At 40.5% G+C, this 576,716-nt stretch overlaps 11 protein-coding genes and 2 long non-coding RNA genes across 23 annotated transcripts; 6 read left to right on the top strand and 7 right to left on the bottom strand.

Moving 5' to 3' along the window:
• Window positions 1-54,683: 54,683 nt before the first annotated feature.
• Window positions 54,684-179,806, top strand: GHR (growth hormone receptor). Of its 2 annotated transcripts, none has more exons than XM_080372182.1 (10): window positions 54,684-55,043; window positions 95,748-95,831; window positions 108,483-108,562; window positions 163,117-163,246; window positions 165,652-165,812; window positions 166,755-166,933; window positions 171,621-171,792; window positions 173,893-173,983; window positions 176,673-176,742; window positions 177,013-179,806. In XM_080372182.1, the coding sequence occupies exons 3-10, from the start codon at window positions 108,493-108,495 to the stop codon at window positions 177,973-177,975; spliced, it is 1,836 nt and encodes a 611-aa protein (XP_080228308.1). In that variant the 5' UTR covers window positions 54,684-55,043; window positions 95,748-95,831; window positions 108,483-108,492; the 3' UTR covers window positions 177,976-179,806. The 2 variants fall into 2 exon arrangements, with proteins under 2 accessions (XP_080228308.1, XP_080228307.1); XM_080372181.1 differs by lacking the exon at window positions 54,684-55,043 and adding an exon at window positions 55,075-55,432.
• A 98-nt stretch (window positions 179,807-179,904) lies between these two features.
• CCDC152 (coiled-coil domain containing 152) lies at window positions 179,905-211,503 on the top strand. The gene is made up of 8 exons (XM_080372211.1): window positions 179,905-193,158; window positions 195,956-196,072; window positions 196,911-197,016; window positions 205,826-205,894; window positions 206,995-207,059; window positions 208,558-208,660; window positions 209,369-209,496; window positions 210,386-211,503. Exons 2-8 carry the CDS (start codon window positions 195,986-195,988, stop codon window positions 210,485-210,487), a joined length of 660 nt encoding a protein of 219 aa, XP_080228337.1. The 5' UTR covers window positions 179,905-193,158; window positions 195,956-195,985; the 3' UTR covers window positions 210,488-211,503.
• LOC308056599 lies at window positions 186,738-195,960 on the bottom strand. Its single transcript, XR_013924885.1, has 2 exons — window positions 193,778-195,960; window positions 186,738-193,742 (listed from the first exon to the last, which is right to left on the bottom strand). It is a non-coding gene; the product is annotated as an uncharacterized lncRNA (long non-coding RNA).
• On the bottom strand, window positions 211,185-219,375 carry SELENOP (selenoprotein P; the record flags this gene model as incomplete). 3 transcript variants are annotated; one of them, XM_080372204.1, is made up of 5 exons in its annotated part: window positions 219,237-219,375; window positions 217,619-217,822; window positions 215,621-215,833; window positions 213,814-213,931; window positions 211,185-212,943 (listed from the first exon to the last, which is right to left on the bottom strand). In XM_080372204.1, exons 2-5 carry the CDS (start codon window positions 217,807-217,809, stop codon window positions 212,374-212,376), a joined length of 1,092 nt encoding a protein of 363 aa, XP_080228330.1. In that variant the 5' UTR covers window positions 217,810-217,822; window positions 219,237-219,375. The 3 variants fall into 3 exon arrangements, with proteins under 3 accessions (XP_080228330.1, XP_080228331.1, XP_080228332.1); XM_080372205.1 differs by lacking the exon at window positions 219,237-219,375 and adding an exon at window positions 218,669-218,748; XM_080372206.1 differs by having other exon boundaries at window positions 212,443-212,943.
• A 169-nt stretch (window positions 219,376-219,544) lies between these two features.
• ZNF131 (zinc finger protein 131) lies at window positions 219,545-253,106 on the top strand. Its single transcript, XM_080372183.1, is given in 9 exon segments — window positions 219,545-232,033; window positions 236,265-236,403; window positions 238,979-239,080; window positions 239,905-240,049; window positions 243,502-243,865; window positions 243,968-244,190; window positions 248,289-248,419; window positions 250,936-251,536; window positions 251,539-253,106. Coding segments are annotated over 8 exon segments (1,740 nt in total). The 5' UTR covers window positions 219,545-232,033; window positions 236,265-236,279; the 3' UTR covers window positions 251,589-253,106.
• A 2,396-nt stretch (window positions 253,107-255,502) lies between these two features.
• On the top strand, window positions 255,503-289,487 carry NIM1K (NIM1 serine/threonine protein kinase). Its single transcript, XM_080372201.1, has 4 exons — window positions 255,503-256,312; window positions 279,083-280,267; window positions 284,806-285,074; window positions 287,107-289,487. Exons 2-4 carry the CDS (start codon window positions 279,976-279,978, stop codon window positions 287,854-287,856), a joined length of 1,311 nt encoding a protein of 436 aa, XP_080228327.1. The 5' UTR covers window positions 255,503-256,312; window positions 279,083-279,975; the 3' UTR covers window positions 287,857-289,487.
• HMGCS1 (3-hydroxy-3-methylglutaryl-CoA synthase 1) lies at window positions 271,858-366,768 on the bottom strand. 2 transcript variants are annotated; one of them, XM_080372178.1, is made up of 12 exons: window positions 366,758-366,768; window positions 301,319-301,362; window positions 296,347-296,804; window positions 295,331-295,456; window positions 294,647-294,811; window positions 293,773-293,941; window positions 293,473-293,643; window positions 292,542-292,648; window positions 292,103-292,228; window positions 291,672-291,835; window positions 291,171-291,277; window positions 271,858-276,418 (listed from the first exon to the last, which is right to left on the bottom strand). In XM_080372178.1, exons 3-11 carry the CDS (start codon window positions 296,792-296,794, stop codon window positions 291,185-291,187), a joined length of 1,569 nt encoding a protein of 522 aa, XP_080228304.1. In that variant the 5' UTR covers window positions 296,795-296,804; window positions 301,319-301,362; window positions 366,758-366,768; the 3' UTR covers window positions 271,858-276,418; window positions 291,171-291,184. The 2 variants fall into 2 exon arrangements, with proteins under 2 accessions (XP_080228304.1, XP_080228305.1); XM_080372179.1 differs by lacking the exons at window positions 271,858-276,418; window positions 301,319-301,362; window positions 366,758-366,768 and adding an exon at window positions 298,359-298,407 and having other exon boundaries at window positions 291,170-291,277.
• CCL28 (C-C motif chemokine ligand 28) lies at window positions 301,382-321,738 on the bottom strand (the record flags this gene model as incomplete). The annotated part of the gene is made up of 3 exons (XM_080372631.1): window positions 301,382-309,179; window positions 309,928-310,054; window positions 321,675-321,738. 3 exons carry the CDS (start codon window positions 321,736-321,738, stop codon window positions 308,957-308,959), a joined length of 414 nt encoding a protein of 137 aa, XP_080228757.1. The 3' UTR covers window positions 301,382-308,956.
• On the bottom strand, window positions 330,669-351,277 carry TMEM267 (transmembrane protein 267). 2 transcript variants are annotated; one of them, XM_080372208.1, is made up of 4 exons: window positions 350,899-351,277; window positions 348,161-348,308; window positions 345,796-346,183; window positions 330,971-338,358 (listed from the first exon to the last, which is right to left on the bottom strand). In XM_080372208.1, exons 3-4 carry the CDS (start codon window positions 346,117-346,119, stop codon window positions 338,023-338,025), a joined length of 660 nt encoding a protein of 219 aa, XP_080228334.1. In that variant the 5' UTR covers window positions 346,120-346,183; window positions 348,161-348,308; window positions 350,899-351,277; the 3' UTR covers window positions 330,971-338,022. The 2 variants fall into 2 exon arrangements, with proteins under 2 accessions (XP_080228335.1, XP_080228334.1); XM_080372209.1 differs by lacking the exons at window positions 348,161-348,308; window positions 350,899-351,277 and adding an exon at window positions 346,860-348,154 and having other exon boundaries at window positions 330,669-338,358.
• Window positions 351,405-366,927, bottom strand: LOC308056583 (uncharacterized protein C5orf34 homolog; the record flags this gene model as incomplete). Its single annotated transcript, XM_080372180.1, has 12 exons — window positions 351,405-352,074; window positions 352,911-352,951; window positions 353,719-353,811; window positions 354,592-354,680; window positions 355,688-355,858; window positions 356,719-356,788; window positions 357,007-357,098; window positions 357,951-358,074; window positions 359,612-359,707; window positions 360,293-360,936; window positions 366,345-366,434; window positions 366,733-366,927. 12 exons carry the CDS (start codon window positions 366,925-366,927, stop codon window positions 351,881-351,883), a joined length of 1,899 nt encoding a protein of 632 aa, XP_080228306.1. The 3' UTR covers window positions 351,405-351,880.
• A 3,143-nt stretch (window positions 366,928-370,070) lies between these two features.
• PAIP1 (poly(A) binding protein interacting protein 1) lies at window positions 370,071-395,005 on the bottom strand. 5 transcript variants are annotated; one of them, XM_080372197.1, is made up of 11 exons: window positions 394,176-395,005; window positions 392,828-393,009; window positions 387,460-387,648; window positions 383,903-384,015; window positions 381,040-381,151; window positions 379,589-379,714; window positions 376,028-376,134; window positions 374,539-374,656; window positions 374,348-374,402; window positions 373,662-373,775; window positions 370,071-371,481 (listed from the first exon to the last, which is right to left on the bottom strand). In XM_080372197.1, exons 1-11 carry the CDS (start codon window positions 394,378-394,380, stop codon window positions 371,414-371,416), a joined length of 1,389 nt encoding a protein of 462 aa, XP_080228323.1. In that variant the 5' UTR covers window positions 394,381-395,005; the 3' UTR covers window positions 370,071-371,413. The 5 variants fall into 5 exon arrangements, with proteins under 5 accessions (XP_080228323.1, XP_080228322.1, XP_080228325.1 ...); XM_080372196.1 differs by having other exon boundaries at window positions 373,662-373,755; window positions 394,176-394,773; XM_080372199.1 differs by lacking the exon at window positions 394,176-395,005 and adding an exon at window positions 393,617-393,731 and having other exon boundaries at window positions 373,662-373,755.
• Window positions 395,006-398,089: 3,084 nt separating this feature from the next.
• NNT (nicotinamide nucleotide transhydrogenase) lies at window positions 398,090-445,534 on the top strand. Of its 2 annotated transcripts, none has more exons than XM_080372174.1 (22): window positions 398,090-398,194; window positions 399,218-399,415; window positions 405,953-406,182; window positions 407,871-408,088; window positions 409,490-409,577; window positions 410,266-410,354; window positions 411,954-412,141; window positions 412,852-412,985; window positions 414,687-414,878; window positions 415,965-416,118; window positions 417,016-417,177; window positions 418,836-418,946; window positions 419,712-419,857; window positions 420,806-421,001; window positions 421,258-421,491; window positions 423,369-423,529; window positions 424,269-424,448; window positions 429,302-429,461; window positions 430,814-430,895; window positions 440,920-441,038; window positions 442,004-442,119; window positions 443,366-445,534. In XM_080372174.1, exons 2-22 carry the CDS (start codon window positions 399,265-399,267, stop codon window positions 443,513-443,515), a joined length of 3,261 nt encoding a protein of 1,086 aa, XP_080228300.1. In that variant the 5' UTR covers window positions 398,090-398,194; window positions 399,218-399,264; the 3' UTR covers window positions 443,516-445,534. The 2 variants fall into 2 exon arrangements, with proteins under 2 accessions (XP_080228300.1, XP_080228301.1); XM_080372175.1 differs by lacking the exon at window positions 398,090-398,194 and adding an exon at window positions 398,411-398,552.
• LOC308056600 lies at window positions 424,455-426,914 on the top strand. The gene is made up of 2 exons (XR_013924886.1): window positions 424,455-425,780; window positions 425,847-426,914. It is a non-coding gene; the product is annotated as an uncharacterized lncRNA (long non-coding RNA).
• Window positions 445,535-576,716: the final 131,182 nt, after the last annotated feature.

Genomic DNA, 576,716 nt, shown 5'->3' on the forward strand with positions numbered 1-576,716 from the left:
TTGTCTTCCAGCGTGTCTTCCTCCTGATCTTGATCTGCTTAGGCATGTCTAAAGCATACATCAGTTTTTCTGATCTCCCTTTAGCCTGATGGAAATACCTGTTTCCTGTCTCCACTGGTGAGACTAAGGAACCATCCCAAGGATACTTTTATCACTGCTTTTTTTTGCTTATGTTCAGATGAATTAGTATTTATGTCAGCATTTCACAGCAGAAATATATTTCAGTTTAGGTTTCTTGACTGACTCCACCTGGAGCACACAAGCCTTGGATAAGTCAATATTTTACAAAGGAAATGGCTTTTGTCAGGCCTGTACTCAAGTGGTGTTGGTCACCTGAGGGAGGAGACCCAAAATCTTCTCATTATGCTTCAGGGTGAAGCCACCTCATACCAGTAGTAATTCTGTACTAAGAGCAGGATTTGACACTGATTAGGGGTAACTTAGATCATGTCTGCAGCTCATGAAGGTCAGCTGCTATTAAAAGGATGTCTTTGCAGATGCAGATCTCCATGGGTTTATTTTCACATTAATTTTAATGGGGACAAGCTACTACAGTAGCTTTTATGTAAAGAAACTGTGGCCATTGCAAAAGTATTTTAGTCTACTCTCAGTTTGTACTTTGAACACCAGCAATAAGTCTGAAGAAACTTAAGATTAGATAGCATTCTATTGTGACATTACAGGTCTTTCATAATTTCCATTAGATAAGTTGCTAATGAGATCCATCCTGTAAATGAACAGGCTGGATTTGGAGCCTTATCACAAGAGGTTCTCAATTTGCATGAACAAGGTTACCTTAAATGAACTGGCTGTGAAGAATTACAAAGGTCAGAGTCTATTCTAACTGGCAATCTTTTTATCAACTATCTGATTATTCTTTTACTCTTTTGTTTGCTAAGGCACCAAGCCAATGCCATATACCTCTACCACAACAGCTAAAGCAGAGGAACATACTGTACTAATAAATAACAATGTCTGAGTTGCAGTTAGAGCTGTGGTGTTTGAGGACAAAACAAAATCTACAGACAGAAAACATCTTCTATGTAGTTTCAGGTAGGATTTAATAGATACATTTTTTCACTTGCAAAACTCACCATATATAACTGTATATCAAGTTGTTGGCTACAGAAAATAGCGTAAAGCTCAAGCTTTTTCTGTAGTACTGAAAGGAGCGATGTTTTAGAGGAAAATAAACATGAGAGACCTTCCTAGTACAAATAAAAGTTATTTCAATAATGCACCAAATAATGACTTCTATGCCTGAGGTAGCTTTTGCAGAAATTTTTACTGTTGCAAGTGGCAATGGGAAGTTATACTGCTGGGTATCAGTCCTCAGCTTCATAAATCACCTCTGCTCTCTGAGGTAGTTTTGCTCTGTGCTTTTTCTTTACATTTCCTTGCCTCATAGAATTAGGTGAGGCAACAGTATCAACTATGGTGAGTTATTTATAGGGAGCCTTGTTTCATTTGAATAGCATTTAGATCAAGGAATAGTGGTGTGACAACAGCTGGAGAAAGTTGTTGGAACACTTTGTTATGCTATTGCATCCAGCCCTGTTTCCTCTGACACAGTCCAAAAGATACAAAACCCCATCATCCCTGTTCTGGTTTTGGCATGGCTTGTCACAGCAAATATTTTCTATTTTATTTCCTCCTAGATAAGATGAAGTTCACTACTGCACTCCTCAAGACTGTCTTGAAAAGTTAACATTTAATCTCCTTTAGGTATGGACTGTAACTGTGAATGTATAGTTGAACTTGTAGATCAATTGTTATTTTATTTCTAAATTAAATTAGAAAGTAATTACAGAAAAAAATCCTTAAAACTAGAGTCAAGAGACTGAGGGAAGCTGGTAAAAATTGTATTGTAAAGTTATTTCAGAAATACCCTTTAAACCATAAGAAACTAACTTGGGGTCTTAACATTAGTACATCCATTTTGCCTCCTGGCACAATAAATTCATGTTAAGAATTTTCCATGTCCTCCATCACTATGTGTAAAGTCACATGCAGTTTGCACATGTAGCAAATGTGGCAAACAAAATTTTCATCTCACTTTTCCAAGCCTTTTATCATAGAATCATGGAATAGTTTGGGTTGGAAGGGACCTTAAAGATCAGCTGGATCCAACCCCCCTGCCGTGGACAGGGACACCTTCCACCAGACCAGGTTGCTCAAAGCCCCATCCAGCCTGGCCTTGGACACTGCCAGGGATGGGGCATCCACAGCTGCTCTGGGCAGCCTGTGCCAGTGTCTCTCCACCCTCACAGTGAAGAATTCTTTCCCCATATCTAATCTAAATCTACCCTCTTTCAGTTTAAAACCATTACCCTTCATCCTATCACTACTCTCCCTAAGAATGGGTCCTTCCCTATCTTTGCTTTAGACCCCCTTTAGGTACTGGAAGGCCACTGTAAGGTCTCCCTGGAGTCTTCTCTTCTCCAGGCTGAATAACCTCAACTCTCAGTCTGTCCTCACAGGGGAGGTGCTCCAGCATCTTTGTGTCCCTCCTCTGGACCCACTCCAACAGGTCCATGTCTTTCCTGTGCAGAACACTCCTAAGCTGGACACAGTATTCCAGGTGGGGTCTCATGAGAGTGGGGTAGAGGGGGAGAATGACCTCGCTTGACCTTATGGCCACACTTCATTTGCTGCAACCCAGGATTTCTGGGCTACAAGCACACATTTCTGGGTCATATTCAGTTTTTTGTCCTCCAAGATGTCAAAACTTACAGTTCCATTTACTTTTCCCCAAAGCCATGAAACTATACACCAAACCTATCATATTATTGTGTCTCATAATGTTTTAGTTAAAGCCATTGGAAACCAGAATATATAAAATAAAGGAGAACACACAGGGAGTAAAAGATGTATTACACAAATAGAAATGCAACATTTATGATGCTGAAAGACTTCACCACAAAAAATCTAGGTAATCACTCCTTCCACCCCAACTACTGTGAAGATGTGTTTTGTATTTACTGTGCTCTCACTATACATCAGTTAAGCATGTGTTGATGTTTCTTGTTTAGAAAGACAAGAGCTTCTTGTTCCAGAAGCTCTGGCCTTTTAAAGAGATGATCTTTACCATAACTTTGGGATACCTGTGTTTACCTACATATATTAGCCCCAGCTTAACATGTAAAATACCCTATTGATCTAGATGCACAGATTTGTTTCTACCACTTTCCCTAAAAGCATTGTCTTACATGTGCTGAAAGTCCACTCTGGTTGTAACGACTGTTTTCAGACTCAGAACAGTTTATTATATGCTTTTTGGCTGTGCTATAGGAAAGAGGTTTTTCTGACTCCCTCTTTTCAGCTCTTCTGATAAGTAGCACATAAAGTTTTTAACACAAAGTTAAAAAGGAGAGCACAGTTATCATGTTTTCTGTGGAGATGGCGGAGATCTAAGTTGCCACCCTTGATTTCATTTAAGCATCTTTGGAATTTTACTGATAAGTAGCTTTGATGGAGCAATCTGCTTTTGAGATGAAAGACTTTGATAGGAATGCAAGTTAACAAGATATTCTAGTATATTAAAGTCAGCTTTTGAAATTTAGTGTACAACCCCAAAGCAAAACCATTAATGTAGAAAAAAATAGAAAAAAACATATAGACACACTACTGCAAAAGGATATTCATGTCTGAAATGTAGAATTGGGAAGCACCTAGTATAAGAAAAAGTCTGAAAGTCCTATTTGCCTCTACCTTCACAGGATTATGGCTAAAGACAGCAGAGAAATACAAACAAATTTTGACAGAGAATGTTGTGCTGTGTAATGACTGGATTGGAGGGAGCAGAAGGGGATCAGCTAGTATCACCTGTGAGCCATTAAGCCCAGAACATAAAAGCAAGGTCGTATTATGAAAACACTAGTGTAGTGCTTCCTCCTCCTCACATACTAACTCTTGCTATTTGAGACATAGCTTTAAAGAAATTTCAAGTCAGACAGACTACCTGTAGTCAGAGGCTTAAGTTGGTCATGAAGCTGTAGAAGAAGCCATAGCAAAGACAAGTAAATCCCCATATTTTTACTTCAGTTCTGACAGAAGCTTTTAGTATTTTGGTTTTATTTGTTTATTTTTTGTGTAAGCAGATTTGAACTACCTTTAAAATTCCCAGCTGAGGCACTGCCCAGCATTGCAGCTGAGGCAGCACAGTTGGAAAGCTGCAGTAATTGAACATTTGACCAAAAATGCAAGCAAATGGTTGGATCTGGAGTGTGCTAAAGCTCACCTTACCATGGCTTCACTGCTAAAGTATCAGATGCCTCATTCACAACCAGCTTGAGTATGGTCAGTCACAGCTGTGAAATTATTCCTTTTTTCTGCTACCCAACTCTCATACTTGATATTTTCATAAAACTTACGAATGCTGAGATCAGCTTGCAGTGGAACATCACATCTCACTCTGTTGCTGTACATCCCTTTAAGATAGCCTTTTATCATTGCCCTTCTTCTTCCCAAAAGTTCTTTGGGGCTTCACTCCCAGTGCACTTGTCCTTCTACTGGGAAATCCATCTCCAAAAAATGCAACTTCTAACAGCTACGTAACACCCCAATGTGGGTCACAGAGAAATCCATCTCAGGTAATTTCCAGTATTCCAATATAATTCTGTGTAAACGCTTGCAGGAGTGGGACCTGGGGGTGAAACTGTGCTGGTTTGAAGAGTACCCTGCGAAAAACCACCATGGCTGCTCACAGTTCAAATGTCATCTTTCTTCCTTTCACTAGAATTTCTTTTTTATCCAGGTGCTGCTGTGTATGTATGCAAGTAGAAAGAAAACTTTGTAGCTCAGTTCCCAAAAGCTAAATTTGTACTGCCTCCCAGAATCTTTCATGGTTTCTTTTTGCTTTTGGCTGGCTTCCCAGTTCCATGACTTTTCCTAAGATAAAAGGAAAGTTCAGAAGTGGAAATTTGGTTCCACTGCTGCTTCCTAACATTCAAGGGTCAGCCTTTTGGAAAAGGCTGGTTGCCCTTCATTTCCACATATTCTTACCTCTCAGTCATTGCTACACAAAAATGGCAGAGTTAAGGGATTCCTGCTGTGGAAAACACAGATGTTTAAATAAACAATATTTGCCAACATAAATCTCAGCTAATTTATGTATTTTATTTAAGTCTCTTTTATTCCATACATTGCAACAGGTAGACATGTGCATTATAAAGAATGATGTGCTGTGTTCTGGTATTTTACCAGAACATAGTTTTCTCTGCTTGAGGTCACTTGGAGATTTAACATCATCTGGACAAGAATAACATCAGGACTTCATGATGCTGTTTTCATAAGGTCAAAGAAACAGCAGTCAAGAGGCAAGACACAGAAATGTCAGCAGAGAACTAGTTATACCTTCTTTCAAAGAAGTTATTTATGAAGATTTAAAAATGCAGTCATTCAATATCACCTCAATCTTATCTCCCCCATCCTACAACAAAGACTTTAATATCCGTATAGTTTACATATGAGCATTTCCAACTTTTCCCTTTTCAGTTCAGATCAAGGAAAGGTATGTTTGGAATATGAGGAGAATTTTAAACAGGTATTTCTCAGGCTGAAAGCTATCTGCTAAACAGGAAATTGCAAATCACCTATACTGTTCTGATTGTTTTCAAAAATTTTTATTTTTTCAATCCAAGCTGCAGGTCAGGTTCATTACTGTACTCAAAATAAGACATTTCCAGTCCCTGTGTTTCCAGAATTATACAAAAAAAAAAGTAGCATAAGTTCTTAATTATTTGATTGAATAAGAAATTCAATTATTGTAAAGATGTGCTCCAAATCTAAGAAACAGCAGTGCATGAAACTTTCTTCATCCACCTCACCAGCCTGCACCGGTTTATGTTTTACTTTTAGCTCCTTCTACTTCTTCAAGGATGTTTTATGTAAAGGGTGGCATTCACAGAATCACAGAATGGTTGGGGTTGGAATGAACCTCTGGAGATCATCTAGTCCAAGCCCCTGCTAAAGCAGCTTCACCGAGAGCAGGTTGCATAGGTGTCACATCCAGGCAGGTTTTGAAGGTCTCCAGAGGAGACTCCACAGTCTCTCTGGGCAGCCCGTTCCAGTGCTCTGTCACCCTCGAGGTAAAGTTCTTCCTCATATTCAGATGGAATTTCTTGTGCTGCAGTTTGAGCCCATGGCCCCTTGTCCTGTCACAGGTACCACTGAAGAGAGCCTGGCCCTGTCCTTTTGAACTGGGAGCCCAGAGCCAGGCACAGCACTCCAAGTGCTGCTTCATCAGGACAGAGTAAAGGGGGAGGATCACCTCTCTTGATCTGCTGGGTCCTCCTAATGCCCCCCAGGATCCCACTGGCCTTCTTGGCCACCAGGGCACACTGCTGGCTCATGGGCAACTTGCTGTCCCGCAGCACTCCCAGTTCCCTCCCTGCAGAGCTGCCCCCCAGCAGGTCAGCCCCAGCCTGTGCTGGTGCTTGGGGTTGTTCCTCCCTAGGTCCTTTACATCTGCCTTTGTTGAACTCCATCAGGTTCCTCTCCGTCCAACTCTCCAGCCTGCCCAGGTCTCGCTGAACGGCAGCGCAGCCTTCGGGTGTGTCAGTCGCTTCTCCCAGTTCTGCATCATCTTGTTCAGCAAACTTGCTGAGGGTGTGCTCTGTCCCCTCATCCGGGTCACCGATGAACAGGCTGAACAATCACAGGTCTTCTCTTGGCTATTCGAAAATACTGAAAATCCTTTTCTTCTCTTTGTAGCGTTAGGAATTCAGGGACCTGCTTGTTTCATTTTCCCACACACATCAGCACTGTATGCACATCATAAAACCACCATTAAACTGATGGGGTTTTTTTCTTATCTTTTGCCCCCAGGTGAATTTGTACTTCATAAGGAAGACCTGGAAGGTTGTCTTGTCTAATGAAGCACCATCGGAAAATCTGGTTCTAGTTAATCAGTCATGTTTACCCTGTATTAAGTGAATGCTTGTCAGTGTGACTATGCATCAACTTACTCTGTATCCTAGTTTCTAGCAGAGTGTTTTAGTTCAGAACATGAAATGTTTCGCTAACACAAAATGTTTAAGAAGCTTTTTGAAATTTACCTTTTCACACAAAATATTTTCATTTAGATGAATAAACATTTCCAATGAAAACGTGTTTCACCAGAAAGAAATAATTTCAAATCAGCCAGATGTGTCCAGTACTGCCAACACTAAGCACTTACACCCATCTGCTGAACCTCAGAACATCTTTAGAAGTTTAGTAGATCTGGGATTCATTTCATTTTCTTTCTGATGCATGTGGGTCAAATTGTTAAGCTTCCCTGCATTACCATAAGGATTAAGAATTTAATAACACAAAAGCAAATCCTCAGATTCTTACCATATGAAATATAATATTACAGATCTCGTGATAACATCTGCATAACGTGCTGGTAATATTCATATGCAGCTTAGCAACCAAGAAAGCTGCTTTCCACGCTTCTTCTGCATTGCTCTGTGCTAATCCCAGGGACAGTGCAGCACGGAGCAGGGGTCCAGGGACTGCAGGGGAACCAGGCGAGACTGGAGGTCAGACCTACTCCAGGAGCAAAATCAATGGAGTGTTTGTGGGGTGGACAGGTGCAGAAGATGACAGTGTGTACAGGAGTTGAACTGGTGAGAAGACCCCAGGATATAGCTGAACTGGGGCTTCGTGGGGAGAATTCATTATAAGCAGGACTCAAAACGAAAAGCTTGAAGGAGGAAAGGGAACATCCTCCAAATGGCTGTAATCACTTGTATTAATTTTGCCAATACTCATATCAGTCATATGTAAGAATAACACTGCAAGTTTTAATGGAATTACTGATTTGTTTGAGACAGATGGAAAGAGAGAGAAAAAAATGTACTCCAGGGAAGTTTGCATTTGAAAAACAAACTAAAATGCGAAATGTAATTCCCAAACCTCATGTTTTCCAGATGTCTCACACTTCCGAACGTTTGTTACTTGTTACATTCTACTTGACCTGTGATTCTTAAATTAGGAAGTAGGCAGCACAGCAGCTTGTGCTTATGTTATGCATCTGTGTATTGGGTCTGGCTGAGCCCCACAGCAGACCCCCCAGTGCCGTGCTTGCATTGGGAGCCAGAAAGGCGGTGATAACACACCGCTGTTTTGGCTACTGCTGAGCAGCGCTGGCACAGCACCCAGGCTGCCTGCCCGACCTCCCCCTGCCCCTCTCACCAGTAGGCTGGGGGTGGGCAAGGTCTTGGGAGGGGACACAGCCAGGACAGCTGCCCCAAAGTGACCAAAGGGATATTCCATACCGTATGCTTCATACATACATCTGCTTCAGGTATAAAAGCCAAGAGAAAAGGAGGAAGGGGGGCACTCATTATTTAAGACATTTGTCTTCCAGAGCAGCCGCTACGCATACTGAAGCCCTGCTTCCCAGGAAGTGGCCGAGCATTGCCTGATGATGGGAAGTAAATAACATCTTCTGTTTTCCTTCACTTCCACACAAGTGACTTTTACTAGTGCTTCATTAAACTGCTTTTATCTTGACTCACAAGGTGTTTTTTTCCATCTTATTTTCTCTCGACCCTATTCTGCTGAGGAGGGGAGTCATAGAGCAGCTTGGTGGGCACCTGGCATCCAGGCAAGGTCAATGCACCACCATCAGATAAATATATAACAAATTATTTAACCTCCAAGTGTGACTAATGATTGCTAAGATGTCTATCCTGTGAGCCAGTGATGATTCTATAGACATATCCAAATATTTTTTCCTTGGCAAAGCCCTGAATTATACCACTCTTTTTAAAGGAAAAAGAAAATGGAGTAGATTCAGTATGTCATCTGCCAGTTTCTCTCTTCTATCTATGATATGGACATCATATTGTTTAGTTGACTGACCATATTTGTCATGGAAGCATATTGACAGTTCTCTGGAGATTGTTGAAAGAACGATATAAGTATAGAAATAAACATCTCTCTACATTTCAAAGAGATTTTTAGGTAGTTGAAGGTGTGTAGAATTTTGCTTCTAAAGGAATGCATGTTTATGGTAAGGCCATAAACACCACAGAGTGGCAAATGGTAATAGAATTCTCACCCTAAATTAATGGCAAGTGGATTCTACCAGAAAACAACAGTTCAGTGAATTAGTTAAATATTCTGCCATGTAAAAAATTAATTTTAGGTAGTTGAAGGTGTGTAGAATTTTGCTTCTAAAGGAATGCATGTTTATGGTAAGGCCATAAACACCACAGAGTGGCAAATGGTAATAGAATTCTCACCCTAAATTAATGGCAAGTGGATTCTACCAGAAAACAACAGTTCAGTGAATTAGTTAAATATTCTGCCATGTAAAAAATTAATTTTATTGGAAACACTTGAGTGTATTTGCAGGCACAGTATGACCCTAACCTTCAAGTTTGCACAACTAGGATATTCTAAGCTGCCCGTGTTCTGCACGACATCCATGAAGTTAGAGCTACCTTGTTTTGCTGGCTCCTGCCAGGTGACACTGAGCTTAGAGCATGAAACTCAGTAATGGTTTATCTAAAAAAAGTATTTCAGTTTTAAGACATGACCAGATAATAAATTCTGGCCCACAGAACACTTTGCTGAATAAGTGATTAGAATACCAGATGGTTCAGTATAAGAAAATTAATGCTGCTTTTCTAATCATATTACTTCCAGACATATCTAGGCATATTATGTGAACTGTGGGCTTCATTTTGACGGCTGCTGTTCAAACATACATCGAAAGGGCTCCTGCTCCCACAATCTTCAGTCAAAATAGAGGAGGAACACAATCAAAGAATTGTTGAAAACAGTGTTTGAAGCGAAAACAAAACCTGGCACTTTTTACTCTGTTTACAGAAGAAGGCTTTAGTTGTCAAATCACATCATTTCTATAGTATAGACTCTACCATAAGAAGTTTTCAGCCTTGTAACATCATTAATAATTGTCAGTAGTTGATTTATTTAAAAAAAAAAAAAAAGAAAAAAACCCTAAAGTTTTTGTACATGAGCTTTTTGAAGAACTACGTGTTTTGCTTTTCAGTAAGGCACAGAAGGGTAATTTTTAAAAGGAAAATATGAACAGGCTGTTACGACAAGAACAACTGGACATTCTGTTCTGTATTACACCTGCAATGTGAGTGACAATGTAAGTCTTGAATTCCTTCCTTCTTTGAAATGCATTTTGAAGTTTGATAGACATAAACCAGACATTTGGCATTTAGATCTTCACCAAAACCATTATGTTAGATTTCACACAAGTCTCTCAAACTAAGAATGTAGTCTTTCAGTGAAATACTTTAAGCAAGATCCTGAATATAACTGTGTAAATTTCTGTTTTTAAAAAACATAATAATGATATCATCCAACTTTGTCATGAGAAAGATCAAAACGGAAAGGCAATTCACACACGGAAAATGGGAAAAAACTCTCAGTCCAAAAGGAGATAATTCAGGCCCTAAACAAATACCCTGAACTAATTTTTTCTTAGTTTTGAAAGATTCAGCTTAAAGTATCACAAGCTGTATGGCACACAAACTCCTTGCCACAGGGAATCCTGAAACATAATGCACTGAGTACAGTCAAACGTTGCTCTTCTTCAAGATCACTTCAAGAAGAAACTCAGGCTCACAGCTCTAGAAATTACTCTATCCCCCTCACAGCAGAGGATTGCATATTCTTCCTGTTAAAACTACTTCTCTTTGCATGAAAATATCTAAAACAATCAGTAGATGAAAATAGAAGGTAGATAGGCTATAACATGACTTGTTAAAATATTCTGGTTTTCAGCTGGCAAGGGACATGGATGGGTCTCCATTTCTCACAGAAAACTTGCAGAGTTTATATGAAGAGTGGTTGAATAAAAAGCATAAGCAGAGCTTGAAGGAAGGATGGGCTGAGTCCCTATACAGAGGCTGACCTAGGACCAGCTTTTCCATGGATTCCAGCAAAACTCAATAGCTAATACCTGTTCATGCTTCTCCAGTTAAGAAAGCATTTGGGGATGCCAGCAAGTATACCTTAGACATGTGGCATTTTGAATGTCAGAGCTGTGCAGCTAAAGATTTTAGGCATTTTTATGATTCAGTAGCAGTAGAGTGGGTGTCTGAAGACATTTTATGTCTCAGATGTTCAGATTGCCTAAGTATTCGTGACAAATTTTAACCCTCTGAAAGAGGTGGTGGCTCCCAGACTGTAGAATTTAATTTTGCAGTGGGGGTATTACTCTATTCCACCTGATGGGAACACAAAGGGAAGACAAAATGACTATCTTTCTACTTCATTTTTCATTATTTGCAATTTCTGCATGACTGCTGTGATGCTGTACCTTCCTCAGATCAGCACTGAGAATTGTTACGCTTTCATGTGGTTCTTTAAAACATTTAAATCCACTAAAACGTGTTTTAAAATGTTGGAAGCGTCATATTAATCATGGCACATTTTGCTGGCTGCTCCATATCTGTAAAAGCAGAACAAGACTGAAGTCATTCTTCTATGTCTTTTTAACTATAATAATGAGTGTTTTCAGTGTGCACAGCCAAAAGCACGGTGGTGTTTTAAAAAATTGTGACTAGGCTACTTCATCGTTGCTATCATTTTAGACTTCAAAAGTGCTGATTTTGACTTTGTGCATTATGGCACAGCTTTGCACAAGAGTTCAACACCCACAAATACAGGAATATTTTATTTCCCTGGTGATATCCGCGGTGATGAGTTCTCTTGCAACTTCAGCTTTATGGAGTTGCCTGAATAGGAACTGAGCTCCATTAGCAATCAGACCTGGTTTTAAATAACAAATTCTTGAAAATGTGGATTTCAGAGTATTGTAATGCCTGGCTCACTTACCGGGTTCTTTGAGCCATTCTCTAATTTGGTATCACCTAAGAAAGATGGTAGGCTGCTTGAGTGGAAAGCAACAAATCTCCCAGCAAGATATTGCTTGTCTGGAGTTGACTTTCTGGAATTCATTTTCCTACATGGCATTTTCCATGCCAACAGGTACCTTTGGGACTAAACCAGCTTAAACCTTAGCTCAGTGAGAATGAGTTATTTTCCTCTTTTTCTCTTCCCCACCCCCCCACCCCCCCACCCCCCACCCCCTTTTTTTTTTTCTTCTCCCAGGCCCTAATTAGAACTGCTTGTAGTTTTGTTGTACTGGATTTTTATTGAAAGCTGAGTGTCTTATGCATAACATTCCATTAAAAGCTAAATGCTCTACAGATATGTTCCCCTTTTAACAACTGTTGCTGAAGTATAACCTGTGTTCCCAGGAAAACTCGTCTGTCAAATTTGCTATGGGTAGTCAGGGAGCTGGCAGTTCCTGAGGAGCCAGAGCTTCCAGAAACCACAGCTTCATGCTCACCACCTCAAAGCCAAGGGCAACTGCATTTCCATCTACCTATTACACAAAAGTATCTGACAGTCCCAGCTCCATTAGGAACACATCAGCCCCTTTGACTGGTCTTCTGTACTTCTCTGCTCTGACACATTTTAGAAATTGTTCAATTTATGCAGCACAACAACAACAGAACCTTTTCTTTTGTCTGCTGCCCTTAGGCCATTTTGGCCACAAATTGTACAGAAGTGTCTTCTACTGGTTTGTGAGCCACATAAACAATAATTTTCACCAGTGCCAAGTTCTCTTTATCTTTTCCTGGGAAAAGATTATATTAAATAAATTGTCAATACAATGTTTTATGAGGGCTTCCAATAAACAGTTGTGTTCTTATGTTAGAGAAGGCAGATTGAAGAATATTGCTTTGTGCTTGAGTATAGGGAATAGAAGCCATAACATCTTGGAGTTCATGGGGAAATTTCACCACCTGCCCTTGCTCCAGAGGGCTTGGCAAAAAGTGCCTTTATGCCTAAGAAGCACCACAGCCAGTCACTGCCTTTTTCTGATAGCTGTGAGAGAAAAAAAAGAATCTGCATCCTTGTTCTTTTATTTACCATCTATTGTCACAAGATCCAGAAGAAAAGTGCTTGGAACTACACCAGTTTCTGGGGCCTGGTGGATTACGTTGTTGATAAATGGAAGGGCCAGCCTGGAAATTTGGTCAAAGAGCTGCTGTATGGTGTAATGCAATCTAGAGAGGGTCAAGGATGTAAAATCTGTTCTCGGTCATCCAAGACTGAAGAAAAAGTTCAGGTATTCCATTCACCCTGTAACTATATTAAACCACACCTGTGAAGGCAGGGTCATCATTACTAGAGATTCGCAAAACAGCTTCTGATTTGGAAATAGTAATTTGTTACCTTTGCTGAAAGACTGGAAAAAAGACCCCTTTAGATTAGGTGACTAGGACAAGGAAATACAAATAATAAGGCACTGAAACCATTCATAGAAATAAATGGATGAGCTCAAGGTACTAATTGGGGATGATTAATTCATGTTGTTTCAAACGAGGTGTACACAAAATGAGTGATGAGGTTAACACTTCCATAAAATAAACAAAATGTTCCACCTTATCCTAGCAACCCTAAGTAACTTTCTGCATGTATTGTACTGTCTCAGCAGGTCTGGCACCTGCTATGTCTAGTGTTTCTTTCATATGCAAATCATATGCATATGCAGTGTTTCCATCTTTTTCTTTTGCACAAACATCCACACATCATTTTGTGCAGGGTTCCTACCACGTTTTTCTTCTATAACCAAATGCATTCTAGGAGAAACATTGCATGGGTTTTTATACTTCATTTAGCCTGGTTTGCTTGCTTGTTTCTGTGTGTAAATACTTGAGGCCTGATTTAAATTTCCACATAGTGTGACAGACCACCTTTGATGTTTTGCAGGCCAGAACTCAAGGTAAAAAAAATGCTTTCTAAAGTATTCTCCTTCATGATTTATTTCTACCTTTTTTAGTGTAGAAGATGACCTAGAGAAGGTAAAATATCAAATAAAGGGGAAAATTGAAGTTACAGGGCTGATTCCTGAGATTTTGTCAGGCCAGGGTGCTACTTCAACATGGTCCTAAACACTAAAAGTAATTAAAAAAAATCTGATTTTACCTTTCTTGACTCCCCCTTCCTACCTCCAAATTTTAGAGAAATAGCATTTCCCCAAAGATGTCTTCCTTTCTCACTCTGCCTCCAATATCTCTGGCTTTCATATCCTCTTCAAAACCTTTTTATTCTCCTAAAATGATTTTTCCCTTTCCCATCAGTAACCTGCTACAGATGATCAAAACAAGATTTTTGAGACAATATGTTCAGGTTTTTTTTAACTTACTGCTAACTTTTCTATTATCTGTGATTTGTGTAAGGTCTATAGTTAAAATGGATCCAGTCATCACAGCACGGAGCACAGCAGGCGTCTGGTCTCAGTGCATCCATATCTCTGTGTTTTGCTTTTAGTCTCTGTAAACAACACGCAAAAATACTGAGATGCTTACAAAAGGGATCCAAAAGAACGAGCACACCAGGTGAGTAGTCACTGAATGAAGCTTAAAAACAAAGAGTATTCATTAATTTTTATGCTTTCTGAGTCATAAGCGCTTTATATATATATAAGCTCTGATATTCATAAAGGAGCATCTGTCCGCTAAGAATTCACGGTCTGAGCCCTCCTCCATGGTTTCTATGTCCACTCTTTAGCTAAGTGGGGAAGAAATAGTTCTTTATTCCAAAAACGGATGATCATGATGCTTGCTTGATCCAGGTTGCAAGCAAACCACATTGACATTCCTGCTCCTGGACTTAAGGCTATACTGGAGTTGAATGAATTAGGAGTGAGAGAGTTTTGGTTTCTTTTTGAAGCTGGAGAACAGCCTTTCCTGTCCATATGCCACATAGCATTTGGTAGAGACAATGAAATATTAATCAGAACAAGAATAGAACTCCAGCTCTCCCTTCTTTTAGAAAAGTGCTCTAGCCACTATTTCATGAAATCATTAAAAGCCTTACTATTTCCAATGAATGTTTCATATGTTCACACAAAGTGAAATAGCTCTGGGATGACAGAAAGGACTTCCATTCCAGCACCTATAACCTGGGGGTTTCTTTCAGAAGGTAGAACTTGTGTGTTTGGATCCACCCTGGAAGACAAGGAACTAAATCTAAATCTCTTGCTTTCTGAATGTTGGTCCAATCTTTGAGCCAAGTGAAAAGAGCAAGCAAGGGTTTCTTTATCCTCTTTTCGCCTGGAACGTTGTCTGACAGGCACACATCATTGAACCTTAGGAAAATCAAGGTGCAGAAACCTCTCTCTCAAGAATCAGAGCTAGGATTAATTCTGGGGAAAGTTTTAAGTCAATGAATGGGAAATGAGGCACCTCCAGGCACATTCTGGATAAATCTCCAGGAAGCTTAATGTTCAGCTGAGACATTGGCTAAGACAAGCAGTGTCTTCTGACCGTGCTGCCTCCTGAGTTATGTTGTACAGAGATTGCAAGGACTGCAATTTCAGTGACCTCCAAACAGAAAAACTAAATGTTAGGAGATAAATTGGATAGTTTCTGCTTCCTTTAGATTTATTACTGTAGTGTTCCTGCAAACTGGAAGATGATACTCATTCATGTCAATGGTAGATGTTTAATATCAGGACCAAGAGAACCAAAATAAAAAAGTTTTTTATAAATCAATTTTTTTTTGAGTTGATGTAAACCTTCTGGAAATCACTGCACTAGTCTCATAACATTGTTCGACTTTGAGAATACCAAGTATCTTGCTGGTATTTCTCTCTACACTCTGTTTTTACTTAAACAAGATTTGTATAATGTACTTCCAGGTGACTTTTTAAATTATTTTATTTTTGTTAGGTTGAGAAATACTTCATGTTTAAGGCCAAGAATTCCTAGTTTCCAACCTGTTGAGATGTTTCTTCATGTTTATATTCTGATGCTTAGTCATTTGTGTAGATTTGAGAAATCTGAGAGTAGTAGAATACAAATACTGAGGTTTGGGTGAGGGATTTGTGTTTATGTTTCTTTTTCATGTTTGTTTATTTGTTTCTTACAAATTCAGGAAGCACTAAGAATGCAATTCCATATGTAAACATTCAGTAGTCTCAAAACATAGAATCCTCAAACAATATTGAAGCCTATCTGTAGGTAAACCAAGCTTCTAAAATGCTCAGCATCGCCACATACTTCAAGAGAAATCCAGAATGCACAGCAGAATCTGACCAGTTCTGAGGCTTTTTTTCTGTCTCTGCTTGTAATCAAGTAGGATCATCTGGCACCATAACAGCTGCATATACATGTTTCATAGCTGTGAAGAACAAGGCTGAAATTTATTTCAGTTAATCACAATTTGGCCATTGACTTAGAGGGTTTCTGGATTTCAGCCCAAGGAAGGTTAACAATTAAATCTATATACATGTTTTAACAAGAATGTATTAGGAAAGTAGAAAACAATGTAGACTATTAAGAAAAACATTCAGAACCTCTAAGATCTGTCATAATAATAACTACTAAAACAAATAGTCATATTCCCATTGCTGAGAGAGAAATGACCAGTAAATGTTCTTTGCAGGCAAGGAGGAAACCAAAGAATATTATTTATGAGAAATGCAGTTAATGAGCTAATTCTTGCCAAATGAAATGCCGTTGTACAGCATTTCATTACATTCACATAAGCAATAACAAGTCTTTCAGTCTACAAGGTATCTCTGGCAGATTATTCAGTGGTAATCTATAGAGACATCCTCTTTCTATTTCATCAGAAAATATAAGGATCAACAGGCAGACATATAGAGGAACTGAAATTAAATAGTATTTGATAATAAAAGTTATGCAGGTTGAATTTTTGACCAAAACCACCACTCCTCATTTTCTTAGAAGACAAGATACTTTCATGAGAAGTACTATTTTACGCATATTAAAATAAAATCTGTTGGAATGCAGACCCAACAACTGAATTGGATCAAAGGTAGGTCCATTTCAGGACTTCTCAGTATAAGTGTGAATGAATTAAGATTCTTCCTGTCCAGGCTCTGGAGCAGTTGCAGGTCTGTTTTATGGTAGCCAATACAAAATACCTTACTTAGCTGGAATATGTCAAAATCCTTCTGTAACTCTATTACCTCTATGTTAACATGTATATTTCAAACTCAACCTACTACTAGAACTTATTTTCATGTCAAGTGAAACCTCAAGTCCCGGTAGTAAGAGGTCTTAATAAATACATAAAGAATCAAGGCATTATTGGTTGTTTGAAATATGTAGTGCTTATGTCTAAGGAAGAATGGCTTTATACTAGAAATATAGAAGCTTTAGAAGAAAATTTTAAGAATCAATAATCCAAGTCAGGGATGTTACTATTAAACAGGGCAAAAAGCAACTTGGAGTATATCAGTGCAGATTAACATCTTTCTTCTGTAACTTTTAGGCAAAACAAACACAATAAACCTCAGAAGGCTCTTACCTTCCTGCTGGCTAGCTGCCAATCACAATACAAGCAATTCCTTGCCAAAAGACACACACAGACTCATTGATGATGTTGCAGACCAGAAGGTATGTGTGTTCTCACTAGGAAACCAGACAGCTGAGGGCAATACAGGGTATATTTCAGCCTGTGACAACTGCTAAAAAGTTTGTGCTGCCTTTCAGCACTCAGGCCAAAAAATGGGAGATAGGAAACATGGTGGTATGCACAGTAATTTGCAATAGGAAGCAGAAGAAGGAAGGGAAACAAGGTTTCAAGAGGAATGAGATAAGGGACATTGTGGCAGATTTGTGAGTTGAGGTAGAGTAACATGTTACTGCCTAGAAAGTGGGTGGCTGTACCACATGGCGTGGTATGTGATCTGATAATCTGGATTTGGACCATTACAATGGTCCACCTTTCTGTTTCAACAAATATTCTGGTTTATTTTCTCTATGTTTGCACACACAATGAGTTCACCTGCTCCTGTTGTCAAATGCTGGGGAACTTCCCAGAAGTTTTGGTGGAGGAGTTAAATTCCTTTAGTTTTATTCTCTGCTCTGCTAGGTGCTTCCCTAGTCCTCAGAAGATACCTTGGAACTCTTCTGTTTGGTTTTACTCCTCTTCATGAGACTGAAGAAGTGTATCTTTTCAGCCTTTATTGTTTATCTTTTCCTATTTGTTCTTTACTTGTGCTTATAAGGAAGGTTAAGCTTGTCACTGTAAAGTGAGTTTTACTTGTTTCTGTTCCAATTTTCCTGACCTTTTCTTAGGCATAAGGTTGTTTAAAGCAAGATATGGTTTTGGTATTACCTTACCAGTAGTTTTCATCCTAGCCATCCACTTGTTTTTCACTGCAAGGTGATTTCTTTTCCCCCTACAGATTCAGTGAGTGGGTGGAGCTGCATCCTTCTCTTGATCTTTGTAGTCCTTGCGAAGTGCTGACAATGTCCTCCAAATTTCTTGCATCTTTCTTCAGATGCCAACCATCCTTCTGGGTTTGGTTTTTTGTTTTTTGTTTTTTTTTTTTTTTTTGGCTACCTAGCATATAGTTCCATTTACTGCATTGATCTCTTCTTTTATCTTTACATGCATACATATTTCAGGGTTTTTTTCTGTCCTGAAAAATAATCGGGTGGGTTTTTTCAATACAATGATGTAATAACTTTATTCACCCTCTACGTATTTCAGTATGTAATGTATAAAATACATAGCTTTGCAAATTCTAAAAACGTTGTAGCTGTTGGATCTTGAAATTCTGATAGACTCTCTCTGAGGGTTTAGGTTTGGTTGTTTCTTTTTTTTTTTTAGTTATGCTGATTATCTATTATATGATATTTTACCATAATTTCTATGCCAAAATTTTATTTCCATTTCTGCAGATCGTCTGGTACAGAAATGATGGATAGGCTGCTTAAAGGTCATACATGCAGATATTTGAGATCATAAGTCCTTTTGCAAAATCTTTATGAATCTGGCATTACTTTTCTCACCATTTGTCCATTCTGGCTATTTGAAGTGTAAACCCTAGAGGGAATGACTGCTCTATCCACTTGTGTGTTCCTGGAGTCCTGTCTGCATTGAGATCCCAGTCTACAGTTAAGTTTGCATAAATGAAGATATAACTTCCCTAAGCAGAAGCTGTGTGTATTTGACATATATCAACTATAGGATGAGTGATTATTTTAGAAGAAAAACATTCTTATGCCATACAAAACAACAGGAGACCTAAAAATACGTATTGAAAAAAAGTCCTTTTATTTTCAGGTTTCAACTTGTCAGTTGCATAGATGGAAATAAGTGAAATATGAAGTGCCTTGAAAACATTAGCCAGGAGTTCTTCTTATTTTATTAACTGCAGGTCAAACTGGACTGCTTGCTGCATTAAGATGGAAAACAGAGAAACCCTAAGACCGATCTTCCCACAATTTGGCATATGTTGGCATAAAAATCAACATAATACAACATAATACATAATACAACATTTGGCTTATTGTTGACATGTCTGTGTAGGAAATGCAGACCAACAATAATCTTGGCATTATACTTTTTAACTTAAATACTGTAGAACTCTTACAAACATGTGGTAAAAAGATAGACTTTAGTCTGTAACTAAAATATAAAAGGTACTGAACAAAGGCTGCTAGCTTTCTTTCCATTCATAGTGTAATTGCAACTGGTTTCAAGCAAGCTATAACATAATAAGGACTAAAACTTCAATGTCAGTAATATAATTTGGTATCATATATCAATGTTTCTTAGCAACAACCCAGTAATGTTCAGACAAGGCCATGCTCAAATGAAGTAATAAATATCAGTGGAGAATATTTTCAATTAATGGTTAGGCTTCAGGATTCTCCCTCTTTGAAAAAACTGCAAATAAGTAACTGTGCTGCTCTAGACTGAAAACATGAATCACTGGATTGTTTTGTTTTCTTTTTAACAATCTGCGTATACTTCAGCTGTGACAGTGTTCATTAAACAAAATACTTCTTTTATCTTTGCTGTAAAGATAGATTGTTGGTCCTGTCAGGAAGGCTGTCTTTCAGCCCCTGAGATCTCTCCCAAGTCACAGTCTTGTGATGGACCCACAGTGTTAAACCTGCATGCGTATAAACTACCACTTGAAGGAAGAAAAATGAGGTGTTTTTTTCCCCATATTCAAGTTATATCATCTAAGATATATTCACAACCCTTCTTTCTTAAAGTTCCACCCATTTCTGAACACAGGTAAACTTTCAACATTTCAGCATTCAGAGGGGAATGAAATTAGTCAAATAATAAAAATAGAAAAAAACAAGAAACAGGGAATACCAAGATTACTAGTAATACCCTGATATTTTATTTTAATATTTTTATAACCTTACAATTCATTATTCATTACCAAAAAGACAAAAACTGTGTGTGAATTAATGCTATTCTGACAGCAACTTGGATGAGGATCAAATTCTCCTTCGCTACTCACAGATATAGCTTCATGGAGGTTTGCATTGCCCCGATCTCTCACCCCTGCATGGTCAGAACTCTTGAGAAAACTAATCTTTCAGAAACTTTCATGCCTGATGTACTTTGGTTTTGAGGGCCATCACTTTAGCTTTTCTTTTTCCTTTCTGATCCAAGCTTTAGAGAGATACGGAACCACAGAATCACAGAATGGTTGGAGTTGGAAGGAACCTCTGGAGATCATCTAGCCCAAGCCCCTGCTAAAGCAGGTTCACCTAAAACACGTTACACGGTGTCACGTCCAAGCAGGTTTTGAAGGTCTCCAGAGAAGGAGACTACACAACCCCTCTGGGCAGCCTGTTCCAGTGCTCTGTCACCCTCAAAGTAAAGCAGGTCTTCCTTATATTCAGATGGAATTTCTTGTGTTGCAGTTTGTGCCCATTGCCCCTTGTCCTGTCACAGGCACCACTGGAAAGAACCTGGCCCCGTCCTCTTGACACTCACCCTTAAAGTATTTGTATGCATTGATCAGATCCCCTCTCAGTCTTCTCCAGGCTACACAGGCCCAGCTCTCCCAGCCTTTCCTCAGAAGGGACATGCTCCAGGCCCCTCATCATCTTTGTAGCCCTCCACTGGACCCTCTCCAGTAGTTCCCTGCCTCTCTTGAACTGGGGAGCCATCCTCTGACACAGCACTCCAGGTGCAGCCTCACCAGGGCAGAGTAGGAGGGGAGTATCACCTCCCTCAGCCTGCTGGCCATGCCTCTCTTAATGCCCCCCAAGGATCCCACTGGCTCCCTTGGCCACCAGGGCACACTGCTGGCTCATGGGCAACTTGTTGCCCACCAGGACTCCCTGCAGAGCTGCCCCCCAGCAGGTCAGCCCCAGCCTGTGCTGGTGTGTGGGGTTGTTCCTCCCCAGGGGCAGGACCTCACACCTGCCTTTACTGAACTCCATCGGGTTCCTCTCTGCCCAACTCTCCAGCCTGTCCAGGTCTCACTGAATGGCAGCGCAGCCTTTGCCGCTGATCACGATCCTCTGAGCTCTGCCATTCAGCCAGTTCTCACGCCCTGTCACCGTCCACTCATCCAACCCACACTGCCTGAGCTTACCTATGAGGATGTTGTGGGAGACAGTGTCAAAAGCCTTGCTGAGGTCAAGGTAGACAACATCCACCGCTCTCCCCTTGTCTACCCAGCTGGTCATTCCATCACAGAAGGCTATCAGGTTGGTCAGGCATGGTTTCCCCTTGGTGAATTCTTGTTGACTACTCCTGGTAACCTTCCTTTTTCCTCCACATGCTTGGAGATGACCTCCAGGATGAGTTGTTGCATCACCTTTCCAGGGATGGAGGTAAGTCTGACTGCCTTGTAGTTTCCTGGCTCCTACTTGTTGCCCTTTTTGAAGAGTGGAGTGACATTGGCTTTCCTCCAGTCCTCAGGCATCTCTCCTGTTCTCCATGACCTTTCAAAGATGATGAAGAGTGGCTTGGCAATAACACCTGCCAGCTCCCTCAGCACTCAGGGGTGCATCCCAATGGGGCCCATGAATTTGTGTGTGTCAGGTTTGCTTAAGTGATCCCTAACCTGATCCTCCTTGACCAGGGGAAAGTCTTCCTTTCTCCAGATCTCCTCTCTTGCCTCCAGGGTCTGGGAATTGTAAGTGCTGGCCTTGGCCATGAAGACTGAAGCAAAGAAGGCATTCTGTAACTCCACCAGGGCATCCACCTCATTCAGCAGCAGCCACACATTCACTCTAGTCATCCTTTTCCTGCTGATGTACTTGAAGATTACTTTTTTGTTGTCCTTAACATCCCTTGCCAGAATTCCAAACAGACCTTAGCCTTCCCTGTCATCTCCCTACACATTCTGAGAACATTCTTGTATTCCTGCCAAGTAGCTTGTCCCTTTTTCTACATCACATAAACTTCCCTTTTCTGTTTGAGTCTAGCCAGAAGTTTACTGCTTGTCCATGCAGGCCTCCTGCCCCCTTTACTTGATTTCTTACTTACAGGGATGTACTGATCATAAGCTTGGAGGAAGTGATGTCTGAATATTAGCCAGCTCTCTTTGACCCCCCCTACCTATCAGAGCCACGAGATTCCTCCAAGTACATCTCTGAAGAGGCCAAATTTAGGTCTCCTGAAGTCCAGGGCTGTGATCCTACTTATTGCCGTGCTTCCTCCACACAGGATCCTGAACTCCACCATCTCACGGTCACTGCGGCCAAGCTGCCCCCAGCCTTCACATCCCCAAGCAGCCCTTCTGTCTTTGTGAGTACAAGGTGCAGCAGCACACCTCATCTTGTTGGCACCTCCACCACCTGTGTCAAAAAAGTTACCACCAATCTCTGAAGGAAACTCCTGGACTGCATGAGCCTAGCTGTTGTCTTTCTAGCCTATATCATGGCAGTTGAAGTTTTCTGTGAGAACCAGGGCCTGTGATCATGAGGCTACCTCCCAGTGTCTGTAGAAGGCCTTACAGACTTCCTCTTCCTGAGGTGGGCTGCAGTAAACATCCACAACAGTGTCACCCATGTTGACCTTCCCCTTAATCTTCACTTTTGCTCTCGACTCATTCTGCATCCACCCATAAGGAGAGCTCAATGCATTCCAGTTGCTCCCTCACATGAAGAGCTGCGCCACCACCTCTCCTTGCTGGCCTGTCTTTCCTAAAAAGTACAGAGCCATCCATAACAGCATTCCAGTCATGTGAGCTATCCCACCGTGTCTCTGTAACTGCAATGAGATCGTGGCCCTGCAACGGCACACAGGTCTCTGAGTCTTCCTGTTTATTCCCCATGCTGCATGCGTAGGCGTACAGGCATTTCTGAGAGGTAATTGAGCATGCAGTTTTCCAGGGAGGCAGCAAGAGGACCCACCACAGCCAAGTGCACCCTTGAGGTGGCTGGTCTTCTAGTACTCATCTTGGGAAGCACTCAAGGAACATATATCATTGCTCTGGTTGGCCTGGTTTGTTCCCCAGGTAGATAGGATGGCATGAGCATTGCCACACTTTGGACCCCTCTCCTGAGTCACTTCAGTTTAAAGCCTGCCTCACCAGGCTGTCCAGCCTGCTGCCAGAGGTTCCCACACAACCTTAATGCTTTCAAAATATTAACTTGTTTTAATAGGGGAACATAAGTATAAAATTATTGGTCTTTTTCCAAAGAATTAAGGTTCATTTGTTCATTTGTAAGAACAAATGCTTAATATTCACGTATAACATTTACTTCGAAAGGAGTTTTCCAATGTGTTAGTAGGCATTTAAGATCTGACAGAAGATACTAGCTTCTCAAAAAAACACATTTTGTGTTAAAGTGACAAAGCAGATGATACTTGAAGATAGTGTAGTGGGCAACAGACATGCATTAGCCACAAAGCCAGTAGGTGTCCCTGGAACTGGAGATCTGTGTCCATGTTGGTTCAAACAAGCCTTTTATTTCACGACCCGACTCTCAGCATCTCAGATTTCTCAAGGGTGTGGAAATGTTAAACTTGGCAGGGCAGCATTTCTGTGTCAACAGACCACTGAAGGCTTTATCTGGAGTGGAAAACTAACCAAAACAAACAGTTTCTCTCCACTGAGAGCCCTTCCCAAATAACATATTTTTGGACCAGCTCTCTCAGGCAGTCTCTTTGCATTGATAACACCTCCACTTGCAAAAGATAAAATCCTGATGTCATTCAGAGAGTATTCAAATACTGATTGCAAAGCTGATAGGATTCATAAATTCTGGGAGAAAAAAGACTTGTTTTTCTAACTCCTCAAAACAAAATAGAAGCAACCAAAGAAAGGCCCCCCCTTAGATGAAATAGTTGCCTTGTGTCACACCATGTAACCAACCCCCTCTTCAAGGGCATGCAGGAGCCATGTTGACATAGGTGGATACAGACAGGTTGTATCTCCCACCCCAATTCTAGTCAGGCAGACACAGACTGGCTCTGGTCAGAAATACTTGAAGTCCAGTAAACACGCCACCAAGCCCAAGGTGGTACACTTTACCCCTTTCAAGACTTCTGTTTCAGGTCCAGCAGCACTCTAGCATTGCTGCACAGCCCCTGAATGTGATCCAGCTGCCACCTGCCAGGCCCTGAGCAGGCGCAGGATGGACACACAGCTCCACAGCTGCTGCTGGAGATACACCACTGGTCTTACCCAGTGCTGCACAGTTAAGCGGGGGGGACAGAGACTTCTATAGAGGCTCAGGCTGCAAAACCTGAACCTAATGGTGATCAGCACTGGAGGCTGCAGAGGAAAGCATGAGAAATCTGAAACTGGTGTTTCTAGAGCAATGGACCCAGCAGAAAACTTTCTTCCTCATCTTGAGGGCTTGGCCAGGGAGATAGGAGGGACTGCGTTCTTTGCAGTTTAGTCAACTAAACCACCGCGTCCAATCTGACTTGCTGCTTGGGCTGGGCCTGACACACATGTGGGGACAGCCTGTATCTGTCTCTCCCATCTACAGTTCCTACACGCTCTTTTTTCTTTCTCTTCTGCACTGCAGATGTTGAGAGGAGAGAAAGGGGTCAGAGGGAGGAAGTTCTAAGTAATCTTGAAAACACAAAGTATCTTACAGATCAAAATATTCTTTCTGTTTTTAAAACAATACAGGAAGCTGAAAAAGCAGATCTTTAAATTCTTTTTTCATTACAATTATGTGACATGCCTAGAAATCAGATATGTAATTTTAAAAATCTCTTTTTCTCCTTTCTTTACTGAAAGTTTCCTTTGGGAAAACAATTTTAGATTTATGTTTGTGCATAGCAGTTTACCCTAGGATCAGCAACAAAAAATGCAAATATAAATGTGATGTGGTATGCATGGTATTACTTGAAAAGAAAACTGCATGAAATGTATACCATTTAAAATAGCATTAGCCTGGTAGGTGAACAGCACAAGCAACTCTTAGTTACCTCACAATTGCATTCCACTTTGCACAGAGCCAACAGTGGTTAAATATATGGTGTGATTATGTTGCATTTGAGGGAATAAATTTAGCATTTTACCCGCCAATCAGATCATGTTAAAATGATTTTCTCTAAGTTTTTGGAGAGCTTGAGCTTATGAGCTTCAGGGAGTTTCTTTGTGGAAGCCTTCCTACATCTTTCAGGAAAAATAGCAGAACAGTCATGTTAGAACAAAATGAGGGCCTGCCTACCTAACCCAGATCAGGAGTCTTATGTGCATAATGCCTCCTACTCGTACTCCTGCCTGGACATGGCAACCAACAACTGAGGACTTTGCTATTGTTATTTACAAAACCACAATGTGAGCTACACTTTTAGAGGTCAAATGCTCACTAGAGGTGACTTGCACATGACTTGAACCTTGCAATCTCGTATTTTATTTTTTTTTTACTAGTTGTCCTTTGCTTCTGATTTTCTATATAACGTCCCTTATTACATGTGAATTTAGTTGATAGGCTACAAGTACACTTAAAAATCACCGCATTACTGCCACCAAAACACCTCTCATTTGAGTGTCATAGACACCTCCTGAACAAAAAAAAAACTGAAATAAGTGATTCTTTGATACACCTCTGTGTGCCTCAACAAGGAGCAATCCCATTTCCATTTTACTCTGACCTGTAGGAGTCTCAAGCTTTGTTGATTAATTTAAATGCTAGCCTAGCATTTTTTACTGTCTTAAGGTATTTTTCTGCTCTTCCGTTGGTTCTCCAGCCAGGCACTTTCTGCTTTTGCGCTTTTACAGTAATAAATCTATTACAGTTTATATGGCCTTTTCTGTTGCATGGAGACAAATATCTATAAAACACACCTGGAGGCATTTTCTTCAGTTATGCCTCCCTCCCCTGGCTCTTTTCTTATTCCTATTCAAGGATAGCCAGAAGCATTCTGTATGACTAAAGAAATTAGGGTACTCTTTGGTCATGGTTCCTCCTCTCAAGCATACTTAGGGCTTGCTCCAGCTTTCCTCTGATCCCATGGGGAAACACAGTAAGATGCTTAAGGTTTCCCCATGATGCTTTCCTAAGCTTACACAACCATGCAGGATCAGCTGTAGGACTTGCAGAGGTTCCAGTCCACCTTGTTAGGTAATTTTGCTACGTTTGAAAATCATTCCCCAGTCCCCAATGGGTTAGAGTATTTAATATTTGGGCGTTTCAACTTGTTTAGGTATTTCCTTGAGCACACAGTCAGAATGAGATGAAGCAGTAATGTGAAGCAAAAATGCTGAGAAAGGTTTAGAATTACAGAGTTCAGAGTCTCTAGAATTCAGAGAAGGAACATATTGACTAACACTATAAGGGGACTTAGTGGTTTGCTCCAGTGGTCACATTGCTGGATTATGTTGCGTTCTGAGGTGAACAGTCTCTTGGATTTTATACATAAAATGTGATTTTTTTTTCTATGGTAGTTCTGTAAATGTAAATTTAAAAAAAAAAAACCCAAAGAGCAGAGTCTATCTCATATTTACATACTTTCTACAATTTTAAACATGACAGATGTAGGTCAGCAACATGAATTATACTTTCTTGCTTATTTTTCCTAATGCAGAAGTCTCTCCAGCTGCAATTGAAGCTTTCACTCAGAACAGTGGTTTAGTTCGTTTGCATTTATGCACAATGTTGTCATCAGTTTAAATGTTACCTGTTCTCACAATAAGCAACATTTGTCATCCTCCTGACCTCCTCTTCTTCCCAAGACTATGAATATGCAAAACTTAATCTTGTTTTCTCAGATAATAATAATTGGAATAATTGGCTCCAGAGTAGCTGTGTAGCTGAGAAGGGATATACAAGAAAAAAACAATAAGAGTATCCATTGTGCCTCTTCTCTTTATATAAGCCATAGCACAATATAACACAAATGATTCCAGCAGTATCCATACTAAAAGAAAACTATGCCCCTTGAAAAAACTTTGAAAATGTCTTTGAGCTTTATTCCTAACATATACAGACATGACCATAAATATTCTAGAAATACAAACAAACATTAGAGTTTCAGACTTTTGGAAAGCTAAATTATGCAATCTGAAACTCTGTGTTCTGGGAGAGTTCAAGACAACTTCAAAACATGTGCAGACAATATATTAAGTACTTTTAAAAAAACATCTTTTTCTGACATGCAGTGTGGATTTTTAGCATCTGTGAAGGACCTTGAGATGAATTTGAAAACAGCACAATAATAGAGAACTGTATTTCATTTTCCAGTTTCACCACCATTAGTTGGTCCTAAAAGTTAAGAAAATATGTTGGTTGGTGCTCTTGTGATAGGGCTAACTACATGATTGATAAGGCACTTCTTTGAAAGCCTACGAAAGGATTTATGATCCCCATAGCTAAGAAATTAAATCAGCCCCATCCCATGCACACAGCCACAAGCACAGCTACTCTCTGCCTACAAGAGAGAGGTCTATATACCTTAGCGAAGGGCAGCTATCAAAATAGCACAAATGTGTTCCATCAGTCCGTTACCTATGTTAGAGTGTCACAGCAGTGATGGACTGTTCTGATAAACTCTTTACGAAGCCTCTTCCCCCCTAGGGGGTTGATCTTTTTCACCTGAAGCTGGCATCTTTATTTCTTTGCTAATAGCCAAAAGGCTGCTTGTAAGATGGGGGAGTTCACAGGCATGAATCAATATGCAGCATTAAGCCCTAGGTTTTATTCCGCCCTATTTCTTGTATCTGTTTCTACTGAGCACTATTACAGGACTAACCATTGCTTGTCTTTTAAATTTTCTCTATGGAGATTTTAGAGGATATAAAAATTCCAGTGCAGAGGAAAACAAAATCTGGTGCTTAATTTCACTCGCAGTAGTAATTGTCCAACAGGCAGCTCTCCTGTTGATCCTGCAATGAATCAGACCCCTGTATGAGTTTCACAGCAGTGGCCATATTACACATGACAGTTAATGAAGCATACGTGTCTCCAAAAGAATCACTAAGTCACCACAACACCCATTACAACAAATTCTATCTTCCAATATTATATACCATCAGCCTGTGCTTATAAATACTTCTATGTGCAAAAACCTACTTTGTTGATCTCTGGAGTATTTCTTCTGTCTGAAACACATCAACTGTTTACTGCACAAAGCTATGCCATGCACAGTGTAAGTTATGCAGAGAAGATAGTGATAGCGGCTATCATCCTTTTCTCGAGGGCTTGTTTTATTGTTTGTGGCCATTTAAGCTGCTAGACAGACAAGAAGACTTTTCTGCAATATTGTTGTCATCAAGATGATAGAAAGGAGAGATGCCAAGCTGTGCATTGTAGTATATTCATAAAAACCTAGTGATGCCATTGCTTAGCAGTATACTAAATCTTTTGCCTTGCTATCAGCTTGAAAATTTCCTTCTTCCAATAACATGTAAAAATACTAATTTTTCAGATTTCAAATATTTTGTCACGTAGGAAGAGTAAAGTCAAAGTATTGACGAGTATGAGTTTAAATAACAGGCTGTGGCAATAATTTCTATTGATCACAAGAACCCTTCAGGATCCCTCTTTAATTAGCACTGCATTGGTTCCGCTGCTCTGAGAATTGTTATGGCAATACTTATGGCTGCAATTGAATAGAAAGCATTTGTAGTGGAGAAATACACACATGACATGGTTGATTTTGCACTACTTTTATTACATGCATATAAATACCACTTAAACATCTGCAAACTCTCAGGAGGAAAATGTGCTCGTATGTCAAAAATCCCAGTCATATGGAAGGTGCAGTTTGGTGCCACTGGTACACTAGCATGTCATCTCTGAAGTTGTCTCAAAATGTTTTTTAGAAAAAAATATAAGTCCTTGCTGTTACTCATGCTAAGGGAAAAAAAATCATCAATGAAAAATTTTTATTGCACATCAGTAATGTTACTTTGATAATTAAGTTAGTAGTATAATTGACATACATAAGCTGACTTTTCTTCTAAACCTTGGATAATTGGAAAAAAGGTTTAAATTTAGTCTTCAAAGCTGAAGTACCTTTTCTCTATTTTTTATTTAGGTTTAATCTGAAATTCCCTTTTCTGGTTTTACCAGGGCCTAATATTTTGCATGCTTGAAAGTATATAGTTACTGTATATTCCGATATGAACTCATTTGGACATTAAGAGGCCAGACTTCAGCCTGATCATAAAGAGCAACTGATGTCATCTACCTGGACTTGTGCAAAGGTTTTGACACTGTGCTGCAAGGCATCCTTGTCTCTAAACTGGAAACACATGGATTTGATGGGTGGAACACTCCATGGACAAGGAATTGGCTGGATGGTCATACCTAAAGAGTTGCAGTCAACAGCTCGATGTCCAAGTAGCGACCAGTGACAAGTGGTATTCCCCAGGCGTTGGTGTTAGGTCTGGCACTGTTGAACATCTTTGTCACCACAAGGACACCTTCAGCAAGTTTGCCAACGACACCAAGATGAGTGATGTTGTTGGCACACTGGAGGGAAGGGAGGCCATGCAGAAGGACCTTGCTGGGCTTGAGAACTGGGTCTGTGTGAATTTCATAAAGTTCAACAAGGTCCTGCACATGGGTCAGGGTAACCCCAAGCACAAATACAGGCCAGGTACAGAACGGATTTGGAGCAGCCCTGAGGAGAAGGACTTGGGGGTGCTGGTGGACAGAAAGCTCAACATGGCCCAACAATGTGGGGTTGCAGCCCAGAAGGCCCTGGGCTATCCTGGGCTGCATCAAAAGGAAGCGTGGCCAGCAGGATGAGGGAGGTGATTCTCCCCCTCTACTCAGCTCTTAGGAGACCCCCCTGGAGCACTGCATCCAGCTCTGGAAACCTCAACATAAGAAGGACATGGAGCTGTTCAGCAGGTACGTATGATAAGAACTATTGATTTGAATAGACTTTTGTCTTAAAGCATTGTCAGCTGAATCCTGTATGAGTTGTAATGGAGAATTATGCAGATTAAGTTCATAGAGGAGGTTAGGGAGCAAGAGAGGGCCTAGGTGGGCAGCCTCTGAGCCCTGACAAGGCTAAGATGGTTCAAGATCAAATATCTGTAAACATGCACGCCCATACTGTTCATATCTGTATGGGCAATGTCTTCCAAAGAACCTTCAGTGGTAAATCCCCTTCCTTTTTAGCATTTTCACCTACTTATATGTAGAATAAAATTTTTTTGTCCTCCATCCCATTAAACTGTACTCTCACTCAAGCAGTACAGTGGTGTAGACAAGGTGAACTGATTTTAGTATATCAACTTTATATCTGAATGGCCTAGAAATAGTCTGATAGATTTGGTCTATGTATTCTTCTGTCTCTGTAACACTAGTACTTTTATTGCATCCAGTTCTGTGCATCTTTCAGATCTCCCAGGGCAAGCTTTTGTTTTTGTCACAATTACTTTTTCATGACTAATAACTGTATGGATATTTTTTCTGTCTTTAAATGAAGGTACTCAAGTAGTCATTGATGTAAGCAGAACAGTAATGTAAATCAAATATATATGTCTCCAGTGCTGTAAAGTGTGTATTCCAGGAGAAAAGCATTAGTAATGAAATAAAAACATACTAATTAGTATTTTATATTCAATTATAACAATAAATAATATCAAAGAATTTCTATAAAAATGAAAATAACATTAAATTTTCAATACATGAATAGTGCATATTGTAAATACAGGATGTACATGAATTACACAGCAATATAATTAACAATTAATTGGAATGTCTACATTAGTTGACACAATACATAAATTAGCCAGTTAGTCTTATCTGTGCAGCATTTTTGCTTAAGAGATTGTATGTAAGAGTCCAGCTCTTATTTCTTTATAAAATGTGATTATTTTCTTGGAATTTATTACTCTAAGTTGTAAAAGTTAAGAAACAGCAAAAATGCCAAGATGAAGTCTGTCTGTTTAACCTTTATGTTGTCCAGTGTTTGTAGTATAGTGATACAGTGGGATTTGGCAAAGCACAAGCATTGTTGTTATTCAGCTGAAAAATCATTCAGAGACTCAGAGGAAGCCACTTGAACCTTCTCCTTAGTCCTCCAGAAAAGGTATTTCATGTTGTGAATGGAAAAAAGCAGAGTAGATGAGATAATAGTAGAGCATTTGTTTTCATTCCCCTCATTCATCATGTGACTTCTTATTGCATGCAATCTGAACCTTGTATCCACAATGAAAGCAGTTCTTTTATCTTAGGTTTCTTTCTGATATTTGTTACCATAAGATCAGAGTAACCAACAGACACAGAGGAGTTGGCTGTCTCAGCTCCCTGACATGGCATTTTGTAAACTTCATAAATATTCATCCCATTTTTTTCAGAAGCAGCGTCTAAACTGAGTGCTTCAATTGTGTACTTCACCAGAGATGCTCAAAACCTGTCCTATAGCTATCAGTCATTCCCGGCATCTGCTGGCTTCAGCTGTACCGACTTCTCAGCATCCCTGAAATCAGACTCTGGCTGTCTTGGGCTGGGCACCCAGAAAACAGGGAACATATCATTAACAGTCCAGGGTGGTGTTTCCTTAGTATAAAATTAAAATCCACAAAGCTGCAGTCTGGAATTAACTTGCACCACAGTCTGCACTAATCCTCATTTTCCTAAGTTAATAGCTATCTGTTTAAATTCTTATTGTTAACCTAATCCTTTGGAATCATGCACGTGGTTCTTTCTTTTATATATACATGAGCTCTACCATAAGAATAATAGTGCAATCCCTTCCAAAGGACAGGGTGTGCCAGTCAAGTTGAATTCTTTACCTGTGCGCCCCAGTAAATGTCAGTATGTCAGTCTTCTCATATGCAATACCAAGAAGCCTCCATAAAACTCCAGGGAACTGCTGTGATTAACTTCTGTTTACTAAGTGAACAGAAGTCAAAATCTGTATTTTAATAAAGATTTTTTCTGCACTAAAACAATGTGAAGAGTCAGAACATTAGCATTTTCTATTAGAGGAATCATTAGATTACATCTAGGCTGTGGTACATATTACTTCAGTAGAAAATATGCCAGATTATAAAAGATTATAAATGCTTTATTATAAATTAAACTCTTCTCATGGGACAGATATGACAGGTAAGATGTTTTTTTCCTATCCTTTGCCCTTTGAAGATGCATTAAATAATCCTTTATTTTTTCCCCTCTGATAATGGTAGTATCTCAGGGTTTTCACCGGGTTTTGTTTTTACCCGAGTACTATTTTGTTTATTAATACCGTCTACTCTCATGGGAGATTTTTTTCTGTTACCCTGAAAACTTCTAGAATCTATGTTTATGACAACAGTCAACTATCAGTTATCTGGACTGCAGATTATTTATGTGACATATGGAAAGACTATTCAGGTATGGCATGAGCACAGTTCCACTGTCTCTCAGAGCAGTTCACCTCCAGGACCAGTGTCATCACTGTCATGGGGCAAAGAACAAGAATGAAAAAAACCCAGGAGATGCGGTCTGGTTTCCTGAAAGCCTCTTCAGGTCAGGTGCCTCCCCATCTCATTTTGAAGACCAGGACTGCTATTGAGCATAGTGCAGAGATACACACCACCTCATGCCTCTCTGAGTCCCAGAAACTTGTTAAGTTCAGTGCAACCCATGTGAACACCTGGACCTGGCTGGGATTGTAGGTTGCTGAGTGACTGGATACCAAGCAAAAATGAATTCCAAACCAAATATAGGAATAATGCAGTTTATTATATTACAGTATAATAAAGGAAAATAACATGCAATATGATAAAAGGAAACAGTACTGGTTATCATGCACAATATGATAAAAGAGTGATAGGAGCAAAGCATCACATCATTACTGTAAAGTGTTACAGAGACTAAGAAAAGGATGCATCACCAATTACCACCTTAAGATCATCCAGACCCACACTTTGGCTGGGAAGCCCCATTGCAGCTGGCGCCAGGGGTCTCTCGGTAACTGGGAAAATTCATATGTGGTGCGTCTACCCATAGGTGAGGCTTCTTATGAAGCTGAAGTGATTGTAGGACTGCAACTCATGTCTGGAAACCTACAGAAACTAAATCTTTGACATATATTGCCACAGGCAAATTACCCTAACTGTAGCTGCAGCCACAGCCAGCAATGGTAGGGTGAAAGAGCTTGAGAAAAGAAAAAATCACCGTCAGTTCTGTCCATTTTTGAAGTAAAGAGTAAATTTGTATTCTCTCTAAAAGTGAAGCTCTGAAGTAGTCCTGGAAAGCCTAGAAGAGCTCACATGTTGAAGATCAACGGCAACTGGGGAAGTGCTGTGGCAATGACAGATATGGGTAGTAAGGCAGCAAGAGTGGTGGCAGAGCTGAAGAGCAGCAGCACCAAAGATAACAAAAGGCAACATCAGGAACAATGGTTCATCTCCATTTGTGATTAATCCTTGCTGGAAGGTATAGCTTATCCCTCTCCACCCAACAGTGTTGACAGAGGCTATGGAAATTCCACAGGATAAGAACTGCTTTAGCTCAAGATCATGGAAGGGAGTTCTTTCCTTTACAGCATACTAATCTGGTCATAATGAATATATTTATCTGTAGGTGCTCATGTAGCATCTGACTTACACTCAAGTATTCTCAGAAGCATCGGTGTAAGGAGAGATGTCACTGAATATGGGCATCTGTAAGCACATTTCAAATCTCATGCATATGTTTTTCTATTGCACTTTTTTGCATTGCTTTATTAGATTCAGAAGCAGATAGATCTAGATTTGTATGTGAGACTAAGAAAAAAGGCTCACTGTATGTTGCCCCTAAGGCAAGAGAATTTTCTGTTCTGGCAGTGCTGTTTTTCTTGTGGGGCAGAAGGCATATTCTAAAATTGAACCTAGGAGTACTGGGAACTCTGAGAAGATGGTTGGAGCTGTAGAAGTAGGGATTTCAGGGAATTATGAGGCTTCATGAATGTGGGAGGGAGCTGGAGTCAGTAGGAAGCAGACTGAAGGAAGATGGGAAATCTAGAAGTTATGGTGTTCAAAGGGGAAGACATGTGGATGGAGAAGACGGAGAGCAGAGGAGGGGAGGGGAGTACAAAGAGAAGGAATGAACAGTGATAACTGGTAATATAAGTTGTAGGGTAGCTGAAGTATATGTATTTTGAACAAGATACAGTGAAAGGATACACAGACAGACTGAGGCTAGGATGAAATTATGAAAGAATGTCACAGGAATAAGGGTTTTCTCTTACCAGGCCTTTTACTTTCAAGGAGTACTAACAGGAGAAAAAAAATATTATTTTCATCTTACTAGCAACATAGCAAGGTTGATGTGCTCACTGCCCTGCCTCTGCAAAACAACTGTACTCCTTGAAATTTGTATTAAGGATCACCTTCAGATAGAATCTCTCTGGTTGCAAGCAAACTGCTTAACAGATTTTTTCCCCCCAGCATTTGAACGTAATTTATCAGAAAGTTATGATATTATTGCTATAATAATCTAGTAGTTGATTTGTGAAAATGAATTTCACTGACTTGCAAGACTAGGCATTCAAAACTATAGAAGCTTCAGTTCACAGATCAGTCTTTTTCCCATGAGGTGTCAATATACTTGACATCTGAGTCTGACTTGGAATGAACTCCTAACTTCTCCAAAGTGTGGTTTGATTTGGGGGTTGGATTTTTTTGATTGTTTGGGGTTGTTGGTTTTGGGGTTTTTTTTCTGTCAAAGGCCCTTGGGACTGAAGTCTTAAATTAAGTGAACTACCTCTGTAGTATTTTTAACCAATTATAAAGACCTTTCACGTATATGCCATCCAATAAAATCCCAAATGCCAAACATTGCAACAGCCAGTCAAGTGTTCTCTCTTGCATACAACTGTCTCTTCTAGCTGAGAACGTACAGGTTTAGTTACTGAATTTATTGAATTAACAGTAGCTGTATTTTGTGCTCTGAACTTTACTGTTCATCTGAGCAACAGCATTCAACATGAGCACCTGTAAAGGAGAAGTGTTATTGTAATGCTGTATTTTTGATTGATGATATTTGCAACAGGAAATGCCTGGAATCTCTGGCAACTGCCCAAATAAACATTTGCCACATCTTGATCTCATAATCAGAAATAAATGAGTTTTGCAATCTCTTTTTGGTCAGGAAAGATTACTATGAACTAGTCATGCGACTGATGCTGTCGCTACCTTGGAAATGACTACAGTGACAGTTTTCAACAGTGATGTGGCACCGTGAGGCTGGTGTCTGTGTGTGGGTCCTCAGCCTGGGGCCCAGAAACATCTGCCTTGCCTCTATTCTCTCAAAATCCACCTTAGAAGGGGAAAACATGCTTAAATCTTGAAAATTACTGCTGTACCCCAAACCAGTTTATGGCCTAGTTTCAGTTTACAGTGCGAATGGCAAATTCAATACAATTTGAATGGTGAATACTGTGTCTTGTTGTGATAAATGTTAAGTGATCCATTTGCAAGATGTGCTAGAGGTTGCCTGTGGCTTTAACCTATAGTCCTCAACAGCTGTTTTAGGGGCAGCTTGTCTTCACAAATTTTGCCTGTATATTTATTTGTCCATTTCCAGTTAGTCATTGATTTATAATAACAGTGCAGTGGGAGTAATGTCCCTCATGGCCAAGTGCTTCTTGTTTGCTTGGAGTCCAACCAATTGTAAAAGAAAACAACCCAGAAAAATCACAATCCTTCCTTTTTGTCCTTTGTCAAATGATGCACTGATTATCACTCTAACTTCTTTTGGAATGAGCTGCACCTTCTTGGCCTTTTACCAATACACACAAGGGAAAATAAATCTTTCTTCAGAGTACAAAATATGTTAGCTGCCTCTTGAAACCAAGTACTTTTTTTCTTCTTCCTCTGGTAGAGAAGGTGGAAATGCTAACAGGAAGAATTACCCAGCACCTTCAGTAATATTTTGGGTTCCAAAATACTCATGCCCAATTCTCTGAATCACTAACTACTTCCTCTGTAGTTTTCTGTGAGAAATTCAGGACAGGATCTAACTCATGTTTAGATATTCTAGTTTCCACAGTTATCAAGAGTCTCTCCACTGGCAGTGGGGATATACAAATGTTTCCAGAAGGTGAACCTTTTTAAGACCCAACTTCTGGAGGCCTCAAACCCCATCCTCCAGCAGGGCTAAAGCACTTTGCTGCATCAGAAATGTATTCTGAGGATAAATGCACTGGAGAATGTAAGGCATTTGCACTCTGACACCACAGCTGTGTCAGTGCTGGAGACAGATCACTTTACGGAGGCTTTGCAAAAAAATGGTCAGAAAACGTACTGTGTCAGGGTAACTGTGTGGTAAGAAATGGAGTTTGGCTTGGCCTGTGCTTCCAAAATTTCATTAGGCATTTGTGATGACTGAAGAAGATAGCGAGGCAGTGAGGACAGTAATTGCTTCCTTCAGATAGAGAACTGAGAGCATATTTGTGCCCAGAGATGAGCAGACCTCTGAAAGGGAGATGAAGTCAAGCAGAACACTAAAAGGGAAAATGAATGGTGGTGCCAGCTGATCATAGGCACTAATGAGGGTTTACAGCAGTAAGTAAGCTGAGTAGAAAGCAAGCGTTACTGTAGAGCAAATAACAACTCTTCACTACAAAGACAAGCATGTTCCTGTGTAATGGCCTGACTGAGGAATCTGGAGGGAATGTAGACTTTGAAGATTGCCTAAAAAATAAGTGCTCAAAGTTCACAGGCTGTCTTAATCAAAGCAAGTTACACATTAACGCCTCCTCTACCTCCCCAGTGCTTTTGTACATCATGGCGTCTGGAGTCTGTCCCCTCTGGACACAGAAAAGAAGGCTTTTCTCTGTAATTTCGTGATGAGTGATCTTATACCAAAATGACCATCAGAAAGCCATTTGTGCCTCACTTTTATGCTAATGTAGGCTTTTTTCAGTGAGTTGTGGAGTTTGTGGTGTTTATTTGGTTTTCTTCAAGCTGAGGATAGGACCTGTGTTACGGACCCTTGTGTTTATTTCCATTACCCATTCTGCTTCACTTCCTGAATCTTGATCTGGGACTTATCCTCACCATGGAGGGATTCAAAGACCTGGCTGGTCACGGAGGATGGAAACCTCTTCTGTGCTGGTGGAGCAATGGGACTCCAAACAGAAGCATCCTACAGTGAAACCCCATACTTCCAGAGCTCAGATGCTGACAAAATATAACTGGCCAGAACAAAATGCTGTTAGTGGTGATGTGGGGCATGACTGTGACAGGACACTCCTGTGTTTCCTAAAGGAGAAAGGGCAAACTGAATCACCCAGGAGGGTAGAGCCAAATCCAAAGATGTTTGTTAAGGTTTAAACACCTTCCACCTGTTGAGGCCTTCTCATTTGCCAGGGGAAATCACTGTAATCACCATTCCCTCACAGTAACCATCAGAGATGCTGTAGGAACAGCATGCAGAATAGCTTTTGGTGGGGAAAAACAGGGAGATAATCAACAAGTGGTTAGGTGGAGGACAAGGCCCTCATTTAAATGACCTTGAGGTGCCTCGGTCACACGGCAAAGTATGGCAGAGATGCCCTCATGCTACTCACAGTCTGTGCTCAGGCCATAATTGCAGGTCATGCCACAAATCCTGCTGACCTGGAAGCTCTGCTGGTATTTATCACACCAGTGAACAGTACACTTGCTAGTCCGATGAAATAAGTAGCTCTGGGTTGAAATTCATAGAATTATAGAATTATTCAGGTTGGAAAAGACCTTCAAGATCATCAAGTCCAACCATTAACCCAGGACTTCCAAGTCTATCACTAAACCATGTCCCTAAGCACCATATCTACGTGTTTTTTGAACACTTCCAGGGATGATGATTCCACCACCTTCCTGGGAAGCCTGTTCCAGTGATCAACCACCCTTTCCATGAAGAAAATTTTCCTACTGTCCAATCTGTACCTCCCCTGACACAACTTGAGGACATCTCCTCTTGTCCTATCACTTGTTACTAGGGAGATGAGACCTACCCCCACCTCACTACAACCTCCTTTCTGGTAGTTGTAGAGAGCAATAAGGTTTCCCCTCAGTGTCCTTTTATCCAGGCTAAAATACCCCAGTTCCCTCAGCCACCCCTCAGAAGACTTCTTCTCTAGACAATTCACTAGCTCTGTAGCTCTTCTCTGGACACAATCCTGCACCTCAATGTCCCTCTTGTAGTGAGGGTTCAAGACTGAACACAGTATTTGAGGTGTAGCCTCACCAGTGCCCAGCGCAAGAGGACAATCATTGCCTTGGTCCTGCTGGCCACATTATTGCTAATACAAGCCAGGATGCTGCTGGCCTCCTTGGCCACCTGGGCACACGGGGGGCTCATGCCCAGCCGGCTGCCGACCAGCCCCCCCAGGCCCTTTCCCCCCAGGCAGTTCCCAGCCCCCTGCCCCCAGCCCGCAGCGCTGCGGGGGCTGGTGTGACCCACGGGCAGGACCCGGCACTGAGCCTGGTTGAACCTCACACAACTGGCCTGGGCCCATCGCTCCAGCCTGCCCAGACCCCCTGCAGAGCCTCCTGCCCTCCCGCAGATCAGCGCTCCCCCCAGCTGGGGGTCACCTGTGAACTCACTGAGGGGACACTCCATCCCCTCGTACGGGTTGTCGATAAAGCTGTTAAACAGAACCGGCCCCAGCACGGAGCCCCGTGGAACACCACTGGTGACCCCTCGCCAGCTGGGTGTAACTCCATCCCCCACCACGCTCTGGGCTCGGCCAGCCAGCCAGCTTTATACCCGGCGCAGAGGGCACCTGGCCAGGCCACGAGCAGCCAGTGTCTCCAGGAGAATGCTGTGGGAGATGGCGTCAGGGGCTCTGCTAAGGCCCAGGCAGGCAACATCCACAGCCTTTCCCTCATCCACTAGGCGGGTCATCTTGTGATAGAAAGAGATGAGGTTTGTCAAGCAGGACCTGCCTTTCACAACCCCATGCTGGCTGGGCCTGATCCCCTGGCTGTCCTGCACGTGCTGTGTGATGGCACTGAGGATGATCTGCTCCATGACCTTCCCTAGCACTGAGGTCAGGCTGGCAGGGCCTGTAGTTCCCTGCAGTCTCCTTCCTGCCCTTCTTGTAGATGTGCACCACACTGGCTGACCTCCAGTCTTCTGGGGCATCTCCAGTTTGCTAGGACTGCTGAGAAATGATGGAGAGTGGCTCGATGAGCTCCTCCATCAGCTCCCTCAGTACCCTCAGGTGGATCCCATCTGGCCCCATAGACTGAAGAATGTCTAAGTTGCAGCACATGAGGCTAATTAGCTTATTGTGAAACATACAGAATGTTATGCAATAGCATAGATTATCAGAAAAGGATACACTGGACCAATAACCCCTTTGTCACTGCAGGCAGGATTATCAGGTCACAGCATAACTTCAGCAGGTCTTGCTGCTCCCAACACTTACAGGTATATAACTGTGCTAAAACCCTTGTTTAACCAGGTTTGAACCCATGATTTACTAGTTGCAGGGCCAGTTTTTGAGGTTTATGAAATAGACTAAGGAAAGGATGAGTACCATGATGCTTACAGCACCATTTCATTTCTGTTCTTCCAAGCTGCATTTCACATTCAATACAAATGTCTTGGGTTCTGCCTTGGAAGCAGTAGAGGAGAGCCTCAGCCTTCCCAAGAATGAAGGTTTGGTTTAAACAAAAGTAACAAAAACTGTATTAATAGATGGAAGTCAGCTGTTCTGCAGTCTCAGCTGCCTATAAATGGCCAGGACATTGATAAATAAATAGGTAGCATGCAGAAATAGAGGAAACATTTATGTTAGTAGCTCAAGGCATTAAAAATATGTTGTTAGGCTAGATTACAGGCATTTGGGGGATTTTTTTATTATTATAAGGAAATATAAGACACAATTTAGGGATGAGGGGAAAAATAGCTGAATACTTTAAAAGTGCATTGAAAAGCAGTACAAGACACACCAGCATAGTAAAGGAAACTTCCAAGCCTAATGTCCAGAGGGACTTCCATTACATCTGCAGATACGCAAGTATTTGGGGAGCAGGAGAAAAGGTAGTAACCATGACCTGAGCTGGCAGCATTCAGAGGCAGAAGGAACAATTCTGCTATAGAGAAGATAAATAAGACCTCAATATCAAAAATGGGAAGAAAGAGAATGATCATACTAAATTTGTACTTTGGGGAGTAGTGATACAACACTTACAGGATAAAGGATAAGCGGTGCATGTCTGGGTGCTGCAAAGACACTAGGAAATACAGAGGAAAAGCGATCATCCTTATTGAAAGGCAGATTGACCCTCTTTTTTTTGAGCAATGTGAAGGTGATCCAAGTTATTATAGCAGGAGAAAGGGCTAAGTGATTCAGTTTATCTATTCCACTGCTGTCAGTAAGAATCGAGTCTTTCTCATCTGTTGTAATCAAATGTAATTAGGTAAAAAAAAAGCAAGTGACTATACTTCAGGCTTAGCCTGCCAGCATTGGATTTTGATTTAGACTTGGTTCTGCAGTTTTATCAGCTTCACATGCTTTGAAAGAGGCTATCTCAGTTTGTGACCCAGGGTGGTCTGCAGCTGTTTATCATTCCTATTTTAGCAAAAAACAAGGTCTGTGAATAAAACAGGAATAGAAAACAAGGAGCGAAACCGTAACTAATAGCATTCATTAGCTCATTCTGCTATTAATGAAAGCACCGTTTAACATCAATATTTGCTTTTTGTTTAGTTTAATGACAAATGTTCCCATTAGACTCAAGTCTCACTTTTGTAATGATAATCGTGGTTTTAATTTTGCTGGGAAAGGGAGTGTGATGATTACTACGCGATGGGGACAGATGGGGATTAGACTCTACTTCATACAATATTGTGTGTACTTGTGAACTTAGCTCTTCTGTTTGAATAATTCATGACTAAACTCACTTGGAGTCTTGATAGATATTATGCAAATGAGACTGGCACAAAATTTTTTATTTCTTTTCCCTCTAGTCCCATTGCCTTGTGATTTCAGAGCTCACCAAGTCCATTCTTGGAGTTGGTGCTCTCAGATCAGACCGAGTAGGCTGCAGAAAGGGAGCTCAAACGTTGGCAAGCAAGGATCTCTGTATTAGTTATTAAGTGAATGTCTCAGTGCTTGGTGTAATACCTTCACATAGTGGCCTTTCTGCTTGAATTCAGGTGCTGCATTTCTTGCTGCAGCTGCTGTGGACAGCAAAGCTCTCTTGAGTATGTGAATAGTCAGGCCCTTTGGTGTGGCCCTTATTTCAGAATGGCAGATAAAAAGCAACAAATATTTTAAACAGTGGAGTTCAGAGCAGTATCCATCTCCTAGCATTAAGGTTTCATGTATTTTATTTGAATTATATAAATGAACAAGTCAATTTGAAATAGCATTAAAGCATTGTTTCTGACAAATACATTCACTTTCTCCTTTCCTCTAACATTCAATCATATATCTATTAAAAAAATGCAAGAAAATAAATAAATCCTGAGAGTGGGGAAAGGAAGATAGTTCCCCCCACCATGCAATAGGGAAGAGCTAACTGATTTCTGGTAACAGAAAAGCCTATGAGTCCAAGGTACTGCAGTCATGGGTGCACAGGCAAGTGATCAGATCAGTGAGCAGGTAAGAGACTCTTTCTCCAGCAGATCTTTGAAATGTATAGTTCAGATACAAGAGTGGGCTGGGAATGATCATAAAGAGCCTCAGCATCTCTGAAAATATTAAGCTGAGCTGAAGCAGAGCTGGGCAGCTGAAAGAGAGGAAGGAGAGAGGTTGGATCTGAGAAGGCTGGCAAAGGTTTGGAAAGAATATTACTATATAAAAATGTTAGTGTTTTCCTTTTACATGGAACAGACTCCAAAAAGGAAGGCTTGGTATAATATGCAACAGCTGAAAGGGGCAATTGAGACAATGCAGACAGCTGCTCTGGTACTTTTAATTCCAACTGTATATTTCTGAACTGTGGTCTCCAAAAGCTCTGTCTGGGTAGAGGCTGGGGGGTTGTGGTTGGAGATCACCGGCTGGGAGGAAAGGTTTCAGAAGTTTACACAAAGCACCATTTAAAAACTGAGTGTGTTGGCTCAAAGCAAGCTTTCGGTTGGGTTACATGGCAGGTATTTGTACAGAGTATAATAAAAAAACCCTTGTTTTCACCCTACAGAGTTGTAAATTGTGGAAATTAATTAGACCCTGCCCAAGGAGGCAGATAGCCATGGCTACATGTGTACTACTAAATGAAACAGAACGAGTCACAGATGGGCAGTGTCCACACTACATAGCTTTGGGCCATGGGTTTTCTCTGGGCCCCCATCCAGCACTTGTACAGCATAATGATTATTTCTGTGCAGTAGCTAAAATTGCGTGAAGGTTCAGGTTTCAGCCTGCCAGACCAGTGTTTTCATAGTGTGAAACTGAGGGCATGCATTGCATAACCCTGACTTGTACCATGCTGTGTACCTGGGGATTCAGATGCTGCTGGGACAGCGCTGGAGGACTGTGGAAGAGCAAGGAGCCAGCTCTGGTGGTTTAGGCATCTCCATACTGTCTCCTGGAAGCAGTCCCCAACCAGTGTTATCCCCTGGCATTACTTAAGACTTGTTGACTCAGGCCAAAACTATGCCAAAGAGCGTGTCAAGTGAAGGGGGTGATTTAGGGCCCAGTGAACAAGCTCATTGACTGGTCCTGCTTTGTTTAGCACTAGTGAAAGCATTTTCATTAAAATGGAGAAGATGGGATTTAGTACAAAATGAAAAAAAAGAGCACAGAACTGGTGACTGGATGAAACTTTGCTGGCCATAGTTAGGGAATCAGGGTAGATAAGAGTTCCCACTCCTGTTAGGATCTCCAAATGCACTGCCTGCCCTGCTCCTCATGTGGCATGGCTTCTCTTCTTTCCAGTAGCTGTAGCCTCTCTGCCCCCAGCAGCCATCAGTTCCACCCAGCACTGCAGTGACTGTGTCTTGCTCTAAAGGAGGGACTATGGCAGAAATATGTATCAGGCAAGAGACTTTGTACAGAGATAGACAGTATTAATAAGACAGAAATGACACTTCACTGAACAGTGTGTTTCACACACTGAAATACGTGATCTGGACTGTGTAGGCTCCTGAGGAGCCTCAGCAGAACCTAAGGCAGGGTTGAATTGCTGGGACCCTCCCAGAAACCAGACATTTTTGTCACTCTAGATTCAGCAGATGGACCACACCAGGGCTAATGCTTTGCAACTGGGATTTCAGATTTCGTGACTCCAGGGCAGCCAGATCCAAAATATGGAAGCCAAGCACCTGTGCTTCCCCACTTCATTTGAAGCTACAGGCTTGGAACCTTGGGTAGGAAAGCTAAGGTGACAACTGATTTAAATGTGGGTAGCTTTTGAATTATATTCTCAGAAATGCAGCTTACTGGAAATTTCAAAATGTTCGAGTTTTTGTCCAAATCAAAACAAAGCAAGCAAAAAGTACATCTGCTGTTACTTGTGGAGGACAATTGTTAATAATAAAAGCACAATTCAACTTAGAAAATGTATAAATACCTGTTAATATACCTAAAATATATTAATTAAAATACCTGTATAATGAAAATAGCTATTAAAATACCTATAATATATTAATAAATGTGACATTTATTCTGTATAATTTTATTAACAAAAAGTGATGTGTTTCCAGAATTACAAACTTACCTTACATTTCCCTGCCCTCGGGGAAGTTAAGGGCTTGTTTCATATTTTAGATTAAACTTCAAGAACCCAACAGGAACACTCCAGTGGCTCTCCTGTGCGGAGGCTCCAGCCAGGCACCGATTGATCTGGGAGCAAGGGCAGAGGCAAACAGACCTTTAACCCTGTGCCCATTGCCTGTGGTGGGGACACGGCCCTGGCTGCTGGCCTCCTCGTCATGTCACCGCTGTGTCTGCCCCAGGGGTAACAGCTGAAAACTACCACTTCAAAGTTATAGATGGCTGAATTTCTGAAAATGGGAAACAGTGGTTTCGTGACAGTTTCTTACTAGAAGTGCACGTGAACCTGTGGTGTAACGAGTGTACAACATATCACACATGCAGTCATGAGCACAGTCGCTGCAGTGAAAGTTAGCGGTGTCCTTGCTAAACAGCATGTGTGCAAGTAGCACAAGTCTCAACATTACAGGGCCCTCCTCTTGGCTGTGTCAAATATTTTACAGGATTATTTCTGTACAAGCTATTTCTAGATGTGGCCTATGTCAGAGGTTTCAGCTGGCTGGATATTTAAGCATCTGTTTACAAGTGTCGGGATGGATGGAATGTTATCAAGTACACTCAAAGGGAACTGGAAAGGATACATCTGCTGTGGGGCTACGACTGTTGTGATGAAAAATAAAAGTAAAAAAACCACACTAAGTAAATGCCACTGCCATTGTGTGAAGCCATTTAAACATTGCATTTGCAAATGACTTCAGGGCTGATACCTAAACTGCACTGGGCTCAAGTTAATAAGGACAAATAAAACCACAATTCACCTTAGAGTTTTCATAAAATACCTCTTTTTCTTGTTTTTCTTCCTGTTCTTTCTGCTCACTTGGTCAGTACTACAAAAATCCTCAAAAAAAAATCTAAAAGAAAATAAAAAGGGAAAAAGTGACATTTTATATACAATGTGTCACTCTGTATGTGTTCCCTCTGTATCACTCTCATTATATATAATCATTTCAAGTGCATAAAGCAAATCTGAACAAATTTAGTTTTTTAAAAATGTGTGGGGTGGGGAGGCTTGTGAGAAGCCCAGTTAAAAGCACAAGGAAATGCAGGAAATCAACAAGAGGAGTAAGGACACCTAAAAAATGACCACAAAAATGACCTTGTTGGCAAAACATAGACTTGTGAGTAAGACAACTCACTCATAAATTCAACTTACTCATAGACTTATGGGTAAGACAACTCACATAACAGGACTGTTTAATAGTAAAGGTTGTATCTCTGTGCTGGTCCTGAATTCCAGAGAATGAAGGAAGCTGGACTTGTTAAAAGTCTCTGCCTGACAGTGAAAGAAGAGGACACAGCTGTTACTGTTGTTAGACCAAACCACCCAAAGAGAGAATATCTTCTGTGGAAGCTTTTTTTATGAATAATGTGACAAATCATTCAACACAAAGGACTACGGAATCATGACAGAGTTTATCCAAAGAACAGGTAGGAAAGGAAAACATCAGTTTTCCTTTAGAGATCAGTTAGCATCTCTAAACTGAAAAGCATTGGTCTGCACCATTTCTGGTGCAGTAGAAAAAACAGAGGAGAGGCTCTTCTGGTTGTGGTTGTAACTAGCAAAGTGCAGTTGTTTGAGAATAGGATGATTAAAGGGAACTTGGAGACAGTGACTATGAAATTACAGAGTTCACAATCCTAAGAAAGAAAATAAGGCAAAAGGAGAAAATCATGGACTTGAAGCAGCAAACTTCCACCAACTCAAGTCAACAACAAAGTCAAAGGAAAATATAATTAAGCTGTTGTGGCAGAAAATATAAGCTATTCCTATTAGAAGGGAAAAGTACTGAGAGATGAGTTTAGGTAAGCCAGAAGCTTTTAATTGACCTCAAACTCACAAAGGTCCACCTGCAAAATAGAAATTCAATCAAATTCTAAAATGTATAAAATAACAGCACATGTATATAAAGCCCAATCAGAAAACTAAGCCACAAACCCAATACACAGCTAGAAAACACTTCAAAAGGTAATGTGCATTAATAATAAGGAACAGCAAGGAAAATGTTGATTTTCTTGTCTATTTGGGGGAGCAGAGGGAAGGAGATGACATAACTGATGATCTGAAGAAGGTTAGAGTATTTAAAACCTTTTTTGCATGTCAGCTGCAGGCACATGACTGGCATAATTAACATGCATGACAAAGTGTTAAGAACTCAGTCTGAAACAGGGAAGGAATAGGACAGGAGAGCGTTATGAAATTTTCTCAAGTCAGCCAGACCAAATAGTCTAAGGTCTGGGATATTTTAAGAGTGAAGTGAATTAGTCAGATTAGCTATTACTTGAGAATTCATGAAAGATGGCTAAGACATGGACTACTGGGAAGGACAGAAGTAATAGCTGCTTTTTAGAAAAAGAGAGGAGAGACCAGAGGAAGAAGAGCCTGGAAATAATAAACAAACCAAATTAACTTCAACTCCCAGGAAAAACAAAATAATCTAGAATCAATGCAAACACTTGACAGATATCAGGAAAAGTAATAGCATTAAAACTGATTTGGTAATGCATGTCTTTTTAAACCCCTTAACTTTGATACTGTCATATCACAAAATTGGGGGTTTACAGTTGTAACTTTATTTAACTTTTTATTAACAATCTGGATAGCAATTTTATTAAACTTGCAGATGAGACAGAATTGGAAAGAAGTGCAAACATTAAGTATATTGGATGATATACTGCATTTAGGTGGCCATAATCAAATTTAAAAAAACACACAGGCCAGGGAATGACTTCTTAAGAATTTATTTTCCAGACAAGTAGGTCATAAATTGATGATGTATCACAAATAACAATCTATTGCAAGTGCAACACATAAGGAAAATGCTTTGATCTATAACTAGCAGTGCAGCCATCGAGCCTTCCTTTTCTCAAGCACTACTGAATATCAGCTAGAGGATTTGTCTTACACTTGGGCACTATACTTCAGAAAAGACATGGGCCAACTGGAGAAAGCCAGAAACAGTGCAAGTGATTAGAGGCAAAGAGAATGGGATCTAAGATGAAAGATTTTTAAAAAAATTTTTGGCCTAAGACAGAGAAAAAACTGAAGGATACATAGCAATTATTTTCAAAACCGGGAGAGAGTAATCTGACCACCATTTTCATCATGGGCAGAAGAGTTCAGGAATTTAAATTGCAGCAAGGAGAATAAGGGTTAGGCATTACAGCAAACATTATAATAATAAATTTGTGAATTTCTGATACTGGTGGCTTTGGGAGGTAGAAGGGTCTTTACCACTGAAACTTGTTTAAAAAACTAGTCAAGAAAATAGCAAGAATTAGGTAAGGACAGTCAGTCCTGCTCTGGGACACATGAATGAACTACATCCTGAGTCAGGATTTGTTTCATCTGCATTTGGCTCATCAGTAATTTAAATGTGGCTACCATGTCAAAATTGTGTGCCACAAAAATGGTAACAGGTGAAGCACAAGATGAGCAAGTGGTCTGTTCTCGTTAGGAGCTACTGCTCAATCTGAGTCTCCACCTGTATAAAGAAGTAGTCACCATGTCCTGTTCAGTGTGAAGTCACCTATTTTCCTGGAACCCAGCTTTATATTCCACTTGGCCCCCATCCCATAATGGAACTCTGAAGTCCTGTAAGAACATTATTATTCATAGGACCCCTGCTCTTTGGCTTCTCCAAGGCATATGGTATGCATTGCATGGCTTCCGTCCAAGGTAAAATGTTGTTATGAAGCCCCATTAATCAGAAAGGCTGGGCACTCCCTCATCTGGATGGCTCTTGAGTTCATTTCTCTATCAGCTGGCTTTTGCCCTCACTGCTTTTCAGTACTGTTATGAGTGCTAAGAATCACCAAAGTACAAGCATGCAGCATGAAAGAGGTTTGAAATAATCATGTGCAGCAATTTCACCCAGACAGTGATTGAGGGCCAAAGGACATTCGATCGTGTAGATGGACAGCCAAACCATTTTCTATAAATGGAGTGGAAAGACCATGGGAGGACTCCATGGAGGAGAGAAGGACTTGTCATGCAAGAACAAAAGGGTCCAGAGACCTGCACTAAGATTTCTGAAGGAAGAGCTGTCAGTGTAACCACATCTGCAAAAAGGGCCCTATAATAGGGAAACCAGGGAACCACAGATCAGTGGGTATAATTTTTATACCTGATCAGACAGATAACACAGAATAGGATTGGGAGGCATTTAAATGAACATGGTCTTTTTGAAGAGTCGAAGTGCTATCTCACATCTTATGAACTTATGACCCAGGTACATAACAATATTCTACTTTGAAAGACGCTTCTCTGTGAGTATTTGAAGGATACTCTAACAAAATGATATTAAGATTTTCCTCTACTGATGTTATGTTTTCCTCAAAATGGTCAGCTGATGTAAAAACCGAGCTCTTCAGAAGAAGGTTAACATCATCCTCAACAGAAAGCACATCAGTCACGTACAGAAAGCAAAAACATTCATTTTGTCAGGCTGTCTGTCTCAAATCCCTTGCTGTCACATATGCTTAAGACCTGTCAATTATAGACTTTAAACTGAATTGTAAATTAAAGGATACAGCTGTTCCTTGAACTAGCAGGCTTATGAAAACAACAAATAAAGTTACTCTGTGGTTTTGTTTGCATTCTTCAACTAGCCCAAGAAATTAAAAATTTACGCTTTATACGCTGTGACTTGGGTCAAATTCTTGTCTGTTGTCTTTTGCATGGTAACACCACCATTTTAGCTTAAAGTGAATTTGAGTACCCAAATAATCATAGTCTCTGTTCTAGCTTCTGTGATCTCCCTTCCACCTAAATCTGACAGATTAACTTGGGCTGGAGAGGGGAAAGTAGCAAAAGTTGCAGAAAAATACTCATAAAATGTGGGTAGACAATGAGTGCATGCTCTAAGTAATAAAACGTAAAACACTTTAAAAAGCAAATCAGTTAGGTCTCTAACTGGACTTTAGGGATCTAAGTGCAGGAAAGCAAACCAATAAAGCCTTGTTTAATGTGCTTAAACCTCTGAGACACTTGAGAGACTAGCATTTTAGCCAGAATATTCACTGGCCACTGAAGCTTGTTCTGTGGCCAGAAGGAAACGGAGGACAATGTGGACATACAGGTGCAGCAAGTGGTGTTAGGCTCTGGATACATTTTGCAGTATGTGCCTGGTCACAATCTTCAATAAGTACCGAAAAGACTAAGGATGGGATTCAGTTAAGATCCACAGGGCGCTACTTGCACATTATTTATCTTTAAATTAATTAACGTTTCTCAGTGTTCATTTGCAGTAGTTCTTCTGGCTAATATAACATCTAGGATGAAGGACAGCTTGTGTAGCGCTGGAAGCAGGCCAGGACACCAACTCTGAAATTCCTTACCTTAAAAAAAGAAAAGCATTGAATATACTGGCTGAAGCAAAACCTTCACTTCTACTCTTCTCCTCCTCCCTTCTTCAGAGACAAAGCAAGCAAAATATCTCCATTTTCACCTTCCTTTTCCCAGAGAACCAGAGTCAATGTATTCATTACAGTCTGATGGGTCTTTACTGCAGATAATGACATGATGGATGCCTTAGAAACAACAGAGAGATAAAGACTGCAGGCTGTGGCAGGGTGTTCCTTCATTTTCCTCTCTCACTTTGCCTGCACCTCCTTATCCTGCATGCATGTTCACATTGATTCCTTGGACATTAGTTCCTTAAAGAAAATTCTCTGTTTCTAGGTAATTGTTTGTGAGGTATTTACTCTGCTTTCATGTAGTCAGGGGAGCTTTGCTCTGTAGCTTTAAAGAAAGTAACCCAGACAACCCACAACCTAAAATTTTCCACATATTCAGAGGACGAGAGCAGAGCTGCTATTAAATATTGTTTTTATTTTTGCATTACAGCAAGCACTGTGCATTCCCAGCTCTTGGTACAAGTCTGGTCATGGTTGGAATATGCATTTTATTAGTACAGTTTATTTTCGTGGCAAGCAGTCGTGTGCCGTAAGAAAGTAACCTAAATGGTACTTTTTTCTGCAATTCAATTTATGATGGAAATTTAGATTAAAAGAGTGCTTCTCTTCTTTCAGCTATTCTTATTTCTTAGATGAGTAGAGAACATTAAGAAGGTGAAGTGAGGAAAGAGGAGCCATTAACCTACCCACCCCACATAATTTTGACTTCCTCCTATCCTATGAAAAAAAGAATTTGATGGAAAACACATTATGTGCTTAAAAGATTGATGTACTTCCCCATAAAGTTTATCAAAAGTTTCTCATGGCAGTAGTGGACTTTTTTTCCTTCAGTTTTCTAAAGTCATGACATAAATGGAGAAATGCACATTCATCTGAATCATTCTTTCTATTTCTAAATTATTTCTAAAAGACCAACATGTTCCTTTTACATCCCACATTTTTGCATTACCATCTAAAAAGATCAGTGGAGGTTAATTGGAAAAAGATGTTTTATAACTAAAAAAATACGGATTCATAGTCCTTGTGCCTGAAGGCCAGCAACAAGTGGCGTACCCGTCCTGTTTAACATCAGTGTCGATGACCTGGAGGAGGTAACATGAACTCTCATCATGTTTGCAGATAACACCAAACCAGAGGGACCAGTCAATATGCTCAAGGGCAGGGCTGTCTTCCAGCAGGACCTAGACAGGCTGGAGGAATGGGCTGTAAAATGCTGCCAGGACAAATGCAAAATCCTGCCCTGGGAAGAAGCCCATGTAGTGATTCAAGCTGAGGACTGACTGTGTGTGAAGAAGTTCTGCTGAAAAGAACCTTGTGGATTTGGCAGACAGCAAGCTGCTATGTGCCCCAGCAGCAAAAGCCAACACCATCATCGGTTGTGTGAACAGGTGCACAGCCAGGAGATGAAGAGAAGTGATTATCCCCCTTCACTTGGCAGTGATAGGATGACATCTTGTGTACTGCATCATCTTCCCCCCTCCCTGCAATAGAGACATTGTCAAACTGGAGCAAGCCCAGTGGCAGGCCACCAGGATGCTCAGGAGCTGGAGCGTCAGCACTGCAAGGGGAGGCTGAGGGACAGGGCTGCTCCAGTATGGAGAAGGGAAGGCTTTGGGGGCACCTCAGAGCACCTTTCCTCTTGCTGCAAGGAAGTCACTGAGAAGACAAAGCCATGCTCTCCACAGAAGTGCATGGTGGCAGGAAGAGAGGCAATGAGTGTAAGTCGAAGTAAGAAGTTCAGACTGCAGAAGAAAGGAAACCTTTTTCCCCATGAGGACAGTGCAGCAGTGGAGCAGGTTGCCCCAGGATGTGCAGTCTCCTTCCTTGGAAGTTTTTGAAACCCAGCTGAGTAAAGCCCTGAACAACAACATTTAACCACTTCACTGACCCTGCACTGAGCAGAAGCCCATCAACTAGGGAGTTCCTGAGGTCCCTCACAAGCTGAATTTTCCCACGACTCTATGATTGTGTTAAATGAAAAGCATAGATTTAAGCTGCAGGTAAGAATGTGGAATATGAACAATGTCTCGATTTAATCTCAGTCTCCTGCAGTTTTTCATGCAGTTTTGAAAAACAAAACCCATTTTCTTAATTTAATATAAGTAGTTCCTCACCCAAGAGAAACACATTCATACTCACTTAAACTGGGAAAGATGTGAAATTTAGAACTTAAGATTCATTGTATTATTAATCAAACACTCAATTAAGAGTGCATTTTGCAATACTGTATTGGCAAAATGCCCAGCAACTGAAAAGTCACTTCATTTCCTTCCAGTATAAACTCTACTAGCCAAAGAAACTCTTTTTTCCAGCACCAACTGCGCATGTGGACCCCATTATATTAATCTAGAAATGCATATAGTAACACAGCTTTTGCTGACTATAGCGAACTATTGCCTGCTAAACCAAGCAACCCCAGTTTGACTGGTGTAACTCCACCTATGGCAGATTTTACCCGATTAGCTGACTTTGTGCTGTACAAACACAGACTTAAGCCAATGCTTAAACTAGGCATCCACAGCTAGTCTTGCAGAAACTACTGCCAATCATAATACAATGTGCACTAGCTGTAGCTGCTCTAAGTGAAGGAACCTTTCCCAAATCAAGAACTATTACGCACTGAGCTGTTGAAATCCTATTTGACATACTGTTGATAAACACTGCATTATAGACTACTGTAAGCAGCAAAAACACATTCAGCCACCATTTCAACTTCTGCTTCTGGTTCCAGATCATCATGCTCTGAAAGGGGAGGACTTTCAGTACACTGCTAGGAATGGACTGAAGTGGCAACTGTGCATGCAGAGAAAAGAGTGCTTACGTTAGCTGGTGTTGGTATTATTGCATATTATGTCAGAACAAGTGGTCAGAAATCAGGTATCTTTACTGAGTGTATGCAAGCCAAACTTGCTTTTCCAGGCTTTTTAAAGGGATTGGAGGGAGTCTGGAAGAGTGATAATACAGCATAAATGAAAATGAAAAAGGGAAGTATATAGGCATGCATACAATTAAATATAGTTTGATAGGCATTTTCTAACAGACATGTAAAGAACTAACCAATTCCTATATATTGTTGCTGAGCTAAATTTAAGATTCATGCTTCATAAGAAACCAAGCTCAAACATTCCAAAGCTAATTTCTGTCGATGATTAAAATACTAACACAAATTAGCAGCACAGAGTAAGTGTATGATAATATCCCCACAAATCTTCCAATGAAACTTAGTATACTAGTTATTAAAAGAAAGACAGATTATTTTTTTTTTTAAATAAGGGAGAAGTGAAGAGATCACTGACCATTTATTATGCTATTTACACCCATTGGAGCAATGAAGAAAATTCAAAATATTTATCCTACAGACAGGTAACACACACCCTTCTGCTTTTGCTGCTCCAGGACTAGCTGTAGACAGTGTGGAAACCCAAAATGTAATTTAGGGGTGAGGTCCTAATTAATGAAAAAAATGTAAAATAAAATTATCTTGCTTTTCAACTTCAGAGAACTTATTTCACTAACTTTCAACCCCCTCCTACCCAGGTACTGATGACCTTCACCTCTTCAAAGCCACCCTGCTGTCTCAAGTCAAATCAGCACCTACCTACACTCTCTCACTTGTCTCTCATCCTCCCAGTCCCAGCCACAACCCCACAAGCTTTCCGACAAAATGTCTTTGGCTGATGTTGCCTAAACTTGGTCTTGTTGGCAGTGAACTGTGTTTGACAGTAATTCCCATGAAACTAAACCACCTGCCATGTGAAGTAAAAAATATTATCTAGTATACAGAAAATCCAGGGAAGTATAAATCCAGAATATATAATAAATCTACAAATTTATTACTATCTATGTTTATTCAAACATATAATGAGGGAGCAGTAGTACCTTCCCTGGTTTATCTGTGTGGTATTTTAGCTGTTCGACTTTCACTGCTACTTGGTCAACACAAAAAAGTTTGTAATAATCTCAGATCTTACTATGTTACAGGAATGTTATATGAAACACACGCTGTAAACATCTCTGGAGCTGGAACACAAGTTCTCCTCTCCTAACACAGTGCTCCAACCACAAAACTACAGAGTCAGGATCAGGTCTGTGGTTGCAATTTCGAACTCAACAAGTAACTAATCCTGCTCTGCCAAGGTAAGAATGAAAGGCCTGAGGAGCAGCAGCTAGTTTGGCAGCACAGGCACCTCCCGGGAGATGTGGATATGAATCCCCTAACCATTGGTAAGAATTGAAACTTAACGTTCTTTGCAGGTACGTTAATGGAAAGGCTGTAGTATTGCTTGGCACTGTTGAAAGAATGTCGAGTTCTGTTTCCATGACTTTTAAATGGGGAAAAGGCAAAAGATAGTTCTGGTGTAGCAATGAGAAAGATGTGTCTGTGTGCCCCCGGTTTAAAACCTCAGTGACACTTCTGGCAGATAGTTATCAACATGCGAAATTTCCATTCTATTAAGCCAGTTGAAAATTGGTGGGGTCACATCTCATGGTCCATCTTGCCCCTGCTACGTTTTTACCTCCCACCCACCCCCTGTCCACTCCCCAGTTTGGTTTGGCACCCACAGGAGCTGGCAGAGAGCCAGCCTGGAGTGACAGCCTGGCTACAGATGGACAACTTGCTATTTGCGGGTCAAGTCTTGGAGGCACACTGGCTCCCTGAAGCTAAGCAGCACCCTGTTGCAGAGCTCCCGGTGCAAGAGCAAGGTAAGGGCAGCACCAGCCTGAGCAGGGAAAGGTGCCAGGAGCAGCACCTTCCCCAGCCACTGTAACCCAGCAACTTCCATGTGGTGGCATCAGCAAGCGTGTCCATCGAACCACAGCAGGCAACGCGGGTGAGCCGCAGTGTTCTACTCCAGGCTGATTTCTGGGGAGGATTTCCATCATGGTTTACCAAATGATTGCCAAACTCTTGCAACACAGGCTTGTGTTGCTCTTGTCCCACCTCCATTGTACAGGGAAGACAGATGCTGAGCCAGCATGGGGCAGGGGGGCGGGTGTGTGTGTGTGTGTGTGTGCATGTAGGTGCTGCAAGGGCCTTAAAGATCAGTACTGCCACTGCTGAAGTCACCTTTCTGCATGCTGGGTCCGTCTCTGGAACTTTGTGAATGTAAATGGTACTCGAATAAAACAAACTGATGGCACTATGGTCGTTCTGACTGCTCACTTTCCTAAGGTGTTTCTCAAAAGAGAATTTTTAATTATTTTACAATAATTAAAGCCCAAGCTGTCGGTCCCCAGGTTGCTGTAGCTCACGCCTACACTCCCCTTACCCGGCCCTGCGTGAGGAAGGTGCCCGTCATCGCACTCTCGGGCTCCAAAGCCGCTCCATTTCCCCCGGCAGCCGCGCGTGCCCCACGCCGACACCCCTCGTCCCCAACATCGCCCTCACCGCCCCCCCAGACCCACCCCGCCCCTGCCGGCACCTTACCGGAGCCCCCGCTCTCGCCCCGCACCAGCCGCGGCCGAGGCGGTGCCGGAGCGGTAACGCCTCCGCGCAGCCCCCGGCGCCCACAGCGCGGAGCCGGCGTCCCGGGGGAGCAGCTCCCGCCCCCCCGGCAGTGAGAGGCGCTGCAGTAGCCGCCACCTTCCCCTAGACGGAGCCCCGCGGCGCAGTGACAGTGACAGGCGCCGGCTGGGGCTCCCGGGCGGCCGGGCAGCCAGCCGCGCTGCCGGGGCCGCGCCGCCCTCGCCCCGCCAGACATGTTCCCCGGCGCGACGCAGAGCCCGCTCCCTGCCCCCTCCCCGCGGCGGGCGGACGGCCCAGCAGGCGCGGCGGCCATGGGGTGAGGAGGCGGCGGCGGCCGCTGAGCGGCGGGACACGGCGGGGCAGGGTGGGCGCGCAGGGGGCGGCGGGCAGCGAGGCGTGCGCGCTGCGGCGGCGGGCGGCGGTGCGCCGAGGGGCGGTGCGCTCCCCGCCGGCCCCGGCCTGACCTCCGCCCCGCCCCGCCCCGCGGGAGGGGTGCGGGCTGAGCCCGCCGCCCGCCCGCGCCTGTAGTCGCTGCCTGCTCAGAAGTTGGGGCTGGCCCCGGGCGGAGGGAGCGCGATGCCCGGCGGTGCCGCCGCCGCGGCGGCCGCTCGCTGAGGCGCTCCCATGGTGCCGGCGCCCGCCGGGGGGGCCGCGCCCGCCGCCGCCGCGCCACCGTAACTCGGGGGGAAGTTTCTGAGCGAGTCGGTGAGTATCGGGCGGCGGCTGCGCGCCTCCCCCCGCCCGCCGCGTCCCGCGTGCAGCGGGCGCGGGGCCGCTTCCTCGGGCCGGGTCCGGCTCCTGCCGGGTTCTCCTCCCCCGGCGCCCGGCTCTCGCCCGGCGGTGGCGGGGGGCTTGTGACGGGTGCCCGCGGCCCCGGTCGGTGTCGGAGCGCCCCCGAGGGCGGCGGGCGCCCGGCGTGTCCCGCTGGCGCGGGCAGCGCGGCGCCGGACCGGGCCGTGGCAGTGGGCGGCAGCTCCGGCCGCGGCGGCGGGGGGGCGGCCGGGGCGCGAAGTGTGCTGCGGCCCCGGGTGCGGGGGGGTGGCGGGGAAGGGGAGCCCGCCTTGGCGGGCTGGAGAAACCGTTCTTCAGAGAAACCTTCTCCGCAGGGGCTCGGGCTTAAAAGCAGAGCGGGGCGGTGGGGGAGCTGCCGGGGTCCCGGTCTTCCCGGCCCTGACGGACCTGGTCGGAGTTTCTCTTCGGTGTGGTTTATTCCAGTTTATACAACTCCCCCCCTCCCCTCTTTTTTTTTTTTTTTTTTTTTCTTTTTTTAAAAAACAACTTCTCATGCCATCTGTAACTGATTGCCTTTCTTGGGGTGTGTGGTCTACTCCAAGTATTGCACGGGGAAAAAAACTGAGCACAGGCAGTATTTTAAAAAACAAATCGTACAAATGCTCGGAGCGGTGGTGTGCAACACAGACGGTGGCACTGCAGAGGAGCAGTGTTTTCTCACAGCAGCGTCTTCAGTGATATTTGTTGTAAACTCTCGTGGGGCTACTTCTAGCGATCATGTGTGTGGATGTGTATTAGTTACTCATCTTTTAAGTAGCGTCTATCTCGTTCAGACTCTCATGTATTATTAACTTACTCTGTTCAGTCACAGCTTCACTTTCCTCCTCGTGTAGCAATTACAAAAGACCCACATCTGGTCATCTTTCTGTTCGTGGTTAAATTAGAAGTAGGAATGAAGTAATTAAAAAAACTATAGTCCACTGCCTGAGTTGGATTCCATTTTATAAATGCTTTAAGTAAGTGTTTACCGATAGGAAAAATGGTATTTACCTGGTAAAGTGGTGCTTAAGTCTGAAAGACTCTTAGCTATAGCTTAGACTTGGTTGTTCGAATCAGTGATGAAAATGTAAGTTGGGAATAGAATCAATACAAGGAGATTTGGGAAGATTGATTTAAATACTGGTGTTTATTTTAAAAGATACTGGTTTAAATACTGAGATTAGAGTAGATTGCAACTGAGATGTTTTGTGGTTCTGAGTGAGAAAATGTAAATATTACTGAAAGTTGCTCAGACAGCTTGCAATTTTTAAATGGGAATTTGGTATCTTTCATCTCCACAGCATCTCTGTCTCACTTTACTAGAATTGCTACTTGCTGTGTTAATTCAGGACATTAGCATGTTCTGTGGAGAACTGACAAGCAAGACAGCAGGCAGTGCTTCTCAGGAGTCATTTCTAAAACTGCCAGTAAATGGTAGTGGTACTTCTGTTAAATACGTGAAAATAGTTGCTGTAATTTATAGAGGAGTCATACATATCCCCCAAATATTTTGGAGTGAAATTCTCCAGGTATGTTTTCATCGCCACAGGCTGTCTCATAGTCTCCTAGTGTAGATGCTTTTGCACAGCACCAGTGCAGCAGCACGCAAATGTATAAAACCAGGGGCTCTATGGAAGTGTTATTTTCTGTAGCACAGTGCAGCATAGGTGTCTGTGCCACGCTGGGTGTGATCCAGAGTTGTATGGAGCTGATTCTGCATGTTTTTACTAACTGAAGTAGCATGTGCTACTGTGTGTGACCTCTTGTGCCCGTTTCCAGTAGGGAAAGCTCAAATAAATCCTTGATGGCAATTCCCCTGTTTCTGGGTTGATATCTTTTTTATGTGATCTGAAGGCTGAGAAAGTATAATATATATTGGTTGTTTTATGGTATAACTTTCAGTCACAGGATTGCTTTCCCTTAACTGTATATACATTTCTGTTAATGTGTTATAAACTAGAGATAAGGCCTTGTTTCAGTCAAGTGAAGCTTCCTTTTGCTGTAGAAATTGTTTTCTATCAAAGCCAGTGTTTATCTTGCGCTACTAATGGGAGCATTGAGCTGAATAAATATAACATTGTGTATCTTATTTGAAATACCAGATTTCTGTGGACAAAATAGAAGCTGTGAATATTTGTCATTGAGAAAGCAATGTAGGCAGAGATGCTTTGATTTTTTCTTTTTGTCTGATTTAAAAAAAAGTTTTATCAGACACAACCAACACTTGTATTCAGTCCAGTTGAAGCTCTTGTAATCTTAAGGTGGGCGTCAAATATTTTCAAAGCAATGCAAGTAAATAAAAATGATAGGAGTAACAAGAAGAGGGGATAAAGTTTGTGGGGAAAGGAAGGGCAAGGATACTACTAGTGCAATAATGAGTCTACTCAGTCCACCTGGAAGTCGCTAAATAGTTGATTAGCTAGAGGATGGGGTTCCTTTTAACTAAATCTTCCTTGTTTTTTCACCAAGTATTTATCTGATGGAAAGAGAAGTCTTTGGCCCATCAGAGCTGGGATGGTAATTCTGGAAAGCGGGCGGAGAGGCAGCAGGGCTGCCACTACAGTCGTGGCAAAGGCAAAAGGCTGATGCAATGAGATACTAGCTTGGCAGGAGCAATTTATGTCAGGACTTGAAGGAACACTTTGTACTCGAATTGTTTATCACAAGGGAAATCTTTCTTTCTTGCATATGAATCCCAATTTAAGTTCTTTGTATGGGGTGAGTGTTTACATCATTTTGATTCATGAGAGATTAACAAGCATCCTCTTACCAAAGATCGGGTTCTCAATGTATTGAGAAACAATTTTTCACAGTAAATCATAAAGGCTGTTTCCTGACAGGTTAATGTTGTCCATATCACATTTACTGCAGGTAATTAAATGGAAATATATTTAAGCATGATACTTTGTTGGCCTTTTGAAAGCAGGTATTCTATTGAAAAGAAAGTTATCACCAGAAACTTTGTGGTTTTATTAATAAGTTAATATAAACTTTGGAAACAATTTACAGTAGCAGGGTGTTTTGTGGTAGACTGAGACTTAATGTCTTGCCTAAACAAGGCAATGTTCCTTGCTGTTTGCTGAGCACTTTGGAAGTAATGTGAGGATGTAAAAGACAATTAAAATTATTTTTACTGAAGGAATAACTGCTGGAAAACACCATTGTCTAGTCTTCTGCTTCAGGCAGTAATGGTCACTGATGCATGAACTACTTGTATTAAATATGCATGTGCACAGGCACTTGGTTCAGAGGAACTTTTCAGGTGTAAGGTCCCACATCATTTGTTACCCATGTAGTTAGTAGCTGAAGGATTATAGCAGTAATTGAGTATGCAGGAGCTTAAAACTCCATTTGTCATGCTATTCACATTTACCATGCTAAGCACATTTGTTTCAAAAAAACCCACTGACTGCAATGTTGATATCCGTATCTTCTAAATCATGCTCAGTATTATAACTCTGAGTTTTTAAGATACTCCAATTTGTAGTGATACAGTCTGCAACATAGTCTTTCATTCTGCTATGCATCCAGACTAGCAGCTGCGTTTCGTGGAAGGGAGTCACTGTGTGGGATTGTGGTCATAAGGGGGGGAAGGTCATACAGGGCTGCATTGAGGATGCTGGAGATATGGTGGGAACAATGAAGTCTGCGTGGGGAATGCTGATGGCAGGATATGGAGCTCTGGTAAATTTAGCAGAAAATTTTAAGCATTAAAAGAGTAAGCACAGCACCTGTTCTTCTGGTGTGGAAGGGGTGAGGCTTTACCTGGTCTCTCTAAATGGTTACCAAAAAGGAGAAATGAGAATCACAGCAGGGTATCACAGTGCTAGACTGGCTAAGCCTACAGGTGACTACCTAGGGCGGGTGCATGGGAAACTGAACTGAGAATGGGCAGAGAGGATGCTTCACCAGCTTTGCACTCATTAAGGCGAAAGATTTCTGTCTCTGATCACTTAATAAGCTTACTGCTTGTAATCCTAGAACAAAGATGATATATGAAGACATAAATATGAATTATCAGTTGCATTTGGGTACCATTTAAACACTGGACAATAGCAGGGGTGGAGACAATTAACACTTAAAACTTTAAAAGCTCCTTAAATACTGTCATAAATCCATTACAGCCTTCAAATTCAGTTTATAAGTAGTCAGTCCAAACATGAAGTAATATTTCAGATGCGCTACAGGGTCATTTTGTGCAATACAGGTTTATCAGCACCTAATACACAATTCTGAGGGGCAGTTGGAAAGAGTTAAGTTATTAATAACAGCTGTCGTGTTGCATCATTCAAGTGCTTAAATTGTGTTTGGAGTTTGACTGCCTCAGGAGAGAGTGAGATTGGTAAAACCTGGACTTCTGGTGGGAGAGAAATCAAACCCTGACGTATCATCAGGAGCTGTTCCAGTGCTGTGCTCACTGGCTGTTGGCTTGTTTCTCCAGGCTGTTGTGGTATTGCTGTCCTGGGCTCAGTACACCAGCTTTTGCAGTGACTTTTGTTAAGGTCTGGCCAGCCGGGAATTTGGGGAGAGGTATTTTTTTAGCCTGTTCCTCTCCAGGTAAAGGCAGTGGCTGTTCGTAGCCATGAAAAATCTGCTACATCTGTAAAATGCTCATTCAAATCCTCCTGGTCTGGCTCCATATTCCAGCGGATGTCTAGGTTGTGTTGATGGTACCCTGTAGGTAGAAACTGTACCTGTGTTAGTTCTGTGAACAGATTTCTGTGTACCTGACCAGTATGCAGCAGTTTTGGATATTAATCTGTACATCGTTCATTTCTACAACTTTACTGGTATAGCCAAACAGCTCCTCCTTTGCCTCTTGGAGTCTGGGGATTGGGTAGTGGTAAGTCTGACTCTCTTGAGAGTCTGTAGGCCAGGAGAAACAGCCTGAAAGAACCAAGAAATTTTATTTCAGCTGTCTCGGTTAAATGAGCGTGCTTGGCAGTTTTTGCTTCACTTCATGAACTGCATGCCTTATTCCCAGTTGCTCTCCAATGTTCAGCTAGCAGCCTGATTTCTGCTGTGTTTCACAGTTTCTCTTTTTTTGCCTGCCGTTTTCACACACACAGGAATTTCTGACCGTGTTACCTTGAGAATGAATTGGTGCAGTGGGCTCTTCCTTATCACGTGACTGCAAATACTGTTTGCATTTGGTACCGAATGCTTACTAACTTGTGTTTGCTCAAGAACCATGTTATGGATGTACTTTGTAATTATTTTGAGCAATGCCTTGTGTACTGGTTTCATCCAAAAAAAGCTTAGACTGTTCCTGAGATTGCTAGTAGCTCTATGTGATGCTGTAAAAAGTGAGTGAAAAGAAAGCAGGATTTCATCTAGATGGTGATTCTTGTCCCTTGCTTCTCATGAGTTGAAGAGAGACTGACTGTGATCACATTTGGGATTAAGCTTTATCTGTTCTGCCTGGAGTAAGAAGGTCTGGGATGAGGATCAGGAGAAGAAAAGCAATTAGAAGCAATGAGTTGCTCTATCTTTGGTTTTAATTACTTTTTATGGCTGAGCCTAGTAAAGTGTGTCCAGGGAACACTATGGAACTTTTACTTACAAGAAACCCCCAAGGAAAACTATCGCTGTTGTAATGACTGTGACAGTTTGAATTGGGGCACAGAGCAGCCCTAAGGACAAAGTGAGATGTTAAACAGAATATGATGCAGTCAGGACTCCACAAGCCCATCTGTACAGCGTGTAAACAGCATGTGCAGATCAAACCCAGGGATCTGTGCTTACACCGGGTCTTTCTTTGGTCTTCCAGTTCGAGTCCTGGCTTTTGTAGGGTATAAGCTAGGGACCGTGCTTGCTGCAGTGAGTTGAGCCACCAGAAGGGATGATATGCAGCCTGCAGTGGGAAATCCTGTTCTTTTTTTTTTTCCTGAATTGTTTGCAGTTTGGGGCTTATCCACACACATAACCAAAGCACATGCAGCTGAAACTTTTCAGACTTGACTTGTGCTTGTTCCAGACAGTGCCAGCCTGCTGGTCCAGTACATGTGAATGAACTGTACTTGTGGCCACAACGTTACTGCAATGTCAGATCAGAGGGAGTGTTGAGACAGTCGTTTTAAGTTTTTTAGGTGTGATTTCTGACCTTTGGAGAGCAGCACTGAGCCTCCGGGTCTGCTTGTGCTGGGGGGTGCTAACAAACACTGCACAGGAGAGATGCTTGTTATGTGATACGGTCACTGCTGTCCTCCTGTATGTCGGCCAGTTCTGCCAGTGCAGGACAGTGTGTACGGCATGGAGGGATTGCAGCCCAGGATGGGGAGAAATGGCCCCTTCACCTCCCTGTGAGGAAGGCTATTTTTGTGGAACTGTGTGGTGAGCTCTGGTGTCTTCCAGAACTAAGGTGTATTTAATAAGGGTGGCCATATTTCAGAAACTTATTTCAGAAAAAGCAGTCACTGTTGTAAAACAGCTTGTGCTTTGTTTTACTGCTGGTTCTTAGCTAAGTATTTTGCTTGTATAGCTAATTTCCTTGAAATAATAGGTAGCTTTGAGAGAATTAATTTCTTTTATTGTACTGGGTCCATATACCTTTCCTTGGTGGTGTGTAATTTATCTACCACAAGGCATACATGAGTGTGTTAACTACAGTGGATACTGCTTTGGCTGAGCGCAGGGATGCTGGAGGTGGTGGTAAGAAAGGATGGCATTCACCCATTTAAGTGTGGTGGGGGGCATGCCTAACTTGCATCAGAGCAAGGAGGAGAGTAAAAATACTTGTAGGAAGGTGCTTTTTACATCATTGATTTTTCAGGCTTATGGTGTATAACTGTAAAACCTGTATCTCATGTACAAGGGAAATAAGCAACACATAGTGCCCTTGTATTGTGGATCCAGCTTATGGCACAGATGAATGCACTTATTGCCATGGTGGAAAAAGTAATGCTGTTTACTGTTGTGCCCATGCATTTATGCAGCCTGTTCTATTGCTTTTTTCCAATTATAAGAGTTAATGTATTATTAAAGTAACCAAAACTATTGTGAAAAATCATTTGCAGGTCCATTTTCCTCTTCTGTTGCATTACTGCAGGTGGAGGGCTCTCTCTGTAAGAGCCCAAGGGAGTTTTATGGATCCAGTGGGAATAAAAAGACCCCATCTGTCAAAAAGGAAGGACATAGGATTTAGGAAGAGACACTCCTCCTGACTAACTGTTCACATTAACGTTGAACAGTACAGTGGATATCTTCATACAGAAGCTTCTGTAGTCGTATGCCTGTTCTGTATGCTGAGGTATGAATTTCAGATAAAATTCATTTTTTATTTGGCTTATTATTTGAATGTCATTTCAAGCCTAACGAACCCAAGAGCCTGATTAACCTCAGGAGATATCAAGAGTAGAAGAGGGAAGAAATTTTCCACAGTAGGTGAACATGTTCTACAGGTGTTTCAGTTTGGTAAATCATGCAGAAGAGGAAAGGAAGTTTTAGGTGGGAGGAATCAAGAACGAGGGACTACATAAAGATTGTGAATAATTTCTGAAACAAAATGGAATATGTGTAATTAGAAAGATCAGGACATGAAAGCCTGGGGAACTGTTGGATGATATTGGAAAGACTAAAGTTACAGACTCTGAACTGTTTGGTTCCACTGTTTTAATGAGAAAACTGAACATTGTATGACCAGTAATCAAAAGTACATGTTTAAAACTTAAGTGTAGTGATTTGTTTAAGGATGTTTGAGGTGGCTGGACTAAAACATTGTAAAAAACCCAAAACCCTCAAGATGATTTCAAAACTCAAATGTAACTTGAATTGCACCCAGAAGTATATTTTCGTATTGATTTTTAAAAAAAAAAAAATTAACTTTTATTATGGTAAAAATTATGCCACCTGATGGCTAGAGCTGTGGTACGAGTAGAGATGGTTTTATTGGAAAGAAATAGTTAGGTCTCATTTTGCCAGAGGCTTGCATTGCTATGCTTTCCAAATAGCATAGTGGTTGCAGTGTTTTGTAGGAGCCTGTCATTGCAACAGCTTGTAAAAAACACAGGGAACAGAAAGATGGTATTTTTGCATCAGAACAACTGATGTCTTTCACCAACTCAATTTATTTGTAGTATACATGCTGTTTGTGTGTATTGTGCTTTTTGTTTTATTTACTGATGCTGAAGTGTGGGGGAAAAAAAAGTAAGATGTCAGTAAAAATGACTGGCACCATTTGTTGTTAGGGTTGAAACAAGAGAGGTGTGTCTCACTAGTTATTTATTTGTCTGGATTATTTTTAAGTGATTTTGAACGGTTCCTGACAAGGAACCTGATCTGACAAGAGCCTGTGAGTTGGTAATCCTATCTGTATGAAGCAGAAGTGTGCTCTTATGGGCAAAAGAACCATCCCTCCCACCGTTTACATTTCAGACACTGGCACTGACCAGGTATCTTGAAAATTAGCATAAAAAGTACATTCACATTCGCTGCTGTTCAGGCTGAGCAGTGCTTCAAAGCAGTGGCCTCAGCTGTGGCTTCTGGCTCTGCCGATCACACAGCTGTCGGGTCTTGGGGCTGTTTGTTTGCTCCGTTTGGGGTGGCCAGGCTCCTCTGCCCCTACAGCCACACACCAAAACTTTTGCTCAGCTGAGAGCAGGAGTCAAACAGGGGTTATTAAAGTAATTTATTTTTTTTATGTAACTTTGAACCCTTAAACGCCTTCTATTGGGGTACAAACCATTTTAGAAATGTATTAGGTTTATATTACAGTGTATGTTAACATCCTTTACGTTGTCGGGTTTTGTAGTCTCTGTAGATTGAAAATTTCTGTAACCTACTAGGGTGACATTCATTAGACATACTGGCTCTTACTCTTCCAAATAGTTACCATGACCTGGCCTGCCAGAGAAGGTGCAAACTGACGGACGGCGAGGGGAGGGAGGAATGCTCTGCATCTCTGCTGTGTCAGTGTCAGTACTGGCCTTGAGGGAGAAGGCAGCAGGTTACTTGCAGAGGCTTCTGTAGGGGGCTTTCTTATTTTCTTCTGGTTTTAAGCAGTCATATTAAACAATTGACAAAGCCAAATATCACAACCGTGATCCTTAGCTTACTGGGCATCTAGTCAAATTTCAGCACATCTTTGAGAGAACAATCCATGAGTAAGAAAAATGCATGTGGATTATTGAACTGCATGCTTCCTTTTTGTATACAGAACATGTTGAGCCTCATGTTATCACTATATTTAATAGTCCTAGCAAAGTTACTTGCTTTGCTTTATTCCAGCTCTTCTGACTGAAAGTTAGTTCTCAGTTTTCGGTAGGATTTTGAGTCGTGTGGCTTAGGGAAAGCATGGAGGGACTGACAGAGGCTTCTTGTACAGGATGAATGAGCAATCCTTATCTCTTGTCACATCACTGTGCTTTAGCAGGGTGGCAGTGGTGGGCAGTGGCAAAAGCCTGTGTTTGTGGTGTTGCTTCATATCTGTAGGTTGGTGTTTTCCAGATGTTCTAATAATTACTCCCTGCTTTAACAATGCAGATAGGTGCTCTTAAAAAATGTTATTAAAATTCCCCATCAGAAGCAGCACTGTTGTTCAAAAGCTGTGGCTTGAGCAGCACTGTTGTTCAAAAGCTGTGGCTTGTGGAGCACTTCCAGACAATGCAGACTGCAGCCAGCTTGAGGAAAGTGCTGAGCTGTGCTCGGGCCAGAGGAGACAGCAGCCAGTGCTTCAATCGCCCGTCCAGCAGCCTGTGAGCACAGCTGCCTGTGTGCTGTCCCCTGTCCCTCCCCAGCCCCTCTCTCTGGGCTGCTGAGCAGAAACTGAAGTGTCTCTGAGTTTGTGCTAATGTATGTGGACTGAGCAATTGGTTTCCTCTGACACCAGTACAGGAGAAGCAGCTGATGATAAAGCCCACGTGTTAAGTATCCCTAAGACAGCAGAGCTGCAGAAGCTGGTGGAGGTGGAAAGTCGCTAATAGAGAATAGCAGGAAGCCTGAACAAGCAATCATGTATTCATTACGGCAATTACTGGACAGAAATAGGGCATCTTCTGGGAGAAGATTAATGTTAATCTACGTTTTGTTCTGTTGGTGCAGCTCGTAGTGCAGGTGGCTGGCAATCTTCTGCAGGTGCTGTAATCGCACAAAGGATACCAGAGGACTTCAGACATTTGAAAAGCAACAACATAAAAGCACCAGAAGCCCACTGACCAGGCTAGCATTGATTCTTCATGTCACATAAGCTTTGGGGGGGATGCATTAAGGGAGTGAGACATGAAGACTAGACTAATTCTAACACTGTAGATCAAGGATGGAGGGTATGTACTTCTAAGGGAACAGCATGGACCTTTTTGCGTGTTCTACATTATAAATAGTTATTATTGGCAGCTTTGGCTTTGGGCCTTGACTTTGACCCCCTGCTGCTTTTACCGTTCATTCCTTTGTCTCTGTCTTAGCAGAGCCACTTCAGTTAGTACAGAAAAGGACTAATGCCATTTATTATGTTGTTTTGTCATTCAAACAAACAGAACCATTCATATTCCCAGACCTGTGCGTGTCTGGTGGGTGAGGGATGATGCTTTCAAAACCATCCAGGTAACTCCTTTCTGAGGAGTGACATGGCGCCTAACTGGGCTATAGGTAGGGAACTTTCTGCAGATAGTGTTACAAACTTTGGATGTACTTCATGTAGTGTTAGTATTTCTGGTTATTGTTTGGCTCAAGAATGTATCTATCAATGGACTTTAAATGCTGGCTGCTCTTCTTCCCTTATTGCCAGCAAGTCGCTGTGTAGAACAGTCATTTGGTCGTAATGAATCTTAAGCAAATGTTGAAATAGTGAAGTGCCACATGAACCATTAGAATTAATTGTCATGGAATCAAGAAGACCCACAACAGTGGTGTTTCATCTTCAGCTGTTAATACAGTTGGGCATTGAGAAGTTATGAAGGAAATTCAAAACAATCTCTCCAAGTTTTGCCAGGATTACTCGACGGAATCACTTGTTGCCATATGCTGATGGTGAATGAGAGAGAACTGCAGCCACCACTGGGGGGATTTGTTTTCTGAAATTATTCAAAGTCAGTCCAGTTGTTGCAGGGGTTTCTTAATACTCTGTGGACTGCCCTACAGTCCGAATGACAAGCAAGCAGGTAGAAATGACATTGAGGAAAGTGTTTCTCACCTGTCCTCTTAGCTCTGGAAATGCATACCGCCCCTCTTATTTAGGAATTTAACATAGCTGTGAAAAAGGGATTGTAACATAGGTTGTAGGATTGGAGTGAAAGATCTGGTCTGCGTTTCACAAGCAGTAGCTCCTGGAAGCCGTATGCAGCTTGTGGCTAGGAACAGGGCCATGTCCCTGGCCGTGACTGCACGGGAGGCTCTGCTGTGAGCTCAGGCAGACCTCAGCCAGCATGAGCCTTGAGGGGCTGCGCTCATGGCACCGGTTTCCAAACCATAGCAGAACCGTTACAGCTGTTCTGTTTGGGGCTTTGGTTTTTGTGTTGTGTTTGTGGGGTGTTTTTTTTCCCTGGTAGAACAGGGGAATACTTAAGGTTGAGTGTTTGGGTGTTGTTTTGAATGTATTGTGCTCTTAGTTTTTATGCAGCCTTGAAATTAGTAATAAGCCAGGTGCTGCTTGTATTTCACAGATGATGTATCCAATCCAAGTCCAGGGAACCTACAAACAGACTATTCCTTATTTTTCAAGCTGTCCTTTCTGGCAGTATCATGAGCTGAAAGGTTTACATGAATTAAAAATTAATGGCCTGACTTCATACTCAGCCACGAATGTTACTTGCTGATCAGACCCCCTTGAGCAGTTTGTTAATAAAGAAGTGAAAATTCAGCCTTATGCTGACTAAATATACGTAATTGCTTTAATGGTAGATGCTGCTGGAAGGAATCTAGCATCCTTTCTGGAGTGTTGTTTGTTGATTATTTTATGACCCATTTGGCAGCAAACCTGACTTGTGAGGCACAGGACAGTAATACCCTGCACAGCTACTTTGCTAAGTAACTGAATTACAGTGCCAGCATTATTTGGGACAGATATGTATTTGATAACCTGTTGCTGCCAAGTTGTGTGATTCAAAGAACAGGGTTTTTTTTCCATCATAAAACTTCCCTGTGTTGTTCATCAGCAAGCTGAGCCTGAGGAGCTCTGCTTCTGCTAAGATGTAAGGGGTGTCAATAGGCACATCCTTTTGCTCACTAGGAAATCTTGCTTATTCTGAAGTTTTCCATACTGTACTAGAAATGTAGGCATTTGCTCAAAATTCAGCATACTTTCAGAAAATTCAGATTGTGGTGTCAAATTGATTTAGAATTTATTTTCATAAATCCAGAAAAACTTAACCAAACACCACCAGTAGGTATGGTCTTAGATGACCTTTATTTCTGACTCAGGTCTCCTATCTGCAGGAAACAAGCATTTCTTCACCAATCTCAGAATGGCTAAAAGCTCACTCCTTAACAAAAATTGGAATCTGGCAGACCCCAAGTACAAACCAGTTTCTTTGTGGAGACTTACCCCCAGGCCCTCTAATAATGGTGGTTCTTGCTCTGCAAAGTTCATGTAGGCATTTGGTGTGGTTACTCTGATCTTCTTTCCTCTGTTTGAATTTCTCTGTTGTCTGAACTCTGCCTGAAATGTAGGCTGGCACATGTTCCTTTATTTTTCAAATTAGTCGTGCCAGCTATGCGTAAAAGAGCTGGAGCAAAAGCATTCCATATCCATTGTAAGGTGTTTCATTTTCCAGACTGAAAACTGGATGCTTGCAGCTTACATGTCATTATGTGCTTGTCATTCCTAATTACGTTCTGGCATGTTCCTGGGTGTTTTGTAGACAGGAGAATGTATTTGATTATTTTTTTTTAAACACACAGCTGAAATGCTTCCATAACTAGCAAAAAATAATAATATTCTGTGAGGTGGAAACTTACTGGGAGAAATAAATTTGTGAACATATTAACTTGTTCCTTTCCAAAAGAGTAACTTGCTGTCTGTTATTATCAGTAAGAATTTTGTCATGAAGGAATGAGACTGTTAACATTTCATAACTGGAAATTAGTCATCAAGCATATTTGGTTATTTTCAGAGGATGTAAATGTGAGGGTTTTTTCCCTGCAGGTATTCAATATACTGCAGTGTGTTTTACCAAAGGAAAACGTGGTGTTTGCATACCGGATTTTATATGCGTGAATTTGTAAATACACATGTACACAGAAGCAGATTTGCAGTTCTGATGCTTGAGATAAGCTACCAGCAAGCTACAGTAACTCTCCTGAGGCTGGTGGTAAATAGAAACTGCATCAGTAAAGAAATGAGTTTTGCAGCTGGCATTCCCTTGGCTTCTTGGCATTGTATTCTTCCTTGACTGTCAGTTGACAACTTGACTACCCTGCAGTGCGATGGAGTGCCAGAAGCCCGTTATCTCCCAAAATAGCTGTGGTTCCCAAATCTGAAGGTAAATACTCAGTCACCGCAGTTAAGAGTGATGCAGCTTTATGGAGTGCTTGTCCATATGCAGGCTGCTTAGGATAGATTCAGATGTGAAATACATTTGAAGGCTGTGGCTGGAAATTAAAGGCAAATATATTCTATGTAAAAATGATTAACTGGGGAGGCTCTCATTTCTCTGCCGTGGGGGCTGCAGCGTACGCTGCGGCGTAAGGTGCCTGAGCCACATCCCTGACTTGGGAGCATGGTTTATCACTGGGCTGATGCAACTTGCCCCGCTGCCACAGGAGGGTTTGGGAGCCTGTGGCAGAGGGCTGCTTTGTCATGGGGAAGGGCTAGTCAGCCCCTTTTGGCAGCAGTCCGCAGCCAGGTTGATTTTGGCCAGCCCCGCTTGCCAGGTGCTGCCAGCCTTGTTCCAGGGCAGGGGGTAGTGAGGCAGCCTTGGGGCAGCGGGAGCCCTGGGCGAGGGCGGACGTTGGGATCTGCTCCCAGTCACCTGCAAGGTGGCCCATGCTCACTGTGTGACCCAAAGGCTTGTGTACCCAGGGGCAAGGGATCAGAAAGCACTACAGCCAGGGCATGGCAATCAAAGACAACCTGAGGCAGGCAGTGGTGGGCAGGAGTTAGCTGTAGCCACAGATGGGAAATGTGACCTAATAGTGGCTGGACTGCCTGGGTGGTATTCCTGATTTTGCTAAAATTGCTGAAGGGTGTTCACATGGTGTGATATTAAATATCTGCACTAGATACCTGAATTACCTTCTGTAACGACTCTGCTGACTGTGTATGATAAGCCTAAGACCTTAATTCAGTCACCTCAGTATAATGCCTGCTCTTCAGTGGTATGTGCAGAATTTCTTTGGTATGTGCTCTCTGCTATGATAAACAGGAGCAAAGACCCCTGCCTTGGGTGACAGTAATTTATTACTAATACAGTGTCATAGTCATAGTTTGCAATACTATAAACTATGCTAAACAAATAAGAAGATACCTGCCCAGGAGAACTAGCAGGTGGCATTTAGAAATGGCAGGGTAATTTACGGTGTGGTTGTGCTGCACGTTGATTACTTGTGCCTTTAGCACGTTTTTTGTTGGCCGTATGCCTGATGAAATCTGACAGTCCCCAATATTAGTTGCCTCTCTGTGCCTTGATAAAATAGCTGTAGGAAAATATTTTTCTGAAATCTGGCATTTAAGGGAATTCTGAATGTAGCCTGATGAGGTATGACAGTGAAGGTATTCTTGAATATTTAATTTAAAGTGAAGATAATTAGTCTGTTCTGTACAATGAAGTATATAAGCTTTTCGTTATAAGCTTGCCTCTTGACTGGATGAAATAAAAGTACTAATTTTTCTAGAAAAACAGTCTTCAAGAGACAAAGACAGTTAATAATTTTGGGTTGAATTAGACTAGTAGTTTCATCTCTTAGAAGTAGCTGCGACTATGTAGCTTATAAATGCTGGACTAGTTAAACATATTTTAAATAAAGATCAATTTTTCAGTCTGAAGCATGACTTTGAGTCGAAAACGGTTAAGCAAAGGTAATTTCAAATAAATTCTACTATTTTCAGGTGATTTCAAATAAATGAAAATACTTTTTATTGCATAAAAATGATACTGCATATTTATTTCTTATTTTTTGTTTTATTGCAGAAAATGATACAAATTGACTAGAAATAAAAATTTCAGTCCCCTTGCAGAATTATGTATCAGTATGAATGGAGCCAAGTAAATCTTTTTCATCACACCAAAAGGATCTGTTACTGAAGTGTTTTTTGCTGTTAGTTTAACTGATGTCAGTTTTCTTTTACAGCAAAGCCAGTGTTTTTATGATGTTCATGAAGATATTAACGTGCCTTGAAACAGGTAGAGTTTTACTAAATTATTATTTACTGATACCAGGTATTGACTGTGTGAGATAATATTCTTGGGTAAGGATTATGGTGGACATAGCGCTGCTGCTGCTGGTACCTGGGTAGGCGCTGAGTGGACACTGCTCCTTGTCTTTGAAGAATTTGCAGCGTGGCTAGGAAAGCTGTCACATCTCACGTGGATGGGACAGTGGAGCCCCCTGAGCACTGCCGAGTGAATTCCACGGGGTCTGCAGAGGTTCTGCAGCACTGCAGGGTTGTTTTGCTTTTTTGAATTTTCTGGCTGGAAGTTATTAAGAAAATCTTTTTCACAGCAGTCAGTGCTCCCAGCCACTGACCACTGCTTCCTCTGCAGCAGCCTCCCCAGGCTGCAAGGCTTTGTGCTTGCCTCCCTTCCTCTGCTCCCCAAAATGTCTTGTGTCTTTTCTGTAAGCTAAATGCCACTTGCTAAACTTTTCTCCACTGGTCAGGTTTTCTGAACTTGTATCTTTGTGACCCTGTTCTGCACGCTGTTTGTTTGGCAACAACATCAGAAGGGGGAAGCAGCCCAAAGGGAAAGTGGTGCTTCACAGCACCCAGGAGCGGGGCAGCAAATCACCCGTCACCAGTGCTGCTCCTGTTGGTGCACTGCAAAATTCCTGGCACCTCCAAACCATGTTGTCATTGACTCACATTCAGTTTGGTTTGAGGTTTTTGTTTGTTTGTCTTTTTGTTTGTTTTGGGGTTTTTTTCCAAAATTGCAATCCAGGCCTCTTACTCCTTACGTACATTGGTCAGTGGTAGAATGTCGGACACTCAGACATTTAATCTTGTGATAAACCAAGGAGAAAACTGCCTTGAATCATGGGAAATCCTTAGATGTAATCGCTCTTCTGCTTTGGTTTTTTTTGGTTTGGTTTTTTTGTTTAAACACTGCCTGAAATAAATGTGTGTTAGAAGAAGCTTCTGACTGAAAAATGCTTTAGCGAAATACATCTTCTATTTAATGAAAACAAAATCCATCTTTTCTTTCCAGGTCAGGGGTGGGAATAACAGGTTTTGCTGTGGATCTGGACAGGTCCTACATCTGCATTCATGTGACATCAGTGCCCTGCTGCTGGCACTGTCCTTTGTTGGAGCAAACGCTCAAAGTCCTGTTTGGTTTTTGGTCAGTAAAGGTCCTGGCACTGATTTATTTTATTTTTTTTCCTTGGATTATGGTTATAACTGTGGTGACCAAACTAAGCTTCTGACAGTACAGTTTCCCCTTTGGCCCTAACCGCTACTTACAAAACGTTGGGAATACTGCTTCTAAGCTGGCAGGCTGGTTTTCTTCAGCTGGAGTGTGAGCCCTTCTAAAAGCTTTTGCTCTCCCTGAGGTTTATTGCAAAATGAGAATGTTCCCTTTGTCTCTGGCATCAGCTCAGGTTTGTAAACTTTTAACCAAAGAAGTACTGAGTTCATATTCCAGAATACTTGGAATCTGGTTGTTGACTTTGGTACACAGGGCCGTTGCTCTCACTCAGCACAGTTTTGCCCTTAAACTTCTGGATGATCCCTGTACACATTTTCTTGTTTATTCCCTTTTCTGTCTGAGGTTTCATTCCTGGAAAATCAAACGTGAGCAGTTTCCCAATTGTGCTGAGGGTGATCATTCTCTTTTGCTGTGAGAGCACTTGGTGGAGGACATTTTGCACATTACTGATTTGTAAGCACCGTGGATGGGAATATTTGAATTACCAGAGATGATGGATGGATGGGGTGCATACCTAGAGAGGGAGATCGGCAGGTAGGACATGGGTGTGGGGTTCAGCTCAGAGTTTCTGCCTGTAGGGCAAGTGGGAAGGGGTGGTAGCTGGGAGGGCTGTGGCAGGCGATAACTTGCCAGTAGGGATCTCCTAACCTTCACCCACTCTCCTTGGCTCCGCTTGCCCTCCTGTCCTCCAGCCTGTCTCTTTCTCTTGGATATCGCAGCTGCTTCGTTCCTTTAAAGTTGACCTTGTCTGTGCGCATGCCGAGAGGTGAGCTCCCACTGAATGGCCTGCCTCTGTTTTGGCAGGGCTTGCAATCCAGATGCTGGGTTATCTTATCTTTTAATTGTTATTTTCTTGGTTGTGGGGGGATGGGAAGGACAGAAAGCAGTGCCAGATTATAGGGACTGGTTTACAGAGACTTTGAAGGTGGGGCTGTTCAGTATTGAGGAATAATTTTTTTTTTGTACAGTATTAATCGATTTGTATTCCATTTTCACCGTAACGGCTCAGGTGTAATTACTCTGCACCATGAGCTACTTAGATGAGTACTGTATATTCAAGTGAACTTCTTAACCTGCTAGAAGAATCACAAATGCTATTTATAGTCAATCAAAAATTTGCAAACCAGGCAGGAGGGAGGGGTGTACACAAAAGCAATGTTGCGCTTTATGTTCAAGCTAATCAGGGTGTCTCTTTGAGAGATGATGAGTATGAACTTCTGCTACAGCCGGTTGACTGTAATTAAAGGGGTTGATTCTTAGAAAGGAGTGGCCACTTGAGTATCATGAAGTTCAGTAATACTAAAAAAAAAAAATGCCTGCTTTGGGGTATGGCCTTCCTTTTCAGGGTGGTCCTGCTTATTCCTTGACACTATCATCTTCAGGGGGTTGGGGTGAATGAACACGGCAAGTTTCGTTCGGTCTGTTTTACTCCCTGTGTACCTCCACGTCTGTTTAGCACCTTGCTGGAGATTTGATCTTACATGTGGTGCTATAAAATGCCTGAAACCGTTTATTTTTAGAGGCACAGTATGCCTTTCTCTTGCTTTTAATGAAGGTTTATAGGCTTTCTTGTTGCCTACAGAATTTTGCAAATGTGAATCCTAAAGGCTGAAGAAATAAGAAAGGCCCAGAAGAAATAAGGAAGCTAATTGTTAAGCGCCGTTTCAAGCCAGCCTTGTGGATGTTGAATGCCTGTAGTAAGCTTGGCAAGTCAAGTAACTTCTTAATACGGTCCCATTCACTATCTCTGTTGTATGAATGACTCGGCTACTTAAAGAGAGTAGAAACAGCATCTTTTTCTACATCTTCTTTCTCAACTTGTGAGTAAACTGATTTCCAGATATCTACATTGAGTATCAGTTGCTCTCTCTACATGGACACTACTTAAGTCCCAATCCTGCAGTGACATTTCTAAGCATAAGGCACTGTTAAAATCACTGGTGAAAGATGGGAAGGCATGCATCTCTCTGAAAGGGCTTATTTCATGCCGGGGCCGTGCTGAGGGAGAAGCAACAGGGCATGTTTTAGCATGGAAATGTTGGACAGCCAACTGTTTCAAGAGCAGGGAAGGGACAGGAAGTTCTTAGTAAAACTACTGTGTAGGACTGAGTCATGCTTGTTTATGTATAAAAAAAATGAGCTTGCAAGTTAAAATAAGCAGCAGTTGGGTTTGCTTGCTGGAATTCTCTCAGTTAAATTGTTATTTCAGGAGAAAGAGTATGCTCCTGATTAATAGGACATTACCCAAACCTTACGAAAGTACAGATATTTCAGAGCATTTCAGAGTTCAGCTGCTTTTAAAAGTGAAGAAATAATCTTGCCCTCTGTTCTTTCTACTGTTTCTTTAAGAAACAGTTAAACCATTCAGCTCACAATGCCAGTTATCATTGGAAGAGATGGGAACACTGAGCCAGAAAACAGTTTTGCCCTTTGTAATTTATAGGCATCTTCAGGCTGGTGATAAATAGCCTCTGTTAAAAAGAGAGACAGTTATGTTTGTTTGATTGCAGCAGAGGGGGGTTTGCCTTTTTAGTTGTATTACCTAAGGTGTCTTTCTCTTTAGAGAGACTAATAAATTCATTTGCATATTTTTTCCATGTCTTAGTGCAAATGCTGACAGCATTCCAGAGCCTTCTCCTCTCACAGAGAATGGTGCCATTCATGTCTTTGTCACCTATGTCTTATATTATTGCACCCAAAACCAAATCCCTCATGTCCTGATTACCCAAGATAGAGGTTTGGTTTCCTACCGTGGAGGCCATCAGCATCAGTAGCTAATAGGCTTCCTTTGTGGGTTTGAGTTGAATGCAGCTACAGTGATGCAGTGGTATTTCTGTGTTTGTGTAACTTGCATGCTTTGTAATCATCAAAATATCACAAGACAACCTTTTGGAAAGTACAGCTGACTTAATAAATGTGTTTCTGATGTTTGTATCTACTGGAAGAGGCATTTGGAGAAGGGAGGGGAAGGAGTTATTGAGAAAGAGAAAAATGACTCATCAGAAATATTTGTCCTCTTCTCTTTCCTGTGTTACATTTCCATCATAAACTGTGCAGTGATCGATGCCTGCCTGAATAGGATTGAGGATGTGAGAGCGCTCTTAAGAAGGTGAAATATTTTGCAATATTTAACCTACTTGCTTCGCTACATTTAAACTTGCTAAATGTTGACAAAGTTTAGTAACAGTGAGGGATATTTTTCTAGTTTACACAAATTCTTTATTTATGATATTCTGCCTTTTAAAAAGAAAAAAAAAGAAAAATGAACAAACAGTGTTATCGTTCATTTCTGAAATTGCTAACATGGATGTGTATATCCCACACTAGATGATGAACTCCCTGGGACTATTGAAGTTGCTCTCCATTAAGAAATGTGTGCACTGTACTTAATGAAGCAGCACTTAGCAAAGCTAACATCTCTCTGCAGCAATACGTGAGGTTCTTCTAACACAAGTGGATTCCCAGAATTCTTGCTTTGTAAATAAGGTCTGTTCCTGGTGAGTCCTAATTGATAAAGACGGTTAATGCAATACCTGCTGGCTAGGCTTGGCCTTTACTAAAAGAGTTCTTTGAAACTTGTTTATTGATTGCTGCAATCAATTCAGTTTAAAAAAAAAAAACAACCAAAAAACAAAACCCCACACATTAATTTGGCCTCCATTTTCTAATAATTATTTTTATTTGATGGAGTGAGTGAGGTTAAAGTCAAAACCCTCGTCTGCTTTTTTTGTTTGTAAAACATTTCAATTTTTATTTTACATGTAATTATGGCCCCAGGTGTTAGTTATATGGATATTAAATAAATGTAATTTTCTATCCAGAAATAGAGACACAGAATTTGCCTAACTCTTTGTATCCTAAATTCTATATAAACTAATTCTTGTTTATGAACTTGTGCAGAAATGGGGTTTAGTTGCAAGGCTGAGATGGCTTTCCCCTCTGTTGTGTTCAGAGTCATTAGTACTTTCCTATTTGCATGGTGCTGTACAGACTTGAAGTATTGAACCCTTGTCCCGTGGTACAGACCTTTAGCCAGATCTGCTGCTGTCTGCAAAAGGGATGGGAGTTGTGCTTTGATCCTCCTTATCTTCAATATTCTCTTAGAAGTCAGAGGTTTGATTTGACTGCCATTATCGGAGAGTGGATTATCAGAGACATAAATCACCCATTGGTGACATTTACCTCATGTTTTTCTGTTCTCTGTCTCCCTTTGCGTACATTTCAGTAGTTGGATCCTTAGCACTAAATTACTTAACAGTTGGAAAGTAATCAGCATTTGAAGGGATACCTCTTTTTGTTTTCCCTTTGTGTTGTTACTTCAAAAGTGATGTAGTTACTATTTTATATGACTTGCGCTAGGCAGTGTATGAATGCTCAGTGGAAGGGAAGATTTGTTTACAAGTGACCTGAAACATGGTAGTCCCCAGAAGAATGCATGAAAATGAATTTATTGTTGATGCTTAGTAAAGATTTAATTAATAAATAATTCCTCTGTATTGCTGGGTGTTGTTTTCTTTGTGCTTCTGATTGCATTTTAGTCTCATTTTTAATGTGTATGGCACATATGTCTAGCACTACACCAGAAAGGGAGACAAATACGGAAAAAATAAGGGAAAATAGCTATGTAGTGTGGCAGGATGTTTTAGTTGGGGTAACTTAACTTTATTGTAGTGAACTAGATTCTGATTTTAACATGTCCCCTTAAGAAAGGGTTGTTCGTGCTGCCTTGGAGGCTGGTTTGTGCTCTTACTTACTCTGTGCATGCCAGCTATTTTGGCAGGACAGTTGTACTCTGAATCTTTTGTTACAAGTTTATCAGCTAGTTGGAATAATCTGTCAGTCCTGGATTTGAAATGGACATGGGGTTAGAGTGGTTCAAAATTTATAGCTCAGCTTGTGCTTTACAAGTGACTAACCCAAGCAATGGAGAGATGCTGCAGTTGGAAATGATCTAAGGGACAAGGAGTGCAATAAAGTAATCAAGCCTGCAGCCAGTCCATTAAAAATTAAACATCAGTGTAGTATAGAAGTCTTGTCCTGGCATACATAGTCATAAAACCAGCGTAGGAAATTACACAACCCACTTTTATTTTACCATTGCTCTGTACAAATAATAATCGTTATTAAGTATTTCTTTCCCAGCTGTTGTTACAGACTAATATATTAGTGAGAAATGGAATTAATAAAAAAATCTCCTTTGCAGAAAAGTAGTTCAAGTATAACAGAAAATTATAAACACGTTGTAGCTCTTTCGAACATTCAACAGTATGGTAAACAGAGTTTTGAACCTAGAGATTTTATAGACCATTAGAAGGACTGTAGCTGTTTGCACAACACAAAATTTTGAGAATGAATAATCTGTTGTCTTTTGTTCCCACCATGCCTTCTTACAGACCTCCGCAGTTTGGTTTTGTTAATAAAACAAACACAGAGGTCTTTAATAGTTACTGTTTATTAATGAGACTGCACCTCTGCTGAGGATGGCTTGACAGCTAGTGTGATTGACAGTACTCAAAACTGGTAGAGAAATCTGCATGTTTCTCAAAATGTTAAAAATTACTTTTGCCTCTTCCATAGTGCAGTTCCCCATCACTTCACCAGGATCCCCTCTTGACGGCACATTGGGATTGTGCTGCTTTTAGGCAGGGCCAGGCGGTACTATACAGTCATGCATCTGGCCATGCCAGGAACATTTTCAACAACTGCTTCTGTGGAACACTAACTGTTGGGTTTCATTCTTTTGTCCTTCTGTGTGGCAGCCTCCTTGGATGATGTGTTGTGGGGAGCTGCAAGGTTTTTGGGAGCAAGGGCTGGGAGAGGGAAGGCATGGCTGCAGCATTGCTGCTGTCATACCACAACCCCTTAAAAACGGCATTGTAGCATCCCTCTGAAATTCAGAAAAGATCTTTTCTGAATCATCAGCTGTGGTTTAATCTATGGACCAGAGACCTGGAGTGGAGATACGTGGGGGTGGCAGTTTGTACTGCTGATAGTGCCTGATCAACACTGTCACAAAGTACACTGAAGAAATTGGGGTTTATGATTAGAAACTAGGTAATGGGGGTACACTTGCCTAATTCTTAGTAATTCTGTGTGTGGCCCTTCCTTTTACTTAAATTTCTTTTATTGTATTTCAAAGGTTTGCTGTAAGAACATTCTCCACATGAAACCTGGATCCAGTTGTCCCTGCTAAATTTTTCTTTGCTAAATTTAAAAAATCAGATTGATCTGCCATAACCATTTTACAAATTTTGAAGTTAAGCAGATTAAATAGGAAAATCTACAGATTTCCATTGACTTCTTGACAGTGAGTAGCTGAACCTGAGACTTCCTGATTTCCCAAGGTCTGTAAGAAGGCATCAAAAGAAAATTATCATTTTGTGTATACTGCAGATGTCTGTTGAATTTATTTAACTCTGTATTCAGTGAATCTGCTGATCATCTGCAAGAAATATTTTTTTTCCATACATTGATCTGTAATTTGGCTTCTAAATTTTTTTGCTCTTGCTTAAACCTGGAGGTGAGCTACAGCTACACAGTGTATAGGTAAGGTATACTGCAGAAGCATCTAGGTGGCTGCTTGATGTGTCTTGCTCATGTACTTAGGATTAGACTAATGAGGGAGCTGTTATAGAAGGAGTTAGCTTCGGTTATAGCATGTTGTGATTATCTAGGCATTTTCACCAAATACTAAATTTCACCTAGTTCACCCTGTTTTGTAATTCCTTTGCAATTCCTACACTTGTTCTCTTGATCAGGTTAAAAATTCCAAGTTTATAAAATCCTGCTTAGATTCCTTTTACAGCAGTCTCCATTATCTTGCACTCGTAGAATGGTTTGGGTTGGAAGGGACCTTAAAGATCATCTAGTTCCAACCCCCCTGCCATGGGCAGGGACACCTTCTGCTAGACCAGGTTGCTCAAAACTCCATCCAGCCTGGCCTTAAAACCTGAAAAATATTTTTCTGTAATTCTGAGGCATAGCTCAGTGTGCTTTTACAAAATAATTCCATTTTATGTTGGACTCGTAAATAATGCGGTTATGATCCAAGAAGTTCCCTTTGTGTAGTAACCTGAAAACTTACCTGCAGTCTTGTAAGATGTTATGCAACAGTTTCATAATCACACAAAACTGCTGTTTTTAATGGTTTCCCAATAGAGCCATCACCCAAGGTTTGTATTTTCTTGTGCTTATTATCTTGTATCCTTGGTTTCTGGTAGTATCAAAACGCTAGGAAATCTCTCTCTGTAACATAATTAACCTCTAAATTTTACAATTCATCTTAGCAAGGTTTGCATTCCCAGAACCTCATACCTAACAATGAGATGCTGAATCTTGTGTGTGCTTTGGTGGTGTGCTATAGTTTTGGCATTCAGTGCAGTAACATGTTCAAATCAGAACACCTAGTGCTTGCATCACTTCAGCTTTTGATTACCAGCACTGCGTCACTGAGTAGTACTTACATCTAGAGTTATAGATCATAATTGGATTCATTAGCTTATAAATACATAGCAACATCTTCAGAAGATTCATGGCGGTCCAGCTTGTATTCAAAATAAAATACATCCGAACTAAAAATCCTCATACTTGCCTTTAATGGTCCAGGATTTCAACATGTGAGCTTTTGGGTCTCCTATGCATATGTATCAGTTACTACTACTACTATAGTATGCATATGAAAAAAAATAAAAATTGTCATAGGTTGAACCTAATAGGATGCTTTTTATAATGTCATGGCTGCATTGTGAGAGCTGTGTTTAGCAGCATGAGTCTGCAGTGGGAAAGTATCTGAAATCAATGAAGTTTTTGGAGCAGACCTATCGAAACTCCTTGCAAAACTGTTCAGAAACTTTACTGGGACTTATATCCTTATACGCTGTGTGTGGGCCACTTCTGTGCAAACTGATGCACTCTTGATGCCTCCTCTGGCACCTGATGCAAGTGCTATTTCCACATACTGTCCAGGGCTGCCAGTACCTGTCCCCCAGTAGAGTACAGAGAGAGGAGAGATCACTGTGCCCTGGTGCAGGTGGGGCAGCTACTGAATTTTCCTTCTAAGCAATTTGGAGGCTGGAGCAATGATGAAGACATCATGTTCTTGCGTGTTGAACATGCAGTTCTTGTTGAAGGTATTTGTTGGTTACCACAAGTCCAGTCTCTTCAGATGGTGATAGGTCTCTGCCTTTCAGTGAGCAAGTTCAAGTTGCAGAGAAGGTAAATATAAGAAAGCTTTTAGTGTATTCGTACTGAAGACCCACACTTAAAGAACAATTCTCTGTTTAAATAGAAAGGAATTTTTTTGTCTTTGTTTAGCTTTGTTGAATTGCAAAATAATTTGCAGTTTTCTGTAAGGAGTTTTTCATTTCTAAAGCTGGCAACTAGCAAGTAATTCACTTCCAAAGCAGGATGGTCTAAATGGAAAGTACTATCTAAATAAAAAAAACTGATATGTATTAATATACCATTGAGATACCAGGATTTTTTGAGGGAAGAGAATATCTCTGAGAATAATTGTGGCTGATATGAAACCAAAGGGTAGTGATTTGCATTTCTGTGGAATGTTTTTCATATGCTTTAGAAATACCTGAAATACATGACCTCAGCAAAGAATAAACACCAGGAGGTTCTTCAAGATTTGAGGTAGCCGTAAAAATTCCAAGAATTGCAAGTCTTGCTCTAGAAAACCACTGGTAGTTCTGTGGGCATGAAACTTTATCTCCAGAAGCCTAAAAGTGTTCGTTTATTATTTGTTGGGCTCTTAAGCTACACTTAAGTTGCACAATGCATACATACAATTGTGAGACATTCTCCTCTTTAATGTTATATACTCTTATTTTTAGCTGAACACTAGGGAGATTGCAGATCCCTAATATTCTCAGTAAGAATAAAGTAAGTATATGACAGATACAGAAGATGATAAGACCAACTCAGTTCACGCACTTTATGGCCTGACCCTGTTCATTTTAAACTAATGGAAATTCAGATCTCTGCTTTAAGGCACTGTGGCTGGTTGCTTCAGCCATTCAGTTTTTTCATAACTGGAAAACCAAATGCTGCTTTCTTCATAAGGGAACAGTGGTTAATTCTTTCAACAGTGGGATAATAGATTATTTCAACATAACTGGAACATCTGTTAATGCAGAAACAGAATGTAGTATTTGCATTCATTCATGTTATCTAATTTGCTTCCAGTGCATTATTTTCTGTCTGTGCCTTTGCTGACAGGTCCTAGAAGATGTTACACCTGTGCAGAAGAGTTTGGATTAATAGGGCTATGTAACTAGGGATGTTTTTCATGGCTGTGCAGATTGTTGGCTTATGGTTTTGGTTTTTTGGCAGGGGGGCTTTTTGAGTATGGAATTACAGCAATACAGTCTGACCCCTTTCAAAGCTAGGGCTAGAGAAACATAGCCCAGGGGTCTTTGTGCTATACTTTTGATGTGTGCTTTTTATGGCTGCAGTGTTAAGTACCACATGTTCAGCATCAGGGATGGCAAGCCTCAGCATGCTTAGGGCAGGCAGGAGAGACTAGACACAGGAGAAGAGCAAGGTGCAGGTGAGGGGACCAGCGTGGCACAAGATGCCATGGCAGATCGAGTCCGTAGATGAGCCAATGTCCAGTTGGGTAAACAGCCAGTATGCTACACTGCTGCAAGCAATGGAACATTGTGGATTTGAAATGTGTTTCTGATAAGATGCTCGCTGCTCCTGATACTCAGATAAATGTTGTCAATAACCATGCTAAACTGTTAATCTGTATTGTGGTTTTACTGATGCAGCATCATTTTATTCTGTAACTTACCAGACTTAAATATATTTTGTTACATGCCAATTGTGATAGCTTCTAAGTTAGAACTTGTACTTCTGTGGCTATAGTAGGTTTTAAAAGCAGTTAAACTCATTTACAGTAAGAGAAAGAAAAGTCATTTTCACCTATGCACCCATCCCAAGTGCCCATTTTCATGCTTCTTCCCTGAAACAGAAGGACAAGAGGTATGTTAATCTTCTGTTAAGAAAAGGCAAAGCTTATCTTCATTAGATCTTTTTCAGAGTGGTGGAAGCATTGTTCAGCTTTTCCCATACTGACTTGTTTACGTGAATGTCAAGTTTAAATAAACCAACTTAAGTATTTATGTATTTAAACTTCAGAGAAAATAAGGGAAATTCACATGAATTCTTCATTCTTCGCTTGAAGACTGTTGTAGCAAAGTCAGCAACGACATTATATATATACACATACAGACAATATTTTTATCCAATTATCCATGTGTAATGGAGACATACAACCATTATAATGTCAGCTGAGTAAGGATCTGGTTACAAGACATTTGCCCTCTAGCATAAACCCGACCATTTCAGGTTCCTTTTACAGTTAAAGCCAAATTCAGTATCTGTTGATGCTTTGAAAGTTAGCAGTATTCCTTGACAGAGCACTGTGTTTGCCACAGTGGTTTCAAGTACCAATTTTATTTTCATGGTAAAGCAGACCCTCATGCTCACACAGCTATCAGCACTGGGCAGGTGGTTGAAGAGGCTGGTACTGGTCACCTGGGAGCTGGTATCTTCTCATGGTAGTGAGAACTGCTCCAGTGCTCATAATTTTTTTAATGAGGGGGCAGATTTTCAAGAAATACAGTTGCTGCTGCATTTAAGTCGCGGCTAGTAGTGATACTGTTTGCAAAATCTACATTTTACTAGAAGACACATTTCTGCAACTGCAGCTGTGCAAGGATTGGTGGACTGGGTTGTGACCTATAATGCTTTAGGCAGCTGTAATTTGGGATTAACAAGAGCAAACCACGAGGGTGGCTGGGTGAAATCTCAAGACCAGAGCAAACAAGTAGCAAATACAACTCTGAGGATTTGGTGTCTTTTTAGAGTCAGAACCACAGTAAGACAAACCTGATCGTGGAGGCAGGATTTGAGCAGAGAGTGAGGACCTCATCACAACATTCAGCTCACTTTTCACCCACACCTGTGCAGGAGGCTAGTAAACACAGCTGATGTCCACTGGTGGTGTGATTCCATTTTAGGATTCCCCGCTGCTTAGATAGGAAGGGGTCTGACTTTGCTGAACCATCTACTTTCTTCACTGAAATTCTTAAATCTGTGGTTCATTAAACATCCAAATTCCTTAGGAAAAGTGCCAGGTGGCCCTGCTTTTTTCTTTATAGTTATTTTACAGAGTGAATACTGCTAGGCTGCCCGCTTGGTGTGATTAGTCTTTTTTTTTTTTCCTGAAGGTGATGCATAAAGAAAGCTTTCTTCTGTATCCCTCTTGCTATGTATAATAACCACAGTGCACAGGAGTGATGTTTATTGCGATGTTATGTGTGCTTCACAGCTGCATGTCAGTCATGGGGAACTGACTTGCTAATGTTGGTCACAGATCTCTCCATGAAAGTGAACATAAGCGTGTAAGAAAAGAATGACCTTTCACAGTTCAGGCTGATTCATCACACATGCTTACAAAGGGATCTTGCTGTAATTCACAGTCTTAACTTGGGAAAGAAGCAGGTATTTGGCTGGTGTTAGCCTTGACAGTAGGTGAGAGTGTTTTGAAGCTGGGAGTATTAGTTGAAGTTTTAAGGGCCTGAGAGATTACTTAAACATCCTTGCAATTATCTTAATGCTCATGAATTTTATATATTTATTTTTACAGACTTCCTTCCTTCATTTCCCTTCTAGGACTGGAATGGGAAAGAAAAAATTGCCATAAAAGTTTCTAAAATCTTATTTCTTCATTGAATACATATTATAATAAAGAACTCACTGGGACTCAGATTCAGAATTAGATTCACAGTATTGTTCCTGTCGCTATTCCCTGCTGAATTTCTTCATCTGGTAATATTACTGCTTAGGAAGTGATAATATATACATGTAACAAGTTAATTGTAGAAGCCCAAAATGGGTAATTTGTGCTACTAAAACAATAGCAGTCAAGCACTCTGTTCTGCAGTTGCCAGCTTTAAATTATCATGATTATTGTAAATCATGTGAGGGGATTGTGGGAAGTACAGCTTTCAGCTTTTTATTACAAATCCCCCATTTTCTATTAGTGATCTAAGGGAAAACAACACACAGCCGTCTGGATGGTAGACTGCAGTGATGGTTTATAGACCATTACTCTCAGCACTCCAGGGGAATGAGTGGGAAGGAGGAACATGCCTGAATATTGCAGTATCTTTGGGATTGTAGTACTTCTTACTACACAGGTTTGTAGCTGAAACCTGAGTCATCCTCTCCGTATAACTGCTGCGTAAGGGGGCACTTGGTGTTTTCCCATGTTAGGAACTGTGTGTTACACATATACATAATTAGGTAATCAGCACTGGAAGTGAGAAGAGCATTTTATATGTGCTCTTCTTTGCTGTATGAGAGACATTTCTACTTCTTAACTTTAAAAAATGGAATCCAACTCCAGCATACCTTAATTAATGTGTTCTTTGCCCTTGTGTAAGCACTTGGCACAATCAGGAGGGGAAAATGTCACGCTCTAAAGACTTCAAGCAGTGTGTAGAGGGAAATAAGTGTTAATTTAAAAATTAAGTCTTAATACCTTCCATTTTTAGACTTTTCATTTTACATCTTCAGACATTACTCATGCTGTTGCTCATAGGATGAAGGTGCAGGCTCCTCCCTGGATCTGCTGTTCCTGTTGTAGATACTCTGCACTTGCTGTACCAGTGTCTTGAGGTGTTCACACTGTTTCTTGGGGCTCATCTCTTCCTGGGATGTTTAACAAAGTTGCACCAGAAGATAATTGGTTCTTATTAATGAGTTTTGAGCTTAAGAAAAGGGAAGAGTTTAGTTGGTGACTGAATTGCTGGCTCAACATACAGCTGTACTACATTGTTTTGCCTATCTAAAAATGAGGGAGGCTTATACGAGTAATGTCAAAGTCACTATTCCTGTGGCTGAAGCACATCATATTTGGGTTAGTGTCTCTCGCCAATTATAAATGTATGAACTCTGCCCTGATCCTTCCTGTGGCATTTATACTACTTGAGCATATCATATGGCCATGACGTGTATGTATGAGAGTTGGGATTTCTGAGATGCCAGTGCCTATGGCTGTCGCAAATAGGTGAAGTGTTCCTGGGTTCCTACTGCCTTGTTTCTGCCTACCACACTTCACTGACTCTACTTGGTGCTTACCCATTCTTTTTGGGAGAAAAGCACTCACTGCAGTGAGAAGCACTCTCAGTTTCTCACACCACTACTGCAACCCGAGGCGCTGGAGACAGTTTCTTTTTTTAGATCTCTGTGTAATCAGCTACCAAAGTAAGATACATTTTGTAAAAGGGTCAAGTCATTGATCACTCAAAAGTTACAGGTCGTAAAATTATTGAAAGATTCTGATACCAACACGTGATCTGAGGATTAGTGGTGCTTTAGAAGGAAACAAAGACTATGCAGGCTGCACAAATCTTTAGTTTGTCTATGCATTTTTTTCAGATCTGTGGCCAAATGCTGAAATGATACTTTCATCTTTATAACCATCACTGGGCGTTTTCAGTCTTGCAGTGGTCTATTGTATAACTCATGCTGCCCTGGCAGTCTAACTGCTGTCCACTGTTCTGATTCATTATTTTTGGCAAGGCAAGGCAGCATTCACCAGAGTTAAGGAGAACAAGTTGAATTGAAATTTGTTTGAAATAATGCTTTTTAAAAAAAAAAAACAAAAAACATTTCTTTTCAATATAACTTATGTTCTGTTTTTCTTATAGATCACTTGTTTTCATTCTGAGTTCAGTATTTTCTTTTTAAAAATCATGTTCAGGTTTTACTTCTAGAAAACTGAACTCATTTTTCTTTATGCCCAGTACAGAACCGCTTACAGAAGTAACATCTTGTCAATAATCCTTTCAAAGACTCACAGTGCAACAAGATTAAAGCCTTGATCCCTTAGTCTAGATTCTTGAACACTGATAAGATAAATTAGAGCTTCATTATATTAATGATTCAATAAATGAAAAGGAGGAATCAGAGGAAAGGCTCAGAAGAATGGAAGAAGTATAAATGAACTCTACGTTAAACTTACCTTTAATCATAAGAACAATGAATCATAAATTGCATATGTATAAATGTGCATGCTTTCTGTGGGGAGACAGTAATTATTATGCCCAGGAGCATTCTTTGTATCGTCTCCCACTTGGTTACTGTCAGCATCAATTAGTCCATTATGCTGAAAATTTCTGAAATGATCTGAGGTTAAAGAGAAACAAAAAACCCAAATCTCCTTGCTTTAGGTTCTTTTCCTATTGTAAATAGTTGGAAGGCATTGATAGCGTGCAGCTTTTTTATTCAGAGGCAACTAAATTTAAAATACATCTATAAACATTCATTAGAAACGCAAGAAAATGGAAAATCCCTTAATTTTTCAATGATGTCATTTACCATCAAGTTATAAGTGTTTCATAAGGAACTTATTAGAGGGTATCTGATTTGGCCTGTGGTGATGTCTTCAGGGATCCCTTGTGATTTCTGCATACTGAAATGTGAAGAGGAAGCACTCTCAATTTCTTTTCATTTATAGTGTGAAGTGAGTTTATCTCATTCGCTTTTGCAATTACTTGGCATTTCTGTTATATACATTTAAATGAACATGAGAGAATTGCTAAGAAATAGATAAGTGTATATCTGTAAATACATAAATACATTTATATTCCTAATATAGTCTGTTATTGGCTACAGGCTGGAAGCTGTCTGAATCATGCCATCAGTGGGGCTCCTGCCAACCCCTGAAAATAGGCCTCTTTGAATTCCTGAGTCTGATTTAAGATTGTTGATTTAATATTTTTAGAAAGCAAGCCTAAATCAGCAGAGAAATAATTGTCTGAAAATGTGAGTTGCATAAGATACAAGTTCTCACTTGGTACCTCAAGCAAAGTGCACTGTGGAGGAATTCTCCACCCCACTCCTGCATTAATTTTGACCACCTCGCGCCCCCCCCAGAAAAAATGCCTGCCACAGATACTTTCTGTTCCCTAGTTAGCCACATGTAAAGAAACTTTAATTTTTGATACTTGAACTCTGTTTTGCATCAGATGGGCAACACATTGTCTTGCACCTTTCCTCAGATGTATCAAAAAGACTTCAAGCTAAAGAAGCCATGTGGACACAAAATACACGTGAAAATCAGAAGCAGGACTTTAGAGAAAATAAATTATATCCTTGACAAGAACTCACAACATGGAACAGATGTGTGATACAAACACGTATCATGTGCACAAATCCTGTAGTTCAAGTTTATACATATATGCAAGCCCATGCAGTCTTATGGAAGGTGGATTGGAGGGGTGTGGATTAAATGCTCAAATTCCCCAGGTGCTTCACTGCAATCATGTTCCAGGAGCTGTGTTCTTTTTTTTTTTTTATTGATCTGAGTATTGGCCAAAAGCAAGTGGGGATTACTTTTAAGGTAGTCATTTTTGTATTTTTCTTCTATTCTATATAGCGTCATTGCCATATAGGGGGCAAAATTTGTGGCTTGGGAAATCTCTTATGGAACTGTATTTCCATAGATGTTATAGGCCAGTAATGCAATGTATAATCTTCATTGAGATAAGGAGCTGGATTTGAGATATCCCCAGATAAAATATTTGACTCTGAAATAAAATGCTGAGTGCCTTCAGCTGAGAACTTCAAAAGAAGTTTTTTCTTCTTTCTTTTCGTGTTCTAGTAGTTTTTTCCCTGTAGGGCCATTCTTCAAATTCAGATTTTAGAAACTAGAAATGTTTGAAAGTGTGAAGAAAAGGAAGAATGAAATCAACAAGGATTTTTTTCTTCTTAAGCAACTTATAGTTTGGAAAACCATTATGAAAAGTCATAGTGTATATGGCTCCCACAGCTTTGTTAAACAGAGAGCACTTTAACATTAAGGCTCTTTATTATCCAAAATTCTGGAGGAGAGCCAGAAGAGAAACACATTTGGAATATGAAAATACACAAAGTATACATGTAGCTTGCCAGTAATTCATCCCAGAAAACTGACAGAAGGCAATAGAAAAGCCACAACTAAAATGTAAATCTTAGTGACTCTTTTTGCCTCTCACATGAGACTGCATTAGTGATTGTTGGTGAACAAAAATAAGGTCAATATTTGATGCCAATAAAATATTTATTTTTAACATGATCATTACATTCCTTCATATTCCAGTTAGTATTTGAAGCCACAGGTGTATCGGCATATTGCAGGAACAGCTATTGAGCTAGGATGCCTAACTCAAGGAACAGCCCTGGCTGGGGATCTGGAGTGGGTGGAGGGGCAGCGGTTTAGCCCTTCAGCCCTACATGCGTACATACCTCACAGCTGCGCTTTTCACTCCTGGATGGCTTCAGCATCTTCCTTCTTTGCAAGCTTATGTAAATATCTTTGCTTAATGCTTGATCTGTTCACATGCACCCTTCATTGACAGCACCAGCCTTGCGGACATTGGAGCTGTATGCTCAGAGGTGCAGGTTTTAGGCATCGCTCTGCATAGCCAAGTGATGTCCACATTCCCTTACTCTAGAAAAGGGCTGAGGAAGTGTAGTTCAGGACTGCAAAGCTTAGAACCATTTAACTTCAAAAGTACAGGAGGAGGTCGGCCTGTTTTGCTGCATAATTTTGGGTGCTGGTGAAGGGGTTGATTTTCTTCTTGTGCTGGGGAAATCTGAGCCCCACTAAACCAAAGGCGGACCTGCAGAATGGTAAATGTTAGCTTTTGGGGGAAACAAGGTGACAGAACATTCAGTGAGCAGTCAGTGAGGTAAGAAATGGAGTAGCTGTTTTGGAATGTGAAAAGAAACTGAGGTTTTTGGATTTGCCGTGGAGTGAAGAGAAGTTTGAAGAAAGTGGCCACCATCTTAGTTCACAGGTAATGCTTCATTTGAATGTGAGCCATTTGTGGAACTGGTAAAGCCAGTCATTCAAAAATTAATATCTTCAATAATGCTTTGGATAACAGTTGCAACAACAGCCAAATTAAATTCAAATGTAACAGTGATGGAGGTCAGGTAAATTTGCTGCTATGCCCTGAATCTCCCTCCTTTGTCCTCAAGAACGCTGTTCTAGGTTACACCAAAAGTGGGGAGAAAGTGGGAGCCATAGAGATTTTAACTTTGCCCAAGTTACATACTAAAGCACCAGTAAGCATAAAATAAAATTTATGTTTCTGAATTTTAATCCCTCTAATTTAAAGTGTTGAACTGTTCACCCACTACTATGCTGGTTAGTAAATTCTGTTTGTGTGGTTTTCTATTAACAGTTTTCCAATTCATCCCATACACTGTTTTTTCTTAGAGCAGTGATGAATTTGGCAACATGCATTTGATAAGTGATTTTCCTAAGTCTGTATTTCCTTTCTGAAAATTTTTTTCTTCTGCCTTCTTATAGTCATAGTTCCTTGAACCACAGTTTTTATCCTTACAGTAGTTTTTTAGTTAAAATTAACAGCTTTGTTTTCCCATATGCTTTTATATTTGATTTGCACATTTATAAATGTTTAATCAAAATGGAGTGGTAGATGAAAGGGAATCATATTATTTAAAAGCCTGAATTGCCACTTTTGTAGAAAATCATCTGGAGCTAGCTGATCATGAGTCAGCAATGCCATCCTCTCACAAAAAGACACATATGATAGGATGTAAAAAGCTGAAAGAGAAGTACCTGAGGTAATCCTTCAGCTTAGTTTTGATAGAGCGAGCCTCAGGTAAGCAGCTGTTTCAGACTTGGGCTAACTGGTTAGAATACAGAAGAAAGCTGTGAGAATGATCAGCGATCCAGAAGACTTAGCTGAAAAATTGGTTTTGTTTCATCTAGGGAGAAAGGGAAGTAGAACAGTCTTCATGTGGGTAAAAGACTGAAAAAGGGGTAGGGAATAACCTATTCTTCATTCTCATGGGAGAAAAAAAAAAGTAAAGGAATTGAATTACATCAAGAGAGAACTGAGGTACATAGTAGACTAACCTTCCTAGTGGCAAGGGTAGCCATGCGTTGGGATAGATTGCCTGAGGAGGTTGCAAATTTTTTGCAGGTCTTTGCTGGTCTTTAGAAAATCCAGTAGGCAGAGACGAGAGTCAAGCAAGAATTAATTGATCTGACTGTGAAGAGTGGGAGTGGACCAGATGACATTTGGCAGTCCTACCCACCCATATTTTCTGTAGTTCTGTTACACAGGTCACCAGTTGCTTGTACCCAGTAATTTGTTTTGCTTAAAAAGCAAGTTGAAGTGATGGAGATTTTTTTTTTTTTATTCAGCCTCTAGTAAAACTCCAGGTTTTACTTTATTTCAGCCTTGTAAAAGACTTTTTTTTTTCTTACTTCTATTCTTGATTCCTCAGTATCTCTTCGACCTCGTTAAAGAGCAATCTAGTGTTTATAGCTTCTTCCACATGCAGATTATTATCAGGTACAACTGAGTAGTGAGTTATGTATTTTTTCTTAAATAAACTGAGGCTATTATCTTGATTATAAAAAGATGCCCCAGACTTTGAATAACATTTGTAGGTCCTTTCTCTTTTGAAGTTTGTTAGTCTTTCAAGTGTGGACATGAGAACTGTCTGCAATAACCCAATTATACATCTTTCTTCTCAGCTTATACTTGGTATTTCCCTGTTCATTTATCAAGTAAATTTCCCTTTTAAGTTACTGATATGTCAGCAGCAGTTTCAGCTAGTAGAGTTCTGGATTTCCAGCTGCCCAGATCTCAAAATACTTCACATAAATATTGACTAAACTACTTTTCATAACATTCCTCCAGCTCAAGTAGATGATTAGCTGTAGCTGGGAATGTGACATGTTTCACTCACGGAAGACAGCCTAAATTTCTGGATACCACAAGAGCTGTCTTATTTGTCAAGTGAAATTGCTACCTACTTAGAAAGTCTTTAGTTCTTGTCTGTTTGCATCCTTTGCTGATGGTTTGTTTTATAACCCAAAGCGGTGTATTAATTCTTTTATTTGGCCTTAGGCTAAAGTGCTGACCTGCTGAGCTATCCTCTTCACAGGTAGACTTGTAAGCATAATGCAGTGGAAAACATAAATTCACCTTTCATCCCTACGACAAGTGCCAAAACACGTATCAGTTGTTAATCAGGTTAGTGCTGCTAAGAAAATGTTCTGGTTCTTGTTCTATCGAAGAGGCAAAGGCTATCAAATCTGTAAGAATAGAAATGTGGTTCATTGAAGTATTTAAAACATGAAGGGCAAGATTATTGTTAGATAATTGTTAGAGATTGAGGGGGGGGGGGAGAAGGCTCTGATTTGGAACTAGAATTGACTCCTTGTCCAGGGTGTGCTTGTGAGGCAGGTGGAAGGGCTAAAGGAGAACAGGTGAAAAGCCTTAGTTATCTGGGTAGAGGAAAAAAGGGAGAGACGAGGGAAGGTTCTGGTGTGTTTTGTTATTGTTCCCTTGAAATAATTTAGGGAATTCCTGTGCAGAGGGGAAAAGTTGGTGACAGAAATTAAGCTGTGAACTCACAGCTGCTAAACAGTATTTCAGCTGAGGATGTGAAAGCTCATTATATTAGAGAAGTAGAGTTTGAATGTAAGAAGTTTGAACCTAAGAAGCATCACAGAATCATAGAGTTATCTCAGTTTGGAAGGGACCTATAATGATCATTTGAGTCTTAACTCCCTGCTCCTCTTTAAACCATGTAACTAAAAGCCTTGTCCAGATGCTCCTTGAACTCTTGATGGCCTTGGTTCCATGACGGGTTCCATGACGGGTTCCCTGGGGAGCCTATTTCAGTGACTGACCGCCCTCTGAGTGAAGAACCTTTTCCTAATGTCCAACCTGAACTTCCCCTGATGCAGCTTCATTCCATTCCCTCATGTCATGTCGCTGGTCACCAGAGAGGGGAGATCAGCACCTCCCCCTCCGCTGCCTGCATGAGGAAGGTGTAGATTGCCTTGAGGGCCCTCCTCAGCCTTCTTTTCTTCAATCTGAATGAGCCAAGTGGCCTCAGCTGCTCCTCTGAAGTCCTGCCCTCAAGGGCTTTCACCACCTTGGTCACCTTCCTCTGGACACACTAGTAGTTTGATGTCCTTCTTACACTGAGGTGCCCAAAACTGCACGCCATGCTCCAGGTGGAGCCCCAGTAGTGCAGTGTAGAGTGGGACAATCAGCTCCCTCAACTGTCTAGCCACGCTGTGCTCAGCGTACCCCAGGACATGGTTGGCCTTTCTGGCTGCCAGGGCACACTGTTGATGTGTGTTCAACTTGCCATCAAATGCATGGAATGACTTGATTGGAGGAATCATAAAAACACATATGAAGAGCCCATTTTTCCTTCTTCTTGAAACAAATATTTTCAAATATTTGAAAGGAGAATAGTAGTTTGGAATTTTTAGCAGGTGCCATGTATCACAAGTAATGCAAACTGGAGAGACAACTAAAATGCATATCAGATACAATCAGAATAAAACTCAGGCATACTGTTTTTTCTTCCTTTGAGCTTAGCGGTAGAGGAGTTTAACTGGAAATGGAAAGAAGTGAAATACAGGAGAAAATTAGGATTCTTTAGGCCAAATCTTACGAGCACCAACACTCTGGAAATAGCTTATCACAGATGCCAGAGATCCTCTTAGGCATCTCTTGGTAGCCCAGCATAATGATTAGTAATCTGATAGTACTTGTGTACTGAGGTTATGTGTCTGCTTGGAAATAATCCATCCTTCCTCAATGGCCCATGCGTGTCCATAGTTTACCATCTTTCTTCGAAAGCATGTAATTTATGTCCTCTTCTCTGTCAGCTGCCAGCAATTTTTCATTTCCATATCTAAGCGTACGGACTCTTGGAATCACAGGATCATAGAGGTTGGAAGGGATCCCTGGAGATATCTAATCTAGCTCTCTTGCTTAGAGTGGGATTTAGTTAATGCAGTTGCCCTGGGCCATGTCCAACTGGGGTTTGAGGATCTCCAGACCCCACAACTTCTCCAAGCAACCTGTTCCACTGTTTGATCACCTCTTCAGTGAAAAAGGTTGTTAATGAAGATATTAAGCAGCATTTACCTTTGGGCTGCTTCCCTGATGACTAGCCCTCAGTTGGACTTTGTGTCACTGATTGAAACCCTTTGACCCACCATTTCAGCCAGTTTTCAGTCCACTTCACTGTCTGCTTGCCTAGTTTGTATACTTCATCAGTTTTTCAATGCAGATTTTACATGGGATGGTGTCAAAAGCCTTTCTAACTTTTTTTGGCGCTGGGCCTTTGCTTAGGTGCTCTTCTGAAGACCAAGTCTTTTGGCACATTTGGGTCCATCTTATAGTCTCCAGTTTGTTATTTTTTGGTAGGTTAGCATGGGATATGCTGAGAAGACATAATGGGCACCAGTCCTCACATGGCTAGGGACTTGGGTCTTGTTTCTCTGTGAAGCAAACTAGTTCTGGATAGGCCTTATCTTAACACAGTGCTGCAATCCTTTTGTTTGCCACGGGTTAGAATAATCAAGTGTGGTTTTGAGAAAATGTAAGTCTCGGGAAAAGCCTCACCTGTATAGTTTATTCACACAAATCTATGTCCTTCTTTTGCTGAAGCTGTAGTTTTTGCAAGAATCATTTAAAAGGTGGCTGCTTGCATTTAAACATCTAGCTCACTACATTATGTGCAGTACTGCCTCTTTTTCACATGTAATGAAGTGTCAGTGCTAAGTGCAAATACAACTGTGTTCATGCTTGTGTGGCTTGTTCTAAACTGCAGTGTTGTCAAATGTCACTGCATGTAGTCCTTGAGCTATTACCACTTGCTACCAAGAGCGAAACAAAATGTTCTCAGTACAGTCAGGTAATCAGAAGTTAGGACATTTCTCTTTTGTCATCTGTAAAGTAGCTAAGAGATCTTTTCTGCTGTTTAAGCAGGATTTCAAAATAGTTTGGAAAGACTACTGGAATAATTTTCCCTGTCCTATTATAGTAGGATTCTGACTTTGTCACATGGAGATCATTTCCACTTGCTACAATGCTACTGAGTGTTTTGAAACAGGAACTTCTCAGTAGTCCACGGTAGCTCTCTTCAGTCAACAGCTGCCTTAAACTTCACAACTTTGTTTCAGTCTAATGTGTCGTGTGTCCCGTCCCCCCTTTTTTTTTTTGGACAAGAGAGTTGTGGCTCACTGATCAGTTATTCTCTCTGAAATTAAGGATTCTTTTGAAAATCATCAATTAAATCAACCTGAGACTCCTTACAGAATTATGTGTAAATGGGACACACACCATCGGTTAGATCCTCAGTCTGATTAAATGTGAGCAGGCTTTTTCTGAAAAGTGTGATATTGGAACTTGGCTGTGCATATTACGGGGTAGATTAGGTGAAGATTTACCATATATGGACCTGTCTAGTCCTCTTGTTTCATGATGTGGACCAGGAGAGAACCCTGCTGACAGGTTTCACTTGAGGTAACCACACACAGGATGGTTTATTTTATCATAATATTTCATATTACTCTTGCTTTTGCATGAAAAATGCCTTCTAGTATTTTCAAATGTCTGTTTAATTCTGTCTATTCAGTTCAAGGATTTTCTTCGTTGGAAGTGTGTTGGGTTTTTTCTTTTTTTTTTTTTAACATAGAAACAGAGGTGACACTTAGCCTTTTATGCAATGCACTGAAGAAGGATTCCTGAGTAATATGATTAAATTTTTCAATCACAATGACATTTTGCTTTCAATTATTTGTTGTTTAGGAATTTACCCATACATTTAAACAGTACACATGTAAGAAAAAAATTCCATGGGTACAAATGAAGATTCTTGCTGCTCTTCAGCCAGTGCTAGTACTTGATCAAGGAAAACTCTCTTTCAAAAATTTAACTCTTGTTAAGATAGGGCAGTATGGCCCTAGGCATTCAGTTTGAATGTATGCAGCATTTCTTTAGATGTTATTTGTGGGGTTTTGCAGACTGCTTTCTTTTTCTGGTTATTTAAAGAGCCAAATACAGTGAAATCTGGGCTTCTTTTTGTGGTCCCACCCACAAGAAACCAAATTATGATGAATTAGTCATGTTTCCCACATTAATTGAATGACTTCTTAAAATGTTTTAAAAAGCTGATTTGCATCTTTGGAAAGAAGTAACCTTCTACATTGAGTTAATGTTATATTTATTTAAAGCTAGAAGTACTACCAATTCAGAACTGGTTTAGATGTTGCTGCTGTGCCAGATATCATGGGAGTGATAATGTGCTTAGGAATTCTGAACATAACAAATGACGTACTTCTTTTTTTTTAATAGCATGCCATCTTCCTGAGAGTTCCACACTGTCATTTTAGAGAAAAAGGAAATACTACTTCTTTAAAATTACCAGCTTATAAGCTAATACGCTGTAATTTATCATCTAAAGTAGTAGTACTGAGATACGACTCATCCACACCCTCTTCTTGGCAGTTCAGAGTTTGCTTCCAGCCCAGCTGATTTCCACCATGGATGTGCATTGAAAATGAGTCTTGATCAGTCACCCTGACTTCTCTTTGCCATTTACATCTGTGTTCATGCATTTTAATGTCAAGTTTAGCACTGTGGCTTGGCAAGGCCCTGGCAGCCCGGGCGTGGGGGTCAGGCAGCTGCCACTGTTTGAGTGAGAAGCCCAGGTGCTCTGCTCAGGGCCGTGGTGCAGACTGCCTAGCTGGTGGCCTTTCCCGAGGGACAGCCTTGCCAGGATGCCTGTTTGGACTTTGCTATGTTGCCTCCTTCTGCCAGTGACCTTTGCTGTTCCAGACCTCATCTCTTGTCTCTGTTTCTCCTGGTGTTGTGTAGGTGCTGTGATGGCTGGAGAAGGTCACGATTTGCAGTTGAGCTGAGGAGGCGTGAAGCATCATCTGTCCCCTGCTGACATTTGAGGTAGTGTGATAACTTTTATCTTACTGCAAATGACTTTATTATGATTGATGGCTTAAGCAGAGTGATCAATAGTATCCTGTAGCGCTCTACAGATAATCCTTACAGATCATATCATCCAGTCTTACAGAAGGTGATGAAGATAATGTGCAGTATACAGAATTCTAATTGGGATCCAATCATCATATTTTATTACACCAAACAATAGAGATATTTGAATTAAGGCTTTCAGATTCAATCATCAGTGTAAATTGGTGGCCTCAAGCCTATCTCCACTAATTCTAGTAGCCAGCATTTCAGGCAGAGGGCTAGGTAACTGGTGGAAGTGCTTAAAAGCTATTTTTCCTTCTCAGAGAATTATTATACTGTATTTCAATGAGCCATTTCCCAGGACAAATTCTGATTTAAATAAATAGCTTTTGGGTTGTTTCAGATAAGATAGTTACTTAAAAGCCCAAACATCGCATGATACAAATTTCTTGCCGTTTCTGTAGTATGATACTTCAACTTTTCAGACTCAAAACTGTTCTCTAGATGCTTTATGGAACATGTATGTAACATACCTAGCAGTATCTATAGCAAGATCGAGAACAAGTATCTCTGTCAAAGGAATGCACATATTTTAATTAAGACTTAAAATCTTTAAAAAATATTTCTTTTCATTTCCTTTCATCTAATACGGAGCAAAAAGCCATAGGGAAATTGAAACACAACTGCAAGCTGTACATTTTAAGGACTTCCCTACTCTGTAGGGGTACAACTGTTGGGTGCTTCCCTACCAGCTGAGCTATTCAGGAGAAACCTCGCTGACCCACAATATGTGCTTTTCCTGTGAATTTTATATGTCTACTGTAGAGCGTGTCTGTCTGAGACTGGAAGAAAACCTGCTCTCTTAGGGAGATAAAAACTCAATTCCAGGCCAGCCAAAACCAGACCCTTCTTAGCCAAGACACTAATTTATAGAAAACTGAGTAATCCTGCAATTAATTGTTCTCTGCAGCCCATAGAACTGACATCTGGATTCACTTTCTAAGCTATGAAAGGACTACAGGCTTTGAGGGGCCTGTTGTTTTTTTTGTATGTGATTAAAGCACCCTGTTATCAATTTATATTCAGAGGTAGCTGGCTGGTTAGCTGTCAGAAATCTTTGCAGGCTGTTGCTTTTAAAATAGCTGAAAGCAGCAGTAGAAAAAGATCTTCCTTGAATGAATTATACTGAGTCTTTATTCTTTTTAGTGTATGAGTCCAGTCACTTGTTATCAGGTCTGATTGCTGAAGGAGAAACTTATATGGGATACGTGAACTAAAAATCAAGAATAATTCATGCATCAGGGCACTTCAAAACTCCCAAGCTCCATCAGATATTCCACAGTTCCAGTAACAGTGGGAAGATTATAATCAATCCAGAAGTGATTTACCCAGTACTGCCATACACTTTGTAGTAGAACGTAAGAGCAGTCAGTCTCACCATGCTTATTGTGAATATGCACAGTATTCAAGTGTGATTGTTAAATGTCATACATATTTTAGGAGCAGATGATATCATCATTAATGACTTCTTTAAAAAATACGCTTTTTTTTTAATATGGTAAAGTTTTGCTAAAAATGGAAGCCTTTTATCTCTCCAAAACTATAGTTTGCTGTGATATTATTCAGTGTAAGGATGACAAAAAGGAACAGTCATACTCTTTCCTTTCTAGGCTGACAGTTTCCACACATGGAGGTGAGGGTGAGACTAAAAAGACTGCAGTTTAGTCTACAGAGCCCAGTATTAGGTGGGGTGGCCACTGATGCAGTGATGAAATGGAGAGGGCCAGGTGCTAAGACTGTTGCTGACAGGCTCCTGTGCAGGCGGCCTTCAGTACAAAAAACAGGTACTAGGGCAAGACCGCTGGTCAGGCTTCAGAGGAGCTGGATATCTTGCTAGACCAGGAGAACCCCCATCAGGGTTTTACAAAACTGACTACAGTGAAGTGTCCTCCCCTTTAGTCTGCTGCTTTTTTTTTTTTTTTTTTTTTTATTGTACTGTATGTCTTACGCAAGTCCTGAGATCTAACTTGGTATGGGGTTTATTTTTGTGAATAGACCTCACAAAATGGATTTGGATTTGAGTCTGAGCAATAGTTGTCATAGTGGTCAGTGAACACTCAGGCTCTCAGCTGCTCCTCAGGGCAGATAACCTGGTAAATTTTGTCTCTAAACACCTATTTTCTCATGGTCCCGTGTGAAATAGCAATAACAGCAATGGATAAATGTGAATGCAGCAGTCTGTTTTAATAAAAAACAGTTCAATCTACTCCAAAATTTAACTTCCTTGATCAGATAGTTGGTAACATGATGGAGTTCCTGCAGAGGAGGGAGTCCTAGCATCAGTGGAGGCGGACATGCTTTCCATTGGCCAGCCAGCCAGCCTTGCACTGAGCAGCTCTCGTGTTGTTTGCACCCATTGCAGGGTTTCCCATTTCAAGCTGATCAGTTCAGGGTTCATGTATTTTATCTGTGATGTCTAAAAGCAAAGGCTGCAATGCAGAACTGTGGTTGGTTTAGTCTCTGACAGTTTAGGAGTGGTAAATGTGAAAGGAGAGGTTTACATCCACTGCACTGGGGTTACAACAGCTGAAGAGCGTGGTTCATTCCTATTGTTTATAAAATAGAGCTATACACTTATTAAGAAGGTTTTGCTAGTTGCTTGAGTGTTTCAGATGAGCTGGTATTTCCCGTAATGGCAGCTCTTTCTTCATGCAAACTATTAGTTTGTTGTTTTGGGGTTTTTTTTTAATCCATTACAGCTTTATTTTGTGATGCTAAAATGCCTGGCAGTAAATCCGTAAGACTCTGTAATGTTCTGTGGTAGGTAAGATGTTGGGGAGGGTTGCAGGCCATGCCTGACTGTGGTGTAAATCCAGGCAAGCCGTTCTGTAAAACAGATGATGCCACTGACCTCCACTGCAGACTGCCTCAGGGTTTGCTGATGGAAAGCGTTGTCTGACAACACTAAAAGACCTCTTCAGAAACAGATTTGGCAAATTACCTTTAAAATTGATATGGCTGGCTGTATTGCTCATTTTGTAGACACTCCTTAATTTCTTCTTTGGTAGAGTTTTCTTAAGAGGAAATGTTGGGCATCTGGACTAAGCTCTTTCTGTTTCCGGTGTGAATTTCTAGTTACAACCTAGTATCTCCCTTTACCTTGCTTATTCCGGAAGATAGCCTTCCTTGTAGTGCTATGCTAGCTGCAAGTACCCACTTGGAGGATTATCTGGGCAATTTTCATCTTCACTAAACTAGTAACGGTTCCATAGGTATCATTTTGGAACAAGATTTGGTTATAACCAATCATTTTTGAACGGAGCATCCTCAGTTTCTTCTGATCACCTTGAATCCAAACCTGCCTTTCAGACCTCAAAGAGCAACTTCAGGACATCAGAGGGAGCAGTGTTTTCATGTTACAGAAAAGCTCCGTGATATCAGATGCAGATTTATAATATGTGCTGAAACCTAACTGACTGTATTTGCTCCAGTGCTAGGTGGTATGCTTTTAATTCAAGTGATATGCAGATACTAGCACACATGAAAACACTTGCAAAGAAAATGCTAACTGGAACAGTGGAACTGGCGTGCTGTGTAGTGGTGATCCAGCAGGTGATCCAGAACCAAGAAGGTTACTTGATATTAAGCATGTGAATAATTCTGTTTTTCCCTCATGTTCCAGCCTAAACTACCAGTAATGTCACACAGGTTGCTTTCCACCGCAATTACTGTGCTTCATCATTTATTTATAATTTCTGCCACGTGCTAAGCACTCTGGCTGTGCTAGGGGAATTAGCTATGTTCTCCTGTTAAATATTTAACCTTGCCTGGTTAAAATTAGATGCCTCTAACTGCTTTGCTAGATTGGGACCACGCTGCTGAGTCAGGATGAGATTTAACTTTAATGCTAGCAGGACACTGAGGACTTGGGGTTTTTTTACATTGGCACAGAAGTGTATTACAGCACTGGAAATATCATTTAATCTCTTTATGTAAAGTGTGAATTATCATCTCAGTGGAATTTTTTCCTGTGCATAAACCGGCATTTTTTTAGTAGAGATTGGTTCTAGACATAAACTCAAAACATTTCTTTTTCCTTTCTTGTCATGGTATTTGAGATTAAATTGATGCATTATACTCCATCAAACAAACTGTAATATACTTTTTTCTTATATAGAGAAATTTTCTCACTTTGCAATTGATTGTACAAGTAACAAAACAAAGAGCTAAATTTTGTCTTTTGAATGATACTTATCTAAGTTTTAATAATAACTTAAATTAAAAAAAAAAAAGCCTAGGAAAAATTACAGCTGCAGTTGAGAAAAGTGTTTACAGCCTGGAAAAATTATTACTCTCATAAACAGGACTGGACCCTCTTTCTTAATGATACAGGTGTGTGTAAAGCTGAGTATCAGCTCAGCAATTCACATATGCATGATAGCAGCTATGTGTTGCTATTTCTTTCAGCTGAGATGCGTCTCATTTCCTGCTCTGATGTGTTTTGGGAGCTGAAAGGCAAAAAAAGCAATTAAGTCTTTTCCAAATCTAAAATTTTCTGCAGTAGACAGATGCTTTAACTTCAGTTTTCTTTTAGACCATTAGGTTACTTCTGTCAAAGCATAACAGGTTTTATTGTAAATAAAAAATTGATACACCATATGCCACAGCCATCCTTGGACTTCATAGCCCAGTTCTTGGAGTATGAACTTACAGCTGGATTAACGTAGAACAGCTTTCAGTACAAACCCAGAACAGTAACTCTGCTGTCATTGAAGGGCTCCTTAACCACATCCAGGAACTGATAACCATTTGGCCTGTTACCAGTTTAAATGCAGTTTAAATCACAGTAATTAGCTGACACATCTATCCCTATCTGTGGGAAAAACAAACCAGCTCTGGTAGAAGTACTGAAGTTGTCTATTACTGGTTTTATCCTATAGAAATAAATTTGGTGTTAGAATGAAGCTTTCATATCGTGTCTGTTACAAAATTAAAAGTTTGTTTAGGAAAAAAACAATCATTTTTTCTAAATCCATAGAAAGCAGTTATCTAAGTAGAGATAATGGGATGCATCTGTGGATCCTGAAGGAATGGGCAGATGAAGTGGCTAAGCCAATATCCATCATATTTGAGAAGTGTAGCGGTCCAGTGAAGTTCCCACTGACTGGAAGAGGGGAAACTTAACTCCCATATTTAAGAAGGGAAATAAATAAGACCCAGATAAGTACAGACCAGACAGTCTAATCTCTTTGCCTGGCAAGTTCATGGAGCAGATCCTACTGGAAACTATGTTAAGGTACATGGAAAATAAGGAGGTAACTGGTGACAGCCAACATGGCTTTACTAAGGGCAAGTCATGCCTGACAAATTTGGTGGCCTTCTGTGATGGGGTTACAGCACTTGACAGATGAGGGGAGGGGAATGACATCATCTACCCAGACTTGTGCAAAGGTTTTGGCACTACCCCACAAGGCATCCTTGTGTCTAAACTGGAGAGACATGGATTTGACAGGTACAACACTCGGTGGATAAGGAATTGGCTGGATGGTCGCGCTCAAAAGTGTTGCAGTCAATGGCTCAATGTTCAAGTAGAGACCAGTGATGAGTGGCATTCTTCAGGGGTTGGTATTGGAACTGGTGCCGTTCAACACGTTGTTGGCAACATGGACAATGAGATCAAGTGCACCCTCAGCAAGTTTGCCAACGACACGGAGCTGAGTCGTGCGGTTTACATGCTGGAGGGAAGGGATGCCAACCAGAGGGACCTTGATGGGCTTGAGAACTAGGCCCATGCAAACCTCATGCAAGGCCAAGTGCAAGGTCCTGCACATGAATCGGGGCAACTGCCAGTGCAGCCTGGGCACAAAACAGATTGAGAGGAGCCCTGAGGAGCAGGACTTGGGGGTGTATTGGTGGACAAAAAACTCAACATGGCCCAACAATGTGGGGTTGCAGCCCAGAAAGCCCTGGGCTATCCTGGGCTGCATCAAAAGAAGCGTGGCCAGCAGGATGAGGGAGGTGATTCTCCCCCTCTACTCAGCTCTTAGGAGACCCCACCTGGAGCACTGCATCCAGCTCTGGAGCTCCCAACATAAGAAGGACATGGACTCGCTGGAGCACATCCAGAGAAGGGCCACAAAGATAACCAGAGTCTGGCTGTAGCACCTCTGCTATGAAGGCAGGCTGAGAGAGCTGGAGTTGTTCAGCCTGGAGAAGAGAAGGCTTTGGGGAGACCGTATTGCAGCCTTCTGGTACCTAGAAGGGGCTTACAAGAAAGATGAGGACAGATTTGTTTAGTAGGGCCTGTAGTGACAGGACAAGGGGGGGTGGGAGGGGGCTGGATTTAGACTGAAAGAGGGTAGATTTAGATTAGATATTGAGAAGAAATTCTTTACTGTGAGGGTGGAGAGACACCGGCACAGGTTGCCCAGAGCAGCTGTGGATGCCCCATCCCTGGCAGTGTCCAAGGCCAGGCTGGATGGGGCTTTGAGCAACCTGGGCTGGTGGAAGGTGTCCCTGTCCATGGCAGGGGGGTTGGATCCAGCTGATCTTTAAGGTCCCTTCCAACCCAAACCATTCTGTGATTCCCTTTTTAATTTTAACACTTGAAACTATTATAAGTTACTTAGCTTACATAGAGCTCTAATTAATAATATAAAATTGCCTCTGTTCCATAGTTTTAGCTTCTCATCATGATGTACCTTTTAATAATCAAATGTGCGTCAAACCATGCATAATAAAGGTAGCTTTATGCCAGAGTCCTTCATTCTTTTCTAGTTCTGTATTTTGTTGTTAGGTTTTGGGTTTTTTTTTTCTGAAATGTGCCCTTTATGAGATTTTTTGTCTCTTTTTTAATTTGCAGTATATAATTTCTGCTTTTACAGTATTATTCATTGTTCTTTTCATATCCTGTGTAGCTGCGCACACTAGGTGAATGGTGTGTTATCATCTGAGACAATTTATTATTTCTGTTTCTTGACACAGCTGAGCGTATAGCCCTGACAAGTGTTCTATAAAAACAGGCTTTCATCCAAGTGCTGCTGATGACTCAATCAAGCTGTAATATCAGCAAGCAAGGAAAGAAGTCTTTAGGTCCGTGGCAGTTTTAGATTGTGTTCATTGGAAGAGCTGTAACTCATTTCATGTGCGGAATGACTCTGTCCTTTTGGCATTCCGAGGAGTGAGGATAAGCAGGCAAAGTGATTTTAGCTGTGCATGGTCAGCCAAACCATTGTGAATGTTTTTACACAAGCACAGAAAGATGATTTCCTCTTGGTTTCACCAATTTTTCTATGAGATAGCTTGTAAGGAATATCCACACTGTGAAAAATAAAGGCCTTTTACCCATAAAAATTCTGTGTGGATATGTATGTATGGATTTGATTGTTGCAGAAACAAGGTTCAAGACAGATCTGGAGAGCCTGGAGTTAACAGTCCTTTCTCAGCACTTGTTCTTACTTGGTGGTGGAAGTATTGCTGCATATTCAGCTGCATAGCACACTCTTGTCTCCCTGTCTGTCTGTGATCTGATGGAATGATGAAACAGCAATGTACAGAAAAAGTCCTCAAATTAATCCTTTGCTCAATAATTTTGTGGTTTGGTTTGCAGCAGAGAGGCTACCTTTGGTTCAGGACTAGCTGCATATGTGCTGCTTTGGCAAGCAGTGCCAAACTGGAAGAAATTACAGGGGAAAAAACTTTCTCATCTTTGGGGTACAATGAGTTAATGGAGATGGCAAAAGCAGAAGTCACTTCAGAGGTCAGTTTAATGAAGTGCAATGTCCTTCACCTTCCTTCAGGTCTTTTCAGGTTCAGGAGCTATCTAAACGTCAAGAGCTCGTGTCAAAAACCAGTTTTGTTTATAAGCAAAACTCCCTATGGTTTTACTCTGAGCGTTAACATTGTTACCTGACCAGAGTGGATGCAAACCACTCTGTATTCTGTGACTAAACTCTTTCTTTTCTCAGGGATTTTCTTAGCCCAGTTTCGCCTGCTTATGCTGACTATGTTCATATCCCACTGGAGAGATGTCGTGTTTAAATTCACTTGTGATTGACCTTACTCCAACATTGCTATAGAAAAGGGCCAAGAAATTTTTTTATCCTTTTTATAACTCCTGGCTCCCTGTCTGTAGTGAAGTAATTAGCCTGAGCTGACCTCTAGCCAAATGTTCTTGTGGTCGAGTTTCAGCTGGCTTGAGGACAGTCAGCTGCTGTAATTTTTTTTTTCTGGTTTTAGCTCTCCTCATTCTTACAAACTGCTGAGTTGGTTAAGATATAGACTGTTATTCCTTAGTCTAGTGTATATTACAAACACTGAAATTTTTTTCTGTTCAGTAACAAGGACGTTATTCGTGGCATTTGTCTTTCATATGCTACAGGTACAGGTGTTGGGAGGTAGATACTACCAGATTGTGAAAAATCTGTTTTGTCCTAAAGCTGACAGAGAAGCTGCCTCCTGCTAGATTAACACTGCAGCCTCTGAACAATGCTGTTCTTGTTGGCAGTGACTTTTTACAAGAGTCTCCAAGAGAAAGAGCAGCGGGTGGTTACAAGACAGGTTTGTGAGAATTTTCTGCAATGCAGTAGTTGTCTGATGATGGGGCAGATGACACTTCAGAGGAGTCTTCTCTCAGAAATGTTATTCTTTACCGTCAAAAGTGCTATCATGTTGGGGCAGCTCCTACGTTGCACCAGATTTTCCCCCATGAGACCAGAACCATGGCAGTGTAGCTCTCCCTTGTCTTCCAGTACCTCTAGAAGTGGTGGCCATACCTGTAGTCCAGCAAAGCTCTTGGTATTTGTGCTGCACGCAAAAAGGTCATGTAGTCCCTGGTGCTTCCCACACCTTGCAGAGCTCCTTTTGCCTGGGAGAGACCTTGAGCATGAGCCCTGTCCCAAGGGCTCTGGGTTTGCACTCCAAGGAGGCTAGCACAACCTGCCTTTTCCAGAGGCTGTTGTACAAAAGGTGAGGCATGGCCCATCCATATTTCCAAATGAGAGCAGTTGCCATTTTTGAACTCAGTCCTCTCTGTGTACTGGACATGTTCAGAGTACACCAGCTGAATTTTTCTCCTACATGCAATCTGGATGGATAACTCAGTGGAGGATCTCGTGTGGATTTAGGCAGAGCAGAGATACTGTTGCTTTACCTTGCTAAGATAATGGCATTTGTGAAAATCCACAGAAGCATCATTTGTTTCTGTACTGCATTTTGCTAGCAAAAATGCAAGAGATTAAGCAGCGATTTTGATCACCTTTGAGGTTTAGGAATGCAAATTAATCTTGTGCCCTGTTTCAGCATGCTAGATGTTTTAGTCAGTCTGTGGCTCAGCAGGGACTTTCCCAATAATTACAGAATTGTTCTTAAACAAGTAGTGGCTGCTGCTGAAGTAGTGGCTGTCCTCCCCTCCACCCTGGCTGCTCTTTCTCATACTTGTGCTGCCCTGGCTCTGCTTCTTGGGTGCATCTTTATGCAGTCCTGATAAACCCAGACAGCAAGCAGATTTGTTACAATAAATGTTTATGGATTAATTTTAACTGGAATAATTTCCTGACAGAGTTCATTGCATGCAGGTATGTAAAGTCCACCAGCATAAGAGGAAGAGCAGTACTGGAATGGAATTGTTTTTGTCCACAGCAGCAAGACCTGATTGTAGTTCAACGTGATTGTTGACCTCTGGGACGTATTTCCAGGCTCCTGGGTTGGTGCCCCCTCTGTCAAACCACCCCTCCTGGGAGAAGGCTGAGATGATTGCCAGTCACAGCACAGGGATGGAGGGGATAGGTGTGCTGTGACAGCTGCACATGGGGACCTGTCCTAGTTCTCACCACAGAGAAAATTGTTTGGTGCAGTTATGAAAAAGGAAACGGTGTGCATAGATGTGCTCTGAAGGCTGGACTCTATTGATGACATTCATTCTCACAGGAGAACTCCTGTGAGGGTTTGGGCTTTTTTTTTTTTTTTTTATTTTTTGTGGCTGTTGTTTGGCAGGAGGAAGTAGGAAAGCTTGGAGTGGTAGGAAGATCAGCAGAGGATAGTGGACGTGGGAGAACACGGAAGTGTGAATATGGAAGCAGCACAGAATGCCTGGGTATTGCAATAGGGAGAACACAGGAGGGTTGTAAATAAAACGACGTGCTCAGGTGTGTGAAAGAAAACAAAACTTCAAGGAAAAGTGGAAGGGCTGAAGGGAAGCAGGGCTGTTTGACAGAGTGGAAATTGTGTAAGAGGAGAGGAGTTGGCTAATACAGAGGAGTATTTGTGTAGAAGATTTATTAATAAGAGACAATAAGAATACTTTAAACAAGAGTACAGATGGAGCAGGGGAACAATTGAGCTAGCTGAAAACGTAGCTGATCTCAGATGAACCTTGTACTGTGCCAGTGTAGCTCCACTCTGAGAGTAGGATGATTGCTGGCCTGTGATTTGCTTTATGAGGTTTTTTCCCAGCCCTGTGCACTCCAGCAGCTGCAGCCGTCACTGCTCCTGGTCCTGCTCCCCAGGCCACCTCACTCTCATACCACCCCAAATCCTCACTAATGTGCCTCCAGCCTCACCGTACCCCTTCCTTCCTCCCTGCCCACTTGAGAACAGGGCAATCACCTTTGAGAGACCCATGTCTGCTTGGCCAGAGGAAAGCCCTGCCCACCACCTGGCAGGTCCCCAGAGCTTATCTCTCCTGTTTAGCTGAGCATCCCTGCAGTGGTTTGGGGGTGGTGGGGAGCATCTCCTGGCTTGCCTTTGCAGCTCTGGGTTAGACTCTGCTGGCCTAGAGCAGGTTGAGTGCATGCCTACTCAGCCTGAAACTCAAGAATTATTGAGCAGTTGTGCTAATAAGGATGTGGGAAATACCTTCTGATTTTCAAGTTTTGTACTAAACAGCATGAATGAGAAATGTGAAGTTGGTAATAGTTTGTGGGGTTTTCTGTAGTGTGATTCAATCTGTTCTCTTAGGGTAAAAAAAAAAAATTAAAGAGGGAATTATCTTTTAAATTCAGTATTACCATAGTTTTACATACTCTGTATGCTTGTGTTTTAGTTTCTGACTAAATTCAAACTTTGCTAACACTACTAGGAAACTGACTACTTTTCGATATCCAGATTTGACAGCATCGGCTGTTAATCAGTAACATCCACTTAGAGATTGTTCTTTGTTAGTGGGCTTGGTTGTTTGGACGCTTGTGATTTCATCTACTCTTAGATGAAGAAAGAAAATACTTGAAAACAGTCGGGTGTAGAATCAAGGTTTGTCATAACAGTTTATGGTCAAATGTGGAAGTGGAGCTATTTCTGTCATCTCCCTCTCTCAGCTACCTCGTTGAGCTGGAGTGTCAGTGTATCCCGGCAGTTTTTTTGCCACAGACCAAGAAGCTGCTGCCTGAGTATTGTTTCAGCGTTTTGTGTGCACTCTGGTGCTGTAGCTTTGGCCTTGAAGGTCTCCAGTCATCTCTGTGCTCCACTGGCATGCTTGTAAATGGTCAGGTAGCCATCCATGGTATGTATGTTTTCCCCCTACTACATATGGAGACCTCATGAGCTTTTGGAGGCATGGTATAATTTTGTGCAGAAGGCTGCGCTGCCTGAAACTCCAGCGTATCCCAGCTTCTGCCCTTAACTGTTACCAGATGCTGACGGTAATGGCAGGAGCAAAGAAAGTAGTGTCCTTCATACAGGATCATATGATGGGGTTGTAGGCTCTGTGTGTGTGGCATGGGTGAATTGAGTGTGCTTTTGGGGGAGGTTGTGAAGGCTTGTTGGGTTGTGCTTGGGTTATAAATGTTTGGATGCTTGGAGGTTGTAAAGGCTTGTGTGGATGTGATCAGGTCCATCAGAAGGAGCCTTCTCAGAAATGGCACAGGTGGAAGTTTCCAGCATGAGACAGCCTCTGTGGCAGCCCCAGAAGAGCAGCACAGCAGTCGGGGAACCAAGGCAGGTGCTCAGGATTTTGTAGGGTTTCAGTGGGGAACAGGGCAGAGAATTATTCCAGGTTACTCCATTCTTGCAGCCCCACAGCCGCTCTTTCTGCTCCTGGCATGCTGCCTGCCACGGGCAGCGGCCGTACATACTAAGCTGGTGTTCGTTTGCTAACAACCACTTGGCTTTCTGGTGTGGGAGCTGGCTTATTAAACTGCATCACTCCTCTCAGCTTTGCTGCATGTAGTCCTAAACCCACAAATGGTTATACATGGCATGCAAAGGTGAATACAGCTTCAGAGCAGCATGAGCTGTAAAGGGGATCACCATATTTTTGTTCCCTGAAAGAAATACTGTTCTTTTTCTGCTTGGGATCCATCCACCAAAGGCTGCTGTGGGGGAAGTGTGGCTACTCCCTGGAAGCAGTCTAGAGATTGACAGTACTTGACATTTTTCCTCCTCTGTATTAAATGAACTAGAAACCTATAAGCTAGTTCTTTTGTAAAATTAATATTTACTCTCTGTCCTAGACTGCAAGATGATGTATGACTTTGTGAGACAATAAACTATAAACTAAATACACTTCTGGTTTTAATCCTGTCAAAAGTTCCATAAAACTAGATAATAGTTTAAATGTCATGTCATGTTAGTTAGTGATTTTTTTTTTTATATATAAAGAAACTCTCTTACTGTCTTCTGTTATTACAGAATTAGAGGTATGGATCTTCGGCATCTGCTCTTTATTTTGGCACTGGTCTGTGCAAATGACTCCCTTTCTACAAGTGATGGTAAGTTTTATGATACCTTTCTGTGCCTTTGTGTGTGCAAATATATATATAGTTTTATATTAAGAGTATTTTTATATGTGTCAGGACTATGAAAGTTTCTTGGTTGGAGTAACCTGGGTACATCATGTGAAATGTTGAAAATACATCATTTTATCTTATTGTAAAGATAGAGGGTGAGACTGAGATGTGTTGCAGAATAATGGTAAATTTCATGGACAGCATTAGATGTGTGATGTGTAAACAGGGTAGGCCAGTGTTGGCATTAGGTGTCTGGATCTTCTTTTCTCAGGTACTGAAGTTATGAAAGTATTGTATGGGTGGTTTGGGGTGGTTTTTTGTCATTGGTTTTGGGGTTTTTTATAATGAAAACAGATGGGTTTTTTTCCTTAGCAAGTCTTTTTAGTATAATCATATGTTAAACATAGAACTATTTGGAAGTACAGAGGAAGCATTTTAAGACTACAGTTTGGGTACAAGGCCAATATGAACAAGTTTCATAAGAATACACTTAGAAATACTGGAGCAGAAGTTACAGGAGGGATTTGAAAAGAACATGTACCCTCAACCAGCCAGATGGCTGTGGGTAATCAGCAGAAGCCTTTTCAGGGAGGCGAAACTCTGAATGCACATCCTGTGGTGTTCATGATCCAACAGATCTGCCCAGGGTTCCCATCCCCCAAATCTACCTCTGGCTTTCCACAGTTTTTCTCCTTTCTGTCCTTATTCAGCTCAACTCTTCCATCTTCTGAATTAAATGCCAGGCTGGAAAGTACTTGGTCCAGCTGAACTTTATCCGATGCTTTCTCTTGTTGCAGCATGCGATGATTCGGAACCATTTCTGTATCACCCAGAGGTCTGTCCTGAATCTGGTGGGTCCTCTGGGACAGGTCTTTTACTCATTTAACAAAATAATCCCATTAACTCCAGTGGGAGTTTTACATTGTATCAGACTGTTCAGCTTACACTGGTTATGATCAGCTCCTGTAAACAAATGCAACTTAACCTGGTCTGGTTTGTCTTGTTCTGGTCTTTGGAGAAAGCAGTAACAGTTTTCCATAATTACAAAGTTTATGCAAACATGTTGCTGCTTCTCCTAGAGCTACAGTGCTGCTGCAGAAAGGTGTGGCTCCTTAAGCAGGTGCCCCTCATGACCTCCTAGCCAAAATCAGTGGTAGCAGAGAAAGTGAAAGGGGCATTTTGATTAGTAATTTTTTAAAAAGTGGGGTGGAAACAGCTTCTACAACAAACTGTAAACAAACTGATAAAATCCTCAATTAAAATTTCTGACATCTCTCAATTCCTTACATTTTTAATTTAGCTCCAAACTTAGGTGTTACTGAATGCAAATACCTATAGAGTTTCAAGCCCTGTTTCATTAACCTTTCTAGTGTTAGTCTTAGAATATGGCATTAAACCTAAGGGCTACGGTGTAGTTGCCTGTACTTATAACTGTCCTGCAGTTTAAAGGTATAATCATCCTCCTTCACTCTGATACAGTTCTGTATTTTCTTGGAGTTGCATACTTAAAATTTCAATATATCCATATTTGCGGAAGCATTGGAGAGGTATAAGAGGTATTACTTGGTTGGTAATGGAGACATTAAGCTGAAAGAAGATATGATTAGAACTCAGATGATCAATTTTCAGAGAATTCGTCCATAAAGTTCTTTTTTTATTATTATTAAAAAAGGGATTTGGATAGGGAAAACACAAGTTTCTGTTTGGTTACTTCTACGAGTGTGCCTGAGATACTCATCCTCTGTGTTATCAGGAAGAGTGTAAGATTCTCTTATCTCTTGTCAATTAAGGCTTTTTCTTTAACATTTACCAAATTTGGTTGAGTTCCTGGTGTATCTGACCATTGAAGGCAATGGATGAATCAAGTTTTCACTTCTGTCCCCAACTTTCATTTCCTACTGCAGCAATGCTTTCATTCTGCTACCTGCATGTCCCATGGGAAGTGAGTGTGCCTGTTTAAGAAGTGTGTGAGGAAGTATGGGGCAGTGAAGTGTATATTTTCGTAATAAAGTTGGGCTGAAACAATGTGAGACCTTTATTTAATGTGTTTTGAATCCTTCTCTGTCTTCTGATTTGGTTAAAAGAAGAGTAGTTTTCTGATAGGAATTTGCAGAATAAAGCTAATTTTTTTCCCCCTTTGTGTACCAACCTCTTTAGTTAGACCCATGAATGGAAATAAAATGTGCAAATTCCTCCTTGCTTCTGCTGAAATGTGGAAAGTCAGTATTTCACAGTGAAACATGATACATATACCAGCTTCTATTTGTTGCCTTGTACAGAATGGTCAGTAGAACAAAAATTAATCTATCCTGACTTGATCCTTCCCCCCTGCTGCAGTGTCTGCATTTTACAGTACATTCACTCAATAGACAAAAATAATCTCGGCCCAGAGGCACTCTACTAGACGAATTGATTTATCTCATGAGGTTTAAGAGCACATAAGGATTTTTTGATCCTGGGTAAATGAGGTGTGGTTCAGGTGTCCTAAGTTCAGTAAAAATCTGTGTTCTAAATAAAACTTAACCACAACATCACCTTTGTGTGACTTTGTCTATACTGATGCAATAGTAACTTCCATGAGCTTACCTCCAGAATCAAAAAATGAAGAGCTAATTGTGTTCCTGTGCTTAAATCCAAGATTCTAAATGTGTGTCCTGATCTCCTGCATTATTTATGAACTCTCTGTGTGAAGGGAACAAAGCTTTGTTGTCCCAAGAATAAATTTCTAACCACTGAACTGCTTCCAATGCTGTAACACATTTTTTCTGAGTAGGGGAAATGCTCAGCTGAGAAAGAAAAACAAGAAAGTATAAGTTAAACAGGAATATTTGGGATAATAGTGTGAGAGAACATCCGTTTGCCATTCTTGAATGATTTAGGACAGAGTGTTCGATCAGATCTGTTTATTAGCTGTTGGGTTTTTTTCCCCCATGTGAATGTGCTTGTACCTGCCAAAGTTCTTGTAAGCATCCAGCCCCACTCAGGTGATGAATCCTGACAATCTTACAGAGCTCTGCCCACCACAGTCTTGCTGAGGCCTTCCTATAAGCTTAATTAGATGTGCTCCATACCTGTGCCATGTCAATAGGTTGCTCAAAGGACTGGATCTGCAGTGTCACAGTTCCCTAAACAATACACTTCAGTAATTTTATTTCTTCTGGCAGCACATTAAAAAATAACACGTACTTGCTAATCTTGCACCAAAACACGTTACTGGGACAGGGTAATAGTGACTTGTACATGGAAGGATTTTATGTCTTGAAAGTAAGTAAAGCTTATGTTCAGCCTTACAAGAGCCTGTGCTTCGAGCTGGCTCCATGCCCTGGGGCCGATCCACCCTTGGCACAGGGTGAAATCCCATACGTGTTTCCTCCTGGCAGGAGTAGAGGGTGTGAGGCCAGCAGTTGGCCAGGCAACTGCACAGCATTCAACACCAGATATTGGGCATTTAGTCACCTATTTGCTGTCTCCAGGCTGGTGCCAAGTTCTGCTGGAGGCTTTCCATTGATTTAGCTTGTTTTTGTGCTCTCCTTCTGCAAAGACCTTGGCTTGCCGGCTCCTTAAACTGAGGCTGTGGCTAGCGTGAGGTGACAAGGGTGCCCACCATGTCTGAGTCAGTAATGCTAAACATCTGCTGCACCAGGTCTTCAAGTGTAATTCAGAGCTGAGCAGGTCTGGGACCTGCAGCCTCCCACCAGGGGACACTGACCCACACGCTGTGCCTGCCATACGAAGGTAAGGGCGGAACAGAGGCAGTGGTAGAAAGACAGTGTGAAGGCCACTTATAACAGGAAGGTAATTTCTAATACGTGTGTAAATACCATAGGTAAATGGATTTTGTGGCCTAGGGATCCAAGAATGTAAGGCCCATTTTCACAGCTTAATGAAGATGGGTTTTGTTAAGTCAACAGAAATTACGCTTCTAGTTTAGAGTTCAGGTTTCTTTGAAGATGGGGAATTGTGTGATTTTGAAATTTTAGTTTAATTCACTTAATTAGGTACATGAACAAGAAAGAGTACTGCTTCATGAGTTGATCAGCTGTGTCTGTGCAATATTAGTTGTTCAAGGGAAAAATAAAAGCTTGTATTCATGTACACGTAACAAAGTTTGTGTTTGAGATATTTACATTAATGTAACTGCAATGTTTCAAATACATATCCAGCATGCACTCAGGTATTTTGGTTTATTATACTTGCTGACAGCAGATTTGATTGAGGGGAATTGCTCCAGACATAGATTTAAAAATATTTAGGAAGCAAACTAAATTGTGCCTGCTTGCTCCTTCTCTACAGCTCATGATATAAGTCACGTAAGGACATAGAGTTATAAACTGGAAATTAGTCCCAGTTAATAAACCAATACATAAACTCAAGCAGTTTGAAAACTAATTTCTTCCCAGTGAAAATAAGTGGAAAATGTCTTTTATCATTTTTTATACTAGATCATAGTTCATTCCAGGCTATTACAGCTACGCTAGTTCATCCTTTGAAGCATGTTTAGAGAGACATTCATGTTTAATGGTGGCACAATTACAATATTTGTAACTGGTTTTGTGCAATTACAATTTTAAGAGCTACAAGCCTGAATCCGTTGTTCATTTTATCTAATCTGATTTTAGAAATGTATTTATGTTTTCCAGTCATAACTGTTTTTAAGTACTGTATGAAGGTGTTACGCTCAAATACTCCTATTTTCCTCACTTTTATGTAAGAAGTAGTTATTTTCCCTTCTGGTACATATCAAATCTAATTTTTACTTTCATCAAAATGTCTTTTTGTTATGCTGGGTTTTGCTCACTTACTGTACTTGCTTTGTGTGCATTACATATCCAGATTAAACCATTTTAAGTATAGGTGTGCACTGAATATCAAAGTCCCCAATTACAGAGCTGGAGACTGAATCCTTAACCAATATGTAGGGCTGTACTGTCTTTAAAGACATCTGTGTGGGACTCGGCAATGACACAGGACCTCCAGGACATCTGCATCATTCTGGAGTGGCCAGAAGCTTAAAAGAGCTCTTTAAAAAGCTTAAGGTCAGGCATCTCATATGTACCTGAATATCTGTTTTCAGGCAATTAAATCAACTCCATCAGCTGTTCTTTTTTCCAGGGACTGTATTAACTAGCTCTCCATTGACATTTGGGAGCTTGAACACCTAAGGATGAGATTCATCCATGTAGGCACCCAAAAAATCTTCATGAGACTTGTAGATAGCACATCTGTGCCTTTTGAAGCAGAGGATGGAAGGTAAGCAAAATATCCTAGGCAGTCTGAGATAGCTACAGATGTTCAGGCAGCTGGATTTTGCCCTACCTTGCATAAAGAGAGCTAAATATAGGTATCTTAATTTTGAACTGAGCCTCACCCTTATAGCTGCCTTGTTTGGATATGCATGCTTCTGCGTGCTTGCTTCTGGGTAGTGTCATAATTTCTCAGCTCCGTGCTGTAGGTCTTCTGCTACTGCTGAAGTGAGGGGTCTTCTCATTGGATTGACAGGATAGCAGTTGGGTTCTTGCTGTCACCATGAAGCTAAGTAGCAGATCAGATGGATGTTGTCAAAAGGCATGGATTTGACTCTGTGAAACACAGAGGAATTCTTAACCAAAGCAGGAAGGTGCCTTTGAATTGCAGCATATTGTTTGCTGAGGAAATTTGTCCATCTGTTCATGGAGTCAGGAGGTACCAGGGACTTTGTTGCTTGACTTGAAATGTTCATTAAAAAGATCAGTAGCTGTGTGGGGTCTTGGCTGAAAACATGTTTTGTGATTTAGGCAAATTCAAATTTTATAGATTGCGATCACTGTACTGATAAGCCATTTCTCACACATGAAGGATATTTTTTTATTTTTAACAACTTTTTTGCTGATCTAGACATACTGGCATATAAAACAATCCTAATCTTGTTAGGAGGAAAAGGCAGAATCTTCCTTAGCTTGAACTGCAAACTCCCCTTGCCTCCTCTTGGAAAACAGTAGTACCATAATATAGTTCGTAGTTATTGGTTCGTTGTGGTCATTTTCTCTTCTTAATTCTTCTAATTGCTGTTTCTTTGCTATGACCTTTCTCTCTGTTGCCTACATTCTCAATTATATGCAGCTATCTAAACACAGAACAAACCAGAGCAAAACTGGCCGTAAAACCTGAAAATCTCAAAGCTGTGATCAGCTCAGTGCATCCTGGTTTACGTGGACAAGAGCAGAACTGTCAGGAATACAGATTTAAAACTTTTACCTGCAGACAAAGCCTTTGGAATAGTTGCTTTATTTCCAGAAGTTTAAGTGTTTCTGAGAAAGAAGTATGTGTCGTTGTGTAGAAGAAATTGCTATGGAGCTGTTCCAGGAGCCAGGATCAGAAAGCTTGGCACAGGGGAGTGTAAGTTATACCACTCTGATCTGGCTAAGCCATTTCAGCTGGAGGGAAGATTCATTTTGGCAGAGAGCAAGTAGTATTTCCATCATCACTTTCCATTGCGATTAGGCATGGCTTTGATGGCTAGCAGAAAAATCTGAGGGAAGGCCTTTAGTCTGTGTGCTTCTAAGTTACTTTTACTGCTCTTGCTTCCTAGCAGGTACTACATATTTCAGAGAAGCTGTTTGGGCAAGTGTTACAGTATCCATCCTTTCACATGGAAAGGAAAGATTTCATCTTGTCTTCTGTGTTGGGAGCATACATGGTACTTTTACAGGAAGGGGGGTGGGATTTCTAACAGTGGAAGACGTGTTGGAAATTAATTGTAAACAGGCCTATGTTTTGTAAGAAAACAGAAAATAAAAACACAGTGCTGATTTTTTCTGATGTGGTAGCCTTAAGTTATGCCCCTAAAAATCCATGTGTAGGCTTGTAACTGAGTAGATCCAATGGTTCAAATGCTAACCTGGGTTGCCAGAAACTTGTCACCCTTTGTCCTTTCCTCCAAACCACATCTATTGACTCCAGCATTTACTGAAAACTTTCAAGACTTTTAATATCTTCACAGAAGCGTGCCAAAAACACTTAATAAACAATCAGCTTCAGTCAGACACCCTGCAAAATAACGTATGTGCCATAGTTATCCCATTCAGTTATCTGTTATCTTTAACATTCCTGCTATTGTATGTATTTCCTTCATTGCGCTTTAGTTGCCATCATATTTTCTTCTCTTTTGAACACAAACTCATCAGTTTGCTGTCCTCTGATTGCTGGGTTTTGATATAATTTGCAAGAACTAGCCACATCTCTGTAGTTAGTGCCAGGTGTAGTCAGAAGGAGATCAGTCTTTCTGTCTCTCAGCTGCAAAGCTTGTAATCCCAGTGTAGTCTCTGCTGTCCCAAGCAGACCTGTAGGCTGCAGCCAAGCCACCAGCCCACACGCTGCTCACTGCTCCTCCTGTGAACCAGGATTGTTCCTCCTTTACCAGGTCTGAGCTGCACCCAGCACTGCTGGCTGACAAGGGCTGCTTGCTTTTGGAGGAGAAGCAGTGACGCCAGTTTGAAACACAAACTTTTGCCTACACTTGCAGTTAAGTCTGTGTGTTTAAAGAGGAAGATCAGATGATGGAGAGGATGCAAAAATGTGCACAGCACTTTGTTACCACTATCTAAAAAGCTAACGTGAGGAAAATCCTAGTTACAGTTTTTACTTTAACTCCTGTTTTGATATTTTACATGTATATTCCGTGTGAATTATTTAAGCAGTTTGCACTGCACTAGCCTATTTAGCTCAGTAAACTGTGCATCAGGGGAAGGAAAAGTAGCTCAAGCAAATAAACACTGATCTGTATTGTCAAAGTGTATTTCATGACTTGTAATGAATCAGTCCTTGCAGTGGAGCACATACAGAGCAATTTGCTTTCAGTACCACCCATTTGTAAACAGGAAAGAAAAAGAAACGCTTGTTACTGGATGTTCATAGTATACAATGAAATTACCATGGGAAGGGGTCACATTTTTTCATTACATTAAACAATGATGCAGTTATTGTGCAGTAACTTAGAATCATAAAATCATAGAGTCTTTTATGTTGGAAAAGATCTTTATGAGCATTGAGTCCAGCTGTTAACACTGCCAAGTCCACCACAAAATCATGTCCCCACATCTACATGTCTTTTAAACACTTCCTGGGGTGGTGATTCCACCACCTCCCTGGGCAGCTGGTTCCAATGCTTGACAGCCCTTTCAGTGAAGGCATTTTTCTCTCCCTTAATGCAACTTGAGACCATTTCCTCTTGTCTTAGTGCTTGTTAATTGGGAAGAGACCTGTCCCCTCCTCACTACAGCCTCCTTCCTGGTAGTTGCAGAGAGCAATACTGTCACCCCCGAGGCCCCTCCTCTCCAGGCTGACCCCCCCAGTTCCCCCAGCCGCTCCCCACCAGCCTTGTGCCCCAGCCCCGGCACCAGCCCCCTGCCCGTCTCTGGACACGCTGCAGCCCCTCTGCGTCCCCCTGGCAGTGAGGGGCCCAACCTGAACACAGGAGTCGAGGGGCGGCCTCGCCAGTGCCCAGTGCAGGGGGACAGCACTGCCCTGGCCCTGCTGTTTCCCACACCAGCCAGGATGCTGCTGGCCTCCTTGGCCACCTGGGCACACGGGGGGCTCATGCCCAGCCGGCCGCCGACCAGCCCCCCCAGGCCCTTTCCCCCCAGGCAGTTCCCAGCCCCCTGCCCCCAGCCCGCAGCGCTGCGGGGGCTGGTGTGACCCACGGGCAGGGCCCGGCACTGAGCCTGGTTGAACCTCACACAACTGGCCTGGGCCCATCGCTCCAGCCTGCCCAGACCCCCCTGCAGAGCCTCCTGCCCTCCCGCAGATCAACGCTCCCCACAGCTGGGGGTCACCTGTGAACTCACTGAGGGTGTGCTCGGTCCCCCTATCTAAGTCATTGATAAAGATATGAAACAGAACCAACCCCGGTACTGAGCCCTGGGGAACACCACTTGTGACTAGCCACCAACTGGATGTAACTCCAGTCACTGCTTGTGCTGCCTGGGTTGAAATACAGGATGTTTTTAGACTAATAAACTTTCTGCAACATTGCATCTTTTCTTTCCATGCCATGCTCTTCAAAAGTCAGGATGAGACTGGAAACAGAATGAAAATGTGACTGGGAACTGGAGAGCCATCATTGAACAGACCTGGCTCCTACCCCTGTAAATGAGGGAATATTATGTGCACGTTAGCCTTGATTTCAACAAGCCTGAGTGTTCCTTTTATCTGTTCCAAGGGATCAGAATGAAAGAGAATCGTTTTAGAGTCAGAGTTACCAAGATGTCATTCTTGAGTGGCACAGAGCAACTCTTGAAAGCTTTGTGCTGGTCACCACCCTCAGCAGAATCAGATGATTCTCAGGGTTGCAGCAGTAATTCCAGCACAGTTGGGTACTTTGGTAACTGGAGCCTATTTGAAGGATGGCTGGGTCCAGCCTTGCAGAATTCTTGGTCAGTCGGGCTCCAGAAAGTCCCCCAGTTGCTTGTTTCCACTTTGGCTGTTTCCACAGTCTTTCCTGTTAAGCTCCAGCAGGTTTTTATCTACTTCTGAGGATGATGGAAAGGGGAACGGGAATGAGGTAGTGCTGGGGAGCTTGGCCATTGCATGACCCTCCACAAAAAGGCTCTGGCAAGATTTCCCACAGGAAAAAAAAATATTTGTCCTAGGTGGTTTCTCCTTCTCTGCTACTGGAGGGGTGCTCAGAATGAGCTATGGAAGAAGAGTAGCCTAGGAATGATGGTGTAGATGAGAGGCAGACCTACAGACCACCAGTAAGTATTCTCTAGCTTCTAAATCTGGAAGAAGTCCTGGTACTTAACAAGACAAAGGTTTCTCTGCTTTGCTTTTTCTTCCCACCCATTGTAGAAGCATGCTGTAAAATTAAGCAGTAACAGCAACCATTAGTTTTCTACAGAACTTCTGGAAAACTGTCATCCTGCTAGGGATTTTGAATTCTTCTTGCATAATGCAGTGAAGACTCTTCTTCCTGAAGGACAGGATTATTTTTTTTATGGATAAATAAAAATCTTTCACAAAGTAGGTAATTCCATGGTGAGGGGTGTAGAATAGCCATAAAGCAGGCAGATAGAGTTGGTATATTACCTAAAGATCCATTATAATGTCAGTTCAGTCCTGTGTTTCATTCTTGTTAATTTGGTCAAGATTTTCCTGGGAGTTTTGAAGAATATAACAGGAAACTGTTAAATATTGTTAAGTTAGGAATTTATCACTTGTAGCAGCCTTAGCACCAACAATGTGGGATGTAGCAAACCTGACACCAATTTTTAAAAAGAACTCAAGGAAATTGCACATCAGAAAGTTTGTCCTGTAGACAAGGCAATTTAGAGTAAACTTGAAAAAAGCATATATTGTTAATTCATTGATAAATACAATCATAGAATCTTGGAGTGGTTTGGGTTGGAAGAGACCTTAAAGATCACCTAGTTCCAGCCCCCCCTGCCAAGGCCAGTAGCACCTTCCACCAGCCCAGGTTGCTCAAAGCCCCATCCAGCCTGGCCTTGAACACTGCCAGGGATGGGGCATCCACAGCTGCTCTGGGCAACCTGTGCCGGTGTCTCTCCACCCTCACAGTAAAGAATTTCTTCTCAATATCTAATTTAAATCTACCCTCTTTCAGTTTAAATCCACACACATACACTCTTGTCCTGTCGCTGCAGGCCCTGCTAAAAGGTCTGTCCCCAGCTTTCCTGTAGACCCCCTGTTAGGTACTGGAAGGCTGCAATAAGGTCTCCCCAGAGCCTTCTCGTCTCCGGGCTGAATGATTCCAACCGTCTCAGCCCGTCTGCATAGGACAGGTGCTCCAGCCAGACTCTGATCATCTTCATGGCCCTTCTCTGGACTCACTCCAACAAGTCCATGTCCTTCTTATGTTGGGAGCTCCAGAGCTGGATGCAGTGCTCCGGGGGGTCTCCTAAGCTGAGTAGAGGGGGAGAGTAACCTCCCTCATCCTGCTGGCCACGCTTCTTTTGATGCAGCCCAGGATAGCCCAGGGCTTTCTGGGCTGCAACCCCACATTGTTGGGCCATGTTGAGCTTGTCCACCAGCACCCCCAAGTCCTTCTCCTCAGGGCTGCTATCAATCCATTCTCTGCCCAACCTATATCTGTGCCTGGGATTGCCCTGTTCCGTGTGCAGGACCTTGTACTTGGCCTTGTTGAACTTCATGAGGTTCACATGGGCCCATGATATATTTGGGAGTCTGTGCAAGTCATGTTTCTTTCAAAAGATACTTGGTATCTGTCACCCATAACTGCTGACTCAAAGAAAGGTTTCAGCACGCACATGCAAAGTGCTTGTTCAATCTGTACAATGTGGATTGTCAGAGACCCTTTGATAGAACTTCGTAACAAAGGTTCCTTAAAAAAATGCCAGGGGATAAAATGGAGGCATTTCCATGGATTAAAAATTAATCAGGAAGGGAAACAAAGGAACAAATTATCAGCTCTCACAGCCAAAACATCCAAGGTTATTTCCCTTCTGCAGACTGCACAAGGAGAAATTAAATCAGCAAGACCTCTTCTGCTTGGAAAGCTCTGTGGTGGGATGGAAGAGAAATCAGTTCAGTCCTGCATGGTGCCAAGGGAGTGAAAGAGAAGGATGTGAGTGGGCAGGAGCCCTCCAGGGGCTGCAGTTGCCCTGTGTCCATGTGTGCAAACACTCGGCATTACACTGCTGGAGTGACGGAGTGCTGTCTGGCTAGGGAAATGCAAAACTTTCACCCAGACCGAGAAGTGTCTCTTTTGTAGGCTGTCCTGACTGTCACCCAGAACATCTTTAGAGAAACCTGCTGAAATGAAATATGATTATTCTGTATTTGGTCTGGGATTTTGTTTGTTTATTGTTCCTCTAGCATATGTAGTCTTTGCTTTAGGGCTGACACAGAGACCTTAGAAGCAAATTTGAAAACTCACTTGGATCAGGAGTTAACCCTTGAATCTCTCTCCGCTAGAACCCCTTTGTTTATACTTTGTAGAGACAAAATAACTGGAACAATTACATGCCTGACTGTCAAACACCATGTGCTTCATGTTTCTTCTAAAAGGCACTTGGTGTTTGCCACCCATGCCTACTCTAAAACAGGAAAAACTGTTAACATTTAATAAATATTAAATCTTAAACGAGAACATGTACAAAGTAAAATAATGTCATTATACCTTTTGTTTTCTGTCTCTTCATCACTAAAGCACAAAGCAAATAATGTGATCGTTTGACTTTGAACAGGAAATTGCAAGTGTTAGGGAAGCAAATGTAGGTAATAACTATGAATGTTAACATGGTCTAGTTATTATTTATATAGTTAGTACTGAATATAATTACTTCAGTGAAAATGCTGAAGTCAACTATAGTTACTGTTGTATAGGATTTATTTCAAACCATTTGTTTTAATCCACTCGTATATATCCCAGGTTAATCTTTGCTTGCAGTGAAGTGTTCTTCTGGAAGTTAAAAGTAATTATTAAAGGAATGGAAATTATTAGTGGTTCATATTTTGGCAAGGAAAGGAAATGCCTTTTTGAGTTCTTAGTATCTGTTTTAGAGGGCTTCAACACCAGAAACAGTTGAGGGTAGAGTATAACACAGAAGTGTTTTCTGTCATACACTATGTGTTAATGTTTGAGGTTCATCCCAGTGAGGTGTTTGGAAGTATAAGTCACCGGTCTGATTGTTGCCCACCGCTTAATTATTTCATTTATTTCATAGGGAAAAGGAAATGAGAACGATTTCTTAAAAAGGAGGTATAAAACACTGGTAAACAACGTGGAAAAATGCTGATGTGTGTACATAAACAACATAATTTATATTCTAGTGAACTGTTTCATTCTCCTATATATTCTTCAGTGGATTTGTAGGGGTTGTTCAGTCTTGCTAACTGGTTTAGTTATCTTTGTAATTGCCTCATCTGTTTTAGTCGGAAATTGCCCTGTTGTCCAAAGATGCCTGCACTTGGCTCCAGAGCTCAGATCTTCATGCTGTGAAGATCAAACCACTACACAGGAAAAACACTTGTATCTAGGGCAGCTCCACAAATAATGAGCAAATGTGAGATCAATAATTTATTATCTTTCCTTTCTGACTCCATAGCATTTTCACAATAGGAAGCTGCAGAAGTTAATCAGAAAAACCCAAGGTATCTCCCCTTACTCTTGACACATGCCTTTTGATACACCTAGCACCCTTCAGAACTAAATTAAAGTCCTGGCTGGATTATGCAATAGAGTCAAAGAATCTTTGAATGGTTTGGTTTGGAAGAGACCTTAAAGATCACCTAGTTCCAGCCCCCCCTGCCAGGGCCAGCGGCACCTTCCACCAGCCCAGGTTGCTCAAAGCTGCATCCAGCCTGGCCTTGGACACTGGGATGGGGCATCCACAGCTTCTCTGGGCAGCCTGTTCCAGTGCCTCACCACCCCCACAGTAAAGAATTTCTTCCTAATATCTAACCTAAATCTTCCCTCTTTCAGTTTAAAACCATTACTCCTTGTCTTATACACTTACACTCCCTGGCAAAGAATCCTTCCCCATCTTTCCTGTAGGCCCCCTTTAAGTACTGGAAGACCACTACAGGGTCTCCCCAGAGCCTTCACCTCTCCAGGCTGAACAACCCCAACTGTCTCAGCCCGTCTGCATAGGACAGGTGCTCCAGCCAGACTGATCATCTTCATGGCCCTTCTCTGGACTCACTCCAACAAGTCCATGTCCTTCTTATGTTGGGAGCTCCAGAGCTGGATGCAGTGCTCCAGGGGGGTCTCCTAAGAGCTGAGTAGAGGGGGAGGGTAACCTCCCTCATCCTGCTGGCCACGCTTCTTTTGATGCAGCCCAGGATAGCCCAGGGCTTTCTGGGGTGCAACCCCACATTCTTGGGTCATCTTGAGCTTTTTGTATACCAGCACCCCCAAGTCCTTTTTCTCAGGGCTGCTCTCAATCCATTCTCTGCCCAAATGCTTGGGATTGCCCTGACCCATGTGCAGGACCTTGCACTTGGCCTTGTTGAACTTTATGAAATTCACACAGGCCCAGTTCTCAAGCCTGTCAAGGTCCCTCTGCATGGCATCCCTCCCATCAGTCCCATCCCATACTTTACAGAGTATAGAAGTATAGAAGGCAAGACTTTGCTGTTGAAAAGATGCACTGGGAGCTAGCTCTTCAGCATATCCAGCTGTTATAGCTGAGACTTTTTAACCTCCCATTCTTGGCCAAGCTGGTTGACTTGCATCCTTGTCTATAAAAATCATTGCAAGAATGTTGCAGAACCCTCCTGACTGAGACATCATGTTAAGAGAGGTAGCAAAGACAAAGGGAGCAGAATTGAACATACTTCCCCAAAATATCCGGCTGCTATTATCTAATTTTCCAAAGCCATAAACACTGCTCATTGTTTGAAGTACGTTTTTCTCTGGGTTGTCCTGTCTTTCCTCCCCAAGTAAAGAATCATTTGTTTTTTACTGGGAGGAACATGCGTTACAGAATCTGTCACGTTTGCATGTGGTGCAGCCTTGTGAATGTTTTGTTCAGATAAGTGAATGATAGCTTCCAGTTGGTGTTCTGCAGGAGGTGAGGGCTTCTTTCCAGACGTGCTGACCATCTCAAAATAACTGTATTATCTCTGCAGAACTCCCAGTTTGACATTTTATCTTATCCCCTGGGTATAGCAGACTTGATATTCTAATACACCAGTTTATCTAGCTAATAGACTTAAGTAGCAGTTCTAGTTACAGGAAAGACTGCAAAGATTATATCTAACGGAGTTAGTGTTTGGTCTGTGTTGTCCAACTTTATAACAGAAGACTTGATTGTAAGTTATTGTTAAATGCTGTTTTTCAGTTTCTGAGATCTTGCTACCATGGGAATTCAACATGGTTTTTCTTCTAATTTGTTAAGCCAAATGTGATTTTTTTCTTAAGAGAATGAGGCTCTGTTTTCTTCTTGTTCAGAGAAGTGTCAGCAGTTAAAGTCTTGCTATTTGATTTCATTATATCCCCTTGAAATCCCTTAAGAAACATGAGTTATGAGCATGTCAGTGCTTTGCACTTCTTGGGTTTTACATCTCAGCAGCTTGCAAAGATGTGTGAAATACAATTAAGATTGCCAGTAATCCCCAGATACCTGTGTATGCATACTGGCTTTCTAGAAACAACATTATTTTTCCCTAAGTCATAGCTATCCCTAAAGGAAATAGAATATTAGACTTGGTATGTGGCTCTTAACACACTTCAAGGGTACAAGTGGGGACCAATACAAGTAATGTATGGCTTACACTGATAGGACTCCAGGATTTAAAGAGAATTGGTCTCTCTTTGTTGTTCTGCTTGGCTGTGGGAATCCCATTATGCATTCAGTGTCAGTTTATGAAAAGCTGCTATAGTTTTCTTCTAAAACTAATTTTAGAAAATCCCTGAAAATCCCTGATATGTCTACTAGAGGTAAGCTGCTCTGACTTCTTATGCAGATGGGAAAGTCCTGCAGCATTTCCTCGTTGTTAGCATAACACAGTGGAACTATTAAATACATGATGTTAGACACATTATTTTTAAAAAATGCATAAGAAGAAATCCTTCTTCCTTTAAATCAGGCCAAGGCTTAGGTCATAGGTAAGGAATAAAAATTGTTCCATATTTGGGATGGCTACAGGATGGATGTGTCCCTAGGAGGCACAGTGCTGGCATACTGAAATCCTCGCAGCCCAATGTATGGGACGTGTCAGGAGAGCTGCTGTGCAGAACACTTGGGCTATCCTGAGTTCCCTGGTGTTTATTTCAGTGCTAAGATGTGAGTGAGATTTGGTTTACTGATTAAGCCTGCTTTGTGGGTTTTTCTATTAGTAGGTGGTTCTCACATGATTTATGTGAAATTATGATTTTCATTTTTTTATTGTTTTCTGGAGGAAGCATGCCCCAGTTAGCTGGGTTGTCATGGGTCTCAGCAGAAAAAAAGGAGTGGCAATAGCCTGAGCCCTTCAGATGAGGCTGAGACATGTTGGCAGGAACAGGTGAGCTTCCAAAGCCACTTACTTGTTCTAAAGTAGGCAAAATCCCCATGACTCCAGGGAGAGTAATAGTTCTGTAATAACTACAGTGGTCTGAAACAAGTTTCTAGCTGTGCTACAGAAATTCCTCTGTGTCCTTGGAAAATTGATTATTAGCTGTGTCCCAGCTCCCCAACTATGAAGTGAGAAGGGTCTCTAAGGATAAACTCCTTAATCAGTTTGAGTCAATCAGATATTATGGTGATGAAATTGCTGAGATTGTGCAATATCCTCTGTCAACCACATTGCATTTATTGTGCAGAGCAAAATGGTAGAAAAATTTACCTCTTCTTCCAGAGCTCACGAAGCTGGTGGGCTGGCTTCTCTGCCAAGGCAGGGGAATGTGGCTGTGTGCTTGTCAGGAGGTAGGGGACACCACCAGCAAGCAGAGAAAACACTGAAGTTTCCTCCATTGCATATTTGTTTTCTGCATAAGTATCCATACTTGCAAAAAATGTGTTTTTCTTTCAACAGGCAAGGGCTTGTGCTAATGTGGGCCCATAATTAATTTTTGCCCTGGGAGACTCTGAAATGGCCACCCACACTTTTAGATGTATGAATGGAGCTTGTGTTCGTACTCTTCGATCTGTGTATCAGCATATGCACATAGTGTGTGTATATATGCTTCTTTCCTAGTGACGCCTGGTGAAGTTGAGTTACAAAAGGTTGCTTTAAATGTTAAAGATTTTGGTAGTGTCAGCAGCACCTGAAACACTTTGTCTGCAGGGCTCCTCAAGTAGCTGAGATGCCCAGAGCACCACTTGGTGTTGCTTCCATTCATTGATGCGCTCTGAGCATATAGAAGGGCACAGCCAGTTCTAAGAAATTTTCACTTTCCTTTAGTTGTTGTTGTCCATGTGACCCTGCAACCCATCTCCCCACAGAATAATATGATCCAAACATAAAAACGGAAATGCCAGAACTGTTCAAAGAAGTATTTTATTTTGAACTGTGAACCTATTTTCCCCTCTTCTTGTACTCTGAAAAGGCTGGTTGTCCTGGTTTTGTCCTGTGAAGTTTTCTAAAATACTGCTGTCACGAGACATACACCTGATTAAGAAAATCTCAGCTCAGATGACTCAAGTTTGGAGAACCTGTAAGTGACCCAGACGCCCACAGTGGCAGGTAGTGACCAAGGCATCTGTGCTGGGACAAGAGAAGAGGTGTCCCTGGTCCATGGTTCCTGCTAACCAGCAGGTGCTTGCGGAAGGTACTTTTACAAGCAGGCGCATGCTTATATCAATTCTAGATACACTCTTTGACGGGTTACATTTGACTTATTTTTAAGCTGCTTAGTTTCTGAAAGCTTTTAGATGCACTATAGAAGCCAAGCTGCTTGCTAGTAAGCTCCATTAGAAAATCACTAAGGTCAAGATACGTAATTGCTTTGCTATTAGTGCATCAGCAGAGCAGGGATTTCTCTTAAGTGTAGCTGCACCACTGTCCTTTCAGAGAGGATCTGTGCGAAACACGTTAAAAACATATTGATGAAATGTTGTGGAAAAGGCTGCATTGTCACTGGCTGAGCTGCATATTTGCTTTGGACTGTGAATTTGGCACCATTTAGTGAGACGAAAGAAGCACCAGCCCTAGAGTACAATGCTTGGCTTCCTCCCTGCCTTCAAAACAGTCTAGCTTGCCAGTTCCTTTGCGTACCCAAATACTGACTGGATTGATAAAAGTGTCATTTATAACATTATTTAGGACAGCAAGTAAACACTTGTTCCTGTCCAGCACTTCTGTGGTGTGTGTGAGCACCACTAGCACCAGCAGTCCTTTCCTAAATAAAGGACCAGCCACAGGTGTCACACAAGCATGGGGCTTAGTGATCCCTTCACTGCATGCGTTTGTGTCCTCTGTTAGGTTGTTCCCCTGCTCTCCTCCCTTTTTTGTTTGGGGGGGTTGGGATGGGGTAGGAGGGTTAGTCTGAAAAGATGGAAACTCTGCATGCCATTAGTCTAAATCAATTATGATGGATGTACTAATGTAGACTTCAAGGATGAGAAGATGAGTACAGATGACTAGATAGTGGGATTTTGAGAAGTGATAAACATCTAATTGTCATACTGTTTGTATGGTTGTATTTCCTTATATGAGAATTTTAATTTAAACTAGGAGCTCACATCCAACTAAAATCCTTTACCTATTATTGTGAAAGTAACAACTAATATTGAAAGTGAAAGCAGCAAATCAATCATCTCCTTATGTAGCTGCCTGTTGTGCATTACCTCGCTTTCCTAGTCTGAGTAATTTACTAATGAAGACAAGACATTATTAAAGGCATGTGAATATAAAACATATTTTTTAAAAGTTTTAATCTTTTTGTATGGTCTTAAAGAATTTCAAGAATTAGTTAAACTGAATTGCTTGAATGCAGGCAGAAGATGTTTCAAGCTATAAAAGATTTTAATGACCCTAGAAAGTACCTTTCTCAGTGAAATATCAATATTGCAGATTTAAAAGAAGAATCTAAAAGAAGAATTTTTATCACTTTTCCACCCTCAAGGTAGCTTATCTAACCATTATCAGTATTTTTGATGAGTTCCATTAATATTTTGTATGTGCTACATAGGCAACTTAAAATGTTTTTCTTTTCACAGATCTCTAAGTAGGTAAATCTCAATTACAAGTACCTGTCATATTGTAATTGTGATAGAACCGTAGCCACAATGGGAGTTTCTAATTGACTGGATTTTTCTTTCACTTTGTAAAATACCTTACTGAAGAAGATGGAATCTTAGAAGCATGGTTTACTTTAAAGGATGAGATGTAATACATAAAAACATATTCTAGATGTCATATTCGATCCTTTTGCCAAATGTATTTTTTAAAACATAAAGAAATATTGGCATTAAAACAGTCTTTTTTCATAACGGAGAAAATTGCATTTAGTTGTAAATTCTGTAAATTGTTTGCAGAACAGTTGTTTTGAAATGTTTTGTTATAGCTTGTTGTAATTTTTTTTTCATCCATTACTGTGAACTTCAATCATGTTGAGCTTAGCCCAAAGGTTTCCTGTGTTCCAGGTTTTTAAGCTACCTACCTGTGTAAATACATTAGAGCAGTTCTAAACCATTAAAAACAAGAGGAGATGGATGTGTGCAGAGTTCAAATGTGTTCTGCTGGCTTTTATCATCACTGAATCATGTGGCAATTTAGATGCTTAAAATAGTTTGTTATTCATAAAACACAGCAAGATACAGAAAATGAAATCTCTCTAGAGGAGACAGAAATATATATTGGGCATTTCAGTTTAATGTTGTGGGAGGTTTCTTACTGGAAGGGGCTAGGATTTTTTTCCATTTCTGTGTTTTCATTTTTATTTGAAATTATTTTTGGTGTACTTGAAATGGTGTGTGTTTTAAGCTCTGGAAACTAAAATCCTTCTTTTGTCCTCAGAAATGAAATAGTATGGGAATTTTAAAATACATGCTTCCAGGACAGGGTTAGATCACAACCATCTCATGAAACAGGATTCAGTCTTCCTGCTGAATTAGTTTCTCATCTTTTTCTGTTATTTCCTAAGACCTCCAGCTTGATCACGTATTGCGTGTAGAATCAGTGAGTAAAAATGTTTAGAAAACTTATAAAGCCCCAAAAATTACGTTTATTGGGCCAGATACAGAGCCTCATCTCTGGACAGAGACTGACAGCTCTTTCTCAAAAACAGCAGGCACAGTGTGCCAAACCAACAAAGCCATGTCAGAGGTTACAACAGTTCAGGAAAGTATATGAAATCCAGTTGATTGATTGTGATTGAGTGGATTTATTTATTTATTTTTAATCTTGAATTATCGTAAGTGTGCAGGCATAAGACAGTAGACACTTAAGAAGCAAACACAGTAAGAGGGAATCCTTCCAGATCTGCGTAAGGAAAAGTTAGTCCCTTAGAGATATAAGGGAGACAGTACTTGCATGGACAAGCAGGATACGAAACAGAGAGCAGGAGTCAGTGAGGGGAGGTGGCATCTGTGCCAGGATCTGTTCTCTTCTACATATCCGTAAACAGCTCTGCAAAGGAGGCAAATGCTGAGGTTTGCAAAACAAGAAGTTTGCCAGTGCTCCGCTGAAGTGCGAAGGGCCCGCTGGAGAGCTGCAGAAAGTCCTTACAAGGCAAGTGCCTGGGTGATAAATCGGCAAACGATACTCAGCGTAGACAAATGCAGAATGGTAGTTGTAAGGAAAGTACAACCCTAATGTGGCACGTCAGTTCATGTGCTCCGAATGTTATGACTCAGAGCTGGGATTCTGCCACTGTGGCAGGCAGTCTCCTGAGAAGGTCAGCTCCCTGTTCACCACAGCTCTGCTCATCCCTCCCCAGAAAACGTGCAGCAGAGCTGGGAAAATGCAGAGAAGGCCCAAAACAGGTGAGCAAAATCAGAACAGGTCTGTGGAGGTCTTCCTCGCTGTGGCTTTCTCCAGGCTGTTATTCCTCAGATGCCCTAAAATCGGTGTCCTAAGATGAAGAGCCAACAGCCTCAACAGCAAAGGTGTGTCTCACATGCAGTCTTGCAGGCTGCGGCTGGGCTGCCGGGTGCAGAGGCTACCTGATGGCAGCACGCAGGTTACATCCAGCTGTACCCTGGAGGGAAGAAGCCAGCTGGGCATAGCTGATTTTACACTGTTTCCCAGTGTGTGCAGAATAGTGAAAGTAATTCTGGTTGGGACTAGCGCATTTCATACTAGATATTGCGTCTGACATGAGCTTTCCGGAATAACGTGGTCAAAAATAGTGTTGACACAAATACCACACAGCCAGTTTTTAAAAGAAAGCGATAAAAGAGTAAGGATCTCAAAAGTCTTACTGTGCCATGGAAGTTTGACTGTCTGCCAACCTTGTGATAGAGTTTAAAGACATTATGCGCAAATGAAAGTTCAGGTTTTGAGCAGGAGTAAATAGAAACATCATGCAGAATTAGAGCAGCTCCTGTGTTGGTATGTCCTCCTGATTCTGGTATTTATGCTATTTCCACAGAAAATACTGGAAATAGTAAAGTCTCTAGACAGCTTGAGGGAGTCCTTGGCTCCTCTTCTGCTTTTGGTATGAAATAAGTACCATTGCAGTTAGTTAAAAAAAAAAAAAAAAAAAAAAAGCAGGGGCGAGGCAGGGGGAGAAACACCAGAAGAAAAACAATGCAGCACAAGAATGGGCAGCACTCAGCATCTCTTCTGGTAGTTCCTTCTGCAACCAGGTTTTTCCAGCTGAGGAGGCTTTATCCCTCCTTGGGAACTGCGGCCACGTCCAAGAACACAAGCTTTTGGCAGTAAGCTGGTGCCATGTCATGTAGCTGGAGAACTGGAAATAACTCTTCTAAGGGAAAACCTTCAGACATAAAAGACTTAAGGCATGACTACCTAATAGGTTTAGTTTTTAGTGTATTTTGTGTGATAAGAGAATTGAGGGCTAAGGGTGTGGTTTTGTATTTTTTTTCCTTTCTTCTCAATAAGCAGCTTAACAGTTTACCCACAAAGATAATACAGGACATAGTGAATCGTATCAAACCTGCTGTCAGTTGAGAAATCTAAATTCTCTCTGCCTTTTTGAATTATGTGGGAAAGATTCACTCATTGAAATCAATGTTCAGTCTTAGTTTTATACTCTTTTCCGTAAGTGCAGTTGGCTTATTTTCCAATTTGCCCATTTATGTTAAAGGAGTATTTCACCATCTGCAGCTGTGGGAGGTTTGTGGCCTGCTCACCCATCCAAGGCAAAATGCAATGTAATTTGAAAACATAAAATCCCTTGCCTATACTAGTGTTCCAGTTTGATTTAAAGTAAATGAAATAGTAGTAGTAGTATAGTGTGCTATGATAAATGATCTTCAGAAAGCTCTTGATGTCTTCATATACATTGCAGACTATGGTAGAACCATATATAATAGAGAAAAATGACCACAGTGTAAGTTTCTTATGGAGACCTTCCATTTGAGAATATCAAGGTACTTAATAGAGATTTAATACAGAATCACAACAACAAGTTTTGCAACTATTATTTTTGTTTATAAACAGAGATACAGAGAAGAATTTTCCAGAAATCTTAAGGGGAATGTGATGGTTGAGTATATGGTGACTTGGAAGACAAAACAGCTAAATCCTAATAGAGAAGCAGCCTTCTGATTTTACTGGGTTTTGCATTTTTCCATTGTATTAGTAATAAAGGTGATGTTTTTAAAGTGTGCACTATACAGATAGATTATGATCCAGTAATAACTGTCAACAAACTTTTTTGACTTTTCAGTTACTGGAAGGGAAGATCAATAGACCCTTCTGTACAGAAGTCAAATCTGCTGTTCCAGGAAGGGGTGGAAGAAAATTTCTGTTGTGTTTGTTTTATTTTATGTTTTACTTAACTTCAGACACTATTTCCCTCGCTGAGAGCATTAAGTAGAGAGATACTTCTTGTAATGCTAGCGTCACTCTTCAAATTTTATTAGCCTTTAGAATCATAGAATCATTTAGGTTGGAAAAGGCCTTTAAGAGCATTGAGTTCAACCATTAACCTAAGACTGCCAAGCCTACCACTAAACCATGTCCCTAAGAGCCACATCTACACATCTTTTTAATGCCCCAAGGGACGGTGACTCAGCTACCGCCCTACACAACCTGTTCCACCACTGCTTGACAACCCTTTCAGAGAAGAAATTTCCTAATATTCAGTCTAAACCTCCTGTGGCACAACTTGAGGACATTTCCTTTTGTCCTGCCACTTATTACTTGGGAGAAGAGACAGACACTCACCTTGCTACAGCCCCTGTCAGGTAGTTGCAGAGAGCAATACTGTCACCCCCGAGGCCCCTCCTCTCCAGGCTGACCCCCCCAGTTCCCCCAGCCGCTCCCCACCAGCCTCGTGCCCCAGCCCCGGCACCAGCCCCCTGCCCGTCTCTGGACACGCTGCAGCCCCTCTGCGTCCCCCTGGCAGTGAGGGGCCCAACCTGAACACAGGAGTCGAGGGGCGGCCTCGCCAGTGCCCAGTGCAGGGGGACAGCACTGCCCTGGCCCTGCTGGCCACGCTGTTCCCGGCACCAGCCAGGGTGCTGCTGGCCTCCTTGGCCACCTGGGCACACGGGGGGCTCATGCCCAGCCGGCTGCCGACCAGCCCCCCCAGGCCCTTTCCCCCCAGGCAGTTCCCAGCCCCCTGCCCCCAGCCCGCAGCGCTGCGGGGGCTGGTGTGACCCACGGGCAGGACCCGGCACTGAGCCTGGTTGAACCTCACACAACTGGCCTGGGCCCATCGCTCCAGCCTGCCCAGACCCCCCTGCAGAGCCTCCTGCCCTCCCGCAGATCAGCGCTCCCCCCAGCTGGGGGTCAACTGCAGACTTACTGCACTCAATCCCCCCATCTATATCATTGATAAAGATATTAAAGAGAGCCAGCCCCAGTACTGAGCCCTGGGGAACACCACTGGTGACCAGTCACTAACCAGATTTAACTCCATTCACCACAATCGTTTAGGCTTGGCCATCTAAGCAGCCTTTTACCCAGCACATAGCACACCCACCCAAGCCACGAGCAGCCAGTGTCTCCAGGAGAATGCTGTGGGAGATGGTGTCAAAGGCTTTAATAAGGCCCAGGTAGGAACATCCACAGCCTTTCCCTCATCCACTAGGCAGGCGTCATCTTGTCATAGGAGATCCGGTTTGTCAAGCAGGACCTGCCTTTCACAACCCCATGCTGGCTGGTCCTGATACCCTGGCTGTCCTGCTCTTGCTGCGTGGTGGCACTCAGGATCTGCTCCATAACCTTCCCCAGCACCAAGGTCAGTCTGGCAGGCCTGTAGTCCCCAGGATCTTCCTTCCTGCCTTTTCAGTCTGCTGAGATCAAACATTTCTGGCAAGTAACATCTTGACAGTTTCACGTACTTATTATGACTATACTTCAACTTTTTTGAAACAGAGAGATGTGTTTATGAAATTATGTGAAGGCTATTGAAACCTGAAAAAAATATGCAAAGAAAAAAGTGTTACTGTATGATGGGTCATGCTGTATAACAATGGTGAATCCATGAAGGTGTGCTCTGTACAGATCCTCGCACCAGGGTGCTTCTTGAAAGATTTTTCAGTGCCACATGAGAGAGGAGAAAACAGAAAAGACGGAAAAGAAGAGGTGGGTAATGATGGGTGAGATTAAAGGCTAGCCACACAGCAGACTGCACTGTCGAGAGCATTGCAAGAAGGTCAAATGAGGAGATCATTCCGCTCTGTTACACTCTGGTGTGCTGTGTCTGGTTTTCTTATGGTGTGGGACATCCCAGCAGAAGACATAACAACAAACCGGGGTCCAGTAGATGGCCACTACGCAGATGGAAGGATGGAGCACTTGGTGTAGAGGAGGCTAAAGAAACGGGGCTTTTTTAACCTGAAGAAGGGGCATCGGGTTTCTGTTTTCTGCAATCCTCAGTACAGCAAGGGCAGTTAGGTGTAAGGTGGAGCCAGTTTGCTCTCAGAAGTACACACAGAACAAGGGGCAGTGGTCACGAGCTGCAACAGCAAGCATCTGCCTGGACATAAGGAGAAAATTCTCCTCAGCAAGTGACTGAGCACTGGAGCACACTTGAGAGGCTGCAGGAACCCCATCTTCGGAGATATTCAGCATGGGCTTGTGTAAGTGTCTCGGCAGCCTAGTCTGGCTTTGAAGTTGGCCATTCTTCGAAAGTGAGCTAGATAGCCACCAAAGAGACTTCCCATTTAAATTATTCTGTGCTTGTATGATCCCAGATGGGCTGAGATGGTGGGTGGTTAGAGGTGACCTCTATTGAGGAACTGATACCAAACCATTTAACATATAGAGGGCAGCTCCATAAAGTGGAGCTGTAGGGGGATATATCCCTACAGGTTGCAATACTCTTACTAATTGTAGCAACATTTTGTAACAGTTATAACAATTACATGATCCGATATGTATTAAGTAGAAAGTCAGGAACAGGGTATCTGTGTTCTGAGTGAGTAACATTCAGAGTTTACTGATTTTCAGTTGCATTAGTATTTAAATACCTGTAGGAACAAATTTTCACAAGTGCTCTGTATGGCAGTTTACAGTCCTATAAAGGTAATTCATTAATCCCTGGCAGAACATTTACATTTCAAAGCAATAAGTATGGCTGTTAGGCCCTAATTTCATCCTGTAAGCAGCTAAGAACCCTTTGCACCCAATAACGCTCAAAATTAAAGGTGTTCCCTGGATTTATTGTACTGCATGAGGGAATATTGCCAGAATTATTGAGTGGTGTAGGGAAACCAGTGCTAGAAAATGGTAAAACTGTGCTGAAGGGCAGCAGTTCTACCAGATCGATGGTTCTGAGTGCTCACTGGGCAAAACATGGAAATGCAAACAAAGAAAATACTGAGAGACCAGAGCAATTAGAAAGGGTGAACTGAGTATGAAACTTCTCTGGAAAAAGGAGGGATAAAAGAAGAAGGTTCATACTGCTTTTCCCTGCCTATGAATACAAAATGGGTTCGTGCAGAAAGTATTTTAGGCTTTTTCTTTTCTAGTGGAAAAAGGGAATCTGTAGAAACATATTCTTAACATAAAACAACATGACAACAAGGCAGGCAATATTTTTAGTTAATGAACATCCAAACCTCTCTATATAAGCTCCATACATACCACAGTCAGCGCAGGAACCCATTCCTATGCTTTTGAGATTTGGGTTACACAACATAAAATGTATGCTTTTACATTTTGAGTTACATTGAGTTACATTGCCAGCAGAAACAAGCAGACAAACTGTTCAGATTTAGCAAATTGTTTCTCACCATGCTGGCGTGTAATTTGACCTTTCTATCCACAGTCACAAACTGGACAGTCTTGTTTACACCTTGGAGAATGATTAAGGATCTTTATTAGGGTGGTTCTCTAAAAAGTAGACATATTCCACTCTGAAAACAAATCATGGTTTAAGCCCGTCAGGCTCATGATGCCTTGACATGATTTTATGAGCAGACTCAACTGGAATCTACATGCATGCAGTATTGTCATGGAAATTGGAGATGTTTGTCAGAACAGTGAGACCTAACTCCCTGCCTGTCTAACTAATTGTTAATTTATAATGTTTGTCCTGGACATGATAAGTTGTTCCATTTGTCAACAGGACTTGGAGTTCTCATAATTATGGCCTTTCCTTTTTAGTGAGTGGCACCATTTTCTACTGACAGAGGCACAACACTTAAAATAGTGTTTTCCAGATTAGTTTTCTTTTATGAGGAATAGTAAGAAGTTCCAGGGAGACAGTAAGATTTATTGTTGGAAACACTCTTGGTGGGTTTAGAGATGTGCAACTATCATTTTCCTACTCTTGCTGCCAGATGTGTAAGAAGCCTGTTTCTAAATGTTATTATGGTGAAAAACCTGCAGTGAATCAGCAGAATTTCATACCTTGTTCTACAGATACCGGTTTCCTAGCTCTTTTGTGAGCTAGGTATAACTCTTCGGAATAAGACAAAAAGAGCCGGGTATGGAAGATTAGGAAAAGTTAAACATCGTTTGGCCACTAGATGGAAACAGAAGCAGCAAGTGTGTATATGTGTATGTTAACTATATGGTTTTGCATATTCGTCTGAATATTTTAATGTCTTGTCTTCACATGAATATAAAGAGAGTAAACAAAGTAATTTTTAGTATTGCCATTCACATCAAGACTGAAAATGCATAAAAGAGAGCTGAAGTAAGAAAGGGAAGGGTAAGGATACCAATATGAGGGAAATCAAACTCAGGGAAGCTCTAAAAAATGCTTTGTACAGTGAAAACCTCATAATGCTGGCTCATCAAGAGGGGCAGAGTCTCTTTTTCTTTCTTTAGAATTTACCAATTTTGTGTTCATTTGCAGCAGCAGGGAAGGAATCACCTTGGGTCTTTGAATGTGAGAAAGCCCCGCTTCTGAAAAGCCCTAGAAGTTCTCACCACATCTCCAAATACTACTGTTTTCATCCAAAACTGAACCTCTGAACCCCATGTTATTAAACTGAAGAGCTACAGCCTGCTTAGCTAACAGTTAAGCAGCTGGTCCACATGGTTCCCATTGAGTCATGGAACCATTTGGTCACAGAATAATTTAAATCAGAAGAAAACTCTTCAGGTCAGTAGTCCAACTGCCTGCTGAAAGCAGGGCTAATTTTGAAATTAGATCAGGTTGTTCAGAGCTTTGTCAAGGTTTAAATGTTCCCAACAATTGAGACTCCACAGACTTTCTGGCAAACCTGCTGCTATCCTTGACCACCCTCACTGTGGGGAAAAAAACTGTATATGTCTGACCAGAGTTGCCTTTACAACAACTTCTGTTGCCTCCACCAGTTCTGAAACTGTCATGGTCTGCACAGCTGAAGCTGCTGTCGATCTTCGCATTCCCTACCAGCTCTTCCATAACTGCGGGTCCGGCAAAGCATTTCCTTCAGTTGGCCTATCCAGTGTCTGCAGTAAAAAATGGTCACTGTGGGACTCAAGCCACTTGGATTTTGAAAGTCAGGGTTCCTTACTTAACATTTCTGGGGAAATTGTAGACATTTGTGGCTAGAGATGCTATAGGAGATAGATTGACCATAACACAAGAATAACAGGCATGCTTCAACTATGATTCATCTCATTTTCAAGTAGATGTCCATAAAATGTTATGTGGATTGTACCTATTTCTCTCCACTGATTGTACAGGCTGCTGACTGCACTATGTGCATCACGGAGATCTAACATTGAATTAAATTACTCTCACCGTTGCAGACTGTTAGATAGATGACCACATCCTTCTGTTGTTTGTGGGTATGGAAATTTACTCTGCAAGTCAGGGTACAAACTTACTGAATATGATAGATGCTGTATTTTGAAGTACCTGTCCTTTAGGGAAATGTTGTGTCATTAACAGCACCATATTTGGTGATTTAACATTCACAAGAATGTGCTTCAATTTAGCACATTTTTATTGGCACTAAATGTTCTGTTCCTTTGATTCAAAATGTTTGTAAAGCCTTCTAAACTAATGTGGTTTATAAGGACTTTGTTGTCTGTTGTCTGTTGCTGATGTGTTGATTACTTTGTCTACTGTTTCTGTTCTGCAGGGACATACTATAGTTTTTGACTGGATTAGGCAGTATGAGTTTTTTGTTCAGTGTGTGCAAGCCTAGACAGAGTTTTAACAACTGTAGATAGAAAGGTCTGTCATGGACAGGTATGTGGAAAAATGCCAGTCTTACTGGTAGTTCAAAGGGAAGCAAAAGAAATCAATTTCTGGCATCTTGGGAAGAAACCTGAATCTGTTTGCACAGATACGCTGGCCTTCTGGAGAAGGTTCATAGGTTCTTTTATTTCAGTGTCTGTAAAAATTAATAGAAATGCAATGAAAAGGTTTCTAACTTTCAGGCTTGCTTTCCCTGTTGAAGAGCCTCATTCTCAAACCAGGCTAAATATCCCTCCCTAATTAGTAGCAGATGCAGCAGTACGTGCACAAGCATGTGTCAAGAGGACATTTGGAAATCATAGCAGAAGGTACCGTGCCAGATAGGAAAGGCATATGTGAGGCTGAAGCGGGGAGTTGTTAGGAGAGTTCAACAGTTGTTTTGTAAAGATAGGGAGGGAAAGGGGACAAGCTGTTACGGGTTTTTAGGTAATGCTGCAAATCAAGCACATGACTTCCACTTGTCTTCAGCAGCAGGCTTCATCTGTTATTTAAGTGTATCAGAAATGCATAAGAGTTAGAAGACACACCTCCATAACTGATCTTCAAAAATATGTTTACAACATTTACAGATTTTCCTCCTGTTCCCAAGTCCAGAAGCTTTTTAGCAGCATAATGTCCACATTTTCATTTTCATTTTTTTTCTCTTGCTATTACATTGTTGTGTAAAAGAGGCAGACCAACAGCAAAGATATTAATGATGGTGCCAAGACAGACAGAAAAACTTCCTGCTACTAAGAACATAGAGACAGAATTAAAGAAAAAATATTTTTCTATCACCTTGTTTAACAATGCTGCTACTATACTGTTACTATTTTTATTACTTCAAATTATGATAAAAATATATTAATAGACAGTATATGTTTAATTGAAATTGTTATTTGGCCCTTAAATATACTTGCACCAATCTTATTTACATAGCCCTTCAATTTCAAATGCATCATACTGCTGATTCCTAAAGGTATTTTTTTGTTTGTTTTGGTGTTCTTTATTTTTATTTTAAAGTAGTGCCACCGATAAATATTTGGAGTTACATTGCAAGGTTTCTGTCATTCTTGCTCAACTCCACGACTGCAGTCCTTTACATACTGGATAGACTGTGATTTATAAACAATGATGTTTTCAGTGCGGTTTTTTTTTCCTGCCTTTGCAGCCTAATCCAAAATGGTTCAATTTTATTATCTAAAAACTAGATTGAAAGTGTATTTTTAAATATAGTTGAAGTAGGATCAATCTTTTGAGTCGTGAGTGAACATCAGAGTGCAGAGCCTTGTATGGGCACTTGACCCGTGACAGCGTGACCAAGGGGGTAGAGTGGCACCTCTGGTGTCATATGGATAAGTAGCATCAAGTGGTGTTGATGCAGCTTTTCTGCCTGCTTCCCCCTTCTGCAGTGCTCTGTGGAGGAAGGGTGCTTCCAGGAAACCTGGCCTTGCATTTCCCCAAAGCCACTAACAGTTTTTGGTGTTAGGAATATGTGAATGAGTTGGCAGCCCTCCTACTCACAATGGAAACCATTGTCAGAAATACATCATTTTTATCCTCCTTTGGGAATATCATAACTGCTGCCACATGGTCCCCACTTTCCCCATTGTTTGTCTGGATAATGAAAAGAGAGGAGACAGTCTTCATGAGGGCAAGGAGAGCTCAACTGTGGCCTCACAAATCCACAGAATCCTGTGTGAGGGCTACAAAGTCATGCCGTAGGATAAGGTAACCACCTTTGCTATGTGGGTAAGTTCTTGTCCGTTGCTGCTTCCCAGGCAGGGGCTGGATGATTTGAAGAGCTTCTCTGTAGACACAAGTTCAGACAAACTGACTGGCATTCATTCACAAGGAGCGCTTCCAGTTCCTAAGTGTAGAAGGTGATTAATGAGGTTTTCTTTTCTGAAATATTGTTCAGAAGCACACCAAAATAATCTCACGTCACAGAAATGTGTAGCCTTGCTAGAAGTGGAATATTATAACAGAAAAGAGTTGCAGCTGAAAATTTGTAACCTCTACTTACACCAAATATGGTTTCAGTTAGTTCTTTTTTGAGTTACCAAACTCCCCAGGACATTTTGTACCTAATATTTATATTCTTACACAAGCTTTAATTTTTAACCTTACTGTAGAATGTGCCTATGGAAATTGCCCGGTACTCTGCTGTAATTAGTGCCCAGATCTACTACACTAGCAATCATTTTCTTTAATGAATCGTGAAGGATCTGTAAAATGTGTTCCATAGTATTTATTTTGCTGTTGTTAAGTCAGTGTGTTCTTGGCAGGATTGTGCAATCTGTGGAGCTGTATAAATACTTACAAATATTGCTGACAAGCTGGAGGCAGTCCAGCAGGGAGTTACTAGGATGGTTAGAGGGCAGGAGGAGCACATGATATACAAGGGGAAGCTGAAGAAACTGGGTTTGTTTTCCATTACCTACACGAGCTTTTATGGACAAGCCAGTTTCTTCTGAGAGCTACGCACAAAAAATAGCAAGGGGTCACAAACTGCAACAGAAGGTGAAAGGTTTGAGCATGAGGAAAAAATTCTTCCCCTGCGAGTGGAGCAAGTTTTTCTGGAGAGGCCACAGGATCTCTGTCATTCGTGATGCTCAGAGCAGGGCGGGGCAAAGCCCTTAGCAGCCTAATCTAAGTTTGAAGGTGGCCTTGCTTTGGCTATAAGGCTGGGCTAGATGACCCCAGAGGTCCATCCTAGCTTAAACTATTCCGTCTTTCTCGTAAATAAATGCAGCATAAAGAAGCGCAACTTCGTGTGCTCCTCTGCGCTTCCAAGCTTACTGATAGGCTGACTGTAGGCAGCGTTGGTCACACCTTCATGTGGTTATGATTGCCAAAGTCTTCCTACTGAAGTGTTCCCAGTTACCTGTAGCTCGCTGGGGAATTGTCTTTTTGCTGTGTTTGTGAAAATGTGCTCAGATTTTGGTACTCCCACAAGAATTCTCAGTGCTCTGTGTGCATGTGTGTGCTCAGTAGAAACTGGCTTGCACTTTTAGTAACTAAAATCTCCAAAGACCCTGACATCACAGTTTGCTTAGGCTCTCCTAGCAAATAGCACTGACAAGCCTGTGTGTGCTGCCGACAGAGGCTGTCTGAGCACGCTCTGTCCCAGGGCTGCAGAGATGAAGCAGTTTCTCTCAGCGGCCACAGCCAGCTGCTGTGGGCTGGGACGTGGCCAAGTGCTGGAAATGAGAGCAGGAAGCCTGTCTCTTGTGTGCGTTCATTTAGCCCCTTGCTGGTGCCAAGGCAGTGTGGAGGAGGGAAGAGGTTCAAATTTAGTGGGGACAAGAACTAAACTGGGGTAAAGGGATATGGGCAAGGGTTTTATTTGTGCAGCTGTGTAGATGTGAGCTGAAGGAGTCTCAATGGCCCTGTAGATGCCTGTCTGCATTATTTATCTGCTTGCATGCCTTTGGGGCTCCTTCCTGATTGTGACCCTCTCCATGTTCCAGAAGCTTCCTGAAAGTATTGAAATTTTGTTTGGATAGTCCTTTAGAATAAGCTTACCTGCAGTGCAGTTGGATTCAGCTCTCTATACAGCCTCTACTTGTGTTATCTGCCACTCGGTTGTTAATGTCAAGCTGATATTCCCTGAAGGTGATCTGGCATTGGCTAACTTCCAGGCAGATGAGCTAAGAAGCATCCAGGGTCCATGTTTGGCTGACAACAGAGACATCAGTCCTGCATCCAGGGGTGTTCTGCAGCGCAGGATAGCAGGAGTGATGGATATGCAGCCAAGGAGCTAGGCTGGGCCAGTTTAGATGGGGTGGAAGAGAAGGCACCTGGACAGCAGCTTTCTGTGCATTAGAGGACCACTATGGCAAGCGAAGAAGAGATCAGGGTTTTCTGAACAGCAAAAGTGGGACTGAGCACGAGATCTTGAAGACTGGATCCTGTGATAAGGACAAGAGGTTGGAAGCAAATGACAGGTTTGTGATACTGAGACGCAAGGAATTAACCAGCAAAGAAATACACAGAAAAGCTCTACCTAAACCCTACAGCCTACTTTCTTCCAGAGTCTAAGTTAGAACTGGAGTTCTTCATCTCATCAGCCTGCTGCTTCATACCAAAGAGATGCAAATCTCATCGGCAAAGAGCATGTCTGAGCCAGCTATGGGGCGCCAGCAATTAGGCCTTTCCCATCCAGGCAGCGTTGTTGCAGTTGGCATTCAGGAAGGTTGGCTCATGTTCATTACATATTTTCTTCCTGTGTACATATGTCTTTTTTTCCACTGTGCACTAGAGCTGCAAAAAGAAAACATAAATCTGCTGGTGACTGAGATTCATGTAGTCACTGTGCCAGAAGTGCACCAGTTTGTTCTCATTAGGAGCAATAGGTTAGTATTTCAAGGCGGTAAAAAGGGAATGTTTTATTACATTTCTTTTCTCAGTTTAATCTGAACAGGCCTGTACTGCATTTTGTAGAAGGGTCCCATGGGGGAATTGTTTAGGTACACCCAGTTCAGCATGAGTAAGCATGGTAGAGCCAGTCCCACCCTCTGTTCATTTCTTAATGAATTTGTGTCTTTTTTGTGCAAGTGATAGGATTTAAGTTGCTCAGGAGTCACTGTGATCCTGACATTTTTAATTTATAAGCCAGCTTTCTAAATAGCTGTTTAAATGTTAATGTATCATGTATGTAATTCAGTGTATCTTTGATATGAACTTAAAAGATGGTTTTCATACAAGAAATTGACATTGTGTGGACAAGCGGTTTCTCACCAGGATGCCTGTGACGAAAAGTAAATTGATTTATATCAGGGATCCTCAAACTACGGCCCGTGGGCTGGATATGTCCCCCCAGCGTCCTCAGTCTGCCCCCGATATTTACAGACCCCCCCTGCCCACCCACCCCCCCGCCGGGGTTTGTAGGGGGGAAACCAAGCAGCCGCAGATGGCTGCTTGCCACTGCATCCGTGCGCCGGCCCCCTGGTTAAAATGTTTGAGGACCCCTGATTTATATATTCTGTAACAAATAGCTAAATGCTGCAACAGTTGCACACATACAGTTATACACAGCTTTTAGAAGAGATGGCAAAGATTCTGTGGCAGCAGTTCAGAGACAGCTTTGCAGTATTTTAGGGAATTGATACCTTTTCATTTGTAATACTTGTGAAGTTCATTTGATGTGTTTATCGTTGCAATCTTTAAACATAACTCAGTAAGTCCTCACAGTCACATAGCAGAGCTGTAGTTCTCACGGGCCCTTCTGGACTTCAGATTGCAAAAATGTTAAATTGCAAAACTGAATTCACACAGATGTTCACCAAAATTTATTTTCTGTTTAGGTGTTGTCTTGATAGCAAAAGCTCGGTGTTCCCTGTGGAGGAGGCAGCACAGTTGTCAGATGCACCCTAGCTGTACTACTTCCAAGATGCCAGGGTGGATCCCTTCGTAATACCCCACCACCACCACCACCCTGATTGAGCTGGACTAGCCAGTTTCCACCTTCCCACTTCAGAAGGTTTGCTGGGAACTTTTGGCCCTGAGGAGAAAACGGAGCTGTGCCCTGGGACTGCACCGCGGTCTATCCCTTGGCAGCAGCCTGCTCTTCTGGGCACTCAGCAACAGTGCTTCACGGGCTCCCACATTCACACATCAGGGCCAATGTTTCAAAAAGTAAAGGAAAGAAAATAAGGGTAGAAGGAAAGCACCTTGAGGAAAGGGGCAGAGAGTTCATCAGCGGAAGCAAAAAGTTCAGGGAGGAAAAGGGGGGACAAGAAGACAAATGAGAAAATGGAAAATGCAAAAGGATTTCTGTCACTAGGTTAAGTGATAAAATCTGAGATCCCCGGTGCTCCAAAATACCATAAAAGGGAATTTTTGTCTGATTTTCCCATCACGTGATTGTTAGTTATTCTCTTTTTGCAAACTGGACTTAAAAAAATGCTAATGGTGCCTTTCCTTTGAGTCGTGCCTTCCTAGGAGCCTAGCACCAGGTGTGTTCAGTTCCCACTGAAATGTGTGAAAGTTAATTGTGGACTTGGGTTAGATTATTCCACTAATCACGTTTTCTTACTAGTGTGTCCTTGGACCTGCCACACTACCACACAGGGCTCACAAACAGTACCTCACATTTGGCTCTTCAGAGCTTTAAAATGAGAGGTATTTTTGGCTCTTCTCACAGTTTACATACTTAAAAAACATGATGGCCCCTTCACTTTGTTGAGCCTTCCTATTAATCTATGAATTGGATAGTGGTACATCATCAGTGACTGAATCCCAAAAGCTGTGCATCTTCTGCCTTATCTTCATGTGTAGTGTAGAAGTCACAGATAATTAATGCTGCATGAACTGCTCCACAAGATTTACAAGGGAGGTGGGAGCCAAAGGCCATAACCTGCAAAGATCTTTTTCTAACTGCTTCTGGTACAATCTCAATTTTTAAATCCAAAAAGTGATTTAAAGAATCAGTCACCAATATACGAGCAAGCAGAGGTGATCTTTATTTGGCAGCACTGGGCACATGGGGGATCGCTCCACCAAAGCCATGCACACCGAGGGAACCTTTCAGCCCCCTCTTTATACAAGTCACTCATGTCTATTCATTAACTTTCTGGGAACTTATTAACATATCTCACACCTGGACGACTAGCACACTCCCATTCAAGGACCTAGTATATCTTCGAGTTAACATTATCATATCTTGTGCCTGGACAATTAGCACACTCCCTATGTCACCCATTCAAGGATTTAGTGCATCCTCAAGCCAGCAATAAGGGTCTCCTCAGATAAACATGAGCACAGTTCTTTAAATAAATCATATATGGCCCATTATTCAGCAGCAGCAGAATAAGCACATGGCAGAAGGTCAGGAAATACTCTGTTCTTTCAGTTCTTCAAGTCACTGTTGCTTTTCACAGCTCTGCCTGGGGAGCAAGCTAAAAACCACCATGAATGCTGTATGCATTCTGGTAACCGAGACATTAATAGGAGTTTTTTTCACAGTGTCAGGAGTATCCGTCATATGGGTGCTAAATGACTACGTGTTGAAGGGCTTTATTCAGCTGCCTTTCCTTACGGTTTGGTATGTCCTCCCTTACAGCATTCTGCCTTGGTTTATAAAAAGACTGAAGAAATCACCTTTGCCCATGGACTAAACAGGGGATGTAGCACAGACCGCCCCATGCTTGGCTACACTCCCAGACTGGTGGTTATATAGTAACTTGTAAGGGAGCCTGAGAGTGTTGTTTATAGACAGGAGACAGGACAGAGTTCAAGAGAAGAGGACAGGACTTCACACCTTTTGAAACAGTCAGTTTCATGCTACCACCCTTGCCGTACTCCTCTTTCTGAGCTCTCCGTATATACATTATACAGAGCTCAGATTTCCTTGGGGCAGTAAAATGGAATAGCAGTTTTATCACAGAGCTATGAACTGACATGAGCTTGCCCAGGATTTCTTGACTAGAAGTAGAAGAGAAAGTTTGTATCATGGATGACAAGCCTAGGCTGACAGATGAAATAAAGTTTAATCAGTTTCTGTAGTAGAAAAAATATTTTAAATATTTAAATATCCACCACTGATGGATACTGATGTCTGTCTTCCTTGCAGGCTTCGCTTTTCAAAAGGATTTTAAAACAGTAAGCCAAGGAAGACTTAAAATCCCTTTACCCTTGTATCTTATCTCCTGTATCTTCAGTAGTTGCTTACCAAACGCACAGTGAAGAGCAGAAGGATGGAGCGAGCCCTGGAGATTCAGCATTCCTCCAGTGATGTGTCTCTGGCGGTGGGGGATGGGGGGGTGGGGGAGGGAATGGAGCCAGAGGTGATGCCTTGATATTTAAAACCTTTGAATATTTTTTCCTGTAAAGTTGACAAATCTCCTCTTGAGCATACAGATGTAAAAAATGTTAGGATCCTAAATGCCATGTAATAGGGACTTTCTGAACTCGAGTGGGGAAGCTCATCCTTTATTTCCTTTGAACCTGCTACTCACTAGTTGCTTTAGCTCTCCCATTTATTTATTTATTTATTTATTCATTTATTCATTTATTGACACAGTGAATAATCAATCCCAGGTCATCTGTTCTACTTTTGTGGATCTCCCTACTAAACTGCCTTTTCCAGGATGGGAAGTCCTAGGTAGCTGAAAACCATTTAGGATAGGAAATTGCTTTTCTTTCCACCTCTGCTGAAGCGGGTGGAAGAGAGACGTATATGTGTGTCCATGTATGCATATGTACTCTCCTGGCCTCTGTACCATTGTGGTTTTATCCTCAGAAGTTAACTCTGTTGTTGAAGTCACACAGTGCAGCTGGGTGAGGCAGACCTGAGCAGAGAGCCACATCATGCAAATCCACCTCTTCCAAATGTGACAGCAGCTATTTGGAAGAAGTTTACAGGCTTTCTGCAGTGGTAATGGATAATGGCTCTTTGACTTACCTTCTGCTAGGCAGCATTAGAGAGAAAAGACTTCTTTTTTGTAGTGCTGCTTTTCTAGATGCTTAAGCAATTGATACTTTAATATGCTCCTCAGTTCACATGGTTTCGAAAGGGCTTGGCACTTTTATGAGAAAAAGGATCCTGATTTGAGCTCAAAATATTTGCTGAGTGATTGCTAAAAGAAGAAGACTTGTAAGAACATTTGATTTATAGATTGGTGAGACATACTAGGGATGTTCAAGGGCCAAGTGTAGATTAATCTGTCAGCATTTTGACACTGTCATAGGAATTTCCAACATGTGTCACCATGTTCTGTGCCCTCAGGACTCAAAAGGGATCACTCCTGGGTTTGGTTTCCCAGCTCAGGTAACAGCACATTTAGCCAACAGACTGAGACCTATGCTGACCTACAATAGCATTATATAAGCAGTCACTTTAATAAAAGTACTAGGTGTATCTGCACCTCATGTTGTTCAGTTATACCCCATGCAGGGGGCCAGTGCAAATTTAGGCATGATGTGAAGCCTTTCATTATGTTCGTTGCAGATGGAGTCATGCACTTCATTTATAAGAGAGGAGCAATCATGTACTTTATTGATATAAAACAGTGAGTTAACAAAGTTCAATGGTAGATGCAGCAGTGGTTTGAGAAGATTCGATGGCAAGGTACATGTTTACTGCACAGAGGACAGGGTCAGACAAAACTGTCAGGGAGACCCTCCGGTTGAGTCATGACGTTCAGAAAGGACCCCTTTGCATCCTGAACTCCTCCTCAGAGGGGAGTCTAGGTGCAGCTGGATCTGATCCTGGTCCCAGACTCAGGTAACAGTTTATGTCTAAAGGGTTGTACGTGCACAATCAATCCTTTTGTCACTTAGCTTTCAGTTTAGCATGCTATTAATCACCGACTGGGAATCTGTTGTGATAAGGAATCTCTCAACCTTGAGAAGTACCTTGAGAGGTGTCCCTGCTCTAGGGGAGATCCCAGCCTGCAGCCTGGTGCCATGCAGGAGAGCTCAACAGGCCCTGGGCTGTCCACTATTTATGGAGTAAGATAATCAACTTATAGTCATGTTTGCACACCAGCAAGATGTCTTGAGTCACCATTCCATCCACAGACGGTTGTGGCTTAGGCTTGGAGTGGGGCGTGGGGGAAGGTAAGGTGGGCAGCACACTGCCACTATGATGCATGATGGCGTTGGGACAGATTTCCACAAGGTGATGGTGCGTTCCTATTTGAAAAGCTTTTTACAAAATTAAAAACAGCACAATACTCAGCATGAGGAAACCACTTTCTCTAACCTGTGTTTCTACACAGCTGAACTGTTCAGATGGAGATTTCCATAAAAGACAGGTGCCCGATACCAAGATTGTCACCTCAAATGAATAAATTATAACAAAGCATCAAGTGATTGAATACCAGATTTTGTAGGGTATGTAAGGGAAGACTTAGCAGATGGCATTCTTAGCTAAACATTTTAACATGTTTCTGGCATGTATCTCTGTTCTGTCATGTGGACACTGTCTACCCACTCTACTCTCACCACTCTTCCCATCTTCTGATAAATTTTCTCTCTCATGCTAAGGTAAGGTTCCAAAAACTACTGAAGTTTTTCAGTTTTCCTTTATAGTTATAACTGCAGTCTCTTGACTACCATATTTTCCCCTTTTTTCTTCTTTGATACGTTGTGATTTGATTTGGATGCTTACTTCAAGCTTAATCATCTAGAAATGAGCCTGGACATTTTATAAGGTGTACATCAATATTTCCCATGTTCTTGGTTCCTGGTTCTGTTGGAACAATTTATACTTCGAAATTAATCTTTCTAATGATAATTTGACATTTGCATTTATTCTTTCTGGTAGAACTATACATTCTGGTTTTCAAATTTCAAGCAAAGCAAAGCTGGGTAGTAAGTTGGTATAAAACTTCTAGCTATTAGTATTCCCTGAACTGGCTTGCTTATTCTTCTTTAATATGCACCTGTCTCAGATTTGTCAGAGCCAGAATTGCTGGACCTGTTTATATTATCAATACAGAGGTGTTATCCAGAATTTCAGGTTAATTTAATCAATATAAATTACTCTCCATAAATTACTCTCCATAAGTCCATGTGTGGCAAGTACAGACCATGCAAGCTGACTTCTCCCGTCTTGTGCTCATTCATGGTGCTGGAGTCACACCACAAGTCAAGACAACGGACCAAATGGATTTCTGCTTCAGCTTTTTAGTCCATACCATGTGCCCTCACATCATTTTTCTGATGTGCAGAATCACTGACACTCAGGTTTAGGCACCTCATAAGGAGCAAAGGTGATGTTTTGGTTTGGTTTTCCCACCAATAAGAGCTTCATTGCCGGTGCAAGAATTGGGCTTGTCTGTGCCTGGCTGCTTGTTCCTAAACCTTCACTGCTGCCTCACACGTGCTGGCACAAGCTTTTTTGCAGTGACATGGGAAGCTGGTTTGAGGAACCAATTTGGCTGGAAAATACTCCTTTTCTTCCCCAAAGTGTTAACTGTTGCCTGTTTCCCTTCCCTGGTCCAGCATACCACCTGGTCACACAGGCTCTTGGAGGAGGAGAGAGAAAGTCTTGGAAAAAGAGGGAGCGACCTCCTTCCTGTGGCAGGGCCAGCTGTTTTTTGCTGCAGGATCTGACTGAACTGCAGTCAAGGAGGAGAGATCGGTATCTCCAGATGGCAGATCAGAGCACCTGCCCTCATTACCTCATTCCTTAGGGGCATCCGTTAAGCCCTTTGAAGTTAGAAGGCAAGAATCCTTGTCTTTGCAACCAGAAAGCATGCCAAGGAGCCCAGGGAGAAAAGAAGTGCTAAAGCCCACCCAGAACAAGGAAGGCTTTCAGGCAACACCAGTGACACATGTCTAGAACACCCTGGGGAGCATAGGGGGGCAGGGGGCGGGGGAGAGTTTTGACAGCACTGTGCTGGGATTGTTAAAGAAGAGATGCCAGGCTTGTTTGTAGAGATCAGACAGAACAGATTGCAGCCCGGAAAGACTCCTGTGCTCCCTTGCTTTGATACTAGCAGAAAACCCACGAAGAGATTATCCAGCCTGTAGCTATTGTATATACTATTCCTCCTGTTTAATGCAAATACATTATTTTAGGATGTGATTTGATTTACTGTTTAGGTTTCTTAGCTGTATCTTGATATATTTAAGGAAATCCCTGACAGCATTGGATCCTTCATGGGCAACCAAGGGACCAAACTGAGCATGGTCAGTGTAAATGAGGTTCTTGGGAGCCTGACATAATGATAGAACAGCATAAGACAGTTATATCAAAACTCTTTGCTGGTCCTGTAAGTGTGAAGAAGGGCTCCTGATTTGTGGATTGTAATTGCACCGTTAATTTTATGTTTGCATTGCCCAAGAGCAGCAGTGTGTACTCAGAAATCCATTGCAGAGCTGATCCTGGCCACATGCTGCTGCGTGGGGAGTGTGGCTCCTGAGCACTGTCAGGATCGCAACCCTTCACAGCTCAGCTGTCCACTCTTCTCACAGCTGTTGCCGTTTCTCTTCTGCTGTAACATCGGAAGGCTTTCACCAGGACAAAGCATATGAAGAGCATGTCTGTATGTCTCTTTTCTCCAGGTCCTGAAGCCATAGCGTCTGTTGGCTGGCTGCTGAGAAGGGGAGGGAAGAGAGAAGTAAAATAACCAGGGAATTTTCTGTGTTACCGCTGGGGCCTCTCTCCCTGTGTCAGTCCCTCTTGCTTATTATATTACTCTTCTGCCTCAGGGGAGAAGGGTGAGCTTAAATATTACAAGTTAAAGGACCATTACTGGAGATGTCTGCTTGGAGGTTGGGGGGTGGGGGTGGGCGGGGGTGGGAAGAGTAAACTAAGCAGATAGGTATTTCAACTCTCTGTTGTTTCGGTAAGGGTTAATTTGTTAGTCAGATGTGATCCATATTTTTGCTTACCTGTTCAAAAGAAACAGCTCTAAGAGCAGCTGGAGAGAGAGAGCTTTTCATGTTTCTTAAGTTACCAACAGTTTCTTCCTATTTTTAAAGTAAAATAGCTAGTATTGCTTGTGTTTTTATTATCTTGGACCTGACTCTGTGATGTGCTAGGTCCACATGCAGTAGCTAATCATATATCCTAATACCATATCCTGTCCAGACATAGCAGAAGATGTTTGCATTTTATTTCTGGAGTAACTGTCAGAGTACAGTGGCTCACGTCGTTCAGTATAGTGTTGTCTTGGCCACTGACATAAACAAGGTGACAGAAACACTGAAGTTCACCAGATACTCAAAACTTCGCAGGTTTTGATGCTGACTTGAGCTTTAAACACCCCCTGAGTAGTTTGCATATTCCTTCTGGATGCATATTCCTTCTGGAGACTGATCTTTATATGCAGCACAGTGCTGAGTGTTTCAGAGTAGGCAGAAGCAATCAAGATAACCTCTCTAGGTATATTTTCCAAAGCATAACTGCATTCCCTGATCTAGTGTTACTTTTAGCCCAGCTATAAAAGGAGGCTGCTGGAAATCACAAACGGGGCCTTGCTCAGAGACTTCCAATTCTGCTGTGCAGGCCGTGGGACAACCCCTGTAACACTTGCCTCACTAAAACCAGCAGGATTGCAAGCTGAAGAATTTGTCTCTAGAGATGCAAATAAGCATCCAAGCAAGGTTGAAGTGCTAAGCTCAGCCTTCCTGAGGTTAGTCCAGCATTGTGGCCAGCATTCAGTGCTAGTGAACATCTGCTGAGGAAGAGCTTTTTAGTGGAAATAGTGTTGTTCTTTTGGTAGAGTCTGTACTTCGGTGTTTTAGGAGACAAAGCTGTGTTTTTCACAGTCTGCGGGGTTGAACATTAACTGTTGATGTAAACCTGACTATTCAGGGTCATTCTGGCCTCAAAATCAATGATGAAGAGCAAACATTATGGGCTTTTATTGATGAGTTCACTTCTTGGGCATGCCAGCTAGTGCAAGTAGGTCTGAAGTGTTGCAATACATTCTAGACTGCTTTTACCTTGTCTTTTTTCATCCGTTGAGAGGTTTTTGAGATCAAATATTTTGCTGTAGCTTCTGCCTTTCTGATGTGCTTCTTGAATGTCAACCTTCCATGGAAAGATTTTACTCTTTCTTTTTGTCTGTTTTCATTAAAAAATAATTTGTAGCTATGTGGAATAACAAAGATTGAATCTTCTGAAAGAATCAGCATTTGATTCAGATGGGGGTCTTTTGACGGTTGCTGACAGCTTGTGAGTGAGCCTGGGCTGATTCTTAAGGCAAACACCAGTTTGTTCAGAATTTATTTTCTGACTGGAAAATCACAATAAGTATTACCTGTGCTGTAATACGGAAGAGCTGGTGTCACTTACTTCACCACACATGTATATTTGCAGGTGTGCTTTCTGTTCATGGGTAGATAGATGTCACTGAAATCTTAAGTTCTTATCTTCTTATGTAGAATTATCCAGCCAGTCTCCTGCTATAGCTTCTGACCTCTCTGACAATCACTAAGCGCTCAGCCAAGTGTTTGTTCCACCAAGTAAGGCTGCAGGGAGCACTGGCCTTCCTTGTGCCACAAGTTTGTGTGAGGCTGTCTCTCACTCTCCAGACTTGTAGGTGGCTTCGAATCTCTTACCTTTGACATCAGCTTGGCACTGAGCAACCGTTCCTTACTGGCTTGGAAGTGTTCCCTCACCCCAGTCCGCCACTCTGTGTGGTGTGAGGCAGTAGCTGCAGTGCAGAGCTGTGGCGGGGTGTCCAGGGACAGGTGGCGGCTGTCCAAAGTGGGGGGCCAGGGCAACTACGTGCCTGCATGGGGTATCAAACACCCTTCCTACGTGGGGATGGGCGACTCTGACACACAGTCAGGCAAAAGCAAACCTCTTGTTGCAAATACAGCTTTTCAGGATACAAAGAGTCACAAAATTCAGGTTCATTTTTAGAATCAGTTTAGCAGTTGCTTTCTATAACATGCATTTAAAATGAAGCAGCTTCCAAGTATAGGTGTCGTTCAGATTTAAAGTTCACAGATTTGGGGTTTTGTCTTCTTTCTGTGTGCTTTTTTTTTCCTCTGCCTTTTTCTGCCTGCTTATTCTGGGCTGCTTGTAGCTCAACCTAACATCTAAAGTGACTGAAAATACAGGAATATTTAAAGGTTAGATGTGGGGTTCAGCACTATAAATCTCAAGGTAAAGAATCTGCAGCCATCTCTGGCAAATTCTGTTGAAACACAGATCATAATGTAAAATTCAGCTCACCTTTCCAAACTTGCACAGGCCCTGCAGGGTCATCAAGATTCAGTGTTAGCCTAAATAAACTGAGACAATACGATTTAGTGTATAATCAAGAATCGGATCGAAGTAAAAGAGTGCCAAAAATGTAGTTCTGGTCATTTGTATAATTACAGCATGCAGTTATTGCTGAAGAAATAGTGTGATTATAACTTTATTCTTGAACGCTGAGTAGCAAACTCTTTCACTTACTGTGCCGGGGTGTAGGTGGAATAACAGTTGCCAAGACTGTAGTCAAGATACAGAAATCTGGCTAAATGCACACAAGTGATCCGTGGGTTGTTGTAAGCTCAATTTTCTCTTACTAAAGGCATTGGAGGAAAATCAACAGAATGACTGCCAGCTTAAATGGTGCATTTGTTGACACTTACAGAGTAGCAGAAGGATACTGAGAGAAAAATGAAGAGAACAAGGAAAGGTAAGCCAGTAGTGAGGTGATGCACGATCAGTGAGGGAGTTGAATTCAGCAGTACCTGCCTTCAGGCTTTCCAGACCTACAGGGTCTCCAGAGCAGGAAAGGTGTATCTTGTAGTAATACCTAGTGTCAATCTGTAGCACATATATCAGTGATTAATATCTGATAGATAGATAGATAGCAACCTGAATGTAAATGGAGTTTCCTAACGGCCTGGCAATGCAGTGTCTGACACAGTAAAGCAAGCTGTGGGTGCCAGGATTTTCTGAGTAATCGTTTTGGCTTTGGCAACTGTTCTTCCTTTCCACTTTCTAAGCTCAGTTGGGGTTCGCATAACAAACCTCTACTCTTCCCCAGTTTTCCCATTGCAAAAAGCAGAGAAATGCATATGTCACAGTAGTTTTAGGGAGATTTTTTATATTATTTAGGGAGATATTTTGACTATTTGAACGATAGTTTGAATGAGGGCATGTGCAAAGCTCTTAATGTATTGTGAGCTGGATGTCCAGAACCTGCTGACTTTAAATGCATATTGGAAAACTTCTACAGGAGAAGGAAATACTATTACAGATGGTATGTAAGAGCATTTTTGACTGACCTATGTTTCCTTGATTGTTTTAAAGAATCATTAGATGTACCCTTATTGACAGTGCCTATTAATCTTTTGTTAATCTCAATAAACCATGAAAACTGTATTGTTTCTGCATGAATGTTGCTCAGGGGAATGAGCCCCTCCATGTCATAGCATCCTTAAAGTCCATGCTTTTGTCAGAAGCAGAGTCTTCTTAGGCTTGCTAAAGACTAATGTAACACTAATTCTGGAGACCTAAGTTAGTCTTTAGTTGAATATTTATTTATCTTGAATATTTGCTCTTTGTTTTGTCCAGTCAGGAAATGGCTGTGCTTTCAAGTGAAAAAAATCGTGGCTTTGCTCTAAACACCTCTTGTAGCTACTTGAAAAACCTAGTTTATGAAAAGACATTGCAGGAAGATGGGAAACAAGTCAAGTGAGAAAGGCCCATTTTTCAATAGTGATCAAACTTCAAATGCATCTCTGGAGCCTGTATTTTAAGTACTGAGAAGAAAAGCACCACCACCACCTCTGCCTGTGACTCTTCCCTGACTAAGAAGCCCAGGACTGACAGCACTCGGTTCTCACAAAGAGGGAACGGGTGTTGGAGAAAGTCAAGTCCAGCAGAGGATACATAAAACTTAAATCACTTTTGGCAGTCTGTCAAAAAAAAAAAGAAAAAAAAAAGAAAGAAAGAAAGAAAGAGATATTTCCTTTATAAATCTGTCCACTGTGCTTTTGAATATGGTTGTTTTGTCCAAATCTCCTCTGCAGTAGTAAAATGAGGATGAGTCTAGAGGCTTACTTTCAGGCCCCTCAGTGCCATACAGATGATCAGAAGATTCTTTTAGGCTTATAGCCAGATCACAGAAATAAAAGCTGAAGGAAAATATGTATTATTCTGTTAAGTTCAACTCCCTTCTGAGTCACGAGTGCTTCCCATTTGCCTGTTTTCTAGTGCTTTGTTCATGCTAGTGCTGAATCGCCAATACTTCTGGGGGGACTTTTTCCACTGTTTTCCACTGCTAACTTAATTCCATCAGTCTAATATCATTGGCATGATTTCTCTCTCATTTGGTATTTACATCATCCTAAATTTCAGAGTGAGTTAAAATATATCCAGCTCAGCAACCTTCCCATTTTGGGAAGAACAATCAGATACTCCCTGTTTGTAACTTGAAATGTGTCACATACGTTCCCTTCCATGTGCAAGAGTCCAGGTGGGATCCAAAGCATCTGTGTCTAGTCATGTCCTTGAGAACAGCTTGGTACTCTGGATGGGTCGTTTTTTTCAAAGAAAACTGGTTTGTAAATTAACAGGATTTTTACATGATGTATCACAATATTGGCTTCATTTCTGACAGTGAAGAGTGGAGATTGTTGCTTTATAAATACTATAAAAAGGACAATCTTGGTAGGTCTACAAGAGCTCTACTTAAGCAGGGGACAGAACTGTTGTCACAGCAGTTTTCCTTTTGAAATCCACCAGAAAGGATGCTCTTAACACAAACACTGCAAAAATGCAAAGACTCAGGTTCTTGCTAAGTTTGAGGACTAATAGAGCAGAAGACAATAATTTTATTCTTCTCTGGCTTGTTTTTAAAATTTCACTGCATCTTCTTTGAAACCAGTAACTTATAGTTCATGATTCATTGCAATAATAAAGCTCTGAGTTACTGAACAAGTAAACATCCTGGCTACAGTAATAAAACAGACGTTCTGAAAAGCACAGGAGAAATACTACATGCCAGAATGTTCTAAAATACTGAAATCAATTCAATTCTCTTTGGCATCCAAGAAAAGATACGGTCCAGATGTGCAAAAAGAGTGAAAATACAGTATAAGCCCCTATATACTTCACAGTCTCTATAAAGACATAATTGGCTGGTTCTCATCGTGAAGAATTGTGAAGAATCAGCCTGACTTTCAGTCTTGAGGTACTCAAAGCTACACAGAATTTTCAGTCATCACTGTCACCAAGTATGGAAGGTAACTCCCCAAACTGCTTTGAGGGCTCAACTTTTGTTCAGTGCCTGTACTCTTATTCTGTCTCTAAATCACAGGTCAGTAGTGTCCCTTGGGATTTCACTCCAGGTGTGGAAGGTAACAAATGATCCTGCTAGTAACAGCCTCTGGATGTTTTTTTGTCTCCTTAGTCATTATATTGATATATGGTGACTGTAACTGGGAACTTCCCCCTGGACTGAAGAACAAGATCGCTGCTGACTTTTGGGAGTTTCCTTCAAAGACAATCAGTTCTGTGGATAGAACTGGCATTTTTCGTTTACTCATTTCACTTGACTAAAAAACACACCAAATTCTACTTCAAATTTCAAATGGAGACTGATGACTTGTACTCCATTAAAATCTCTGTAGAGTACAAAGTAGGATTTTTCTGTTACGTATGCAAGTGTTATTGCACATAAATCAGGCCGTCCTTATTTTGAGGAATAGTTAAAGTCTGCAGAAGCCAGAAGTAGATTTAAAGTTCAACAATGGGAAGTGCAAGAAATTACAACTTGACTCTGGTCTCCCAAAAGCAGCGGGAATTAAAAGGACCAAATGTTAAGAACAAGGCCAGATTGAGGTCCTCAGGAGTTACTTCATTCAAATGTAATGAGGGTGTGGAGGGGGAATAAGTAAGAAACATCAGGATGCATCTGTACATAACCAGCACTGTTTCAGTGATGACATACTGTTTGGGACATGGTGTCATTGGTAATTGACAATACACAGCTGTGGCTGTCTAACAAAACCTGGCAAATTCACAGCTCTGCTTTTATGGAGCACGGATTATAGCGGACCTCATGACTGAAACCTTAGATTTGTGAGGAAGATCTCAGTCTTTCTGTTGCGCTGTCATTATTCTGCAGGTGTCCTTAAACATGGGTGCACTGCGTCATTGCTTGCTTGTTTCTTTTCAGACTGTCGTTACAGCTACCTGCTTTCCCCTCCAGCCTCTTAACCTCAGTATCTCTTTTGGGTGATACCAGACATGCAATTTTTTCTCTACACTATCATGATATGTATGTGCCTGGCCAAGAAATTGTCATCCTCACTATTTAAACTGAGTGACAGAGCAATTGCAGGTTTGCATCAGCTCCCACATTTCATTTACAGTTCGTCAGTATGTTTCTTCTGCCTTTACCTCATCTTTTGCTACCCTTTTCTGTCCTCCTGTCGTACATGTCCTCTCGTGCTTTTCTTTCAAACATGTTGTCTTCTTGTCTCATCCTTTTTTCCTCCTGTGTCTTTCTCCTTCTTTACCTTTTGCTCCCTGCTTTTGCTCCCTTTGTCCACTGTCACTGCCGATGCTAACTGTGCTGATAACTTTTCCTTTGTAAAAACACTCACGTTGCTCTGGCACGGGCGCGTCTGTTCGCCTTCCTGGCGCCGCTGCGCAGCCGTTTGCTGCCGCCTGACGCAGGATGCGCTCACTGCAGCACCGGGCCCAGCAGGGCTCTGCTCGCCCCGGCCACCGCAGGGCTTGGGCACCCTCTGTCCCCTGGTCGGATCAAAACATGGTTATCCTGCGTGAGTGCTCCCTCCTGTGCTGTCGAGGTGCCCCCTCTGCACAGCTTCTTGTTTATAGGAAATGAGCTGATGTTGAAATGAGGGAGGTGAGTTGTCAGATTTAGTCAGGAGCGTTCAAGATGTGCCCTAGCGTGACTTTTCTATGAAGGCAATTATAAATTTTCAGTTCTTGACCTGGGTTCACACTGAACAGTCTTACTCCCCAGATCCTCTGAGTATTTTCCTCTTGGAATCTGGGGAGGTGTCAGCTTGGAGCTGTTCAGGTGATGCTGGATTATACTTCAGCTTGTCTTTCTGGAAAATGTTGGTCCTGGTTCTGAGTACCCATGTCAGGTGGCTTCAGAGCAGCTGTGTCTCAGCTAGGACATCCCCTCACCTCTGTGTGATGACTTTATTATGTCACATGATGGTGAGCAATGGGTTTGCTTTTAGACAGCTGTTAACTTTGAACTGGGCTTCAGACTGGAAATGGCTAGTACGTGTGGAGGAGAAAGAAGGGTGTTGGAGATTTTTGTCAGTGCTGTAGAATTTGTTTGCTCTGAGAAGGGCATGGAAGACCTTTTGTGATGTTTGCGTATTGCACATACTGTTTGCCCAGTTGGACCTCGTTTGTGCTTCCATATTTCCTCATATGCCCTACCACATAACATTGGTCAATACTGAACAGCTACAGCAATGACCATCACAGTTACAAACATCATTCATTACTATTTTTATACATACTTTCTTGAAAATGTAATTTCGATCGAATTACAACTATGTAAGTAGTTAAGAGACAATTGGAAATGAGTTTGTTACATCAACTGCCTTTCATTTACAAATGCTGTCACCTCTGGCTCTGCTTCCCTGTATGCATTGTTTATGCAGGCAGGCCAGCTGATAAGGCTTGCCTGTAGCAGGAACCCTGTGATTCCACCACTGCGCGTGGGAGGGCATGATTTGGAAAGCACATGCCAAAGGCCATGGAGCATGGCACATGTCCACATTCTTGCTCATCCGTGTACTGTCTGGTGGGCAGTAGTACTGAGTAATACTGCGTGATCGTTTTTCCCCCAGTCCTGAGCTTTTTTTTGCTTACTTTTTGTGTGTACCCTTATGGATGTCACGTCAGTAGAGCCACATCAGTTTCTGTTCTGTGGATGCTCAGTAGCACGGACTGTGTAGCACAGTCACTGGACTTTGATGCTGTGGAAAAGCTCTGCTTCTGCAAGGCTTTTAATTACACTAATCTCGCTTGACAGAAAAAGGGAGAAGTTTTTTCTGAAAGAGAACAACTTGAAAGAGAAGATCCATTGCCTCTTCATTCGGTTACCAAGCTCCAGGGCATTTTTGCTGTTGGTTTTGGGGGTTTGTTCATTGATTGCATTGCAAACTTGCTAAAAAATCCTTCTGGCATTCCCCAAAACACTTGTGCACACCTCACATCTGTTATGCAGTGATGCCTACATATTATTGCTTGAAGTAGCATCACCAAAATATTTTTCAATGCAGAGGTGAACATAAATTCTTCTTTCATACTCCTCAGCAAAACATTGTTATTTATCAAGAACTATTACAATATATAGACTTGCCCCAAAATATTCTTATACTGAAAATATATATATTTTCTGAATATATATACTGAATATATATACTGAAGCATTTCCCATCAGTTTTCCCTGCAATATAGCATCTTAGAGTTTTTAAACTTTGCTTTCGTTCTGTTGAGTACTTCATGTAGAAGCATTTTCATTTATTACTGGTATGAAATTATCTTCTTTTCCCAAAAATGTTGTTCCAGAGCTTTACTCTTGGCCCTTCATGGACAGATTGTACCTAGAGCAAAAGCTGAGTCAGACTAACAAGCAGACTGATGAGGAAGTGACCTGGCTGTTGTCTCAGCTTGCTGCATCCCACTCTCCATATATGTGATGTCTGACAATTTATTAGTACTAGGCTGTACCTGTTTAAAATGTCATCCATTGGCAGCAAATATTGTTCATGTGCTGTGCAATTTGGACAAATCAGAATTTCCTGGTACCAGCGGAATCAACCTGCCCTTATTAAAATAAATTGCCCGATATTTTTTGAGGTTGGTGGATCTGGGAGCAGATCCTAATTGACAGAGCATTCACTTTCAGTGCACAAATCTGAGCTACACTAAATAACACAGCAGATCTTCGTAACTGTTTCTAATTTTAAATGTAGTTAATGCCCCTGTTTACGTTTCCATCTTTTTCTATTAAGTTCTAGCAATGACGCATTGTGTATGCTTTGAGAATGGATTATATTAAGATATACTGTTGCGTAAGGTTTCTTCTATCATTGATTTGCATAGGGGGACATGTTACTCTTCTGTAACTTTGTTTGCTCTAGGTTTGGTAGGTATCGTAAGTTCTGATAACTGATAATTCTACATAAACCTCCTAAAATTACCAGAATCAGAAATAATTCCTTTTGTTCAGCAAAAATATACCCTCTTTTTCATTTTCTGTTTAGTTAGCTTGGGATTTTTTGATCATTCATATCCTCATTATTATTTCACCTACCTAAGTCCCATACCAGTAAGAGACATTTCTGTACAACTTGTGTACTGCTCCACCATTGCTCCCACAGAAGTACTAGAGCTCTGGTGGCAGCAGGACTTTCCCCAAGACAGTGATAACCTATTTTGTTACACCTCAGTTATAAACTTCAGCTCCTTGCTCTTCCACACTCTAAGGCTAGCTCGCTTTAAAATTAAATTTTATTAGAGGGACTTTTAAGAAAAAAAAAAAAAAACAAAAAACAAACATGAGAGGACCTAATCTCTGAAGGAATTGGTTTTCTGCTACCTCTAGATTTTAGTATTCTTTTGCTTTGAAGTCCATCTCTATATAACTTCCAGTAAACTGCAGTTACAATACTGTGTTCTCTTTTAAAAAAATTAAAGAATATATAATATTGAAACTACGCTAAATGGAAAACTGTAGGCTAGTGACCCACAAACAAATATAAGCAGAAAAGATAGCACATCTGCATTCATGATTCTTTCTGTAAACTGCAGAATTGTTTTAGCTACTGTTTTGGCACAGTTTCTTCTGGCTGAGCCAAAGTTTGGACCATGGTTAATCTGTGGTTATAGCATAATGTGAGCAGAATGCAAGAAGATTTTACTCTTTTGCAGCACAGTTTTGGCAGCTGAACATTTACGTTTAGCTAAATCCAGGGGCAAGATTAGGAACTTTTCTACTAAACTTTCCTAGTAGTCACAGTGGAAGCCATAGATTTAGCAGGTTTTTCCATGTTTTCTACTGCTGAATCTGCATATTCAGCCAAGGCATTATCTTGAATGAAGCAAGTGGGTTTATTCATGACGGTTTGTCTAGAACTTGCTGGATTGGGTAGGGAAAGAGCAAGTGTGTATCCATGTTTTGTTTTGCTTTTCTAGTCTATTTAAAATCTCAGTTTGACAGACTTTCTTTCAGTACCCTGCTGCCTTTATGCCTAAATGCATTCAGCTGAGCTATTGTGTTCATTTATCACATTCTGTTAAGGTTTGTTCAGGAGATGGAGCTCACACAGGGTGTACAACATTGATAATTGACTTGTGTGGGAAACAAGGAATTCAGATCTACCCCAAGAGTGCCAAGGGTTGTACAGGTCAGTATGACAGTTTCCTCCAGTCAGTCACAAAAGCCTGCAGTTTTGAAGGCTGGAAATTGACATAGAAACTGGAAACAATCAATCAGAAGATAATTTTTCTTACAAATTGAACTGGTCACTTTATATAAATATATATATATATATATATGTATGTATGTATAAACTCATAAACCAACAGTATAAGAGTCTCAAACAAAACTGTTCCCTGCTCAAAAATTCTTGTGACTGTTGAAGGAGCACCTGTGAGACAAAGAATTAAGAGTCCTGTCATCAGAAGTGGAAAAGTAAGTGGGACCTTAGGGATACATTCCTCTGAAGTGACGGTGTAAGGGGCCAAGTCTTAAGCTGTATTCTGTGTGTATCAGTAATCCTCTCCATCGTACCTGATACCACTTCTGGCTTTTGTTATGATCCATTTTCCCTGAAAAGTTTGTATGTCTTACAGTCTTTAATTTAACTTGTATATAAAGCTGGTGAAATCAACAGAATTCATTATTAAGACATCGTAGAGCCTATATCTAAGATCCTGCTGGACCTCTCAAAATGCAAGTGAAGTTTGATTCCATTCATTTCATGTTAATGAATTCATTTCATCATGTTAAGAAGTGACAGTGCGACTTTATTTACCTCTGTATATGAGGACATGGTTTGCATGGGCTTTAAATATTGTATGTTCTAGCTATAAAAAAACATGGCACAGGCATCAACAGAAATACTCTAATTTAGGAGGGGTTTCCAGTATATCATTTTCTCAAATTTTTAACCTGTTTCAGTAAAAATAGCTATATTTGTCTTGATGCATGTATCTGAGGGTAGAAACAGGAAACGCCGTAACATGTACTTCCTTGCACACCATCTGTTTATAGAAGAAGAGACTTATATCTTGTTGATTATAGGTATTAGGCAATCAAGGCAATTCTACTTATGTCTTTGAAGTAAAGGCACAAAATTTCATTTATTTTTGTTTTGCTTTTAAACAATTATTTGATTTTTCAATTAAATAGGAAAGAAAGTTCAAGTTTTAGATCTGGAACATTCATACATCTAACAAATTATACTGTTCTTGAATCTTCTGTTTTATTTTGGATCTGTGTTACGACAGTTTGCAATTTCACAACCATCTGCTGTTTTTAATGAAGATTTCTATGATGTGAAAATTTTTCGAAGTATGCTGTAAAAACATGTAAAAGCTCAAATCAATCAAAAGCATTTTGGGGTTTAAGCCAAAGCTGTCAAATATTGTGTATCATACCAAAAAAAATCAGGCACAATAGTCAAAATGGTTTGTTTCAAAATTTTCTGAAAAAGAACAGTGTGATTTTTTTTTCCTTTTTGCTGCAACATTTAATTTCAAAATTTGTTCCAATTTAAAAAATAAACACACTTAAAGTTCAGTGAAATGAAACATGCTGGCTAAGAAAGAAACTTTCCTGTTTAAGTCTTTCCCATCAAACATCAGTTATTTTAGGTTGGCCAGAAAAATTCTAAATTGGGCTGGGGGGTAAGCCACCCAAATTACAAAATCTCTTATTTACATACATTTATTCAGGTCTTGCTCAATGTCCAAGTGTGAAATGAGGCAGTGATACGGGATGATCAAAACAGAAATGCATAATACTCACATATTAGTTACTGCCTGATGCGGATGCGTGGCAGTGTGTAATACAAAGCACACAATTTGAACCATTAAGCCCAAGAAATACAAATTGCTGTGGCGTGGAGTGGCTGTGCCTGAGCTATAAATAAAGGAATCAACATGCAGGAAAGCTGCAAAATCCTCATGTGCAGGAGGAAGCATCTGGTGTGTGTGTTTGTATGTCTGTACCTTAATACTCTTTCTGACTTTGATGGGACTTTTCAAAGTCATGTAGTCTAAACCCCCTGCAAAGAGCAGGGACATCTTACACTAGATCAGGTTGCTCAGAGCCCCATCCAGCCTGACCTTCAAGGTTTCCAGGGATGGAGCACCTATCACCTCTCTGGGCAATCTGTTTTAGTGTTTCACCACCCTCATTGTAAAAAATCTCTTCCTTATGTCTACTCTGAAATTCGGATATTCACAGTTGTGATAGTGCAGAAATATTTGCAAAGAAGTTCTCATGCAGAGTCTGGTAGCATCGTGTCATTCTCTGGCCAGGGATCAATTCACCAGTCATAAACACTGGACTAATACCTGCATTTTAATTGCATTATGGAGGCATTTTCTTAAATAAACGATCACATTTCCCAGGTAGTCAGTGAAGAGAGGTAGGCACTTCCATGTGCTTGTGATCTCCCATAGAAAGCTTTCCAGGCCAAATAGGAAGTATGGGCGTTAGACCCTTAAAAATTAGGAAAAAGTTAAGTACGTACTTCGAAATCAAGGAGTCATGCCCGCAACTTTTGTTTTTTATTTTTCTCATAAGGGTTGATGAGGATGACCAATTGTAGCAGTCATTTCATGGCCCTACATTGTTTCGGTTTTGTCAAAGAACAGAAATTATGAATATAGAAGTGGTATGTGGCAACAGGCACATGCTTTGAATGGTCCTTCTCTTTCTCAGAGTAATGTTGTATCTACACGAAGTCATACGCACAAACCTGAACTCAATTCAAGATCGCTGCTCTGATGAGTTCACACATTGCAGCTGGATGAATACTAAGCTGTGGTTAGCATCGTACCAAGTTCTGCAGCACCACACTTAGCAAGTGCTGGGCTAATTTGGGTATATATGTACTGAACTAATCAAATAAAGAATAACCAGATGGTCAAAAGAGGTGATTATCCCACCGCATCCAGCGCCGGTGCGGCCTCACCCCGGGTGCTGTGCGCGGTGCTGGGCCCCGCCATTTCAGAAGGGTGTGAAGGTCCTCGAAGGCGCCCAGAGGAGGCCAACAGCGCTGGTGGGAGGGCGGGAAGGCCCGGCCTGCGCGGGGCGGCTGAGGCTCTGGGCTCCTCTGGTTTGGAGCAAAGGGGGCTGAGGGGCGACCTCGCTGCTCTCTGCAGCTTCCTGGGGAGGGGACGTGGGGAGGGAGGTGCTGATCCCTTCTGCCCGGGATCCGGTGACGGACACGCGGGAATGGTTCAAAGCTGCGCCAGGGGAGGCTCAGGCTGGACGTCAGGAAGCACTTCTTCACCGAGAGAGTGGAACAGGCTTCCTAGAGGTGGTTGATGGACGCCCCAAGCCTGTCAGTCTTTAAAGGGACATTTGGACAATGCCCTTAGCAGCATGCTTTAATCTTTGGTCAGTCCTGATGTGGTCAGGTAGTTGGACTAGATGCTCATTGTAGGTCAGTTCCAACTGAAATAGTCTATTCTGTTCTATTCAGCTACAGGCTGCAGGGTTGGCAGATGCCCACACTGTGTGTGATACTAACACTTCTACACTGCACAAAAGACAGCTTGACCCATTTTTCAAATTTGGCTTCCTACAGATATAGTCATCTGCATATATGCACATAAAAAGAATTTAAATGTTGCCTTATTGTACATAAGGAATTAGAAAATGCTGGGTTTCATTTTAACACCATGTTAATCTGGTTTATGGATTTGTTTAATGCGTCCCCCTCTGTCCCCTGCCATTTTTCCTGACAGACCTTTTGCGGTGGCCGCAAATCAGCACGTGCAGATCACCTGAACTGGAGACATTTTCATGTTATTGGACTGATGGAAATTTTTATAACCTCACTGCTCCAGGAACAATACAGCTATTGTACATGAAAAGGTAATAATACAGAAAGAACAAAAGAAAGAGGAAAAGACAGAGAATGCTGTGCCTGTTAGCTCATTGCTGTTAATTTTTTGTTATGGTATGAGCCACACTGGTTTTAAGGGCATAAAACTGTGGTTTAAGTGCATATTTTTCAGTGTCAAAATTTCTTGTTCATTATTAGGCAATCTGCAGTGACAAGCATTACTTGGCAGATATTTAAGAATACCTTCTTAATAGATATAGGTCCAGGTTGCAGATTCCAAAACTGAAAACTGTATGGCTTGGAAAATGAGTTTTTAACAGGGAGCTTAAGTTTATTCCTTACCAACCTAACTTGCAACTGTGAGATTCCTTATACCTATGCTCATATGTGGAGTTTGGATACAAGCCCATTTCAAATTTGTATTAAATTTTATAAAGCTCCCATTGATCAGTTGCTAGATTGAATGTGCACATCCAGGTGAAAAGGCGGCTCTGAGACTGGGGATTTCATTTCATTGAGCCTTGATAAATCCTGATTCACATTCCACTTAAGCTTTTGTAATTTTCAGGTTGTTACAATGATTAGCCTGAAAGAGGTCATAGAGATTACCAGGCTATCAAGGAAAATAGGCCTTTTGTTCACAGGAATAAGAGGGTGTGAGTTCCTATACACTTTAATATATTGGTTTTCAACCTTTTTGGAATCTACAGACACTTTCTACTTGTGATGATACAGTTGCTTAGAAAACTTAAGCCTAGTGGCAAGGCTGGCTTGCTTACTCTTCCGAGACCTCTCAGAAATACAGGGATCCAAGTTAAAACCACTATTTAAGTTTAAATATTTAGTTGACAGTTGTCAGTGGCATGTACCGTGTGGTACAAACTTTAGAAATTAATTAAACTATGATAAAGCAGTACCATGCAGGTTGAGCCAACGACATATTAAATCTTTGTCCTGGAAATTAGAATACCTCAGTAAAAGATGTGAGTTCAACATCCACATTAAAAATATTTCTGTTTCGTTTCAATATGCAAGCATATTTAAGGCTCAGAACTGAACTCTTATTTATCATTTAACCCAGTCTCCTACTTAACACAAGCCATAGTGTCTTAACTGTCAGTATCTAGTCCTAACTCTGGCAGAGCTACAGCACTTCCTTTAGAAAAAGTGTCTGGTCTCACCAGCTAAGCACAAAACCAGTGCTTATTGGAAGAAATACTTCTTAATTTATGTAGCATCTGCCTTTTTACTTCTTAAGCACCCACTCCAGTATTGAAGGCTGCACTTGGCATAATTGATTTAGCTTCTCCTTCTGTACAGCTTCATTGGCTCTTGGTAAGAAAAGGCACTTACGATATATTTTTAACAGACCACAACAGTAATTTTTTAAAAGATCCCTGTTTGGGCTGAGAGATAGTATCAAAGAATAGCAACAGCAGACATGTTCACTATGAGATCATTTTTTTTCTAAAGTGACTTCAGAAATACTGAATAAATGTCTGTCACTTTTCCTGTAGACTGTTTCTAACAATTTGGTCATTGCCACTTTACTTTAATTGAAGACTTGTTTAGTTTTGAACCTGGTGAGTAGTTTTAGCTTGGACACATTAAAATGACAAGTAGCAGTGTTTCTCAGTCTGAGAGTTCAGGGCACTTTTTATAACTCCGCTGGTTTGTCTTTTTGTAAGAGATTAAATGAATGTGGTGTTTCCTGCTGCAGTTCTTTTATTTACAGAGAACATTATGAATTTTTGAACAAAAAGGGTTCTCGCCAGTAGTTCCAAGCCTGTGTTTTAGAAGTTCTGTTTCCCAAGGAACGTAGCCCTTCCTTACTTAGAGCACTGTATTTCTGTTCGCTTTGTCACATCCTGCAGTCCTGGGTTGGTTTGTGCCGAGTCTCTTGCAGCATCCACCCTCGGGCACTTCCCTGGGTGAGCAATAAATGCTCCAGTGCTTACATCCCAATTCGGTGCCCCAGAGCAACTCACTCCCCTGTCTTTGACTGTGCAGTTGGTGCAGGACTGATCTGCCATAAGGACTGGCTTTCACTGTTTCAGACATCGTTATGTAGATGGCTATCTTCCTGCATTTGCCTGAATAGCAGTTGCTTAAATGCATATCAAATTTACCTCAGTCATTAGCACCTACCAGCGTAGCAAGATGTGCTCTCTGACTGTTCTTTTGAAGCACCATCCAAAGCATAGAAATGCCGCTGACACTACATGAGAACCTCAATTCATTTATGCAGGTTGCTTGGATAGTGGTTTGGTTTCATTGTAAATTACAATCAATACTGACATATTTTTCTCACTTCCATGTAAGTTATGACTTATCAATAATGTGTCTTGTAACTTCTGTAATTTGTACTTTTGTACTTTGTAAGATCTGTAAATCTCTCTCTCTCACGTATATTACATTTTTGTTGTCATTCTAGGAATGATGAGGACTGGAAAGAATGCCCTGATTATATCACTGCAGGAGAAAATAGCTGTTACTTCAACACATCCTACACCTCTATTTGGATACCATATTGTGTTAAGCTTGCCAATAAAGATGAAGTATTTGATGAAAAATGTTTCAGCGTTGATGAAATAGGTATGCTTCCATTACGCATTTTATCTCTGTGTTTTTCTGTCACAATAGGTGTGATGCTATAAGCTTTCATATTAACACTGTATTTAAATTTTCGCTCTCCGAAAAGTTAAGTTTCTAAGAAATACAAACAAAAGCAAATACATGGTTTCTCTTTCTGAATACCAGTGGTCTCCCAAAAGTGTGCAGATGAGCTTGCCTTTGCTGTCACTCTGAGACCTTTCTAATGGATGCTACAAATACTTGTTCAGTGTGACCCAGGATGGCATTAAAATCTTGATTCTGCAAAGTTCTGGAACCAAACAGTTTTTTGTCCCTGAATCAACACTTATCTACAGAATCAAGATGTTTAGCATTCCTAAACTAGAATTTGTATTTATTACAGTATGAATTATGACTGTCCGGGACATTGCAGATGTTGCCAGTTGTTAAGAGCAGTGGTGTATACCTATGTGATTAATTTATTCCTGCAAGTGACTACAATACCCACTGCTGTCTTTTCTTCAACTGAGCAAAATTAGACAAATTTTTCGGATACCATAGTTTTTCAATGTACTTCTATATTACTTACTAAATATTTAATTTCCCTTTTTGTGTTACTCCAGTTATTGTTTTTATTTCTAGTGAGAACTCTATATTTAAATGTTGGTGGAGAATTGTGTCTCAGTGTTTTAAAAACTGCTATTGGGAAATGTAGTGTAATAGTTAATACATTCTTCATATTCTTTATTAGTCACTTGGGTGAGATTCATGCAGAGCATGTCTACTGCGAATGGCAGGCTGCCTTGGTACCAAATGTAGTGACTTTTGTCATTTTAGATTTTAATCAGCAAATATGTAGTTAATGTGCTTTTTTAGTCTTGAAATCATTTAACAGTGTGTAGTAAGAATGATCATTTCACATTGAAAACTGGCTGTTTTATTCCAAATACTCTGTTTAAACAGTACTACCTGATCCCCCTGTCCACCTTAACTGGACTCTGCTAAATACTAGTCAGACTGGGATCCATGGGGATATCCAGGTAAGATGGGATCCACCACCAACAGCAGATGTTCAGAAGGGATGGATTACTCTGGAGTATGAATTGCAGTACAAAGAAGTTAATGAGACAAAATGGAAGGAGGTATGAAGCAAATATTTATTATACAATAGTCATAGTACAGTGCAGGCTTGTTCTGTCCCTAACACTTCTGTACTACTATGAAAAGCAACAGGCTTGTAATTGCTAATTAGATGATACCTGAAGTCTTCAACAACATACCTATATTCTTCTGAAGTTTTCTAGCAAACATTGTAACAATGTGTCAAGATAGTTGGCATGCAGGATGATAATTACAAACCCTGAAATCCTTGTGTTAGATCAGAAAGTACACAAACATCCATAGAAGTGTTTTCAAGGATAAAATATTTCTCTGTTGTTCTCCTAAACCACAGCTATTTGAAACAGTGCGTGGTATTTTTAGTAGTTGGAACAGGAATATTTTGCTTGGAAAATGTCACCATGTCAGTCCAAGATTCTTCAGGGTACCTTTAGTTCCTATATTTATAATTATCATTTCAGTAGATTGAAAAAAACCAAACAAACAACACCAAAACAAAACAAAAAAAAAAAAGCAGCTTTGAGTTATAACTTAAAATACAATAAGGAAGTAAAAATAATGCAACATAGATAAGGCATACAGATTTCATACCAGACAGCAATGGTAAATTTGTGACTATATGGATAGTCCTTGGAAATATAAAATACATATACCCCAAATCTTTTTAAGTTTTCTTTTTGAAAATCAATTAAGTTCTTGAGCAGTTAGTTTTCCTGTTATGGTCAAGAAGCTGTACCCAGCTTACCTGAATGGACAGGCTAAGTGCCAGTGTGTTGTGACGTACTTGCATATGGAGAACACTTCCTGAACACCATTTCAGTGCATTAAGAACATCTTCATGTTCTTAAGCAGAACCCTTCATTTGCTTTCTTATTAACTGAGTTAACTGACAGAAGGAAAGCAACTATTAACATTACTGGTTTGTTTTAATATACAAAAGGCAAATTTGCAAAAAGCAAATTTACCAATTGAAACATAGTCAAACTGGTTTGCCTGCCTTCATCTGTGAAAGACCTTGGACACCTTCTCACCTTTTATCTTTCTCAATGTTAGCATTTTCTGTTTATCTTACACCTTACTATTAAGTCTACTAAGCCACACAGGCCTATAATGTCTATAAGTTTTCCTAATGCTTGTCTGAATTTCTCTCCATACTGGTTTACGCTATACTTACTGTATAGCCTGTATTAAAGCCTATGAAATGAGCTAACTTTAGGTAGTAAATCAATACCCCTTAAGAACTTGAAAATCTGCAGGGTATTTATGGGATTTACAAAAGCAGGTGGCAATACGGAAACCTCTTTGAAAATGCACATGTTTTTTTATAAGCCTTTAGGTATCAATCATATAAATACCCTAATAAAGCTTTGGTTTTGCTCCAGTACCATCAGTAATTCCAGCATGCCTTGAGACTATTTCTTCTCAGGAGAGCAAAGGCTAGAAGATCAGTGTTTCTTCTTTCAGAAAACAGATAAGGAATGGCTGAATACTGTCATTGCCTCAAGAAAAGTAGTACTTTACATTATGTTGTACTGCAGCCATATATATTGTAAGTTGTTGTGCCTTTCAGCTTAAGAGCACAACCATGACATAATTCACTGAGTCACTTACCAGAGCACAAAAAAAGAGATTTCTGAACAAAAACTTGTTCTGGCCTAAGACAATCATGGAACTCTGAATAACAGCATTGGAGCAACAATTTAACTCTTTGCATTCTTTGCTACAAATACCTTCCGTAATGAGTGTTGAAGCAGTACAGAGATAAATGCCTAGTTATATTGTTATTACTAGTTTTTTAGAAAATGGATAATTTTTGACTGCTTTACCATATGCTTTTACATATAACTGATACAAAACTGATAGAAAGGATTAATTTGTAGTACTTCAGTTCTGCTAAGTCTCCCCTTTACTGAGACTTACTTGTAATTTTTGTAGACGTTTTGGGATGAACCTGTTTGATTTTTCATGTATAGCGTTCATTTTTTTCAGTCCGTTTACTACTTGGGTATAGATAAATTATGAATTGAAAGAGAACTAAAACATTAATTAATAAAGTATTATAACAGTAAGTTACAGTGATAAGAGGATCAAATTTATTTTCTGAGAAACTTCCTAAAACCAAGAAAATCCCCACCTTCATATAGCAGGTGTTCACGAGACAGAGCCAAATGTAATCTCTATCACAGTTTGAAAAAATATTGTCATATTTATTAGCTGCTTGCTGGGTATCTTTGTAAAATTCTACCCTTTTATCTTGAAGTATTGCACATTACATTCTGTCCCCTCTTATGTCTATTCATAAACTAGTTTATTAGTCATAACTAGCAATAGCTATATAGACCCTGTGAGTCTGCTGTGTTTTTTGAACAAGGTGTGGAAACACACATCAACTGAGCAATAGTGAAGAACGACTTCATGGTGAAGTGTCTGTCTATGAAGTGCCTAAAAATGTACGTGTGATAGGGAATCTTAGAAGTCTAATTTTCCATTAGTTATTTAGCATATTTTAGATTTAGATCTTTTGACTTACTAAAAAAAAAAAACAAACAAACAAAAAAAAAAAAAACACGCAAGCCCAGATCCATGTAATAAGGGATGAAATTGGCAATCACAGATCAGTCTTCAGTGAAAAGGGCTGGACCAGGGAGGACTCTGCTGGCTGTCTTTATCTTGTTGAGATTTTGCTGGAAAAGGTCTGTTTCACACTGCAGTGAAGGGCAGGGAAGCATGGGCTCCAGAGCTGAACACCATCACTGTGTTCATACAGCACTGTGGCTGAGATACAGGGCTTACTGGTTTGAGGGGGCAAAACTCTGCACTGCATTGGATATACAGCCTAGTATCTCCGTGTGTTGTATGGGTGCCCAGCCTTGTGCTACTCCTACCCAGGGTACATCTGAACCTTTCCCTGGTACTGCCCATCTCCCAGTTTTCAGTGTTTTTCTATTAAAGTTGGTGAAAACCATTGCCTTGGTTGCTGTCATGCCTGGGCCAGCCTCTGCCTCTGTTGCCCCATCCCACTGGGTACTCTCAGTGTCCCAGGGGCTCCAGCTGATCAATGACAAACAGCTGCTCCACAGTCTTGTGTTAAAGCCCTCTTACAGGGCAGGCTCATGCATGCAGCGCAGTGACACATCTCAGTGTAACAGCAAGTTTATTACACTTTCCTTTAGCATGGCAATCACAAGCATCACTCTGTGTACACTGACTGAAGTCCAGCAATGCAGCTGCCTGGTTCCAGGCTCCCCTTTCCATACTTTAAATGAATTTGCTATGTGCTGCCATGCATTATTATTTACCTTTTATCGTGTCTCTCTCATATGGCTTTTAGCTTATTTAACCATATGGCAAATGCTATTCATATGTTCAGTTCGTGCTGAACCTTCCCCAGTCTATAAATCTTGCTCCATCCAGGTGTCTTGTTAGTTCATTGGTGGACTAGAGACATCCTGGCCATTAATGCATTATCTGTTCTTTAGCAACTCTTGCAATTTCAGGTACACAACTACAGTAATTTTACCTCATATTTTTCAGGGCTGTAATTTAGCCTGCATACTGCTTTTTCCAAGTGCCGCCATTATTTGGAGTACATAACATTTTGTGTGGTCCAGCATCCCTAAGAATCTCTACTAATTGTCTTAGAAAAAGAAGGGGGGGAAAAACCAGCAAAAAAGCCCCACAACAGCAAACCAAAACAAAACTGCCTGTAAATCTTCAGTGTACTGTTTGTGGCTTCACAGCATGAAATAAGTGTGATTTTATTTCCTTCCCAACACTTTCCAACTGGATAGTCTTGACATGTTAAAAACCTTTGTAGTATAGACCAGTTGATCTCCATGATCTTGTGCTCAGCCACTAGCAGACAAAAGCAGCCTGTGTGGGATCAGTGCCTCCTCTAAAATCCAGCTGGTTGGTTCTCAGAACACTTGAGCCTGGAGCCACCAGGGATCAGAGAACTCCACAGATTGAAGCTACTAACAGAATGTGTCTCAAGTTTAGATTATGCAGCTACAGTGATTATAGGATTGTATTGTTGAAGCTTCCTTTAAATCCCCAATGGCTGCTGTTTTCCAGGTGTTTTAATTCTTAGCCCTTGATGAGTTCTGCCAGTGTCATCCTTGATTCTGAAACAGAAGTAGAATTATATCTGCCACATGGATTTCTATTTTGTGCTCATTTTCCTTACTTTTTTTACACTTGTGTCGGGCGGTTAGAGCTAAAATACATACTCTAGAGGAGTAATAGAAGAAGAGAAAGATTTCACACAAGACCTCCAATGTGACTTCCTACATTGTTTGATGTGCAGCAGTATCTAAGTGTGTTGTAGTTAATATAGAAGTCTCAAGACCAGCAATCTGATGCCAGCTCTCACAGAGTCTCCATTATCACATTTTATATATAGGTAAAGATTTTGGTAGCTATGCAGTGTTCCCCAAATAAGTGCATTTGTAAGATGCAATGCATCTGGTTAGAAGGCCTTTAAATCTTTTTTCTTCTTAAAATTAATTCAGTAGGGGAGATTGATTGCACAAGTTTTAACACTCCTGTGTTATTTTAACAAGGTTTTTGGCATTGTGAAGTCAGTAATGTGGTGTTATAACAGTACAAAGGATTTACATTACTTCAGGTGTTTAATTCTGAAATCAAGAAGCAGTGTAAAACTGCCAGTACAGCTCAAACAAGTAAATCACAGTCCTTCTGTCTTTACAGTTAGAACCCAGGCTCTCGACAATGGTTCCACTGTACTCTCTGAAGATGGGAAGAGATTATGAGATACGAGTCCGATCAAGACAACGTACCTCCGAAAAATTTGGGGAGTTCAGTGAAGTCCTTTATGTATCTTTTTCTCAAACAGGCATTGAATTTGTTCATTGTGCTGAAGGTAAATAAGCAAAGTGTTTTTATAACCATGCTTTTTGTCTTTTCAGTGGTGTTGGGGGTTCGTTTTCTCCTTTCCATTGACATTGTATGCGTGGCTAGATTGATAATTCAGCCTACTGCATGAAAATCATTTGGTGAGATTGAGAAAGTACAAGTTCCAAATACAAGTTCAATAGTCAACTCAGCAAGACTGTTTCACATCTCATCAGAGAGCAAAAATACAGATAGCTTTAAGAATAAGAAAACAGTAACTGCCTGCACATCTTATAGAGCCTGAAATACAGTTAAATCTCATACTTCATTGTCTAAAATGAGCACTCTGGTAGCGAAGAATCGTCATTTTTATTGAAGTGTTGTATTGCTGGCTAAGTCTGTTATCAGAATGATAACAAAATGCTCTTCTGGTCTGCCCAATACTATCATGGACAGTGAGTATTCTGATTCTTGCTTCTGGCTTGTACTTGTTCGTAAAGTGCTATAAAGACAGAAGAGGAAACAGCCGTTGATCGCCACATTTCTTTCTGTAGAAAGAATGAGACAGTGCCTTTTCCTAAAGCATTCTCAGCTCTGAGCTACTGACTAAATTAACTCTTCAAAATATGAGCTCTTCACATTATTGTGAAAGCAAAAATGAAGCTGCTTCACTTAATTTTCCAGGGTATTAGTGAAGGTTTAAATAAAACCACCCCGTAACTCTTTCATCTTTCAAAATCTTGCTAGTGCCCTTTTTAACTCTTTGTATTACAAGTTTTCATTCTTAACTTACATGAACAGCTAACGTTCTGGACACGTGGCTTTATTTTGTTAACTCCAGCTGCATTAAGTTGTCCAGGTTTTCACATGAACAAAACTAAAATACCATGAAAATCTAAGATCTTCCTACAAGCACAGTTTTCTTCAGTCACTACAGCACAGATTCTGCAAGTTGATCAATGTCCATACACCTCACACAGCAGCAGTGATCTGATTTGATTGAGAATTTATTCTTTCTTGTTTTGTATATCAACAGAATTACAATTTATATTTTCTGTGTATTAAACATTTAAAGTAGTTAAAATCAAATGCAATATTCTAACTTTCTGAAGCAGCTGGAAATTCACAGATCTTACTGACATGACAAGGAGTTACTGGTTCTCCATTAAAACAGGGACCTGTTAACACAGACTTACCCAGATAGAACTGTATACTCATGCTTGAAAACTTGTCCAGTCAAAATCTAAGCTGTGAACACAGGGCTAAAACTCATACCTGAATTTTATATTGCTTTCTTTTCCCTGAAAGGGTGTTATATTTATATTCATGTATAGAATTCTAAAGCTTTCTGTCACTATTCCTTAGCCCAAAAAATGAGTGAAGTTTGCATGGAAAACTTAAAATTGGGAACAAATGAGGAGAACCTAAGACAAGAATAAATTTCTTTATACTTTGTATACTACAGTGGCAGCTTAAGTGTAATGGAATTCCCAGTATTTAAAAGATAAACCATTTCGTTTAGCAGCATTGTTCTTCATTCCTACTAAATGCTGTTTCTCAATAACCTAAATTCTTTGTAGCTACCTGCAAGGTTAATAAAAGGGAGGTATTTTTTTTTCAGTTGATAGTTCACAATGTAGTTAAAGTTTGGCCTTTAGAAAGAAGAGTAGTATGCTTTTTGGCGCCATCATATTTTAGTTTCTGTGAGAGAAGAATAGTTCATCTATGATTTACTATGCTATTAATAATGTTCTTTCAGCTTGGGCAAACAAGCAGTAACATGATCTGCAGCATTATATACCACCAAGACTATTGGTAGCATGTTCCAAATAGGCAGTATGTTCCTCATGGCTGGTTTTGTTACATATATTATCTATACTAAGATCTTGTTTATATTTAAAAACTCAATCTGTTTTCACAAGGAGTCTCAGTGGACTCACAAATGCAGTATGAAAACCAAAAGGCTATTTTTATTTCTGCTTAACAGAGAACTTTCACATTTAAGTAACTAAAAATTCTACTGTCAGTATTTACCACTTTGGAATCCTCAGGTAGTGGAAGAGAAAGATGAAATTAATGCAACAGAGATGCAGATTCCTGCTAATATCTTTTTGTTCTAATGCTTCAGAAATTGAGTTTCCATGGTTCTTAGTTGTTATCTTCGGAGCATGTGGGCTGGCCGTAACAGTGATCTTCATCCTGCTGTCTAAACAACCAAGGTAGAGAGTTTTATTTGTCAGATTTTATGTACTTGTAGCTTAGAAAATAGGGTGCTTCAATTGTTTCAAATCTGGGGGGCTAGAAATTATTTTGAAAATTGTTATCCGTTCTCATAAGCTATAAGGACTCTGGCATATGTACATACTGGGCCTTCAGTGGTAGGAATCTGATTGTGTTGACAGCTCCTTCCTTTTGGATTGCAGAAGATTTTATTCTGTAGTATTTACATAGTTAATTTACTTAGGCTTTGAAGGGGATTGTTTTTTTAGTCTGTTCAAATTTTGTAAATACTGTTTTTACCCACATACTGGTCAAAAGTTTCACACAAACATCTGTATTTGTTGTTGTTCTTAGACTGTTTCATTAATCTCTATTTCTTCATAGAGCCAAGGGAAAGAGCTTGAGTCATAGGGAGATACTTGGTCTCTGTGGATAGGGTGCAGCTTCTATAAAGAACGTGAATAGAATAAAACAAAGCACAGGATTGTATCTTTTATAAAAATTATAAAATTGTGTCACGTATAAAAATGAAACATACATAAAAATGACAAAATGGTCTCAAAATGAATTCATCCCCTAATATGGATGTTCAGGGGTAGGTTTTGACAAAATAATTTAGCTTGGGTGTCATACCAATACTGTCCTAGACTGTGAAGTAACAGCATGGTCAAATCCCAGTGCGCACATGCATGTTGTCGGTGGTCTTGTATGTATACTTTGAAAATGAACACTGAGGCGTATTGCACACCTCAGCATAAAAACAAGCCATTGAAATGAAAACAATATAGTGCAGGTGGAGCAGCTCTAAAAAAACAATGTAGGCAAGTGGCACTATGCTTTGGCAGAGCTTAATGTCAGGAAGCTACTCCCTGCAATAGTATCCCGATCCCAGGGTTAAGAGCAAGGCTGCTGGTAACAATGCATGACAAAAGCTTCATGTGTCAGAATGGGGCGAGAACAACTCTCATGTGGGACCAGGAGCTCACTAAGGTCAGCACACTGAGCAAGGAGTGGCACAGTCACAAAAGATCCTGTAGGGCTGATGCATGTCTCTGATCAGAGCTTATTCCCCATGCTAATCATGGCTGCTGGAGGAGGCTTTTCTCCACTGAAGACCCTTCGTTTGGAAAGTTTTTTCTGGACCTATGGGCCTGCACCGTTTCCTTCAAACTGGTGCATGTGGTGGTAGGAGTGGCAGTGTATTCTGCAGAGGAGCAGGCTGCATGGGCTTCCCATAATGCAAAATATCCAGGCTCGGCTTCCCCCTGTATCTGAAAAGATACCAATTCATCCTCAGTTCTGATCTCACCAGATCTGAACCAGGCTTCCTAGGACAGGTGCCGTATGGTTAGGCCATACTCTTAGATTTGAGAGATGCAGGCCTGAATTATGGAAGGCTGAGAAGAGAGCAGAGCGTAGTTCTCCTGAATGATTTCTCCAGGCAGTGAGTGATAAAATCCTTTGTGTCATTACAAGAGTCCCCAATCCTGTCAGAACAGCGTATTTGTGGATTCAAGTGTAAGTACAAATCTGAAACTGGTACCCTGACAGCCCACCCAGTATAAAATCACCGGATTTCTGGCTCTCATTGAGGCTTGCTGGGCAGAACTTTGAGGGTCTACCAAAAAGAAAAGCAGCTGGGGAATCTGGGCCTTCCATAGTTTGGCAGAAGGTGCCTAAATTTCTCTCTGGCACTCTTAAGTCTCCTCTGATCCACTCTGGACCTCACTAAGGTCACTAACAATGCAGCTAAACTAATGTTTGGATTTGGATTTACCATCCCCACAGCTTACTTTCTAAAACAGGCAAATAGCCCCATATAAAGAGAATGTTGAATTTTCCTTTTGAGAACTACAGTTTATCCGTTTGCAAAAGAAGCAGGGAGGTAAAGTAGAGGAGATAGACATGGCCTGCTATTGTTGGATTATTACTAATGGAAAATCATCCTTCTGATTAGGTTTTCTTGTTGGGTTTGGGCTTTTTTTGTCCCCTCAAAAATCAGAAATCCACTTTATGAAGGATCAGAATAATACATATTTCCACAGTATGTACATGCATAAGCCAGTTACTAGTCCTTCCTCTACAAGTGTTATTATTAGGTATTACTGTCATTATTACATATTACTTGTTACGTTAGTAATTCAGAAAACAGAAGTGTCATAGAGATGGCAAAACACTAGCCTACATTTTTGCAGTTGTGTTTCTGTTTTATTTATTAGTTCTAAAGTCATTCACTCTTTTCACCAACTCCCTTTTCCTGTTCCCCTATTTAAATTTATTTGGCTTATGCAAAACTACTCTGCCCCTGGAAAGAAGGATTTGGGAAAGTCACTCTGCACCCTGAGGCTCCTGTCAGATTCCTTTGAAAATTACTTAAAAAGGGAAACTATTGACAGACCTCTAGGAATTTATTCTCTTTCTATAGAGCATTAAATTATCAAAGACCAGATTCCAAAATGGATTCCCACATAAATGTATATGATTTCAACAAGGAAGGTGGCAGAAAACTTCGGTTTTAATTTGCAATGACAGAAAACAATCGTTCTTTTCCTTAGGACTATTTGAAATTGAATCTTCAGATGTTTCAGTTTTGAAGTAATTAAGTATAAGTGCAATGTAAGGCTCTCTTATTTCTGACTTCCTCAAAAAGGACTACTGTCAATTAAAAGCCATCTTTTTTTTTTCCAGAATAAAAATGCTCATATTTCCTCCTGTGCCTGTTCCAAAGATTAAAGGGATCGACCCAGATCTCTTGAAGGTAATACTCTAAACTCTAAAGGTGCTCTAAACTCTACAGTGGGAATCACTGTAGTAGTAGCAGGTGACAATTGTTGTCCCAGGCAGAAAAATTTTGTAGAAGAAATTATGACACGGGGAGAGTTGCCACAGAATTAATTTTCATAAAATAATAAAAAAACCCTTGCAAATATTACATCAGCAACAGTTACCTTTGCTTAAGTTAACATCATAAAAAGCACAAACATTTTCATTATTTCCTTTATGACATTCATTTTCTGTTGCTTTATAGAAAGGAAAGCTAGATGAAGTGAACTCCATCTTAGCCAGCCACGACAGCTACAAGTCACAGCTATACAATGATGACTTGTGGGTTGAGTTTATTGAGTTGGACATAGAAGACCCTGATGAAAAGAACAGAGTCTCAGATACTGACAGGCTCCTGAGTGAAGGTCATCTGAAATCACACAGTTGCTTGGGAGCGAAAGATGACGATTCTGGACGGGCCAGTTGTTGTGAACCAGATATTCCAGAGACAGACTTCAGTGCAAGTGACACATGTGATGCCATCTCTGATATTGATCAGTTCAAAAAGGGAACTGAAAAAGAAGAGGATCTCTTGTGCCTTGATAGAAGAGATAATGATGAGTCACTTCCAACCCTTGCCAATACAGACACCCAACGGCCACATATGAGTACTCAGTCCCAAAATAGCCAGCCATGGCCACCTTTTGCAGACAGCATTGACCTAGCTAGTCCATCAGTCCATACCCAACTAAGTAACCAGAATTCATTGACAAATACTGACTTTTATGCGCAAGTGAGTGATATTACTCCAGCAGGCAGTGTTGTACTTTCACCAGGGCAGAAATCCAAGGTGGGGAGAGCAAAATGTGAAGGCTGCACAAGACAAAACTTCACCATGGACAGTGCCTACTTCTGTGAGGCAGATGTGAAAAAATGTATTGCTGTAACTTCCCATGAAGAGTATGAGCCGCATGTTCAGGAGCAAAGCTGTAACGAGGATGCTTACTTCACCGCAGAGAGCCTTACCACTACCGGTGTCAATCTTGGAACTTCAACAGCAGAAACCCCAAATTCAGAGATGCCTGTCCCAGACTATACGTCTATTCATATCGTTCATTCTCCACAAGGCCTTGTGCTGAATGCAACTGCAGTGCCTGTGCCAGACAAGGAATTCAACGTGTCTTGTGGCTATGTGAGCACAGACCAGCTGAACAAAATCATGCCGTAGCTCTTCTTTGACTAGATGTGTGCAGTATTTCACAGCAGAGAGTCAACTCGGGCTTGTATGCTGAAACCAAAATGAAGTCTACAAGTTTTTCATGGTTCTTATAATTCTGTCTGCAATGTTGAAACATAAAATATTCATCAAAATATTCCTATTGTGTTCTGTAAATATTATCTATGAATTTGTCTTGAGAGTGTTTTACTAACAGTGACTGTCTTGTTCTTGTGGGTGTTGATTTTTGTGATAGTAAACATTGAAATTACTATGTTTAATGTACAGTAAATCATGCATTTTGATAAAGCTAAAAATCAGGTGGTTTAAAGTCTAAAAACTTAGTAAAAACTGTGCTGTTGGCAGAGATCTTTATATCAATAATTAGGAACTGAACATATAGGTGAAAAAACAAGTAGATTGAATAAATAACACATCTATTTTGACTTATATAAATTAATAAAATATATTTTAATATTTTAGTCATAAAGTATAATGTTTTCTATTAACTACACACTGTAGTACAGTTATGAAGACCCATGTAAGGAAAGTAATTGCTGCAATGTTAAAAAGGAGTTTTCTGTTTTATAAAAGTTTTGTTCACAGCAAAAAGAAAAAATAGATTTTTACAGAACCATTTTGTACCTCCAAAGAAACCTGTAGAGAAATTTTGAAATATTGTAGAAACTTAAAGTAACAGATTCTATTACTTTCTTATGGTAACTAATATAGAAATATACATTCGATTTAAAGTTTTGTAGAAAACTTTAAAATAGACAAAATATTTGGGCAAATTATTCTGGTTTTTATCAGATTCTGGTTAATGCTACTAATATACTTTTTTACAAGTAAAATGTTGTCGACCACTATACTTTCACTGAAAATTTTTGAGAACACAGGAATAACCTCTGGTGACTTAGCAGCATGATCTCTTCACATTTGACCAACTTCTGAAGCCCTTCTACAACCAAAAGTGTCACTACATTTATTAGTTTGTGTCACATAAAGTCTTGATTAAAACAACAAAATAAGGACTTCAGGAGTTAGCCAGCAGTTCATTTTTAAAGATATAACAGGATTAGAAGACTTCAGTAGAACCAGAGAATTGGATACAGTAGTGTTCAAAAGTGTTTTTTATTTTTTGCAGCCTAACAGCATCTTCTACAACTGTGTTAGGCAGACTTTCAGAAGGAGAGGAGAGAAACCTGAAACTTGGTGGGAAAGCCGTCTTTTTTCTTACATTTATTAAGAACTTGACAGAGCTTTGCAATGAACTATTGCTGCTTCGGAAGTTACCTTCCTAGGCCATGGTTTCATCATAGCAGGGTTCTTCTTACAAAGCAGGCAGGGACGTTGATTTCTTTTTTCTGACCTGAACAGGAGTGTATGAAGTGCAGCGAATGCTGGTCTTGCTCATGATGTCTCCCACTGAACTCACCAATGCTGTCTTTGTGACCAAGGGCTACAGGACTGGGCCCAGCTATTGGGTGGGATTTTTGAGTTTAGCACGTACTTTATGGTAAATGTGCATTAGATATTCTGCTCATTTGCTGCTATATTTTTCTAACAGCTACATTATTTAGTTTCATATAAAATTCCATAGATGGTAGACACTAATACAAGTAATGCCTATGTGTGTTTGGAACAAGTTTCCTACTCTGTTTCTATTGCCAAAAATAGTTAAAATACCTCAGTCAAACTCAGAATGTCATTTTGGTACTTTACTGGTCACACAAGCCATTATACGCTGGTCAGAAGATGTATCTTTCGGTTTCTATTTAACTTTACTTATGTCAGTGTTTTGTTTGTTTTTCTCAAAGTTTAATAAATGTATTGTCTTCGATTTGTCCTGACACAGTGTGTTTTATTGCAGATAATTATTTCAATGGAAAATAGAGGGTTTATGAGGAGAAATCGAGTATTTCTCATTTAATAAAGCAGAATGCAGCTTTTCTTAGAATACAAGCAATGCCTAATAGGATCAGTGTTTTCACTGATTGATATGTCTGTAGTTAAAAGTAGAAGCATGGACCTAAATTTATAGATGGAAATAGGACATGCTGTACCCAGAAATGCCTATTCATGTGTTACTAGCTTAGCAGACCAGTTTACCTTTGGCTGGAATAGCCTGTGGTTGCAAATAAACAAGCTGCAGCGGTTCAAGATCTGTACCTACAGCTGAATCCACAAACCAGATATTCTGACAAACCTCGATAGTGACTTGTAGTGATAGTTAAAATCTAGCAGTGTATGAATTCTGAGATGTCAGAAATGTCAGATAGTCTGTCTCTATGGAAAATGCTGTCTCTTGAATGGCTCCCAGTGTGTAACTTAGTAATGTACTACTCTCTTTTCTCTAGACATAGGGAGGGAGCTGTTGGAGGAATCCAGCTAGATAGACAAGAGCAAACCCTTTCCTCCCAAGGCAATCCGTGTATGATTCAGTTCCTTTACACAGATGTCCAATGCCATTTAAGGTACGTAACTGGGCTTCCAGGTGCTGGTCCAGAACAGCACGGGTCTTGTGTAGATTGTCTTAACTAAAAGCCTGAGTGTAGAATGCCCATGTTTTGGCAGTTGAAATGATCCCCAGTAGAAGAAAACAGCTCCAGGAATGTAAACATCTTTGTGTCAGGTAAGTCTAAGTTATCGTTCTAGTTAATAGTCTAAAGAGCTACTTAGCTGACCAGATAAAGGTGTCTACTTTAGGTGAGCTGATGAGGTCTCTGCAGTCTTCAGACTGGAATGGGAGCATGGGCATCTTGCTCACATTCAGACACCAAATATATTTGTTAAATTAAGGTATCTTGATGTGAATTTCAACTTAGCTGAACCATTGGACAAGGTAATCCAGAGAGGGGCATTGGTTCTCTTACAGTTTATGCTGTCTATAGAAACAATTTAATCTGTAGAAAATGCAAATGAACTATCATAGGGAATAAATATGCTTGCTTATACCTCCTGCTTGAAGAACTAAGTTCCAGAAGGCTTCTGCCTTTTATAAGGCTCTAAAATTACCTGAGCCCCAGTGAAAGTTGGATTCACAGCTGGACATTTAAGCAATGGCAGTGTGGTCCTTCCCCTGCCCTCTTCCCCCCAGTCCTGACCCTTGTTTCCATGACAATGCTGAAGAGATAACCTGTGGTGGTAGTGATGGATGGATCTGGGTCATGAGGGCTGTGTCCCAAAGACAGGTAAGAACACAAGAGCCAAGGGCTATTGTGAACCACGTGCCCACTTACCAGTGCTGGTCAAGGTCTGACTCAAGCCAAGTGCAAAAGAAATTGTCAGTATGCAAACACGACTATGAGTTGATTATCTTACTCCGTGGACCCGTTGAGCTCTCCTGCATGGCAGCAGGCTGCACACTGGGATCTCCCCTTGAGTAGGGAGCCTCTCAAGGTTACTCGAGGCTGAGAGATTCCTTGTCACAATAGATTTTTATAATTTAAATTATTATAATAATACGGTAGCCACTGTTAGAAAACAACAGCTACTCTTAATGGAGACCCCAAAAGGTCAGTGTATGACATCAAAAGTGTTATGGAGAAACTGGTCAGATTAATTTCTAATGGGTGCTTAAGCTTAAAAATACTGAATATACCTCTGACTTTTCACTCTGATAAGTGAATAATAGACTAAACTCTGAAATCTTAGCTAAGCAATATAAAGGATTGATTGTGCATAGATAATCCTTTAGATATAAATTGGTGACCAAGTCTAAGACTATGTCTGGATCTAGCCCCACCTAAACTCCCCTCTGAGGAGGAGTTCAGGATGCAAAGGGGTCCTTTCTGAACGTCATGACTCAACAGGAGGGGTCTCCCTGACAGTTTTGTCTGACCCTGTCCTCTGTGCAGTAAACATGTACCTTGCCATCGAATCTTCTCAAACCACTGCTGCATTTACTATCAAACTTTGTTAAATCTGTTCTATACCAAAAAATATACTGCTACTTCTCTCTTACGAGTAAGGTGCATCACTCCATCTGCGACTTAATGAAGACAGTGGATCACCACTGCTGTATGGTGAACTCCAGCTCTCACTGCTTTCCCCCGTGCCAGTTCCAGTGCTCTCTGCCAGTGCCCTTCCATGAGCTGATCCAACTTTCTACAACCTGAGAAAATCACGAAAGCAAAGTATCACAAGTTACATTCTGTTGATTAATGAGTTAAACTGATTGAGCAACATCCTTGATGAGCACCAAGGAAGAAAGGATCATATGGCCAAGAGCAAAGGAGGTAGGAGCTAGAAGTGATCTTCCCAGGAGTATCTCCTTGGCGAAAACAGCTCCCTTATGCAGCTCACTCATGCAGGCAAGAAACAGGAGAAATACACAGCTCAAGGTAGGTGTGTGTTTGCAAAGACACAATGTAATCACCTCTTCTGGTGGTCACCTTAAAGGGACTGTGAAACACCAGCTTGAGCTCCTTCCCACCTCCAGCAGCAGCGCAGCTCAAGTAATCACATGCCTAATGGCTGCAGTCTGTACAGTTCACATAGTTCACATGTGGGTACTTAGAAGATAAATCCATGTTGGACTTGGCAGTTGTCTCTGGACTTTATGTTTTATGCTGGCAATCCACTGTTTTCCTACAAAACACAGCAACCTATTATTTTGATATGATGCACTTGCCAAACACAGTAAAGCTTATATTACATGGTTGTAAAGCAAATTATTTACTTTCACCTTTTCTTTGAAGTGGGGGGAAATATATCTGTGGTCTACAGAAAAAGCCTCTGGATCAGCAATTTTTTATCTTCTCTCTTATTCATATTGAGAAATAATGCTACATAATGTCCCAATGCCAGACATGATTCAATGTAAAAATGACAGAATTCATTCTTTTAGAAATGCCTATTAAATTGCAATTTCCAAGTTTCAATTCATGACTAAAATGTACAAGGTGAAGAGGAACAGACATCACAGATGGAACGCTGTAAGCAAGGAATATTTTGGTGGTAAATCCAGTAACTTTGACTGCATTAAAGATTTGGCATATAAACTGGTCATATGTTCCCATCCTTGGAATGACATTTTACACTTATATTTCCTATCAGGGGCTAGTCTATATGAATATCTGTAATGGGAAACCATGTTGGTTCTCAAAAGCAAGGAGGACTCAAGTTGCTGTGCTAGCTGCCTCTTAGTGTCAAGAAGCACACCTCAGTTTGGAAGAGTTAATTTTGAGCCCCTTTTATCCTTCAAAGACAATGTGCACTTCCAAGGCTTCAAGTTGCTGTTAAAAGAGACTGAAAAAGCATCATCTATACCCTTTTCCACTAAGATAATAAGTAATTTTGTCAAATATAATGACTTACACTTCTATTCTTTACTACCTGAGTTGAAATATTTTCCCTGACTTATGATACAGGAGGTGAGATAAGCAGGTGTGACAGCTGTTCATTCTTTCTGAATAAAAATTAGCATTATCAAAGGTATGTTTTGTATTTCAAAATAGTAGGATTATTAAAGAGATGAGTGTAATGTAGACTTGCCATGTTTTTAGAAATGTTTCAAGTTCATGACAGCAGTCTACGTTGGGAACACTCTACTCATTCACAGCTTAGTATATATAACTGTGTTTGGACCAGCAGTTATAAGAATGGGAAACAATGCTCTGGTTCAAAGAGAAACTTAAAACTATACAACATGTAGCCAGAGTCAAGCTTTTTTCCTGCAGTGAGATGTGCTGTCTCAGGGCCTTACTACCACACATTCTATAAAAACGAGTGCTTGACTCAGATTACCTAATTGGAGAGGAAAATGGAGAAAAAGTTTAAAGCATGTTGTTATTCTTTATTAAAGGAGCAATTGTAGAATCATAGCATGATTTGGGTTGGAGGGGACCTTAAAGATCATTTAGTTCCAACCCCCCTGCCAAGGCCAGTAGCACCTTCCACCAGCCCAGGTTGCTCAAAGCCCCATCCAGCCTGGCCTTGGACACTGCCAGGGGTGGGGCATCCACAGCCTCTCTGGGCACACCTGTGCCAGTGCCTCACAGTAAAGCATTTCTTCTCAATACCTAAATCTACCCTCTTTCAGTTTAAAGCCATTACCCAATGCAAACCTGGGGGGCAGGCAGACATGTAAACACTACAGGATATTACTTTTTCATTACCTATTTTTCAGCTCAAATTCAGAACATCCTAGTTCACCAAGACAGTGGAATTGGTGAGATTTTAACCAGCTTCTATAGCCAATTGACTTTGAGGAGATACCAGTGGCTGTATTTCTCTCTTGGAACTTCTGCTGTTTTAAGTGTAATTTTACAGTACAAATTCTTTTTTCTGACTAATCATTATTAACTGCACACACAGTCACTGCTTTAACCACCATAGAAACCATGCCCTGAGGCCACAGAGAAGCAAAATGTAGCTCAAATCCATTTCTGTGATTTGTATATTACTTAAACACTCTGTCATAACTGTATTGAGCAAGCATTTCCTCACCTTCTCTAATCAGGACTATTAGAGAGAGCAGGCAACATTCAGAAACAGATGGAAAAGAAGAGAACAGGTGCAGTGGACCAGCTGCCAGGATTCAGCAACCTGCAGGGTAATCAGCTGTGTAGGAGGATCTGTAGGAGTGGTGTGGATGACAACTGTAGTCAGTAGTTGTAATGAAAAGCAGATACAGCTGTTAAAATTGATGCACTTAGTAAACTGACACAAATGTTTGACAGGGGTTTTTTTTCTGCTACAGGTTTTGATACCTCCTTTGCATAATACAAACTTATTTATCCTAATATATGAAATTTAGCTGAGTAATCATATATTAGCTTCCTGAAATTAGTCTGACAAAGCAGGGGAACCTTCCACATCATGTTGCAAATTGTGAGAGAACATAGCTGATCTCCCCTCCTCCAAAGTGGAAGGAATAAAAGTCTGCAGAACGCTTAGTGGAAGCAAAAGCGTAGCTGAAGAGCTGACAACATTCTGTAGCTTCCTGTCACAGATGCTATAAATGATGCTTCCACCACTGCCCTTGGTCTGCTTTTGAGCTCATGGTGAAGGAAATACAATCTGTTCCATAAGAGACACCTGAGGCCTAGGCATGCCAGGAAATAATCCTTACACTTTTTTCTCCAGTAATAAAATTAAAAGGACATGTATTTTACATATTTTTTCACTTGCATATGAAACCTTATGATATTATACCAGAAAACCATAAAGTATAGAACAGTATATGAGTATTTTCTGATCTATTTCACAGCAGCTATCTGTGTAGCACGTACAGTGCTACAGCCTCAGGTTACAAACAAAAAAAATACCAGTTTTGCCCTTCTGGATGGAAAACTTCTTCAGGAGCTAATTCTGTGAGCCAACTAAATGTACTTTCCTTGGAAGAGTAAGGCACAAGTTCAGAAAGCTACCAAAGACAACGTGATTCCTAGCAAAACTGTGCTAACAAATGAGTGGGTCCAACCCTTCTTCAACAGCTGTCTGATCTCTGTAGGCTTGTTATCCAGAGATACTACGATCACCATGAGCACCCTGTCCTCAAGCTGTGGCCTGGATAGTGGGGTTCCTTAAAATACATTCTTCCCTATGCATTAGAATTCTTTCTCTGTCATGGCATATTGTTTTGATGGCATCAGAAATATTTGCTAGTTCCTTTAAATGCCATGAAAACTTTTAAGTGAAATTTCCTGAGCCAAATTACTGATGGAAGAAAGTGCAACTCTGGGCAAGGACCTGTGTTAACTTCCATTAGATTTGTAAGCGTACAGTATTCAAAAGTGCAAAATTTTACTCAAGTATAGTTGATACAATTTGTAGCAGTATTCAGACTATAAGAAAAGACTAGCCAAAGAATTACCTATTTTATAAAAAGCTCTAGGGACACAAAGTCTCTTGCTTTGATAGTGTAAATAATGGCAAATGTGTCACTTTCTTCAGAATGTGATTAGTATTAATTAGCTGATTTCTGCTAATCAATCAATTGTAACAACCTTCTGAACTTACTTGAGGAATGTATTAAATGACTATTTAGAAGACAAATGCATGTTTTTAGCCTGGCACTGATAGTTGAGCACTGTCACAAATGGAAGTACAAGAAAATAGAAGCTTACGTCTTGACAAGTTGTCTTCCTGTTTCCATGGTGTAGTAAATGATGCTTTAGGCACAAGCATTCGTTTCTCACAAGACTACCCCCAACTGCTTAACTTCCATAGGAGAAGGGCTAATAGTTAATGGAAGGAAAATTAAGAAACAAAATAAAACAAACAAAGCATTGTCTAAATAGACTCCTTTGCATAGGATCAATCAGACAAGATTTGATAATCTCTGGAAAATGTAGTCCCTTTCAAAGCAGTATGTTCTTACAGTCTAGTAGATATATTTAAGAAACTATGCTCCTTGCCAGTCTGACACATACGTACACATTTGTGTGCTTCAGGCACTCACTACCACCTTGATGGGTTTTTTTAGGAGTACAAGAAAACTACATCAGAAGTTCAGCATTACTTTAAATGAACAAGACATCCAGAATTACAAATAAATTATAAGAATACAATCGTTAGAAATGTGCTTAAAATTGAAATTCTAATAGTTTGACCCACCAGTACATCAACAGAAAGATAAATCTGATGTAAGAGAGAAAGCAAAGAAATGCAGGCTAGGTTACCTATGAAGCCATTGGAAGCAATACAATTACTTCTTTTGACTTTGTCCTTCCTTCTCTATTACTCTTCATCCCTGAGGTTCAGCAGTTATCCTTGTCATATGCTATTTAAACTGGACATAATACCTATTTGTTAAATGCTTCCACGCAAAGCCTGGTTTTTGTAGGCTTGCACCACGGGTTGCAGGACAGAGCTTTGGCATGGCTGGAAGGCTGACATGGCTGCAGTATAAATAGTAAATAGTAATTTGTAAAGTGAAAACCTTTTGAGAAGAAAATTATTCTAGTGACTTGAAGTTTTACAGAAGCAAATAATAAAAATCAACAATCTATTTTTGCATAAGTATGTTCTCTCTGAAACTGAATCCAAGTGGATGATACTGGTACACTCTAACGAAGAATACTTGACTACTGAAGAACTCATGTTGAAGAACATCTGAATCTGCTTGTGTACCGATAGACACTTTCTTCCCTACAGACTAAACTTTTGTAATAATGTAGTTACATTATTTAGCCTAAGTATGTGATTTCTGTTTAGGCATGCATATGTATGTGTATGATTGAGCAAATTTTAAAAAGCCCAACGTAAGTGAGCATGTGTGTCAGACAAAGAGCAAACGTGCTGTGCTACAAATTAACGTTTTCACTCCTTGGGTGATGGTTGAGACTTTTAAAACAAAATTATTGTTCTGACAAGCTAAATGACTGCAAAGGCCTCTTAGGCTCTAATGACATATGAGCAGCTTTTTTCTTCTTGGGAACAGCACGTACCAGTCTGTCTATACAACAAAGTGCTAGAACATGCTGTGGTACCTTCAATACTGTACAGCTAAATATTTTACTAAATGTTATGCTGCAAACACAGGCTATTCCAAAAAAAGACCCGTAGACAGCATGATACAGTGAGCTGATTTTCCATGTGTAGTACTTTAGAAAGTTACTTCAGAAGGCAAACCAAAGCCATTTTAAGTTGAACATGTGGCACAGCTAATGCAGAAGTTTGTGTGATTTTTAGATCTGACCCCAATGACTCCTGGAGACAACAAAATCCAGGTTTTTACAGAGTCACAGAATGATACACATTTTAGGAGATTTCATTTCCAATTTACCTAGTGTTTACCTTTTCATTTTACTTCATCCTGCGTCACAGAACACTCCTTAAGATTACAAGCATATGGAATTTATATAAGCGACATCAGAAATTTACTTCCCACCAAGGTCCTGTTACAAATATTTAAACTTGTATTTTGATACACCATAAGCACTAATGCTAAGCCATTATTTTTTCAATTACTGAACCTCTAAAGCAAAGATTAGGTCATTCTTTGCCAAGCAAAAAGACACAAGGACAAAGAAAAAACTTTGTGGAAGAATATTTCTGTTCTGTTGCTGAACAAAATAACAGCTTGTGAATATGCTGAAACTAAGCAGCTTTTCATGTTGTTTGGTGGCTCCAGTTAGGAGAATAAGGTCACATATTCAGTGTTTTTTTCTTCTTGGCTTTTTTTCATAGCCAACATGCATGAGGGATGGTAACATGCAATCAACGATTTTTACTGAGGTCATTTTAATAGCTACAGATATTGTTTTAATGGATATATTTTCCTGTATACACATATATATTTATTTATCAATTTAAAATCTATATTTAAATGTGTTCTAGTATATTACCCTGCTTAATAAACATGTATTTGTATGTTTTCATCCTTTGGACAAATAAAGAACATTTTGAGGAATGAAACAGAAATGGGTGCTTCTATATCAAAAATCCCTCCTCACAGACATCTTTCATCTCCTAAACCAGAAAAATAAATTCTAGCAAGAGGAATACAACATAGCAAACAGTATGCTGATGCCCAAGATGCATGATAGTAAAATCTATCCTCCATCTTACTAAGCTAGCCTGCAGCCTAACACTATAGCATGTTAAGCACTGTGATGAGTGCTCCAGCAGTCTAGAGCAGGTTAAAACCTGTGCTCTTCCTTCCATGTGCTCTTCAGAGAAGAGGAAAACAGTAATTTTGTAAACTGAGTTGAACCTTGCAAATCTTAACTGTGTAAATGCAACTGACACCTTCCTCTGGTATGGCTGAGTTTGTAAGGAAGAGTACTAAAGACCACCAAAATGTAGTAATAGCATGAAGGTCGTTAAGAAATCACCCAAGCCTATGCCTAACCATGAGATTTTCAACATACACAGCTGATGTTGTTTGTGAGAAGTAGAATAGGAAACATGTGTGGGACTGCCATGTTATTAGGTCTTTGGCACACAAGTTTCTCTTACAGGGTTGCTCACAATGGCAATAAAAGGCCATTGTTTTCTATTTGTGTTAGAAACCCTCTGTAGGTTGTACTGCATTAATACAGCATCAACCAGCTACCTGCCGGTTTCTGCCAGAAAAGATCTCCTTTGCCTAACACACAGTGGATATCAGACATTTTTTCAGTGACCACCAGACCTGAACTGTCTTGCCAGACAAGTTACTGTCATATAAAAAGGCAAAAAAAAATAGAACGAACTCCAAATGAACTACAGAAAAACTCTCATAGTTTTAGAAGTTTGCAGTACTAAACTGCTTACTACTTTAGCAGCAGTATTTTCAAAACCTAAAACAAAAGAGTATTTGCTGACAGCTAAACCTTCCATGTTAAATGTTTTACCCCTGTCTTACAGGTTTTTGTTCTATGTATTTCTGTGTCAAAATACCTCACCCATTTTTCCCTCAGTTTTTCTTCTGTATTTTTTCCCACTCTGCTCATAGTTATCACCTTCCCAGAGGTTAAATGACGTATTTACATACGAGTCATTTACCATAGCATAATTACAAATATAGCATATGGCCACAGGGTAACATTTTTGCCTATCATGAGAACTGGATTTCAGTCTTCATTCCCTGTCTTCTTGTGAATGTAATCTATAAAATAAAGCCTCCGCTAGATAATCAACAGAAAAAACAATGTGTGCAATACACTGTGGTTTACTGTGCATTAAAATCTTCACCACTCAGTTTGTTGGGGTTTTTTATAGCAATCAACTGTGCATGTGATTGTGCATGTTTTTCTGGATCTAAGACAAGAAGATATTGCTGGGACATTTCACTTTGACTAAAATGCTGATCTAGTCTTTTCTAACAAATAACTTGGAATTAAATAAAATAAATTTTTTAAATCTCTAACAAATTAAACTTGGAACTTTTTTCTTGAAGTAAATAACCTTTTGAACAGGTTTTTGGCAGTGCTGCAGTTTACAAGTGTTACCAAAAGATTGGTTGAAGAAACTTTCTATGAGTTGTTTTGAAGTTTAGAAAGCAGGCATTCTTTATTACAGTGCCGGGAGCATGGGGGATATCTCATCCTAACATGCTAACCTTGTCCTCAAATACATGTCCCTTATATTCTGTATAATCATACATATGCATTAAGTTTCCCCAAAATCCATCCATATTTTATTGTTTCCCAGAATTCATTTATATTAGTCCCTTCTTCTTTTGCACATGAGTAGTTTTCTTCTGAATTGAGTCAAAGGGCTGCTTTTGTGACCACCAACCTAAATCCATTTCTAGATACTTCATGACCTGGTCATCTTGGTCCTCTTTTACAATGTTTTCTTGGCAAAACCTTCTAGGTTTCCATAAGATTCAATTAGTTCTTTTCTTTCATCCTAGATGTTCCTTCAATATTTAATTAGTTGTTCTTTCTCATCTCAGATGCTCCTTTCAAGTTGGATTATAAATCTCGTCCATACAATACCAGGCCTTCTTGATCATAATCTTAATAATTATACTAATACAAGGACTTCTCAATTACAATCTAATAATTATACTAAGGTTATACATTAAACTTCTGGCATCACAAGGCCAATTGAAAGTGTGTAACAGATTTTGTGAAAAGTGGTCAGTGAAGTGAGGAAAGTGAGCTAGAAAACATGAGCAGCGTGTACCGAGTTCCCTGGGACATGGCCACCAGAATACCCCTTCCCCTATTACTATCTGTCATTGTGACATGCTTAGCAGTGTGTCCTTTCCCTGCTTGTATCTCAGCTGTGGATCTTCTACCCACAAAGCTTATTTTTATCACCACTGTCCTGGTGGACAGCAACTCTCAAGCATTCTGATAAAGCAGTTGGTTGCAAACAGCATTCGTGACCATGACTGGTAGGTTGATATTTCTCTGGATGTTCTGAGGCATGAAGAGTCCTGCATGCTCGCACAGTTTCTGATCTGCACGATAGGCAGTTCTGCTCTGAGGACAGCATCAACAAGCATTCAAGGTGTAACAGCTCCCCTCTCTGTTACAAACAAAACCAAGACCATCTGAGAACGCTACGGCATACTTAGCATTTGTAAGAAGTCCATTTATTCTGGCATGCAGGTGTAGCTCTGGGAATGTAATTTTACAGCCTGTGTCTGAAAAAATCTATGTCTGTAAAGTAAATTAACAGTTGTGTCTGAGTCCAAGCCTGTAAAACAATGTGTCTTCGGATTATGCCATAAAAATCTTCTCCTTGAAGATATTCCAAACCCAACTTGACAAGACCATGAGAAACCCATTCTAGCTTTGAAGCCGGCCCTGTCTGCAGAAGCTGTTTGAACCCAGAACTCCAGAAGCCTCTTCCAAACTAAAGTATTCAGTCATTCTCTTAACTATGACAAATAGTCACTCACTCTCACTCACTCAGCACTACTAACCCTGAAACCTAGTTATTATCACTGAAATGAAAAAATGGCTGACGTTTTTCTGTGAAGTTTTCAGCTAGGGTACCTAGCTAAGAAGCCTATTCTACAGTTACAACATTGACTGATACGAACCCAACTACTGAAGAATCCCCACTGTCTCAGCACAGTTTATTTCCATGGTAAGGAAGAATATTAAACCTCACATTAGACACTCCTGGCATGATTAAAAGAGAGGTTGGTATGTCTGGATCATCAACCCAACTTTAGCCTAGAAAAGAAGCAATTCATACCTAGTAAGGTGGGAAGAAGCTGTAGGAGGGGGAGTTGTTTCATTTCCCTGTGGGACCATGGGCTTGGTCACCTCTGATTTCACATGGATGTTACTCAGCAATGCAATGGGTCCCTACGAGTCCTACATGTCTCTTTCAAAAAAAAAACCAAACGCACAAAACCTTAGGACAAGTTAATCTTAATGGGCCTGGCTACCAAATTTCCATAACAGAAAAGAAAAACAATGACGTAACTTGCTCCTTTTACGATTTAAGCAAAACAGTTGATTTCCCAGCCTACCCGAAGCAGCAACACAACCCTCCGTCACCTCCAGCACCCCAGCACCGCTGTGGCCTCCAGGAAGCCCGTGGCCTCCAGGTAGCCCGCTGTGGCCTCCAGGAAGCCCCAGGCCCTGGCCTCCACCTGGCTACACAGCCTCCAGCCTGGGGGTGCACCCCCTGAGGTGGGTGTCTTGGAAGCTTTCCTAAGAAGCTCTTCATGGCAATTTCCCTCAGAAAAATGAATGGTAGGCTGGGGAGCATCACTGGTCAGTAGCCATGTGATGTGAAGTATGAATACTGAGAAACCAGTGATAAACTGAAACAGAACAAGGTCTTAAAAAAAAAGATGAGTCAAGATGAGTTTGGTACAACGCTCTGGGTGATGCTCTGTTTGTGTTGAGAAAGGAATGTACTCTGAATAATTCGAAAAGGTTCCACTGAATGTACTCTGAATGATTAGAAAAGGTAAGTTGGGCACCTGAAGGAGATAAGGAGACCATCAAGTCAGGAAATCACTGAACAAAGAAAATTGAAAGGTCTACTCCACCTAGATCCCACCTACTGTGAATGGAACTATTAGGTGTCAAAATCAAATGAGTATGTATGTAAAGACATTGTGTAACCTCTCACAAAAGCTGTATTTAAAAAAAAAAAAAAAGCTTTTAAAAAAACCTAACTTTTCACTGAAAACTTTGGAGCTAGTTTGTCTGGTGCGAATCGGCTAGCTCCCCAACATTGCACAAAATAAATACCTTTGCAGCTTAAAGACAAAATTTGTCTCTGAGCAGTTACTCTGTGGCGTTTTGGCATCAAAAGTGAATGGCTGAATCTCTCACTCACAGAAGTGCTCCCATCCATCTATTTGATGCCACTCGAAGGAACATTCATCCGCACATGAAGTGCCCCCTCAGCTGGTGTTAAGATCTATGTGAGGAACCATTTGATAAAATAATTCACGTACTGCACGGAGGAGTGAGATCAGGGCCTCAACACGTGCCCTGCTGAGGTGTTCATGTTTTGTTTGGGAGTATTTGATGGAGCAGTAAGCTGCGGCGCTGTCCTTGGGGTTATATATATCAAGACAGCATTGGGGTTCGCTGCCCCGCATTCCTCTACCACCCTGCCCCCAGGCAGGCGCCATCCCCGGCCACCCCGGGGAGACTTGGCGAGGGGTGCCGACAGACCGCCCCCGCCTCGCCCGCAGCGAGCCCCCTCCCCCGCCGGGCGAGGCGCCGCCCTGCAGCGCCTCACGCAGAGCGGTCCAAGCGCGGGCACGCGGGCGAGCCCACCCGCGGGCCGGCGGGAAGGGGAGCTAAAGTGACCCCCGCAGGATCGGTAGTGGTACGCTCCGCCGGCGGAGCTGGGGTTCCCGCCTTCGGGTGCGCGCGCGCAGGTCCTTCTCCGCGGGCCGTGGGGAGCGGGGTGGGCGGCTCGGCCCGTGCGGGGAACGCTGTTACCCTCCTCGGTCTGTCGGTTGTGCCTGCGCACTGCGGAGTGAAAGGCAGTGCTCTGAGTGTCCTGTCTACCCGAGACCGTGGGAGGGCCTTAGTTCTACCCAAGGCAGTTTGTGTAGACAAGCTGCAGGGGTGGGTGAGGGAAAGAGGGTCGCTAGGACTCGGTGGGCAGCGTCGGTGGGGTTTGCAGTGGGGCAGCTGGTGGCTCGGGCCTCTTGCGGTTATCGGTGAAATCGGGTGAGGGGATGGGATTCAGCCCACTTGCGGGTGCCACTTAGCCAATGATAATTTTCATCTGCAAGCCATGTTCTATGTGTGCTCAGGGTGAGTAATTAAAAAAGAATAAAATACACCTCACCACCGCCCGAGTAATTAAAGCAAGGTTGTAGTCGATGCAAATGTCAGGTGCCCATCTTAAGGATGGCGTTCAGCAAAATGAGACTATTTGAAGTGCCTATTACTGAATAATTGCTTTGATTACAATTGAGATACAACTGAATAATTACAATTAAGATACGCTGTTACAAACTAATATAAACTTATTTTATTTTGGGTGGAAATACAGGTTGCACTGCTATCTGAAGCAAAAATGAAACCTTAAATTCCAAAATCAGATCATCAGCAGCAATACTTAAAAAAAGATACTGCAAGAGCATGGACATCAAGGGGTTAAAGAGAGATTAAATAAAGGTGTCAGTTTTATGACAGTCAAAAATACATTTTAAATCTTTAATTTTGCCCCTAGTCAAATAAATACCATAGTTCAAAACGGGTGGGAGGCTTAACAGAAATGGCTTTGGAAGACATAACATATATAATAATGATACACATAAAAATAAAAGTGATGAGTTTTCCTACTGGAAAAACAATAATACAACATATTATTTTTAATTTACCGCTTTCAGTTCAGCAGCAGTTTTATTCCCAGTGGCACTTGCCTAATCCTGCCAAGTGCTGAGCACATCCTGTCTTCTGAGGAAATAAATGATGGCATGGAATAAGAAAATGCACAAACCAAACACCACACAACATGGTAGCTCCCCAAACTCCCATCCTCAGTTAAGATTTAGAAAGTGAAACACAGTTTCAAAGGCATGATGTGAAGAAATGGTGATTGACAAACAGATAAGACACTGTCCACAATAAGGACTGGAAAGATCAGGGCCTGGCATTCATAGAATACATTTAGATTATCAACTAATAGAATATTAAGACATGAAATTGTTTTACAGAATTGAATGTCCTGAATAAATAGTTTAAATTCCTTTTTTAACAAATCATTGCATTATGATAGCTAAAAGTAATTCAGATTGCTCAGTAAAAAATCACTGATTTAACTTAGAAGCATTAGTTCTTTAATGTTACATATAGTCTTAGAAATTGTTGATTAAAAAAAAAGTTAATTAGCTTTAGCTAATGGTATTAGTTTTAGTCCCTCTGAGGAAACAGTGAGTACAAGAGAAAAATGAGTATTCAACACACAGAACCAGCATCTTCCTCTTATTGCTTTGTCAAGAAGCTACATGCATGTGAAGACTTGTAAATAATGAATGACTGAGAAAATAATTTAGTTATTTTATTTTGGTTCCTGCTTAGTAGTTGTTCATTTCTTTCTCTATTTCTGCCTGACTTCTCTGTCAGTATTTCTGTCTGGAAATCCATTCAGTTTCAGGGCAGTGCACACACTCTAACTTCTGGTTCATCTCTCTCGGGTTTTTTTGTTATTTGTAAAAAAGCAGTTCATACATTACCACACAGAAGTGATGATTTTGTTTGGAATACATGGTTTATCTTGTATTGGAATTTTTGTTTCATGGAGCCTGATGTTCAGAGGTAGTTTCAATATTTTTCAATTTGTTTAGTTTCAATATAATTCATATTGTGTCTTTCATATCCATCTTGCAAATGTATGTTGATTCTTTAAGTAGAATTTCTAAAAAAAATAGGAATTGTGTTAATAATTTGGAATTATATGGGTGCTTTTCAAAATACTGTCTTTTTACTCATATGGTAGGGTTTATGTGCTGCTGTTTGTCATCACTGATATTAATGCAAATTGTTTATAAGAAAATGAGTAAGTAACTTGAAGCCCGAGTAGTGAAGTATTAGAGCATCTACACAGGTAAAAGGTCTACACCCTGCATTAATGTGTGCCTGCTAAACTCTCATTTACTTAAGTAACATGTTCAGGTTAACCAGACTTAACAAAATATCATCTGTTGCCTCTAAAATATGCATAGTAGAGAGTAATTGTTTCAATTGATTAAATTTCCTAGTCTTTAAATTGAGGACAGGAAGACCAGTCTGTTTTTTAACAGCATATCTAACGAGAAATTGGTCATGTGCTTTAAAAGCATCCTATGTGCAGACCACTAACATATTTAGGTAAAATTGAATCATTGTGTTTGTGAAAGTGGATTCAAATCTGGAGGGTTTTTTTTGATTGCAGTAAAAAATAACAAATTCATCTATATAATCTATTGGTTTGATAGATTTTGCCTGGGCTTTCTGAAATTCGTTCAGTTTCTTAGGAATGAAAGATCTTAGGCTGGTTTAAGTTTAGCTTTATGTGTAAGAATAGTTTTAATTTTTTTAAAAAAGTATTCTTTGTTCTGCATTACCTTTGTGCGTATTAAATCTTTTGACATAGTATGAATGAGAAATGCTGTTTTCTATATATACAGTGATCACTGGATTGTATGGTCCAGAAATAAATGAATCACAGCCATGAAGAAACTATGAAGAAAATCAGCGTGGTGAACCTTGATAAACTTTTAGATAACTTCTCAGAGATAGAAAAGGTAAGTGAAGAAGGTAAAAAATGTTGAAACTGCTACCTAGAAATATTTTGTGAGATTTTAATAACCTTTTCAAGTTAGAATTTCTTCTAAGTGGTATCAGCTTATCCTTATTAATATGCCTTGTAATGGTGCAGAGGCCAATTTTGGCTTCTCAGGAAAGGCATGGAAGTGTCCCTTTGTATCAGTAGCCGCTATTGAAGCTATTACACAGCTTTGTTGCACTATTACAGAAATTGTTCCTTGTTCCAGAAAAATGTCATTGCCATAGCAGGAGCATCTGTTCTTATATTCCACGTGCACTGGACTCTTATTTTATGTGTGTGCCAGTTCTTAAAAGATTAGTCCACTGAGGAAAATCAGTACTGTATTTCCTGTTAGACTCACATTGGCCAGCTCTCTGTTGAATTCCTAATCAGTAAGTCCATACTAGACACAATATAAAAGGGGCACCTGAAATAAGTATAGCATTTCTTATGCAAAAAACATACCAAATCCTATTCACACCACATTGGTGCTCAACAAGGGCACTGACAGCCTCATGTGCAAAGCAATAGAAAGAACTTTGCTGAGGATTGGTCCAGACTGCAAACTACATAATTAAGAAGAAACCCGTTTATAACTAGTGATGTAAGTTGGCATTCTTAGTTCCTCAGGGTAAACTCACAGTAGCACAGGCTCTCGAGTCTAGCGTCATCTTCTCTGTAACAGAATTTCCAGAACTGCAAATAATACAGGTTTGTGACTGCAGTGTTGTGAAATCATTAAATGTTATATTAATCTTAAACCCAAGATTTAAAACTTGAAATATATTAATTTTAGTCTTTTCCCAATTTTCTAGAAAATATCAGAAATTACTGAAGCAAATAACCTACTGGTCCTTCAGCTGGAAAAATGTAACAGGTTGTTAACATTAAGCCAATCAATGGAGGAATCAGTAAAAGAAGGTAAGTTGTGATTTAAAAAACTGTATGGTTTTTGCTTGTGTTCAGGAAGTTCTGAGAACTATATCCATTATTTTCAGTCATGTAAAATACAAAAATAAAATGGCAAGGATCTAATATACTGTTTGAAAAACAGTAATGCTTAATCTTGGGTCGTGTAATGGAATCCATCTCATCTGCATAAACCAGATAACTTTAATCCACAAACATACCTTGGGAACTGTGTTAAAGTAACTATTTTCCAGTTGATGTTAGTATCCATGCACTTTAAGAGATTTTGAGTGCATGCAGTACCCATGAAAGAAAAACTTTCATTTTGTATTTTCTTTCATTTTTTTCTTGACTTTTTTCATTTGATTATGTTATCACCTTTTCCAAGGAAACAATGCATTGGCAGGAAAAGGAGGAGAGGATCAGATGAGCTTGGTACACCTGATAACGTTGTTGTGCCCAGATGTCTACCTTTCCCATACATACAGGCCTATAGTTTCTAGTGAACTGTTTACAAATTTTACAAAGTGAACAGTTCACGAAGTCAGCATTTTTAAGCAAACCAACATCAGTAGTTTTACTTGAAGTGCTAGCCTGTGACTTACATTAGTCCATAAGCAGCTCAGATGTCTGTGTAGAGCAGTAGGGTCAACATTTGAGAAAAGTAAGGTCAGCACTGAGACTATCATGCCCCCAGCTGAGCTGTTCCTTTGGTATCAATATGACAAATGTTCTGTTTCACCTGGTCACCAGTAATGTTTTGCCCAATGAGAAATGAGCCAGATGCATTCCTGAATGCATAGTTTGCTGCCTTCTGAAATGTCAAAGCTTGCCTGTAATTGGAGATAGCGTCAGACTGGTGGGGCTGGTGCTCCAAAATAACAAAGAATTATATTTCTCAGTTGCTTGTGTGATTTGGTTTGTTTGGGGAGAATCTTATAGCCCAGTTTGCAGTTAGGAATATATTTTCACTGTACTATGCTGGCTGTTATATTGAAGTTTTGATATTCCTCTTCAGATCTTGCTCACTGTTTTGCCAATAGACAGGGTCAGCACAAAGGAAACAGACATCTAGTTAAAGAAGTGTGTTTATCTTTACTTACATTTGAAGCAACAGAATAGTAAGAGAAATGATACAGCAAGAATAAAACAAGGCAAGGTAATGCACCTGATCACTACTACATATGACAGACTATAGTGGTTAAGAAAGATACATCGCCAGTTACCTTAATACTTTATCATCATCCAGATCTGCAGTCACTGGGGAGCCCCAGTTACAGTGAGGATTTGGAGAGCCTTTCCTAGTAACGGGGAGGTCCTACACAGTGCATCCACTCATAGGCAAGGTCTCCAAAGTCACTGTAAGAGGGTCCAGCTTTTATATTGTTGAATAAACAAGCTCACCTAATTTCAAATGCAGAAACATCTGGCTTCACTCTGCTCTTAGATCCCACCAAAGCCTGGCCAAGACTCAGGGAGAGGCTAAAGCAGTCTTCCTTATCTACTTGATTTTAACCACCATTTTGATAACTAGGCCACGTATCTGGTTTCACACCCTTGACTACCTGCCTCTAAGCAAGGAAGGAGGCGCTATATGTTTGCTAATGATTAAATTCTATCTAAGCTATATCTTTCATGAATGATCATGCATATTTTGCTAACAATTGGATACTAAATATAGATAGATAGATATATAATGTTCGGTTGGTGCATTCATCTAGAGGTCAACTTTGGCTCAGGGCCTATTGCTCAGCCCTCTCACTTAAATTAATTCTGTAAGGATCTTGAATATTGGTGGTATCTCAGTGTCTAGTTCTGCCTAGGCATTTGTTCAGCCACTTGAGGACTGAAAAACTGTTCAGATTAAACAGCCATTTTATGGGTTTATATGGGACAGCCCATTTTGTGTTTATAATGTCATCAAGATTTTATCTCGGTGACATTTCCAACTTGCTTATAAAGTACAAGGAATAGCATATAATCCTTCAAGATTGAGTTCAGTTAAGCTCTTACCACGTCTGTATGTTGTCATGATGGTGCTAAGTAGTTATGAATGGCAATAATAATTTATATCAATGTTAAGAGGATTCAAACTCTCCAGTGGAAGCTAAATAATTAAATGGTATTTCCTGTTTTACAGGTCAAAATTATAAGCCCTTACATCATAATAAAAAAGTTGCCAAATAAAGGAGAAATTAAAGAGGCAACTATTAAATTAAGATTTGTTTTATTTTAGAAGTGTATCTTTTTCAGATGAGTATTTGAAAAAAGAAATAATACCTAGTACTTAGCATAGATTTGTGCTTGCTTATTCTTCTGAATTTGTAGAGCTGCTGAAAGGTGAATCTTTTCATAGAACTTTGGTCTCTTGACAAGTCAGCTTGCTGAAAGTTAAGAAATATGGTAGGAGTAAACTTAGTTTCATGCTGCAGTGAGATTGCCACTTGTGTTCACTTAGTTATTTGCTGGGACTTAAATAATTTAGCATAATCAGAAATGAATTGGAAGAGCTCTTGAATAAGTGAGAGAAGTTGGCTGATGATGATAATCTGTTCAGTTATACTAAGAATCTCATGATACTGAATGACAGGCAATAAACAGGGGAGATGAAAACCGGTAGCAGTGCATATAGGAGGCATATTATATAAACAGTGGTTGGCCCTAATAGGCTGCTTCTCAGCAAAGAGATCTTGGTGGCCTTCTGGACAGCTCTCTGAAAATATCAGTGGTCAAAGAAGCAAACACAGTGATATGCATGATTATGGAAGAAACAGAGAAACAAACATCTCATATCCATGTAATGTTCTGGATACTGTTGCAGCACTCTCCAAACTAGCCGGCTGCAACAAGGTCTTTTACCATCTCATACAGCATACTCTTCATGCCAGTCCCTCTGCTGCCTTCTCCTCACTTCATCCAGGGCCCGCTCTCTCTTCTCTTGCTTCTTCCCCTCTCTGCTTCTTCCTTGGCTGCTCTCTCTTCATTGGCTCTCAACCACTTAACAGGACCAGCCACAGCTGCACCTTATCTACATCAACCAACCCAACACCCCTGAAGCCAGCCCACAGTTGTACATTATCAATGCTAATTAACCCAGCTTCATTACTCGACAGGTCACCATGTTTCAAAATGGACATACCAGAACTAGAAAAGATAACAGAGAAGGTGGAAAGGTTTGGTATAGTCAGGGAGGAACAAAGGACAGGGAAATGGGAACCAGTCACATAACAAGGCCCACACAGGTAGAGGCTTCACCAGCTAGGACTCACTCACACTCTACCCATGCAGAGCTGGCCCAGTGAGGGCTTCCAGCATCAGCCAAAAGTCCACATTACCAAACAAGTATGTAGTGATGGAACAGGTCCAAGATCAAGACAGGAGGTTGAGTCAGTATCAGTTTCAGATATGGTAACAAGAGCCAGACGTGGTCTAATAATCACTAGCAGGACCCTAGTGATGAGGCAGGTCTGAAATCAAGCCAGGAGGTCACTCCCTAGGTCATGATCAGAGTCTAGATCTACATGGTATGTGGCTGCAAGAAGGTAGGCTAAGGGCAAAAGCCTCAGCTTAAAAGCAGCTCTCAAGGGAAGAAGTGGCAGGCATTTCTGAGTTTCTTCCAGCTTTCTTCAAACAATTTTTTCAAGGTCACCAGCTGTACTCTTTCTAAGTTGGCCTTGAGCCCAGCCAAACACCCAGGAGATGGGTAGGTGAAAATGCACTTGGGGCCTTCACGGGTTTGGTCACAATTTTGGAACATCTAAAGAAAGACTTAAGTTGACTGGATACTTTTCAGCCTAAAGAGAAAGAGTAGAGCTGATGTGACTCGTAGCTCTAAAATTACAAATGGCATAGAGAAAGTGGCTAGGGAATGAATATTCACTGTTCAATATGATAAGACAATGTAACTAGATTGAAATCAAATTTGTTGATTGATTTAGCAAACAAAAGGAGGAACTTTTCTATACATTACCAAATAACATTGTTAAATCAGTTCCACAGAAGCTTGTGGATACAGAAGTACAGATTAGTGCAAGAAAATCAGAAAAATTCATGTAACAAAACTTAACACATTTGTTAAACACGAAGACAGTACCTCTCACTCAGGTCTCCCTAATTTTTGTGTTTTGGGAGTTGAGAGGATGTATTGATGGTAGTGTTTATCCAGCTTTTTGTTTTTCTTGAAGTATCTTCTACAGGGTATTGTGAAGTGGGATAGTGTACTGTATGGAACTTTCGGTTTGTCTCATTTTGAGGCATTTGTTTCTCTGTTAAGTACAAAAGACAATGCAGGACAGTAATTCAGAAACAGATCAAGAGGCTTCATTATTGACAGAAACAGAGAAGACAGAGTTTATACACAATAGATTTTAAAAAGGGAAAGGAAGATGTGGACAAAAGAAGAAATTGTTCTTACCATAAAACCTGCGTGATGAAAGATAGAAGAAAAATTGAAAGAGACAACTCAGGAAATCGGAGCAGTGGGGTGACTGCAACGACTGTGGAAGTAGAATGGACTGAAAACAGATGGAAGTCAGAAGAAAGAGTTGAGCTTTGTGAATAGTAGTGCCTCGCTTTGATGAGGCAAGACTGAGATGATTTGAGGAGATACTTATGCTGATATAACTGAAGATAATAACCTCTGGAGTTGTTTTGAAACATATAATGCAAAAAAAAATGTGGACAGCAGAAGTCCAAGTAAAAACATCAGAGCAATCAGCATGGAATATAAACCAAAGTTTTAGCTGCAGGGATAGTCAGGAAAAAAACCCAAATCTAAATAATATTGAAGTCGTAGTTGAACAAATTAGTATGGGTGTAGATAGGAGGCAGAATTGTTGGAAGATAAAGATTCTGGTCAGTGAATAAGAGAGATTGCAGAGCTGTTAGTAGCAGTAACAAAAAAAAAGTGAAAATCAGAAACTTGGAGCATCATGGGACATCCAAGAGGTGGTCCTGAAAGCTACTTAGTAAGGAAGCAAAAGGCAAAAGAGAGATGCCAAAGTGATAGAATGTGTTTAGAAATTAAGACAGTTATCATGACTGTTCTATTAGGTTAACATGTTACACTGCATCCAGCTGTGGAGCCCTCAACACCAGAGGAGGGCCGCGAAGATAATCAGAGTCTGGCTGGAGCACCTCTGCTATGAAGGCAGGCTGAGAGAGCTGGAGTTGTTCAGCCTGGAGAAGAGAAGGCTTTGGGGAGACCGTATTGCAGCCTTCTGGTACCTAGAAGGGGCTTAAAAGAAAGATGAGGACAGATTTTTTGGTAGCGCCTGTAATGGCAGGACAAGGGGGAGTGGTTTTAAACTAAAAGAGGGTAGATTTACATTAGATATTAGGAGGAAATTCTTTATTGTGAGGGTGGTGAGGCACTGGAACAGGCTGCCCAGAGCAGCTGTGGATGCCCCATCCCTGGCAGTGTCCAAGGCCAGGCTGGATGGGGCTTTGAGCAATCTGGGCTGGTGGAAGGTGTTGCTGCCTGTGGCAGGGGGGTTGGAACTAGATGGTCTTTGAGGTCCCTTCCAACCCAAACCATTCTATGATTCTATAATATGGTTAGTGTAGTGATTATAAATTATAGTAAGTATATAATTATTCTAAAGCATTCTGCTTTTTCTTTTTTTAGTAGAAATTGTCTTTGCAACTTTAGCAAATTTACCTGCAACATTGACCCTTCAGAAGGAGTAACAGCATACTGTGTATTCAGAATCAGTGTTGCTTCTAACAATTCAATTCCTTGTAAAATGAGTTTGAAATTCAAAGCACTGTGGGATTAAGAAAAACACTGTTTTGTTATTGATGGAGTTATAAAGGAATGCTGTGCAGAACTGGAGAAGATGCCAGAGATGAAATGTAGCATTGATACTTCCATTCTTACTCTGGCAGATTATCCTAACAGACTGTAGTTGTGAGAGTGGCTTTTATACAGTGATATTGCCAGCTGTTGCTGGGAAAAAAAGATTTCTCTTAGCCTTGTGTCCCAAGCTGTTTCCCAGAACCCAGGTCAGCTACATTTCCTGAAAGTATTATTTGAAGAGTTGGTCCAAAGACAAGTTTGATTGCTGGGTTTGAGTGGCTGCATCAATAGCTTGATGAAAAATGTCAATACAATCTTAAAATGTCAATACAATCTTAATGTACGTACATTCTCAAGTTGAGAAGTATTCTCAAGTTCATTCCTATTACCAATGTAAAACAAAAGCAAATGGATTTACAGGATAGGTAGACAACTCAGCCTTAGAATGTAAGGCTTATCAGTGGACCACAAAGCAGTTTGTGGAACAGCTAAGGAAAATACATGAGAGAATACATGCTAGTGAATGGTTTGCATATGATTCCAACATGCTGCTTACAGCAGAGGAGCAGAAAGAGCACTATGGAAGGAAAGGCTGTTGTTCCCTCTACCCTGATGGTTTGTGGCTACTAGTGGTGGGGTGGAGGAAGTGGAGTTTTATGCTGGCTGAAGAACTCCTTGTTAATATAAGAAACAGACATAGGAATAACATTTGACACCCCAAGAAACCGCCAACAAGTGTGAGAACCCAAGGGTTCCTTGATACTCTTGATGCCAGAAGTCTGTCTTTAGAACTGTTCAAGGTAAAAGAAGACTAGGAATTCTCAAGGAAACACAAAAGAAGAAAGGAAACTTGTAAAACTCAAGGGAAGGGGGAGAGTGAAATACTTGAACCAAAGGTAAGGTGGGAAAAGATGAGCAACTGGGCAAGTGTATACCTGTTCTGAAAGGTCATAAATGAGCTTTGTTTTGTCTTGATTTGTTCTTTGTTAAACAAAGGTGAAATTCAGGACCACAGTTTGTGTTTAGTATGTATTGTTGGAGATCCGCTTTAAGTCAGATGCAAGTCTGGCATTCTTTTTCCTGCTCCTAGATCTTTTCTATGGTGACTAAATGGACTTTTATGGTGCAGGCTACAATTCTGAATGAAAATCTAGTGTTGTTTTTAAAAAGAAAGCAATCACATTATTGTCTATGGAACACTTAAGCATCTATTTAGCATCTTCAGGACCGCATATTTGTTGATTTAGTGTTTCAAAGGTGTTAAAGGAAAAAGTGGTTGACGTAATTGCCCTATTTAAAAAGCTAATAGTTTCAATTATAAATGCACGTGGAAGAAACTGCAATAAATTACAGATACTAAACAGAGAAAAAGAGCACTTAGGCTGTTCAGTCTTTCTGCATATAAGTAGTGTTCTTTACAGTGAAGGAATGACACAGAATCCATAAAAGATGCTATGGAAGTGATCCACAGAGCTGCAACCATTTAACAAAATTTTGCTTTTTCTTCCTTAATGTAGGCAAGCAAAACTTGTGGGTTCCCAATAGTTTTTTGCACTCACAACTGTAATTACATAAGAGATTTGCTAAGATTCATAGTTTAAAGATAAGAAAGATAAGCAGATATTCTTGGGACTGGACAAGAGTGGCTTGCACTTAAAATAGCTGTGGTTCATTGTAAGACTAGCTGTTGTCCTCTTGTTTACTCAGATGCATAGATGCCTTCCCAATTTGTGCATGAATTACAAACATTTGGATTTATTTCCATACATTTTCAAATAGGAGAAAGTTTCTGGTAGAAATAATTGGTACAAATGGCCAGGCTAACCTGGGGCTTCCGACTTTGAATAGGATTTTTCCACAAATGCTTTTGATCCAGTACAGGAACTGAGGGCAGGCATCGTTTCTGTGCGGTTCGTGCTCCCTCTACCGTTTTTTTGGAAGCATGGAACGGGAGAACACAGCTGGCTAGCGTACTTGGCTGCATGAAAAGCAGACTTGATGGAAGAACAGACTGAAGTTAAAAAAGATTGAGTGGAAAACTGAATCTCTGAGCTGGATTCTCAATTCATCTTCCCGACTCCATTATTTGTAATGTAGGCTTTAATTAGATGATCTACAGTTTTCGACAGAGCTTTGCTTTTATAAGATGAGTAACTTTTATTAAGTGTACTTTATCTGTTGCGGAAATTAAAAGCCACTTAAGAAATGCAGTGGTACTCTGGAAATAGAAAGATTTTATGAGTAAGGAACCTCAGTTTTAGTGCCCCCAGCCTTACCAGTCTTTGAATGTTTTTGTAAGTTTACTGAGAAGGTTACAAGGAACATAAGGGATAAAAATTGTATTTAATGAATACCAAATGTTATATATTACAGGCAGTCCATATGGTGTTCAAATATTTAGAATACAAATTAAAAATTTGAAATTATGAAATACAAATATGTAAACTGATAATAAGTTGCATGTATAAACATACACACACACACATAATTATTTTGCTTAAAATGAGATAATGGTGTTATAGTAGCGTATTCTGAATCTCTGCAAGTTTATGTTGAGCCATAAGATGAATGTTCATATGCACTAAAAAGAAGGTGAGAAATTGCAATGAGTGGATAGTGTTGATCTTGTTAAAAAGAATCTTGGCAACAATGCTGTCAGGAGAGTAAACCTCAATTTAATTTGCATTCAGTTGCATCAAATTGCTGGAATGCTGTTGTGAAAAGCTTCTGTAATTGCGCAAAACCAATAACATCCTTATTTTCTGGCTAGAAGCAGAAAGGTGGTGGTTGTATGAAGTTGTTCATAATGCTTGATAAAATTGGTTTTAATCTGTTGTCAAAACTAAAAGCTAAAATAAAGCAGTAACTGTGAGATAATAATGAATTATTTCTATAGTCAGTAAGAAGATTAGGACTAATATTTAATCAAGATTATTATAAAACATTTCAGAAAAAAATGATAAAATGTAAAATTAAAGTTCTGAAGAAATTATTCAAAAATACTGGATTTTTCATTTCTTTTAGAATATACTACTCTACAGAATGTGATAAAGGGTCTAACACAAACCATTGAAAACCAGTGTAATGTGAAAGGTAAAAGCAAAAATATTCACATATATATACTGTACTCTAATTTTGAATGAGCAGACATTTAATTTTTTTGTTTATATTTACTGGGTTTTTCAGAGAGAGAAACTCACTGGCAGCCAAACAGAAAGGAAAAAAATTATCTAAAATCAATCATGCAGATTTTGTTGGTCTATATGTTTAATGAATGTCTGTTGATATCCTACTTGGAATCCACATGTAAAAGAAGTTTTGCCCTCAGTGAAGTTTTCTTAAATCAGTAGTTGGGCTTTAAATGTGTTTCAGCATAGCACAGGCAATTTTACAAAAAGTGAGAAGGTATCATTCAGCTGTTGGACTGCAGCGTTTATGCATAGTTTTATCACTCTGGTTAACCAAAGACTTAACTTAATTAACTTTGTTAATTAAGTTAATTAACTTAACTTAACTTTGGTTAACCAAAGACTTAACTTAATTCTCAGTGTAACTAAAATTTAGCTGTTATCCATAAATACTAGACAATTACTTATGACTATTTTAAAATAAAATTTATGACTATTTGCTATATCTCTATAACACAGTTTAGCTGTACAGTATGTAGTTAATTTTATACTCATTGTGTGTTCAAGGCATATTAGCATAAATATTAATAAGCTCCTAAAAATTTGAAGTATACGGTGGCTTTTAATACCCAAAGTGACTTTTAATAATCAAAAAAAGCATTATTGTTTTTTTCTAAATTCTGTTTTTGAGATACTACTTTCTAGTTTTGGGGAAACAAGTACCTAAAAAGTTGCATCTTCCAGTTTGAAAATGTTGTAGGCATGATGACAATCTTCTATTTTCTGAGCCAAAGAACTTTGCATCTAGATTTTCTTAAATGCTCCAGTTATCAGAAGGCTAAAGACAATTCAGAGTAGTAGTACTAGGCAAATATAGATTAACTATTAATTTTCTTGTTAAAAAATGGAGACTGAGATTGTGTAGTTCTTTAAATGATGATTATCATGTCCACAGTCTTAAATTTCAGACAAGTAAAAAAATGTAATTTCCTTACTCTGTTTTCCTGATAATAATACTGTCAAAATGTACTTTTTAGTATTTCATATAGTTTTTTATTTACATAGATGAAAATGAAAGACTGAAGGGTACCATTCATATCTTGGAAGAGAAATTAAAGGCTTGTGAACAGGTATGTCACAAATGATCATTTTTTAGGTAGAGAAATAATATTTTATCTCTATTGTAGCACTTCATACATCTTTATATTCTTGGGTTTGCTACTGATACCACTATTGTTGCCCTTCTAATGTTTATGATGTGTAGGAAGAGTTGTTCTCATGACAATATCAATATCAGAATGTGTTAGAGGGACTAAGAGGTCAAAACTACTAAGTGCTGAGAACTCCGGCTCAGTGTAAGATAAACTTTTTATTTTTAGCTGTATTTATCTTCACATTCAGCTTTACAATCTAGAATCTAATCCCTTGCATTAAAGTACATTTTTCTGTGGAAAGAAGGTTTTGATATTAACAATGCCTACTGTAGTGCCAGAGAATCAAGAACTGTCTGAATTTTGTCTATAGTTTTCTTTGCTATGTGCTACAAAGATAATAGGTCTCTACTTTTTATCTGTGTCTTACAATAAGTTCCATTTACCATCTCTCTACTTCTTATCTATGCCACTCATTTTTGGAAAGGAGGTAACACCAGCAGAGCTGGTCACAAGTTATGTTAGTTCTCTGTGCTAAGATTGCAGATCTGTTACCTGTATAGGATTAGGAATCTCACTGCTGATTTTCTTTGCCTGCATTTGTATTAACTAATGAGTTAAAATTGAATTTTTATACCAATAGAGCTTTATCTTTGAGAATAAAGTAAGTAATGGCTTCTGAAAGACGTGAGAAAACTATGATTCTATACCTTATATACTTGTATGGGCATGGTGGAACTTCCTAGTGTGGTTCTGAAGGCACTTACTTGACTATGTCCATATATGCTATTACCACTGATCAGTAACTGCCTTTGAGAGTGCCTCTGAGCATTGCTCTGGTGAGTGGCTACCTCTTTGTTAGAAAGCTCTGACAACAGCCTTGGAGTAAGCACCTCTACAGTGGCAGCTACAGCCAATTCCTTGATAATTCTGGATCAGTTATTGGAGCAAACTTAAATAGGCATGCTCAGACTCTTCACTTGAGTATCACTGCCACCAGCATCACAACTTCTTGTATCACCGATGCTTCTGCTGCTGCCAGTATGAAGTTGCGGAGCCCTTGGTATAAGCAATACTAACAAAACTCATACTTTAAGTATGATTTCTGTTATACAATCTTACAGCTGAAAATCCACAAAAGTAAAACTGTAGTCACTTAACAAATTGCAGCACTGAATCAGATCCTGGGTTAGGGGAAGGAATGTTACCTCTCTATTTGCCTGTTCTCCTAATAAGTACAATTTCTAATTTTACATTAACTGATAGCTGTAATACAATGAAATCTGCTGCATTTTTCATCTGTGGACTTCAGCTAGATTGTATAAAATGTAAATGGGCATTCTGAATTTACTAGATTGAGGCTAAAGCAAGTACTGAATTACAGAGTACTGTACATTTTTACATGGATGTTGTGCTTTGCAGAAGGCTAAAAGCACAGAAACCTCAAGATTTTTATGAAGCCTTTTTACATTTGCAGGAATATAAAGATCAGATCGAGAAACTTAGGATAGAAATTAAAAACAAAGAGGAAGACCACAAATTGGAAATAACACAGTTGAATTGCAATATAAGAAAAAAATGTAAGTTGTCTGAAGACTGAATGCTATAGCATTGGCTAAAATATCTTGTAATCTGTAGCAGCTGTACTTCAACTAGGATAAGTACAAGTTCCACTTCTTAGTGGAGACATATGAAAGCTAGAAGTGGGCAGTATTTAACTGCGTTTTGTCTTGGCTCAAGAGAGTAGACAGTGGCAATGAGGCAATAGTACAGCAACGCAGAATGAGCAGGAATTCCTAAGCAGGCAGAACAGATACTGGGAACTTGAACCTAAAAATCTGAAGGAATGAAATTTTGGGTCATGCAATTTGGAAAATTGCTTTGAACTATAAGCTAGACTGCTGTTGAGAGTGTTCCAGCTGTGCTCAGGAGAGTAGGACATTATTTTCACAAATAAAGAATACTGCAACAAGAAAAAACTATTTCAATATTAATTTTTTCCAGTACTGGAATAGCCTTGAAGAGGTTTTTTTTGTCATCCATAAAGCTGAAAAAAGCCAGACAACCGTATAAAATGGGGTGCTTCTTTAAAGACACTCCATCTTACTCATATGCAACAGGGTGGTTTTCACATAGATTTAAAGTGTATTTTTTTGCTTGAATGAAATTCTTTTTCCCATGAAATGATGACCTGCTGTTCAAGAAGGTTTTAATATTTGGGAAATCATGCTATTTTTCCATCTAAGTATCTTCTATAGTCATTGTATTTGGTGTTGCTCTGTTACCAGTTGAAGTAAAGGAAATGGAGTATAGAGAACAGAGAGAGAAAAAAGAACTGGAAATACTAGAGCTGACTAGACAGCTGAAAATTCAGAATGAAGAGAAGCAGAATGAAATAATTAAACTGCAGATAGAGGTATGCATTACAAAGCTGAGCTAAAGATCAATTGGGCATTGGGTAAACTTAGAAGAGACTGTGTAGTGAAAAATGTTAATCAGTTCTTAACAAAGTAATATTATGGAATCTATTGTCTTTACAAAGATCAGTGGCATGTTCTCCCTTCCATAATGGTAACTGAGTTGCTTCTGCTCAGGAATTGAGTTCTACCTACTGTATAGGGAGACTGAAGTTTGCTGTGTTCTTGTTTGAAGTTAAAAGTATTTTGAAAATGTTGCTAGTTGTTGAGCTATAAAAAAAACCCAAACAAGGTTCTCTGCTTATTTTCATTCTTAATTTCTGAATGGTGGGAAGATATTTTTTTTAATAAACTTCCAAGAGCTTGAAGACTTACGAATCTGTGGAGGTTTCAGTCCCAGAATTCAACATGTATTTCATGGCTCAGGTTTTAAGCTGCTCTGATTATAGAAACAATTAAGGAAATACTTCAGACCTTTCACATACTAAGTGAAAGTGTTTGGGCTGAATTATCCTTGGAACATGAGGGAAGGCTGATGGTTTCAGAGGTTTTTAGTACCCTCTGCATATTCCCCTGCAGACATGTGGCTGTGGAGCCTTAGATTTTTTTTGGTAGTCATCTTGTTCATCTACATGTATTTGGTTCACCATATTTGTACTATTTACTGTTTGTGATATTTTGAGGCATTTTTTTAAGAAACATAACTTGTAATTGCATTCTTTCTTAAATAAAGTAGCTTCATTGTCCTAGTATTAAATAGTAGATCTTGCTATTACTACTTCCAGGTACAAAATCTAATTTTAAAAAAGTGGAAAATATAATTTTATTATTTAACATCCTTTTTTCCTTTTTGGTTCTTAATGTTTCCTCTTGTCCTGATTCTTGCAGTTCAATGCTAAATTAGCAAGAGTTCAGAATAAAACAACAAAATCATTTTCAGAGGCTTCTGTCTTGCCACAGAGTATCTATCGAAGGGTATGTGCTAAATAGCCTGTAGCCTGCAGATACTAAATACTGTTACAGGCTGTTCCATGGGGTTTTACTGTGTGTAACTGCAACAAAACTTGGTGTGTGTGGAGTTTCATGCCTTGCGGGTCCATCTTAACTCACTCTCCCAACACATCCTTCCCACCTGTAGGCAAGTCATTCCATGTCTTTGCACTGATGTTGATACAGCTGGGGTTCAACAACAAAAGCGCACGTGTTAAGTGGTTTTAGAATAGATTTGTTAACCTGGGAACTTAAGATAGAACTGACACAAATGACTGTGATACCAATTATGTATGTGCATTATTAGTTTTGTAGGCATGGGACTTTGGGATGTCACACAAATAGGGTTCTGGGGAAGTAATCTTTGTAATTTTGTGATACAACATACTTAGAAAAGCATTCTTATTAGAACATTTCTCATTAGTCACAGCATATTGTATTGTTGCGTAATTCTATGTGATGTTTAACATTGAAGCCTGTCCTTTCATTTTTACAGAAGCTGCAGCATCTCCAGGAGGAGAAAAACAAGGAAATTGAAATTCTTCGAAACACCGTAAGAGACTTAGAACAACGTCTCAGCAAAAGCCAAGACTTGCCTTTCAAACGGAGGCAGTATTGAGTAAATGACATAGTTTCAGTAGTACATACAATGAGAAATAGTATATTTCAAACTGTGCACCTGAAAGTAAAGCCAAGATAGGAAGAAATACAGGGTTTTTTTTTTACTGAAAACGCTCTTCTCAAGTATTCCAAAGACATGCATTCTTTGTATGTTCAAGACTACTTTCTTGCTAATCGGCATTCACAATAAAAAGATTCAGGTTTGGTAGGAGTAATAATTTCCCTATTAAACCATCATTAATTATGGTGTACGCTTTCAAAGCAGTTTTCCTTTCTTGAATGCTCTCTTCATCCAGGAATCCTTCTAACAACTATATTTTTATTTCAACTCAGTTAATCAAAGGTTAGAGAAGCTAAGCTACAGACAGAGAAGTTATACAAGTGGTATATTACCTTACAAATCACTATAGATTTATCAAATTCAGCACTGTTATGAACAAAGATAAACATTAAACCAACATTAAACTTGTTCTACCCCTCCCTCTTTTTTGATACTGATTCTGCATGAAGGGTTATTAACACTGCTTCTCACTTTAGGCATGATCTTACTGATTTGGTGGGATTTTACAAGCTGTAGGAGTGTGTGTTAATGGACACTGATGCTGTATCTAAGCCACAAAGTTAAACTTATAAGCTTGTTTAAAAATAATGCAATTACTGCTTGTATCTAACATTTGAGATAGAAAGTTATTTTGGCATTGCTTAGGAATAAGCTTTTTTGTACATGATTTGTATCCCTAGGTCAGGAAAATAAAAAACCAACCAAATCAACTTTTGAATATATCCCATCATCTTAATTAAAAAATGATTAAAATATCTGTTTTGTTTATCTTCTATTCTTGATTGCAACACATCAGACAGGAGCCCCTAGGTCATAGTTTATGCTCCTGTCCTCACAAATGCAAGCAGAATGTTAGAAGAGAAACAAGAAAGACAAATTAATCAAGAATGCAGACACCTTCCCAGTGCAACGGAAAAACAAACTATGGGTCAATTAAATTCCTTTAAGTTATGAAGCTTTTCAGTGATGGAATTTGACAGGTATTGTGTAAATCTAAGAGCGCTGCTCTGAAAGTCTACTTCTTTGCAATATTTTAACTCTACACGCCTGTCAGTGTAATTTTTAATTGGGGGCAATAAAAACATTTGGTCTGTTAATTTTTCCACTCTTGCAACTACGTGAATTTAGGCAGCAGGACCCCCTTCCATTTTTAAGGTGCTTAGTTTGTTTTTCAGGCTCAGTTTCTTGCCTTTTCTTGTCATTGTCAGGTGTCACTAGTTTCACTTGCTTCTGCTGCTGGTGACTGTCAGGCAGCAGTGAGCAGACGTCACTGTCAAGATTCAGTGATGTCCTCTGCTGACAGCTGGCCATGTCATCTGCAAGAATTTGGAAGTGCTCCACGACACTGTCAAGTGACAGAATTTCCTAGCTCTTCAAACAAAAGGTGTCGACAATGACAGCATCAGCTACTAGAAGTTGAGTCTGATGCTGTCTGCCAGTTTCAAGTTAATGGGTTTTTACAGCTGGTTTTCCCTTTTTTTCATAGCTTTTTATCTGGTGTAGTTTCCACACTTTCTACCTGTTCATGACTACCTGTCTGATCATGTCTGTTATGGCCAAAAACTCTATGACGCCGACCACTGTGAGGATGATGTCTTTGAGTTTCAGGAGGAGCCTCATGGTTTGCATTTTTGGAATGATGGTGGTGGTGGTGTCTGTGTCTATGCAGGTTGTGGTGATGTGAGCGTTGACTAGTTGGTTTGGGTTCTATCTCTGCTAGCTTTTCATCGGCTTTTTTAGTGATGTTTTCACATATACCATCAATATCAGCTTCCTGCAAAACAGAAGGTAGTATTAAATACAAGACATTTATTTAAACTCGTTCCAAAATAGTATCCTAACATTTTTGCAGAACCAGAAACCCAATTTTAAGTTACTTTGCTGAAGAAAGATATGAATGTATCTAAAAGAACCTTGTTTTACACCACTGGTAACAAGGCAGTTAATATTCTTAATGTAAACTTATAATTCAAGTAATTGCTGATAAAATGTGTTCTTTTTCTAGGATGCCACATCTGACCTGCCTGAGGCCTACACTGACATGAAAAATTGTATGATGGGATCAAAAGTTATTATTCTCATTGAACTTTCATGTCTATGTACATACATTTCTTGATAATTCTTAAAGTAGTTCTGCTACTTTTAATATGTAAAACAAAGCTACCCTTCTTTTATAATGGTAACAATAATCTGTCACCTTGTATTACTACTTTTTCAAAGTAACTGTTGTATATTGTGTTTCAATGTAAACTAAAAGGAACAGTAACTCAAACCAGCTTGGACTTGATTCTCAGGTTTAAATAAAAAACAGCTATTTGTTTAAGTACCTACCCTTCCCAAAAATAGAGTAGCTAATTGCTCACTAGCTGTAATTCCAGAAATTGCATCCAAGATTGCATTTAGATTTCTGAAAATGCTTTGCCTTTCTATCAAGGGTAGGAATTCAAATAATCAGTTTATTGTAAATGAGATCTAATTCACTTTGAAAAATGTTTAAGAGTTCTCTGTCAAGAGTCAAGACACATGAAATGTGTAAATTCTAAATCATGTATTTTTGGATTAATCACACTGAAATAATTTTTTTTAAGTATGAGACAAACCCAGTTTCCTTTCCTGGTATATATAGAATGAAACAAGAAAATACCATGTAAGAGCAGTTTCCACACTTGTTTTCACAGTATGCAATCTTAATAGATTCTTCTACATATTGGAAAGACAGGAAGGAATAGGGCAGACCCAGATGATACACCAGACGGCCACATCTAAGGAGAGAAAAAACTCTGTGGTTACATATACATAAACATACATCTAAAATTAAGTATCTCTTCATATCATACCTTATTTTATTCACGTCAGTCCACCCACACTGTACAGTCCCACAGAGACTTGTTTCTGTCCAAGGAGTTTACAGGCAAAACCAGTATCTGCCTTACAAATGTTTCCCACTCAGCTGCATCAGTCAGTAGTGTGAAGCATGATTTCTGGCTGACTTCACTCTGCTAGTGGAGGCCTCTAGTTTAGTGGCATGCAGACTAGCAAAGGTACACTCATTACAGACCTACCTGGCTAATGAGGAGTGCTGTTAGCAGAGTGATACAGATCACCACGTGGTTATTGCATCCATATAAATAATGTTTTTATGCAATGTAATATTTTGATTGGAATGTGCATTGCAGTGCATCTGCATTACTGATGTAGTGTGCCTGAGGGGTTTTTTTTATGGTGCCTGTTTGTCCCACATCTGTACTTGAGTGTTATGGTATGCACTTGGCTACACCACTGGTACATTCAAAGGGAGCTGTAGTAAATGCAAAACTTGCACACAAGGGCACCTTGTTAAGTGCCCCACCTGTGATGTCAACACACGGTCCTCCAGCCTGAGCTTCTTACACATCTGCAGTGCACATCTAGGACCGGCAACAGGCAAAGACTAATTGCCAACAGAGGCACAATAAGGACATACATTCCTAGAACTGTAACAGATCATGGCCAAACTGGTGCTAAACCAATCCATAGCGTAGGTGTACCCCCTGTGCTGACAGCACATTCAACCTTTCAAATGCTGTGGGCCAGACAACAGCTTTGGGGCCCCTCCAAGGACTACATACAGCTGCCTTCTGTCTGTCACATGACAGCAACCTTCCACACTTAGGTGTATTTGCTGCTGTAACGGGCGATCGCTTTCTAAAGAACATTCCGGTGCAAGTTTCATCCCACACGATTAATTTAGCTAATTCATTCCATTTCATCATATTACCAGAAAAGTTTACTAACTTTCCCGTTCTTTAATAAACTTAATTATGCTTCAGTATGAACTGAGACTGTTCATAACAGAATAGTAATTAGGACAGTCATGTTAGAGGTGCAGGACTTGTCAAATAATTTCCATCACATCAAAACTGAAAAATCAGGATTTCAATTAAAGAGTTATTACTGGTTCTGCCAAAAGATACATGTCCCAGAATCTTATGATTAGAAAGCTGTTTTCTTCGAAAGTTTAAAGCTTCACCTGAAAACTTAATTTTTTTCCAAAAGGCTACATGACATTTTCATCAACTCCAGCCAAAATGTTTTCATGAGAACTCAGCTTTTCTCATTTGATTCTACTTTCATATGCATGGATGTAACAAAGTTGTCTGAAACTAAAAACAGTGTAAGACCAGAATCATGCTGTTAAATTCTACACTCAATTATGTTAACTGAAATCTACAAAAAATATAAAGAAAAATTTATCCCAAACTTTAACTTAAGCAAAAGCAGACTTCTCCTTTGTAGTAGATTCCTTTTTCCAGTAAATGCAAGTGCTCTACTTAGTGCAAATCAGAAATTTATTTTGAAGTCTTTGTTAGGAAGTAATCAGCTTATCTGCAACTCAATGAAATGATATATAGATTTTACAAAGCATTACTCTAAATGCAAATATTTTCTTGTGTTCCTCTTTAAGTACAGACCTGTCATAGATGAGAAAGTCATCTTTGCTTCCATTTAAGTTAGTCCAAACATCAGCTTGCCCCTCATCTTGCTGGTAGACAGTGATATGCTCTGAAACACTTTCTCTTAGTAGGTGGACTTTCTTCTGGGAATGAGCTCCCTGATGGTTGACAACCACATATGAGATATTAACGAGTCCTTCATTCTCTAACTTGACTCGCAGGTCCTCCAGCCTAGCGGAGAATGTAAAGAAGTAAGACCATAAATCATTAGAGAATGGTAAGATTTGCCATGTTCAACAAAAGTTAATATGCTCCATCTTGCTTTTATTTCAGTGCATGTTATTGTCTCCCAGTTTTAATGGTATCAGTCTAACACCATTGAAACATTATTGCCATTTGCCATGACTATCAACTATACTGTCACCAAACCAGACTCTAATAGCTAATATGCCATGGGTCCTGTCCTTGTAAGTACAATGCAGTACCAAATAAAGCAGACATCTGTTTTTAGACTGAATTTGGTGCTATTTTTATTTCAGTTCTTTTACACTCTTCATGGTCTAACACAGTTAGTTATCTGATGTCTCTATTTAAATGCTGAGGTTTTGGTCACATAGTTCGTTAAAGAATGCATACTGTAAATACAGTAGGAAGATGAATAATCAAGAAAGCAAACCTAAAGTAAAAGGCAGATAGCTCTCCTGCTCATCTCTTTAACAGCCAGAAAAAGGATATTATACCAACCGGGTCAAAAAGGATGGCTATAAAATGTGTGCATGACCCATCCAGCAGTTACTAGTCTTTCCCTTCTGTATCCCACCACAAAAGTCTTTCTTTGTCCTACAGTACATCAAGTTGCTTTCTTGCTGTACAATGTGGTTGGGTTTTTTTCCCTTTCATTTGTATCCTTCTCATTGAATTGCCCCAGAAAACTTTTTATTTTTCCAGTTTCAGGAAATAGTCTGGAGCTTGAAAGATTCCTTAAAACCTTTCTAAAATGTACAGAATCAAACCCAACTACCTCAAAATCCAACCACAAAGCACAGTTTCAACTTTGATAGAGCCAGACATTTACTAACACTTCTTCAAATCTAGTTCTTAAAAAACTTCCAAAGACTATATGATGTGAAGTTACACAGCCTAGAGGGGAAAACTAATACTAAAGTCACTAAAATCAAGCTCTGAAACCAGTACTACAAATTTTTAAACCAAAACGATTTCACAATCACTAAATTAATCCAAGGTAAGGGCTGTATGCAGTTCCTGTTTGGGTCAGCTGGAAATTATATTCTTGCTGCTGTTACTGTCATAATACCTAATTATTTGCACAGAGGTAGGTTCTAGAAACCAGAGCACCAATGTCCCAGGTCTTGTATGAAAATACAACACTGATGAGCCCTTTGAATGCTTCATCTTTTTTTTTTTTGAAAGGGCAGTCTTTACCTTTTCTTCTGGATTTTTTTTTTCCTTTTTTTTTTTTTTCTCCAGCTAGGAACTCTGAATGGGGGCTGGGAAAACACATTAAAAGTACATGTTTTGATCTGCCTTTTCCCCTACAGATCTTACATAAGAAATGAGTGATCACAGATCTCTCCGTTTCAGGTGTTCTCGCCATGTCAAAGAATTATGATGTTTCTTGGCTTCAGCATCTTTGCTACATCAATCATCTGTTGCTAACTGAAGCACAGTCTTGAGGAACCGTTTCTGTTGGGTTTTCATGTGTTTTGGGTTTTATCAATGTCAACTTGATCATACTTTTATGATGCAAATACAATCTGGAGAAGATGATCTGTCAATCAGGGCCAAGTTGAAAGAAAGAATCTGAGCCACTGGCACAGAAAGCTCCTGCTGAGAGTTAGCCTTGGCCTCTGGCTCACACATGCCAGCGGGGATGGCAGCATTTGAAGAAGCTATAGTTCAACGACTGCATCTGTAGTTGGGCACATGTGTTATCCCCCAATTAAAAAACTGACCAGTAATGTTTTAACAGAAAATGGGAAAGAGATTTACGCTTACCTGGAAGCCTGCAGCAGGCACAAGTATCAGCTAGCTTGGAGGAGAGCCACCACTGTCACTGAGCCCCTAGAGTTCAGCATTGGGTTCTCCTCCCCAGTATACCATTCTGGGGCCTCCTTGCAGTTCTGGCTCTCTGTCCCTCCTCCTGGGAGGAGACAGAGAGCCAGAACTAGTCCCAGCCCGGCCCACATGGCTGGGTTTTAACTGAAAAGAGAGAAAATAAACAAAATTAAATCAGTGCCTACACAAAGTTCAGACTCTGAAATTCGCATAATAAAACACAGCAGGCTATTGGCTCCATTCAGTTAAAAGAAAAAAACAACCAAACACACAACTGTAAGAATATATTTGAGCTACTTTCTTTACTGCTTGATTATATTTCTTTCATTTTGCAGCTAAGTTCCCCTATATTAGGCAGTATTTTGTTGTGGTATGTAAACAGATGAAGTGTTCAGAATAACTGGATTTTCTTTTAATGCTACTAATCTATGTTTTTCCTTCCTCTTTGTAACTTCTTCTTGAATGTTCTTAACACTTTGGTGATTTTATAGGCAGCCTCGTTTCTTCTGTTTTGAAATCAGTTGTGCTGGACCAGTTTACACCAGTAAAGTTCTGTTTACACCAGACAAGTTCACTCCAGATTCCCAAGTAATTCCACTGACTTAAAAGTACTTGCACCAATAGTGTATTAGTACAGAGCAAGTATTAAAGAACCTGGAAGGAATCAGAGAAGACTTAAGCATTTTCACAAGTCAGTCTGTAGTATTTGGAACTCATTGAGAAAAATCTCTTAAGAACACAGGCACTAGAATGAAAACTGAGATTCAGGATTCCTCAGATCTTACAAAATCTCCTTCCCACACTTAGTCTATTTAATGTTCATGAAAATACATAGAAGAAATTATCTAATTATCCTTTCCTTTTATTCTATTAACATAATAATTTTGACATAGTATTTTCAGAAAACACCCATTATTGAGAAATACATAGAATTATAAAATGCTCCCCAACATGTCCTAGGCTGTGGAATTGTGTAATTTTACCACTCACATCAGAGTCTGACAGTGAGCAGGATGTTCTGGGAACACTTAAGTTCTGATAACACGTGTTTCATCAATCTTGTGATATTCTAAAAAAATGAGAACGTTTTACTGTAAAACAAGAGCCAGCTGCTGCAAAGCCAACATCACTTGCGAAATCCATCTGTCCTTAACGTTTCTTTCCTGCAGTTCTACCGAAAGCATTTTAGCTATAGTACGTTGAAGATTAAACTGTGGACCAACAAATAGCAACAGGGACATGTTTTTTTACTCTTCCCACACATCTGGAAAGCTGCCCGCCTTTATATCCATTACAAGCCCATGAAAGTCCTATGACATCTTGAGATCCTTTTGTGCCTTTATAGCCTTCTGCAGCACCGGTGTACAGCACCAGCAGCAACGGTCCTGCCCTCTGACCTAGGTGACAGCTATGTTTTGCACGCCACTCTGCATTTCGACTTTCTAGTTGGTTTTCAGCAGAAGTTTCTGCAGTCAGCCTTTTCAGGCAAAGAAACAAGCACACACTCTGCCAAGTTTTAAGTCATGAAGCTCTCACATAGCAAAACAAGCACACTTACCCTTTCTTCCTCTCTCTCCTTGGAAGCTCTGCCTAACTGCTGCAGAAGAAAACACTGTGGGGAAAAGGGCTGTGGTATTTATACGGCTCTTGTTTATCTCACTTTGCAGATACAGTTCAAAGTTCAGGGAGCCCATTCTGAATGACCTTGCAAGCAAAGCAAACCCCTTCGGCAAAAGTAGCCAAAATATTTCTCCATTAACTAATACGGAGGGGAAACCATTTATCGTGCAAAATAGAAGGTATTTGTAATACAATGACTTTGAATATCAGGTTACAAAGTTTCTCAGTCACCCCAGTCAGCCGGAGGTAGTGGTACAGTCAGAGGAACAGGGGTGGGCCAAAGAGTCATTATTTTCTGAACACAGCGGTAACCACAGCGAGAGGGGGAAGGTCCTTCTCTATTTACAGAAATGCTGAGCAAGCAGGTTTTTCTGTCTTATGCTTTATCTGAGCTCTGCCTTAGAGAATGGTGTACCCTGTCTGAGGGCATGTGCAGTACAAAGCTCCTTTTGCCCAGCTGCTCTCGATTATGTCACTCAGCTTTAAAACTGGTTTCTGTAGAACCTGTCAGTTTATCAATTTCTGCTGGAGGTTAAAGCCCAGATCTTCAGCCATTTAGATTGAGGTAGCTACATGAAAGCCATGAAGCTCTACCAACTGGCAATAGCCACTTAACTCTATTACTCTGTTGTTTTCTAAACGCTATCATCACTGACGTAGCTGCGGACATCCAGGTTAAACTGTTTCCTCACTCTCTTTCCTCAGTGAGAGAACTGTTTAAGCATAGTGTGTTTTATTTTGACAGCAGTTTGCTTGAGGTTGGTTTCCTTCAATGTAGGTGGCATGTGTGTTTATTGAGAAATAAATGTTTAAAAACTTGGGTGTGCACTCAGAGTTTAAGGTGATGTGACTTATATTGCTTAGTTCTATGGCCTGAGACTGTCTCCTGCACTGATGAGCCTTGTGCTTCTGGTGTGAGAAATGGAACTGCTGACCTTGGGATTTATCCTGTTGAAGTCCTGTGCTCAAGGCAATGGAAAGAAGTTTTATTAAATAGTCTTGGAGGACACAATGCAGAAAATAGACAGACATCAGACTGGGACTAACTTTTTTTAAAAAAAAAAAAAAGTTGAATGTGCTTGCATTCCTTATATTGTTAGGGAAATACATCCTTGTGTTCTGTGCTGGGTTGGGACCAAGGCCCCATAATTGTGATGATGTCCTTTACTCTTCCAAATGATAGATTATTTGCTGGGCCTCCTGCTTCAGTATAGGGTGTTGATTTTCAGGGGTAATAAAGCCCTGCAAGGTTGGCTGGAAGTTAACTATTCAGCATGCATCATGTGTCAATTCCTAAGTGAGCACTGAAGCAGCCAAAATGAAATGGAAAGGGTACAGATCTGTTAAAAGGGAGAGAAATAAAATGCAGCTCAGTAGTGATTGACAGTTGGTCTCTTGCCAGTTATTGCAACACAGGTGGAGATACTACCAAATAAAGAGCAATATTGCATTCCCATTTCTTTTCCAGCTTTGTGGAGAGGGATGTGCACAGGGCTTGATTACAGTGCTGAGCCTGTAAGCTATGTGTAATGGCACCGAGCGCTGCTGAGACTAGCAGCTCACACGTGCTGAAGAATAAAGTGTCCAGAGAAAGTAAATGGAGCTGAAGCAGCTAACTTATAAAACAGCTACCTTACTACGGAAAGCACATTGAGGGTGGAAATGTACCGTGGCCACTGCTGAGAAGTTAGCATTTCCTCCCATATAGTATGCAGAAACACCTGTAGACCCTCAGTTCCCTCACGGAGAAATGAGAAGCAACAGTTAGCAATTATCACTGTGCCAAATAAATAGTATTTATTGTATTATTTTTTATTATATTACATATATACAGATATTATAATATTATTATAAATATATATTACAACCTTTATAATATTAAGGCAAGCTTAACTACCTTCATAGTGATAAGCCACAAGCATCTTTTTTCATAACATTCACCTTAACTGAGATCATTGTTCTGCCTCAAGGTTTATTGAGAAAAGATATTCCTTTGCCTTAAAGCAAGTAGTAGGGAATATTACAGTGTTGGCTGTGGGTTTAGATAGATCTAATTCAGTTGTTTCAGAAAGGTATAAATCTTAAATATGTTTAACCTTCAGTCTGAACCATTACCCTTTCTGACTGGAAAAAAAGCATTTCCATTTTTTTTACAAATGGTAGCATAAAGATGTTAATAATTGTTACATTTACAGACTAAAATCTCACCATTCCATTTATTATATTAATCCCCCTTGAATTCATAGGCCCCTGTAGCCCTTTGTCCATAGCTTTTAAAGAAATAATTGTCTTAAAACTTAATTTTGCTTTCCACTGAAAGTATTTGCTTAGTTGTTGAGTATGTTCCAATCTCACTGCAGGAGGTGGTTATGAACTCTAGTTTGGACAAGCCTTCAGTTTCAAACAGTAATTTTTATAATTATCACCCTGTTTCCACTAATTTTCTTTCATATTTGGAGGGAATAATGGTCCTGGTGGAAATACCTTCCTTCCCTTCTTACAGAACATAAACTATCCCCTATTTTGACATGTTTCAAACTTTTCAAAGAATCACAGCACAAAAATACCAGTGTCTTTGGAAATTAACTGTTGTTTGTTATTTCTGTTATCTAGATTGGTAATGTAAACATTTCTTTAAAAAAAATCTCAAATGGACATGAAATTATGAGGCTGTCAGTAATTATATTCTGGTAAAGTCTGCTGTAGTGATTTGCAACATGCAAATAATGAGAGGACAGAGGCAGAGCATGGATCCAGCATAAATTCTATCATGAGACCTTAGGACTTCAGTGTCTTTTTTGCTCTTGTGTTACAAACAGGGAATTCAAAGTCCATTGGAGAATGTAAGTCTCAACTGATTCTTCCTATGTCTTCTCATTTTATAGCAGTGTAACTGTGTCAACTCAGTGGAGTTACGCATACTTTATAATGAAATAAATTGCAACAAAAACTGGCTGTTGAGGTTTACTTAAGGCTTACATAAACAGATTTGCATTTGTTCATGAGGCCTTAAACTCTTGATTAAATCCTGAAAATAAATGGTAATTTAAGTGAAGGCTAAGAAGACGCATTACAGTAAATTTAGCCAAATAATTAGAACCACAAGTTCATTAAAGTAACTCCAGAAAGAAGGATGGTGCAATACTGGTCTCATGCTCCTCTCATGTGACATCCTGAGCAGCATAAGATAACTAAATGCATACTCATCAGGATTCAAAGGAAGCAACAAAACCTGACATCCTCTGATACAGGCGTGGAGCTTGTTTCAGTGAATGAAGGAATAACTGATACATGCAATTGTCTACTTAAAAACAAAATTAGACTTAAAAGAGCTCTGATCCAGTAGATAAATGTTTTGGTCTTCTTTTTGGAATTTCTATTATAATAATGAAGTATCTTTCTCTACTTGAACCTATCTGTAGCAGACTGTAATTAGCAAGGAAAATCTTTATCAGACATGACCTAAATTATAATCATTGCACAGATTACAAATGCAAACTGACCATAGTTGCTGAATGCCTACATGTGTTCCGAGTTCCTTATTGGCTGCAATATCCTGCAATAATTCTATCAGCCTGCAAGCTTTCCACATCACCTCAGTGGGCCTAAACCCAATGGTTCCCTTATCACTTGAAGAACGGACAGATTACCTCAGGATACCCAAGAGGTTGTTAAGAAGATCATAGTACAACATCTTCTGTACTTCTGTATTTTTCAGCATATTTAGTAATACCTGGCAGTCCACTGCAGAAGTAACTGAAAATTCCTTCAGTTTGGTGTTGACTCTGCTTAGGGTCCTGCTGTTTGGGATAGTAAATCATGAAGAAGCAAATGTAATCATGCAATGCCCAAAGCAGAGTATCTATGGATCTCATATCCTACACAATGATCAGTGATCCTTTTTCTACAGGAATGATGCTGTTGCACCAGGAATTCGGCAGGCAGCTTTAGGTTTTCCAATACAGTGCACTGAGTCAATGCATAACAAAAGCAATTAGGGATCTAGGCCAATGAATACAAAGAAAATTAAACAAACCCATTGATTTTTCTATATTCAGACAGTTTTGTTTATGATAACAGATCAGGCCTTCAAGAGAGCGTAACTGCAATCATAACTTCAGAAGTATCATCAGCAATACCTGCAATTCCAATTAAAGTCTTTATACCCAATAACTCTCCTTAGGAGATATGGAAGAAAATGATTAATCAGCTAAATCCACAGCAGTTCATTCCTGGTGACATTAAAGGCTCCTCACCAGAAATGTCTGTACAAGCAAGACCTTGTTAATGTTTTATAACAGGTCATCCAAGCATAGTTCACTGCACTGAACCCTAGCCATGGAATGGAATTTATGACAGCACAGGACATGGGATTCTGTGACAATATACAGTGAACCCTACAGGAAGTTCAAGTCTGTTCTTTATTTATCTGTTGTAAAATACATGAAAACTGAAGTGAAAATAGGGTCCAGTTAATGAATAAGAGGGATTTGATGAAAAAGTTCTCTTTCAAGAACTGTTGAACTGTGATTAAAAAATGGATGGCATATTTTTTTGCTAAATTTCTTGTTGTGGCCCTATGTTGCTTTATTTTCCTAAGAGTACAGCAGTGGCTGCAAACATCATGGTCTTGCAAGAGATGTTAAGAGAGCTTAGGGACAAATTTGGATATCTGAGCATAAGATGGAGATTGTTCTGCATGGAATGGAGTCTTACAAACTAAAATACTTATGTCTTCAAATACATGGCATTGAAGATTGATTGTTGATGATACTTCTTTTCAGATAGCATAGTCCTGGAATGCTGAACTGTGAAAAAAAATCGTGCATGCCATTCTTAGGCTAAGAGTATGTGAATGTGCCACCAGCACCAGTAATGAAGGTATAACTGGATAATCAACCACTTTTTACTGTTCTGTCCATCCTGGAAATTCAAAAGCAGCTGCTGTTTCAGCATCAAGCACTCTTAAGTAGCAAATTGTTTGTGAACTGCTGAAACAATTTGCAGGTCTAAGTGACGGTTTTCACTTAACAAAACATACTTTGCTGCTGCAGCACACAGGAAACTGAGATTGATAGCCATCTACTACCACCATAAATAAAAACTATTTTCACAAAAAAAGGGGCCTCCTAGGACTATAATGAACTCCAAACTTTAAGTACCTCAAGTGGTCTCTGTAGATAAATACTGTAAAGTAGTACTGACCTTCTGAGGACTGCTGGAAGAAGTGAACTCTATTAAATGTGTCCTATATAAAAGCAGGGTGAGGGCTGTGCTGATACATATGGCCACAACAATCAAATCCTGAACAGACTGACTGCCTCCTTCTGTATTTTGAATGTTGATGGAAACCTGGAAAAGTCAGATCTTTTTCTGATTTGTATCAAGAAACACCATTTGATATGTGAGGAGGGCTTATAGCAGCTATCTTACAGTAACACCTGTCCTGTTGTTGCCAGTGTCGTTATTTAAAGAGTCAGCAACTGTGATCAGCATTCAGCTCCTGCCATATTTGACTTCTGCTAACAAAGCTATACTGGCTTACAAGTTGTGCCTTTGGCAGATAGTACTTTGTCAAATGTTCAACAGCTACAGTACCAGTTATTGACATACAGCTACTTGGTATCTGCAACCAACACTCCAGATGTAATGAGTATGCCTATAGTCATCTGGGTAACAGTACACCTTGTGGAAGTGCTGAGTGCTTATTGATTGAATAGGCTGGAATAACTTTAATACTAGAGTATACAATGTAGCCGTCATAAATTTTTATTAACTGGTGTGTGTAGGTGGGGGGAAATAGAGATCATTACTAGCTTCAGATTTCCAAGTATTTACTGTTCTGAAGGGTTCATATTTTTGCTGAAAATTATGATTATTAACTAATATATATTTCTTCTGTGTGTTTCAGATGAAATATGTATAACAGAAGTCCCCAATCTTCTGATATTACAGTCCTATATTTTATTTTCCACAGATGCGGCTGTTAAGATAACAATGAAGGCAAAGTAAGCTTTTTAATACAGATTATTTCTGTATTACATTGACAACAGGCCAGCAAAGATTGGAAACCATTACATCTGACAAACATGTCAGCCCTACCTTGACACTGGCAATCTTCCTATTTTTCCTACAGTTTTGGTCCCCTAGGTTTTGCCTGGTTGAGGAACAAGTCAAAATCAAAGTAGTAGAACTGCAATAGCATTCCAGAATAAACGGTGCGGTATGCAACCCAGAGGAAATAACTCAGTGTTTGAGAGAAAGAGAAGTGAGAGCAGAGAAGGTACAACAACATTTTGTCTGAGGACACCTTTGGAAGTCACTTGAACAACACGCTACTCCACATCACTGCGAATAGCAAAGACATGAAACATTCTGCCTAGCAAAATTCAAGCAGCTGCTATTGCGTGCTTCTGCGAAATTGCCATTATTTCATATGTTCGCATGTGTTTGAATGGTCCTCTTGGCTTGTCCGAGAATTCACACTGAGCAGGCTTCATATCATGTTCTCTAATTACAGGCAATAACAACAATACCCACTCTGAGTCTCCTCATCCCAATCCAAAAGCACTGGCTCAACTTGTGGAGCTTGAAAAGTGAGTCCTGGTCCTGACAAGAAATAGTCATTACACTGTGCCTCAACATCTCTCCAGTCAATAAAGGTTTACATGGCTGCTTATTTGTAAGGACTTTTGTAGAACAACAGGAGACATGAGTCCCAGGTTGGCATTTTACTTTGGTAAGTCCTCATCTGTAGCTTCTGACCTCTATTTTCATTTTTTAAAGGCTACCTCTTGGCAGGAAGGCATGTTCAAAATATTACTCATGTGTATGCCTGATATTATTTACTAGTTATTATTTACATATCAGTCATACAACAGTCTTAAGAACTGAATTTAAGGAGGTGGTAGTATGTGCAGTACAGCCCAGAGTCAGTGTCTCATGGTGGAACAGCTGAGCAGCTCCCACACCTGCCTTTGACCACCCGTGTTCTATCCAACCCTTTAAACTGCAAGCTGAATTTCTCTGAACTTCTTTCTTGTCAGGAAAAACAAAAAACAAAAACAAAGAAAAAGAAAAAGAAAAAGGAAAAATAAATGATTTATGCTGATCCTGCATCATGATCATTGCCAGATTTCCTGTAAGAGCTCAAGAAGAGGAAACAAAATATGAATGTGAAGTGAAAAAAACTTGTAGCACTTTAAAAATCATGGCAATAAAGCTGCAGAACATTCTCTCCAACAAAGTTAGCAGGCATTCAGGAGAGACAGACCATAAAACTAAATGCATAAGTAATCCCATGACTGCAATAACAGTAATAATTAACAATAAATGCTTTTAATTATATTTCCCTTTTTGCAAAGACTTCATGATGTCTTGCTTGTAAATGTTTTAAGTTAATGATAAATTTTTGTTGGTTCTTTAACACAGACCTGTGCCCAAGGTAGTTTAGTAAATATATAATTAAAGGACTACGCAGGATTTCAGACGTCTAGTTGTCCTGAAGCCAAATGCAGGACTTACCCGTTGCTCAGGCAAAACATTGTGCAGTCAGTGGCTCAGGCAGTGCTCGAGCCTTAGAGCGTGGATCACGCATAAGGCTGGTCCTAAGAACTTGAAAGACAGAACAGATAGAGGCCAGGTGCTCTTTCAGTAGGACATGTGCTCTGGTAGCTGCTCCACCTGTGTATCTGCAAAGGGAGCACTTAAGTTGCTGTTGTAACCAGCACAGTTACAGTCAATGCGCCAGATCGCACATACGGTCTTGCATGAATAGGAGATGCACTTGATGGATGGACAGAAGGCTGTGCCAGGAAGAAAAAAGTTCTTGGAGGAAGGTAATTTTCCCATAGGTACTGGCAAGAATTGTATCTAGGTTGCCCAACTTTCCAACTTTGTATTGCTTTTAGTATAACCTTAACTGCATGCAGAACGTTTACCTGATTGTCTGCAGGTTCTGAAGTAAACTTTCTTCTATAGTGAACATTTTATGCACCTATTGGTCAGATGTAATTTCTCCCAGCAACAGTATGTCCCATTGGTCTATCGTTTTCTAGGGAGATTACATGGCCTGAAAGGAGTAATCTAAAATTATCTGTTAATGATTGTGCATGTGTAATACATGGAACTATATCACCAATAGTGGACTAAGTCAAAATCTTTTCTTTCAGTTTAGCACTAATCCGTTCCAGACTCTGTGGATTTCTGTGGATTATTAAAGAAAGCTAGAAAAATCGTGGTGTTTCATGCCCTGACATGCTATGTGCACTGCTGCTTATCAAAAAAAACACACACACACAAAAATATTTTTTTGCAAATCAGGTTACAGATTTCCTTGTGAAAATCTGGGTTACCTCTAAAGAGCCGATATCCGCACATATGAAATCTTTATAAACAGTATGTATGTATGTATGTTATTTTTATTCATGACACACAATGCATACCCACACAATGGCATGGTATATATAATATATGTATTTAAACAGCTAATACAGGTAACTTTTTTAACAGAGGTTTTCCTGAAGAGGTTTCCCAGACAAGTACTGATCTAGCCAAGGCCGTTGAATTTATACTGGGAGCTGGACTAGGTGGCCTTTAGGTGGGTCCTTAGGTGGACTAGGCAGATCCTTCCAATCCAACCCATTCTACGGTTCCGTAATTCTGTGATTCTACATTCTGGGATAAAAGGAAAAAATAGCAAAGTATCATAGAATCATAGAATGGCCACTATACAAATCTTCTAGGCACGCGTCTCAGAATTCTGTAGAATGCCAGTCACTATGGTTTATGTAACTGATAGATACCAAGTTCTTAGACTTGCCTCTTCTTCCAGATATTCAAAATAATATAAAAGAAAATATTTGGATAAGAACGCTAGAATTCAACCATCCCCTCTTGCAGTGTTCACCAGACACTGATCTCCCTGATTTCGCCAATCAGCTGATCTTTGTGGGGTCATAAAAATATGAAACTTGTACACAGTAGACAAGAGTTGGTGTGGAGCTTGTAGGGCAGCAGATAATACCAAGTAGATACAGACATACATCCTGTTCTAGCTATTTCCTCTGAAAATATAAAGATAACAAAGGAAGAAGCTGACATCTTTGTGTGACAGATGTAAGGTTTAAAGGTTGTTAGTATCAGTTCACAATTCAGCACATTACAGTTTTCAAACATTGCACTTTACAATTACCACTATTGTTCTTTAACTCCTTGTATCGTCCCTTTCCCTCTTGAAACAGTCAAGAGATGAGGAGGATTAACAGGGCAGTTGTCTGTCAGAGGCACAGCCCTATTTATTTTCCTTTAAAACTTTACAGTCAGTCACGGATATTGTTTCATTAGCATACCTATCAAAAGGGCTCTGCAGAAATGTTTTTCTCTTGCATAACAGCACACATCTGGTTTGCCCTAGGCATGACAGTAAAGCCCTTTCATGCACAGAACAAGTCATTGTGCAATGGAGGCATGCTGAGTCGTCTGATACAGAGAAGATTTCTTCAAATGATTGATATCACTACAGGAATAAGCAGTTGATTTCATAAGACTTGTTTTAATAGAAGAGACCAGAAAAGGCCACATTGTAGCCATCTGAATTCTGCACCTCCTTGGGTCAATCATTTGGTCCTGATGTGGGACAATGTGGTAGGAGATCTGGGTGTGTAACAAGTTCACTAAGCAGCTTTCAACTCTTTGGGGAGCAAGTCAGAACTCTCCAGCAAGCTGGGTGTAGGTCACAGTCTGCCAAATGGATAGTCTTGCACTAGATAATCTAGTGGTCCTTTTTGGCCTTCATTTATAATCTGAATCAACTGTTTCTGGAAAATAGTTATCTACTCAATGCTGCACATAAGCATCCCTTCTAATCCTTGGTTTCACATCTGCACTTTATTAATTCCTTCACTTCTTCACACAAGAGGAGTTTTCTTTATTAAGGAAGGGAAATGTACGATTCACGCTTTTCTATGATTAGTTCAGTATTCATTTTTGTCTGTTTGCTACTTCACAGCTCTCCCTGGGAGAGGCTACCAACACTCTGGCTGGATATTCTCTGCCTTCTTCAAGACTGCCATGAGAAACCCAGAGCTGAAAGAGAACATCTACACTTTGGTATTACTCCCAAACTCAGCTGAATGTTGTGTCAAGAAGGCTTATCAGGTTATCTTAATGAATAGAGTGTCACTGAGGTGATTCTTTACAAGCAAAAAAAAAAACATTGGGAAATTTTAGTGATACAAATGGCTAGTACAGGTTGAACTAGAGATATGGATACAGATCGTTTGGACGTTTGCATAACATTACTTTTTTCATGTAAATAAAATGCACCATAAACCAGGTTATTTTGAGACTTAGAATTAAACCGCTTTGTTTTGTAACGTAACTCTCAGAAATTGTAGAGGTAGCGCTGGGAAACATCACACCCATTGCTAAGAGAGGAAAAGGAGAACCTCAAAAGTTACAGCTCAGTCAGTCTGATTTTGTATTTGAAAGCTGTTAGGACAAATCAGGAACCATTCATTTAAAAGCTCCCATCTAACCTGACAGTACAATGAGATGGGTGAAGCAATAGGAAAAAAGTAGAGAAAAAAACACTATGAAAAATGCCAGGGGGGGAAGCAAATGGTCAGTAAAACCCATAAATTAATGAAAAATAAGCAACCCACCAACACTGTCTAGATAGAAGGTGCTGGAACGGACATTTTTAATTCTTGCATTGTATTTTGGTCCTGCAGTGGTAACTTTAGCAATATTTCAATTTGAATTACAAGCTACTGGAGATACAGTTCTTCAACTAAAAATTAGACCTGTAACAGTTTAAAGTGAACCTTTGTACTTTTTAAATGCAACATGCATCATCATTCTTCATGTACTGCCCTATACCAGAAAACAAGAACGCGTGTGGCAGACAACTCCTAGAATGAAAACAATTGTCTGAGCAGAACTACTAACAAGAACAATAGCATTGTTACATTAGCAAGGCTATCAAGCAGTAACATGAAGAAATCAAAAGGACATAAACTTAACTTCAAACTTTTTTATATTACATGAGAAAACATCCATACTGATAAAAACTTTATTACTGTATTATAAAACACTGCACAGTCTCTTAGGGATTTATGTATTAAAGACTAGGTAACAATTAATTTTAACTTGACTGAATGTCTATTACTTATGAGGGTTTTTTATGTTGCAGGATTTCTATGCTGAATGGCTGCCTTAACTTCATGGGCATTTACCCTTCTTAGTGGAGGATGAACACAGCAAACCCAGTCATGTAGATGTGGCACCAGGGAAAAGCAGTGGAGTTCATAAAGTTAATTCACATTAATTATATGGGCAAATAGCCATCGCATGCGGCAACTCTTCTGTCATCGTGATTGACATTAAGGCCATCAAAGGGACAATCATTGTCTGTTTTGACAAGTTAAATTATTACACTGGTTTATTTGGATGAGTATGTTTTCATCTGGTGACAACACATGAAGGCTGGCTGACTAGGCATGCCCCTGAATACTCTGGCCTAGAAGAGGAACCCGAGTTTCACGTTGCCAGCACCCAGACAGGGTAGCAGAGGGGCCAGTCACTTGTTACCTTTTCTTCAGGTGCCTCAGCCAAGTCACTCAGCAGCTGTGCTCTAGCTTTTAGGCACTGCTTGGCCGTTTTCTTCTTCATCTGTTGGGATTTGAAGTTAGAGGGGGGGAAACTGGGCACCACAGAAAGGAACAGTAGCCTTGCTAAGCGGTATTTCAGTGCAGCTTTAGACGCCACTTCATGATGCTTATTTTGCGTACTACTCTGTTTAAACTGGAAAAGGCGAACAACGCGGTGTGCGTGCCCTGCGTTGACAGAGAGGCTGTGTAACGGAGGGGGCTGGCTCCGCGAGGGGCGCAGAATCCCAGGGGTGCCGAGTGCCGTGGTGACACAGCCCGGCAGGTGGGGTGCCCGTGCTCCTGTGGGCCGCCACCGCAGGGCTCGCTCGGTAACTTCCCGGCGAGCCGCACGCCGAGCGCGGTCACTCGCACCAAACGCCGCCACGCACGGACCGAGCGCGCCCGGCAGAGGAAACGCGCGTTCGCCATCAGGGCCAGGCCGCGCCCCGCGTTCCCGGCCCCAGTGGCAGCAAAGGCCGCGCCGGCCGCCAGCCCCCTGCTGCGGGGCGCCTGCACCGACCCGCCTCGCCCCGCACACCGCCGGGCCTCACCACGGCTCCACCCGCGCGTTCCTTCCACCGCCACGCGCCCCCGCGCGCCCCTCCGCGGCGGAACTGCCCCGGCCGCCTCCCCATCGCTACAGCGCCCCCGGGCGGGCGCCTGCCGGCCGCCACGGCGCCTCCCACCGCCTCCCGGGATCGCGGCAGCGCTCCGGCCCGGGGAGGCCGCCGGAGCCGCCGCCTCCCGCGGCGCCCCCACCCGGCGCGGGCACTACCGGCTGCCCGGCAGCGCCGGGACGGTGCAGGCCCTGGGCGGGGAGCGGGGCAGCCCCCGCCGCAGCCGCGGCTCGTAGCGGCAGCACCGGCGCGCGGGCGCTGGCGCAACGACCACAGCTCCCAGAACGCACGGCGCCGCCCTGCCCCGCCCCGCCGTGTGAAAGGTGACCTGTACGTCACTTCCCTCGCGCGGGGCAGGACGGGAATGCGAGTCGCGATTGGCCGGCGCTCACCCTGCTTTCCACCGTGCTGGTGAGCAGGAAGCGGTAACGGCGGAGCGGGCGCGGCGGGGTGAGCGGCTCCTCACGGTGAGTACTTAGCGGAATCACCTACCCACCCCGCGGGGCGCCGCGCCGCCGGGCCGCGACCCGGCCGGGAATTGAAAAGGATCGATTTAATGCGCGCTTTGATGACGTAATAAGGACCAACGAGGCGGCGGTGCTGCCGAGCGGGCGGCTCGGGCCGGCACCGGCCGATCCCGCTCCTCGGGGGGGGTGCCCCGATGGGACGTTCTCGCCCGCCGGCGGCCGCTCGCAGCGCTCTCGGAGCGCCCGTGCCCGGCGGGCACTCGGCGCTGGCTAGGCCTTCCGTCTTCTCCCGCTCCTGGGACTCGGCGGCCGCTCATTGGCTCCTCGGCGTGGGGCGGGCTCTGCCGCCGCGTTACGATTGGTGGGGGCTCTGCTGACTGCCATCAGCGCCCGCTAATGGGGCCGCGACTGGGGTGCGGGGGGCCCGTGGCTCGCCGCGGGGCGCGATAGCCGGGGCTGGGCGGGGGCGGGGCCTGCGGGAGCGCGCCAGAGTCGCGGGGCGGGCGGGGCGGCCGCCCAGGGCAGCGGGACCCTCACCCCTCCTGCCCGGCCTGTGGCGGGGCCGCCCCCCTCAGCGACGCCGGGGACCCGGGGCTGGCTGGGCGTCCTCGCCCTGCGGTTGTTCCCGCTTGGGGAAAAGCGCGCGGCGAAGCGCACGAGGAGGCCCTGGAGGCGACCGCTGCGGTGCCCCGCCAGGCAGCCCTCGGATCCCCCTGCCCCTGTATGGCTGCAGCGAGATGGCGGCCGTTTGGCCAGCGCTTATTCTGCCTCTCTGGGTCATCCGAATTGCCATGACACTGCTCTGACTGCTTGCGTTCCTGTATCGGCCACGTAGGCAAAGAAAGCACGTGTCTAGCGCCTCAAATGCAGGGAGTCCCTGTGGCAGCCCAGGAGGATAACGATAATAGGGCTTCACTGAGGTAGACTGATAAAAACAGATGTACAGATCGCAGTGCATCACATGAGATGCATCCCGTTACAAGCTGGTAAGGTTAAGTCAGTAGTTGGCTGGGTCTTCCAAGAAAATCAAGGTAAACACCTTGAAGGAGTCTGGTTTCCATCAGTTGTCTAAACAGCTGAAGTAGTGCAGTTCCCATCACATGGCCATGTGCCTACTCGTAAGTGGCAACTTGGATCTCGCTTCTGTCTTGCACGGCTTCTTGGTTTTCTCAACTGTACCTCTCAGTTCTTCCTCCAAAGTAGTCATGCTCTTACTGAATACATATGGTTCTATTGGGCTTTTTTCTGCAATGTGAGTTTTTAAAATGAGAATACTCAATGCTGCAACTGCTTTTACATACACGCTAAGTTCACACTTTAGTTGTGTTAATTCATGACAAAGTAGTCATCATAAGCTGTATGTTTTGTCATTCATGTTTTTAGAGTGTTCTGAGAAAGGCTTTTTAAAATTTCTTGGATTTCATCGGGGGCAGGTTACTCTATTATTGTGATAAGGGTTTTGGTAAGATACCCCTACAAACGTTTGGAAGTAAATTGCATTTGGGTAAGTGGAAATCCTGAGAGTTAAAAGTCAAAATTTTGTTGTTGAAGGCATCTGCTGCCTTCTACCTCACCTTCCCTCTTGCCCTCACAGGCTGATCTTCTCTGTTCCTTTTAAGACCCTGATAGGTATTTCAGCATCTTTGCAAAGCTGTAACAGCAGTGTCATGTTTTAATCCCAGCCGGCAACTAAGCACCACGCAGCTGCTCGCTGACTCCCCTTCAGTGAGATGGGAGAGAGAATTGGAAGGGTAAATGTGAGAAAACTCATGGGTTGAGACAAAGACGGTTCAACAGGTAAAGCAAAAGCAGTGCACGCAAGCAAAACAGAACAAGGAACTCATTCACCACTTCCCATGGGCAAGCGAGTGTTCAGACATCTCCAGGAAAGCTGGGCTCCATCACTCATAACAGTTATTAGGGAAGGCAGACATCATCACTCTGAATGTCCACCCCTTCCTTCTTCCCCCAGCCTTATATGCTGAGCGTGGCATACAATGGTATGGAGTATCCCTTTTGTCAGTCTGAGTCAGCTGCGTCCCCTTCCAACTTCTTGAGCACCCCCCAGCCTACTCACAGGTGGGGTGAGAGGCAGAAAAGGCCTTGTCTCTGTGTAAGTGCTGCTCAGCAGTAATGCAGACATCTCTGTGTTATCAAACCTGTTTTGAGCACAGATCCAAAACACAGCCCCATACTAGCTATTGTGAAGAAAATTAAGTCTGTCCCAGCCAAAACCAGAACAAGCAGGTAGAACTAGACTTCCATAAGTGGTTGCTTCTGCTCTTTTTTTTTTTTATGCCCTTGGCAAAATGATTTCTCCATATGCCAGTTTTTCTGAGATGAAAGAAAGAGTGTGTTTTGTGGTGAAAGTAGGAATTCATAGTTTCCTTTACTTGATGTCTGTTAGTCACAAGAAAATAACTTTGCTTTTATCATAACTGGGTAGTTCTCCACTCTATTTCTGTCAAACCCTATTATCCTGGTTTCAGCTGGGATAGTTACTTTTCTTCTTAGTAGCTGGTACAGTGCTGTGTTTTGGATTTAATATGAAAATAGTGTTGATAGCGACAACTAAAACATCAGTGTGTTAAGTAGTGCTTACTCTGTAAGTCACAGACTTTCCCATTTCCCATGCTTTGCTAGTGAACAGGTGCACAAGAAGCCAGGAGGGAGCGGGGCCAGGACAGCTGACCTGAACTAACCAAAGGGATATTCCATACCATAGAACGTCATGCTCAGCATAGAAACTGAGGGGAGTTTGCCAGGAGGGGCTGATCACTGCTTGGGGACTGGCTGGGCATCAGTCAGCAGGTGGTGCCACACTTGGGTTGTTTGTGGTTTGCTTTTTTTTGTTTTCTTTTTCCCTTGGAAAATAGCTGTGTGTGTGTTTGTTGTAAGTGAGGTAGAACTTACACAGCAGCACAGGGGAGTTAGCAGGCGTGGTGGCATCGACTTAGATGTGGTTAGTACATGCGAGGACCAATTTTGCACTCAGGACTTTCCAATTCCAATCACACACAAAAAGAATCTGCACCAGAAGTCAGGGAGCACCTGCTCTCTAATTTCTTCCAGCACCCTGACGAAAACTGCTTTTTTGCCACACCAGAAATTCCTGTCTTTATAGTCAATGTTTGGTTTGATACTACCTGCTCTCCTAACTTCCTTCCTTTTCTCCGTACTAGGTATAACAGTATAGTGAAGGGTATGTCTCAAATTCCTTTAAGATTCAGGCAAGCCTGTCAGAAACCCCATGTTCTTCAAAGTGGATTAGGCTGTGTAAGCAAGCAATGTTTCTGTGCTAATGTGACTTTGAGCTATCTTTGCTTTTTCTGCGCCGTTCTCGGTCTGAGCCATGGGAGTTGAAGATGCGTGCTACTGCACAGATATAAAGTCATGTTGCCTGGACTTCATTTGTGAAATGCTTTCATTGAGGCACTGGGGCTCTCTCCTGAGGTTCTTTTGCATAAACAGCAGACTTAACATCTGCGTTTCCTCCACAGACAGAATTCTGCTAAACCTCTTCAGGTCTGAGACCCTTTGCAACACCCACCCCCAGCTATGTTTATTGTATAAGTAAGGGGGGAAGGGCCATCAGATCACAAGCGTATGTGCCTCTTTCAAAAGGTTCACAAAGATTCTTTCACCTGGCAGGGGAGAAGTAGGCTGGGTGAATAAGATGCTCTTTAGTTTTGAATGTGATAGCACATTAAACCCCTGGCAACTCCTATGTACTCAGAGACTGAAAAGGGCTGCTTTGTTACATCCTTACATCTTGTAAGTAAAAATCTTGTAAAGAAGTAAACATCTTGTGTTCACTAGGCACAAAATCTCATTTGAAATATGACCATTTTTAAGAACTGTTCTCCCACCAAGTGGATTGGTGGAATTCCAAGAAGTAACTACAAATACTCTGATATTATGCTGCTGTGGTGTTGAATTGCTGTGGAGAGGTTACATCCCTGCTGTATTTTCTTTAAGGAAGGTGGGTCCCTGCTGAATCTGTGGAATAAAGCAATACACTTACCCACATTGACTGTATTTTCATTAACCCTACCATTTCCTACCTGTCAGCTAAAATCAGGTAAACCCGTTACCAAGACAGTTTAGTGTTTCTATTGGTTTCGTAGTCCCTGAAAAGTGCCAGTTACTTCATGTTTGTATACCAGCCTGACTATGCATACTATTTACTGAGCGGTGCGGTATTCTTACTGTCATACCACATCTTTTGCAGACGAGGCCTTTTGCCATGGAAGCTGAAGAAACGATGGAATGTATCCAGGAATTCCCTGAACACTATAAAGTTATTCTGGATAGACTAAATGAGCAACGTGAGCAGGATCAGTTTACAGATATCACTCTGATTGTCGATGGTACGTACACACCTGAGAACCAGTTGGTATATAGAGAATTGTGAAGGCTGGGCTGGGAAGCTGTTTGGTTTGTCACAGGTCAGCTGTCAAACAGGGCTGCTAATAAGTACTTGGTTCTGTCCCAGTGTGTGGGTTTCTTGCAGAGTTTCATTTTAAATCTTGGGGATGAAGAGAGTCTCCAGAAGTGATTAATAATTTTATTAATAAATTAATCCAGTGATTAATAATTTTGCTTCTGCTTTTCCAAATGAGGGGCTAAATATTTTCAGACAGAAGCCCACTTTGAAACTGCTGTGTGGCGTTTAACATGTTAAGGATTTCCAAAACATTGTTAACATATTTTTCCCTAACTTGAGCTGAATGTTTTGCATGCAGAGAACTTGTACAAACTTGTGTTTAACAAAAACAACAACAACAAAAACAAAACAAAAAAAACCCACCACCACAACCCCACACACACCTTGAAACAAGATTTACTTCTTGCTTCTCTGGTATCTGCCTACTGTTTTAATATGAAGATGATGAGGGGACTGGAGCATCTCTGTGACGAGGAAAGGCTGGGAGAGCTGGGCCTGTGTAGCCTGGAGAAGGAATGGGAGGGGATCTGATCAATGCATACAGGTATCTTAAGGGCGAGTGTCAGGCGAATGGGGCCAGGCCCCTTTCAGTAGAGCCCAGTGACAGGACAAGGGGCAATGGGCACAAACTGCAACCCAGGAAGTTCCACCTGAATCTGAGGAGGAACTTTACTTTGGGGGTGGCAGAGCACTGGAACAGGCTGCCCAGAGAGAGTCTGTGGAGTCTCTATCTCTGGAGATACTCAAAACCCGCCTGGATGCATCCTGTGCAGCGTGCTGTAGGTGAACCTGCTTTAGCAGGGGCTTGGACTAGATGATCTCCCAAGATCCCTTCCAATGCCAGCCTTCTGTGATATAGTTAAAATAGGGTAGAAGCACTCACTTCTCTTATGTGTTCTAAGGACATAAGTATTAGTTTAAAAGGATGACAGAGATACAAGGGCTTGTTATTTCCTTAGAAAAGGTGGTGTCTGATGGATTACCTAGATTGCTTCTTATCCCAAACATGTCTTAGAACAGATGAGTTCAAGTACAACAGGCCGTGTCCACTAGGACAGACTTAGCTAAGGGAGTACCACCAGATCTTTAAAAGGGTAGTAAAGACTTGCTTGAAGGAAAAGGATTCCACAGAACACAAATTGAAAAAAAGTCAATAAAGAGAAAAATTACTCTTCAGAAACTGCCATAGTTTCACTGACAGCGCTTGCACAAAACTTATCCTTCATGTTTGTTCCTGCTCTGGCATTTCCAAGTCCATGTGTTGAGCTCAAAGCTGTTGTGTAGATCTAATCTATGTCAATTCTCTTACCATAGTCCCATGGGGCCTTATGACTGTCCATGCCTGTGCCTGGGAGAACGCTGTTGCCTTGTTGGGGGATACGTAGTCTGGAAAACACAAAGAACAGAGCAGAACCACTTCTGTTCTGCAGTGGTGTTTATGCTGGCAGAAATAGTCATAAAATACATCAGTCTGTGTCACATCTCACCAAGAAGGAGGGAGGAGTGACTCTGATTCACTGATTCTTTTGGTTGGAGTAGGGTATACACAGTAGCAGAGGTCCATAGGCAAACAGACTTTTATTCCATAGACAGGGATGGGAGCGGGGAGAGAGAGAGATCACCAGTCCTGGATCCAGCACTGGGGCTGCCGATGGGGGGTGTTTTGTGTAGGAGCACTCATCCTGAAGTCCCTTCTTTTATTTGGCACTTGCCTTCCTCTTTGGACCATCTCTTATGAGAATCAGCCTCACTTGCCATGTAACAAAGCATGCATGCTCCTGATGGGTGTGGGTCGGCAAGTCTTTTTGGTCTTGAATTGAGCCATATTACCTTTCCTCCAGTTACTGCAGAAATCTGCTGACTCTGTTCGCTGCTTCTTGGGCCATTATTTACCCTTCGGCAGGCTGTTCCCTCTTAACAGTCTTTAGTTCATACAAAGTAACCTTTTGCTTGATCTTGACAGTGTTGGAGACATTACTCGAGTTTTTGAGACCTTCCTGGGACAGGCTAAGGGGATCTCCACCCCCTGTTCCCTTAAGGAATTTCATCTCCTGCTGGTGTTTGCACCTTTCTGAGCTTTCCATGGTGTCAAGTTGACTGTTTTTCCCATTGGTCTCCTACAGTCTGTAAAAGTGACAAAAACCAAGGAAGACCTGGGTAAAACCTGAGACCAGAGCCCAATAAAAAAAATAGCAACAAAGTTTGTGTAGGACTCGCATAACTTAAATATGTGAGAAGAGAAACGCTAGAGTGAGTGGGTCCTCCAGCTGATTGAGTTGCAGAGTTTCAGCAAGGTCAGTGATGCCAGCAAGGGTCTGCATGAGATGGGACAGGCTAGCTGCAGTAGTATCCCATGTTACAAGGAGGCATACTAAGGGACTAGGTGCTGCTGGAATAAATTTGCAGACTGAGTGGTCTCTTTTCTGCATCTGCACTTATTCTGCGCTGTGAGTGAAGAAGGTATTATCCTAAATCAAAACTTTTGTCTCTCCTTGTAGGTCACCATTTCAAAGCTCATAAGGCTGTTCTTGCTGCCTGTAGCCAATTCTTCTACAAATTCTTCCAAGATTTCACGCAGGAGCCCTTGGTGGAGATTGAAGGTAATTGATTTGTGCAAATAAGAACCTTCAGAGTTGGGTGCCCAAGCTAGAAATGAATGTAGTATCCTTTGTATGGGCTTACTTACATGCTTGGTCGTATCAATTAGCTTTCCAGATCTTAGCTCTTGAGTTGTTCTAAGGCAGCTACCACCAGTGGAAAAAAGCATCCCCTGAAGAAAAATTAAGAACAGTCCTGAATTAAATCTTTTGGAAGGGAAAGTTTGAGGTTCTGTGGGTGGGTTGTGTTTTTTGGGGTTGGGTTTTTTTTTTTTTGCCTTCCCCCCAATACATGACTAACAGAGGTAGGCGGACCTTGTATGTTTTTAGGACTAGCAGTATGACATACAATCTTTTCCCTTGAAACAGCCATTCCAGTCAGATGGAAAAGGCTACCTGTGATGGCCAATGGCGGATGCCTTGTTTGGGATGCAAGAGCAGGATAGACATGGAGCAATACTTGCCTGATAGGCAGGCAGCAAATTCCTGGAGCAGCCTCCAGTAACTTGCTGCTCAGAGGTCTCTTGAGAGAGATACTGTATTTTTGTGTTTAAATCTGTATATTTTATTATTCAAACAACGTTTTGTCCCTTTTTATCCTTCCTTTTATCTTTGTCGTGGCATAACTCTGTAGTTGCTCCAGATTCACGTGTTTCTATAGTAGACTTTATTTTCCAGCATGAGCCTTTTAAGGGTGTTACCTTCATGAAACTGGCAGGTACAATACTGTGAGCCAAATGGTGAGCAGGCAAGCGTGCAAGATTCATCAGATAGATGAGACTGAGGAATTTTGAAAAGAAACTGTTGTTTTTCTTGCCTCTATACAGGTGTAAGTAACATGGCATTTCGTCACCTAATTGAGTTCACCTATACAGCAAAACTAATGGTCCAAGGTGAGGAAGAAGCAAATGATGTTTGGAAAGCAGCTGAGTATCTACAAATGTTAGAAGCGATCAAAGCACTTGAAACCAGGTAAGCATATAAACCTCTTTTTCTTCCCACCACTGAAATGTAAAGTCACAAGAATCCTTTTATGAGAGCTGGCTGCCTGTATTTTGCAGTGCTGTTCCTTATCCTGGAATCTGCTAAACTTGTGTGGGACTATATACTCTCCTATTATAAGATATGGGTCAGAATTATACAGGCTGAAAAATGAATGTCACATTCTTTGGGCTGGAACTCAATGAAAAGTGACATGGCTGGTCAGTGTTGCAGGTATTGTAGGGCTGTGACTTTGTGATTACTAATATCAGGTCTCTGTACTATCTGACGGCCCACACCTGATTGACAGCTGGGTGTGACGTGCCTCAGGTAACTAGATGATGATGTACCTCAGGTATCACTAGACCACATTAACAAGCTTATGCTAGTGTTTTGGTTTCATGCATCTTTCTTCTATTTCTGGGAGAATAATCAGTGATCTTAGAGCTTCTTGCTGTAAAATTAACGTCTCAACTTTTGAATGAATGTAACTGTTGTAATCAGTTTTATACAGGAACAGTATTTAATCAGATGTTGCTGTGGCACGTTTTAGCCGCTGCCAGGAACTGTACTCCATCACCGAAGTCCAACCTGAGAAAAGCAGGTGCCAGTCCCATCATGCTGGTTTTTTTCCCTTTCCTTCCCTCTCACTTTCACAAAGTGCTGTCATGTTCTCATTCTTTCTGCATGCTACACTGTTCTGCTGGCATGAAGCAGAAGGAGGGGCCATAAATGCTCCCAGCATTACAGTTATCTTTGCTTTCTCTTCTAGACCTGCTGAAAGGTCTTTGCATTCAAGCTAATGAAAGACTGTTGCTTCCTTATTGTCCCCCCCATAGACACATTAGCCAAGGAGAGTGGCATTGGCCCCAGATTCCTCTAGTAGCTGGCTAAATTTTATTTTTATTTTTTAGAAAAACCCTCTATGGCATGATGCACTAGAAACTGTTTTTTTGACATCAGTATTTATTTCTAAATTAACTTATTCTGTGCTTATTCTGTGGATTTGCAGGAGAACTGAATAAGTAGTAATTTTTTTTAATAGGAAAGATAAGGAACTGCGCATTTGTAGTCCTGCCCTCCTCACAAACACCTTTTTTTTTTTTTTTTTTAAGTATTCTACCACTGAAATAAACATTCTTTATGGTTTTTTTATTCAGGAGAAAAAGCAGACCTTAGCTGTCTGCTTGAGGATTTTAAAAATAACACTTGAAAATGAAGAAGTGTGTTCTAAACAGTATCGCTTTGAGTCAGTGTGCACGGATAGAGCCAGTGAACCAGGATTCAGATCCATCCATCAAGCTGAAATGTCCAGCCTGCAGTTATTTTCCACTGTTGAATAATGTTACTCAGTCTGTTGGTTACGCATCACTAGTGAATGCTGTAATTCTTGTGTTACAAGGACAGAACTGTTTTGCCTAATGAATGCACGTGCAAGCCAGTATATTCTTAGAGTTATTTCCATTGTTTGTAGATTTTGAAAAGTTTTTTGTGGGGGTTGGGTTGGTTTGTTTCAGGGTTTTTTTCGTTAGAAAGACAAACTTGAGTACCACTGTTGCTGTCTGTGCTCCCCACAATAAGATGGGGAGAGCTGCAATACAGTGCCTCAGTCAGAGCTTTGAAAGGGGAAGGCTTCAGAAAATTCAGCAGAGGTAGAGATAATTATAGAACTATTTGTATAGTGCAACAAAGAGTTGCACATTGCATAATGTAGACTAGAAAGAAAACAACTAGCTGTTATTCCTTCAAGTGCAGTTGTGGTGTACGTGTGTTTCCCCAATCAAAGTTTCATGCATCATGGTCAGGCATGATGGTCTTCTCTTTGCTGAGCAGATCATTCTTCTGGTACGCAATCCTGGAGCTCCTTGCAGTAATGTCCAAAGTAACTGTCATCTTCTAGACATTAGAGATCCAGGCTAGATGAAACTGGAAGTTTACCTCTGCTGTCTGTCTCTGTTTGAATAGAGTAAGATGAAATTTAATGAGCTATGTGCTGCATTAGATCATTAGCCACATATGACTTACAGATACTGGGCAAAACCTTATCTTTGCTATTACTAGAAAATGTGAAAGTGATGGGGAGTAGATTATATAAAAGGATTCATCAGACTGCAAAGGCAGGTGAAAGCACAGCTTACTCCTGCCAGTCTGATTTGAGGGGAAGACAACCACTCATTTTGAAAACTGATAAACAGTAATAAAACCCCCAGCACATAAGTGCTGTGGGTAATCTTGAGGATGTGACTTGAAAGCGTTGGCCCACTGAGCTCTGTGTTTGAGATGTCATATCATCCCTGACATCTTAGAGGAAGGGGGTTGTGGGTGTATGGTGCAGGGAGAACAGGAACAGAGCTGGGGGTTGTGTTTAAGCCCAGAACATTAAACTAGAACACTTTCCACATCCCAATGGCTTTTATTTTTACCTCAGCTGTTAGCTGTGTGCTTTCCTGAAGTACAAGATATTATAATAATTATCATGTGAAGTCACAGCTGCAGTGTTTTCTAACAAGCTGTAAGTGCTGCAGGCAATTGCACACGCTCCAGAGCTTAAGAGGTTGTTTTGCTGATTGACTGGATACCAAGCAAAAATGAATTCCAAATGAAATGTAAGAATAAATGCAGTTTATTTTATTACCTTCTGGCCCAGTCCTGGAGCTTGCCTGCCTTTATACTCAGTGAAAAACCAAAATAGTTTACGCACCCAGTGTGTGTAAACTTTTATGTTTAGGCTAAGTGCAGGCATGCACTATTTCATGATTCGTAAGGTTCACGCACACCAGGAACGTTGACCAGACACACAAGCATGGTGAAGTTATCACCATGACACAGCTGTACACAGTATTTGTTGTCTGGATGGTCCTGCTCATATCTTGCTTGTTCAGGGGGCTCAAGACAAACACCACCCACTCATTAAAGTTGTCCTTGAGCTGCCTGAGCTCCCTGTCCAAGTTAAGCGATATCTAATTAAAGACAAATACTTTTCATAAGCAGTCATCAATTTAGTAAATTTTCACCACGGAGGTGAGTACCTTAGGAAGGACTTAAATATTATTTCTGAGTAGGCAGGCCAGAGAACTCCTTCATTCAGGGAAGTTTTCTTTCAAAGTACAGAATTTCATGAGTTTCTTAGCTAAACTTATGTTATTAAGCTAACTGGCCTTTCTTCTTGATAGGTGCTTTGTGTCATTCAAACAAAGCTATTTAAAACACTTTTGTAGCCTTATATCAAAGGCTCTGCAGCTTTAACCATGATGTTTTACAGCTCTAAGGAGTGTAGGTTAAGGGCAAATTAGCTTCTGACATTCACACAGATTATGTGGTCATTAATCATTCAGTGTCTTTGAGAAACAGCTAGAAAGTGTTGATTCAGAAGACAGTATTAGGCAGGATCTGTTATGTCAGTGCTTATGGATCTTAACCATTTTTATGTGAATGTTTTACAGGAACAAAGAAAATTCATCACCCTTAGAATCAAATCAAGAAGAAAGTAAAAATAAACCGAAAAAAAGGAAAATAGCTGAAACCTCTAATGTTATCACAGAAACACTGCCATCTGCAGAATCAGAGCCTGTTGAAATTGAGGTTGAGATTGCTGAAGGAACAATTGAAGTAGAAGATGACAGCATTGAAACACTTGAAGAAGTAGCTTCTGCAGAGCAATCCATAAAGTACATACAGACAACAGATACATCAGATGAATCTGCTTTGGCTCTTTTGGCAGATATCACCAGCAAGTATCGTCAGGGAGAGAGAAAATGCCAGATCCAAGAAGAAGGTGATAGTGCTACTGATCCCTCGTGCAAACAGGTAGAAGGTATTGAAATTGTGGAACTTCAGCTGTCACACGTGAACAATTTCTTCCACTGTGAGAAATGTAACCGTTCGTTTAAATTGTTTTACCATTTTAAGGAACACATGAAAACACACTCTACTGAGAGTTACAAGTGTGACATATGCAATAAAAGGTACCTACGAGAGAGTGCTTTGAAACAGCACCTCACCTGTTACCACCTTGATGAAGGTGGTGCCGGCAAGAAGCAAAGACCTGGGAAGAAAATACATACATGCCAGTACTGTAATAAGCAATTCGACCACTTCGGACATTTTAAAGAGCACCTCCGGAAGCACACAGGTAAAAGTACTGCTATAGTCCTGTTGTTATGACCTTAGCTCTAGCATTTTAGGTTTTTGCATGCTTTGGGGAAATAGAGAATGTGCTGAAGAGAACACGAGTCCTGAGCACTTGGCTTCTAGTTACAACTAAAATGATGGTTTGCCTTTTTGTTTGTTTTGTTCTGTTTCCCATTGATGTAAACTTTTGAGGGATTGAGGGCCTTAAAAATAGGTGCCTAAACCCAGAAAGCACTGATGAGGCTTCTCTCTCAAGTCTATTAAATCTTAAAGATTTTTTCAAAATCTTTATTAAAGCATGTTTCCTTCTTCAAAAGTACCAAGCTGAGGAGCTACTTCTATTTTTATAATTTTACTAGTAAGTGTTTCTGTTGAAATACAGTCTAAACTGTGAGCTTCTCAGTTTAGAGGGTTTCTGTATCTAACAGAACTTCTGAGCAAATGCCTATGGATCCATCTTGTTTGGAAAGTTTCACTCTTGCTTTATGATTTGATTTTTCTTTGTTAATTAACACAGCAAAACATTTCTAGTCACTGTAGTATGTACTTTTTTTTACTGTGAAATCTGCCTCTGAAATCTGGTATGGCATCTTTTGAGTACAAAATTACTTGTGCTCCTTCTTTATAATGTGGAAGGTTAAGATGCTACTGCTTCACCTCACTGAAAAGCCTACTGTCTGAACAGATACTGAGCATTATACAGATAACTGAATGCGAAATGTATGCGGTCCTGCTCTTCTAGATGTTTTTGTTTAATACATCAGTCATGACTTATCAGTAAGAATTTAATGAAAGGTAGCATCCCTGTTTCTTCTGCAGCTTTTTATTGTTGTTAAAGCCTTTTAATTAGAATTTCTTTGCATATGGGTGTCACAACGGAGGGAAGACACAGTCACTCAATATGAGTGATCAGCAGACTTCGTTTATTGTGCCTTACAGTCACCTTTTATGCCTTGTTATAATTAGCTCATACGTATTACAAAAGTTAAGCTCATTATTGGTTAGCTGCCTAAATACCAAGCCCGCCCCTAGTTTCTCTTCTGTAGTTATCTGTTCCCACCTGTAACATTCTTTTCCCACCAGATCTTCCTGTTATTGCGTAACAAGAACAGCCAAGGATAGTGTATTTTTGCTTTACTTCAGAAAAGCTGAGAGCGATGTGCATTTTTGTCCAGCCAGCTGGACTATGTCTATGTGACCCTTTTCAGCTAGCCAGTTATCCACATATGGGTATGGGACTTCACAGAGTATTGATATATGACACTGTGTCCAGTCTCTTCCAAAGACCCCCGTAAAACTTCCGTTTAGAAACACTCTGGCAAATCCTTGTCCCCCACGAAGCAGGGAATGTTTCGCATTATGAGCAGTCTAAATACAAGCTACTTTACGAAAGTCTTTTCAGAGACAATTTTGTGGCAGGTTAACAGAGTAACCCCAATACCACAATATGTTGATTGCAGTTGCAATGAAGGATTTTGGGCACAAATGAACTTGGGACATCACAGAGGAGGTACAGAGTACTTTCTAAATATATATTGTTACAAGAAGTATAATGCATGGCACCTAATTCTGGTTTACCATTTTGAAAAGCTTTAAGCTTAAAATCAAAACAGATACTACATTTAACTGTGGTCTCCTAAGGTCAGTGGAAAAATTCCCATTCAGTCAAAGTCTTTCTAAGTTCTGAATTCTGTATAGCATTGATTGAATGCTAAAATGAAATCAAAAGGCCTGGGAGAAAATGTCCTACAAAGTAGTTGCTGCTTAATCACACTAGCAAATACATGAAAATAGCAAGTGGGGCAGAAGTAGAGCCCTGATCGGTCTTGGTAATTCTTTTCGATGTAGTAATTTGATGTTACTAATGATTATTATCTTCATCTCAATAAAAGAATGGAAGGAGATCCATAGAGTTTCTCTCTTACTTATGCATACAGTGCCTTAAGCAGCTTCTGAGTGAAGAAGTACCTCAAAAATGTCTTGCATGTCATGTAACTCTCAAAACTATTAAGAAAATCATCTCCAGAACCTAGAAGGAGGGAGGGGGTTTTGTCTGATTCATGCATAAACATAGTATTTCCCAAAAATCATTAACATACTCCCCTCCCATATCCGATTCTGCGCAGTAAAGTTTAGAAAGGTCTAGAAATGGGTCTGGGGTATTATTCAGGTGGGTGGTACATGAGTCGGTGGTCGCCATACCCCCTGCCAGAATTACCTTTTACCTACATTCGCTGTTTCTTGGCAGGTAACTACAAGTTGCTTCATTCGACTCTCCCCAGTTCCCATTAATTCTACATTTTGACATCTCAATACATTCTCCTAGGCTACACGTTATCACTGTATCCAATCCTGCATTCAATCATGAAACTGTTCCCTAAGTTCTAAACGTTCCTACTAGGTGATTCTGACCCTTGGTACAGGGCTGTACAGAGGATTCCATAGTAGCTGTTGTTTGCTATGCAAACACAAATTCCACTAAAATATTTCTTAAAACTCTTATGTTCCTAATCAAATGTGGTTAATTAATTCTAACTAATAGCAGATATGTAACACTGACTGGTGCAGCCCAGGTCATGGCATTGATTTGCACTGTGCAAAAAGTCATACAATGTCTTTTGGCCTTTGGATATTGCCACCATTATCTTTGTATTGTCACTTCTGGACATTTCTGGCAGAATATGTTGAAGATTAGTGAAGAATTTCAGTAAGAATAGAATAAATCCATCCTTGACTGGTGCCTTTAAGTAATGATTTAGATGGGACCAGATCACAGGATAAGTGATGGTAACTGGTGTGAGTTTTGCTCTGTAGTTGCTTGGGCCAAGTCTGTGACTGTTGACCTGCAAGACTGATGACAGTTCAGCATCCTCTGCATTACCTGCACAACAGTCTCAAAAAGCATAGTATTTTGTAACCACTGAGGGGTAATATGCCTACCATTTAACACTTTTCTGTAGCCTTTAGGTGTGTAAGTGAGAATTATAGGCTACTTGTAGATTTCTTTTGAAAAGCTGATTAGGAACTTCTGAGAATTTTGTATTTCTGAAAATACAGATTTATTGGCTTTCCATCTCAATAGTCAGTAACTACTGCATTTCTGAACATGCAGGCTTTTAAACTAGCTAGGATGGATTCCTATGCTATTCACTGAAATGTCTCAGCCTTTTTTGGAGTTCATTAAGCCATTTGTTTCAGTAGTGATATTGGTGTCAGTACCTCCATAGATTAATTACCAGATTTTCAGAAGAAACACACTGTTCCTAATTTTTTGTACTTAATTTCTTTGAATTTCATTGTGTTTATGCATGATGAAAGTAGTAAACAGAGACATCAGTTGTTCTTTGTTACTACTTAAAGACAGTAATAACAATATACTACTTTGGATGAAAAAGAGAAAACAACCTGTTTTCAGCCTCCCCTGCTGTTGTCCTTAGCTGGCTTCTGTATTTAGTACCAGATTTGAAATAAAGTGGCCAAACTGAAGGCATTTTTTATCTTACTTGTGTCCATTTATGTCCCTCAGTACTTTCTCATCACTGTATTTTGGAGTGGGGAGGGGTGATGGTGGTGTGTGTTTGTTTTAATACTGATGCATTGTTATTTTGTGGTCATTCCATACCAGCTTCTTTTTTTGGAGCTCAGTTTTCAGCTCTGAAGCATAAGCTGTTATTGTTCTTGAAAGTAAACCTTTGTATTATTTAAATAGTTCCTTCTTTAATGTGTCACTTTGGGTATTTACTAATGTTGATTCTTTCATTGTAAATATTATCAGATAAAAAGGGAGAAATAGCTGCTATTTCTTCAAGATCTTTTGTCAGGATAGTAATCATATTTCCATAAAATCCTAAATGTACCATAAATAGCACTGGTAATGGGTTTTTTTCTTAATGACAGTTATGAGTCCACATTAAGTTTTTGCCCTTTTATTAGATCTGCACAGAATGTCTTCCTTTTCTTCTGTAGAACAATCCAGGTGGCCACATCCTTTACAGCATATTTATCAGCCTGCGCAAAAGGGTGAGAGGGGAAAAAGAGAGAGCTGACAGAAAACTGGCTGGTTTTATACACTTACAAATCCCTGTGTCTGTCTTAACAGGTGAAAAACCATTTGAATGTCCAAACTGCCATGAACGTTTTGCCAGGAATAGCACGCTTAAATGTCACCTGACGGCTTGTCAGTCTGGAGCTGGAGCTAAAAAGGGAAGAAAGAAGCTGTATGAATGCCAGGTGGGTAATGGAAGTAGCAGAGTCTGAGGCGGGATACCTCCTTCCTCTGCCGAGGGAGTGTGGGAGTACTGAGCAGGAAAGGCAACGAGAGTGGGCTTATGTCTCCAAGAGCTATTTCTAGTGAAATAAATACAAGGATCACATTCAACCGCAACATGCAGACAAGTTCTTATATCTAAGTAGTTCTATTTAAAATAAGGAATTACTGATATGAAGCCTCATAATACTTATACTCAGAGGGATTCTTATGGGTAGGTAAGTGTTCATCTGCATTTTACTGATCTTTCTACTTCATGTTCAAGGTTCTTGATGCACTGACCTAGGCCTTTCCTACTTGTGAGCATGCTTCACTTAAGAGTCCAAAATAGAAAGTACAATTTTATTCCCCTTATTGTTGTTATTATTCTGTTTGATACCAAACATAATTGAGTTTGTCTGGAAAGTCATTCCAACTTACAATGACAATCTGTAACATCTTTTAATCAAATATAAATGCTGTAGATGGATACCTAGGGTACTTGGTCACTATATGTGACTGACATTTGAAAAGCTGTTCAGATGTTACTTAGCTTTTAAAAGCTGATTCTGAAAAGCTAGAAAATACAAGAGGTGAGGCTGGCTGTAGCAATTTTTTTTTTGCTCTTTTGCTGCCCCACTGCTGTGATGGTCTTGAATAAAACATGCTGCTCTCATGCTCTATATTGTGTGTGGTCTTATGTTCTCTTGTGCACACTCTCTCAGTTTCTCACATGCTCTCTCACATGTTCTCCCTTAAGGATCTCACATTATTCAGTTCACAGAATGGCTGTGGCTTGAGGTTAAATCGGACTGTGCAGTGAAGAGAATGGCTGGATATTGGCTTTATTTGTTCCAAAGGAGAGTAATCTTATTCGCAGAATGTGTTGAATACTGCAGTAGATGAGTTAATTTTATGTTGCTAATCAAATCATTTAGTCAGAAGTTTCACTGAGGCGTTGCACTATTTAGTTGTTACACTATTCTGAAGTTAATTCTCGGGAGTGTACCTTCATCTTAAAGATAAGTTTGTTCTGAATGTGAGAATTACTGTATAATACAAAGTTGTACTTAACAGCTTCATTTGAACATACTGTTTTGTCTTTGTGACCCTTTGGTCTAATCACTTTGTGTCACTGCTTTCTTTTGCTAAATTGATACCACATCCTCTCACAGATCTTGTGAATGTGGATTAGTGTTTCTTCAACCTGCAAAAACTACAGCAATTCTTGGATAAAGTTTTCTTGAATTTTTCTCTCTTTAGAACTAAATTTGAGTAGTGTTCAGTAAATAAATCTTGTCTCACTGGACAAAGAGGAGAAGACAAAATTGTGCTTCTTTCATGAGCACTTTTGGTGATCTTCAGTGTATGCCTTGAGTACAGAATTAAGCTCCATGTGCAAGAACAGTACTTAACGTGCTTGGGTATGACTGATAGTCATTATCTTTATGTGCAACTAAGTAATTTTGAGTGCTTATCTGTAAGGTTAATATTTATAAAAGTGTATGTGCAACTTTTCTGAAGTGAGCCTGGGAAAGAAAAAAAGGCATGGCACTAGCATCACAAACCTGTTTTAACAGACTTCAACAGAAAACCTGCAGTATTTAGCTCCACTACACAGACCTGTTCTTGAGTTAATCCCTGTCAGATATTTCATCATCCTTCTGTGCTGTGGCTGATGGACAAGATGGAGAATTCAGTTTCAAAACTGTTTGCCAGCAGCCAAGAACACTTGCATGGGCAAAGAGTCCTGAGCCTCTTTCTCTGCTCTAAGTCTGACTCTACCCTGTTCTCTTTCTTCTACCCTGGCACCTCATTCATTTCTGCAGCCTCTGTGTTGTTTTCAGGCTACTTAACTCAGCACCAGCTGAAGGGAAGGAAGTGTGCTCATGTACTTTGTGAAAACAATGTGTCTGCAGTTGAGGCAGTACTTTTAGCTGGAAGGCAATAAAAGGGATGGAGTTTTAAGAGAGTTTTATCTGCTGAAATCACTCAAGTGTTTTTTTGAAGTGGCAAAATAGGGTAGTTCAGTCTAGCCAGTTAAACCTCATGATGCCATGAGCAAATGAAAGCTGATAAGGAAGAGTTAGCTAATAGAACTTCAGTAAAAGGACAGTTTGTGTTGCACTTTCATTTTACAGTATTATTACATAAATAGCTTTCCACTCATAACTAGCACCAGACAATTACTGTGGCATGATGCTGTATGTGAATTTCACATAAGGTTAAAATAAGAAAGCTTTCAAATGCTTCACTGACAAATTTTGTAGGTATCCTGTGTATGCACAAATCAAAGTAGCATGCTGTTTCTAAATACCAGGTTTTCTGTTGATCTGAAGCTGACTTCTCAGCTTTTTAAGCTTTTACCTCTAACGTATATGTTTTTTTTTTAATGCAACTAGCAAGAAGCTACACTATGTGAAGCCATGATCTGAAATAGGCACTATACTTTGTAATATTTCTCTTGGCACTGTTCAACACACTCTGTCTTTTGTTTCAGGTTTGTAACAGCGTGTTTAACAGCTGGGATCAATTCAAAGATCACTTGGTAATACATACTGGTGACAAACCCAACCACTGTACCTTATGTGATTTGTGGTTTATGCAAGGCAGTGAGCTGAGAAGGCATCTCAAAGAAATGCACAATATTGCAGAACGAATAGTGACAGAAGAGGTTCTTCCAGTGGAAGCTGAACCAGTAACGTCAATGACTATAATAGAACAAGTGGAGCAAGTCCATGTCCTACCAGTAATTCAGGTACAAGTGGATCCTGCACAGGTCACTGTGGAACAGATGCACCAGGATCTCATACAGGACAATCAAGTGAAAGGCACACAGATGGATGAACTGCAAGAACAAGTGCAAATTAGTTACTTGGAAGTTGAACACATTGAAACTGAACAAGGTGCTGAAGTTCATGTGGAGCAGTTACAAGTTGAGCATGTAAATCAAATACAGATGGAAGAAGTACAGGCAGAACTTATAGATGGAACAGATCTTGAACAAGTAGAATATGAAAGTGTTGATCAAAGAGAAGCAGAAGAAAAGGAACATAATCAAGTAGAGGATGCAGATAAGGAAGATCACGAACAAGCTGAAGACTAAAAACTCAACAGTTGGTGGACACACAGAATTACAAGGTGCATGACTAGGACAGATAACCACGCTGTGGGTTTAGGAATGAAATACCAAATTATTTTTGTTAACTTTTACATTGTTTTTTGAACTGTTGGTGGTCACCTTTCCAATATGCTGTCCTTAGGAAGTGGACCAAAATTAGCTTTCTTCATGTACTACTAAACTTTTCTCACGTGGAGAATAACTTTTCCATTCATGTAATACCATGAAACAGAAACTGCCACAGACATGGACAGCTTTGTGAGGATTTTAATAATGAATAGCTTGTGTCATTGTTACAGCATCCTTGCGTAACAAAAGAAAAAGAGTAACTTTTCCTCTTGCCATTGAAGCAAAGTCTTGTTATAGATTTGCAGGGTGTCTGTGGCAGAAGAATCAGTAAAATCTGGTGGGTTCTGTTTTAATTGGCAATTGGATACCTGTGAATTTTTGGATCAGACTGACTGCTGGTTCCTGACAGTGGTCCCTAACTTTGAGGCTGGGGAAAAAAACATTGTTGCTGGAGGTTTCTGAGCACAAAAATTCTGTGCCTGTTCAACACAGACTGGTTAAATTTCCACAAAGTTCCTAGACTATCCAAGAACCTAGCTGAGTAAAAGGCAATGTAGGTTATGTTATAGCGCTTTATATTTTTGCTTAATATTGTCAGCTGCTGATTATTTTTTTTTTGCATTAAATTTAGTGGCAGGGAGCTGAAGGAAGAAACCGATTCCACATTGAGTCAGCTTGACACTCTAAAAGGGACATATTGAAATAGGAAAAGCTCAATAGAATCTATGGTAAACATGAGCTGAAAGAAAGCTACCAGAAAAGTCTTTATTTTATAAATCATCCTTTTTAAAAATGAATATGTTTAAACATAAATATATAGGAGACTTGTCTATATGGTATCAGGTTCCTGGTTTTTTGAAATGGAATTCTGACACTTGACACAAAGATATGCTAAACATAAAAGTAAAAGCCATAGGTATGAGTGCTAAACTGTGGATTGAAAAGTAGGAATGTAAATAGTTTAATCAATATTGGACAATAAAACAATACCAACCATGAAAAGTTGCATTATTTGTTTCATCCAATAAATTAGGAGCAGCTGAGTGACTGGCAGTTACAGTGCCAGCTCCCAGTGGTAAGAATCTCATTTTTAGTAAGATTACTCTTTACTGTAAAGTTAGATTCATTTAGAAAATAATTGTCTAGCTCTATGTTCAAGGATGCTAAGAACTTCTAATTCTTAGTTATTGTCCTGAGATTAGAGGTGCTCCACATTTCTGAAAAAATTTCTTTTCAAAGCCTTAATTGAAGGGAGGAAGTTTTGCAAGGACGTTCCCTAATACGCCTGTTAGTCATGTAGATATTGGTTAAAATCAGGCTTTTCTCTTCAATCTTCACCAAATGCAGGGTTGTTTCATGGGATTTGTGCTTTAATTTAGTCTCATTCAAAATGAATCTTGCGTTTCGTCATAGCCTTTCAGAAAATGTTGCAAAACAAACATGGAGCTCAATTAAAATTTCAAACAATTTGATTAGTGTAACTTACATTCTTTTTTATTATGTTTTGTGTTTTCTGAGGTGCAAGTAATATGTGATGAGATTCTATGCAGGTGGAAGAACATGGCCCAGTGTTAAGCATGAAAGTAAAAGTTGGTTATTGTATTTATGCCTAGCTTCTGATAACAAGCCAATCTTTTGATAACATGGAGGGGACAAGCCTGTTTGCTTAGCTGTATAACTCAATTTTTTTATGTTTTTGAGTGTATAGGCACAAGGTCTATATCTGTGGAATTAAAGGAACAGTCTGGCTGTGTGTCTAACCAATGAAACTAACTTTTAGGTAATTTAAATCCAATGCAAATTGAGCATTTCATGTGGTAATCGGTAGCAGGGCTGTGGTTTGGGAAGCACAGTTGGGCTATTTCTTTCTCCCCTTTTCAATAACAATTCATTAATTTGGTAGGAGAGTAACAATGCTCTGCTGTTAGACCCAGTGCTGCCCCAGCCACAGCCTGGGTGGGAGCATGCAGGGACCATGAGCAATCCCCTCCTTACCCTGAAGGACAGGGTGGAAGGCTGTCATCAAGTAATGCCTCCAGTGGAGACCCTTTCCCTTTGCAACCCTGTCCTTACAGTTTCCTTCCCAAATGTCTGAAGCCCAAGTTGCTCCCACCAGTGGAGTCCCTTATGCCTCATTACTGCACAGCTGATACTGGAGGAGGGAAGGTTGACTGGGGGCTGCTCTCTGAAACAGCCGCATTGTCATCCTCTTTCTGCCCCAAACGTCTGTATAGACACAGACCTCTCTGTATTACCTACGCACCATTGGAGGAGATCTTGCCTCTAAATACATACATACTTTTGGTCCCAGAGCCCTGTATTATACGTGTACTGGCCTGTAGCTTGCAATGGAGCAGCGTGCAAGTTGCATGCTTGAACTTATGCCAAACAAAACTAATCAGCTAAAGCAGTGGGGTCTAGGCAGTAGGAAGTGGAAAAGCTGGAATGAACAAAAACCCGTAAGATGTGTTTGGATACAAAATAAAATTGGGCATCAAATATTGAGACTGAGGTTAGAGGCAGACTTGTAGATTTATATGTGATATTCCTGAGGGGCCACAAGCTGTTTCTGAAAAAAAAGCAGAGAGAGGAAAAGGAGCTGCTCAATAGTTTGAGAGATGCCATGTCATTGAGGCAGTGTAAGAAAGGACTAGCTGCTTTTTTTTGAAAGGCAGTCTTCCCGAGCCAAAGCATGTTTCATCTGCAGGCTTACAAGGATGAATGAAATGGGATGTTTTTTCTGTGTGAAATGGTCACTGAAGGAGGATTGTGTACTTCTGCTTTGCTTCACCTGACTGTAGTGCAACTTTTAATTAGCTAACAGTGTAGCATATGGTACTCTTTTACACAAATTCTGTAACTATTATTTCCTGTGAGAAAACATTTTTAATAGATGTTTAACTTGATTGCTTATTGTTAAAGGTTGAAGTATCTTTTCTACAGGCATTATCATGAAAATGTTATGTGTGGTTAGATTTTGGTGTTGTTGTTGTTCAGCTGTAGTGTTTTCTGCTAGCAAGTAATTTTAAAATGAAAGCAACCCATTTATAACAAAAATACAAATAATCTGTACCTTGTCAAACAACTGCCAGCTCAGGCAGGTACAGCAGAAGCTGGAGCCCTTTCCTGATTCACCAGTTCAGACCTAGTGCAGCTTCAGCCATGGCGGGACTCGACTTTTGAGTGTGCCTAAGATTCGTGTCCTCGTCGTGGTGTTGTGCAGGCGTGAGAGATGCTCCCACAGCCCCCTGGTACCTGCTGCCTGCCGGGTTTTTCTGCTACCTGGAGCCTTGACATCTGCAGCTGCCTCTGCTGGGGCTTGTCTTTCCCGTCCTTTACGTGAGGGCTGGCGGCCTTTGGGGGGAATAACTGGTACCGCTAAAAGCCCTGAATTCAGCCAGGAGGGAGGTGCAGCCTGTAGCTCCAGGGGTGCAGGTTTCAAGCGTGGGGGACAGGAGGACCCGAAGGGTGTCAGTGGGGTGCGGGGGGCTGTGCCTGCCGGCCGGGCCGGCTGCCGCGCCGCCGCCGGAGCTGTCCAACGTTTGGCGGGAAAGGGGGCGGCGGCGCCTCAGCGCGGGCTGCCCGCTCCCTCCGCGGGGCTGCCCTCACCCTCCGCGGGGCCGCCCTCCCTCAACACGGGCTGCCCTCACCCTCCGCGGGGCCGCCCTCCCTCAACACGGGCTGCCCTCACCCTCCGCGGGGCTGCCATCCCCAAGCACGGGCTGCCCTCTCCCTCCGCGGGGCTGCCCGCTCCCTCCGCGGGGCTGCCCTCCCTCAACACGGGCTGCCCTCACCCTCCGCGGGGCTGCCATCCCCAAGCACGGGCTGCCCGCTCCCTTCACGGCGCTGCCATCCCCAAGCACGGGCTGCCCTCACCCTCAGCGGGGCTGCCATCCTTCAGCGGGGCTGCCCTCCCTCACCACGGGCTGCCCTCACCCTCTGCGGGGCTGCCATCCCCGTCAGCGGGGCTGCCCTCTCCCTCCGCGGGGCTGCCCTCCCTCACCACGGGCTGCCCTCACCCTGAGTGGGGCTGCCGTCCCCCTCAGCCGGGTGGCCGGCAGCTGCGCAAGGCCCCGCGCCTCTCCCCAGCACGGGCGAGGGGCGCGGTGCGGCCGGGAGCCCGTCTCTGCCGCGGGCGGGGGGTAGGCGGGCAAATGGCGGGCCGCCTGGCAGAAGCAAATGGCGGGCGGCGGGTGGGGGCCGCGGCGGCGCTGAGGCCCGCGATCCGGGGCTGGTCCGCTGGGCGGCGTGACGGGGCGGCGAGGGCCTGCGGAGCTGGGGCCGGACGCGGCGGGAGGGAGCCGGCTTTCAGGTACGGGCTCTTCCAGCGCGGCCGGGTGCGGCAGCCTGTGCCGGGGAGCTCCCCCAGCTTTCGTTCCTGGGCCTCCCTGCGCCTAAGGGGGCTCGGCGGGGGCACCCCCCGGGTGAACCAACCTCCCCTCGAAGCCTCTGGTTTTGCTGCTGGAGGAGGCTTAATCCTTTCAGTAACAGCTTGCCGCTGCTGTTTGTATGTTGATTTGCCTAGAGGAAGAATACCGGCTAAAGGGAATAATCTTTCTCGATAACGCTACTGGTGTAACATCCCACATTTTTCAGATTTCTGACCTTTCTTCGAAACACCTAACTCAAGCAGGGCGCAGGCGGCGGGAACTGGGCGTGCACAGAGGCGGCCCTGGGTGCCCACGCGGTGGGTTTTAATTGTTATTAAGTGCAGGTTGTTTGAGAGGCACGTGCAACCCCTTCTCCTTATGCTAGGACTTCATGGGAGCCTAAAGCCAAAACACATTCTGAAGCCACAAAATACCCCAGTCCAACGGAAATGCTGAACATACAAAATAAATGGCTAATTCCATGGAAGGAGACAGGATGTGCTTTGGTGCTTTCTGGGTTGGGGTATTATTCTTTAGATAGTGTAATCTGTTCATATGGCTTTAGAGTGGCTGGCACAGTTACTGTCACGTGTAACAGCGTGTGTCACAAGAAATTTGTGGTTTCAGGACTCTCCTTTAAGGATGTCAACTGACATTTTGACTGACTCACACCAAATGGATCTGTTGACCTCATGGGCGCACGTGTGTTATAGTGAGTTTAGATTGTTCTGCACCAGAGTTCAGGAGGAAAACTGAAAACAGGCACTCATTTTCAGGAAGAGAAGGATGTTTGTGCATGTGTGTCTAAAAACATGAATTTAAAAAGTATCCTTCTATCAAAAAGAGTTCTGAATTACATATACAGTATTTTTTCTTGCACTGGGTAGTTTCTTTTTAAATATTTTCTCAGATCTAAACCAGTTCTAGGGCCTGAGTGATCCCATGTCTGGGCATGGCGCATTGGTTGAATTTACTTTTCCTATCCACTTAAATATTGTCATCCATCTTCTAGTGCCTTTAATTCAACTGGTGCTTCTTTTCTAAATAGTAGCTTACCCCACAAATAGATGCAAGGACCTCAGGATTTTAGTAGTCCTAGGCAGTTGGTCTCTTTGGGAATTAGGAACTAAAGATGCCTTAATATGCCCGGTTTATTATTCTTACAGTTACTTGTTTGGGTTCTTTTGAGAGTGTTTCAAATATTGCAGCTTCTGGGGTATTTAAAAAAATGTTGTCCAGCTGTGGGGTCCTTAGCTTTGTTGTATGAAAATACTCAAAAATATTTTGTAACACAGGGACTGCACTATTGCAAATACAAATAACTCATTATCATACATTCTAATCTAGTGATTATGTTTTCAAGGCAATTAAGGTGCACTGGAAGAGAATTGGTTGCTCATATTATAGCCCTGTTACCATAAACTGATCAATTAACCCTTTGCTAAAAAGGATTTTTCTTTGGGTCCTTGTACGTCATGGGAGGATTTTCTGGACTTCACCACTGCAGAAATGAGATGCTTTTTGGAGCAGAGCTGTTGCAAGTTCCTGCTCCATAAGATACGGAGTGCTGACCCAAGCAGGTACAGCAACATGGCAGCTGTAACACTTCACCTGGGGGAAGCACGAGTGACATAGATAGGTTATAAGATAAACGTTCAAAAGGTGCTCTTGGGGGGGGGGGGGGGATTTGGGGTTTTTGCTCTTTTATTTTTGGAAGTAAAGTTACACTGGAGTGGGGAACATAAAAAATGAAAGCACATCAATTTGAACCATACTGACAAGTGATAGGATTAGCCCCTTACGGGTGGAACTAACCCAACTTCTGCATGGTCAGTCTTGGCCTCTGGTGTTATTCTGAAGCCTTAGAATTTGGGAGTGTTTGCTTCTCTTCCTGATTTTTACTATGAGGCAGAGAATAAACTTCAACCTCTGAAACTCTCAGCTAACACTGAGAAAATCTCCAGCATGGCTGTTCGACTGTTCTGTGTGTTTGGATAAAAGCAGGCCTTCATGCGTAGACAGCTCTCTTTTAGGACACTTGATAAATACTAATTAGCTCAGCCTCTGGCTGTTCCTATGAAGTAAGTGAATGGCTTTTTTCTTCTTCCTTTTTTTTCTTTTTCATTTTCTATATGTTATTATGATTACACAGAGTAAATAATTCTGCAAGCAGCCAGTAGTGGAACTGAAAACACTGTCCAGCCTCCTGACTTTCTTTCTTGAAGCATAAACCCAAAGACTGTTCTCGTTATTGCAAGGAAAACAAGTTATTGAGAAAGGTAACAGCAGAATAGACAACAGCATGTCTCTTGCTTGAGAGGGCTCTGCCTAATGTGGAAAGCATGGGGTAATAGTCACTTTATTATGTTTAGAAAATAAATACATATTTGCCCACTCAGTACCCTGGAAAAATAATTGGAAAACACTAATATTTTCTAAGAAATTATGCATTTCAGACAACATCCAAGGATATTCCATTCCTTCCAGCATTCATTTACAAGCTGAGCCTTTCTTTCCTCCTGGTTCTGAATTGATACTTTAAGATGCAGAGGAAGTTAAGAAATTATACCAGTCTAGATACCTGCAGTGAAACCACTGTATGTATGTCTGTGCTAGTGATAAATCTTGTTAATGCTGCATAGAGATAGATCTGCTGAGAGGATTAGTGGGATACATTTTCTGCTGGTTGTCATGACAACCATAAATCCATGCAGCTGTATAGTGGTGTGTTAATCCATGCAGCTTAATCCAGTTTGCAAATTAGATCATCAATATTGAGCTGCTATATAACAGCTGGTTTAAATGCTCTCCATTTCCTTCTTTTAAAATAGTGCCCAGAGTCCAACTGATGCGTTTCCAATCCTCTAGGAAAGACACCATGTTAAACAATGGAGCAATTTGTTGCTGTAATAGCAGTGTATGACTTGGCTTATTGTCCCAAGCCCTGCATTTTTCAGGTGTTTGTAGTAAGTCATTGTTCTCAGCCTAAATTATTATGTCATTTCTGTTTTAGAGATTGTATCACAAGTTTAAGGACTCTTCAGGTCCTCATTAAGATAATCTGGTTATTACACTGTACAACGAGTGCTGATACTGTCATGACTTTTAAAACTTTTGTTGCAAAATGAGAAAATCATTAATCTCAAAGGACTTTCCAAAATGCGAAAAACATCAGTATTCCCTGCAAGGCAATTGGAGCTTGCTTGAAAATTCATCTGGCACTAAACAGTTCAGGAGAACTACTCCTTGTTTGAATTGATCCTCAGTTATAGATCCCTCTTTTATTATTTTGCAATTACTATGTTATTATTTCCATGGTACTTCCTATAGTTTGCTGAGTTGTACTCATGAACTTCAGTGTTTGTGAAAGCTTTCATGAAGTCAGGTCCAGTTCACGTGTGCAAGGCAGCCTCTTTGTGATGCTGCATTTGTGTAAAATGACAGGCCTCTCCTCCACAATAGGCTCATATATAATGCTGTTTTCTGTACAGCACAGCTGAAAGAATGAACTTTTCTGAGTCCTGGAGGAAGTGACCATACCGGCGATTGTCTTCTCTGTCCTGCTAGGCCACTGTGAATTGAGTTAATTCTGGGCTGAGAGGAAGAGCATGAAACTGCTCTAATAGTTACAGAGGGAGAGTCCACCAGCACTTCTCATTTTTGGTTCCATTTTTATACACAACAGAGTTGTGTAAGTTGTTTTTTCTTACTGGTTGCAGGTTCTAGAGAATCCTTATTTAGAAACTTGGTTTTGCAGAGGTCAAGTTGGAGTCTCTGTCCACTCATGTCTTATCCGATATTCAGAAAGTACAAAACCTACACTGTAGAATTGAGCCTGGGGCTCTGCTCATAAATAAAGTTCCACTTCTCTGGCCAAGCATGGTATAATTGCATCAGAGGAGAACTAATTCCTTACCAGCATCAATAAATGAAACACCTAAAATGAGTAGTCAGTGTATAAATCCAGGTGGCTCGTTTTCATTAGCATTTAATAAGTCTTGGTTTTCTAAATACGATGAAACAAATGGAGCAGGAATGAACATTAGGAAACAGTTTATATGCTTGCTGCCCCAGCCTGGTGATAAACCTTGCAAGTCCTCTCTCTTTCCCCGCTCCACCAACTTCCCTGGGGTGTCATGCCACACTGTGTAATGGTGTAATGTGGCCTTGTGCAATGGTGGCCTTGGGCTGCTTTCCCTGAGGCTCCCGAGGATGCCTCTAGGCAGCTTTTTCCACTGTGTTTGCCCACACAATGTTTGCTTCAGCCGCAAAGCATACAGACATCACTGATCTCATACTCGTGTTAATTTTATTAATTCATTAACAATTCGTTTTTATTAAGTGTAAATTATTTTAATATTTTTATTTTCTTGACCTTAAGCATAAGAAAACATTCTTGATGAAGTACTTGATTTAGATCTGTAGAATGCAAAAAACTTTCAACTGTCAGCCATTAATATCACGTTTTCATCTGTAACTTGATCTTGCTGCTGATTTTTTTGTCCTTATAGATTATACATTTATTATTCAAAAAATGTACAAATTTTTTTTCAAAAAAAAAAGAGGTTGCCTATCATTTTGCTCCCAACTCTCCTACACCATATGGTGGAACAGTCTCACAGTTTTGCAGCCTCACTCCTGAGCTGGGGGTTGTGCCTAGAATGAGGGTCAGTCTTTGGATGCCCCTGTAGACCCATCACCTCAGTAGCTGCACGGCTCCATGAGGCCATGGGTCACCACGTGCAGCAGCCAGGCCTGTGTTTGCTCTCGCAGCACCAGTATTCAAGTCTAGGGTATGATTTAGCTCTGTAGTTTCTATTTTGTAAATAAAAAACTGTAAGGTTATTTTCTCTGTGTCAGTGTTGTTTCCTTTTGGGTGCTGGTAGGCACTAAGATGCCACAGCCCAAAGGCCTGATTTTGTAATTACTGGTTTGCTTCGTTGTAACATGTTTGGACATATCTATCCTTCAGACAACTATTTATCACCCTGTTAAATTAGTTCTCTTGGAGCACAGTATGTATCAATGATTTATTTCTTTATTATATTTTTAAGGTGTTGGTATTCTTTACATACTTGTGTTTGCATATATGTTTTTCTCCTATATAGTTTACATTTGACATTTGGAAATACCCTGAGATGTGTGCTACTGTAAGTGATTGCTCCTATCCTACCTTAAATTGCAGAGGGAAGTAGAGGGTGGGAAGCAATGAAATTTTGCAATCTTTTTTCTGAAGTTCTGGTTTCTACATTTACAATTAGGGTTTTCTTTCTAAGAATGGGGTGGAAGGAGAAAACAGTTCTCAGACAATTGTTTTAATTCTCTGTAGCTCTGATGTGAATTTCTAATGTGTCTTGCTAGAGAGTAGTTTTGGGAGTGAAAGAGAAAATAGTATTTAAAAGGTTCTAATGGCCTGGAAGGTGTAAATATTAATTTGTGCACACAATGTCAGCTGCTCTTTCATATTTTCCACTTCAGTAGGTTCTCATTGGTGTTACCTTCATAAGACCATCATTATGAAGAACATGAAGTGCAAGATTGTAGCTGCTGATAATGTGTGCAGGTTGTCTGGGTGAAGAGCTAAAACTTCAGAGCAAATGGCATATGCTGTGCTTGCTTCTTGTTTAGGCCTCTACTGTACAACTCTATCCCCTCCTGAAAAGCACAGCATTAGGATAAGCCAGGCAGTAAATCCCTTGAGCGTTAGTACTTACTCTCAGCAGTTGCACGAGGCTGTTTGAGCTACCAAAGTGCATGCCACAAGGGCACAGGGATTTGAGTTTTCCAGGAGTCATCACTCACTCCTTAGTGTTGTGCTTTCTACTGTTGTGAAGAGCTGCCTGGAAAGGCTGTAAGGCATTTACCAACAACTTACTCCTTGTCTCATGGTCCATAGCTTGTTATACGTATGGGTACGTTGCACTGCTACACCACTGCACTGAAAACAAGCATTGCAGATCTTTGTGGGTATGTATTGCATCTTTCTGCTTGGAAGGAACTAAATCCAGTGTAGGCTTCCTTTATTTGTGCTGATGCAGCAACAGGAGAGGGCAGCTGCACTTTCCTCTTTAAGGACTCGTATTTATCACAGAACCACATTTCTACAGGTGCTGTCTAGAGGCTGGGGGTACACATGGAGGACTCCCCTGAGGCTTAGGACATTCATGACATCTTGAAAAACTTTCAGATTCTAGCAGGATCCGAATTTTAAAAAACATCAAAGGAGAGCATTTCAAAAGTAGTGCTAATGCAAAGTGTCAGCTCTTCTGCAGCATATCAAAGACAGATTTTTATCTTAATTTGAAGTGTAATCAGCTCCATTTGGTGGAGATTTCTTTTGACATCAGTTCTCTTGTAATTAACATTGACAGCGTCTTGCATCAGTAATGAAGATTTTAAAAATTATTTTATTTCAAAGCCTTTTTGCTTATTCTTCCTTGGGGCTTTTTTGTGTTTGTTTTTTTTTTTTTTTTAATTCCTTGTGGTTTCTTGTGTTCTAGACCCCTTTTAACTGCTTGATCCCACTTGAAACAGCTGGTATCTTGCTAAGCAGAAAAAAAAATACAGGTTTCCTTTCAGAATCAAAAGTGCTGGAGTATCCGTAAGAGCTGGGTTTGGTCTTTTTCCCAGATGTGGATTATGTCATCCTCTTTGCTGCTCTTTGTCTCTGGTGACCCAGGATTTGACAACCTCCTGAGGAGGTGTTTGGCAGAAAAATGAAAGTTTGAAGTTAAAGACACACTTAGAAACTAGCTTTACCTTTCACAGGAAAGTGCAGTCATCAAGCGAAATACACTGAATATATATGGGAATATAGACTGGAGTTCCCAAAACTTCTGTACTCAATACTCAGAACAAATGCATTTTAACTGAAGCATAATTCTTGCTAAACATCACATTACTTCATTTAGGTATCTTGCATAGAGCTATTCCCACAAGCCTGATGCTGAGAAACTATTTTTTTTACTTTTCTTCACATGAAGGGGTGATAAGTCTGGTGTATAAATTTTATATATAAATTACTGTACAGCTTTGCATCACAGTCAATGAATTGTTCTCCCTCTCTGTCCCTTTGGAAACTTGCTTTAATGCTGCTTATGGTTTTCAAGGCATGCTGTACAATAGTTGAGCAGTGACAGCATTCTGTGTGGTGAAAGGCTGCATCTGAAAACCTTCATGGTTTAGGACCGGGAGCCAGATATACCACCAAGTCTGAGTAGGTGCTCCAGTCATGAGGCTATTTTGTGGTAGCCCTTCTGACCTAAGTTCTGTTGGTTTTGTTTGTTCTGTTTGAAAACATATGAAAGTTGGTTTAGTCCAGATGTAGAATAATTTCAGGTTCTTTAAAGAAACTGAATTGTCTTTGCCTGCTCTACATAACCGACATCAGAGGCATTTACAAAAACAGAAACTGCCTTGGTGTATTGGGTCTGGCTGAGCCCCACAGCAGACCCCCCAGTGCCGTGCTTGCATTGGGAGCCAGAAAGGCGGTGATAACACACCGCTGTTTTGGCTACTGCTGAGCAGCGCTGGCACAGCACCCAGGCTGCCTGCCCGACCTCCCCCTGCCCCTCTCACCAGTAGGCTGGGGGTGGGCAAGGTCTTGGGAGGGGACTCAGCCAGGACAGCTGCCCCAAAGTGACCAAAGGGATATTCCGTCCCATATGGCATCCGCTCAGATATAAAAGCCAAGAGAAAGAAGGAGGAGGTGGGTATATTTGTTATTTACAACATTTGTTTTCCAAAGCAAACTGCTACATGTACCAAAGCCCTGCTTCTCATGAAGTGGACAAACATTGCCTGCTTGATGGGAAGTAGAAAATGACATATTCTGCTGTTGCTTCGTTGAACTGCTTTTATCTTGATGCACAAGTGTTTTTTCCATCATACTTTCTCCCTGCCCTGCTCTGCTGAAGAGGGGAGCAATAGAACAGCTTGGTGGGCACCTGGCATCCAGCCAAGGTCAAGCCACCACACTTGGAATGTTGACTCTTATGCTATTCATAGGGAAAAGATATTGGTATCAATGGCACTTAAAAGTAGAGCCAGTGCATCACTAGCTGACAATGTAGCTTCCTTAACATCTGTGATGTGGCAGAATATTTTTCCTTCAGAAAAAAGCTTGTCTTGGCAGTTTCCTGATTTTCTTCTTCGTTATTTTTCCTCTGTTCAGTCTGACCTGAGAACTTCTTATTAATTAAAGCATTGGCATGGCTGGATGAGTACATTAAATGATTTTGTATGTGCTGCCCACAGTGACAGCAATATTTAGTTGGAAAGTGCTGCAGCTGTTGGCTCTACAACACCTGGGAGTGAATGGGAGAAGCTGTTTCCATTTGACCTCCACTCCATGCTTTGCTCTCTTCAGGCAAGTGAGGAACAAGCACTTACAGTTTGTCAGGAGTGAAAAGCCAGTGATAGCAGCGGTGGGTGCTTCAATAGTGGTCAGAGCTGACATGGGAAAAGGAATTCCAGCAACCCCCAGTTCTCTAGCAATTAGTGGTTTTCCTTGGATATTGCACATGTGAGTCTGTGGTGGCCACCCGCCTAATTATGTGTCTGTGTGATAGGTGTATTGTAAGATTTAGTTGAATTTGGAATCAGGATGTGAAATGGAAATGTTGAATTCAGGGCTGTAGTAGAGGGGAAAAAAGTTGAACATTTGAGGTTACACACTTGCATCTGACACCACTTTTATTTCACTGCTTCTATTGAAGGAGTAGATGTTTCTCTGACATGTGTGTCCACACAATGAGAAAGGCTTTCTTCTGATTTGATGTCACAGTTCAGGTCACCTTAGAGATGAGTGTAATTATCTGCAAATGTGAGGAGGAATGCATAGAAAAGTTTAAAGTCAGAGCTAGTTTTGGAGAATGCATTCAGTAAATGTGTCTGGGCTTTGAAGTCTTGCAGGTTCAACAATGACCTTGAGGTTGTGGCTGGTGGGTAGTCTACACAAAATGGTGCCGAAGAAGAGTCTGAGATGACAATTAGTTGCAATACACCTCCACAGAAATTTTATCTTTCAGAAGTGCTTTGTGAAGACTCCATAAATTTGGCAGCTTTAACAGTGAGAGTTCACTTTTGGTTTTAGTCTCCACTAGTTCTCCTAACAGTAAATACAACATGGTGTATGTAAAGGATTTCAATGCTGTGAAAAGGTACTGTCTGCCAAGGCCTTCTGAATTTTAAAGCTGATTTGGACTCTGATTCTGTTTGTATTTGTAGGCAAGTTTTACATCTACTACCATAATTTTCATATGTCTAAGACATTCTGCTAATAGAGAGATTGACAGATGTGTTTCAGTAGAGGAGGAATAAGGAGACACTCAAAAGATGTCTGTGTTTTATCTGAATTTTGGAGTGCAAACAGTAGGTCATCTGGTGAAACCATTTAAGGAAGGATGAAAAAATGCCTCTATTCACATTATTTTTTTTCTCTTCCTTGAATTAGTATGTAAGAAATTAGACTTTAAAAATCTAAGTTGCTCTAAGATAATAATTGAAAGAAAACTTTTCTAGAACTGGAATTCTCATGTGGGCTGCAGGAAGAGAACTCAGCTTCATTGGGCCATATTAAAAGTCCCAGTATAAATGTTTTTAATCTGCTTCAGTAATGTTACAGAACTTTTCAAAGTGCAAAATTCTATCTTAAATTTAGTGTTGTGATACAATGAGTTCATAATTAGCAAATGTATTGCTAAGACTCCTTTACATGGTGAGAAACTCCATGTTGGTAAAAAAATAGAGAAGTTGAACAGATTCAGTCTTCATCAGAAATGAGACTCCATTGTTTGCATCTCAGCCGTCAGGCTAGTAGTCTGGTTCCTCCAGCAATCTTCCAAGTTCATTTCCCACAGTTTATGAAACTTTGTGGTCATCTGTGTGTGTGTGTCTTAAGCATACACCAACAACTCACTAAAGCTGTTTGGCTTAACCTGTTTGCTTCTCCAAAGTAAACTATACATACAAACAGTAATTTTGTGCATTTTTTTATTATAATAAGAAAATAAGGAAGACATCTTAAAGGACTGTCAGGATTATTGTCATCAGGGTAGTAAACAGGAACTGTGATGTTGCCTAGAGTGAGCAGTAAGTCAGTCCACGTGCACATCTAACTTTATTTTCACAAACAAGAAGAAAGCACAGCATGGAAGGAGAGGTTGTCTTTTTGCTTTGCTTTTGATTTAACAATCTGCACAACTGGTGTATATGTTCAATTCTGTATCATGTCTGTGAAAAATTCTGGAGCTCTATATGGAGAGTGTAGCGAGTGCAAGATACAGGTTTGATGCTGGCTTTGTGGTGTGAGCAGGCTTTCAGAATAATGGTTCTCTGGTTTTTATGTTCAGTACTACCATGATCACTGTGGTAGATGACTGTATCTTTGCCTTTTAAGTGGTTAGTGCTACCCCCAGGTTTACAAATGAGAGACAAAAATGGATGAAGTTCTTTCTTCTAGTAAACAGTGACAAGAAACTGTTCATTCATGCCAGCCGTATGATTTAGAGGTTATGAGAATAAACTCTTTCCAGTCCTGTTGAGCTCTGCATGTTGTCACCAGATTAAGTGGTGTGATTATCTGGGTTTAAGTGCTAGATTTATGAAGAGGATGCAAGAGACGCATTTTCTTTCTTTTTCTCTCTCACCTACTGCTGTGGCACTGAGAAATGCTGCTGCCATAGAGAGACAGGGGAGTAAATATTGTTGATGGAGGTTCAGTCGGAGACCAAGCTTTGGAGGAGCTGGAAGAATCTTTACATTAGAGGCTGAAAAGCTTAGTGCCAGTAAAGCAGGCAGTTCTAGCTCAAGGCAGTGTTGACTCTGTTCACATGTGGTACATCCTCAGTCAAAATTAAAGACGGTGTCCTGTCTACTCTGAGCTGCTTGCTGGAGAATTGCTTCCAATACGTCTCTTTAGGAGCTGATCGTGAGTCTGCTTCCTGAGAGGTTTTGGACTCTTAGTGGAACGTGGTTTCTAGACTGAAGGTATAAGGGATCAAACAAGTCAAAGTCCCTGCTTGGCTGTAAATATAGCTATCTGTTACTGCACATACTGCAACTCTTTGTATGTCTTCGTTTCCAGACCTGCTCTCTGCTATCACTCTGTGGTGCTAAAATGACATAATGTAATTTGTAAACTGCTGTGAAGAATAAAAGGTTGTGGTCTTGAGTTTACAGTTCTTCACCATGCATTATTACAATAATCAGGATGGTGGAAGGATGCCCTTTTCAAGAAAAGAGTTGCCATCATGTCTCTGAGCTCAGGGGTGATGCATCCATCATGTGGAAACTTGGCCTTTTACTGCCGGAGGCTCTGGCCATGCCCAGGCTGCCATCCTGTCCAGCACCTGGCCAAGCCAGAGTTTGTCCTGAGAAAATGTGACCTTCTGGATTGTCAGCTGCACTTCATTCAGATTTATGGGCAATGTTAAGCATCTCTTGTCTCATTTCATCTTGCTGACCTTGTGGTGTTAGTTTGCTGAATTTGGAAAATCTGTATGGGTGGTTCTGTATCTCTTGTTCCTATTTTCCTCTATTTACAAAAGCTATTCTAGAAACCTTAGCAGGTCTTATAACTTTATATTTTTAAATGTGCAGCCATTTGAACAGCACACTCTGTGTGTTGCCTTTATTATTATACAGAAGTATTAGTATGGTTACAAAATCAGCTCTTTTTTGTCAGAATGTTTTCCTGCTGGCATATAATTTCATGTGCATACCACTTAAACAGCAGTTTCATTCTTAAGTATCTTGACAAAACCCCCACCCAATAGATTCTCTAATTTAATTATAACGATAAGTGGGAAAAAATCTTTCTCAAGCAATTATCACCATTAAAGTAGTACAAACTATCATAATATTCTCACTCTCTAAATTTTATTTCTTTTTTCATTCTTTTTCTTAAAACACTAATTTTGACCTAGTTCCACTGATTGTTTTCCTGTTGTTTCTCTTCCACTTCACACAGTAAAATGAAACTTGAGAGCTTTTTTCCCCATCACTGAGTTCTGCTGCACTCTGGCAGCTGTCTTTTCTTCTGTTCATAGAAGGCTGTTAGAAAGGGGTTGAGCATTAAGGAAATCCAGGATAGATTAGTCAGTGAATGAAATGCTAGAAGCATTATATTGTCATTATTTAAAAATAGATTGCTATTTCAGAACTTTAGTCTAATAGGAATGGCTTATAGACTTCTGGGTGTCTGTATTCTCAGATACATTTCTGGATTCTAATCTGAAATTCTCTTGCAGATTTCATCAAGGAGGAAATTGAGGGAAGGTGAGGAACTGGAGTATCTTACTTACAGAGTTTTGCATAAACATGGGATTTTGGATCATGGGATGTGAATGGTGGTTCTGAGAGATGCCACATAACTGTCTGCACCAGGGGGAGCAGATGTTTGCTGGGAATATTATGGTTTAAAGATGTCCTAAAATAACTTACTGCTCTACTTTTGCATATCTTGGCTTTTTGCTCTATTAGTGAACCTACACTTCCTGAAATCACAGAAGGGAATTTGTATCTGTGTAATACTGTAGAGTTGGTTTATTCTTAATTTCCATTTTTGCAGGTTTGTCAAAATCTAGTCCCCAGTCTTGAGCACTGAATGTGTTACTTTGTTAAAATGTTAATGAGTATCATCTGTCTTAGCTTTTGAGATGTTTTGCAGTCTTCTGTGTGGTAAATTTTACAAACTTTTGTACAGAGGTTCAAATGCCACATAATACGTATTTAGCAGTTCCAAAAATCTTTGGAACAACAGTTCCTTTTCCAGTGGATTTAATTAGAAAAATTAAATGGAAAGAACACTGACTGGTTTCCTAATGCTGCTGGATACTCAGATTTGCATTTTTCTTTCTAATGGAGTGCAGTTTATGTAAGTCTTCAGTTTGACAAAAATAATAGTACTAATTGTACATGGTCCAGGACACATACTCAATGAATCTCAATAAGATTAGTGAAATTATATACTAGCATTAACATTTATTCAGGTCAGGAAAACTTTTGCTGTTCAAGTGTGAAAACAAGGATGTTTTTAGGCATTTGGGATGTGGCAACTTTTTAGCATCACCCTGGCTTTCAGTGGATCATAAACAAGGTGGGTATTGATTGAACCTCTGAGGTGTTCCTCTTCTGCACTTTCTCAGCCAGAGGAGTATTGTTCTGTGCCTGCCCTCAAACCCTGGCTCCTTTACTGATCCTTGCAACAGGACAAGACAGTTGCCTAAATGTGTTGGGTTACAGGCTCTTCAACACACACTACTGTATTGGATATTTGGTTTGAGAGACAATATTATGAACTTTTCAGGGCTCCAAACCCAGACAAGCTGAAGAGAAAAAAAAGGTTTATTTTAGTGAGATGAATGTCAAAGCATTTAGCTGCAATACTGAAGCCAAAGTTGTGAAAGAAGAGTAAAACTAGAGTTGTGCTTCACCTTGTTTGGGTTAGTATCCCTCAGGATTATTAATATGCACCAGAGCAGCTGAAGATGAGAGAACAGTTCAATTTGCAGTAGGCTGTCTTGAATGTTGCTTTCTGCCATTATATTGTTTTTCTAGATCCTATTTTTAAAAATACCAGTCCTAATTTCACTTCTATTCTCACTCCAGTGAAAGGGGGGGGGTCTCTAATGGGCAACATTTCTTTGATATGCAGAGGTACACAAGCAAAGGGGGCAGAGGGCCTGCACGGATAAGCAAGGAGCTTGTAGCTAAACTCAAACAGAAGAAGGAATTTTACAGAATGTGGAAAAAGGGACAGGCCATTTGGGAGGAATATAGGAACACTGTCAGAGCATGCAGGGAGGCAATGAGGAAGGCTAACGTCTGGTTGGAATTAAACCTGGCAAGGGATGTCAAGGACAATAGAAAGCACTTCTTCAAGTACCTCAGTAAGAAGATGACTAAGGAAGATGTGTGCCTGCTGCTGAATGAGGTGGATGCCCTGGTGGAGTTACAGAATGCCTTCTTTGCTTCAGTCTTTACTGGCAAGGCCAGCACTCACAATTCCTAGACCCTGGAGGCAAGAGAGGAGGTCTGGAGAAAGGAAGACTTTCCCCTGGTCAAGGAGGATCAGGTTAGGGATCACTTAAGCAAACCTGACACACACAAATTCATGGGCCCCATTGGGATGCACCCCTGAGTGCTGAGGGAGCTGGCAGATGTTATTGCCAAGCCACTCTTCATGATCTTTGAAAGGTCATGGAGAACAGGAGAGATGCCTGAGGACTGGAGGAAAGCCAATGTCACTCCAGTCTTCAAAAAGGGCAACAAGTAGGAGCCAGGAAACTACAAGGCAGTCAGACTTACCTCCATCCCTGGAAAGGTGATGCAACAACTCATCCTGGGGGTCATCTCCAAGCATGTGGAGGAAAAAGAAAGGTTACCAGGAGTAGTCAACAAGAATTCACCAAGGGGAAACCATGCCTGACCAACCTGATAGCCTTCTGTGATGGAATGACCAGCTGGGTAGACAAGGGGAGAGCGGTGGATGTTGTCTACCTTGACCTCAGCAAGGCTTTTGACACTGTCTCCCACAACATCCTCATAGGTAAGCTCAGGCAGTGTGGGTTGGATGAGTGGACGGTGACAGGGCGTGAGAACTGGCTGAATGGCAGAGCTCAGAGGATCGTGATCAGCGGCAAAGGCTGCGCTGCCATTCAGTGAGACCTGGACAGGCTGGAGAGTTGGGCAGAGAGGAACCCGATGGAGTTCAGTAAAGGCAGGTGTGAGGTCCTGCCCCTGGGGAGGAACAACCCCACACACCAGCACAGGCTGGGGCTGACCTGCTGGGGGGCAGCTCTGCAGGGAGTCCTGGTGGGCAACAAGTTGCCCATGAGCCAGCAGTGTGCCCTGGTGGCCAAGGGAGCCAGTGGGATCCTGGGGGGCATTAGGAGGAACATGGTCAGCAGGTCAGGCAAGGTGAGCCTCCCCTCTACTCAGCCCTGATGAGGCTGATTTGGAGTGCTGTGTCCAGTTCTGGGCTCCCCAGTTCAAGAGAGGCAGGGAACTACTGGAGAGGGTCCAGCAAAGGGCTGTGAAGATGATGAGGGGACAGAAGCATGTCCCTTCTGAGGAAAGGCTGAGAGAGCTGGGCCTGTTTAGCCTGCAGAAGGAATGGGAGGGGATCTGATCAATGCATACAGGTATCTTAAGGGCGAGTGTCAGGAGAATGGGGCCAGGCCCCTTTCAGTAGAGCCCAGTGACAGGACAAGGGGCAATGGGCACAAACTGCAACCCAGGAAGTTCCACCTGAATCTGAGGAGGAACTTTACTTTGGGGGTGGCAGAGCACTGGAACAGGCTGCCCAGAGAGAGGCTGTGGAGTCTCTGTCTCTGGAGATACTCAAAACCCGCCTGGATGCATCCTGTGCAGTGTGCTGTAGGTGAACCTGCTTTAGCAGGGGCTTGGACTAGATGATCTCCCAAGGTCCCTTCCAATGCTGGCCATTTGGTGATTCTGTGATTAGTAACTTATAGCCTGCAGGATGCCAAATAAGATCAGACCACTTCCTGCTAAGCTTCTTGCCGAGTCTTGAAGACTTACTGTGCATTAAGCAGTTTCCAGAGGTTAGTTGACGCTTCAGTGATTCTGGTGAGCTTCTGCATATTCTCCTGCATGGCTCTGTGCCTGCAAAGGTTGGGGAGGGCTTAAGGATGGCAGACGTGGTGCAGAGGTTTGTCAGTACATGGTGTCCAAATACAGTTTCAGAGGCAGGAGCTGGTGTGAGGAGTGAGTGGTCGTCATGGTGAGAGGACCACACTGGTCTGAGAAGGTGGCATGCTCATATATTGCTGCAGAAATGTAGCTGGGACTGGTTCCCATTTCAGTGTTATTTTCTGATAGGTTCTAGAGATTTCCAGTCTAATTGTCAATTAGATAAAAAGCACAAATATGTGCCTTGCTTTCTAGTTGGTTTGTTGGGTTTTTTTTCTTTAAATGTTCTAAAAGTTCTCAGTACTGCAGTCACTTTGAGCCATTTAAAATTGGCAAGGACTGTTGCAACGACGCTTTCAGGGTATTTTTTTCAGCATTTGTAAAACCAAGCAGACAGTCTTTATGGTGTTGCTCTGTTTCTCTGTGGCTCCTACCACTTTTATGTGGGTATTGTATGTCTACATCTACACCTTCTTTTAGTCAGGCTTAGTAATACAATTACTGTAATCCAGTGTTTTATTAATGTTGATTCAGGATAAATCTCAAGTGTCTTAGACATCACTCTGAAAAACTGGAAATGCCAGGCAGTATAAAGTACATTTCAAAGTGCAATGCAGGATTTGTATCTTTCCAAATACCTCCCTGGAAAATAATAGCAACTGCTTATCTTCTGCCCAGTTCCATTTAAAATTTGCCTTATGAATAGTTAAGCTTTTACTACATAGTTCTTTTGAGGAGTGCATATAATATTGATGCAACTAAATTTGATTACCTTGTAAAAGGTAACCAGAGTTATTTCTATTTGCTACAGCCCATCTAGTAAGTGGGGAAGAGTGAAAGAAAACTGTGATGGACATTATAAACCAGAACATTTTCTTTTTCCTTTTTCCTTTGTATGGAAACACGTTAGGTTTCTCTTTCCTGCAAATAACAGCAGGGTGATTTCTAAATATACAGTCACTTCCTTGAAATAAGTAAAGACTGATTTCCTCAGTGATTTCAGTGGGACTCAAAGTACTGCCTACTTCTTAATTCTTGTACTATAGCTTGATTTTTCCAGAGAATTTATTTTATTTTTGCTGAAAGCCTATGAATCAAATTCATTTTTAGTGAAGTAATTGAATTAGATATAAATTTTGTCCTGTTATTTAAAAGGCTAATAAAGACTGTTGCATCTCTGTTGCCTCAGAGTACATGTTTAATGGAAGCTAGTTTTACCTTGGAAGAACAATTCTGTGGCAAATTGACCAATATTTATTACACCTCATTAAGGAAATAAAAGAGATTGGCCAGGTTAAAATTTTGAGAGGGTGAATTTTATTTCAAAATACAGTCAGACTTCAAATTAATCCCTCCCATGTATTTCAAAGACCTGGAAAATCAATGAGTTCTACTAATAAATTCTTCTTTTGTCTTTGCTTTTAATGTAAATTTCTGTGTAATTCAAAGACTAATTAATTCTCTTTCTAGCTGTTTTTATCATGCAGATCTGCAAAAGGATGAAAAGGTTCCCCCCCCCCCCCCCCCCCCCCCCCCCATATTTTAGTTTCTACTTCACAGGTCTAATGTATTAACTTAGTGTAGTTTGTGTTACCTTGATTGTTGTGCATTTTTTTTTTTTTTCAATATACCCCATGCGTCTGCAGACTGTGGATTTGATGTTAGACTCCACCAGCTGGGCAGTACCCAACTTGGCATCAGCTCAGCTGGGACTGGGGGTTACATCTCAACACTGACAGGTCTGTGCAGCCTGTCTTCCTTGATGCTCTTGTCCAAGAGCTTATTCCAGCCTGTCAGCAGGTAACACTTGGGGAGGTGGAAAGGTGAGTCTGTGCTGTGCCCCAACACCAGTACCGCATGGACTGCCTGTCAGTAGCCCTGCAGGACTTCTCTGAGCTGCTGCTGTGCTTATGCTGGCTGAGCCTGATGGTCCACCTGTTAGGTGATTTTCTGTGGGCCAGGTTGTAGCACTCCCTGGACACAGCCAGTGATGCCTATTAGAGATCATGGTGAGAGCTTTTAGGTGTGGGTCACTGATTAGGGTACACCTAGGAAAACCCCTCTATTTCTTCTCTCTGCTCTTGGTGAGACGGAAGCTGGGCTAAATGAACATGGGAGCTTGCTTGGATATATAATCTTCCACCATGGTGACCTGTGTGGAGTGGTGCTCTCCGTGCTTCTGCCTGTCTCTAGTCAGAAGCTCTGGGAGCTGGCTAGTCAGAGCTCAGGTTTCATCAGGGAAACATCTGTGTTTGTCTTTAGGAGTCTATCCCAGAATGAGTGGGGGATCAACCCAAAAGATGAGGATTTCAGACTGCCTGGTGAGGTTGGGGGAGGACACTTGATCAAGCATCCACCTGTATTCTGCCTCAGTATGCAGGGCTCAGGCTTATTAAATTTCTGAATTTAGGTTACAACATTCACTGTCATCTCCTCTTAGTTACAATTGTGTTATAAGTTGTGGGCTAGAGCTAGTGTGTTCCATGGTGGAGATTTTTGGTTGGCTTTTTTTTCCCCTTTTTACATCAGGATTTCTTATTTTCTTGGGCTGGCATCAGCATGTAGAATAGGCCTTTTGTTGCGAAGGAGTCAGTACAATACAACCATTTTTTACCTCCTCCTGCTTCCCCTCTTGGTTCTGTGGTGATCAGTGAGGTTTTGCATGGAAGCCATTGAAGGTGTTTGTGTTCTGTTTCACCAAGCAATGGGCAGCAGGAAAGCAGTGAGAGAGTACATGATCTTTCATATTCTTTTTTGTTAGCCTTCTCTTTCACTTTGTCATCTTGAAGGTAGTCTTGCATCTGTGGTCTAAGATGTGCACAGAGGACAGCAGAGTGCTTTGACTTGACTCTAGTTAGTGTGCTGGCACAGCTTGCCCGAAGTGACTGGATTATCCCAGTGCCTGCACATTGTTGTGTGGCAGCACTGGGAGGTTTGTGGAAGAGGTGAAGGTGACATGCCCTCCAAGTGCTGTGTCAGACCCTCGGAAGATCTGCTATTACAGTGTGGCCCATATGTAGTCACTTACATGTTGGTACCATTGTGCCTTGTCACCATGTACAATGTGATAAATGAGGTGATAAAAGGAGTGAGTGCTTAACTCACTATAGCACCTGTTACAGTCATTTTCTTACAGTATTGTGGCGTATCATCTTGTGTTTAACAGATAGGCTTTCATTTAACTGAAAATGCAAATAGAGCTTATGCATAGTCTGTTGTACATGGCCTATCTCCCGTTTCATTGTCCTAAACAACAGTTATTTCCATCTGGCACAACACTGGTTGTACTTGCATGGCTATAAAAGTGTGTTCAGTGTTTTTTTATATTGCCTTGGCCAGGATTGCTGCATATGTTAATATTCCATGTGTGGAAAAACAATGTGTCTTAGGCAAGGATATTTATAAGGTCAAGAATTATGTTGATCACATCTGGTTTTCATCAAACAATAATTGGCAAACTGAATGCTATGCTAACTAACAGTAGTAATTCTGGGATGTACTGAAATGGGTGGCATGCGGGCCTGGGCAGAGAGAGCAACTTGTTTCTGGAACTCTCCACAGCCACTGTTCATATTTTCTCCTACCTGAGCTGGGAACATACAGGTCTGCGTTCAGCCTGTAACTGTGCTATATTGTGTGTTTTGAATCTTTTCTTTTTTTTTTAACAACCAATACAAAGCTCAGGGGTGCATATTTTATAGTCACTCCGTTTTCTGGCATTCACAGAAATAACACTGAGAGTGCTTCTTACTCAAATCCAAAAAATGTGGTCAGGGCAAACCTTGAACAAATATCGCTTTCCTTTGGCCACCACAGCTGTGCTCTGAATCAGTATTACTTGAGTAGAAGTACAGAAGTGGAGCTATTAATTTCCCTGTGTTGATGAACAGGGTGTGTGTCTGCACAGTAGATCTTTTGTGTCATATTCAGTCTGTGGTACAGGTCTTGTGGACTCATCATCATGAGTTCTGCTGGGCTCTCATCTTTTATAAAAGATCAATCTTCTAAACATAGGAATATGCTATGTTGTTGTTATTTCCTTGCAATAACCGAACTTTCAAAGCTATGGTTAAAAAAAAGGTCAATGTTTTTCTTATGAACGACTTAAAAAAAATCCCTGCTGCTTCAAATTCTGTTCAGTTCCACAGTTGGCTCGTGGTGTGTATAATACACTAATCAGGAGACAAGCTGTTCTTCAAGGGGAGTCAAACAAATCAAGCTAATCCCCTACCCTAGGGAAATAACTCCAAAATCCTGCTGTCCTTGGGCTAGACAGCAGAGGGGCTGAAAAAGGAACTCTAGTGAATGTGTTGCAATACCCAGTGGCATCCTCATAAACCCCCCAGTTACTCAGGATTTGAGTAGTAGGAGACCATCCAGTGTGACTTCCTTAATTTTCACTGGAAAAGGAACTGCAGAAGTGTAAGCACACAAAGCTGAATGTTATTTTGCCTCTCCGATAGACAGGCTTAATAAAAAAGACCAAATTGCAAAGCGCAGTGCTTGGAGGGAGCCCTGGTCTTGCTGTTTTTATGTTTCCATGTGCTCCATTCAAAGCTTCTTAAAACCAGGTCACTTTTATATACCTGCCAAGATGGGATTTTAGGAATCAAATTCTGTATATCCAGTGATCTCTTCTTTTGGTTTGATCCTTTTTCCTTTCATTCTAAATTTCCTTAGAGCTAGGATCCAGGGTTTAAACTGAGCCTGCATCTGAAGCCTGAGGGTATTTAGCACTTTGTAGAATAGGACCAGAATGTCAGTACCTGGAAATATTTGAAAACCAAGGTTAAACACGAGCAGGGCTGGCAGAGGTCTTAAGGACTGATACATCTATTCACTCTGTCTTATGTTGCTTGTTTAAGTGTTTTTTTCTTTTGCTTTTTTCTTTTTTTAAAGTAATAATTTGGTCAGATAAATTCTCCTAAGGTTTTTCAGGTCACCAGCCAGCCAGACTGGAGAAAAAAATATAATCATTGTATTTGGATGACTTCTGATTTCCTTGTTTCTCCTGTCTGTCTTAGAATTATTTTCCTTTGCAGTCGGTGCCCTTTTGTGTGATATCAGGGTGGATTGTACTGGTTTAGATTACAGGAAGGAATGCAGTCCATAAATAGATGGTATACATTCTGCTAACACCAAGATTACTGAAATAGCTCGTCTTAAAAGACAGGGGAAACCTAGCCAGTTAGCCAAGTGCCAGGAGATTGCAAGGTTGACGATTAGTGGGAAGCCTGAAAGGGAGATTAGTGGTAGGCTGTGCCCTAAAAAAGAGCACGTTGAGCCCCAGGAGAAATTTGGCAGGGACAAATTCTGGAAGAACCATGTGCTGATGTCTTAATGCAGTTTTGCCTTTCTCTTGACACCTCTGTCCCTACAAGGTCCTGGCATTCCCATGTGGTGTGTTTGTCTCTGTGATACTAAATGTTCACATAGACTGGGCTAGCTGCCTTCTCTGCCTTTGCCAAATGTATTCAGGAGGGGCTTGTATAGGTCTGTTTGAAGGAAATCCTTCTTACACAGTCAGCCCTTTCTGTACAGCCAGTTAACCGCAAAGGCCCTGATGATTTTTGAAGAAGATGGTCTTTAGCTGGGTGACTTCTAATGATGAATAGGCTGGCATTTGTAAAACAGCTATCCAGAGCATCCTGGTTTGTTTGTTGGGGGCTTTTCCCCCCCACCATTAGTAGCAGTTTTGTGTTTCTGCTTCTGCTTCTGCAAAGAGCAGAATTGTCCATACCTGGCACTCTGGAGTGTCAGGCTATAGCCATAAGCTACACCTCTTCTTTAGTAAGGTGATGAGGATGTCTCTGCCCATCCAAAGATAATTAAGTAACAGTTTGTAACTGTTTGTAACTGTAACATCTGACATTGCTTATGGAGTTTTCCAGATTTTTCATAGGGACAACCTGAGCTCTGTAGTTTTCCTGAAGACCAAACAGCAGAATGGGAACAGAACTCAGCCTCTCTAATACCTGAACCACTGTGGTGCTGTACAGCAGACAAGTGGCTTCCAAAAGCCCTGCTCTGCCAGCATGCTGGCCTCCATTAAAACTGTGAAATACAGTTAATTTTCATATAACAAGCTTTTTGTTGCCTAAAACACCCTTAAAATTCTGACGTGAGACTGGTTAAAACAGAAAACAACTATGGGCCAGAATTTAGACAATCCTACAAGAAATCGTCCTTTCTCCAAATGGAGGAGAACAAATAGAGAATGTAAGATTTGGATTTAGGTGGGGTTTTGGTTTGTTTGGGGAGGGGGTATCCTTCCACATAGATGTTTCTTCCCTGGTATCAAATGGAAAAGTTAGAGGGAATATTTGGTGCTAAGTGAGGCTGGTTTGATGGCAGAATAATGAAGACTTTGTTCAGTTGCCACACTCCCCAGGATTTGGCCAACAGTTGTTGCACACATACAGTATTTGTCAGGAGTTTGACTCTATTTAAAGCCACAGAATAATGTATGAATATTTAATATTGTTTTATACTTCTGTCAACCATGAAAACTGTGTTTTTCTTCAAAGAAGAGTAAAACAAAAAGAGTAACTAAGAGTTCAAAGGCATCCTGGAACAAGTACATTCTCCTTCCATTCCACTTATAAACTGTGTCAGCTCTAAGTCTGCAGTATGCACGGTAGGGAGCATCCCTGGCTCAGAGAAGTGACAGGGAAAAGTGACAGACCTTCCTGTACCCTGAGGATGAGGAGAAGCCAGGTTCTCTGCCTGCCCTGGGCAGAGCTGTTGGCAGCATGGCTGCAGTATGGAGAGGTGAAGTGACTTGCAGAATCACTCACATGCATCAGGACAAGGAGGAGCTTCCCAGAGACTGGGTCTGTTGCCTCGGCCCCTCTGGAGAAGCAGCAATTCCCATTTAATGAAATCACCACCGGCTGCCTTTTCTTTGTGTATGCAGTGCCTTTGGCCTCTCATCCTCTTGCTTACACTGGATATTGGGGTTTAGAGGGCAGCCCCACCTGTCAGTGTCACATGCCCTCTTCTAGTGTGGCACCTTAGGTGACTGTCTACCTTCCCTAAGCTCCAGGCATTGAGTTACTTGTCTAATTCTCTTCCCCTCAGTCTGGCGAATCTGTGCAGGGTGGCAGTGAGGTGCCTTCAGTTTGTCAGCTGGGCAGTGCTGAGAGCAGGGGAGGTGAGCACTGCAACCTTCGGCTTTCGTGCCCAGCTCACCACCCTCAGGCACGTGGCTGCATGATTAGCAGTTGCTGATCAACTCCTATTTTTCAAGGTTAAAGAAGGAAGGTAAAGAAAAAAATAGTCTACTGCTTTAAATGTAAGTGATTGCTTGTGTATTTAGAATGAAGACTTCTTCGTCTGTGTTGCCAGAGTTAAGTTGGTGGAGTGGTATGTGGTGTGCTGTCATGCTGTTATGTAAATGTTTTAATGACTTTCTTCATCTGTCTGCTCAGGAACACCATGCGTCTGGCAAAATTTTGAGAAGGCTCAAGGCGTTAAAGAAAGCTCATCTAAATAAAGGAGGGTTAATGTGACATTGCAGTTACTTAATCCTGTATTGTCCTGCCATGTGACTGGCAGGGATACTGAGGCGCAGCATTTCTTTTGCCTGCTGCACAGAGTATGCTTTTCCTGTCATCTTCTGGGATCAGTTGCTTTGTTAAACATGCCCTGAGGAGGAAACAGAGCAGCAACAAACCTTTTACAGCAAGGCTTCAAGGCACAGTGACATTTCCAAGGCACAGTGACAAGCTCACAGGCTGAAGAATGAATCAAAGGCAAACCTTACGTTCGGCTCTTGGATTGGTACCAAAGTCAAGAAGGACTACGCTTTTAAGGTCAGCTATTCAAAATGAACTGGAAGCATCTGGATTTATTCAGCATAGTTAATCAGCTATTTGTTTGACCTTTATATAGCAGGTTAGTTTTCAAAGCAGCAAGCTAAAGGCTGAAAATTCATGTCAAATGTTTTGCATGTGTCAAATGTACTGCATAGACAGTAAGCAGCTCGGTGCTTTCTTGCACAAAGTTTACAGTTTTAATTGCAAAGCCTTTTTTACCTTGTAGATTAAGATCCTGACATACTAAATCTGTTAGTCAGGGATGGATGTAAACAGTTTCCAGTTTTATCTCTGGCTTTGAACAGAACTGCAATATGTAGATATGCTGGATTTGTTTTTGAAATAACTTGCAAAGATGGACCTTCAGTAAGCTGGTTGGGTTTTTTGCTAAGTTTGTCACTGTGTCCATTATGCGCAGGATTGCATATTCATACAGAATTATTTCATTTAAACTCCTTATCCAGCCATCTTGTTAAATGGGGAAATAAGTGATTACCGTACAGACTATGACAACAGGATATGTGAATGGAGGAATTCTTGGAAAACATCGCTATGCCAAGTGGCATCATGAGGACAGTGGAGAAGACGATGGGCATCCAGAGTGCTATGGAGGCGATGAAGAGGGCAGGCAGCACAGGCTGACCCCATTTGAGAAACTAATGCAGGATATGTCCCAGAATGAAAAAGTTGTGAAAGAATTAACCCTGGGAAAGAGACTTGGCTTCTACCGAGTCAGAGGAGAAATAGGAAGTGGGAATTTCTCACAAGTGAAGCTTGGAATTCATTCCCTAACCAAAGGTAGGTTAGGGTGGGTGGGTCACCTACATGCTGAGCACCTGTAGGTATACATATGGCCCTGTTTGGAAAGAGAGATGCAGTCTGAACTTTAATTACTCATATAGTTTGTATGTGTCCTTCTTTTGTTGTTGAGCAAAATCTATAGGCATGGTCACAGATAAATGCTTAGGTTTGGATTAGGCTTTAAAGAAACCAGAAACATTTTCTCTAGATGGCACCTATTGCAAGAGAAGTTAATCTCCGCACTTCATGGAGTTAATGTATCTCATCCCATGGCTCAAACACTCCACACTTACAAGCATGGTGCTGTGCCTCCCCTCCCTCAACTCGTCCTGTCCCCCTGTCTCTTCCTCTTCCCTGCCCCAGCTCATGGACTGCACGGGTAGAGGTTGTAAAGCCCCAGGGCAGCCTGGTTAGGCATGCTGCTGCCTGCAGACAGTTAGCACAGCTTCCTTTGTTTCATCACAGATTTTACTAGTATGGATGAAGCTTTCATTTGATCACAGTCATTTTGGTGAGAAATTTTATGCCTGCTTTACTGACCCATTTGCAGGTGGTTCATTACTGTAAAAAGCTGAGACATAGCTGCTGAGCAAGTGCAGCTCAGGTACAGCCAAACCAGGGTTTGTGCTGAATTGTCAACTACCTAAGTACAGAAAAGCACCCTATATCCGCTTCTAGGAAGAACTAGAAAGGCTAGGTAGCATGAAGAGAAGACAGAAGTTATAACTGAGAACTGGTCTTCATCTGTCCTGTTTTTTCTGTCTCTGTCTGACAATAATAGAAACTGTTCTTGTTTTCCCCCGGGGTGAGTATTCCCTGCATCTTTGTACACTACTGCCTTGATTTTTTTCTCATAGTCTTTGACTGTCTTTTCTTCCATCACCTTACAGGTGAGAGAACGAGATATGCCCTAAAGCCTTCATGTTGTATCATCTGTTATTTTCTCTAACCACCTCTTTCAGCCCAGACTGCAAAGCTGTGAAAACTCACATTTATCCTTTGTGTGCAGCAGTTGTTGTACTGGGAATAAAAGCAGGGAACTGACAGTATTTATTTTTCCTAAATTTAAGTCTGCCTATGCCTAAGGGTTCCTTTAACTGGGTGTGGATTTTTTGGTTTTGCTTGTCTCAGAAAAGCATGTCTATTCTACTTGGCCCATATCAAGTTATTTCCTCTTCTGTGTTTTTTTTTTCCCCAATTTTTTTTTTTTTCTTCCAGAGAAAACTGTCTTGCGCTTACTGTTGGAGGAAATGCTGCTCCTGTACTGGGAACAGGGGGAATGCTAGTGAAAGGAAGTTACAGATTTGATCTGGATGAACTTTGACCTCTTGAACTTAACTGACAGGTTACTTTAGCATTTGAATAGGGCTGACTGAAAAATTTTGAGTGTCACTGAATATAGTAAGCTTGGGCAAATTTATGATTTTTTTTTTCTCTTGAAAAGGTTCTTTTTCACCAGAGATCTCTCAAATTATTTTTGTTTTGTTAGTAGATTTTTGGTTAAAATGTTCACCAGGCAAGGAGTTAATTTCTCAATACTAAGTTTGCAACCATCACATGGAAGGAAGGATAAAGGATAAACATGTTTGGACTTTTATCTGCCTCTGAGCTTATCTGTCCTCATGAAATACAGTATGTAGACAGAAGAATAGGCACATGCACATGTGCACATACATACATGCATACATACATACACACACCACCCCCCCCCCCACCAAGAAGATTGTTTTTTTCCAGTAGATGCACATCATTGTGTTGGTAATGGTGATCCTGCACAGTGCTAATGAGTACAAGCTTTTTTTTTTTTTTTTCCTGCTTATATTAATGAAGCCTTTGTATTTCTAATGCTGTTTGAGTTGTACCCTGTTGTAGGGGTAGGTGTATGTGTCTGGTAGATGTTCAGCTCTTCAGTTATTGTCATAGTGTTAAGTTCTAAGTATGGTCTTTCTTCTTAAATGTCACTATATTAAAAAAGGTAACAATTTTGTTGTTTACTAAGATGAGTTTTTGTAACAATTACATGTGTGCTGTTCTGTAGCCCTTGTGATCTGTTGCAGCAGAACACGGGACAAGTTTTCTAGAGGGACCAAAGTTTTCTAGAAGGAGAGAGGAAAAAACTGGATAGGGGACCTTGTTTCTTTCATAAGGCCATCTCGGTTGCTTAGAGAATACAAGAAAATCTTTGGTGCTGTGATATGTATTGGGTTATTCAGGAGTGTTGCCCACTTTATTAACCTCAATTTTGGCAGAGATTTTCTCCAGAGACCTGCAGAGTTGCATGCTAAGGGTTATTATGGTCCTAAGCACTTTGTAACCTTTATTTTACATACCTGCCAGCTGACAAATGTAGCGTGAGAGCAGAGCTGAATAGATGCAATTAAGAGCATCCAAAATTTACAGCTAGTAAAAAGCCAGCCTAACACGAAACATGAATGGCAAAGGCAGAAGTGTTCAGACACCTAGTTTGCTTTTTTTTTTTAAGCCTTTTTAACTTGGTTCCATTTGCATTTTGTTCCTTTTGCCATCATAGCATACACCACTTCTTCCTGAAATGACTTCTCAACCTTCTGACTTCTCTTATAAAGATTTCTGCTAGTTTTTCCCAAACCTCTGCATACACTGCATATAGTCAATCAAAATCCCACACGACTCAGTTTAAATATTTTAGTAAATGAGCTATCTGCTACAATGCTCTCCTGTTCAGCACTGCTGCCATGCAAGTTTAGTACAGGATTTATAAACCAAGCATTTTTTGGAAGCAGAGGGAACAAGTTTAAAAAACAGAAAAGGAGAGTGTCAGGTTTATCACACTTCAGGTGGGCTGGTTTTCTTTGCATATCACACATATGTAACTGCAGTGATGTAGATTTAAAGCTCAGTCCTGATTTATGGTTCAGTGCTAAACCATTTGCAATACTTTCCCCTCTTTCCTTTAAAACTTTGCAGAAGAACCAACCAGGAGGAATACTGAAGTCCAGCAAAAGGAAAGGGAAGGAATTTAACCTAGATTTTTTTTTTTTAAAGCCCAAATGCCCCCAACTTCTATAAATCAAGATGTAATGATGCAATTACATAGTTAACGTTGTAACAATTGTTATCCCTGCAATATCTAAATATTTAGTTGTGCAAATGTTACCTACTGCGAGCTGATGCTCTTTGCTCTTGGTTTAGGTGATCAATATGCTACCGACATGGCAAAGGTTTTAGTCTTTCATGCCCAGGTCAGCAGTCAGAGCTCTGCCATGATCAGTGTCACATGCTGTTACCATGCAATAGCTACATTTCCTCCAGATCCACCATGCCACCATCCACACCACGCTGGAGTGGGTTCCCGCGTTCCTAAGGGGCTTGCTAGGAAGTACAAAACAGGTCAGAGAGAAGCAGTGTGGGGAAGACTGCCCTATACTCAGCACAGGCTCCTTCTGAAAATAGGCACGTCAAGGGATAATTCAGCACCTTCCACAAGAATCACATTTGCTTGGAATATCTGCTGCATTTCAGTAGGGAAATCAACTTATGTATGTTACTAAGGTAAATATACTAAACATGGAGTTTTCTTGGTCTGTACAGATATATGCACACATATGCTTAACACTTCCTTTAGGTATGTTGACATGCTAAACTCAAGTTAAATACCTTTGTAATATTAAGTAAAAACATTTTAAATCCTTTTATACCGGAACACATGTACAAATATAATAGCCTTCTCACTCTTCTCTTATGCAACAAGTAAACAATACTTTTCCATTTACTCCCATGTACTAGAAACCGAAGTGAAGTTTTTTTCTGAAAGATTCAATAAAAATGATAAACACTCGGGGTGTTTGACTAAGATATTCTTGGGGGGGGCGGAAAAAACCTTCCCAGGAATAAACAGTTGTTTTTATTGCCATGATCCAGTTTTACCGTCCTGACTAGTTATACAAAGCCACCATAAACCTATTTTAACCAGACAAATCCTTCAAATACCAGCTGTATTGCTTAGAGTGAAGAGAAAAGCCATAACCTGCCAATTAATACAGAAATGTAACAGCAACTGTGATGCATTTATTCACTCTACTTGCAGGACTACAGCCAGAGCCCCTAAGTTACCCCCAGTTTGTCTATCTGCTCTGAAACAAAGCACCTAATCTTAACACCTCCATCAGTCTGCAAGTACCAGACTCACCAGGCTCAGACCTAGCCCACCTGAAGAGCACTGAGTTAGCAAGGAAAGTGCAGACTTTACCAGCATTACACACCAAAAGCAGCTGTTTTAACCGTTGCCATCAGACAGGTATTAGCCTAGTGGCAACAGAGCACACTAAGACAGCAGGCAATTAGCTCTTGCAATAACTCGAGCAGCCTTTATGCTGTAGATGGAAAGGGACATAGGTGTGTGCGAAAGACTGCAGGGCTTAGTAGGCCTCTGCAGCTTAGCTTGCACTGATCAGAGGTGAAATTTTATTGCACTACTCTAACCAAGCATTGTTGTAAGTACTATCATCATTTGTACCTATTGCATTAACAACATGGAAAAGTCTTTTTCTTTTCAGAGAAAGTTGCAATTAAGATTTTGGACAAGACAAAGCTGGACCGGAAGACTCAACGTTTGCTATCTCGTGAGATATCCAACATGGAAAAACTGCACCACCCAAATATCATCAGACTGTATGAAGTGGTGGAGACACTCTCAAAACTGCATCTTGTGATGGAGTATGCAGGAGGTGGGGAGCTCTTCACTAAAATCAGTACTGAAGGGAAGCTGCTAGAAACAGAGTGTAAAATAATCTTCTCCCAGATTGTGTCTGCTGTGAAGCACATGGTAAGTTCCTTTTCCTCCCCAGGCATGTTGCCCCTCACTACTCATCAATGTATCTTTTGGTTTTTACCTAGCAGGTTTACTGTTACCAAGATTTCAGGCTCACATTTCTGAAGAGCAAAACAGATCAAGAGCTGTCTTAAAAGCATCTGAGAGAGCTTTCTCATCCACCTGGAGTTACTGCCTCTCTGTTGACAGCTTTCTGGAGGAGACTGGACTGGGAACACCTCGTGGGTGGAACGAACCCTTTAACGTTCTCCTGTCTGCTTTGAGCTGCTGTAGGCAGCCATTAATAAGGCTTCATTTCTTCCCTCCAGCCATTTCAAAACAGGATCAGTCACTCCTTTCCTTGAAGAAAGTGTTTCAGAGAAGAGGCTTGTTAGATGTTGCAAACGTGCAGCCGCTTGCTTATTAATGAATGTGGGAGACCGGCACTTAAAGACAGTTAATTCCTGGTCCTTGCTTTGGCACAAATCTGTGAAGTTAATACCCAGCAACACATTCTCCCTGCCTCGTCTTCAGTGTTGGGTTGCTGCTATTTTACTAGAACCCAAAGCATCTTGTAAAGGCAGAAAAAGGGCAATTAACTACACTACTTCAGTACCACCTCCTCTGAACCTTGCACAGTTAACTACAGCTACTTCAAACAACAGCATAAAAACACAGGAAGACTGTTCTGGAAATCTGAGAATAGCAGCATTCATTACAGTTGGCTCAGGGTGCCCTCCAGTGGCTCATGTTTTCCTGCCACGTAATAGCCTCAGGCAAAGTCAAAAGCCAGGGTGTTCCCAGGTTACACATCTAGAAACCGCATTATAGACTGCTCATGGCATATATAAACATTGCATTTTTTACATCTTTTGAATAAAATCACCATATTTCCTGTAAGTGATGGATTAACTTCAACATGTTTTCCATAGGACAGGTACTCTACAGCTACCGGAATGAACTTTACACTTCCAAGACTGCATCTGTTTCTCAGCATTAAAAACCAGATTACCAAGCCAGCCCACATCTATCTTTACTCATACACAAAGACCTCTGCAAAACATTTTACTTTTGCTATACCATATGGTCCACGCTACTGAAATCCCATCTCACTGCCGCCAGTACACAACCAGAAGATCCCTGCCTGTTATTGATGAGTTTAAAAATCTTGGGATGCTGAAAGGTTTCCTTATTACCTCCAAATACTGTACCTGGTTACTTTAAAAGCCTGGGCAGAGTGCTCAAACACATCTACTCCTCCCAGTTATTTCAAAGATGAAGCTAAACCCTTACCTAGTCAAGGCAGGTATATTGCCACTAAGCAAAGCAAATTCAGTTTGAGTCCTTAGCTACCACTACCATTTCCAAGGGAGAAAAAAAAAGTACAAGATACATGTATTTATTTTAGGTTTATAAAACTAGAAGACACGACTGAACTCTGTGCCCTGCAACATGAAATACCACAAGGCACAGGTGTGTGCTCCTTTTCTCCTGCCACCACCAGCTCCTCATAGGACACCAGACCACACAACAGAATTGCAACTTTCTTACTTTATCTAAGTTCACTTGGTGAACTGAACACCTTCACTTCTTAAGTCCACAACCTTACAATATATACAAAAATGGAATAGTTACTTGTATCGTTACAGAATTACAGTAACTGCAAAAGCAAGTGTTCTGAACCCTGAAAAAAGGTTTTGTGCATGGTTATCCAACTTCGTAGGATTAACTACAATGCCATCACAGATCTGCTTCATGACAGTAGCTGATACTGGTTAACAGGTTGAGACTGCTATTCTTAAAACACCCAGCATCCTTCTTCCCGTCTTCACTTACTCTGTTGTTTTTGTATCAGTAGATATATTTGAGATAAATATTTGTTTAAATATACATAAAATGTGTTTAAATACTTCTAACTTCCCAATTTCATTGCAATACTTATTTCTGACTTTGTCCAAGGTAACTCCCTTTCTCCTGCATGGTAATTAATTAGTCACTTAACTTTCCTGTAAACAAGCTAATACCAGATTTCCCTCTTGTTCTACAGCATGAGAATAATATCATTCACCGGGACTTAAAAGCAGAAAATATTTTCTACACCAGTAACACCTGTGTTAAGGTGGGAGACTTTGGATTCAGCACAGTAAGTAAAAGAGATGAAACTTTAAATACCTTCTGCGGCTCTCCTCCTTATGCTGCTCCTGAACTCTTCCGAGATGAAAACTATATTGGCATTTATGTAGACATCTGGGCACTGGGGATCCTGCTTTACTTTATGACAACAGGTATCATGCCATTTCGGGCAGATACAGTGGCCAAACTGAAAAAGTGCATTCTTGAAGGGACATACAGTTTGCCTCCCTGCCTCTCAGAAGATTGCCAGAATCTGATAAAAGGAGTCCTTCAGCCAGTACCAACCGAAAGATATTCTGTCAAACTTATTATGAACAGTGAATGGATGCAAGGAATACAGTACCCCAAACCTTTACAGCCGTTTAAACTGGATCCAAAGTATTTATCAGACAGGAGTACACTCAAAGAGGAAGAAATTGAAGTAAAAAATATTCTGGAAGATCTGGGCATCACAGAAGAACACATTCAAAATAACCGGGGAAGAGATGCACACAGCTCAATAACAGGGGTCTACAGGATTGTTTTACACAAAGTCCAGAAGAAAAGGGCACTTGAATGTGTTCCTATCATGTCCCATCCAGACCCCGAAGAACAAGACTTGAGGACAGGAACCCATTCTTATAGCAGGGTGAAGCACACATCCAAGCTGTGCTGTATTTTATAAATTGCGCTGCAGGCTTTCTACTCTGCACATTTAACAAAGGGTTTTATTCACTTTTCGCAAGTTCTGGTGTTACTTTTTTTGTAATTTTTGAATAAACAAAAAATGCCTCATCTCCTTTGTATGTCTCAAGTCACACTGAAGCACTCAAATACAGAGCCCTCATGCGTTTGTTTGTCCCTTGCTCCAGAGGCACAGTACAGCAGTGCAAGAACCCAGTAAGCGACACAGGTAAGGAATCATTAGTTGGAGGTGACCTTTCAGTAACGATCAAGTAATACTGCATTTCACACACAGAAGGTTCTCAGTACAGGCATGTGACAGCTGACTTCTTGAACAAATCATACCTCAGCTCGACACAATTTTACCACTGCAAACCAGGACCATTTTTGCAGAGAACTACATTTAAGCAGAAACCAGACCATAATCTAAACGCCAAATTCTTCTTTAAAGTTTCTTCAGCAAACTAAACATGATAAAGCGTGTATCACAACTTTTTTTTTTTTTTTTTTAGTTTTATTTGAAGAAACAACAATGCTGTTAACCACAGTTCCCCATTCATCACAATTCAAGAGAAGCAAGTTAGGATATGCTGCTTTTACCCTGCACATGTGGTTGCAATTCCCAGTGCATCGCTGGCTGGGCTACCATCTACTAACCTTCTGACACTTTCCATTACTTGCACAATTCTGACACTCTAGAACTGCTTGGACTCCAGCTGCACTCCTGTAAGGAAAGATTTAAGCATACTCCAAAACTCACGTAGTTTTAAATTCTTGCTTTAGCACTAGGCATCAGTACGTGGAACACAACCTATAACAAAATCCATTTATACATTGCGCATTACAGGCTTGTACTAACTCCTGCCATACTACTTTGGCAAAGGCTGGCACAAAGCAGATTTTGACACTCTTGACCACTACAAATTGAAAGCTGGATAGCCTGACAACTCCAGTTATTCTGAGCATCAACAAGATGTAGATACTCTGATTTTCAGCTTTAACTGACTATTTTATACTTTAATCTTCAACACCATCAGCACCAATGCAAACAGTGTAAAAGTGCAGTAGCTGTCCTCCGAACAGGCATAGCTACCATGACTAAGCTAAGAGCTGGAGCCCACATAGTCTTAGTTAAGGCAAGTAATCTAATACAAGTTTGAGAGGTACAGCTGGTGCTTTCAAATTTAAGGGCAGGATGCCTTATCTGTTGTGGGGACTAATGAGATCATGATGAATTTAAAGGGAGAAAATAACGTAAGTGAGCAACAGAATGACAAGCCAGCCATGGGAAACAGGACTCATCGAGGCTCAGGCAAGTACAAAGCAAGAACCAATCCCCCTTCATGGATTTTCTGAGGGGGATAAAAAATTACCAGCTTTTATTAGACAGTAATGAAGATAAATTGAAATTCATAAGCTGGTAATTAATTCCTCCTCTTTAAACAGTTTCCATGTGAAAGCATTTAAGTTACTTTGAAACACTGCCCTGAAACAATGGTTTTGCACCAGCCTAAGCAACCCTTTCTTTCCATTTTTGCAATGGAATGATATAAAGAAAGAAGGTCCATACAGTTTGTGAACCCACAACTTCAGGTCTTCACAGGGCCAGTTTCCTTTTTCTTTCCTGTTAAAAATGCATCCTGAAAACCCAAGAAGTTAGCACTACTCCAATGGGTCTCAAATATCTCAAACTTTATTTTAACGAAGGATCAGCCTCACAGCCTGTGAGGTCCCTGTGGTTAACTTTGTGCCAGTAGCTCACTTCCCGGCTTGTCCACTGCCAGCAATGGACTTTGTTCCATGGCACTTTGGTCTCCTGGTGCCAAGGTAAGTTTCACAAGGGCAACCTAAACCAAAATACTTGCAAACACTATCATCATGCATCATTGCTCCATCATTTTCAGCAGAACAGATTAGTACTCATCAGTTTATAATAAACAACCATTTTTACCAAGGCTTGACTGTACAAATACAGCAAGTTAGCAAATCCTAGTGACAGATAACACAAACACTTCATTACACACAAAAAAGATTGTAATTTAACAGACAATTTTTTTTTGCTACTTTATATTAGGTAATGTAGCTTTGTAGAATTAGCAAAGAAATAAATTCAACAAAACTTCATTCTGTACATTAGCTCAATTTAAATATATATTACAAGCTTAGAAGGCTCATGTCATAGTTAATATTCATTCTGGGCTTTAAAAAAAAACTCCCAGAATGGAATCCCCATTAGCATTGTGTTTCTACCACTTGCAAAATGTATAGCTTTTAGCTTGCATGTTGGGGTGTGGGGGTAAGAGAAAAAGAAGACTCCACTCCTACAGTAATACCAATAGCGAGAAAGACTTCAAAAGTACAAAGCCAAACCCAAAATTATCGTCTTTCAGAAATGTATTATATAAATAATAGCAAGAGGCCAGAGCTCCAAAGTGATCTTCCTCCCTTCCTCTGTTTGCCAATTAAACCAGCTCTATAATACCCGGAAGTTTTATTTGAAAAGTCTGCTGCCTTGGATGCTTCTACTAAATGATCCTAAAAGTTGCCAAATCCATGAACCCATTTCTTTTGAAAGGAAAAATTACTACCTCCCCTCTTCCTCTTTCCTCCCAGGCTGCTGTGATTTATAATGCAGGTATAAAACCAGTAATATGGATGTTCGGAGCAATTATGTAGTAACCAACACGGTGGGTCACAGAGCTTCTTGCAAGAAAACGACCTGCCTGTCTCGCCATTTTCAATCCCGTCATTTTGACAGGGGAGATTCTATTCCACCAATGAATGTTACTTTGTTCTAAACCTTTCCCAAAACAGGGTGGTGGGAGGTAGACTGGGAGGAGAAAGGGAAGGTGATAAAGGGGACAAAATGAAGTGCAGTATTGAGAAGATTGCTTACTGTCAAGGCACTGAGAACCCTAACATTAAAAGCTTGGACTATGGTGTGTGTGGCAGAAGTAGAAGTTAACAGCGTAAGTTTCAAGTCATTTTACATGGAAAGAGCAAACAGAAGATTCCCCCTAAGTACAAAGACCTTGTAATAGACTACAGGTACTACTCAGCAATTGAAAAAAATTCAGACATGTTAAGGAATCTACGCCACCCCAGCAAGACCCTCCACCTCCAGTATATTCATGATTTTAGTGTTCTGAAAATGCTATAAATATCACCATACCATATTGTGACAAATCTTTCCAAGGAGCTTAAACAATTTTTCCATACTCCAATGAAGCACTACCATACACTGAAACTTCAGCGCTACTGCAATCCTTTTCCTCTCTCTTTCACCCTACCCTCACACCTTGTTTCATTCCCCACCTCACAGAGGTATCTCAGTGCTCCCCATTGGAAACAGTAACAGTAACGCCTTCAGATTCTGTTGTTGCAGGGATTCTTGGCACTTTCTTAGCAGGGCTTGGGATGTGCTAAGAAGAAGGGAAAAAAATCATTAAATAAAATTTTCTAGATCAGACATTCATACTTCAAGGCTAGTCCAACTCTCAAAACAATTCATGCTACACTTGGACGGCTTGGTCTTAAGTCAATCAAATCGGTCATGCTTCATGCCAACTGATTATGTGAAAAGAGCCAGTTTGTTCTTGTTTCAGTCTTGCGCAGTTTCTTTCTTGTTATGATGAAATGTACTTTTAAAAGTCTCATGTTCAGTTTTTTACTTCTGGCTTGTATGTTACATATGTTAACAAAGTATTTCATGTAACTTGTTAAACCGCTTCCTCTTAACATACATGCACATGCTAAGACAAACACATAACCGTTCCACCACCTATATCAAACTTTAAAAGAGTGATGAGTGTTCACCTCATGAACAATGCCTGGGTGGACAACTTCAACTCCTGCCTCCAATGGTCCATCACCCATGAGTGGGCGCCGCGCGTAAGTTCTCCTGTGTTTTTCATCCACACGCACAAGGTACCATGTTCCCTCAAACAGATCTTCTACTGAACACTGTGGGATATAGTTGGCTGTAAAAAAGCCAGTAACAGATACAGTTAGTTGGTTCCTGGTAAGAGTTTTACACAACACAGGCCTTTGCAGTCTGGATGTAGTAAGACAGAAAAAACATTTTCATTTCAGCCACATTCATTGGGCCAATGAACACAAACTATTCAGAAGCAGAAAGGGTTGGATATTTTCTTCATTCTACACCCTAGTCATTTAAAGTCAGGTGAATTAAGTGATAAGCATTTTGCTGTAAGACTAGGAATGACTTACATTAATGAAGTTCTTACCCAAATGATGTGTTTCCTGTCTAATCTTCATGTTTTCAGCAAAGACATCAGGAGCAATACATTTTCTTGAGTCAAGTCTTATCTTGAGATCAGAAAGGCTGGCAGTTATTTTGTCCAATGCAGAACCTACAATATAAAATCACCATGTAAGGTAGCACCAGTGCAGAGAGCTGCACACTAGCACATTCACATTTCAAGCCCATTCAAAATAATTTCATTTACAGAAGCTAAACTTTTAGTCATTTAAAAATACTCCTTACTACCCAATCAAAACATTAACAGAGTTTGAAGAGTATTATTTGCCCAAGGAAACACTTAAATGTTCCTGGAGCAGAACATCTTCCCTTCAGCGTTACTGTCATTAGGCACTGCTCTGCAGGTTTACTTATGCTGGTGAGCTGTGCGAAGGAGTTAACTATCATCTCTTCCTTTCACTCACCGGGAGTGGCATCCTGTGAAACTCTGATGGAATACAGCGTAGCAGCAAAACCAGAGCCATATGAGAACACACCAATTCTTTGTCCTGCAAGCTGCTCTGGGGAGTACCTGCCAATCAAGCAACAGTTATTTAAACTGAGAATGAAGCCAAGGCACCAATTTTAATTAACTAGAAAGTGGAGCTAGCTTCAAAAGAGCAGCCAGCAAATTGTATTGACAATACACATTTAGGATGCTAAATGCATAAATTATGGCTTTTAAAACCACAGATTCTAACACTGTTGTTATAGCTGCCTAAGGAAAACAGAGCAAAGAAATGCCCAGAATATGATTATCTAGAAGGCAGCCATTTTTCATTCTGGAGTCACCTAAAGCCTAAAATGAATGACCACATCTTGGAAGGCAAAGTCAGAATAAAGAAAAAAGGACCCAAGAGAAATAGTTTAATTGAAACTTAACATGTTTTTTTTAAAGTCTGTCATTAAAAAAAGTTATGTAAATACTGATCTAGTATGGCTTTGTTTACTACAGCAAAACAGAGAAGGCATTCTGATCCACTACAGTGGTTTTGTTTTGGTGGGTTTTTTCTTGGGAGGCTGCGGACAGAGGGAGAAGTTGTGGAGGGGCAGGGAAGACATGGGATGGGACAAGGGTTTGAGGCTGGGAAAAGACACCACCTTACAAATAAGATCCTACTTTGGAAGGCAGTAACAAGCTGTTTCAGACCAGCTTCTGATAGAAATTTTGAGTCTCCTGGTCACTTGAACAGATCGTGTGTGTAGGGCAATTTAACTTTAGTCTTTCTGCTTCAGGCAATCCAGTAGGAAAAGGTTTGCTAGATGGTGCTTTTACAAAAGACTTTTTGAAACAAAAACCTTTTATGACCTTACATATAAAGGGCTATGACTTTTTTTTTCCAGTTATATGCTTACTGGGCTAGAAGCGAGGCAAGGCAACCATAGACTGAAGGGGTATACATATTCCCATTCTGATTGGATACGAGTAACGAAGCTTTGGTTTTCTGGTTGAAGAGCTCTGCACTAGCTTTCATAAAAGCTTTTTCCACATCTCTGTCAAAATACGTATCTTCAAGTTTTACATCCCTATTAATAAGAAAGAAAAAAAAGCCAGTAGTTCAGAAACAGGTACTAAAATACCAGGAAGTGAAAACACACCTTGGATGTGCAACAAATTAAGGTTATGTAATTAAGGAAGACAGCAGTCATTCTCACCTGAAAGCTTCCAGACCACTGAAAACAGTGTTTGCTGTTTCTGGGTTCTGGTCACCGAGAAAGTCATTCAGCAAGAGTCTAGCCACAGATTTCTGTACCAATTTACAGTAGGGAGAATGAAAGATCATGAATCCAAAGTCATTCAAGGTGAAATGTCTGTCCATCCCCTCTGGAAGTGGAAGAAATGTTGTGTTACAACTTTTGTTTAGTACTTGCTTCAACTATGAAAGTAATGTATGAGGGTGGCAGGATATCGTGATCCTAATGGATCAGCATGCAAGAGACAACCATAAGACTAACTGTTGCTGGCCCGTTCATTTTAAACACTGCTGCTACTTCTCTTTAAAAATTGGTTTCTTACTGATCTTTTGCGCTAACAATGTCTGCCCTTCTAGAAGGGAAAGCTGCAAGCTTAACTTATATTAAGACTCTCATATTTTTACCCAGCATTTTGACGTAATAAATAGTCTACTTCATTTAACTACCTGCTCGTCATACCTATGCTTCTTAATAGAAGTGAAGCATCTACTAAATACATAAGGTAAAAACAAATCAGTATTGGCATCGTTACATAACATTTAAATATTAATGCCAGTAACTTAAGACCCTGAGTAGAGGGGGGAATGACACACTTTGAAGCAAGGTATTATACATTAGACCAACAAAAGCTGCAGAGACTACTGCTTACTATCAGCGACAACAGAAAAGAAGTAACACATTTCTTACGCAAGAGAGCACACCTTTCAATCGAAAGAACACAGAAACGGGAAGAAAGGGACCCATATACTAGTCTTCAGACTGGACACTAAATACATTGTGTAGTTAGACGTTTCAGCATTTGCTAGATCTTGCAGTATCAGGTGAAGCTACATACCTTTTTGCCACTGGGCGTGGATTTTGTTGCGATAAACAGTGTAGCAGCGATCTAATGCACTGAGGTAGCACTGTATAGATAGTTTGCCATCAACTACAGGATATTCAGAGACCATATCTGGTTTATAGAAGTCATACGCGTGCTGCATGTGGGTTCCACGTAACCCTGATGAACAGAAATTTACGAAAAGTTGAAAATTAGTTTACTCAGCTGCTTTGAGTGAATTTAAATGCATCACTTAACATCTGTGGGGAAAGTAGTAATATTTGGCTCTAGTCAAGCAGGTTTTCATAGCCCTTCAAGCCCTTTAAGGTAACATTTCGTAAGTTCTCAACTGCTTGTTAAGCACAGTAGGACTAAGCAGGACAAACACAAGTAACAAATTTTCATTATTTCACCTTGAAAGTACAGTGCTCTGTTATTCAGCTCGGAGTCTGCTTTTTGTCAATTTTGCTGTAGAATGCCCAAGGAAATAAACAGATAGGATCACCTCTAGTTGTTCCTTGCTGCCTCCTATTAACAGGACTTGCCCAAATTAACCCAGAGCAAGAGCAGACAAAGTACAATTTCTGACATTCGTGGGATTTAATCCAGCCCTCCAGCAAAGCACAAAAACCAGCAGACAGGCTTCAGGGCAGATCCAGTTATCTGGCTGAATGGTGTATGTTTTCTCACTGGACTAACCTCTCTCAAAAATTAACGGAGCATTTGGACCAACTAGCATAGCAACAGCACCAGCTCCACCTGTTGGCCTGGCATTTCCACTGGCATACACAGCTATGTCTCCAGCAACAACAAGTGCGTAGCGCCCTGTGAAAAACACACAGAAATAACAATGAGAAATAACCAAGAATCTAGCACATTTTAATACCATCAGCAACTTTTAGGCTTTAGTTACAGAGGAGATTATGCAAAAATTATGGGGCTCTTGAATCCTGTCTTTTCTGCCACATTTCAGTTTCCTGGCAGCCACCAAAATTAACAGAAGACCAGTGATCATTACCCATGTCATTTTTTCAGTGTAACTGAACTAGTGGCAAACAGCCAAGGCATTTAAGAAAGACTCTGGAAAAGAAAAATAGTTTACCCTCTTGGTGTTACATGCTTAAACATCAACACTGTCACTGCTGTAAGGCAGACTATTCAAAACCAGAGGATGACATAAAAAAACCCCACTTGTTGGGCATGAAGCTGAATTGCTACAGGTTTTTCTCATCTCTACTGCTATATTAAAACTTCAATTCCAAAAACATAGCTGCAACTTTTTTCCCCCCAAAAAATGATCTTTCTGAATACGTGCAGCACGTAAACAAATGAAGAACGTAGGTATGTTAAAAAGGAAAAAAAAAAACAACCAACAACCCTGTTTCTATTGGTAATGTATTTTCTGCTCTAACCTCTCTGAGCTTTGTTGAACTGCTGAAGTGAATTAGGTGACGACTTGGAAATTTCAGTTACATGAATTAATGGTCAGTTTTATTTCAAATACTTTTAAGGAGAGCCCGCTAGAAACGCCACTAGTTACTGAACCATATCTCTATTTGATAACATCCCTACAAGAGTTCAAAAAGAATGTCAAATACATGGTAACTATGGGTTACTGCAATTTTCATGAGAGTGGTGCGCAAAGAAGTATGCTTAAGGAAAGAAAGGAAAAAGAGGAAAGTCTGGAGCTGAGCAGGAAAATACCCTCAACTTACCATCCCAAGAACTGGACTCAATCCAATTAACAGCATTAAAAAGAGCAGCAGTGCCTCCATAGCACGCATTGGTGGTGTCAATTCCTTCCACATCTGTATTACCAGATTCTTCAAAAAGCTGCATCAGGACAGTCTTTACAGATTTTGATTTATCAATTATTGTCTCCGTTCCAACTTCTAACCTCCCGATACAATCATAGGAAAGGCTGTTCCTCTCCATGAGCTTCTGAACCACAGTCAAACAGAGAGAATTGATATCCTCCCGGTCGGAGCAGAACCCCATTTTTGACTGGCCTAGCCCAATGGTGTACTTCCCAGCATCCACACCATCATACTTCTCCAGCTCTGTCTGGTCAACATACTGAGAGGGAAAATATATTTCCAGTGCAACAATTCCAACATCTTTGGGCCAACAGGATTCAGCATTCACTGGAAGAGACCCAGGCATCGTGGCAGATCTTTAAGAAAAAAAGAAAAAAAACAAAAACCACAAAACAAGCTGACTTATTCACATCCATTTGAAGAGACCTACTTCCACTTTCTGTAGGTTTACAGAAACAGTTAAATTTCAGGTATTTTACAAGGTCATTTGCAAAAGGTAAGCCTTTGTCCCTGGGGAGACTTTGGTCTAAGTATACTGTAAACATCATGAGAAGTTTTGTAACATTTTACATTAAGGAGTACTTTTAAGCAAAAATACGGATTTCAGCTCTGGAAGTGAACAGATGTAGGTTAAACCCAAGTTATTTCATGCTTAACAAGCGTTAAGTGTTTAAGAAAAGTCTCAATGTTCATTGTTCTACTTTCACTTATATGCAAAGTCTCAAGTTTATACAGCCAAGCTAGAAACACTGGGGGCTTTTTCGTTGAATGCTGCTCACCGAGAACCTAAGTTTAAAATTTATCCTTCCCAGGAAAGCTCTGCCTTGAAACAGGCCAGGACTTTTCAAAATTGTTTTAATTTTTAAACTAAATGACTTAAGTTGCTCCATTTTGTTTACACTTGGAACAAAAATAGCAAATTTTTTTGCTGTGTTTTTATTTTTGTTTCTTTTTGTATTTTTGGTTGGGGTTTTTGTCTGTCTTCAGCATACTGTTTTGCCACTCCAGAACAGTGGAACTCCTAACACCAGACCTAGAGAAACATTCCACAGGCTGAAATGAATAGAGGGATTCTCCCTGGTGGACCAAGTTTTCTTATTTCAATCCTGTAACTTTACTGTCACTACACTCTATTACTTTAACTCCATCACCCAGGCAGGCACCACATCCCTGCACTTTCACTTAGGGCTTCACAGAGCGTTCTCCCGTTGTGCCCAGCTGCAAGCACCCAACTTCTCCCATCAAACCAGTCAGGTGGATTAGCGGCACAGAGCCCTTTGCTGCAGGACTGGTGCCTTACGCGATGTATATAAAGACAAACATTAGGAAGACATTAGCAGTGTTTTCTGTTACAGGTACAGTCTTACGCCAGGCCTAAAATAAGAGCACGCGGCTGACCATTCATTCCGATCACCACCGAAGATCTTTCAACATGCCTACGATGTACCTGAATTAACCTATTTAATTGTGAAGTATTTCTCTTGCAGCCTGTGTGCATATTCGGGCGGCGCAGACGGGAGAAAAAGGCAGTTCGAGGCCGCGCACCGGGGCGCTACGGTACGGCCGGGCGGCACAGCCATGGTTTTCAGCTAAAAAACCACGATTTTGCGCTGTCCCGCACCCTGCCGCCTGGCCCGTGGGCCACCGGCGCCTCCGCTCCCGTAACCCGCCCTGCCGCGCAGCCCCTCGCCTCAGGCGGCCGCCGCCACCGCTGAGGGCGCCGAGCGCCCCCTGGCCAACGCCTCAAGGTTACCCGTGACTCGGCCCCAGGAGACGGCGAGAAGCCACCGGGGCGGCGCGGCGGCGGCACGCCACGTCCCACCCGCAGCGCGGAGCGCGGCGCAGAGCCGAGCGCGGCGCCCGGCCGCCCCCTGCCACCCCGTCTCCGGCGAGCGCGACCCGGCCCTTACACGTTACGGAAGCCCATCGCCGGCTGCCGGCGCGGAGTGCTGCGCATGCGCGCGGGGCCCGGCGGGGCAGTGCGCAGACGCGGGGAGCCCGCCCCGCCCCACCCCCCGTCCCCGCCCCGCCCCCCGTCCCCGCCCGCAGCGCCTTGCGCGATGAAACGCAGCAGCACCGTGACGGAGAAAAAACCCAAACCCACCCAAAAACCAACAGTCAAAAAAAAAAAAACCACCCCTTCAAAGGAAACCCACCAGCACACAAAATCCCCCAGTTTGAGGGTTTTTTCGACTTTTTTTTTTTTTTTTTTGACAATCCCTGGCCACCGGCATCCTGGTGGCACATCATTTCTGTTGCTTTTTTTTTTAATTTCTCCAATGCTGTAAGTTTCAGGTTTTTTGCACGCCTACACCACAGCGAGCCGTACCACATCTTGTTTTAAATCATCTGGACTGAAAAAAAAAAAGCAACGAAAATTTCTGCCTCTGGGAATCTTGTGGGCAGCACTAGGATTTGCCATGGCATGGCAGAAGGTTTACACTGTTAGAAATGAGGTGGCCATCATTGCTTTCCTAAAGCCACAGCCAGGGACAGCACACGGTGGTCTGCAGACTGCACGAGAACTGCAGGACAAACTCACATCCCCTTTTGGCAGCACAAGCAGCAAGTCACACACATCTCCTGGGGGCACAGAGCAGTCCTGGGATTCAGAACTTCTTCCAAGAGTTGTGTTTTACCCCAAATCTGCACAGGCACCGCAGGGGAGAAGGCAGATGCTTTCCAGAATGCAGGTACGCCACCAACAGCGAGATCCCAAGGTATCAGCTGGGAAAAGGACTTTGGGGTCCAGCTCCTTCCAGCACAAAATGCTTCACTTTTGAAAGAAGTGGACAAAAAGGGTGTACAGACTGCTGCCAGCTCAGCTCAGCATCTGGCAGCCACCCCAAGGGTGAGCCTTGTACCCCAGAGCAGGGCTCATTTCTGCTGCAAGAGCCAGAAAGCTGAAAAGCAGAGGCTGCAGAGAATCTTAGGGGCTTTATTTAAGTTACATACTAAGAGGCAATGCATGCAGCACGTAATGGACTTGACCTTTAATAGCTATAGAACAGCAGTGGCTTTTAACCAGTCAGTGAATTACTAGGAAACGCAGTATGCCGAAAGGACTTGCACTGTTGGTGAGGGCTGAGGCAAACACTCTGCTCTGCCCTTGGTCTTTACAGAACTCAAGAGGCCAAAATCAGCATTTAGTTCATCCTACTTGCTGCAGTTCTCTCATCAGAAAACTTTCTGCAGAGGACAGCTAAAGGGAGGCTCTGTCTACAGTATATGGCTCACTAAATACGCCTCATACAGCGGCAGTCGGGGTGTCAGGCTGTATCACACCAAAAAAAAAAAGAAAGAAAAAAAGACTGCTCTATAAGCTTGGTTGGATCACTAAAAGAAATAGGGCATATGACAGCTTAAGTCAGTCATTACAGGGAAAAAAATATTTACTCGATATAAACCAAACAGACTTTTGTGCTCCTGGTCAAATGGCAAACAATATTCCATCACTGTTTTTTTTTAACCAAAACCTAAAGCTTTCTCAAAAGCACGAGTTCTTTTAGAAAGCAGAGAACCCCAAATGCTTTTATATAAAGAAGTGAGAAATTTGCTTTGTTTCGTGCCCACTTAGGATCCTGTAGGGAATGAATGAGCACCACAGAGCAGCCCCTGCTCTCTGCTAGTGTTGCCAGAAATACATTCTCCCACAACAACTGGTGGCTTTCATTGTCTTTGTTAAGAACTTGAGAATGTACTGTCCATAAATTGACCTCCTTATTTCCTGCTTCAGTTTTTCAGCTATATAGAACACTTGACTGAAAGTTGGAAAATAAGCCCCCGACTGTCGGCTACAAGCAACGCACCCGGTAACTCCCTCCCGCGCCTCGCCCCTGGGGGACCCGCAGAACAGACCTTGCTGATGGCCGCTGGGCCACTTCAGGCGGCTTTTCAGAAGTTAAACCGTGATGACCCGGCGGTGCCTGCTATGACATCCCCGCAGAACGGGAGGGTTCACAGGTACCGAGAGTGCCGGACCCCCGCACGCCGCGGGGGGTCGCTGCCTCTGCCCGTCCCGGGGCTGCGCGGGAGGCGAGCGAACCGCGCAACGCCAAACCGCAGAGCCCGCACCGTGCGTGAGCCGTGCGGACCCGCCCGCCGTGCCCCCCGCGGGGATGCCGGGCGCCACCCGCGGGCACGGCCGAGACCGGGGCTCCGTTACACCCGGCGGCTGTCGGGATGCCCGCACCCTGGGGGCCGCACGCAGGGTCCGGACCGGTCCTTCGCCCGCCGCGATGGCGGGCGGTGGGGATGTGCGCGGCAGGGGACACGCCCGCCGTGCCCTCCCCGGCTTGGCTGGGCGCTTCTGTCGCGACACAGAGGGGACTAAGGGCTGCGCAGAGGGCGCCGCCGCTTCCAAGCTTCTTTGAGGCCCCCAAGCCGGGGGCAGAGCAGCCCTGCAGCAGCCGCCCCGCAGAGCTCACCCAGCCGGGGGCTCGCCCAGGGCGGGACGCACCCGGAGCCCCCGCACCGGTCTTCTGGGGAGGCGGCCGGCACCGGCGGCTGCCCCGAGCAGGCAGCGCTGCGCCGCGCCACCGGCGATGCTCCACGATGCTCCGGGCAGCGCCCGGCGGGGCCTGCGGGCTAACACCTACGGTAACAGGCACCCAGACACGCCTCTCTGCGCTTTTTTCTTCTTTTTTGCCTTTTTTTCCCCCTGTTATTTCTCTCCCCCCCCGCCGCGCGGCAGGCACTTCAAAAGCACCCCGCACCCACCGCCGCGCCGACCCACCCGCCAGCGGCGCCGCAGCCCCACGCGTGCGGACCCCACGGCTCCGCGCCCCGACACCCGCCGCGGTGCAGGTGAGCGGCGGGACCAGCGCTCGCCGCCCACCCCGAGGGCCTGCAGGGGTCGAGCCGCCCTCACCTGTCGGAGGCGATGGCTCCCGGTGTCGCTCCGCTCGCTCGCTCGCTCACCCGCTAGCACACAGGACAAGGTACAGCGTGCCGGCGTGCGGCGCCTTTAAACAGCCCCGCCGCCCGGGCGCCGGCCCGCGCCCTGAGCGGCAGCTTCCCCCGCCAATCACAGCCGCGGCCGCTCAGGTCCCGCCCACCGGCCGGCCCGCAGCTGGCGGAGAAGGCGGGGGGAATGGTGTGAGAAAGTGACGCAGCGTGGCCAGAGGGCGGCGCGCCAATGAGGACGCGGCAGAGGCAGCGGGCGCTCAATGGGAGCCGAGCGCAGCGCGGGGGCAGCCAATGGGAGCGCGCTGCCGACCGCGGGTGAGAGTAGGACGGTGGCTGGGCCCGGCGAGGCGAGGAGGCGGTTGCCTGGCAACGGCAGGCGAGGCCCGCCCGGCCCGGCCCGGCCCCGGCGCGGGGGTCCCAGCGGCGCCCAGGGCGGGGAGACCGAGCGCGGCGGGCCGCGTGTGAGGGGCCGGGAGGCAGCTGCGAGGCCGCGAGGAGCCCCGGGGCTGCTGGGGGTGGCATCAGTCCGGGGCAGGGGTCTGCGGGCCAGCGGGAGGCCGTGGGGCGGGTGGCGCGCCGCTGGCAGCTCAGCCGCACGGCCCAGGCCTGTGAGCCCCCCGTTGGCTGTGACACCCACCCGCAGCCCTGCCTCTCGGCCGGCCCGGACGGGGCTCTCGAACTGGGGCATGCACGGAGGCCGTGCTGGGGAAACTGCCTCACGGAGGATGCGGTGCCCTGTCCTGCCTGCCCCAAATCCTCCTGGAGCAGCCTCTTCCCATCTTGTTAAATCCACCGTGTGCCGAGCCCTGTCTCATGGCGTTACTGTTATCTGGCAAGTCGACAGTTAGCTAATGTATGGGTTTCTCATGCCAGCCTCTGTAGCCTTTAGGCCCTGTGATGATTTGTATCCAGCTAATCCATTGCTGCGCAAGATACTGGGCGTCCCCAGAGGAGTCCTCCCTGCCGGTACTGGGAGTACAAACCTTTGTTGCATATGGGAAACTGCTCAATTAAAATCACATTCAAATTTTAAAGCTTGCATAATTTGGTCGTAAAACGCTGCTCAAGTCAAAGAAGTATACTCCCTTAGCAGCTGGTATCGGGTTCTGTGACATCTGATTGCTACAGCTAGCAGAAGATGCCACCTCACTCACCTCCCACAGTATCAGGAAATAACCCTGTTAGTTCCACCATCTTAAGGGCAGGTAAAAATAAGGCAAAAGAAAGGGAAAAACTGTCACTGAAAGTGTTAACTCTTACCCTGTTTGTTTAATCTGTTTTGAACGTGTAACTGTTATGCTATCCTCATGTAAAATCACAGATTTCTTGTGTAACTCTTTGTAGTGCAAGGATTGAGAAATACTACAGAGAAATTGGGAGAAGTTTTGTTTGCACGTGATGTTACCCTGCAGTCTTCTGATAAGCTTATGCCAGCCTGTGTACAAGCCAGTTTGATTTGTAATGCTGGAAACACACACTGACAAAATGTAAACTTGGTAGGTGATGGCATAGTCACATCATGTATACACAATGTTATCTTCTGTGCTTGCAGACCAAATGAACTTCTTGTTAGAAGAGTGGAACTTACGCTCTGAAAAGCTAAAACTTCAATTCCTCCTTCTTTTCCCTTCCTACCCCAAAACAGAACTGTGTCCTTCTTCTGGACTTCAAAATGGGTTTGTAATGCCAGCCTTCATTATGTGCTTTGGTAGAAAAATGTTTCCTGACTTCAGGGTACTTGGACTGTTCCAGCTTTAGCAAAGAACAGATGCTCAGGAGGAGATAAAACAGTCCATCTTGTTGAATTTGCAGGAGCTCATGTTAGAGCTGCGAGTGTATGCTGAGACCTTGCAACCCTTTCCCTGCTCCCTGGGGGCTTAGCTGCCTGTGTGTTAGGCTGGCTCTGGTACAGTGTGCTCATGTAGCTTCGGATGAGGCTGCAGTGAAAAGAGCTGTGTGATGAGGAGGACAAGGAGCTGTAAGGAGCCTCCACAGTAGCCTCTTCCCCTTCACTTGGGAGCTGTGTTTGAACTTGGGCCCTTGCCTGAGCAGCACCATGGGGGTGCCTGTGCCTGGCTACATTCCTTGCTGATCCTGACCCAGTGACTTGACTTCCCAGCTTCACCTCTGACCTGCTTATGATTACAGACTTGTCCGGAAACTTGCCTTCTTGGCTGACCCTGCTTGCCATCACCTGCTTTGCTTTTTTGTTTGGACACTGTGAGAGTTTGGGCACTTGTTGGCGAGGTCACTGCCCTGCCTGCTTTGTTGTTGTTGTGCTCAGCTCCTGGCTCACCCACCCTTGCAGGGCACCCTGCCCTTGCTGCTCCCTGACAGCTTAAATCTGCTCACCTTTGAGCCTGCATTTACATGGTAGTGGTGGGGTTTTTTATGATAAATGGCATACTTTCTTTCATAATGGCCAAGGCACAACTGGTTTTTGCAATTTTTTTTTATGGTGTGTAGACAACAATAAATGCAACTGCAAATAGCAGTCTTCTTATCTATTACATCTTCACAGATCTGATCAAAAAAGGTACCAAAATTATTTAAGATTAGCTTGGGGAGATAATCCATGTTATTGCTCTCTTTACCATGGCCCATGATACAATGTGATGAATGACATCTCATAGTCTTTGACATTAACTTTCTGTGTTGTAGAAAATAGTATGACATAGATATGCATGAAATCATTGCTATTAATTTAAAATCATGTATTTGTAAAAAAGCCCTCCACCAAATTAACTGCCTAAAGCCAATAAAATTCTAACCAGACTCTCCTATTGTGTCAGTACTGAAGTGCATTTTAAAGATTACAGCCTGCAGATGATGAAGGAAAGATAAAAGGTACAATGTGACAGACAGTTGCTGGATTTTGCGAAGTCTAAACTGTGGTTGAGGACACAGTGCAGTCCCAATTTTTTAATAAATATCTGAAGTTAAATTCAGAGAACAGCTATCAAATCTATGCTGCTAAAAGCAATGTATTTGCCTCCTCAGGATGTTTCTGGATCCAGATACTAATTTAAATTTACATCGAGTCCAGACATCCTCTTCTTGCAGATGAGTTTGATGACTAATTTTTTATAGCCTAAGATCTACTACTTTTTCTTATTAATCAGTACAATCTATTTTATAATTGCTGTCAATAGCATTATTTCTATTCAGCTTTATGAGGCTCCTATCTGGTTTTGCTGTCACTGAGTGTATTGCAAGGAAACACTGTAGAAAAAAATTACTATTATTTCTTCACAAGAAAGGTTCTGCCTATAGTGCTATTGCGACAGACTACAATTGGTTTATATTAATTTCTTAGAAAGATGCAGTAATAACATTAAAGTTGTTGGTGAATCTGGTTTCAAACCTCTCAGGTAATTAATTTGTAGTCTTCTAACCAAATTATGCTCCAGACATGTGATTGCCACTATTTCTAGCCCAGCTTGTGGGGATGCACGTCATTTTCCTTTTGTGGCTCTAGAGTTTAACCAATCTGTCCGGTGAGATTTTCAGTCAAGACTGTATTCAGTAATTTGGATTAATAAACCAAAAAGGATGCTGTGCTTTGGAAACCTTAGAACTGAAAAGCTGAGAAAGGAGAGGTCAGTTTAATAAAAATTGTTTTACCAAAGAACCTCAGCATAACACCTTGCAGCAGAAACATGCTCAAACTTGCTCAGATGCTGCTAGTGAGAGGACAAACACACTTCCCCTTTCTTCATTAAAATCTAGCCTTTTTTGATAAAAAAAGGGGTTTGAATTTGAGCCCCTGACACTGTTTTTCAGCTGTGTGGAAGTGGGTTGGATCTCCTAATCCAGTACTGTTTTGAAAGACAAGTGTTTGCTGTCTGATGACTTACCTTCTAGTTTTAAGCCAGTGTATCAAATTTAGGATGCTGGTTTTGTCTCAATAGACCCAACAAGTGCTTTGCTTCTGTTCATTAATTCTTAAGCAATTCTGTGACTTTGTTTTATAAAGCCTCCTAGAGAGAGAGAGACACTGTCATATTAGGTTAAGTTAGTAACTCTTAAAATAAATGAAACAGCCAGATGTTTCTTAAAACCGTTTAAGAGTGAATTTATTGCAGTTTTCAGGAATATTAGTTACAAGCCTAATTTGGATTTAATTCAATGGGAGCTACACTTCTAAGTCACTGACATACTCACTGGTGTTTTGAATAGTGAATGCTGTACCACTTATCTAAAGGATGACGCACCTGTGTTTAGTTAAAAGTCAGGAGATGTCCAAGGACGCTTGTTGCCACATCACGGGTGCACAGACTGCTAAGTCCTTGGGTTGGTTATCTTTAGAAGGGACATTTTGTCTTAGAATCCTGTTGTACATGCAACGTGGTGAAGATGAAGACTTTAAACATGGCCGCTAAGGAATAGAGTCTGCGCAGAGACAACTCCTCAAGGACATTGCGCCGGCATGAGATATGTAAATGAATTCTCAGAATTGTAATGAATATGTAAACTATTTCCCGGAAAACTAATGAACGGGTATGAGTGCAGAAGAATGGCTGCAGAAGTGTGGCCTCGGAATCTCTGAAGATCTGCACAATCCAGGCCTGGTGTTAGAATAGGCCTGTAATCAGAACTGTGCTGAAGTTGCTGTGCGGAAGTTAACAAGAAGGTAGCCTTGAGCTATTCTTGAATCCTGAGACCAAGTAATTATGTTGTGCCAACAGGCCGTGGCTGTAACAAGCTACAGCTGCTGGGAAAGCAGGTGCAGGGCCAAGAAAGATGGGGACCCGTATGGGAAAATAGGGAGTAACAAACTACAAGGCTGAAGCACAGCAACACAATTAGCTATGTGGATAGAATGCTTATTTTAGTCATGATAATTAGAGGTGTGAAACCGCGCGCGTTTAGAGACTACTAACCAACTATATTTCTGCTTTACGAATATGCATGTGTAACGGTTCTATATAAGTAGTGTTAGAAACTAATAAAGTTGAGCAAGATGCATATCTCATATGGAGCGTCTTCTTGACTCCGGCGAACCCTTCTTCCAACATATGAGTAGCTTGTGTAAAGGAGGGGGAGGGACTGAAAAGTCCCCTCTGTGTGCATAACTTTGGTGGAGCGATCCCCCACGCACCCAGCGCTGCCGAATAAAGATAAACTCTGCTCGCCTGCATATTGCTGACTGATTCTTCAAATCAATTTTCAGATGCAGCCAGCTACATCTTTAGGCACCTAAACCCATTGAAAAGAGAGCTTTAAAAGCCAACATTTTCAGGGAAAACAAAGCCATGTGCCGTAGTAATCTCTTCCACAAAATAAGATGTTGAGATGACTTTACTGAAAGAAAGTATTGATTTTATTTTGTTGCCAGGTACAAAATAGCAAAGGTCAAAAATAATGCTTAGGTACGGAGAGTGTAAAGCCACTGAAGTGAAGGTCTGGAAACTGTAAGGTGTTTTTTTTAATGTTTTTTGTATGTCAGGGTTCAGGGATAAATGAAACTGTACCAGACAGTAGACCTTTCAAGTGTGGTTTTGATACTTCGTGTACCAATAACAGGGAAGAAAGCTTTTTTTTTGATTGAATGACTAGTTGAAGTTATTTCTAATTCAATTCCTAAAAGAATGCACAGGAACCCGAACATGAAACACAGTTGGCAGCTGGGAGAGGACTACTGTCATCTCATAATCTCTCAGTTTGATCTGTTGAATCCAAGAGAACCTGATGCAAGATAACACGCACTCCGAAGACCTGGGAGATGTAAATAAAATTATCAAAGACTGTCTTTTAAAGTAGGTCCAGTAAATGCAAATATTTCAATAGTATTTGAGTTGCATATCTGTCAGAGTCTTAAAACATTGTAACAATTCCAGTTATTAAAATCTATGAAAATGTACGTAGATCACATTTTGCTGCTTTTATATGGTATGCATGAACGGAGGAACTGCAGCGGCCTTGTAATTTCAAATACGAAGCAGTAATTGTTGAACACTTAAGAACCTAAGATCTGAAGGCTAGGAAAGCTGACAGTGCAAAAAGAGGTCATCACTAGGAAGCAGATACTGCTCTCCAAAATGGAGAGAGAACTGCAGCTGCTCTGTATTCCTACAACTGGCAGAGGACAGGTCTGCAAGCCAGGACCGTATGGAGCTTCCCAGCAGCTCGTGCCTAAACCAAGAGGGGCTCCCCTTCCCCTTCCCTTCCCTCCCCTCTCCTTCCCTTCCCTTCCAACAGACTGAGCATCCAGGAGTTCCCACTACTGATGGCAGCACTGCTGTGGTCTCATCTAGAGCCACAGTTTCAGTTTCTTTAAAAAAAAAAAAATACCATCTTTCTCCGAAAAACAGCTCCCTTCTTTCTCCAAAACCATCTCCCAAACCTTCCTGACTTGCCTTTACCAAGTGGCAATATTTAATGATACTGTAAGTCAGACGGTTCACAGGAGCTTTAGGCATGCCTGCGTCAGCCTGGAAAATTAGTTGCATACTTTAATCCTGTGAAATGCTGAATATGTCTGACAGAATAGGCATGGAAATTAGGATACACTCCATACTTTAATCATCACTTAGGGTACGCCTAAAAGGCCACTTGTTGCATTGATGGAAAAAACTTTGAGGAGCTGAGATGGCATCATAAACCCACCCAGACATCCGTGACTCGGGAGGGAAGCATGAAGGTAAAATCTGGAATCCAGAGAACATGAAGAAGAAAATAGAACTGCCAGAAACAGGAAGATACTGGTACCATAGTGCAATGTATTTCAGCAGTTTAGCATTCCTGGTGCTCTGCTGACCTGAGCTCAGGAGGACTGGATTCTGCCTAATACCCCATTCGCTGGATCTGTATGGTGTCCAGGCAGTGCAGCTCCAGGGTGCAAATGAAGTGGTGGAAAACGTGCCATTTCAGCTTGTCTCAGCCAGGGCCATACCCTCTGCCACCCCAGCATGCCGGACTCGGTGCTGGGGAGGAAGAGCTTCTGTACACATTGTGAGTCAGCGGGGCAATCCCAGCGCTGGCTCCTGGCAGAAGGCTTCCTGCTTGTCATTTCAGCAGGCAGAGCGTGGAGCTACGCCAGTGTACGTGGTGTACACAATATTCCCTAGAAACTGGAAGAAGAGTTAGATGAGCTGCCGCATCCCTGTTAGAAGGCTGTGAGCTCATCAAAAAAGATAATTATGTTTTTTGAAAAGATTACTGACTGGAAGAATAGAAACAAAACAGGCAACAGCACAAAGATGATTGCAGAGAAGGAAGAATAAGGGTCAAGAATGGGACTGGGAAAATGGAGCAATGAGAAGGAACTGCACGCTGGGTTGTTAAAATAGAAATCACAGGGAAGGTTGCCATGAAAGCAGAGTGGGAGAGAAGAGGATTTAAGTCTACCAATAGATCTCAGAGGTACAGTGAGCACTTGCTACATGCCCTTGGCAGGAACACCTTGCCATTTGACTGCTAATCTGACCAGCATTGTTCTTGTGTACAGGTGAGGTTTTCTGCCACTGCTATCTGTAGCACATAGATATCTGAAAAGTCATGTTAATGCTGCAATCATCTATTGTTGATGAAGTCTGGTATCTTTGTTCGCAGTGCCTTATGCCATAGGTGTCTTCATCATGGGGCTTGCTTCATCACATTACTGTTTGTTTAATTTCTTTTTAATAATTTTAGTTCTTCTCTGCTTTCCACCATGAGGTTTTTTTCTGGGAATCTTGTGCTTCTTCTTCTTCATCCATTTTTTAACTTTTCTAATCCGTGGGCTCACACAGAACTTTCTGCCTCCTATGTACAGACTGCCAGAGCAAAAATTGGTTGTCAGTTTCAAAGAAAAAAATGTAACCCCCCCAAATTTTTCAAACAATCATACTTATCGCTCACCTGTGAAGACCACAGAGTTAGAAGTGGTCAATCTTAGTTTATGTTTTATACTATGTCTACTCACTTTTTGTCTGGTTTTAAATATGTGCAAGTTAGAATTTAAGGTTTACGTGATTACACTTGAGTTTCAAAATCTGCAAAATCTTTCCTACTTCAGTGGGTCTGAAAAGAACTACAGTGCAAACCAGTACATTTCTATGGCCAATAAATACGTAGACCACTTTATCATTATTAATATTATTATTATTGTCATGATCATCATGCAAATGTCTAGAACTAAAACATGTCCAGGATTTCTTTGAAATTTATCAATTTAATGCAAACTGTGTGATATCATGCAAACAAACAAAAAAGAACAAAAAGAAAAAAAAAGAAGTAGCTTATGTACAAAAGTAAGGCTGATTTAATGAGTTTAGGCAAGGTTGGCATAGTTGGAAAACCCCAAAGAAGTCTCAAGGTGCATGAGTCATTCTTCAGTTCTGAAAATAGAGCAAGTGTCAGAGTTAGTGCAGGCTGAATAATGATCAATATTGTTATTGAAAAGGAAATTCAATTTTAGCAGTCAGAAGTTTAAGTAGCGCAGGGAAGGACAGTTCTTAAATCACACACAATCTTGTTTTTCATTGCATTTGTGTTAGCATTCTAAGACTCTACTTGTTTAAATGGCGCCTGATAGGTTTTAACTTGACAGTACCCCTTTCACAGTGACTGACACAAAAGGTCTCTTACATAACAGCTTCTAGGTGACACAGGCCATCAGCTCTCTGGATTTCAAACCTCTCCACTCTTCGGAGAATTCCTTTGGGAATTTCATCTGAAATTTTCATGCAACAGTTAAAGGCCCCAGGGAACAAGGCTAAAAAGAGTAAAAACAATGTCAGAAACGACAGAGATATGAAGATGACAAGTCATAGCTTGACTTCACAGAATAACAGAATGGTTGAGGTTGGAAGGGGCCTCTGGAGGTCATCTGATCCAACCCTCCTGCTCAGGCAGGGCCACCTGAAGCTGATTGCCCAGGACCATGCCAAGACACCTTTTGAGTATCTCCGAGGACAAAGACTCCACAACATATCTGGGCAACCTGCTCCAGTGTCTGACCACCTTCACAACAAAAAAAGTGTTTTTCTGTGTTCAAGTTGAATTTCTTGCGTTTTAGTTTGTGCCCCTTCCCTCTTGTCCTGTCAGTGGGCAATACTGTGAAGAGCCTGGCTCCCTCTTCTTCATTCATTCCCATCAGGTATGGGAATGGTGGTTACAATACCTTGATGAGAACTCACTTGAGCATTCTCTTGTCCAGGCTAAACAGTTCCAACTCTCTCAGCCTGTCCTTATATGCAATATGCTCCAGTCCCTTCATCATCTTTGGGGTCCTTTGCTGGACTCTTTCCAGTAAGTCCATGTCTCTTTTGTACTAGGGAGCCCCGAACTGGGCCCAGCACTCCAGATGTGGCCTCACTAGTGCTGAGTAGAGGGAAAGGACCACCTCCCTCGATGGTGTGACCCCCTGCTCCCAACCCCTGTTGATGTGGTTAGCATAACTAATACCATTTTATGAGGCAAGCATCCATTCTCTGTGACCTAACAAATAACGTATTGGTTCCCTTTCCCTCGTTATCAGGCCCTGAAGGTCCTGTGAACCAAGCAGATGAACCGAACAGATTTCTTCCCTTCCGTACTGGACCCCAGCATGTACTGCTGCCTAGCATTATTCCTCCATGGATGCATGACTTTGCATTTCCCCTTGTTGAATTTAATAAGATTCTTCTCTACTCATTTCTACAGCCTGTTGAGGTCTATCTGTAAGGCACCAAAACCATGTAGTGCATCAGCCACTGCTCCCAGTCTTTTATCATCTGCAAACTTGCTGAGGGCACATTCTGTCCCATCATCCAAGCCATTAATGAAGATGTTGACCAGTATTGGTTCCCATGTAGATGCATGGGGTACACCACTGATGACTTGCTTCCAATTTTTCTTTGCGCCACTGATCACAGCCCTCTGGCCATTTGGCCAGTTTTCCATCCACCTTGCTATTCACTCATCTAACCAGTATGTTGTCAGCTTGTCTATGATGATGTTATGGGAGACAGTATGAAAGGCACTACTGAAGTAGAGGTAGACATCCAGGGCTCTCCTTTTGACCACTAGGCTAGTCACTCACTGTAGAAGGCTATCAGCTTGGTCAAGTATGATTTCCCCTTCATAAATCCATGCTGACTACTGCTGATCACTGTCGTGTCCTTCAGATCTTTGGAAATGCTTTCCAGGAGGATTTTCTCCATCACCTTGCCAGGGACTGAGGTGAAGTTGACCAGCCTGTAGTTCCCTGGATCTTCCTTCTTGCCCTTCTTGTTATATTTGCTCTCTTCCAGTCTTTAGGAACTCTGCCAGTCACCGTGACTGTTCAAAGCTAATTGACAGTGGCCTCACAGCATCAGCCAGCTTCCTCAGCACTGGTGGGTGTGCATCCCATCCGTCCCTGTGGCCTTATGTAGGTCCAGTTTTTTCAAATGCTCCAGGATTTGGTCCTCCTCCACTGATGATGTCTTCCTTGCTGCAGACTTTCCCTCTGGTCTCAGGGATTCTTGAAGGCCAGTTTGAATAGTAAAGAGTGAGGTAAAGAAGGCACTGAGTATGTCAGCTTTATCCGTGTCATTTGTCACCAGTTCGTGCCCCATTCAGCAGCAGGTTCATATATTCCCTTCTCTTTCTTTTGCTATTTATGTACTTGTGGAATTCTTTCCTGCTACACACCACATCCCTTGCCAGGTTCACCTCCAGCTCAGCCCTGGATTTCCTAACCCCATTCCTGTATGGTCAGACAGAAACTCTATACCGGGTCACCTGGCCCTGCTTCCACCTCTTTGTTCCACACTATGTTTTTATGCTCGAGTTCAGTTAGGAGCTCTGTGCTCATCCATGCAGGTCTCCTGCCACTTTGCTCTAATTTTCTGTTTGTTGGGACAGACCTTTCTAAAGCTTGGAAGTGATCCTCAAATATCAGCCAGCTGTCCTCGACCCCTTATATTCCGTGGGATTCTTCCAGGCAGGTCTCTGAAGAAGTTGTAAATCTGCTTTCCTGACATCCAGGGTGTGATCTTGCTTTTTGCCCTGCTCCATCTTATGGATGAACTCCACCATCTTGTGGACACTGCTGCCTCTGACTTTCATGCCCCTGACCTGTTTTTCCTTCTTTGCAAGTATCTGGTCCAGCTGAGCACTCTTCCATGATAGTTCCTTGAGTACTTGTGCTGGAAGATGTCATCAGTGCACACAAGAGATCTTGTAGATTGCTTGACCACTGCTGTGTTGTCCTTCCAGCAGATATTAGGGTGGATAGAGTCCCCCATAAGGACCAGAGCTTTTGAGCGTGAGGCTTTTTTAAGTGGTTTGAAGAAGGCCGCATCTACTTCTTCCTCATCAGGAGGTCTATAGTAGACACCCACTACAATATGACCCATGTTGATCTGCCCCACTAATCCTGACCCATAAGTTCTCAGCAGGCTCGTCATGAATCCCCCAGCAGAGCTCCATGCATTCCTACTGCTCTTTTGTATAAAGGGCAACTGCATCTCCTTGCCTTCCAGACTGTTCTTCCTAGAAGCCCACATCCCTCCATGTCAGCACATCAGTCATGTGGTCCATCCCACCATGATTCATGATCCCAGTGAGGTCCTAGCCCTCTACTTGCATACAGACTTGTGGCTCCTGTTCGCTCCTCATGCTGCACGCATTAGTGGAAGGGCATTTTAAAGAGGTGTCAGGGGTTAGTTATCTTTACAGCTTATGGGATGAGATACCGTCCTCTCAGCTTCTCCCACACGACAGATGGGTGGTTTTGTTGTTTAAGGAACAGTTTCCTCCACTTCTCCTTATGCACACATATGTAAAGGCTTGTTGCAGTGAAATACAATAAAAAACATCTAAGTGCTTTATTTGTGGAAGAACACCAACGTTAATGACACAGGAAGTGTCAGAAGTATCATTTAAAAGCTCTGCCTTGTGAGGTTGAACCGAGCCCATTAGCTTTTTTCTTTGAAACTGTTAATGCTGTTGCTGGGTTTTGGTGCTTTATTTTGCCCCAAGGGATCCCATGGATGAATGTGTCTCCACTAGGGAACGATCCGCAGGTTTTTTCCTGCTTGCTATTACCATCTTGAAAATAACAAGTCCCTGAACCCTAAAAAGCAGATCCTTAACTCTAGATTTTTTGATGACAATTACTAACAATGTGGTGCTTGATTTTCTTCTGCTGTAGCACAGAAATAGATCTTCTAAAGGGCATTCCCTCCATCAGCTCAAGGACAAGAAAAGCCATGTGGCTCAGGGATTTATCTAGTATGTGAGGGTCTCAGGATCAAAGCAGTGCTTCAGACTGAGCACAGCAAAGACCCCTGTGTCCCAGTCCATGAATTAATCTGGGAGAAATGGAGCAAGAGCCTTCTTTCTATTTGTTTTGATATTTTTGTTTCCCCTAGCTTGTAAATCATGCTGTTCCTTAAGTAATCATTTAGTCCTGGAGAACAAGAGTCATAGAGCAAGAAAAATAAAAGCAGGAGAATGAGCTGCAGTTCCTGTAAGAAGGGAATGAGAAGTCTTTTTAAAAATTTTCCTGTGAGCAAGAAGATGGTGTGCTCTGTTCCTTACAAGAGTGCTTGCTTAGTGCTGTAGTTGCTGTAGCAAACAACAATTCAGATGCTGGCAAAGCTGTAGCAGTGAGCTTGAGGAGCCAGCAATGTATCAGGAGTCGCTGAAGACCAGTCACACTGTCCACTGCAGCTTGCAGGGGGCTTTCGTACCGGTGAGGCTGAGGACAGAGCCCTGGGATTTCACAGTTGAAAAGGAGGGTGAAAGCAAGCAGCTGGCATAGCAGTTGCCTCCTCAGCAGCCCAGAGAGGATGATAAATAATCATATGGTGCAGATGGATTAATTAAAAGTTGAACATTACCTGTATTATTTCCCTGTTGTCCTTTGCTTTTGTGTTTTTGTTTGGTTTTTTTTTTTTTGTTTTTTTTTTTTTCCTGAGGGCTCAAGAGAGCTTCAGTGGCACTATGAACTTTTGTTATTGCCAGTTAGCTCCTGGCAGAAGGATCACATGGGATAAAAACTCAAGGAAAGGTACCTTCTTTGAACTCGACCTGAGGTTGCCAGCTGTGCGTTTTGGAGAGGTCTAGTCCTCTGCTTCTTTGGGGTCTAGTAAACTAAAGCACTTGTTAAGCCCAACACTCTCAGCCTCCCGTGGAACAGCTGCATATTCCAGAAGGTCTTGAGATAAGACACCTGTCTCCTGAACTTTTCTTCACCTGGTTTCTCCAGTGCCTGGCTGCCATCTCTTGCCCTCATCCCACTTTACATACTCAGAAATGTCATTCACTTTGATCCTCAGACCTGAAACATCTGTTATCACCCTTTTTATAGTGCAATATACTGTACTATATGGCACTATGTTAGTCATTTGAACACTTTATAACTAAAAATTAAGAAATTAATACTGATGTACTTTTATAGCTTTATAAGGAAAAATATATACAAACTTATGTAAAGAAAATGAAGCAAAATTCTTGGTCCACCCAGGTGGACTTATGAGCATCTCACTGGCCACTCATGACAGACTGCCCTTTTGCCAGGAACTTAGCCAACAGGAACTGCATCTTTTAGAAACTTGTTTATCATTGCATCTTTACATACCGCTTACATAACTAGACTAGCAGTTTTAGAGTGAATTCAATTATCTGATGCTCAGTTGATCTTTGAATTGGAGCATTAAGCCACTGACATCTAAGTCATGCAGCTACACAAAAAACTGTGCCTCAGCCTGAGAATATGCAGCTGACTGCATGTACAGCTGGTGAAAACACCAACAGAAAGCAGACTGAAATTTTGTATAAAGTGTGAATGAGGTGGAGCTTATATTCTTGCTAAAGAGGCAAAAACATTTCTTATGCAGAGTGAGAGGCTGCTAGTAACTTTTTATTTGACGTGTGTGCTTGAGGAGGCTGTCTTGCTTTTAGAGGTTTGTGTGGGTGTTTGCCTTGAGGAATTCTGATCTGCATCATCTTTTTTGATGAAAAAGAAGCTGTCGCTTTTAAATAATTTTTGTTATTGTTGTTCTGTGCTTGAAAGTATAGTTACAGTATGGAAGACAGAGATTAATTATCTTTGAGTCACAGATTAATACATGACATCAGGGTCTTTTTGTCAGACAACGTGAAAGTGTCAGAAACATTGTCTTGACAGAGGCAATTGTGGTAACTGGTACCTTTTTAAATGGGAATCTGTTGAAAAAGTGATTCCCCCCCTCCCCACCCCCACCCCCCACCCCCAATGTGAAGGACGCTCAGGGCAGTGAGCCAAGGAATTCCGGTATTTCCCCAGAGCCTCAGGAGAGGGGACACTGTTCTCCTGGAGCACTGAGCCATCCTGCAGCTTCATTGCCCAGTCCATTATTACTGTAACTACAATCTAATCCCACAAGTGGGAAGGAACCAGGAGGTATTAAGCAAAGCTAATGATTTCATCCCAACCTAATACCATACATTTTTTGTGGCTTCAGCAATTAGATCAGTCTTATTAGTAATAATTGGCCTAAACCATGGTTAAAAGGAAAGAACTGTGATTTTCCACAAGGATGTTTGCATGGACTTATGTGTGCCATTAACCAAAGACATTTTTTTTCACTGCTGCTAACTTCATTTGTCTCTGTAGCTCAATGCCACAACCAGAAATCCACAGTTGGTTACCCAAACGTTATTTAGACCTGTTTTCTGACACTAAGCCTCTTTAACCAGAAAGGTAAAGGAGCCACTGAAAAAAATCAGCAAGCTTAGCAATGGATCTTGAGACAGGTCTGTCCACTCAGGGACTGCTCTGTTGTTATTTCAGTGTATTATCTGTTTTGATATTTCTTCCCTGGCAAATCTCACCAGGGAAAGACCTATTCCTTTTTGAAGATTTTGTTGCATATTTTTGGGTGGCATCTATCTTCAATCTTGCAGAAAAGTCCACTGGAGCAAGTTAAGTACTTTGCAGAGTGCAAGCAAGATATTAACTGGAATAATACCTTCACTCACCTCACCTTCTCTCTCAAGGATACCTAAAAAGGACCTCCTTTGCAGATGTATGTGGCTCGTAGAATTCAATAGTCCTGATATTTTCGTTGTACTGTATTTATTTAACATGCTATGTATAGCTTTATCAATTTCAAAAGAAGTAGAGAGAAAAAGCTTTGACTTTCTAGTGAGAATAAGTTGTTTAGTACATGTGAAAAAAAACCACTTGACTTTTTTCTAAAACAAAAAAGAAAATCCCTGAAATTCTGAATTACAGTGCTTGTTGTTCAAGGAATGTAGCATAAGAACTTAAGTTTGGGAGCTTTAATTATTTTCAAGTAAGTAATGGGAGCTAAGGCTCACATTGTGGCCAACTTTGTGAAGGTTCATGAAAAGACTCAAATTCTGAATGAAGACTGTAAGAAGCTTCGGGTCCAGCTGGTGCAATTGATGAAGCTGGTCAGCGGGCATCCGTTCCTAAAACAGTGTACAGTTGAGAGCATTTTCCCGGGATTTCCAAGCCAAATGATGTACATGAGGGCCCTGAACACGGTGGCACTGATGCCCGTTATGTACTCCTGGTCCCCTCTCCAGCAGAATTTCATGGTGGAGTATGAAAACATTCTGTGTAATATCCCTTGCATGGGAGATGAGGTGAAGGAAGAAGATGAAACTTTCATTGAAGAACTTATTAATAACTATGATGGGAAGGCTCATGGAGTGGAAGAAATTATTTCAGGATCAGTCCTCCTCAGCGATGCTGTGTTCCTGGAGCTGGTGAACACCCTGAATCAGTACTCGGGCGAGGAAGAGGAAGGACACAATGATTCTGAGGTTAAGCAGGAGGATGGGAAAGAGTAGCTGCTGGTCACAAGGAAAACAAATTGTGGCAGAAGGTAACAAGAAGTGTTCAAAGAAGCAGTTTCCAAATGACATGATATTTACTGCTATTTCTTCTGTTTCCGGAATATGGCTTCCCAGATGACATGAATGCTGGTTTGTTTCCTCGGAAACCTGTCAAATCTTGGTGGCACGGTCATCAGTCACTTCTTAGGGTGGAAGGGATAAAAAGCAGTTGCCAATTAGAGATTACTGTTTTCATCTGCATTCAGCTTGACCTGTTAGAAGCTCTTTTAGTAAAATGTTGCTCTTAACTGGAAAAAGATCCCCAAAGTCTGTGAGACCTGGTGAGTTTGAACTGATGTTATTGAAGTGAAGTGCTAGAGGATGATGCGCAGCAAAAACAAGGATGAAACTCTGATGGAACAAGACCTCCACAAGTATTGTTCGTGGTATCTGTCTTTACACTTCTGTTCACTTGATCAGTGTCAAGTCTCTTTGAGGCTGAAAACTTTCATTTTCCATTTCCTATCTGCTACGTGGCCAAACTCAGTCCATAGAAACTTTTTCTTATCCTTTCTGCTTTGCTGTTTTCACCATCATTCTTAAACTTGAGAGCCACATGTTAAACAGCTGAGGAAGGCTATGTCATTTAGGGTCCAGGCAAAAAATATTAAAAGCAATTATTGCTGCCTGCTCAGTTTCTGGTGCAAGAAAGAACATTTCCCTCCTTCAGTTTCAAGCTGATATTCTTAGATTTGCCTACCCATTTATAGAAACTGTAGTGTCTGATGAAGAGCCCTCCTATGGCATACAGTAGCAGTAGCTGGTGGCTGTTCTTCTGCTCTCTGGATGTAGTTTTTAGGCAGGTAGGACTGGGTAAATGTCTCAATATGCATAGGACAGACTGCTGGCAAGAAGAAACACAGCAGTCATTGGTTCAGCCAGCCTCTTCTGTAGAAAATTTAACACAGCAGGGCAGGTCTTTGCCTTATGAGGGGGGGACAGATGCAGAAAAAAGAGGAAGTGAAGCCACAAGGAAATAGATAGTGAGTGATAGAGCCGTTGTGTTCCCCACCCCCGTGCTTGCGCCTAACTATGCTTGGTTTCATTTTGGCCTCTTTTGGCTGAAGACGATAGGAAAAGCTGGGTAAGAATAGTAAAAAAAAAGCTTGGTAAGAATAGTAGGAAAGGTACTTTTGGTCCCTGTCTTCATTCCTGTCTGCTCCAGACCCAACCCTGCTGCCTTGTGCAGCTCTTTTCCTGGCAGGTTTCACTCCAGCAGTTAGTGTTTTGACCAGGCCTTCAGTGGTCCCTCCTGGATCCTGCTGGGAGCACAGGGGAGCCTGTCAGGACTTCTGGGAGAGCACTTAGTTGACCTTTCTGAACTGGATGTGACCCATGGACTGGTGAGTGAAAAGCCACACTGTGGATGTTCTTCCATGCAACCAAAAAACCAGGAGGAGAGTTCTTGCACTTACGCAAACTAAGGCAGCCCAGCAAAAGTGCAAGTAGTTGCTATGCAGAATGGGTTCCCCCAACATGGTGTGTGGTCTGAGGGGCAGTGTCTCTTGCATGGCGAGATCCGTAAACCTGAGGCGCTTTCTGTACCTGTGCTGAGATGTAAGATGTGCTGCTAAGGAGCCTCGAGTTCACCATGAGCTGATGCAGCTCTGCACTGATTGCACAACTTTCGCACACTTAGGGCTATTAGTAGCGGTCATTAGTGTTTCCTAATGGAACTCTTTTGCGGTTACAAAGTAGGCTTTGTACATCTGGAACCCCCCCTTTGCATTGATTAATCAGACCAATGTCTTGCTTAGTCAGAACATGAGACGTATTGAAGTGCACTGGTCTCGACAACCATTTCCATAGACAAGTTTCAGCTCTTAATCCAGGATTGTTATTTATGAACATACAATCCAGGCTGTGTCCTTGGCAGGAAATTTACTATTACATCACCTACACTTTACATTAACTACTGAGTACTCATGTGCACACGAAGCTGCCAGAAAATGTTTCTCTCATCTAAAATGTGAGGCTGTTTTTGAGTTCACTGCCTCAAAGCAGGTCTTTTCAGCTTAACCTAAAGCAAGTCAATAACTACATCATTTAGCAGAAGGTTGTGATCCTGGTTGGCAGGTGAACAAAGGAGGATGCTAGAATCTTTGGCAAATGTAGCGTAGCTCTACTTTGTAAAAACAAGGAGGCTGCTTAATAGCTGGAGGTGAGAGGGGAACTCAAATGCTGAAAAATGCTCTAATGCATCCTACTATTTTTACTGCTTGCTAATACACACAGTTAAAGCTTAATTCTGAAAAAAGAGATAAACAAAAGATAGAAGAGATCCTATACCTGCTGAAGTGGTGGAAATAGCTGTAAATAAAGTACAAATCATTATATATAAACAAACAAATCATACTATAAAATTTTGTGGCCAAACCCAAATGAAATTATGCAGTGTTGCTTTTCTGGTTCTGCTATGAGGACTGCTGTTCCTATGGACATTTTCAAGGCTGGAAGGCTGAGTAGAGATGAACAGACAGATGGCTATGTCATACAGGTCATGATTTTCAAACGGGCATTTGTCCATCATGCTATCATTTTGCAAGCTGTTTGTCCCCTGTCCCCGTACAACATCCTTGATGCTCTGGGCTACAGAGCATCTAGGAAATGCAAGCTGAAAACTGGCAAAACACAGTGTAATATTGACGTGGACCAGCAAACACTAGTTTCCAATGCCTTATCAGAAGGTGAAATTTGTGCTATTCCTAGCAAAACCAAAACACATAATGTCTTGCACATCAAGATGAAAAAGAAGCTGTCATGTGAATATACTTTTTTTTTTTCTGTAAAGCAATGCAACTTGGTAAGAGGGAGCCCATCTCCCACACTGCACAGATCACCCTCACTCTGACCAGCATTACTGGAGTAGCTAGGATATTCTAGGAATAACTTGGATAACTCCAGCTAACTCTTTAAGGAAGACTTGGACAATCTTATTTAGTTGTTATTCCTACCCTGTAGCATTCAACACTTGCTTTGGATGCTTTTAGTGTATAGGAATTAGCAAATTTCTCCCTTCGTATTTTCAAGATTAAATACACGTTGGAGTTCTGAAAAAGAGCTTCTGTCTTCTCAAATTGAAATTCAAACGAACCAGTCAAAGCTGGTGCATACTCTGTCATGCAGTGCTGCCCACTTCGCTGCGGGTGTGGCAGCACCTGGCACTCTCACATAAATGGATGCATAATGGCCAGACTAAGAAGCGTAACCCTAGTGAGGGTTAACCCTAAATGTAGTTCAGAACAGGGTAGGGTGTGCCTGTACCTGTGTAGCTACATTCAGTTTTGCCCATTTTTATTGTGGGTTCTGCTGTTTGAATATTGGTGCTAAGTATGGAGCATGTTTGCATGAGGAAATTTAGGTGGTAAAGGTATTTCCCCTGGGCCACATGGTTCAGTATAAAAGAGTGTTCTAAGAGAACATTTACTTTGACCTGTGCAGGTACGTGCCAGTCCTATTATGCAAGATCTTGATGACTGGCCAGATCATATATCTAATAAAAGAGCACTTCAGAGTTTTCTCATGCCAGCAAGTGCAGTGGCCATTTTAACGGGATAAAATTTTAAGGCAGATTTTGTCCATGTGCTATCTAAATTTTCAACAAACTCCACAATTCCTACTCCTACTGAAACCGGTGGAGCTTGAGAAAGGAACATCTCAAAGGCTGAAGTGCTCCAGAATCTGAGTTATGTTCTCTATGAACACAGCTTATTTTACAGTAGAAAACTACAAAGGAAAACTAAGAATTCAAGCACAGCACTGGCTGAATTTTTTTTTTTAATTTTTTAATTTTGATGAAATGCAAGAAGACAAAAGCAAGTGTTACTAGATTTCCTGACTCCTTGAGATGTGCTGCACCAAACACAGAGCAAATCTGCATGTAGAACTGCATTTCTGCTGAGAGAAAAGAGTTATGTGAAGTTTGCATAAAAATCTTTTTTAAATCTTTGCCATCCAGGGCAATTTCACTTTAAAGGAAAAAGACCAAGTGGTTTTCTGAACCTATTCCCTCTTGAGAAGCTTTGAAAGGAGGAAAATGCAGCTGAACTAGAGAGACCCCTTTAAACAAACAGTGACATTTTCTTAGGTGTTCCCTCAGGAAATCACTGCTTTAAAGGTTTTATACCTTCAGCAGTTAAAATCTCTCAGCAACAATGTTCTTGATAATGTTTGCTTTGACAAATAATCCACTTGGCTTTTCCTTGCTTAAGTCATTTTGTGGAATCATAAAGTCCCCATATCTGTTGTGGAAATATCAAGGAAATGCTCAGGTGAAGCCCTGACTTGACTGAAGCAAATGCCAATTGTTTTATGCAGTTTAAGACAGCCAGGTTCCACTTTTTAAATCTTCCCATGCTACAGCACAGACCTTTAAGCTATCATCTGCGTTCCATATGGAGCTGCAGCGGCTCAAGCAGACGCGATGCCAGGTGGACACCCTTTGGGTTTTTTTTCTTCTACTTTTAGGGTATAGAATAGGGTACAGAAGTATACAAATAAAGTACAACTTTACTTACTCTCAGATGTCTGACCAACCACGACAGCCAGAACAGCCAGAACAGTGACGAAGTTCAGACCCATTCCTCCTGGGAGCGGTGGAAGCAGAGCCCCGGAGCAGGCGGTGAGCTGCAGGAACTAACACCTGACCCTACCTCCCAGCTGCCAGGGATGAACGTGACTCAATGCCCCACCCTGAACAGCAGCTTGAGTCGCCTCCTTCCCATGTGGCGCTATGGACTTCAGCAGCATTCCTCTTCTCACCTGTAGATGTGTGGCTAAGCGTTTTGCCAGATGGTAAAATAGGTTATTGTTCACATAGTACCCCAAGATTATACTGCCTTACGGCCAGATCCTCGCAGCCCTCCTCACTGATGACACTCTTCAACAATAGCAATGCCAAGGAAGGGTATAAAAACTTCAGAAACAAATATTTGCAGGATTAAGGCAGAAGAAGAAAACAACACTCTGCTATGATGCATCGTCTCCGTGAAACCCAAACATGCAACATCGTGGGCCAAACCTGCTGTAGCATGAACAGGCACAATGTCAAGAAGACCCAAGCCTTGGACTAGCTTTGCATCCGACCTGTGCATTTTCAGCCTGTAAAGACCCTGAGCAAGGGCTGTATTATTTAGCACGTTGTACTCCCTTATCCCCTTTTTGCCCATTGGTAATGCAGCAGCCGTGTTGTTTGTGCAAATTTGCAATGGTTCTGGTGAATGACAGCTGGAAAGAAACTGCAGCTGGTGTGTCTCCCTCCATTTTCCCCCTGATTCTTATTTCTGCAGCCCATTTAAATAATTTCTGTGATACCAGAGGAACACTCGGTCTGCACAAACATGTAGCTTTCAGCTGGGGGGCAAGGGGGAAGATGCATGTGTGGAGGCTGACAATTTCTGTAACACTTCTGTGAGTGGCATCGGGAAAATCTTTCTCTGACTCATGCAGGTGATGAGGAAAAATGTCTCTGGGGAAAATAACTCCTCAGATTTCCCGCTAAGCTTGACATAAATGACAGGTCCAAATCTTCTAAAAGCCTAAAAGATTACTCTGCGGTCTCTGAACTGAACACCATGGCTGTATGGGTAGCAAGCAGTTGCCATATTTTGCCAAATTCTGCTACTGCCACTGCAGTGCAGGCTGTCTGCTTTGACCTTTCCCAAGGCTGAACTAGAAAAATCAGTCAGGGAAGTCCCTGAACTGCTCAACCAACCTCATCTTTGCTCTGGCTCATTACAGCCACTCACTATTCCTCAGTTTCCAGAATAGAAGATAGAAGAAATGGCTCACCTGAGGGACTTTATACTTACAATGTCCCAACACCAGTTTTGCAATTCTATCTAATAATAAATTAATACAGTGCAATCAAACCTTCTGGCTATCACAGTTCTACTTTATAACTCTTGGTTTCTGCCTTACACTGTTATCTACCAGGATAAAAGAACCAGGCAAATGCACAGTACTATACTTTCGAACAAAAGTCTACTGTTAAGAGGAGAGAGAGTAGTAGATAATGACCCGTGCTGTTTAAAGTATGATTTCAGGGAAGTTATTTATGTTGAAATCAACAAGCTGATTCATTGTCACCATTTAATTAAAGTGAAAAATCTGTATTATAAAAGCTAAACCACCACAGCCAGAGCCAAGACAGCTCAGAACACCTTTATTAACATGAAAATTGATGAAGACAAGACTGTTAGCAGCATTAATGTCCTTCAAAGTAGCACAAAGAGGAACAAGCTAGATTCAAAGAAATACAGTGAGGCAGGTGTTACTGGAGTAACATGTTAAAGAAACAGCTTCAATCAGTGTTAGATTTTGTATTGCAGCATCTGCTTGACACTGCAAAATGGGGTGCTTTGTGCCCTTGCAGTTGGTTCTGATAAATGCTTCCCATGGGATCTTCAGATACAGTTTTAAAGGCCTGATACAGATTACAAAAGCCTCACCACAGTAAGAGTATGGAGCACGGCAAGCTGTAGCAGTGGTGGGGACGTGGGAAAAAACAAAGCACTCAACTATTTTTAAGACCAGTTCCTGCAGTGGTAAGTCCAAAGTGTTCCCAGGTGGATGCTCAAACACACACACGTGCTGTGTTCTCAAAAACACACAGTAAATACAGATACCTGCAGAAACTAATTTCTCTGTTGATGGCAGTGAGCTACAGCATACTGAATAAAACTTCCAACTTCAGTCACATTACTCAGTTTGAGCTCAAGTTTCACACTGTATATTCCCTCAGAGTTCATGGTGCCACTTATAGGTCCAAAATAAAGTAAATGTCTATTTACTTTGGTGGGAAAGTGCAGCAGGGAAACCATGACTGTCAGACCCGGAACATGCTTCCCACTTTATGGAGGCTATATAACATGTCAGCAATTAAAAATGATAAACCTATTAGAATAGGACAAAATGCAAACTGAGGAAACAACTCTGCTTTGTGAGACTGAGAAATTAAAAGCAAAAATAAACTCAGGGAACAATGGCAAATGCTGTGCTATGGCTCCACATGAACACGCAGGCAGCCATCCAGCTTACAAAGGAAGAACAAGTTAGCCAGAAAAGCTTTTCCAGGAATTGCACTGACATAGTTGACAGTGGCCTTAGTTAAAAGTACATCTAAAGGAAAGTGAAGAGTTTTATTGACATATTGACTTGGATTACATTCAAAGCTCAAATGAAAGTGCAAACCTGCAGGCAGAAAGTGTTGCAAATGAGAAGGTAGTCTTCCATCCTGAGAAATGAAGCAAATCATTGTTTTAATCCTTTTTGAAGTTCTACCTTTTATTTGTGAATGTAGGACTGCTGGAAAGGCTAAAACTGAGCTGTTTTAATTTGAACCTTTAGTTTTTAACCAGAGGTTAATTGTTGTACCTTTTCCAACCTTAATACACATTGTAATATAATGCTTTCAGTTATATATACCTTTCTCCAGTTACTCAGGCAGAGGCAAGAGTAAACTCCATCTTTAACCCACTCCTTGCCTTCAGACATCTTTGGCAACAGGAGCGCTGATTACTGAAGAACACTAAAACCACTGACTCCATTTGTTAAAGCAGGGCAATTCATGTTAAAATAACTTTGGATCATTGCTGTCTCCAGCAAGACTTAATCTGACGAAGGCTTCCGATATATTGATAGATGCAATAGGCTTATCTGTTACTTGAATACTTCCTATTTGTAAATGATCATAATAATCAACTCACAATAACAATTTTTTTCCCTAGGCTGGCTTAAATCGTGAATGGACAGAGGACATAATTTACAATTATTCTTTAGACTTCCTAGAAATGTCTCCAATTGTTTGTGTGGGTGTCAAAATCCCAGACTGTGACCTCTTCAGATGTGCCCTGTTCTAGGCTGCAGGAGCCCCGTGCCTACCATAAACCCCCCGCATTTAAAATTCTCTGCATAACTCATATTCAGCCTCCTGCATACCCGAAATTTATCTGTGGGTAGTTTCCTTCAGAGGAAAAAAAGACCCCAACCTCCCCCCCAAAAAAAGTTCAGAAGAAAAATTCGATCTGTGAACATTTTAAATGGTTAATCCACTTACTAAGAAGCAAGCCAGCCACATCCAGCTATCTGCCCAAGAGGGAGGGTATAGATACACCCGCTTCTTGGAAAAGCTGCCCCCACAGCCAGCTACGGCCGCAGGGGGCCATACATCTTATCGATACACGAAACAGAGAAGAAGCCTGAGGCAGGACTGGAGTGCCCATTTCCCTCCCTTCAGGTGAATGGCCCCATAAACATAACTCTCTCATGCTCATCTGCAGCACAGATGCTAACAGAAACAAGAAGCTGACTGACATTCAAAAGAGAAGTGAAAATCTCTCACATGAGAACAAAGAGGAAAACTGAGGCTGATAAAGTTCTGTGACCCCCTTCCACTATGAAGGCAAGAAGTAGAGGCTGCAAGGGAAGATGGGTGTGAAAATGCTGCAGGATAGAGAATGAGAGGCAAACACCCAGAAACCCATTACTGAAGAAGCAAGGAGTACCATTTGATAAAAAGCTGCGTTAGCACCACGCGGCAGGTGTTGAATGGTTCTGGGAAGTCGCCCATAAGCACAGCACCAGGATTAATCTTTCTTTGAGACTGTCAAGGAGTAGATTATTGCTGGTGACCCGGAAAGCTTGGCTTCCAATAGCTTGTTTCCATCATTTGAGACAGCCAGATTATAACCCTTTCTGTATGTCCAATATGATGTTTACAAGTTTGCACAGTATTATGCAGCTTTAGAAGAAGGACCTAATTCATTGTGGAAATGAGCAAAAGGACAAACTGAAGACCTTTTCCTTCTCAATCTCTATTTTTTCCAAAAATCAATCATAATCTAGAAGAGGACCACAAGAGTGTGCTGAGAGGGTCTGCAAGTGCTGAAGAGAAAGAATGGCAGAAGTTTTCCATGGTTGGCTGGCTCAGGAGAAAACCTGATGCTGAGATATGCAAGCAGGAAACAAGTACATTGGGATTTGTGGGTTTTAATAGAACAAATACCAGTGATGCTGCATGCTTCCTTATTATTGAAAAAATAAAAATATTTTCTTGACCACATAGCTTAGTCATTCTCACAAACTAAAATGAAAAATGTGATCTTTACATCACTTGTCCTCACGCTGTCTCCCAGAAGACTTCTCATGACAAAGCGGAGGAGTGCCAAAGTTCCCCTAAGTTTTGATTTATTTATTATTTTTTTTTTTGTCCTAGGCTTTAACTAACTTTCTGAATGAGGAAGTGAGTCTGTTATTTGATTCCAAAAGGCAAAAAGCAAAATGTGGAATGGACAAAAAGCCTACTCACAAACATACAATCAGTGAAAGCTCATGCCCTACAGAGGCAATACCTGACTGCACAGATCAGCGGTCTGGTTCAGCATGATGGTTGTTTCTAACCTGCTTCTCCTCAGTCCTAAAAAGCTTGAAGTTGGCTTTCAGGACAACATCTATTCTGAGCATCTATTCTGATCTCCCTGTCTTTAAAAAACAACACTGTATGTATAGGGGGATAACAAAAAGTGACAAATGTTCAATGGAAACTTGTAAAACTCAGGGTTCCGTACTGGGACCAATGCTGTTCCAACATTCGTCGGCGACATAGAGAGTGGGATCGAGTGCACTCTCATCAAGTTTGCTGATGACACCAAGCTGAGTGGTATCAATGACATGCTGGAGGGAAGGGATGCCATCCAGAGGGACCTTGACGGGCTTGAGAGGTGGGCCCATGTGAACATCATGAAGTTCAACAAGGCCAAGTGCAAGGTCCTGCACATGCACTGGGGCAACCCCCAGGATCAATACAGGCTGGGTGGAGAAAGGATTGAGAGCAGCCCTGAGGAGAAGAACTTGGAGGTGCTGGTGGACAAAAAGCTCAACATGGCCTGACCTAAAGCAAATTGCATCCTGTGCTGCCTCAGAAGAAGCGTGGCCAGCAGGATAAGGGAGGTGATTCTCCTCCTCTACTGGGCTCTCATGAGACCCCACCTGGAGCACTGCATCCAGCTCTGGGGCCCCCGACATAAGAATGACATGGACCTGTTGAAGCAAGTCCAGAGGAGGGTCACAAAGACAAGAGTCTGGCTGGAGCACCTCTGCTATGAAGACAGGCTGAGACAGTCAGGGTTGTTCAGCCTGGAGAAGAGGAGGCTCCAGGAAGACCTTATAGTGGTCTTCTAGTACTTAAAGGGGGCCTACAGGAAAGATGGGGAAGGATTCTTCGCCAGGGAGTGTAAGTGTATAAGACAAGGAGTAATGGTTTTAAACTGAAAGAGGGAAGATTTAGGTTAGATATTAGGAAGAAATTCTTTACTGTGAGGGTGGAGAGACACTGGCACAGGTTGCCCAGAGAAGCTGTGGATGCCCCATCCCTGGCAGTGTCCAAGGCCAGGCTGGATGGGGCTTTGAGCAACCTGGGCTGGTGGAAGGTGTCCCTGCCCATTGCAGGGGGTTTGGATCTGGATGTTCTTTAAGGTCTCTTCCAACCCAAACCATTCCAAGATGCTATGATTCTATGAAAGCAGGTTAAAAAAAAAGGTTGGTTCTCTTCTCTTCCAACATAAACAAATACAGAAATGTTCTGGTCTTACACTTTGGCTGAAAACATGTTTATAGTGACAACAGACATGCAGGGACAAGTGCAAACATAACCGCTGCACGAGGTTATACTAACACAAGGCTGTGTTGAGAACATGTAGTGTATTACATCAATGCATGAGGATCAACAGCCTTGCACCAATTTTACAGGGAACAAATGTGATTCTCCCTCTTTTCCTGGCTCAGTTTCATTGACTGTTAGATACAGTGGCTTGTGAAGTCATCATTAACCCTGAACTATGGTCTCTTGCAGCCCTTGTTTATATCAGGAAATTAAATTTTGTCTTATAAAACATCATGCCCATGTTACTTTTTTGTTATTTAGCTAGCATGGAGATTTTTATACGACTTCACATGATCTCACATCTGCCAGGTAACAGGTAGTTGTCCTCTCACAGCTCTCAGGCTATGACATGCTCTTTAGACTCACACAGTATGCTTGGTTTTTTGTTCAGAGTCGAATTCACAGTTTCTTTATGCCCAGCACAGGTATGGAAGCTGGGGAAGAGCAAAAAGAGCTTCAGGAATTCTTATATGCTTCTCATAGCCTGGACTAAGAAATAAGAGGGTGGCTGTAATGAAAGTTCCTTCCTTTCTGAATGGGCCCCATGGCCCACTGACCATGAAAAAGAGCGGTGTGCTTTGACCCCAGGTCCTTGCGTAAGTTTCCTATCAATGTCCATCCTGTTTCAGGAACTGCCAGGTAGCTTGGCAGAAGTGGGGAAACTCCCCACACAGGTTCACCCAAACCAGCTTTTTACTCATCCCTTTTTAATTTTTTTGGTTCCCTTTTTCCAGAAGGGCACGAAGGAACTTCAGTATGCAACTCCATCACGTTATGATGAAACATGGCAGGCAGGACTGCAGCTGGGTTAGTTTCTACTGCATCATTTGTAAAAAATCTGGTATGTCCTGCTTTTGAAAAAGGCCATACTTTACCAGCAATGGGAAACATACACAGTAGGTTTCTGAACAGTGCAATGATGCACGAGTTGGATACAGATTCTCCCCATCCTCCTCCATGATGTCACTGTGGAAAATCTACTTGAGCATTGATTTGTTTTAAACAGAATTTAAGGTGTGTGTGGCAATTCTCAGCAGCTCTCTTTTTGGAATACCAGATGCATGAGCTTCACAAGTCCAAGGAGTATAGGAAATGCCAGCATTTTGAAAAAAGAAGTACTAATTTGCATTTTTTAGCCTAATTTTCATTTATAAAGTCTGTTACTTGAAGTTAAACAAGATCAGAATAATTTCCTCTATTTTCATATTGTTGTAGTTAAATGTTATCTATATGATATAAACCAGATTATTTATATTGTAAGACTACTTAGGCAGGGACTGTCTTACTGTGACACAACAGCTAACATAATGACTGACTGAAACTTAACTGCACTACCCAGAAGAAATAGATTATTAATAAGAAGGTTGTTAATAATATGACTGCCTCTGCAGTTCTCACTCACTAATTACCAGGAAAGGCTTTGGTTGCTGGATTTGGCCTGCTTTTCTTTTAAATTCCACTTAATGTGATCACCAAATATTCCTCATTTGCAATAAAGGTTACAGTATGAAACTTGCACAGTGAGCCAAGCTCACCTCTCAGCTAACAGAAGAGGCTGCACAGACGTAAGTCAGATTTGATCCAGGAAAATAAGACAGGAACAAATCTGCACTCAAAACTCTTTTAAGCTACATTTACTGCTTGAAGTTGGGCAAGTTAGTATTCCCTTTTGTTTCATCTCCTCAGCATTCAGGCACCACTGAGTGTATACTGCCAGTTACAGATGGGCCACCCTAACTTGTCCACTTTTAGGGATCCAGTCTTTGGGTTGCAATAAAAACCGAACAGGAATAAGAGACAGATCTTTCCTGCAAGTGCTGACTGTTCTTCCCAGGGGTGGTTCCATGCCCTCCAGAAGACATTAAGCACACTCTCTTCCCATAATCTCTTTCACTCCCTTTTTTTTCAAATTATCCAATGGTTTTCAGTCCATCAAACACTTGGATGGAAGAAGACTCCTGCACATTTGTATTGTACTTATTGGGCAGGGAAGTGATTTATTTTGGCAAGTGAATTTGGTATCTTAGTTCCTCATTGGTATTCCAAAGCCTACTTCCTGGAATTGCAAAGCTGTTTGCATTCACCTGCTCTCCTTTTGTTTTAAAACCCAGACTCTTTGGTCACTTTAGGTCAGTTAGCAGGAAGTGACCGATATATATCATTTAACCATGAAACTCCAAGCTGGTAATTATGGAGTTTGAAATAAGCTTCTCTCTAGAGCAGGCTTCTTCTTGAAAAACTACATTTCATCCTAACATACCCCAGTCAGCTCTACTTCAGCTTTGAAAAATTTATCTTTGAACACACTTACCTGGCCTAGCTTCCTCACTGGTTCACGGAAGACGATAAACTTTTGGTTTTCTCCCCACTGTAAACTAATTAGGGACCTTGTGAGATTGGGTAATGCTTATAAAGCACTTTGGAGATAAATGTGAAATGCTACCACCACCAGAGTCACTGAGACAGGAATACTAGAGGGAAAAAACAAAATGGCAGTTAAGAAGTTTTACTTTGATGAATTATGAAGGGATATAACATTCAATAGCATTAAAATGCATTTTCACGGAACACCTCCGTTCAACTGGTTTGATTTTGAAAGCCTAGCAGTTACCTCCTCCAGAAGGTTGGTAAATAATTTTCTCCTTGATGTACTTCTGCAAGTCCTTTCTTTCTCCGTGAAGTAGACTATTCAGTTATTCCTAAAGGCCTGCAAGTATGGGTTACTTTGGGATAGGACGTAAGCAGAAATAGCAGATACCCTTTGTAAACATGATAGGAGAGTGCTGAAAACACATCTTCAACACAAAGTATTCTGCTTCCCCCGCCTCCCCTCCCACCCCCCCCAAGTCTGGATATAGTACAAACATGGGAAATTTTAACAGAAGCTGTTCTCATTACACAGGAAAAAATCAGTGTCTGTTACCTCTGTAGATCTAATTATGCCAGTGTGCCAGATCAGGTGGAATCTTAACTGAAAACTAAACCTTTTATCTTCATCAATAAACTAACTCCTGCCAGGGGAACTGGAGCAATATCTTGGCATAAGGAAGCATCACCAGCACCAGGGAAATAGTGTGTTCCCCACCCTCAAACAACACTACTCCTTTTGAGAGATGCTTCACCCCAGCTGGTATTGTGCATCATTACCAACTCAGGAACAGAGCGTGCCACTATAATCATACAACTCACCTTCACCTGTGCACTTGAAACCTTTCATCTTTCATGTAAGCTTAGAGTATGTGTACACTGTGTGGCAATGTGAACAAACTCACTAAAGGGCCAGTCCTCCTGCAAGCTAGCAAGGTAGAATAACCAGGTGGAGAAAAAAGCCAGAGCAAAGCAACCCTGTCTTCAATACTCTGTTTTTCCATACCCTATTTTATGCTATCAGTTACTTCCTTCCAGAAACCAGGTATCTATAGCCTGTTGTGTACACAAGTTGGACAGATTCTGACTAAAGGCTCAGTGTATGCCTAGGCCAAAGCATTTTCCATTTGTACTGAACCGCTTTTGTAATCATTATAGGTGAATGTGAATATGTGCCAAAGGCAAAAATGTTGTACTCAACGTTTCCAAACCTTTCTATCTGTTCTCTATGAAGAGGGAAAATGCTCACACTCCTGATGACTAAGAAGACACTGCCTTTTCTGCAGAGCTAATCCAGGCAACAGAGAACCAAAGAAATGTGCCAACATTCATCCCTTTGAAATAGACAGCAAGACTATACTGTCTGGTAAATGAAGTAACAGCCAAACTGGTTTTCTTATCTGAAACAAGTTTTCAAGAAATTTGATCACTGAAAAACACTTCCACTGGCAGAAATGAATTGGGGAAAAAACTTTTTTTTCTTTAAAGTCAGGATTTTCTTTTTAACAGAAACAGGTTTCAACACCCATAGAAACTGCTGAAGCATGGTGCCCTATGCACCACATACTAAAGCCACGGTTTTCCTTAACTAACACTGCAGCACTCCTTTCTTCATACTGAACGAGAAGATGGCAACAACCCACTTCTCCTTGGTAGCACTGGAAACCAACATCAGAAGTTTCTAACTGCAATAAATATTTATCATTACAGTAACAGGTGATCAGCTTTTATATATTGCCATTCAGACTGACAGTACCTAGTACAAGCTCTGCTGTAGGATACACAGGTAGAGCCTCTTCCAAGTCAACTTTCAAGGGAAAAAGAGGTGCAATCTTTTAACAGATTCATGGTTCCCAGTCCAAGTCCCCATACATTGGAGCTACAGCAAATCACTTTTCAGAGAAACATAAACTGAAGCAAAGACTTAGCACTGAAAACTTCAGCCATGACACTGATTGCAATTGTTAAATCTTTTAAAGAAAAACTCCTGACTTTGGAGATTTTGATTTTGAGAAAGAAAATTGTCTAATTTTACAATAAAAGTTTGTTCTGCATTTAAAAAGTTACAGTTCATTTTAAAAAGCTGGTCATCCCTTCCTCTGAAATGTTAAGTCTAGAAGTGATGTGAAGTGCCTCATGAGAACTGCCTTCAGTTGTTCCACTTTTTCATGTTTCTCTGCATGTCAAAGCATCTCCTGGATAAAAGTCCTTGAAGAGACAGTTTCCTTCTCCAGCAATAGGAAATCACGGTCAATAACAGGAAAACAACCCAACATATAATCCCAATTTTAGTCAGCTACCATCTAGTTAGCACAATCGGCGGTGACTGAAATGCAATTCAGTGCACCAGAAGTAGGCATCTCTTTTAGGGAAGGAGCAATCACATTTGAAGCACTGCTGAACAGACTGACTAGCTACACACTGAATACAAAGGGACTCTGATGATTTGCTATGAGATACACGTCTTCTATTTAGTCCGCTAAACCCAGCTGAGGTATCTGGGTCGGTACACTGAAGCAGAAGCACACTTTTCACCCAACTTGATCTAAGTCAGGCACCAGGAGAGTGCATGAAACACTGCTGATGTCTCTGTAGCCATACAAAATCACTAGAAATACCACTTGGCCAACATTTATATAGACATGTAAATGCAAGATGCAGGATGCAAGATGCAAGAGCATGTTAAATTGCTTTTACTTTGGGGAAAAAAAATATAAATAGTTCATGTGCATACATTTTTATGGTATGAAGCTCTAAGTGCATTTGTATTTCTTATTTATGTTTGATGCACAAGGTGTACAAAACATTCACCCAAAAGATGCTGGCAAATCATGCAAACCTTCATATTAACAAAACATGCCTAGAATAAAGGAAGATCTCTCTCTCTCCAGGGACTACTGAAACAAGAGTTACTTGCTAAAAGGTTTTGCTAGCTAGAGTATTCCCCAAGCATGCTTCCACAGTAAGACCAGGAAATAACTGTGTGCTTGTGTCTATACATTATATATAGCTAAATCAGCAAAAAGACATAGATGATTTTGTTGAAAATATATTGATAAAGCCTTATTACTCAAATCTTACAGTATTCATTTGGCCCAGAAACACTTCATAATTTTAGAGCAGTTATCACAAAATATGCTTCTAAACTGTTGGCAGCAATACATAAAAAAAAGTTGGCTTTGTTTGACTTACCAGCAATTTAAATGAAAATGTAAAAGTGAAAATAGCAGCATGGTAAGCCTGTAAGTTCAAGTTCCTTATGGCATTGTTATGTCTGCCACCCTCGTTTCATTTCTTTACCACAGTTCCTGTACCACAACTCAGTTACCAGTTTCTTTGGCTTATCTTTAAAAATTGTTGCGAAGGACTGGACAGCAGATCAAGGAAACTGCCCCACACCAGGACCCCTTACTCAATGTCACGCAATATGTAATGGGAAAACCAACTATGACTGAAGTAAGATTAAATTCCCTTGGCAACACGAGCAAGGCTCCATGAACATTAGTAATGTTCCTTGGACAAAGGAATTGTTTCTGTGGTGGATATGGCAACAGCACACAGTCTGACTCAGTCAATTACCCCTGCAACAGTTTCAGTATACAAATCCATTTTCACACAGATTTTCCACCCATATTTACTAATACAAATGTTTTCAGTCAATTAATTTTGACTAAAATATCCGTTTTTACAAACTGCCTAGAAATCTAGTTAATGTTTCCATCAAAAGGAATATGGTATCAATTTTTTTCTATTTTCAATATTCTGAAGATTTCCTTAACAACACATGAAAACATATTTGCCAAGTAGTTGCTTTCCCAGGTTTCCTAGTCATTGAGACATCTAAACACTTCTCCTTACCCCTAGAAAATTTAGTACAAGTTAGGTTAAGCAAATGGAAAATGATTATATGAACACAGAAGGAAACACCAGTGTGCGATATATGTATCTATAAATGCAAGTACTACTTAATAGTGGGTTTATGTTATAGGTAACAGAAAACAGCCCTACAACAGAGCATGCAAATTTATAATTCAATGTAGATGATGTAAAACTTGAGGAATTTTAAGAAAGAACTGAAGGCAACAATTTGTTATTTCAAGAAAATGTGTTACTACTGGTTTTTTGTAATGAAGGCAAAGGGTACTTTAACTTGACAGTCCCTGGTTTCAATGCAAGGTCTGCCCGTAGCAAGGGAACAAAACCTAGCTTCTGGACTCAAAATTATCAGTTGATTAAAGTCCATGTGTGGAACACTTAAAAAATTTCTTCTGCCCTGAATAAATCTGTGTAATTTACAGAATTTAGATCGGCTCCATTACTTAAACAGACATGTACTCTTTTGATGCATTTTATCATTTACTTTCATACTGACAGTAGCTGATGGAATATAAACACGTGTTCAAAAGTAACTATGTACAAATATTTCTTTTGGACTGAATTTTGACACCTTCCCTCTCTCTCTTTCTGGAATTTTATTTCCATTAGCAAAGGAAATGCTCTTCTGATAATAAGCTAATACCAATGACCTGGATGTTTCAGTTTAATTCAAACTCAGCAGTGTTTTCCCTGGAGCATAGAATCAATTCTGAGTAATTCACTTACCAATAATCAATGAAAGGCACATGATACAATATACTTCGCTGTATATGTATCTGTCATATACATATACATGTATACTTCACTGTCATGCGAAAATACAGATTACATTTTAAACTAGAATATAAACTGATGGGAAATGTATCCACTCTCTCTGTTAAGGCCACTAGGGAATTAGGAACTATTTTATTTCTAGAGGACTGGGGAGAAGAAAAATCCCAACATTTTTATTTTAGCTTGGCAATTATTAGTACCTATGTTTTATGACATCAATCCATCTAAGCAAGAAAAAAAGCAGCAAGTTCTAACAAAAAAGTCAGAAGCCCCCCCCTCCGCTTTGTTCAGCTTCGTAAGTAAACTAGAAGATACATGGAAAAAAATTAGATTAGCATAGTAAATGAGCCACTGAAATAACTGGTATTTTAGTGATGTGCAACATTATGCGTAACATTATTAGCTTGAGTTTGCTAATTTTTTTGTGTAGTTCACATGTTTTCTGTAATTCACATTTACTCTTTATTGTAATGCATGCAGTAAAGCACAAATTTGTTACGTTTTCAGTATCTTGGTTTAATTTTGCCATGGTTTTGCTACACGTGGCCAGTATCGATGCATAGTTTTGAAATGCACATGAAAGGTGCTGGTAAGGAACTGTTAGGCAATTCATAATTTGCAGGTGGCACCTCCTAGGTAACACAAACTGAAACAAATATTTAACTTCTCTTTTGTTCTGTAATCTGTCTACCCACAAATTACAGCATTACATGCAGCTTGTCAGTTTATCTTGAAAAGCTGTCAATGGACCGAGCTAAAGTTGCGTAAACATCAGGATGAGGTGTGAGACTGCCACCTCTGTTGGAGGGAGAGACAAGTGCTTACTGCTTTCCTTACATTTCTGAGTGGTGCTCACGTATGGCTGTGGTAGAACTGGTGTAAGAACATGATCAGAAAAATAATTTTGAAATACAGCTGAAAATTATTGTAATCCCCACACAGAAAATTAGCTGGAAATAGAGAGAATGAAAAGCCGTGTTTTTTAAACTACTAAAGATGCATTCATTAACTGATCCTTAAACATAGGCAAGAGAGTACAGTACCAATCCTAAAGGACTGCTGGTGGACATACAGTTATCAAAAAAGCTACAGCTACAATCTAAAAATGAGAACATGTAATTCTTCACTTTGTTCCTATATACATTCCCCTTTGCAACAAATCGGAGTAAAACAAAATTATACAAATATTACACCATGAAACAAGAATACAGAAAACTTTCTACACACATTTAAGTGTTCGCTTCTTGCACAAAATATATTCATTATTGGCATTTCATAACCTATAGTGTAAAACATAGGTCAGAAGTAAATGAACAAGCAACATTCCTCGTCTACTAAACCATCATGCCTTTGGATAAAAGACAGTTCTTGCTCTGAGGGCTCTGAAGCAAGACATTTCTGATGTTGTTTCTGGGAAACTTTTACATACTATAAAAGACAGAAATCCACAGTATGAGGATAATCCTTTAAGGAATGTTCTGCTTCTCCGATCTTCTTTCCAAGAAAAAAACTTTTATTCGTATTAGAATAAAGGCTAAACAGGCCCGCTGTACTGTCAGACAAGTTTCCATAAGCATACACTTCTAACATGAAGAACAAACAGGGCAGACTGTTCTTTTTGTGGGAAGGCACATTTCAAAAGGGTGAAACACTTTCTGTAACCAGCTCTGTAACTGCAGAGAGTCTTTAGCACTCTGCAGCCATAGAAGATCCCTGTATTCTTCTGTAATTTTTTTGTACTTTGTACTAATATACCTTTACTAATGTAAATGTAGTATGAATGCATCACATCATCTTTGCACTCTTTGATAACCTAAGCTCAGCACACACTACCCTATACATGCTCTTCCGTAAAAATAATCCCTTTTGACAGCTATTTGTCACAAACTGGAATAATTAAGACCCCATCTCCTTAATGGCCAATGGAATTCAAGGAATAAAAAATTACCAAAACAATTATTAATAGACATTCCTCAGCATGTACACTGTACACTAGCCCAGAGCTTAATTTTTACTTTGGTACTTTTTCTGAGGAATTTCTGTAAATGAAAACCCACTTTAAACAAATGTCACAGTGCAAATTACTATGTTATGAACCTGCAACATCATAACATTTTTCCTTAAGGAACTTATTTATAAGGAAATGTTTGTTTCCATATAATAATAATAATGCATTTTATTTTATAATAAGGATGATCTTGCACTTAATGGAAAATACTCTTTATGAGTACAGCAGGAAGGTCTTTAAGCAAACTCACATTCTGAGCAATTTTCATTTCCTTATACCTTCCTGAATCTTCCCTAAAGCTTATGTTTTACTGTAATAAATAAGTTTGCCTTTACACAATCCTTAAATATTCACTAGAATTTCTTAGTTTAAAATCAAGTAATTAATAATTATTTTCATAATATTCATAATTAGTACATTTTAAAAACTAAACAGTTTGGCCAATGCACATAATACTGTAACCAACTATCTTCTTTCCAATCACACATAATAGCTAGTAATTATCAGTACAAAGCAACTACAGAGGAACAGTATTTAGTAGAAACACTATATGATAGCAGTGTTCAAAGATGTGTTGATATACAGTTGTGCATTGTGAAATACAAACAGAATTTCTTGTAAAACAGTTGAATACAGGAGTCCAACAGGAAAACAAATCAAATCCAAAAGACTAACATGTTTTTTAAGTGCCATACACTACTAAATTCTCACTAATACTTAGCATTTATATAGTATTTTACATTTGTAAAGTGCCATACAAATGCTATCTAGATTAAATGTATTATCTAAAGGCAGAATACAAATCCAAAGTGAATGATCAGATGAACAGCACCATGACAGTAAAATGTGATGTCATTACTAGAGGCACACCAAGTACTTTATGAATCAGCAAGCTAGGCATGAATTATAATGGAAGACTACATATTTACAAGGGGAAGGTATAGACATTAAATCATTACCATTCATTAAATAGGTTTCTATGACCACAAGGAATTCACACAGGAGCTGTAACTGGCTCCACAGCCTTAAAATGCCTAACTCAGAAGTTGTAGGAAACATAAAGAAACCATTTCAGTGATAAACAGCTTATTTCAAGTGCTAATACAAACAACCTTTAAGAGTTATCATTAACTTCAATTAATTCAAGTGTTAATACAAACAGCTTTAAGAGTTATCATTATTACACGTCAATGCGGATGCCATGTTTTATAGACATTAATTCTCTAGTGCCTGTTAAATACATAACAAATGAACATAGATGAGGTAAAGACGCTGTAATTGCCACGTACAGCCAATATGGTAAAGGAGGAGTTTTTCCAAATGGGCAGATCCAGAGGCCATGACGAATCCCATCACGGACGTGGTGAGACGTCCAGGATATGAACAACATCCAGGGAAGAAAGCACCATGAATCCTTAAGCCTGAAAAGGTGCATAATAAACTTTAATGTCAGAGCCACAACAGGAATCACAGTAGAACAATGAAGAAGTGGTCTCTGTGGAAGAGTCAGAGCAGCCTGCGGAAAAGAAAAATATAATTGGCAATGGCTACAATCATAAGAAAGGTTTGAAGTACTATCAAGTGGCTAAGTGGACGTGCAAAGAAAAACACACTGTTCCTTTCCACTGTAGTTGATCAAAATCAACAGTATGACTATATTTAGATAGGCCAGAGCTGTGTGCTGCTCTCTATTGTATGGTATGAATCATGCACCCTGCTAAGCATCACCAATGGCAATACAGCGAGGGAGACGGATGAGGCAAGCTATTTGTCATACTGTCATGTAGTATACAGGAACTTGCACAGTCTGCTGCACTGATTATTTGTATTTAATTTGAAGATAACTGGAAGGAGAACAACTACACAATACACTTGAAATATTTAATATGCTTTACTTGAAGTATTTCATATACTTTAATGGCATTCATTTTCAAAAATACATCCTGTATTATACCACAGTTAGAACCCATGAAGTTGTTTCAGCTGGACAGTATCTAAAACAGAAGAGTAATTTCCAATACAACAAAAATATGATCTAATTTACATGTATTTTAATTGCCTTGACAGAGTATTCTTTATGAAAAGGCAAAAGGCAAGTTCAGAAGCCAGCATTTGTACCATTTATGACTGGGGTTTTTATATCAACAACTCGTTTAACGTTACCTTAGTTTAAAGCCTGGTATTTGGTTTTAATTAAGGTGAATGTCCAGCTAGTGAGATAAAATTTAGCCATTTTTAAAAGTAGTATTTATCAATTTAATATACGTATTTGACAAAATATTCCAGATGTACATACCAGCAAGAGCAAGAACTATCTCCACAAGTTCAAAGACAGTAAAAAAAATTAAGTAATAATATTTTGGATTTCTAAGTAACTAAGTAGATTCTTGTTTCTGTAAGCACAGGAGAAATACTAGCCCATTACTAAAAGATCTATACAGGTGCTGATGCAATATTAATTGGATCAATTCAGATACTGGTGAACATTTGGAAAGACTGAACAGGCCCTAGAGACATCTCTTTGTGCATGACGGTGCATCTGATCATTATGTTGAACACATCCCTCACCGCATCTCTTGCAGAAAGCAAACGAAGTGTAGCTACAAGACACCAGCCAGTAACCCAGGGGTGCTCAAACTTTTTAACCAGGGGGCCGGCGCACGGATGCAGTGGCAGGCAGCCATCTGCGGCTGCTTGGTTTCCCTCCCCCAACCCCCGGCAAGGCGGGGGGGTGGGGGGGCGGAGGTGTCTGTAAATACCGGGGTGGATTGAGGACCCTGGGGGGGCTGTATCCAGCCAGCGGGCTGTAGTTTGAGGACCCCTGCAGTAACCCATTAATAGTTCAGTTGTGTTAACTATTGCAGCTATGGTACCTGACAGTGGGACTCTGGTGTAACTTCATCAAGTGCTCATGGATAATTTAGACAACTGCTTGGAACCCTGTCTTCTCTGTAAGGAAATTTTGATGTAGCTTTAGCCAAGAAATATAGAGATAGAAACTTACAGACTATCTTGAAATAAAGAGCCTGTACTTTAAACCAAAGCCAACATTAAAAAGCTTGCAGAAAGCTTTGCTCAATTTATTAGCTTCCCACCACATGCTTGTCCATGACTCTCTTGACCAGATGATGGGATTAAAAAGCTCATGAACTGTCTCAACAACTTTTAACTGTAATGGTACGGACCCAACTCCTTAAAACCAGTGCAAAGGGTGCATCTTCTACAACTTAATTTCTTTTCATCCAAACAGATTGTTCATGGATTAAAGTACAAAATCTTGTGATGGTGAAATGGTTTTTCAACTGCCCTACAGTCAGATTTTTGTTACTGTCAGCAAGAGCCTCAAAAGTCCGTATTAGCCTAATTTTGAAAAATCACCCTGGCTAGTGATACATTTTGGCAGATAACCTATTGATATCTGGTCACTATTTCTGCATTTTGAAAAAATTGGTGGCAAAGTCTAAGTAAGTCTTTCCCTTCTTCCCTACACAGGTCAGGTGCCAACAGCAATGCAGTAAGGAGAATGTGAATGTTAAATTATGTATGCAATGTATCAGCATTAGTGCCAATCTTTATCCAGTTTTGGGAAGGTGATGCTTAATTTTTTTTCATACAAATATTAGAAGGCAGGGTTGTTCACACAGCAAACTTGAGCATTCAATTTTAGCACAAGAAAACCCTATTTTGTAATTGCAGTACAGTCATCAGGCTTCAGAAATGCTACTGCCCAAGTTCTGAGGGAATAGCCTGCTTTCTCTTTTACATTCTGCAACTAGAGGCACATTTACATCCTTGAATTGCCAAGTCCAAGAGTCAAACACATAGCTCTACTTGGTAATATAAGCTGTTAAAGACTTTTTCCTAACAGGCAAATTTGTTTGCCTTTAGAAGTCACTGGATCTTAAAAAGCCTTTTCTGCCTCAAACCTCCTGGAAAAAGATGAACGTGGTTTGGGTGAATTTAGGGGAAAGCCCGCTGTAAGAGACATCAGGCTGCAGCTGCAAGCAGGATATATTCATAATACAAATTACCTTTGCATATGCCTACATGTTCAGTTTTAGAACATGTTTTTATTTTTACATGTAGGGGTTTTTTTACATGTTTTAGGTGCAAGATCTTGAAGTTCCTACTCCTCCAGCCCCTCTCACAAACTACAATGAGCAGCTGGAGCCAGGAGACAACAATCATGCAGCACAATCCAAGCAAACTCTTTAATACCTAAAATGACACCATGGAATTTATGTAACAACATGGGCTCCCTCACTTCACAAGCGTAACATCCTGAGTTTTGAGGGTGATGTGTGAATTCAATGTTAAATTTATTGTGTGTGTGCGCAAAGTTTATTCTCCAATTCCAGAAATGCTCTCATGTAGCCCAGATTAGTTAGCAGCAGCACATTAACCAGCTCTGTTTCATACGTTTGCTGCTACGATCTTGTTTGGCCCCAGCTGCTTTCTCTACACTTTTAGAAGCTGGTGAGTCTTAAGTAGCAAGCTTGCCATTTCTGCATGTCTGTTCTGCAACGCAAGTGTTTGGGCTACAAGCCTGCGGGACACTGGGAACAGCCCATCATGCTGTTCTTGTTCATCAGCAGTGGTGAGTATGACGGCAGGCTGCAGTAACTTTTGCTTTTAGAGCTAGTCAATGAGACAGATTCTTCAACACTTTTGTGCACATAATACACAGTAAACCCCACAAAGAATACAAAGAATTACAAATTCTAAGTAGCAAAGTCTTTGTAGACTTTACACTTGTTGCAAAAATGATGTGGCCAAAAGGGCAGGTCACACACTACTTGGTACACAAGTATTTATCAGAGTAAACATAAATACCATAGGTGACTATTTACACTGAATACTCCAGAAAAATGATGACACCATGAAAAAAAGCCCAACAACCAAATAATCCAAGCAGTGAGCTGTGTCAGCAGGAACAGGAGTAGATGACTGGAGCAACGTGAAGGTAGCAGTGGCATGTCAAAGGCAATACTGCCTTGCACTGCATAGAAGGGTTACTTCAGAAAAGTAACCCGTCATTAGATTTAAGAGTGATGATGAAAAGCTTTATAGATAATTGTGTACAGTAATGTGAAAAATACTATTGCTACAAATTAGTAATAGTGGTGTGGTTAGTTAATTAGATTTCTTATTTTATTAGTTCCTTAGTAACGTGTTGCATAAGCAGTGAAGATTACCATCTCTAAAATCAATTACTCTCAATCCTGCAATCTAAAGAGGGAAGAATGAGACTGGAACTAACAAATACATAGTAAAAAAGTATCCCACAACATAATAAATTACATAGGCAACAGCCTGAAATTACCACATGAAAAGGTAAGGTGCATCATATTAAACTGAGCAAAGAAAAATCACATACTAAAATCAGGTCTAGCTAGCCAGGCACTAACACAGCAGAAACATTTGTGTGGATTTCATTATATCATAAACTAAAAAGACTCTGATGGCATTGTAAGAAGACATAAAAACTTCAACAGATTTTTTTTCTTTTTAAAAAAACGGAAGTGTTGTATGTATGTGACATTCAAAGGAATTGATCTATGCTATTTGGCTCAAATGAAGTCTCACCTAAAATACTATACACAAGTTGGGAACAGGACCCTTTACAGGTAATGTACGCAAAGGGCAATCCAGAGGAGATGAGAAAACACCTAAGAGGTGTAGAAAACATAAATCCAGACACCCCAGATTTTTCTGTGATTTACTTAGTCAAGAAGACACTTTTTGTAAAGCATAATGGTTTTCCTGGTTATAAGAGTAATACTGTCAGTGCTGTAAGGGTCAAAAGACCTACACAGGATATGACTTACAAGTAAACATCCTTTATCAGCCCCGTTAATGTATGGAAGGGGGAGGAGTCTGTAGAGAAATGACTATGAAAAAGCCTTTGGGTACCTTGCCTTCTTACCTCAGCTAAGTATGTTTGGCTACTAAAAGGCTATTCTTTTACCTGTGATACCTTCTACCACTATATATTCTATTGTGGTTTTTGATTTGAAAAGCATTTTCTGGGAGATCACAGCAATCAGCTGTCTTTTTCAGAGAGATAACTATCAACAATACTTTAGGCTGGACATTAGAAAACAACTGCTAGCTGCTTGGGAACTGAAACAACTCAAGAACAAATTAGTGATGAAATTGCAATAATTTACTTTGTTTGGGATACTAGAGATCGGCTACACAAGCATTCTCCATCATGTAAAGTGTAAACGTATTTAACCTTGCCTCACTGATGGTAGTGAAGCGACAGGTCACCACCCAACTCTGATACAACACTCAACTTTCTAAACAGACATTGGTGAAGTGTGCCATCTAGTGGTCATAATTAAAAAAAAATACTGGTAATCTCAAATGCAAGAAAAAGCAGCAATAAAATTTTAACAACACTTTCTAATAATTAGCCATTCATTACTTGCATTTTCTGATTTTTAAAGAAAATATGCATGAGAATAATTATAATTTAAATGCTATACCAAAATGATAATATTACAGGACACATTAATCAACCAAAGTAACTTTCCTTTTCTTTATATAGTTTTATAATTTCACAGTATTCCCATACGCAAAAAGTACAGAAAAGGGAAGAACTAGAGACTACCTAGGGAGGGACGACATCAGGCACCAGTATAAGCTAGATGCTGGCTGGCTGGAAAAAGTTTTGGGGGAATTAAACTTCTTTAATAACAAGCTGAATGAGAGTCAGCAATGTGACCTTGTGGCAAAGAAGGCCAGTGGTATCCTGGGCTGCACTAGGAGTGTTGCCAGCAGGTTGAAGGAGGTGATCCTTCCCTTTCTCCTCAGCACCAGTAAGGCCACTTCTGGAATGCTGAGTCCAGTTCTGGGCTCCCCACTATGAGTGAAAGATGCGGCTACTGGAGATTGAGATCAGAGAAGGGACACCAAGATCGTGAAGGGACTGGAGCATCTTGCATATGAGGAAAGGATGACAGCTGGGACTGTTTGGCCTGGAGAAGGGAAGGCTCAGGGGAGATGACATCAAGGTGTACCAGTATTTGAAGGGAGGGTGTAAAGAGAAGACAGCCAGGCTCTTCCCAGTGGTGTCCTCTGACAGGGCAAGAGGCAACAGGCACAGACTGAAACACAGGAGGTTCCTCCTGATGTGAGGAAACACGTTTCCACTGTGAGGCTGACTGCACATGACAGGAGGTTGCCCAGAGAGGTTGTGTAGTCTACATCCATGGAGATACTCAAAACTTGTCTGGACACTGTCCTGAGCAACTGGCTTCAGGTAAGCCTCCTTCAGAAAGGGGAACTGAGAAGGCGACCTCCAGAGGATCCTTGCAACTACAACCACTCTGACTCTGTGAAAATGGCCTCTTTGTCAAAGACTGTCAAATATAAGGGGGAAACTGAACAAATGTACAAACAGGAAAATGTCTTTTCTCTACAACAAATAGGGATATTGTATGTAAACAAAACCTGATTTACCACCAGAAGTTTGATTTTTACATCTCAATTATAAGCAACAATGCTTCTTGCATTTACCTGTCTCCTACATATTTTTTAAAAAAATGGTAAACCATTTTGCATTGTTCTACTTTAATTAAAGGATTACAAAGAACAGTAATTTTCCCTCCACGTCTTTCCTTCCTCTTCTTCCTAGGAGCTACTTCCTTTGTGATCCACATGAAGACTGTAACAGCATTATGAGCAAACTGAAGGAGAAGAAAGAAGGACAGATGGTCAAACAACACAGTTATGCTCTGGTTGAATGGATTAAGGTTGGTATCTTCCCCTTCTCCTATGCAGGTCCATCCATAGGTGGGAGCGTACATTTTTGCAGGGGGGACAGTAAGTATGTATGCTAGCAACACCAGTATAATCAGCCTGTGAGGAATTGCGTTGCTGTGCAGAGCAAATGCCTGATGTAGAGTGGCAAGGCTCTAGCCATGGGGATCAGGAGCCAGCTGGTGTTGTCTGCCTGAGGTATGAGACCTGGAGAGTGTTAGAGAACTGTGGCAAGGGCTGGGGCAGCTAGAGCTTACAGAAGGTGCCAATATATCAGAGGGTATACAGAAGAGACTGTTGTGGTCAGTGAACGCTGGGTATGTATATTTAGAGTAGGCAAGAAGATAGGGATATATATATATTTATGTATGTGAATGTGGAAGCAGAAACATGACACATCTAAACCACTGGAGAACCACTGAGTAAGAATTCCATAACCTGGTAGTACTAATCCTATTGAGAAACTTTGTCCTAACAAGCAGTTCTGCAAATAGATGATTATCACATACATTCCTTAACAGGAGCCAATTCACCCTTTTACTTCTATTAACAAGTTTGACACTTGCTTTTTTGGTTTTTTGGTCTTTGGGGGTTTTTTGTTGTTCTTTTTTTGGGGGGTGGGGTTGTGGTGTTTGGTTTGGGTTTTTTTGTTTGTTTGTTTTTTACAATGAATTATATTTGAGGGCAAACTCGGACTGCCTTTGTAAACGTGACTGCTCACATACAGTTTGTTTGTGGGAAAAATATTTAGGGCCAGCTAAACCCAAATGTACTACTCAGTAAGACTGAATGAAATCAAACAGCAGCTCAATTATCTACTTTCCAGGTATTTCCACCCTTTATTGTAAACAGAAATGGAGTAATCCACTTTATACACAAAGTGCGCATGGCAGCACTTAATTGTTTAACTTATAGAACAAAGTAAATATGCTATACACATAGGATATCATGTACAAGGGCTTTCAGAACTCTTTTCAGAGCCTTGCAAGAAGCAGAATTTAACAGTAGACAAAATATTTTTAGGGCTTTTAAAATCTTAACTGCATACAAATAGAATTCCTATATATCTATTAAAAATGTATCTAATTAAAGTATCATCAGAACATCTTTTGTTTAGGATTTGGTAGAATAACAATAAAGTAAAACTTAACAACAAAAATAAACAATCACTGATCTACTAACTTACCTTTAGCGATAGGGAGCCAGCCAGAAAGAAGTGGTCCACATCAATGACAGAGGCAAGGAAGCCAGCCAGAGTGACCTCAGTGAAGTCACTTTTCTTCCGAAGTCCAATCACTATTGCCCAGGACCACATTCCTAGTATACCATGCACTGCATTATCAGAGAAGGCTCGGAGCCAGTCATTTTGCTGAATGAATGAAAACTGCAGAAGTCTGTCTGCTACAAAGCAGAATAGCCCCAAACCTAGACTAGATATAACTGAAGCTGTGCTGAAAGTTTGGAGAAGAGCATGGGCCTTTTCAGTCTCAGATGCCATGGCAAAAACCATGTCACAGCACACGAAATGTCATCAAGATATACACTGTGCATTGTCCTTTGTATTGTCAGTTGTTCTGTAAATGTCAGAGAACAGAAAGAAAACTATTCAAGAAAAAAGTCCGTTAGCACAAAACATTTATCACAGCTACAACAGCACAAAACCCCCAAATTCAATGTTTACATTTAATATTCCTACGAAATTTTTTATTTCAGTTTATTTGTTAACCTGAACACTACAGCTCTGAATTAAAACACTTGTCCTCTTTTAATTAGAAGAAGCACCACTGTAACACGGACAGCTGTAACTCCACTTTCTGAAATCTCAAATTTTACAAAATAATCTGAAACATGTCTATGACATTGAATACGTTTCATGATTCCTCCTGGTCTTAAATACATGATATTCATTAAATTAAATCCTTTACACTGTGACAACAGAAAAAGATTCCATTTGGAGGATTCTTAGGACTGATGCTCAAAAATTTCAAATCTCTCTATGCAACAAATATTAAAACTGAGTTTCAAATATATAATCCAAACCACTATTTTCATTTATATACTTTGTAAACATATGTATTATCACCCTAGTACCCCCCTCTGAGCAACCCCTTGTTTAGCTTGGAGACTGGCATGTAGAATAAGCATTAAGAAAACCAGAACCACTAAAGTACCTTCACTATTTATTGTAACACAAAGCCAACAACCAGTCAAAGAAGTAACCAAAACTCCTTACAGAGCAAAACTACATACCCTTTTCCTTAGCACTTGCTCTTGCAGCAAACTACTGTTACTTTTAGGATTTATCTACAGTCTGCCACACACTCTTAGTAACAGCTCTTTTTTTCAGAAAAAAAGAAACCTGATTTCAGTAATTTTACTTTTCAAAAGCTGACTGTCTAATTTTAAAATAAAGGTGTTATTAGCATTACTAATCACTTAAAAAACTTAAACCATTCATGTTCTGTAATTGTTATAAAACCCTCTCCTACAAGTTGATTTATTGGGAATAATTATTGTCTTTAAGTAACTGCTTGACACCTCAAAAGAAATTCCAAAACCAATTCAAGATCTTAAAGACACACCCAACCCCACTCCCAAAAAACAATTATAGGATACCTGGATTATAAAGACAGAGTACTCACTTCTGTAATAACATGAAAAAGAAGGCTTTTGAAATAAAAATCCTCATATAAATGATGTACTTTCTAGCTTATGTTAAGCACACTGAAAGCGGTCTTTGAAGGACAGTATTAGTTCTAACAATCCCAACTGTTACATGTTTTTCTGTATTTTTGGGGAGTCATGGAGATAGACCACAGTTTCCAAGCCTGCATCCCATCTAAAAACTGATTATTCCCAGTTTGCTATTTTTGTACAATATATTATATCTTGATAAACCTTCTTCATACAGTTCTACCAAGTAAATTTTTATTCTAAACGGGCTTTTCATGAATGTATTAGACTTCCTTTAAAAATGAGTACTTCTAACGACTTACAATGTTGATAAATAATAGTCTATGATTTTAAACACATTATTGATTACAAGATCCAGAAAATACAAAATGTTTCTTCCAGATTATTTACATGTCTGTTTATTGTAGAACTATCCACAGGACGTATTATTGACACTGGTCTTTATAGAGAAAAGACCCCTGAATCATTTATTTGGAAAATGTTAAAAGAAGGAAGCATGAATAATACATGGAGTTTGCACACAGATGAAAAAAAGTGGGTCAAGTTTAGAGTCTGTTAACCATGACCGTGCCTCTTCTGAATGAAGATGTAGAGACAAAGTATAGTCTAAAACACTGGAACTGCCATTTTCTAGTGGGTGACTGTATAATATACAGTGCGTTGCTGAATAAATCCCATTTTAAGGAACAAATAGGGATCTTCTCACAGTTTTTTACTCTATATAACCATTATGTCAGATTGGTTTTTATTTAAAATTACCATAAAATCTGTGTAAGAATACAATCTGTGAAGAACTGATGTAGCAACATACCTAACATACCTTTAAAAAGCACACCAGTATTCAGAATCAAACTTACCCTGCGACTAGGAGAATGTATTTTTTCCATTGCAGATGCCTTATTCCAGTAGCAAATGGGCTCTATGCCTCAGCATTGAATCTCTGTGCTTTCTGAATCCCGTTTGCCCAGTCCAATGCAGGAAAGACCAAACACCGTTTCTTCCATCCTAAATAAAGCAAACCAGGCATCAGTAAGCACCAATAATACACAAAGCTCTTCAAACTCTCTAAAAAACATACAAGAAAACTGAATGATAGTAAAAAAATACAGAAAGAAGCAACAATTTTTTCATGAATTCCTGAAATATAATTGAGCTAAAAGCAACTTCAGCTAGGGCTTAAGAGGAAAAAAAAAAAAGACCATACAATGAGAGAAGGACACATACAAAGATGGAACAAGACGATAATTAAAAGATAATAAACCCCAATGCCATGCAGTCAGAAAAGGGCACTTCCAGCCTTCTGTTTTAAGTAACTGCATTTCAAAATACACAGAGATGGATTCTAACAGATTTTTCCTTGTAACTGTGTGTCTGGAAGAATTACACCTAATGAAACATACCTGAGTCATGTTCAGGGATCTCTTTTTAGAAACAAATATCACCAGGCCAATTAGTGACTTTGGAATATATAAGTAAAGACCAACAAATTCAAAAGCAACCGAGGTCCGTGCCAGTTCTGCGACAGGTTTACACTGCTTTGCTACGAATATCATTAACATGTGCATAAAGTATGAGAGACTTAAAAGAAACCCCCAACACAGACTTGTGTGTCATGAAATAAAAGTAACAATTCCAACTGGAAAACAAGGACAATATGTGAATGGGTATCTCTAAACCAGAATTAAGAACAGGAAGCAAAACTGTGGCTTCAGTTTACCCTTAGTCAACAGCCATGTCCATAGCATGACTGTTCTTTTTACACAGTCTGTCTCTGGCATCTTTTAAAGACAAAAATGACAGCTGCCTGTGTAAAAATGAAATCACATCGCCAGCTACAATGGCATAAGTATAAATATTCTGCAGATCAAAAGTGAAATCAGACTAGAAAAATCAAAATTCCGTTCAACCAAAATAATTGCTGATATTACAAATTTTTATGTAAAACTATAAACTATATTTTTTCTCTGAAAAACAATGATTTTCAGACTGTTTACAAAATATCACAATAAAGTGTCACAGGTTTTTCTATCATATAGATCTCAAAACATAGTGGCAGAGCTTACAGTCTTGTTAGAACAGCGAGAAACAGATGTACTACACAAGAATGCTTAGAAGCCTATGGCTGGTCAGTTAACACAATGAAGGAAGGATTTAGGCTGAGTTTACATAAAACACATGCACACAACAGCTGATAAAATAACAGTGCTTAAGAGTTGTGATTTTTCATTACATTGTTTTATGAGATAAATATTAGGCACAATCTCCACCTATTCCCACAAAACACAATTTTGCTGATATATTTGATTTCATTTAAGTAAATTATTAAAATAATTTTAACAAATGCACAAATTAACTTGTAAATTACCGACACAAGAAGATATTTAGATCAAAGCACTCTAAATATGCATTTAGAGAAACAGCTGTCACTAAAAGCCCTTCCAATTCATGCTGTTAAGAGCAAAACAAAAATCCAATGGCTAAATCTATCATTTAGGAACACTGCTCTCCAAAATTTTTGCCACCATTTTGTAGGTCGTTATTTGGTACATGAATACATATAGGAATTTAACACATAAAATCAGTAGAATTATGCAATTTATGCAAGAAGTCAAAAGACTGCAGTAGTGCCTTATAATTCTATAATCTCTAAAAAACATTACTTGATATTGGATGCTAATTTATATGAAAAGCTCAAGGATACGTATTATCTCAAGGAAAAGTCGATCTGAGCCTAAAGCAATGTGAAGAACTGATAATGCAAGTATTTTGGGGTCAGAAAATTGCAATGCATAACTGAGGTTGGAGTGTGGAAGAAGGCTGAAGAGGAAAGAGGACAAAAACATGCTAGAAATCTGTAGGATTCTACCAAGACACTGAGGAAAAAAATGAATTAAACCATGAGAAAATTAAGAAAAACAAACAAACAAAACCCCAATAAAATCAAGATTTAGTTACATTGTTAATTTCAGACACCATAAATTAAAGTGTTTGAAAAGAGGTATCAAGACACCAAAATGTGGACCTTCTCCTTAATAAGTACTTTGGAACTGAGATGTACCTAAAAGAGTTGAAAGAAATATCCTAGAAGTATTTAGCAATGAGAAGCAGACCACCGTACTATCCATCCGAAGAAAAAATTGTCATCCTAGACAGAAAAAAAAAAATCAAAAAGGGAAGAAAAACGCGTGAGTATTTATGTGTTACCCTCATTAATTACAACATTCAGAACAAAAAAAGGCTAATCCAATTTAAGATTAAAATACAATTCGTATGTGTAGCTAAGGAGAGGGATGAAGGCAAGACAGGCGTGCGGCAGTCAGACACGTAAAATTAGAGAGATCAGCAACAATTTTCATGTCTTGAGGAAAGGGTGTGCATCGTCTCAGCGCCCAGCACCCAAGTCCCTCATCAGCCATCTCCTCAGTCACTACGAAACAGAAATGTACTGTCATCTCCGCCGCAAAAACGTAGCCAGGACTGTCAGGGAGCCTTAGAAGTAAGTGACATGCCTGTCTTTAGGTAAAGCACCACGTCACCGCTTCTTATGTTAAGCCCTCACAAAACGAACGGGCACCCGCGTTAACGGAACACGGACCTGCCGCTGGCTCCTGCCAGGCTGCTACGGAATTCCTCCCCCGCTTCAGCTCCTCAGCAAAACTTACTGCATTGTAAACGCACCGGGGCCCCTCACCAACAGCCGCCGCAACCCCGCGGCCGGCGGCCCGGAGCCGTGCGGAGAAGCCCGTGTGCCCGGCCCGCCCCGCCGCGCCCACCTGCGCTGCGGCCGCCGCCGCCCCCTCTGCCCCACCAGGCGGCACGGCCCGCCCCGCCGGCGCAGCGCTGCGCAGAGCACGCCGGGACGGCGGCCACCCCACGCCGCGGTGGGAGGCGCCTGCCCGCCCTGCCGCCCGCTGCCGCGCTGGCGGAGGGGGAGGGCACCTCGGGTCTGAGGGGGAATTTGCCCAGATATTAAAAGCAGGGTTTGGGTATTCACAACAAGGTTAGATAAAGCTCGGACACAGAAACCGACGACATAAGGCTGGTATTTTATAGCTAAAGATACGGTGCACCTCCGATTGCCAGACCACACACGAGAAAGGGCTGAAGATACTTCTAAGTATTTATTTACCACAAAACAGTAGAGTAGAAAGCGTCTAGGAAACTTTTTATCCAATATTGGCCTACTTCATGTAAGCTTCTGAACAAAAGCACATTTTTACAGTTATAACTGCTTATCCTTACCCTAGTCACTTCAGCAATTAAGTTGCTTGCAAAATCTATAAAATTGAAACTATTAAAACAGACCATTCATATATTAAAAGCAGCACTGTTAGGCCAGCCCTGATGTGTTTATACAGCTGTGCTCTTCCTACCTCACCTGTTCTTTCTGGCTAGCTACAACACACAGCTGTGGTATGACAATGGCAACTGATAGGACTTTGCAGGTTTGCTGTGGTATACTGGCAACTTGGTGACTCTGCCTGCAGCTTTCATTCCTATTGCACCTCAAAGCCTCCTCAGATGCAGCTGGCACAGCTCCTACAAAGATACGGAGCACAGGTCTTCAGTATGAGGCTTCACTTCCCAGCAGCTGCAAGCAGAGATTCGATATCCTGAATTACTTTAGAAGTTTTTTCCAAAGCCTCCAAGACACACCCTTCTCTTATTTCTTGTGGCTTACTCCCATTTTCTGTTTTTCTGACAGTAATACCAGATGGATTGGGTTTTGCAGCAGATGTCCTTCCCAGAACATTGCTATTATCCAATAAAACTAGTGTTATTTTGTTAAGAAAAAAATACCAAACTCTTCCTCCTAATCCAAAAATTACTTCCTCATACTTCTAGTCATCATTCTGCATTACAAAGTCTCACATTTCATAACATGGTAATTACATAAAGCTAAAAAAGAAAGTGTGTATTATTTAAAATGTCTACAACATTAATAGGTAACTAACTAAAAAAAGTTATTTTTTTATTTTTAAAATAAATTTTTAAAAAAGTTAAACTAAGTCTTTAACTAAGATTTCAATTTATCCAAAAATTACTTTAAAAAGGGTTACAATGATGTCATGCTGCACAATTTAACAGCATGCACTTTTCATACGAATAAAATTGAACACCGGCTTAAAGACAGTTACAAAGTGGATTTAAGCACATGTGGCCCAGCACACTTTTTTGAGCTGGCTGAACACCAAGGAACAATACTGATGCAGCTGATAAACAGAAAGGTATTGTACTGCAACAACAGGCCCAAAGGCAGCTGCATCATCCCTCTTTCAAGAACAGATCAGCAGATGAGTGTTAGCAAAACTAATGCAATACCCATTAAAGAGCTACCTTTTTTTTCGTTTTTATTTTAGCTTTGTACTCTGGTCCCTGTTTTTGTTTCTGGTGCTGTGATGCAGAGTTTGGACAAGATAAATGATAAAAACTATAAATAAGAAAACATAAAAGGGCTTTAAAAGGTGATTTTAAGAAGTGGGTACAACAGTAAAAGGAGGTGAGAACAGGACTGAAAGCCTCTGATGATCTAAAATACAGATTTAAATATACAGATGAACAACAGAACATAAAAGTGAAAAAGCTTCACAGCTTTCAAAAGGATACAGGTAAATCTCTGTATTTTTTCAAGCTCAGCATCAGCAGACCTGTCCAAGGAAATAAAGATTATGAATTAGTATCATAAAAAGTTCTTAAATGTATTTTCTACTTCAGATTTTAGTTTTCCTGTTTCCAGCAATACTCAAAATTAGACAAGCAAAATGCAAATGAAAAAATGCTTTATTTTTGCCTTTCATACTACTAGCCAATGGCTGCCATTTGTCAATCATTTTTGTTGCCAAAAATCTGGGCTCTGCTTTAGGAATAGTCTCTTTGCTTTATGCCTGTCTGTATGTATAAATACAGTTTTCATTTCATCAGCCACTGAATCTGCTATAATTTGAGTAACAAGTTAAAATGCAATTGATTTCAGTTTACACATTTTAAAAAACCAGAATATATATATATGATGTTAGTAGCATGTACTGAAAAGGACAAATATCTTAGCAAGAGATACAAGTGTCATTTATTGTTCTGTTAAAAGACGCATTTCTTAGTCTAGTTTCTCTTTTTCACCTTGCAAGATACCATCTCCGTGACATTGCCAAAGGAGGATTAATGTTACCATAATTCTCATTTTTAAGTAAGGCAGGCAGAAGCACAATGAAACATGCTTTAAATAGAACTCAACACTCAACTTACCAAATGTTTAAAACACTGAAAGAAAAATATGAAACTACACAAAATAAATGGACTTACTATTTTCATTTTTGACCCTTAGGAAATGCAGTTGATAAAATTCACAGTTTATAGTCTTTTTGAGTTCTATTTTCAACATTATTTGTAGTCAATTATTTAGGATAAAGATGAATACCAATTTTCTTCAGTTACAGAGTGTGCAGTATATTCAGGAATCCCATTCCTTTCATTCAGACTTCTGCACCATTCTATTGCTGTTCTGATGTACCTATATCAACATGAAAAGTCACAAAAAGATATTTATGCGAGAAATGCACTCTAATTCAAGCAAAAACCTGAACATTAAAGCAATAGATCCATACAATGGATCTGAAAGAAAAAGCCATCATTAAAAATACAGTGTTTTTTATTTATATATACATTATATATATATATATTCTTAGAATCTTAGAGAAGTTTCCTTGCCATTTTTGATTCCACTTTTTGTCTAGGATCTCCTTCATATTTAAATCTGTGCAGTTATAGAAAGTTATAACACAACTTTATGATTTGTAATGCACAGTGTACAAGTGTTTATTTTTGGTTTTGAATTATCTGCTTGCTAAAATACAGCACAGTAAGCTTCTGGTGATTCCCATAACGAGGCTGTAACTAGAGCAAGCAGATTAGAGAAAATAACCTGAGGCAGAGGTCAGTAACTGTAACAAAGCAAAAATTGGATGAAGTTCTATCCAGTTCTATGTATCAGCTCTACATAGGACAAAGATTTTTTTTTTCTTTATCCACCAGTATAAGTGCCAAGTTGCAGCTCTAGTTATTTTTCTAAAAAGACATTACTGTAACAATTATAATGGAATGACAGCATGCAGTGGTACTGAGTCATACAGGTCCTGAATCTCTGCCAGATGTACGATGAAGCTTTTACCATTACGTGTTTGGCTACCCCCACAACACCACTGCCCCCAGCGGTAAATACCATTTCTTCATATAAAAGGATTTGTACATAGTTCTTTCATGTTTTACTTTAAATTGTTTAAATTGATTATACCTTTCATAGATTCCAGGATGACTTATTTGTATTAGCTGCTGTACCCCTTCAGGAGTAGTTAACTTACACCAGCCTACATCTTCGTTTACCTTAGAAGAAAAAAAAAAGTATTCATTTTCTGCTGCAGTCTGAAGAAAAAAAATGCAAGTATAACATACCAATTTAAGAATTAATTATCTACGAATATGCCACTTTGAACACTTGAAGTCTGTGTTTTGCTAAGGACAGAATTTGATATAGTCTGCTATGACAAATGCAGGGGGAAAAAATAAGGACACCTAGCATGGCCCCAACACTTGTTTTGTACTATTAAAGAACAAATTATTTCTAAAAGTGGATAGAAATATTTCCAAACCTGTAGAATTCTCAGTTCTTCCTCCTTCTATAATAACAGAATATACAGACTTTAGCTAGCTCACATCAGGAAGTTACACTGTATCTTTTGACACTAACTATCATATTTATATTGCTTGTAATAGAGATGTTTTCAGACTCTTAACATCTTTTTTGTGTCTCGTCACCTTAGGGTAATGAGCAAAGACACAGAAGCCAAAAGTCTCAGCAGTCCACAACCTTGAGTCCCACACTCACATAATTTTCTCTGTAGTGCCATTTTGCAAAAATCAACATTATCTTTTTAGTCCTGTATTAAGTAGATTTACAAATGCATACAGAATACCATATACACAAGCTTACTTTTCTCAGTGATTTTTTGCTATGCATCTACTCAATTATAGGTAATTTGCAATAACAAAGACTCCCTTTGATCAATGTGAGTGACTTCTTGAAAGGATAAAGTTTTATTTGCCTCTTTAGGCATCAGTTATGCATTAAAATATTTTTCTCTTCATTTCTGGTTAGAATGTTTGCAGTAAATTACTGGTGATGCTTGTGGATAGTTCCTACTTTCATTTAGGCTACTGTAGTAGCTCAAGAGTAAGCAACAGCAGCCGACTGTTTTGAGTTTGTAATCTCTCAGATTTCAGTTTCTATTTTACAGGCATCAAAACTTTTGTTTCATTTCCTTGTTAGTTTCTTAGTAACACTTCTTCACGAGGACTTTTAAGAATAGTAATTCCTCAAAGTCATGAGTTACCTGGATCCTACTACAGGAAGAGCTGAAATCCCAGACCATATTCAAGGTCACCCCATCCCAAAAAGCAGCATGGACTTTATGATCTGAGTACACCACAAGTATTCCTATGCTGGGAATAACCTTTTCATACAGCAAAACCGGCAACATTTCTCTTCCATCGGTCTCAGGTACCTAGAATCAAACAAATACATTAAAAACCTGAGGAAAAGTCACTTACCAGGTTTTGGCTGGGATACAGTTAATCCTTTTACCAGTAGCTGGTACAGTGCTGTGTTTTGGCATTAGTGTGATAATAATATTGGTAACATACAGATGTTTTTAGTTATTGCTAAATAATATTTATACCAAGTCAAGCCTTCTCAGTTTCTCAGGCCCTGCCAGCAAGAAGGGGCACAAGAAAGTGGGAGGGGACACAGCCGGGACAGCTGACCTGAACTAGCCAAAGGGATATACCATACCATAGGACATCATGCTTGGTATATAAACTGAGGTGTTGCCCAGGGCTTGCAGCTTGCGGCCTGGGGACTAGCTGGGCACTGGTCAGCAGGTGGTGAGCAACTGTATAGTGTGGGGTTTTTTGGCTTTTTTTTTCCTTTTGGATTTTATTCCTTTCTCTCCATTACTACTGTTATTACTATTATTTTATTTCATTTCAATTATTAAATTGTTCTTCTCTCTATTCACAAGTTTTACCTTTTTCCCCAATTCTCTTTCCCATCCTGTTGGGGGGGTGGGGAGCAAGCAAGCAGCTGCATGGTACTTAGTTGCTGGCTGGGGTTAAACCATGACATCTCTACAACTGTTTGTATCCCAAATTTTCAATTCTCTTGTTTTCCCAGACCACAGCCAGCTCTCTATCATGCAGTTGCCTTCACAAATACACCTTTACACTGCATGCTTTTGGTTCCCAAATGTCTACCTTCTGGTCTTTGAGGATACATGCACCATTCTTCCCTCTAGAGATTAGGTCCTATTCCCTATAGCCTGTATAATCATAACACTGAAAGATTTATAAATCTTCAGCTACATACCATTTTCCAGCAGCAGAGATAATAATTATGAGTTAATGATAGTTTAGTCTTGTAGCAGTACTGAAGTATTCTGAGGAGAAAAAAACCAAACAAAATACTAAGTATTTCACACTCACTATGTCTTCTAAACAGTTGCAACCTTTGTTCTGTAAGTTTATACGCATCCTCAGTGCTAATACAAATTGATTTTTACACTTAATGTCATCGTAAGTATTATGTGTAATTTTAACTACTGTCCTTTCATAGTCAGAGGAATTAATGTAACAAAAGAAAAAACAGTAAAGTTACTTGATTGCTTGAGTAATAATAGAGGATATAGAGTACAGATTTCCAGGTACATCAGGAGGTAGGCTGTTTATTGAATACATCTTTTCTTCTTTCTGCAGTAAAGAGCAGAGAGATGAGTGAGTTAGTTACTGTAGCATGAAAACAGTATTAAGAGCTTGCAAGATACTAGATTTCTGACCTCCCAGAAAGCAACTATAATCACATCTAAATTTGTCCCACAACACAGACAAGTATCTTCTTGAAAAGTCAAAAAATGCAGTTGTATTCTTTAAGCCTACTTGTGTGAGAAGAAACAGCTTCCATGCGCTTTGTATGGACCAAAAAGTTCTCTTATCAGAGAGCAGACTGTAGTTCATTGCCGAGTAACTACATTTGACCACAAGTTTAAGGCTAGGTTTGAAGGGTACAAAGTTGACCCTTAATTCTGCTATAAAAATACAAAGCACTGCATAATCACTTGACAGGACCTCTACTCCGGGGAAACTTAATAGACAGAGAGAGGCAAAACCATTTCTCCAGCACTGAACAGCTGGTCTGTGGCAAAGTCTCCATATAGTGACAAAGTAAATACTTCTAAGTACATAAAGGTTAAACTCTAATCAATATATTAGTTAAAATAATTAAACTTAGATTAATTAAAAATAATTAAACTTATCTTCAAGTTAGTGAGAAATGTTATTGTAGAATCTTACTGCAGTACAGTTGAGCTTGAGAAACAAATGTTACATGAGTAAAATTTCTCTTACTGTGTCTACAATTTACAGAAATCTATTCCGAGACAGCAGGAATAATCTCATTTTTTGTATGATTTGATTGCTGGATTCAGTCGTTACAGTAATTACCAATGTAGGGACTTCACTACAGACTGCACAGCCAAATTGTCTTAAAGCTAAGAAAACTGCTAACTTGACGGAATACAGAACATATTTTAAAATAGTTTATACCTTTTTTGTTCCTTTCTGGATTGCATAACGTGTGAAATAGTTTCCCAAAAATGCTCCCTCTGACCTGAAAACTGAGTCATCACCAGGGTAAATTTCTGTGATGTTTTTCCTACCATGGATAAATCTAAGAGAAATAACAAGATTTTTAACAAGTATTAAAAATGCTGTGTCACTAAGATGTGTAGCAGGTTAGCACACCTGAAGGAAGCACTAAGCGGAAACACATCTTCAACAGAACTCACATAAAAAACTTTTTACTGCTTCACAAACAGCAGAGTGTACAATATCTTTTAACAGAGAGGATTAGGATTAGTATTACCAGGCTCTTTGCATGTATGCATGAGGAGCTGTAGAGGAATGAAGCTGGGTTAATTACCATTGATAATATAAAACTGTGGGCTGGCTGATGTAGACAAGGTGCAGCTGTGGCTGGTTCTGTTAAGGGGCTGGGCAGCCAAGGAAGAAGCAGAGAGAAGAGAGAACACACGCCCTGGGGGAGGACGGACAAGGAGAAGGCAGCAGAGGGACTGGCATGAAGACTATGCTGGTATGTGATGGTAAAAGACCTTGTTGCAGCCAGCTAGTTTGGAGAGTGCCGCAACAAGGAGCGGGAGTTAAACAAGCTCAGAAAAGCTTTTTTGTGTTAGGTAAACATCTCACAAGAACTGCTCTTTCCACTGACCACAAAATATAATCACTCTAAAAAGAAAAATCCAATCTGCTTAGTGGATGAGCTGTACCTAGTGTATACAGAGAACTGACAGACTGAACGATTCCTGAACAGCCTGAAGGTTTTGTCTCTACTGCAGTTGCGTGTATTTCACTAAGATCAGTATCTTTTACTTGTGATCATATGGTATCTTGGAACCTAAAACACATTTAATGACACAATTCTGTAATTCTGTGGTTACATGCCTGGACTTTGGAAATGAGACTAACAAGACTAAGTATGGCTGCTCACCATACTCTCAAAGAAATGAGGTATAGTACTGAAATAGCTGCTAAACATTTTGTTCACATGAGAGGAAAATTTAGGAATTACACTGAGAAAAATTAACAACACTGGGCAGAAAGAGTAAAGCTTTAAAAAGAGATTATGCTTTTATGAAAGACTTTTAGATGCTGATAGCAACTGTAGCATTTTCAAAGTCTGTATAACAGAATTGAAAGGGCAGTTTTTTAAAAAAGTGGGGTTTTTTAAATCATATGGACAAGGTGATTCGCCAGGAAAACCCACAGTTTAGCTGCCTGCAACATGTGAATTATGTAGGTCACCAAGACAAACATTTCTAAAGCATGAAATCTTCATCATCAAAAGGATCAATGTAATTTGCAAAGAAACAAAGCACCATAACTGTCAGTGAAGTCTGCAGGAGTTCCAGCTGTCCAGTAACCATTTAAGAAATCAGATAATCAGATCACTTCTTTAAAAGCCTTAAACGTGATTTCAGATTGTTTCAGACATATCCACTTTCAGACCTGAAATATACTGCACTAGAAAATCAGAAGTCCAGTGAACAAACTGCAGTCTAACTCTTACCTGATGATTGTGTACAATTTCTCAAGAGTGAGAAAGGGACAAAGTAAGACAATTCATCCTAAAGCTTAATTCCTATACAAACAGAGTCTTCTGAAGATGAAACGCATGATCTCCAACTTACCTGTACAAAACACCCTGGCACCATACAATTTGAATTAGCTGAGGGCATGAATACTCTTCAGTACCTTCATTCCGAAAGAAATCACAGAAAGTCCACCTGTAAAATACAATAAAAGCTTCAGTAAGTCCAAAGGTTGTGGGGGCTGGGGGTTGAGTGCTGGTAATCATTTCTGGACCAAGAACAGATGCGTGCACACCTATCCAAAGGAAAAGAGGCCACATATTTTTAGAGTCCTCTGATCCCTGAGTTACTCCCATTAGTTACCAAATTAGTTTTCTCAAACCTGCAAAGGTTTGATTATTTTTAGTGGTGCTGACCAAGAACGTATGCCACTGGCCCAATTCAGAAGTATTATCTTGTCAAAAATGACAAAAAGCCAAACCAACCCAAAATCTATGTTCTTTTTCCAGTATTCTTTTTTTCATTTACATATTTATACAGCATGTCAGAAAATAACATTTATTTTTCTCTGGATTAATTACTATATATACACTACAGTAGGATCCAGAATGTTGGTTTGACAAATTTCGTGTTTCACAAAGTTCTTAAAAAAAAATTGATAGTGTTTTTTGTTTTTTTTTTATAGCTAGAATTCAGTTATTTTGCTAAAGGCTGAATTTCCAAACTGCAGACTTGTAAAACATATGTTAACAACTACAAAGTAAATAGTGTATATATTACCTGTGTAGGTGTGGGGCTTTGCAGCTAAGTGGCAAAGCAGTAGGCAAACAAGCAACTGTTCCATGTGTTTCAGGGTCTATTAAAACATCACCTTCTATAGATGTATGGTTGTTTTTCTCACATGTCTTCACTACATTCTTAACAGTATTTAAGTTATAGCACAGGAGCGCCAATGACAAAGGGTACTTCCATTCTTCCGGGTACGAGGAAACAGACCAATGCTGTGTAACCCATGTGTATTCAGAAGAGCAATTTGTGTTGGACAAAGGGACTCCATCTCTGTCTTTTTGATCCTTTGGTTTGGTTGGTTCTCTGTATTTACCTTCAGAACCACCATGTTCATTCTTACTCTCTGTTTGTGTTTGTTGCGATGACATTTCTGCAACAGGATTTTTCCTTGATTTTCCATACTGATCTCCAGTTTGATAGTTGCTGTTCTTCTGAAAGGAGTGTAAGGATGCTGCAGATGACTGGCTGACTTTGCATAAGAACTCCACTGTAAATTCTTGCTGCAGTTCTGGCAGGTAAAGGTGAGCATAACCATCTACTGACGAGATCTTCACACTGCCATTGTCTACACATGTTGACAGATTGGCTGTAGCAGGGTCAGGCCATCTGACTTCTAAGATATCACTGAAAAGAATCTAATAAAAGAAAAAGGATTGGAATGTGCAGCAAGATAAAAATGACCTGCTTCCCAGAAATTACAATGAAGGTTTTACATTTAAATTAATTCAGTCCTTCTCCAAGGTGATGTACACAAGAAACTTTACTCTGTATTTATCTGCATACAGGAAGTCAAGAGGAAGCAAAATATCTAACCTTCGTATCTGCTTCCTCCTGTTCTAACAGACTTCCATCTAGCAATAATGCTTTAATTTAATATGCATTCATAAACTAGACAGCCAATTACCCAGGCACAACTCCCCACAGACAGTAGATATTTCTGTTTCCAACTGCTTCTTAAAAAACACTTAGGAGAAAGCCTAAATCATCTTGATCAGATCAGTTATCAGTAGACTTCATGGAAAGCCCACATTAAATTTGTGTACATTAAACTCCCATGTGCTCTGAAGCCTTCCCTTTATTTATAAAAATAAAATAAGCCTGTAAAATGATATGTGAACATATATTTATGTGTTCTTATTGTCACCAAAATCAAGAATAAGAAAACTCCTTAACACCCATGTAGCATTAAGATACAGGTGTTCTTTACTGCAGTGCTGGATGCACGGGGGATTGCTCCACCTAATGTGCATGGCTTGCTTCTCTCAGGTACCTCTTTTTATGCCATACGTGTATACGTGTTCAACAACCTTCCTGGAAAAGACACAAATATTCATGAGATTACCCAAAGCTAATTATAATATTCACACTTCCCCTCACTTGTCCAGAGCAGGGGTCTTCACTGGTCTTGAGGGTCTGCAAATCTGCCCACTCCTCTATTCAGCTGGCCAGAGTTCTCCTTTGCAGTCCTCATGTATAGTCTTAAACCAGGTCATTTTGGCCTCTTTCTTGGACTGGAATTGCGGGCCTTGGGCCAGTTTTCCTTCATCCTCCAGGGCTACTTCTTTGTTAGAACCCGAATTTATTGCTTACAAGTGTAACACTAACTGTTCAAACCTAGGATGCATGACTACTTCTACATTCTTTAAACCTTAACCCTTCCATAACATTACCACAATGGAAATTTATTGAAAATTTTTTGCATCTAGGTGGGTAATCTTACTTAATCCTGCAGCGCCACAGATTAAGTTACACAGCTATTGCTAGGATATAGATAAAACATTATTTCTGAAGAAGAATTTAACATATAATAAAGATTTTAGACTTTTCAATACAACATTTGGAAAGTCTCAAAAGAATACCCTCATTGCACTGCTGTGATATTCAAGTACAGATCGCTGCTTCAATTAGCACTTTCGTTCAAAACAAACAAAAATCTTTTTCATGGCGTAGGCCCTTGTGTTACTACTACTTCAAAAATGAAGCACGTGATTCTCAACCAGTTACTCCAAACAAGCACTGCATCTACCTCAAACCCCAGATTAAAGTTTTTCCCACAGACAAGATATAGTTTAAAAAATAAACTAATCACCTTCTGAAATTAGAAACATTCTGTTAAGATAGAATGCCTTTCTAGCAAGATGCAAAAGTTCTCCCCTATAATGAGGTATTGTCATTATACTTGATCTCCACACAGAAGATATTCTTAGTCTGCTTCCAGTTGAAGGCTCCAATTAAAGCACCAGATTCCAAATAAACAGAGAAATGCAAATGCTCCCAAATAAGATGTTAAAAACCTCAGCAAACAAATATCCACACTCCTCATAATTTTGTTTTATCTCAATTTAATCAGCTTTGTCTCATTTGACTGAGCTTAATCAGGTATGTTTCAGCCCTGATCATACTTTGGCCCAGCACTGGAAAAGCCTGGAGTCCAATAAAAATGAAACGTGACAGAGCTAGTGTATTAGTAACGTGGGAAAGTCTGCTGAAGGTATATAGGGCACTAAAGATGAAAATTTACCATATAAAATTGCAAAGGGTACCTAAAAAAAATAATCAAGTGACTAGACAATAAGGCTGCAGAGAAATTTAATGGGATATAAACGGGGAAAAGCAATCTTAACTCTACATATAAAAGGATGGGCTTGGAGCTGACCACCAGCCAGGAATAAGATCTTGGTGTTATGTTGACAGACCCATGCAAATATACTCTATGTTCAGCAGCAGTTTAAATAGTGTATCAAATGTTTGAAAATTCTAGGAAAGGAACAAGAACAAACAGGAGATACAACTATAGCACTGAATATATTCATGGTTAACCTGCGTTTTGAATGCTATTTGCACTTTTGAGCAGGCCACACCACTAACAAGATCCCCCTTGTCAACCTGTTTAGAGACATCATCCACATCTGGATGATGATCTGTTGTTAGTCTGACCAAAGCAGACCCTAAGCAAACTGTAGTGCCAGGTTATTTTGAATTCAATCATAGGCAAAGTAATACAGCACTGTAGAAGCATTTTGGTACCCAGTGGGCCCAGTAAAAGTATTGTCACTGCTAGTAACAGACTGCATACCACTTGGCTGCCCTTGATTCCAGTTCATACTGAAGTTCTAGCATGTCTGGCACAGCAGCACTCAACAGCAGTGTGACTTCATTCAGGCCACAATAGTCCACTGCTGGTCTCCACTCCCCATTAGGCTTTCGCACTGGCCATATGGGCTATTAAAGGGTGAACGGGTCCTGCTGACCGCTCCATGGCTCACCAGCTGGCAAATCAGCTTATGGATGGGAATCAGGGAGTCTCGGCTGGTGCGGTATTGCCACCGGTGCGCCGTCGTAGCAGCGATCGGCACCTGCTGTTCTTCAACCTTCAGTAACCCCACCACAGACGGGCCTTGTGAAAGGCCGGGCAAAGCGGACGCTGCTTACATTCCTCCCTTTCCAAGGCAGCTGTACCAAAAGCCCACCAATACCCTTTCGGCTCCTTGAAATACCCTCTGCTAAACCAGTCTATGCCAGGGATACGCAGAGCCTCTGGGCCAGTCACAAGGGGATGTTCTTGCCACTCGTTGCCAGTCAGGCTTATTTCAGCCTCCAACACAGCTGAGCTGTTGAGATCTCCCTGTCACTCCAGAAACACTGATGGGTTCTGCCCCTTCAAAGTTTGATGGCATTAGAGTTCACTGTGCACCAGTATCTACTAGAGCTTTACATTCCTGTGGGTCTGATGTGCCAGGCCATCGGATCCACACAGTCCAGTAAGCCCAGTTATCCCTGATGTCCACCTGGCTGGAGGCAGGGTCCCTCTCATCCTGGTCGTAGGATTCTCCGCTAGGACAGCAAGTGGTGTAAAGCAGATGTAGTGTGGAGCAGTTCTGCTCACTTATGCCACCCAATGCCTAGGAGCAACTACAACACTTGAGTACACACACCAAGTTAGTTTTACAACCAGCAAGTCCATCATATCATAAACCAGTACTACATAGTACAACACATGATAACGTTAGCCCAGGTCCCAAGGAAAACAAACAGCACAACAGGGAACACATACTGTAAGTAAATTAAACAATGCAACCCTGAGACCATAGGCAGCAACTTCAAGAGCAAAAGAATCAGCACCGTGGCCAATGATTATCAATGCAACAAAACGAATACCAAAACCAATTTCCTTCTAACATGCTCTAGTTGGACCTGTCGCTATCTCAACCCTTCATTGCCTGTTCGGGCACCAAAAAGGACTGTCGGGGTTTAACCCCAGCCGGCAACCAAGCATCACTCAGCCACTTGCTCACTCAGCCCTCACCCAGAGGGGTGGGGAGGAGAATCAGAGAGGAATGTAACACTTGAGGGTTGAGATAAGAACAGTTCAATAATTGAGATAAAATAAGAGAGCAATAATAATAATAATAGTTATAATGAAAAGGAAGGAGAGGGGGAGAGGAATGAAATCCAAAGGGAAGGGAGGAAAGAAAACAAGGAATGCACAACAGCGCTGATCACCACCTGCTGACTGATGCCCAGCCAGTCCCCAAGCAACAATCAGCTGGCCCTGGCCAACCCCCCCCCCCAGGTTATATACCCAGCATGACGTCCCATGGTATGGAACACCCCTTTGGCCACTTGGGGTCAGCTGTCCTGGCTGTGCCCCCTTCCCATTTCTTGTGCCCCTCCAGCCCTCTCACTGGCAGGGCCTGAGGAACTGAGAAGTCCTTGGCTTAGTATAAACCACCACCCAGCAACAACCAAAGACACCAGTGTGCTATCAACATTGTTCTCACACCAAAGCCAAAAACCAGCACTGCACCAGCTACTAAGAAGAAAATTAACTCTATCCCAGTGAAAACCAGGACACTGTGTCTTGCGCTAACCATACAAGGCCCCAAGCTAGCCTGTTAGGCTCAATACTGACTTGTAATAAGAAAATGGTGAGTGAAATGGAGCTGGATAAATGCTGAAGTGTGGGAAATCGTAAAAAGGCCTTGAAAATACAGGCACTGTATTTTATATAATATATATTATATAAGAGGCCGCAGACCAATGAACAGATAGCAAATTACTGAGGAAGTCCAATCTCAAGAGCCAGAAGACTGCTTTTGCTTTAAGAAAAGCAGCAGCTGAGAAACCAAGATGGGGCAGGGTAGGGGTAAGCGAAGCCAAAAGAAAAAGTCAAGCAACAGGGTAAGGCACTTTGCTGTGGCCTGGGAAAGTTATCCCTGAACATCCTGAAGCAGGTAGTCACAGTGCAAGCTCTAAGTCAGAAACTCTCTAGAAACCCAGCCATATTCCAGAAGAGCAAGATCCTGGTGTGGGGAGGGTGGAAGGCTACCCACTAGTGTCAATGACAGAGCATTGTACCGTGCTGTCGTGCCTTGCAGTGAATGTACTGTATGACTGTTAAGGACTGACTGCTGTTAAGTAGGCAGTGATACTGACTGACAGTTTTCAGCAACTAAACATTAGCATGAAGTGTGTTACTAATAAAGCGTTAAGTCTAAAAGTTTTCAAACTCCCCTGATTTATCAGTTGTCTTTAGACTCCCACAACAGTATGCACACACTCATGAGGTGTAAAGCTCCTAGGAATAGTAAATGGGGTCTCTGGATGGACCTTCAGTCTGACCTGGAGCAGTCACTCCCAGTGTGACACTGCCTCAGCCCTCCAGCAGGCCCCTGCAACAGGCTCACATGGGTACTTCAAGCGGGGAAACAATGGGATTCTGAACCCCACAGCCTCTCAGAAAACACCGTCCTACTTCACCAAGCCTTCCCTGAAAGGTTTCAGGTGCAGAAATGTGTCAGTATGTAAAACAGCTTATTCTAACATACGTAGAAAATCCTGGGTTTTAGTCTTATTAGGAGCAAACAAACCCTTTAGTGTTTGGCTATGAAGGATATGCATAAAAAGCTGCATTAGCCAAGCTGTACCTCTGCCCATCTGCCAGGCCTGTACCCAGGCACATGCACGTATGGTCAAGCAAAGCCGCTCTGCCAGACCACTGGCGAAGTTTGTTTTACAAGAGCATTACATGTGTAACTCTCACCTTTTTTCTTTCTGGAGGTATAACACGGGAAGGTAAGTATGGGCGAGGAGAAAACTTGTTCCGGAAATCTAGAGCTCGCAGAAGTCGTTCCTATTGAAGTGGGAAGAACAAAATCAAACTTTAGAATGTGAAGCTGATTTCATCCTCTTCTATACTGTACTGAGGGTGAGAACGCCTCCTCCCCGGTTTGACAGAGGAGCAGCCACCCCGGTCCCGGTGGCCCTGACAGGCCGGCGGCGGGTGCGGCACAGCCCCAGCGGTGCCCGGTTGCCCCCCGGGCGGAAGCCCAGGGGCTCCGCTCACGGCCGCTTCCCAGAACCCGCAGAGGCACACACGGGACTCCCTCCCCTCCCCAAACGGCCTGTGACAGCGCCCGCCCGCCACGTACCCTGTGGGCGCTGACGACGAAGGCGACCCGCTGGCGGGTGGTCTCCGCCGGCTGGAGGGGGTGGGCAGCGGCGGGGAGCGCCGCTTCGTAGAGGTACTCGCCGCCGCAAGGAGACAGCAGCAAGCGGGACCCCCCCGCGTAGTGCACCTCCGTCGAGTCGTCCCCGTACAGCACCATCAGGCTTTCCGGCTCCATGTCCCCGCGGGGCCGGCCGGCACGGCGCGGAACCGGCCGTCGGCAGCGGCGCAAGGCGGGAAGCCTGGGGGGGGAGGCGCCTGGGGGGCGAGGCCCGCGCTCTCTGCCCCACCCTTCCCGGCAGCGCCTGCGGCCGCAGGGGACGGACCGCAGGTGGGGCGGGGCTGAGGGAGCCTTGCTGGGACGGGCAGGTGGGCGTGCGCGCCATGGCTTTGGACTTTAGCTTTTGGGGTTTTTTGTAGTTTTTATCCCCTGGAAGCAGCGAGGTCTTGTCTTGCCGCTCCAGAAAAGAAAACAAGCCGTACCAAGACCTAGACTGTAGAAAAAACCCCGCTGAGTGTAACCGTTCCCTCAGGAGTGCGGCGGTCCGGAACCGGGCGGGGCTGCCCGCAGCCTCTCCCCCCGCGGCCGCGGCCGTGCCCCGGGGTCCGTCCCTCGCCGCCTCCCCACAGGGGCATCGCTGGAACGAGGGGGCTGAGGGGACGGAACGAGGGAGAAGCTCTGCAGCGCGTCCTCGGGACAGATGGCGGATAGTTCTGTGACTGCTGCTTTACATTCATGCGTCTGTAGGGTCTGTAGGGCAGGAGGTCTAACGGATACGGCGTACTGAGGCCTGGTCGCAGAAGCCCCAGCTGAGCAGCCTGAAAGGCTGGTTTCTGAAAGGCCAATTTAAAAATTATGCCTGGTTGCCTTTTTGGAAGATATGTACAGTCTCCCTCACTGCCTACCCAATATGGTCAGTTTAATCAAAGCTGTTTAAAGTGGATGACAGTTTACAGTTAACTGTCAATTTATTACCAATTCCTGCTTAAAGCAGTTACATGTAATGCAAGATCCTTTGCTATGCAGGCCACCCCATGGTCTCATCCAGCCGCAACAATCACTCCTTCACCTATGGATGTACGGGTTTCTCAGGTCAGCATGCCATCGTCGGGAGATGCATTCAGTACAGCTCCCCGCTCCCTACAGCCGCTTCCTCAGCAAGGCAGAAAGCAGGCCAGCACCCAGCCAAGCCCATGCATCAATCTGGGTCTACTTGCAATACCCTTTTTAATATTATTCTGCATAGTACCTGCCTGAAGCAAGTTGGAATGTGTATGTTTGGCCTATGAATCTTGCACTGTTGTTTGGGTTTTTTTGGTGGTGGTTTTTTTTTTCTGTTAACCTCACTGCTACAGTTGGAACCCTTGGCGTAGGAACTATATAAGTAGGTCACATAGGCTGAACTCAGGTGGCAAATCAGCAATTCACAAACAGTGCAGGATCTTCCCAGGCTTTTGGCTGGAATGTCATTTTCTGTTCCAGTATCAACTGCTAGGATCCACAGGCATAAACTTGATCATTAGAACATAATTCATTCAGAGAAAGTTGCGAACTTGAGCTATAAATGAATTTCTGTGCAGCAGGAAGGAAAGACTGAACATGGCAAGGAAGTACTGTCCCACAGAGAAGTTAAAATTTCTATTACAAACCAGATTGGCACTTAATGCCATAATGGATTATTCTATTTAAAAAAATAATAATCGCAGCTATGTGCAATTTGTGATACTGGAAGATAGCTAAACCAGTCTTGCTTCTTTGTGTAGAGCTATAATTACACTTTGAACCCAGCACTCAAAACCACTTTTTTTTTTTTTTTTAAAGGCAAACTACTGAGAAAATGTTTTCATTTCTTAATATGTAGCTCTCATTCAAAAACAAAGCATATGCAAAGCAGTACCTCTTGCAGCCCAGTTTGAAACTGCTTTTTAAGCTATGTATAATTATGTATAATAATATGTAAAATAGCTATAAAATATAGCTATTATTAGCTATGTATAATGTATAATAAACAATTTTGTTAAATCACAAGTGATTTGTAATGAGTGACTATTACTGTGCATACTTTTTCTGATGTGGTCTGTTTCTGAAGCTTGGTCATGCACTTGAATTCGAATCCAGATTATGTTTCTTTTTGGAATCAGTGCTAAATAAGTTTAAGTCGTCAGCTTCACTTCTCCCCCAAAGTTTGCTCTCCATGCTTCCGTGCCTTTGCTAGCTTACCATCATGCCACAAAGAAAATAAATCTTTTTAAAGGGTTGTTTACCTGCAAGGTACTGTTCAGAAACTTGGAGATGAGAAACACTTTCACACAGTGCACTTGGAATTTCTAAATGCTGAAATTCAGGTGAAACCATCTTTCAACCTTTCAAGACTCCTCTCTATCATACATAGAACTATCAGCAGCCAGAAGCGGGCAGAGAAGCAGCAAATGGCAATTATGACAGTGCGAAATGCGCTTTCTTCTGCTCTCTTGCAGAAGGTCTCATTACACCATCACTAATTTGTATTAGATTCCTGGAAGATTTAAGACAAGTAGGAAAGATTGTTAAGTATTTAAGGCAAAGATTATCCTGTCTCCCTTACTCAGTAGGCCAGAATTAAAACTAATTTTTCCTTATTGCAGTACATGCTTAAAGCTCTTACAAACCTTCATATGTACCAAGACCATGAACTTCTCCACTACCCTAAACAGTCTTACTTCATGATTTTTCAGTATTTCTGGTGGAGGACAAAGCTTATTTTGCAAACCTTCATCTGAATTGCTTCATATAAACAATTCCCAGTTCCCAGCCTTTTCCTACGGAATGACTTGGCATTTTTTATCTACATGTAAGACATACTGTCTCCACAAGCTGACAGAGTACACGTCTAGAGCCTGACAGCTACTTTACAGAAAAAAGACACACTACAAAAGATGCAAAACTAAAACATGTAAAGTGGAGTCTCTTGAAGACACAATTATTTTACTCTAATGCATATATGAATGCTTGTTCCTTGAGATTTTAAGTTTTGAGTAAGTATGTTTTCCACAAGACATCTGCTTGTAAAGTCAGCAGGAAGTATGAAAAATACGCTCAACGTCAGAGAATGTGTGTGAAAACCATCTAATCTAATTTTCACTTTTCTAGTTTCTGGATTTTAGTCTACAGACTTTGAAATGGTGATACAGTTTTTACAACCATACTGCCCTTTGGTAAGTTTTATTTTTCCAGTGAGTATTAACAGATAATACTCTCTGCAACTGTGTACTTTAAAGAAAAAAGGGGAGACAAAAGAACACCCCCCCAATTTTTTTTTTTTAAGCAAAATGACAAGGTAGTGAAATTATACCAAAGGAAACAAAGCTAGTTAAATTTTATTTTTCAAAACTCCAAACTATGTAAGTATGTTAAATAAACACCCAGAAAACAGTCAGTGCTCACTCCATTAGCAGATGCAGAAGTTATTTAACCAAACAAGTAACAGTGAAATATTAACAGAATTATTTACATGCATATTTACAACATGTGTTCTTTATAGTAGCTAACTTTTGGGAAATACTTCCCTTTGGTTTTGGTAAGGGATTCTACTCAGTCTAACCAGTAACATAACAGGAAACAGTACAACTGAGTTTTGGCAACAAAATGGAGTATCCTAGGAAAACTAACACGATTATATGGAGTCAAAAAAGAGCAGCTGGCTTCAGAATGTTAACATTTATGAAATATATGAATTTACTCCAACTACAAAATCAAACCAAACTACACAGAATTAGAAGAACGGAGAAAGTTACACAGGTTGCTGGATGGTTAGACATGTTAAATACATTACAAAGAAAAAAAAAATACAGGGCACTACACATACTCTTGGAGAAGCATGGGTTAAACCAACTGTATGCATATAGTCTTAAAAACAAGAATTTATAGTTTTTTGCTTGTAGAAGTTCAAAATAAGCTTATCTGAACCAAAGATCTTGAAAGCACCCGACTTATAAAATACTGCTTGCTTTTCACATAGCAACATATAACACATTATTCCACAAAAAAAAAAAAAAAAAAAAGTCCAGACCTCACCCATATGGGTTTTGGAATAGGAAGAAAAAGAGAATAAACAAAACAAGAAAACCCCCACAAAACAAAACCTTCACAAACCACTTCTCATGATTGTGATCTACAGAAAAAAAATATCCGTATTTGTATCATAGTCTCCTTAGGGGCAAAAAAAAATAATTAAATGCCTGATATTTTGTATATGGTGAAAAGGATAAGTAAATCCCAATATATACTAAACCAAGCAAACAAGCAATTAAATTTAGATCAAGTTATTCTTCCCCCCTCTCCCTCAAGGGAAATTTTATGGGACAGTTCCACATTAAATTTTCATGTCAGTTATGGTAATTTAAAAATTATTTTTATTTCAGCCAAAACATTGTTCATATACCTGTACATAAAATAAACTATGATATATACACAACATTTTAAGTTACCAGGTGTAAGTTTACAATTTTTGGCAGATTCTGTTAAAACAAAATGGAAATTGTGTAACTTCAGTACTTAGAGAAACTTAAGTTCCTTATTTTGGTACAAATGTTTTGTGTCCCCTTGTGTTCTAACCATACCTGAACTGGCTTAATAAACTAACATTAATGTGTAACATCTCACTGTCTTCTCTTATGTTCTGATTCTAGACAGAATTTTTCATATGCTTCTTCAATTTCTGGATCCATCTCATCATCAATGTCATCAAAATACCTTAAAAAAAAATCACCAAAGATGTTAAGGTTACATACAGGTTTTCAGAAACATTTATGTAGATGTCAAGAATAACACAGAGCTTTATAAACAGCAGTTAACTGTGACTTTTTCTTAATGGGGATGAAGAGGAAAAAAAATCATGGGCACTAGGAAAACAAATGGAAACCTCAAAGCAGCATAGATAGAAATAGCTACAGTTTTTTGTCACCAATTTACATCATCTTATGCTGTTCAGAGTTTTAAAGACAGAAATAATTCCTGAGATGATAGAAAATGTGGTAAGACAATCCAAGCTAAGACAATAAAAGCCTCCCAAAATTTAATAATGCATCTGTACTGATCTATTTGCAAAACCTGTAATTAGCGTCATATTAACATAATTCTTGGTTGGTCAACTTCCTAGTTCCGGTGCTGCATCAACCATCTTGGCTGCACACTAGTCAAAAGATGTATTTATGTAGAAAACCTACATTCCTGTTTGTTGATACATGAAGGCAGGCAACCTTCATTCCCCTCCCTATTGCATCTGCATTACATTATGTTCTATTCTATGGTAACCAGTCTTTCAGAAAAGACCTGTCTTAGGTCACAGAAAAGACTGGATCCCATTAATGATAGTAAGTATTGCACAGAGTGGAGACTATTGCAGAGTTTCAAAATAAAGCTGGGAAGTGATGAGCATCACTTCAGCTTTCTTTCTCCCCAGTTATGGGGACATAACTTGAGTATTCCTTGTTTTCTCTAGGTTCAGCTGGAGTGTTCATCAACATAAATTAAAACAATGGACATGGTAAGTGTATATAATTCTGAACAGCCTTAAAGAAAACAGTCAGCAGCTACTGATGCAAAAAGTGTGCATTAATTTCAGGTGCTCAGTTTATCATCTACTGCATGCCTTAGTTCCAGACTAGGGAATGAGCGTATTTTATCTGTAGAGAGGTCATAAATAGTATGTTTCACACAAAAAATACAGTAAGCGTCACAGAAACATACAAGGAAAGCATTTTTTTCTTCAGCATTGTGCATTGAATCACAGAATCGTGGAGTATCTTGAGTTGGAAGGGACCCATACATATTTATTTGTTCTTTCTTGTAGAAGTGTAGTGTTGAGAAGGGAGTCAACACAGAACCTTCTCCCTGATCTTGGTCATGAGAAATAGCTGACAGAGGATCAGCATATATTTGGCTAAGCTCTTCTTAAACCTTCAACAAAAGAAGGTTCCACAGCCACCTTGCAAGAAGGTTGACTAATGGTCTTCCACATGTCACTCTTCATATTTGCTATGTTTTGTAACCTTCTGTCTCCATTTTGCATTTAATTTAATCTTCTAAGCACAGAGGTTCACATGGCTCTTTTTTTCCCCTCCATGTGAGCTTGTTGATTTCTAACGACATGTCTAATTAGTCTTCCAAAGTTCTTGCCATGCCCCTCAGCTAGGTGCAATGTAAAAGTTTTCTAATTTACTTACAAAAATACTGATCCAGGTCAGAACTCTTACCACACATAAAACACCTGAACACTGAAAATGTTCTTAGGTATCAAATCATGATCTGAAAGTCCTCCTCCTTCAACCAGATGAGTACAAAGCTCACAGCAATTTATTTCAGACCATACTTCTTTTACTGGTTTCCTACTGAATTCTTATAAACCAGTGACAGAAAGTCTGACTACAGTCCCATCCATTCCTTCCCCCTTTGCCATTAGATTGCTTTTCTAGTTCTACAGGAATAAGGAATAGCCATTTAATTGAGGGAACACTACTTATCCTAAGGAGAGAAACAACCTCCTCCCTTTGAAAAAATGAAAATTTTGTAATCAACTCTAGCTGGGATGTGTATGTGCATCAGACAAATGAATTTAGGTTGCCTCACTACCAACACTTGAAGATCTGGTGCTTCATTTTGCTTGTAAATTAAAAAAAAAAATGCAGAAGAGAGTATGTTCATACATGTGCATAAATATCTGAAATTTAATTACCCTACTCCAGTGAATAAATATAAGATTTGTTAAAACCTGTCTGATTACAAACCAACTTATTCCCAAACAAATGCATAACTTCCACTGTAGAGCTAAACAGTAATTGTATTTAGTTTCATTTTTGTCAGGATTGGATTCCTAACTCTGCAGCAAAAATAACTTCTATTAAAAAACCCTGTAACTCAAAAAGAAAACATACGGATCTCCAGGTCCCGATAGATCTGTTCCATTTTCTTCATAATCTGGAAACAAATCTTCTCTTTCAAGCAGCTCTTGGTATTTTTCTTGATAATCTGGCAAAGTAAAAGTGAGACTAAATAATATGTGAGAGTAGCCCTCTATATTACCATACATCTATACAGTTTGAAAACAGCCTGTTTAATGAAACATAAATGTCATGAAACATATTCTAGAAAAAAGTTATGCTAGTGTTTTCTCAGGACGTCAGCTGACCTCTAAGAATGATACCTAAGTTCCCAAAGAACTGTAAAGGTAGTCACAGATGTCTTTACCTCAAATGATGCTATACCACATTGTACTCAGCTTACAGAAAACAAAAGAAACCAAGGAAGAAACAAACCCTTTTGCTATTAACAAGTGATAAACAAAAGAAGACTTGAAGATATCCGACTTTCTGGAGAGACCAAGTGCTGAGGATTATGGCACAAGTTCTTCTGAACTATAATAACTCAAATATGTATTCTCCATTTAATTTACCTTATTTTAATACAGAATAAGGCATGTGTTACACAAAGCCAAGAATTCAGATACAGTTTTGTCTTTTAAGCTGTATGAATTTCAGACGTGAAGAACAACTTTTTATGTACTTAACTAAAACTTTTTAAAGAAGACTGAGAAGACAGGTATACTAAGCTTGTGACATACCTGGATCTGCTGCAGTGAAAGGAACACCATCAGATGTGTAAAATGTTGGCTCATTCTAAGAATAAAGTTATACAGAAAGTTATATGAATTCAGAAGAGACAGCTGTTTGTAGTTTTCAGCAACATGTTTGTCTATGAACCAAATTAAATTTGCATTAAATTAAGGAATCTTAAGTGTCTGTACATCCTTACCATAAAATAGTTTGGGTCATTTTCAGGGGTAGCTTCTGTAAGTGGAGAAGTTCCATGAACTCTACCCCAGTTACTCGATCGCAGTTCTACTAGTTTCAGAAGCATATGTTTCACATCTCTGAAATAAAAAGAAGCACTAGAAAAGTTAGAATATTTTGTGCTAAGCAGTAAACTGGGCATCCCTTATCTTGCAAATACTACATAATTAAATACCCACCCTCCCCTTCCCAAGCTCTAGAAGACTGTATTTGGTCCAGTGTCTAGGTAGTTTTGAGTTTGGTTTTTTTCCCCCCCTGCAAGTCTAGATGCTTTATGTGTCAATTATGAGACAGTCACCCTCTCACTTCCTCTGTGGTAAAATAAGGAGCCCATATGAAGCAGGAATTGTTATAGTTTTTATCAAGATACCAAGCCTGAGCACAGGTTAAAGAACAAATCCTTTTCTGATAAAAGCATAGGACTGGGAAAAACAAGGGGATGATCTTAAAATTGCATTTTAATCATCTAATTTACGCTCCTAACTTCAGCCCTCTTAATCACACTGAAATTTTGCAGTCAATAGTGAGAAGTAATGTCTCTCATACATTAGGTACCACCACCTATTTCACCCCTAATATAAGAGAAATTGCGTTCTTCTTTTGAGCGAGTCCATTGAGAAGAGTCTCATTAAGGAATAAAAATACAAATAAAATCTTCAGTTGTAGTTTGTGCTTTTGTGTCTTTGAAGCCTTTGCCTGTGCTATCAATTTTCTCTTGTTCCTGAAGCAAAATCTTCCTCATTCTCATGGGGGGAAACTCAAATTACAACCCACAGATGCTACGAGCTACCTGTTGGCCTCCCTCCATGTGGCAAGAGATCAGGTCACAGTATCTGAACCCTCTATAGGTTTTTATTAAGTCTGCAAGAAGCTGAGGATAAAGCACAGCAAAATCAGGTAACCTCATGCATGCAGTTCTTTGCAAAAAGAAGCACAATACATCAACTAACCACTCATTTTTTTCCAGACTGCACGAAGAACCTGCCAAAAAGACATGCTCTCCAGAAAAAAAACCACAAAGCATATTCCATTTTGCCTTTACATGTATAGTAATTTGCATATATTTAATACTGTTTGTATTGATTTAATACTGTTAAATTCAGATATAAAAGTATAAACTATGAGATATCACCACTATTGTCTCTTGTATATATATACTTGCTCTTAGAGCCTAAAGCACTTATGGAAGTTTTCAAGACCTAGAAGGTTAAAAAAAATAAAATAAATCATTAAGAGTGGAACTTGCAACTCTATTAAAAAATAAAAAAAAAACCAAAAAGCCCCCAAACCCCCTCAACTGAAAAATACCCTTTTTTTAACATAGAAAGTGACCGAAACATCATCTTACTTTTCATAAATAAAAGTTTTTAACGTGTTCATGATTCTTGCAGATTTTATAGTGTTCTCTGTAATATAAAAACAAAACACTGCACATAAATTTATCTTCTCACCTGCTACAGTTTGCATCCAACACAACATTTTCAATTCTCTGAATCATTTCCTCCATATCATTCTTTCCTTTTTCTTTCCAGGCATCTTCTAAAACTGAGCCTGTCAACTAAAGACAGACAAAAGGATAAAGTTTGGGATTTTTTAGAAGAAAACTACAAAAATTTAATAAACTATCAACAGAAGAGATTCTGTAACAATCCATAATGTTCAGATACAGTGTGTGACTGCCTGAGGGCTGAAACTCCCAATTGGCTACATCTTTTTGCCCCACAGATTAACAGACCTTGTAAGTAAGACTATGAACAGTATGGTAGCTCTGTGTCCAATGTTTATTTTACCTAGAAGTATACAGCCACTTCTCTCCTTTCAGTGAAATAAGATTTTAAAACAACTCTTCAATGACATGTCAGATGTTACTTGATTAAAGTACATGCTTTAAAAAGGGGAACCTATTTTTGCAGGTTGTGCCACCAGCTCACCTCACAGTTACAAGTGGTTTAATAAACTTTAGAAACCCTTCAGTCAACTTAGCTGACATCACATGTGCCAGAGAATTTCATCTGGGTGTATATATGAGGAGCCAAGAATTATCTGACCAAGCCAGCCTGAATTTTAATACAAAAAATCTGTGAGACTGAAGCTGCTGCTAAGAGAGCTCTAGAACTGCTGTGGATGAACACATTTTATGTTAAGAGTAAGTGCTTCGTTGCCCAATAATTGCACAGTAGGAGTTAAATTGGAAAAAAATATTTTGCCCCTATGTCCTGGTTTTGGCTGGGATTAACTTAATTTTCTTCTTAGCAGCTGGTGCGGTGCTGTGTTTTGGATTTAGTGTGAGAAAAATTAGTAATATATCAATGCTTTTAGTTGTTGCTAAGTAATACATATTTGTATCAATTTATACCAAGTCAAGGACTTTCACTTTTTCTGGCCCTGCCAGAGAAGGCTGAAGGGGAATAAGAAAGTGGGAGGGGACAAAGCTGGGACAGCTGACCTGAACCAGCCAAAGGGATATTCCATACCACAGAGCATCATGCTCAGCATATAAAGCTGGGGGAGGAGGGAAGAGGGGGATGTTCGGAGTGATGGCATTCATCTTCCCAAGTCACCATTACGTGTGATGGAGCCCTGCTTCCCTGGAGATGGCTGAACACCTGCCTGCTGATGGGAAGTGGTGAATGAATTCCCTGTGTTGCTTTGCTTGCATGCATGGCTTTTGCTTTACCTATTAAACTTTATCTCAACCTTCTCACTTCTCCTGATTCTCTCCCCATTCCCACCAGGGGACAGTGAGTGAGTGGCTGCATGGTACTTAGTTGCTGGCTGAGGTTAAACCATGACACACTATGATCAAAGTTAATTGCAATTCCTGATCTACTCAGCATAAACATTACATGATCCACAATGCCTGGAATGACACCTGACCATACAAAGGAACAAAATGCAAAGATAAAAGCAAGCATCTTGTTGGTATTCCCAGTTTTCTACTGTGGTCCTAGCTTGATCCTAGATACTTAGATAATAGCACCAAGAAAGTTTAATTAAGAGTAAACATACTGCAAAGCAAACAGGTGAAAAATCTTTATCTACCACTATATTAAATGGAAAAGACAACCGGAGACGTTTATTGCTTCAGTAGTGTTGTGGTCTAACCCCAGCCAGCAATGAGGGTTTATCAGGTTGCCCAATCTTGCTACAGATAGACTCAAACATTTGTATATACTGTAAGGCATCAGAAAACACTTGCATTGGAAAAAAATAGGTATCTGTTCTGTAACACCTTTTAGATTTAGCAACATGTCATATAATTATTTATTCACTGTCTTTTATTCTAGAATGGATGCTGTGAAGCCAAATAAATATTCCAAGAATATCCACAGAAACACTGAGATCTCCACCTTCTTTGAGGAAAATAATAAAAAATAGCAGCACTGGAAAGCTTCCTGATCTGTGTACTGTCTTTCTGAAAGGTCCTTCAGTGGGCCTTGCTTCAGAGAAGACTGCCAATATAAGGATTAACCACAGCTGTGAGTGGACTTGTTGAACACCCTCACACTTGCTGTGAAGCAACCTTCATAAATATCCAAACTTCAATAAGGATTTAAGTCAGAAGATGTAAAATCTCTCTTCCATATTCTCTATTTACCATATCAAAAGAAGCTGCCAGAATTGGAATTAAATTCAAAAAAGAACAGTGTAAAGAACTGTTATATTGATAATTGCCTTAAATTCACACAAATTCACAAATTAAACACACAAATTAAATACACAAATTCAAGTGGAGGTGGTGCAAAGCTGTTCTGCACAGACTGGAGAGGAACTGAAGAAACTTCTGTGGTAACATAGCGCAACTGCTGATGTGCACAGCAAGGGTGCCCTAGACCCCTCACGACCACCAATGAGGATCCCCTGCTACCACAGCTCACATGGTGAGCTTGCACAGACCATACCTCACTTTGTATATAAATAAGGAGGCATCCTCTAGAGAGTATAACCCAAATCAACAAAAGCTTGGGTGGGAGCCCCACCACAAAAACACCCAGAGTGAAAAGATCTAGTGGGATGCTGCTGGATCCACAGGTAGTGATATCTCTTTTTTCTCTTTCACTCTCTCTCTTTTCTCCTCTCCTCTTGTTCTTTGTATTGAATAGTGACCAGATCTAAGTTACAACGCGTGGCACAGGACTTGCTTATCCAGTTAAAATAACCACCACCGAGTTATTGTATCTGACCATGTCTTGTATTTTGTGTTAATAAATCATAAAACTAGTTGGTCGCTGGTCCTAAGGGGAAGAAGGTTGTCCTACACAACTCCTTCTGGGTCACAACAAAAAAGACTGAAAAATAGTGGAATGGCAGGAAGAGGGTAGAGTGAGGAAAAACAAACCTACCAACCACAAAACACCAGAAATAAACCTCCAGAAAAATACTGTTTAGCTTTTAAAAACCTTTCATTTCTAAAATAAACTGTGTTTTCCCAAATATGAGTATAACCATGGCTAGTGAAGATAAAAGTTTCTCCCTGTATAGGGGCTAACAATTTTTTTAAGAGAAAGTAAAACCTAAGAGCAGAGGTTTGTTTTTATCATGAAAGAGACATACATATTTCTACAGCAGTAATGATGCAGACAATACAGGATGAAGTCACTGATATCAACAACCTTCTGCTACAAAAAGTAGTAGACCCTAACTGCTAAGTGTCATTCAGAACAGAGAACATACCCTAACCCCCAAAATTCATTCAAGTTGTGTTAATTTTTCTCCCATAGCAGAAGCAGCAAAAGGAGCCCTGAATAGACTGCTTACTCCTTTGTGCCTTGCTGCAGTTCTATTGCTCTTTTATGTACATAATTAGCCTTGCGTTTTACTTTCACAGCAGTATGTACTTTTTTGTTGGCTCAGTTTCATAATGGTACTAACTGGCAGGGAAGTACAGCTTGCTTTGCTACTGATGTAATGCATAAAACCATGTAAAGAGTTCCCATTTGCCGTTTCCCCCACTGCTCCCAACATAGGAAGTTTAAAAAACTTGATGATTTTTTTAAGAACTACTGTTTCACCTTCAGGAGTTTCACTGCACATATCAAGTTACTGTCCACAGGGTTAGAGAAAAGCGCATTTAGTAATTCCCGAAGGCCTTCTTGAAGAATTTCTGCTCGTGTTACCTGTCCCTTTGTTCCTTTAATCTGCAAAATACATATATAAAAAACACATTTTAAAGACTTAAATTTTAGAAATTAATTGTTCTATTTTCTCTCTTGAATGCTGTATGATTTGGTTTGTGATCAACTTATTTGAGCTCTTCAGTTGGAAGAACATACCAAATACAATAGCTATTTTCAGAACACAGACTTCAGATTAATATCCTTCCAATTCCAAAATATACATAACAATGCATGTCTAGCATTCTGTTTCTTTGCTAATAAATTATTAAGAAAAGCTACCAAATGCCTGGCATTGTCCACAAAATCCGAAATTACCCAAATCCTGTGCTCTTTCCCATACTACTTTAGGCACTACCTAAAACTGTAGTGGCTTACTTCCAGAAGACACTATGTATTTAAAAATTATAGAAAATGTTTTTTTTTAAAAATGGTATACTCCAGAGAACTGGACAACTCCCTCTCCCCCAAACCCATAGCAAATCTTCCTTTTTACTTCTAGCAAGTGAAAAGTAGATTTCAAGGCCCACTTATGATCAGAAATGGACGAATCAGAGAATTATTTTCTTTCGTCATGCCAGCAGAACATTTTTATAATGTCTCTTAAATCAAACCATTGAAATTATCAATCAAAAATGTATTTTTAAGTACATTACAGCACAGGTAGTGTAGTTACTGAACTCACAGGTATAAAAGTCAAGCAAGTTTTAAGTGTACATACACTTTTTTGTACATATCACAGATACAAAAAAAGCAATCTGGTTACAAGATTTCATGCTTCGTGCATAAGCCAAGGACTTGGCCTTTAGAAGAAATATCTTTAAAGGTCTGCATTTTTAATTGCTCATTTTGATTTTAATTGCTCAATCATTAATAGGAACTATTAGCAAACCCTTGAGGATTTTGACATCTTCCTCAAGGGTTTGCTAATAGTTCCTATTAGTGGTTGAATACAGAATTACATGGTTATTGATCCTGATTCTGCTTCTGCTAGATTGTAGTATTTCCTATGTTGCTTAAGCACAGTCATCTTGGTGGTTTTGCCAGTTAAAGAAGATATCAAAAGCTGCATTGCAAAGGTGGTTTATGGTTTTTTTTTTATGAATTCTTACACACACCCACGCACACACCACTCCCCACTCCCTTTATATACTTCTCTTCTAAGGCCTTGTCCTTTTTTTGCTTATCTGTTTCTTGGATATGCATTACAATGAAACTGTTCTAAAGTTCTTTTACTGTATTCCTGTCTCCCTTCAGAAAAACACCTCATATTATATTCCATTTCAGGGTTTACCTAAACACAACAAAAAATTAATCAAAAACTACCTGACATGCAATTTTCTTCTTACCTCTAGATTAAGGTAAAGTTCAGCCAAGAACAGCACAAAGGCATGAAATTGTTTTCGAGTAGTCTCATCCCCTTTGGTAGCTTCATCTCTGTTTTCATACTCTGTTCGACACCTGTAAACATTAAAACAAAATCCTATCTGTAGACATCGCAACACACGTAACATGCTACTTATTCAACACAATACTCAACTTACGAACTGCATTAAAACTGCTAAATGCTGAATGCTGGGAAGTATGATTTGTGAAGGAAAAGAGAGGACTTCACAAGGACACTGTGGATTTGTGTCCTTTTAGATGAGTATGTATGGTTACATGATTAGGCTTTCAAGCACTGAGATACTTGGGACAGCAAAATTAAATAGAGCAAACTGTAAAGACAGTTACACAGCATATATACTAGAATATGGGACTAGGAAATCTAACACAGACAGCCAAATATCCACAGAAATATAAAAGAGATACACTCTGAAAGACATTTTCCCCTTTTCAGGGTGTTGCCCACATTGTCTTAGATGCCTTTACACTTGTTTATTAAATTCTCTATGTCACCATTTTAAGTGGCAGTGATATGTAATTCATGACACTAGGCTGAGTGGTGCAGTTGATATGCTAGAGGGAAGGGATGCCATCTACAGGGACCCTGACAGGCTTGGGGTGGGCCCATGTGAACCTCAGAAAGTTCAACAAGGCCAAGTCCAAGGTCCTGCACATGCACTGGGGCAACCCCCAGGATCAATACTAGGCTGGGCAGAGAATGGACTGAGAGCAGCCTTGAGGAGAAGGACTTGGGAGGTGTTGGTTGACAAGAAGCTTGATATGACCTAAAGCATGCGCTTACAGCCCATAAACTCAACCATATCCTCGGCTGCATCAAAAGAAGCGTGGCCAGCAGGTCAAGGGCAGTGATCCTCCCCCTCTGGCTCAGCTCTCATGTGACCCCACCTGGGGTACTGCATCCAGCTCTGGAAGCCCCCAACATAAGGAGGACATGGACCTGCTGGAGGTCCAGAGGAGGGTCACAAAGATGATTAGAGGGCTGGAGAACCTTTCCTGTGAGCAGAGACTAAAAGAGTTGGGGTAGTTCATCCTGGAGAAGAGAAGGCTGCAGAGAGACCTTACAGTGGTCTTCCAGTACTTGGAGAGGGCCTACAGGAAAGATGGAGAAGCATTCTTCACCAGAAAGTGTAGTGATAGGATGAGGGGTAATGTTTTTTTAAACCAGTTTAAAACCAGTTTAAAGAGGGTAAATTTAGATTAGGTATCAGGAAGAAATTCTTTATTGTGGGGGTGGTGAGACACTGGCACAGGTTGCCCAGAGAAGCTGTGGATGCCCCATCCCTGGCAGTGTCCAAGGCCAGGCTGGATGGGGCTTTGAGCAACCTGGGCTGGAGGAAGGTGTCCCTTGCCCATGGCAGGGGGGTTGGAACAAGATGATCTTTAAGGTCTCTTTCAACCCAAACCATTCTGTAAGTCTTATGGTTCTATAATTTAGATATAAACACAAATAGAGACGATTAAGATAACACAGCAGTGAGGTAATTTTTCTAGTAGGATTCAACAACTGTACCAAAAATATGCAAGTTTACATAGCTGTTCAAAAACAGAAAAAAAAAAAAGATAAATGGAAAACAGACAAATTCTAATGTATACTCAATGATTATGTAATGGATTAAGAAACACTACAGAAACTGAAAAAGCTAAGAAGCTGAAATACAAAATTTAAGGTAGAAACTCAGGCTGAGAAATAGAAGAGGAGCTCTCTGAGGGCATATTGTTAGGTTGTTCATTCCCCCCCCCCCCCCCCCCCCCCCCCTAGTTCCATCAATATTAGCAATAAAAACATAAGCAACTTTAAATTCATGGCTTCAGAGTGCTAAAATGAATGTTACCTGTTGGGTTGGCTTTAAAAAACAGGAACCAGATAATCCAACACTAACAGGGATTTCCTTCAAGTTCCGTAACAAACACAGTTAAAAAAAAATCAGCAGATGAAAGTGCTAATTTTGAAGGCAAAAGGGCTCATCTGCTTTGGGAGAAGGGAAAAAAAAGTATTCCCAGCTTCTCCATACAGTACCACTCCTGAGAAAAGATCATCGGAGCGCACTGCTGTCAAAAGTTTATCACACTTTTGCTCCTAAATATAGGTGGACTAGAGTGAAACTTTTAAAATAGGCAGCAAGCCTAAGACTTAGAAAGCCAGAAGTCCTTAAAGAAAAAAAGGTTAATTTCTAAAGAATTCTGAAGTGTTAAAGTGTACTACTCTTTCAAATGTCATGCTGTTAAGATTTTAAAGGAAATATATCCATTTAAAAAACCTTGCATTTTTGTTAATTACAAAGTCTAACCATTATTAAACCATACGCTACCAGAACTCTGTAGTAACTGAAAATCGAAGAAATTAATCCTTCTGGATTTTAGCATCTACTTCATAGACACAAAATCAGTTAGCCGATCAATGAATGAACCTTACACTGCAACTGCAGCTGGAAAAGTAATTAAAGAAAAAACACAATGAAGAAAGTCTTGGCAAGAGTCAAAGGACAGGGACAGTACATAAGCATTTAGTACACTTTTAAAGTTGACTAGCTTTCAAATTTACCCTGTAATTTGGGATCAGTCTAAGATACTCAGTTCAAAAGAGCCTACAGTACTCTGAAGAGACCTATTTGCATGTTTAAAAATATTAAAATATTTTAAAATACATATATTAAATATCCAGTACATACCTGTGCTTATTAACCCTCGATCTAAACTTCTGTATTAAATATATACCTCTTTGCACACAACGTTGACAGTTACATACAAAATAGGAAGACGTAACCTGAGGAAGTAATAGGTTTAAAATTACGTGCTGCTACTGACCTTTGAAGCAACAACTGTCGGAAGTTCCCACTTTGTGGACTAATGGTTAGATGGTGAGACAGATAGTTACACAACCGTGCTCCCATGTAGGAAAAGTTTGGGACAGATGTGGCCTTCCAAAAGAAATGTGAAAAAATACATTATTCATAAAACTCATGATTGGGCTGTCAGGAAATACCTTTACAAGCTTTTTTGGAAACTGTGATAACAGTTGATTAGAAAACTGAAGAGCAGAAGATGAATAATTACTATTTTTCATGTTAATTTTTGTATGTCATCAACACTTTGCTGTATGCATATCAGCACTCAGAAATTCATTATACTGTTGTGGTTTTGAGGCTCTAAGAAAACAACCGTCATTATGCCACGTATCCTCAAGACTACTCTGTTTTGACCTACAACCAGAGAGTGTTTTAAAGTCACTTACAAACTGTTTATACAAAAAAAATCAACAGTGGACACTAAGATACTTCTTCAAAGAGTGATGAGTACATTAAAACAACATTAAAAAAAGTTGCCTTAATTCAGTCTAAGAGCTCTTTAACCTAGAATCTGTGCTTTGCAATAGTGAGTGCACAGGGAAGGAGTGCAAGAACACAACTAAAGATAAGTATTTTCTCCTGTACATGCTGTAGCAATCTGCAGAATAGCAAACTCCTCATTCAGACATTAAAACTGTATCATGACAGTTAATAGCTCTTGACGGATCCTTTTTTCCAAAGCAAGTCCTGTTTCTGTTGAACTTTTACACTTTTGTCATCGAAAAACAGGTGGTAGCAATGAAATTCCACAATGGAAGTTACAGACTGAAAATATTTTGCTTTAATCCTGATACCTTCTTCCACCCCTTGAAATTTTGAAGTAATTGGGAACTCAACAGCATCTACATTCAACCTCTCATGGCACTTAACACAGAACATGCCCTTATTTTGGCAATTTATTACTGTTCTCTTGTTTTGAACTTCCTTTCAACACCACCTGAATTTGAGATTTTTTCTCAGATACAGCTTCAGTGAAAATAGGTTCTGGTGTAAATAAATCCATCAGCTCTGCCAAAAAGAAAACATGGACACCAAGAATTCATTAAACTTCTCCTTTGGCTTTATCATCTTTGAACATTCCTTTTACATCTTGATTATCTATTAGTGTCATAGATGTGCTTGCATGCTTCTGCTTCTAACATGTTCGAAAAAAGCATCTTTCCATTAGCACGTCAGTGCGTTACAGCTAGTTACCTTCTACAGGCAAATAAAAAGATGCACTCACTGTAACTGTACTATATGCATAAAGTTGCTGGAAAAAAAAATAGGAATATACAACAAATTAAGTAATTAGCATAGTCTAATAGAATTTCGTTTCCAGTAAGAGACATGTGAAATAGCTAATGAGCTTTTTTGGTGCTTTGGTTCAATCAGTTATTTGGACCAGAAGAGGTGCCCTCTTTTCTGTGCAAAATACATCACTTAAACTACACTTCTCTTTCCTAACAAAAACCACACACCCACACTCAGTTCTTCAAGCCTCATTTGGCTTTTTAAAACATCATCTTCCTCATTAGTTAGTCTGTATTTGTTGTTGCATCAAATACTGAAACAATTAAATTTTAGGTATTATGACCTGGCATAGCACACAGAGACAAAAAACCCCACCTTATGTCATCTTAATAACTAGTCATTACAACACAGTATCATCTTCCCTGAATTACTGTTGCTGATAAATTCAGTCTATCTCTGACTCAGAAAAGTCACAATCTAAGCATGAAGGCTAATCTACCAATTCATATATTGAGAAATTTTAGTTGCTTTAACACAATCCACTGTATTAACTACACAACTGTAAAGATTCTTAAACTATGAAGTCAGTTCAAAAGTTCAACTTTTGGAAAACAAGAGAACTGGAACTTCACTCCGTCCACAGACATAAATGGATTGGGAACAATGGGGAATTATGTAATTAATACTTATAGATAGGTGAAGATAATTGACACGCAGATGAAGGAAAGACTGTACAGGACTTGGGTTTCCTTTATTTTAGTCTTTTTCTTTCACAAACCTAACAACTGTAAATCTGCTCATTTGGGCTAAATTAGTATCACTGACGCAAATGCTTACAAATGTACTTCAGCAATTTTAACTGTTTTTTGGTAAGCCAAGAAACACAAATACTTGAGCCTCTGCTCAAGAGAGAACAAAAATAAGCATAGTTGACACTGGAACACTATCCTATCCTGACATACAACAAAACTAGAATCAGATGCTTTTGGATACTAGCACAGATGTTTTGTGCTGTTCTATTTTTCACATAATTTCAGACTGATAACATTGAATGCTTCTCAGCTAAGGAAGGCACAGCCAACCCTAACACTGTACTTGTTTTTAAATAGAGGGAGAGAGGAAGAAGCAACGTTAAGACTTACATTAGAGTCAATGTATTTAACATGTAAGAAGTTAAAATGGGATAAATTCCTCTTTTATTCTTCCAATAAAGGTAAGAGAGAATATGCTCTTTTTAACTATCATCCATGTGTTCAAATAAATTACGGGAAAATGATGTCACCAAACATAGCACAGGTAATCTTAACATCTAACTAAATCATCCTGAATTGAATGTGCATCAATTCTGTATAATAAGAAACCTGAGACTCCACAGTTCTGTACAACGACTAACCAGCCATGCAGATTCTACATCCCCCAGATTACAATATTCTGCAAGTACCTGCACTTAAAAGGTGAGTAAGAATTTGCACTTTTCAAGGTAGAATATGAAAGCAACCAACCCAGGGAAGTGAGAGACACTTGATGTTAAACATAGCAAGCACAAGCCTGACTTCATCCTTTGCAGCAAGACCAAAAGACAGTGACAGCAGCTCATTTGCTAAGCAACACGTATTAAGCTGTTCTTTTCAATGGCTCCCCCAATTAGTACAAAGTTCAGCTCAAGGTCTGTGTCCTCATTTCCACGTCCATCAATGGGTTTGGACCCAGTTACCATTAGATGAGCTTTCCTTTTCTCCAATTATGCTATTGTGAAATAGGTATATTCCAAATGAAGAAAGCCTGTCAAATAAAGGAGCATTTCCAAAGAGTGATGTGTACAGTAGGTATATATATATATATATATTTATTTATTTATTTTAAATACCAAGGAATTAAAGGTCTCATAGTATTATGAAAAAAAAATTTGCAGGGTAGAATAAATATGTACAACTCATTGCTTAAGTTTCTTCAATCTTTCCTACATAAATACAGCAAGTCAAATATAATTCCTTCAAGTGCTGTAATTTCAACTCTAGTACGTGACCCAGGAGATCCAAACACACAAAGGAAACAGAGTAAACCAGGGAAATTTATCAACTGTCCAGGTGTCCTACTTGAGCTACCATTTCAATTTATTGAACAAGATCTTTCCCTGTATGTTTCTGTTTAAAAGGAAAAATTCAAACCATCAAAATACTGTGTAGATACGACTACGTAACAGATAATACTGGTATGCATATCTTGGATACCAGGTAACAGAGGTATAATATCCATGTTTTTAAGACAGAACATACAGGCTACCTGCTGATAGATGAGTTCAACAAGTTCTTGTAAAGCTTCATCTGCAGTGACCCAGCCATTCAGTGTTCCGGCAAACTGCTCAATTTCAGTTTCAAAACAACCTGGTTGCTCAGTGAGGTGGTTTAGGAAGTCTTGTACATATTCTGCCAAAGTCAGATAGCCATCGTATCTATCTTCAAAGGAAGAATCCTATAGCAGTGAAAGAATATACCAAATATTTAAAAGAATCTAAAATAATATTGTTACACTTACTAGCTCCAGAAGTAACCATACAGTGCTTAAGTCTTGAGTCTCTGCATGCTTGACAGTGATCTTATTACACAGTTCACGTCATCATTTTTAGAGAGCATAGGCCTCAATGCATCTGAAAGCTCCAGCAGTCCTACCATCTTAAAAACTAGTGTTTTTATAGATATTTGGGTCTCCCAGCAAAACACATCAAAAGACAGATTAAAAATAAATGTCTGCAAAGTTGGGTGCAAGATTAACCAACAAACAAAGTGTATCTGTCAAGAACAAGCTGAGGCTATGTGCACATAAGCTGTGCTACAGCTATATGAACTGTAGAAGGAAAATCTGAAAATTTGAAACAAACTATTTTGGGTTTACACAGAGTTATAGTGTTCTACAATATACAGAAGACGGAGAGATTACAGAAGTTAAGATAAATACAGTGTTTCCATGTAGAAAGTGTAGCCAGGAAAACTGATCTTTTCAAGTTTTCAAGCGAATTTGCATCTCTTGGCAATGGATGAAATATTACAAGGTGTGACATGAAACTATTCAAATGGTACTGCATTAATTTCCAGCTGCTGAGGTTAAAAAACAGACAGTAAACACACCTGTCCCCTAGAGAAAGGATAAGGTAGCACAATATCACTTTATTGATGTTTATGCTCCCGCTGACAGAACAGAAGCCTGCTAATTTTGTCCACTCAGAAATGAACATGTGTAACAACACAAGTCAATAACGTGCTGGATGATTACAATGCTAGTGTGTGAGAGGAACAGCAAAGGAAGCAGCATACTTTGTGATGTCACCAGTAATGTACTGGCCCTGGCCAAGCCCCACGGCACCCGTCATAGTGCTGTGCCTGTACTAGCAGCCAAAAGGGTGGTAGTAAAACACCAGTTTTGACTACTGCTGAGCAGTGCTCACACATCATCAAGCCTGTCTCTCCAACCTTCCCTTCCCCACCCCCTGTCATGCCCCCCCCCCCAGTAGGCTGGGGGTGGGCAAGATCTTGGGAGGGAATATAGCTGTGACAGCTGACCCAAAGCGACCAAAGGGATATTCCATACCATATGACATCTGCTCAGATATAAAAGCTAAGAGACAGGAGGAGGAAGGGGGGCACTTGTTATTTACGACCTTTGTCTTCCAGAGGAACTGCTATGCATATTGGAGCCCCAGTTCCCAGGAAGTGGCTAAGTACTGCCTGATGATGGGAAGTAGGGAGTAACATCTTTTGTTTTCCTTTGCTTCCATGTGTGTGATTTTTGCTATTGTTCTCATCAAACTGCCTTTATCTTGACCCACAAGGGTGTTTTTTTTTTTTCCTTCTTAATTTCTCCCCCACTGTTCTAAGGAGCAGAGTGATGAGTGGCTTGGTGGGCAGCTGATGTCTAGCCAAGGTCAACCCACCACAAGTAGTAACACAGTACAACAGTGTCACGCTACACAGAAGGTTGTTGAAATGCATCTCATATAGATGTCAAAAGTGCAAGCAGGAGCCGTAGGAGAGACTGCTAAAGAAATTACTTATAATTAACAATTCAAGATGTAACTGTAACATACAGAATATCAGAATCCTCAACTGAGGTACTACTTACAAGAAAAAGGTTTACAATACACCTACTGTAATGAAAAATTTAGCTAAAAATGGTAAAAGTTTCTTTATTTAGCAGACATAAATACATTGATAAGGTTTATAATTATATTCTCCCTCTCCCCACCACCCCTCCCTCAATGACAGGGTGTTGTTTGCTGTTTTCAAAATGCCTCAGTCTCTACTGTGAGGCAACATGGATCTGTGAAAGATTTTTATCTCGATATGCGCTGTGGAGAAAGGCAGACACACATTTCTGAGAATCAAGTATTGACATTAATTTCACAACCTGTAAAGAACATGTTAGGAAAAACCAAAATTTTTCAAAAGCCTTCAATAGGTACACAACTTAAGCTAACGGGGGACATATCAGTATAACAAAAGGAAAAATAGAAATATTTCCTAGGATGTTTAATTAGCTAAAGTATTTGCTCAGTGAACAATACTGAAGATAAAGTTACTTAATGTTGCCCATCAGAAATAGGAAAAAAACCCCACGAGTCTATGGAAATGGTGCCAAATTGTTATTACTTATAAGGGTAAAACCTTCAACAACTTGACCCAAGTTGGTTTTGCTTTGAATTGGGGACTGAAGCGGAGGAGCTTCAGAGGTCCTTTCCAGCCTAAAATATTCTACAATTCTAATGGTTTGGAGCTTATAAAGCCGAAGAATAAAGGCTAACAGGCCTATGTGTAACTTGCTAAATATTCTGTTTCACTGAAGGAAATCAAATGTACTAGGCAATTTCAAATTGCTCAGTAAAAGTTCTGTACAATAAACTTATTTTGTTCCACAGAACTATGACATTATTGTGCAACAACTGCAGCTTAATCACACACAGCTGAACTAGCATCTCTCTGAACAACCTGCTTGGAAACTCTCCAGCCAGGATACACCAAGCTGTGCTGCCATTCAGCGAGACCTGGACAGGCTGGCAAGCTGGACAGAGAGGAACTTAATGAAGTTCAACAAAGGCAAGTGTAGGGTCCTGCACCTAGGAAGGAATAACCCCACGTGCCAGAACAGGCTGGAAGGCAGCTGGAAGGCAGCTGCTGGAAGGCAGCTTTGTGGGGAAGGAACTTGCTGTCCACTAGGGCTCCCTGGTGCCCATGAGCCAGCAGTGTGCCCTGGTGGCCAAGAAGGCCAGTGGGATCCTGGGGGCCATTAGGAGGAGAAGCGTGGCCAGCAGATCGAGGGGCATTATCCTCCCCTCCTACTCTGCCCTGGTGGGGCTGCATCTGGAGTGCTGTGTCCAGTTCTGGGCTCCCCAGTTCAAGAGAGGCAGGGAACTACTGGAGCAGGTTCAGCAGAAGACTACACTTAAGATGATGAGGAGATTGGGGCATTTCCCTTTTAAGGAAAGGCTGAGAGAGCTGGGCCTGTTTAGCCTGGAGAAGAAAAGACTGAGAGGCAATCTTGTCAATGCACAAATATCTCAATGGCAAGTGTTAAGAGGATGGGGCAAGGCTCTTTTCAGTAGCACCACGTGACAGGACAACGGGCAGTGGGCGCAAACTGCAACAGAAGAAAGTCCATCTGACATCTGAATATGAGGAGGAACTTCTTTACTTTGAGGGTCACACAGCCCTGGAACAGGCTGCCCAGAGAGCGTGTGGAATCTCCTTCTCTGGAGACATTCAAAACCTGCCTGGACGCAACCTGCTGTAGGGGAACCTGCTTTAGCAGGGTGTTGGAGTAGATGATCTCCAGAGGTCCCTTCCAACGCCAACCATTCTGTAATTCTGGAATAATCAAATGTTGTATGGACACACATAGTAATTACAGTAATGTGTGATCAAACAAGGAATCAGCATTATTTCTAAAACAATAAATGCTGAACAGCAAAACTACAGTGTAGTTCATAAAAGAAATGGGAGTTTTCAGATCGATAAATTCCAGGAAACATTCTAAATGAAAGCTAAAAAGTATTAATTTTAGGTCATAAAAATAGGAGTTTCTCAAAACTTTGATTCAAATTTTAAAAGTTGTCAAAATGTGTGTAACAGTAAAGTGATAAATTTATTTTTATTGCAACTGGGCCCAATTTATGAATTTAATTCAGTCACTAGAGTAAAAATTCCCAAACATCATAATAATGAAGTACAGAAGTTTGAAACACCACTATTCTGTGCCTAGAATATTCTGATTAGATTAAGGTCCCTGCAACATACTTCCAAATAAATGTTCTAGGTGTTGCTAGCATTTTAAGACTTATTTCTACCAGTAGATGAGTCACATATAGCATACTCCCACAACTTAGCAACCAGGAACTCCTACATACTTTGTGTTTTTGCAAAACAGCTGAAAAGCAACATTGCTGGCCTCACAACTTTTCAAGTATGCATTATGTACGCCATTCCCAATGGTGGGGATTTTGGCCTTTATGCGCTGAAATCCTTTATTTACAGAAAACATGTAACAAGTACGGGGGCAAAGTAGTTATTTTTCCCCTAGACTGTCCATGACTGAAGCATGTTTGTGTTGGCATTTTGTTAACAGTTGTTTGGCTATGGGTTTGTATTACCGAGGACAGTAATTCTATTCAGTAAGCTGGCAAAGCTGGTAACGTTTAGATAACGTTCATAGTAATCAATTTTACTGCTGAGGAAAAGACTTTTAAAACACCAAACCACTGTATTTAGCATTCAAATCAACTGTTTTTCTGTAAGTTATTCAAAATTCACTTGCTTCAGTATAATTGATCACTTGATTGCACTTGTAAAAGTAATAGTTCCCATCTGTTTATATATAGTAACGGAGTTTGGCTGTGTAACAGAAGAATATTCCAAGAATTCACATAGAACCTCCCTGGAGTAAAACTACTAAAGCAGTAACACGGAAGAAAATGGCGTAGACAGTAAGACGTATCAACTTTTTATACATGATGCACCTACAATATTGATCTGTGAGCACCTTTAGTCTGGCTGCAAAATTCCTTACAAGGTATGTGGGTAGGTAACTGCTAGGAATGAGCCTAACCTATTTTTTTTGCCCTCTGGGGATACGATATCACTGAAGGAATTACAAGACACGTGACTGTACACTGAATTAGGCGGTCATGGCCAATCGTATCTATGGCACGGTAAGTTTAGGAAAGGTAAACCTTAGGCTCAGAAAAACTAAAGTTCAAGCTTTCTCCCACACTTCCTTCAAAAACCTGTGAAATCTGCATAGAAGTGCAGCCAAGCCTTTACTTAAATTGCAGTCTTGGTGATAGAGGCATCATAGTTCTGCCTAAAATCTCAGTCACCAAAAAGACAGCTTACTGTGATATTGGGTGTAATCAACAAGGAACATGGTTATGTACAGCAAGCTTTTGCAAAATATCCCATGATAAAAGCTCTCATGTACACTGTAATATTCACTCATTATCACTTAACATTCTGACTGTGACTCTGGGGGGTTATGATCAGATTTTCTGGAATATCTTCAGTAAATGCAGCATTCAAGTTATCTGATATAAAAGATCTCAAGAAAACACTGTTAATTTGAATAGAAGTAAATTGGCATATACTAAGAAGAGAAGATAAACACTCACTGTGAAGTTCTGATGGAAGTTCTGGTTGTATCCTGATGGATAAAATTCAGGTGCTTTAACAGACAACTTTGACGTTACCACAGGAGCCACAGCCACCTGAGGTTCAGCCATTTCTCGTCCAGAATCAAGAACTGAAACTTTATCTTGTGATCCAGATGGAATTCCCGTTTGTTGCAGATGTTCTGAAAAGTTTTTGTTAACAGCTTCTCTCAGAAATCACTAAACTAGTATGTATTCACACAGAGTACACACAGAACATGTAATTTTTTGGGGACTTTAAAGATACTTTTACTACAAATATGCTTTCAAGTTTGAGTATATTGCTTTTGCTGTTTTTCTTAAATATGAAGTTTTCACTTTAGCAATCTCTGGATGTCTTTCAATGCGACATAAAGTAAACACAAGGGTTACGTGAAGGCGACAAAAAACCTAGGGAGAGGAAGGATAAAAAGAAAAAAAGAGCTCTCTCCCCTCCCATGAAAACATGTTTTCTGAAAGAGCTAACCTGAGAAACTAAACTAGTACGTCTGCTTATGGTACGCTTGCTCATCTTGTGGGTTTTTCTCAGATTTCAGACACAAATGCAAGACTCTGAGGGTTGACAAATGGAAGACATCACTAATCTTTAACATAATCTTCAAAGAAACTTAACTATCATCATTCTTGTACATCATTTGCCAAAAAATCCAATGAAATAGTTTTTTAAAAACCGTATTATCCACATTTTCCAAATGTACCTCTATAGATTAGCAGCTCCTGAGTCTACGGAAAACAGAATCTGATACGTACCTGAACGCTAACTGACAAACAATGCTTTGTGTTACTGTTCGGTTGGGTTTACTTTTTGGCAAACCTGTAGGCTGGAGTTCTTCAGCGAGGAGAAGGTTGAGGCCATCTGCGGTCAGATTAACGGACGGATAAAACGCACACACCGATGTGCGGGCACAGAACGGGGGGAATGAGCAGGGAGGCGCTGCGAGCGGCTGCCACACCGCACACCGCTGCCTGGGGACAGGCCCGCGGATCGGACACGCCGCGCTGCCGAGGCCCGGCGCTCTCCGCGCAGCGCCCAGGGGCCGGGCGGGCCCTCACGCCGCCGCCACCTCTCTGCGCCTGCGGGGGGTGGGAGAAAGGCCGCGTCCCCGCCGCCAGGCCGGAAGGAGGCGAGGAGGAAGCCCCACGGCTCCGGCCTCAATGGGACGGCTAAGGGAGGGCAGGGGAGCCGGAGCGACAAGCGAAGCAGGAGCAGAGCGGAGCGCGGCGGGGTTCAGGGGGCTGCTACCCGCCACCTCCGGCACTGGGGGCCTCCGGATAAGCGGGGAGGGGGCCGCTGCGCGGCGGCCCGTACCTGTGATTCTGGTGCCCAGCGGCGCCGTCTTCGGAGGCCGCAATGGTTCCTGCTGCGGGAAGAGGCCGCCCGTTTGCTGCTGCTGCTCCTCAGCCGAGCCCGAGCTGTGGGCGCCGCTGCCCTCGAGGCGGGCCGCGCCGCTGAGGGGAGCAGCGCTTCCCCGGCCCCGGCCGGCACCTGGAGCTCGGTCGAAACTCTCCGACATGCTCAGGCCGGGGCAGCTCAAGAGCTCATGGGAGGGAGCTGGCGACCGGCGCAGGGCTAGGCAGGGGGCCAGGCGCAGCGCGGCAGCTCGGTCCCGCCTCCCCGCGGCCCGATCTCTTCACTTTCAGTTTCACCCCCACGGGCACCGCCGCGATGGTCGCGGCCCGGCGCCACTGACGGCACCCTCTCGCGGCTTGGCCACGCCCGTCGCCATAGCAACCGCGGCGCGGGGCGCCGCCGGGGGCGGGGAGCGCGACGCTACGGGGAAGCCCGGGACGCCCACGGGGCTGCCCCCGCCCCACGGCCCGCTCGGCTGCCCCGGCTGGAGGCCCTCGCCCGCACTTCGGGCCGCGCTGTTCGCCTCGCGTACGCAGAACCGATACGTCGGCATTCCGCGCCCCCCCCTCCCGGGATCGGCTTCAGCATCCAAGCAGCGTGCGCCTGCCCTGCGCTAGCGGCCGGTTCCGTCCCTCCGTCCCCGAGAACCTCGGAAGCTTGGAAACGACATTTCCAAGAAGGCAATATTCTCTGGTAGTTGCTTCCCGACAGGAACAAACAGCGCAAGGTGTCCGTAACGGGACCAAGGCTGCAGCTACACCTAGCAGGACACCTGTAGCTACAGGTGCATCTCACCCCGCCACACTGCCCTGTGGCTGCCTCCGCAAGGAACAGGCTCCTGCAGAAAAGCTGCAGGTGAAATTCTAAATTTAAGCCAACGAAGTTAAGCCTCCAATGTGACAATATTATTGAACTGTCGAGGCTATTTAAAATAAGTGTTTTTTCAGAATAATGTATTTTTGTGCATAATTTATACATGATGTGGTAACAATCTTTTTAAAACCTTCCACACCAACAGGAACTAAATGAAGGAGCCACCATGTAATGCATTTTTCTAATATTATCACATTAACTGCAAATGATTGAATTCACATGTCCGCAGCACAATTTAATTCACCTATTTTTGTTCAATTTCGGTCCAGAGTCTTCCTCCACTTATGCAAACTCCAGATCACAATTTGCTTTTAGGATGAGGCAGATAACTGGTATCTGGAGTGCACAGAATACACCTCAGCTGATCTGCTGGTTATGCTTTTATTTTGTCTCCCTGAACAGGCTGGCCTGTGCTGGCCTCACCACCTGTTCCTTCCACAGCCAAAGTCAAAGGTTGGTGTGATGCTGGGTCAAACTCTGTTCCAATCACTCATAAGGGGATGGAAAAATACGAAAGTAGGTATGAAACATTATTAATAAACTCAGAATAGCACTGTCTTGTATTTTTAAAAAATCCAATTATATTGTAAAATGGTGCCTTTAGAAGTTCTGTTCCTATTTGTTTTATTACATTTTTACCATTTTTGATTACTAAGGGGGAGGGAGGGCATGGGGGGTGTGTAGGGTGTAAAGTATTTGTGACTTCCCCAAGGTGTGAATTGGACAGGCTTTTGGTGAGAGAAAAATCTGGGCAGACACTAAAGGTGACACAGTTAAAATGAATTAGGCTCATATGAAAACTGTTCCTAGGCAACCTTACTGACAGTGAAGACGTAGCAAACTAACAAATCTATACTCTGCTACTGAAATGAGAGCAAATGTAGGAGATTTTGATGAGTCTTCAAAAAAGTTGGAAGACTTCCCTTGTGTAAATAATTGTCAAAACTAGATTTAAGCATTATTACCAATCCTTTAAAGATCAAATATTAGCTACTAACTATATTGGAAATATTCAGTGTTCTTGTGTTACTTCAGCTCCACTTTCAAAGCCTAGATTGTGACCTCTGGTCAGACTTTACCTTGCCAGGGAGAGAAGGAAAAGCTTACATCTGTATGAAAAGGGAAGCTGAGATTCTCAATCGCTGGTCTCAGGATCCTGAGGTTTTAAAAAACCCATCATCATATACTGGCATCACTTTTTAATATGCTCATCTTTCAAGAAAACAAAGCTTATTCTTTAACGTATATACCTATTATATGCCTCTGGTTATCACTATTGAACCAGACAACTTTTCACCTTTGGTCCTAAATGTGAACTCTTTTCATGTAGTGGATGTTCTGTATTATCTTAACGCCTGTTTGGCACCTACTCACCATTTACAGTGGAATGTGATCATGGATCCATCTTTTTGTTACAGATACACTACTGAAGTTTGCATGAGAGCAGTTGTGTTTGGTTGGGAACCCAATTTCTCCTCCCCGATGTAGACACTTTAAACAAAACCAAAAGAGATTCTTTCAGTTAAATCCATAATTACAATCCCCCCAAAATACCTACAATAGTCAACCCCTTTAGACGATGCCTGAAATTCTGCTTAGAATGTTCCAGTCTGAGTCCTGACAATTACTTCAGTCCTCTGAAACCAAAAGAGCAGAAAACTGGAGATAGCTAAGCTAGCAAGACATATCCTAAGCACCAAATGAGTGGATTAAAACTTTCACCAAATGCAGTTATGACCACTTATAAATATCCAGTAAAGGAGTCACCCGGTTTGTCCTAAGTGTGTTACCTCATAGTCTAAAACTTAATTCAGAAGCAATACTGTGCAGACCTGCAGTACCTGCTGCTAAAAAACTACAAACTGAAACTTTTGTCACTATTCAGAACAAGCACTTTTCCTTTTTACGCTGATGACGTATTTTAATTAGAAAAATGGAAAGGGCTGGTTCTAGCTTTTGAAACTGAATATATTATTAGTAACTGGAATTACGCTGATCCCTACCATACTGATGAGGCATGTTGTTGCACTAGTCAATGGTTACTCAGTGCAAAATGTAAAGCACATATATTAGGCTATAAGCTGTAACTTCTAAATGGTATCTTTTCCACAAATTATTTAAAGGCATGGTACTCTCCTGAACATCTAGTAATAGGGTACCCTATTAATTACTCCTGGAGACTTGTGTTTTCAGTGCTTCACTTCCAGTCATGCATGTGTGAGACTGGAAGCTGTGTGACACCTCTGGCAACGCCTGTTTTGCACAAACAATTACACACATGTAAATAAATGAAAAGCCCAATGTACATAAAACACTCTTAACTTATGTAGAAACTACGGATTGTGTGAAGTGAGACAACATACACAGGCAACAGGTAACCTGGCAAGTTGTCCTCTGTGGACTGTCTCTTTTAATAGCATGTTCTCTTTATGGATTCACGTATTATTTACGCGATTGCCAGCTCTCCTCTTTGTTATCCTCCAGCACCATAGCTAGCACTCTTGAGTCCAGCACACACACCAGACCACCTCTTTACTACACGTTTCAAGAAACAACAGTAATAAAGAAGGTACCACCTATACGCTGCGGCGTTTGTCCCCGTGAAACAAGCGCGCTGCAGCCGGCCTCTCCGCAAGACGCCCGCCTCGACCTTCCCCTCCTCGCCCCAGCCGCTGGCGGCCAGCCACGGGAGCGCCCGCTGCTGCCGCCCGACACCCGCGGGCTCCCCCAGCGGCTGCGACGCCTTCAGCCCTAACAGCGGCACCGCGGCGTCCCCCGGGACCCCCGGCCAGCGCCGCGGCATTGGGCGCAGCGCAGCAGCGAGTAACGGGGCCGCCCCGGCGCCCCTCAGCCGCGCGCGGGCTCCAGCCGCCGGCGGCGCACAGGAGCCACGTGACAGAGGCCCGCCGCCGCCTTCCAGATGGGGGACGGGGAGGCCGCGTCACACGACCGCTCCGACCTCCGCGTTCCCGCCACTCCTTCCGGGTTGGCAGCCAGCCCCTCCCCCCGCCCGCCCCGTCCCCCGCCCCGCCTCGCGCCTGCCGCGCCGCCTTCCCCCAAGGTCGGTCAGTGCCGCGGCGGGGCTGGCGCCGGCGGCACCGCTGGTGGGTACGGCGGGCTGGGGGCTGGCGGGGCCGGGGCGGTGGCACTGCCACCGCCGCTTTCCCCCGGCGTGGGCGGGGTCTGGCCGTTGCTGAGGAGAAGGCGGCGGCGTCCCGCTCTCGCAGCGCCCGGGAGGGGCGAGAAAGGCGGGCGGGGAAGGCGGGCGGGAGGAAGGACGTGCGGGAGGAAGGACGTGTGGGGAAGGCAGGTGGCCTGGGCAGGGGCCTGCGGGGGCGCTTCCAGGCGGGGAGCAGGGAGTTGGCGGCTGCGGGCCGACCCCGGGCGGGCGGGTGGCCACCAGCCGTGGTGGCGGCGGAGGACAGCGTGCCCGGGCGGCGGAGGGCGAGCCGCCCGCCCAAGGTCAGTTAGTGGCCGCAGGCTATAAATAGCGGCGGGAGCGAAGCGGGGCCGCCGCTGCCTTGCGAGGCGGGCCAGCGGGGAGCGGTGGGCCGCCGCCGTCAGCAGGAACGGGCCGGCCTGGCGCGTCCGAGCCCGGCGGACGGCGGGGTTGCGGGCGAAGGGCCTTACCCTCCGCCGGCAGCAGGCAGCCCCCGCAGCGGGCGCGGCCCGGCCCCGCTCGCCCGCTGTGCCGCTCGTCCTGCCCCGGGTCCTGCCTGGGTGCAGCTGCTGGCTGCCCGCAGGCTGCTGTCCCGCTCCGTACCTCCTTCGGGAGCACTGCGGGGGGTGGGGTGTGTGTGTGCGTTGTTTGTCCGGTTCCCTGCGTTGCGGGAGGTTTTCATGTGTCAGATTTGCTTGTTTGGACCAACGGTGTAAAGAGAATCTGATCTCGAGTCGCAGAAATACGATCTCGAGGTCAGCTTGTAATGTCAGCCCGCCCGTGGGCTTGCTACGTTAGTCTGATAGTTGTCTTAGTTTTAAAAAAAGTTGTTTTCTAGCTAGAAAGAAAAGGTGGGGAGAAACAGTCATCCCATGGCTACTGGCAGTTGACCAGTTTTAAGCTGCCGGGTTTACATACCTTCTGTCTATTGTAATTAATAATTCTTGCTTTGTTTTTGCATGTGCAGCAGGGATTCCATACGTGGCAAGGAGTCTGCTGTGAGGTCTGAGTGAAATGGCAAGCCTTCTGCGTATTGCTGTTAGTGGGTGCCCAGCTCTTGTTTTTGGCAATGTGTTGCCACCTAAGGTGCATTCTGCAAAGATGCCGTGTTTGCGAATGTTTAGAACCCACCAGATGCGCATGTCTCAGGCAGCTCCAAAGCCAGGTAAATTAATTCAACCGTTGTAAATAATCTTTTGGTTTAAAACGTGAAGATAGCTTGAATTTTTCTTTCAGATATGCATTAGTACAGAAAGACTTAAAAAGAGCACTTCAGTTGTATCAGCAGCATAAAGGACTTATACAGAAGGTGTTTGTGTTCATTACGAATACTTTGGATACAAGTAGTTTTTTATGGGTAGGGGATCAGAGCTCCTGCTGACACCTTGCTTGAGGGAAGTATTTAAACAAATGCTTTTCTTAGTTAAAAACCTGAGTTCTGCATGAGTTTTGGTAGTGCAACTCTTCGTGCGCATGCAGGGGAAAACAGCCCCAGCAAAGAAAGCATCTGCAAGTGTGACTATATGTAGATGTGGTTAGCCCATCTAAAAAATCTCTTAACTTTGTTTTGGAAACTCTTATGTTGTACGACCTTGAAGAACTTTTGATCTGCATCTTCACATGCAGGGTTTGTTGGTGTATTTGCACTAATTACATTTCAGTGCAGGTAATAGACAGCTTTGGGCATTTTCAGGAAAAAAAGGAGGGGGGAGTGGGTCATCCTTGATTCCAGTTTATGATGTGAGCCTTGTGTATAAAAATCAGAACTGACTTTTTTTTGCTCTATCATACGCTGTGGATAGCCTGACAGCTGGAAGACTGGAAGATATATAAAACTGAGTTAGTGATATTTTTGCCCATTATCCTGCATGGCTCATGTCTCCCTGAAAGAGTTTAGAGACCCTGCTTCAGTGCAGATCTACGTTCTTCTCAGTCTGCCACAGGTTAATGTGGAGAGTTAGACTGATTACATGTGTGTTGTTTGGTTCTTCCAAATATACACAGTAGGTAACTGCATTAGATATTTTAGAGTATTAGGGAAGTAGTGCTGTTTGTGAACAATGTGTCTGGTTGTGAAAACACAGCGATGTAAGACTATGCTGTATAACTCTGAGAAGCCGTTGTTGCATGGAATTTATAGTGATATTAACAGCGGCTGGTGCATTTTGGGGTCCTTTCAAATCAGTGACTTGGTGTTCTGGAGCTTCTGAAGAAACGTGGTGAGAGGAAGAGTTTATTTACCCTGAGAGGTCTTGATAATTGTATTGCATGGCTTTTTACCCCAGTTGCATGGTGAAACATGGATTTCTTTGCTGTGACTGACAGATTTGTGATGTTCCAATTTTTTTTCCATATTAAGTATCTGAGTGAGACATCTGTCTGTCTTGATATGGCAAATTGTCCCTTGGTTGGGAGTGTTAACCTGGGACGTAGGAAACTAGGTTCAAAGTTCTTTCTCAAATGACCCAGGTAAGTGCCCTTGTTGTTTGAGTTTGGTATCAGTCTTTGTATTTGACTTAGATCACATATTTGATCATGAAACTGAAAGATCTCTTCAGTTCTACTGAAATTAGTATGCTTGTCTCTGTGTGTGTGTACTTCTCTTGTTTTTATGAATCACTTTAGAGAAATTTTTCCACAAGGACAGAGAATTCTGGCTAGTGTCATGTTAAAGAATTCAGTGCTGGCCCTTCAGATTTGTCGTGTGGAAGCCCTTATTTAAGGACGAGTAGTATTCATGCAACGCAGTTATTTAATGCTGAGAATTGTAAGTTTGGTAAGTCTTTTGATAATTAAGCTGTCCTCATAGCTCATTTTGGTAACATGAGATTTGTCATTTGGTAGAGGACAAACCAAGGATAAAACAGCCATTGAATGGCAAATAAGTAACAGTACTATTGCCTATGTATACTTTCTAAGAGCTCTTGAATCAGAATTTAACAGTATCTAAAATAATAAAATTTATTTTGTAAATGATCTTTGATTATAGTGGCACTTGGTAAAATCACTGTAATATTAACAGTAAGTTTTCTGAAAAGACTAGTGTCACAATAATTCTTAAGCCTGTCGCTATTCTCTCAGATTAGCTTTCATTTAGTGGAGGATATGTTATGTACAAGAACAATAGCTGCTTGAGGAGTGAAGAGATTGAGTCAGTCAAAAAGTAAACTTGGAGGATGGATAATTTTCTTATTGCTGTTTATTTTGCTATTTTCTTTGTTTCTTAGAAACATACAAGAGTAAACTAGTATTCTGTAACCTGTCTCAAATTGTTGCTAGCACCAGATGCTTGAAATGGATGCAAAACTTTCCAAAGCCCTGGGAAAGCTGCTTACAGAGTGACCGACTCAGAGGTTTCTGATATACTTCCTGATTGGTTTATCCTACAGCTCTGTGACTTTTACCCCACCCTATTTTGGAATTTTTAATGTCCTTTTTATTTTGATGCTTCTTTCTTGCAGTTCTAAGTCTTGCAGAACTTTTAAACCTTTTATAGTCTATTAAGCCTCTAGATAAGCTGTGCATTATTTATAAAATATAGACATTCTCCTTTAATTTCTTTGGGTTTTTTGAATCCTCTTGCTTGTGTAAGAAGAGGGATCAGGTGTTTGTTTAATACTCTCTACTATTCTTTTTTTTTATTTTTTTTCTTATTGCCAACAACATATTGCTGTTCTTCGGAATATGTCCTCATCTTCAGGACAGGTGAGATGGTGTTTTTAAAGCTGATATTAGAGTAACTTAGAAATTAGGCAGGTTACGTATCTTGTTTTCCCATCCCAGAACATGTGGTATGTGGTCAAAACTTCTCCTTCCTCTATTCTCAAAGGCAGTCTCTAGTATTGATACTATTTTGCTACAGACTACTTCCTGGAATCAGGTTAAGGAAATGAAGCCCTGTATTTTCGTCTATTTCTCTATGTAAAGTGTTTTGAGTTTTCTTGATTGTTTTAACTTAGGATCTTCTTTAAACACTCAGTTTATAGATAGAAGTTAAATGGAGAAAATCGCTTTTATAGTTATTTTCAGTTGTTTGATTTCTGAAACTTGGAGATGTAGACTACCTGCTTACTTTGTTTAGAAGTCTAGGGACTGTGCTTTGACTATGTCTTCATTATGCAGGTGAGATTATGTTAAGGGGATGAGAAAAAGTGGCTTCTTTACTAGTTTTTCTAAATTGTAATTCATGTATGTTCCATACTAAGCTTCTAAGGCCTGTGAAATTTAATGATTCTACTTTTGATAGTGGCAGGATCCTTTTGCTGTTGATTTTTGGTATCAAAAAAAGTCCTGCATTTCTCCTACTCAATGAACAGTATGTTAAAAATCTTCAAGTAACTCAGAGGTGCTCAAGGTATGTGTGTGTTGGTCTGTTTTTGGAAAATGTTCTTTATGTCATAAAGCAGTAAAGTAGTTACTATGACATACTTGAAGCAGTTCTGAAAGAGATTATTTGGTGTGAAGGCTTAGGAAGGCAACTTGGAAGCTTCACACACTCATGCAGTTTTAAACCCATGGCAAAGGTGGCAGATGTGCTTCCTCAAAACCTAAATTAAGATCCTACATTTGTAATTTTGGATTTCAACCTTTCAAAAGTGATTACTTTGATGAAATTGCCGAGTTCAGCAAACCAAATCTGTGTTCATGGTATAGCTTCTTTCAAACACAGTATTTATCATACTCTGTCCTGAACTTCTAACATAGACTTCGCAGTTGTAGACATCTACTCTGTTGCTCTGCTGAATGATGTGATAGCTCAGGGTAGTCTGCTTGAAAAATGTCCTATACGTGTTGTAGCTAAAAGCTGGCAAATGGACATGTATTTGCTTCTGTATTTACTGGTTGCCGGGAATTTGGTAGTGGTACAGAGAAGAGGTGAGAGATAAATGATACTTGTTGAATGTTTATCTTGAATTTGATCTCCCAAAACATTGGAGGAGGGCATAGTCCTCAGTATGGGTCTCTGATCATTCTGCTTACTAAATAAGGTGCAAATACTTTCTACCTGAAAAAGGTTTACCTACTTTTATTGCATGCAAGATGTAACAACGTGAAAGGAAAAAAAGGAGGAAACACATTTGGCATATAGCAAGTGCATATTCATGTACCATCCCTCCTAGCCATTTACTCTTCTACTCTGGTACTCCACACAAAAGCAAGTGAACAAAAAGAAATCGGAAGCAGCAATTGTCATTTGAGCCTTAGGAGCTAAAACCTCCAAATCTTAAGTTTTTTGCTTGAGAAGTGTATAAGCTTTAGTCAAGTGTATGTGTAGCCGAGTACAGGGGTATGGTCACTTCCCTACTCCTCTTGGCCACACCATTGCCCATACAAGCCAGGATGCTGTTGGCCTTCTTGCCCAGCTGGGCACACACTCCTGGCTCATCTTTGGCTGGTAGTCAGCCACTCCCAGCAGGTCTTTTCCCACCAGGCAGCTTTCCAGTCGCTCTTTCCCCAGCCTGGAGCGTTTCATGGGGTTGCTGTGACCCACGGGCTGGACCCGTCACTGAGCCTCATTGAACCTCATACAACTGGCCTGGGCCCATCGCTCCAGACTGCCCAGACCCCCCTGCAGAGCCTCCTGCCCTCCAGCAGATCAACACATACACCCCAACTTGGTGTCACCTGCAAACTCACTGAGGGGGAACTCAATCCCCTCGTCCAGGTTGTTGATAAAGGTATTAAACAGAACTGGCCCCAGTACTGAGCCCTGGGGAACACCACTGGTGACCCCTCGCCAGCTGGGTGTAACTCCATCCCCCACCACGCTCTGGGCTCGGCCAGCCAGCCAGCTTTATACCCGGCGCAGAGGGCACCTGGCCAGGCCACGAGCAGCCAGTGTCTCCAGGAGAATGCTGTGGGAGATGGTGTCAGAGGCTTTATTAAGGTCCAGGTAAACAAAATCCACAGCCTTTCTCTCATCCGCTAAGCTGGTCATCTTGTTGTAGAAGGAGATCAGGTTCATCAAGCAGGACCTGCCTTTCACAAACGCGTGATCAGGGCCTGATCACCTGGTTGTCCTGCACATGCTGTGTGATGGCACTCAGGATCTGCTGCATAACCTTCCCCAGCACCAAGGTCAGGCTGGCAGGCCTGTAGTTCCCTGGAAGAATTGGAAGTAATACACTTCTTTGTCTGGTGATCTTCCATTCTGTCGTCTTGTTGGATGTGTTCAATCAGGCTTTTTTAATGGGTTGGAAAACTGACAAGTACAGGTAGATACATAAGTACCAGTTCTTAGCAACTCTGTATTGTGTTTTCAGAACATTCTAGGTTGATAGTGTCTTGAAAATCGTTAATTAAAAACATTTTCAGATCTTCAGCTTTAAGCACCTTTTAGTCCCAGTTTTATTTCTTAGATTTAGAATTAAAAATATTAAGATAATTCCGTTCAAAGCTCTTACGGTATGGTATGCTTTTGGCTTTGTTTTGCTTGTTTCTGTCTTAACAAACAAAGAGGGGGAAAAAAAAGTGAAAAGAAGACCTTCCTGAAATGTGCAACACATTACTAATCTAGTACAATTTTTGTAGCACAATACATAGCGTGGCCAAATTAAAAGCAGATTTGTATTTTAAAACAAGCCTTTCATCCCCCTTCTATTTTGCTTGGGTGGTTTTTTTTTGTTTTTTTGTTGCTTAATCTTTCATATGAGTGACTGTTTAGGCTGCTCAAGTTATATATTTCATTAATATGTAGTAAGTGTCTTGTGCAGGAATGTCACAATCGAGGTTTAAGTATTGGGTAGATATCGGTGAAAGCTGGTGTGGAACGGGGCCTGTATGCTGGACTGCATGCTGTGTATTGTAACTGATATGGTAGTTCGATATATGATTGTTATGCTTGAATCTGTGTATTTATAAATAATATATCTTAAACACTTGATTGGATCTGAGAAGTTTAACTCTCAGATATTAGATTGGATGCCCACAAATTCACATGAACAAAGTTTAATGTCTGTAATTTGAAACCTAAGATAAAACTGATAAATTGCAGCTTCAGCAGTTTCCTGGTGTAGTTTAGCAGAGCTTTGAACAAGTTAAGACAAGGAGATAACATTGAAGAAACTATTAATTGGACTGATATTGCATTACTCTTCAGCTAGTCCTAAATTCACATTTTTCATTTCTGTAGCAACTCTCTTAAGATTACCTTATTGATGTGGTTGTGCCTTTCATTGTACTTTGTGGTATGCAAGTTATGCTTCATTAATAGATTTGAGACAACAGTAATTTAATAGACATTAAAACCCTGTTCAGTTAAAATGCAGTTCAGCTGTTCAAACTCATTTGCTTATTTATTCACAATAAAGTTGAAGTAACTGGAGAAGCATTTAAATTCTTTTTTGGGAGCAGTGTGTTATCACCAGAACACTGTGTATTCTATAAATCAGAACACCAATTAGACAGTCAGAAATATATACATGCAGATGGGTATGAACTGCACCAAACAGTTGTTACCACTTGTGGAGCTGATTGTGCTGACCTGCTGATTCCTGAAAGAACTGGGATTTCTAGGAAGATGCTGTAATTAAGGAAATGTAAACTACACTGCTAGAAAATACTGTTCTACTTCCTCTTCCCTTAGGAGGGAGAATTGCCGAGTGTGACATGTCTGCATGCGTCTCTACAAACACTGAAGAGTGCCATTAATATCAATTAATCTTCAGTCCAACTAATGCTGTCTTATCTGCCATTCTTACAGGAATTCCATATAAACAGCTGACTGTAGGTGTCCCCAAGGAGATATTTGAGAATGAGAAGAGAGTGGCTCTATCACCAGCTGGAGTTCAAGCCTTGGTTAAACAAGGTTTCAATGTTGTGGTAGAATCTGGTGCTGGAGAAGCTTCTAAATTTTCTGATGACCAGTACAGAGAAGCTGGAGCAAAGATCCAGGGGACCAAAGAAGTCCTGGCTTCTGATTTGATTGTCAAAGTAATTGCTTTATTATATATTTCCCATTACGTTATTTTGGAGAAACATATAGGTCTTTTTTTTCCAGTAGTCTGCTGAAAGTTCAGTAAGTAAACTCCTTTAATATTTTCCATTTTAAGATCTGTTTCAGTTTTAGTCTTTTTTTTTTTTTAATAGCTCAGATGGGCACCTACAGTAATGAACTAGTAAATGGCAACACTGAAAAAAATTGAGGATAATTTCTTACGAAGGTTTCAGCTACTTACTGTGGTTTAACACCAGCTGGCAACTAAGCACCACACAGCCACTTGCTCACTTCCCTTTGGTGCGATGGGGAAGAGGATGGGAAGGGTAAAAGTGAGAAAACTCATGGGCTGAGGTAAAGACAGTTTAATAGGAAAAGCAGAAGCTATGCACACAGACAAAGCAACACAACAAATTCATTCACCACTTCGCATCGGCAGGCAGGTGTTCAGCCATCCCCAGGAAAGCAGTACCCCTCCATCACGTGTAGCAGTTACTTGGGAAGACGAATACCATCACTCCGCGCATCCCCCTTTTCCTTCTTCCTCCAGCTTTATAAGCTGAGCATGATGTTCTATGGTATGGAATATCCCTTTGGTCAGTTGGGGTCAGCTGTCCTGGCTCTCCTCCCTCTCAGCTTCTTGTGCACATGCTCACTGGCAGAGCATGTGAAACAGAAAAGTCCTTGACTTAAGAGTAAGCGCTACTTAGCAACAACTAGATAACAGTGGTGTGTTACCAGTAGTATTCTACTAAATCCAAACCACAGTGCTGTACCAGCCAGTAGGGAAAAAATTCACTCTATCCCAGGCAAAACTTTGAGGAGTTGTTTTCTAGAGCGAGGTAGACTGTTCCAGGCTCTAATGAGATGAGATGCCTGCTCTAAGAAACTGTCACTCCCAAAATTCATTAACATACACGCAAGTTACTCTTTAGAAAGAGTGGCTTGGAATTTTGAAGATACAAGTTCCTAGCTTTTCTTAGTCAGACATCCAACAATTCCACAGCAGTAGTGTGTTTCGAAAGTAGTTGTAACTAGTTGATTTACAGCTGATGTGGGAAGGCTGCTAAAAGTGAAGTTTCTTAAGAGGTATTAGGTTGTGCAGAGTCCTGAAGCAAAAAAGAAAAAGCTTAAGCTTGGATGTTTATGCTTCCTTTAACTGCCCTCTTTGAAGTTATCCTGTCAGGTTTGAACACAGAATTTCTGTGAACTACTTTGTGAACAACGCTTTTAAGTAGGTTTCTTTTTGAAGAAAGGTGAGAAACTCGGAAGAAGTGAAGGCATATCAAGATGAGTATCTGCTGGACTTCATCCTTGAAATTCCTTGCGTGTAATGGTGCATTGCAGCCTTATTAATGATTCTTAGCCTGTAAAGCTTAATTGGCTTATCTATTCAGTAATAATTTTGCTTAAAAATGTCAGGTTTTGAAGCAGCTGTCTGTCATAAAAGCCAATAACTGCTCATTGGGAGCCATGAGATCTTGCTGCCCTGCCACCAAGAGCAAATTCTAGTATGTGCACTGCAGTTAAGTGCCGTTACTTGGTTCAGTTGTGTAAACAGCCTTTGATACACTTCCTTCCTTCTGTCGTTGGTGGGTGGGAATGGACAGCCTGCAAGAGAGGAAGTGGAATGTGTTCTGATTTATTGCCTCAGATTAATTTGGAAACTTCTTTCTTTCTTCAGGTGAGGGCTCCTATACATAACTCGACTCTGGGTGTACATGAGGCAGATCTCTTTAAGACAGCGGCTACCCTGGTTAGTTTTATCTACCCAGCACAAAATCCAGACCTCCTGAAAAAACTTGCAGAAAAAAAAACTACTGTGTTGGCTATGGATCAGGTTCCACGGGTCACCATTGCTCAGGGATATGATGCACTTAGCTCCATGGCCAACATTGCCGGGTATGAACCTTACTTCTTGTGATTATTTTTTGTTTTTTTGTGGGTTTTTTCCCCCCAGCCTGAGTAAGTATAGCTCAATTAAAAGCTGTTAGGTATATCTAAAGCAATTAGGCATCTCTGTACAGCTGTTTCAAGCAGGATGACACTGTTGGGGGTGCCAAACAAATTTTCTTATGGTCAGCTTTGCAGCAGATGAGAACAAGACTTTGAAAAAAACCTAAACCAAACCAACCAAAACTGAAGACGGTTTTAATTCCTCAGCTGCTTTGTCTAGTGCCTTTTTGATCTGTACTAGATTAGAGCAGGCACAAAGATATCCTTAAGACAGCTTGAACACAGATTGTCTGTATTTGGGATCTGATGATTTTGGGAGATAATTAACCCAAACTGCTTAGTATGGCTGCAGTTGCTATGGCGGTTATGAACAGACCAAATACTCTCAGACATCTTCATGCTTTGCGCCTGGTATTCGCCGTAGCGAATTAAGAAGTTGTCATCAAGCTGACTCCTATTATTAGGTTCTCTGTTCTTTTTTTGGTAGTATTTTTGGCTTTGTACTTGGTTGATGTCTGTGAAGTGTAATAAGCATTGGAGAAGGCCACCATATTTTGTGGGCACCAGCAGTGTACATCCACATACATGTTTGGCTACTTCTCTGTGTTTTTATTCTTGGTAATTTTACTAAAATACAGAAAATCATAATTATTTAAAGATATAAAATCTACAAGCTGTATTCCAAATTAGAACTAATTTTATGGCATACAGATCTCTATATGTGCCTGATAAAGATAGGGAAGAGAGTGGAACACGACTGTTGAATGACAACACTGTTAGGAAAAAATTGCAAGAAAATGTGCACTGTTGTTAAGAAAAGGCATAATTACACATTAATCTGCATTTTCAGATAGCTCTACTGATGTCAACTTGGCATCCAGCCACCGATTCTCAGATGGCTACAAAGCAATGGGACAGAAGGGGTGGCAAGGTTAAGCCATATCATTCTGCAAAATTAGGGTCAGAGTATCTTTTTTGAATGTGTGCTTGCTTGTCTAGGTGAATTTACATAAAAATATTCTGGGTTTTGCAAGTGCTTGTCTTCAAAGGCCACAGAGTTAACTTTTGGAAAGTTATCTATTTATTGTTCAGATAAAATTGTATTTGAGAGTGAATAGTTGTGGACATGTAGTATACTGCGATCCAGAAACTGTCTAAAAATGCATTCCATGATTTTTTTTTTAAAAGGAAGAAATATTAACAAAGACATACTATTAAACTTGTGCTTAATAGTAAAATACTGAATCTGCATGCTATTGTCAAAAGTTCATCCCTTTGATTGCTGTCATGAATGAAGTTGTACTGAGCCTGGGAAAATACTGATGTGTGTTCATCCTTAATTGACAGTTACAAGGCTGTGGTACTGGCAGCAAATCACTTTGGCCGGTTTTTCACGGGTCAGATCACAGCTGCTGGTAAAGTTCCTCCAGCAAAGGTATGTGCAATTAAACAGATACTGTGGCAGAAGAATATTTGGGTTTGAGTACAGCTAACCATTGCTGAAACTGTGTTAAAGGACTTTTCTGCCTTGAGGCTAGTTCTAGAGACTTCAGAAATCCCTGTAGTTATTCCCATACCATTTTTTGTTCACTACCTGTAGTGCCATGTTTTTGGGGAATCGCAGAATAATTTGAGTTTTATTTATGTTTGCTTAGTTTTAAACATCAAACTCTCTCTCTCTCTCTATATATATATATATACACACCTTTTTTTTTTTTTTCCAGATGGGGAAAGGCAAAGAGGCAGTTAAGTCAGAGATGGTAGAATTTCTGGTGCATGGAAGGCTGTGATGGAAGGGATTGCTTGATGGGAATTGCAGTGGATGGGATTGAAGAAAAACTACAGTAGAATTAGGGAAGGAAAAAGAAAGAAGATAAATTAAGGAGAAAACCTGTTCTTACATAAACTGATGAGTTGGCTTTTGGAGTTAGGAGCTTTTAAACTGTTAGATTGATGGGGCAGCTTTACCAAAGTCATTTTGGGTTCTCTATCCTGATGTAACTTATTTAAATGGCTGGTTAATGAGATCTGTCTGCAGTTGTGAAAGCAGTATAATGCCACTGCTCTTCTAACCAGCTGTAGTACTAGTTTATAATCCAAGCATAATAATGGTATCATTCTAGGTCTTGATCATTGGAGGAGGAGTGGCTGGCCTGGCTTCTGCAGGAGCAGCTAAATCGATGGGTGCAGTGGTTCGTGGATTTGATACTAGGTGGGTGTGTAAAAATGGTAATAGCAATCAGAAATAATTTTAAGATGAAATAGTTTATGGCTGTATTACAGTGAAAGCACTTGTACTGCATTGAATCACAATTCCTTTCCTACCATTTTTACTCCCATCATTATTCCTCCTTTTTTATACCTCAAAACAACCAAACCTTCCAAAGCATCCTTCTCATTAAATAATTTGAACTATGAGAAATTTAGGGCTTTTATCCAGAAATTCATGTCTCTGTTCTTCTTGGGGACATGGAGAAAATTATTAATAAAGAAATCATCTTTAATGCCCTCATTTATAGCTTGTTTTGATCCAGGTTCCTAGCTACATACTCTCATTCACTTGTACTCTCCTGGTCCCAGAGAGGCCAGCTAGGATCTCTATGGAGTGACACTTCTTTCAGTCTGCTGAAGGAGAGAAAAACATAGAGTTACTTTGTTTATGAAACTCAAGATTCAAGAACAGAAACTGCAGCTGAAGCTGCTTCAAATACTGTTTTCTCAGGTCTCTTCTTTATGTTCAGAAGGATTATTTTGTCCCATAACCATTTTTTAGAGCAATAGACTGGGAAAATTACAGAGCACAAGCATTTTCCTTCTTATAGCTACAGGGTCTGCAAACTTGATTTATTTGTTTTTCTATTATATGGCTTTCTTGTATTGAATTTGTATGTGCTTAATACTGTATTTGCATTAAAATTACTTGTATGTTTTTATGCAGAAATGGCATCTAGTGCCACTTTGCTATATCTAATATGAAAGAATAAACAATATATCTGCAGTTTTATGATGTGCAATATGAAAAAAACATTTGCTCTGGTTTGCTAGAAAATCTGCATATGCCTTAAAACAAACTGGAAACGGTGTATTTTTTATAAAAGTATGATCAAAATCTGTCTAAACTTCCCAGATTTTTTTCAATTCCCTTCTTAAGCATCCTATATACTTCTGTCTTGGTGTGCAGGAATTTGTTAAATACTCTGCATGTTGCAAATGTTCACCCAGCACTGAAATTTAGTCTCATAATTTACTGTGATACCACATGATGCAGACTAAATTACAGATTTACAGGATAACCATAAAAAAAGAAAAAAAAAAAAAAAGAAAAAACCCAAACTCCAGAACAGCATCACCTGCCTGCACCCCCCAACCAGTTTTCCCTGTTCAAGTGAGACTGACTCCTATTCCCATTTCACAGATTAAATCAGGGCCACAGGCTGTGTGTTTATCACCCATCTTAGACATCGGAGTTTGGGCTGTAAATTTACCTGGTCATGACAAGAGAAAATGTGAGCAGACAGTTAACAATTAAGTTCCTAGGTTTGAGACTTTTCTTGGAGCAACTCTCCTGATCATACAGAAAACAGTAAGCTATGTTCATTCCTCATCCAAGTATCTTTGTTAGGGCCTAAATAGTGATGCAATTACTTTTTTCACTAAATACACAAAGTTAAGGACTTTAGTTATGGTGTCCTTAATCCTAAAATAAGTTTTAGATCTCTTGTCTGAAGACTTGCTACTAAAAATACCAGAAAAGCCATGGTGGATTTTTAAAGTAGTGGTTGTTTTCTGTCCTGCAATTTTCTTTTCCTAGAGCTGCAGCTCTGGAACAGTTCAAGTCTCTTGGTGCTGAGCCTTTGGAGGTAGACTTAAAGGAATCTGGAGAGGGAGAAGGTGGTTACGCTAAAGAAATGTCCAAAGAATTTATTGAAGCTGAAATGAAACTGTTCGCCAAGCAGTGCCAAGATGTTGATATTATTATTACTACAGCGCTTATTCCAGGTATGTTTTATGTGCGAGATGCTAATTTACATTTATTTTGTGTAAGTTGGCATGTTTTGGAACTGCATATGCAGTGAAAACAGAGGTGGTAACGAATTAGGTCTGTGTGAGCGTGTATCTTTTTCTCTTTCCTGATAAATGCCTGTTTTTAAAGTGTGCGCCTTTTTCTAAAACTTGGGTTTTCACAAATTAACAGTCTTTGACTCAGTATCATCATGTTTTCTTATTAAACAAGGACTAGATAGTAATAAAGTAAGAATATATAATTCTCTTGCATATTTATTGCATCATTGCTACTTCTGCTATCCAGTTTGTGTGGTGAAACAGGACTGTCTCTTGTAAATAACTTATGATGTGGGGTTCTGCTTTTTTGGGAGGGTTTGGTTTGTTTTTGGTTTTTTTGATTATGACTTGAATTGTAAGATTGGATGTTGTCAGTTTACTGAGGACAAAATTGGACTTGGCAGCACCTTTAGTAGACTGCCCATACTTTTTTTTTATACGCCTGGGAGCAAGATGTTCTAACATATCCTCTCTTCCTGTATAAACACACCTTCTGTGACGCTTCAACCCAGGTACCAATGACTTGAAAATTTGGCTTAGAGAAATACGGTTTAGAGAGAGAGAGAGAAGGGAAGAACTCATCTCCTGAGCAATATGGATGAAATGGTATTATTTTGTGTTTAATTTACTATGCCTTGTCTTGTCAGGCAAAAAAGCGCCTGTCTTGTTTAAGAAAGACATGATTGAATCAATGAAGGAAGGTTCAGTTGTTGTGGATTTAGCTGCAGAAGCAGGGGGAAACATTGAAACTACAAAGCCTGGAGAATTGTATGTTCATAAGGTGAGCATTTTAATTGCAGATTATTCTCAAGTTTGCATGAATTCATGTTGTGTTTTTTAAACTGTATGCTGAAAATAAGTAGCCGATTTTGCTCTTTGGGTTTAAGTAATCCTTTAGATTTATATTTGATTGCTAGTCATCTCTGTACCATTTTGATGATTTTTAAAGAAACAAATACCTTTGTATAGCTTTAATTTGGTTGTTAAGTGTGGAATTCTTACTGCTCAGACTTCCAAGTCCACTGATGTATTTCTGCTGAGTTGAGGGTGTAGTTTGATGTCTTTTGTCTTGATCTACCTGAAGAGACAGCAGTAGGAATAGCTTCATTGACTTATCTCATCACCTCCCACAACTGGAGGTTAACAGTCCCTGTCATAGGTAAGCTATGTCAGTGTTTACTTCAGTGCAAAGTCTCTGGCTTAGCACAGTATAATTTCAGCTTCAGGAGGGTGATGATATCTTAGTATGTCTTTAGGCTTGCCAGCATGAGGGTGTCTGCCCTAAAGTATCCAAACCACTTGTAACCCAAACTAGGATTAGCATGAATTGGTTTATTAAAATACACAGTTTTGCTCTAGATGAAGCTAACTGCTTTGGTTTTGCTCCAGTGTTCGTGACTCAGTTAAGAACTTGTTTTTCTGCTTTTTGGGTTTTATTTTTGCTACTTGGGACAAATCTTCTAGCAAATAGAAATCTGGGTGATGAGATTTAAAGTAAGCTGTTATTTGGTAATGTAAGGACATAATGCTGTTATTGGGGAAGCCTGTAGCACATATTGATGCCATGATTGTCATTAATATAAGCAGGGCTGTGTGTGTATGTATGATGAGTCACGCATTGTATTTGGCTTTGTGGTTTTCTAGGGCTTCTGATTTCATTGCTTAAAAACTGAAATTAGAGTATGCAAAACAGAAATAAGTAGATGCTTGCATAAAGAATTTATATAGAGCACTTAGACGAACATTACCCCTGGATATAGTGTACTGGCACAGAGCTGTGGGCAAAACTATCAGCAGTGTGCTGGAGCATTGCATTAAGAAACCAGAATTCCTGGAAGCATGCATGGATCTTACCTGTAAGTTGTTGAAGCAGTATTCTAATACAGCTTGCTTGAACAGGAAGAGTGTACGCCAACCTCAGCTTTCCATACATTCCAAAAGCCTTGATAGCTAGTTACAGTCACATATATTCTTAAAACAGTTTGGATATATTGTGTTACATATTTACGTAAATGTGAACAGGGGCATATTACTTGCACGGCTAGCTAGCTCTGAGGAAGCTCCCTTTGCTCTGTCATACAGAAGGTTACATCCAGTGCACACCCTCCAGAAGGACTGGGAAGATGCCAAGCATTGGGCAGAATAATCTGTTACCTGGTTGCTTTAAGAATCTAGGTTCTGATAGAATGGTAGGATTTGGAGAGGACAAGCTCTTGCACCAATAAATCTTTCTCGTTGAGTAGGCTTATTGCTAATATCATTTAAGGTGTTGAGTTTGATCATGTTGGATTCTGTAACTGTTGTGAGTAATGTGCCCCCAATATAATATTAGAGCTGCAGATAATAGTTTTAGCTGGGGTTAAAAACAGAAATCTAAGTGAAACAGTTTGCATATATATTTCCAGAAGGATATGTTGGAAGAGATGCTGCTTCTTCAGAGATTGTGCTAATCCTTAATATTTTATTTGATTTTTTTTTTCAGGGTGTTACACACATTGGCTACACAGACCTGCCTAGCAGAATGGCTACTCAGGCCAGTTCTCTGTATTCCAACAATATTACCAAACTCCTAAAGGCTATTAGTCCTGACAAAGAGAATTTCTATTTTGATCCGAAAGATGAATTTGATTATGGGACTCTGGATCATGTTATTAGAGGAACTGTAGTAATGAAGGTAAGTCAGTAAATATTATCTTTCTAATCTGTTGTCTCTTTAAAATGCATTCAAAGATACTGCATACCAATAGACTTCAGATGTGATTTGATGGGCAAGTGTGGGCAGGCATGTGTGTTCATACTCAGCTGAATATTCCTCTGTCTGTTCTTGTGAAGGAAAGCCTCTTTGCTTTTGTTATCTTGTCGTGGTTAAACAAATACCTAATGTCTACTATTGAAAAATACAAAAAATATTAAATCTGCATGTTGTATTCATGTGATGAAAGCATAGTTATTTAGAACGTTTGAAACATTACTACAGAACAAGAAAAAGTCTTCCTTTTTTTTTAAAAAAAAAAATACATGTTTCTTTTCTTAGAAGATTAAGTTCAGAAAAAAATGGTGGAATTAGATTTTGCAGGATACTTTTTATCTAAGTTTTTCTAGGAAATAACAGAACACAAACTTAGGGCATGGGCCAGTGCAGGCTCTCCATCTGCAACTGTTAGGAAATAATAACTTGCGGTTTAGTTAAGAGGTATTAATTTCTGTTGAGTTTCGCTTCATAATGTTGTCAACATTTTGTAGCGCTCATCATGTCTGCTCTGGAGAAGGCTTGTATGGATTTCAGCTCTCCTAGCTGAAGTGGTGTGTACAGCTCAGGTCTGACAGCTCCACCAGTTATTCTTCCAGAGGCTTGAAGAACAGCAAGCAATGTGAGACCTACCCTGACGCCTAGCTGAGGTCTGGTCAGTCTGTAGCAGACTGCAGTTTCAGAGACCCTGTTTTATTTTGCATAAATGTTTTCCATTTAAGGAGCTTCACCTCTTTGTTTTGGTTTCTACTTTCAAGCCTTATGCTGCATTTCTACCAGGTGCTCTTGGACACTGATATTAAATCTTGTCTGAAAAATGTGTGAGCTGGTATGGTTAACTTGATCAAACTGTACTGATCATCCAGCCTTGCAAACTTCTGCAGATGCAGAAAAGGAAAATGTTCCTGTACAATGTTAAGACTTACCTGAGTTGCAAGGTTAAGAAGAGTAGGCTTCTCTAGCTGTAAAACATCTAACATGTCAGGGATAACTGTAAATATCTCTTGTCAGGATGGCAAGGTAATTTTCCCAGCACCTCCACCAAATAACATTCCTCAAGGAGCCCCGGTGAAGCAGAAGACAGTAGCAGAGCTGGAAGCGGAAAAAGCAGCTACTATTACACCTTTTAGAAAAACTATGACTAGTGCATCTGTATACACAGCAGGTAGGCAACTTCCAGAGCTGGAGAATCAGTGTAGAGTGCTCTTCATTTGCTTAGTACTTTTTAAGTGATTCCTCATCTTACTCATTCAATTTAATAACTATTTGGGGGAGCAGTTGATTGATTTTGCACGAGGATACACAAGCCAGTGTAGTGTAGTAATTGCTTCTGAGAGGGGAAAACAAAATTTTAGAAATTTAACCAAAAGTATTAACATTACAAACAGTGCTGACTCATGTCATGTGTATGTGTTTGGCTTTATTTAAATATCAGTAAAATACTTAAGCTTCTGAAGGACTCCTGCTAGGGACTGTGTCCATACTTCGCAGCAGAATCAATTCAATGCCATTACTTTCTTCAAACTTGAATATACTGTATGGGACTTAAATGTCCACAGTCTACTGAAGTAGTGAGACGAGGACATTTATCTTCACAAATAAATATTGGCTCTTCTTGTTAATTGGTATTCTGTGTGTATCAGAATTTCTGCGTGAGGTAATTAAAGAATTCAGTGCTCTTAATTTTAATCTCTGTTCTTTGTAAGCACATTTCAAGTCTTCGAAGTAGTGTCTCAACATGGTTGTGATTCGGCTACATGTTTGCTGTAGAACAAAAGAGGAGGATTCAGTATTGGTGCAGAAACCTTAACTTTCCTGCTTTGTGTTCATGTGTAACAAAGATGTGTGTATTGTATCTAGGGTTTTATTTTCTACTGTCAATGAAACACTAGCACCAAAAGAGCCTGGTAGTTGACAAAGATGATCCAGCTGATCTTGAAACAATTCCATACATAAAACTCCTTTTTACTTTTAGCTCAATAATGGACTCCTGTTGTATAGAGTTTAAATGTAAGAAACCATTGAAAAGTTATAGAAATGTTTTGCTGTGCTTTTCTTCTAGGTTTAGCTGGCACGTTAGGACTGGGCATGGTAGCACCTAATAATGCTTTCACGCAAATGGTGACGACATTTGGCCTAGCTGGAATAGTGGGGTACCATACAGTATGGGGTGTGACTCCTGCACTTCACTCTCCACTTATGTCAGTAACTAATGCTATCTCAGGTAAGTAGCTGTCACACAACTGCTTATTTTCTGTTTCAAGGAGGCACAGCTCCTTTTACTTGAACTTCAGACAGTAGTCTGCTGATAATGCCTTTTAAAATGCCAGACTTTGCATGTTCGGAATTTACTTTCATAAATGTCCAGGACACCTCAAACACACTCCTTGTGAGAGTGTGGATTTTCAAAAGGAGGGAGAATGTGATGCTGTATGTTTTTAATTTTTATAAGTAATTTTTCACTCTTAACATACTTGCTTTAAAGCTTGTTTTGCTTGGACTGCTCTGGTCTCTCCTTTCATAGAAGACATTTTCTTTCCCATCTCTCCAAAATGTTGCCCTGAAAGTAACTTCCTTTTTATATTTTCTATGTTCTTTTTTTTCTCTCCTCAAGCTGTGTGTTTGGAGAGAGGGGAAAAAGAAGAAATTCCTAAACAACCTCTAAGATTCATAACTATAAATATGTAAGATTTTATAGATGTGGGTGTATATGTAGAATTGTAGAATCATTTAGGTTGGAAAAGACCTTTAAGATGAAGTCCAACCGTTAACCCAGGACTGCCAAGTCCACTGATAAACCATGTCCCTAAGCACCACATCTACATGTTTTTTAAACACCTCCAGGGATGGTGATTCCACCACCTCCCTGGGCAGCCTGTCCCAATGCTTGACCAACCTTTCAGTGAAGAAATTTTTCCTAATACCCAATCTAAACCTCCCCTGGTATAACTTGAGGCTGTTTCCTCCTGTCCTGTTGCTTGTTATCTGGGAGAAGAGACCAAGCCTCAGGTGCCCACAGCCTTCTGTCAGGCAGTTATAGAGAGCGACAAGGTCCCCCTGAGCCACCTCCTCTCCAGGCTGACCCCCCCAGTTCCCCCAGCCGCTCCCCACCAGCCTTGTGCCCCAGCCCCGGCACCAGCCCCCTGCCCGTCTCTGGACACGCTGCAGCCCCTCTGCGTCCCCCTGGCAGTGAGGGGCCCAACCTGAACACAGGAGTCGAGGGGCGGCCTCGCCAGTGCCCAGTGCAGGGGGACAGCACTGCCCTGGCCCTGCTGGCCACGCTGTTCCTGGCACCAGCCAGGATGCTGCTGGCCTCCTTGGCCACCTGGGCACACGGGGGGCTCATGCCCAGCCGGCTGCCGACCAGCCCCCCCAGGCCCTTTCCCCCCAGGCAGTTCCCAGCCCCCTGCCCCCAGCCCGCAGCGCTGCGGGGGCTGGTGTGACCCACGGGCAGGGCCCGGCACTGAGCCTGGTTGAACCTCACACAACTGGCCTGGGCCCATCGCTCCAGCCTGCCCAGACCCCCCTGCAGAGCCTCCTGCCCTCCCGCAGATCAACGCTCCCCCCAGCTGGGGGTCACCTGTGAACTCACTGAGGGGACACTTTATGTATGTGACAGGTCACAAGTCTGATCTACTTTGACTATTTAAAGCAAAGTGACTCTGCTTGAGACACTGTGCTTCAAAACTGTATTTGTATACTAATATTTTGGAACATGTTTGTATTGATGAAAAAGACCATGGTAGTCTTTGTTTAAATAGTAATGTGTAGAGTAGTGGTCTAAATTTGGGTCAGTGGGTACCTGTTTGCTGAAAGGAAACTTGATGCAGGTATTAGAGCTTTTTAAGGTTCAGTGACACTTTTTTTTTCTCTTTTAAATAGGGCTAACTGCAGTTGGTGGGCTGGTATTGATGGGTGGAACCTATCTCCCTGCAAACACTCCTGAAACTCTAGCAGTGCTTTCTGCCTTTATCTCTTCAGTTAATATTGCAGGTATGAATGTAAATTTTCTCCTGAGGGTAACTTTAAGGCACTTGTGTAATTCTTTTATTTCTTCTAGCTCATGAATTGTATAGATGCCAGAAATACTATTCAGGGAGTAGGATCTGAGAGCATACATCAATAAAGAACCCTCACCAAATTTTTCATAGTAGTTATTGCATCCAGTTTGTACACCCTGTGGTGTAACTTTTTTTTAGGGAAATATTTAAATGTGAATTTTTCTTCTGTGCTATCCTTTAGATGATGATAATTTGAAATACCTTTTCCTGTATATCCCAAGATGGTACTGTACTTGTCCTCATATTTCTTTTCCTACTTGAAAAATATACTAGTGGCAAAAACCAAAATTCTGCTTTCTTAAGCTTCAGAAGTCCCAGCTTCATGAATAAAAAAGATAAGAAAATGAGCCATGTGACTTGTAAATACTGTTTTTTGTTAGAGTAGACAGGGAAATGGACACAGTCATAATCTAAGCTGTATCCTACAATAGAGTATGAAGCCAGAGCAAGTCTTCAGGCTTTCCAACTTCTCCTTTTATGAATTTCTTCCAAAGGTTAAAAAAGACAACAGGATCTCACCCTGATTACACCTTTGTTTCCTGGCAGTTTTCCAGCTTACTAGCTTTTCAGAGGCTTTATTGGTGTCATTTGCTAACTTTGTGTGATAATATGGTTTAAACAAATATTTCTGTAATACATTGGCATATACTTAGTTACAGATTTTAGTTTTGTAAAAGTGTTCCCTTGCTTTGGCCAGGTGGGTTTCTCGTTACGCAGAGAATGCTGGATATGTTCAAACGTCCCACAGATCCTCCTGAGTACAACTACTTGTACTTACTTCCTGGTGGTGTGTTTGTGGGAGGCTATGCAGCTGCTCTCAGCGGTGGCTATAATATTGAACAGGTAAGATAACTTTGTGGCTTTTAGCCTGCTGTTCACAGCATGGTATGCTTCTTCACTGCCATGGTCTCTTCATCAGGTTCGTATTCCCACAAGGGCAATCTGAAATTTTAATAACTTTTAAGCTTTCATCATACCTCAGATGCTGAATCTGCAAACTTTAAAAAGCTTTGGGGTTTTATTTTTCATGTGAAGCAGCAGGTACTTTGTTATTTATTGGATAGTTTTCCCTCAATTACAGCTTAAATATTAGAGTAGCTACAGAAATCAGTCTTTGGTTTAATTTTTTTTGAAATTCACCTTGGCGTGACAGTTAAAGTAGGTATGACATCTGGGTGGGATGAAATTTCAGCACAGAGGGATAGACAGGGATTGTATCTGTAGAACCTTTTACAGTACATTTTTCTTTGCATTTGTTTTAATGGTGAGTAAAATCAATACTTATTACCTTCTGTGTTTGGGAAAAGTGATCCAAGCATACCTTTATGCCAGGGGTTTGTAATATATTAGTTTTTCCAGTTATCTAGACAGGTACAGTTCATTTCATTTGTCTGTTTATACTTTCTGAAAACAGTTCATATATGCCATAAGTAAATCCTGAAACTGTTCCTATAATGAACAGGACTGTTTAGCTTTGGGCTTATACTAAAGGAAAACTTGCTTCTGAACTGATGATGAAAATTGGCTTGACTCAAGTTTAGCATTCACAGTGCAGATAAACCAAGGTCATAAAGTGGGGAGAAAGTTTTGAGAGATACCACATTTTATTTGACCAATATCACATCCCGTAGAACAGTTTCTAACAATCAAGAGTTTTGACTTAAGAATCGTGACTTACACATATTCTGGAGAAATCAGCCCTTTTGTGTAATAATCACAAAGATTTTTATAATGATTATGCAATTTGTCTCTATTTCATGTATGCATTTTGATGTTTTTCTTACTTTAAAGATGATGTATCTGGGCTCAGGCTTATGCTGTGTTGGTGCCCTGGCTGGTTTGTCCACCCAAGGAACAGCTCGTCTTGGAAATGCTTTGGGTATGATTGGTGTTGCAGGAGGTTTAGCAGCAACTCTTGGAGGCCTTAAACCTTCACCTGAATTGTTGGCGCAGATGTCGGGTGCAATGGCACTTGGTGGTACCATAGGTATGTGTATGATACTATAATAATACATGCTCTGTACATGCATTTATGCAAGTTGTATATACACAAAATACTGCATAAAAATGTGTAGCTCACAGGTGAATTGACTAACTTGTATTTATGGAAGTTCCAATTTTTCCATTGCAACAGGCATGTGCATGCATGTATTCATTGCACACTGAACCGTCCCTGATACGTTAATTTCTAGCTGTACAGATTGGTTGTGTTTTGTAAGACTTCCCTTCTCAACTCTCAATAGGTTTGACGATTGCTAAACGCATCCAGATTACAGATCTGCCTCAGCTAGTGGCGGCTTTCCATAGTTTGGTTGGTTTGGCTGCTGTGCTCACCTGCGTAGCAGAATACATGATTGAATATCCTCACTTTGCTACTGATCCAGCTGCAAACCTCACCAAGATTGTGGCGTATCTTGGCACGTACATTGGTGGAGTGACTTTCAGTGGCTCTCTTGTTGCTTATGGAAAACTTCAAGGTGAGACCTTCCATTTGGAATAAAGTATTTGTTAAAGGGCGTTCCCTGCTCCCCTGCCCAGGGTTTAGCTCTGCCTTTAGACTGCTGTGTAATTGGAAAGAAGTCTTGTATTTTGCATCAGGTAGAAGTTTAGATGTTTAATTGTTATGAGTGTACTTTTTTATTAATTGTATTTAACTTATATACAGCTTTAGCTATGAAAAGTTTTTCTCCAGTGCCTGAGCATACTACTGCTGTTAATTACCAACTCTTGTAACCTTACCTCCATTCATCTTGTCCGGAAATGTGTTGCTTTAGCGTTGTTAAGACACTGCCTGTCACTGTTTCTCTAATTAATTTCATTGAACTTTTATGATCACAACTTCAGATTCCTGAGCAGACATTTTAATTGAAAATCTGGTATTGCTGCACTTAGCACCACTTATATTTATGGGATGTTGTTCTTAGCGTAGAAGGCTGCATTTAGTTAGGTAGGTTGCAGTATCAGTTCAGACTGCTTCACTTTAAACGACTCAAGTTCACTGTCTTTTTACCCACAACGCAAACTCCATCAAACTCCAGCTTCATACCTCTTACTGTTTTAGTAAATATGCCTTCTAAATTACTCACTAATTCCCGATTCTTAAGCACCTGAAGGTTTCTTTATCACATTTATTTTTGGTTTTGTAAGCACACAGCTTTTGAGAGACTGAGATAATACCGTAATAAGAAGTTCCAGCTTAGAGCTTTTTTTACTACTAATCTTGTTACTAGCTTTGCAATAGTTCGTTTGGGAGACATCTGTTTGCTTTCTTCAGTGTTTATGAGACCAGCCATTGAGGGAGAAAGCATGACATGGATGGAAAGCTGTCTTCTCTAATAATCTTTTGAAGGATTTGTCAGTAGTATGTATTTCAGATGTATTTCTTCTAAGTAATTACTCATTTATTTCTTCGTGGTTATTTTTTTTTCCTTTTCTCCATCTTGCCTCCTCCACCCTGTCAGTGATTTGTGCGCATGTCCCTGGTGAACTTCACTGCCTGTTTCAGCCCAGTCTCCTGATTTCATTTTCCTTGCTCTGCCTTGCATTTTCATGTGGGCATGATAGGAAATAATAAGCATGTCTATGCTATTGAACTAGAGGTAGTAGGTCACACACTTCGACTCCTAGTCCCGAGACCATCAGTTCATTCTTTGCCTTGAATTCAGCGAAATTTAGATGAGGCGCTTGGTAAGTAATTTAGTTACACCAAAAGTAACAGATAAACTTGTACCGTTTTTATGCTCTGCTGTGTTGTTGGCAGAGTGAGGGGGAAAGCCTAGGGTAAAAATAAGTATGTCATTGTCTTTTTAACTTAAGCACACGAATACCGAACACTCAAGTCTCTGCCAGTGTGGGAAGTCTGTGTGGCTGAGGGTACTGGTGAAATTAAAGCATTTAAAAGCAGGAGTGTTTTATATTTATGGTTATTTACATTGTCCAAAAGCACACAGTTTTTGAGAGACTGAGAATACCAGTACTAAGAAGCTCTGGATAAAGGCTTCCTGTTACAGAGCGTCAGACACAACGCGCAAAGACTTGGGGCTAGAATGAGAGTACATTTTTAAAAAGGCTTTTCAAGAGAAGAGTTTTTTTGGTTTTTCTGAAGCACTTCAGTGAGATTAGGAAGTAAGGCAAGTTTAAACAGGAGTATTTGAGAACCTAGAGGAAGTTTGAATGTGTTGCAATACTCAGTCGGCACAATGTCTCAGCTTCAGCTAGCTTGTTTTTTCTTCAGCCCCTCCCTTTTTCTTATTTTTTGATTTTTCTTTTGCTGAAGTATTCTGTCTTCTCTGAAGGTGAGAGACAGGCCCTCCTGCATATATCTGTCAGTCTCTGAATATGGATTTGATTGCAGGTATCCTGAATTCTGCACCACTGCTGCTGCCTGGTCGACATGCATTGAATGCAGGATTGTTGGCTGCCAGTGCTGTTGGAATGTTTCCGTACATGATGGATCCTAGTTACACTACGGGAATTACTTGCTTAGGTTCTGTGTCGGCTCTCTCAGCTATAATGGTAAGTTGGGGAATTGCAGGAGGTGAAACAAATAATCATTTTGTTGTTCAGCTTTGCAAGTTTCCTGGTAACGATTATATTTTACCATCCCGAGTCACAGTTGCCACAGGTGCCCGTATGCTAACTTTCAGTAGCAAGTAGCCACTGACTCTCGTAAGTCTAGCTGTAAGCCAGAACTGTTGCTGAAAACAGGTATGTATGTATATAATTACTTTTTGCAGCTATGTCTTAATGGAGCCTTTTATATGACAAACTGATATTTTAAAAGACTTTTTGTAAAGTTTACCCTTAAAATACTCAAAAGAGCAGAGGACCTACAGGTTATGATAATAACTTAGTAAGACTATCCCCAGGTGTAACTTTTTCTGTTCACTCACACCAGCTGCTGCAAAATTTGTGCTGAATGTTACCATTGTGTAAACTGAGTCTTGCAAAAACTGCTCTGTTGTGAATCCTTTAAGGGTATGAACAGTCCCGTGGAGCTGGTAGGATATTTTGTGAGTAAAAATATGTGGCTAAACACAAGACTAAGACAGTGGAGTGCCTTGCTGTCTCCTCTCAAAAGCCAGAACCACTGACTCCTATCTCAGGCCACAGCTTCATGCCTCCTATGTTGAAAATACCTTAATACATTATTAAGTACCTTGGTGTTTGTTTTTCAGTGCTGGACGCAGACGGTCTTCTCTGCATGTTCTCCTTGGTCATAGCTTATACTGAAGTATTTTCTTTCCTTTTCCAGGGTGTCACTTTAACAGCAGCTATCGGAGGTGCTGACATGCCTGTAGTTATTACTGTCCTGAACAGTTATTCTGGATGGGCTTTGTGTGCTGAGGGCTTCCTACTGAACAACAACTTGCTGACCATTGTTGGTGCACTTATTGGCTCCTCTGGGGCTATCCTCTCTTACATCATGTGTGTGGTAAGAAGTCAGAAGAAACTGTGCTTGTTCTTGAAGTAAAGAACCTTATTCAGCATGTTTGTTAGGAACATAAGCAATCAGAAGACCAAACTGGTAGGTGTTTACAGAGTAGAAAATTCTTGATTGAAACTGTTGGACTGGATGTTGATCATCTCTCTTTGTTTTGGAGAGATAGGTACCTCAAAACTGAGGAAAACTTATGCATTGACTTGGACATTGAAGATTTCAGTCTGAACTGAAATATTTATGATTACATGTGCTTGGTCATTTTGGTTTTTTTAGCCTATCACTCCACAGTGTTGTTAAATCTAAGCTAAATTTAAAATTTATCAGCAGGAGATACTTTAAGTAGTGCGTTCCTTTAAAAAATTATTAGTTAAATTAGAGAATAATTTAAAATTTGGATTTTGGAGTGTAAGAAAGTGTGCTACTTTATTCAGAGCTGTTACTTTGAAGTACCACGTGGTGGCAGCAGTTTTGCATTAATGTATTGCTGATGCCAATGTTTGTGTCAGAGCAAACCTTACCTTCAACTTTGTGCATAAGTCATACTGTATTACTAGTAATGGTCTCCTTTTCTCCAAAACAATTGTTTGGAAGTGCCGTGTTTTCAAAGGTGGATGGGTAATGACTTTAAAGAAAACTGTCCACAGTGCAGCAGCTGCCCATGTCCTGATTTTCTGTAATGCAGTTCTGTTTCACTTATGCTCTTGTGTTCTTGTATGGCCATTGTCACTGTTCCCGTCATGATGTTCTTCTATGGTCAGTCCTAGCTGTCCTCTTTTATTGTGTCTCTGCTGATACATAGTGGTGTTACCATGTATCACGGTCCACTCAGTGGACTCGTGGTGGTTTGTTAACTATGATCTCAAAGCACAAAAATCAAGGCGACCACGCCAAGGGGTTATGCTTCAATCAAACAGCACAATTTTATTGTTTGCCCATAAAGCGGCGTGCCATAGAAAGACAGAAAGTGAATAAAAGGAAAAGTAAAAAGAAAAGGAAAGAGGATTATAGCTACCACCACGGGTCCAAGGCATCCCTGTGGTCCCAGGTCGTCGGTCCTTCTGATTGTCGTGATCCCTGGTGGGGAAGATCTCCAGAGTTCAGTTGCTAAGAAGGCATCTTTTTATGCCAAGCAACACACCTTGCTCCCCCTCTGGTCCATGGACTTCTGCTAGTCTCCGCCCTCTCAAGCCAGGTTAGCTTGCCCCAGAAGTGGGTAGCTTCAGACCAGGAGGCATGTTCTTGTATTGTTTTCTGGTTCGTTGTTATGACCACAGTTGTGATCCATCTTCTGGACAGCTGTTATGCGGCCTTATTCAATCCCAGGTGGCAGGGAACGGCATAGTACTCCTCGTACCGTGCAGTTCTCCTTCCCAGGGTGTTCAGTCCCAGGTTGCAGGGAATGGCATCGTACTCCTCGTACCGTGCAGTTCTCTTTCCCAGGGTCTTTGTGTCTTGGTGTCCATGAGGACCACATTCCATCTGCAGGTCTCTGTTGGCAATGTTGAGACAATATTGTTCTCTTTAGACCGACTCTTACACCATGTTAGGAATGTTTAGTATCATTAATTCTTAGGTCTCTTGAGGAACAATTGCAGAAAACCTTAAATATTTTGGAGCAGCTTTATGAAGGTGAGTTCAAATGAACAATCCTAGGTATGAATTTTAAAGAGTCTTGTTCTTTCTTGAACATTTTGTGTATCCTTATCAAAAGGAAATCAGATTGTGGCTCGTGGGACTTCTTTTTAGATGTAAGTATATATACACGTGTATTTGTATACAGTCAGTGATTTAGTCCATGTCATAGAAAGATTATGCTTATGAGCAACACGGGTATGAAAAGTATGTTGTTTAAAGATCAAATTCTTGTAAGTCTTGTGAAAATTGGGTATGGACTTAGCAGTAGGCATTGTCATTCTGTACCTTCATTTTAATTTTACTGTCCTATTCTTTTTTTTTTGTTTATTTACTGCTAGCTTCTCTCAGCACTTGTAAGAGTTTTGAGGTATTTACATCTGTTGGTTGGAGGAATCTAGGTAAATAGGAAGCCTGGGGAAGTAATTGTTGAAATAGTATGCAGTGACAGTGGCTTTCCTCTGTGTTTCTCAAACTTCAGAAAGTTTAGCTTTTGAGGTAGTAATCTAGAAATACTATGCTGTGTTACATAAGCTTAGACAATTACAATTGATCAGCCATTAAAATTAAAATTAAAATTACTTTGTATGGTTGCTGCACAATAAGCAGAATAACTTGTTTCTAGCACAGCGTTTTTCTTTTTTGCTTTACTTCCTTTAATGGAAATCATTACTTTTAAAAGCATTGTTATAACGAGGGGATTCACTGTGATAGTATTGAAGCTGCATTTCATGAGAAAAGATGTTCAAGAGTTTCAGTGAACTCTGCTTCAGGCATTTGAAACCTGTGCTAATGAAGTACCAGGTTTCCCCTCCCTCCCACCCCTGTATGACTTCCATCCAAAGCAGTACATTTATTGAAGCTTATCTAGTACAAATGAGAAGGTGTTTGTGGAAACATCTTAATGGTTGAAACCTCCTTTTTACAACATTTCCAGTTACTTCTTGTCATAAAAGTGTAGCTTAATCATCCAAAGCCTATCCAGATAATCTCTTAAAAGTTTAAGTTTATAAAATTGGATAGTATGTATTCAGATAGCCACTTTGGTTTTGCGCTCTTACCTACTTGATTTTCCATCCATCCCTTTTACACCTACTAGTAGGGTGAGTTAAGGGCAAATAAATGAACTTCAAATCAAAAAAGCAAAGGCATGTACTGTTCGCTCATCCTGTGAATTGTGACATTTGAAACACTAGCACAGTGTGTCTTCTTCAGAACACTTGATTGTATTAGCATATCCTTCTCCCATTTTTTTGCAGAGTGAATACTTGTTGATTGCAACTGTAGTATTAGAATTGGTATGCTTGGGGACGGAGAAACTGCTTCAGGTCAAAGAAGAACCATTAATTGGAGTGATGAAACAGAGCAAGAGAAGGGACAAGTCTTCTAAATAGTATGCTGGACCATCACCTATATTAGCTGTGTGGTTTCTGTGGGCACAGTGGAAGGACTTGGGAGTTCTTGGGGATCAAGAGTTTGGTTTTCCCTGGGCTGTAAGCTCCTGGCCAGTATCACCTGTGTATGCATAGCATAGAGGGCTGTTTGCTGGTGGTTGAATTATTTGTGAATGTACTTTCTTCATGTATGTTTGTGGTGGTAAAGAAGGTGGAAGAGGCTACAGAAGAGTTTCCACACTGTCCGTGTGCTGAGTAGGTCATAGCTGCATTGGTTAATTGTTGCTTGGTGAGTCTTGGCTCATTTTTAAGCCTTCTGTACCGACCCCCTTTTTTTTCCCAGACTTCCCTTCTCTTTCCTTGACTCTTTGGTGCAGACCCAGGCAAGGGTGCTTCGATCTCATGCTTGTTTTGTGTGGGCTCTCAGATTTCTAATAGTTGAACTTTTTTTTTCTTTGGCCTGGTCTTACTGTTCTTTTGGTTTAGTTGTGTGTAGAAAGTGGTTTGCTTCTTGTAAGCTTAGTGCAGTGTCTGAGGAGGGTATTTTTCTGTCTAGGCTGTCTTACCTAGATGCTTAACTGTTGTCATACACCAAGTAGTCTGTTTTTCTGTTTGGCAGTTTAGTGTTGTGATACACATCAAAGGCAGCATATTCTTGGAGGATATGAACTACTACCTATTGCAGACAGTACCAAGATGATGGTTTCACTGCCATTGTGTGTTTTCCTTACAGTATCTGAAACGGTGATGATTTATCAGGAAAAACAAAAGTTCTAGTATCTTTGTTGTGCTTATTTCGTAGATGATGAATTTCACAGAATAGCATATCTTAGGCTGTAGCAAAAAACTTGTGGAGTTGCATGATTTAAAATGTCAGTGAAAAATGGATGCTTGGAAGCATACTTTTGTGTGGGTGTTTCCTCTCACTTGTATGTGTGCCTCTCCAGATCCATTCTTAAAATTTGCTGTGGTTTCTGAGCTAGCACAGCAGATGTATGACACACATGTTTAATTAAAGAAGCAATTTATCCTGTTCCTTTCCTGCTTCTAAAGTTTTGTTTACTGCAATTACAAGTTTTGCCTACTTCCAGATACTGCTTTGGGACCACACTCGCAAGGAGACATGCCAGTGAAAACATTTAGCCAGTGGCTTTTCCTGGCTATGTATCTAACAGAACCAAATTTTCAGGATGTGTTCTCCTCTTAAAGCTCCTAGTTTAAGATCTCTTGTTCCTATTTGGTGCTCAGCCAGTAAGTTAATGGTCCCATTCAGTTCATTACAATTTATTTTGAGTTAGCATTTGGGTAGTTTTATGTGGCTACTTAGCTTTGTTACGTTCTTTCCTGTCTTGGTGCTGTAGGATCATTGCTTCTGTACTACCTGTAAGAGCTGCTGTCATATAGCAGTTCTGTGCTTACATGTTGAATTGTTCAAGAACTTAAGAAAATATCTTGCAGAAATTGTGTGGGTGTGTATATATATGTATGTAAAGCAAAAAATCAGTCATCAATTGTGCATTCTTTCATATCCCTCCCTTTTAAGATATTTGCTGTTTGTGGTGTTTTGTTCTCTCTTGTCTTGGGCCACTGCTGTTATCCTCTGGTTACATGTGTAACGCAGTGTATTAGAAGCTGATGTTTGGCTGTTATGTTGATCTAGGACCCTGTTTTAGAGAAGCTCTGGCTTGTAAGCAGGGCAAAACCAGCAGATAAAAACTATTGTCAGGAAGGCTGTAATATTTTCATAAGTTTTCTGTGTGGTCATTTTCTTTCCTTTATTGTTTCATCTTTAGCTGATCAAACCCTCTTGCCTTTCAGGCTATGAACCGTTCCCTTGCAAATGTGATTCTAGGGGGGTATGGCACCACATCAACAGCTGGTGGGAAGCCCATGGAAATTACCGGAACCCACACAGAAATCAATGTGGACAATGCAATTGAAATGATAAAAGAAGCAAATAACATTATTATTACTCCAGGTAAGACACTCTTTGACTCCTACAGCAAGATGTTTAGATGATGTATTATTAAAAAACCAAAACAACCAACAAACAAAAACCCAAACTAAAAAACTGTAGCCTGACTTGCAGCTGCAGCATCTCAGTATGTCAAATATTGACTGGGTCTGTGGAATCTGTTTTTGTTCCCAGGTCAGTTGTCATTCCTCTGTGTAGACATGTGTATGCCACTTTATTTTTCCTTGTGTATGTCTCTTCAAAATTCATCGTATTTTTTTAGATTTTAAATTCTTCAGCACAAAGGCTGTCTTTTGTAAATTTTATTTATGGTGAATTTTGTGTGCAGCTGTTGTGGTGTGAGTTACCAAGCACTACCACAATGCCAGTGGTATCGATACCAAAATACCTGTCTGTTAAGTTACTGAAAGAGAGGATTTTATTTACACTTCTCATCTACTTGCTTGATGCTGCATTGTTTTATTAAAAAAATTTGCCAGAAACCCATGTAAAACTTAGTTAGTTTTCCATATATACTGGAAATAAAGTAGAAAAAACCCTAAAAACCAAACCCCTGAGTTTTCTGAAACTGTTACGTTGGCTGTAGGCTCATACAGTTTGATAGCACATTCCCTGTTAAGAGAGGTAAGGTAGGGAATAGCTTGAGACTTGCTTTCCTTCAACTGAATGCTACAGCTATTGTGTTAAATTTAATTTTAGTGTTGGAATGAGAAGGTGGCTAAAAAACAAAGTCGTCTTTTATTTTGCTTTAGCTCAAGGGAAAAACATCAGTGAGGTGGAGTTCTAATTTGGGAAGTTACCTTTGTTTCCAGCAAAGTTTGCAAACATCTTCAAGGAGTTTTCCTCTTGCTGCTGTGGTCAGACCTTGAGGACACCATTAATAACTTATACTTCCCTTTTTCTTCCTGGACATTGTTGCTGTGATGAATTAATTCAGACAGAAAGACTGAAAAGAGTATTTGCTGCTAAAAGTCATATTCAACTACTAGATTTGCATTATGCATAATTTTGTTGAGGATAATGGTGGTGAAGCAGCCTGACAGTAGCCTCTTTATCAATTTTTCAGTGTCTGAAACGTCCTTTTTTAAAAAAGGAACATGTATTTTGTGAAGCTGAAATAAGTTACTTGTGTAGTTTGGCTGGTCAAATAACTACATTATTAGTGGCCAGGAGACCAAAAAGAAGAGGTAAAGTGGTTAGGCTGTGAATGTGAGAGTATCAGAGGGATGTGTGTATGTGTATATATATTTATAATTTTTTTTGTTTATTTTTATTTATGAGAGCTTCTGTTGGTGTGTAACTGTTCTGTCTGCACCGAAACAGAAAAATAGTTTTAAACTTGGAAATTCTTTCAGGTTATGGCTTATGTGCAGCAAAAGCTCAGTACCCCATAGCTGATTTGGTGAAGATGTTGAGAGAACAAGGGAAAAATGTCAGGTAAGTACTTGCCTTGATGAAAAGTATTCCAGGTTTTTGTCTTTTTTTTTTTTTTTTTTTTTTTTTCCCCCCTCATTCCATTAAAATCTCCTACAAGTGTTTGTTTTGGTCTCATTTTTCTTTCAGCAGTCATGATTATGTTGACCTCTTGCAGAAATAGTAGCCGGAGGAATGCTGTAGTTTTATTAACCTGTAGCTGAATATCTAGAAATTTTATGCTTTAGTGTAAAAGATCCCTTACTTTCTTACATTCTTCTTAACATTGGCTTTTGGAGGTAACCCCAGCAGCTGGAGAATAGGTTTTTGGGTTTTTTTGTTTGGTTTTGTTTTGTTTGATGTCATGCTGAAGTTCAGTTAAAAAGAATGGCTTTAAAATGTCATACTTTATTGTAGCAATAAAATCTTACTTTCTTGGAAGGTAAGTTAGCTCCTTTAGGTATGTGTGCTCTGCCTTTTTGATGTAGTAGTGTTTTTGTACAAAACAAGCAGGAAGTTTTTTGTAAAAATAAAAATATTGTAGCTTTTCGTATTGTGTTCAAGGGAACAGTTAGAAGCCTTTTCTAAAGGTGGGGAGCTTGGAGAGCTCTATGAAAGCAACCATTTGTGGAAATACGTTACCGTGAGGAGTAATCACAAGAGCAGACTTCAGTGCAGGAAGAACAGTTACTTGTTACGCTTGTAGTCGACAGGGAGAGAGCACAGGCCTAACATAAGTGCCTTGAATTGCCTACTAGAGAAACCTCCATTAATGGGGATTGTTTACTAGGCTAAAATAGCTTTAATTTTTTTTCTAAGTCCTGATTTCCTAGGGAAATGGATTCGTCTGCTTGGGGAGTAGTTAAAGCTTTGCAGTAGGAATAGCGTGAAGATCCTACACAGGAAATGAGAAGCCCCTTGCAGTATGGAGAAGTGTTTGCTGCGGTCAGTCTGGTATGAAGTAGAAGGGTAGATCGGATTGGGTAGCAGCCTCTGCACCGTGAACATGGGACTTTCTTCTTTCCTGGGATAACTGACTTACATGGATAGAAGTGATGCTTACTACTACACAGAAACATTTTTATATATATAAGCCCCAAAATATACAGACAGTAACATCTTATTCTGATTGACATGTTTTAAACAATACTGAGAAGAATTAACCACACTATAATATTAGGTGTCCTTAGGTTAGGAATCCACAGTTTACCTTGCCTGTTCACTCTTCTACTAACCCCTCCTGCAGCTGGAATAGCTGAAGACATTCAGTGTGCATTGATGAGAAGTGTCTTGCAGATGCTCAAGAGCTCCTGTTTCTGGACTGCATATAGTGTCTCTGTTAAAAGTAGATCTTATGCCTGTTACATTCCTTGCAATCCTCGTAAGTCAGTCCATGTGATCTTAACATTACCAGCAGGACTTCAGCTACCACATATAGCCCTTTGCCTCTTACAAGCATTAAGGTTGTGGTATCTTGTTTCTACAGTCTGATTTGTTCAGAAAGTAGTTAGTGAACACAGGAAGGTCGGAGGGTTTAAATGTCTGTCACTGTTTTGATGTAACTTGAATCTTCACAGAATTCCAGAATGGTTGAAGTTCAAGAGATCTGTGGAGATTGTCTGGTTCAGCTAGCCCCCTTGCTCAAACTAGAGTCAGCTGGAGAAGTTTACTTAGGATCTTGTCCAGTTGGATTTTGAATACCTAGTCCCCCAGAGATGAAGACTTGAAGCCTTCTGGGCAATCTGTTCCAATGTTCAGAGTAAACCAGGATTTTCCTGTGTTTCAGTTTATGATCATTGCTTCTTGTCTGCTCACTGGATACCAGTGAGAAGAACCTGGCTCTGTCATCTTTACTCCCCTCCATCAGTATTTATACACACTGATAAGATTCCCTTGAGCCTTCTCTTCTGGAGGGTGAAGAATTGCAGCTCTGATCCTCTCCTGTTGTGATAATCCAATCCATTAAGTAACTTAAACCTGCACTTACCGGGTTCCTGTAGTTTTTTGCTATTGGAAGCAAGGCCGCTATTAGACTTACTTGATTACTTCATGGAAGGATTATTGGAGTGCATGTGGCCAGTCCCATGGATTTATTCTGGAGTGCTGCTTCAAAAAGCAGAGATAATTCTTAGGTGCCAGTATTGGCCAAAAGTCATTTCCTCCTTCAATTTTTCTTAGGCCTTACAGATATTGAAAGTACTGGAAAGCTGACATTATGCCTGCCTTGCTGATTGTTTGGGAAACTATTTTCCAATTATGGTAACTTAATATTTTAAAATTAGTCAAGGCTTGGTTTTCATTTTGACAGATTCTGGTTAGCCAAACTCATTCTCTGATTTCCATGTGTTTATTTCAATTGGGTGGTAACGTTCCTTGGGAATCAGTATTCTAGCAATCAGTGTGTTTTGTTTTTTTTTTTTCTTGCAATATTTTTCTAAGCTTACTAAAAAGTCATGGGCAAGTTTTTGCAGTGTTTTACAGCAGGTGTTGTGATGGATAACAGGGTTACTGTAGGGCTTATAGGCAGTTACTTGTTAGTGTTAACGCAGAACATGGCAATTTTGCATATAAAATTGCTTTATCAATGTATTTGTTCATGCATACATGAAAAATGAGTGTGTGTGCTGGTATATCTGCTTCCTGGAGCAGTTCTCTTCACACCTTACTTCTGTGTTTAGCAAAAGCTCTGTGTGTGTCCAAATGGCATTAAAAGTTTTGAAGACCCATTAGCTGTGCGACAACAGAACCTTTCTTGGCTAATGCAGTGAGTGTCACATGCTTTTGGCTTTCCTTTCAGCACTTCTGTGGGTGTGAGCTTTATGTTTTTTATCAGCCTTAGTGAAATGAGAATTAATGGGTTTGCCTTTTATGTTGGCTTTGCAAGGGAGAAATGTGAATGAATCCTTGAAATAACTGGCTTATACTTGAAATGAGTCGATTTCAGGAAAGGATCACTGCAGTGGTTACCTAGTATTTAATGAAATAAATCTGTATTTACAGTTTGTGGTAATTCAGGCCTTTCATCACTTTGCGGAGCTCCCACGGTGTTCATTAAGTGCAGCTGCTGTCCCTCTGGTTTCAGTTGGCCTGGAGTGCCTCGGGACCCTAGTACGGTCACCATCCAGATGTAGTGACACTCACACATCCTCTGTGGAGGGGTGCCAGCATGGACATACTATTGTCATCAATTTGTAATGCCCATGCTGTGCCAAGAAAAATTGCATCTGTCGTATGGGGTTTTTTTGCTTCATGACTCACGATTGATCCAGAGGAGCTGTTGTTTTCATTTACTTTGCCTATAGCCATAACATTCTCAGTGAAGTGCACAGATTATATAACATGATGCATAACCTTTGACTGGGTTTAAATTTAGAAATATGGGAGAGTTTGGAAACTTCAGACTCTTTTAGTTATTAAATTGCATAGCTAACATCATTGCTTACTTGAGATAGTTTTGCAGCAGAATACATCTTTAATGCATTAGCAGGATCACATAGAAAGCTGGGTATTGCTGAGCCTTTGTTATAGTTTTCCCGTGTGAGGGATGGGTAGAACAGCAAAACTACTCATAGGCTGAATCCTGTAGTCCCCGGAATCCATTGGCCTTGAGGAGGAAATGCCTGTTCTGCAACTGGTGTATTTCTGCAGAGTTACAACTGAGGAAATTGTTGAAAGATCTCACCAAAGTTCCTTGGTGACATGCTGTGTTGTTTGTAGGCCCCTAGTTGTGAAATTCTGAGTTCTTTTACGTAATTAAATTATATTCCATCATAATCTTATATGTAGATATATAACCATTCTGTGTCATTATAGTACTGTTAACTGTATATATTCCCATAGGTGCATGAGTAATTGACGCTGTTTGTGTCCATGTCTAGTTAACTGTTTTGCCACAGTATGACTTTCCTGAGACTTTTTCTAACAATGAGGGGCTTTTTTTGTGTAGTAAAAAATTCTTGCTAAGAAGAATGTATTGCGGGTGAAAGGACTCTTAAAATTGTGCTTTGTATAGAGTTTCTAAACCTAACTCATAATTAAATATGCTGCTTTTCTGGTAACTCATAGTTGAGAGAAATGCAAATTGCCTCTTTAACAGCCTTTCAAATTAGTTACTAAGATGCTAGTGTTTTGGTTTGGGGTTTTTTAACCTCATTTTTATGGGTGGATGTCTTAGAATCATAGATTATTTAGGTTGGAAAAAACCCTTTAAGATGAAGTCCAACCGTTCACCCAGGGCTGCCAAGTCCGCCGCTAAACAGTGTCCCTAAGCACCACATCTACACACTTTTTAAACACCTCCGGGGATGGTGATTCCACCACCTCCGTGGGCAGCCTGTCCCAATGCATGACCAACCTTTCAGTGAGGAAACTTTTCCTAATAAACCAATCTAAACCTCCCCTGGTATAACTTAAGGCCATTTCCTGTTGTCTTGTTGCTTGTTATCTGGGAGAAGAGACCAAGCCCCAGGTGCCCACAGCCTTCTGTCAGGCAGTTGTAAAGAGTGGTAAAGGGCCCCCCCCGAGTCTCCTCCAGGCCAAACACCCCTGGTTCCCTCAGCCGCTCCTCGTAAGAGTTGTGCTCTGGACCCTTCACCAGCTGCACTGCCCGTCTCTGGACACGCTGCAGCGCCTCTGCGTCCCTCTTGAAGTGAGGGGCCCAAAACTGAACACAGGATTTGAGGTGCAAAAGACTTGGATTTCTGTCTTCTGATGTTAGAGAATCTTAATTACTTTTGAGCACATGGAAGCACGAGTTTTTGAAAATGTGACAGCATAGATTTAGTGTTGGACCTGAATTTTTTTTTTTGTTGTTGCTACCTCTATGGCAGAGCTCTAATCAGATGTTTTTAGGGTTTTGGTTTTTTTTTATCTCCATTGTTCTAATTGCTTATGAGTAACAGAGCATGTGAATGGGTGCCATTTATACATTTATGTACAAATTAATAAATAAAACAGATGAACTTTACCAGTCTTTGTTGCTTTACAAGAAAATCTAGAAGAATTTAAAGGATGAGCTGTTAAGATACTCTCCCAACCAGTCTTAACATACTGCTTGGCTCTGGTGTGTATAAAATAGAAATTACTGTCACTGCTGAATGGCAGCATAAGAACAACATGTGTTAATGCAAGTTGCTAGGACACTGAAGTGCACTTACTAGGAAGACACTAAGTGTCTACATGTGTGTCAGTTCTTCATTTGTTTTTTCTAGTCGGATTAACTGTGTGGGTTCTGAATTACTAATGATGCAGGTGGAGGGACAGATGGAGTCCAGCAGATCTGTTAGCTCAAGTGCTGTCTTGGTGTAGCCAGGGAGAGCTAGCAAACCTTGCTGTATCAGATTTGCTGCTGCAAGGAGGCAGCTATAGCTATATGCTCCTGGGGGTCTATTGTAGGTGTGCCATTGGTTCCATATGGGCCAGCTGAGCTCTGGGCGACCTTAGTTTGCGATGCTTTATGGAAGCAGACACTTCTTTCTTCCTTGCAGTTGGATTCTTGGGAGGGTTATTGCATTGAGCTAAGGTCCATACCATATATTTGGATCTTGCCCTTGCTGTGATAAACCATAGTGGATGGAAGTAGTTACCAATACTTACTTAAGTGTGCTTAATTGAACTAATTTAATTCAGTTAAACTGACCTGCCCCCAGCAGAGCCCCTGAGCTTAGTTCGTGCTGAAGTACTGTTTCTGGGGATAGGTTGCCTCAGACATGACACCAAGCCTAAGGTAGTTATTGTCCTTTGAAGCTAATAATCTACGTAGTCATCTGTAATGTGTGATGAGAGCATTATACTGTGGTACAAGTCATGCTACACTGCGGCTGTTGTTATATGGCAGGATTCAAGCTGTGGAATATCTGAATGATGTACTACGCAGTTCATCTAGTTGTTTGATGTTCCGCCCCCCCCCCCCCCCCCCCCCCCGTTAATCTTGAGTAACAGATTATTGTTTGTACTGGAAACAGAGGTGGAGAGGTGTCAAAACAGAAATAAAGTGAATGTGGCTGGGAGGAGGTGAGGCAAAACCCTTGGGCAAATTATTCTCTGTATATACAATGTTAAAAGTGTTGAGTAAGCTAAATTAGGCACCAGCCAAATGTTACTTACGTCACTCTGTCCAGCTTTGGCGTAATGACAGGAATCCTATCTTTACATGGATGAAGTGATCGTGACACACTTCTGCATTGAGTTATGTAGATGCTAGCTCTTTCAGTATTCATTACAAGCACATCATCTGGCCAGTTATAGTAATGATAGATGCTGACTTTATGGACTGTATAAAAAGTAATTCCCATTTTGAGGTTTTCTGGTGATTTTTTTAATGAAATAGTATTGACTGTGGCGGTATGAAAAAGACAACTGCTTTAACTTTTTCACCCCCTGAATTTAAGTGCACTCGATGTGGAAAGTGCTGTCCTAGATAGGATGTGTATGTCAGGAGTTTTAGATATTTAGTCTAAATTTAAAATAAAATGTTGGACTCTTTGTATTACACAAAAAGGTTCAAAATACAAACTCATTTTTCAGTGTGCTGTGTTGCCTTTCTAAAACTAGAAGGTATCCAAAAGAAGCTGGTTAGAGAGGCTGGATATTGTTGCCTAGTACTATTGCTGTTCAGGTGTGAAGCTTAGCAGCAAGGAGGTGTACGCTCACTTTAGTTACACGACAGCTGGGCATGATAAGCCAGCCCTACATTACATGGTCAGGGTCAAGAGAAAAATTTCCCGGTGAATTCTGTGTTTCAATGAATTACCAGAATAATGTTTCAAGTCAGACACAGTATGATTGTGAATCTTTGTTATGAGTAAAGTATATGTAGACTGAAAACTTGATGTTATGTAAACAGAAAGCCAAAGACTGTGAGATTTCTGGCTTGATTTAAAAACAAACCAACATAAGGGAGTGCTGATATTAAAAATATACCAAATAAACTTGGCAGTTTTTCACTTCAGAACATTTTTTTCCATGAAACATGTCTCTTACAGTTGTATGTGTGTTCAATTTTTGAATATGAATGAGGTTCGTATTTTAAACATCTGGGAGAGCATACATGACAATGTTTCTGCCATAACGCACAATGCACATAGCTTTGACAAACTGCTGCTGTTGCGAGTCAGAAGCAAGATAGGCAGCTTTTGTTAGACGTGTTGTGAGCCATCAAGGATTTTGGCTGTCACTGTTTCAGTGCTTACCTGAATTCTGCTTTCTATTGGACAGGTTAATTTTTCTCCAGATGCATATAGAATTTATCTTGTGAAATAACGAAGATAAGCACGTATTTTTAATGATTCTTTTTGACACACTTGCACATCCAGTTTCAAGAGGTACTGGCTGGTTACTGTCATATTTGGTTAACAGGCTCTTAGAAGCAGACCTCTGGGAGTCACTTCAGTATTTATCCAAAAAGCTTTTGTCTGAGCATCTTTCTCAAACTTTGTGAGTATGCAGTATGTGGTTTCAAGCAGAGTCTGTCAGAAGTCTCCAGCTGCTGATGGTTCATGCCATGACTTCCTGAACAAAGATAATTTTCCCCTTTATTTTCTTCTTTCTTTGACTTCACCATTCCTGGCAAGAGCCAAAGGTGACATTAATTCTCTTGGCAGCTTAAATTTTGGCTTTCCAGCCCTTGAAATAATATTGTATGTGTATATAGTCTTTAATAGAAACCTCACGAGTATTTTGTTTTGTGTATTGCCAAAGTAGCTTTGGTTGAAAAGATGCTCAAATAATTTTATTAGAAACAAAAGAGAATTTTGTTGGAAAATATATTTTCACTGCCAGAGTAGTGATGGGTTTTCTCAAGTATACTTCAGAATAAAAGTTCTCTTACTGTACTGCAAGTGATTGAATTTGGTACACTTGAAGACTAGCTGCAGTACTACACATGGTTTATATTACTGAGTGAGTGGCGTGAAACATAAGCTGTTAATGTTTTGTCCTGTAATTTGCTCACCTTTTTCTGATTCTAGGTATTGTCCTTTGCAACAGGATCCCAAAAATTTACTAGCCAAATACAATCTATTCTCTTTGTTTCTTTAAAAGTATTTATTTTTAAAGCTAGCGTTTATCCTGCTGTTTGACCTAGAGCTTAAAATTGTAGTATATCTGGTATTATGTGGATTAATCATATGTCCTTAATTTTGTTGCTGGAGTTACCCATTGTCTCATCTTTGCATTGTCTTAATGCTGTCTTGCTGCTGGAGTGTTCGGTTGCCCTTTTAAGGATGTTTTTGCAGAGTGTTAAATTCACAAGTGATCTGTGATGATTGGACTGTGACTTGTGGACCATCAGTGCTGCGTTATCCACTTCCATTGCAGTGGAGTTGAAAATAGAAATATGTGATAGTCTGTCTGTCATGCAGAGCTGATTTATCAGTCTTCCTCTCCTTTCTGAAGAAGTCCTTTTATTGCATTCCTGACTGACTTGGATTTCTGCTCAGAAATTTCTGTTCAGAAGTCCAAGAGTTTACAGTTTTCTCATAGGTATTTTATGTCTCTTCCAAAGTACATGTTAGCTTCCTTATTAAACATTTAATTTCAGCCATATACAACAATGACCTGAGGCATTTCTGGTGTGCTTGAGTCAGCATGACATTTGGCGATAGCTCCAAGGGCTGGAAAGACAGAAAATGCATAGGAGAGTAGACTTTGATATGCCTAGTTTATTCAGGGCCAGTAGATGAGCAGAAGAGTACAATCTGCCCACAAGAAGTAGATTTGCTTCTAATTAAAATATATCTTTGGGAGTTACAGTTAGACCAGTTTAACGTCTTTGTTCTGAGTTTTGTCAGGTTTTTACTCTTACAGAACTACATTCATACCGTAAGATTCCCACTGCTACTGTGTGTGTCTGTCTGAACTTTTAGTAACTCATAAGCAGTGTATTCTATCTAAACTGGTTTTTAGCTGTTCTGAAAACATTTCTTAAATTGTTACGCTTGAACTGGTATAGCTTCTAAACTTTGCATCTTCTCAATCCCCCTGCTTTTTTTTTTTTTCCTTTTTTTCCCCTCCTGCTAAGATCGATCATGAGAAGAAAGTGGCATGTTTAACCTAATTCAGAAAAGCGTTGTCTTGTGCTTAAAGTAGAGTCCCTGATAATTTTTGTCTTGGAGTGTTAGACCATGGTGACCACGCATACTCTCTTAGAGACACTTGAGTCAGTAAGGTCATTTGCCAAGACCATTTCAAGGTCTATGAGTGGATTTGTGCTTCAGGAAGGCTGCACAGTGTTTAGGCCTTTTTATGAAGAGTGTTGTGTTGTGGCCAGTTCATTTATTCTTTGGTGCTTTCACTTTTCCATGATGTAAGAGACCTACAAAGCATATTAATATGGGTGGCTGTTTTGCAGCAAAAAGGCTTACTCATAAAAAGCAAATCAAAGGTATCTGTCAAAAGTTTTTAGATGTATTATTTGGAAGGAGGATGCAGATGCTTACTGTGTGTGTTATGGCTAAGGCTGATGATTGTATCCAGTCAGAACGGTGAAATAGTCCTATTACTTTCAAAAGTAATCGAAGAAAAGCCTGTTGGTATAAGCCATTGCTGGGTGGAAAATTGCTGTCTAGGGCCATCTTACAGTGGTGCATTCCTAGGCATTTTTTGCCACGAGTTCCTTCTGTGTTGCCACTAGAAGTGTCCATCAGGCTCTCCAAAGCCACTTTGCAGATGCAACAACTTTTTTAAAGAGTCTTCTTATGATGGAAAGATTGAAAATGTGCTACTAGCTTATTTAACTTTACTGGGAAAAGAATATATTCTTTTGCATACCTGTTAGATCAGTCATACTTCTAACTTTGCAGAAAAGGAACAGCTGCTCTCCAGGTGAGGAGTCTAACCTATGGACCTCGTTCCTTTTCCCACCCACTCAGTTCTCTGCAACACTGGGAAAATAATTACAATATTGTTAAGGTTTAACCATTTAATTTTATTAATTCCCGTGTGTGTTTACACTTAAACATTTCTCAGCCCTGTAGGTCACAGGGGGCAATTTTACTGTATAAAACAGAGTGTGCAGTCCTTAATGGGGTTGAACTTCCTTTCCTGTTAGGTTCGGTATTCACCCTGTGGCTGGCCGTATGCCTGGTCAGCTGAATGTACTCCTAGCAGAGGCTGGTGTTCCCTATGATATTGTGCTGGAAATGGATGAGATCAATGAAGACTTCCCAGGTAAGCATGCAAGCTGTAAGTTTCCAGCAGATTGGATTTGATCTTATCAATTTTTATTTGATTCTGTTGTTACATCACACAACCATTTTAAAAATAGAAAATCTCAGCCAGGCTATTCAGTTTCTCTTGTGCCTGTTGTGATGCCACTGCAGAGGACCAGAGGTCTTTCTCTTGCATCCTGAGTGTTCTCCCAGCTGATGGCAAGTGAGCACAGAGGAGTACAAGAAATAGCCTGACTGAGAAGCAGAGAGTATAGACAGGTAAAACAAAGGGAAATATTGAATGAAGGAGTACAGAAGAGAGTAGATATTAAAGGGAGATTAAACAGGCTTGTCAGACATGTTTCCTCCAGAACCAAGGGCAGGTTTTTTTGGTTGGTTTGGTTTGGATTTATTTAATTGCTTATAGCTGTGAAATAAATGACAAATTCTGTGTCTCTCTTCTCTCTTACTGCTACATACAGGAAAACTACAGTTAATTCTTCAGGTCAGGTGTTGTACTTGACCCTGTCATATCTTGCAAGCCAGTATAGAATTGTACAGACAACTTCTTGCTTTCTTACGTCTTTATTTAAAAATCAGAAAGCTGCTGGTAAAAGGTTTTTTGAAAGAGCAAGGAAAAGCCAGGCACAAATAAATTGTTAAGTGATGATGTGTGTATGAAATACACACAGATGTGATGGAACCACATTTAAATATCAAAGGATTTAGCTTCTGGATGGCAGTGGTCTAACAATTCCCTTGGAATGGGGTTGTGGATGCTTGCAGTTTGCTGGAGGTATGTGGTGGACACTTGGACTCTCACATATAACTTACCTGATAAGTTTGTAAAATATTTGTGACTGAAGTCCCCATAAATATCTTCTGCCTCTTAAAGATCAGTTTTAACATGAAAATGAACATCAGCCTCAGTGTTCAGGTTTCAGTTAATTTTTCATTAGTTTTCTCTTTTTTGTCTTGCTGCAGAAACTGACTTGGTGCTTGTGATTGGTGCAAATGATACAGTTAATTCAGCAGCTCAGGAAGATCCTAACTCTATCATAGCTGGCATGCCGGTTCTTGAGGTCTGGAAGTCCAAACAGGTGAGATTATAAGAATTGTGCTAGCACCTGCCATAGTTAGCATGCTTTTAAAAACAGGGTTTGTAGGATAAGATAATAATCTACTTTTATGGTTTCCATGAAAAGCGTTTCTGCAAGGCATCCAACAAACCAGTCAGTATTTTGCAAGTGTGATGCACTGTACATGATTTTGTAATCATCAGCAAGTGCTTTCGTGGAACTAATGATGACTGCAATAGAAGAAAACAATGAAAGCACTTTACTAAAAATGGGATTAGAATAAATTATATTCTGCTGACATCTGCAACCCTGAAGCATTTATGGGAAATTTGACAGTTTTAATGTTGAGGTAGAAATAAAAATATTAGTATTATACTTAAATAATAAAAAAAACCCCAAACAATGAATGAGTAGAGAGTGTAGCCTGTCCAGACTGAACTGACACTTTAGTCCTTGCCAGTGTTGCTCTTTGAAAGCAGCAGTGACTTACCTAAGATGCGTATACTTGAGTTTCCTTGATAGGAAATCTTTGATCTCTTGTTCTGAAGCCAGTTGTAGCCCCGGTACTTCTGTTGGTTAGCCATTCGAGTACTCGGTCACAGGCACATACATTTATCGGTTTTGTGCATAGCTATGTGTTGCAGTTTGAGAAATAAACATGTATATGGTCAAAGCTGGTAAAGCTTCACAATTTCTCTGCTGAAGGTGCTGTGTTTAACTAATTTGACAATCAAGAGCTAACAGTGGCTGAAATGTATTTTAGGTTTGTGGGTTTTTTTTTAAACTTAATTTAAATTCCCTGTATGAAGTAATACAGAGTCATAGTCTGGACAAGTACCAGAGAGTGTTACACCAAGTATTGATGTGAACGCTGATCTGAATTGTGTTGCTATCAGGGAATTGGGTTCTTAACATAATTAAAAACAAACAAAAAAAACCTTAAAACCCTTCTATGCTACAATCATCAGTGTCCATCTTGCTTTGACTTGATTTCATGGAATAAAGTAAGAGCATATGGATGTGTAGTGTCTACAGTCTCTTCATCTGACATGCAGTACTGTGTTTAACAATAAAATGTTTCTGAACCTTGTTCAGATATCAATTTGTCTGTAAAATTAAAAATACATTTTTGTAGCAGTGAGCACACTATTTGGGTTTGGGATCTCTCTTCCTCTGCCTTTTCTTTGTGGCAGCTGGTTTTGTGTTGTCTTTGTGTGGGCGTGGTGGTTGGTTTTTGCTGTTTCAAGCATGAATTCTTTCTGTGCAGGTCATTGTAATGAAGAGATCTTTGGGAGTCGGTTATGCAGCGGTGGACAATCCAATCTTCTACAAACCCAATACTGCCATGTTGTTGGGTGATGCTAAGAAGACTTGTGATGCCCTGCAGGCCAAAGTCAGGGAATCGTATCAAAGCTAAATACTGATTTATATTCCACTCATGATTGTGACTACAGTTTTGTCACAGAGGTCATGGAAAACAAGAGTTAGAAAAATCTTTTATTGTTACAATGCAGCCAGTATTTGGAGAAGACTGCATTGATTTTTAGGGGATATAGTTTGGTTAGGAAATGTAGGGTTTTATGAAAGGATGGGCACATTAGCGCTTCAGACTAAGTCTCCCACGAGGCAGTACATTAGAGAATGAAAATGTGCTTTTTAAGGTTAACATTGGGCTGTTAGAAGCAGGAACTAATAACTTGTGGTAATCTTTAAGTAGTTATTGGCTCCTCCTCCTTACTGTCTTTACTTCTGTCATGGAAATTCACTAAAAAATACTGTGCCAAAATTGTATTCTGGCTTACCAAAGCTGGACGAAACAACTATTTATTTCATTAAAACTTAAAGCAAAATTACGAATGGATGCGAGCAGATGCATATAGTTGCTTACATGATTTGAGATTCTAAACAATATTTTGTTTCTTTTGTGAATTGTGTGGATGCTGTGAATCAGGAACATTTTAGGAAAGTTAATTCTTTTTAAAATACAGTCCTACTTTTTTGTAGTGCCCACTTACATTACTTAAAGACAGGGGATTTCAGGGACCTACCAAGTCATTTTCAAGCCTGGCAATGAAATGTACGCTTACTTGCCCTGCTTAACTGTTTTAAGCAGCTGCTAAGTTCTCCATCTTTTCCAGTCATTGCCTTTTTGAGTGTATGGGGAAAAATGTGGTCCAGTTCTGCACAGACAGAGCATCTTGATACATCTGATCTGTTCACAGAATTTGGACCACACTCTTTCAGTTTGTGTTCACTTAGACTTTTAACTGTATTTGCTACTTTAAAATTCAATGATGCTTTCTTAATTAACATTTTTGTGATGCTGGAAAAGGCACTTTTAAACATATTTAAGATGCTGGAGTTTATTAGACTTTTTTCTAAATAAATAAGCTATTGTTTGGACAGCACAGAAACATACCAAACTTAATCCAGTGTTTTGATTATTTGACTTCTCCCTAATGTAATTAAAATCACTGTTAAATTCTCATAATAATTTCAGTAAATAATTACGACTTTTTTTTTTTGTTTTGATTATGTTAAATGTACTTGAGTGGAACTCAAATATTTGCCTAATAAAATGACTTTATCATCTTTACATAATGATGTAGCAACTGTCTATGGCGACAAAGGCCAAACAGGAATAGCTCTACTTGCATTAGAAAGCATTCATATCAGAGGAAGACAAACTATTAGGAAGTCAGTCTTGAAATTAATCGATCCTGATTGATAGAACAAACATTTTTTTTATTACACCATGTATAGAGACCTCATATAAACCATAGTATTTCTACTTAGCTACCTCTGTTTTTGTGAAGATCACTTAAAGACTTTGAACAGGTAATGCATTAAGAAATGTAACAATGTATGAAAGAAGCTACCCTTTTTACAAATATCTTTTATGTAATTTGAAATAAAAAGTGTCATGTAAGCATTGATATGTCATACACTGCAGGAAAAGACTTGTAATTAAATTTTAATCTAAAACATCATGGCAGCTGTATTTGAATGTAGCGTGTATCGCCTCTTGATTTCATTTTATTCAACTTTTAGGCCTGCAAAAAATAGGAGGGAAATGGGAAGAGGGGGAACACAAGGAAATAATCCTCTCTCTTGCCCTCCCAACTAAGCAAAAAAGGGATTTGAAGGGATTTAACAACCTAAAGCATTAATTCTTGTCTTGTCAGACTTGAAATATCTTAACTGCAGTTTGCAACATGTCTCTGCTTATAAGTAGCTAATGTAATACTTAGCTTTTCTTAAATAAACAAAACAAAAACAATAAGGGGAGGACGCTTCTTTTTTCCCTTTCTATTTGGAAAAAACCCATACTGTTATGTTGGTTCAGAGGTACCAGTGTTATGTTTAAAACTGTGCTTTACCATGGAACACCAGGTAATTTCTGAAGTGCTAATAAAAAGTCAATAATTTTTCTTTACTGATTGTTTCTTTTCTCTCCTGTTGTGTTTCCTGAGTAGGTAAGTAGTCTGAGATTCTTTCTGGGAGTTAGGAGATTGAAATGCCACAACAGGATGTTGAGATTGAATAATGTAATGAAAAGGAATCATAGTGAAACATGCATATTTCTTTTTATAATTTGAATGGTTCCTTAAAATACTCATTCTAGATATGACTGATGTCACCTGACTGTAGCAACTTCACTATGAGCGTTTTCTAATAAATGAAGAGGGTTAGACAACTTCTGGGAGTAGTTGATCCCACTGTGTGTTGCCTTTTTGACTTAAAAAAAAAAACAGAAGGCAAGAAAAAAAGCTGTAAGAACTAACTTGGCTGAGTACTTCCTTTTCCATTAGCTGAGGTGTGAGGTGAATCCTGTCCCTTTGAGCCTGATACACCATATGAGTTTGCTCTTAGTTGTTTTTTTAGTTTGCTATAGAACTAACTAAGTTCTACAAGATCGTCAAACTGGTTCTTGTGATGATTTCAGTTTGTACCTTCAAAGTGAGTGATAAATGAGTAACTTCAGCCATCTGATAGTCTGTTCAGTTGTATCATTGCACAAGTCTGATGTGGAACTTCCATATTTTCTTCAAGCTATGGTCAAGCCAAGACTTGAGGTCTCTTTCAGGGGCTGCAACCTGGTGTTGATTCATTAAGTAAGCTGTCTTGATCAAGCAGCCCACCTTGGGAAGAATATACCCGCGGTATATGGATTTGCAGTCTGGCAAATGGCAAAGCCATAGCCTATCTCCTTTTGGGGATCTGAATGTTAGTGTGAAGATTTTACTCACTCTACTCCATCTCCAGCTGCTTATTATCACCCAAGAGGTATTTACTCTAACCTGGTTCAGGCAGGCTACGAAAATCTGATAAAGTCATGGCAAAGCACCACAGCAAGAACAAAAGGAGAGGGTGGAGGACACTAATCTCTGTTCAGCAGGTAGAACTTTTCCATTTGGCAGTGTGTGTCCATGGCCAATAAAATGGATATTTGCTTTTGATACAAGTTACTGTGCTGCTAAAGTTACAGAAGAATGTTGTTCGGAAGGATCCTCTAGAGATAATTGGGCCCAGCCCTCTGCTGGAAAAAGATCAAGTGTCATCAAATTGCTGCGGGCTTTGAGTCTCGGTCTCTTGGGTGGAGATTCCGCAGTCTCTCTTACCCTATTCCAATGTTTGAGTCTTCCCATTGTGAACAGTTGTTTTTTTGGGTGTTTTTAAAAATAATTGGCATTTCCTTTGCTGCAACTTGTGTGCGTTACCTAGCCTAATCCCGTTACTGTGCACCTCTCAGAAGAGTTTGTTTATCATTTTCATCACCGTGTCAAAGGCCTTGCTAAAAATCAAGGAATGCAAATTCCGTTGTTCTTCCTGTGTCCACAGGGTCAGCCGTGTCACAATAGAAGGCAGTTGGGTTGGTCAGGTGTGATTTGCCTGTGGTAAAATCATGCTGCTTGTTCCTAGTTGCCTTGTCTTTCGTGAAGTTGAGTAAAACTGGCTGTGTAACCTTCACAGGGTCAAAGTTGGGCTGCCTGGCCTGATGTTTTCCTGTTCTTCCCCCTTGCCTTTCTTGAGCCAGCGACATTATTACTCAGATCAGAAATTAAATTCTAACTTTGTAAAAGCTGCTGTTTCTAGCAAATCCACTGTTTACTTTGTCCTGATAATCATGAAGTTTTGTTTTGTGCTGGTAAATTGGCTTTGTAACTTTTTGGAAGTAGGGGAATTTCACTGATTAGAAAATGATGAGCTTGCAGTTACGTGATCTACGAATTTGTCGATCTGTTTCTCAAATTCTTGCTTTAGTCAGGAATTTTAGAAACCATGTCATGATCATTTAATGAGTCATATGTATCTGCTGTGTTGGTTTCTTGCAAGTATGTAATTCTGTTTTCATTCAGATAGGGAAATTGGGGACTGAACTTGCTTTTGTATTTTAGTTTGAATAAAAACCCAAGCTTTTGGGGTGAATCACAGGGTTTTTTTTGACTTGCTGAATTTTGGTTGCTATTGCAGAGCACTCTTGGAGCACACAAACTCGAATTCTTTTGAAACTACCTTAGAAGATGATTTAGAGCTGTGGATGCAGTCACTAGGGTCAGATTCAAGGTAGTCCACAGTAAACACCCTCAAACATACAGGAGTGGATTTCATATTTCCAGCACAGAGTGCCCTGTTTGCCATATTTGGTTCTCTTGTGCCAAAATAACTAAGTTAGACTTCCAGATCTCCTAAGCATAAGAGAGAATGAGAGGCTTAATTATTCATAATTCATTACCTTAAATTTTAAATACAAAAAGCACCCCAAAACAAAAAAAAACACCTTTACAGGAAGGAATTTGAATACTGGGAGATCACCTAAGCAGTGCAGTTTAAATATTCATTTTGTAAGATTTGCAATGAATACTGTTCCAACAATATCACTAGTGTGAGTTTTTTTGTTTTGTTTTTTTTTTTTAAATAATTACAAATGGTAATGACTTGCATAATCCAACTGCTCTGTAGCTGCCCAAGAGGATGTATTACATTAACTGTGTTAGACTAATGTGATACACGTTTTTTCCTGAGGGGAAGGTATGTACTTACACATTTTCATTAATGGGCTTAGTACTTTTTGAAGATCCAAGTTCTCATGTGATTTTTTGAAGTAGCAAGACCAGTCCTAAAACATTAAGATACTACTTGAGAGGTTGAGAGACTCATTTGTAGTCCTTATTCCAGGGTGGTGATCATAACAACTTGTAAGGACAGAATTCTCCAGTTGCAAAGATAATGAGAAATGTTAGCTATAGTGAGAAGAGAGTGAACGGAAAGAAGTGTTGGAGGAAACATGACCTAACTATTCTGCTTTCTCTGTTTCAGTTTTTACTGGAGACAGATTTTCCCTGAGAATGAGGGTGGTCATACTCTTCAACTGAACGTATGCATAGGTAGTTTGTGTTCTTCCCTTAATGACAGTTGATCAGTTTTATTTTTCCCAGTATACTCCAAAGCTGCATGTAGCCCTGTACATCACTCTGAAACCTGGCATTCCACAGTCTAATTTTCTGCACAGCATGCAGAAATCAGAAATTAATACCCAGTTTTACTTACATGTTAGGCAAATGGCTCTCTGAATTCTGCATTGCTAACTTTTAAATTCACAGCCCCGACACTTGTTTTTGAGCTCTGTAGGTAGCTTTTGTACTTCTGCAAAGCAGTTTCAGTGAGACAAGGATATGGAAGGTTAACTATTAAAACCTGTTTACCAACTATAGCTGCCTTTAGAACATTATGTGAGCAAGAGATACAAAATATGCCTGTTACAACTTTTGAAAATAGGGTAAAAGTAGGTCAGACAAGATGGGAAAGAAATTGTATGGCAGAGAAGTAAAGTAGTTACTTTGCAAAGACCAGACCTTTAGTTCACATGTAAGCATAGCTTTGAAAATAAGGTTATTCATGGTGCAGTCCTGTTAGCAAATACCCTATTCAGCATATCTAGCGGTATGGTGTTCTGCGATTAGACGTGAGATCAGGTGAAGGCCCTGTGTGTCTCTTAACCTTTTCCTGTCTCTTGCTGACAAAACCCATTAAAACTGGTAATTATCCAAACCAGTCTCTGTTAAAGGAAGGAAGCAACAAAGGAGTTGGAGGACAAAATGGTTGAGGGGGCTTCACACTCAGTAAGAAGTGTCTTTTGGAAGAAGATTGATGCTGAACTCTAGCACAGCATGAAATTAAGTTATTCTATTACATGGTCAGTCTAACCCATAATTTAAAAAATCCCTAACAGAATGGAAACTAGCAGCTAGTGAACATAAAAAGCTCAAGCAGATGTTAAAGCGGCCTCATGCAGTAATAACTAGCAGTTGCCCATTCTCCCTATTAAAATATTACAGATGTGGATAGGAAAAACCATTTGGTTTTCTGATTTCACATTCTCAGAAGCCCATTGTTGTTGCAGGCTATGGTACAATGAACTTTAAAGTGTTTTATGGTGGATTTGTTAATGTGCAGACATAACACAAGAAATTGGCTTTTTAATTCGTAGGCACATCAACAGTCCTTATTTTTCATCAGCGTTCTGTCCCCAGATGAATCCATTGGATGTTAGTTTGGTGAACCAGATAATGTGAGGTGACCTAATTATATTTAAATTTTAAAATCAGAGAAGGGTAGTCAACATTGTGCAATGTGCTAAGTATTGCTGTAATTTTCATGTTACATTCCTGATGTAACATCTCTTTTCAGACTTTCAGAGATATCATAAACCACATTTTCTACCTGGTCAATTTGACCTGTGAGCAGTGTTAAAGTTACCCATGGAGCTGCTGAATTTTGTCTGTAGATCTCTGAACCATTTTTTTTTCTGCAGGACGATGGAGCAAGAAGTATCTGTTGCCTTTTTACCTAATTGTTCCTGTTTTGGTTTGTGTGAAGTCATTATGGCATTTGGTATTTAAATGCTAACTCTTTCTGAGGGATCTAAATTCTGTTGTTCTCCAGAGGTAGTCACCTTTGCATTTCTGGTGGAGTTGATCTTACTGGAAACCATACAGCAGCCACACCTTACTGTCCTGTATATATATAACTGTTGCCAAGCTAGAAAAGAGCGGCAGCTTCCCATCTCTGCTATAGACTGACCATTGCAGTTGGTCCGAAAGTGTTACTCAGCTGCTCTAACATTTGTTTTCAAATACAAACCTGCTCACTTTTCTTCACTGTGAGGGTGGTGAGGCACTGGAACAGGTTGCCCAGAGAAGGTGTGGTGACATCCCAAAATCTTTGCCTTCTGGCCAGTCCATAATAATTTCCAAGATTCCTGGACAATTGGGATTTCCTATTTGAGCTCATTGTCTAATCACTGCAACCCACTTACTCCATGAAGCCCCAGCTGTGTAACGTGTAGAGGACACCCTCCCTCTAGACATCCAGCCCAGCACTGGTGACCAGGGCTCCAGGAGGAGCTGCGCTTCAGTACTGATCACTTCCAAAGCAGCTCAAACCCCTTTGTAAGCTGTTGGTATCTCTTCTCCAGCTGGAGTATAGCAGGCCTCCCATCCTCTACATCCATGACTCCAACAGCCCAAGGGTCGACCTCGAGTCTCCCCTGGTGCTTCTGCCAGAGGCTCCAGGTAGGGCCATTCTCCCCGGTGGCGGTGCGGAGCACATTCTTTACATCTTGCCCAGTCTGAATGGGCCCAGGGGCTACTGCTTGAACTGTCTCCCCTTTAATTTGTTCGGTTTGTTCAGGACCCCATTTAAAATCATCCTTCTTTCGGGTCACATGACAAAAAGGGCTTACAATCATACTGTAGTTTGGAATGTGTGTTCTCCAAAAGCCCACAACACCTAAGAAAGCCTGAGTTTCTTTCTTAGTAGTTGGTGGAAACATGGCTGTTACTGTGTTCATCACATCCACTGGGATCTCACGACATCCATCTTGACATTTTCTTCCCAAAACCTGGATCCTGTGCGGGTCCCTTGACTTTACTTTGTTTTATGGCAAAACTGGCTTTCAGAAGGGTTTGGATTATCTTCTCCCCTTTCTCAAAAACTTCTTCTGCTGTATTGCCCCATATGATGATGTCATCAACGTATTGCAGATGTTCTGGAGCTCCACCCTGTTCCAGCACAGCCTGGATTGGTCCATGGTGGGTGGCAGGGCTGTGTTTCCACCCCTGGGACAGTCAATTCCAGGTGTACTGGACACCCCTCCAAGTGAAGGCAAACTGTGGCCTGCACTCCGCAGCCATAAGGATTGGGAAAAATGTATTTGCAGTATCAATAGTGGCATACCACTTGGCTGCCCTTGGTTCCAGTTCATACTGGATCTGTCTGGCACAGCAGCACTCAACAGCAGTGTGACTTCATTCAGGCCACAATAGTCCACTGCTGGTCTCCACTCCCCATTAGGCTTTCGCACTGGCCATATGGGCTATTAAAGGGTGAACGGGTCCTGCTGACCGCTCCATGGCTCACCAGCTGGCAAATCAGCTTATGGATGGGAATCAGGGAGTCTCGGCTGGTGCGGTATTGCCACCGGTGCGCCGTCGTAGCAGCGATCGGCACCTGCTGTTCTTCAACCTTCAGTAACCCCACCACAGACGGGCCTTGTGAAAGGCCGGGCAAAGCGGACGCTGCTTACATTCCTCCCTTTCCAAGGCAGCTGTACCAAAAGCCCACCAATACCCTTTCGGCTCCTTGAAATACCCTCTGCTAAACCAGTCTATGCCAGGGATACGCAGAGCCTCTGGGCCAGTCACAAGGGGATGTTCTTGCCACTCGTTGCCAGTCAGGCTTATTTCAGCCTCCAACACAGCTGAGCTGTTGAGATCTCCCTGTCACTCCAGAAACACTGATGGGTTCTGCCCCTTCAAAGTTTGATGGCATTAGAGTTCACTGTGCACCAGTATCTACTAGAGCTTTACATTCCTGTGGGTCTGATGTGCCAGGCCATCGGATCCACACAGTCCAGTAAGCCCAGTTATCCCTGATGTCCACCTGGCTGGAGGCAGGGTCCCTCTCATCCTGGTCGTAGGATTCTCCACCAGCATGGCAAGCGGTGCAAAATGGATGTGGCATGGAGCAGTTCTGCTCATTTATGTCTTGCCAGATTGGATTAGAAATCCTTTTCACAGGATCAAAAGTAAAGTCAGCCCTATCACTTTGCCTGGAAAACTGTCCTCTGGAGGCTGGAGCAGCAACCTCCCTGGAAGACTCCTTGTCTGTGATTGTCTTTCCTTGTAGTTCATGCACTCGTGCCTCCACAACTGAGGTACGTTTTCCATCCCACGTCCTCATGTCCTCTCTGTGGTCACGCAGGTAAAACCACAGCATACCCCGTGGTGTGTATCTTCTATATTCTCCCTCCCAAACAGAAGGGCATCTATGGTTGATAGCTGAGATGCATGTCTGTATGGGTGGAGAGTAGGACATATCCTCGTCAAGTCGCTGGACCAACCTGTCCACAGCTGAGATGATGGAGGTAGAGATACTATCTTCATAGTCCTGCAGACAGTGAACCACTTCATCCACAGCTGGTGGTGTGTTGTTTTTCCAACCCATTACTGTGAATGAGCTGGCATATGCTGATGGTGAGGGCTGTACCAGTTTCCGCCACATGGGTTGTGTGCATTGGACTTCATCTGGATCAGTGGGTGACTGTGGATCATCCTGGTCATAATAGATCATCTCTTTCACAGCTAATTCTCTCAAGTACTGGATACCCTTCTCTGTTGCAGTCCACTTGCTTGGGCAACATCTACTATCCTCTTTGTAGGGATACTTTTCCTTAATGCTTGATGGAAATTGCTTCCAGAGGCTGATGGCTTGTGCTCCTTTTCCAGTTGCCCTGTCAATGCCCCCTACTTTAGAAAGTGATCCCAGCCGCTTGGCTTCCGTACCCTCCAATTCATTGCCATTAGCCCCACTATCCCAGCACTGAAGCAAACAGGTGATAATGTGTTCACCTGATTGATGGGCATAATCTTTCCACATATCTTGCAGTTTATTCAGAGATGGGGATCAAGTAGTTACCTCTTGTTCCTCTTCTTTATCTTGTTCCTGTGATGGGCCTGCTCCTTCATCCTCCTTTACCAAATGAGCTGCTTTCTGTTTCCATTTCTTCTTCTGCATAGGGGCTACTGGCACTGACACAGGCTGGTCTTCTGCATCACTCACTGTGGGGGCCGAGGCAGCTGCAGTGCCCACCACAGGGGCTGGAGCAGCTGCAGGGGCTGGAGCCACTGTTCTTTCTGCCATGGAGGCTGGAGTAGTTACAGCTGGTGGCGTAAATCTCTACTAGGTCCAGGAGCTGAAAACCATATCCAGTATTGCTAGCAATAGGGCCAGGACCTGCGCTGTGGTGCTTCCAATGAGCCAAAGATAATCAGAATTTCCTAAAATCCTATGTTTCACTAATTAGCCCTGAGGAGAAGGTGGAGGAGTGGACCCCACCCATAGGTCGAGACTCTCCAGGAAAACCAAGCCAAAGGTGCCGTTGTTGGTGTTCCCACCCAGGGGTCACCTGACACACAAGGACAACTGAGTACACAGACCAGATTAGTTTCATAGCCAGAGAGTCCATCCTATCATAAACCAGTGCTGTGTAGTACAACACATGATAACGTTAGCTCAGGTCCCAAAGAGAACTTGCAGCACAACAGGGAGCACATACTGTAAGTAAATTAAACAATGCAACCCTGAGACCATGGGCAGCAACTTCAAGAGCAGAGAAATCAGCATTGTAGCCAATGATTATTAATTAAATACAACAACAACAATTTCATTCTAACACTCTCTAGTTGGACCTGTTGTTATCTCAACCCTTTGTTGTCCCTGTTTTTGGGCACCAAAAGGGACTGTTGTGGTTTAACCCCAGTTGGTAATTAAGTGCTGCGCAGCCACTCGCTCACTCAGCCCTCACCCAGAGGGGTGGGGAGGAGAATCAGAGAGGAATGTAACACTCGAGGGTTGAGATAAGAACAATTTAATAATTGATATAAAATAAAAATAAAAGAGCAATAATAATAATAGTAACAATAACAGTTGTAATGAAAAGGAGGGAGAGGGGGAGACAAACAAAATCCAAAGGGAAGGGAGAAAAGAAAACAAGTGATGCACAATAGCGCTGATCACCACCTGCTGACTGATGCCCAGCCAGTCCCCGAGCTACGATCAGCTGGCCCTGGCCAACCCCCCCCCCAGGTTATATACCCAGCATGACGTCCCATGGTATGGAATACCCCTTTGGTTAGTTCAGGTCACCTGTACTGCCTGTGTCCCCTCCCAGTCTCTTGCACCCCTCCAGCCTTCTGGCAGGCAGGGCCTGAGGAACTGAAAAGTCCTTGGGTTGGTATAAATGTCACCCAGCAACACCTGAAGATATTGGTGCACCATCAACATTGTTCTCACACCAAATCCAAAGCACAGCACTGCACCAGCTACCAAGAAGAAAATTAACTCTATCCCAGCTGAAACCAGGACACTGTGGTATCCTTCCGTCTCAGAAAATGTACCATGACTTCAAACAGCATCCATTTTTAAAATAAAACAAGCAGTAGTCTTAGAAGCACATTGTTCCTGTGCATACATTCTTCTCACAAGAATTGCCTTTAAAATCGTTGGTTATTAAAAAGAAGAAAGCTGGCTCTTTTACCAACCAGAACCTGGAACACATACAGTCTCCAGACTTCTCCCTTGTTGGTTTTGTGTTTGTTAGGTGGTGCTCTACCATTAGTTTTCAATAAACCTGTTGCAAAGCCTTCCATGAATGACATAACTTCTCACTGCAAATAGCTAGAAAAGCATTTTAGCCAACTTGTCCCTTTAATTCAGAAATTAATTCTAGTATTTGGAAAATGTCTTTCAGAAAACATTTTGTTAGAATTTTTCCCACAGGCAATGCTTCCCCCCCCCCAAAAAAAAAAAAAAAAAAAAAAAAGCATGTTGGTGAGGTGCAAAATTCAGTATTTAAACCTTAGTTTTCAGCCATTATCTTTTTCATTTTATCTTCAAAATACACTGATTTGACTCTTAGCCAGACTTCCCTGTTCTAACCTAATATATTACTAGGTAAGTAGCTCAAGTTTTGATCAGTTTGACATTAAGTTTACCATACCTAAAGACTGAAGACTTATGTTCTTTGCAGGAAATACTGAAGCATTCTGCCAGAGTTTAAATTCACTAATACTTTCCCATTTCCCAAGCAGAAGTTATATCAACTCCTGTTTGTCTATTTAGCTCCAAAAATTGCTTCCCTCCTGGATTTTACTTTTTCATTTGGCAAATACTCTGATGAACTTGCAGTATAACTTTTATTGGGTTCATGTTGTGGGTGAAAATTAGTTTCTGTTATTTTCTTAATTGTCTGCATTTTGTGTTGGAGGAGGTGGCCATGGTTAATAGCAGTGAAAACATGGAAAAGACTTGTCATGTTTTGCAAGCATTAAATTGTGTTGAAAAGAAAGATAATAGAAAGGGAACAGAGACAAATGGGACTCGGGCATCTTCAGCAGTTTGTTTTTTGCACCCAAAATTTTAGGTTTTGTATGTGAAAGTTTCATCAAAATAAAGACACAAAAAGATACTTTACCCAGCCTGCATCTGATGCTGTATCCACAAATTTCAGTGCTCCTAACATGAATAATTTGTGATTTATGTCAGTATTGTCAAGCTGTCAAAATAGAAGCATTTAAGAAATGTAAATGTTGAGATTTTTCTTTAAAATTTTAAATTAATGTTTTCTGATTAAAGTATAGACAAAAACCCCAAACCATTATCCCCTTACTAGTTTGTATACTTGTGAAGAAATACTGATGCCCAAAATAAGGGATGGATGAAAAGAAAGCCCCTTGAAGAACAGTATGTTTCAGACCTTTGTGTCCCAGGGAAGGTTTGATACTCTGAGAAGGGGAGTTCCAGTTTCCCCCTTTGTCGACCCTGTGATGGCAACACATTTACTTTACAAAAGGAGTTAGGATCTTTGTCACCCCAAGCACTACGCTGAGGATGAGTTACTAGGAAAGAAGCACATCTTTTAAGGCTAGTGTTCTACCATCATTTATTAAATTCTGTAGGAATACATACTGTGGAGGCCCCAACAGTGGGGGTAAAGCTCTGTTTTGTTATGTGTGTTGATGTATGTAAATATAAATTGTCAAAATGTAGGTTTCAGCTGATATTTATCACAGTTTGCTTGAACATGTAAGACTTTTACGTATGCTGCTGCCTGGTTGCATGTTTAGAGATTTTTTTGAAAGTTTGTTCCAGAAATGTCAAAGTTAGCTGTCTTTGGCTTAGCTTGTGGTGGTTTGATCCTGGCTGAATGCCGTGGCCACCAAAACTGCTTGGTCACTCCCTTCCTCAACCGGATAGGGGAGAAAATATAATGAAAGGCTTGTGAGCTGAAATGAGGGCAAGATCACTCGGTAATTACTGTTGCAGGTAAAACAGGCTCAGCTTGGGGAGTTTATTACCATTTGAATCAGAAAAAACACCTTCCCCCCACCCATCCCTTCTTCCTGCCCTTAACTTGAAGGGGAATGGAGATTAACGCTCAGTCCATCACACATTGTTTCTGCCACTTCTTCCTCCTCATACACTTCTTCTCCAGCGTGTGGTCCTTCCCATGGGACACAGTTCTCCATGAACTTCTCCAATGGGAGTCCTTACTATGGGCTGCAATTCCTCATGAACTGCTCCAGTGTGGTCCCTTCCACAGGGTGCAGCCCTTCAGGAACTCAGTGCTCCAGCATGTGTCCCCCATGGGGTCAGAAATCCTGCCAGAAAAAGCTGCCTCAGAGTGGCCTCTTCTCTCCACAGGTCCACAAGTCCTGCTGTCACTGAGATTTGGAGTAAACCTCTTAACACCAATGTAGCATTAAGAAGCAGGAATTCTCTTTATTCACAGTTCTGAATGCATGGGGTATAGATCTGCCCAACGTGCACACCAAGTTACTTGAGAGTACACATTATATACAGTACTTACACACTCATAGTGTCTTGCATATTCGTTTTCATTTACATACAGGATTGGTTGCAAGTTTCTTACTTCTAATGCAAACTAGTATGCATCCTCAGGTAGCACTACTGAAGTTTTTTACTAACAATACATGCTCCTCAAGTGGGGTTTGTCCTCTTTCCGGGGGGCTATTTGAATTGTAGGTTGTGGTCTCCCACTGCCACAATTATCTTTGTCCTACTTTCAACCAATTTTCTGTGGATTACAACACTTTATCAGCTTGCCTCCTCTTGCAGCCAGAACTTCCTACCTTGGAGGCTTCTTTCTGTGTAACTTCAGATAATGGTGTTCTTTTCCCCATCCATTCTTTCTTTCCCATCCTTCCCAAGGCTGACTCCCTTGATAGGAGTCCCTACATTTATCATTTTAAACACTTTAGAGAGTCAGCTTGGCCTAAACCCTGTGCACAGATTTGTTTAACATACAGTTAAACACTAAATGAGACTTTGGAAATTTGGGAGTTTAGGTAACACTGCCAGCAAACCTTCCTCAGCATGGGCTTCTCACAGGTCACAGCCTCCTTTGGGCATCCACCTGCTCTGGTGTGGGGTCCTCCACGGGCTGCAGGTGGATATCTGCTCCCCCACTAATCTCCATGGCTGAGGGGGACAGCATGTTTCCCCATGGGCTTTACCATGGGCTTCACCACAGGCTGCAGGGGAATCCCAGCTCTGACGCCGGGTTCATCTCCTCCTACTCCTTCTGCACTGACCTGTGTGTCTGCAGAGGTATTGCTCTCACATAGTCTCACACGTCTTCCATGGTGCAGATTATTTTCTTTTCCTCCCTTCTTAATATGCTATCACAGAGATGCTACCGCTGTCGCTGATGGGCTCAGCCTTGGCCAGTGGTGGGTCCATCTTGGAACTGGCTGGCATTGGCTCCATTGGTGGTGGAGGGAAGCTTCTGACATCTTCTCACCGAATTCCCCCATATCCCCCTGGCTACCAAAACCTTGCCATGCAAACCCGCTATATCCCATTACTGCTGAGAAATGGTCCTCATGCAGAATGTGTAATGGAGCAGCTATGACATCGTCTTCTGGAAAAAGACCTTTCTTGGGGAGTTGGTTGTTGCTATTGTTTGGTGGCCTGTTGTCATAACAGACTAAAAATGAAAGAGGTAGTTGACATCTTTTTTTAGACAACTGCTGTAGCTGGGATAAGAATAACTGCATTTTTCTGACCTCATTTTCTTTTCATAGTCAGAAATGGCCTTGTGCTCAGCTTTGAAGGGTGCATTAGCCTGAAAGATTATTTGGTACTTTTCCCAGCTATGTTGTTTGGTCTTGTATTATTTCCTCTTATGAAACTTGTTTTCTGTGGTATGTCAGGCAAACCTGTACCTTCTAACATTCCTTATTGCTGTGGGATCTAAAATTATTAAATATTAATGTGGTATTAAATCTATCTGGTGTGTTTTTCTGGCATTTATTCTTAAATTACTTTGCCCATTTTTCTCTTTTTCTAGCAACACTGTTTGTTAACCTTTTCATTTTAAATCCTAAAATTTGACAATTGCTAGATAAGAATTTAAAAGAGAATAGACATGTTCATTTTAACACAGAAAAAAAAGCATCATACTGTAAGCAAGCTACAGCAAATAAAAAGTGGTGCATGCATGGTGAATAGGTATAGAGGATATTTCAAAGTAGAAGATAAGGACAAAGCTTTTTATATACTATATTGTATTTTCTACCATTTGGGGTCTTTCAGATTTATTTAAAATTAGCTAAAATACTTCACTTTGTTACATAATTACACAGTTTATAACATTCTCTTATTATTTAACTGGGTTCCAGTCTGTATCTTGCTCATTAATAATAAAAAAATGTAAGGTAAATGTCTGCTGTCCCAAAGCTGTTTGGTGTATTCATTATAGCAGTTTTCATGACACGAATGGTCAGTGTCTGCCTTTTGATGGGACCTGAGCTTCTTTTCTATGCTGTGTCCTCTTCCAGTGAGTTCTGGAATCAGTAGTAAGAACAGTAGCAAGGTCTGGTAAGTCCCTTGCTTATGCAAGGGCTTTTTTTTGCACAAAACATGTGCACAAAAAAATTGCACAATTGCTGTGACTGGGCCTTATGCTTGAGAGATCTTCTATTTTCTAGGCATCATTCCAGAGTGCCCAGGCTGGAGATCTGCCCAGTCCCATCTTCCCTGGTGTATAAATTCTGCCCATGTGATATTATGAGAAGTGTTCAGTAAAAAACAGATTAAGGTGATAATTTCCTAGTTCTTTATGTTACATTATCTATGCCAAGCCAGTTAGTATGGAAATGTTTGATTTTTGAGCTCATAAAAATGAAGTTGAATGTAACTTGTAAGTATGAAAGCACCTTTGGATATCAGATATTTCTAACAATATTACCCAGGCAAGATATCTAATGCTGCTTCTGTGTTTCCTCTCCCAGTCCTAGCAAAGTCTTGCTTGGATTTTAAAGAAACAATTTCTAAATGTTCAGTTCAGCTGTTAATGTGTAACTTTTTTGAGGGTATTCTATACAGCACTTTGAGATATTATGTGTATCACAGACAGCTAGCACATTTCATTGGAGTACCTTTAGGGAATCTGTTCTCATTTTGTTTTTTTGAGGATTAAACAAGCTGCATCATAAAAGGCTTTGCAATCAAATGCCACTGCAAACCTGAACAGCAAATGTAAATGTGATCTGGGCTTCCTGCCTACCTCTGAGCATCCTGTGAAAGGTCTCCTCAGACAGAAGAACTGGTTGACTTGCTACGGGCACTTGGTGTAAGCTGGGGTCAGGAGGGAGGGAGAAAGATACAGATTGAGGGAGCACCTGGCTTGGGAGTTGAATAGTAATTGACCGCACTAGCCACTGGATGTCACTTGTTCCACATAAATATGTGTAAGAAGTCCATAGTCTGGCATCCCCGTGTCTGTTATGACCATCACAGTGGTGCCCAGGTGAGCATGGGCAGCAGGATTTTTCTTTCTCTGCCTTGAGTTTTTTTGTCTGAAAATCAAGAGAGGTTAATTTAAAGTGACATCTTGTTACCTTGGAATGTAAGATGCTTGTAGCTGACTTTTGCCTATGTTACTTTGTAATGCTTCTGAAGTGGGGTTTACATGTTGACTTTTCCTGTAAGGTGTAACCGGGAGACAGCCACCAGGAAGGTTCCCATTCCTGCCACTGCCATGATGGCCTCCACCCCCTCTGCAGCTTTAGCATTGACTTGCACCATGAATTTGCATCAACAGAAAACTGGTTTTCACAACAGTGCTTCTGATCTTCTGTGCCTTTGTAGGCTTCTGTTAAAGACGAAAACATGAGCATAGTGAAAGAGATATCAAAGGCAGGTAAAGGAAAGAAAGGAACAAAACCCAGGAGGAAAGTATTCTCTTCTTGAGGTAGTGACTATTCACTGTGGAATATCTAGCTAAGGAGATTCACAACTTGAAAAAAAAATTGTGGGCAACTTCAACACCAACCATATTCTGACTGTCCTTCTGCGTATCTATTGACACATGTAGTTAGACTCGATCTGGTCACGTGTTGCGCAAACAGAATTGTGCCTGTATTTACAGCCTGTCTGTTACATTATTCCTGACAGCACCATCTGACAGTGTTATGAAAAGGTTGGAATAAAAGGAAGAAGGGTCTTCTCTTGACTAAGCCATGGAGAACTGTGGTCTTTTTTACTTATGAGTCAATGTATATACAGGTAATCCTCAGCCAGAGCACACTGTTCCATTATTTCTTTTCTGTTCCTGGCTAAATTTTATAGAATAATTTAATTTTAATAATAAAATACGACATGATATATTATATAATAAAATATAATAAATATATGTAAAATAATAAAATATAAATACTGTTCTACATATATTAACCAAATATAAACCATGTCAATTAAATATAAAATATATAAAATCCATAATATCAGCAATATATAAAATATATACATAATTAATGCGTTAATATCATTGCCATCTTTATGATATTAATAATACAGACTTTCTGTAGTGTCAGAATGTTCTTTTCTACTTAAATTCTTCCTGCCTAGGTGTCAGCTCTTAAAATTCTACTGGTATTTCAGATGTAGAATGACATCTTGTCCTTGGTGAAGTGGCGTCTAACTTCTTCCAAAGACCTCAGGTCGAACAGGTTTTTCCTATGCGTGTCCTATGCGTGGGTTTCCTATGGTATTCTGAGGTGCTATGGCATTCTTGCAGGGGGGAGCCAAACAAAACTGTTCTCTGTTATCTGTGAAACAACATTTAAAATATCATCCAGTGAAAAATCAGTTCTAATTTTTATTTCTAACCAGAACTTTTTGTTCAAAATGAAAACACATGCTTTTATATCTTACAAAATTCCGTGCACTTGACTTTGAAGAACAGAAGTTCAAGTGTGGATCCAATCCAAAACCCAGCAATTATTACTAACAACTTTCTCCCATTTGTCATTCCCCTGAAACTTATGACATAAACGCTTCAGTGATAGTGTCTTTGCAGGGTACATTAATACATTTTAAATATGTTTGTATTTGTAAATTTCTATTACGTTTCATCTGTTTATGGTAAATTGCTGTTGGAAAGGTTTATCTTAGAGGTTTATTTAGCACTCTGGAAAACTTTTTAGTTTTTACAGTTTTTTTTTTTTTTTTACAGTTTTTATGAGTTGTTACTTGTGAGTGTGTTTGAAACTGAAATAATCTTTTTTTCCCTTCTAGTTATGTTTTTGTTATATTAAAACTGAAGTAAGGGTCGCTGCATGGTAGAGTCTTAGGTGGCTGCTTGTTTCCAACTCTACAGTCCTTTTTGCTAAAGAACTGTCTCTTTCAAGGGTCTTTTAGTTGATGTAAGTATTTTCATGTCTGGTTTTTGATCACAACTTTTGTAAAAAAGTTCTGTTAGTTCTGTTGTATCTTGAAAGCCTACAGTGAAGTTTTTAGTCACAGTTTTTCATTACTCTATATAGTATTAGTTTCCCAACAGCAAAGGCTGCCTCTGTCTGGTTATTATAAAACCACATTAGATACCAATGGAGACAACAGAGCTTGTTTACTCCGAATTACATACAATTCAAGCAGTGTGTAATACAAACTTTTGCTAATTTTGTTTTAACAGTTAAACATATTGGTCAAATTTGGTAAATGATGCCCTAAAGGACTGTGCTACAGACTACAAGAGCTGAAGTAGTTTGCCAGCTCCTTTCTGGTGCTATTTTAATTAAAAATGTGAGCGGAGCTTTTGTTGCCACACACATGTAAGGAATAAAAAAATGAAAATAGATAAACCCCTCACCTTTAACTTATTGTTGTGCACTTCAAGAAATTTTTTTTTCTTGTAACAGCTATACTATGAAATTTCAAATGCTCCCAATAGAATTCAGTCAAGGGAGTAGACAACAGTTTCCACTATCGCAGTTCGTGGAGGTAAGCTTTCATGTGCTAGGTCTCCATCTCAGTTTTCAGAAGAAGGCGTATTCACAGTTCATTGCTTTCTGTTATGACTCCACTAGTATTTGGCTGGTGTTTTATTTCACGTTTGAGGAGGAGGGCTGCTGCAGGTAGACAGTAGCATGCATTATGGCTTCACATCCTGTTACCCCATTTGCCTTCTGTCCTTTGAGCAGTGTGGATTCCACCACAAGCGAGCCATTCCAAGTAGTTTTGTTTTGGGTCTTTTGTGCCACTTCCTGCTTCACATGATGAAGAATTCTAAGAAGAGCAAAGAGGAGGCATCACGGTTAGTGTGTCTTGGAGTTTCCACCTCTCCCTTTCTTTGCCTGGTAACGAAGTGAGGGAGACCTGGGTGTTTTCATTTATTTATTTGTCTTGGAGTCCTATGGGTCTTTTTGTTTTATGTAGTTATAAATTACAGATGAGTAGAAACAAACAGATTAAGCTTTGGTTACTTGCTCTAGGTTGAATTTTATTAGCTTCTTCCAAAGGAGCTGTTCTACAAATTTCACAGAATGTCTCCTATGTCCGATGTATAAGATTGAAAACATACTTTAAAGTAACATTTGATAGCTTTACATCCATGATATGTGAAGTCACAAAGAGTGGTATCCAACAGAAACCCATGTGTATAATGGTACCAAAAGTATAGCAGATTCTTAGGGCAGTAGTATATTTATCATACCAGAGCCCAGTGCTGTAAATTTTACAGCAGTCAGGTTGCAGGCACTGTAAGTGATGAAATGAAACAGTACCCACTAGACTTCCTCTTCATGCAAACATTTCAAACAAGCTGAGGCAGAATGAAAAATGCGTGCATTAGTGTTCTGCAGCATGATATATTCATTAATTTTTTTAAAGCATATGGTGGACCTACTTGTGAATCATGAGAAAAGACTAAGTAGTTCCAACCTGCTGAGTGTCAAAATCTATCTGAAAGTGGTAGAAAACCTCATTTAGGCTCTGCTTTGTTCATTCTTTTGAAAACTTCTGTGACTGTATACTTTAAGTTCCTGCTAGGCTATAAAAGAAAACCTTTTTTTCCAGTCTTGTATGGCAAATAATGAAAGAGTCCTGCCACTGACAACTCACAAAATAAGTAGAGAGAAAAAAAATCCAGGTGAAATAGTGTAGGTATAAATCATTCTGTCCAAAGAAAATAGGGAAGAAGACCTGACTTTTTCAATGAGTTCTGGCAAGCAGCAAAATGATCTGGTGTAATATCTAACAGTGGGTACAATACATTTAAGCTCTATGCTAACATCCAGGAGAGCCCTGGTAGACTCACCATTAAACTGGGAAAAAAGTCTTTATCTGGAGCCTGAGCATCTGTTATCTGAGTCTTAAAATGGTCCAGGTTGGTAAGATGACCATAGCTTAGCGTAAAATGGTAACTTCATGCCTGAAACAAGCAGAGTTCTCTTCTCCCCAGCCTTCTTGCTTCAATGAGGCAGATTTTGGCATCAGCTCTGGGACATTTGTATGAATGACCCATTTCCAGCAGAAAACCTTAGTGACTCCAGGCTCAGCAGAGCAGGTCCAGCTGAGAGCTTCAGCCTGGCATTAACATATGATGTTTTCATGGCCAGGGTGCTAGTGCATGCAGATAGTCCATGGCTGAACAGTGTGTAATGCTAGATTTGCCTACTGCATCTCCAGAAGCACAGACCTCTCGTGGCTTGAGTTCAAAAGGAATTTAAATCCAGATAGCTGCTATGGTTTGGAGAGGTTTCATCCTCCCCAGGTCAACCAACGGGGAAAGACCAGTTTGCACGCAATTTGCAAAATCAGACATTCCTTCTAGTGAAACTGTCTAATAGACACTCAAACAAATACGTTGCAATAGGCAAAGTAACGTGTAGTGTTTTCTGTGATTAGAAAATATTTATATGACAAACCTCTTAGGAAAATGGGGGAAAAAACCTATCAGTTTTCCCACACTTCAAACTCTAGAATGTACCTGAAACCACTGAGGTCAAAAGGCAGAATAAAAAAAAATAATAATTTTTTTAAAAGAACAGGTATATGTCTCTGTAGAGAAGGTAAAGAGATGGAGTCTTTCTGCCTTTCAAAAAATCACTTATTCACTTGAAGTTTTACAGAAGGAAAAGTTATTTACACACTGGGCAAATATGTTCTGTTTATCTGCCAAGACAATTCTTGCACCATAGTAATTCCTTCTCAAGAAACAAATGTCCCCTTTCACATTACAGCTATGCACAGTTTACATTAATTTTTCCAGGACTCCACTTTAGAAAAACTGCAGTAACACTTACATGTTTTTCTTTTCCCTCATGTGTAAGCTGTGACCTTTTTATCATGGCCCCATGCTTATACAAGCCAAAGCACTAGTAGGTGATAACCTGTAGGTGTTATGAAAAGTACTCTGCTAAACAGGAGCACTGCAAGTTTTGTCACAGAAAATAAAGTTTTACCACATCCATGTTAGAAGGGCAGACAAGAACCGGCTTGATGTAAATGTGGGAGTAACTGATCCGTGAAACACCTCCAGCCTTGATTGCTCCCCTTCTTTTGGGTCCCCATCTACCAATATTGAGAGGCCTGTTATGCTTAAAGCAAGTCTCCTAACATCTGTTGTTCCAAGAATTCCATTGTTGCCTACCAATGAACTCTTTAAATAAAATCTCCTTTAAAGTCCATTCTCCCCAGCTTAAAAAAAAAAAAAAAAAAAAAGGCAACAGCTCCTTCTGAACAGAGATTCTGAACAGAAATTGTATAGATTCCTTTAGCCTAGTGGCATATCCAAATGTTACCAGGAAGATGTGGAAGTAGTGATGTATTCAGTTATGAAGCATCCTCTGCCCTAACAGCTGAAGCTGTTGTTAATGATCTCAAAGCACTTGGTCGGGACTTTTTGCTCTGTTGTCCCTCATTTAGAGATGCAGAACTAACAACAGGGAACCAAATTCAAAAGCAGTCCAAGTGAAATCCTAAGTAGCCCCATTTAGCTGCTACCTAATACTAGAAGTGCTTAATCTCATAAAAGACTGCTTTTTTTTAATATAAAAATCTAACCATACCTTTTTTTTTTTTTTTTTTTATCAATGTGAAATCAACACCTGTCTACTTATGAGGGTCTTCGGGCTGCGCTGAGTGATGGCTGGTTCCCCTGGGATGCCAGTCCTCTGGGAATTCTCCCAGGACACTTAATTCCAGGTGCCCAATGAAACTGTGTTGCTCTGGAAATACAGTTGTAAAGATGATTTATTTTAAAACATGATTGGCACACAAAATGTCAGCAAATAGCCTGTAAAAATTAATCTGCTGCTCAGAACATAGGCTCTGGAATTAGATGATGTAAGCTATGAGGAGACGTTGTCCTCCTGATTGGACTAAGACAAGTCTCCAAGAAACTCTCTAAACCATGGACTTAAAAAAGTCTTGCGCTTTTTTTCTGTTTTTTTTTTTTTTTTTTTTAAATTAATCTTGACTCTTTAACACTACCACGCACAGACTTTTAGAAAAGGCGTGAACAAGTTTGAGTTGCGAAGAGGGAATTGGGTCCTCTCCTCCTTTGGTGATCATAGTGCTGTAATCACATTTACTGGTTCTGCTGGCCATGTCTGGAGATACCCCAACCTGATTCTGCACAAATAAACACCTAAAAGGCATGCCCTGAGAAAGGGTGAAGCCTCTCAGGGGACAAGGCTAGAGAAACACCAGTCTGGAAGCTGGACTTTAAATTTTTAAGTACTTTCTAGCCATACAGGTGCCTATAAGGATAAGCCCATCCAGAGGTAGGATGGATTTAATACCGTAAAAATCTTCCCTGAAAATCTAAGCTGTAGCTGTTTGCCCAGGGTAACTCAGTGTGTGATGCAGCAGCTCATAAGGCTTCCTTACGCTATGTCCTCCATGGTCACTTTGCACTAGGACCCTATAGCTCTGCAACCATTCTTCTTTAATGCCTTGCTGTACAGAGCTCTGGGCAGGAGGTTTGTTTATCGCTGCTGGTTGCCTAAAGGGCCAGTGTTCATTTCCTCCCAGAGGAACACAGCCCTCCTGCCAATTTGGATGGTTGTAGTGGGTGCTGAAGGCAGTTTCTGAGGCTGCAGCACATGACCAAGGATAGCACCTTAAGTTGCCTCTGCTACCCATTCTTTCAGGGGCAGACCTCTCTGGCCATGATGAGCGGTCACAATAAAGCTGTTCTTGCTGGACTAACATCCCGCAGGTGCATTGCCTCCACCAAGAATTCTTAATAAAACTGTAGAAGCATTGTTTTTAAACTCATAACTGCTCAGATATTCCCAACTGCAAATCTTTAAAATATTTTGCATATCACTAGGATTAAGCATTATTTGCTTTGAGTCACCCATGCCTTGGAGGTTAGCAGTTACATGTTTGCTTTTACTCTTGATAGTGCCTTACTTTATTGAAAAACTAGGTTTTTTTCTTGCTAGCAAGTTCCTCTTCTATTGGAACTGATGTATCATGTCATTGACCAAAGGCTTGTGACATTATTCACATGAAATGTAAGATGTCATTCACAGAAACCCTTTACAGGTGTTAGCTGTGGAGAGTAATATTAAATTGATAAGCTGCATTTTCTAAACACTTGTGGAATTTGTAACTTTCTTACATTGTCTTGTGTTTCAAAAGCAAGCTAAAAATAGACAGAAATTAAACGTGCAACACCAATTTTATGCAGTAAATTTGAATGAAGATGTAACAAATATGTGTCATTTTATAAACATATTTCCCTTTTTTCTGGAGAAGAATTTGGTCACCATTTCCTGTATTTTAATATTCTTGACATATTTGTTATGATTAGTCATAGGAAAAGTAGCTAGACCTTTGGCTAGTGGAAACGGAAGATATATTGTTGTTTTCATTACCAATTATAACTTAAGGGTTAGGACAAAGGCATATATTTTCTTTTAAAAGGCTACTGGTTGCCAGGTTGTAAGTGCTGTAATAAAACCTAATATATCTGCATGGTGTGAGATTAATATATGAAAAAGCTTTAAAAATCAAAATTCCAAATTCCACCCCCCCGGCCCTTGCATTTTTCTCTGCTTAGATGGTGAGAGCAGGCCAGTGTGGACTTTAAAAAAAATCTGTTTGGTTTCACTTACTAGCTTTTATAGAGTGAGACATTTCTTAGAAATGCAACAACATTAGGGGCCTCTTAAAATATGAACTGCTTTTTTTGCTGAGACAGTTTAAAATAATCTTAAATTTTGCATTAACTTTACATTTTGTTTTAAGTTTTTATTAAATCCAGAATTTAGGCCTAAGTTATCCTGACACCATACCTTTAAGAAAATGTCAGCATATAGTAAGCACTCTGGTTATGCTTTAAATTTTATTATTGTAGAGGGTTTTGGGGGGGGAGAGGGAGGCAGGGGGAATGTTGGACAATTCAGAGCAAAGGGGAAGAAAACCTAACAAATTCTTGGGTACTGTCCAATTCTTGAGCTAAGCCGTGAACTCCATATTTGGCTTGAAGCAAGGAATTTTCCCCTCAACAGCTGTCCCTGGAGTCAATATAAACTGTTCTGAAATATTTAGTTACCAGCAGAGAGATACTACAGGAAACACTAAAACAAACTGTTGTGAAGCACTGGCTGTTGTAAGGGAGCCCTGATTCATGGGCTGTACTGTACATTGCATAATGATGCAGCTATTCCCCTACATGTTCTCAATGTTATGGCATGTTACATAATGAGAGGGCTTCCGAGGCACCCAAGTGGCTCTTTTGGGAGGAATGACACAGAGATCAATAAAGGAAATATTTAAGGAAATTTAAGGAAATTTAAGTTTCCTTATTTAAGTTTCCAAATTTAAGTAAGGAAAGAATGCATGACGGTAGAGGCTGAACTGCCTTTCCTTTATTCCTTAGAAGAGTTTTAAAAAGAATACGCTGTTCAGCTCTTTGCCTACCTTTGTACTTTTTAAAGACTTACTGCTCTAATAAATGATGATTTTTGAAAACAATACTTCCTGACAATGGAAGAAAGCCAAAACCCTCTTAAAACCTAACTGGAGCATTAGAAAGAAAAGGACCCTTTGAGTAAAATTTTACCATTTTGAATGAACCATGTATTCAATCAAAGTCCCAAAATGCTACTTAAAATGAATTCTGAATAAAGACATTAATTTTCTTCTTTCATTTATAAATCACCATAAAAGCAGGATAAAAAATTCTTTGTAAAGTGCTGCTTGACGACTCAGCTGCTGAACTGAAATCCTATGCTAATCTGGTGTATGCAACTGAATAATGAACTGAAACTGTGATTACCTACTTAAGGTATATTTATACTGCTACAAAAGCGGCAACCTTACTGTATATTTAAACAATGTATAAAAGAGTGCATGCAAATAAAGAATGTCAGGTAGATATAAACCAGAACTGGCTGGAGTAAGGGGGCTGTGGAGCTGTATCTTCTCTTACGGAACATTTTCCAGTCTGCTAAGAACCCTGTGCATTTTATTATCATCACGGATGGTGACTGTTGAAATCTGAAGTATTGATGTAGGAAATTTAGATGTAACTTTTGCAAGGAAAGTACTACTAGAATGCACCACAGGACAGAATGGCCTTTGCGATATTTCTCCCTTCAAGGGCAGTTCAAAAGAATGCAACAAAATGGGTTTATTTCGTACTGAAATGCAGCAATTGGCAAGAGCTGTCTTGCAACTAAAGCAAAAGATTAAACCTGTCTTGGAGTTGAATGTGGTACAATACCAAGAGGTAGAAACTGAAGTCTTTGGCTCACAGATATTAAATTAAGATTACCGGCAGTGAACTCACTCATGGTTTAGATGTTGGATGTTTCAAATGTGGTTAACCTCATTCAGTTAAAGTAAAACTGTTCATACTGTTACTAGAAGGAGAACAGTACACAAAAAAAAGCTCAGCATTTACTCAGTTGAGGAGAACAGAGAAGGTATGGGAACAGCAGATAGGAAGATGATGGTAAAGGACAGTGAAAGGAAAAAAAGACAAAAAATGTAAATACATAAACATGCAGTATGTAAGAAAGCAAATGCCTGTGGGCTCTGAAAAGATGACGAATTTTCTTGTATTACCCATAGCATTTGGGGACTGAGCAGTTCACAATAGCAAGTAAATTGTGTATTTTCTAAACTGAGGCAAGGGCTTGGTATTAGATTTCTTTTCAAAATTCTTGTCTTAGTAGAACTATTGCCATGAATAGATGTTATATGTATCTGTCCAGATATATAGGAAATAGACATAGGAGTTACACCTAGACATAGGAACTATTTGTTTACATAAATTGGGTCATGTGCCTTGAACTGTGATTACTTTCTACTGAAAAGAAACCATTTTCTAGGGACAGTCTTAGAATCATAGAATCATAGAGTCATTTAGGTTAGAAAAGCCCTTTGAGATCATAAAGACCAGCCATTAACCCAGGACTGCCAAGTCCACCGCTAAACCATGTCCCTATGCACTGCATCAATGCATTTTTTTAAACACCTCCAGGGATGGTGATTCCACCACCTCCCTGGGCAGCCTGTTCCAATGCTTGACAACCCTTTCAGTGAAGAATTTTTTCCTACTATCCAATCTAAACCTCCCCTGGTGTAACTTGAGGCTGTTTCCTCCTGTCCTGTTGCTTGTTATCTGGGAGAAGAGACCAAGCCTCAGGTGCCCACAACCTCCTTTCAGGCAGTTGTAGAGAGTGATAAGATCCCCCCGAGTCTTCTCTTCTCCAGGCCAAACAAACCCGTTTCCCTCAGCTACTCCTCATAAGATTTGTGCTCCAGACCCTTCACCAGACTTGTTGCCCTTCTCTGGACACGCTCCAGCACCTCAACATCCCCCTTGCAGTGAGGGAACCAAAGCTGTGCACAGTATTCAAGGTGTGGCCTCACCAGTGCCCAGTGCAGGGGACAACCACTGCCCTGGTCCTGCTGGCCACACTATTTTCCATACAAACTAGTATGCTCTTGGCCTTCTTGGGCACACTTCTGGCTTATGTTCAGCTGGCTGTCAACCAGCCCCCCAGGTTTTTTCCCACTAGGCAGTTTCTAGCCACTCTGCCCCCACCCTGCAGTGCTGCATGGGGCTGTTGTGACCCAAGTGCAGGACCCGGCGCTGAGCCTGATACATAGAACTGGCTCTTCCTCATACAACTGGCCTCAGCCCATCGCTCCAGCCTGCCCAGGTCCCTCTGCAGAGCCTTCCTACCCTCAAGCGGATCAACACTCCCCCTCAACTTGATGTTGTCTGCAAACCTACTGAGGGTGCACTCAATCCCCACATCCAGATTGTTGATAAAGATGTCGAACAGACCTGGTCCCAGTACCGAGGCCTGGGGAACACCACTTGTGACCAGTAGCCAGCTGGATGTAACTCCATTTACTACCACTCTCTGAACTAGGCCATCCATCCAGATTCTTGAAAAGGTGCTAGACTCTCTTTCCCCTTGAGTTCCAGATAAAGCTCTCTGTTCAGCCATGCAGGTCTTCTCCTCTGCCAGCTCATCTTTTGACAGATGGAAATGGTCTACTCATGCACCTTTAAGACTTCTTGAAGAATGTCCAGCTTTCCTGGTCCCTTTGGCCCTTCCTGCCTCACAAGGGAGCGGGTCAACCAGGCCCCTAAACACGCCAAAGTCTGCCCTTTGGAAGTCCAAGGTAGCAGTTCTGCTTATCCCCCTCCTTACTTCTCTGAGAATTGAAAGTTGTATCATTTCATGACTGCTATGCCCAAGACGTCCTCCAACCACCGCATCACCCACAAGTCCATTCCTGTTTGCAAATGACAGGTCCACTGGGGCATCTTCCCTCATTGGCTCCTCAACAGTTGTGCCTGGAAGTTGTGCCTGTTTCCGCTGTCTCTTCATCCTGCTTGGGTGGTGTATAACAGACTCCCACCAGGATATCCACCTTGTTGGCCTTCTCCCTCATTCTTACTCATAAACACTCAACCTTATCATCAGCATCATCAAGCCCTAGGCAGTCAAAACACTCCCTGACATACAGGACTACCCCACCAGCTCTCCTTCCTTGCCTGTCCAAAAAGCCATCCATTGCATCCAGTTGTGTGAGTTATCCCACTGTGTTTCTGTTATGGTGATTATGTCAGTCTCTGCTGCATGATGGCTTCCAGCTCCTCCTGTTTGTTGCCCGTGCTTTGGGCATTGGTATAGATGCACTTCAGCTGTGCTATCGATCTCACCTCCAACCCTGGCATGTGGCCCCAAGGCTCATCTCTAACGAGCTTTATTTTATTCCCTTCCCCCTTTGAAACTAGTTTAAAGCTCTCTCTGTGAGCCCTGCTAACTCCTGACCTAGCATCCTTTTGCCCCTTTGAGACAGGTGATCCCCACCTGTTGCCAGCAGGCCTGGTGCCGTGTAAACTGAGCCATGATGAAAACGACTGAAATTTAGCCATTGACACCAGTCCCGCAGTCAAGTATTGATTGTGGGATCTTCCGATTACATGCCCCATCAATCCCCGCAGCTGGCAGGATAGAAGAAAACACCACCTGTGTTCCTGATCCCTCAACCAGTCACACCACAGTTTCTGAAGTTTCTCTTGATTGCCCTCAGACTTCTTGTTTGGACTTCATCATTGCCCACTTGGAAGCCCAGTAATGGGCAGCAATCAGAGGGCCGTACCAGACAAGGGAATATTCTAGTAACATCCCTTACCTGGCCCCAAGGGAGGCAGCAGGCTTCCCCGTGGGTTGGGTCTGGCTGGTGTGTCAGCCTCGCTGTTCCTCTCAGAGTGAAGCTGCTGATGGCAGCCACCCTTCCTCCTCTTCCTGTCAGAGCTGGCTGTGATGCATGGGGTTGACCGACTCCCTAGGCAACTCTTCCAACCCGGATGGACTGACATCCACGTCATCATTTTCCTGGCCTTCAGGTCCCAGAGCTGCATACCTGTAGTATCGGGGTGCCTGGGAAGGTGAAGTAGGCTGGGGGGAGACTGGCCGGCTGTCCCCAGCAGGGACCTGTTTCCATTCCTCCTTGTCACTGGGGACCCCTCCATCTGCCTGGAGGCACATAGGTAGGGGAGCCTCCACTTCTCGTGACGTGTCCATGCGGTGCATTTGTCTCAGTGATGGTAGAGAGTGGCTCCGCCAGTCTATCTCCCTCTCACACTCCCTGATACTCCTTAACCTTTCTACTTCCCCTTTTAGCTCTGCCACCAGGCTGAGCAGATCGTCCACCTGGTTGCAGCACGCACAGTTGTCTCTGCTGCCCTCCGGTAGCAGTGACAGGCTCAGGCACTCCCTACCACCCGTGACCTGGACAGCTGCATGGTTATGTGGGAGCTCTGTCTGGGTCACCACATGCCTTCTGGCGCTGGTTTTTGGCTGAATGGAAATGATGGCTAAGTTTCTTCTCAGGGGATGATGACCAATACTGGACCTCACCTCTTTGAGTTGTTAGAGGGACGGCACCCTCCCTGCTCGAACTGCTGTGTCACACTCCTGGTCGCTTGCACTCCCTGGGGATTAATTTTGTACATGTGGGCGTTTGGCCATCTTCACTCCTCACCCTGCTGATGCTGAGTCAGAGCTGCTGCTCATCAAGGTCTCAATGTTTCCTGCTCTGCAGGGGGACCTGGGGCACCCTCTCTCTTTCTACCCTCACTTCTTGGTTTTGCTGGTTCACAGAAAGCTCCCCACAGTTCATCAGCACAATCCTCTGCTCCAGAGCATGCCTGCCAGAGTAGCATAGCTTGGAAACTTTGCTCAAGCATAGTCTTTATCTTCAAGAATATTTTTCTCTAAAGCCACGGCACTAATTGAGACAACTAGTACTTGCATTCTGGACACTCACCTCCTTCCACTAGTCAACTGACGTATTCTTCCAGCAGGCTAGTGAACAGTCCACACTAATGTTCAGAATTTTTGATTGAATCTCTTTTGAACACCACTTGGTTTATTTTCCAGGTAGAGTTTCAGAGGTTGGAGGGCTAAAGACAGTTTCTACAAAAGGCAAGAGTGAAAGGTATCATCATGCAAGTGGCCAAACAAACTGCTGGAAGCAACAGTAGGTAAATACAATGCTCCCCTTTGTTAACTTACCTATAGATCACCTTAGCTGTCCTAGGCTGATGCAAGCATTCAGGTTTAGGACGAATGTAGAACTGAAATGCACGCCTGTGCTGCCAATAAAAACCCTGCTAGAAATCAGAAAACTGAAGTTAGGAAGATATGATTTCATACAATTACCTCTCTGTAGTAACCCCTAAATGAAGTCCATTTTCCGGAGAGAAATCAACTTTTTGTGTGCATATTATTCCAGTAAAGCACTGGTATTTACTGTGCCTGCTACATGACCTGGTTCCCTGTAAAGAATATATGTAGCATGAGAATATCCAACATTTTAACTCCTTGGGGAGTGGATTGTCTTCAAGTGTAATTTTGCAAAATAAGTTGTTGACACTTAAGAAATTATAAAAAATTATAATTTAAATATTTGGATAACATCTTAAAAAAAAAAGAGAAATAGAGGCCTGTTCTGAGAAGTTCTGAAGTCAGGGTTTCAATTTAAATATATTACTTTATATAACATTTAACTTTTCCATATGAAGTTTAAAACTAATAAAGTGTGGTTTCCAAGTTTCAGAAAATTGTTGATTAGTTTATTTATGGAACCTCTGCAATGAAAGCAGTTGTTAAAAGCTGTCAATCTGCAGACTCTAGTAAATCACATCTTATTTCTGTGAATTTTACTGAACATACCCTTACAAATAAAAATTAACTCACAGCTGTCAAGTGTTGATAATTCATATCTTCTAAAATAACTGATTTTATAAAAATATTCAGTAGAATGTATACTGGGCACTTGGGCACAATCTGCACTCATTATGAAAATAGGTTTATAAGTTTTAATGTCTTAAAATTTATGATGTCCGTTCCATTCCTGTGAATGTAAGAACTTGAGTTTTAAAATTGTTTACTGTTGAAACAAAATGAATCTGGAAGGAATTTTGCTTCAGACTCAGAAAAAGTTTTTATAGGATGATTAGGGGGATATTTTTATCTCACTCTAAGGAGGAGAGTACTGTGTCCGTAAGCATCAGGGTCTGAAGTAGATCCGATTTACCTTCATCTAGTCCATGTTTGCTGTAAGTGGCTATATTAGTAAGATATATGGCTGTTTTAGTAAAACTGCTTGTGTAGCTCCTGGCTGTGGTCCAAGCGAGCTGGTACTTTCACAGAGGAGACCTGGCTGTGAGATCATCCAGGAGCCATTCTCAAGAGCTGGTTTGGATGCTGCTACCCTGGTTTCATGGTTGGATGGGGACCACACCACATGTGGTGTGTGCTATGCCTGGCCAGTTGGCCTTAGGGCCAGCACACAGTCCCAGGTCTGCTGTGAATATAACCAAAGCATCTAGCAAGGCTGAACTGATGACTTTCCCTTGTCAGTGAAATCTTCTATGGGCAAGAACAATTTATCAGTACCTTCTGGAAAAACACCGAATGGGAGGTTTTGTTATGTCCTGTAAAAAAATGTGCGCAGTGTGCACGTAGCAGAGAAGCGTGTTCAGCCGAGATTTGCTCCTTAGCATGTCTTCTCCCTGCTCTGCCCAACACTTTCTCTCTGACAAACCACAATGTATCTTATCCTTTCCTTCTGGGCCTTATTTCATGACTGACGTGAGCTGGAGCTGTTCCTTTGAAGACTGTGGAGACTTAACGTACCCTGCATATGATGCTGCAGATTCTCCCCATAAATGCAGGTGGACAGACAGCTCCATTCATCTCTCCAGCAGATGTACTGTCTCTTCAGTAGCTTGTCCTAGTGGAAGACATGGTTTCTCACCCACTTTTCATCCCTTTCAGAAGAAAGGGGAAGAAAACATTCCTCAGATCCTATAATAGCAGTACTGTATTCAGAAAAATGGTGCATAACCATGAATTTAGCTCATAAAATATTTAAGGTGAATTCTAAGATTCTTTCCTCTGGGCTTGATTTCATATTAATGTGTGTGAAAATCAGGTCCTGCAGCATAGTCTACTGATGAATTCAGTCTCCCAGAGAGGTGGGTCCCCAGGGCACTGATTATTTGAGTTAATATATTTGGCATCCAGTACATGCATCTGAAATTCATAATTTCCAGGGCTAAGAGGTCAAAAAAACATTTGGAAATAACTGACAAAGGCATGTTCTTGTTGTTATTGTTTCTGGGATTAACATGGAGACATTTGTCTTCTTGCAAACATTAGTTCAAAGTGTTCTGTGATTACATCTCTAGTCCAAATCTTCTTGTGAAGAAACTAGTATCACTTGACCAGACTTTAAAACAGAGACTATGTATGGCCATACTGCTTTCTTTTGGGATCTTGCCAAATCTGACAGGCTGAGTAGGGTAGAGCATGTTGGGAAACTTCTGAGGAGAGGTTGTAGTTGAACCTACTGGCAACCCTCAAGCCAATTTTTGTCATTGCTTTCCTGGTCTTGTGCTCAGTTTTTCATGCAGCTTCTTGATTCTCAGTATGAGCAAGGGACCATCTGGCCAAAAACATTCTAGGGTACTAGTGTAGTAGAGGCCATCGGTGTATGTTCTTTTCTATGTGGCAAGTTTAAGATTTCAGATATCCTTTATTATTTTCTTGGCTTTTAAGTTTTTCACTTTGTAAATTAAGGGATAAGTAAGTACACTGTCATTTAACAATATTCTCTGTTTTTACATAACACTGATTTTCCCTGTTTATAAAAACATCAGTCTAGACCTAGTAAGATACTATGGAAGGCCTAGTTAGTTCTTATATTTGTTGTGCATTACCCATCAAATGATGTCTGTCTATAAGATGAGGTGTTTTCCAGTTTTTGAAATTATGACTTTCCCCGCCCTCCCCCCCCCCCCCCCCATTATGGTATAAATTTTGTTAAATAAAATTTTTGAGTCTGTGTTTGTATTTTCCCAGGCTCTTTTAATGCCTGAGGGAGTATTTTATAGGGCTGTAATTTTGTGGGTCACTGTGTTATGACCATTTGTAAGTGGCTCCTTAGGGCACTAAAAGGGCCAAGAAAATGTAAATACAAACAGAAAACAGAAACAAATACCTGCAACATGAAGAAAAGTACAAGGAGAGAGAACACATGGCCTAGCAATTCAACATCACTTAATGGCTCCATTCAGCTCCTATTGAAGTAACAGAATGTTTTACTACTGACTGTAGTAAAAGAAAAATTGAATGTTAAAGCCTCACCTGTCACATGACAATCACTGAACTCTGTGTTTAATAATATCCATACTCATTTATTTATTATTTTTTAATATTGGGCTGCAGTTCTTTACTGCCAAATATAACCCCTCATTGCCCGTTCCCTCCAAATTTAATAACGAATATGTTGAAATACTCCTGTAGCTTTAGGCTTGGCTGATTAACAAGCTCTTTATGACATTTTATGTTGCAGTAGTTAAAGAGAACTGTTGGTTGGGACACCTGATGGGAGCCAGGTACTGTGGGTCCTGGTCACTTTTCACTGGAGAGAGATATGTGCTCCCACAAGGAGGAGGAATGGGAGTTTTGTTGGGCTGAGCTGCCCTGTGGAAACACACACCTTATTGTCAAGAGCATCTGTGAATCCGTCATGGCCAAAACATCTCTGCTCAGAGTATTTTTACCTAATTTAAGTCCAGTGAGCATCAATTTCTGTTCACTGATTTGGGTATAGAGAAAAAAAAGAGAATATCAGCAATCAAAAAAATCACTTAGGCAAAATGCTTTTCCCTCCCTCTTCCCCAGGGTCAACTTCCCCTTTGTTTGGTGGGGGTTAAGCTCTGTAACAGTTACTCTGGTTGGGTGACGTGTGACACAGGAGGTCTGGGGTTATATGCAAAACTGTTTTTCCTCCTGCTCTCTTTATTTATTTAATTCTAGTGCCCTTTGCTTTTTACTGCTTTTCCTCTACTGCTATTTGCTTCTCATCCATTTTCTCTGTGGCTCTTTGCTTCTTTGGTTTTTCTTGCTATCCTGTGTCTTAGTGCCTTTCCTCTGATAGGGGTTGCCTGTGGGCCGTAGTCACCCAGAGGTGTCCCTCTTTTGGCGTGGGTCCCCTGTGGTCTGCAGTCCCTTATGGGTGCCCCTGCTGCATTGTGGGCCACTGTCCCTCAGGGGACTGTAGGGTATTTACAATACATATGTGAGCATCTTGCTCTGCATCATGTGTTGTGAAGCTTGTTTACCTCCACTGTGAAGAGAAAATTTCTGGTGTGCTTCTAATTCCTCTGGAATTAGGTTCCTGAATAGGCCTGAAACCTGAAACGGTATTCTTTTGCCATTGAATTCTCCACTGTTAAAAATGAGTACACCACGTACACATATAGTATACATAAACACCCACAGACCATGAGTGACATGTACAAAAGTCTCATTTTAAAGAGAAAATATCTTTTCTTTTATTGTGTGATAGATTTCATGAATAACTACCTGCAGAGGCATTATGGCCCAGATTATGGACAGTAATCCGGCACAGGACTACCCTGCTGGCTTCAACGAGACAAATGTTGCCCAAGCTAAGCTCTGTGATTTAAAGATTTAGGACAACATTTTTCTATGAGGAATTTATGACAGACAGCTAATGAAATCAAGGCTTTGCTCAGCTTATATTTGCTATACACATGTCCCACCTCCCCTGCAGAAACACTGAATATCCAGAAATAGAAAAAGCCCCAAATCACCATTTTGGGCTATTCTTGCTCACATTAAATCTATTATGAATTTTGCCAATAAATCTGTTCAAACTGGGACAGAAGGCTGTATGAGAATAATTAATGTAGCTGAGATAAACAAACCTACTTTTTTCCCATCAGAGGAAACTTTTCCTAAATGGTAAGAAAAGGAAAAGAAGTGATGTAATCAGGAAGCTTTTTCAGCCACCCTGGTGGTTTGCAGAAGGGTGGGTGCCATATAAAAAGTGCTGCATGAGCCTCGAAACCTCCTGGCAGGGAAGTCAGTTCTGCATGAAAAATCCTTGCCAAATGCACCCTGTCATGTTTTCCATCAGTAGAGCTGGATATTTGTGTATAATTCCTGTGGGATTGGAGGATGGTAATGTATACACACAGGAAAAGTTCAGTTTCGAGTAGCTGCTAACATCCAGTAAACAATATGTTCCAAATTCCTTTCAAGGCTCCTAGCACACTGATTTTTTTTTTTTTTTCTAAGCACTGTCATTCTCTGTAATGCTCAAGACTATTGGTGAAAAGCCTTCATAACTATAAAAAGAAAAGAATTGGACACAAAATATTTTGTATTGAAGCTGCAACAGACTGTGTGCCTTCCTCCTAGCCACAGACTTCTGTTTTCATTGTGGCCATCACCATGGCTTTTCAGCAAATAAAATTCTAGGCTACTTCAAAGCTGCGTGCTTCCAGTTTCCCTGTTTGGTAATACCAGATGCCCTTGGGACAGTTCATTTTTACCACCATAAAATGTGGAGATTCTAGGCTGTTATAGTATGGGAGACAGTTCAGGAGGCTCTTGCAGAGATTGGCGATAACTTTTTGACACAGGTAGGGGAGGACCCAACAAGGTGAGGTGTACTGCTGCACTTGTACTCACAAAGACAGAAGAGGTACTTGGGGATGTCAGGTTTAACACTAAGCTGCTGTTGCTACTGAAAAGGCACTGAGTGGCAGAGGCACACTCAGGAGAGTTTGAGATGCACCTGTGAGTTCACTGACTTTTAAAAAAGTAGACAAAATCCATGCTCAAGTTCTTTTTGCAAAGCACCACATGCATGTATTTGGGTTTACACATGCTCATAATAAGCAGGACCTTTGCTCAGCCACATGGCAGCACTGCAATCCCTATCATCAACATTGAGGCTACAAAAGAAATTTCCTTGAAATGAGGATAACTTAAAAGTCATGATTCAGTGTATCAAAAAATGCACCATGCTTTGCCTTTCAACTTTGAACTTTTAGACATGAGGTATGTGCATCTTTAAACATCAGCATGAGAAACTTCATTTGGTACCCAGGCCACCTAACCTGTGGCTTCATTTTAACCACATCAGGGCACTCCTCTAGGATCCCTTTCTCATCAAGGGACAGAAGGAAGTGTCACTTGAGGCATGTAGAGGGAGACCCTGTCTGCTTAAATTCCGCAGGAAAGGTGGATTCTTTGGGTGCTTTAGGGTTTCCATGCAAGTTGAATGCTTAAGGTAAGCACCAAAAGGTCCTGCTTGAAAGTCACAAACTGAGATTCTTCATGAACTGAGATTTTAAGAAAAAAATAATGTACAAATGTAATGTACTGGAATATTCTTGATAGAATCCTGTGAGCTGACAACCCTATGAGAGAGCAGATGAGAACAGTAGTTTTGTTTGCATTACTTAGGGCTATTAAATGCCTACCACTGCAAATAGAGTTTCCATACCTTCTCCTTACCTTTTTTCTTAATCACAAATGGTGATTAAGAGGTTTGTTATATTACGATGAAGTACTACTAACTGCCAAGCCACAAACTGTACTCCAGAAGTGGTTGCGTACATGTCTATCTTGTGTTTATAAGCTGATTTTCCAATACATTCTCGAAGTACAAATGATGAACTGGTTTGGAACATTGCACTGTTTCTACAAAGAAGCAAGATGGTTGCTGACTGCATCCGTCACACTGGGTGGACACACTGGGTTATGCCTGTTCACATGCATTTGGATCATTTGTTCAGTGTTGTAACTGTTGTGAGTGTTACGGAGAGCTTGCTAAGAATGTGCGATGCAGTTCTTTCCAGTCCTCACAAGCTTATTGCACCTTTACATGAATAAAACAGGAACTCAGAATCTTCTGCCTTCTACCAGTTAACATCACTAGGTGCTTCAACCCCTGCCTAGAAGCTAAAATGATCTTTTTAGTCATCATTTCTGATCATGAGGTGAATGTGTGTGACAGATGTTGAGTTTAGGTAACAACAGACAGTAAAAGTAAGAAAGGAAATTTCCCCAGCAGTTATAACAGATATGGATCAACCTTGAGGTCTGTGACTGTAGATCAATACTTATTTTTTGTTTCTTTGTTATGAATTGTTACAGGTTAAAATTTAATCATTTGCTTTGCATTATTGCCTTCAGCTGTCTGGACAGTGCTGGAGTCCAGTGCCTTCAGCTATTCGTTTCTGTCTTTCAAATAGGAAATAATTTCAGGAAAGGGGATACAATTTACCTTGTAAAAGCTGTCATTGTAATGTTAGTTACTGTATCACTGCTAACATTGTATACTGTTCCATGAACAGCTAAAGTCCATAACATTTTTCTTACATCTCACACCTCCAATGACTTCATCCTTTGACTTTGTACAGGACTTCAAACACAGAAGTAAAAAGCAGGATGCAAAGAAGGTAACATTCCACTAAGCTGGAGAAGAACATATTTTGAACTTTAGTAGTAAAAACTGAATTTCTGTTCCAAGCGATGAAGTGCATTGCCTTGCCCTAAAAAAGCTGTGAACCAAAAGAAAGAAAAAATGTCACATTTTAAAATATAGAGTCAATCTTTATGACCTGTGAGCAGGAAGGTTCATCATGCTGATAGTTCTATTTGTTGTGCAAGCAGTCTACTTTGTATTGACAAGGTAACAAAAGTGCCCAAACATGATTCCAGCACTACTGATTAGATACAGCCATAAATAGTGATTTGTGAAGCAGCTTTAATAAGTGTGGTAATACTTTGCATTTCAGCAGGGCCTATTATCTAAGCCAGAAGACTTATAAATATTAATTGAGTTTTACAAAATTCTTGTGAAGTATAGTAAATATAATGATATTAAGTTTAGAAGAAAGATTATCTGAAATGTTAAGCAACTTGCCAGAAGTTGTATAGTGACCCAGCGCCTGACCTAGGAACACAGCTCTCCAGTTAATGCTCTAAGCTGTTAGGCTGCACTCGGTTACAGCTCATTGGAACTGTAAATGAACTCACAGCAGTCCTAATGCATATGGAAAAGATGCCTTAATGTCTCCTGTCAGCAAATTACAAGGCAGCAAGTCAGTCACACTGGAACTTACTAGAGAATTTGATGCTGGAGCAGTTGGATTCAATAATGCGACTAATTATACTTGTTGTGGCATTATATGAGAGGGTTCTCCAGCACAGACAGAAACGACATGTTTGTTTTGAGGGTAGGAGAATCCCATCTCAGGAAACTCATTTGAGTATTCAGGCTTGACTTTGAAGCCTTTGATGAGAGAAGCATGTCTGGTCTAATCTGTGAGTGACAGGTTCATAAACGCACACACTGCAGTTGATAGGCTAATGGCCCTATTATGCTCTGCTGGTTTTCTTTGCCTTGCTCATTCAATTTCTTCAGACACATCCAGAGATGAAAGAGGAAAATCACAGTATGTTGTAAAGACCAAAAAACTCTTTTGCTATCAAGCAAAGCATTAGAAATGTACAGCAGCTCATGTAACTTAAGGAGGTCATGTGGTATGAAACAGTACCATTCTTTTCAATGAAAACCTGTCTGTCCATGGGAGTTAAATGTAGATTAGTGAAGATACAATGTAATGGGGAACTGCAGGCTTCTGTCTTTGCTCACTTTACTGGTCACATCTGTGGAAATAATTTGCTATCAGTTATGACTCCCTCTCCTGCTTTATGTCATGATGTGACTTGCAGGCAGAAGAACAACTGCCTTCACTTCTTACTGGGGAATTCTTCCAGAGAAGGATGAAGCAAGTCTTCAGCAATTGCGAACTGATGGTGAAAACATGGGTTGCTGTGGTGCTGTGTCTCTTACTAGTAGGTGCCACAGCTGCACTGAAGCTCTCGGCAGGTGGGACAAAAATCAGGGTAGCCTATGAGCTGCATGACTGTAGTAAAGCAGTTCTATTGACTGGATGTCTTTGAGTGAAGGTCCCTGTTTTTCTGTGCATCCAGGAAGGTGAAAAACTATGTCTTTGTAGCCATTAACAACTGGTACAGAGCATTGCCAAGTCCATCATAAAAAAATGTTTTGAATCTTTGTTTGTTCTGCTTCAAAATCAAGTAATTTCATAATGATAGTTTCATTTCATGCCCATTGGTTAATCATCTCTCTTTAAGATCTATGAGTTTAATTCTCGGTGTACTTTTTTCTCTTACAGAAGATAAAGTGAAAGTGTTAATCTTGCATTCATAGGCAAGATATTTTTACCACTTTTATAGACATAAACCCATTAATTTTTCCATTAAAGATTAAAAAAAGTTCATTAGAGCTTTGGTTGCAAGAAAATTATATAGCTCTTGTAGTTATATTTTCTCATTTTCAAATGTTCTGTCTTGTGTCAAAAACTTAAGTACATTAATTCAGGGAGATGTCATGGTGTTAAAAAAGGTATTGAGCTGGTTTATCCCCAGCAGTGCCTCTCTCCTGTTTGGCAGCCTATAGTAAGTGACCTCCCAGCATAGTAAGTCTGAGTGCTCCCTACCTTTTGGACACTCAGAGCCTAAGCACTTTTTCCCCCACACTAGAAAAAAAATGGGATTCTATCTTGATTAGTCATAGGAGGCATTCAAAGAATGAACAATAAAGTTCATTTGTGCATGTTGATAGTGAAAAATAAGGCAATGGTTAGGAATCCACTTCATGCTGCAAGCTCCTCTCTATCCCTGTATGGTGTTCTCTCTCTCCCTGCTTGCCCAACCGGAGTGTAAAAGGGACCAAAAAAGCTCTGAACAACAGCTCTGCTTTCCCCTATGACATGAATGGGAAAATCTGAAAATACAGCACACAGTTGATAATGGATTTGGAAAATGGCTCCTGTTAATGAAAACACATTGCTTCTCTTCAGCCCTTCCTTCAGTTTGGACATATCTGTTAACTGCCTAAGGGAGCTGAATTCTTCTTTGATTTGGATGTCTGGAAAACCTTTGTATTAGTACTGCCTGACTCTGAGATTTGCAGCCTGTTCTTTTTTATGTGCTATTGTGCCCATAAATACTCCTCAAATGTTTGCTGTGTATTGCAACGGCACCCAAAAGTACTGTCTGGCAAATATATTCAGTTATAAATCTAAAGCATTATTACGTCATATAAAATTGCCATCAGTTGACTAGGTCAGAGCAGTAGATAAGTTGTGATGATTTTTACATGTATTTTCTGTTGGACAACCATACTCTTTGGATTCTTGTTGCAGAGTCCAGACACAGCTAGAAAAAAATGCATATAGATTAGTTAATATTTGTGTTGTTTCATCCACCTATTTAGGTGAGTACATGCATAGTGTAGTCCTAATGACATGTAAGGTACTCCATTCTTCAATGCAGACTGTCCTTACACGCACTCTATATGTCTTGACTATTTGACTTCAAATCTATCTTGCTAGCAAAACATTTGGTCCATTTATTTGTGCTCTTAGGAAGTCAGCTGGATAACGAACAGTTTGTGTTGCTTGATGCTCCTGCCTCCTCAGTGAACTTGATGATGCCTCAGCTAAGTGACATTTAATTTCCACTCAGTGTGGAACAGCGAGACCTGGACACAAGACACCATACAGTTTTGTTCTTGTCATTTGGTGCTTTCTGGTCCCTCAGTCTATAGATAATGGGATTGCAGTGAGACTGGCGTACATCATACGCAGGGCCTCAGAGACCTTCCTGGCAACCTAAGGAATGGGTCATCCTCATGGACTTTGAAGATCCTTTTGGCCATTGGTAGGCACTGTGTGATGACTGTTAAAAGCTGTTTTGGGAATGTGGTATAAGAAAACAGAACAGCTTTCTCAGAGCTAGGATTATCCCAAGCAATTAATCATTGAGCTGTTATGACTGAAATTGTTTATTAATTTGGCCTAATTTGCATAATAGCTATAAATTAGCACAATAAATTGTAAAAAAGAGTGAGACACTTTCTATCCCAAACTAGTTTGTTCAGGCAGATGCTTCATTGTTGCAGCTCAGTTCATAAACTAAAATAATGTAATGCCTTTGTTCCATGTTGTAATTAAAAGAACTACATCAATAGCAAAGAAAGAAAAAAACACGATGTTCAGGCACAGATGAATGAGCACCTCTACAGATGAAAAGTAACAGAGGTGGCTGGAACCCTGAAAGAAGGAGAGCAAGAAAAAGCATTCAAAGGGAAAATACCGTTTGGTAGTATATACTTGCTTTATAGGAGACTGGGTTAGGAAACAGAAAGACAGAAATCCTAAATCCTTAGTTGTCTCTAAGTTTGTGGGCTTCAAAAGCCTAATTACAAGGCCTACAGTGGTCTTTAAACATTATGTTATCAGAGAATGTGTAGTAATAACTTACAAAATAAGGCAATAGAGAGGTTTCAGAGGGTTATTTCTTTCATACAAGGCAATGTAGTGGGTTTGCTTACCAAACAGGTGATGTGCAGTATCGATTACTGTCTCACTTTTGTGATGTGGTTTCCTAACTGAAGTGAGAAGCATGTCTACTGCTGTCAAGTAGAACCATGAATAAGAAAGAGTATGAGAATGCTTCATTTTTAGAACTTAATTAGACTTATAACTAAGCTATGTGAGACAAAAAATAAGAGAAACAAGAGCATTACATTGTGACAGAGGAAAGCTTAGAAGCATGAAGGAAAAGTGGACAAGATGGAATAAAATGTTTGAAGGGATACAAAATAGATATAGAATAAAGGAATAATTACTGTCAAGAGGACTGGCATAACCATCAGTGCATGCTGTCCCTCATACTCTGAACAGAACACCAGAGATTGTCATTGATAGTAGTGGGAATGGAAGCCGAGTCCTTCAATGGAGCTGACTCTGCAAAACCTAACAAGCTAGAAGGTTTTGTGAAACAAAGAACCAGGAAATGTAATGCAAGGCAAGGAGGAGATACAGTCATGCATTACATAGCCAAGTCAAGAGTGTAAAACATAAAAAAAGCAATACTGGCAAATGAAATGAATACTCTGAGATAGAATTTCCAGGACAGTGGATAGCACATGAGAGATGAGAATTCAGTAAAGGAAGGAGAATGGCCTCTAAAAGCAGCCTGGATTAATTTAGTGTCAGAAAAGTTAGAAACTGCTAAAATACCTTCTTAAAGTTGTGCCCCTACAAAAGGAATTCAGCACAAAAAAAGAGTTTAGCAAACTGTGGACCAATTGAAATATTATGTAAAAATGCTCCTGACTATTAGAGTGACATAATTTTTAGCCTGTAAGTTCAATGAGAAAAAGCAGTTGACTTCCTTTGAATGAAGACCTAGCTTGGAAGGAGAATGCTACAGTGAAGTCCTTTCCTCCTTGTCAGAGTGGACCTTTGATGACCAAATCAGTTTGATTGAACTGCTGGGTTTTGGGTACTGGGCAGTCTAGTTCTGTGCCTCAGGACTCTGATGCAGTGCTACAACTCCTGGGCAGCCAGCCCCATCTGCATAGAGAGCTGGGTCTTCCAGAGACTTTGCTGACAGTAGGAGTTCCCAGCACCATGCTGCTCGGATGCATTTCCAGAGAGCCTACCTGATGGTGGAGCTCTTGTTTCTAGTCTTTAGGGATAAAGTGGTGGGCAGACATGAACTTGGGCTTAGCCAAGCCACAATCACTTTTACTCTAGAAAACACTAGACAGTTACAAAACAACATCCTGTACGTACCCTCCTCCCCCGCTTACTGTGATCTCATCTCTCCTGGGAGTCCTGGTTTGGACAAATCTTTCCTTTTCATCAGGCATGTGGTAGTGGTTTGGCCTTTTACTCACATGATCAACTTTTATCATGGTCTCTGTTGTTCTTTTGTTCACATACTTCAACTGGGAGCAGCCTAGTTTGCATACTCTCCACTCTCCACTGGTTTCTTTACACAATCTACCAAAGCAATGAACTTACTGGTGGAAAACCCCTTTTTCCAGTCAGGAAAGATTATCAGACACGAATGGATCTTGACTGCTTTCTTATTTTTAATCCTCTCTGAGGTCTCCATATGCCAGCATGAGTGTTGTCAATATTCTGAAGAGTGGGATTGAGGCTTAGTTGGTCAGTGGAGACATTGAAAAGCAAGGATCTGCGTAAAAGGTATGTCAAAATGACAGTTCCCAAAGAAGGAGTCACTCCTGGGATAACATGGACAGATCCCAGTGCAGATGTCCATTTCTTGTCTGTATATTAGAAGAGAAGTAACTTGGTTGTTTCAAGTGCAAGTATTGCATACTAGTATGGTATAAGGTTTTGCTCCCACAAGCCATCTATTTTACCATTTCTAGACAATAAAATTCATACTCACACATTGATAACTTCCTGATGTATTTACAGTTAGCACTAGTCAGTTGCTAACCTGCTTCACACCATTCTAGTACTGTCCAAGTCACTGGAAAGGCTGATGAGCTTTCATGTTCTCCAGAGACCATGCTTTTGCTTGCAGGGATTGTATTGCAGTTGTTTCCTGTATTGACCTTTTTCATCTCTGTTTGACTTATTTTCCTTCAAAATATTTAATTTTGTAGCTAAATAAGAGTCTCTTAGATTGTCTTGATCCAGATCATTGTGAAGATGAATTTGCATCGCAGAGAAACACTGCTACTATGTTTGGCTTTAGCTGAGATCCTTGCTGGCTGTTTGAGCAGAGAGGCCAAAGATTTAATTTGTCAAGGGACTGATATTTTTTTATTACCTCTCCCATGATTTGGTCTCTACTCACTGGAGGACTCCATCCAATGATAAATCTGGCATTGTTTTCAAGCAGCATAACACTTGCGTCAAAGAAAAGGGAAAGAAAAGCCCTTAAAGTGTTCTTTCAGTTTTCACTTGTAAACATCCCCATGGGACTAATTTACTGTGATGATACAAACATGCTATTTTGCAGTAGCAGTTTAGAACTCTGCTGCAGAATTGCTAAATAGAGGATTAAACTCATCCTAAGTTGAGATGAATGGACTAAGGCTTGATATCTAGAACGGGTCGGTGCAGATGAAGGTGATGGAGAGCGTGACAGGTGAACATCTTTTCCCCCATGGTGGTGATTTACTTTTTAGCTACTGTTGTGCTTTCACAGAGGAACGTTTGGTACAAACATGTGTGACTCCAGTGGGGGAATAAAAAATTCAAACATGTTTTTCCATCTTTTATTTTTTGGCTTTATGGAGAGTGCTGTCTGCTAGCAGGGACATAGGAATTGTTTGAGGACTGTGTGCTGTCTCCGTACACAGAATACACTGCCTTTTATTCTGCTCCGTTGGTGAAAAGGCTCCAGTAATGTTGGTCATGTCTGGTAGAAAAAAATAGATACATACTTATTTCATATTTGGAGAGCTATCCATATTTTTGTATCCTAATGCCTGAGAATTTTTTTCTCCCCGTTTTTCAAACAAAGCTATAAAGTCTTCTTTTAGCTGCATGCTACATTATGGATATTTGAGATTAAACTCCTGCGGTGGAAAGAACAGCCAATACTGGGGAAAGAGCATTATAAATCATTCCTGTCTCTAAATCAGTTTTGTCTCAGACATATTTTTGTCTCTATTAAATTGATTCTAGTGCCATTCATGACTATCCCCTGAGTTTGGTAATTTTCCATGGTGAAAGCTAAGATGGATAACTTCTTAATAGCTGTTAGAAAACAAAAAATATTCCATTGCACACATCTGGATGAATTGAAGTCCAGCTTTCCAGGCAATCCATTCTCTCTACTGCTATTTTGAGTAATAATCATGCTGTCTTATTTAGGATTATTTTAAATACTCTGGGCATATTTGCAAGAAATATTATTTCCTGATTTATAACTCTTGCAGCCCTATTGACTTATATGGAGCGCGGGACGGTGTCAGACTCATTGTCATTCTCAAAGGTATGTAAATAGCAGCTGTCCGTACAAACAAGACTGCAAAGGACCTTCCTTTGGAGGCCATGCATGAAGTATGGCTGTTTACTTACTGTTGGAGGGAAAGTGGCTCATGTGTTCTCTGCAGGCAGTGATCCAAAGCCAGTCTATCACAACAAGGCATCTCTCTGTCAGAGCATTTGGAAGAACATTTGATCCAGGACTGCATTTTGATGTTTAGAGTATAAACTTATGCCTGAAGTAACCCTGTTGAAGGCAGCAGAGCTCTCCTGGGAAGCTGAACTCCTTTTGCTGTATGTACAGTCTTTGTTGTGTGGAGTATGTAGATAACAGAGAGCTGGAAACTGGAGGATTACAGCTGCTTGTGTGGTACACTGTAAAAGATGTAATTCCATGATATACAGTGTTGGAACCAATTTCTGACTAGAAAGCACAACTGGATTACTTCATTAGAAAACATAGCCAGCTAGCTTGGCATTTCGTCTTATAGAATCTCTTGTAAGATTATTGTTTCAGTCTGAGATGAATTGTGTACTTCTAATTAACCAGATAGGAGATGGGAGCATTGCGTACGTGATAGTACCACACCATGGCAGTGCTGTGCAGAGGAGAGGAGAAGAGATGATACTGGCATCTTACCCAGGAAGGCATCTGTGAAACAGGTTTGGTGGTGTCAGAAAGCATGGAAGGTGCATGAGAAGGCAGTGGAAGCTGGCTTTTATTCACAGCTTCTTTGGCAGGGAAAACACAGAATTAAAGGTTTTTTTTTTTCTTAAGCAGGCTTCTCACTGGCAAAAGAAAAAGTATGTTACAATTTGACTGGATATTCAGAGGAGAGGTGAAACAAGGGGAAAGAAAAAAGGTGATTTATTTAAATAGCGATTATTTTAGTTACCCATTTGATGCACACAGTAGTCAAAAAATTGCCATAAATATAGCAATAGCTCTCAGTGTTGACAGTCTGTGTATTTGTAACATATTGTGTAGCGCATAGTATTGGTAGAGGATGTTTATATCTTAGTCCAAGCTATACGTAGAGCTGGATGCAGCCACATACTGCTAGAGGGAAAGAGGTGGAATATGACATTGTGTTACAAAAGGTGTTAGTCCAGCTCCTGCATAGATAAGAGTCACTGTTGACAGGAGAGTGGTTGCTCTTGCAAAGCGATCCACAGGCCTGTGTGTTAGACTTCAAAGTTACAGTGCTTTGTCTCATCTTCTTCTTCACATGTTGCCAGGGCTTGGTTTCCTGTTCCAAAGCGCTCTGCTTGGTAAGCCTTCTGTTTTGGTTTCAGCAGGGCATTTCTTCCTCAGGCTTTCTATCAATATCAGTGCATACACTCGTTGCTGCTATTCCTACACTTACCCATAGAAGTTCCAGGTAGGTTAAAGGCCAAGTGTAAAGGAAGAGGAAAATTGCATGTACACTTTTTACCTAAAGGGCAGTCATACCACGGGCTAGGTACAAGCTAGTACTCAGAGGCAGACGTCTGTGTCAGTATGCTTCTAACAGGTCAAAGGTTTGCTACAATGAGCACTCCTCTACATCTCTGATGTTAGTCTTGAAAGTGCTCTGCCATGTTACAGAATCAGCAAGGTGTCAAGTTAAGATGTGGAAGGGAAACTATAGATTTTTCTGAATTCTTCCAGTTTGGAATCTCCTTCAAAAGAATGCCTCTGAGCCTTGCATATTTATTTTCTGCCATTTGCAAGTCCCTGTCATTGTTACCAATTTGTCTGTAGGTGGATGGGAGACAGTGAGTTTCCCCCTTCTTTCTAGTTCTGAGGTTGAAGACACTCCTCCTAGGGGATGTGCGTTCTGCTTCACTGCATGTATTTCACCCTTTTCTGAGTGCACTATTCTCCACAATATGCAGAGGTACATATTGTGTAGTTTCCTTTTTATTTTAGAATTTGGGAACCTAAATAGACTGAATACCTGATCTATCCACACATATACATATCCATTATTTATTTTGCTTTATTGATTTTTTTGCTTTCTTTTTTTCTGGCATAAAATGATCTCTATGTTGTACATTCTATGCATAAAAATGATTAACAGAATTAACAAAAATCATTAACAGAAGTCTATTCCACATCCCTAAGCATCCCCTTCTCAAACAATTTCAGTGTGCTTTAGATGATGACAGTGTTCTTAAGAAGGAAAAAAATATGTAAAGATTAAAAGAGGAAGAGATGTGGGCATCACTGTGGAACAGCAGGAGGAAAACAACTTGAAAATAAAGAGGGCATAAAGAAATTAATTTGGAAAAAAAATAAATTAAAATACTTTTTTCAAAGTAGACTGGAAGCTGAGGACAGAGCTTCGTGAGGAGCTAAGGGTTTATGCAGAGAAAGACTGGCAAAACCCTTACATTAGCCTGAATTAGATTTAGACACTAAACCCAAAGCTTTCACAGAGTCATGATCTGCAGAGTACGTACCCAGCTCTTCATGACTTTCCTTTCAAAGTGTTACATGAGTTATTCTTACCAAAGTAAACCCTCCTGTTGGCTGAGCTGTATGAGGGAATAATGGGCTTGCAAGATCAGGCCTATGTCAATGGAACTCAAAGAAATATTTCATCATTAAACTTCTGTCAAGGCATTTTGCAACCTGGTCTGGAATTAAATGAGGTCTGAGACTGCTTTTCAGTCTTCAGTGTAGACTTAGGAACAGGATCAGGCTGTAATGGTGGGGTAGGACTAAAGCTCTAGTTACCTTTTAGATAATTTTTGCAGTAGCTTTGCTAAGTTTTAGGTTCCTGTACTTATGAAGGGTTCTCTATCATTCTTTCTGCTGCATATTGCTTTCAGGTCCACATTCTCAGAACTGCTTCTGCTTCTGACTTCTGTAGAAGCAATCAGGTAGTGACAATTTTTAATGGTTCTTAGCCAAAGGCAGGCTGTTCCTAGACATCTGCAGAGCTACTAAGGGAGCAGCAAGGTAGGAAGTTGAACATTCATAGGGAGGCAGTTGAAAGGAAAAATAAATGCTTCCTGCCTAAATACTAGGCTCTCAGTAAAAATTCAGTGTGGGTTGTTGAAAGCTAAAATTGTTGCTGTGAATGTGAATGAGAATTTATTAGGGTCATATGGGAGTCCCACCCGGCACTCCCCATTTAGAGGCCAAATTAGGGAACAGACCTTGTGTTGCCCATTTAGTGTATTTGTGATGTTGTTCTGTATTTTCTCCATGAGTAAAGAAGACATTCCATCTTTGGTGGCTGCCAAATGGTCTTGTAATGAGTAGTGGATATCTGTGTTGTAAAACAGCTTTAGATCATGAAGATGATCTTGACAACTTTACCATTCACAGACTGAAAAGAAGAAAGTGATGAGTGTCTCTTCATTTTTCTCTGATATAGTATCATCACAGATGCACTGTAGCTGCAATATAAGCATATCTCAACGGAGTTTGAAAGCTTGCCACGAAGAAGTCAATCAACTATTGCAGGGTAACCAGAAGGAATGAGTCTACCTGTTCTAAAATGTAATTAGAAAGCAGAGATAACACCAGCCATAGTGACCCTGTCATTCTGAAGAATTATTTATAGATGTAGATTATGACCTTGTTTTACCGTCTCTCTTAAGTCATAATGCCATCAGAGCACAGTCTCAGTACATTAAAGCTTGCTCTTACATAAGTAGTCCAGAACCAAGCACCTTTGGAATTAATCAATAACGGTGGGGCCAGTTTAGGCTCCTTTTTCAGGTTCTTATATTATTTTAAAAAAATTTCCAGATTAAACTTAACTTTGGGATCAGGTCAGGACCTGCGATCAGATTTTTTGCATCACCCATGTTTAATGAAACTTAGTATAGTTTATAAATGAGTGCTCTCCTAATGACCTGCCTGCTCTGGTTTACCTTATGAAATCTGAACAAATCAGACACAATGTAGTCAAGGCATAAGTGTAATCCTTCAGTGTGAATCATCCTCCATTTTCCATTCAATCTATTTACACAAGCTCCCTTCTAAAAGAAGCAAGCAAACAAGCTGCAGTTTAGAATCATTACCTCAAAGCTAATAAAAGTCCTGTTGTACTGCATGTGCAACCCGTAAATATTGGTCAGCTAAGTGTTCACCATCTGTTCTGTTACCCTCACAGTAAATAATCACTGTTGCAGCATTTAAATCAAAAACATGTTTAGAAATCTCTGTGCTCATTATCAGACAGAGTTCAGTTCAGCTCATCACAATGTTTCAAAATAGATCATCATTTTCCACCCGGGAACATTACAAGCAAGTAACAAAACAGGTGTGTACACACTTGGGGCATCCGAGAACATTTTTAAACCTCAAGAGTATTTCTGCTTACACTAGTTAGACTTTCTGCAGTATTTCATACAACCAGTAATGATGAACTGTTTGGTAATTGTGCTAGTGCCAGAAAGAAAAGCAGCAGCCTTTCTATGTATTGCACAGGGACTCCGTTCAGGTGTAGTCAGCTCAACATGAGAGCCATGCAGTTTACACTGGGTGCACTTGGTGGTTTAGTATAGGTATTAGCTCAGTCACTGCCATCCTAGTATGGCTTCATTATCGCATTTGAACAGTCTTGCCAGTGACTGGATATCTAACCTTATACTGGGGAAGACAGAAATTATTTCTTTAAACCCACTTCCAACTTTCCAGTAACTTTAATTTTTGGCCAGTTTGAAATGTTAGGAATATGTAATTGGAAATGGATGGTTAAGATTATAAAATGATTGTCCTTTCAGTGCTGCAACGTTTTTAGCGAACTAGTCTCAGTGTTTACAAAAGACTCCCAAAACTAAACCTACAAAGCTTTAAGTGAATTGCACCATTTTTATAATTCTCTGAGGAGGAAAATGATTTTGCAAGGTTCTTGGCACAATTTTCTTTGAAATTGTTAAAGCTTTTTATTTACCAAACAGTGTATATTGTTAAAAGTAAAACTTCCCCTGTGCTCTAAATTTTGTCCCGGTTAATTTTTCAGGAGTGCTGAAAACAAGGCTTTAGTTAGCAACTTTATCAGTTAACCCAGTCACTCATTCCAGTGCTTATCTGATATCATGCACATGCAGGCACTTGGGGACGTCAGAAAAAGGCCGGCTTGTCAGTGGGACAGTTGAGAGGGCCTTGGTGGCAGGGGCGTGAAAAGACACCACAGAAATGGATGGCATTTAATGGAATTTGATACAAATCCAAAAGGGATTTTCTGGCCACAGTAGCCTAGGACAGGCATTGATTTCTCTTGTATTTCTCCCTGATCTTCTCTGGTGTGTCACCCACAGGAACAGGGAGGAACCAGCCGTCCCTTGCAGTGTGATTGCAGGGTCTGGTGCTTCCCTGGGGAGGTGCTGACTGAGCTGAGAATAAAACCATGCTGATGCTGTCGGCACAGGAGCAGCCGACTCAAGCCAGCATGGGGCTCTTGGCCAAGGTGCTCATTAAGCTCTTCTGCTGTCTTCAGCAACAAAGATTTAGTGAGCAATCTGCTCTCCATACTTGCCTCTAATTTTTCTGTTTTCTGTTTAATGGAAAGAGGGTGTGTGTATATATGAGTGTAGCTGAGGGGATGACATTGGTGTTAGAGAGAGTGGACCGAAAATTGTACATGCTTGCCTGTAACGGGAACTGGGAAGAGTAATGGATGAAAGCTTTCTGGTGTACGGCCAGAGCAGAGGAAACCAATGCTGATTTGTCTTGGGGACAAAAAGGGAAGACATCTTGTTTCCTTAGGGTGACCCTGTCATCGCAGACCTCTTCCGCAGAAAGAGGCTTGTGCTCTGGTTCATGCAACACTCAATCATTAGCAGTAACTGTTGTGCGAGCACTTCGGTCTGTGCCTGGTGGACTCTGTGGCCAGTCAGGCCATGCTTATCCTGTGGCTTTAGATGCTGTGGCTGGTTGTCTCAAACAATTAAATAATAATACCCAAACTTTTAGGGAGAAATTAAAAAATAAGCTGGATCCAAAGAACTGAGGTAATCTGTTTCAAGTACTCCTGCTTAGTAATGAACATGGAAAAGAAAAAATAAAATCAGAAAATAAACTTGGAAATACAGACCACATTGCGAAGAATGAAGGCTATTAAAAAAAACCCCAACATTTGGGGAAGAGCTGGGCTTTCATTTTACTCTTGAGCTTATTTCATTTGCATTTGCAAAGGGGTCTGTAACGCTTCTTGTGCTCAGTTTAGTCTTTCATGGCATCATTTGTAGTTCAGAATTCTTACTCACCTCATTTTTTTCCCTAAACTAAGATGTACCATTCATGTAGTTCTAAAACTGTTGTGTCAGCAAAAAAATCTGTAGCTTTCACCAATGCAAGGAAGTCTGATATTAAAAACATGCATCGCTTTGCTATCTTAAGATGAACCCATTAGCATGTGGCTGAAGAGTAAGTTCGAGAGAGAAATCGTGTGAAGAGGATGGAGTGACTACCTGGTGCCAAGAAGATATTTTATGCTTGCTCAAGCAGTTCTGATGAGTTGATAGCTGAAATGTTTATGCTTTTATTCACATAGATAGCATACTAAAGATGTCTATTTTAAACAACAGATAATCCAAGTGGTGCATTTAGTTTGTGATGTAACTGTGGCTGGTGTTCTAGGACTTGCAGGATTTGCTCCTTCTCTTAAAGACTTCTAGCTGGGTCCTGCAAAGATAAGCCCTTAGCTTCTTTCCAACCTGAAAACAAAGGCAGAAAACAAAAACCAGGAAGACATGTACTGGCTGTAATTTTTCTGTTCCTGCTGATAGAGAATACAAATGTAAAACATTGTAATGATCTTCACTCTACGGCTAAAGTGTGTAAAGTCACCAAGAGTTCTGTTTAATAAATAGAAAATCGGGGTCTCAGGAATGTCCAAGTGTGTAACTCAGTAATAACAAGGGATTTGGTGAAGCCCAGTTCCAAATTGCTATTTAATTTGATGCAAGAATTTAAGTGCCATCAGCATCCTCACTGGGAGATTCTTCAGACTTCATTTCTTAATTTTTCTTATGTCACCTCCTTCAAACTGCCATACTCACTACCTTTGATTGCTCATTTTCCCCAGCACCATCCTTGCTTTTCTCTGGAAAAAAAGGGAATAGTCTTATCACTACATTATTGTTTACGAAAAGAAAACTACATTTTGTCCCCTGCCTGGGTCACTTAATACCCCCAGCATCAGATCTTGGCTTCCTATTGAGACCAGAGGTTTATGTGTCCAGTCTTACATTCTTAGCCTTCTTCCTCACTCTATTTCAATTCTAGACTGTGTAATGGACTTTTTAATGTAGAAACTGCATAAAAAGAGCCTAGATAGTCCTTGCAGCCTCTGGGCATTTTTACCTTTCTGTGGAGGGGTATTTATTTTGATGTAGCTTATGACATATTCAGAAGGGACTGTAAACCAGAGTAGTCAAAATAAAACAAACAGAAAAGCAACGCTGAAATATTTATTTGGCATATGTTTATCCTATCCTTAACCACTTTCTTCCTTTCTTACAAATCCTCTGCCCCGGTAATTGTAGGTTAGTAGGCCATTATAATAATTCCTAGTTGTATGTAACTGTTCATACTGTTCCAAAACCACAAGAGGTTGGTACAGCTTCTTGTATTTACTGCAACTGGGGGAATCTTTTGTTGATGAGCTTCCCATGTAAACAAGTTCCAAGTGTCTTTGTAGAAAAGCTAGTTGAAAAATTGTGATATGTAAACTTTTCAGTCTTTTTCTCCAAAGGAGTGACACTTTACCAAGTCACTGGTAGATTATCTAGCTAATAGTATGACAGATCTTCAGTTTTATCATTTATGTCTGTTCATTGCCGTTAGCATTTGTCAATGACTGTCCAACAGTGACCACCGAGTGCCATCTCTGTTTGGGATTGCTCATGACATCCTAGCTTCTTGGTACCTTGGGTCTGGGTCTTGCTCTGGGTCTGTTTGAGTTTGATCTCCCCTGTGACACAGAGGTACAGCCATTTTTTATTCTGTCCCATTCAGAGACTTATCGCCAAAATTCTAAGGAGTGGATATGCATTAACAGTGATAGCACCCTCAGAGCAGGGAAAGGGAAAGTCACTCAGTCCATTCCCAGTTTATTTCGTTCATGAAAGATATTTGCCTGAACTGTTCTTCAATGCTCCAGCAAAGCTAATAGCAAAACTGCCCCAGGCAACTGATCAATAGTGGTTAGTACTAGGATGTTTATTATAATGCCTTCTCAGATATCCCTTGTGGCATTCTTTCTCCTATTGACCTTCCTAGCAACAGCTTAGATGCTGGATGATTGTTATTGTGTTTTCCAAAAGTTTTCTCTGATCTAAGCTGAATAGTCCCAGGGTCTTTCAATCACTTCTTCCAGGTCATGTTTTTAAGATGTTTCTTCTTTAGCATTGCAGATGTCCTCTGGACTTTTCCTTTGCCCCACCTATCTCTGTAAGCGCTTGAGCCAGTGTTCCGGCTGAGGCCTTACCACAATGGAAAGACTACTTTGTGTCTTTAGGCTAAACTGCTCTTTAAAGGCCTCAAATTGGAATCGTCTTCTCTTAGCAGAACATTTTTGGCCAATGTGCAGCTTGTGATCTGCCACTTGTTGCTCACTGTCCTGTATTTTCCAAGTGGATAATCCCTCCCTAAGACCATTGCCACTCCCTTGTCCATTGTATTGGTTTTTATACCATTACTCCGAATTGGCAAGATTATATTGAATTCAATTGCATCCATCAAGCTTGATCTTAACTACAAATTTAAAAAACAGTTTCTTTCATCCTTCAGGTCAATAATTGTAGTATCAGTCCCAGGACAGACTTCTTCATAAGGCTCAATCCAACCTTTCTTATTAATGGTTAGGTTTTTGATATCAGCTGTCTGTGCACATTTTCCTTAATAGTTGTGGTCCCACATTTTAATTACTTTTTTCAAACTAAGCCTGATCAAGTGGTGGTCTGTGATGAGATCAAATCCATTAGAGCAGGCATAGCATTTTGAAAGCCAGTCTGTTGGTCTGGTGGACTATAGGGCTGGAAATGAAGGTGGAAGATGACTTTGCACTGTCCCAGAGTATCACTGGGAGCAGTGTCAATTAACAGCCTTACTGAAATTAAGACAGACAGGACCTTTGTTTTTTCCCCATCTAAGGAGTCTCTAACACATCACAGAAGAAAATTAGATGGGAACTTGAATGGTCTGTCTTGGCTGTTGCTTATCTCCTTATTTCTTCCAAGTGCTTGCAAGCTGTTACCTTCATGATATTTGCCAGTTTGATTTTTTTGTTGTTTTGGTTTTGTTTGGGTTTTTTTTTGTTTTTTTGTTTTTTTCTGGAAAGTGAAGTTAAGCTGACTAGTCTAACATTCTCTGATTGCTTTTCCCCTCTGTATTTTAAGGATAGACAAAATGTTTCCTGCTTCTGAAAAGTCATCGATCCTGAAAAGTCATTGATCCTTGCAGACTTTAAAAGATTATTGGAAAGTGTGATGAATACTCCAGACAGTTCTTCAAGTTTCCTAGAACCAGATTTAAAATCCAGAGTATTTGAATTAATCTAATTTAATTAGTGACTCTCTGGTATTCATTCTGATAATGTAAACATGACTGAGCCTTTTAGAAGAATCTGAAAATAATTATTACATGCTATGATCTATGATATATTTAATATCTTCTGTCTTTCCATTAGCTAGCAAGTCAATATTTCTCCAGCTTATCCTCTGACTCCTAATGGATTTGTAGAACCAATGTGATAGTTCTTTTTCTGCCTGCATTTGAACAGTAGTTGTACTTCATTTTGTATGTGTACCATAGTGGCTTGCCCATATTTACATTCATTTACATTCATCCCAAATAATCTTAGTTTCTACTTTTTTTGCGTGTGCAACTTTGTTTTGTTTGAAGTTAAGAAATACCTTCTGCCTTACTAACAATATTTTTTTTTAATTCCTTGAAATCTATTGCTAAATTTTGCTATTTTCAATGAAAAAGAACCATGAAACTGATCTGATACTGGTTGCAGTCTAGCCAGGGATCCCCAGACTAAACCCAAAACTTATTATCCAGAAAATATTACAAGTAACACACAGTCTCAAAGAGCAGTTAGACCTCATGACAGTGGTGCCACAACTCTTCGGTTAAGTCTACACTGTTTATACTTTGCCCCATGCACATACATACCACTTCTGGCACAGAAAGGTGGTTGTCGTGGGCGTTTGCCTTGGTTTTGCGCATGCAGCAAATATACAGTCAGTTTAATATAACCAACTTTGTTTTTTTAAATTATATTTAAATATTATATTATTATATTATATTTATATTTTTATATTAAGAAAATAGAAAGCACTAATTTCTTCATAAGTCAAGCGTACAAAGCTGAGAGTACATTATGAGTGAAACTGGAACAGAGAATTTATTACTCAAATTTATATTGTATTTTCAGTGCTGGCTAATCAAACTCTTAACCTCTTTTGGCTCTGAAAAGGGCAGATCATGGGTCTATGGCGGGAAAAAATAATTTCCATCTTTACACCAGCAAAGCCAAGATTTTACCTAGAAGAGTGTTCTCTTTCCATGCTATGATCCCAGCTGTCATAACTATAGCATTAGAAATTGCTGCATTTTCACTTCAGCCAGAGAATGCTTTTCCTATTGTTATGTTGGTAAATAATTTGTGTTGCTCACCAGTGAAGGCAATGGTTTATGAAAGCCACAAGGGTATAATAGCCACTCTCACTTTACCATCAAGTATGTCACAGTCCTTCCCTTTTTAGAGTAGTATAGACATTGTGTGAAGAAGCTTAAATAAGTAGGAGGGTTAAACTGCATGAGAAGTATATGAAAAAATGCAGAGGGAGCAAAAAAAGACAGACAATAAAGCAGGGTTGAAAGTTTTTGATTCCAGATTATTGCAGAGAGTTGCCTATTCTGTCAGATAAGTTCTCAAGAATAGCTCCTGGAAAGAGGAAATTTTTGTCTTAAAAATGGCATTACAGTCAGTAACTGAGTGGTCTCCAAGGAGTCCCACAAGCCAAGAAGACAATTTTGTCAGACTGGTGCTCTTAAAACTTTGGGTGAATGTGGAGCGTTGTGGTTTTATCTGCCTCTGATGCAATACTTACTTGTGTGGATCTCCCAGATGTACAGCATTGCAAGTGGAAATTGTAGGGTTTCATCAGATGTGATTAATTCTTCTGGGCTTTCTTGTCTAACCACATGGAGGTTATTACCCATGTACCCCTTTTTTCAGGAACCATCTACATATAATCTTTTATATTGAATAATAAGAAAAAAGAGCATAGCCTCATAGTGCTTTTCTTTTTTTCTTTTTCTTCTTACAAATACAAGATATTTGATAATTTATTTCTAAGTAAACTACATTTGCATGTACTGCTCCTTAGTATCAAGTCCTAAGGGCTTGTGACCAGCTGTTTGTAGACTGTGTTTCCACAGGATGCAGAGAAGCAAAGAGGCATGGCAGATTTTTAATTTTAGTGCTTAAAGTAATACCATCCCACAGTAGATTACTTTAAGCTAGTGTGGGATGGTCGCTCTGAGAGTGAAGAAAGAAAGGTCACTGATGATGATTCCACATCCTCAAACTCTTCCCAGTAGAAGCCCTTGACACCTCCCTGCTCCCACTTACCTTTGTCCACCTCTATTTTAAATGAGTTATTCCAGAAAAGACCAGGGAAAACATGACTGTGAAGATACAGATGTAAATGGAAAAGAAAACATGTTATGTTTTTTTGATGAATAAGTTACTAGGAGTGACTTGAAAACTGGAGGCTATCTGAAATTCATGTGTCCAAAGAAAATGTGTGGCAGATGCCTCAACACCATAGCATGGATAGTTGTGCATCACTTATTTTGGTGCTGGAAACTGCACCAAATATAACTGTGATTTGGTATGAGATCCTCCACAAAGCACATTTAATTTGAAAACTTGAAGTCATCTTGAAAGACTTGGCTCATGTTTAACAGCTCAAAAAACTCCAGCTGATCATTACTGTGAAACAAATACTTAAGATGGTTCTATATATAATCCTGGTTGTCAAGTGTCCTGGGACAAGAAGGAAGAGAACATTGTCAGACTGCCATCTGAAAAATACATATATCTTCTCCCTACCAAGTGCCCTTGCATTGCAATTGTCTTTTCTCACTGAATGCCGAATTTAGATTGTTTTGTGCTCCACTTATGTCCCTTCAGGGAGTGATGGTCATTAAAGAACTCCAGTCTCCTTTTCCAAAATACTTCTGACTTGCGTAAAAACATTTGTCCTGGCAAGGATGCCAGTGTTTTCAGACATTTTTCATGGTTTTCTGTCTTTTCTTACAAAAGCAGATTGTTTTGCATTCACTGAAGTGCATTCACTGGGTCAAGTGCATGACCGTATCTTCAACACCTACTTGATTATTGCTTTTATCATCAGCTAGATGAGAAAAGAAAAAAGCCCTACATTTTTTTCTGTGTCAGGGTGATATTACAAATAATTAAACTTTCTTACACAAGCCATATCAGATTCTAGGAGTCAAATTCTGGTTTTCTTTCCTAATCTTCTGGATTCAGTGCAAAATTAAGCAAATGAACCACCTTTCCAGAGGATATTTAGGATGTCCAAGAAGTACTGGACTATTGTGCCTTAGCAGCTTCTTTCTGTTTTATAAATAAATAAATCCATAGTCTGCTGTGAAGTTTAGAGTGTTCCCTTCCTATCCTAGCACATTCCTCCTCTTCCTGAACTGGAACCACCTGAGACAGCCTTTCAGCTGACTGTGATTAAGAAACAAGTAGTTATGTATAGATTTTTCTTCGCAGTTTAGCTGAACCTGTATGCTTTTGGATTATGGGATTTTACTGGCAAAACCATTTAGAGGTGTACACAGAAAATGCATTGTAGAAATTCTTTAGCTCCTTTCCAAGCAGAGAACAGATAGACCAACATGTGCTTTGAGTGGGCATGATCTGTGTTTTCAAACACATCACATGCTTGGTCACTCGTCCAATGGATCAAAACTTGGTAGCACAGCTGAGGTCTCAGGTATGTGAAAGCTCTTGATCAACTAAGCAAGTATTTCAATTCAGTGAATATCAAGTAAGTTCAGTGAGTATGATCTGTTCACAGACGTATGGTAAGTAGAGAAGGAGCTTAAACTTGTGGAATTACTTATTCCTAGCAAATTCATCACTCAGTATGAGACGTAGCCCACTTGCAACCAGAAAGAGAACTGTCTTTGGTAAAGACAAGATACTGAATTGTACATATCCCATTATTACATCTATCTCCTTCTTTCTAAGGTACTTCCTGTAACTTGCTTTAAAATTTTAGAGCACAGGTCTCCTCCCCCTAAATATGTATTTCTCGAGGTCTTTTTCTCCTTTTGTTTGTAAATATTTACAGAGTAATTCTATATACGTGTAAAGGGTTGTTGATACATTGATTGTTGTTAGAACAAAACAAAATTCTCTTCGAACATACTAAACCTTAGAAGAAGTCCCATATTTAATTTATGTGAAAGCCAGTGCCAATTTAGGGCCTCTTTCAAGGTGTACTGAGGTTAAATAGAGACAAAGTAAATTTGGACCAGACCTACATTCCCTAAATGGACCCTCTACCTTTATGGCAATCCTTAAGATTAATCATAGCAGCTCTGTTTACATTGATGGGCTGGAGCAGTCCAAAGGTTCAACTGGAGACTAAATTGAATGCCTATCATAGTATTTGTCAGTAGGAGCAAGTCTAGGAAGTAGGATTTGTCTCAATGAATTCAGAAAGTCTATGAAAAAGTCTGATTAGGTGAATGAGAAGGCCAAACTCCTTAAAAAATGAGTACTGTAGGTATTACATACACAAAATAATGTGCAGGTATTCAGATGATCATTTCAGAACTACTTCAGTCTCCATTGAAATGGCTTTTTTTCTGATGTCAGTGTGTTTTGGTGAGTCTACTGTTTTATAAAACTAACATAGTTTCAAGTATGAAGCTGTGTTTCAAAGTAGTTAACTGCTATTTTCTGCTTATCTACTATGTCTGATGTTGATCATAGCATGTTCCCAAATATACAGGACAGCTTTCTCCACAGCAGTGCATTAGTGCTCCTTCAGGGATCAAAGGGATCCTCTTCAGTGTGCGCTGGTGAGGCTTTCCTTTGCCTTTGAGGCTTTGACTTGCAGCTGCAAGTGCCCCTTGGCTGTGGACACAACAATTCAAACATGCTCCTGAATCCTCCTTGCTTTAAGCACACTGCACATGTGGATGCCTGGGCCATAAATGCAGCTTCTCTGGTTCTGACAGGCTCTGGGGCACCAGGTCAAAGATCAGAATCTGAGAATAGGTTTCTCAGTGGCAAGCAGCATTATGATTTGGAAAGGCAAGCAAGAGACGGTGCTGGCACATCTGACCTTCCTGCACTGAAATCATGGTCCCAGCATACAGATGTGCCCATACGGTAATTAGTTTTCCTGTCTTGCCTGCTTGGAGGCAGAAGGCACACAAACAGGGGGAGAACCCTGGCTCCCACTCTGGGGCTGTAAAACAGCCTATGTAGCTATTTCATGAGCAAGTCATATAGCACCTAATTCACAAATGTGAAAAAAGTGTAGAAGTTCAGGGAATGGAGAAAGCTTTTAGGAAGGGAAAGCAGCAAAGATAGATCACATAACAGCCTAAATATGTGACATATCCTTAGATAAAGGTGAAACTACAGCCAATGACTGCTGCTGGAGCCTGCCAGGGAGTAGGTGCCATGACTAGCAGATATGCTTCCTCTGCTTGGTGTCTTGGTAGTGCTGACGGTTGAGACCAGAAGTGCTCAAAAGGACCAAGAGAAATCGTTCAGTAAGACCAAAGAAATCATATTTCATTGCTCAGAAGAGTGCCTATTGGTGCTTATTTTCTGTAAGAAAAAAAGCTGTTAGAATCATGTTTTCAGCTCTGAACACGTCAGACTTCCACATTAGCAAGTGCAAGTGATGATTACCCCTGGATCAACAGAGCACTCAGACACATCTTAATCTCAGTTCTTAACGCAGTTGAGTTTAATACCACCTAAATAAATTCAGTAAGTACTTTTTTAAAATGTGTCTTTGTATGGCATACACAGTGCATCCTGAAGTATGTTTTTCATGGAATTTAGAAGCATGAATTTAGATGTTCAGAATTCAGATATTTAGACTTTAGAATATCAGTCACTGGAGCTCTTTAAATATTCAGCAATTTACAGTAAGTTACCTAAATGTCCTTGCTTGCTCCTGCAATTAGTTGTGCCAGGGGTTTCATATTCTAAAAACTAAAAAAGAAATTGTTTTTAAGGTAAACAGAATCCTTGTACCAGTTAGAGTAATGAGACCCAGCTTTTTATAGGAACAACAGTTAGTTTGTTTTTTTATACATAAAAATGTGAAAAACTAGTAGGAAAATGTCTGTCTATTAAACAAATGTGATCTTGGTATTATGTATATATATTATATATATTTATATTATAGATTTCAAAATTATTATCACACTGGTTACAGATGAAGACTACTTCGATTTCTTCATGTCCTAAGCTACTGGATAAGCATTAAAATACTCAGCTATGGTTATATCTGGTAGCAATTTTTCAATCCCTATTATTTTGTTAAGAGCACTATGAAAACATTAAATAATTTTGAAAAAAGGCTTGAAACTACACAATTAGTGTTAGTTATACCACTTGCTTTGTTGAATTGAAAATTTTATCCAACAGTATATGCCCATTGGGACCTCATTGAATATTTTTTTTTATTGATAAGTAGTTGGGAGTGCAGACCTTGGACATGGATGAAACCTTTTTTCATCCAAGAATCTCAAGTACTGTTAAATGAAATTACACCTCTGAACAAAGTATTTTTGATGCAGATGGTAACATTCCCATGTTACAGGTTGATAAGATGACCTTTCTGTAGATATAAGTAGTCTGCTGGAAGTCACAAAGAAAATGACTAGCATGGAATCAGGAATGTAGGCCTTGGAACTTCACTATGTAAATATGCAACCATATATTTCTATCCAAGATCTAGAGTATAAAACACCAGCCTTACTGTTATTATTATTAAAATTATTTGAAATACAGCAGAGTTTCTTGTAGATCCATTACTTACACTGCAGCAGTGCTGGTTCATTTTGCTGGGCAATGTGTACCTCAAAAACCCCCACAATCCCTGCTCTGAGAGGAGACATAATAAAAACATGTGTCTTTTGCTGTGCAATTCAAGATCATTACTCTGGTATTTTTACTTTTTAAATCTCAAAAGCGTACCATTTTGAACTGAATAAATATTATATGGGCAAAGTGTCACGACATGCATATGTTATATTTGCAAGGTACCTTATCTTGGAATAATCTTCTTACATTTTTTCTCCAGTGCCAGGACACCATAATGCAGAAGCAATGTACTATAAATATATCTTTTTTTTCTGGGCTCCCTTAATTCTTTTGTTTAACAAAGAGTGGTTTCCATCATTTGCAAGGTAAACAACAAAAACTCCCTGCTAATGCTATCTGATGCAGTACTGAAAAGTGAGCTGCAATATTTCAGCAGAGGGCTCTTGCTTTGTACATTTGTATTACAATCTGAAAGCATTAATGGGATCTTTACAAGGAAGAGGAAAAAAAAAAAAAAGCAGTAGCTGACAACTCAAAGACATACCTTATCTGAATAGTGTTACTGTGGAGAATACACTTGTGAACAAAAGATGGAAATTACAGAAACAGGAATCAGATATCACAGGTCCAGAATGAGAATCGTGAATAGAATATGGGGCAAAAGACTCAAAGCCTGAGTGACAGCTCAAAGAGAAGATGGGATTTCATGCATTTTCTAAACATTGCTTCTTGCGCTTCCTTCAAAGAAACTTTCAAATCCCAGATGGCTTTCCTAATTAAAGAACAGTGATTGTTCTATAGATAGGAAATGTGTGTGTGAGAGTAGGAAGGGGCTGGATCATATTTACGCTTTTCTCACTATGATCAGTTCTATTTAAAAGTATGTGAATCTTTGGGGATGTAGACATATATTAGCTTGAAACTGAATAGTGTAAAGTTAGGCATTACAGATTTTTTCAGGGGCAGAAGGGACCAAGAGGAAGGAAAAAAGCAAGTATGCTCGGAAATCGGTGGAGGTCTTGCAAACTGATGGCATAACAACTCTTGTCTGATATTATAGTCCAGTACAGGGCTTTGAAGCCTGTTTTCTTCTGTTGCTTCATTTCAAGGTTTAGTCCCTTGAAATGATACTCCCTTGGAGCAGGGACAGAAATGTTTTGGGGAAGTTTGATATTGAGCTGCTTTTCATTTGACAAAACCTTCTAGGTCAGTCATCTCTGAAAGTGCAGTGTGTTTTGCACAGGCCGTATAAAAAAAATATCTTTGTCACTCTTTTAATTATTGTTAAATTGGACTATTTATTCAGATTTACACAATATCACAGTCAAGTGGTGACTGTTAGGTCATGGAAGTTGAGGAAACAGAGATAAGCAAGAACTACATGAGCAAGACATACAGGATTTGTACCTAATGAAGTGGTATTGCATCATAATGGAAAAAAAGTGGAACAGATTAAATCCTTTTTGTGTCACAATATTTTGTTGCACTTTGTCATCTATGTCCTCCCATGAGACTCAGAATACCTAAAAAATTATGTCCCAAGACATCTGCAGACTTAAAAAAAAAGGGCAGACAATGAGGCAGAAGAAACAAACTTTTCAAGATGGCAGGTTCTGGTATAAGTAGTAGCAAGACAACAGATAATAAACTAGTTGTAGAAAGAGAGTAAAATGGTACGGAGGAATAACAAAATGTAGGACACAACACAACAAATCTATTTGAGTGGCTTAAAACTATTGCAAATACTGCTAAATGGAAAGTGAAATTCTCTGATCTAGGGGAAGACACGGTTACATTTGTTTTTGTTAAAACCGGCATGTTAAAATGGACAGTGACATTCCTCATGTGCTGCTATCTGGTGAACTGGAGAAAACACTAGGAGGACATTTGTGGTTGAGACAGTGGGAGGAAAATTATGGGTGTAGGGGTGAACAAATGCTGAGGGAGAGTTTTAAAATCAGAAAGGCATATAGGAAAAAAATACAAGGTTAAGGGTGATGCAAAAATCATGCCCGACTGAAACAAATGCTTGGCTTTCACAGCCAGCATTCATTAGAAGGGTTTGTTAGAAGAGTATATGGCAATGAATCTGAAAAAGGGAGAGTAACAAAGGGAAAGAGTTGAAGAAGGTTGTCTCATATATTATTATATTGTTTTTCTATTTTCAGAGCTGCTCTGAAAATGTTTTCCTTAGTTATCTTTTTATTTCTCTTCTTAGCTCTTTGAAAAATTTCTAGTTTTCTTTGTATTGTAATGCATTTGGAGTGATGTTATATATGGAACATGTTATTTCACAAAAGATACAATGCATATTTATAATTTCTTTGATGAAACAGGGCCAAATTCCACCAGTATATAAACAGGTGCAACTCAGTTTGAGATCTACAATATTCATACTCGTTTATATAAAGACTGAAATTGGTCCAGAGCATATCTGTAAAAATTTATGCTTCTTTCTTGTGGACCCAGTCCTCATGCATCATTGACTAATACGTTTCTGTTTTCACAATGATTATACAAATTTCTGCTTCATTTTAACAAAAGCTTGGGGATAGCAAATAAACCATAAAGCCTAATAAAATCCAACTTTCAGGCAAACCCTCTTGTATATAAAATTGAAGAGTACAAAGTGCCAAGGGCTTGTATTAGTACCATCCATTTTGCTAGCATTTTTCCAATTTATCTTGCGTTACGAACCCTCAGAGTACTATGTCTATTGTAAATATTTAAGCATTACTGTTGACATAAAGATAATACTGACAAATTGAGTTAACATTTCTGCTGAGGATTACTGACCATGTGTAGTGTAGAACAACTTTAACACCCACACCAAACCCTGTGTTCATGCCAAACTCTGTTTAGTCTACAATACAGCAGTGTCCCTCAAATGAATTTTTAGCTTTGATTTACACAAAACATGAAACAACCTTTCTTGGATCAATTAATTGTTTGACTTTCCTAATACATTTCCATTTTAACTAGATTACGTCTGCATCATAGGGCAAGTAATGGGTGCAAGATGTTAGTGCTTTCATGAGGGTGGGTGGCTGTGTGCATGGTGCCATTGTTCTTGCTTCAGGTTAGTATCTTCTGTGTTTTCAATATCAGCCTACAGTGTAGATGGTTAATCATATCTACCTGCATTTTCAGTAGCACCTGGGTGTGCATAGTTTAAAACATGGAGAAGCTCTTTGATGTGTTGCTTTGTCTTCAAATTAAAAAAACTCCTGTGGCATCTTCTCCCTTCTGACAAAGCAAATACAGAGCAGAAGTGAAGAATCCAGGCAGACTTTTGAAATAATTTACTCCAGCAGTGTGGTGTTTACATGCTGTAGTTTGCATTTTGTTTTTGGAACTTGCAGCCAAGAGTCTCCCAACATCGCAAGAAATTTTTGTTCTTGTCTTTGCACGTTTCATTTGCCTTCACATAATTTGCATCCTGGACATCACCGACAGACATATTTTGATTTGAAGAGGGTTATAAGGCATTCATATATAACCTTGATTAAAAAAAAATAAAATTGAAACCCAAGCCATTTTCAGCTTTGCAATGGTCAAGAATGGAGCATGTTAAAATTTCTCTACTTAAAGAATTGGCTAGGAACATTATGAGATGAAGTATTTCTTACGTGTAGCTGTAATTCAAGCATGAGTTAATACCAAGGCCTGTTTTCTTAATTCTGGACTGTGGAAATGCTAACAGAACTGATGTGGATCAGGATGCCATGTTGTAATTTGGTTACACAGTGTCATTCTCACTTGCCTTAGTATCAATTCCCCACATTTTTCCATTATGTTGATGAGAGATTTCCAAAATATGTTTTTACTATGAGGTAACTGAAACAATCCTTCTCACATGATTTCCTTTCTTCAACTGACAGACAATATTTTCCACACATGCAATGTCTCCAATTATTATGCCAATAACAGTACTTCTAATAGGTAAAAGATGTTCTACAGATGGAGGTTAAACCCCTTTTCCTAGCATTACAGGTGGAGAGACCCAGGCACAAAGTAAGCAATTGACCTGCTAGGCTGCCTGCCTATCTGGCTAGTGGCGTAAAAAGGACACAGGTCTTTTCCAGCTCCTAGTCATGATCCTAAACCCAGAGAGAAGTAAATCCTAGGAAATGAAACCAGGAGAAACCTGAGCCTGAAAGCACTGTGCTTTCTTGAACAATGAATGCAAACTGAAATTCTGAAAAAAAAACAGTCATCAGTAAACATGGTATCTGAGATGCTTGTCCTAGGTAAAACCATGCTGCTGCCTTTGTTAAAACAAAGTTGAAAGAGCCAACCAAACCTTTGTCACATTCAGCTGGACTTGTAGGACTTCTCTTCATGCAAACTTGGAAGCAGCCTTAAAACTTGAATCAGAAAGTTGTTAGCCACTGATCCAGTGAGATGAGCACTTATGGGCCCATAATGCTAGTGCTCAAGGCTTAACATAAGCTGCAAGGTGAAAATTCATGTGCCAGTCCAGAAATCAGCAGTAGCTCAGATGGACTGTGTAAAGAGCAACTGTGGCAGTTACAGCTAGCTCATGTGACTTAAACAAGTTTCTGTATATTGGATTATCCAGTAGCGGCAATGGAGATTTCACAACTTCTGACCTTAATTTTCCTGGCTACCTGATTCTTCTGGCACCTTCTGGAAATTGGAGTCCTTGTTTCAAGAAAGGTCTGTGGCTCTGGAGAAGCCTTAGCACCTGACTACAAGGACAAATGAAATTTGCTTTCAGGCCTGAAGCAAGATGAACATCATCTCTGCAGTGCAGAAAGAAGCAGTCCTGATTAGGATAATTTTACTCTAATGTTATAAAGACAGTGCTATTAAGATACCAGATGGTTTGTCAGAGCTAGTTACAATTGAGTTCATCTGGAATTCAGTTTGCAAGAGCAGTGTGTTTCTCTACACTTAGCAAAGTAATAGAGGAATATAGCTTAAAAGCAATAGAGCATCCTGCCTGTCAGAAGTAAATACCTAGAATTTAAGCATTTTAAATCCTACCTAAATCTCTGCTCAGGCAACTATTATAGCACCTGAGCTCTTTAAAACCTAAACATGTGTCTGTTCTCAGTTCAGTCCTGTAGCACTGGCAAATAAGGACCTAAACAAAGATGCACTAGAAGAAATTATATATCCTTAGTCCTGAGAAAGGTCAGTGATATGGTAAGATCTAACCTCCAGTTTTTAACAGGAAATATTAAAAACTAACCCTAGTCTAAGAGGTTAAATTTATAGTTTCTTTACTTCAACCATCTTTTGTTTCAGTTAATTGTCTTTGCCACATCATGCATACCTGTCCCTTCTGCTCTTACTCTTCTCCCCTTCCTTTGCAATTCCATTGCCTCTCTCCCTTAAACCCATCAATTTACCCTTTCTTTTCTTCCTTTTTTTACTCACCTGGGTGGAATAAACTTCTAACCGTTCACACATGTCTCAGTTTGCAGACAAACCATGATAAAATGATCAGCAGTTGTGTATAAACCAGTCTGTAATTTCTTTATAAGATGCTCTTCTGCTATAACCTTTGCCCTTGTGACGCTAATGAAAGGTATACATATGAGCACTCAGCAAGTTGTATGATGTGATCCAAAGTGGCATCAGGCAAGATGAATTATTGGCTAATTCACCTTCTTACAGGGAAAACAGACCAGGTCATGAAAACCTTTGGACAGCTTTGCCCAAGGACAGGTGTAGTACAGATACATGTTCCTTGGTTTTGTATTACATTCTTTCTTTGTGTTTGGCTATAGATTAGAGTATGAGGAGCGCATGATTTTCCTAGTTGAGTCTTTGCATAGCTCTCTCTTTAGAGGTCTTCCCTTACAGTAGTGGTAGCCTGCTTAGCTTGAATCGAACTCTCAAGATCCATTTCTGCTTTCTGAAATCACTGCTTAAAACTGTAGGGATCTTATTCTAGCTATGACTTCTAGGTGTCTTTCCATAAGCAGTGAAAGGCTTTCAAAGATACTTGCATGATGAAATCTTAAGATTATTCAAAACTTATAAACATATGTCATCCTTTCCCACATACCATGGTTCTTCTCTTGGAAAAGGGCTGGCTAGGAAAGCTTGCATTTGATAATGTCTTTCCTGTGGAGGGACAAAAGCAAAGGTTATGGCTTCTGGGAAAATACTGTGTTAGTAGGAGGTATCTTTAATGATCTTTACTAGGATCAAGGATTATTGTGGGTCTAAATTGGTACTTTAATTGGTGACCAAAGGGAGGAAGTAATGAGCTTGGTATCAACATTTATGAGTAATATTTAAGTGCCTGGGAGGAACTGAGCGCATAGTGGGATTACAGAACTACTGCAGCACAAGGTGGAGAGATTGAAAAAAATTCTTTAGTTAGGAAAAAATATAAACCACTTCAAATATGGAAAGATAACCTGAGAGAGTTATCCAGTCTGAGGGAGAGAGCTAGAGTGGGTGTTGGTCCATAGTTAGCTGGTTGTATAATACAAATCAGACTTTTCCACTGAAGTTTTGATATGGCTTCTGCTGTCTAAATGATGAAATGCTTGTGAAGAAGCCACTGTGCTGGGTGTCAAAGAATTGTTTGCAGGCATGGAAGAGCCTGTTACCCACTACTGCTCTATTGAGGCTTACAACAGCAGCTAACAAACAGCAAACTCCTTTCCAGCATTCACAGATAGTCTTATTACTCAGTTTGTGGTTATCACACACAAACCTATGAACCAAAATATGCTTGTATACAGTCTGGTGTCAAAAAAAGGAGTGATAATAACCCATCTGCCAGTCAGGTGCTATGATTGCACCTGAAATATCATGTGGGCAATGCTTTGCACCAAATGGTACTGACAGGAGGGGGAATTCAGCATTAAGGCGGGCTTCTGTGGAAATAGAGCACAGACATTTTTCTTGAAGAATTGTTTAAAATATAACTAAACTCTTGAAGGAGGAAAAACTGTGGCGACCTTATGCATGAACATATGTAGATGCGTGCATCAACAATACAGAGGAATTATTTACATGGCTTAGCAATAGAAGGGTTAGCTAAGAACAGTAGGAAAGATTTTAGAGGAGGAAACCTCCTGGCTGTAAGAGCTATTAACTGTGGAATAATCCCCCCAGGGAGGAGCAGGGGCTCCGTCCCATGGAACATGAAAAGCCAGATCGGATAAAATGCTGGTAGAAATATAAAAGGGGTTATGTTCCTGCACTGAAAGGTGGTTAGAATAGAAAAGCCCCTAGGTTATTATTTGCAGATCCTATGATTACTGAAAGGATTGATAGCTTTCCTCTGCCCCCACAAAATGGCACCCTGCTGCTCCTTTTGGACACTGGGATAAAACTGACGCTTTCTGCACAGGAGGGAGGCTCAGATACGTGTACACAGTCACTCCGCCTGGATTAATGCCCAACTATATTTTTGTTGTTGGTGGAGTTTTTCTGGTTTTAAGCCTGAAGGCAGATTTCTGCTTTCCCTACCCCATCTGCCCCAGCTTAAATAGCCGAGTTGTACATTTCAGAGGTTTACAGCCTGGCGCTGCTATTCAGACTGTTGAAGCTTTTGAAAAGATCTGTCATTTTTTCAGAAAAAGTGATATCTTTCAGGCGGCTTCCTCAAATAATTCAACATATTCTGGATCTAACCGTGCCTTTCTGAGAACTGAGTAGTTATAAATCAGGGCGGAACTTGTCAAAATGCTCTGAGACTCAGCAGGGGGAAAAAATATGTTACAATAAATGGACCATCTCATTTGATTTGAAAGACAGACAATTAACATTCTCCAATTTTGTAAAACTTGCTAGCAAATATATGGGCAATGTTAAAATTCACTGACTCTGAGGAGAAATTCTATGGAGCCTTGTCTTTTCTGTGTTCTATAATTCTTGATGTATGGCTATTTAGCATATCCTTTATTGTTTAGAGAGGTGTAATTCTGTGAAAATGGAACTGAGGCTTCCTCATACTTGATTGATAAAGGTATAAGCCATCAGATGCGTGATTTTGTTTAATTAACAAAATTTTAGGTAATATAAGGGCTCTGTAACTACCCCTATATATAGGGTGGGAATAAATGAACACTTGCATCCTGATAAATCTGCCCCTTCTGAGGCAAAAGTTTATGTCTGAAACTTCACACACAATCTCAGCAAGTAATCCACCTGCAGGAAGAGTAAGTTCTCTTCAGAGATTCACCTTTAGTGTGATTCTTGATTGAGAGTGCTCCTTTAGGCTTGTTTCCACTGAAAATGAGACATTCATGCATGCATGGTATTTTCAGAACATACAAGTGTTTAAAATGCACTTGGATGCTGCAACAAATGAGAATCTTCAGAACCTCACCTTATTGTTATATACATCTTAAAATTAATTAATTTGGGGTGGCTAAAATCATCACTGTCATTCTCTGTTGCACATAATGAGAACTTTCCCTTTTCCCAATTATTGTAAAATTATGCCAGTAAGCAAAATGTGTTCTTTCCAGTTCAGGAATAAATGAAGAAAGGAGCAGGATGATGGGAAATAAATTCTCTGTCATTTGGAAGAATAGAAATCATAGGAAGTCTTAAAATATGCATTTTTTTCAAAAAAGGAAGATGAAACCATCCTTTCATCCTAGCATAATTGGGAGTTTCTTACTCTTTCTGTAGATGAGTAGAATTTTAAGCTAAGACCAGAAACAAAGGCAAAACTGCAAAGGCTAGGTTGCAGTCTTTGGATGCACAAAAGCCAATTGAATCTACTTTTCAAAGCTGATATAAAAGATTTCTGTGACTCACGTTTTCTTCCTTCTATTGCCTTGTGAAAATAAGCACCAGGGAAAGAAAGTGTTTTGGACACCTAGAGCCAAACACACTCAGTGGGATGCCAAGAGAATAAAATCAACAAGAACACTGCAGGCTAAAAGTCCCAGAATCCAAACCCAGAACATGCCTGTCAGCACTGTCTACTTTCACCCTTTTGTTTTCAGAGGTATGAGAGTTGCTAGGGATGGAAAAGGGAATATTTGGGCAAGTAGAGAAATACCTACAGCAAGCAGTAAAAATGAGGAAGATACTCAGTGTTGCAGGCTGCCAAACAGTTTGTTCCTTTTCCTCCTTTTTGGACTGAATGGTGAGATGGATTCTCCTTCCAGTTCTGGGCACAGAGGTGCAGTTCCAGGTTGAAGGACATGGAGGAGTCCCTGTCAGACCTCTCCCTTTCCTGCTCCAGTGCCTGGGACATTATTACATAGGACATAGCAACAATAAACAAAAAACAATAGGAAGAAATGTGGCTGTACAGGTTACTTTCAGGAACTGCTGAATCCCCCAGTGTCCTGAATTAAAGGCTTGTAAGCATTTCAGAACAAAAGGAGCTGCTTTGACCAGACAATTGCCTGAGATGTGACCCTTGAGAGTGTAGAAAACCTAGTAGTAATTTATTTAAATTGCTATATTCTGTGTGCTTTGCGAATAAAACCAAATATACAAAGTACTATAAAGGCACTGCAAGTCCCAACAACTTCAAAAAAGACTTCCACATAATTAAGCTGCATACAGATGAGGGTTCTGAAGAAGGAGAGATAGTGAATCTTCAGGAGATTCCTGACCATCTGGAAGCTTTTGTGGGGGCAAAACCCAGATAGTTGCTTGTGGGAAGACTGGGAACTTGTGCCTTGCTCTCATAAGGGCAGCTGAGGGCAGAGCAGAGCAGAGAGAGGAGCAGGTCTCCATGTAGTACATGTGGGCAGGAGCAACACCGTGGTAGGGGCGAGTGGGCAGCCTCAGTTCTACTGACCTGGGTCCTGCCTGCTCCATGCCTATAGAGCTGGAGAGCCCTACAGGGCTGTGACGTGGCCCAGGGGTTTTAGCAGCTGGGCAGGCTAGGATGGTTATCAAATGGTGATCTAAATGCTTCAGGGCTGGGCAAGCCCAGTGAGAAGATCCTCTGCTAGCTTAAGAGTCAGGTATGGGTTTTCTCAAACTATAAAGCTGATTAGAAAGAGCCAAAGTACCACCTGGGGAAAGGTGAAGGGACTGTAAGACCTGGGAAATACAGAGAGTACCAGCAAGTCCACAAGTAAGGTTTGAGGGAAAACAGATACCAAGATGAAAAATGGTATTTTAGAAAAAATTTTAGAAAAAAATTTAGAAAAAAAAATAGGCAAAGAAGAAATATTGAAAAAGTATTTAAAAAAACAGGAAAAATTCGCAAAATTGTCCACTTCCTAATAACTTAAAATCCTCATATGTGTATACCCTTACAAATATTTTTTGGTTTTTTTTTTTTCCTGTTTCCATAGCCACTGGAAACCAAGGATTCAGAACCTGCAAATATCAACCAGAAACTCTGCAGGTTTTCTGAAGCAAAGATCTTTCTTTTGTCCCTAAAATATTTTGTAGGTTCTGACTCCTTGTGAACAAATACTTGCAGATTTTAGGGAGGATCCTAGAAAAATGCCAGTTAAGACATGCAAGTAAAACAAAGGCCATGTGAAAAAATACTTATAAACCAACAGAGGATCTCTCAGTGCCAAATAGGTTTTGTTTATAAAAATCATTACAGTAAAGTCCTGTGTCCTATGCAGAGTTAAATTTCCTTCATTCCTTCAGTCCTTTGTTCATTTGTTCCTTCCTTGACTATAAAATATATTTGAAATGAAACCACTGTATTTTATATTTGAAACAAGAACTTCATCCTGGGCTGTGGATTGTCCATGCTTGACTAGAATCTTATTTCTGCCTTAGAGCCAAAGATTCCCTAAAGGAAATATAAAGGAAAAATAATAAACAAACTCAGCATTGTGGTTATGTATTTACTAGCAAACACAGCCACCTTTTGTTTGGAAATGGACAAGAGTAAAAATTGCAGACCTTTAAGTCATAGGCTGCAGAACTGAAAAAAGTCATAGGCTGCAGAACTGAAAAATGTGTCTGCTCATATACTTTTTACATGAGCTCATTTCAGTGGGACTTTGTTAATGACTGTGAGTTATGTTCTCGTCCCTGTCCAGTCGCAGAGGACATTGTTAAGTTCTGGGCTCAAAGTAGACAGTTATGTTTTTCCGTGTGGAGGCCACATTTGAGGACCAGGTGAAGATTTGTATGTAGGCCAGTCTGGCCTCCTGCATAACACTACTTCTACATTAAGTTTGGGCTGAGCCACCTAAGAATTCAGGAAGTTGGAACAGTGTCTTTGATGTGATTGTCACGCTGCCCATCCTGTTGTCCTTGCTCTTGTGATCATATCTGGCTATGAGTTATGTCTGTCCTTGAAGGAAAATACTTTCTTTAAGATAAGAAAATATTATTGCACTCACCTGTAGTAACCAGCAGAGCAAAATGCAGGTCATATAGCCTGATTTACATTATTTCCCTCTGTTAGTTATCTCTTAACAGCAAAAAGTTTTCCCCTTTGCAAATGTAGTAGTCCACAGATATAATATCAGTAAAATAAGAAAAAAAATAGCAGTGAAGTCTGTGCAGACATAAATTCTGAGTCCTTATGTATGTCCTCCCTCTAAAAGTGTTAAATACAGGTACTGAATAAAAATGATAAAGAAGCATACATGTAATTTCAGTTTAAAATGTAATAGCATTTTCATAATTTTTCTTTATACATTCCTTTTCAGTGAACATTATAACCCCTCTGAAATGTACTTTTCATCTTCCAGTCTCCTCTTTCTTCTACCCCTTTGTTGTAACTACCATTTCCCAATATTTTTGTCTCTTTTGGATTTTTTTTTCCTGATCTCTAATTGTCTTTCTATTTATGAGCACAGCTGTGTAAGTGTATATTGCCGACTGTGGTCAAAGGGGCAGTTAGTTGAAGTTATAGAACTGATTGATTATTCAAAACTGGAAAGTTTTTTTTTAAGAACTTTTTTTTTTTGTGTAAAAGGAAATCTAGTGTTATGAGAATATTTTTTGAGGATCTATCTTATTTACTGCTGATTATTAGGTTTATATTTATTATAATTATAAATATAGGTATAACTGTGGATTCTTTCTAAATTGCTTTCAGATCACATTTGCTCAGAATCAAAAGATCTTTTTTTTCCTACTGCCAATCTTTCACGTCCAAGCTGGAATCTATAAGCCAGGCCGCCTCTTACACCCCTACTAGTCATAACCGGTCTGTGTTTGCAAATTAGATGATAGTGCTGTTGCCGATGCACAAGGATGGCCTGACTCCAGCTCCCTGTTCCACGCTAGTTGGCTTTGCAGTGCTAACAGAAGTGAAACATTCCTTTTGTCAGAAAAAGCAGGAGCTACTTCTCAAAGACACACAACGAGCAGACAGATTTTGGAGGAATGTGACATTTCTAAAGAGTTATTTTTTTTGGAGCTCAACTCCTACGTTAAAAGAAACTGAGGGAAAAGTCTGGAACAACTCTGTCCTAAAGGACACATTATATGGGGACTTAGCCCCTTTCCCATTTCTTTTTTCTTCCTTCCCCGCCCCCCCCCCCCCCAAACCCCACCCACAAACTTACTGAATTCTTTTAATTGAGAGTGGTCAGTTGGAGCATGTTGCCTCTCCCTGAAGTGTAAGCTGCCTTTTATAGGAAACACAAAGAATTTCCTCCAAAATGATTTACAGAACTATTTCTTCACATTTACAGTTAGATGTAGGGATGGTGGCCTTGGATGGGCTTGCAGTGCCACACCAGCAAGAAACCTCAGAAGGCACCAGCTGGGGCAAGTGGGGGAAGGACTGAAATTTTCACCTTCAGATTATTGACCAAAGTGGGCAATAGAAGCCTTGCTGGCTCTCTCACCTTGTTTACCAGCAGAGGAACTTATTCCCTCTGCTGGAGGATAGGGACATGGGCATCATGATGCTATCTCAACCTTCAGTATGCTGGCAGCCATTGAATTTCACTCTGTTCCTGCAGCCAACAGTTTTTGTGCAAGCAAAATGTTCTTTACAGTTGCAGAAGGTGTCTGGACTTGGACAGTGAGCCGCTGCCTTTAATATGATTAGTAACCCTAGGTGTGTTAACACTACTATTCTAAATGTCAGCATGAAGGTCAGGAGCCACAATTCCTTCCTTGGTATTTTCCCTCTGTCCTATCTAATACCTTCCCATCAGCATAATGGCTTTAATATCCAGTTTTCTTTCTTCATTATAACACAGACACCATAGCCTCATCCCTGCTCCTTTTTAATGTCTCTTGCTGCAAGGTAACTAACTGCTCCTCTCCTCTCCTGATAAATATCTCTGGTTCTCAGGTCTATAACCTTTCACTCATCCTTCTGAAAACATCACTGACAGATCTCATTCCGTTCTCTATCTAATTATATACCAGCTCACTCTTGTCATTTCTCTGTTCAGACTTGATGAGAAGTATCACTGGTGCTGTGAGCTCTTCCTCTGTTTTCTGCTCCTCAAAAAAGAGGCCTTTCTCTGTGTTTGCCAGGAGAGCTTGTCCCCATAATCCAGCACCTGGACATGGTCAATCTGCCAGAAAGCTTGAGGGAGTATAGGAAGTCCACCCCAGTCTCTCGGTTCCTCAGACATCGCTGGGTGCAATTGCACTGGGACCATGAGCATATGCTATTTGCTTTGGACATTGCATATGGAAAGATGGTGTATCCCCTTTACTTTGACATCCCTCTGACACCAGGCAATCTTGGGGCCAAAAATAATACAAGTTTTATTTTGAAAAATGCAAAAGGTAAAGCCCTTTTTTTTGTAGAACTATAGCAAGGTTCTAAAAAAAGGATACTGTTCTGTAATGTAGACAGTAAAATGCAATTCTAAGTCACAGTGAATGACAAGGCTTCTCAGTTTTTCTGCTTTTTTTTTTTTAATTTTAAAGTGTATGCAGGATGTGAGACACAAAGGACTACTTACAGGTCATCATCCTTATGTTTTCCTTCAATATTAGACCCTGGACTACTGTAGGTGACCGGTGGTTTTCTCTCATCTCTTGGTCTGTGGGCAGGTCCCTCTGAAGTCCATCCAAAGACATGGATTATGAGAAATATTTTTTCCACTCGTTTTAGCACAATTTAGTATTAGACCAAATGTTTGTCCCAACTGAGGTATTGATTTTGCTCAAAAGAGTAGTATTTCTTATTCTAGTTAGCATATTTATTTAAAATGTTTGGTGCCATTTTTAAACCAGAATGTCATACTGCAGTAAGCCATAGAAGCTTTATGCTCAGAGAATAACAGCTAAGATAGATTTTTTGGTCTCCTGTAAGAATGAAGTTGTGTTTGTTTTTCAAGGTCCAGTTTTCTACAACAGTATTGACTTTCACTTTCAAGACTTTTTAAAACATTTATTTACATGTAACTTAGAATCATAGAATTATTTAGGTTGGAAAAGACTTTCAAGATCCTCAAGTCCAAACATAAACCTAACATTGCCAATTCCACCACCAAACCATGTCGCTAAACGCCACATCTACACATCTTTATATACCTCCAGGGATGGTGACTCAACCACCTCCCTGGGCAGCCTGTCCCAATACTTGACAAACTTTCTGGGCAGGATTATTTTCCTAATGTCCAGTGTAAACCTCCCCTGGTATGACTTGAGGACATTTCCTCTTTTCCCACCTCACTACAACCCCCTTTCAGGTAGTAGTAGAGAGGGATAAGGTCTCCCCTCAGCCTCCTTTTCTCCAGGCTGTTTCCCTAGCTGCTCCTCATAAGACTTGTGCTTTAGACTCTTCACCAACTTTGTTGCGCTTCTTTGGACACACTCCACCACCTCAGTGTCTTTCTTGTAGTGAAGGACCCAGGGAGGAACACAGTATTCAAGGTGTGGCTTCACCAGTGCCCAGTACAGGGGGACAATCGCTTCCCTAGTCTTGCTGACCACACGCTTCACTACACCAGCCAGGATGCTGGTGGCCTCCTTGGCCACCTGGGCACACGGGGGGCTCATGCCCAGCCGGCTGCCGACCAGCCCCCCCAGACCCTTTCCCCCCAGGCAGTTCCCAGCCCCCTGCCCCCAGCCCGCAGCACTGCAGGGGCTGGTGTGACCCACGGGCAGGACCTGGCACTGAGCCTGGTTGAACCTCACACAACTGGCCTGGGCCCATCGCTCCAGCCTGCCCAGACCCCCCTGCAGAGCCTCCTGCCCTCCTGCAGATCAACACTGCCACCAACTTGGTGTCACCTACAAACTTACTGAGGGGGAACTCAATCCCCTCGTCCAGGTTGTTGATAAAGGTATTAAACAGAACTGGCCTCAGTACTGAGCCCTGGGGAACACCACTTGTAATCCCTTGCCAGCTGGATGTAATGCCATTCCCCACCACTCTTTGGGCTTGGCCAGCCAGCCAGCTTTTTATCCAGTGGAAAGTATGCCCATCCAAATGATGAACAGCCAGTGTCTCCAGGAGAATGCTGTGGGAGATGGTATCAAAGGCTTTACTAAGGTCCAGGTAGATAACATCCACACAGTAGGTGTGTCACTTGTCCTAGAAGGAGATGAGGTTAGTCAAACAGGACCTACCTTTCATAAACCTATGATGATTGGGTCTAACTGTCTTGTGTGTGATGTGTGATGGCACTCAACATCACCATTACCTTCCTCAGCACTCCAGTCAGGCTGACAGTCCTGTAGTTCCCTGTCACCATATCATTCTTCCTGCCTTCTTTTAGCTGGGCATCATATGTGCTAATCTGTCCACAGGGACCAGGGCTGCTGATAAATGATTGAAAGTGGCTTGGTGAGCCCTTCTGCCACCTCCCTCAGTGCCCTTGGGTGGATCCCATATGGCCTGATAGATTTGTGTGTCTCTAAGTGGTGTAGCAAGTTGCTAAACATTTCCCTTTGGGTTATGGGGGCTTCATTCTTCTTTCTGCCCCTGCTGTCCAGCTCAGGGGGGGCTGTGTACCCTGAGAACAACTGGTCTTACTATTAAAGACTGAGGCAAAGAAGGCTTTAAGTACCTCAGCCTTTTCCTTATCCTTTTCCCCCCGCACCCAATAATGGTTGGCAATTCCCCTTAGCCCTCCTTTTGCTGCTAATGGATTTATAGAAACACCTTTTATTGTATTTTTTTAAATCCCTTTCCTCCAAATCTAGTTTAAACTTCTTTCAATGAGCCCTAACTCCTGTGCAAAGATCCTTTTCCTACTTTGAGAAAGGTGTACCCTGCTTGTCACCAGCAGGTCTGGTGGTGTGTAAACTGACCCATGATCAAAAAACCAAGAATTCTACTGGAGCCAGGTATTGATCAGCTGGCTCTTGTTTCTTCTCTCATCATTCCCTGCAACTGGAAGGATAGAGGAGAACATTACTTGCCTTCCTGATCCATTAAGCAGTCATCCCAAGGCTCTGAAGTCTCTCAATTGTTCTTGGACTTCTTGTTGCAGCTTCTTTGCTGCCTACCTGAAAAATCGATAATGGATAATAATCTGAAGAACATATCAGGGTAAGAAGTTTTCTCATAACATCTTTAACCCAAGCCCCAAGGAGGCAGCAAACTTGAAATAACACAACATAACTTTGAACTGATGCCATTTTTCTTGAGCTAGGAGTCATTCTAATTGGTCTAATTTGATAACACTGCACATCCTTTCTAATATTGTCCATGTCTTAACACTATTTCTGGCTCTGGATGTCTAAGCCACCACTACTAGGAAACTTAGGACCAAATTATTCAGGCATATGGATTGTAAGATACTTATTTCTAACAGACCCTGTGTTTGACACTCCCCCTTGTTACTTGCAGGAAGTCCACTGTCAATCTGATGTGATATAAGCATATAAACCTGTTCTCTTCCAAATGCAGAACAGAAAGATTTATTGTCCAATTTTGCATTTGTTAATTCTTCTTCATCTTTATTAATTACTTTACTATTTGCATCTACTGAAGAGCTAAACTATTACTACATTTTTGAACTGCGGTGCTGAAAAACATCCCATGAATCCTCCTCATTATCCACATTACTCCAGACAGAAATTTATATTTCTCACAAGTCTTTAAGATCTACTATATACTGATGACTAGCTATTTATTCTTTTGACTTTTTTTTTAGTATTTTCACCTTACTGTTATACTGAAACTTTTTTTAGACAAATATGTCCTTTTCTCTGTAAGAAATGATCCTTCTTTCTTTATAGTAAATTAGTCTTTCAAGCCTTGTGATGCTAACTCATGTTTTCCTGTTGAAGTATCTTATAACTGTTTTCCAAAAGTTTCCTAGTTTGTAAAATAAACCTTTTGTGGCAGAATGTCTGTAACAAATAAACTTTATTCCTCTCAAGGCAATATTTTCTTTATCATTCAGAATGCAGCTTGGTCAAGTATGTCTTTGGCTCCCTGATAATCTGGGGCTTTTCCCAATAGGCTGGGTAGAAGGGACCACCCTGTCTCAGGAGCAGGGAATGTTTTACAGTGTGAACTCAAGATCTCATCCAAGGCCATAGAAAGGCCATTGACCGTGTTTTTCCTAGTCTCTCTGCATAGGTTCCCATCTGTAAAAAGAGGATAATGCCATTTTTCTTCATCACAAGCCTTTGGTGAATATACACTAAAGAACAGGCAAACAGTTTAGTTAGGCCAACATATACAGAAAAGTGACAATATCAACATAGAATTAGAAAAAACATTTGAATGTGAAGAAAATTTCTATTGGTTATGTTATCCAGAACCAATAGCTGTATAGTTGTATCAAGTCTTTGTCTTATAAGGCTTGTCGTATATGTTTGGATATATAGTTAGTTTAATTTGTGCCTAAGCCTATACCATAACAAATGAAGTACATAAAGAGATATTTGGAGGTCAAGAGGATGAGCAGAGGGTGATAGCCTGACTCCTCTCCTATGCATTTAACTTGGAAAAAACTTTACTAAAGCATGTGCAGTTTAACACGTGTAAAAATCATGCTTTGTAGGAAAAATGAAACTCTCCAGTGTTTGCATTACTATTTGCAAAACAAACACTTCTGCTTTGTCTTTATGCATGTAGTTTCCTTCCACGTGCTAATTTGTTTCTTTTTTTGTAGGAATAAAATGGAAAATGCAGGAGATCATGCGATTACAAGATCAACTTTAGTACATGCAGTGTATTGACACCAGAAAGTTTGGAAGGTTTCTGCTGGATTCAAAGCTCTGTCCTTTACCATCCTGCTGCTGGCTTGTATGCAGTTGAGGTCTTAGCCTATGAATGGGTAGAGATCTCATTACCTGGCACTCTTGCGTGATGGTTGTCTTGAAGAAAAAGGCTCCTTCAGTGCTTCTGTGTATGAAGGAACTCTGCTTTTGAAAAGTGTTGAACACTGCTTGAGTCTTCAGTGGGTATTTAAAAAAAAACGCAACAGGGAGCTTGCAACTGGAAGAGACAAGGCCTCTATGTAATATGAGATAAGTATTTTGTCATTTGAACCTTTTTATGTTTTTTAGTTTACCACAGGATGCGACAAGAAATTTCCTTCAGTGACTAGGAGCACACCCAAGACACAGCCAGGCCTTAGCAGGTGTTCGCCACATGCTGTTGTAATGACTAGGATTAGTTGGGTAATAGTGAGCAAGTATCTGTCTTGTATTATTCATACAGACTTCGTTTCAATTCATATCAATGTTCCTATCAACATGTGACAGTTCTCCAAAGTTCAGTGTGAGGGCTGGTGGTAATGCATCCACTAAATGTGCCTTTCTATGCAGGGATGCTGTTTCTTCCCAACAGTAATGCCAGGATTTCCCAGGTCATCTGAACATGAAGAAAGGGAAACTTTCCCAATCAGCATGTGTGAGGGTTGTTTTCTAACAATTTTTTGTTCTGGCTATACAAAGCTAATAAATCTTCAAAACATATTTTACCCAAAAGCAAAGTTTACCATAGTGAACTCCAATGGGAAATTAAAATATCAGGAAGCAATGTTTATTTTCTAATGTTTTGCCAGCTGCTGAACAGAGTCCAGTAAGTAGAACAGACCTGGCCTGTTTGGTTGTTTCCTCTCTTGTGGCCAGATTTCTCTTGCCAGTCCTTTCCCAGTCTTCTTTTAGGCTATTTATTTTCCCCTACATACTGACTGGCAAACAGAAATCCAGGCAAGGAAAATATGTAGGAGATATTTCCTAATGTTTCATTGGCCCTTAGAAAGGGAAAACCACTTGAGGTTATAAAGAGTGTAAACCTGTTGTTTATGCAGTAAAGAGCAGTGTGATGCAGAAAAAGTAATTAACCCAGAGGAAAAGTTTCCATATAAGAAAAAAAATGAGGTCACTGTCAGAACATAACTCTTTTTCTTCTCTGGGTCTTGTGATAGCTTATTTCAGTTCTTTTCAGGGAGCCGCTCTGGAGTTTGCTCATTAAGATGTGTTGAGGAAACAAAGGAGATGGCCTGTTGGGCTTTTGTTCACTTAGTTGTTTTTTTTGTCTTAGGATGTAACTCAAGATTTTAAAATAAACTTTTTGATCTAAATTAAGATGAAAGAGTGAAATCTAAAAAGTGTACAAAGCCATTCAAAGAAATTAAATGTTATCAATCAAAATATTTCTGTAATTTTAGAACATTTTGTTGCATTTTGTATTTCTACCCAATCAATATAAGGTAGTCAACAAAATCTCTGAAGAACTGGAAGAAGTCTCTATAACACAAACCTTGTTTACTGGGGAGAATGTTAACTTCCCTAACATCTACTGGAAGGGCAGCGTGGCAAGATGCAACAGTCTGAGATGACTTCTGGAGGGTGTGAGGGCTAACTTCTTGATAAAGATAATGGATTGACCAACCAAGTGTGAGGCACAGCTGGATCTCCTATTCAAAAACAGAGAAGATGTGGTTGGGAACATGATGATTAGTGTCAGCTTTGGCTGTAGCAACCATGGACTAGTGGAGATCAAGAACATGAAGGGAGTGAGGAAAGTGAGTGGAAGATTTTGTCTGAGTAGGGGTCCCATGAGACAGCTCTGAAGGGCAAAGGAGATAAAGAAATTTTGCAGGTCTTTAAGAACAGTATCATCCAAGCCTTTTTCTTTTTACACTGGGGAAAAAACAGGTATATCAGGAGCAAAATGCAGTGTTGTGCATTGCTAGTCATACCTGGGAAGGCAAAGCCCCCACCCTTTGCAACAGTCCAGGCTGGGTACTGGCTGTCTGGGCAGCAGCTCTCTGGGTAAGTCCCTAGGGGTTTGGGAGAGACAGCAAGCTGCACAGGAGTGGGCTGCCTGTAGAACTGGCAGCAATGAAGTCCAGCACCATCCAGTGCTGTATGAGCAAAGGCACAGCCAGGAGATGGAGGGAACCGATTATTCCTCTCAGCCTGGCATGTCTTGGTCCACACCTAGGCACTGTGTCTTTTGGTTTGGTCTCCCCAGTCTGAGGTAGACATTGCCAAACTGGAGTGAGCCCAGTGGAGGGTCATCAAGATTCTCAGAGGCTGGAGCACCTGCCCTGTGAAGGAAGCCTGACAGATGGCTCAGCCTGGAGAAGCTTCAGCCTGGAGAAGACTCAGAACAGCTTTCCCCTACTTATAGGAAGATTATTGAGAAGACAAGGCCAGCATCTCTGCAGCAGTGTACAGTGGCAGGCCAGGTGACAACAGGCTAAGTTGAAACAAGACAAGTTCAGACTGGCTATAAAGGGAAGATATTTTCTGCGTGGGAACCGTCCAGAGTGGAACAGGTTGTCCAGAGAGGCTGTGTGGTCTTGCGTCCTTGGAACTTTTCAACACCAGGCCTCCTCAGTGATGCTGCTTTGAGCAGTCTGTTGCACTGGGGACCTCCTGATATTCTTTCCAACCTGCATATGTTTCTATGACTTTTCTGTTTACAGTTACCAGAACAGAGAAACTGTTCTTTATTTTGAACAAAGAAGAAGTAATTTTTAAAGGAAGTATCAAAAGAAGACTTTTTTAGTATTTCTTATTTTTCCCCTACATTTTTTTCCCAGGTGAGCACGATAGCCTAGTTTTGAAGGCTCAGTTTTCTGAAAGACAAAATGTTTTGTTGAAATATAGCTAACCACCTCTATTTTGGAAATTGCATTTCACCCTCTACCTCACGTAAAAGGGAAGGAAACATTCAGGATGACATTGGGTTAGTATGAAGGAGAGGCTTCATTAGCAAAAAGATCTTTGTGCCTGGTGCTCTGTTGGCAGACTTCCTTCCACCTCTGCTTTGCTTAACCCATGCTTGTTAGCCTGCCAGTCATGCTGAGTTTTCAACTCCACATTGCCATATAGGAGAAAATCAAAGTGTTTGGAAGGTAATGGGAGTTCTTTTTATGGAAAGACCCTTGACTCTACTCTGAGTTTTTGATATCAGACCATGATTTAAGTTGTCTATGCATTTAAAGAGATCAGACAACTGAAAGTGCTACCCTAGCTGTTGAGAATCAGGGACTGAGAAAAACTAACTTGTGTTACTTTGACTAATTTTGACAAAAATTTAGCATGTTTTTTAATACTTCTGTATTTAGCACATATTACCTTTTGTGAAAATTAATAAAATTAATTCACAATATAACTTTTGTGAATATTCTCAACCAAAGGCAGGTTGGGCCCTACCAGATATTTTTCGTATTTTATTCAGAACCCGTCATGGGCAAGCTGTAAATGTTGTTCATGAAACAAGTAGATATGGTGACAGGTTATGTTTGCAGCCATCTGCTTTTCTTCTGTGTCCAGAACTGGGCAAGAAAAATATGTAACAAAGGAGTCAAACTACAGTAGATGACATAACACTCATTGCAAATGAAAATTTTTTGACATAATCACAGTGTGTGGAAATGACCTATCCTTATGAGCTGTTGCAGATACATCTCATGTGGTTTGAAATCCTCTTCCTGACATCAGCTACTGGGTTTTAAGGGATAGATCTTTGATGACAGAACAGGCAACAAGAAACGCGCATGATAAACTTTCATACGAGACCTGTGTGGCTGTAGTCAGTTTTGATTTAAATACTTTTTTTTTTTTTTTTTTTTTGCCACTAAAGGTTAGTATTTATTTGGGGACCTGACAAAGACAATAATGAATGATTTGGTGAGAATGAGCAGTAGCTTTCATGCATAAATATTTTCAAAGGCTTGTCAAAATCGTAAACTTTCTTCAAGAAAATATTTAGCCAAAGAAGTTTCATAGAGCCTGCAGCATATAGACAATCTGGTGATGGGTAACTGTAAGTGAGAACAGATTGTTAAGACAAGTCTGTAATCAGATGTGGAGACAGCAGAACTGCTTAAGATTTAAATAGGTCAATGAATCAATAATTCTGTATTGCACTTTTGAATCTATTCAGTACTGAACCCTGGTGATTAGAAAATTCACATTGAAATTAATATTAAAATCTTGTTATCAGCATGAGTCACATCATCTGCATGGAAATCACAGTATTCATAGGAAAACTGAAATACTTTATAACTTACGCAAATCGAACAAAACAAAGACATTATTTTAAATGGACCATTTATTTCAAGATTTTTTGAGGTCCTAAACTTTTCTGAAATCCCCTTTAAAAATTTGAGACAGTATTATTATTGTATTATTTTTCTATTTTCTCATGTTAGCATTATAATTTCAGGTGTATTCCATAAAAATACAACCTTTTTCTTATTTTAATCTTCATGTGTTAATGGCATGTAAATTTAGTTCATTCTTTCTTTGTAGATGATCTTAAATCATTGTGTTCAAACCATTTAAACTACACTCCATCATCAAGCATATATATTCTTCTGGAAATGGTATTATTTATCACTGGTACTTTTTTGACATGACATTTTTGAAGTGATACTATACAAATGTGGATAACTCAGTAATGCCAACTAACTGTTGCCTTAACTTACATCTTTTCTCTATTTAGATAGTGTATACATATACCTTAAAATTCTGCTTTGTTATGATACCAACAAAAAGGCACCACAAACAAGAAGTGGAACATAGCCCACTTGATGGTTGGGCTGCTGATACACTGAGACTATTGTGCATATTCACATTAGTATGTCTAACTTTCTTCTTTCCTTTCCTCCACTTCTCTCACACTGCAGGGACAGGGATTGCTTTCTTGCTTTCTTGTTAAAGCACCATACAGCTCCCAGCAAAAGGGGGCTTTGGTCCATGGCTGCGGCTCTTAAGCATTATGGTAACAGACATTAAAATAGATGTTTGTAATCAGAGGAACTGTGTGGTGTTTTTGAGACAAATATATTTGAATCACATACAGAAATCTGTGTCTTTGCTCCAAACAAGTGGTACATATAAACAAATAGTAATTCTAGTGAAGTCTACTGTATATATAAAGAGTAATTATCTTCAAATCCATGACTTACGCCAGTGTAAAATTATTTATTGACATAATCCTTTTTTTCTTGTAAAATACCAAAAATACTGAACATATTCTACCACATCTTTTCCATAAAAAAGGCTAAAAAACACCCTCAAATTTTAAATTGGATCAGAAGCTCATAAATCATCCTACCTTGGAAGAATCAGCAAACTGTTCCACTAACATGTATTGTTTAGAGCAATCAGTCTCTTTAATCTCCATTGTCTGTCATAGAAACATGCCAGCTATCACTTTTTATTACAGTCTCATGATAAATAGTTGTGATGAGCCATCTTGCTTCAGAAAACATGTGGACAATGATTTTTTTTGTTGATTAGTGATGATTGCTTTTTATGGATGACTTCACAGGTTGGTGATTTTTGGATTTAATCTCAAAAGAGACAGCAGTTTTGGAGAAATTATTTTAATTTCTTACCTTTATTATAACCATCTGATGCTCCCAGTCATCCAGATTCTGGAGGCTTTCAATTTTTGGTAAGGAAAGAAAAGGACACTTAATCCTGGATGTACATACCCAAGAACATATCTTGGTTGAAATAATTTGATTCAACTATTTCAAGATCAATTGAAATCTCTGCATTTTAATCAGGGGAAAAAAAGTGATATGCGTATTTTTAAGAGCTCTGCCACATCTCATAGGAAAGTCCATCAACAAAATCAAATGCAATGGCTGTTTTTTAACTTGCTTTTCACTGTCATGGATATGCTTTGCAGCAGATGTGGTCAAAGGCATTCTGCTGCATTTGAGCCTTACAGCTTCCTTGGGATTCTCATATGAGAAGGTATTAAAATATCTCAAGAACTCTATTGCTTTTGGAAACTTCTATACTAACAATGTTAAATAACAGATGTTTCAGAAATCCACAAAACAGGAGTTGCTTTGGACTTTGTGTGGGAAGGTGGCAGAACAGAAAATAGTCACTTTTTTCCTTTTGCAGCAAGCACATACAATCATCACTTTGATAACTGGCTGTGCAGTATCAATTATTTTAATAAACTTCCAGTATTCTCAGTGTCTTTCCTATTTTAAGCAGTAGCTTTATAACTAGGAGTACCTAGGAGTTCGGCTTCAGTTACACTGCATCAGCTTGGGTTGAATGAGGCCCTGAAACATTCTTTTCTGACTCCATCCACTAAAAGCACTTGGTATCTTTTGCCAGTTTATATAGATTACTGTTTAGCTCCTTAAAATAACAAATCTTTGATAACCCTGAGTTTAACTGAAGGTTCAGACAGGGGCATAACAAGAGTGTCGAACAGAACAGACTGTGGAAGGAATGTCTTAAATACAGCACCGATGCACAATGTTAGGCTATCAAACCATGATTAATGAAATCTAACTCAACATATGACAGGTAATTTAGCTCGTGTTTTTTGGCTTTTCTCTGTAGTAGCTACCAAAGTAGTGAGAGATGTGCATGAACAAATTACCTGGGGGAACTGCTCATCTACCAATGCCTGGATACTGATGTACAATATCAGCCTATCTAAAGGATTTTGGAGGGCATTTTGACCCTCACTGGCTCAGGGATTAAATAAAATAATTGAGGGCTACCATTCCCTCCTTACACTAATGAGGTCTTGTAGAACTGAATTTTAGGACTCAGACCATAGATTACAAACGGACATTCTTCTGGGAGTTTATACAATTCATACTTGCTAGAAAATCAGGCAGAATTTTCTCTACCAGCAATAATCTTAGCTTCCCCAACTCAATGACCTTTATTTCACTCCAAAGGTTTAAATGGGGATTGTTACAAATATCCAATAGTCTGAAAAGATAGTTTTTCTTTCTGTCTTTCATAAGAGTTGTTTCCTCCCTGCCTTTTCAAATACTGACCGCTGTTTCTGGTAGATGGTTCTTTTAAGCACGTGCACTGTTATACATGGTGATAATAGGGTATAGATCTTTGTCATGCCTCTGTCTGAGGAATGAGGCATAGAAATACCTGCTTGGCATAGACTGTCTGAAATACAGTGTAAAAATCTTCTCACTCTCATACAGGCTGGACGAGAAATATGAGAACTCAGTCATGTCTGATGTAATGTCTGTGTATGGAAATAAGGAGAAAACAATTTTCTTTGCTTCAGTTTATTATTGAAACACTGGAACATCCTTTTACTTACTGTCTTTTACCAAAAAACCTAAGAATAATTGAAGGACACATTTAGACTACCATCAGACCACAGAACATGCTGTGGTTCTTCTGTTTTCAATGCATCAGGTTGTCATGCTTGGAAATCATAGAATGGGGGGTAAGTGGCACAAATAGGAATGTACTAAGAATCCACCTGGCCTTGGGAGATGGAAATGCTCTGGCTCTGACTCATGCTGCCATGAGTCACACTGACACTTGAGTGTGAAGACCTCACATTTGTGTGTACAGACCAGATTTACAGGCATTTTCTAGGCACTGCTTTCTGCAAAAGTTTTCCATTGATCATTGCTTCAGCATTTTTTCCCCCAAGTTAAATTCTTAATCAATTTTACCCACTGCTGCTGTTGCCAGAATCCTTTTGAGAAGCCAGAGATCAGAGGGACAGCAGCAGCATAGACACTTCATCAGACTTCAATGAACTGCAAAAGAAGTAGCTAAAAAAATGAATGAAGAAATGATCTTATCCTGTAAAAGCAATAGTGTTCACAGTGCTAGTGGAGATTTCCATTCAGTAAGGCTTGCAATTCAACCTCAACACAACTTCAGTTTCATAGTTGACCAACTTTTGAGGTTGTTTATTGCTGTTCACATCATTGTTATGCCACATGAATTGCCTTTCATCTCTAGGTTCAGGTTCTGGATACACTTTCTTCTGGATATATTTCAAAGCCAGTAAGCCAAGGGCTTATAGTGCTGAAGAGGTTAGTCATAGCTTGGTCCAACTTCTGAACAATGATTAAGCTTATGATTTCTGAAATGTTTATATGAGCTGTGTCTTGTATTGTTTATTGCTGTTGTTGACACTAACACGTATGGTCCAGATGACAGAATAAGATCTGCATTTGAGATTATGTGGTGTATTGTAAACTCAACTTTGCAGATGTACTTCTATCTAATCAAAGACAGAGAAATTGCTTTGAGTCACATGTTGGAAAGTTAATAGGGATGTTTAACACAACTCTTCCATTTCCAGCTTGGAGAAGCTGACAGACACAAATAACTGGAGGCTTAGTGAGACATTTCTGAAGCTACTAACAGGCTCCTTTCTTTGGAAAACCTTAAGTGCAGCTGAAAGAGAACTCTACAAATTATTTACAAAATAAAATAGTAATTAATACCTGCTGGTGGGAGCAGACTTAATAAATACTGAGTGTTCTGAAAAATGACCTAAACTAATCCCCTCACAAAGTCCGATGAAATACAACAAATATGTGACTACTCCCATGTTGCAGCTGAGGAAAAAGATGTAGACTTTCATATCATGGGGACATGACTAAGCCTGAAGTCTTGTTACCACAGTTTCCCTCTCAGTCTGCAGGGACAGCTAGATTATGCCAGAAAGCTGATCATTTCTTTATGAGCCAAACCACAAAATTCTCCAAAGAAGAGCACCCTTCAGACCCATTGACTTCTGAGAAAACTGTGGTCTAAACCAAGCATCTTGGATTTGTGTTAAAAACACCTGAGAGGTGGGATTTTAGCACTTGTTTACATTCGTAAACTTGTACTTGGAAGTTGACATGAGACAAACAAGAAGTTTTTAGTAAAAACTGTCAGAAGGCACTGGCAGGACCCAAATGTAGTTCTCCCATTCAGCCAAGAAGGCCTCAGGGCAGGAAAGAAAATTTGTGTTTGTTCTTGAGTTGTCACTACTTCTCCTGTGTCCAGTTAATTCACACTTTCTGTTGGGACTACCTTCCATGGCATTAACATTTATTTGCAATTTAACTTGAATTTCATTTTAAGTTTTGTTTATATGGTCACAACTGTCTTTTTAGCCAGCTGCTAATAGCATCAAATCAGTGCATGGCCTTGTGAATGGTGATGGAGTATCATTTAATCTGGGTCTGTAATAACAACAACAGCAGCAGCAGCAGCAAAACAGTGTCAGGGTAGTATTGTACCTCATCTGGTATCGCAGATTTGGAATCTTTCAGGTCAGTCTGAATCTATTCTATTTACCTTAATGATTTTACTTGATTTGAAATAGCTCAACCAATGGTTGCAAAACTCTAAGAAATAAATAAGTTTTTATTGAATGAGGTGGGACAGGAATAATTTTTATCTGGGATGTACCAACAAAGAAGTAGTAGACTGGATTTCTGGACAAGGTTAGTACCTTCTGTCTGTAGTGGTTGTTGTGTCAGACTTGAGGATTTCATCCCTAGTTTCCTGTGCAGCTTGTCTTTGTTCTTATCTTTGTCAGGCGGCTGCTGAGCACCCTCTGCCCAGCTAGGTGACCTGTACCCATCCCCCTTTTTTCATTATTTCCATGGGCAGAGAACCAGACTTCCTGTTACACTAATCTGGATGTTCTACAAATTACAGTTTTATTTGGCTCCTCTGTCCTTTTATTGTCCTCCTGAAAATGATTTATTTGTGATAACATCTGATGTGATTTAGCACAAGGAACGTTGCATCTTTTTTTACATAAAATATTTAATCTCTTTAGCTGTACCGAGCACTTTGTACAGGAGAAACTCTTGCTGTTTTCTTCTTATCTTTTAGCTCTCTCTATAAATGATCTACTTTCAATGTCAATGCTTTTTTAATGAGCAAAGTGGTCTGCATGCCTTTGTTCTGGTGTTACGATAAGTCTTTTTATGATGGCATACAATGTGAGTAATTTTTGTTTATAAGCAACATTGCTTTTCAATAAATTGCAAATGTGGTTTATACAGAAATAAACCACAGCCTAATTACCTTCAAATGCAGTGCAGCCTTGTTTCTTATGGTTTTCGTTATTACTGCAGTATTGATAAACCATTAAGAAACAAAAAGAAGCACTGTTTTTTAATAGTTAACACAAGTATTACATGTGTTTATGTGAAAAGAAGTAGGTGTTATGAACGATCAAACAAAATAAACCTCAGTAGCAAAAGCCCCCAAAAGCCAAATGTATACTTTTTATCCGTATTCAAACATTTTGATTCATGAAGGTTTTAACACTGTTATTCAGAAATCACAAAATATCTCCAGGTGCTAATATATTTATGAAATTTAGTTTCACCACAGTAAACACAGCAACTAAAACTTCATTTGTATTTCATTTGTATTTTTTGAAATAATGACCTTGTAAACCTGGGTCACATTTCATTATTTGTATTTACATATCTCTCCTCTAATACAAAATTGAATTATACAATCAGGCTATGTGAAACACATTGTTTTAGTACCAAAGCATTTCTCTAATCTCCTTTGCTGTTTGGTATGATCAGTTTTGTAAATATTTACAAGTTTGTTTCTAAAATCTAGAATTTAAGATGAGGTAGGAAAGACAATCACAACAAAAGTAACAAATCAGGAAAGTATTTTTTCTTGGCTACAGAATGATTCGCTTCAGAGGCTGATGAGTATTGCAACACAGCAGTTGCACAGAGGTAGAGATTCCCTTTATCTTTCCTCCACAGCAGCTATCACTGTATGTACCAGTCTTTTGTGTCTTTGTCAGCTCATCTTTGCATTTAACCACATTCTACAGCAGCTTTTTGTAGCTACACTAGGAGAGCAGAGTTCAGATATTACCCCAAACTTCACTGTTTAAATTCAAATACACTGACCTTTTGAAGGACAGTTCTCCTGTTTTGAAAGAAGCTTTACATAGTGATCTTTGAATCATGTTATCTATGAAAGGGTTTTATTTAATCATAAGTTTATGTTTGATTTCTACCACTTTTCATTAAAGTTGCACTGTGACAGTCTTCAGACTGGTTTTCCTGCAGAAGTTACTTATTATGTTGAAAATCTAGCCAGAAATGTCTACAGAGATTCTCCTGAAGGAGAACAGGAGAAACTTCCATCATGATAACACACCATCTAGCATATAAACAAGCTCTAGGGAGTGGGACTGGCCAAGAGGATAAAACTGAGCAGGCTTTATTTGATCTAAAAGAGAAAGAAACTGTATGTGAAATAAACAGGAGAAGCACTTGGAGAACGGCAGAAAGGACTTGTTGGCACTGGGAGAGCATAGAAGTCTTTTGCTGAAACATGGATGTGGTTGGACAGAGCTGGGTGAACATTGCTTATAAATATTTATTTGACTCAAAGATGCAAACTTCACTCTGACTCATTCCCTTTTCTCTTTATTGCAAGCATTTTATGAGCAAAACTTTATTTGCACATGTATTCTTGGAGAAGGAATCTATCATTGTGTGGTTGATTTACCCATGCAGCCATATAAGAAGTATATGCAAACCCATTTCAAAATCTCTCCATTTGTTTGAGGATCATGTAATCAAAGGAATGATGATGGTAAAATCATATAAATCATACAACTAAGCCCACTGAATTCTGCACAGTGTAACTTTGAGACTCCAAGAATGACCATTACTTAATAAGCAGAAGACATGGCATCAGCAATTCACAGATGTTTTAAAAAGGGAATAATTGACAGTAATTAATAATGGAAAAATGGCTAAAGTCTTAACGTCTTTTTTTTTTTTTTTCTACCCTACTCAAGAAACAACTCCTCCTGGACTACACTTCAGCCTTTTATTTTTTGTGCCTCCCTGTGTGTGCTAAACCATGGCTTTTGAATGACAACTTCACAGCAGCCATCTCAGCCTTTTATCTACTGTGCTACATTCTGCCAGCAGCTCTTGTTTCTTCGGAGGCAAATGTGATGCAAAGTCTTTCTTGTTCATAAGTAAGTTGAGTTGCTGTAACAGTAGTCGTACTTTTTAGATAAAACTTACAGCAGCATTTGGTCTATTTTTATACTCTTAACTAGTCTCCTAGTTTTCTGAAGGTCTCTCTCTGCTTCTTCACCCTGTCGTGCGGGCAGAGTACATTCTGCAGGGTGGAAGCTTCAACTCCAGCTGCACGACTTTCTCAGCCAAGTGGCTCTTTGTATATTTTTTTTTTTTTTGACAGTGTGCTGGAGGTAGTGTCTGGGGTGCAATGCTAGGCTGTTTGTTTAGTTTAAGACTGGTTATTTTCTTGATTTTTTTTACTTGGTCACTTTGTCTGACAAAATGACAAATCAGTAGCAAGTGTTTCTACAGGTAGAAACAGCTGTCTGATGTTACCTTTTAGGGTGGTTAATTTTCCAAACAGGATTCCAGCTGCTCTGGTGCTGGGTGCTATGAAAATTAAGTTTCTTCTAAAGTGCTAGATGCACAATTGTGAATACAGAGGTATCCAGATGGTCATCAGCTCCCTTGTAGTACAAAACTAAATCTCCTTCTATCTCCCCAATACCAGCTTATTCATTGCTTCCTTCCCCTCTAAATGAAAAGGACAAAGTAACTGTCTTTAGACCTTTTGTCAGGGGATGTGAACTTGCTGTGTAAACTAACAGATCAAGGAGATCACTGTATTCAATCAATGTTAGACCAAAACAGCTCTGGGGGTTAAAACTCAGATATGCACACTTTGAGTCCATCAGCAGGTGAGTTCTTGGGTGAAAGCCTCAGGCAAGAATATATCAGATTTAGTGTTTACCATGAGCTTACAGAATCCTCCATACTTCTTAGTTTAAGTATAGCTGATGCTCCTATAGCAGCAGACTAAATAACCTCTCTTTCTACCCTGTTATCTAGGATTCCTGTTTGCTGTTTAAAGAAACTATCCCAGGAAAGATGGTGGGAGAGTATTCTTTAATGTGAGTTCTTGGTATCTGTTTTCTCAAGTATCTGGTATGTTCTTGAACCCACTCAAAACTGTTAAATTCCAGCACTTTGAGGTTACCAATATTGTCTCAGCTTGGTCTGGAATTTGGCCATTCTTAGGTTTTTCTTCCTTATCCTCTTACGTAATCACACTAAAGAACATAAAGATATAAATATGTTGTCAGTAGTCTCAGAAGCCAAGATTTGCTTACCTGGGATGTCTTCCTAGTGTTATGGTTCTCAGATAACTGGCATAGAGCCGAATGAGAGAATATGGGCAGAAAAGTAAATAGATGTATTCCTTGTACAGAGAAACCCACGAGGGATATACTTGAACTTAATTTTGTATAAACAGAAGTAGCTAAGAAGATAAAATAAGTGCAAAGAATATTGCATGCTCCCCAAGATACCATAGACTCCCAAGAAGAAACCTGGAAGCAAGAGGCAGGCTGCATTTAAGGTTACCTTGAAAGTACGAGTGTGAGAAATACGACAAATGGCCTGCAAAGGTGGAGCTGCTGTGGGGGAAAGAATGGAGGCACTCTAGGAACAGTGGAAGAAGAACCAGCTCCAGCACTCCATGGTTAAACAGAGGGAGCCTGTTTAGATACTAAATATTAAAATATAGAGATCATTAAATCTAGAGCTATATGAATTCAGTGAGAGGAAAGATCGGTGACTCTGGACTTTGTGCTTGGATGTTTGGGCAGATAACAATGCTCTTGTCTAAATAAGTGATCAGGAGTTAATTTCTGGCTGTGTTATTTTCATTTAATGACATCAACTACCTCATAGCTTTAGATTTCCCTTTCAGTGGTACAAAGCTAGGTGGTGGCTGATGAAAGGAACACCTCAGAAAAGCATGGCAGAGCAAACTACCCTCCTCCTGTTCACCTGGGAGATGGCATGCCTAGAGGTGAGGCATGGTGTGGCTGGGCAATCCTTCCTAATACCCACACCATGGTCTGCCTACTCTGTGGAGAAAACAGTGGCAGAGTCCACATCCATCGAGTCTCTGTTCATACAAGGTATGGCCATTGAGAAACACAGAGAAGGATAAGCTTAGCGTTCACATGCTCCACAACATGCTTTACCAAGACAGAAGAAAGTTGGAACTGATGATCGATGGATCAATAGAAAGACAGGCAACTTCTTGTTCTGTTCACATCTTCATTTTCCTGAGAACAAACCTCTGCTTAAGGTCTGTTCAACGTATCTCTATTTTGACATCCTGCTCTCTGTGCGTGCAAGGAATCATTACTATAAATATGGAGGTCATGTACAGAAGAGTAATTTGAAAAGCCAGCAAAGGGCAGAATGTTGCAATAGCTCAAGAAGGATCATTTTGGGTGGTTACTAGCAGGATATTTTCATATTTCACAGTCAATATGAAAGGAAAAATTGTTACAGCTTTGTTTAGGTATAAATAGTTCTTTTGTTGAAATAAATAAAATTATCTCATTTTTTTGTAGCCCAGATTAGTATTGTTTTCAAGCACTGAGTCTGAATAAACAGCAGACTCTTCTCATTCAGAGGTGAAATCATAAATTGTTTTCCCCTCCTGAAATGTCCCTGGACTTTTTGACATGACATCACCTGCACATTCATCAAAGCTCTGTATTTGGCATATTTTTTTCTGGTTTGGCAAAAATTAAGCAAAGACTTGAATATGGTCCAATTTGTAGAAAAAAGATACTTTTTAAAAAATACATGTGTTTTAAATTTGTTTTGGAAGCTTAGTAGCTTAAAAGTTTTTATGCCATTATTTCCATACTTCTTTTCCCCCTTCAATTTTTTTGGAACACTAATTGTGTAGAATCAGAAATGTTTTATTGAGCAATCTGCAAATAAAGAAAAGAAACTGCCCAGAAATGTCCCTGTTTTCCTGATAACGTTGTCTGGGGGAAAGAACATTTGCTCAGGCTGTGCTTTGCTTTCTGCCTAGTGGGCGGGTCTGTGGTGCTGGGAGCATCCCTCTCAGCAGCTCTTCAGGAGGTCCTGACTGAGAGCCCTATGCGTACACTCATGCAACAGGCACTAGGTGCTTCCTAGGCGCAGGATCGGGCCCAATTCATAGCACTCAGCTTTTTATGCCTGAATTAAACCCACTTCCCCTTAGCAAAAGGCAACGGTTCAAGTCTCAAGGGTTGCTACTGGACTAAGGGGCCTCTTCTAAATCCTGCTGAGGGTGGAAAAGATCCACCAGCTTAGGCATTCGATGTACACCTCGGTGCAGACACAGAGACTGACATGCATTTAAACAGCTTGGTGGTTTGGTCACAAGCATGCTGGGGCAGATATCTGCCAGTGTGGAAGAGTGGCTGTGTCCCTGCTGACCAAGTCATGCCAGGGCTTGCGAGCAGGAAGTTTTCTCTAGAGTGGCAGCAGGACCTCCCTGGGAGTCATTCTGTCCACTGGAGGAATCTCCTTTAGATGGCAGGGTCTGCAGACAAGAGGCACAGTGCCCTCCCGTCCTCTACCTTCCGGTGCCAGCGAAGGAAGTGCCAAATGATTCACTAGTGTAAATAAATACCTAGATTAACTTTTGGGTGCCAATATATCTTAACATGTGAAAAGTCCAAACTTCACTGCTCAGTTTTTCTTGGTAATTAGATAATAAACATAAGCTCTTATTTTTGCTGATTACTTTTTAGTTTGTGTAACATTACTGGACAATAAAAGAGACACTCTGGGCAAGTAACATTCCTTTATTAAATTAATTAAGGAGGCCAGGCTGGAATTATGTAATCTTCATTCCTCAAAACTGAGAGCTTGGTAAAATAAATAATTCTTTTCATAGCAGCTTTAGATTCAGCCCAGAAGGTCAGCTTATTGCGGGAGTTAATGAAACCAATATCATTGCTCTCTACTCCTGTTTAAAATCAGAAGGCTAAAAGCTGTGGATTCCCTGGCCCAGACTTTTCTTCTTGCTTACATTTCATAACATAAGAACTGTTGCAGTGGATCAGAGAAGTCAAACTAGCAAAACCATACCTCCAATAGTGACCAGTACTTCATGTTTAAAAAAAGCATAAGAAACACAGTGTGCTAAGAAAGTTCTTCGCTTCTGCATTTTTATGAAGCTTGGGCCAAAGTTTACGTTTTGTCAAGGCTGCATCAGCCAGTAGAGTTCAATAGCTACCTAACCAAGCTGCCTTTTAGCATCTCAGTAACCCCATGGACTTCACTGTATTTACTCTTGCTTTTGGAGAGGGATGCCTTGGCTACATGTAACTACAGTGACAACAGTTTACTGCTGGGATAGACGAACCAGCTTTTCAGAAGCCTAATTCCTGACTAGAGCTCAGAGTGGCCTTCACTATTACTTGTGTGCAAAAGCACATGGGTGCAATGCTGTTAAGTGATTAAAGAGACAGTATTTTTGAAAGAAGACTGGCTTGTGTGGCTAAGTTCATTATTTAAGTACTTATTCTTTCTTAGGCCCTTGCATCCCTGGGCACTGGGAACTGTGCATGCTTTTGTGACGATTTAGAAAACTCTTGCATCTGAGAGGCCCAGACTGGTGTGTGGCAGTGACTTAATATCACTCCAACTTTGGGTGTTTGTACCTGTCTTTCTTCTACTTCTCATTTTTCTTTGGGCTGGGGATGAGAAATCAGCTTCAGACACTTGAATTACTAGAGCTGAAGTTCGAGGGAGTGACACGAAGCTTCTTGAAGGCTGTAGATGGTGAGCACCTTGAAATTAGATTTTTTTTTTTTTTTTTTTTTGTGTGTGTGTGGCCAGTATTGCATTTGGGTGACCAAATGTACGGAATGGATGATAGACCTCTGGCAGAACTATGTCCTTTGACAAGAGAAGATTGTTGATTCATGGGGAGAGCTAAGGCTCTTTATTAAAAATAATGTCTGGTGGGCTTCATGGCTGAACGGGAGAAGCTGAAATGACACATTACATTTGAAGATGAAATTCACATGCCCATAACCTCGGTTTCTCTTTCAATCCTGTTTGCTATTGTGATTAATTTTTATTTGTACATTGTAATCAGATAGACTTCTTCATAAATACTTGCTTTTAATTTTACTTGCACAGTATATAGTTTCATTCCAGTGGGGGGTCAGATAGTGGTATGTTGGACCATGTACACTGGCAAACCTTCTGCATGTTGAATAGGACAAATCAGGCACCTGCCATTTCCCATACAGGAAACTATGAAAAAAATAAAATAAAATTGGTCTTCCTGTGGGAGAAGACCTAACAGTAAACTTGTGTGGCAGAGACACTGCCAATAGTATAGCCAGAATGTCTGCTTTTTGTCTATAGCTCCACAATGGTGGAGAGCTTCTTAAGAAGCATTTATGCTAATATTTGTAGGGGACAGACAGTACTTGCTTATCACAGTAAATTTCTCAAATAACCAGAACAAGTTACACATATACTTGTCCTGTGACTTTATCTAAAACTGCAAATAAAAAACAACTCACTATTCTAGAGCTGATGTCAGCTTTTTTTTTTTTTTTTAAAGCATTATGTTCCTGATTTTAGAACTAGGCAGTAAGTGACATGGGTGTTTGGAATAGATTATTAAAAGAAGGCAACTGATCAATTTTAAACATACTAATAATGATTATATTTTGTAAAAACAAACTATTATTCCTGTTCTCAGCAGAAAATATGGAGAAAGTGCTAAGATGTGGTGTTAGTGATTTTATAACCCCCCTATTAAATTTAAAAAATGAGAAGCACAAGGCGAACATGGAGAAAGGTAAGTGCATAATGAGCAAAAGTACACAGAAGAAGTGCTAGCTGGCACTGCAGCCACTGAGAAAAGTGGCCCAAGAAATAACTGGGAGGGAAAAAAGGAATATTTGGCAAATATCAATCCTGGTGAAGGAAAAGCAAGGACATGTGACAAGAAGCAGTTTTCAGAATCTAAAGTCAGGTGAGTAGGAAGATATGTGACAGAATGAAGAAAAAAAGAAATTGAAGGGGTAAATGGTGTGTCTTTGAAAGGGAGTTTCATGTTGGTTGACTGAACTGAGAAAAAGAGAATATTTAGGGTACAGTATGGTCCTGATGTAACAGGAACAATTAGACTATTAAGTAACAGTTCTTGTCTTTTGTCTTTATTATTTTTTATGTGTTTTTAAATCTTACTTGTACATTTCATAAAACAGTTTTTATTTTTTAAAATGGAATATATGCTTTCTAAAGGAAAAAAATAGAACTGTAGCAGTGTTCTATAGTAGATCTTATATTTCATGTGTTCATTTGTCCCTTCTTTAAGATGTTCTTTGTTAAACTTTCATTTATGTCTTTCACCTTCTGCATTTGCCAGTCCCACTGGGAGAAGCCAGAGAAGTTTGGAGAAACACTTCAGATTTTTTCTTTTCCCCTCCCCCTTCCCCCAAATTTACAGTCTAATGAAACACAGATGCAGTCTCTTTTATAACGTATAAGTTTCTAACATGAAATCGAAGACTAAATAGGGAAAATATCTAGTAAGTGGGGAAACTATGTAATTATGTGACTGTCAGAGAGTTCTGCTTTTGGAAAACATTCATGTGATTGCTTCTGATCTGGCCACCCTTGCTCTTTTTCACTAAGTGACTAAATGGCCTGGGTATAGCTCTGAGTTAGTAACTAATAAATTATGCCCTGTCAAAACTCAGGTCCTACAGAATTGGCTTTCTCAAGCTATCTCTTAGTTCCTTGCCTCAGCCTGATGTGGCTATTGGCTATTGGGCAGCATTGCTGCAGAGCATTCAAAAAAGAAAAATCAGCTTCTTAAATCTGTGTAAAAGCTCCAGTCTAAAGAGCTAAATAGTCAGAAAGTTTTGGGTTAAGCAGGTTACAGCAGAAAGCCTTGTTTGTACTGCAACCAGAAATGGTTATAGTAGAACTCCTTTGACTTTAGAGAAGCCACAGGGAATTAGACAGTGGACATTCCCTGAGGAAATACCAAATAAAGGGTGTTTAACTCCTGTATGTACCATTGAAATCCTTGAATACCACCTATCCCTCATAAAACATATGTTTCACTTACATCCATCAACAGTGCACTGAGGCACTGATGCCATGTTGAATCCTGAAACTCCAAATGAAGGAAAACATCGCAGTAGCAAGGAAGCATCTGGCTGAGAAGTAATCCCAAGATCTGGACCACAGCAGGATCCTGCCAGTGGCTCAGAAAAGAAAAAACGCAGCAGAAGCAGTAACTCTTTGTAGTAAACTGAGAAGGCACAAAAGCTGTCCAGTAGCTAGCAACCAAGGCGATATCATTAAATGTAACCACAGTAGCTGAAAGCTGCGATGATGCCAGCTATGTAACCACAGCATCACAGCAGCTGGCAAGCAAGGCAGCACCAGCAAGGCAGGCTCTTCCAGCTGCGATTCCTTTTGATTGCCTGTTCACATGAACTACAAGAGAATGAGACAGATTTGGAATTTCTTAACTAGCCTGTTACCTGTATGGACATTACAGCTGTGTGCACTCATATCCTTCCTCAGCCACTGAGGAATGATGCCTACAACATATATAGCCTGGGGTACAATACAGGACTGCATATGTATAGGAATGGAGTGAGAGTTTTGGTGCTTGAAGCAGAAATTCATGTGTTTAAGAGAAAATGGTTAGTTAAACCTTTTTTCCCTCTTATATTTGAATAGCGTAATTACATCCATCATAAAAAACACAATGAATTCAATATATTCCAAGATCCATAGCTACAAAGAATAAGTCACTCATTTATTGACTTGTTCTCAGTATGGATAGTACAGTAAAAATTGCATCTGTTATGATTTCAGACAGAACTGTATCAAGATCATATTTCAAGAGGTGTGAAATCACGCAGCAAGGCCAAAACATCTTAATATATACTCATTATGAGTTTTTAAGATTCAATATTAGTAACCTTGTTAACAACTGAAAATAACACTTAAGCACAAACAGAATTAGAAACAAGTTTATTATCTTCAACCATCGTTCTCAGGCTGACATACATATACATGCATGCACTTGCCTAACTAAAAATTTCAAGCTGATTGTTTATGATATTAAAATATTGCAAGTAATATTTCTCATGTAGTTGAAAGGAAGCCTTAATATTTTGCAGGAATTAGTTTGACTTTGGCTAAGCAATTGGATTCATAAAATTCTGAAATCTAGGAAGGTTTAATCTTTGTTAAGGGTTGCTGGGATGAGGAGAACCCTTTGCCTGGAATAGCCAGAGGAAAAACGTGCAAGACTAAAAGAAGGAGTTGGGGAAAAAAAGTTGCGATGGATAATTCATTCACCAAAAAGCACAGATACAGTTTCAGTCAGAACTACTTCATAATTCATGCAAGAGGTAGGGAATAATTTTGGTTGAAAGTTTGTTACTTTTTTTTTTTCTGCAAATGCTTTCAGAAAAAATGAAGAAAATTTTTTTTCAGAAAAATGAAGGTCTCCAAATGAAATGTTTTACTGTTTCTTTTTGGAAAGACATTTTGTTTTGAAATTTGCTTGTAAAAATTTAAAGCTAAAACACAAAATAAAAGTTCTTTTGTTTCTTCCTCTGAGAGAGAGTTTGCTAAAAGGAAAAGAAAACTTCTTTTCTGTTTTGAGCTGCTTCAGATTTACTTTGAATTATTTTGTCCAGTTTGACCAGGGAAGTGAAAAGTCAGTTTGTCACACAGCTCAGCCTCTGAGAGGTCAGAAGCAGGTATTGTAGCTGTTATATAATATAATTACAAGTAATAAAATGAGAAAAATAAAAGACTGCAGTAGATGTACACCAGCTTTTTTTTTTTTTTTTTTTTTTTTTCTCCTAATGATGTGTGACTTGATTAACGCTATTTCTTTGACTAATAGTATTTTGTATCCTGGTTTACTCTGTGACTGAACATGTACTTTTCTTACATAAAAATGTTATGTCACATGAAATGTGTGTGCTATAATAAATACCTTACAATGAAATCTGCCAAGACTGATTGAAAAAGAAACAGTTCAAAATGAGGTTGAGAAAGTAATTCTGACCAGGATGTCCTATTTTGCTGGTTTGACTGCTCTGATTGAAAACATCTGTGAAGAAACAGCCTTTGCGTGATAGGCCCAGACAAAAATTAATAAGACGACATTGTGTTGACCTACTAAGCAAAAAGCACAGCAGCCCAATAACTACAAACAGACACAGTTATTTTACGGCTTTGTCAAAAACTCTCCCCCTCTCCTGCCTGAACTGTTGTGCAGTGGCTTCTTTTCCCTGTACATAAATTCCCCTGTGAAAATGTTCACCTTCCCAGACAATCTCACCTGTGAATGATTGCATCCTTTAACCCTAAGGTTACATTTTCTCCCAGTAGTTCACCAAAAGGGGCATTTTTTTCTGTTTTTTTTTTTGGTTTTTAACAGCTCAGTTGTTATATTATATAAACAAAGTTAGATGCAAGGGAGCTTTATCCCAAGTGCCAGAGCTTTAGAGGGTATACCCCAGTTATCTTCTGCTGGAGACCTCTGGTCACTATTATTTTCTACATCAGCATTATGTTATGCAACGAGTCAGGTTTAACACATGGGTTCTATAACTTGAATAAAATTACCAAGATATTTTAAGGACCCTGTAGTCTCAAGGGGTACATGAAATATACTTTTTACATAAGTAACACAAAATTTTTTATAGCATCAGAGTAGCTGTTAATCTGTTTCTAGTGTGCCTATGACTGAAGAACCTATTATTGCCTTTGTCTCTGCTTGAGACATTGCAAGTCTGCTGCTGGCGATATGGACATTCCGGCACTCTGGGCGCCATGTGTTTGACAATTTATTCCACTGAACTTGAACAATGTTTTTTTCATTATCTCTGTGTTTTACTAAAGTTTTGTATAGAACTGCCTAACCTGTCTCCTAATGATATTTACAGCAGACAAGAGTGTATCTCAAATGCCTTTTTCCAAGATAGCTGAACACCTGGATAGTATCAATCTTTTAATATAAATTCAAATTTTTAACTCTTTTGTTACTAGCTGTTATTTGAACCAACTAATTGTCAATATCAGGAGAATAAGACTAAACACATAGACAGCCATGACAGTTTCCAAGAGTAGTTTTCATATTCAAGTTATGTACTCATAGTACAGGGAACCAAATCAAATTGTTTCAGGATTTTAAGTATTAACCTCATTGTCAAATAGTCTATTCAATTTATGACTTCTTTTTTCAATTTCTAAATTTTGAATTTGATTGGTCTAATAGTTTCCATATTGAAGGTAGTTTCATAGTCTAAACAAAACAGGCATTTTCCCATGAAAAGAACACTAAAAAATTGAACAACATCCATCAGGCATGATGGAAACAGGAAGATGCAGTCCCTTTCCAATCACAGAGGCCGTGCAACCACGTGCCTGTTCCACACAAGACGGTACATGTGAAATTGGTTGGTGCTCAATAACAAAACTCAAGGTGCCAGTAAATATTAGCCTAAAACAGTCCAGTTGTCTGAGTCCTGTGAGTGATACGTGAATAAAGTGTCTTTTCTATTCTATTTTAAAAATTTCACTGTATTTTAAATACTGTGTGAGGCTGTAGTAAAAGGCTATGTTTTCAGATACCCGGCTCCTGCAAATATATTTGGGAGGACTGTGTTGGAGACAATAGGCTTTAATGTGCTCACAGAGAATTACGCGTTCAGGATTTCAGTTATATTCATTCATATTATGTATAGGAAAAATGTAATGTTGGAAAAAGGGCTTTAAAATGTATTCTATGTTTCAGTAGTTTCCTAGGCTTTGATGAGATGTAGTTGATCAGTCCTAATTAAAACCCCAAACATTACAGGAGAGTAGATAAAACAATAAATAAAAGAATAAGAATAATCCCTTTTCAATATTTTTTCTAATCTGTTTTCAGTTTGACAGTTACTGTAAAATCCAGAAGTGTTTTTGTTTTAGCAAAGTGATTTCAGATAATAAGTAGCATATACTGTATGTTTGACTGTAAGTTACTACACAGATTGAAGATACTGTTACTGCTGTCACTGCAACAGTAGCTCATGAAATAAATCTATGTTAACTCATCATGCTTACGCATGATATTGTGGCTATGCATTCAGATCTTTTTTCTGGCTTGGAAGACAGATCTCTGAATTGAAAAGCAACATTTAGACTCCTGTAGTGAAGATGTTTTACTTCTCTGATATTACACAAGAATTAGTTGGGCCAGGAGGGGAGTGATGGTGACTGTTTTATGGTGGCGATGCAGGGACCCAGCACTGAAATATCTTCCCCAGTGGAGCAGTGGGAGAGTCTGGAGTGGACTCTTCTGCATCTCAGATGCCCTTGTGTCTAAGTGGAGAATTAGGTCCTTCTTCAGGTAAAGTCTATCTGATCTAAACTGCCTAACACCAGGAAACTGTGTCCAAGAACATGTAGATAGGTTGTGAGGTTAGATGTGTAGCCTCTTGAGGAAGATGAAGCCTAGAAATGCCTTTCTTTTGCATTTCTTAACTTAGGTCCTTGTTCAGTGCAGCAACTTCAGTGTTATGCTCAACTTTCATCATTCCTGCTTTAACTGGCTGATGCTGTAACACAAATCCTAATGCCAGCTTGACAACTGAATCCCACTGACAGCTTTTGAAATGTCTTTCATTTCACAGAAACGAAATTTTTGACCAGCTCCAGTGATAAGTACAACAACAGCATCTGCCTATTCATTCCGCTCTTTCTTTTATGTCACTTGTGATAGAAAACTTTCACAGGCAATGAGTACAGCAAAATGCCAATGGGTTTCATTTACAGCTGATAAGCCTTACCTCTGGCTTCAGTGGGATTTCAGCACAGGATCATAGGATCATAGGATAATTCAGGTTGGAAGGCTTAAAGTTAACTGCAAGCTTAAGCTTAAATATTTAATTTTTTTTTTTTTTTTTTTTTTTTACTGTAAGCTTGTAGCATGTATATTTTGAGGTCTAAACAGTCTTCTGTGATACTCAGTGACACAAACATGTTTTGAAAATCTCAGCTTCCCACACGACCACCACATTGCAAAGCAGGAAGGCAAGGTCTGGAGAATTTATGAGAGTGGCTCGGATAACACAGGAAGCCATAACTAGAATGTAGCTCCTAACTTTTAATAATATTAACTCTCGACTCTGCTTTTGTCATGGTAATATCCATGGCTGTGGGAATGAGAACATGGATTCACTGATCACCAAACACATTTTTGATTATATAGCACTGTTAAGAATATTTGTTTCTAGTTTAGGATAAACAATAATAAATAAAGAGATGTTTTAAGGGTCACTTGTTTTTAATTTCTTGGAGGCATATATGCTTTTTTAATTGGCATACAGATAATTGTCATTAAAAAATCCAACTTAATTTAAAAGAAATACAAATATAGCCTGTAGAAGTATGGGGAGATCTTTTACCTCGGAAAAATGTGTTTATCTCTACAAAGAGTCTGGCCAATACAGCAAAACTAATGTATATTCTAAGTTAAAATGGTGGTATGGCATTTTTCATGACACAAATGAGCATTACGTGTGCATTATATGACAAATAAAGTATGGTGCTTCCAGCAGTCTGGTATTTCTACTTCTGGCAATAGTTTGACATTAACCAAGAGAGGAAAATACATCTTCCTGTAACTCCCAGGCTCTCTTATCTAAATTTTAATTTGGCCTCAGTCCAGGACTTAGTTAATGACCTCTGATGAGCTCACACTATGAAGCAGAAAAGACACAAATTCCATACACGCACTCTTACCCATTTCCCTTCAATTATATTATTTCTTGCCATTTCTGTAACTTTCCATGGTTGTATCAACACTGCACAATTTATCAACAGTATAGTTTAATTACAAGTTTTTATTAACAATGAATTGATATTGGAAACCCATGCTCGGGGGACACATAAAAATGGAAATTTTAGTTGTAATAACTGGGGAAAAATGTGTGAGATAAATTCTTTTTATGTGACATATTTTGTAGGGGGATTTCCTTTCATGTCTCATCAACTGCTAGTCAAAAAGTATTTTATAATATTAATAAAATATAACTGGAGAATATCTGATGACAGGAGTATTATTTTCCTAAACCATAAGCTAAACTTAGTATTTTAATATCATCACCTATGGTGGGTACATTAAGATATCTTATACCTTTTTCATTCACACGCCAAGCTTCCTTTTTTCTATTCCCTCTTATTATTCAAGTAAGATTCTGGTTTAATTTAATCCAAAGCAGTATGTTTTTAAATTACCTGAGAAAGCTATTAATCTGCAGTAGTTGAGTTGATCTGAATTAGCTGAGAGACCTACTCTAAATCAGTATTTTTCAACAGTGAGGTGGTAACATCTCTGGGGAGACTTAAGTTTTGTAACAAAGACTCAAGAAGAACCTAGGAAAACAAAAACAAAAAAAAAGTTTTTCTTTCTTATTAGGTCTTTTTCTTCTGGGACCTACTAAAGTTTGAACTATTTATTGAATATCCTGTAAGCATTTTGGTTTCTTTGTCCCGAGTGCAAGAGAACAGCTCGCTAGTTGCTGCGTGCTTCCTGGGGCGAGTGAACAGTAGACCTGGTTGGTAGGGGAGCTGTTCTTTCAGTTCTTGACTGGGATGGCCACCTCCTCCACTTGTGCATGGTGGAGGGAGATTTGAAGATGAAAGCAGGACTGCGAACTGTCAGGGGCTTTGGGGGTTTGGTGGTATGTTGAAGACACCAGCCTTATGCTGTGATCAGGAATACTGAACATTCACACAGCCACCATGGCATGAGTCTCATTCACTTCATGCTATTTCTTCCAGTGCTGGGCATTGTGCTACAAATATACTGGGCTTTAGTAGGTCCCTCACAGGCTTTCCTAAATAAACAAAACCTGCATTTTGGTTGGAAAGTTGGATGACTTGCAAGAAACTTTTCTGACTGGTAAGGACTGGATTATCCCTGGTCCAGAGATACTGGGTTAGTATCTATTCTGCAAGCCCCTCTGCATCTTCTATGTCACTGCCTATGAAAGAAAACCCCTAAATCTCTGGGTGCATGTATTTCCCTGAATGTTTGCTTAGATAAATTAGTTTCCCTGTTTATGCAGTAGGAAGAATTTTTATAAACTCTTTATCAGTTGATATTACTGCCACAAATTTTAAGAAGAATCCTCTGCCCATGGTAGTGTCCAAGAAATAAATGTATTTTATGCTCCAATTTTTTCTCTTTTTAATGACTTCTGTTATTTGCTGGCTAAGATACTAGAAATCAGAGGCTATTTTACCCTGCGGGCAAACAGTGAAGGTAGAGTCCTTGTCCTTGACATTCCCAAGTTAGAGGCAAACAAGGACAGAAGTACTCATTTAAGCACTGGTAGCAGCAAGCTTAACAATGGAAGGGGGAAAAAAATGGATGCATCAGTGTAATTACAGTAGATTAAAAAGACATGGAATTTATTAGTCATGGAAAAATCCCAGCTTCCAACTCTGGAGGAGACAGTTTCTGGAAGGCTATTTTTGTGATATGATTGACTTTGAAAATGAATCCACAATGCTTTGAGAATCATCTGGAGGCAAGAAGAGCAAATGCATTCAAACTATAATAGATAAATGTTGGGAATAGATGTCATTTGTAACTAGCACTTCCAACATTTTCTGAAAAGCCCCACTACCTGGGAGTTACTGTGGTTGCCTTCCCTTCTGCAGGCTAAGAAAACAGGCAGTGCACTGCTTTCTTTTGCATCTGGCATGGGAGTAGTGGGGCTGTGCAGAGGGACTGGATAAGGTGTAGAGGAAGAAAATGGAATAGGACAGATGACACCAGAAAAGTAGCAAGAAACCTAAAATTACAAGTACAGATGATCAAGATAAGCACAGGTCTACCCTAATACCTATAAGGTGATGTAAGCTTGGTGACTGTGCAGCTTTCTCTCTCCCTGCCATATACTCAGATTTGCATCTGCTCCTACCTGAGCTCTTAAGTTAGGCTGTTCCCTCCAAGTCAGCTCCTCTGTCTATCGTACCACCTGTTTACTTGGGACTTTGTGGAACAGTGGAAAATTTGATCTTAATGAATTTTTCCACTGGGTAATGGTTTCCTCTTTTATGACTACAAGTGTATTCAAGTAGTGAGAATAATAATGCTTGTGCACAAAGGGCTTGACTTCCCTCTCATTAGAGAGTCTTAACTCATCAGAGCTTTGAGAAATTTTATAACCTGTTGTGTGTGTGGTGCTTCATCAACAGAATTCATGTTCATTGATTAAATGACGCAAGAAATCGACGTGTTTTACAAACAGTTTTAACAGTTTTGAAGGGAGAAAAATACTTTGACCAACACAATGAAAATATCAGCCATTACAAGTCCAACGCACTAATTAAATAACATGTTCTTCTCTGTGTGAAAAATAAGAGGCCTGATTTTGCAGTGACTTATTTAAATATTTCACTCTTGTAACTGTCTTGACCTTGAGAGAATTTTATGAGGTTCATACGTGACCAAAATATGCTTGAAGTTGAACGATTTTTTTTACTTCTGTGATGAGAAGGACTGGGAGAGACAAAACCCTTTATGAAGCTGATATATGTTTCAGGCATCTTAGGACAAACAGCAAAATTTAAAAGCAGGGATGTTTATTATAATGTTTCCAATCTTAAGTTGCAGGGTCCTACCAAAAGCTTTGAAACTGTCAACATGGCCCCTTATAAGTTTATTACTTGCCTATGAACTGGCATGTGTTTTAGATTTGTTAGAGGAAGTTTTCTAATGTACACTTTCAGTGTTTCTCTACTGTAAACAACTCTTAAATACAGAAAGCTGTACTGTGAGCCAAGCTGGACTTTTACTGGGTCAACTGCAGAACCAAGTCTGACCTTCAATCTCTGACTCCAATTAGTCACAGAACTAATTTATTTTTCATTTTCCAGGCCATTTGTCTTCTTGGAAACCACAGTGACTTATATGATTCCAAGAGCTGCACTTGGAAAAAATTATTGTAGTGTGTTCAACTGTATTTAGTTTTAACATGTGTTCATACCAGTGATTTATACATTACAAAAGGCGCTAGTTTATTTGAATTAGAAGACTTGGTGGCTCTGTTAGTGTTTGTGTCTGGAATATGTTCTTTTCAGGATGAATGTAGTTTGATTTTGATCTTTGTTATGGTTTCCTAAGCATAGGTATGCAGGTATACTGGAGCACAGGTCAGGTTGTTGTGTTTTAGCTATTTGGCCAAATTTTCTGCTGCTCTATATCGTGAACAGCACTGCAGGAATTTTTTAAGAATGCAGTTTCTATGAATTTGCACTAAATTTAAATGCATCTGCTTTTCAGTGAAAGAAGTTGTATTTGTGCCTATTGGAGTTACAATTAGCTGTATGATTTTCCCCATTTAGCAAATCATAGGCTGTGGTATACCAGCACTATTTTTTCACTACTGAAGAAGAATTACATTTCCTTTGTGGTGCAGTACTGTGTACACATAATTGCCATGAACAATAACTAGAATTATGCACATTGCTTGTCATGAAGTAGGGTAAATAATAATCTCTAAATCTTTTTCTCACTCCTTATATTCTAGATAATATAGATGATATATACTTACACACATGAAAGGCAAAAGTCCAAGTTAGCAGTGGAAGTTTAGACAATTATAACAAAGAAGAACAAAATCTTTGGAAAGAGATAGTTGCTAGAGTATGCTCAGTAACACGTCAAATTTCAGGATGTCCCAGGGACTGGCATCTTGCATCCATACAGTTTCTTCTAGGTAGCTTGTACTTAAACTGAGGCCCAAGCAGGTGTATTTCTCTCCTGTCTTGGACTGCAGAGGACAAAACCACAGACACAGGTCAGGGAGAATCACAGCATATTCCTGTAATGTAGACGTAGTCTCACTCTCCTTCAACTGAAACAGCTTTAGCACTATATCCTCGTCTTAGGTTAAGCTACTGGCTATCTTCTAGCAAGGAAGAACGAGGTTGGGAATCATGCCTCCCCATGAAAACGTTCTGTCTTTGAGTCATTCCTACAGCTATGATGTACCGACCTTTTTGAAGGTCACATTTGCAAGCACATGATTTCTCCATTCCTAATTAGAAATCCATTGCTCATATCCACGATATGAAGACACATGCACTAACACATGGTGATTTTCATAAATCTATGAAAAAATACGATTTGAAAACATATCTTCTTGAATGGCAGTGATTTATATATTAATTCTATTTGTGTCAAGCTATTTAAAGTTTGGGGTTTTTGTTTTCTAGTGCTAATCTTGGAACACAATGTCCAGGGAGACAGACAGCGGAAGAATTTTGAGGTTGATTTCTAAAAGCCTCCCAATTTCCCTGTTGGTAGTGGCTGTGGGATTTTTTGGAAGCTGTATGGAATGCACTTTTTACAGTTTTCCAGTGAAACATCCAGTATGGGTACTCTCAGAGCCCTTAATTCTGTCTAGATTAGCAGCCAAACCTTCTCTCACTTTGATATTTTAAGCTCACTGGAGCTTCAGCTGGTAGAAGCAAATGACATACTGCGTCATATCTCTTTAAGTCATTTTAGCAATCATATGAAAAACACAGTACTGCTTATGTTTTCTTGAGAAAAAGGAAAGAAAAGAAAGCTTATTTGTACACAGTAGCAAGTCAGTAGGAGGACTTGACCTTGGAGTTCTTCAGATGGGCAGTGGAAACAGGCTAATTATAAACTGTCAGTGGAAAAATAGCTTATATGATTTAATGTTTTAGATATTCTGCAGAAAGCAGTGGCTCAGAATCTCACTGGTGATCTAGCGCCCTTGAGAGACTTATTTCCCATTGCACAGACATTGTGGTAGTCTGATGTAAGGATGTCTTTGAGGATTTTTTTGTAAGTCCTGTTGTGAGAGACATGCTAGGATGGAACTGAAACCCAGGAGCCTGCTGTGCTGTGACTGCACTTTGCAGCACTGGAGACTCTGGGAGGCCTTGAGGCCAACAGGGAAATCCAGGTGCTTGCTCTGAGGTATGAGTGAAAGGCAAAGTCTCAGAGGCTTTGAGTCATAAAAGTAGGTCTGGAGGAGCTTGGTTATCTCACTTCCCTCCTCGCAAGCTTTGCTATAGCTTTTGCTATAGGTCTACCCATGCAGTATATACACCATGCATATAACACGTATCCATTCTCGTCCATTTAGAACACATATCAGTTTACTGGACTTAGAAAATCAACTAAAACCCTAAAGCTAATATGTAAAGTCTACTGGAAGTCTAAATAAGCAGGAAAATGTTTGAATGGATGGTATAGAAAACAAAATGTCATAGAGGATTTTCAGAGACAATGAGAAGAAAAAGTAAGTGACTCCAAGAGAAAATTTGGGAAAAAAACCCCTTATGGATGGCTCAGGATGCTTAAAACTGCAGATTCATTGTACTAGAAAACTGGTAATTTATGCAAAAATCAGTGTGAAACAATGAAATATCGTATGAATTTCCTTTACCAAGTAGAGCCACACCTGGGCATTGCATTAAGGACCAAAGACTTTAGATGAAAGGTTTGGAAAATAATTTGTTTTCTATAATGAAGCATAGAAACTTCTGGCAAACCATTTCTGGATAATGACAATAAGATCATTGTGAATGCTTTTCCCTGGAATATACTTCTAAAAATCTAATTAAAAGGTTTTGCTGTTTCCACCTTTAGATCTGTATTTAGATATGTATTAGATGTATGAAAGAGGTAACCGGTCATCACATCCCTTATTTCTAATGCCTTTTACATATGACCCTTCACTCCATAAATGCCTGTAAGTTGAGCTTCAGTGTCCAAGGTGTGAAGCCTGCTTTCTTTGTTTAAAGTTTCACAGAATTGTTTATTTTCTTTTTCCATTCTTGCTGTCATTATTAGCGCACTTTTTGAGGTCAGTGGACTCCAGGATACAGAAAGGAGAAATCTCTGGCTGATTCCTAAAGATGCTGACCACCTGTTTTATCACAAATATAAAAAAGAAATGCAGGGATTCTTCATGTTTCAGATAATAAGAAGTCATTGATTTTATGCCATTTGCTAAAGCACTGAATAGTTTCCATAATTTCCCACACAGTTATGGTCAGCCAGTCAATGTGAGAGAAGAGTAATATATTAAAGGGAAAAAAAAAGAATAAGCACTAAAGGAACCATGAAGAAAAGTGCAAATCAAAGTGCAGAACAGGGAACAAACACCCCAAAACAACAGGAGAAAAATAATAAAAAAAACAATCCAAAGAAGAAGAAGGAAATAATAAGAAGGGGGGTGGTGGTGGGTGGTGTGTGGGGTGGTGTTACAGAAGTAGTATGTGGAGAGAGAGGAACATTATTTACAGAATATGGAAATACACGCTAGGCAGACATACAACTTTGGCTTAACAGCAAGAGAGCCTGAGGCCTGACTCGGTGTTGGATTCATATACCTCCCATATTGCTCAAAACTCAGAGCCTGAATTTACTAGCTCAATCTGCATTTAATATTTAGGTTATCGAGACTGCAACAATGAATCCTCTTATTCTCAAACCAGACGCAGGGCTGTGGCACAGCTCTGTTCCCACTTAGCAAGGCGGTGCAGTCATGGACCTAGTTTCAGTCCACACTGGGATGAGATCAAGTCGCTAAGTTTGGAATGATATCTTAGCTCATCTGTTCCTCAGTTCTGGATCATTTATATCCAGGGTTTTAGTTTGTGTTCTGTCATCTTTTTTTCTGTCCATTGCCCCTTTGATTATTGCTATTAAGTCTGGGGACTGGGCTGGGTTGGGTTGTATCCATACTCACTTCCATTACTGGCAAATCTTTAATCATTTCTCTCCAAAAACAGATGGAAATATTTGTTTATTACAGTCTTATGACAGGAATCTTACAGAAAATAAATTAATTTTACTTTAGAGTGCCAGTAGGAAGGAGAGTAGACATCAATAAATGAAAAACCTTCATGCTACTCCCAAATAATGGTGTATTAAAACTCCAGAGGGGAGTGGACCGCTTGTTATAGTGGGTTTTTTCCACCTTGAAAAAAAAATGCATCTTTTTCCATGGTTTCCAGTCATAACTGCACTTTCCCCAACTCTTATGGTTGATTTTCTCATTGATGCACACCAAAAAGAGGATCTTGGATTGAAAGAGGCTTCTAAACTTACTTTAAAGCCTATTTTGCAATAATTTATTGGACTGATCATCAGCCACAGAAAAAAATGCATCTCCAGCTAATCCTTATTGGTTATTCTATAGTGTAGAAGGGGCTGAGATTAAAGCTGTTGGTTATAAAACAGTGCACTTACTGAAGAAAACAATTTTGTTCAGATTTAGTAGAACTACTAACTTAGTTCTTCTCTGTAATGTACTTTTTTTTCTTTAGGATGCTGGAGCAGTTCTGAGTAGCAGACCTAAGGTAGTATCCCTGTAGATACAACTGAGCTGGAGAGAAATATGTAGTAGAAAGATTCCTCTGAGATTTATATGTGGGTTGTTGTTAAACTGGATTTGTTATTTACAGGGTAAGCTACCAGTTATTCTGTTTTCTGTTAACACACAGGGCTGTTTTCCGAGCAAAGAAATCTTTATTTGCATTTGTCATTAGTGTCTGAAATAAAACAATTCCAGTTAGTTACTACTGTTGCTGCTGGCAAGAAAACTACTTTTACAAGCCATCCAAGTAAGTATAATAGTAATATCTTCCTGAGGTTTGCTGCTCAATACACCTTTACCTTATTTAACACTGGGGCAATGCCAATTGGGACCACCCATTCTTGGAAATATAAAGGACCAGCACAGATTGGAAAAATGTTGACTGTTGAATCATCATGTGGAATATGCTGTTCCAGTTCCTCAGGGCAACACTTACAGCAACCCACACGGGATGTTGGGCTGCAGAGAGAAGCCTTGAGCCTGTCTGTGGCCCTGATTCAGGACAACATTTTTATTCAGAAATGGTCCTTAAGTGTATTCTAATAGTTAGCATGTGTTTTAAAGCCTTTTGACTTCAGTGGCTTTTAGACACACTCATAAGGTCTTGTGGGCTAAGCCAGTAGACACCATCATTCCCTGAAGAATTTTACGAAGTTTATGCAACCCTCTGCCAGCCTTTCCCAGCTGCTTATTTTCAGTTACTTTGTCTTACTGCACTTCTGCAGTGACATAAAAGCTACTACTGTGTGTTCAATTACACAGATATAAAAGTGTTACAATTGATTTATACCCTGTAGGAAGGCAAATAAGCTTACTGAAATGAAAGGATCCCTATTAGTGGGATATCAATACAGCTTTTGCTTAAAATAATCCCATTCATCTGAAAAGCTATCTCAGGACAAAATGTGTATGCAGACCAACAAGGCCTTGGTTTCAAGCAGAAATTATGAGGTCACTTAATTGGATTCATAGACTTTTCACTCCTGCTGGGAACTTAATAGAAAGCACCCTTCTTTGGTTTAGCTTTCTGGTATTTTTAATAGGTTCCAGCTCTAGAATAAATAGCAACTCTCATATTACTTAATATGTTATCAGGATATGAAGCTACTGACAATTCTGACAATCTATATCAGTGAATCTAGCATTTGGGTATTTAAATTTCGTCTGTTAGATATAAATATGGGTAAAACAAAATATTGGACAGGAAGAAATCAGCGGATTAATGTGCCAGTGCCCCATTTAATAACTAAGGCTATTTGGAGGGAAAGAATTGTTTACATAAAGTAATCCAAAGAAGATAAGAATGATGCTCATTCCTGTGCAGAAAAGCAATCACTGTCTCACAAAGTCACATAGGATCTGTCTAAAAAAAGTTGCATTAACTTTTGGAAGATGTTTCATAGTATGCAGGCTCTTTTCATAGCACTGTTTATAAACAGACTTTAGTGGGGTTCTGATTTTCCTTGTGGATATAAATTTCTTCTATGAGATGACTATGTCGGTGCTGGCTTTAAGATTTGTAAAATTTTAAATCTGGGACTTCTGTAAATATTTCTTGGTCTAGCTAAATGAGGGTTATATACAAAATCCCCAGCACATTAATCCATTCTAATAAACCCTCTCAGACTTTAGCAATAAATGGGAAGTCTATTGAAACACCAATGCAGCACTTTTCCAGAGAAAGTCAATGAGATGAAGGACTCATCATGTCTGGAAAAGCCCTGGACATTTACATGAGTTTTAAGAACTTCAGAATTGCACCTGCTTAAGCTAAAACATTTTGAAAGAACTCAGTGTCATGTTTTGATGCATAAACCATTGTCAAAGTTCAGGATTCAAGATGAAATCTAGTATTACATATGATTATCCGACACCTGCCTATACTGAAATTCTTATACCTTTCTTTGGTATTTACATCTGGTATTTACAACCATTACAGATAAAGTATTGACCTCTAAGTCTTGACTAGCAGAACAACTGAATGGCAGATGTTGGGATTGCTTTGAAAGCGTTTATAATGGTTATATTTTCAAAAGTATTTCCCATGCTAAGAAGTATGAATATATGTGAATGTACAGGTAGAGAAGAGTGTGTTACTGGGCTATTCTGTTGTGTTGAGTTTTGAGATTGTTTTAACACCCTTTATTAGGGGTGTTTATTATGGATGTTGGTTCTTTGTATTTGACTAAGTGACATAATGCCATAAAGATTATCATTTGGCATGAAATCATGCCATATTTGATTATGAGGGAAAAATATATATTCTACAAGTTAGTAGGGTTTCCTTTTGCTTTTTCTTCTTGGAGTAACTGTACAATTTTATGTATCTGTGACTGAAATAATGTATCCTCAACTTCTTTATGAAAAAACATTGAAGTAGTGAAAATACAGTAAAAAAAATACAGAAAAAACCCCAGTGACCCAAGCCACTAAATCATATTGAATTCCACACTGTAACTTTTAAAAATGGAGTCACTTAAACACACAATCTTTTCCTGAAGGGGAGATATTTCCCCGCATGTGCTAACACTGCTAGGAACACTCCAAGACAAAAGGAACCCTATGTTCTTGCTGATATTTTTAATGTTTCTCTGACTACAGAGACTGTAGCATGGGACAGAAATATCATGTAGCTAGAGAGCTCCAGGTAGCGGTGAAGAGGTACTAATGCTGTGGCTGGATGGAAAACTTGGGGAACAGACTGCAGTTCACATGATTTTCTAAGTCAGTTTATGTTGGTGACAAAGACTCAAGAACAGATACTCTTTGTGTATCACATCTAAAGGGCACATTGCAGATTTTGCTTAACTCTCTTTGTATTAGTTCTACAAATCTTATTTTGTCCATGCATAAAAGGGTCCTTTGCCCAAGACTTAAACCCAGCAGGAGACAATGAGGTATTTTATTATTCTCTCAGCACCTTAATTCTCTCCCTATATTTCCAAGGGAACAAATCATGGAACAAACATGTGCAAATAACACAAGATCCACATAAAAGGGCACCAAGCATCCTGTTTGTGAATAGTTGTCATGTAGTTGCAGCCAGCTGCCAGCATGTAATGATGATGTATGCTTTGGCTACCATTTGCTTGGCTTACTTGACTTTGGCTCTTAATCCTGCCTAGATGGAACGATTGGGCTGCTTTCAAAAAACATGGCACTCAAAATGGAGGAGTTGTTAATGCTTTTCCTAATCTGTCCATCAGCTGAAGAGCTCTGATCAATTTGGTTCTAACACTGGTCAACAAAACTCACAGATAGCATAGATGGGCAGTCAGAGGCAGCTCCAAGATTTGTGTTTGGGATGAAGTAGCAGCAGCCACACCAGGTAGTCATGCTGAATTCTCTGTTGTGGATACAGCAACTTTGATTAAGGGGGAATTTGACAAAGATTCTTTATTTTGCCTAAAAGTGTAATAGAAAGTACAGAGAAGAAAAAATTCTGACGAAGAGGATGTGCCATTGGTAATCTAGGCTGAGAACCAGTGAAATTCTGTTTGCATGAGGCCTCTGCTTAAATGGCCAAAAATAGTTACATGCAATTACCAAGTTTTCAGCTGAATAATTTGGCAGGGTTATGAAACATGTGCAGAGGCTTTCCATCACCTCATGTGGTCTTTGTGCTTGTGAAGGGTGAGAAATGCTTAAATGGAAACAGTCCTGATGTATGGGTTCTCTGCTGGACCAGCATTTTTAACTTAGTTTCCAATGGTCAATTACTTTTGTGTTGGGAAGTTTTGCTAATTAATTCCTAGCCAACATGGCTTCTCAGTTTACAAAAGCAAGCAAACAAAACAAAAAACCCAAAAACCTTCCTAAAGGGAGTGTTACAAATTAAAAAAAAAACACCCAACAACCAAACACAACACAAACCAACAACTCTTTACAATGTCTTATAAAGTCCAAGTGTTGTTTCTGTAATTAAAAGGCCTTGGGAAAGACACGTTCCATCTATGCAGCAGAGCAACACAGTATGTCTGTTACTGAACTCTCTGTGACCCATACATAAAGTACCTAGAGTACTGTACCAGGCAATCTGACCTAAAAATAACATCTACAGCATGTATAATACATTTTAACTGTGATCTGAATATGTATGGAGTAAAAGGACCTGTGGTCCTTATTATTTTATTTTATTTTTTGTAGCATGGAGAATATAAGAATTCCTCAGAGTTAAAAATTACGATTTTAAAGGCTTCAAGATGTCTCACTAGATTTTTTTTTTCTTGGACATAAGCCAAACAACATAAGTGGTTCTGGTTTTTAAATGTATGTAATTTCCACTTCCTTAGGCTTTTTTAAGTCCCCTCTTTCCCATCATTTTAAAATAAAAAGTGCAAAATCTTCCTCTCCCTTCTGTTGCAAAAGTAATTATAAAAACCCCAGTTCCAAATTCCCCAGCTCAGCTTCCTATTAAATTTAAATGGACAGTTATAAAAAAATCAATATAACATCATTATTTTCGGACAGAATACTGGGCCGAATGTAGCAGATTTGTAGAATTTCATCTGCACATGTGTGTCTTTGGTGTATAATTTTAATGAGTAGAAGTCTCCACTGTATAGGTAATTAAGATGTTCTTTCAATTCTCTTTCCATAAACCATTGACTGGCCACCTAATGGGGAGCCTCTAAGTCAGCATTCTTAGGCTAGGACTCCAAGTCTCATTCTGTTAAGCAAAATATGTGAAGAGCCAGTCCAGTTTCCTGTTTAGGAAGAAATTCCATTTAAAAATTCATTCACATAAAATTTTATGAATAGGAGTTACTGAGAGACTGAGGTATTACTGAAAAACTACTGTAAGATTCCTTTTTTCCATATTGGAAGACCCCAAGTAGGATATCTAATTAAGCCCCCAATGAAAAAACATTTAAGATTTTCTCCTCTTAGAATACGCAAGAACTGTCATGATTTCGGGAGGATTTTTTCCCACTTGCAAGAAAAACTATTTCTTCAAGGAGCTGAGGAAACGTGTCATTTGCAGTGATTTTTAAGTCAGCTACCTTCATTAGCATCTACTTAACTACAGGGTGTTTTTAAGAAAAAACTAGAACAAAATACTCAAGCGCTGCTGTACTTTGGAAATGGCTTATATGAAGCCGCTTAGATTTGTCACTCAAGGTTCTCTTCTGGGTGCCGCCTTGCAATGTGCAAGAAAGTGATACACTGTGAGAAGTCAAGGCAGATACCACATGTAATATTTACTTACTAGACTAATACAGTATAGTCATAATTCTTTATATTGCAACAACTAACTGGGGAAAGAATAAGATAAGCTTATAGTTAAATACCTGAAAATATACGACCCATAAGAAGGGTTAAATAAAACCAGCAAGCAATAAGAGAGTGAAAACCAAGTATCAAAAGTTAATCAAAATTAGAGGAGTGGCATTATAGAATCATAGATAAGTCTGATTTACTATTTTTTAATAATAATTCATAAAAAATTTACTGAAAATAGGTTTTGGTACTGTTCTTGGTTGTTGTAATTCCAAAGACTACTATGAAAAGCTTAAAATGCTGAGTTACAGCTCTCATACCCTTTTCCAGCTGAAAACCGGAACAATCATTATTTCACTTTTTCTTTTTAAAGAATTCTTTCTCTTCCCCTAAGAATTCTTTAAAAATGTAAGAGAAAATATTTGGTCTCAGTTTTGTATAAGTTCAATTGGAAAGTTATAGAATTATTTTAATATAATATCACTGTTTTCTGATCAATTTCTAGACTAACTGTATCAGATAACATAATTTGAAAATTTAAAACACAGACTCTCTTCTTGGAAATAACATAAAAAATTTCAGATAAATCAAGTATTTTACTTGTTCTTTAAAAATGTTGAAACTGTTGAGCAATACTCTGTATAACCTCTTTATAATATTCAACTTTTTTAAGATTTGGAAGTAAAGACAGGAGGAATAGAAGGTAATACAGAAGAACATGTTTGGTTGAAATTAGAGGCATAACCTGTGATGACTTCAGTAGTGCTGAAGCTAATATATAAATCACTGTTTGGTTTCTAGACAAATGAAGAGAAAAATATCTTTCCAGATAATACGATATAAATTACTCTTTTTAGCAAGCCAAAAATTTACAGGTGTATTTTCAATTAAAAAAATAATCAAATGCCAATGCATCATTAATTCATGTAATAAAAAACGCATAATCTGAAATGTCACCTACTTTAAACTAATTTTTTTTTTTTTTTCATGGAGGATGGAGATCAACCGAACTACCCAAGAAAATCACTATATAATCCATGGTTACATTTCTCCTTTTTTGTTTGATAACACATATTTCAAGACTTTTCTTTCCTAGAACTCTACATTCCAGAACTTTTTTATTTTTATTTCTCCTTGCATTTTTAGTTGTTTCTTTGATTTCTGAACAAAGAGCTATTTAAATTTCCTGATGGTTTGGTGGTAGGCTGTTCCAGGTTTTTGTAAAGCTAGTTTGGTTTTTTGGGGACATAACAAGCCCTTTCAGGCTTGCAAGCATGAACAGCTTGAATAGCCAAAAGGCAATTAATTACCTCAAGATGAGAAGGCCTTTTTCACTAGCATTTGAAAATTTAGCAAATAAAGTAATTAACTTTCATCTTGCTGTCAATCCACTTGAACCTAGGAACTAATTTAGGGTCTTAAACTAAATAATTGTTCTTGTTGATTGCTTCTGACTAGACATACACGAGCACTAAATATGTCCTGGGAGTAATTACCCTTATGATGACTAGTTTCAGACTTTGCATTCAGTAGGTTCTTACTCTTGTTGCAGTATTGGGAAAATTAGGGTCTACTAAACACTGGCACTGATCAAAGTAAGCAAGTGTGATAGAGTGTGGCAGGATGATCTCAAGGTATTGGAGCTCGTGTGACTTTCTGTAAGTTCCCCAAGTGCCTCTCCCTTGTTTTGGGTGAAACACCAAATGCACCTCTGTGCATACTGGCACAGAGGATTAGTAGTAAACACCTGTATGGGAGATACTTGACAGCAGATCTAAATATAAGTGAAAGTATATAAAGAACTGGCTTTTACAAAAAGGCATTTTAAGGTTGCCCTACCAATCCTTATTCACCTGAATTACAGGGTGAAGTTAATAGAAGATAACTATATTTTAATGTGAAAAAAATTGTTCCAAAATTGCCTAAGTTGAGAAATGAGACTGCTCAAAGCTGATAATTTTTTAGACTAAAATAAAAATTCATTATTACATTGCTGAGGTCAGTGAGGTTGTTCTTCATCTCATTTCCATATGCTACACTTGCTGTAATATGCCTTAGATAGGGGCCTGGTTCTGCAAGCTGGAGGAAATTCTGCTGTAAAGTATGGATTGGCAACTAGTATGTGGTGTTGTGTGGGGAATAAAGGGCCCTTGTTTTCCTACTGAGCTTTGCCTCTGATCTGTTAAACATCCTTGGGTAATGTCCTTTAGGCCTGCAAACCAGTATTTCTCTTCCCACACCTGGCTAATATGCTTAACTCCTTCTTAGGTGTTTAAACTGCTAATAAGGCAATGGAGTGTATGAGGCATGGGGATTCACCATGCCTGACATAGTTTAAGTGCAAATGTATCGAGCCTTGCAACAGCAGGAACAATATTAGAGAACATAATGAGCACTGTTTATTACATTCGATAGAATATGTAACAAAATGAACAATAGTTCTCTTCAGTCAAGCAGGAGTATTTACACATATGAGTTTGAAGGATTATCATTCAAGTCTGATTACAAAATATAAAACAAACATGCTGACAGAATGCCCTGTCCACTTTGCCTATGCAGTAAGTTACTTGAAAGGTTTTCAACAATTATTTGTGTTAGAGATGGCTTTTGAAACGCATTGTTCTCCTTTTAGTGTTTAAATGCTTCAGATATTCCTTGGACAAGTGCAGATAATTAAAGCGAAGATTTCCCAGAGTCTCATGAAAGCACACTTGTCAGGCAATCTTTACTATTATTTTAATCTCCATTGTTTCACAGATTGTTTATGTTAATCTTCTCCTGTCCTTTTTACTGTTCCAGGCAATTTTGTGGCAGAATTGAAAGTGGAGGAGACTGAGACAGACAGCATGAGGCATGACAGCCGCTTGAGCTCTCCTAGCCTGTGCATGGTTTTATGTGCTTCTAATTATCAATGTGTGGGAGTTTTGTCAAAAAAGCTGGGCGTGTGGTTCCTTTTGTTCTACTGTGTCTGTTGTGGTTTATATTCTAAATGGGACACAAATGTGATTTATAGTGCGTGGCATGATGCAGTTAGGGAAAATTGGTCTTTTCCAGGCAACACAAACATGAGCAGGAGAAAGAGTGCACGTGAACAGCATGTTCCTCTCAGTGGAGAAGAAAAACTCCACTAAAGCTCGCAGAGATGGAGGAGAGTAAACAACGTGTGAGAAGTCCTCCTCAAAAGAACAAGAAAAATGCCAATGGCTTACTTCCACTGCATCTAAAAATACATACCCTTGAAAAGCAGAGCTGTGAGACATTAAAGATAACAGTCTTTCAGCAGAATCTTGTTGAACTGTGAAAAACACCATGACAGCATGGAAAGTGCTGTACACTCTCCAGCCAAACACACACCACAGGTTACCTTCCAGTGAGCCCAACACTGGGCAGCACAGCTCAAAGCAGTGCTGCAGGAAGATTCACATGGGGTTCTGTCCTGCACCCTAGTAATGCGGAAAAATTGTTTCCAGGCTTGCAGTCACCCCATAAGACAGGAGGATGCAGTACTGTGACAGGTATGAAAATGTCATGGATAAGTTCTGTGATCTGGGAAAGGTAAAGCACCAGAGAAATATGCCCAGTCCTTTTCAAAAAACCCCACAGAAATTCTTATGATTTATTCCTTCTCATGACAGGTTACTAACGAAGTACACTTCACACTTAGTTTTATGAAAATAAAGTATGCAGAGAAATATCTGAGCACTTGTTCTTTATACAACTGCAGTTTCCTAATATATAGTCTCAGAACAACTGAAGAAACATGAAAGGAAAACTAATGGAACACACTGGTTTTCCTTCCTCTAATTAAATGGTAGATTGCTTTGCACTAGGGCACAGTGCCTAAAGTGCAAGCTTTTAGTGCAGAGGTGATCATCCCAATGAATGTTTTGGAAAGGGCCAGCCTGCTCCTACTTCTAAGGATGCTGTAATGCATAGTGACTTTAAACTCCCTCAAAAAGACATAACTTAATCTGATTATTTTACTACTGGTACAAAGAGTAATAGACAACGTATGAACCTGAAATGAAACGCAGAGATGATTTGTGAAAAGAATGAATACATGGATATGTAATCAAAGACAAAAGTAGGAAGTAAAGTTTTAATTAAAAGCAGTTCTTCTGAAGGTAGCACTTTGTAGCAAATGCTTGAACTCTACAAAGCTCAGCCAGTGGGTGGCAAGTTGTTTACAGAGACATTTTTTTCTCTCTTTAATGAAGTCTGATCTTGCATTGGATTAAAAAAATCTTCAGGGTGTTTGGATTCTCACTGGACTGCCTGTTTGGGAATGACAGGACTGAATCTATGGATAACTCCCAGCCCTGGTAACACTACAGACCCCGGTTCCTAAATTCTTTAGCTCAGAGCAAAGGAAAAAGAGAATAAAGAGAAATGTGGTTCCCAATGAAAATGGATTTTTGAGTTTGGCAGTAAAAAAATAAACAAGCAATGCTAGAAGTATACATTTTCTGCAATCTGCATCATATTTGCATATGGGAAAAGGCAGGAGAACAGTTTGGTGGTTAGAACAGAGAGGGAAGTGAAAACCTATGTGAGGGAATGTAGAAATTTTTCAAGGCACTTTAGTGTATGTTTGTGACCCTAAACACAGACCTGCTCTTTAGCACCAGAAATATCTGCAAAGACCTCCTAGAATTTTGCTCAGATCTTTGTTTCAGCTGTCCTCTACTTCATTCCACAAACACACAACAAAATGCTGTGCTATGACAAGAAAACTAAAACCACTTCTGCCTCAGGGTATGCATGCTTTATTTTACTGGATTATATTGTTTCGTTCCTGACTTTTCATCCACTTAAACTGTTCACAAAACACTTGATTTCTGTACATTAATGCAAAACACACTCTACTGGAAGTTTCATGTGTTCTTACATTCCCCATTTCAGGTATTTACTATTTACAGCTGTGGAAATTCCGTATTTTGGCACCTTTCAGTTCTGAGGTCTAATGATATTTAGATTTTAAACTGACGGATTTGAATGAACAGGCCCGTTATACATATGAATTTTTAGGGCAACTTGGTCTTAAAAACTTACAGTCTCCTTTTTTTACGGTGGTAGCCAATGTACATAGAACATAGAGCTTCTAAGTTGAAAACTTAAAAACCTATAGTGGCAGAAGGAATACTGTACTAATTTAGCTTTCCTTCTAAAATCCACTAACTTTACTAATTTTTTTAAATCTGAAAGGAAGTAGGAAGATCCTCTGAAATATGCAATGGCTTGTGGCATCTGTGGCCTTGTCTTAATCTTCTAGTCATTGCAGAATTTGATTTTCAAATCAGCACAGGTATCTGCAGTTGTCCAGTATTTAAGTCAGTCATTTTGTGGGATAATAAATTCACCTAAATCTGCAGATGCTCTGTTTACTTTCTTGAACATTTAAAGTAGGAATGAACATAATTTGCTTTTCAGAGGTGCTATAGAATCCAGTAGATCTACTTGTAGTTGCCCTGAGAGTGAGCTTAGCCCACGTATTTTTATGCTTTTTCTGGATTATATAGGTGGAGTATTTTAGAGTGAATCTAAGGGTAATATTCCTAGCAATCTGGTTTATTGTAGTAGTAGTATTGCCTTGTCTCCATTAATTCCTTCCTTCTCTCTTCCTTGATGAAATCGCATTCAAGCAGAACTCTAAGGTAGCTCATGTCACATTTCCTTGAAAGTGAGCAAATACCAATGGAGCCTTATAAACTCCAAAGCTGTGTTTTAAACTAAAACCATGCAAGTAAACTTTTAAAAAACACAGCTGTGCCAGGGGAGATGGGATCATGCTTCCTCACAGGTGCTACAGCTGTATGGTGTGTTGAAGAGGGAAGGGTGGCTTGTGTCCCCTGTTCAGACGTCTGCAGTGGCTTCCCAGACAGCAGCTGCCACCCAGCTTTCCCCATGCCCCTGGGAAAGATCCTTCTCTCCTAAATGCACCAGCTCCTGGTTCCCCCCCGGCCTCCCCAGAGCACAGCCCTCCCTGCTCTTCCCGGGCACCTGCAGGTGTTGCCTGGCCAGGTTGCCTGGTGGCTCTGACAGGCCTCCTGTTTCTGGAAGGTTCCAAAGGGCCTGGAGCCTCTGCTGTCAGGGCATGGCCACCAGGACATTTTCTGCTTCTCTTGTCAGCTGTGCACTGGGCTACACACTGCTGCTGAAATGTGACCCTGTCCCCACAGCCTGGCTCCAGAGCTCCTGCACCTTGTTGTCCTTCACGTAATATTTCTGGCTTGTTCCATCTGCCAGGCAGCACCCTCGCCTTGCATTTCACTGCATTCCTGTGGAAACCATGGCTGTCCAGTGCCTCGGTCTTTGGCTAAGCCTCTATCCATCCTCGAACCTTTTGGAGACTCAGACAAGGGAGAGCCTCATGGAGCCAGTGGCTGAGCCCAGGCTGCTGGTGCAGACCGTGCCATATTTTGCTGCCCCAACGATACTGAATTCAGGTTTGCAGTGGCAGCCCCATGGCTCCTCAGGAAAGATGGTTTCAGGGAGATCTGAGAAAGTGCCACCAACAGAATTTTGGTCTCTCCCATTGATACCAGAAGAATTTTACCAGTGTGCTTAACTGTAAATGTTGCAGCTAATATATCCATGACATTGCCAAGCTGTACAATGCTGTGTTACATAGTTTAACTACTAGTAGAATGCTGCATTGTATAGTTTAGCTACTAAGTAGATAAGAACTGGTCCGAAAGAAAGACATGAGCCAAGTGTTGAAACAGGGCCAGAGGAAGAGAAGGTCATGAAAAGGACAATAATAAGAAGAGGAAGATGATGAAGAAGAGCATGAAGAAAGGACTAAGATGTCCCAAACAACTGCCAGAGGACCCCTGACCCGTTAGATCACATGTGTAATAAGCATGTAGATATAAGTAGTTCTTGGAATTGCAATGAATATGCTAATAGTTTCTCAGAAATGTCATTAACATGGATAGATCAGCTATATAAAGATAAACAGAGAACACAATTGGTATGCATGTTGGGCGGAACTTATCCCCCACGCATCCAGCACCAAAAACAAAGAATACCTGCTTTCTAACAAGCGTTCTTTCTTACTCTCCAAACTGGGTATTAGAGAGGTTTGTCTCCAGTTTTTTGGTATCACCTTCACCCTCACTGCTTCTCTGACCTCTCACATGCTTTGGTTCCCCTGGGGTCCATGGCATGTTCTGGAAGGCAAGCCAGCTCCTTGGCACAGCATGGAAGACAATCAGGAGCTGTGTCCTGCTGCTGTGAGGAGCGCTCACCCTGTTGTAACATGGTGTAGGACTCCCATCCACAGAGTGGCTGGTGCAGGAAGGTTAATGCTGTATACCTCAGAGGGAAAAGAGACTTTCTGCCTTTATGGGTGCCTGTGCAGCCTGGAAACAGAGCCTTGCTGCATCCATCGTTCTTGGAGCTGTTCATTTTGATGTTCAAGGTACCTTGCCAACAAAAGAGTGGAAGGTCCTTAGAGTCTTCAAAGGTAATGAAAGTTTATTTTATTGAGTCATGATGACATTGTATGAAACTTTGATTGTTAACTCCCTATTATAGGGCTGAAATATCTTTCTCAAGCAGATGAAATGGATGGCTGATCCAGATCAGGGTCTGCAGGAAAGTGCTTATTAGAGCTGAATCTGAGGGATGGGCTGGGACTTGCAGGCTCTGAGTTTTCAGGCTGGGAAGGAAAAGCCCATCTGCCTGATCTCTTGCACTTCACAAGCCTTTCAAATTCACCTACTTATGCCTGTATGGTGCCCAACAATTTGTGGCTGAGCTAAAACAGAACCTGTGTTTCATTTGCTTTGCTGATACGTATTAATAAGCACGGCACAAAAGTTTGAACTGAATTCAGTGTGTGAAACTGCTGTCTAATGTGTTGTGGTAATTCAGGTTGGAGACACACTAGCTACTGCTGGTTGTACTATTTTCCTTTGATATCAATCTTTTTCTCTTCTTGCTTTTTTGACACCCCCCCCCCTTTTTTTTCTTTTTTTTTTTTTTTTTTTTTGGCACACAGGGAGCATTTGTTCTGTCCTTGGTCAGCCATCTGCTGCCTATCTATTATCACCTTTTGGTAAAGTGCCTGATTAGTGCCTGATTTCCATCAGGCCAGAGTCTGTTTAGTTTGAGGTCTCTGCAGGCTGAATTCCTGGAGCTTGAACTAGCTCAGGAGTTTTGATTGCGGCAGACCGAGGAGTGATTTTGAGAACAGTACCGCAACATGGAAGTCAACATAATTACATAGAAATAGGAGACATCACACACCTAAATCTGTCTCTGAGACATGTAGCCTCTTCTTGAGTAAATATATGGTGTTTTTTAATGGATAGATAAAATACAGATGAAAACTGAAAACTGATACACAAGGGAAAGAAAATCAGCAACACAACAAGCTCAGAATGATTGTGCAACAAATACGAAGCTAACATGCCCCTTCTTGGAAACACTCATCATGCTTTGATCCACTGTTATGTTTATCTTTAAAATATATTGTTTATGTAGCAGATTATGCAGTTGGCTTCTGTGGTCACTGTCATATGGTGAAAAGTCCAGTTTGCTGTGAACAGAAACACTAGGAAAAACCTTGTAAGTCAGCCAGTATAAAGCAGAGTCAAACTATTGCACACTTTCCCTGGAATAAATGACTAGTTACAGGTCAACACGTGCTTGAGGATTCCTGGCAGTTAGAGAAGGTCAACATCTGTTGAAGAAAAAAAAAGGTTCAAAATTAAATTAATTAGGTTAATCACCTTTTCCCTCAGAGCATTGATGCTTACATATAAGATTGCAAAAGACTGCATGGTGGGGAGAAACTTGCACTTGCATGATGTAAAAAAGTAGCATGAAACCCAGGTTTTTAGAGCCCTAGTTTAAATAAAATCAAGCGTAAAACACATAAATATCTAATAGGCTTTTAAGTATTAGTGGGATTTAGGCAGTTGTGGGGTGAATTAATTTGTCCAGTTTGGGTATCTAACAGATAGACATTCCAAGGTTTCTGTCAGATTCAGAGTCAATGAGGCACCACGGCTTTTTCCAGGGAAGGTGATTTTTGGACACCATCTCTCAGGAAGATATGAATTGCACTTGAGTGCAACTCAAGCTTACATCTCTGTTAATACACATCATTATGGATATTTTATTACTCTTCAATGGCTGGAGAAAGAGCCTAAATGTTGACCCCCTATGACTTTAGAAGTTAATAATTAGACATCTAAATAGAGATGACTCTGACACCTGGTAAAAACGCAGAGATGTACTTCTCTACATACTATGTGTCTAGAGACCCTAGATAAAAGAGGAGCAATTTTCAATGAGTATTGTTCTTTGTAGGACTATAAAATTTTTTAGAGAGATGAATTTTTCTTTTCTAAATGTTTATTGTTTTCACCTGGCTTTCAGTTGCAGCGGCTGATTTCAGATAAAGTGAACCTCATTGGTTCCTTTCCTCAGAAATTAGAATCAATATATGTTTTACAGAGACCATTTTTGTTTTTGATAGGTACAGTAAGTAACCACAATCATAACAGCACTGCACCCTCCTGGCTGCTGCACTTTTAAAGACTGATTTCTGCTTTGTGTGTAGGTAAACTTCTCATGGAAATTAATTAAATGGAGGTCCTCAAAACCTTTGAGGATATAGATAGTACTGACTGTCCAACCACCTTCATGATTTGAAGGTTGCTTTTACAGATATAGATCAGCTAAGTAATGTTTTTGGGAAAACTAAGCAACATTGAAAGAGACCTGATGAGGATTCTGCAATGCATCTGCCTTATACTGGTGTAACAACATCTCCAAATAAGAATTTCCTCTTGGAAAATTAAACACCTATTTAGGACAGAAACCACACTATACAATTAATTAGTCTCCTCAGAATTCCCATATTGATTTGTGAATTCTGTTAGGAATTTCAGATTCTCAGTTCAGCACCTTCCTGACCAAGCTATTTGTCCTGGTTGCTAATGTTGATGGTTTTTTCGTAAGTGGTGGAGGATGGCTTAATTTGTGACCAGCCTCCAAAGCACCCCTCTGACTGTTTGAAAGACACTCTGTCCATTAGTATATTGCCTGAGGAAGGGCAGAAAAGTGTGAGAAGAGTAAGAATCACCAACAAGCTAGCATATGGCAGAGAAGAATATGTTACTACTAAGAAAGCTGTCTATGAAAGTCAGTGATTCCTGACCAGTGACCTGGCTGTCTATGGGTAATATCCATGCTCTCTGAAAATGAATGAAGTTTTGAGCGGAAACTCCCAGTGTTCCTGCTCAGTTCATTGCTCAAATATTATTAATGAGATGTTCATCACTTAGTATGAGTGAAGGGGTATTTTATAGCTCTTCTAGCTTTTGGTTTGAATCTCCCCTTGAACACATGATGTCATTTCCACTATTCTGTTTAAAATTTTGGGATAGAGTTGTTGTGTCATCTGGTGAATGGTACTGACTGTATTGTTTGAACTGTATTAGATTTCTGTTTTCAATAGGACTGAAAGATTTGTTTGAGGGATAATTAGTGTCCCCTTTTGGTGATTCATAATCACAAACTGCATTTTCACTATCATTTGTAGATCCATTAATATGGTCTTTAGGTGAATTCCTGTCCATGCTGACTGTGTGTTCTTTGTGCCAGTTCTTATGTGTGCTAGAGTGGCATAACCCATTTAACTACTTGAGTATCATGATGTTGTCCAGGAGCTTCTTGTGAATGTTGCATTTTTTTCCTAGTAGTATTTTTGTGTTCTTCCCTCCACCAGTGCCTCTGTCATGTCCACTTTAATTTGACTTGCTTACTTATGATTTTTTCAGCTAGCCTACTGGACAACAAACAACAAGGACTTTAGTTACGGGTATGAAGCAGCAAGCATTTACAAACCTACAAAATCCCTCAGAGGCCAGTTGTGCTCTATTGTCTCAAATTAGTTCTTTCCAACTAACAGGCTCTGTGAAAAGGAACCCTAAAGCTGTAGAAGTTCCAACAGCTATTTTCCTGCCCTGGGTTTAACGATGAATATTATATGTAACCCTGTGACTCACTGTCCAGCCCTCCACAAACTCTGGTCCATGCAGTCCTAATTTCTGTGTCCTGACATCTGTATCCTGGTGCCCACAACCCCATGATCTCATGAAATAAACTTACATCGATTCCAGTGCTATCAGGGAGATTTCACAGTATCAAAAGCAAGATTTTTTCCAATAAAAGTATTACGAGTTTGTTGAAACTTTTTTTTCTTCTATGTATGAATATAGACAAAGACCTATTTTGAGGCATTGTAACTGACAATACCACTAGGAACATAATCAATATCTGAAGTAATAAAAACAACTTGAGAATGGAGCTCTTTTGTGGTGTCTTTGGTATTTGAGTCACAATGTCTGAACTCATGCAGGGGAAGAGATATGTGTTTTCAGCTGTGTGTGGAGAGAAGCCTAAAAATGACTAGAAGATGATACATCCTCATATATCATATTAATTACAAGTTCTTATTTGTGATGTGTGTTGCTGGAATATTTTTTTTAAGAGTCAGTTGCTATAATCCCAAGAAGCGGAGCTGTGGAAATAGCACCCCCCACCCCTGAGTACCTTTTTCATATTAATGAAGTCCATTGTTTGGTGACTACAAAAAACACTCAATGGTTTTGAGGCACACCCTGTTCTTTAGGAACCAAGAGATCCTTGGCAAGCCCTGGCAGGATTTCAGGTAATTTTTTGTCTCCCCATCACTTCCTGCACCACAAGATTGAAATGTGGTCAAATGTTTGTGTTTTTTTTTAATTGCCAGCACCCAGTTTTTTCTCATAGTATTGGAGTCACTTTTATTAGAGTGAAGTTATACTCCACTCCAGGAAATGATAGTTATTTTTCCCACAAGAAGCTTTCAGATGACATGCTTATTTAAAACAGTTTTGTCTATATTCCAGAATGCTTGATTCTCTTCAACATCTGAACTTGGTAAATGAGAACATAGTTCTTTCCTCTTATGTCTTATTTGAATTCTTGAATGTTGTAGGAGATAACTTCTTGTCACAGGTACTCAGTAAGCCAACCAGGAAAGATGCCCTTCTAGATTTGCTGCTTACGAATGGAGAAAGAATCAAGGGGTGTGTGGCAGTAGGTGGTTGTCTCAGTCGCAGTGATCATGAAATGGTTGTGTTTAAAATTTTCAGTGTAATGAGAAAAAAGGACAACAGAGTAAGTACCCTGGACTTCAGGAGAGCAAACTTTAAGATATTTAGGGCACTATTTCACAGACTACCCTGGGAATCTGCTTTTGAGGCCTTAGGAGTCCACAAGTGCTGGTCAGTCTTTAAGAACCAGCTTTCAGAAGCACAGGAGGAGGCAATTCCACTGTGTTGTAAGTCAAGCAAGCAGGGCAGAAGACCAGCTTGTCTGAACAGGGAACTCCTTGTGGAGCTCAAGAGGAAAAGGAAATGGTATGATCTCTGGAAGTGAGGTCAGACTTTGCAGGAAGGTTACAGAGCTGTGGTTTGTATATGCAGGGGGAAGACATGAAAGGCTGAAGCTCAACTGGAGTTGAAACCGGCCACTGTTGTCTCAGATAACAAGAAGGGCTTTCTTAAGTATGTTGATAGCAAGAGGAGGTGTACAGAAAACATTGGATTGGTACTTGTTGCAGATGGTCATCTGACTAATAGAAATGGGAAAAAAATGGAGATGTTTTTTTCTGTCTTTAGTAACACTGATAGACCTTGGGCTGTCCAGTAACATGAGTCAGAGGACCACAACTGTGGGAACAGTGACTTTCCACTTGTCTTACAACTGAAGTTGTAAGGGACCAGCTGTACCAGCTGAATGTTCACAAGTCCATGGGACCTGATGGGGTAATTCTGGAGTAGTGAAGGAGCTAACAGATGTTGTGGCAGGACCCCTCTCAACCATCTACTGAAGGTCTTGGGGGTCTGGGGAGGTCCTTGCTAACTGAAAGCTAGCCAGTGTTATTCCATATATAAAAAGGGCATGAGGGAAGACCCAGGGAACTACAGACCTGTTAGTCTAACATCAGTTCCTGGAAAAAGTTATCAAAAAGATTATATTGCATTTCATACTATTGAATGACTTCTAAAGAACAACACAACCATCAGGCACAGCCCACATGGGTTCACAAAGGCAAAGACCCGCTTAACTAATTTGATATCTTTCTATGGATGTCACCCACCTAGTGGATGAAGCCAATGAGGTGGGTGTAGTTTTTATGAATTTTAGTAAGGCTTTTGATACTGTTCCTCACAGCATCCTTCTGGAAAAGTTGTCCAGCTGTGGGATAAGGGTGTTCATGGTGTGCTGAGTGAAGAACTGGCTGAAGGGAAGAGCTCAGGGGTTTGTAGTGAATGGGGTTACACCTGATTAGTGACCAGTCACCAGTGGTGTTCCTCAGGGTTCAATTCCTGGGCCAGTTCTGGTATTATATTTATGAATGATTTGGGTGCAGTTGAATTCACCATTAGCAAGTTTGCTGATGATACCAAACTGAAAGGTGCTATCGACTCTTAAGGGGTGGGAGACCTTGCAGAAGGATCTAGATAAACTGTGGACAGTCATTAATAGGATGAAAATTAACAAGTCCAAATGCTGGATTCTGTACCTAGGACAGAGTAATGCTGGCACAAGTATAAACTGGGAAAGGAGTAGCTGGAGAGCAGCCCCGGAGAAAGGGATCTGGGGTTGCTAGTTGACAGCAGGTTCAACATGAGTCAGCAGTGTGCCTGGGAATCCAAAAGAAAAACTGCAACTTGGAGGGCATTGAACATGGCATAAACTAACCAGTCAAAAATGGTGACTATCCTGTTATATTCAGCATTGGTGCGGCTTCAGCTTGAGTGCTGTGTCCAGTTCTGGGTCCCATAATTTAAAAAGGATATGAAGGTCCTTGAATGCACCCAGAGGAGGGCAACAAAGCTGGTGAAAGTGTTGAAAGGGATGTCCTGTAAAGAGTGGCTGAGGACTCTGGGTTTTTCTAGTTTGGAGAAAAGGAGGCTGAGGGGTGGCCTCATTGCTCTCTTGCAGATTCCTGGGGAGGGGAAGTGAAGAACAAGGTGCTGATCCCTTCTCCTGGGTATCCACTGGTAGGACGTGTGGGAATGGTTCAAAACTATGCCAGGGGATGTTCATACTGGACTTCAGGAAACATTTCTTTACTGAGAGGGTGGTCAAACACTGAAACAGCCTTCCTAGAGAGGTGGTTGATGGACACCCCAAGCCTGTCAGTGTTTAAAGGGACATTTGGACAGCCCGCAGCATGCTTTAACCTTTGGTCAGTAGTTGGACTAGATGATGATTGTTGTAGGTCCCTCCCAACTGAAACAGCCTATTCTATTCTAGTCTATTCCAAAATACTTGGAGATATTTTTCATAAGAATATGGAAGTTGCAGTATTTCAGACCCTTTTCCAAGAAATTTTCATGAGGAAGCTGTGCTAAAGAGCAATTCAGCTTTGTGAATCAGGAGTAACTCCAATCAAGCCAATGATTTTACATTGATTTTATTCATTTCTAGAGAAGGAGAAATAAATCAGTGTTAAATATTGGCTAGGGAAGGCTGTAAACAAAGAAAATGGCAATGCAGAATCTAGGTACAGTTTCTGCCATAACTACCAGTTCTGCAATACCAATAGTCTGATCTTGTTTTATATCCCTCTAGTAAGGAACAAATTAGCCAGGACAAGTCATAGGGAACCTCAGAAAAGAAAACAGGAATTAGAGATGGACCCCTGGTACAGGTGGCATGCTACTATCTGTTCCCAACTTAAAAACTATCCTATGTCTTCTGTAATTCCATCATCATAAGAGAAATTGTCTGTTATTCAGAGTATACCAAACCTTTTTCCACAGAGGGATCTATGTTCTCTGTTGCCAGAGGCTGGTTTGTGGCAGCCTGATGGATTCACACATAATTACAGATTAAGTACAACGTACAGCAGTCACTAATTTATTTATAACACCTATTATGATTATTTGTCAACTGGAAATTCTGTACACTAGTCGAGAAAGTCTAATTGTTACAAACAGGCTAGAGCTGCAGATCAAGGTGATTTTCTTTCCTTAGCCACAGGTGGTGTCAATGTCATAAATTTAAACCACGAAAAAGAATTTAGCAGATCCAGTCCCTGGTTCTGATTCAGCTTGTATTTGCAGTCAGAGTTATATATGGATGTGATGATGCAGTGCTTTGCAGAAATCTGAGACTGCTTGATCAGAGTGCCTTCTTAACATTAGGAATTAATATAAGCAGTAAACTTTGCAAGTATTCCTGACAGGCTATGTAAATGTATCTAGGATTATACGGGCATCAGTTTGCTGACTTAAATAAATCTTGTATCATTTTGTATCAACAGATCAAATCTCTACTGGATACATCCGCAGATGAATTAAATTTGGGTCTTCAGACCTTTAATGTAGAATTCACCTTACAGGTTGAGACACCTATGTTTAGGTGGTTACATATAAGTGTCTGCATGTAAACTGTGTATTGACACAGTATAGCTGGCACTTTTCAAATATCTTAAACAGATTCCTCAGTTCCTTTGCAATTTCAGTTCACACTCCAAACATTTTCCTAAGGTTTTTCTCAGGCCATGAACCTGGATACAGTGTACATGCTATGGAAACAAAAGAACATATATAGAGGTTCTGATTTATTAGCCATTAGTTGTTCTCTCTCAGGTTTTTCTCATTTGTTGCTTGTTCAAACACTTTTTTGACATAATGCTAGTTCAAATCATGTACATCTTAAACAATTACATAAATAACTAAAACCACAACCATTTTGCAGTACATCTTATTTTTCACATATATTATATATATATATGAAGGATTATTTCAGTATATATGAAATACATATATTCATGTACATATATTATCCATAATATTTTATCTTGAATTTACTCTTATGTAAAAAAGCTTCGCATTACCATTGGGAGTGATTAGGAGCAGCAGGTTAATAAGCAGCTAGAGTTTTCACAGAAACTGTTACAGTATCCCTTCTTACTTGATAAAATATGAAGTGAAATGTGCTTGACTGGACCACGTATGTGTTGACTATAGTGCTTGAACTACATTGCAAAGGCAGAATTGAAACCATATGTTAATGGAATGCGGATATTGATGACAGGAAGGATGTTCTCATAAACAAAGCATTGGAAGTTATATCCCCCTCCTCCTTCTGCTTTTTTCCATCTGCTGGCCAAGTACATCCCATGACTCAGTTTGTATTAGTTACTGAAAATAAGCCTAAGAGTACAGTGAATTACAAGAAAAGTAACTGCTTAAGCACAGCAGCAGCAGCAGCATGGGTTGGGAGATCATTAACACAAATGTTAATTGAACAAAATGGGTCTCCTGAGTGTGAGTGTAACCCTCTGGTGTCAAGGCAGAAAACCTAGTGCCAGCAGGCATATTTTTCTGCTGTGACATTTAATTGCTGGCAACAAGCACACAAGAAAACAGTGTCAAGCAATTAATCTGTCTTCATATAGGTGGAGAAATATCTGTATAAGGTACAAGGACATAGACCTGTTGGAGCAAGTCCAGAGTAGGGCCATGAAGATGATCAGAGGGCTGGAGCACCTCTCCTATGAAGACAGGCTGAGAGAGTTGGGGTTGTTCAGCCTGGAAAAGAGAAGGTTCTGGGGACAACTTATAGCAGCCTTCCAGTACCTAACAGGGACCTACAAGAAAGCTGGAGAGGGACTTTTTACAAGGGCTTTTAGTGATAGGACAAGGGAGAATGGCTTTAAACTGAAAGAGGGTAGATTTAGATTCAATATGAGGAAGAAATTCTTCACTGTGGGAGTGGTGAGACACTGGAACAGGTTGCCCAGAGAACCCATCCCTGGCAGTGTCCAAGGCCAGGCTGGATAGGTCTTTGAGCAACCTGGTCTGGTGGAAGG

This window comes from Falco punctatus (assembly GCF_963210335.1).
Source record: "Falco punctatus genome assembly, chromosome: Z".
Taxonomy (NCBI): Eukaryota; Metazoa; Chordata; class Aves; order Falconiformes; family Falconidae; genus Falco; species Falco punctatus.

What these genes read in the sequence shown, in the direction of transcription:
- GHR (XM_080372182.1), top strand. Translation starts at nt 108,493, where the DNA reads ATGGATCTTCGGCATCTGCTCTTTATTTTGGCACTGGTCTGTGCAAAT. An exon ending in CTGCTGTCTAAACAACCAAG is followed by an intron (nt 173,984 to 176,672) that starts GTAGAGAGTTTT and finishes TTTTTTTTCCAG; the next exon opens with AATAAAAATGCTCATATTTC. An exon ending in TCGACCCAGATCTCTTGAAG is followed by an intron (nt 176,743 to 177,012) that starts GTAATACTCTAA and finishes GTTGCTTTATAG; the next exon opens with AAAGGAAAGCTAGATGAAGT.
- CCDC152 (XM_080372211.1), top strand. Translation starts at nt 195,986, where the DNA reads ATGAATCACAGCCATGAAGAAACTATGAAGAAAATCAGCGTGGTGAAC. An exon ending in AATTAAAGGCTTGTGAACAG is followed by an intron (nt 207,060 to 208,557) that starts GTATGTCACAAA and finishes TTACATTTGCAG; the next exon opens with GAATATAAAGATCAGATCGA. An exon ending in TTGCAATATAAGAAAAAAAT is followed by an intron (nt 208,661 to 209,368) that starts GTAAGTTGTCTG and finishes CTCTGTTACCAG; the next exon opens with TTGAAGTAAAGGAAATGGAG.
- NIM1K (XM_080372201.1), top strand. Translation starts at nt 279,976, where the DNA reads ATGACAACAGGATATGTGAATGGAGGAATTCTTGGAAAACATCGCTAT. An exon ending in AATTCATTCCCTAACCAAAG is followed by an intron (nt 280,268 to 284,805) that starts GTAGGTTAGGGT and finishes TTTTCTTTTCAG; the next exon opens with AGAAAGTTGCAATTAAGATT. An exon ending in TGTCTGCTGTGAAGCACATG is followed by an intron (nt 285,075 to 287,106) that starts GTAAGTTCCTTT and finishes CTTGTTCTACAG; the next exon opens with CATGAGAATAATATCATTCA.
- HMGCS1 (XM_080372179.1), bottom strand. Translation starts at nt 298,405, where the DNA reads ATGCGCAGCACTCCGCGCCGGCAGCCGGCGATGGGCTTCCGTAACGT. An exon ending in AGTGGTCTGGAAGCTTTCAG is followed by an intron (nt 293,644 to 293,772) that starts GTGAGAATGACT and finishes TCTTATTAATAG; the next exon opens with GGATGTAAAACTTGAAGATA. An exon ending in CTTGCCTCGCTTCTAGCCCA is followed by an intron (nt 292,649 to 293,472) that starts GTAAGCATATAA and finishes CTTGATTGGCAG; the next exon opens with GTACTCCCCAGAGCAGCTTG.
- TMEM267 (XM_080372209.1), bottom strand. Translation starts at nt 346,119, where the DNA reads ATGGTTTTTGCCATGGCATCTGAGACTGAAAAGGCCCATGCTCTTCTC. An exon ending in CTGGCTCCCTATCGCTAAAG is followed by an intron (nt 338,359 to 345,795) that starts GTAAGTTAGTAG and finishes TCTTTTCCGCAG; the next exon opens with GCTGCTCTGACTCTTCCACA.
- PAIP1 (XM_080372196.1), bottom strand. Translation starts at nt 394,380, where the DNA reads ATGTCGGAGAGTTTCGACCGAGCTCCAGGTGCCGGCCGGGGCCGGGGA. An exon ending in GCTGGGCACCAGAATCACAG is followed by an intron (nt 393,010 to 394,175) that starts GTACGGGCCGCC and finishes AAAACTTTTCAG; the next exon opens with AACATCTGCAACAAACGGGA. An exon ending in TTTCACTGCAGCAGATCCAG is followed by an intron (nt 373,756 to 374,347) that starts GTATGTCACAAG and finishes TTACTTTGCCAG; the next exon opens with ATTATCAAGAAAAATACCAA.
- NNT (XM_080372174.1), top strand. Translation starts at nt 399,265, where the DNA reads ATGGCAAGCCTTCTGCGTATTGCTGTTAGTGGGTGCCCAGCTCTTGTT. An exon ending in CTTCTGATTTGATTGTCAAA is followed by an intron (nt 406,183 to 407,870) that starts GTAATTGCTTTA and finishes TTCTTTCTTCAG; the next exon opens with GTGAGGGCTCCTATACATAA. An exon ending in GATCAATGAAGACTTCCCAG is followed by an intron (nt 441,039 to 442,003) that starts GTAAGCATGCAA and finishes GTCTTGCTGCAG; the next exon opens with AAACTGACTTGGTGCTTGTG.